At 37.6% G+C, this 462,328-nt stretch overlaps 3 protein-coding genes and 2 long non-coding RNA genes across 27 annotated transcripts; 2 read left to right on the plus strand and 3 right to left on the minus strand.

Moving 5' to 3' along the window:
- Positions 1-18,458: 18,458 nt before the first annotated feature.
- On the minus strand, positions 18,459-67,703 carry CNST (consortin, connexin sorting protein). 3 transcript variants are annotated; one of them, XM_053938387.1, is made up of 12 exons: positions 67,579-67,703; positions 65,780-65,876; positions 53,461-53,898; positions 46,703-46,908; positions 43,742-43,772; positions 41,138-41,224; positions 40,570-40,684; positions 38,096-38,117; positions 37,826-37,922; positions 31,935-32,803; positions 24,381-24,516; positions 18,459-22,760 (listed from the first exon to the last, which is right to left on the minus strand). In XM_053938387.1, exons 3-12 carry the CDS (start codon positions 53,846-53,848, stop codon positions 22,555-22,557), a joined length of 2,157 nt encoding a protein of 718 aa, XP_053794362.1. In that variant the 5' UTR covers positions 53,849-53,898; positions 65,780-65,876; positions 67,579-67,703; the 3' UTR covers positions 18,459-22,554. The 3 variants fall into 3 exon arrangements, with proteins under 3 accessions (XP_053794362.1, XP_053794363.1, XP_053794364.1); XM_053938388.1 differs by lacking the exon at positions 65,780-65,876; XM_053938389.1 differs by lacking the exons at positions 65,780-65,876; positions 67,579-67,703 and adding an exon at positions 54,126-54,146.
- A 124-nt stretch (positions 67,704-67,827) lies between these two features.
- Positions 67,828-78,496, plus strand: TFB2M (transcription factor B2, mitochondrial). Its single transcript, XM_053937682.1, has 8 exons — positions 67,828-68,129; positions 68,934-69,022; positions 69,946-70,099; positions 70,559-70,707; positions 72,296-72,385; positions 74,633-74,695; positions 75,906-76,057; positions 77,370-78,496. The coding sequence occupies exons 1-8, from the start codon at positions 67,829-67,831 to the stop codon at positions 77,554-77,556; spliced, it is 1,185 nt and encodes a 394-aa protein (XP_053793657.1). The 5' UTR covers position 67,828; the 3' UTR covers positions 77,557-78,496.
- A 5,392-nt stretch (positions 78,497-83,888) lies between these two features.
- SMYD3 (SET and MYND domain containing 3) lies at positions 83,889-459,585 on the plus strand. 20 transcript variants are annotated; one of them, XR_008429812.1, is made up of 12 exons: positions 83,889-84,085; positions 127,041-127,104; positions 133,988-134,095; positions 135,174-135,231; positions 139,514-139,650; positions 383,699-383,766; positions 386,194-386,296; positions 392,876-392,986; positions 411,256-411,343; positions 414,607-414,781; positions 416,757-416,887; positions 429,885-430,006. XR_008429812.1 is itself a non-coding variant. In XM_053937662.1 (12 exons), exons 1-12 carry the CDS (start codon positions 83,922-83,924, stop codon positions 459,514-459,516), a joined length of 1,287 nt encoding a protein of 428 aa, XP_053793637.1. In that variant the 5' UTR covers positions 83,894-83,921; the 3' UTR covers positions 459,517-459,585. The 20 variants fall into 20 exon arrangements, 19 of the variants coding, with proteins under 19 accessions (XP_053793638.1, XP_053793637.1, XP_053793655.1 ...); XM_053937662.1 differs by lacking the exons at positions 416,757-416,887; positions 429,885-430,006 and adding exons at positions 453,689-453,797; positions 459,415-459,585 and having other exon boundaries at positions 83,894-84,085; XM_053937663.1 differs by lacking the exons at positions 416,757-416,887; positions 429,885-430,006 and adding an exon at positions 448,134-448,367 and having other exon boundaries at positions 83,890-84,085.
- On the minus strand, positions 245,653-248,965 carry LOC128785301 (uncharacterized). Of its 2 annotated transcripts, XR_008429816.1 has the most exons (3): positions 248,820-248,965; positions 247,722-248,136; positions 245,653-245,762 (listed from the first exon to the last, which is right to left on the minus strand). It is a non-coding gene; the product is annotated as an uncharacterized LOC128785301 (long non-coding RNA). The 2 variants fall into 2 exon arrangements; XR_008429815.1 differs by having other exon boundaries at positions 245,653-248,136.
- LOC128785300 (uncharacterized) lies at positions 273,562-274,240 on the minus strand. The gene is made up of 3 exons (XR_008429814.1): positions 273,990-274,240; positions 273,781-273,895; positions 273,562-273,657 (listed from the first exon to the last, which is right to left on the minus strand). It is a non-coding gene; the product is annotated as an uncharacterized LOC128785300 (long non-coding RNA).
- Positions 459,586-462,328: the final 2,743 nt, after the last annotated feature.

The following is a 462,328-nucleotide window of genomic DNA, read 5'->3' on the forward strand; positions in this document are numbered from 1 at the left end:
AAGAAATAAAAACCTGTCTCCATTGAAACTGTCATTTAAAACACTGCATTCCAGTTCAGCCACTTTGTTACAAATTGAAGACAGTTGCATGAAAATCACCCAGGAAATAATGAATTATCCAGGAACAGGAATGAAGACATCTTCCAGGAAAAAAAAAAATCCCACGTTCAAGGTATACATGCTACAGAGGCATGATAACACTTTGGAAGTGTCTGAGGATGTAACTTTTAGGGATGGAAGGTGAAGGACTTGGAGCACAAGAAGAGGTGCCACCTGAGCAAAGTGACTGACAGAGTGACCAGCATGACCCATTCCTCACAGCAAGGGAGGTGTTGATAGGAGAACGAGTCCTGTGATTTGACAGGTGCCAATGGACAGGACATCTGAAACTGACCGTGTAATTTTGTGACAAAGCACCAGAATGTTAACTGTGGGGAAGCCTTATGCTGCAATAAGAGGAAGTGGATGGCTGGATAGATCCCCTGTTCTTTTCTGTCTGCAGTCTTCAGTGTTAGACTGAATTGTAAAATTCTCTAGCCACCTTTCCTTCAAGTATGTTGTGAATATAAAACCAGAGTCTAATAGTCCCTTAAATACTCCTTGCATTTTACTTAAGCAAGGTCATTATAAAGGGAAAATATCCATATGCTCTAATTAGCTGAAACTGCTCACAGGGAAAAGCCTTCAGTTCCTTGATGTTATTCTCTGTACTCTACTGACTTTAGCTGCCTACAGAACTCCTTGGGGGCCAGTTCAAGGAGGCCTGGTCCCACATCCATGTGCTTCTGTTCAGTGCATTTGAATGATCTGTCAGTGCTCATGCAGGGTATCCACAAGTACTTTTCTTCTCTCAGCTTAAATACTGTCTGTTCACAGACAAAGAAGGACTATCAGATTATCCAGTTTACACATTGGCAAAAACATAACTGCTCATTTTTTGTTACATTTACAAATCACAGCTGAACTACACACATGTAACTGCTCACAAAAGCCTTGTAGCTATCTTTGCAGTGGTAATATATTCCATCTTTTGATCTCCAAAGACATCTTTTTTTCTCAGTACTATCTTGAACTGCTCTAGTGGGAAGCCAGCTATCCACAGTACCTGTTTCCTTTGGTTAAGGGTTAGGAAGGATGGGCCTTCCTAAAACTCTGATCTTCATCCCAGAAACTACTCCATCTCAGTGCAAATCTCCCTCTCTCATTCTGCAAGCAGAGCACATAGTTATTTCTTCTGTTCCTATAAGAGTTTTAATACCTTTATGCCATCATAACTTCCCTGGAAGCCACCCTGTCTCTCTGAAGTTTGTTGCAAATGAGTGGTCTGGGCTGCCTATGGAATTACTGGCAAAGGTATCAGCAAAAGCAAGATAAATATGTATCCTATAAATGTATATGTATCATATAAATTTGCAAAAGCACAATGAAGTTTGATGGCAAGGTTCACTCTACCACTGTTACTCAGGTAAAGCACACAAAGGAAAATCTGATTAGAACCAATCTAGAATTATTTATTTGTAGACTGGAGATCCAAAAGGGTAAGGATGGAGAAGGGCAAGGGTGCCAAAGGACAAAGGGACCCCTTTTGTTGACGCAAGAGGTTCAGAGTAGACCCCCTTGCCAAACTTAGTGTCAGACTTGATCAATGGTTTATATCCAAGGAATGTAGCACAACCTAATCATCAACTAATTTAACATTTACAAAATGATCCAATAGGATTTGTTATAAGCACAACAATAACTTAATTACAAATCTAATCTAACTACGAATGTGGGATGGGAACACTTGTATGTTTGCTGTACCAATGCAAATCGGTTCACACGTGCACAGTGCACACATGCAGATACAAAGAAGTATGTACAAAGGTACACCTGTGAAAAATGCCCCAGGAGTTCAGTGAAGTACTCACATCAGATGCCTTTGCATCTCTCAACAGCTGAGCCTTCAGGAGAGGGGGCTGTCAGCCTGGGCTCTGTTGTCGATGATCCTCTGAGTTGCTGAGCTCCAGGTATGTCCCACTCAGAGGGAGATGTGCTGCAGCCCAGGGGATCCCAATGGGTCTCACTTAGTGCCACTCTTTACAGGGTTGCAAGCTGATTGACTCTGGTTGTCAGTAAATTTCCACTGTGGCCACAGTCCAGGCCAGTAGTTACTGGAATTTTCCTTGAGAAGTCTAATAATAATATTATTCTACTTAGGCTGTTACTCAGACAAAAATAAATTTTCAAGGCTATTTGTTAGAAAACAGGAGCTCGTTAGGCAACAGAAGTTACTGGGAGCAGACAGTTTTTCTGATAAGCTCAGGGGGAGCTGACTGCCCACGAACCAATAATCAAGGCTGAGGCCTAAGGAGTGTCCCTGAGATCATGAAGAAGGCAGAGGGGGGTAAGAGGCCAGATCTTGCATCACCACAATGCTACATCCTCAGGAATTATCAGAGATTAAAGGGCAGGGAGTTCCTGATAAGGTGAGAAGAAATGGTGCAATGCTGGAGCTTTTTTTTTCTCCCTCCTGTTCCTGTGAAAGAAAGTGGGAGAAAAGAGCACACCATGCCATTTTGTGCAGCTGTCTTTGTTCTGTGTGGATATTTGTGCAGTAGAATTTCTGCAGAGTTTTAGGGGTGAGGGCAGTTTCAAATGGTGCTCTCAGCCACTATACCCTGACGAGGTATTCCTGTGCTGAAATAAGGGGGATGAGCAACACTTCCAAGCTGATCCCTCTGTGTCTCCCATGTAGTTACTTTTCAACAGCCCCTAACTGACCTTGGTACAGCACAGCTGCAGTTGAATTTAGATCTATCTGTAGTATGGACAAAGACAAGGTGTCTTCCATCTCCACATAGCAAAGATCCTAACAGATCCCTGTTGTCTGTAATGTTGGAATGGGGCACATTTTCAAAATCTTCTGCTCACAAATACATCTCATCAAGGATGTTTTCTGAGAATTGCCACAACTATTAATTTTTTTTCATTCTGTAGAAAGCAGAAGTTTAACTTTCAGACCACTGCCTTGCCTCACTACTGAGTTTAATCCTAAACAGAGCAGAGAGTACATGGAGCATTTACTGTGAGGATGGAAAGAACAAAACCACAGAATATAATGCAGAGACAGCAAATTCCCCTTGTTTCATAGAACTGGCTGATCAACAGCATGAAGGGACAGTAACTGAAATCTGTGAAATCCCAAAGAACTAAATGGTCCTACAAAGTGAGGAATATCTGCAGTGCAGCACTTTTAGCCATGTTCTTGAGAGACCTGCAACACACCAGGTAACTCTGCAAGGCCTGTGTAGAGCCCTGCATTGGTTTGTGCCAGGACAGAGTCTTGCTTACCAACAGAGAAAAAATTCTCTCCTGCTTTTGTGAATTTCTGGATTATCATCAAGGTGTTTAACTAAGGTGAGAACCAGTTATTTAATGCTTTACTCGAACAATAACTTCTTATGTGTCATCTACTGAAGCTGGCTCGATGCATATGAAAAAAGGAATTGACCTTATTAGCCATTTTCACTATGATCTGAACATATCTGGGGTGATAAGGGTAGAAGTTCACTGTCTCATTTTCTCTGACCTCCTCCTGTTGCACCTCCCCTCTAGCAGAGTGCCTAAGACTGTCCTAAGAGTTTTGGATGATTTTTCCAACTCATATCAGTATTTTAGTCTCCAGCAAAAAAGGCTTCCAAGGTGTGCCACATAAACTTTTTTACATGTGTTTTTAAAATAAAAATCGAGCTAACAGGCACAGCAGCAGATCCCAAGTATGCCGTGTGCTGACTCTTCCCTGAACAGGAGCCTCCACATGACATGGGCAGGACTGCCTGATGGCATCTAATACCTGACCACATTGTTAAAGGTCTTTACTCCTTAATCACTTCTGGGACAGCAGATAAACACTTTCCCAACAGCAGTTACAGTGAGCCAACAGAACCTTGCTGCTGTACAGAGTGCAGTCGACTGCTCCTCTCAGAATGCCTCCAGCGGCAGCACAAGTGGTGCCCAAACCTGCACTTGCAGCTCACAGTGGTGGCACAAGGAAAGATAAGGGCAAAGCATGAGATAAAGCACTTTGGTGAAACCTGATGTGCGTGGGTAGGTGAGTAGGTTAGGTCGGGGGCAGAGGCCAAAGGTTGGGCTCTGGCTGAGGTGTGTTGCTCTGCCAGGAGGGTGTCTGAGGCAGGTACACTGGTTTGTAGGAGCAGGACGTACAGCAGAAGGGTGTCAGTACTCAGATCTGAGGCTCCAGTGAAGAGGAAGGAAAGCACTAGCAGGGAATAGGCAAGCAGGGAGTGAAACAAAACTCTTCTGACCCATTTTTATGGTTTCAAAAAAGGTATTCTGGTAATAATTACCAGTGCTAACAAACAAAATTTGAGATTTCCCTGCCCAGTTCAGTATTGATTTGCAAATTATCTGCAATTGAAATCTCAGTGTACTTTTCATAATGTAGGCTATGTAGCTGCTCACACGGGGACTGTAAATTAATCAGACGGGGAGATTTACCAACAAAACACACGGCAAGTAACAGGGTGAGGTGTAATAGCTCCTTGCTAAGCTCAGAAATTGTGTCTGGGCTCCCTCTAGTGAGACGTGTTGGTTTTCTATGCTCAGAGAGTTACCGGCTGCCATATACCTATTGATTGAAAGGCTAAATTCAGACACAAATACTTTCAAAACAAATAAACAGACAAAGGATCTTTGTACCTGTACGGTAACAGCTCACACTACTTCTGCTTCACGAAGCTAAGTTCTTATTTTCAGAACTTTTTAGAAAAGCTTAAAAGACAAAATGCAGTTTTAATGGTGATAGACGATTGAAACAAAACTGTTTCCAAACCACTTGCAAAACAAAATCAGCAGGGTTGTATAAATTCCTACGGCAGGTAAGAGAAATATTTTCTAAAACATGGAAAGGAGTGTGGTAGAAGGTTTTGCCACAATGAATGCAAAACAGCTGTCAGAAATAAGGCTGGCATACAAATCAGTTCACTTGATAGCTTATGGAATAAGCAAATGGATGCATCACTAGCTTTTCTAAAATTCAGACTGCTCAGTTTTCTTCATGACGTATGAAATCTAAGACATGGCCACTGTAAGCCTAAAGAGGAGATTTTGCAATTCTTTAAATCCCCCCTAAGATTTGGCATCCTCCCACAAAAACATCCCATTTGCAAAGTTTGGAAAATATTTGAATTTGTTCAAATTTTACAGTGATTAAAAACAAACAAACAAACAAACAAAAATAGAAAAAAAATCTCATGGAACATGCAGCTTGAGACATGCTTGCTTTTTCCCCCCCCAATGTCATTTCTCTACCTGCCAGTTTAATTATTTCCTCCTGGAATGAGGAATGGAAGGGACCTTTTTGTATGCAATGAGCTTAAGCTACAGAGAAATATGGAACCCACTAACAACCTTTCACAGTCCTACCTTCTTCTGGGTGCAGCTGAAAAGTAGTTCCTTCATAGTTCTAGTCTTCACACAGCGCCGCCTTGCCGAGAGCTCATTTCTGGAGCTCACAAATCCAGATACACATTTAGGAGTGGGCAAGAGAGCAGCCATGAAGTTAATCAGAGCAGAATGAGAAGTGTTATCCCACCAGGATGAGTGAAAGCTGTAAAGTTAATTTGCCCAAGTGAGGAAGAGGATGAACTGGGGTTTGCATTTGGCGTTACCAGGCATTTCCCTGCCCATCACATCAGGCTTATCACAAGCTCACCAACAAGAGTTTTGTTCGCTTGTTTTCACAAAAGATGTCAGAAGAAGGGGAAACACCTAAATTCTGTGGTAGTAGAAACCACTGTACTGTCTCCACATACCTCCCAGGCTAGTTCACCATTTAATCATGCACTCAACATTGAAATAGAATTTTTCAAAGCAATTACTCTACCCTGTCCTACAAATCCAGTGGCAGTTGAGGCTTCCCAAGAGAGTAAGAGCCCCATTGACAGCTGTGCTTGTTCACCATCTCTACCTGCTGCCTAATGAAAAATGCAAAATTTCCTAGGTTTAGTTTAAGCTGAAATGACTAACGCTGAACGCACAGTGATACACAACAAAACATATAGCATGTGGAATGAAGGTAATTTGGAGCACCATGATCAGCTTTCATATTAGAGGAAGAATATAATGCTGAAACCATCTGGCCTGTGGCTATGAAAACACCAAAGAGACATAAAACCGAGTTACTGGCAGCATGCCAAGGCCTTGTTAAAAACCAGCACATCACTAAAACAAAGCAAGTGCTGATGTAGCACCAGCAAAGGCTCATTAATGGGCCTGGAGACAGAGTGCTCTTATATTTCATTATATGCTTAACAGCCATACCTTCCTCTGCAGAAGAAAGGTAATTTCTAATGAACACTGTCTCATGTCCTGTAATGATGCTATACCAGTGATAAATACTAAGAGCTCTGGTTGTCCTGCTTACTCTGTATTTTTTTTTTTTTTTTACACAACACCTTGGAATTTTATTTTATTTTTTAAAATTACTGATCTTCTTTAGAGGAATAAATAACAAAATGCATCAGGTGAGGCTGAAACTGAATCTAGGACATTTTAGCTTTAAAATAACTACAGGCTATGGATACTAAAGTACTAAAGTGTTCTGGGTGCTGGTATATAAGATATAAAGTTATTAGAGAGCATCTAAAGGAGGGCTGTAAAGATGATGATGGGCCCAGAGAGGGGAAGCCATGAAAGTAGTGGCTGAGGTCACTTGGTCTGTTCAGCCTGGAGGAGACTGAGGGCAGACCTCCTTGTGAGAGGAGAGGAGGGGCAGGCACTGATCTCTTCTCTGTGGTGCCCGGTGACAGGACTCGAGGGAATGGCCTGAAGTTGTGCCAGGGCAGGTTTAGGTTGTGGATCAGGAGAAGGTTCTTCGTTCAGAGAGTGGCTGGGCACTGGAACAGCTCCCCAGTGAAATGGTTACAGCACCAGCCTGACAGAGCTCAAGAACTGTTGGGACAGCGCTCTCAGGCTCTTGCTGTGACTCTTGGGGATGGTGCTGTGCAGGGCCAGGAGCTGAACTCGATGACCCTTGTGGGTCCCTTCCCGTTCGGGATATTCCAGGTTCTGTGCTGGGCCGGTGCGAGGCAGGAGCCGAGCGGATCCCGCCGGGACCAGCAGGTGGCACCGCCCCGCTCTGCTCCCGTCTCCAGGGCCAGGACCGCAGAGAGGGGAGGGCTCCATTTCATGTATGCAAGGAGGGATGGGAAAAACCCAAAGAAGGGCTAAGTGTGTAAAAGGTTCTATTTTTGAAGCAGCAGCCTGCAAAGTGCTTGCTGCACAGAGGTCAACATTTGTTTTGAAATAAAAATCTGGATGCTTGTTTAGGTTTGAGGTTTCTGCTTATCAGCATTCCCAGAGACCGTGACTAATTTTCTTTTTGTGGCAATTCTCAGTTATCTCTCAGATCATCAGGCCACACACTCCTTGTTTTCTCTCTCTTGCAGGGACCGTAGAGAAGAGTGAAGGGATGAAAGTGAAAATAATAATTTCTGCCAAAAGCAAGCCTGGGATGTACACACAGCTAGACTAAACACAGCGAGGAGCACTGTTGTATGTGGCCTCTTACTTGAGCAAGATTGTCTCTAGATTTTCCTCTGTCCTTCCTTCCAGTTTTTGGAAGCCATCAAGCTGAGCCCAGAGCTCGCTCCTTCTGTCTCCATCCTCCACTTGTGTTCTCTTCCAATTTATGTCCTCTTTGCATCATCTGTGATGCATCTGAACGTGCCAAATGTGCAGACAGAATGCAGACCACATGACCTCACACTTACCTGCATTTTACTGACAGACAAGAAGGCAGAGGACATCTCAGTTTGATGAGACAACATGTTACCAAGAACTCGTTTTGATTCTGCAAAGATGTCTTTCAAAAATTGGAGGAACAGTTTCTTGTGTAAACAACTAAGAGGTCCTCCTTCATGCATGGCATCTGTCTTCCTCACATCCTCCAGGCAGAGGATCTTTCAAGGATTTTGGGGTTAGAGTTGGTTGCAAAACATCTTAATAATCTCTTAATTTTTGCAAAATCTGTTGTGCTGGATATGAGATTGACTTAACACTAGTCTATGGACACAAACAAATAGTATCTGTGTACACTGTTATGGACAATAAATATTGACCCGGAAATATTTGAATACAGTCTAGTGAAATTAAAGCTTTTTATATTTAAGTTATAGTTTCTAAGGCTTCGATCTTCTTAAAATATGTGTTTCTCCATAGCCACAAGGGACAAAAGTTTTAAATTAAAAAATTCAGATTCTAGTAAGAATACACACTAATTAGCTGAGACTACAAAACCACTGTTGAACCTGGGATACAACACAAAGGGTTGAAAACACAGAACAGAGAGGAAGCCTTTACCTCTGACTATCAGTCATTAGAAACAACTGATTGCATAAAATGTCTGAAATCTCAGTTAACATATTGTGTAATCACCTAGCATCAGGTAAGGATTCTAGACTGCATAGAGGATACCCCTAAACAAACCTTACAAATAAGGCCCATGAGGATTTTCTGTCTCATCCAAATCCAAAAAAACTGTGGCTGTAATGTTTTCAATTTTATTCCCTCCCATTCCCCTGGGCCCTTTTGCTTTCTCCCAGGCTGAGCTAGTATCACTATTAAATGCAGCTGCATCTCTCCCTCACCCACATAATTCCCTATGGCAGCTGGGAACAGAAGGGCAAAGGACTCTGGTGGGTATGGAGGACACAAAGGTCTCCATGGACTGTTTCTGCATCCATACTTAGAAGGCAAAACAGCAGAAACATTAATAGTGAACATGTTATTACAGACTTCAGCTTTAATCACAGAGCAGCTCCAGGAATGTTGTTCTGCAGATCCTGCCACCTTAAAAACCTGCCACAGGCACTTTGGGAATGTGTCCAAGATTCCACCAAACTCCTGGCCAAGCAGCAATACTGTGTATCTGCATCCAAATCTAAAGCATAGTTAAAAAGAAGTTGAACTTGCCTTAAGTCCACTGGAATTTATAATTACTAACAACTGCATTTCCTTACCAGACATTTATGTTGACTTACATATCCAGGAAATGCGTCATTCATTGGTGGAACTGGGACAAATTCCCATTCTAGGTGGAACCAAAAAAAGTCATGGCCATCATGCTCACAGTTGCAACCTCTTGTCCAAGGTTAATTGGCTCCAGCTCCTCCCCAAAACCTGTTAGAAGTGGGGCAAATTGCCAAAAAGCTTGAGAGAACTGATTGCTCTTCCCAGGACTACAAAAGTGAGAGCAAGCAAGCAAGAATCAATCACCTAGAGGGGATGGCAAGAATCACTCAGATAACCTGCTTTTTAACCTGCTTTTCTGTCTCCTTCCACTTTTTAACAGGGTCACTCATTCTGCGCAGTGCAGCAGAACCAATTACAACGTGGGTTTCAAACCTCTAATTACTGTGGCTGCTTCTGCCTCGATATTGCTGGAGGGAAACATCCCTGCAACGAAGCTGTGGTGTCTGTGACAACTACATCATGTGCCATGCTGGTCAAATACTGGTCCGTGACTAAATTTCAGTGTCACCCTTCCTGGCAGTAATTACACATCGCTATTAAAAAGGGATCATCGTCAAGGCTGCGTACAAAGAAACTGTTTTCATTTGAAACAAGGGACTCAACAAGAAAAATATTGGAACATAAAATAATTGATAACGTATATTTTTAAAAGTCTCAAAGGATAAAGCTTTTGTGATGATGAATAGTCCAATTTTTCATAACTGAAACTAGGTCAACAACAAATTAAATTACCCAGCTAGCATGAAAAAGATGAATTGCAGGAAAATAAAAACTTGCCATTAAAATAGATTTCCAGCCCCTCTTGTTAACCTGGAAGGAAAAAACCAATGATTTCAAGATGTCAGTGTCATGAAAAGGAATTAGGCAGTGTCATGATGCTTTCCCCCTTATGAAGTGCAGTGCTACAAGAACCAAAGAAGTAAAATTTATACCAGGATAGTAACATATAAAAACAACAAAAAAGTGATAGCAGCTGGTTGTGGGGTTCTTTCAGTTTGTCATTTATTGAAAAAAAAATGAGATTGACAGCTTGAAATTAAATCATGGTATCAAATCTTAACCATGAGATATTTTTCCCTTCTTTAGCATTAAAACAAAAAAAGTCAAGAGTGTCTCAAAGCATTCTACTAGTTTTAGGTACGTGTCAAAAGTATTTAAAATCTAATTCCTCTGTGGGGCTCACTGCAGTGGTGAGAGGGAAATTGAGCACTCTTGCACCCCAGGCTTGGTGCAGCAAAGTATGGGGCAGATGTGCTGCTGGAGCCTGGGGAGCTGGGCTGCTCTTGCACTGCTCTTCTCTGTGGGGCAGGGCCACATTTTGGAGAGATGGAATAGGGCAGAGCAAGGTCTGCCTGTGTTCCCTATGGCTCTTGTCTGGGGACATGCAGGCCTACACCAGAAGTGAAACAGGACCTGTGCACTGCCAAGCAGTATGACACATAATGAGCTTTAAATGCTAATTATAATAGCAATAAAATCTTGTCTCCAAGATTGGAAGGTCAGTGACAAATCTACATCACAATATCTGTGTAAGAACAGTTGTGAGCATATAAAAAGCTGGCTTTGCTCTAGCTAGAGATGATGCTGCAGGACTATCAGATGGCTTTTTCCATTTCGCTGTGATTTTGTTTGGGAAGGAAATAGCCTAACATTCAGGAGCGTTCTGCTTTTGATTGAGCTGAATATTTTAAAGCAATGCAGCTCTGTTGCTGCTTCTCTAAAGAGCACTGTCTATTAAGATTGTAAAGCCAATGCCTCCAATCCCAGAAATAAGACTGCTTGAACTTTGTGATTTGGGCTTTTGGTACCTACGTGTTATGATGCTGTCTTTAATTCCATTAGCATATCCTGTTGTTTCAAGGATTCCTGTTCATGTAGTCACTGGGAAGCTGTTCAGTATTCTTTTTGCCTTCCTTACTCAATGAGTGGTTTCAGGTCTTAGTTCACATGCCTACTCCACATCAGGTTCTGCTTATGGAACTATTCACTTGAAGTGATGGATTAGCACTCATTTAACTACAGTGTTTGAAGGCTTTCTTGTAAATATTGAAGTATTTAAATATTTGGGCTTTAAAAAGACAGAAGACTCGATCTCTGCCAACACTTTTGCATAATTTGAGAGAAGACTACTTGACAATGCCCATTAAAGTGGTGCAAGCTTGGCCAAGTACAGAAACCATGCATGGCTCATATGTTGGCTTGAAGTAAAATTGAAATTCAAAGGTAGTTATACTTGAAATTTGCAGTACACCTAAAAAATTGAATTGTTCTTCCAAAGGAGGAAAACTCAGAAGGAAGCAAATAACTTATGATAATATGCATTGCTGGTGACATGTCCAGCAGAGTCTATCACTAATTTACTTTAAGAAAGCAGCGCTCCTCACAGTAACAGAAGCAGTAGCAGCAGGAATCTGAATTTTGTTTTGGAGAATGAGATATTTGAGGTCAAGAAACAATGAGAAACAAGAAATAGACTGAAGAAAGGACAATACAGTTATATCCCTTGCTCCTCTGTCTCTCTCCTATTTGAATACATTGACAGCAATGAGTATTTCATCACAAGGAAAAACCTATTCATACGACCTATTTTCATCTAATTACAAGACCTGCCCTTTCCCTCCCCCTCCTAAAGGTTTTTTTACCGTTTACTCAAACGTGCCCTGCAAATCATGAGGTGCTGATAAGCAGCACCTCAGTGAGATGTGCTGAGATAAGTACTTCAGCTCACAGAGATCTAACAATGAATTTTAATACAGGCTGATAGGATTATTTATCTAACATCCATTTCTGGTTTTCCTGTGTGACATAGGGATAGACAGCATTAAATGATGGCTTCTCTGTATGTAGTATTCCCAGCATCAACTGAAAAGAATAGGATATGCATGGGTCTGAAAAACGGGTCCACAGAAATGTAACAATAGCACCAAAAATGGGTGCTACCTGCTGTGCCCATAATCTTTTTCTGTTTCAGTAAGAGATTGTGATATCATCACTCTTCTTTGCCACCACTTGGGTACATATTTGGAAGAAAATGGGCAAAACCTCTACCTTCTGCACAAAAACCTTCAAGAAAGTGACTTACAAAAAGGGGAAAAAAACACAGAACCAACAACATGCCCGAATTTCTCTGCAGTCAAGGGCAATTTCCACAGCTAATACCTGTGACAGAAGAGTGTTTCTGGAGGCAGCTGCACTAGAGAATTTCTAGGTTGTGTTTCAACTGGAAGGTGTAACTTAATTTGGCTCATTTCTTCCTTTATATCAGCCTCCCACATAATTTTCAAGATTTCCAGTGAATAGCTTATGATGGGCAATTTCTCAGTGAACTTGAGAATCTAAATCACTAAATCCCAACTAATCCTGTCCCTACAGTGAGTCACAGGTAGCAAAAAGCTTAATTGGTATAAATGTGAAAAGAAGGGAGGACAGACTTCCACATTCTCTTTCAGACTTTCACATTCTCTTTAGCATTGACACTTTAAAAACCAACCTGTGTGTATTTTCCACAGTTTTTTTCTGCCAGCTCCCCCTCTCCTTTCCCCACCCTTTGCAGAGACCACCAGCAACATTAGGCCCATTAAAAGCGCTGCTCCTCTGCAGGTGGTATATAGTGGGAAGGACCAACAAGTCTGTGCACTGCAGATACCAGAGACTAAAATCCATCAAGTAACTGGCTTTACCCCTCACTCCCACAGAGTGGCATGCAGAGAGGCAAAAGCAGTTTTTATTGCTAGAGGTTTTTATTTTCTACAGGTATCTTAAAATAGCTGTAAAACATCACGGTATAGTCATTATGATACTAAAACAACTCACAAAAAAAACCCCCCATAACTGAATGCAATTCAGTTTTGAATTATTTTTGTACCTGATGGCACAGCACAAAATCTGGCAGAAATATTAAAATGTATCTCCCTATTTTTCCATACTTCTTTCCTATAGCCCCTCTGAAACAGCTTTCATATTCAGAGAAAACTCAAAAAAGAAAGTGAATAACAAGAAGGGTTTTCTTCCCTTCTTTTCTCAGATGCAGGTTTCATTGCAATTACTTGTGACAATGCAGGGTAACCATCTCAGTCAAAGTGTCACTAGGAAGTTGCTGATGTTGCTTAAAATGTGTTACTTCTGAAATTACTGTGACTCCACTCACTCTCAGGATCATTAGAACGAGTACTGCCACGGGGAGCTTCAGAGAATTGTCCCTGTTACACATGCAGCATGCTGAAACACAGGAGAATTAAGTGATGTGCTTAAGAACACATAGGAAATTTGTGGAAGAGCAAACAATTAAAGTAAACCCTCCCAAATTCCAGGTTTGTGTTCTTATCACTTCATCAACTCTTCCTCCCAACTACTTCAAACTGTGTCACAGCACAGCCTTTTTCAGCCACAGTCATTTCCTTCTCTGGCCCTATAAAAAATAAAAATTACTGAGCCAATTGGTTAATAAGGATTTTGTCCAGAGGCAGGGATGAAGATCTGAGGAAAATAAAATGGAAAAGAATAAAAGGACTAGGGAAAAAAACCACCACCAACAAAAAAAACCCAAAAACCTGGAAAGAAAGTAGTTTTCTATTTAATAGTGCAGTTCAGAACAATAGCCAGAAAATAAAATTAAATTTGCCCTGTCTCTGATCTAGTGAGACCTGTTAAACTGTATTTAAATTCATGACTGTGATGGTAAGTGCCACAGAGTGCAGCCTTTTTACCTTAAGAAACTTGTTCATATTTGAATGACACTGAAATCACGAGGCAGTCTCAGCAGCACTGCTTCCACTCAAAACTTTCTACAAGTCTTTTTAAGGTTTCCATGATGCTTTTGTTCAGGGATCCCAAAATCCTCAATCCCTCATACTGCATATATCTACTTAATGAATATCAGCAAGTTTAGAACCACAGGACACACCATGCAGTCTCTTCTATGCTGGACTATAGGCAAAACAATTTCAGGCTCAGTCCTAAAGGACACTGCTTGATCTCCTGGGAGCAGAACATTTGATTCACAGTTTTGGGGTTTCGTTACTGAAACCACAGGTGTCTTTAAAGACAACTCTTGGCTGTTAAGCTTTGAGAGACCTGGTGGTGAAAGGAGCAAAGGGAAGAATACTCGCCTCTTGGCTCCTCTGTACTGAGAAGTTTTAGCCATGGAAGATCCCAGCACAAATTGCAACAAAGTGCCAGACTGAGCTGGCAGTGTGGGTGGGCTGTGTGAGGCTTGCTACGCATTGCAAAATTCAGCTTATTCCCTGAAAATATTGTTTCATCATCCTACTGCATGACTTGATAGGGATGGTTCCATTGAATGGGGCTGTTTTATAATGCATGAGTCACTTATTGCTAATGGCCATCTACTTTGCCTTTGTAGGTAAATAATGGGCTACTACCCAGTGAATTGACTCAGAAAAGTAATTCCCTATTTATAGAAAAATACAAGAGACAGTACACATCAAGAACCCCCTCAAAAAACCATTGCATAATTTTCTTTGCCTTCAACCAAGGGAAAGCTTTCAGTAACACAAAAACTGAAATGAAAATAGGGTCATTAAAGTCATTTTTTTAGAGATGCCAAGAACATTTGAAATTATTTTCATCTTTCACATTTGCAGACAGTGATGACAACATCTACTCTATGGTCAAAAGATTTCTGTGCCTCACAAGAAATTAATTTCTGCCGGGAGGCAGAATCTGGTGACTGCGGCTTCTTTCCACATCGTTTTGTTTCCTCCCTCTTGGCACAGCCATAGGTATTGTGTGAAGCCCAGCAGAGCTGTGAGATTGTGCCTTGATTAGGATTCTCAGCAGGGCCCCTTCTGCTGAGAATTGTTATTTTCCTGGTACTTAACAGAGTATGAGTTAGAATGGTGAGACACAAAGTAACCGCAGACAGCCTGAGCCTCATTTTCTGATGATAGAAATTGCCATTATACTTTGTGTTCCCACAAGTTTGTGGTCTGTTGATACCATTTGTTTTAATACATGTAAATAGCAACCAGCTACCATGGCTATGATGATATCAAGTACTAAAAATATGATAAAAGGGCATTTGCAGTTTGTCCTGCATACTAGAAAGGAAATTCTTCCCTCGAATAAAATTGTTTCCTTAAGATCACCACAAAATTTATAAGAATATAAAACTATCTTTAAAGAAAGTCTTCAAAGCTGTGTGAAGTCAGAGAGATTATGAACAAAAGGGTACTCATTTATCTTCCCTAATCTGTGTTGTCCTACTGGGAACTGGAAACAGATAAAAGATCATAAAATAGAATTTATAAGCTCTGATCTTGCTCTTCTTCTTCCTGCTACATGACGTTGTACAAACCACTTGCTCCTAAGGAGTCCTATGAAGAATTAAACAATATTTTAATCCTTATTCCCTTTTCCTCCCTGATGTCATTAAAACTATTGTGCATCTTTTTTTCTGTTTCTGTAAAATCTGATGAAAAAAACCCATCACTGACAGATACCTTTACCAGAAATATTTTTTATTATTTCCAGTAAAAAATTACCATAGCTGATCTAAGGTCTTTGCTACATTATTTCTGCAGCTCTTTTACCCATAAGATATTTCATCTTTACCATTGAACTGAGAAGTTGTTCCCCTTTATTTAATTTATCAATTTCTACATAAATCTTCAGATCTTTGCAAAGTCACTAAAAACCTTAGAATATTTTTTTTTTTCCTTTAGAACTCTTTTCAAACAGACTCTTTTCTATTATTTATGATGGGTCTTTTGAAGCAACCTTGCTGGTTTCTATGATGGTAGATACTGACATTTTGTCTTGCTGAAATTGACTGTACGGATCCTTAGTGATTCAAATGTTCCACTCCCTTTTTTTTCTGCAAGTCCCTTCCATAGTGCACTGAATTTAGCTCACTCAGGAATAGTGTGAAAATATTCTTGCTACTCTGATAGCCTCAGAGACAATCTATCCATTTCATTAGAAATTCTGGCAGAAAAACTGTACGAGCACAAAGATTCTCAGCATCAAGTGGCAAGATGCATGTTCTCTCTGGCAAAAAGCATTAATTCCTATTTCTGGAAAAGAAACAGAGGAATTGGCTTAATGCTGTATTTCTCTAATAAAAAGATAAGAAAGAAAACTGATTAATGGTTCCTAAATGAAAGTTTGGAAAAATAAAAAGGAAAAAACACCTCTAGATTTAGGTGTAAGGTTTACGTGGAAGGAACATCTCACATTTTACATTGCTCAGCTTCTAGTGCATGTATGCTTTCATCACTTCTCATGCAACTACTCCCTTCTCGTGCAAGGCTGCTGGCTCAGGAGAACAGAATGAATCCTGGCCAGCTTAAGGGGTGCACTCTTGGAAACACAGCATGGGACATTGCTTCCATGCATTGCAAACAGCAACTGTGGAGTCTGGACACGTTATGGCAAATCAGTCAAGTTTTCTCATTGCAGTACTTGGCACATGGCGCTTTCTGAAAAACATTTAGCTCTCACTCTGAGAGTTGTTTTTGGTAACAGCTTTAAAGTTGATCAGTCTATGAAAGCACAATAGAGGGGCTTAAACTCATTTTCAGTGCCAGGCAATGAAAGGGGACACGATCATTAAGTGGCACTTGACAGAAGTGTTACTGGAAACTTCCCAGCAGCCTAACAAATCAGGGGCCCAACTTGGCTAAAAGATGACAGCTCCTTGGCAAAAAGCAGAGGGAGAGAGCTGATGGATCTGATGTCATGTGAAGATGGATTCAAACTTGTTTTCAAGAAGAGCAGCTTAAAATTTTAGATTAATGGAGTACTTTGGTCTCGTATTGGACATATCTTAGAAATTTTGGCTGTGCTTCAGTGCTGTCTCCATACTTTCTATTTTAGCCTGCTTGTCATATTAAAAGAAAAAAAACAGGATTAACCCAAGTGTACCATTTTGGCTGAAATTCACTGGTATCCATTCAGTAACAGCTGTCACAGAGCAACTGTAAAACAGCATGCACCTATTCCCCACCATCATTTTCTTCAAGAGATGACCACAATATTTGGACATTACTGAAATCAGTAAACCCTAGGCTCATGTTATGACAACATGAACTACCATTACTTTTAATTCAAAGTAATACAAATGACAAATGATATAAAGGACCCTTAAAGCCCTTAAATTCTAAAAAAATAATTTTTAAAAAAGAACTTCATAGTCAAATATTTTAGGCTTCCCTGGGTAGCTATTTTAGATAAAAATATTTCAAATATTTCATTAAGACACATGGACATCAGCATGCAATCCCAAAGCTGTTTAGGAGTAGTACAAGAATCAGCCTAAGTTCTGCCATCACTGCTATACACTGGTGAGCCACTGAGAGTCATTAAGAGTTTTTACTGCAAGACTAGTTGTAATTGCTGTTTCAGTTTTGCTTACTGAATTTCAGAGTGTAAGGTGGAAGAGGAAAGGGATGCAGGATAGAATAATAGAATAGAATATTTAATAGAATAATAGAATAGAATTTAAGAGAATTCTGGATCCTTCAGGAAAGAAGATACTGTGGACAAGAAAGTGAGAAGAATCAGAAGAACAGTGGTGTAGAAGAAAATAGTGTATAGCCTGGAGAAGAGATGGTTTCTCTGAGGAGGTTACTAAGAAATGCCCTCACAGCAGTGAATACCGAGAGCATGAGAGACAACAAACTGAAAGAGAGATTATACAGGGCATAAAGAAAAACCTTTTCACCCTGAGCACAGCCAGGCAGAGGAATATGCCCAAGGAGGTTGTGCAGTCTTCATCCTTGGAGGATTTCAAGACCCAACTGGATAAAGCCCTGAGCAATTTGGCCTGATCTCAGCTGACCTTGCCTTAAGCAGAAGGTTGGACTAGAGACTTTCTGAGGTCCCTTCCTAACTCAATCCCCTTATGGTCCTGTGAATGGTAGAAAATGTGCTATTTCATACTGGGAAAGAAGTGGTAAAGTGGAAAGGCGACAGAAGGAATAAAAATGGGTGGGAAAGTGTTGCAAAATGTAGCATTGATATACTCCTATTCGGATCAGAGGCTATACGTTGGATTTACTTGCAGCTGTTTGTGTTTTTATTTATTTGAGTTCAGAGAGCAGAATGCCTTGTGACCAGCATCCAGGTCACCCACCAATTACTAGGAATTCTGAAACTCCCCATCTGTCACTTTGCTTTCACAATGATACAGTAAGGCAACATTTTAGTACCTGAAACCCACCTGTCTGGCAGCACCAGGCTCTGTGAGGAAACCTGGTTTTTGTTTAACTATTGAAACAAAGACAAATCACCCAGGAAAACTACACCAAAACCCAGACCAAACCTTACACATTTTATCCTCACTTTCCATTCTGGTTTGGGCTTAATAATGAAATTCTTATTGGAGGTACTGTTCATTTACTTGAATTTCACAGAAAATCTCAGTCTTTTCAGACATTTAGAAATCACAGTATCCAAAAAGGTTCATGTATTTTCTTTGGGACAGTTTTTATTTTTATTTTTTTGCTACAGTATGTAAATTACAAGCTTGGGTGACTTTCAAAGACAGTTATTTACTCCTTTTGCTAAAAGAAGCTTAAGATAAATTTGTTACAAATAACTTTGATTCCTTTCAGATGTTCTTGGTTTTACATTACAGTACAAAGCAGACAAACACGTTTCCTTAGGAGGATCATCCCTTTAGGTTATTGAGTGGAACAGTACCCAGTCACACAAGAATCTGGACTTCCAATGTACTCTGTTTACTTGATAGCTCAAACTTGCCCTTTACTACCAAGAACCCTAAATGAGAGTTTCCCTTTTTGTTACAATACTTCCTACTGCTTGTCACCAGGGCTACTATGCATTTTCCAGGTATGAAAGCAAAGATAATGGAAAAAAAAAAATTAAAACACAGCCTGTGTCGAGATCACAAACTTCTGCTGGCATACTTGGGCTGTGGAATGTCTATTTCCTTACACTGTCTTGAGAAGAAGCCTGTAGTATACTGTGGCTACACTACAGCACAGTGCCTTTCTTGGTCTAGTCTAGGCTGTTTGGGGTGAGGGTGTTAATTATGTGGTCAGATCTTTTGGCAGCATAATGCTGAATCTACATAAAAAGCCTTGTTGGTTTTTTCTTTATCACAAGAATCTCTTTGAAATAATTATGCTCAAAGAATAAACAGGAAGGTGGGGGTTTCTAGCAGAGTGCTGCAGGTGATTAAGTGGCACAACTTCTGTGGTACACTAGCAGCCTGAAATCCAGTCATATTTTATGAAAAGTTTTTTAAACTATTCTCAAGTATGGAACCATTTCCTGAATTTTCCTACCAATTCTAAATGTTTTCAACTCAGCACAGTATGGTCGCCCTATTGCCAAGCAGAACAGCCATAAAGACAGTGGCAGGGAAGGAAACAATGAATAAAAAGTTACATGCAAAAGACTTTAAAATGCACTCAGTGTGTGTGTGAAGGGGAAGCCTTTTTCCACTGCTTTCCTTCTCCTGAAACAATCTTAGCTGTTGCTTGATATTATTTTACCTCAAACACTCAGATGAGTAGTAACTGTTCAAATCCACTGTTTCTTTTTGCTTTGATTCACATGTCTGCAGGATCCTAAGCTCTCAGGTCACCCAGCTGGAAGCAGTGTCACCAGTATTCCAAAGAGAAGAGAACACATAGGAAAGCCAACATCAGGCCAGCCTGCACACTCTTTGGAGTTCCAATGCAAAGCAAATTTGGTTCTGTTGATAGCTGCAAGTTTGATCTTGTACTACAGACCATTTGCACTAACAGAATTGTCAAACAAAGCATGAATTTGCACCATCAGCTTTTCAAAAAGGAATGCCAACAGAAACTGGATCCAGATTTGAACCCTTGGCTGTAACTGAGGAGTGAGCAGCGCAGATCAGGAGCTGGACAGCCTGTGCATAGGTGCCTGTTCTGCTCCCTCAGATGCTGGGAGGCTTTGCAGGGCTGCTACCTTGGCATAGCTGGGGAAGGCTGAAGAGATGCTCCACGTCACAAGGGTGGGGTGTCTGAGTGACACAGAACGTCTGGCTGCTCGCTTCTCAGTGCGTACGCGTTGGTGACGTGCTGCCCAACCTCCTCACGATCTCATAGGCAGTTCTGCTGATACTTGTGAGTCTTTGCACCAGGAATATAGCACAAAGAGAAAAGACCAGGATTTGGATCACTGATTTGAAACTGAAATACTTATTAAAAATTGCTTTGACTTTAAATAGCTTTATAGTTTCAAATAAAATAATTGCTTTAAAATAGTTTTAATTAAATGAACCTAGAAGTTGTGGATCTTTGATATCCATGTCTGATATACTTTTGAATAAATAGATCTATAAATACCTCTTGATCTTTTTAGTGATGAAGTGCACAAAAAGTTAAAAATATAATTTTTTAAGCTGAAATGAACAGTTGTCTCCTTAGGAATAAACTTAATATCCAGAAACACTCAATGCCAAGTTACTACATAGTCACTATAAATACATACTTTAACTGAAAGCATGCTTTTTAATTACTCAGTGAGTAAATTGCCAAAATAGAAAATTAAGCTGCTCTTTAAAAGAAAAACTAAATAAATAAACAAAAAACCCCAGAATTCAAATAATAAACTGAACCAGCCAGTAAAACACAGAAGTGTCTTTCCCTTTCTCCTTTAGAGTAGCCCAGCATTATGATACTCTTGAGGACAACAAACAAACAACCCCCAAACTACCATTCTCAAGTTTCATTCTAAAAGCAAAAGTTTTCAGTAATTTGGGCATTTGAAATTTGCTAATTTAGTATAAAGCTGCACATGAGGCTCCCTAGGGTATAAATAAACTAAGCCTCCACAGTGAAAACCAAAAGAGAAATCATACATGCAGTTTATTCTAGAAAAAACATGATTTTAACTTTAAAACCCCGTTAAGTATAACAGTGCATTAGGAACAATCAAGCTCACCAGAGGGACAATTTGCTTGCAAATGTCAAAAAGCATGATCTTGAATGTTATAATTCTGAGCAGTATCTCAAAGATTTCACTTCATAGCATTTTACAAAATAATATCCTAAACCTGAACACACTGCATCATACAAGGTTAATAAGCAGGAAATCACAGAGTGGAGTGAAGTGGGTCCCTCAAAAATGCTGTTTCCTGAGGTGTAAAGGAATCGTTTCACACTCACACCGTCAGCAGGGCTGCACCACTGTGCTCTGTGCAAGAACAGCTGCCACATCTCGAGCAGAGCGTGGCCCAAAGGCCTGTGTATCTAATTCTCACCTTCACTGTCCTGCCAGTGTTTCTCTCACCACCACACAGGGAGGGCTGAGCACCAAGTGATAGAAATACTCACTTAAAATGACTCTTTGTACTGATCTAAATTTCTTTGTAAAGCTGATAGAGAAAGAACAGATTTTACAATACAGGTCTCAGAACTGCAGGGCAAATAAATGCCAATGTGCTTTATCAGCTGGAACAAGTGCCCTGGAATACCAACAGGCTGTGGATCTGCAGTGAACCTCTGAACCTCTTCTGTTGGATCAGTGCACCTTGACACAACCTTTACTCATTGACAGAGGCTGCAGCCACACAGTTCTGTGATCCTGCACACTCATTTGGGATGAATCAGACATGAGCCCTAATTCCAATAAATATTCATAGACAAAGGCAAGGATCATTATTCCCCATTTATGGAGGAGAAACTGAGGCACAAAGTGATTACTCCAAGTCAGTGACATAGCTGGAGGAAAACCCAGTTAGCCCCACACCTGCTACCAGGTGCTTTAAAATGAGCCAAAGCCACTTGATTATTTAATGTGAATAATTTAGTAAACATCTTTTTGTTTCTGTGTTTAGTGAGACCAGTGTTTTATTTTTTAACCTTCCATTTCTAAAACAACCCACATGATACTGAGAGCAAAGGTCTAAGAAATTTAGTGAAATCTGCCAGCAGATTTATCCCATTCATGATACTCACTGCAAGCTGTAAGATACAGGGTCACCCTGGTAATTACCAAATGAGGGCTCTGTGAATGCCACTTCACTCTTCTCACTCCACCCAAATAATTACATGGCTCACCAGGAGAAATAAAATGGATAAAAACATTAAGACTTAGAAAAAAATAATATTTCCAAAAAACAAAGACTTATTGCATGATAGCTGGAGGCAACACCTTTGCACAAACAGCTGTAAATTAAAGCTGTCCTTTTACTAAGCTTCCAGAGATTGCTTACACAATGTGTGGCAATGGGAGAGAATACAGAAGACAGTTAATTTTCTTCCTTCTTCTTCACTTGCTCTAGTGGATGAAAAGCTACTTGCCTACTTTCAAAAGGATGAAGATAATAACTTTTTATGCTCCCATACCACGCTGCTACACTTGTGAACTGATGTGAACATTTTGCCACCTGATTGCTAAACTAAAATTTTCTTGATTTCTAAGTAAATGTGAAAGTATATCATCAAATACGCATCACCTGCAGGTGGCAAGTGTTAAAGAACTTGAAATCACAATTTTGTTCTACTCTCTCCAGTAACCACTGGTGAGCTCTCAGTGTGCTGTGTCCACTCCTTTCAGCTATGAGAAGGCTATCCAGTGTTTGAGTTCTTCCACACGCTGCAGTATCTGTGTATAATAGAAATCCATGTTGGCTGCAAAATCAGTACACACAGGGGATTCCATGTCACCAAAGGTGCAATACAGTGCAGTTCCTCCAATGCTAAGGAAAACAGTTGCTATGCACAGCAGGATCAGCAAAATACAGGAGCCACCAGACACTTCATCTGTAAATAAGAGCAGAAGAGGTGAATAAAGATGCTATACAAAGCAATACAAATGCATGTGAGAAAACCTGAGACAGGTTTCTATCATGAATGGGTCAAGAGGTAAACACATTTAATAATGCTCACCATGTCAAAGTGACCACAATACACACAGGGAATTTTATGTTTCTCAGTCTTTCCAGAAACCTAAATAATTCTATTGCTTCATTTCTGCAGTCTGTGGACCTGTCCCTGCTGAGATCACTTGTGGAGTCATTCCACGCTGAAGCAAAATAAGCTCACCTGTGAGAAGGCCCCACAACCAAAGCTGTCCTTTATGGAATAGTTCAAACAAAACAAAGGCTTTGAAATGAAACCAAATGGAAACATTCTTGCTTCATTTGTAATGACACTGACTGCACTACAATGAACTGCTTGTGATTACTCTCACATTTTGACTGCAGACACAAAACGGTCAGCATAGGCTAATGTGAGGGGTTATTTTACATCTCAGTTTACATTCTCTGCTAATTCTTTGCATGATTGTTTTTTCCAGAGTAGGAGCAATGCAGAAGTTGCAGAGGTGCTGCTACATCCTCACAATCTCACTTGTCCTTGCTAATCTGTATGCATGAACAACATCTGTGTCTTCTGTCAGACTGACGTGGCTCTAAGGAAATTTCTGTACTCCCATCACTCTACACTGGGAGAAGAAATGGGGTAAAAAGAAATATTTGAGTGATTTTTTTGGTGTGTGTTTGAAATCAAACTTGAAGTAATAATAACAATATAAAACAATTTTCCTTTTGAATAACTAAATCCTGGGGAAAAATCATATAGAAAAACTCTAATTGGAATTTTAAATAAAACATAAATACTTTTAAAATAATTTCAAAAAAAGATGGGATAGGGTCTCTTTAGGCTGTGAATGTTTGAGACACGCTAACTCACTTTTAAGAACTAATTTATACCATTTAGTGGCTGGCATACACAGTAGATAGAACTTTCTATATCATTAGCAATCAAAAGTAGTTTTCTTAGCATCTTTTCACTTTAAATAATAGAGACTCTAAACAAAAAAAAAAAAAAGCATAAGAAACATACTGTGTTTCTCATGAGGCTATTTAGCCCATCAAAAGGTGTAAAGCCAGATTTAATGACAGCTAGCAAATATGTATGGATGTTAAATTATAAAGTAAGGTTAAAATCTGACACCCTCCCATCACATGGAAACCACTAGAAAGGGTTGGGAATGTACCCATGGACAAAGCACAACAGACTTATTTCTTTTGCATCCCTCTACCTACACAGGAAATGGATTTAGGGAGAAATCCACCTCTAAGCAATGAACATTAATGAAAGGACTTCAATTATTTGTCACTTGTAAATGATTCAGCCAGAGGAAAAAAGCAGTGACTTCATTCTCAACAAAGCTTTAAAACAGATGTGTGCTCATTGTATCCTCAGTGTAGCTTGTTACCCTAACCTGGTACAGACTAAAAATCTTTGATCAATCACCTTTACTTACTAAGTTTTAAAAAAAACAAGAGAGTATGTTCAATAAATGCCTGTTTTGCTGCTGTGAACTGACAATATTTGCATCCCAAGAAAACAATCCATGAATTAACAAATTTAAACTACCTTGATCCAATGTGTCTTCCATTTCTTGGAATCTCACTCTTCTTTTTGTTTGCCTTTGCTGGACTTGAGCAATTGTTTTTCCATCTCTGTCATCTCTCTTCTTTAGTATAGACACCAATCCTTCCACTGGGGTAATCTATCAGGAAAGTCAGTGAATGGCACAAGATATGTTAAATTGAAGCTCATGCTTCAATTTCTCACAATGACTCAGGGAGGAAACAAGCTAAACAGTTAATAAATGGTTTCCAGTCTACTTTTCTTAAACATTGCAGCACTTGTGAAACCTCCTTCTTGAAGACATCAAGTCCCAAACAGACAGGACAGCTGCAGTATCATTCTGCTGCTTACTGACACTGCTTGCCTTTAATTGTTATAAAAGTTAAATGCACACACATTTTCTGCTTGGATCGCACTTTGTGTTCCTTTGTAAGCTCACATGGGCAGGGGCTGTGGTGAGGCGGATTTGTGTCAAAATCACTATCATCAGAGGGCAATAAGAAGTCAATGACACACTGCTGCTGTCTCTCCAAAGATATAATCCTGCAGAGACCATCAAATACTTATTGTGAGATTAATTTTCCAGCACTGCAATTGGTTCCCCAGTGGGGGACAAGCAGCTACAGCAGGGCTACAAAACTGAAGAGAGGGAATACCAGGGAAAAAGAAAGCTTCAGTGCTCTGGATGGATTCCAGTTCCACATTGTAATAAGCTCTCTGGATACAGCAGCAGTGCAAAAATCCTTCCCTACAGGCTGGTCACTCAAACAGCTTGCACAAACAGCAATATGGTCAACAAGTCAATAAACCACACCTTCTCTTTTCTTTGCTATAGCATTTCCATTAGTTGCAAGAATATATGGTAAGCCACACTGGGTTTGTTGGGCAGTCTGTAACTTCCTTGTTATTAATGAAATGAAAGTAGGTGATGTACCAGGAGAAAAATGCTTTCCTAAGCAAGCAGCTCCTGGTGTGCTGGAAATAAATAGAAATTAAAGTAGAAAGTATGTTTAGAATTGCCCTTTTACTACCTTGTGAGCATCCTTGCCTCAAAAAAAAGTCATAATTATTTCTTCCTAGACCTTAGTAGGACTTTAAAAAACTTAATTCTGTAGATCAGCAGTAACATTTGTTAAATTAAAAAGTAGTATGTATACGTTTGTGCTACAGATAAAACATATCACATTTACAACTGAATTTGCAACTCATCTATTAGATAACCCCAAAGGCCTCTTAACTTTCACAAAAACTCCAAACCCCCCAACTTTCCAAGTAACACTGTAGTTGCAGACAAAGGACTGCTTAAGCCTATCTATGACATAAGTTAGAAGACCACCCATAAAAACTCGCATGCATTGCATTTCCAAGAGCTCTAGAGAAACAGAAAACAAACAAAGTTCATAACTTATGTCCTTAAGCTTGCCTCGTGCCACGAGCTTATATAAAGCATCGATGCACGCTGTAGTCAGAGATGGTGCCCTGCACACAGGGAGACACAGGGCACAATCCAATAGGCACTGGAGCAGCTTTGGCCTTTGCAACATTGGAATGAAAAATGTGGCAATTACACTTGCAGGTCTCTGGTCTGGCAGTATTTTATAGCCCTTAAATGGACAAATAATGTTACCCAGAACAACTCAGAGGATAAAACTGATCTCTGCCACACTTTTGATACTCACTTTCCCTTTTGTTTATCTGCTCAAGAGCTTGAATGGATTATTTAATGAAACAATGCTAGAAAGTACTTGGAAAGCAGAGGAAATAAATTGTTTAAGTCAACATGCAGAGGACCAGTAGTTGGCACAAATGACCCAGAAATAATAGTCTGCAAGTGTCTCATCACAACAAATGAGTGCACTGAGGTGCAGCTTCTACTAGTAATGCTAAATTAGCCTTGCAAAACTGCCAAGAAAACTTAACAGGCCAGCAGAAAAATCACCACTTCTGTTTCTTTGTTGTGACAAGGAAGGGGGATTATGTAGGAGTGCTTTAATTTGACTTATTTATTTGGAAGGGTGGAGATGAAATGATATCCTTTAGTAGAGTAGATTATTTTAAGCTTCTGCTTACAGCATTGCTTTCATAAAGAGGATCAATTGCTCCTCCCACACCACCCACACAACAGGCTGGCTGTTGCCTGGCATGATTATTCCCAAGTGGCTTGGACTGCACAAGGTGGGAATGTCACCCAAAGATGGCAGGGCATTCCTATCAATCTGCCCAAAGATTAGAAGTGGTGGTCTGTTCTGCAAGACATCACCGCAACCTGAGGCACTACCTTCTGTCTGCTGGCTCTTGGTAGTTTCTGAATGACTGTGTCACAAACTCCTGTCTTCTCCAAGCTTAAAACCAGAGGGCTATCCTTGACAGGATTATGTGGAAATGTGTTGCAGTAATTACAGTTACATAAAAGGCTTTCTGGAGGAAAGACTTGCTACAATGAGGTTCATTTACTTTCCCTGTCAGCCTACATGGATACATTTCAGGATTCACTTTAAATGTATAAAGAACTAATGTGACACAGCACAGGTTTCTCTATTCTGAACATCTTTTGCTTAAAAAGAGGGAGCAAATATTTTTGATTTTGCAATAAAAATCAGTGTGGCTAATGTTACTTCCCTATCTCAACAAAAGCCATAAACTGTGTTTTGAAAAACAGCCCCTTTACATGATATGTAATTTATTCCTAGAATAGAATCATAGAATATGTTGAGCTGGAAGGGACTCACAAGGATCAAGTCCAACTCTTAGTCCTGCACAGGACACCCCAAGAGTCACACCATGGGCCTCAGAGCATTGTCCAAGCATTTCTTGAGCTCTGCCAGGCTGGTGCTGTGACCGCTTCCCTGGGGAGCCTGTTCCAGTGCCCAACCCTCTGGGTGAAGAAACTTTTCTTAATATCCAACCTAAACCTCTCCTGACTCACCTCCATGGCATCACTATACTTCATCTGCCATACTTCCATCTACCTTTGAATTTTATGAGTTACACATTTAAGGTTTTTTGTCTTTGTCTCCAATACACAAAGTGATTATATTAGCTCCATCTCCCACTAATTAAACATCTAAGGAGAAGGGCTTGGCTGCCACACAGGATGAAGTTTTACATCCCACTCTTTAGGTGTCAGGAGGAAATAAAAAGGCAGAATATATTATTTATATTAGAAGTTAATGAGGGAACTGTGGTTAATACAGTTGACCACAAGTCAAGCAGAGGCTTGACTTGAACCACAGGCAGAAAAATACAGGCTTGCACCAGACTGTCCTGCAAACAGCTCTTACATGAAACAGCTGCATAAAAGACCCTATTGAAACATCACATATTTTCTTAATTCTAAGCTGGATAATTAACAAAAGATGGTCTTGGAGCATCTATGTAACCGAGCTTACTGAGCTCTGCTGGCCTTCACAAAATCTTTCGACAGGAGGTTTTACAGTACAGGAACTGAAAGTGGCATGCAAGTGTGTGGTGGCATTTTCATCAACAGTCGAAAAGGAAAGCAGCAATGACTGTTAATTGAAAACTCTGTTAAAAAATTAACAGAGTTAATTTTGACTGTTAATGATTGTTAATTGAAACTCTGTTAAAAAAAGCTTTTCTCTTTTCCTCACCATTAATAGAAAGTGAATTTGCTTCAATCAAAAGTTTCACACTTTTCAGATAAATTTTAATAACCAGGCTGCAAAATCAGAAGAAATAAACTAATTAAATGACCTGTCTCTTCTGTGTTTAAAACAGAATTTGGTAATAAAATATCAAAAAGCTTCTTGCACTGTGCTTATTTTCAACAAATATGATGTGTATATGTTTATAAACCTACTGGACAAAACTATGAAAATAAGGCCTTGTAATTCAAGTTCTGAGAAGAAACTTCTGAGAGAAAACATACTGAACTTGACACTTAGAATTAGTTGTAGCATATAGACATAAATAAAAACCCCAAAATGGAAGCACTACAAACTGGGAACTAGGAAAAAAAGTATGAACTATGAAGTAGTTTGGTTTGTATGCTCAAAACTACTCAAGAAGGTTTCTGTATTCTTCTGTGGGCTGTATTCCTTATTCAGTTACGTGGCAAAGGACTGTAGTTTTATTACAAGCAATACCAGATTTTTTTTAAAGCAGTAATCCCCAAAATGACAAAACCCAAGACTGCCCTGTGTTACAGTAAAACCAGCAGACAAACCCCTTTGCTAATAAAATACATTAGATAAGTGAGTAATTTGAGTTTGAAAAAGAGCTGACTTAGTAGGTTCAGTATTCACAGCACAGCTACTGAGGGTAACTATTTTTCCTGCTGATACACTTGCCATGCAAGTACCTGAGCTCCTTTATACAGCAACAGATACCTGCTACCATGTAAGCACTTCACATGGCAGCATAGTTCTTACAAACTCAAAGCTAAGGGACCCAAGCCATACAAGAGAACAGAAGATCCAAAACATTGTCTCCAAAGCTAGTGGAGACTTCATTTCTTGGTATACAAACTGTCATCCAAAAGCTTTATGTTTTGGTAGACAGTCTTTGCTTTCTAGAAAGAATTTTCTAATAAGGAAAAACTTTAAGATTTTACTAACTTCCCTAACAAGTTTATGCTACAACCTTTTATTTTATATAGCAAAATGCAACTTTATTGAGGTTACAATTTGTTTTGCCACTGGCGTGTCATTTCATTCTCACAGAAATTATATCAAAGATATTTAAGAAGAGTTATATACTTCTAGTATCTGTTATTGCCAGCTTCTGACTGTGCTTCAAAGTTCTTTGTTAGCTGTACAAATCTTGTTTCTATAAAATGACTGTGGTTTTCCATCATTTGCATGTTGTTGGACGTGGTTTGTACTTGTGAAGAAATACCCAGTATAAGGGCCTGTACAATACAAAAAATACTATTTCCGTTTTGCAACTATTTAAATCCAGAGTCAGAATTTGGTGACTTTTAACTCTTGTAATTAGTTATTGTAAAGGATAAACTAAAAGCAAGTGACAAAGTATCTAAGTTAGAAAACTGCATGAGATGATTCTTGGATCTCAAACTGGAGCCAAGCAAAACTTCTGAATTGTAAATACATACACAAGTATTTACCCTTCCCCATCTTCAATAAATTCTTATTACATGTGAATTGAAGAACATTAATGAAATTTTATCCTATCATATAGGTTTTGTCCCCAGGTTATTTCAAAATTATCTTTACTTCCACCTTCCATTCTAATTTGTTTGTGGAAGTTTCGTAAACACTTACTTCATGACTAGTTTTATCACGGTCAAATTGATTATTTTTTTCTTTTTTACTGCCACATTGGTACATTTCACGTGATTCATTTAATTTCACTCATGTGACTACCAATGCATTTTCTAGATACTCATTAACAACCAGTGTATGAAAACACCATTATCTTTTTAGGTTGCCATAGTGTGAACAATGCAATTTCAAAGCCTTCAAGAGGACAAGAAAGGAAGAAGTGCTACAGCTGGGTACAAAGATTCTGTCTGCTCATCGAAACTTCAGTGCAATCTTATATTGGCACTAAAGCAGAATCAATGAACACAAGTTAACAATGCTGCTTTCTCAGGGGCGCCAAACTCTTTCAAATGTGCCTTCCAAGAAAGCTGTGGGTGCTCATCACTTCTGAAAAACAACCCCTAGGCTACTGATGGGTGGTAAGATTAACAGGAAAAACATCCTATAGCTATATAATGAAACAATACAAGCTGGTGTGCTGTCCTTAACTCACCCTGCGACACCTAGAAATCCCAAGTATTGCAAAACAACCCCTGATGCTGCATATGACAAATTTTAATTGCTACTGACATTAATCCTTCTTCCCTTCTCCCATTTAAGCCCCCTGCCTCACACAAAACTTGAGCCTCTTGCTAAGAACGATTCAAGTGGAGCCTCATCAATGCAGCCAACATGATGCCTTATATGGCCAGAAAAAGTTCTATGGAAAAACTCAAGGTGCTTTTTTCCTCTGCAGAGACTCAACTCTGCCATCAGAGTACTGGCAGTCCCAGCACCAGGAGAGCAAACTAGAATTGAAATTAGATGCCCTGCAAAGCATCATCATCGGTCACAGGGACAATCAATACAAGAATTTTTCTAACAGTATCAATATGCTGCTTCCTATCCCATCCTCTGAAACATAAATGGCATAAACATAGCTATTTCAAAATAGATGCTATGGATTAATTTAGGCCATATCCATGTGAAACAGAACAGTACTCCTCTGCTAAAATGCAGCACTTCCAGTGGGCTCAAAAGAAATTTAATGCTGAGGGATGATACTTAAATTACTCTTTTGTTATACATGCATTCAGGCTTAGCACAGACTGTCAACAAAATGCTCTTTTTCTAAACCACCCTCTAAGTGAACACAAGCCACTGGACTTATGAAAATTTGGGATACATGCATTAACATGTATGTGGGTTTCCACATCTGCTTGCATACAGCTTTGTGCACATAGCTGTCAGTCCTGGTATGTGGCACACTTCCTGAGAGCCCACAAGAAGACAACAGGCATGATCTTGGAAAGGACGTAAGAAACTCTTTAGGTGGGGAGAAAAACCAAAATGCTCTTTTTTCAGCTCTGGAGACTTTACCAAACATATAATAACACCAGCATAGATCTCCAGTATTTAGTTCCCTTCTTGGCCACTGTCCTTGAGCAATTGTAGAAGTTCTTGGTCTCTGTGCATTAGCTTGATCTATAGAGAAGTACTGCAACTTTATTGCCAAGGGGATAGTCTATTGTTAAAGATCTTAAAAATAGAAATGTACTAAGAAGATACTTTCATACAAGCCTTCCCCTTCCAGCATCTGAAATAACAAATTTCACAATACACTCTTTTTTAATTTAACAAAAAGAAAGCTCTTAAGGATGCAAATGCAGCAAAACCAGAAGAGAAATAAAGCAAAGATGCTGTCATTATATTCTCCAAAAAAAGTCCCAAAGCAATAAATCTTCTCTATTTTCAGATGAACAATTTAGCCTATGAAGCACTCACCCTTTTTAAAGGCCTATCAGGTGGGTTCAGGGTTAGAAGCTCTTTCTTAGCTTGGGCTGAACAACAAATCTGCCTAACCTGACAAAATCAGAAACCCATTCATTCATATACGGAATTTATAAATATGTAGTTCTCACCTCTATGGAATAAGCACAAAAAAGCAAACTTTCTTCTATGCTTAGAAAAGAACGATGGTACATCATAGACATTATGCAGATTTCTGACACAAAATTTAATTTAACAGGAATTGTGAGAACATCTCTTAACAGTCTCTGTCAGAATAAAAAGAAAATAAACCCCCCCCAGGTATCACACTCATATATAAGATATCAATCTTATTTTTGAAACACAGTGCACTGCTGGTCAAGAAAGAGACAGAGAGGCAAAATGAAACTTTTTCTGAGTAACTCAGAACAATTAAAAATGTAGAGATTTCAGATTTGGAAAAGTGATACATAATGGAATATTTAACACATTTTGAAGTTAGCAATATCTAAAATATTTTAACTGAGATGAACTTGAAAAATTATATAGGATTTACAATATTTACCTCAGTAATCTCTATCCTTCTTGTAAGTTCATCAAGAGAAGAAAAGCTGTCATCTAGTGATAAAGCTTCCAGGGAGTTACAAGATGCTCGTTCAGGTGAAATATCTGGAACAGTGTCAAAGTCCTCTTGATTTCCTAAGTCTGCAGATTCTTCAGTGTCTATTATGTTACCATTCAAAAATCTCAGAAATAAGTCTTCTTGTTCATTATTGACCTTCTCCTCCTGTCCTGCTGCTCTCTGTATTTCCTTGCACACCCGTGAATGGTCAGTACTCTCATGCTCAGACACTTCATTACACCCAGAGCATTCACCTGAGGCAGTTCTGTCCCATGAAGACTGTTCATCATTGTCATCAGGCTGTATCTGTTGCTGCTTTAAGCCACTATTTCCAAGCTGGCCACTAGGAATTTCTGAAGACCCAGCAGCATGTTTTGATCTGAGCAGACTTCTATCAGCTGGCACATCTTTATCAGAAGGAACCAAATCAGTAGGCATATAATCATCATCTGTTAAAGCCAAAGCATCTACCATTGGCTCAAGAGGGAGTTTCACTCCAGGCTCCCCAGCCCCTTCTATTTTCACTGCATCCTTGGAGAGCTGTCTTTCCCCCAGCTGCAGACTGTTATCTTTACCAGCATCCCCAGATGATAAACAGCCCGAGGAAGGCCTGCCCACTGTCCCTGTGGACTGGGTGTGTGGCTCCAATGTTGATTCAGCACTGCAGTGCTGCTCCTCCATGTGGTCCTTTCCTGCAGCTACCCGAAGACTTGCTGCCTCTGTCTGTCTCTCAGTTTTGTTTTCACCTGGGCAAACAGCGCTCAGCTGTTTATCTTCTTTCTTTGGTGTAATGCCAGGACAAGTTTCAGTACCTAAGAGCAATAGGGAAAACAGTTCCAGAGTTTTTAAATGATTCAAAGCATCAGCCCAGGGGGGAAAGAGTATACTGTGATTTGATAACATTGTAACCTAATGCTTCAAAATGCTCTCCCATAAAGGGCAGGCATTTTATGCTACAGTCAGGATAACTTTTGTTAGTAGTCTCTGACTCCTGATTCAGGGGAAAAAAAAGTATTTGCACACATTCTTGCAGGTGAAGCACATGATTCAGTGTCCTTCTGAAAAAAGCTACTCCCAATACAGCCAAGCGAGTATATTTCAGAACAGTCACTTGTCTTCTAATGGATATTTTACATGAATCATCTCATGGAGGCCTGGAGTTCAGGCAAATGCACTTAATTACAGAAAACTGTACCTTGATGCCAGTGTATCTGTCACCTAGGGAGATATCTGTATTTCTTTTAAAGAAGTTGCAATCCTACTAATTTAATAAATTTTATATTTGCATATCATTAGCTCCTTTGGTTAACACTAAACTAAACAGAAATTACATTTCCCATAAAGGGACAGCATAAAAAGATGCTGCTTTTTGGATCAGTAAGCTTACATATTAAAAATGCAATCAGAGGCAACTTGTTAGTATTCATATTTACAATACATATGAAAATCATTTTTCTTATCTGAAATTTCAGAGACACACAAGGAGTTCTACATAGCTTGTGAATTCACCTACTGTTGGCATGATCTGCTGATGAAGGAGTAAATGCTTAGCCCAAGTTATCTAAGAAATTATTAGATATTAAACATAATAAAATTATTAGATATTAAACATTAGATATTAAAATCTCTGGTTTTAGGCTTAAAAAGAGAGAAAGGGGCTGTTAAGAATTAAAATATCCAAATAAGATAGCTATGACAGAAACTGCCTTTTATTCCATACTTTAATAAAAAATATGTTAAGACTATGTTATAACAGGACTACTGTTGCAGTAATAGTAATAGCCTCAATCATCAAATTAATAACTTTAGAAAGTGCTTATTTGCATTTTTTGGTCATAGTGAAGAGCAGAAAGGTCTTATGAACAGATTAATAAAGATATCAAACAATGCCCTTCTTAACTGAGTTCTCCATGCCAATTTTGTTCTTTCTCACCTGTTAAAACCTCTCTTAAAATGTGAGCTATTTTCTGAACTTGTTACACAAAATAGTCACATTCATTAAAACAAACTTTTGCATTAATTCATTGTACTGAACAATTTTTTTAAATTCCAAACTATCCCCCTTTTAATGGATAATGAAATACAAGGTAGTACAGAAAAGACAAACTTGAAAATTGAAAAAGAGAATATCCAAGCAAATCAAAATGTGGAAAAAATATCAGAATGTCATTAACAGAAAGAAAGAGTACAAGAAACCTAACTTCTGTAAAACACTGAAAGAATAGGTGTGAGACAGGGACTTTTTAAAAATTAGACACAGATGAGTAGATAGCTCAAGGGATTTGTAATGGGATACTGAGCCCTTCACATACAGGTCATGAGTTCAAACACAGCCTGGATTATTGGTACAAGATTTTGTTACCATCTGTCAATTTTTCCTAGTGGATACATCCACATTACAACCAGCATCTTTGTTGGCAGACTGCAACAAAGATTAAATGGAATCGGAAATTAAATCAGATTCTTTACTGTGAAAGGTGTCCCTTGAGCTCAGGGCACTGTTCCTAAGAAAGTAATAAATTATCCTAGCACTGTTATGTAACCACAGATGTACAAGAACTGGGATGCAATAATCATTCACATCAGATTTTCAGCAGTGTTCAATATTCACAACTACTTCATGCAACCCATGCCGACTACAGACTGAAGGCTAGTAAAGGCAAACACTTGAAGATTAATTAGAAAAGATGCCTTTGCCTACACTAGGTTAACTGAAGACATACCCACCAAAGACAGTACTTTTTGCCTGACTGACAGAGGTACAACAAAGTGTCTACAGAAAATTTTTTAGCAACAAAAGCACCTATGGTAATTTAAAAAATTGATTCTTTCCCCCCTAACAGAGTTGCATTAGAACTGACACTTGGTTCGCTCATCACAGGAACCTGTAGGCACCACTTGGTCCTGTTAATCCAACACAGCCTAGCAGACAGAGTACTGATCTACAGTAATCTACCAATGGAGAATTCACACTTCTCTATCTTTGTCCATCTTCCCAATGAAAAACAAATCCCATAGAACCTAAAAGAAAACAGGATATAATGACTTTCTCCCCATCCTGGAAATGAGCCTAAACTATATGTACACACTGCAAACTTATGCTAAGGGTCTTGTTAAATTCAGTATTTCATTAGGAAGGTTTTCATGAAACACATTAATTTATCTTTAGTTAACACTAAGGGTATTAAGTTTCTGCTTTCAGTCAGAAACTGAAGAAATTAATGGGAAAATTAATGTATCAAATCTCATCTTTTAATATACACACACAGTATTAAAGGCCAAATTCTCTCTGTTGGTAGGTTCAGAGTGAAAATCTGCCAGAAAGTAAAATGTAATAGAACAGACCATTCACAACCCTTGCTCAGAAGGGCAGAAATCTAATTAGGTACTGTCCCAGGAATCTCGACTGGACGACTTCTTGTAAAGCTGTTTGTTGGTTGCTGTAGCCCCAGGAGAGAGGAATTGTGAATTCTTAGGATCAACTGCCTACAGAGGCTCAAACTATGTTCCCATATACCATAGCAGATCAATGGAGCAATTTTTGCTTCAGATTATCAGGCAAGTTTGATTTTACTTCAAAGATGCTACTATAGTACAGTGCAACAATCTCTACAATGTAATATAGATATTGGTACAATGCATTTTATGTATTCTTATTGATAACTGCTACATAAATTCTTATTAAATATGAATCCATATGAAAGCCAGTTCTCAAAACACATGAGAGCTTCCTTTTCCTGTCTAACTGTAAGTCAGACTTCTACTACAAGCAGTTAAATGAGTTAAGTAGTTCTTCCTGTGGTTTGGCAGATACATGTATAAGAAAAGTAAAACTTTACATGTTTACTTTTAATTTCATTTTTCTTTTTTTTTTTTTTTTTTTTTTTTTTGGTAGAGAAAAAAAAACACCTAAAAAGCAGAAGTCAAGCATTTTAAGTTTTCAGTGAGAAGGCCCATGCACTTAGGCTACTGCTGAAAAGGATACATATTAGGAACTGTATGTTTATTGTAATACGGGATTCTGCTGGGGTTCAGGCAAAATCAAGAACCAGTCCCAAGTGGTCATATTGCTTCTAGTCCTGAGCTGGATCAGGCACAACTTGTTATCTGAACGATATTTCAGACTATGAATCACCTTTGTGCCAAATTTCTGTACTGGTTCGTACTGATGCTTTCCCTACCCAAATCCTTCTGACAGCAACCAAACCCATTCATCCCCACACTCCTGATGCACTGACAATGAAGGGTAGCAGCAGCTAATGACCACATGCTGCCTCAACAGCTGCTCACACTCGCCAGGGAGAGAATTCATTGCTTCCTCAAGAATGCACTAATCTCGTGAAAAGCATCTTTTTGCAAATCTCAACCATTTAAACTTGAGATAGGGTGGAAACATTCCTATTGTTGTGTTGAAAGTACTTAGAACTGCTGAAAATTTCTCAGCAGAACTGCTTTTTATTGGATGACATAGCTTTATCAATTTACCAACATTTCACAGGAACCCAAAGATTTTGATAGTATTTTGACAAGATTTACATTTAGAAAAAGGCATGAAAAAATCCATTTACATCATTAATTCCTTCCACATTATGTCTAGAGTATTTCAACATTGACGCAAAATGCTCCTGAATTCATAATGTTCAAATGTTCAGAAATTCTGCTCTCCAGAAAGCTTTCGTTTCCACTTGGAATAAAATCAGAGCAAAAACTGTAATTGTCTATTTTTTTTTCCATGGGAATTTCTAACTATCCAAAAATAAAAAGCACCTGTGTTCTTTTGATCTGCTTTCTGAGCTGCAGAACATGTTTGTTTCATATTTCTAATGCTTTATGTTTAGTTAGGTTACAAGAACAGAAGTGGAGAAAAGGCAGTAGAGGGGTCATGGTAAAAGAGCATGTAGATAAGGAAGATCCACACACGTAGGGAACTGTGACTCTGTATCTTCATTAATTTCTGATTCTCCTGAACATCCTGGCTGATACATACTTGTAGGATAGTTTATGTTGAAAGGGACCTCCTAGGATCACTTAGGCCAGTTCTCATCTTCTGAAGAATTCTGTTTTTGAGGGAAGATACTTAGCTTAAGCCAATTTTGGCAACTGGAGTATGACAAAATACCAGAAACTTTTTGCTGAGAGAGAGGAGAGATAAAACACAGCCTGGTTGTCTACCAATATCCTTTCCCACTCTGTTTCCATTTTAACAATTCACTAATTTGTAAATGTTTAATAAGAACCTAAAGATTCTAACAAATTACTCAAACAAAAAGGCCCCTGCCCCAAGGAAGAAAAAGGAAAATGAGGCTTAAAATGACATAAAAGTATGTACTGAAAACAATTAACTGAGTTTTTCTCTTCAAGACTCCCCAAAGGCTTCATCACTTTGTGTTGCTTCAGAAAAATGCATCTCAAAATCAGTACACTGCATGTAAATTAAAATAGTTACTGATATTGTTAACTATACTCCATTGCCACACCTCAGAATGTCTGCCATCAGGTTGATTAACTAGCATATATTTGTATTCATACAAATTATTATCTCTAGTTTCATATAATTTTGAAGCTTACATAAGCTAATATAAATGCATGCACATTTAAGACTTTTTTTTGATAGAGGCTAGAATTACTTTGCAGTTATGAATATTGATAACTAATTAAAATTGCATTATTTATCCATTGTGCTGAGGAAAAATAAATCACCCATTTGTGTATCTGTAGAGATCCAACAAATGCTGTAGCTTCAAATGAAATAGCTTGTTTTATTTATAGGAATATGTCATTACAGTGTAATATTTAAAACAAATGTATGCACATGTACATACATACACACATACCTGATTTAAAAGCAGTAGCTTCTCTTTCCTTTAAAGTTCTGGATGCCATTAACTGAGGTAAACAACTGCTTTCCCATGTATTTTCTGCAGCTACTAGCTGTAAAATATGATAGTATTACCTGTAATTTTTAGAATTAAACAGGAATGCTATAGCTTTTTGAGACATTCAAACTTTAAAAAACTTCTAAACTTGAAAGATTTTATCTAATATTTAAAATATATTTATTACCAATTCTTGACAAAGCAGAATTCAATTAACCAGCTGCTTACCTTATTTTTGGATGCCTGTGGCCTGCAGCAATAAAGGAAAAAAGAATAAATTAAACAACCTAGTGGCAACATTCTTCATAATAAATGCAAGTGAAATCTTAGAAACTTTTGCTCTGCTCTAAAATTAGCACAGAACTTTTCTTCCATTGAAAGTGTCAGCCTGCTAGCATACCTTCAAGCACAGATCTGTGCTTGCATGAATATTATCAGAAGACAAATTACCCCTAATATTGTTCCACCTAAATGAGAAAGCTGTCAGAAGGAAATTCACTGCAACATATCAAGAAATGTACATTCCTGTGAAAAGTTATGCCCAGAAGAAACTCTACCAACTTTAAAAAAATCATAAAAGAACTTGATATCTACTACTATTTAAAACAGGGATCACTGTAAAAGAGTTTTTTTGGGGAGGACTTTTCATTCCTCAATCTATCTCCCCTCTCCACAGACTGGGACATTTTCTGGGTTCTGTAAGGTACAGCAGCTCCCACTGACTCCATTCAGATTCACAGGTGAATCAATGCTGCTCACAGTCAGGGTAGACTTTGCCAGCTGGATACAGATTCATGCACAATGTGATTTATCACACACAATCTGCCTTGGCATCTTTCATACAGCAATGAAGATAAAATGTGGAGCATTTTATTTAAAGCTACTGAAAAAAAATTAGAGAGAGAAGGGAAGAGTACTGATGTTCATACTGTCTAACAAAAACTTCAAAAAGTTACATTGCCTTTTAAATTTTACCATTTAAAATTCAAATAAAGGACACTCAAAACTATCTTTAAAGAGCAAACATGTCCAGTATGTAGCTACAAAACTTGAGTATCAGAAAAATTTACATTACTTTCAATTAAAAAAGCAAAATGCTCACATTTTCCAAGACCTGCATGCTATTCATTAAAAATTAAAGTGTAATTTCAATTAAAAAGTAAAATGAGTTTAAAGCTTAGGAAAAACCCTCTATATGAAACAATAAAAGCAAATAGGCTTTTGCCTTGAGAGTTTGAAAGAGTAACAGTATTACATATAGAGCACTGATCATGGCAAATGAACACAAGCCTTAATTTTTATCAAATTGCAGGGTTTCTCAGAGCAGGGAATGACATTTCAAAACTGAAATGAAGGAGAAAGCAGAGTTATTCTCGACAAGGTGACAACCCAGGTGACAACAGGGAGGTGCTGCTTGTTGCAGCACATAAATCACAGCAGACCTGAGTCTCAGCCTTTCTGTGGGCTCACCAGGTCGTATGCAGGGAAATGCGGGCTGGGGCAGCCGCAGGCGCTCACTGCAACCTCTCAGCAGCAGCAAACCTGCAGCTCCAGTGCCACACCTGCCCCCTGTCCTGTGGGAATGCAGGAAAACCTCTCCAGGGGCTCCCTCCCAAAGGCATTCAGAATACACATGAAAAATCCCTGCATGGATTCTGGGAATCAGCGGGGGTGTTTTCAAACTTTGGTACCATCACCCAGAAGAAAAAAATTGATAGCCAAATCTTTATGAGCAACAGGAGCATTTTGGCTTTTGTTATATCCATATTGACTAAGCCAATGCAAATGTACTAGAGAAAGTTCTCTCTCCCCATCTAATTGAGAGCATCTTGCCTGTCACAGGCAGGCTTTGAATGTAGTTTCCTTACTGCTGTTGGCTGATCATTTTTCAGTGGCAGCTCGTATGATTTTTTCCATCTGTGCATTAAAATCAATGCCGGGACAGTAGGACATTCGTACATGAAGGAACAGATCTCCTCCTCCTACCTGCTGGGTACAATCCCATACGTGTTACTACCCAGAAAAGCACCCTAGGCACTGCCCACAAGTTTGTTGTACTGTGATACAACTGATTCTGGAGGCTGATGGATCAGGCAAAGCAGCTACCAACTGAGATTTCACTGTTCAGAACACTGTCATGCAAGGAAAGTACAGAATTACTGTTTCATGTAAATGCAGCTGATATGAAATTAATAGAAGGTAACAAGAACTACTTTAAGCATTAAGGAATTGTCCTAAAATGTGGAAATTTGGGAGAAAAAGCCTATAGGGTACGTAAGGGTGCTGAAGTGTGAGATGCTGGACACTTGCATTTTGAAACAATGAGTAAACCAATAGGTATTAAACATGAATACCATCATTAGTTCTACAGTCTCTCTCTTCCTAAATTAACACTATTCAGTATTTCCTTTGGTTGTAATAATAAAACTCAAAACTCCAGTTCTGGAAAACTCATGATTTGCTAAAACGAGTTCAGACTTAGTCTTCATGAATTCTTCAAACAACATTAAAACAATATGAAAACTGATGGTAAAAATATTTTAGCTACATATCAGAAGGAACTACCACTTTATAACCAAATTCAAGTCAGTGATGCAACTTTTATTTTGACACTGATTATTTTAAAATACCCATAATGGCAAGGAGACAACAGCTGCAGTAACATATTAGTTTGAGGAGTAATAATACCTTCTTATACTTACTGTTGATGAGAGGAGCAAACTCTAGTAAGCTTTTCCAATTCTTGGCCACTCAGTTCTTTATCTGAATTCCTCAGTGTTGTAACTGGACTGGGAACTGCTGTTTTCCATTTTCTTTCTACATTAAATCAAAATATTTTTTACTCAAGATACTATAAAAGTAGCTTAACATAAAACAAATAGGTGAAACTAATTAATGGAGAAATATTGACAACTTTTCTGTGTATGTTCTACAGTCTTGTTTCAGACTATGTAGAACAGCATCCTATTCTCTCAGAAGACACTTTATTTTCATCACATCACACCCACCAATCCTAACCCAAAAATGAGCTTGAAAAAATTGAGGATCAAAATCTTGATTAACAGAATAATGAATTACAAACTATTTCCACATTTATAACTAAATGTGTGCAAACAAATCCAAAGCAGGAATACTCTTCTTGTAACAAGCTCAGAGAAATTCTGATATAAATGCCGCTCTTGCTATTTAACTTTTTTATCCTGGAAATGTATTATTTAGAAATACAAACTAAAGTCTTTCTTCTACCATATTAGTTTATCTGGTACTCACCCCACTGTTCCTGTATGGAAGACAGATTTGCAAGCAGCTGCTCATGATAAAGTCGTTCAAGCTGAATGAACTTCATGGCCTTCTCATCTGAATGGAAGGTTAAAGGCAAATGCACATATATGTGGACATGGCATGACTTACTTATAAATGGCATCATGTTTGCAAGGGAAGTACTTACACACTTGAAATTTGAAATAAGTGAATCAAAATGAATAATGGCTAGATCCTGATTTCTGTGCAAGAAAGAAAAAACAGCAGACATGAAAACGGCAGGCAAGAAGTAACATAAGTTGAGAAACATGCAAATGAAAATGAAAATCCTATTCTTTTCAGCAGGTACCTCTTCCCACGTGCCTGAAGCACAACAAAAGATTTTTCTTGAAAATAAATGACTGAGATGTTATTATGCTGAAAACTTTACAAAAATAATTAAAACTCTGGGAAACAAAAAGCAAAATAATGACACAAATACCAGCACATATCTTGCAAGAAATACAATTACACGCCAATAACCATGACTAACTGAAAATATGACTCCTTTCTATGAACAGTTGGAGACAGTATTAAAACAATTGATCCAACTTCAACTTTTGAAAAATACCTTCCCCCCATTTCAACCATTGTATGCAACACTGTTGGACTGCTAAGTTTACCTTCTGTCTTCCTGAAGATTCTGTTCGCTTTTCTTCTATATGAACAATTCCTTCCCCATGCTTAGGGTTATCAATATATTCACAAAAGTATACTGATAGTCACATATTTTACTATAGTCAGGATAATGCTATTTCCACTAAGCCTGAGTTGTTAGTTGTGCTGTTTGAAGCTGTTTTACCAGCTATTTGAAATGTAATTCTACAATACAATGAGGATGGAAGTACAGCGAATGAGGTTCTTAGTAATACAGAAAACCCACTTTCCATTATTCATGCTAATTAAAACACTGGAGTAATTATTACAAAAACACAACCAGTACTTGTTATTCTGGTTAGCCTCATACAACAGCATGGCTTATGAACAACAATATTAATGGAAAGAATATCCCCTGTCTTCAGGAAATCTGTTATTAAAAACAGAATTACAGATCACAGAGAGAGCCTTAGAGGATCAATGCAACAAACTCTGAATTATTTTTAATATGAGTTTCCACACTGGATGAATTAAAATGTCTGTCATGGATAATTAATACAGTGCAACATGATCAAGTAAGTTCTTTATTAACCTCAGGAAACTGATGGCTGGAGGTACAGTGGAGATATCCTTCATAAATATGTATTATATAGTGGTGTTGAATTCCACACATCAGGTGTACATTGCATTAAAAAATATTTCCTTTGATCATCTTTAAATAGAATGCCTTTCAATTAAAGCAACTCCAATGAAAGATGAACTGTTTCTACCATGCCATTTATATTTTAAATTTACTGTATCCCCCACTGCATCAGAACTTACTACAGCATTTTTCCATGCCTTTAATTTGTGCTGTGCAATTCACATTTTCTGATGGACACTTTTAAATTAGGAGGACCAAAACAAAAGTGCAGTCCTCTAAAACAGTGACGGATATTTCATTTTATATGTTGCTTTTATAACATTGCAACTGTTAGTTCTCTGGTTTTATCTACATGCTAACCTAATTTGTTTAGGTTTCTTATGCCTTGTTACTTACCATGCTAAACAATTGCCTATTTGCTGTATTTTGTTTGTACAAATTACAAAATAAAGAAATAATCTGTATGCACAAATTCTGCAATATATGATGCATCTTAATGAATCACATATACCTTAAGGGCTTACCACTGGCATCTTCTTTTTATAATCTGATCACTTTCCCTTTGAAGCAAAGAGGAAATCCCAGTCCACCTTTTCTAAAATTCTAACTTAACTTTGAGGTTTAATATTATCATTCTCTCACACAATTACTGAAATATATCAGAATAATTACCAGCAGTTCAACTATTACAATTTTTTGACCAAACTTACTTGCATTATCTAGGAACAAATCAAAATAAACTGGACTACTAAACTGTTCCCAGATGCAATTACCCATATTTTCCTACAACAATTTCTCAAACTACCTTGATATCATTTTGACTAATTAGCATTTGTCAAACACCATTTTGCAATTGTTTGCAGGTTGCTGAGCTCAGCTCCATGTGTTTGGTATTTTTATTCCAATCTAGACATTTTTAGTACATATTCCAATCAACTCTTGTGCCAATTTTATCATTACTAGAAGTACCCTATTTGATATAATACATATCCTATTTCTAAATTGGACATTTTCCCAGTTACTAATATTTAGAATAGAAGTTATCTCATAAAAACAAAAGTGATTTGAAAATATTTTCTTACGTCCTTGCTTATGTCCAGCTACTAATGACTGCACCAGTACAGCTGTTGGAAGTGAATTTATCCCTTAACTCACATTCCAGTTGTTTGATTAAGGAGGATTTGCTAGCATATTGTGTATTCACTCATGGGTAAATTATGGTCCTTCACTTCCTTATAACCCTGACCCAGCAGATGTGAGTTAACAGCAAAGCACACCACATTATTTTAATTTTAAACAATTATTTTAAACAATTTCTGCAAGTAAAAGGATACATTCCTCCTCTTGAAAATAGGTCTCAGCTATCTGCAAAAGTGAAAAAAAAATTAAGAATCTATGATTTTCATGACAGTGGTAAGGATGTGATATAAACTTTTTATCATAGCTTTAAACATCTAGTTTGCAGGTTCCTATTTTGTTGGGGTAAAATACGAATGTTCTGACAAAATACATGTATTCCTATTCTAGGAAAAAGGTTTTAAAAGAGTATCAAAGACCACAGAAATAGTAAGTCCTCTCACACAAAACAGATTTGATTTTGTGTAAGAATTACACAAAACAGAAAACCTTAGTAGGGTTTTATGCTCCTACAACTATAAAAATTATTTCAGAAACATTTTTAGTTATCTTAATAGAAAGCTTTAAAATGATCTACAACAGAAGTACTATTTTTACTGATACCAGTTCAAAAGTTTGAATTCTGTGCCTGACCAATGTTTCCTTATGTTTGATCAAATTAATATAATTGCTGTGCTCTCCTGAGCAATACATTGCAATGTGTTAAAATAGAAATGGAAGTTTCCTGACTGATGAGAAAAGAACAGTCTTTTGTCTCCCTGTAGACAAAAAATATTTGAGAATTGCAACAATAACTTATTTGTGCTTGTTACAAAACTGTGCAGGCTTTCCTAAAAAGCTGAGGAATACTAACATCATTGTTTGTAAATGTGATGAAATACAAAAGATATAAACCTCACAGAGCTGTACACTACCAGTGACCTTTACAAGCAGCAAGTAATCAGTCCTCGGGGACAGCAAATTTTGGCAGTCTTCCTGTTTGCCATGCATGGTGAGGCAAGGGCAGAGCTTGCAAAATGTGTCCAGGACTGCAGGTACACTGATACCAGAACATTCAGGTTGAGGCACCTCACAGATGATTCCCCAATGACTTCTGTGGGAGCACTCAAAAATTCAGTTTCAAGATCTTGGGGATATATCAATTAAAATAGTCATAATATAGAGGGCTTAAATAAGCACTTTTGTAGAAGTCTGAAGATGATTGCTCAAAAAAGACAGCAACTTGATAGGAGTCTAGATTACAAATATTATTTCCTGGCTCTCAGCCTTACTGCTAACCACTAGACCATTCTGAGCCCAGTACCTCCGAAAGAGAATGGCTAAGTGACTTCTAATGGTCTTTATCTACACATTTTGTCTGCTGTCCACAATAGCCTCCTAAGAATTGTTGGAGCTGTCAAGGCTCTACCTCTGTTTTATATAAAAATACCTCTTAGATTCTGTAAAAAGCTGTAAACAAATCAAATTAATCCCATTCAAGACAGGCAAAAAAATTACATCCAATTTTAATTAGAAGTTGACTCTTAGAACAACTCTTATTATCCAAGAGTCTTTAAATCTTCAATACAGGCTTCCCACAAACACCATGGATAGTTAGTACTCCAGAACATGTGACACAGCTCTTATTTTACACTGAAATTTGTCATAGAGAATAGAAAAAGGATGCTGTAGAAGAGTATTTAATAGACTTGGTTTAATGTTACTGTCAGGCTGTATTAGCAATCTGAAAAAAAAAGTCTGAAGATGACAGGTTAATTCACTAGAAAGGGAAAAAAATTCTTAATAGACTCACTTTACAGGAATGTTAAACTTAAAATCCTCCCCTCTCCCATCCTCTATTAAAAAAACAGGTTACGAGCCTTGTAAATTCTATCAGCTTTCTTTCAAACGCTCCATTCAAAATGCTTGATAATTTTTAGGAAAAAAAAATAGTGTTTAAATACATATTTCAATCTGAATATGCAGATTTTGTTCTCAGTTCTGTCACAGATCCTGTATGACTCTCAAAAGGTTCTTCCCCTTAGGGTTTGGCTTCCTCATCTAAAAAGCAACACATTTCACCTCCATCATGTGCAATTGATCCCCTTGATGTTTGTAAAGCATTTTAAGTTTTTGCCCTATCTCGTTTTCCAAAAATGACCTTTGTACTGACTCATGAAAAACCACCAAATTTGAAGAGGTTAAAAGTAAAAATTGTTAACCCTAAAGCTAAGCTTCTCATAAGTTAAGGAACAGTATCAAATATCTTCGCTCAAGCATGGATTAGAAAAAATAGTTTAAAATTCTATGTCCAATGTAGATTATCTATAATGGGCAATCCTGAAGAGAAACCTCTTTCTCCCATATAATTACTTTTTTGTATCAAAGAAGAAGAATGCAGAAATGGCATTGCAATTCAGAAATTCAAAATATCTTCCAAAATAAAGACAGTGCAGCTAAGTCAAATCAGACAGGTATAATATCTACATATGGCCCATATTAGACATCACAGCCAAGCAAAAGGTCTTGCAGTCTGCTGTTAGTCTGACATAACTAAACAACAACTGTACATTAATACTGCATCAAGTTCTATCCACATATTCATTCTGCATCATAACCTCCAGAAAAAAAAGCAACATACTGGCCAGCTTGTAAGAAAGACTGCTTTTCAAACCACAGTTTTCCCTTTGGTCATGCAGGTGTGGCAACTGTGCTAATATAAAGGTATACACTAAGAAAATCTTGCATCTTAATATTCATGCATAAAATTTACACTAGAAAGATGTCTGCAGCAGTAAAAACAATTCCAGACTTAAATTTTTATTCAGGTATCTGCTGTCCTGTAACTATACCACTGTCTTACAAACCTTATTCAAGGTAGATTAAAGAGTGATTTTGCTAAATCTTCCTGCCAAACTAATTTCACCATTTGGGGAATTAGAAACCCATCCTTAAGAGTTTCCTTTAACTACAGAATATACTTACAAGGCAATTTATAATTTAAGAAGTATTAGAAGATCTTAGAAGAGATATTTGCCTTGACCATCTGTTATGCATCAAAGTATCCTGTCTAGATATGAGTATTGGTATAAATTGCATTTATGCATATTTTTCCTAATGAACAAAGGTCTCAAATAGAAGTAAAATTGGGTGCAGCACCCCAAAATCATAGAAAGTACCTGATGGAGACACAGGGGCAGTATCTTTGAATCCATCTGCTCAACCTCTTCACGGAGCAAAGAGAAAAGAGACTGCAATGTTTGGTTTTGGTCTTCTGGATGAAAATTTTCCTTTACTTCAACAGCACTTTCAGCCTGAACGAAATCTGTATCTGTATTAAGAGCATTTTCATCCTGGATCGTTGTGGTTCCCACTGTAGAAATGCCTTTAAAAAGGACAAGTACTTAGGTTAGGATTCAAAAAAAATACATCGAGTTGCTTTTTTAGGAAATTTCAATATGAACATTATGAATAAAAACCTAGTATGTTACATAACATCATTGCTACACTAAATACTGGCCTTGTCAAAATTAATTGTGACAGGTCTGTCTCACTGTCAGTTCACCTACCCAACAGAACACAGTAAGATACATCAGATATATTTGTACACTTCTAAATGGGACCCTGCTTTCACTTATGGGAAAAAAAAATCAGAACACTTAGAAAGTGTTATACAGAGTTATTAATAAGAGACCAGGATGACCTAAAAGTGCTTAGAATGCAGTTTTGCTCAAAAGGGGCAAATAGCAGGTAGGTGAGGGCAGTATGGCTGAGGTTTTCAGTTTGTCTCTTTGCTCCTGCCAAGGGCCTCAGACAAGGAGGTGTCCTGGGGATGGACAGACACAAGGGAAGCAGGACAATTCAATGGGTTCCTGTTTTTTAGATGATAACACAGTGGCTGCTCACAGTGGCAGCAGGATCTTAAAGGATAGAAAGAAGCAGATGATGCCAGTGTGGGATTCTATTGTAGGAGAGAGATGTCTAAGGGGACTTTCCTGCTGAGTGAAAAGGAAGACCCCCCCCTACATAGCTGGATAGTTTCTTTGAGTGTCCAGGGAAAGAGGCAGGAGTGCTGATCTGTGTTGGTAACAAAGACACAAGGATGTATAAACTGAATTTAGATCCCAGAACTTCTAGCTGGACAGAAAACTAGGTTCTCCATGGTACATTTCCTGGCAGTTCACTGTTGTCTGTCTCCAGTTTTACAGACGTCAAAAAAACTCAGGCGTTCAGGTGGAGATATGAAAAATAATGTAAAGCATAACCATACAAGAATATTACAGGAAAAAAAACTTTCTGGATGCAAATTCCACATTTTATTGTTAGAAATGCAAAACTTGTGTATTTTGATCATGAATATGATAGTTATGAGAAAATAATATGAGATTAACAAAGAAGTATAGGGTAGTGGTAGTGACAGCAGCAGTGGGAGAAATCAACTACCCATATACTGACTTGATCAGTCTCTCACAAAGATCAGAGAGATTGCTCTCTGATTAATTATAGCTTCCTATAATTAATTTAATTAAAATTACAGCTTCCTATAAAACACAGAGCAACCAGAAAACTACAGCTGATTCCAACAGTTAATAAACTCATTTTTATTTCCCCACAAAACAGTGCATTTCACACACTTGCATAAGACTGAATTTAAAAACTTCCCACAATTTAAAACAATTTAGAGAATTTGGCCACAGAAATGTGCACAATAAACTTTTAATAAACTCAAATTATAATGAGTATTGGTCCCCAGCTACACCCATTTTCTGAAATCATGTTATCATTTGAAAGATGGACAGCTGAGGGCACTGTTTCAAGTATCTTTGTGTCCTCAGCGTGGGCACTCTGTTTCAGACCCCTCTGTTTTCATCGCCTCTGAAACCCAATAGTGATGATTCAGGTTTAAGATTTAGGACCTAAGAAAGGTATTAGCTTGTCCATGGAATGCTCCACCATTCTGATTATTTTAAAGTCTTTATTTAGTAAACTATCCAGGTTAGGACTACTAATAATCTCTGTGGGTGGCTATTTCCACAGGGCTTACTGCCAGAAAAAATATGGGTGTAACTTAACATTGCTTTTTCAAAATTAAGGCACATGTCTGATCTTCCGGTATTTATTTGGGTTTCCTGAGGGCCAAAAGCAACAAGAGACACAACTGGATGCAAGATACAAACCAGGAAATACTTCTTGAGATGGAATTAAGGCTGTCTTTAAAAATACAGCTTCCTGTTTAGCACATTATCATGAAACCAGAAAAGAGGGTCCTCATGTTCTGGCAAACCATTTCTCTCAGAAAAAACAAACAAAGAAACAAAAAGTCACTTCAAGCTGCACTTTTTTAAGCAGTTAATAATCACAATGTTCAAAATATGAACATTGACTGCAACATGCTCAATAGCAACTCTCATGAAAAACCTTCATTTTAATGTTTTCATGATACTGTTGCTAACACAGTTCATAAACTGCATTATTATTTGTACATATGGTTGAACTGTCACTCAGAATTAAAACTTGCCCTCAAATTTCTTCCCTGATTTTGAAAGTGAGGCCTCACAGTTATGTGCATTAATTTTAACTTGTTTGATTTTCAACACAACCCAAGATAGTATTTGTGCCTTAGCAGCACTAAAACAAAGAACGTTTATTGTAACACTTAGTAATGCTATTTCACCATAAAGATGTGATGGGCTAGGATCTCTATTTTTTTCCCCCCATTCTTGAAAACAGTGCTCTACTTTTTCCAGGAATCAATCAATCTTACTGTCCAAAGCAGATGGATTTTTTTTTCTCTAGATACAGGTATCATACATATATTTCTGATTTTTTTAATAAGGAAGGATGAAATTTTTTTCATGTTATAAAGCAATGATATTTACTTCACCCTAGCATGGAACCAAAGCCTTTATGAAAATGTGTGCAAAAAGACACAGAAGGCATCCGTGGCCAGAGCACTCAGCAGGTCCACGGCAAAGAACCAGGCTCGAGTTTTTCCTCTGCCAGACTCCCAAATGTTTCAAGTGACCACTTCTACACCCAGATGGGTGTGCCAATATTTCCTAAGAAATGGAGAGAAGCAAACTTTCTCTCCATTTCCCAAACAGCTCACAGAAGCAGCCCCATATTTGCCTAAAGAAGATCAAATGTTGACACACTTTTTGAATAAAACCCCACATTTTTTCAGTATGTCTCAGGTTTTTTTCTTTTTCAGTACTGCAACTATATGAAATTAAGATGCTCTTTGTTACCCACCTGAGGATGAATCCAAGGTGCAAGCCTGAGTGATTTGCTATCAAAATAAAATTATGGATGTTGCCCTCTGTTTTTTATATGAATTTGAATTTTCATATTCAGTAGCACTAGCTTAAGTCACCAGTGACAGAAGTGTCTAGTACAGAAAACATATGGCAATCTCTTTTTTTAAACATTCTTTGGTACCCAATACAGAAAGCTGTTTCAGACTGATTCATTCAAGAACTACTGAGGAAAAAAGAAAAAAGACCAGCAAGTATTTAAAAACTATTCATTTTTAAAAGAAGAGATTTTGAGATAAATGCGTTGGTGGTAAAGATATAACTTTAAATGAGCAAGCTCAAAATCTTGTTTAGTTTGGTACAGAACCCTAAATTAAATAACATTGCTTGAATTTTCATGTAATTTAACTATCTTATATTAATATATTTTATTTCCTTCAATTCCAGTTCCATCCCAAACACTTTGTTCCTTCGTCCACCTTCAAGCTGCTATAAGAAATAAGTGGAATAATTTACAGAAAAAGCATATGTTGCAGAATTTAACTTGGGGAAAAAAGACTGAGTGCAGGTTACCATGTTATACTATGTTAAGGAATCATACAATGATTTGACAATATTAAGTTATGCCAGGACTGACCTTTTGAAAAAAGATGAACTTATTTTCAGAGAATATGGATAATCTGAAGTTCATATATACAAAAATATATTGGAACAGATTAAACTTGATGAATCACTATCTCTACCACACTAAAGTTAGTGCAACTCTTTACAAGGAATAACATTATGAATAATCACCAAAGTTTAAATTCTTCAGTTAAAATGTACATGCATTCTTTGGTCACCAGTCCTCCCTAACTAGATATAATCATAGTACATTCAAAACTATGATGAGTATACAAAAGAATGTGAGAAAAAATTGGGATCTAGGAGTTATAGACTTGTCCATCCCCACTCAATTTCCCACAGCATCAAGAGGAATAAAAGGAGATGCTTCTTCCAACAATAAATAGATTAAACCGTGGAACTGCTTACTCCAGGATACTGAAATGGATGCAAAAAGCAACTGTAAGTCAGGTGACAAATTCACTCTGAAGTATTACAGTCCATCAATTTCCACCTGAGGAAGTCCTGAGATTGCTGCAGATAGAGAGCAGAACATGCAAACAAATCACTACATGTTTGCCTTTGCCTTGTACTCTCACCTACAAATCCTCTGTTGGCCTCTGATGGGAAGAATATTGAACCAGAAGGATCAACAAGCAGCTACAGTGACTGTTAAACTTGCATTCCAGTCTACTGATAGGAGAAGCTAGGATAATTTCAGCTTCAACAGATCCCAAGCATATACAGACAGATAATAATCCAACTTACTACTGTTTATTCTTCACAAACAACTATTTAGAAGGTTTCAGACACATTGAAAGTGCGAGTACTTGCTCTTTCTTCTAAAGTAAAAACATGTTGAGAGCGAAAGATTGCCTTCTGTAATGATGACCAATATTCTGCTGAGCAACTCACAAGTAAACAAAAATGATTAAAATGTAATTTTCCACATAAATTGCTTTAGTCACTAGCAAGAAGAGGAATATGAACAACATGCTTTTGAAGTCAAATGTCATCTTTTCTAGAATGGCAACATTTAACAGCAATCATAACAGGAGTGCTTATAGGAGAAAAAGATTCATAAATCTCTTCCTTAGTTATGAGTCAAAGTAACTCATCCATGATTTCTCAACAGTTTAAAATAATTTTTTATAAAAATCACAACAATACATGCCATGCAAGTATTTAGTTTGATATTCCAGCTTGCTTGTGTGGTACTCTGCCATCACCCACTCAGGAATCTTCCACTCTAGTTTGATTATTCTCTCCTTATCTCTGAGTTGGTATAAAGAGAAGAAAGCAAGTTTGGACCTTTATGTAGAGGATGTAGTGAGATATTCAGGAATCATTTAAAATAGCTGGTGCTGGAAATTAAATGGAAAATTACCACTAAAATAAAGGCATTTGCAACATCAAGAAATAGTGACAATGTCAACTGCATTTAGTGAAAACAGAAGAAATATCACGTGAGAGTTATCGAAAAAATTACTAAATGTATATTAGCCCATAAACAATGGGAGATACAATGTAATTTTGTATTTTGATCTTCTTCTTTAACAATCGAAGTTCTTTACTAATAAAGTAACGAGTTTATTAATAAGAATTCAACAAAACTCTAAAGAGTTTTGCAGACAGGATGTTCTCTTGTGTTGTCTCCAACATTGCCAGGTTGTTCCATGAAATTTTCTGCATTTTCAGGATTCTAATTTTTGTCTTAAAACTTCAATCTACTGTGCACAGCTCATTTTGCTGTATTTCTGCACCAGTTAATTCAACAAGAATACAAACTAATGGAGAAAGAATATGAGCCAAGTTTAACTTCCAGTGTTTAGGTGAGTTTTTTTCCTTTTCTTCTTCTTATTGTGCTTCACATACCTATGTCAACATGTATGTATGACTTTTCATCAACTTGTTTTTTGTTATTCCCATCATACAGACGACTGGTTCTCAATTACTTCTGCCAATCTCATTTTAATTATATTATTATGTTATTAAAACTTAAATCTATGGGTGAAATAGATCTACTTATTAAGTGCTGAAGAAAGTTATTCAGAAAACATTCTCCCTGTAATGACAGATTTCAGAATACTCTTATCTGTACCAGAAAATATAATTTTTCTTTTCAGATTTTGCCTATTTGTGCAAGATATGAAATGCAAGGCTTCCCTCCTTTCCTATAATCCCTTAAAATAATAATCAGTTTTCTGATTAGGTCACAAAAATACTTGCCATTTAGGAGGAAAATTATATTTTAAAATGATTTAGTTTAAAATGCATGGTAAAAAGCACACATGAATCAGCTGTTCTTTCAAAGAAACCTGTGCATGAAACATACTGATTTTAATTAATATATACAGCACAATGACACATAAGCTTTAGAATGTATGGCAAAAACCAAATATAACACATTCTGTTACACTAAATCCTACTCCTTCAAAAAGGGAAGAAGGATTTCAAATAAGAACATGCAATAAACATTACATTTTCCTTATCCAATTCACATCCAAAATATCTAAAGAAAAAGTAACATCAAAAATTGGTAGGAACACATTTTTAAACAGTTTGTTACCCAAAACACACAACCTTGGTCTATCTGGTAAGCTTTGAAAAACATAAGTAAATTTTACAACAGCAGGGCAAGATCAAGCTATTTGGTAGTCATGACAAGATTTCAAATGTTGACATGGGATCAAGACACCAAAATGTTGCACTTGACCACGATGTTCAAACGAGTAAAACGGTAATGCCAGAATTTCTGTCCACCCTGATTTGGACACCAGCCCAGTTTCCATACTGACACTGAGTACGTCCCTCTACTTCTGTTTACTTGATGTGTTACATTTGCTACACAGCCCCTGTTTAAAATATAGAAGGTGAAAACATGTACGGTTGAATCTGATTGAAGACTGATAGCAGTTCTGGACAGAAAAAAGTAAAACAAACCAAAACCCACCAAACCTTTAGTGAAATGCTAAAAATAATTAGTACAACACCTAAAATATATTTCTTATCAGGTCACAGATTTAAACTACAGTGTTACTTCTGAAATAAACAGAACAAAAATATTTTAAATGAAGTACCTTTAGCTTTTTTATTGGAGCTTCTTTTGCTTCTTGGACTTCTTTTTCCACCTGGCTGTTTTTCTGTAATAGGCTTTTCCTCCAGCTGAGGGTCCATATGGACATTTACAGAGCTTCTCTCAGTCTCACTTTCCTTACAGCTTGGGATCCAGTCTCCACTGTCCATATTCTCATTATTATTGATGTTATCCTGTTCACCTTTATCTTGTCGTCCCATAGCAATGCTACTACTGATCAGAACTTCATTCCCATCACTGTCAAGTTGATTTTCATTTTCATCAGCTGAAGGAATCAAATGAGATGCCAAACTTTCTACCCTATAGTTAGCAGGAAGACTGTCCTTTGAGTCTATTTGCAGATCATTTGGTGGAAAGTCTCTGTCATCCATTAGAGCGTTACTTGTTGAACCACTTAATCTCCCTCCAGATATTTTTAGGCCTAAAATATAAAATGGAATTAAGCATTTACAATATGTATAGTGTAACAGATAAATAATGTCAGCCAGTGCCAGCCAATAAAGACTCACATTAGCCAAGTCATACAGCTTAACATTGTGGGGAATTTCTTTCATTCACTGACCCACTTAAAGTCTTAGCATGGGGGATATTTACATACAAAAAAAGCCTATAAAGTTATATTTTTATCCAATTATAATTTCTAGTTACCTGGGCAAAAGCACAGCTGATCTTTACAACAGTGCTCCTGTTGTTACAGCTGAGGTAATGAGAAAACCAAAAAGATAAACAGAAGCCACCTCACGTCCCCCTTCCCCCTCCCTTTAAATCCATGGCTAAAACAAAAGCATTCTTGTCACATAAGATCATAGTTTGCCTGAAATAAAAATAAACCAGGGAGTAATAAAAGTAGAACAACTTTTAATTCTGTCAGTGATGGTATCAGATCAAACTTGCAGATAGATTAACTGTGTTATCAGAATTAGATGGAAGTAGAACTTGTTTATTGCCTCAATTGTCACATTATTTTCAAGAAAACATTCAACATGTGTTCAGTATACACAGAAGCAGATGGTTTGTTGATAAAAAACCAAAACTCCCACCTACACTCAGCAGGAGTCAATTTTCCCTTTTTGTGAAGGTGCAACTTCAATCAATGCTGCAATTAGACACATTCATGGGAACAAAAAAAAAAGAGTAACTTAGCAGAAGACCTACATGTTACCATTGTTGTATCAGCTCCTATCTTTAGCCTTTAGAAGCAGGGCAATAGCGCTGTTTAATTTAGCAATCATATACCCAAAATACAGCTCCATTATGTACATCTCACTAGATTTAGCTCACGTTTGAAACAGTGAAGCCAAGAAACAGCAAGCACTCTTGTATTATAGAAGAGCTTAGGTAAGCCTCCTACAGCAGCTTCCTGTACTTTCCTTTAAATGAAAGTACATTTTAGGATACCTGTTTTCTCCAGGCTTTTCTTAACTCTTGGTATACACAAGCTGAGTAAGCGAAATACACACTTGGTAAATTTGCAAGATAGTCTTTCATTTTACTTGCTGGAAGAATTAAAGTTGTGGGAACATGGAAAAAAAATTGAAAGAATAAGTAGGTTTTCCTTCATACATAGAAACATATTTCTGACCAAGATTACGGAAGAGATTTTCCCCAAATTATTCCTTCATAAACTTCATAGTTGCTAAAAGGACTGAGAAGAAAAAAAAAAAAAAAAAACGAAAAAAAAAAAAAAAAGAAAATCACTCCTATCTTAGGCACAAGAAGAAGGATTTAGGGAGCTACAGGCTGCTCTGCCTCACCTCAGTTCTTGGAAGGTCTTACAGCAAGTTAGCCCAGAAAAAAAGCATTTTCAAACATCTGAAGGATAACGTGGTCATCAAGTGCAGTCAGCATGGATTTACGATGGGTAGGTTGTGGTTCTACAAAACACGGACTTGCTTAGCAGAAGAAGGGGGAATAATGGATGCAATTTACTGTGCCTGGCTTTTGACACTGTCTCCAACAACATGCTCACAGACAAGCACACAAAGTACAGGCCTGGTTAAACAGATGGTGAAGAGTTCCAGAGAAGCATAGAGAGGGCAATAAGCCACCACCAACTGGGCAATACAAAAGCAAAAGCCAGCACCACCCAGGACAACTCCATCTCTGCTTCCAGCCTGAAGAACTGGCTAACCACTTCCAGCCTTACCAGTCTAACAAAAATTACTGCCTACCCTAAAACATATAAGCAGCACCAGGGAAGGTTAGACTGGACATCTGGAAGCATTTCTTTACTGAGGGTGTGGTCAAACACTGGAACAGGCTTCCTAGAGAGGTGGCCAATGCCCCAAGCCTGTCTAAGAGGCATTTGGACAATGCTCTTTGCAACACACTTGGTCAGCCCTGAGTTGCTCAGGACAAGGTGGTAACTGTAGGTCCCTTCTGACGGAAGTATTCTATCCTGGTATAGAAGAATTATGTATTATACATAGAGATGAAAGTTGCATTTTCCTTTGGCAGCCACATTAGGTGATAATTGGTTTTCCTTGAGCACCAGAAAGACAAAGGGAACTCTAGAGGAGATACTGAGGACTTATCTGGAAAAGGCTTCTGCTCACTAGAAGGATGCTCCTTAATCAAGCCATTTTCTCTCAAAGAGAGTTAAACACAAAATTAAAGGTTAAGAGGAGGACAGAACTTCAATCAGAGCAGAAAGAATCAGAACTAGATATTATTAGACACCCATACTACAGTTAGGTTGATTTATTGATTTATTTTACCTGTTCTAAAGCACTAAAAAAATAATCCCAAATACAGTATTGTATTTGAAAAGTTCAATTTTTAGTCTTCCTGCCACATGAAATAATAACTACTGCTGCTTTCCCCAGCTCATAGATCAAATGATGCATCAAAAGAGGTTGAAGTAAATTGCCCAAACCCAATGAGGAATTAGTTTTAACAGTAATAATTTAAAAAATCAAAATGTCCTACCACCACTGTCTCACTGCTATATGTAGAAAACAGTTTATCCTTCCAACAGCCAGCAAAGGGAAAGAGAAATACAAATGCATTTAAACAAGGTGTTTCCTACTTGATTGTGAAAAATGAGAAAAGATGCTTCTGACAAGTGATATTTGCTGTAGAGGAAGCTAACATTCTGATGGAAAATGTTAACTCACTTCCTTCGAACATTTGGCTGAAACGATAGTCCCTCTGTAGCTGAGAAGCTGGAAAGCAGAACATTTCTTTGTTTATTGCTTGAAACTCAGTATTTCTCCAAATAAAAGTAGCCCTGAAAATCTATTCCTTTCTACAACCCTTAGGACTCCTTAGAGAATGAAAACCCCAAAATAGCTAGTTCAAGGAATTTAGAACACTCTTGCCCTTGATCTTTTAAAAGTATTTCCCCTCCCACTCAGATGAAATTTTTTACCTTCTTAATTTCAATGCTGCTATTTGCAATTCCTTTTGAGTTTACCAAGGCACTAGGCAGGTATCAAAATGAACCTAAATCCTGTGAGAATGAACTTTAGCTCTGTCTCAAAACAAAAGTGGAAACATTTATAAAAAAAAAATGAAATTAAAATCTCTTAAGACTTAAACGATATTTAAAAGACCATTAACATGGGTTCCTGTATTTACTGAATTTATTTCACTGAAATCAATTGTAAAAATAAACATGTTAATAAAAAATGTTTGTTTCTTCATAGGCCCATCTTTCCTCCCTTCACTGGTTGCCCAAAATTGAAATAAAAGCTAACACTGAGTAGAACTGTGTTGACCTTTGTTAAAAGGTACTGATGAATAAAAGTGCTTCAGTTGCCACACAGATTCATACAATTGGCACATGTAATCATGGTGATTATAGCACAAATGAAAAATAAAATGGAAAATATTTGCCAAGTGGCAAATAGACTAAGTCTGTATTGAAGAAATTACTTGTATGCTTGTTTGCTTTAGGACAAACAGTATGTACATTAGAGAAATGGCCCTCGTTGTATTTCAGGTCAACTCCAGTTTTAAAAGGCCCATATTCATCAGTGTTCCCTTTCATGTACTTCATACAACTTAATATTATTTTGACAACTTTTTCAGTTGCTCACTTTTTTCTATCCTTACTATGGAAATATAACCTCAAATATAGCTGTTTGGGAAAAAAAACAAAAAGGTAGTAAGTGGGATCATTCCTGATATGGCATGGATAAAATTTGAAGAGAACATTAAAAGCAAAACAAAACCACAAACACCACCAAGCCCCTTAAACTTCCATACTAACTCAGCTCCTTTATCCTGAACAGATGGTGGGCTCTGTGAATGTTTACTGAACATATAGTGTAGTATTTCCTTTACTGATCTTGGCTGTATCTTACAGAACAATCCAGATCATAACGTTGTTTCTTCTAACATTCAAAAGTTTACATCAAACTGGTTTTTTATTCCATTTGATTGGCTTCATATAGCTCTTCTGCCAAGGACACAAATATTCCCTCTCTCATTCTCATGCCATTTAATTTTTCTGTGTTAATTAAAGAGATTTAAGTCTTTTAATTCTTTGAAAGTCAGCTTCCCCACTGTATCACCAACACTACTCTATTCAAAATGAATGGGCATTTTAGATTGGCTCCCAGTGGTGCTTCTATGCAATATTGTCATTAACTTGATAATAAACCGCAATAGCATATATAGTCTGCAGCTAGAAGCAGTTATAAGCATTTTTGAGGATTTAATTTAAAATTAATTGTAGCAATAAGTGCTCCAAAAGGAATAACATAAAATTCACTAACACAAACAGAATATCCCCAAACTTCTGGAATATATACACACATCTATCTGAAATAGGGATTAACCAGTCATTTTGTTATGATGAAAAGCATCTCAAAGAGATACCGGACAGGAACCTGACCATGAGTCAGCTTTCTTTTTCTCCTGAGATATAATACAGCAAGTGTTACATGCACAAGATAATGAATTATGTTCTACCAGGCACTAATAATTACAATCATGGGGTTTTTTTGTGCACCATATACACAGAACAAGATGTACACAAGAGAACCTGGATTCCAGCAAGAGAAGAGTTTTAGAAAGGAAGGGTCAGCACTACATCTGGAATAGCAATTCAGTCTAAAAAAGGTCACTATGCAAACAACCAAACAGGCTGTCTAGAGATGTTGTGTATCCCCATCATTATAAAGAAGAAATCCAGCAAATCTCTGGTTTAAGGACAGGTAAAATATAGGCACTAACTAGTATTAAAGGAATTTGGTCTTCTTTATTGTTGCAGGGTTTTTAGTATCTTCTCCCCCACACACTTTTTTTACTTAAATACAAGCAGCTTTACAAGTCCTAGAGAAAAAAAAAAATCGATTCAGTGAAAATGAAACAAGTAGTTTTAGAAATCTTTATGGTTACAGAGTTGGTGCTTCTACCATTAGAACAAAAAGAGGAAAACTGGAGAAATACTAAAATTTAAAGAATAGTTAAACCTAATCCATATATTTCTTAAGAATAAATCTGTTGATCTTTCTGATAGCTGGTGTGAAGATACTATCATTTAAACATTCTCTTGTGATGTATCTCTTTTCATATTGATAAATAATCTTCTACAAACTAATAAAAACCAATGTGAAAACCATCATGGCCATACACTATCAAAACATATACTGGAAATTCTTCTTACTGCCCATTAACATCCACATAGAAGGAAAAAAAGGTTGATCCCATTCTATGAACATTTCTATTTAATACTAAAATGAAGATTCAGTGATTGGGGGCAAACTCTAAATGACCCAGTATCTACATGACACTATGTAAAAACTACATACAACATAGCATTACGAGTTCATTAGCTTGCAAGAAAAAGGACCATGTCTACTATGCTGTTACAGGAGCTAATAAACAAAGAGCACATATGTTCTTTAGAGAAGTGCAAATGCAACTTCTCTACAATAGTTTGGTTCTTCATCTAATGTGGAAGCCAAGATATACCTACAGAAGCCTGGAATATTATCATCAGAGTGCTAGTACAAAAGTACTAGCTGCTGAAGATGTGTCTGACCATCACAGAATTTGCTACAGAAAGAAATAGAGAGCAGGCAAAGGTGATAGGCAATTCATGTTGCTGTAATCATCTCACAAAGCCAGACCAATTCCAGCTAATACAATTCTGCTCTGCATTATGTTTTATGTGAAACATAATAGTTAGAACACTGCTGTTTCAAAAGGAAGGGAAATAAAATATTCATATATTTGTTTTCATTATCCGACCTGACACCTCTGCAGAAAAGCACACCCCCATGCTGTTGTGCTGTCTTATACCATGGGCTCACTGGAAGTTTATCAGTTCAAAAGACAGACTAATGTACAAACCTTTTACTGGGCAGCCTCACCATGAGAAAATCTCATTAATGTCCTCCTGACTGCTCAGTATGCCCTGCCTGGCTTTGAAAAAAAAATGTACTAGGGGTAAAAATATCTTTTTACATGCTTTCTTCTTCTGTGTCAGATACACAGATTAAGAGGTCTATTTTTTCAAATGCATGAGGTCTGCTTTCCTTCAAGAAGTATTCAGATACCAGGGTGGTTTATCTCATTTCACTGAATTTACAAAAACGTCTAAGCGTGAACACTTTGGTGGTTTTTACTTTCTGACACTGATGTGACATTTCTCAAGCAGCAGTGGCATTTAAAGGCACACTGAGCTTCCCATCTATAAACAGCAGGAATAGTGAGGTTTAAAGAGGAAGCTTCACATGCTATTTTCAACTTCTAAGCTTCCTAGTCATACTGCTTATTCACAGTTTTAATAAACAATGATAAACATACTGCCAGGCACAATCTACTATTCCATATTTAACATTACTTAAAAAATATGTTTCAGTCATGTAGCCAAATACAAGAGGTATGTCTGGAAACAAATAGTAGCTTTTAGTAGAATATATGACAGTTCTCTTAAAAACCTCTTTGTCAGCACTCGAAGTACACGATGATGAATCCCCCAAGTGTCTGAAAAGTTTGGGGTTTCAAGCTTCACTAGAACAAATTTGACTGAATGTTACAAGAACAAAAAGCAACCTCACCATTCGATGTGTTCAATTTTTTTTGTTCATGTCTGCAACAAAACACCAGAACATATCTTGGGTAGAGATATGGTAGAAAAGGCAGTAAACCAGACTGCTTTAGGAGAATTGAGAACTCTCAGCATTCCAGCTCTCTTATAAACAGTCTAGACAAATGTGGTTCAGGAATAACCTATGAGTAACTGGTCTTGTCTTGAGATGCATGAACCTCCTTTTAAGTCTTCTGAAAACTAGTAATTTGCCCTTTTTGGTTTTTAAATTTTCCTTTAATTGAAGAACTCTCTGATTTTTGTTACACTTCAGAACATGTGCACAAGTTTGATTACAAAGCATAACAAAAACGAAAAGCTTCCTATTAGACAAATTTATGCATCTTTTCTAGGATAGGTACTTCTTCCTTACAGGAAAAAAAGAAAAAAAAGTCCTGCAAATCCAAAGATTCACTCTTATCCAAATCTTTACTTTCCAAGGACCTGAGAAAGCTGCCGGATCGTACCATCTCATAAGAGGTTGCTAAAAAACATATGATATAAAATCCCTCATGATCTCGGGTAACAATTTTCAACATATATGAAAAAGCAGAAATGACAGAACAAATCCCTTGAAATCGTAAGAAGAATGAGGCAATTATCTAAAAGTTGCCCAACTGGGCAAAGAAGAATGTTCAAGACTTTCTGAGAATTAAATTTCATAGTGAGACTGAATTCTGTACTTCTTTATATTGATTAGGGAAAAGCAAGTTTTATAGCTCTCATCAACACACATAAAGTTAGTATAATAAAAATATTCTATAAGGTCCTAAATCATATAAAGGCCAGAAGCAACCACATGTAGAATGGAAAACTGTCCATACAAGTTATGAAACAATTCTTATCCATAAGTATTACATACTTGCAGTCCCTCTGTTATCAAGCCAGCAGGTCCAAGCAGAAGGTTAATTAAGAATAGAGCTAATTGTTAGAGCTTCAATAATTGCCATCATTAGAAAATCAGAATACCCAGCAGCTCTACTAAAATCTTGCATCTATTTGCTTTATATTTCCAAAAGGAAGGATGGTTTAGTTTCTACATTATTCAGTGTCAGATACAAATGAATGAGATCAAATCCCTTCTTTGCTCTGAACCTCCTCCACGAAGTCAGTCACACTGTTACATCATCTGTATTGCATTTCTTAACCAAAAGGAACTGATATATTTCACAGGGATGTGGCAAAGAATAATACAATGAGAGATTATGAAATAAATATTTCATACAAGGACTGTAAGGAGGTACAATACATTTAATCTGGTCTTTTTTCTTCTTTCTTTTTTTGGCCCTTAAATGCATGAGCAAGAACTTAATCATGTATGAACTGTAAGAGACCTATGTTAAGCAAATCATAACCCCCAAAAAATTAATCACTGGTGTAACTTGGCTGAAGTTAATGAAGCTGCAACTACTGAAACCCAGTGGTGAATTTAGCCTAGAGTGCTGTTACAACTCTCCCCCTTCCAACAGGAAGTTATTATGGTAAATTCATTTCAGCTCTAATTGTGTAAACAGACATTGGCTATATGAGCCGTCTCTAACAATTTACACATCCTTTTGACTAACAGATCTTAGGGAGGTTTTCTGAAGCACACAGTTACTAGTTTCTCCTTACGGAATTTGAATGCTTGCAATACCTGAGCCTGTAAACAGAGATCTAATTTGTTTCAGATCAGCTTTTCAAAAAACTATGATCAAGGTCACTTTAAGTAGTTTCTATTTTAAAAAGATCTTTCCATTACAAAATCCCCACTATCACAAACACTGACAAAAACTCAATACTGTAAGGTGGTAAAAGCTAATTTCACTTAAAACCCAAAGTGAGATTGTTTCAGTGATTCCATGACAGAAGAAGTTAAAAGCCCATAGAGAAATTGAATGACTGTTATTTCTCCTTTTGTTAATGATGTTATATTTCAGTAGTAACATAGTAGACTTCAACAGTCATGAAAAGAAAACGAGAAAAGCCAGGTAAGAAACTAAGCAGCTCCCAATATAACACTGGACAAAGAATAATTTTATATGCCAACTCTTGCTAAGATCAAATCTTCCTAGGATCAAATGTGTAAACTCTGCATGGTGTACGTCACTTTATAAAATAAATACACGAGTCAGTGAAAATGCCAAAATACTACTGAACAACTGACAAATGTGTAATTTCAGGACAAGATGCACCCCAATTTGTTTATTTTGCCAAACTGGGTCAACTGTAAAACTGTAAAAACAGAATGAACAACACCTGAACTGTGATCCAGGTCCAGATGAAATGTTGGTCTGAAGTGATAAAATCATCATGCCCTCACTCAGAGGCTAAAAGCACATAAAATTCCAAGTTATAACCATTAAGAACCTCCCAAATGTACGTTATGAATTTCCATATTATTTCAGTAACATATTCATCAAGTGAACTTAAGAATCTTCCTAACATGCTCATTTTACCAAGATAAAATGAATACCATGATTAGTTTTATGTTCTTTCTTTTTTAAAAGTTATTCTGGATTAATCTGAACTTGCCCTCCAGTGCAACACTAACGTTCCAAACAAAAAACCCAAAGAAATCATTGGCATGGACAGAGAAAAGCAGTGCTACAGCTCACATTTTAAGGCCACACATTAGCAATTCACTTGGGACAGGTGGAGCAGCGTAATGGAACAACAGTGGAAAAAACTTCACAAGTGCGCTAAGCAACTCTGTTCCTAAAAAGCAAGCACCCAACACAGCAAAATTTGTCTACAGCAATCTCTGGCACTAACAGCATTTCACCTCTACACTTTCCTTATCAGTTAGCCAGACAGTTTCAAAGACATCACAGTCATATTTTAACTAGATTAATAAGAAAAAAACAAGTAAAAAAAATTTTGGTGCGACAGGCTCTCGAGCAAGGCAACATTTCAAAAGCCTTCTGGATAAAGACTTACGATGAGATAGACACACAAACACATGCTGAGTGAATTTAAGTCAGAAGAATATGCTCACCAGAATTCAACGAAGAGAAATTCTGAGAGAAATAAACAGAAAAAGCATCTATTTGAATGTTTTTGCTCCTGCCCACAAAGGTTTAATAGTTCTGTTTTTTTGCATGCACACAAAAATTATTTGCAGTAAATTTAGTGCTGATGAAAGATGCCAGATTGATAGCCCTAGGGACTGAGATTCTCTGCACACACAGACAAAGTACAGAGTGAGAAATCTGTAACCCTGCCAAAATGCCTTATAATACACAGCTTATGCAACCATCTTCACACTACAAAACCCTTCACCTCTCCACTGAAAATGTCCAAGATATTGCTTAGTGTTCATTAGAAGGAAAATAAAACATGGACACTGTTGTTAGCATCAACAGGGACAGAATTCAAGGTATCAGATAATTTTAAAAACGTTTACTTTTGTTCTGAATGGTTCTTTTGTCAGCTGTGAACTTTGCTGCAGTGTTTGTAAGGTTGCAAAGTCAATCTGCACCTGGTCTGAAAAAGCTTTCCTATTAAACAGCATAGTATTACATAAGAAAAATAGCAAAGGAGTGGCTTAACTTTTTTATTCAAATAAGCTTATTCTAGCATACATGACCTCACACCTAGTGCTCAGAAACTATCTCAAAGGAGAACTGACTTGATAGTTTCACTTAATTGGTACCTAGGCAGTCACTCTCCACTGATCTGCACAACTGATCTAACAGACTTTTAATGGGCAGTAACTCCCTATTAATCAGGTTTTCAGTGCTAGGCTGAAATCCACATTGTCACATGGCGCAGGCGAGCGTCCAAGGAACCTTGGATTCTAATTTTCCTTGCTACTAATAACTTGGCCAAACAGCAAAACTCCCCCCACTCCCTAGCCACTGTCCCCCTATCCAAATGTCAAGTAATTTTTAATTGTCAACAGAGGACATGTAGGAAAACAGTAAGTTAAGGTTTGTAGACTGCAACAGCTCTAAATACAAAATTTCTGACCTCCTTATAAAGGCAAAGACTTTCACTTCAAAGGAAGATGTCCAACACAACTCACAGGCTGCAAACTCACTGGATCTCAAACCAGATTGTGGCATAGGATTAAATTCTATTTCAGTTCTTGGGAGATTTCCTTTGTGCATATATGGGCTTGGAGCGGGGGACAGCGATGGCTAGGAAATATGACAAAAGAATGAGACTACTCTCTAACAGATTTTAAAAAATTAATTCTTCCTAGAGACGCTTTTCCTGAATATGTAGTGCTTAGAGCACTTTTGAAAAGATCTCTTACCACTCCTGCTACTATTTTCCTTGGTCACCAACCAAAGCATTACAACAAAATAATTCAAGTATGCTTAATAAAATAAATGAAAACAAGAATTCTGCGTCATCCTGCATCTCAGCAAAGCAGAGACATTTCTGTCAACTCAACCATGTAGCAGATCATTTTATTTTCACATTTTCACATTACTGAAGCAAATAGGCTTAATAGCTCTATTGTAAGAGCTTCTTTCATTTCTGTTGAAAGCTTTTTCTAAAAGTCACATTAGAGGTAGTATTTGGTAACTTTCAAACTTAATCTGTATTCTGAGTCTTTAGAGGAGACTCTATGGTAAGTATCCACTAGGAGGACAAGGAAAAATACCATCATGCAATTTTCCATTGAAATACTCATCAGTTTCTTTTTGTGGAAGATAGAAATTCTGCCAAATTTGTACTTAAAATGAAGCATGGGCATAAGAGTTTGAAAAACTGAGATCAAGATCCAGGTACTTCTGCAATTTTCACCCTTACTTAGAAACGATTGCCAATATTTACTATGGCTAAGTGGTTACAACATAGCAAAATAATACTAGAAGACTAATGCTATAATATTAACTTGAAAAATAAGCTTTAAATTGGGCCAAATAAAGGTAAATGCAAAAGGTATTTAGAACCATTAAAAAAATAAAAATCTCTTTACTATCCTTTTGACCCATACAACTAATGAGCTCTTTTGGTTCAAGCATAGACTGGAATCCAATCAAACAGGTAACCCTTTTGATTCCCTCTGATTTATTTCAGGAAACAATAATTAGGAGGAAACAATTCCAGAGCACTCAACAATGCACATACATTACAAAGACATAAGGCTGTATGAGGTAAGACTGTAAATTCAAATATTTGCACGTGGTGATACCTGGATTAAACTAGAACACATCCATAGTCAACCATAATGTAAAAATAACTGTTCAAATGTCCCTGTGACACACTTCAATGTATTAAACAATTTTCTACATTGTAATTTCTAAATAAAAAAAAAACCACTTACCATTTTCCTATGGTTTCATCAGTTTGTCAAAGATAATGACCAGGTCATAAAGAGGTAGTCCTTTATGCATGAAAGATTCAGCATATATTTAGCAGTTCTAGCAGGGGGAAAAAACCAAACCATGAGTTTAGCCCATAGAGACCTGCAGTTCACAGTCCAGGCAAGCACTAAGCTAAAATAAATAAAGTCATGAAGATCAGTGTATCATTTCTAGTGTAAGAAGACTTGTCAGGGCATTTTGTCATCTGGTTTTTATTACCAAACACTCCTTTGAATAATCTCAGTTGCTCTGAACAGTCCATTCAAAGATGACCCTAGCACTCCTGAGTCATCCAGCTGACAACAAAAACTTCCAAAATTCATTAATTAAGCTTAAAACTAAACCTAACTTTTCTGTGGCCATAGCTGTCAATAAACTTTGATAAGGAATGCTGAATTAGGACATTACTAGACACTTGCTTTAAGAAAATCAAGTTATGCTTGATGTTCTAAAAGTCCTACAAATTACTAAATTATCAGACTAATTAGTAAGAGAGGAAAAAAGCTATTAAAACATAAAGTCCAGTTTAAAAATGGATTGAGGTCTATCCCATCATCCAGCAGAACAATCTGTCCATTTCCCTTAAGGCACAGGGAAAACTATTACAGGACTCAGCGTAAAAAAGCTGAGTATTTAAAAATAAATTGCAGAATTGAAGGACTGCTGCATTTGCTAAGGCATTTTTCTAAATTCAGCCCAGCCACTCTGCATGCCACATGTAGGTCCCCCAAAAACAGAACAACAAAGCCACAATTTTCTATCCCAGTTTTTGTTTTTGAACAATATACCAAACAAAACGACTTTGTTTAGTAAGTAGAAAAGTGTTAATTTCTCATTTCACAAGCACAGAAACAAGATACAAGAAAATAAGCAATTTGCAAAAAATCATACAGAAAGTCTACTTATCAACCATTAATTTGAAGACCAGGTGTACCCTGTGATTGCCAGATCTCTCTTGCCTTCTGCACAAATGAGACAGGGAGCAGGGAAACACGTTTGGAAGGATTCCTCTCCCTTCCCCCATCACACTCCGGCCACTCACCTGCCACTGACAGGTTTTGGCACAGCATCCCTGAAGGATGAACTCCAGTTTGGCAGAACTTGAAAACGTTTTGAAGATGATCTTAAAGTTATTTCTCGTTCAGGCATTGAGGACATTGCCGAAAGGACAACGTCACTGCTATTGAAAATTAGAGGTTTTGCATAAACCGTAATTGCAACAAGGTACGGAGCAGAGAGAAGCCGGCAAAGACGGATGCCGGAGATCGGCCGGAGCAGAATCCTGCACCTGCTGAGAGCGGCAGGGCGATACAAACAACCGAGTCCCGAAGTGACTATTTAGCTGCAGACGCGGAGATCAAAGACTCCCGTGAAACACCCAGGCAAACCTCAAGCTAAATACGTAGCTCCTGGGACTTCACCGACACACGGAGCACACACATCGCTCCACGGGCGCCCGGCAGAGCGCTGCCCGCCGGCCCGAGCCCCCTCCCGAGCCGCCTCTCGCCCCAGCCCTGTCTGTGCTCCGCTCCGGGGCACCGCACCAGGGCCAGGAGCCGCGGCACCGCCACCTGCCCACCTCGGCCGAGGCGGGCAGCGCGCCCAGCCCGCCCGGCACCGGCTCCTTCCCGCCGCCCGCCCGGCGGCCCTAGCCCGCCCTGGAGCGCCCGGTGGCGGCCGACACAAGCAGAAGGCGGCGGCGGCGCGCGGCACCGGGGGAAGCATCGCATCTTCCCCTCCTCCCCCGCCGTCAGCTCACCTCAGCTCCGCGGCGGCTCGGGCGGCCGGGACCCGCCAGCCGGCATGGCGTGGAGGCGCGGGCGCTGGTGCTGCCGCAGGCTGCCGGCGGTGCGGGGCGGGCACCATAGAGAGGGCGGGCGGCGGGCGGAGAGCCCTCCGCCGGCGGAGCGGAAGCGCGCTGGAGAGGCCGGGCAGAGGAGGAAGTGACGCCCCGGTTGCCGCGGCGATCACGCACCCGGAGCTGGAAGCGCGGCGCGGGCGGCGCGGCGATGCTGGCGGGCCGGGCGCCGCTGGGCGCCGCGGGCTGCGGCCGCCTCCTGGCAGCGGGGCTGCGGCCGCTGCTCTGCGGGCTGTCGCCGTGCTGGGTGACGGCGGGGCGGCAGTACCCGTCCCTGCGGGTAGCGGAGCCGGCGAAGGAGAAGCGGCTGGTGCGTAAGGAGCAGCGGAGCAGCCTCGTGGTCCGCCGCTTCATCGCCTGCCCGCAGCTGGCGCGCACCGTGCGGCGCTGCCTGCAGAGCGGAGCCGGCCTCGGCCCCGGCCCCCAGCCCCTCCTGCTCGAGTTCGCGCCCGGTGAGCTGCCCGAGGCTCCGGCGCGCCCCAGTGACCTTGGGGGGTCAGTGCGAGCTGCCGCCCTCGCCACCCGCCGTGCTGGCACCCGGCCCCGCGGAGGGCTGGGGCTGCTGCCGCGGGAAGGGGCTGGGGCCGTGCCTCTCCCGGGATCTCGGGCGGGGGTGGCAGCTGCGCTGCGTTCCGGCGCTGCCCCGGCCGCAATCCCGGCCGGGGGATGTCCCGGACCCGCGCCCCGGCACCTTCCCGGGACATGCCTCGGGTGTGCCTGGGGGCCCCATTTATGCAGAGCCTGGGGGATGAGTGGGGTTGCAGTCTGGAGGCTTGAGTCACTCGTGTTAAAACTTTGCTGTAGAGTGACCAGAGATGGTATTTTCTGTCAAGTAATGCTGTGGTTTTATCAGTAAAAGCACACTCAGGATTATGGGCTATGGCAGATCCTCTGCGGTTACCTAATGGTTCTTTTGTTTGCATTTCTGCAGAATGTATTTTAAAGAAAATATGGATAAGGTTTCACAGTATATTTCAGTTGGCAGAAGAAAAAGTAATAGAAATATTTGAGACGTTATCTGCAATGCTGCTCAGTATCTAATTGTAACGCCGTGCTTAGTGTAATACAGTGAGAAATCTCGAGCAGGCTGCCTGTAAATCGTTTCTCCAACTCTTGTTTTGAAGTGTGTTTAACAAACACACCTGTTGAAGGTGATATATCACAACTATTGTGTTGGGAAAATCACTAAAGGTAATCACTTAGAAACAAAAATGCACTGCTAATTTTTTTTTTTTTTCTTTATTTTCCTGCTTCAGGTCCTGGGATTGTGACTCGATCTCTGCTTGATGCAGGTTTTAGAGTGGTAGCTCTGGAAAGTAACTCAGATTTTCTTACAGACTTACAGGTATACTTTTGATTCAGTTGCATGTTTCTAAAACAAAATTAAAGGGAAATGAGAAATTAGGTTAAATTGTTGTGTAATTGTTGGATCAAAAAGGAATTAGGCAGTAGTTGTTACTTGCAACATCTGACATAATGCCTCATAACACTATGTAGTTTGGCATTGTACATCACAAATGCTGGATGTTTTTTAATGAATTTGGCATTTTGTGTATGTAGGAATTGGAGTTCATACATGGTCTTTCTATGCATAAATAAAATTCCATGCCTAAATTTGAAACTGTTCGGAGTTATTGTAGATGTTTATGTTTAAGCAAGAGTTTTGTAAGAAGCTGTAAAAATCTGTAAAAATACTCTTTAGTTATTCTGATTATGTCAGTTTTATTTAATCTGTTTTCCTACAACTGACACATGTGTTGTCCTCTCTGCTCACCTGGGCTTTGCATGGATTCAAAGGGGGTCAGACTCAGAGCTGCAGAAGTTGCTCTAGAAGGTTTGCATTACAGAGCTGGTTTGGAACCAATGACTCTCACCCGACTTAAAATGTGTATAAAAGGTATCCTCTCCACAGATATGAAGAATTCTAGTTTCAATTTGTTAAAAGAAGCAGTTTGCTTAGTTTAGTATTTTGTGTGTTTTTTTTAAAAACATGGCACAACATCTTACAAATTTTTGAATGTGGTTTAAAGCTGAAGTTGAACAGCACAAAAACTGTCAAAATGTCCTGCACAGTGAAGGAGGCAGTTATTTTTATCAGCTGAAAGAAGCTATTCTTTTTTATAATCTGTAAGAAGCAGCTCCGAGGTTTGACTCTTTGACTGGGTAACAATTTTAGGTAGTGCTGGAATGCATTTTTGTTTGGGTTGGGTGTTTTGCAAAGCTAGTTACTGTATCCAGATTTCTTCAACTAAAGTTATTTTTATTCAGTCCCTAGAAAATAGCCTGGATGGGCAATTAAAGGTGATTCATGGTGACTTCTTCAGACTGGATCCTTTGGCTAAGGGAGCTTTGAAACCACCTGCTGTGTCTTCTGACCACCTTTTTAAAACCATGGGTGTAGCAGCAGTTCCTTGGAGGGCAGGTATATGTTTATGATCCCACACGTTACAAACATGTGTTTCAAGGGTGCATAGGCAGTTGGGCAAAAACTTGGGGATTTGCTTTCAGTATATATATATATATATATATATATAAAATATTTAATTCAATGTTCTATTTAATACACATGCTGGATTGATAGATGCTGTTTTCTACATTTCAGCTTTGCTTAAGACTCATGATAGCTTCAGAACCACCCCTCTCCCCCTCACCCCCCCCCCCACCGCCCCATGGCAATATCAGATTATTTTCTTGTCATTTAAAGTTTTTGTCTCATGCAAACTGGGCTTAGCTTTGACTAAGGCTTGAATTGTATTCATTCTTGAACAACATGAACTTAGAGACTTTCTTAAGTTTTTTGTAGTTAAGACATTAGAATTAATGAGATTGTGTAAGACTTACTGCAAAATTTTAAAGATACTTTTGCTATTGTGGGAAACAGATGTTCCTTTGAAAATTTTTGGAATCATACCGCAACCGTTGGAAAGAAACAGACTTTGGAGACTTCTTTTCGCCATGTATGAATGCAGTTCCATATACAGATACGGAAGAGTAGAACTCAACCTCTTTATAAGTGAAAAAGAGTATACGGTATGTGCAAAGCATTTTACAGGTAATGAAGGTGTAGTGCTTCACAGAACACAAACCCATTTATATTGTATACCTGATGTTTTTGCTAGTGAATTTTTTTTTACTACCAGAATTTTTAAGTGTTGTCAGTTTCCTACTTGTTTGCTTGATGCTGTGATAGCACTATTAAGAATCATTCTGTTGTCATTTAACTGCAAATTTTAAGTATACTTGAGAAGTATATGCAGCAGCAGACTAGCTGCTTTCCATTGTAAATTGTGAGGTGATTAAATTCTGTGCCATGCTTTTGCAAAAAGCTTTTTACTAGTTGCAGGTAGTAGTTAATGAAGACTGAATTCAAAACACAAAAACACAAGAGGATTCCTAGTCACTAAATACTGATACAGTGAAATGCACTTGTCCTCTTGAGCTGTTTTGTATGCAGTACTGAAAATAATAGAGGCAATATATAATGTTTTACACTACTTTTTATTAATGCTCTGTACAATAAGGTGCAGAGCCTTTTCTGGATTACATATTCCTAATTTATGCTGTCCCAAAGCTCTAGAACTGTACTTATACTTCAAGGATGACTTCTTTTTCTCTCCCCCCCCACCCCCACAATGAAACTGGGAGGTTTGTACAGTCATAAACCTTTAATTACTTGAAGTAGACAAGGACTTCCAGGTCTGCTTACACAACCAGTGTAATGTCTAACACCCCACTGAAAAAAAATTAACCATCTTAAGTATATTCTTCTGTGAAATGACTGTTTGGACACCACTGAAATACCCACTTGTGTAGTATGTTTTAATGGTCAGATGTTTTACTAAATCTAGGGCAGCCTAAAACTAGGGCAGCCTACTCATTTAAGGTAGTCCCTGGTTTTTTTTTTTTTTTTTAATTAACTTTTCTGGTTATAATGTGAACTCTGTTACATAAGAGGTGTGTAGTTAAAGCTATTGGAACCTTCTTTAACTAGACATTGTTGGATCCTTTTTGTTGGTTGTTCTGGCTTTTTATCATACGATGAGGCTATGTAAATCTATTACACAAAGTTAAATCTCACTGCTACAATTTACTTCTTTCTTTGCCCTTTTTGAGAAAAATCACAAGCTTTTCTTTTTTCCTTGCCCTAAGAGTTGTTTGATTTGTAACATTGATCAGGATGATGACTGTGCAAATTGCTTTATGTTCAGCGCGAATGCCTGATGTTTTCCTTACTCTGCTTTGTGTGTCTTCTTGGGAATATTATCTTATCAGTGTAAACTGATAACTCTGCCAAAGTTATGGTTTTTATATGAAATCTGATCCTTATTTCTCTTCTGTGTGAAACTTCTCTGCCTTAAAAGGGACCAGAAGGTATATTCTGGAGAGTCATACATGGTTCAGTTATCGAAATAACTGCTGTGAAGAAATACTTCAAATATTACATCTTCTAGCCCTGTCTTCTGACAAGATAAATTAAATAACACAAAGCACATGTTAGAGGCCTAATGTAACTTTACCTTGGAATTTTAGACTTAACTGAATTTCTTACTGTTTTATATAGTCTTTTCACAATCTTGGTTTTTGCAACAAAAATGGTTGCTCTTTGCCATTTTTTTAGGTATTAACAGCAAAGCCTGGGAAGTCGAAGATTTATCAAGCACTTACTGTACTTGCACAACTAGGGTATGAAATTGAACTACTGCATAAGGTAAGAGTTTTGTACCAGCTGATATGGCCTAAAGCTATGGACATGCATTTAGAAAAGGGTTTATAGTGGTTTACCATTGCAAACTAATTAGAAGCTAATTTGATGTTTAAATCAGTTGGAGAACTGTAGTTCACTGGGTCTTCCCTCACATTCTTCTTTGTAGGAGGATGTGGAATGTTGGAAAACTTTTGTAAAAAGCTAAACCAGTCATGTTTTGTGTATAACTCTTTCAATTAAGCAACATTGTTATTCACTATGATGTCAGTGTTTTCACTGCAAGCCATTGCACTCCAAAACATTTATTCTCAGATTCTGGTAGATTAAAAAAAGATGTTTACACACCAGATAAACCTTTTCCATTTTGCTAATGGTTGTGTGAAACTAGAAGTCTGCTTTTCCAATTTGTCGTAGTCTGCTCTTTGTTATATCCTCTGGATTTTGCCAATGCTTTTGACTTCCTAAGCTGTATTCAGTAGAAATTTTTTTGAGTCTTGGTGCTTTAATGTTCCAAGCATACCTGCTTCTCCTACTAGTCAGTACCTTCTTACCTTGTGAAACATGCTATGGTTTAGTTTTAAAAGTTTTTTTTATGTTGTCCCCCAGTTCCTCATGAGCATATGGCCTCAACTTTCAGTTAATTTATGCTTTTCAGAATTATCTTTGTGCTCTGTTTTTCTAGGAACCTACTGTCAAAGTTTAAATGTTTTGCTAATCTAAAATAAGGTTTCACTGTCCATTATCTTCCAAATACCTTATACTACAAGGTATACATTAAGGTAAATATTAAGTAGTTGAAGATTAGTACTTTTTGAAGGAGGTTACCTGACTAACAGGGATAAAGTAGAAGTGGAAGCATTTGATGTCTCTTTGCCTCAGTCTTTAATAATACTGATAAGCCGTGGGCTGCTTGGCCCCCTGAGCCAGAGGACCACGAGTGTGGGAACTGTGACTTTCCATTTATGGAGACTGAAAGTGTAAGGGACCAGCTGTATCAGCTGAATGTTCAGAGGTCCTTGGGCCTGATGGAATTCATCCCAGAGTACTGAGGAGCTAGTGAAGTTATGGCAGGACCTCTCTTCATCAGGTACCAAAGGTCTTTGGAGCCTGGGGTGGTCCCTGCTGAGTGAAGCAGGCCAGTGTTATTCCACATCCCCCTACAAAGAAGAATGTGAGGGAAGACCCAGTGAACTAGAGACTTGTTTGTCTAACCTCAGTACCTGCAGCCATTATGGAGCACCAGAGTCTGCTGGGTACTGTTGAAAGGCATTTGAAGAATAATGCACTCATCAGGCACAGTTAACATGGGTTCACAAAGGAAAGTCTTGTTTAACCCATTTGACACCCTCCTGTGATAAGGTCACCTGCCCAGTGGATGAAGGGAAAAGGTGGGTGCAATTTTTCTGGATTCTAAGGAGGCTTTTGATACTGTCCCTCACAGCATCTTTTTGGAAAAGCTGTCCAGCTGTGGGATGAGCAGATTCAGGGTGTGCTGGGTGAAGAACTGGCTGAAGGGCAGATCTCAGAGGCTGTACTGATTTGGGCTATACCTGGCTGGCCACCTGGGTGGTGAGTTAGCAGGGTGTGCCCTGGCAGCCAGGAGGGCACACTGCACCCTGGGGTGCCTCAAACAGCATCATCAGCTGGTCAAGAAAGGTGATTGTCCACTGAATTCAGTGTTGGTGCAGCCTCACCTTAAACACTTGGGCAGTTCTGGGCTCCACAGTTTAAGAAGGATGTGAAGGTCCTTGAGTGCATCCAGAGGACAATAACGAAACCAGTGAAAGGACCAGAAGGCCATGAGGAGCAGCTGAGGGCTTTGGGCTTATCTTGTTTGGAGCAAAGGAGGCTGAGGGGTGACCTCACTGCTCTCTTCAGCTTCCTGAGGACGGGGAGAGGGATGTCCTGAGCTCGTCTCCCTGGTATCCCTGATAGGATACATGGAAATGGTTCAGAGCTGTGCCAGGGAAGGTTTAGACTGGACATTAGCAAGTACTTCTTTACGGAGAGGGTGGTCAAACACTGTAACAGGCTTCCTAGAGAGGTGGCCAATGCCCCAAGCTTGTCAGCATTTAAGAGAACATTTGGACAATGACCTTTATAACATGCTTTAGCTTGGCCAGCCTTGAATTGTTCAGGGAGTTGGATTAGATGATCTCACTGTAGGTACCTTCCAACTGAAATGATCTATTCTATTCTAACAGAACACTTCAATTCCACGATACATAATACAATTGCTTCCTCCCATAGGAACCTTGGTCTTCATTTGCAACTAATTTGAAAAATGGAGGACTGGCGATACCAAAAGCTGGGGTAAGATTTTTGTATATGTTTTTCTTCTGAAGATGCAGCTAAACTACTTTTAATTAAAGGTTAAAGGAACTTTATAGCAGCATTTACATATGTTTTTTTTAAGAACTTTTCTAATTAATATTAAAGGCAGCATAGAGATTCATCAAAAGTGGAGTGAAGAATTGCTATTATCTTAGAAACTGAAATAAACTAATATCTTTATTGTCTGTGATGAAAAAAATATAGTGAGTAAACAGCATAAAGGAATATGAATAGGTAAAGTGTTTTCAGAGGAAGTTACTGATGGTTACATCTACCTGCTTGAACAAAACAAGTATTACCACAGTTAATAACACAATCAGTATGCTGATGGTTTTGATTAAAATAATTATTCACATGTCTATTATAGATTGCATGTGCAAGTTAATTGTGGAAAAGCAAGAGTCTCCATACTTAAATCTGAGAAGTGCAAAAATACCTTGTGTAAAGTTATTTACTTCTCTCCTTTGGAAAAGTAATGATGTTCCTTTGTATAATAAAGGAATATTCCTTTTTAATTCTGATAATATAAAAGCACGTTTAATTAATATTTTTGAGTTTCATGCTCCCCAGAAAACTGCTATGGTGCTGTATTGAGTGTAGTTTGCAATACTTCTATAATATGTGAGTGACTGGGTGTGCTTTATATGCTTAGTTGTGTGCTGAAAAGCCATGTGGAGAGGCCCATCAGGTGGGCTATGCAAGATGTACTAGGACAACGTCAGAAGTACAGCTGTCAGATCTAATACATCCATTGCTGCCAATACAGAAGTACATTTATTTCCTTTGAAGACTCCACTTTGTCCCAGTTTTATAAAATCCTCATGTTGCAATAGTGTCTTAGAGTTACACTCACATAATTATGTCTTTATATATAAAAGGCAGGTCTGATACCTTGCATAATATAGGAATACAATAGGCCATATAATATCTTGAAAACTCACATCAAGCCTGTATTGTCCATTTAAACTAAGAAAGTCCAGTCCTAGAAATCAACCCCAAATGATAGTATCTTTCATTTGTTTTCTATTTCCTTTTCTGTTTGAGGCACAGGCACATCTTCCAATGAAATCATCTTGTTAAAACTCTTAATAAGAAATGTTATTGGTGGCAAAGATGAAACTCTTAGCTTAAGGTAGATACTGTCTCAAAAAGTAATTTTTTTCAGTGACTTACTCTGTTTTTCTTGCAGCGGCTGCCAAATGACCATATCTGTTTGGTACGACTGACTCCTCAGCAAAATCTATTTACAGGAGGCTTGAAGCCCTCAAATGCATCTACCTTTATTTTCATGGTGAAACAGTCTTTTGCTAAACCTAAGTCTAAACTTACCGATAGATTAAAGTAAGTAAGAAAGAATTACAATTTTTATACTTCAGAGAAATATATGAAAATATTAAAATATGTTCCTGAAGCAGTATTTATTTGCAGATAAAATACTGCCTTTTAAAAAATGAACGAATTAATTTTTAATTAATAATCAGCATGTAGAATAGAAATTTCATTTATACAACCTACTATACAGTATTTTGGGGACTGTTCCTGTCAGGAAGGTTGGAAAGTATTTAAAATATGCAGTAATTCATGTACCTCCAGTGCAGCTTAGGTCATGTATCTGCAAGTTTTCATTTATTTTACAGATACAATAATAAAGCCACCAAGAGTTTTGCAGTTACAGAAACTAAAAGCTGAAAGAGATTCAGCTTACAACAGACATCAAAGTCATGCTAATGAAAACAGCTGAAGGTTATAGAAGGTGGAATGGGGACATCCTCAAATGGCTGTTATCTAATTAAAAACTTAGGCTTTAGACTTTACCAATTATGCAAGCTGTTCACGTTTCTTTATGATCAGTAGATTTCTGTTTCCCAGATATGGAAGGTGTTCACAGTCTGGAAAGCATTGACTTCTTGCTGATGAGAATAATGAATATACTTCTCATTTGCTGATAGTAGGTTATGAAAGTTAATTTCGAGAAGGGGGGAGAAAATAAGCTACTAAATTCAGTAACTCTCTTAGAAAGACAAGTGCAAAGAGCTTTAATGGATTTCTTTCTTAAAGCTCAGTGGTATACCTCATCTCCACTTGGTCCTTCAGCTAGGAAGTTGAAGGCTTCTAATATGCATCTTCTGTGTATTTATACACTCTTTTCCTGTCTGGGAAATAGTTGATGTATGTGCACATTTATAAAAGTATAGCTTTCATAGCAAAGATGTAGATGTGGGGAGGGTGGATACATCTGTTTATGTATAGAAGAAAATACCTGTGAGGTGTAAGTCACTAGTTCATGCTGTACTGAGTCATCCTTGGATTTAATTTCTCCAGCACTGAAACACCCTTTTTAGGCTGTAATGCCTGTAACTGACTTAAGAATTTAGGGTGGATGAGGGAGAGAGAGCACCTATCCTGTAATGAGGAGGTTTGTGTGTTTGGTATTGTCTGTGTGTGCTGGGGGCTTAATTTGCTATTGATGTGTTTTAATAGCAGAGGCTTATTCCTGTTTGCAGTATGGATTGAACGTAACTTGTGTTGCAAGAAGAGGTTAGCTTCTTCTAGACGCTGTGAAAGAGTGAAGTGGACCTTTAGATAATGTTTCATGCTTTTTAATTTTTCACAGAAATAAATGCTCCATTATGATTTTGTTTGTTTGTTTCAGTTCGTGGAGCTTGGACAATAGTGACACATTACTGAAAGCACTAGAAATTCCCAAAAATGCTGCAATGTGTAACTTGTATCCAGAAGACTATAAGCGTCTTTTTGAGGCTTTGCAAAACTCCGATTTGTTTGCTGAGACCTTCTTCCATGATGAAGTCTTGGCAAGTACAAGGACCATGAACTCCTAAATCTAAAGCTTTTGGAAGATCACCTTTGCTTCTGGAAGATTACTTTGATAAAAAGTGATTTAAATAAAATCGGACATACGGTTAGCTAGATGATTTCCTGTCCAAACAGGAAAAATTTAGCAAGTAACAAGAGCCCTTCTACTTAGGATAAAAGTAATGAATTCACAGTTATCTTTCACAATCCTATCTGGAATGGACAAGCTTTGCACACAATCATATCTGGAATGGACAAGCTTTGCAACTTTCGCAGGAGCTTATTAGCTCGTGCTACTTTTGGATGTACCACTTAAATGCAACTTTTCGTTACACTGTTGCTGTGTATTTACAACATATGAAAAAAAAATTAACAGACCAAATTATTATTTGTTTGGTTTTTATTTTAGTGCTTAATGATTTGAATGCCCTTTTGACAGATTCACAGAATACAAAGGTGTTTACAACAACTGAGCCTGCAACATTGTCTGCTTTTCTGAATTTGCAGCCTAAAGTCAAAAAATGCTAATAAATTAATAGTGGTATGTTAACAGAAGACAAGGTAATGACAGGGTGATAAAATATTAACTGAGAGTTGCTTAAAATAAAGATTATGATATCCCTGAGGAAAAGTTGTAACAGTTATTTCTTTTGAAAATAACAGAGACAACATGTACTAGTTTGTAATACAATACATAAACACCTACATGTGTATAGGGATTATTTTAGGTCTGAAAGTCATCAGAATATTCAGTGCTGTATAAATGATTTCAAATAAGGTGATTTTATTTTTTTAAACCTTTGCCATTAATGTGTAATACATGTACCAAAAAATTACTCAAAACCATATACTATTAAAATTCTGGTTTTAGCCATAGTACTCCATAAGGCAACCTGTTCCCAATTTCTCTGTTTTACCATCTAACTCTTCTGTTGTTGTTCAACAATGCTGAGAGGTTGTACTGTTTCTGTGTTGTATATTGTACCCTCTGGAAAGAGCTGTGGCAAAAAATACACTTCTTTAGCAAAGCACTAGTTTATAAAATGCCATTTTGGTGAAGGCCGGGCTATTTTCAGGCTGTGGATAACACTAGTGCCCCAAACAATACAAACAAAATTGAATTTCTTAAGGTTAGTGTGAGGTATAGATGTGATAAGCATTAATCTCTGTCTTCCTCCTGCAGTTCTGGCTGCAGATGACAAATTGACTTTGAGCAGCCTCAGTTCACTCTGCTAGCTAGAGTCCTCTTCAAGCTGCAGCTGAGCTTTTGTAATATTATGATGAAACTCCTGGAAAGGCTGAGGCTTAATTTGCCTGTCTCAGAGCCTTTATGGTGTTCTGGTGCAGGTTGTCAAGATTTCAGGCTCCTTTTCTGCTTACATCTCTGACTGTTTCAGAGAAACTGTTAATTGTCAATGAATGGCAACTTTGCATTAACAGAAGCAATTCCACCTTTTTCAGTCTCATTAAATGGTAACTGTCTTATCTACTAGTCTGCAAGACTGCTGTGTCTCTTGGGCTGATTCCCCCTCCCCACCTTGAATCAAAACACCTTGCTTTTGTTGCAGCAAGGTGTCTTACACCTCCAGCATACCAGGAGAAGTATTCTATACGTGAAATGTAAGACCACCACTGCCTAAATAAATTTCTTCAACTGTGCTGATAAGATTTCAAACACAAACTGAAAAAAAGAAATTTGTTTTATTTTGATGCTGTTGCAAAGCAGCACTTAATGATCCAATGCAGAGACTAACAGCAGGAGTCTGTAAGTGGAAGGAATATTGCATAACTGGGGACTTGAAATGAGATTTAATGCTCAACAGAAATGCACCATTAAGGCTAAGTGTGAGCAATGTTTAGCCCTGATCACAAATGTGAAATGGAGAGAGAAATGCCTGTCATTATAAAAATTATTTAATATTCATGGAAAAGATTGAAAATGTGAAAATTACTATTGTATATTAATAAATACACAGGGAGTGAAAATTAGGTAGGTCTATATATTTGATTAATTGATGCTATCCACTCAATAATTCCTACTGTTGTAGTATTTTAGCTTTTGTAGGATAATGTTGAACTTTCACTTCGCTTTCAAATTTTTAACTGTATATAAAGGCTTATCATACATTTCTGTTACTATTTTTAACCAATGCTGTACTATTTGTATTCCTTTCCTTGGCATTACTGCCTTTTTTTTTCTCAAGACTGATTTAATACATGAACCTCTGAAACATGAACCACATGTGACGCACTATCTAGTAGAACACTTTTAAGTGTTGCTCTCACTCTTCCAATTTTTTTGAGGAGCTGCCCAAAAATGGTGTTTGGCATTCCATATTAAAGCACCAGTATATCATAGCTGATACATTGACTGTAACTTTGGAGATGCTAAGTCTTTTCTAGTGGCCCTCATCACTTGTGCCATCTGTCTGGGAAAGAAAATTATGACTATGCTAGCAATTGCCTAAGCTCTTCCTAATTACCTATATTTAAATCATAACAAACACAAATAGAGACAGAAACAAACTTGGTCCAGTTAATGAGAAATTTTGCCACTTGGAATTAGGTCAGTTAAGTCGAACTCTATAGTCAGTTCACTTTTGATCTAGAAGGGTTTGTGACCTTGCAGTAATTAACCCAGTAGATGCTGTGATAAGGGGTTGTTAAGGTGGAATGTGTCTGTACTGGCTGTAAACCTGTTCTGCACTGGACATTTTAATAATTAGAGCTCAGCCTTGCAGGCTAATGATAATGTTGATGGAAATGTCAACATAAAACTTGAGAAACAGATTGTGTGGTATAGTTTAGGATGTGCAAATGTGATAGGAAGAAACTGAGGCTTCCTGAGAAGCATGTTGAATTAATTGTTTTGTCAGACTGAACACTTATCTGTGGGGCTGCAGATTGAAAACTCTGACTTGAGCTTTGTAAGACATTAATTAGCAAAGGCATACCTTTCTTCTATAAATGTTGAGAAAAATGAAATAACAAGTTACTTTTCCAGAAAGTGTAAGTCAGTAGGAGATGTTTATTTGTTCACATTATATTCTTATTTAACAGCTATTGCATCTTTCCTTGTGTGGGCTGTTTAATTTGTCTTTGCTAAAAATAGTGCACTGACTGTCCCCAGCAGATAGAACACAACATGCAGCAAGCACAGGAAGCCCAAGGGAAATTAGGAGTAGTTAAGATACACCAAATGAAACAGTCGATTCTCATGATGTCTTTAAGCACTCATGTGGTTGATCCTATTGATACAAGCCCAGATAAACAAACAGCTCAGAACTTCCTGAGCTTGCTTCTGTCATTTGAAGGAAATGGACTTGTTTGGGGCAGGGAAGATACAATGGTTTGGTAAATTTCCCAGTTAAAAAAAAAATCAACAGATAAAATCTATGTGAAATTTATTATGAATTTGTGCTTAAAATGCTTCTGCAGTGATTTTTAATTTAACATTCTAGAATCAATTTTTCACTAGCACACCAACATTGAAAGTGAAGAGACCTCATCAAGAGATAATGTGTTCATAAAAGATTTATCTGTACTTACAGGCTTTCAACTAATTAATAGATAGCTATTCTATGCTGTTAGTGATACAGATTTTGTACAATCCAAAATTTAACATTTTGTCTTTTGAGCCATATTTTGCTCCCAGAAGAGAAAATCTATTTTGTGCTGTGTTGTTTGGAATGGCTATTGCACATTTATGAGTAAGGAGCAGAATTTGAATTACTTCATTACTGCAGCTCTTTCTCTAAATTCATGTTGTAAAACATGCCGTCCTGAGATAGAAGAGCTAAAGCTCCATGACGGTGTCTCCTGGCAGTAAAGAGGTATGACTAATTCAGCAGCATCAGCCACAATTAAGTGATATTTCCTTCAAAACTGCCCTCATTACACTCTTTGACAGTTTCTTCCGTCCAGAATGTGTCATGCACTTCAAACAGCTGCTGAGAAGTCTGACCTGTTTAGGTCTGTGTATGACTTGGTCATATAAAAATACCATGCTGATAACAGGGATTAAATTCAACTAAATATATTCTTGGGCTAAATAAGCACTTACTAGTGTATATATCCCTAGTATCATTATGCTTTCGAGAAAATTCAGACTGATGATTCCAAAAACATCCAAGTTGAGCATTCCATTGATCACCATTGCTCAAAGACTGTTGAATGGCCCTCCTAGGCACATTTGTCATTAACCCATAGACGTAGCTATCCAGAATCAGTTCTTCAGGCCCTTCATACAGATGTCCAAATATCCAACTCTGCATTAAAATGTTCAATGCTGTGTTTGAAAGCTTATCTATACAGAAAATCTCTATTACTGCAATTATGTTTTCATATCACTTGAAATGCAATGTCAACTAAAAGCTGTTTTCAAGTTTCTGTGGCTTGTTTCCTGTACAGCTTATGCCAAGCTGATGGAAGTCCCTTTCTTCAGGTGTACATACTTCAAATCTTCCTAGAGTAGCTGGGCTCTTCAAGGATGTGATTTTCATTTGGTTTGTGTGTCAGTGTGACAGAAGACTGGCATTCCCTCAGATGAGTTTTTGTACTTTGCAAGGTTTTTTTGTATTACTGGACATATAAGTGAGAAAACCTGCCAAGAAAAAAAGAGAACATAATGAAAATTAAATCTGGTATTATATATTTATATTCACTCTTCCCCGAGTGCACTTTTTGCAGTTCATGGGTAGGCCTTTAGGTTTATGCTTTTTGTTTGACCATTCATTTCTTAAATTTATTCACTAATAGAGGCAGATGTTTACTTCTGTTATTACTGGGCTTGTTTTTGATATAGGTGATTTGGGCGATGCCTGCTTAGAAACTAAAACATCATAGACAGGAAAATGCAGAACATTTAATAGGTGAAGAAGTAAAGCATACAGGCCAAACACAGAGCTACTTGCCTAATATTTTAATAACTGCTAAGGTTAATTCTTGAGAAACTCACAGTGTCACTGTAATTTAACACATTTTAAAAATTTGCTAGAAGAGCTAAAGATAAGCATAGTAACATGCATAATGATTTCACTAACAGCTAGATTGCTGTCAGTCCTTTTGGTAATGAATTACATCATTGTAACATTAAGCAAATGCCAAAATATATTTTTCTGTGAGAATCCTCTGGCTTTAGGCACCTTGGTTCTTCCTGATTCAGTGATTTAGGTATGCATATTGCCATTCCTTATTACCTTGTTGCAACTTGGATGAAAACAATTGCAGACTGAAATAATAGTTACTGAGAACAAAACTGAGGGGTTTTTAGCACTGTACAGCTGCTTGGCAGAACTGTTAGGTCTATGTCTCAGTGTTCTTTCACAGCATGAATCAACGCTCCTTTCCAAAACACAAGCCCTACCTCCCTCTATAGGCATGATAAGGAAAACCAGGTAAAGCCAATCTGCAGTTTAGCACGTTTAGCCTACATCATGAGTGTAATCTCATAAATGAATGAAAGTTACACAGACCCATACAGAAAGCACTTATTTCACGGGCTTTGAGCACCAACATTTCAGATTAATACTCTTATTTAATTCTGCAAGTGTTTTGCTTTTTCCATTGTCATTTATCTGACTCATGGTTCTGACAAAAAGTTATCTGGTGTATGGGGTGCATTCTCAGTGAGAAACACCACCAGAGTGTAGAAGCAGCTACTGGCACAGTCATATTTCTTTGTATTCAGATCACAATGAGATCCAGAAATACATCCAGATGCCAGCTCACAAATATAATGTCCTTTGTGGGCATGTCTTTTGACTGAATCATTGCCACATCCCTTCCTTTGTAAACCAAACTGTTTAATATTTGGGGTGTAAATATCTAAAGTGAGGGTGCCAGGAGGATGGAGCCAGGCTGTGCTCAGTGGTGCCAACCAATAGTACAAGAGGCAAGGGGCAGAAAATAATGCCCAGGAAGTTCCACCCGAACATGCAGAAAATCTTCATTACTTTGTAAGTGACTGAGCACTGGAGCAGATCGTCCACAAAGGCTGTGGAGTCCCCCTGACAGGAAATATTCGAGATCCCTCTGGACGCAGTCCTGTGCAACGCGCTCCGGGATGGCCCTGCTTAAGCAGGGAGGTTCCACCAGGTGGCGCACTGTAGCCCCGTCCAGCCCGACGCACTCTGGGATCCCGTGGTACGTATTATTATAGCCCTCTGCAGGCGAAGGGCTGCCCTGCACCGCTCAGGGCGGCTGTGCTGCGCTAGCGCAGGACACGCGTGTGCCGCAAGCCCGGGCTCCACCCCTGCGGGCCCGGCTCCTGCCCGCCGCGGGGGCCGCCCCCGCCCTTGCCCTGATTTAAGATGGCGGCGGCAGCGCCCGGTCACGTGCCGGCGGGCGGGGCGGCCGCGCTCTCCTCTCCGGTGGCGGCGCGCGCGGCAGGATGGAGCCGGCGGCGCTGGAGCGGTTCCACAGCCCGGGAAAGGGCAGCGGCCTCCGCTCCCGCCGGAGGGTGCGGCCCGGAGAGCTGCTCTACCGCGACGTGCCCTTCGCCTACGTCCTCACCAAGGAGCAGCTGGGCAGCGTGTGCGAGTGCTGCCTGCGCAGGTACCGGCGGGAACGCGCCGCTCCGCAGCCAGCGCCGCCCCTTCCGCGGGGCGGGGCCGCGCCGTGCCGTGCCTGCGGGATGGGAGACCGCGCCCGCAGAGGAGCCGGCTGTGCCGGGCGGAGCGGGATGGGATGGAATGGGATGGAATGGGATGGGATAGAATGGAATGGGAATGGGAAGGGAAGGGAAGGGAAGGGAAGGGGGTACGTGCTCCGGAGAGGAGCCGGCTGCGCCGCGCTGTGCTGGGTGCCGCGGCTGTGTGCTGCCAGGGCTGAGCTGCGGGGCTTGTCGCTTCCTGCCGCTGTTTTTAACTGGGGGCTTTTATTTTAAACGGCTTTTTTTTTAAGATGTCGCCTCTTCCCGAGCGCGGGCAGTTCCCGGGGAGGTTTCCCGGGCTGGCAGGAGGCGGCAGTGCCGGCGTGGCTCGGGGCGGTGCCGCTGCTCCCGCTGGGCTGGCGGTGCTGGGAGCGTCCGGCCTCCGCTCGGGTTCTCCCGAGTCCGGCTGGGCAAAGGGGAGCTGTGCCAGCCTTCTTGAAATAGGCAGCGGGCGATGCTTGAGTTTCGTGTCGCCTGGCCAGGTTTATCCCGCTAAAGAGCACCGTGGCTTTGAGACATGCCGTAAATAAATGCCTGCCTTCCCCCCCGCATATCCCTGCAAGTGGAAACTGACAAACACATAGTAACTTTCTGTGTTTTTTAAGAAGGAAAGCAACAAAACTGGATTTTAAACTTGAGCAGTTTCCCAGCGAGCCGTCTTGTGGCAGAGCTGTTAAAGGAACATCTGTATATTAATGCCTGAAACATTCTGCTGCCTGAGCCAAACCCCTGTATAATTGCCAAGACGTGAAGAGAGACAAGAGAAAATTCGATACCGCTAGTTTTCCTTTTTTAGGTTTTTGCTTTGGTTTGATTTTTGTTTGGGTTGTTTTTTTTGGGCAGGGGGAAGGGGATTATTTTGAAAGCATTTGAAGTTTTGTTTGTTGAAACAGTCCAGGTAATTTGCTTCATGTCCTTTACAGGCATGAGAATATGGTTCTCATTTAATCCAAGTAAAAATTTGACAATCTATTCCAGGTGATGCTTGCATCTTCTAAGATCTTGTATCTTCAGCATATTGAAAAAAAAAAATCCCAACCAAAGCAAAACCCCAACAAAATCTCCTCAAAAAAAAAAAAAAAAAAACCACAAAAAAAAAAAAAAAAAAAAAAAAAAAACCACCACCCAAAAAAAAAGAAAAAACCCAAAAAACCAACAAACAAAAAAAAACTCCCACCAAACAAAAAAAAAAAAAAAAAACCACAACCCTAATAAATGCCAAATTCAAAAGATTTTTAGCTATTATGCCTGTAAAGTCTGACTCGGGACATCAGAGCTCTTTGGGGTGGTGACTGAACATTTTCTACTTGAAGTTGTGACGGGCTGCAGACTTCAGAAGACAGGCTGAGTGCAGCAGCAGGTGGAACAAAAGTGAATCTGGGGTGTTTGGATGTAGGTGTGTAACCAGGGCATGTTTTGTTGGGAGAAATAATGGTACTACCAGCTTGTTATATCACAAGAGATTAGTAATTTGTGGTTTTAGTTATTTTTCTCTATAGTGATAGCAGTTAAATTTTAAAAAGTGAATAAGGAAGTAAAAAATATATTTCCACCAATCTGTCTTCCTTTGCAAAATATGCTGTGAGTAGACAAAGTTTATAGATCAAGACTGTCCAAGCTGACATTTGTCTAATTAAAGGATATATATATTATACATCCATACAGAGATTTTTTTTTTTTATCTATTTGAATCTGGTGTGGTCTTTTTTCAAAGTGAGGTATCAGAAAAAAGTTACTGTTCTCTTCCAGGGCTACAGATAAAAGTCGCGGTGTCCACTAGTGTTCCTGTTTTTCACTCTGATCTTTAGGTGGCAGTGCAGGAACACAAATTAAAAAAGTCTAGTTCTTAACGTTGATTTAGTGTTTTAGCAATCCTTCTATAGATGCAATTAATGTTTGAGGCTTTACACTGATGTGTAATTCTATACTTTTGTCTCTCTGCTTGTAGTAGTGAATGTTGTTCGATGCAGTTTTAGGCTGTACGAGAAGTTCTGGGTGAGCCAGAAGATGGGTAGTGAAGTGCAGAGTATCTTCCTTCTGGACTGCCTGCTGAGAGGCAGCATGGCCTAGCCAGGACTTGGGGTCACAGGCTTGTGATGGTGCTGACTTACTCTATGACCTTGGCCAAGTTCCTACAGCAAGGGTCTCATGTACCAAAGCAGGGTAAGGTTGGCTGTTGGGGCAGTTTGCTGCTCTGTTTTAGAAAGGAAAGCTCAGATAGTGCAGTAGTTCTGCTTAGTCTTACCTCAATTAAAGTGACCATTATTGTGGATTTAAAGTGCTGAAGTATTTATATACAAGAACATACATATATATTGTATATAGTAATGGTAGAAATATTATCAGCCCATCCTTATCTTACTGGGCTGTTGGTACTGTTTTTATAGTGACAATAAATTTTTTTTGGTCATTGTTTTTAGGTCTACATCATACATAGAGCAGATGGCAGATTTTTGTCACTGTCTCCCCTTTTGTGATTTCTTCTTACTTCAAAGAGAACCCTGTATTTTCTGATGAAGAGGTTCATGTTGGTTTTTTTTTTATGCAAGGCTGGGCTAAAATGCTCTGCTGTAGATGGTTTAATATGATAGCATAGCTGTTTGAATGGTATTCTGTTAGCAGTTATAAAAAATACTGTCCTGAGTTAGAATACATAATAAAGATTTGCTCTGAAATACAAATTTTGACAGTGTGTTGGCAGTGTGTATTTCTATGGTAGCAGTGTCTTGGGAGAACATGATGTATTGCATGATGGTACATTTTTTCCAAGAGTATCTGTAGTGTGACAAAATTTGAATGGCCAGGATCTTTTTCCAACAATTTCCTGGGGAAAGATTTTTTTTTTTTCTATTACTAATTAAAAGTTTTCTTTATGACTTCTTCCATGCTTGAATACATCTTTAATGTTCGTCTGACTCTCAGATGTTGAATTGAAAATATACCCAGCCTGTTACAGATTGGGAATCAAAATGAAGTGAAAGTCAATGATACCTTTGGTGTTTGATTGCTTTTCACAAAACATTCCTGTGATACCTTGGAGTTAAAAGAAAACACTGCAAGAAAATTTAAGTTGATATGTTGGAGCAAGCAAACAAACTTTACAGAGTCCAAGTTTCAGAAAAAGTAGGAAAAAAGAGGTAACACCATCCTATTTCAAAATACTATACCATTTATGCCTTTAAGGAAAATGAATATATAAGAATAAGTAATGAATAACATTATATATAGACTAAAGACATAAGATAAGAAATAAAAGACATTAGTGTTTCTTGTTTGGGTAAAGTTAGAGGTTCAGACTATGGAAGTGGGGTAAGAGCAAGTATGAATGTATTTTTGAATGACTACAAGTTTTTAAAACATATTTAGAAAGAGAAAAAAACATTAAAGGTAGGAGTGTTGGTAAGCTAGATGAGACTGCCAACATTATTGCAGTATGGGAAATATAACCAAGCCTGAATAGTTGGTCATGTTAGATTACAGTGTACTAAACACAGGCCAGCAATTGTGTGCTCCTTGCTTGATTGCACCTGGTTTAAAAATAGCCAAATGGAAATGCCTTTACATTCAGAACTTTGCATTCAGCTGTGTCTTCAGTGTTGACACACTCTTAAATTGGCTGCTTTGTTATTATTATTATTCCTACTAATACGATTACTGCTACTAAGACAACATCATGTGATTTCATCACCATGAAAGTTGGCATACCATTGTTAAAATATGGAGTGTCAAAGTTAATGGCAGCCCGAAGGTACAAAAATACCGTTAAGTCTTAACCACGGTATGGAATTTAAGTGGAGAGAAGCAGGATCTGACGCAGAGAGTGACAAGGGGAGTGGTTGGTGATTGCGTGATCCTTCCTGCCACTTGTGGCTTAGAGTTGTGTGGTTCTGCCTGAGGAGAGCTAGTTGTTAACTGTTCAAGTGTACCCCTTTCACACTGCAGCAGGGAGGTCAGGAGAGGAGAGGAGCTCATAATTTTGGCTCTTTAGCAATGGCACTTTCTCCATGAAGGTTCTGTCATTCACCAATAGTTAAGATGTTTCCTTAAGCACCAAAGATAGCTTTCTCTCCTTCAGCTGAGTGCCTGAGTTCTGCTGCTTCCAGCGTTGCTGGGTGATTAGGTGCAAGCTAATGGATGCTCTTTTTTTTAATGTGATGTTTAGCATATGTGCGACTTCCAGTAATGCACAAGGCTGTAAAATCTACACTGCCTCCATATTTATATCTGAAAAATACTTGTGTTGCTGGTTAATACAGGAATAGCTTTAAATTTAGGCTAATTTCTTGAAAACATCCTGTTTTGTTGTTCTAGGTGTTCCTAGCATACATATAATTTTGCTCTCCAGGGATTCTTGAGTGTGGAAAATGAATATTTGATTCTTTCATTCTTTGACTTTTAACTTTTCATCAGTTGTCATCAAATGAAGATAGTTAAGTATTATAGTTCTTTAGATATAAATAATATCCAAATATCCATGTTTTATAGTTTGCTTGTATAAAAAGATGTTTTGGGTTTTTTCCCTCCTGTATAATATTGTATTTCCATGGTTGTTTATAGAATAGAACAACAATGTTTTTGAAATTCCTTAGCCATATGTAAGAACATAATTCTTAGACTTACCACATAAATGAATAAAGTTGATCAGCATGACTTGGTGCCATGTCAATAAGGTTTTTTTAAATGTGAGATATGTGTTTGGTGTCCCTTCAGTCAAAATTCTAGACAGTCAAAATTCTAGACAGAGTTCCAGTAGTTTTCAAGATATGTAACTTCTTATGGAGTAGAGGAATATAAAAAAAATCTTATTGATCACAGTGTGAGTATTAGGAGCAATTATGTTTTTGTGCTTCCAGGATAGGATAATCCTGGGAATAATATGCTATAATTTGATGGAGCATCCTGACAGGAGTGAAATTGCAGCACTGACTCTTGATGTACCTGAAGTGTGAACTAAGAGCAAAGCATTTGAAACAAAATTATGTGAGACAGAAGCTATACAAAGTATCATAATTTCAGGTTCTGTGTACATTTGTGAGAATGTTTCCCAAGACCTGAGAAACTGAACACCACCGCCACCAGTAACGTTTCTCTCTGTAGCTGGATGACAGTCTGAAAAAAGGCAGCATTTTCCTTAGAAGAGATTCTCCCTTCCCCATCTCACTTACTCCCATAGTGTTGAAGCAACTTTATGAAAAGCAATATACAAATGTTTTTTTTCTGCCCTCATGCCAGCCGAAGCCATAGAAGTGGCTTTCAGGCTGCTCTCCCATGCTGCCAGGAAAGTCTTCTGTGGGAGGGAGTGAAGACATAGACTGTGCTTTCCTGCAGTGGCCGTCCAGAGAAGGTCTGTAGCAGAAATTACGCTTACAGTCTCCATCTCCCGTTCCTCTGTTTGGAGTCAGGATGAAGTGGGGGGAAGAAGGAAGCTCTGGCATTCAGGACAGAACTCATAAGTTGTAGTCCTGGCTTGCCTGTTGGTTTGGTTTACTTCCCTCCCAGCACCCTTTTTAGCGTGATCAGGAGTTTTGTGTGTTAGCAATATCCCTTGGTAGGTGTTTTTGACCAACCATTTATTTATCCTGGAGGCTTGTTTTGAGACTGTAATTCAGGTTCTGTTAGCTGTAAACCCCTATTTCATTGCATAGTATTTTGGTCTTCAATTGGTGCCTCCTCACTGCTTTGGATACTCTGGGCTTGCTTTAGGTAATATATGGGTCACTGCTAATCTCCTTCCCTTCCTCCCCTGCCTTGTGGTCTCGAGACTGTTGTTCATGTCTGCTGCTGCCAACCTGGCTCTGCTCCTGTTAATAATAGGAGAAACAGCAAAGGGAGAGGTATTGTTAAAAATAAATTCTCCCAGGTCAAGAGTTTTTATTGCCATGCCTTTCATTTATGGAAAATGAAAATTTTAGACATGGTTTAAAGGGCCCTAAAGCTGTTACTGTGTTGGGATTTTGTGTATACAATTTTCATGCTCTATAATTTGAAAGGTATGGTATCAAAATTGTTGTTCTGTCAAACTGTGACTGACCATTTAAGTTGTAGCATTCTCGTAGATTTCACTCAATTTAGGTTTTGCTGTGTATCTGCAATATACACCTGATACTGTATTTCTGTTCTGCATGGTGTAGTCCCTAATATTAATGTTTTAAAATATTAATATGCTCTGCATAAATACTCTTTGCTTGTGGTTATTGATAAAATGATGAAAATAAGTTTGTGGATTGGATTGTCTTTAGTATGCATTTCCTTAGGTTGAACTGTAATTGTGCAAGTAAAAAATTATAATCAGCACTAGAAGGGAAAACATAAGTGATTAAACTATGGTAACCTCTAGGTGATGTAACAACACAATTAGTTCCAGATATTTCCCAAAGAAGGTTTTTAATTATGTGTAAGTTGCTCAAAGTTTTGTACTGCATTAGGAATTTATTGTTGAAATTTTTTAAGAACTGTTACTGATATCTTGAACATAAGTGTTGGAATTCCTGAATTGCTAGTGGTTACTTCCACTAAGTGTCCTCAAAAGCCACTCTGTGCTTTTGCCTGTATGGTGTATGGAATGATGCTGCTCTCCCTTGAAGAATCTTGTTTTCAGAACCAGTTGCAACAGGTGTTTTGAATTATCCAAAATTAGATGGGTGAGGCTGATAGAATTTTCTGCATGTCTCTCTGCCCCAGCCATTCATGTTTTGAAGTGGGTTATGCATGACAACTTACCTGATGTGCTGGCTGGGAGCTGCTGAAAGGGCAGGCATTCTTACTGGCTCTCCTGAGCTCTTGCTCTCCTTCCTGCTTGCATCTTCTGTTTCTCATTTGGCACTTTGCTGCTCAAATGACCTATGATACACTGGTGCAGAGAAATAAACTGGCAGAAACATACTTTACCAAAATAGAAAAGTCTTAGTGCCCTTGAATCAGCTTATTGCTGGGGGAACAGAGGTGAAGTGGCCATTGAACATGGGTCAAGGTCTGATGGTCAGGGCTGTGTGGTCTGGTAGTAGCTGGCCTTTAGTCTGCTGTAGCTGAAGATGAAACTCTAAGAAGGACAGTTAGAGGAATTTCTGAGCTCCTATGAATGTCTTCAGGAGAAGTAGGGCTTTCAGGTGTGCAGGATTGACTGGCTTGTTAGTGTTGAGGACAATTTTTTCTGCCTTGTAGTCCAGCCTAGTCCTGGACCATGAGACCCCACCCTCATTTCTTTACCAAGGCATGTTTCAGCCATATTTTACTTCCTCAGAAGCATATCCTAGCTTCACTTTAGCAGAAGAAACACTGCAGACTTTTGCAGTTGAAGTCTTGGTTCTGTGGGGGTTTATCAACTTTTCTGACTTCATTTTTGAAACTGATTTTACTCATTTTGGGATCTGTGCTTAATACTAGCAGTCACAATTCTCACAGTGCCTCTGTGGCTGACTGGAAGATTTCATTTAGAGGCCAAGCAAAAGTTTTGAATCATTCCCAAGAGTGTCCTGATGACTGTAGGGTTGGTGTCAAGTGGCACAATTGGTTGAACACCAGTAATTCCTATGCCAACTCAAGCTGCAGTCCCCTATTCATGCAATATTTAGCTTTCCTGTTTAGCATCATAACTGCTAGCCGCCTTCAGCTCAGATTTGCTATTAGTTTCATTGTTCAAGCTTAAGTTGAAATTAAAGATTGAGTATTTTTTTGCAGTATCTTCTTGGCCTCTAAGTTCCTCATCCTGCAGTGAATAGGTAGGAAGCACAATTTTGGCTTCATTCAGGCTGGGCTTGCCCTGGCTGTTCATGTAGTGTTTGTGTGCTGCCTGTATCATCAAGTTTAAGCATTTAGAGGAAAAAGGCCAGAAAGTGTGTTGAGCACTACTTAGGAGGGTGTGATTAGGCATGATTATGATCTCAGAATCACAGAAGATGTAGAAGTGCAGAAAAGGAGTAAAAGATCATCACTAAATAAAAAGAGGAAATGAAATTGGTCTTATCAACTGTAAACCCCTTCTTACAACTCACCCAAATATGGCTGATTCATGCAATCTAATTCAAATGTCTCATTCAACTGCTCAGAGTGTGCACTGGTGACCTGAAAAGACAATTTCTTTGGCAATGGCGTTCTTGGTAGTGGGAAGGAGCATGGTAGAATAGTGAGAAAGAAGTTGAGATGTTTGGTGAAGCATGGTCTTCAGGGAGAAGGGATTTGTCTCGGGAAATACTGAGCGTGAAATAAACTATGTTTCTTAGGGTAAAATACTTCTTCAGTGTATTTTGTGCTTCTTAGGCAGAAACTTCTTTTTATTTATTAGTCAAGAAGAGCTTGAAGGCAGCTCACTTGAACATAAATGTTCAAACTAGAGTGCTGTCTTGTTCTTTTTTTTTTGTTTGTTTGGTTGTTTTTGTTTTTCCTGTTGTGTTAAGTACTATCCTCCCTGGTAAGGTAAACTATGACATTTCTTCTTTTTGTGGGCTGACAGCTGTTTTCCATCATAGAAGTAGAGCCTGCTGCTCCTTCTGAGATAAGGGGTGTACCAAGGAAGACTTGCTGTGTATAAAAATGTATCTCATAATTTTATCTCCTCCATTTCTATGTACCTCGGGTGTGAGAAATAAATTCCACCTTGCAGATCATTGTGTTCAAAATCTTTATTGAATATTGGATGGGATGAGGAAGTTTATGCCAGGCTAGTACACTACAGTTTAATTTCATTTGGAAAAAAAGTTAAGATTTTTTAAATCAAACTCTGGATACACATATTTTAAGAATTGAGTGAATATTGGTGTGGGTTTGTACTTTGTGTAGCTGGTTTTGATTTCTGTGGTATATTGACTCCAAGTCCTCCAGCTGTTGAAAGTATCTTAGTCCAGATGTCTGAAAAAGCAAAAACAGATTGAAAGATTAAAAAAAAAAAAAATGAAGTGGGACAGAAAACCACTTCAGAGATTTATGGTCATAAGCATCTATATTGGTTTAGCAAATGAGACTGGCTATTCAGCTATTTATTAATTTTATCCACTTGTCATATTAAAACAGTCATAGTAGTTGATACTCCTGCACAACAGATGGAATAGCCATGAAAACAATTTCTTGAAATACTGTATGAAACTCAAGATGTGATGATTGATTTATCTGAAGCCTTTGCCCCAGGAAAAAGAGGCTGTGCAGGAATCCACACAAGATATGTATAATATCAGGTGTAAAACTATATAGCAATAAATGTATTTTATTGTCAGTAAGATCCTTGCAGTATTATATTGGATCTTCTGTTTGTTTTAGTTTTGTTCCACAAAATAAGCATATCATACTTAGGTAAGTATCTCTTACTGTAAAATGCCCCTTTCTGTGGCTAAGAAAGGAGATGAACTGTGTTGATGAGCATTAAAAAGAGTGACAGGCATAAAAATAGCAGAAAAGTTATAGAGGCTTGTAGTTAGCAACCCAGCTGCTGAAAGAAGTTATTCTTGCCACTTCCAGTGGATACCCCGTATTTGATTAAACATGTAGTCTGTCTGTGTGTTTCTTATGTGTGAGTTTTGCTGCCAATTAATACCCTTTGCTGCTTTGGCAGTCATTTTGATTGGATTGCACTGACTGTTTTATGTGATTACTGCTTTATTCTGTGTTCTGATATGTCAAAACTACTTAAATTCAGTTTCTAATGGAATTCTATAAGGAGTGCAGACTTGCTGAGCATTGTATGCTAAAGAATAAGACCCATCTAAAGACTTTGTGAAAATTTGGCATGGGGTTGTTTTACTGGATTCACCTTTCTGCTGAAAAGTGCACTGACAGGAGAATGCTATTACATGTGTATAAAATATGACACAGGTTGGATTCATTAGTGCTGAGTTAATGCCCCTTATGGAATTTAGGATAAAAAATAAATGAATGTGTGGAATTTGGTATGAGTGTTCCAAATTATATATTCAACTAATTTTTTATTGATTAGGAAGTTAGTGGATCTTTCAAGATTATATTTTTATGGTGTTCATTTTATTTGGTATTTCAGGGAGCATCTACCACTTTCTGGTGCTGCTCACTGCATTTTTAGAAATTCCCTTTGCAATAATACATGTCACGTTACTTGTGTTCACAACCCACTTGTAAGGACTGGTGGTCATTTTTCTCCTTTCTCCTCCATGGACAGTCTTTGAGCACAGCTTGGGAGAGGAAGGGCCAATAAAATCAAAGAATGGCTGAGCTCACCTCTTTTTAAAAATGTCTTGCTCATGTATAAAACTAAAGATATTGTCAGCTGATGTGTATATTTTAATGCATGTGTGAGGAGCACGACAGATGAAGGATAGCCTTGTAGTTCAGATACATAATTGGAGGATTAGAGCCCTTCTTTTGTCTGTTAAATTTAAGGCCTTTCCTGGATTACCTGTTTGAGAGAGGTTTGAGGTTTATTGCATTCACCCATATATTTAGAAGATAGAGTGTAAAATAAAAACATTGAAATTATATGTTTGTATATCACCTTAAGGACAATATTTGGCCTTAACCTTCTTGAAGAATCTGAAAAGTGATTATAGGCAGCAGAAAGCATATTGCTATAAATTTATTAGTACCACTAGGAAACAGTGCAACACCAACAGATTTCTATGTATACTTGGAATTAACATGGCTTTTTAAAATTGGTAAAATATGTCCTAATTGTGCCAGAGATGAAAGCTCTGCCATGCAAAGCTTTATGGCCCATGCAATTTGCTGGATGTTATGATTGTTCCTTTCAGTTTCAAAATCTGTGAAACTTGCTTGTCCTTCACAAGAAGAAAGTTTTTGTGTGGGGAAAAAAAAAATGCAGCTTAACTGATACCATAGATGGAACAGTAAAGAGGGCAGTGGAATGTGAATTACAACAGACTAAAGAAAATGTCAGTGTGAAAAATTGTTTACTTGAAATGGACTCAGGAGACATAACCTGGAGAGCTGCTCATAGCAGAAGGGATATTAAATATTTCTGGGGAAAACTGATCATAAGGAAAGAACACAACAGTTTTTTAAAGTACTTGTCTGCTACGGATGGTATTCTAGTATAAATCAATTACCAAAACAGAGAAAAAAATTAGCAGATGGAAGTTGAAGTTAACAATGTATTTATGATATGAAAAGCTATGAAAAATACTTTCTGATTTTTGGGTAAAAATCTCAGAGAGATTTGGAAAGGTGTGACCTGAAGTCCTAGTTTTCACTGGAAAGTTATGGGACTATGACTCTCTGTGTGACTCATGGGAACCTTTAAAAAAATGACAAAGAAAATACAGGATGGGGAAGAGATTCATAATTTTTGTACAAGATTTGAATTTCCAGAAGTTGCAAAGCATCTTACAGGGAGGGTAGAAATGGTTTAAATAGACAAGTTTTTTTTCTAATCTAAAAGATCTCTATGAACTTGTAGGCAAACTGGTGTGGAGGGAACTGGATTTTGAGCTAGGCTGTAGAAAGTTGTGTCTTTGTATTTGGTCAGGAGGGCTGTGAGATGAAAGCACCAATGCGAGGCATGTAGCCAGAGAGCCTGGGGCTGTTTGCATCGTGCCATCGGGGTGGTTACGCTGCCTGGTGGTAGAAAAGCACATCAGGTATCACGGTCTGCACCAATGAATGTGGATGTTACCTGCAGTTCTGAGTATCCTGTTTCAAAGTTGGTTTTAGCCTCTTATCTTGTTTTTGAGTCTCAGGGGGAGTTGAATTATTAAAGGACATATTTTGCCTTTGAACAAGTAGCTCTCAGCAATGTCAGTGTTTGGTGTGCACAGAATACAGCGATGTTTGGCTTTCTGTTGTGGGGAGCTGACACAGGGTTCTGGTCACTGCTGCAGCTTGCCTTCTCCTAATCTGCTTTGAGGCAGATGAAATAATTTACAGAACACCCAAGTGTGTTAGAAATTATTATGGAGCGAAAGATCTTGTCCTTAGAGATCGCGTTGGAAGTTGTGACTTTGGGAATATGTCTGTTCAGAACTACTGTGCTGTAGACTTATTAATTTTTAATATTAATATCTTCTTTTTAACCTCCCCCTATGGAGTCTTACAGGCTGTGTCTGTCAGTACACATGCTATTTTATGATTCTTGTAGTTAGGGTAACTTGTGAAGCACATATTTGGTACTTGTTCATATGGGCCTTAATATTAAATTAATTTTTACTACAAAGTACTTTACAAATAGCTGTTTGTTATTAATTGAAAGACTATGCTTACTTTTTTGCTTATAGCATATAAGGATTCAGAATCAGTTTTAAAAACTGCATTTGTTGGAATATCTCCATGTCTATCCATTTTACAGCTGGAAGGTAATGGCATTTTTAAATATTCATTTTATTTTCCCAATACAAAGTCACCTGCACTGTGTGTTTGCCTCCCTTTTGTTGTAAATTCTTTGAGGCATGAAATAGCTTGCCAGTTGTCTCTTATGCTCACAAGTTAATGAATGGTTATCAGTTTATTGCAGATAATAACTTAGCTACAAACTGTAATGCATGCTTAAGTTCTTTGTGTAGAATTTTTGCCTTAAGACAATGTTTAATCAGTGGTTGTAGGTTTAAGAATGTCATTCCAGGCTGTGCATTCTCCCAGGACTACACACAGAAACCTTCTCCTCCCTTGCCATCCTGCTCCATTCTGCAAGCAAAACTTTTCTCAGCTTTGAAATGCTTCCAATTTTACCACAAACTCATTGTAGCTTTTAGTAAAGCAGATGCTTTGCCTTTACCTTGTGGTGAGTCCTTAGTATTCATTCTGACTGGTGAATATTAATGACCTCCAGTTTTTCCTTGGCTTGTGCCTATGAAATAAAATCTGTCCTTGACATGTGTATCTCCTGTTTACTGCTGTTGGGGATGTGAGTTCACAATAAGGAAGAATAAAATCTCTGAGAAATCACCCCTGCTGTTAACTCCTATTAGAATAAAGACAGAAATAAGGTTTAAATTTTATTCAGCTTGTATGACTCCTAGAATTGGTAATTTCCAAAGGTGCATTTTTTTTTTTTTTTTTTTTTTTTTTTGTTTGGGTGTGTTTTCTTTTTATGCCTATGTATGCTGCAGAAACAGTTCTGGATTACTTTTAATTGGGAAAATTATGTTCTCTTAAACTTACCTCATAGTGGAAATAAATAAAAAATTATGTTTGAACAGTCTTTAAAAAACTTAGTTCTTAATTTTGAAAAGTTATTTCCCAAGCAATTTTAGATTAAATTAATTACAAAAATCAATTTATTCCTTCTTAATTTTTATTTTGAAGTTACAGGGGTTATATTTAGCAAATAAATATGTTGTGCATTTGAGGAAACAAGGTTTTACTAAAGCACTGCAGTTACTGCTGGCACTCTGTGCAAGGTAATATGGTGGTGGTAGGCCATCAAATAGACCTGTTACTTAATGAGATTTACCACAAAGCTTTATACAATACTGGCTTCAATATCAGGCTTTTGGAGGACCCATTCAAATAAAAGTTACATCTTTTTCTGTTTTAAAAATATCATAGCAGTTACTGGAAGAACATTAAAAACATTTGCACTCTCTTCTTGCTTTGTACTAGTTTTTCATCTTTTGCATAACTGTGTGTTGACAAAGCCTCATTGACAGAAAATCGACTCTGAAATGTGTCCAGCATAAACACTGTATGTTGACGTGACTGGAGTTCCTATAGAGCTGTCCATGAGGAGTGACATTTTCCAATTACTCAGTCTAGTTCCTTAGCCTGTTTCAGCAGTGGACGTGGAAGCAAATGTCCCTTCTCCTCACATCAAAAGACTAAACTGCTTAATTATGCTGGGGGATGTCAGTGCAGCTGCTGCCCTTGTGCTTTGCTTTAAACCCCCCAAAGTGGTGTTTAGGTTGTGTGTGATGGTACTGCTGGGTGGGGAGGTCAGGTGCTCCATGTTGTTTCTGGATTACCTGCTCTAAGCAGAGCCTGGCCTTGTTTTCAGGAACTGTGGTTTCCTTTCACCACTTGAATTCAGCTGTTGGGGTTTCACCAATGACCAAGGCCCTGTGTGGCTTGTTTTTTTTTTTTGAGGGGGGGGCTTCCATAACCAAAATGCTTCCAAAGGGAGGGCAGATGTGTCCTGGTTTGTTGTGTAAACAAAGTTGTTTCACAATAAGATGAAGAATTTTTCCAGGATGTTGTGAAGAGAAGCCATTTCTGGTGAACACAGGTAGTAGCAGCCCAGGGAATGAACATTGAAGAGGATTAATATAGTTTGAAGAAGTGAATAGATAAGATTGGGACTTAAAAATATGCCTGGAGAAAGCCTAATTTACAATAATCTTAATTGTAGGAAAAAAACCCCAAGCCTAAACCAACAAATACCCAGAACTAGATTGCTTTTCTATGTCGTGCAAAAGCACTACTCTGTTTTGCTTTATTTTTTAAACCTAATCAACAATTTTAAGTTGCATTTGACTAACATTGTTCTTAAACTCACTTTAAATACTCAACATTAAAAAAGCTAATTTGTCTAAAAAGTCTTAGTAGTGTGATTAAGTTTTTTAATTGCATGCTCAGTTTCACTGAGAAGATGATCATTAAAAAAATCGGTGCCAGACACAGAAACAGTGTTTAGTTAGGCTGTAAGACTTAGGCAACTTTGTCTTTCTTGACAGATGTTGAATTTCTCTGTGTCGATAAGTTTAAAATTAAAAATAAAAAGGAGAAATTACAACTGAAGCTTGTCTACCCACTTGCAAAATGGCCAGCAGCAAGAAAAGCAAGAGAAACCCACCAAAATTTAACTGCAGCTTCATGATACTTTGGTTTTGTTTTCTAGGTGGCCAAAGTACTCTTGTGTGTCTCCAGCAGAATAGGAGCTGGTATTCTTCAACACTAATTTTGGTTGATGCCTTCCATGTGCTTCAGCTAATATGAAATTTGAAATTATGCTCTATTTTAAAGGTATTTTTGCAGTTGAAATTAGTTTTCTCAGCAAGAATTAGGTTTGTAGCTTTCTATTATGTGTGAACACAAGGTCTGACCTTAGGAGGTATTTAGGTGTGTCCACTCCTGTTGAAGGGATTAGACCTTGAACATAAGGTACAGGAGATGTGTTATCTTGTAGGACTGAGCCATTTCACTTCATTTCTGACCTAATCAGTATTTGAACTCAAGTTTCAGGAAATTAATGCTTACTCTTGCCATTTCATTTCTATAAGATGCTGCAATGAATTGGAAAATTATATTTCAAGAATACATGAGAACTCGGAACATCTGTTACAGTACAGTGAAATGTGCATTTCACATGCCTGGCACAAGAAAAATAAGTTCTTTAGATCTCTATATATTTTGGAGTTGCTTTTTTTATTTAACCCCTTCAACATTTTTCTTTTCCCTCTTAAATTATGCTCCTCTTATTTGCAAAAGACCTAAAGGTAAGCCTGCAGCATTTTTCAAAACTGTAGGATCTTTAAACAATTAATTTACTAAAGTTACTTCCGATGAAAACTTGGACTGTGGATTTGAATTTTGCTTAGAAAATCAAGTTTGAATTTTAAAGCCTGATTTATATACAGGAAGATCTCTTTGTTAGTGTTTTTTTCCCTCCTACTTTTGTGAACTATTCTGTATAACATTTTTGATACAAAATGTGGATCCCTTTTGCTATCGAAAGATACTAGACTGTTTCTCTGAATGTTGGTATATTAAATATCCTAATACCGAGAAGCTTTCAGTAATAGAAGGGATGATTTATATATTCAGATATGCCCCTATTGTTTTTTAAATTTCTAATAGCAAGTGAAGATTTTGATAAATTGTGATTGTTACTATTGATGCAGTTGTACTTAAGTATCTTTGTTCCTTCCTCATGGTTCATCCCATTCTATGACACTGCATGGCTGACATCGTTCTGGAGGTTAGTTCTGCAGGATTACTCAAAAACTCCAACCCCACAACTTTCAAAACCGAAAGATGAGGAGGGTTCCAATCACACTGATCATATAAGTTGGGGTTAGTTCCTTGTGTTCAGACACACTGGCTTTAATCTGCAGGTTCTCCCCTAGACGTAAATGTACCCTTAGTGCTCATGGTGATCTTTTTGGTGAATTAAGAAGCATGGTCAACGATGAAATGAAAAATTATCTTCCAATGATAGATCTGTTTTATTTGGAATCATTTAGCAGAATGTGAACAATGACTATGAGTCACTCTGTGACTAGAAGATGCTCAGTTATTGGGGTCTTAAACGGGGAACCTCTTATGCTGAAATGTTTAAAACTACTGTAGATACTAACTATCATTTAAAGCTCTGTACCTATCTGAGAAATAATTATTTCTTTGGTCTGACTATTGATGCTTGATGTATTTGTTGAATACTCTGCCAGCTAAGAAATGAATTTGCTAATGAGAAACAAAATGACTACAAAGAACTGGAATTACGAAGGATGAGTTAGGCTCTGAAAAAGCTGTGCAGATTCTACTTAAAACCCCTCCTGCTTTGGAATATAGGATATAAAATTTACATACTCTGTTGCTATATGAAATAAGTAACAATTGTGGATTTTATTTGGTAAAAATTAGGTGGTATTATAGTCTTGCATATTCAGTTGTAACAGGCTGTGTACAAAATCTCTATATATCAGCTGTGGTTGCTGTGAATAGCTGAGTCTTTCCCATCATTTGTCTCTATGTGATCACTTTGGTGATTATAGAATTTTCTATGAAATGGTTTTGGTGGCTCAGAATTAATTAAAAGCATACAGAGTACAGTGGAACAGTTATATGATCATGTGACACACTTGTGTGAGGAAAGATTGATTTGATACAAAAAGACTTTGCCAGCTGTTTTTCTTTCTGCTCACAGATCTGTTATACGTGTATGGATTTTAAGGGAGTTGAATGTTGCAGGAGTTTTGTCTTACCTTCTGCCAGAGTCAATTCAGTGCCAGTTCTAGTTAAAAGATATTTTCTTCATGGTTATCACATATGAGAAAAAAAAAGAAGTTAGTATGCCATAAAGAAGGACAGAACTTTTATTTAGCTTTAACTTTGCAATTCAGAACTATTTTCCTTAGACTAGTTTGCATCATGAAATAACATCATATATTCTTCAGTTGTTCTGTGGTAACAAGTAGCATCCTACTCTGTGAAAAAACAAATGATTAAAAAAAGGTAACAATTCTGGTGAAGGACATATGTTGCTAACTAGTAAATTATAAGGGTGAGAGTGTTTTTCAGCTGTAATTGGTTACATTCTGGAAGTGTAGGGGAACCTAGGTTAAAATAATGCAAGAGCAATTGCATTTGTGAGCAAAATGAAATATATTTTTTTAAGAGAATGTGCCTGCATCTTAAGGAAAGGTCTGTGGTCTGCAGGAGTCCACAGAAGAGTAATCTCAAGAACTGAAAGCTGAAGGGAACCACATGATGGGTGTTGCTGCTGTTGCCTCTGCAGAGGATAGTTGAACTTGTTTTTTTATTATTGAGAGAATGGACCAATTTTAGTAAGCAATGGGATATTACCTCCTCTGGAGCTGTCGTAATGTACCCTCTTACACGATGCCTAGTGGCACCCCAGATTACATGCTATTTAAAAAAAACCCCAAAACTTAACACAAAGTAGAACCAAAAATGCAGAATACATTACATACCTCCTTCTGTACTAAGCATCCTTCTATTTCCTGTGTCCTTTAAAGATGTGCCTTAAAGATGCACAAACCTCTCTCTCCACCCCATTAATACCTTCATTTGAAGTAGCAGGACTGCAGTGTACCCTTCAGCCATTCCACTATACTGTGTTACTTCAGGATTGCCGGGAATAATCTTATTCTGCTGCTTGTCTTTCAGAGCACCGTGAACATGCATCTGTCTTGGCTCACTGCACCTTTTCCAGTTGCTTGTAATTGCATCCAGAAATGTTTGTGAATTAGAGTGGTTGATGAAGTAGAGGTAGACTCTGCATACCAACCCTTCTCCTCCATAGCCCGGCTGGAGTATCCAGAAATGATAGGAAATTTCAGCTGGCCTTCAAGAGTAACACTGAGAAAAAACGCATTGCAGTAGATTGTTGCAGGAATGACACAAAGGACATGGTTGCAGGGAGGTCTAAGAAACCCTGTTTTGTTGGAACGAAGTAGAGCTAAAAAACTGGGTGTATGCATCATGGCTAGGGCTTTGCAGCCTGGCAGTAACTGGTGGCCCAAGGGTAGGGTAAGATTGATGGCTCACTCATTCTATTGCCCATACCCATCAGGTGTAATGTGGTTAAAAGCCTCAAGCTTTTATCCAGAAACTTTGTCTTGGTAATACTAAAAAAGAAACAGAGCAAACCATGCTTTGTTTCTTCTTAATTAGTATATGAACATTGGCGTTTACTTCCTTTAGATGTTGGATCTGGGCTTCATCATATGCAAATTGTCCTGCGTCTGTTTGTTAAATTGTGTTTATTTTACAACTTCCTGAGCTGTTTCTGATGTTGCATGGATCCCATTTTCCTAAGAGTCAGTTATGAATTTTAATGTTAATTTTTTACATGAATTTTTGTGGTAGTTCATGCATGTCTTATTTTAGATACTAGAATTATTATCTAAGTTGATGCTATAGTTGTCCTCTCCTACAGACCAATCCAAATCAATGACAGTAAATGCAAATTTATTCAAAGATTATGGGGAGCTCTCCAAAGATGTGTTTATAGCTGCAAGTCATCTGTTTTCATAGTCCATCACATGCAGTGTGTCTACTGATCTGAATGATCAGAATGGTCCCATTAGAAGAGGCAATTTTGATTTCTTCAAAACCCTGTGAGCAGTGAACTCCTTGTTTCTAGTGTACCTGTTATGAATGAATAAGGGTTTCCTCAGGGGAAACCAGCAGGGTATTGTTTTAATAAGAGGTCAGCAATGAGGCTGTGCTGCTCACTGGGTTCCAGCAGTATGACACTTAACCCAGCTTTTGGGTGCTCTGCAGGGTACAAGGTAGTGAGAAGTATCTGGACTATGGTTTCCAATTGCTTTGTGGTATGGGGTTTATGTGAGAAACAATAAAAAGTAAAGGTTGGGTTTCAAACTCTGTTACCTTTGATTTAGGAATTTGTTAGAAGTCTACTTTTGAGCAAAACCAGTAACTTTTAAATACATACAATTATATTAGTGCATTTTCATGTTTGTTCAAAATTCAGAATATTTTGGAAACTAATGAAAATAACTGGTAGAAATAAACTTTAGCTTTATACCTAAGGCATGGATCTTGAGCCTGAAAACTGGATTGGTTTAGTTCCAAAAGACAAAAAGGTTTAGTAGTTTTGGTAGAATAAAACTCAGATTTCAACCAGCGTAGACTGACTGAAATTGTGTACTATGCTAAGAATAACATTTCTTTTAACGCCCTAATTAGTCTTTTGTTGCTGTTAGGAAGTTTGCTTCTAAGTGTTAAATTGTAGGCTTTTCAACCCTAGGGTGCCCAGTTATTTGTCAGGTGTTCACACAGTGATGCAGCCTCTATGGTGCTAATCACCAGGTTGGGTATTGGTGGCCCTTACAGCACTGCGTGGTGGCTGACAAAGTTTGAAGTCCCACAAGTATTTCCTGGTTTAGAAAGGGCAGCTTCGGTTTGTCAGAGAAAACTTTGTTTCCAGATATTAGAATTTCTTTTGTTGTGCAACTGATATTTCAAATACAGTACTGCATTAAAAAAAACAGACTTGAGACTGTTTGTGAAAAGTCATCTGCAATTACAAAATGAAGACATTTTAAAGAGTGTACTTATAATAGTAGGAAAAAAAAATCTGTTTCAAGTTAAATACATTAATCCTGGGTAATATATTTAGTCTTGGGCAATAAAATTTATTCAGATTAAGTATTCTTATATATTCCTTACATTAAGAAAACCGTCTTTGTGAGAACATAATGATTGACTTTGATGTGGTCATTCTTCCACTGAAGCAGGATTTTTTTTTTCCTTAAAAAGCAAATTTAAACTTGTAATCAGTCTTTAGAGTGTGGAAAGTGCAATAGTGACTATAAATGAGAAATTTTGACAGACTTTCTAGGCATCCCACAACTGCTGCCATCATTGTGTTAGCTCTTTCAAATAAATGGATAAAATTCTAAGATTCATAGTCAGTCTGAAGTATTTATATATTCTTTTAAAGATTGCAATGTTTGTCATATGCAAACAATGTATAGTTTTTGTCATATGGCTTTAGTATATTTTTAGGAGGTGTATTTTATTTTTTCTTTTGATGCAAGTAGTAAGTTTTGCATGGATATTAAATGCTTTGTGTGACAGAGGCTTGTTAGCAGTATATTTTATACATGCAATTAATAAATAGTCTCCATGAGGCAAATTTAAAATGAGAAGTTGTACTTTTTGTTTGTTTTTAATTTATGGCAGATATCTGTTGCAGGTATCTTTTTAAGAATGGTCTATTCATGATACTTAAAAGAATTCGAAGATCTGCAAATATGCAAGTTTTTTTCTACTGTTACTATTTTGATCTTGCTCCCGGTTGGCCTCAGTAACTGTACCTTACATGAATTGAAATTCATGTCAGTGTGGGGCTTTAATAAATACTTCCTTACTTAGGGCTTTCATACTTTTATTTAGACTTTAAGAGGTATTTTTCCCTAGGTATTTTTCTTGTTAGAATATGGCTTGTTTTGTTAATTAAGTTTATGGAAGGACGTACAATGGCATGTTAAAGTGGAATCTGTCAGGCTTAGGGTGGGCTTAAGCCCCTCTGCTCAGGGTTTTGCAGAGCTGTTAGATACAAAATTTGAAGTAACTGAGATGGAGCATTAAGTGGAGAAGTTTGCCTGGAGGGATGTGTGTGCTTTATTTTGAGTGGGTTGGCATAGCACGCCAGCCAATGGTGAAATAGACCATGTGTGCTGCAGGTTGCTGGGATGGAGGGGTGAGATGTGAGCGCATGCACAGATCACTTTTAGTGAGAGAGAGCAAGGGTAGAGGAGTTTGTTGTGCAAAAAAGTCTTTCAAGAAGAGCAATATATATGTATTCAGCTATATATGTAGCTGAAGAGTGGTTACCAGCTGATCTGGTCACATCCAAGATATTTTTTTTTGGCATTTAAACACCTGCCATTGGAGAAAGATGAAATGTTGAATTCTTTGGGTAGGCTTATGGTCATATAGGTACTGCACAGTTTGGCTACAAAACTGTAAGATTTGTTCTTAAAAAAAGCTTGCTGTAAATATGTGGCTTTCTGACAACCAGTATGTATTTATCTTAATTTAAATTTTTCCTGTCTTTAGTCCAAATTTTAGATCAATTTGATTTAGACAGATCTGTGTTCTGGATTTGTGAAGCTACAGGGAAACAAGCCTGATTGAGAGATGCATCTTGACTTTTAGTGGTCAGGATTATGGCGGTAAATAAAGTTACATGGTTAATGAGCTCTGTGGATTTTCCTGTAATCTCAGGGAGATATTGGTTGCTCTCTGGTTAAAATTATGATGTAGCTGATATATTTAATGGAAGGATTTATCCATTTAAAACAAACCAGCAGAGGGGTTCTTCTGTTAGGATAGTGAAGTTGGCCTATGCAAGGCTCTATTCTCAGTATCAGTTCTGCTGTATTTGCAGGTTTTCTAATCTCTGCATTGTAGGTATATAATTCCTGTGGTTGGGACTGTTCAAATCCTTTCCTTCACTTTCTACATGGGTACTTAACTCTTCCAGAGCTTCTATGTTGGTATCTAGTTCAAATGTTGAAAGTACTCTTTGAAATCTGACTATCTTTACATGGCTTCAAATTGCTTCCAAAGTGCATTTAAACTAGCAGTGGTTTTTGGTTGGGATGTAGTCTGCTTATCTCTTGCATTTTGTGTTCTATTGCTCTTCTGTTTTCTGTAAGTGTAAACATTCCTGAGAATGGTCCCTTCCTAACTTCTATAACCTTCATCATAACCTCCTGAAATTTTAGTATGGTTATGTTCATTCTCTGATTTCCATGAAACTGATAGCTGATGTGTTTCTTGCTTTCATTGTACTGTGTATTAGAGTATGATATTTGGCTAATTAAATTTATCTTCTTTTCTTCTGTAAGTATGTAGTTCTCATAATTTGATAATTATTTTCAGAAGATTTTATTAGAACTTTCATAATGATGAGAGCAACTTCTATACATAAAGTTACTTGGATCCTTCTTTGTGGGATAATTTAAACTGTGGAAATTCAGGAGTAAAATGAAAATAATGAAAAAGAAATATGTAAAGTTCTGTTAGTGCCTTTGTTCTACCAGTGTTCCATGTTATGGAGATTTTAGATTGTTGATCAGTTTTAATGTATTAAAAATGTAAGCTGAGATGAAGAGTTTAACAGTGCTAAATATTTATAGCAGAGGAAAGTCAATAACTTTAGGAAAATGAAGAATTATGAGCCCTTTGTTTAAGGTTTCCAAATCTATGAAAAAGGGTTTACCCAGATATTTAAACTTGCTAATAAATAGCTTTCCTAATAAATTATTAGGTTTTGCTCCTACTAGGAACTTTTAAAATCTGTAAAAGTAATACTTCTTGCTGTAAGTAAACTTTGGATCAGTTACATTTGCATGCTGTGTTTGTTATGATTTTTTTTTTTTTGTGAATTATGGTACTTTTTGGAAGATCAATATTTAGACAAAACAATTTTTCATTTCCCTTCCCCCGTTGTTCCTGAAGCTTTTCCAGTTTTTAAACTAAAGATTTAAAATATCTTTTTTTAATTTGTTGTACAAAATGGGATGCAGTTGACTATTTTTTTTAAACAGCTATCTTGTAACCTCATCTAGCTTATATTCTACTGACTGAAACAAAATGCTTATACATAAATCAGTCTCTCTCCTCTTGATTATTGTGGGCAGTGATGCAGGGACCAATTCTAATAGAATTTGCAGGGAAGAAGTCAATTGAGTTTCGACAGGGGTCATGTAGGATCCATAAACTCCCACGGGGCAGTTATCAAAGATGTAACTGTATGCAATGGAGCATAGCAGAGCTAATGCCTTTTACTTACTGATTCTTGATTGAACAATTAGTTTGACAATGGTCACCATGCACTTTGCCCTTATTAGATAGGTTTGATAGTACAAACAATCTTACAAGACATTTATAAGCTTCAAGGTGATTTTAAGTTCACAGGTAATTCTCCCAAAGTGCTGCTTTGGTATCAATCAGAGACTTTATTTTTGCCTTCTTGAGTTTAACTCATACTCAATGTGTTTGTTCTTGATACTATCACTGCTTTATAAAACCCAAAAATTATGGGTTTGCCAAGCCCCATTTTAAATCTTTGTTTTATTTGGTTAGTTGGGCTGGTGCCACATAGCCCCTAGAAAAAGGAGAACGAATAAACTTACTGTACATACTGGTGTCTGTGTGTGTGTTTGTTTTTGAACAAAAATTACTCTATGACTGACTCATTTTTCTTAAATAGAGAAAAAAAGAAATTCAGGTTATAATTAAGAGGCATATCCCTTAAAGTAATATCTCTTGTATTTTTTTTTAATGGTTAAAAATAATTGGCAATTTATATTGGAGGCATTTGCCTTAGCTATTTATGCCTGCAATTAATGTTTACTAATTGTACTACTTTTGTGGTGAGTGCATTAATGTAGTAATAATCTCTATGGCAAAAATAGCATATAACACATAGCTATTGTTCTGTACAAAACAAATTTACAAGTGGCATAATAATGTGTCATCTCATTCAGTGTTTGTGTTTTGAACCAATATTATATTGTCTGTCTTGTGTCCAGATAGGGAAACAGGCAGGAAAACTAGAAGTTGTGCACCATTTTAAATGCAAACTTTAACAGATTGGCTTTTAAATTGATTTGTAGCTTTTACATATATAAAGTATTTCTGGCCAAGTGTGGTTAGATGGTAAATATTTGAGAGATTTCAGTATGCACATATGTTACAATATTGAATATTAAAAAGTATTCAGTGAAACAAAGTAACTTTAGTCAGATCCACATCTGGATATATGTTCAAATAATCATTTTCCTTCTTTTTGGAGTCAGAATGTAATTATTTTGATACAGTTCTTACACAGCAGCTGAGTTCTTAATTTAGATGCATTCAAAACTTAGTTTAATTGCAAATCATTCCTGTCTTATACAAAATAGTCAAGTTATCAACATTTTTTCTTCTGACAGAAGTATGGGCTTTATCACCTGCAGCTGTTGACTGATCATCAGCTTCTGTGAAATCCAAATCTACATATACATTTGAAGAAAATGGTACTTTTTAAAAAAATAAAAAGATAGTCAAAGTGAAACCACCACAATATACCAGGGTTTTTTGAAGACATGATTTTTTTTTTTAAGGTAAGAGTGGCAGAGTATCTGAAAAATTAGAGAAGGTGTAGTGTAAAGTGTGTGAAAATAATTCTTCTCTATTATTGCAGCTTTGTTTGTTGTAGGGGACATTTTTTGTTCCTGAGTCATTGTAAATCATTGGATGCAAATGGAATAATGTGGAAATAGCAGTGTTATGTGCAACAATTCTCTGTCGTTGTGATCATAAATTCATTGTCTTTTTTTTTTTATTATTAATCATCTTGCTGCTAGATTAAGGTTGTCTTTGAGAACTCTTGCATTCAACCCTTCATACATAAGCTGTAAATACCTAGTTTTCTCTTCTACTTGATGAGAGAGAGCAAAGAAATTTTATTGTGGATTAATTCTTGTTATCATTGATAGCAAATGGTTGAATGCAGACTGAGAATCTATGATAATAAGGTAATCTGTTTCCATTTGCAATAGAATTTTATTATTCGTTCTTTATAAACCATTTAGGAAGGAGTATGGGCTACCATTGATTAGTCTGTAATTAGTGCTCACAGGCAGTATGGTTGCAGCTATGCTGGAGGGGAAAATTTATCAGTTTTTAAAAGCTTCATGGCTTGTGTAGAGGAGCTAAAGTGCAGACTCCTGAGTGTATGAAATTGCCATGTTTATCATCTACCTAAATGCTACTGTGAGTTCTGCTTTATGTGCAACTGTTCCTCAAATTGAGGCAGGAGTATCAGGCATTAAATTCATAACAGATTGAACATGAGGCAATTATCATTAAGCCATTTGATGGTGAAGCTTATTCCCCAAGTCAGGAAGCTAGAAACAGGTATTCCATAACAGATTGGGAAAAGGCTTTTCAAAATGACCATATACTCTGTGCCGATGCACAGTGGAGCATCTGTGCAATCTTCAGGCAGTCATTTTTATACATTAGTGAGAGCATCAGTCTTTGTGTGACTCCTGTGGGGCATGCAAACACTGCTCAACTGTTATTTTGCTGAAAGATTTTCTTGCCAAATTTTATTGAAGTACATCATGGGGTAACATACAAATGGAGCTGAGATGAAATGCCTAAAAAGCCTATCTGGGAGCCTGCCTCCCTGTTGTGACTTGTGTTTGTTCTAGAGTTCGTCTTCCATTAAGTATCAAACCTTCACAGGTTAGCTACATTTGTCTTTCTTTAAAGCAGTTCCCGGTGTAACACTAAATTTAGTCAAGCTGCCTAATGTGTAATGCCAGTGCCACTGGCAGGGCATAGTGATACTGTTCTGTTGATGTTTGAGCTCATTGAAGCCTCCAGCACATAAGAGGATTTTGTGGCAGCAGTGACTGCTTGCAAGAGAAATTTGGAGTGCTCCAAATTACCCCTGTGGAAGAGGGAGAGGCAGCATGTCCTTGGCAAGCAGGGTGCGTGTGTCCACCTGTGCAGTTGTGTGCATTTCTTGTGTTATTTGCTCACTAAACAGTGGTGGAAAGGCAGGGGGCTGAAGGTGGTGTTGCTCGGAGTCTGGCCATGTTGCCTGCCTCTGCAAATGCTGGTCTGCTGCCAGGGTGGGTGATCAACATCTGTGGACCTTCCTCTAAATTGCTGCCCTGGGCTCTTTTGAACTTGGGTCTCTTAAAGTTGCATGGTTTTCTTGTCTGCCTCCTAATTCCTTGCATTTGCTTGATGCTTTTATCTTATTTCCTATTTCATTCTTCATTCTTCTCTGTTTTGTTGCTTTCCGAACAAAATAAGTTAAATTCCTCTTGTAATGTGAGTTCAGAATTGAAACTGATACCACAGTACTTAAAAGTTTTCAAGAATTTGATAGTGACCCTGTACCTCTTCCTGCATTGTGGAAAATAATCACTTGCATAGAACTCAAAACAATGAAGTGAAATTCATTGATACCTGTTCATTTAGAGTTCAGTTGAACCTGCAAGTGATCAGTTGCAGGGGAGAAAATAAAGAATTCCTCCTCAGCCCCCACAAAGTGAGGGACAGAGGAGGATTTGGAGAAAGCTGTCTTTCATAATTGCAAATATTGTATCAGAAAAGATAATCTGTAGTGTGAGAATGTAGGTTTTCAGGTTACATCTTGTATTTAAGCCATCACTGATGCTTGAGCATCTATAATTGAGGATATATTATAATATATAATTGAGGATATATATCTTCTTATTACTGTAAATAGATACTGTCTTAAAATTATGTATTGTAGTAAAGATTTGTATAATTGTAGTCTGTCTTCGTAGTTTTGTATCTTGAGCATGGAAAAAGCATTGATTCGTACAAATTTTCTAACAGGTGAATGATTATTGGAAGGTGTTGTGTGTAGTGGAATATCAAAGTCAATTATGGATATTCCCAATCTATTAACCTGTATAACCTTTTCTTTCCTTTTTTGGTATGATGAATGGAGGAATCTCTGTCACAAACTCACAGTCTTATTGTATATTAATGTCCCATCCTCTTTCAGATGGATTTGCTAAATTGTTTCACCAGACAAAGAACTACTTTATTTTTTTTTAACAGTATTTGTGTAGTTATTGAATGAATAGGTAATTGCAAACATTTTAAGTTTTTATCCTAAATATAGTAAGCTCCCTTGTTACAGGAATTACAAAAAAATTATGTAGTTTCTGCCATTTATAGATGCTGATTTATTTTTATTAAATATGTATATTTTAATTTTTCAGTATGTATATTTTTATTAAATATGTATATTTTAATTTTTTTATAATAGGGTTTGGTTTTACTTTTAGTTACTATATTTTTAATCCATTTGTCCCCAACAGTACTTAAATGTGTCAGTATATAAAGGAATCTTTTTCTTCTGCTTCTTCTTTTGATTTTTTTTTTTGATTTTAGTTTCTGTGTGGGGCTTTTTTATCCTCAATTTTTTTTGTGGTTTATTTGTTTGACTCAGTTGAGTGACTTGTTTTTTCTACTACTGCATTCATCCAGCAGTAGCGTAGTTGGTGAAAACTTTGTCAAAGACTTCAGTGGTACAGTAGAAGTCCATTGCTGAGCAAGGTCACGGCGTTCTGCTGTGAAGATCAGGGCTTTTGGACTTGGAAATCAGCACTGCAGAAAACACCAGTTCTCATTCCCAGAGCAGGTAGACTTCCTCCTTCCATTTACCTCATTGCCTTTATCCAGTATTTTTATCTGCAGCTCTCCACTCATCCAGCAAACGCATTTCCCACTAGAAAATGCTAATGTGTCATTTTTTTTTTATGTATATATGCTAAGTATGCTTTCATAAACAAAATTTTTCTTATCTTAGAAAATGTGCTTGAACAGTTTAAATCCAGTATTTGGGAAATCATTTTTTCAAGTCATAACCAGCAGAGTTTTTGTATTTTTTGGTAATTACACAGAATGAGAAAATTTTAGGAGTAAGAGAGATCCAAGAACAAGTAAGAACAAGTAATTCCTTTTTCAAAATGCATGAGATGAATTCACTACAAAAATAGTCATAAACTGATTTTTGGTTTATGTTTTTATAAGAATTCTGGTTAAACATTATAGAGATTATAGGATGGTAGGATGATTTATTCTGCCAGTTTCTCTGTTTGCAATTAATTTAGGGTATCCTGAATATGTTATTTTAATACTACAGAAGTTAAATATAATGATGTACTTAATTTAGGATTTAAGTTTTCTTGCCAGCATTCTAAAATGTCTGCACTTTTTTAAAAGAAAATGTAATTTTCTTTTCAAAGTCACTGTTCCTGTGAAAATAAAAGCACTTATAATAAGGCCATGTACAAGTGTTAATAAATTGATAGTCTGTTTTTATCCTTAGCTAACAGAGTTTAGATCTCAAGGACTTTTTTTCCCCAATTTTTTTTTTTCTGTATGCAGTAACACTACTAAGTATATAATAATTTCACTCTAAATGAGAGTTGTACCATGATCTTCTGGTGTCCTAAAATAACTGTTTTGGCACTGCCTAGTTTGTTAATCTGTTTGATATTTTCATAGTATTTATACTTTGGTATGGGGTTATGTGCTTATATGTATTTCCTTTATATGTATATAGAGCAGGTGACTGCATATTTATTTATTTTGGCAATATCATTAGTTGTTCAGAAGACTTTTATCCCCAAATCCCTTAGTTTTCCAGGCAGACCTAGAACATCTGTTTGTAATTCTGTCTTAGACATTGCCAGCACAAATTAGTCTTGGAAACTCATTTCACATCTTAGCTTAAAATGTTCACAGACATTTCAAGGTTCATGAGTTTTACAATAACAATTAATACCAAATATGCTCTAATCCAGATTTCCACACAAGTTTCTTAAAAGTCATTATGAATATGAACCTGGCAGATCCCCTTTCCAGTCAGGTACGTTAAGGAATTTCTGCTGTCTCTTGTTGGTTCAAACACTGCTGCTGCTCACCTTACCCATAGTTTAGGATGAGGAATATAGAAGAATGGTATAAGATGGCTGTGTGTGTGATTCATCCATCATTTCCACTAGTTCTTGCCTCATCATGTTTGTTTTTTGCCTTTTTTTTGGCAAAAAACTGAACTTGTGGATTTTTTTCTTTTTTCTTTTCTTTTTTTTTTTTTTTGTTTCTTCTTTTTTTTTTTTTTTTTTTGGGGTTTTTTTTTGGTTTTAAATGAAGGCAGTGGTCAAAGCCTTAGGGATTTTTTTTTTCTCTCTTGAAGAAAGGCTCATCTTAAACAGTGCAAAGACCTAGTACCATGCTGGGATACTTTCATTAAATTAGGAGAAAAAGTAGCATTGTATGAAGTACAAAAACGTGGCCCCGATTCAAGAAATTATTCTGTGCTGATGTCTTCCATAATATGCTCCCAATTTAAAGTTGGGAGACACCTGACATATATATATATATATTTATATATAATAGCATAAGGGGAAGCTTTTCAGTTTTGTGAATATTTCTGTTGTGAAGAAATTCTACAAAATTCAGGGGTTACTGATGTGAAGCTAACACATTTTATTAATTACATGTAACCAACATGCACTTAGCCTGACTTCAAAAACACTGGTGCACAGCAGAGGGGATGCCACAACTCAGCCCTGTCAAGTAAGGGTGTTCCAGGACATCAGAAATACCTATATAACAGCAGACTGAAAATTCAGTCTGCTTTAAGGAAGAAAACAAGAATTAATTAAAGAACACAGCTTAATTAAAATTTGTAATTTCTCTAATTGACTACCCTGAACAAACATATATTCTTTAAACATAACCTGTTCAATGTGAAAGCCATCATACCAGTAGAATATGGACTACATGCCCGTTTCAAAATACAGTTTACTTTTAAATTAAATAACTCAAATCTGTGTGGATCATCTATGGGTTAGATTTCGGACTTGAAATCTGAGTGGTTTCCTTGACTAAATGCAATTTTGTTCCATGGTTTGGAGCTGTGAAGAAATCTCATTGTCCTCAAAGGTGAATTTTGTCATGGAAACAGGAACTGCATTGTACTGGGTTAAAGGTATTCCTTACCTTTTTGTCTTTAGTTTTATCCTTCCTGTATTGGAATGTTTTTATAATTTTTATTTTGTATTAGCAGAGTACTGCATATACATGCAGCACTTAAAAATGTGTAAGTGCTGGTATTTGTCAAACTAATATTTTGGTAGTGGGACTTGCTTTTGTGTTTCTCTGAACTGTGTTCCTTTTGCTACTTTTTCGTGAACACAACTGATCTCTTTTTCAGATGGTGTATTCAGGTTTTGAGAACTCCACCAAAAGGAGAAGTCAAGTTATTCCATGTGGAATTCTTATATTCGGCTAAAACTGTAGGTGTAATTTGCATTCTTTTAGCTGTTTTAATAATCTGTATGAAATTATTCAGAGGCCTTAATCCACTTACTAGCTGAGAAATCCCCCCAGTTATTAACAGCCAGTGTCTTGATTAAAATGAAGCAAACCAAAAATCCCTAACCCCCAAACTACACCTGCACCTCCTACTGTTTATGCTGACAATTTGACTTTGGGTTTTTTGGTCTGACATTAAGAAGTGACCGTCTTGGGCAAGTATTTCCTGCACAGCCTAAGGAACCAGAGCAACAGAGGTTGGGTGTTTGCCTCTCAGTCTGCAAGTCATTTGGCCTTGCACCTGACTTGTGTAGGAACATTTTCTCTGCGTCTCTCATGTACAAGTTTGCTTTGTACAACTCATGCTTTCATAAGAAATACTCAAATCAGTTTTTCCTTAAGTACCTGTTGCAGTCACGTAACAACAGTGGGGACTCAACATAAGCTACATAAAGCTGTTGGCATGCTGCAGTGTGTTTGAGTGAAGCACAGAGAACATCTGGCTCTCCCTCCATTTATAATGACAGAGTAACTAATTTGGATGTAAAGTTTGACTGGAGACTAGAATTCTAGCAGTAAAGTAAGCTGAATGTAGGGTTTATGTAGATCCCTCTGATACTTACCAGCCTTTCCAGTGTGCACAAGTGCAGTGGTTTTGGTTTGCTGATTTCAGATTTCAAAAGCTTCTGCATCACTTCCCTAAATTTTCTTCCCATTCCAAACCACACCACTAAGTCACTTGTGTGCACTGACAGAGCTGTTGAAGGGGGCAGGTGTTCAAGGTGGGGCTGAACCTCTTCTGAGTTTCACTGTGTTACTGCAGGAGTGGTGGTGGATGTTCAGAAAAGGTGATGAGTTAAGAGTTTAACATTTTCAGGAGATACAGGAGGAAATAACAGATATGAGATGAAAAGTCACAACAGGAATAAAATGCCAATAGAGGTAGTATATGTATGGATAAGAATATATTCATGTATATGCATGCACTTAAAAACTTTTTATTTTGCAATCTTGATGAAAGTGAAATTTTTATAAAACAGTGTGGTTGCAATGGATCATTTCTTCCCGCAAGCTTTTTCAGCTCATTGATTTGAGGCATGGTTAACTTTAGAAATTACCAGAGGCTCATTTTTCTCCAACATATACTGCTGGCATTTCTTTTATTCTGCAAAGCAGAGCATTGCTTTTGGTTATTTAACTTTTACTGATACCTATAAGCCATATCAGCACTGACATGCATTAACAAAATCTCCAGCTCTCTCCCAGAAATTGCCTATCACAATAAACCTTCGCTTTCTTCCTTTGCAAATAAGGAATAACATATTTCTCATTTTCCTGTACTGTGCTCTGCAGAGTCTCATTCCATGGTTGTTGAACTGAAACAAATAATCTGATTTCACTCATGACCCATTGCTAAAGCTACGGTTTAATGATTAAAGGCTCATATTTCTTGGCCATGGAGAAAATGAAATTTAACTGAAGACTTATAATGATGTAAAAGTAGTACCTTCTGGAACATAAACCCCAATTTTAACTAGGTAATTGTGCAAAATCCATGGCCAATCCATATAAATTTGTGATTTTCATTATTTGTTTAAACCTCCTTGCTGTGTCTATGCCCATTTGAAGCTTCTTCAATACCAGTGGCAATTTTTGAAATAGAAAAGTGTGCACTGATGTATTGTCATCGGGACAAATCAGCAGGAAGGTAAACTGCAATCTCTTATGACATATTATGGCTTGGCAGCTCCTCTTCTTTTAACATTTGCTATGGAATGTTCTAAGAGAAACATGAGAACTGGTAGCTAAGTGTGAGGAAGCATGCTGTATGTTGAAATTCCCATTACTTAATTAAGAAATAGGCTTTTTTAAAATTAAAATATTAAAATAATGGCTTCAGATTTTTAAAACCACTTGATTGTTTCTCATGTTGCTGCAACATCATTATTCTGTTGTCTGATAAAATGAGCTAGAAATGGAGACTCTTTCACTGAAAAATACATGGGAATTTTTATTAAAAATTCAAGATGAAACAAAAGTAGTTGAAGTTTTGTCTTCATTTCTACAGTTCCATAAGAATTTATGAAAACTTATTTGCAAGTATTATCTGTGCTTCCTCTGTAAAATAGTTTCTGGGAGACACTAAATTATTTTGACATTTCCGTAGTTTGAATAGGTCTCTTTTGTGAAGATATTGACTGTTGTTAGAAATGTAGCAATACTAATTACAGAACCAGTTTGTGAGAGAGAGCTGCCATTTACAGGCATGCCTGAGCATGTGCATATCTTCAAGCACATCAGTTAGTGAGATGGAAATTTTCAGGATTACTCCTGGGGTTTGATGCCTTCCTGGTCAAACTGTCAGTTCTTCATCAGGAAAAATTGTACTAAAGCTAGTGATGATGTGGGGCTCTTGGAACTGAGCTGGTTTCTTTAAAAATATCTTTTTGCTGGAAATGGGCAAATTTTAAAACTTTGAAGAATGTGTAGATTTTGCTTACTGAAAATTTCTGTAGAATGGGTGGGAAGTAGACTTAGGCAAATTAACATTAGGCCTCATAGCTGTTAAATTATAATTTTTTTTTTCTCAAAATATATGGGTGTCACTATAATTAGAGGCATTTCTTTTGACTAATTTTTTTGTTTCTCTATTGAAAAAAAAAAAAGGAAAAGCAAACATGGATAACTGCTCTTTGAAACTGAAGAAACATCTATTATGCTTTTAGCCATTGGATGTCACCAGAGTACAGAGAGTATGTATTAGATGATGTGGAACTGATTTATGATTTCCTGTGGCTGTTTGTTTTGGACTGGGAAGGCTCCAGCATTGGAGAGGCTTTCTTAGATCAGTAGTCTCAGCATCTTGGCCAGTTTCATCATGTCTCTGACTCTCTTAAATTCAGAATTTTGAGGACAAAATGGGTTCAGCACCTTGTCCTGCATCTGCAGGGGCATTGACAAGAGTGAAGCAGGGGAGGAAGCAAAGAAGAGGTGAACAAATATCGCCGCACACTTCAGCCTTGGTATTTCCCTGCCTGTTACAGTGGCATAATTGGCAGAGGCCTTGAAAACCACTTATGTCCCCCCTGCACACATTGTGCTGGGATTGCTAATTAGCTCACTTACCTAATTTGCTCCCCACTGTTGGGTGGTGGTGCCCTGCCAGGTGTGTGGGGCATGGCCTCTGCTCTGTCAGGTGCCTTTTGGGCAGCCCTGGACACTGCCTGGGCTTTGCTGCAAGCACTGAACCTGCAGTGGCTCAGCTGGGTTTGGGGATGTCTGCAGGAGTTCCAGTACAAACAGGTTAATTAAAGCACAGGAGACCCTTGCAAAGACCTTTGAGAACCTTTAGATGAGGCTCCAGTGAGTCTTTAAGGACTTTTTACTTTGAGATGTGAAAAGTTTAGTATGTTTTTTAACACTAAGATTTCTTCCAGGCAATGTGGCATTCTAAATGGACTTTAGGCCATTTTAGCTGTAAAGCTTAGCTTTAAGTTTTAGCTCTTATATGTATAGTCCTGGTTGAAGGTCTTGCTTTCCATCAGTAATGGTGCAATGCAGGTCTGTGAAAATAACAATTTGGTTTTAACTAACTTATAGGAGTCAATAGTAAATATATATAATATATATATATATATATATATATATAATATATATATTATATATATATTTTTTATATATATATAGATATATATATTCTGCATTTTCTGAATAATTTCTATGTAGCATTGCTGAACCTATGCTAATATGAAATACCTTCATTCTTACTGGTGAACATTTCCAAAATTAAGCATTAGTGTGGGACCTATGGAACCCACTTTTCAGTGATGTGTAAAGAAGGGACACAGAAGGGGAGACATCCCTTCTATATTGACATCCAGAATCTGTTGGAGAAATAAGTGAGAGATGTGACATAAGAGATTTTATTTAAGCACTTGATAGGAAAAAGCTTTGTGAAATGCTTTCAGATCAATGCTTGGAAGTGCCACTCGTGATATGAAAATTGCTGGAAGGAGTATAAAGTGAAAAAGGATTTGAACCTGGTGGGGAAAAAATAAGACTTTTTGGAGATAAAAGACAATGCCTTTGTAATCTATAAAAGGAGAAAGACATTCTGAAATGGGAATGGTGTTGAAATAGAGTAAATTAGAGAAAAAATACAAACAGTGACAAGCAAACCAAAATGCCTCTAAAGCTGGAGATAATAAAATGACAGGGATAAAATACAGAAGATTTGAAGGAAAATTATGATGGAATGTGTCATTTAATGGTAATTTAAAAGACTATGCATCCAACTAAACTGAGAGATAACTGGTTAGACAGCTATTTGTAAATTTATTACAGTGTTTATAGATTTGCTAAAAGTGATCTTTCTTCAGTTCTCCCCAGTGTCTCACAGTTGTGTAGAATAGTTTTTAAGATAAACAATGGTACTCTCAGGAATAGTCTGCATTTCTAGGAGGTGAGGATGGACTCAATATGAGAAGTGCTTTTGTCTGAGGGAAACTTATGTGCATTTAAAGTGCATCCCAAGAGAAACAGGTAGAACAGAAAACCATCCTGCACTGGAGGGCTGGATCAGAGTGGGAAGCAGAATTACAGATGTCAGGAACATTTTCATGTTCTTCTAATGCAAAAGTCTTCATTGGGATTTTATGAGTTCATGACAAGACCACTTCAGATGTCTTGTGAAACTTCACAATATCAGATTGCACCTGAACTGGAAACAAGCTGTTTCTCTGCCCTTTCTGCTATTTGATAGGAGTACATTTTTCCTGCATTTTACTCCTGTTTTCTATCTTTGCAGATTCTTCCGCTTATAAGTAAGCAGAACTGACTATTCTGTTCCAGTCACCTATATTTGAATCTTAACTTGGATGTGATCTGACCACAAGGGCTAAGCAAGTTGAAAATGAGCAGTTCATTTGATGTATATCCTTTCCCAATTCTAAATCTATAGGGCAAAAAGCACTGGAATTTATTATGAGCCTATCTGTATTACTATGTCTGTCAAAGATTTTTGCCTGAAATATTTTATTTTTTCGTTCATCACTTTCAAAATGTGTTCCATAGGGAATGAAAGATCTTTTGGGCATACATGTTCACATTTGGAAAAAGAAAAGCAAGTGAATAGGCATCGCAGGATCTCTAAAAAATGTTTATGCTAAAATTATAAATTTGGTGAAGAAAGGAAAGGAGCTAAAAAAATAAAAAAGCTCATTAAGTTATTCTTCTCTGAGAGGGTCAGAGGGGTGTGTATTTCATTGAAAATTATACATCTATATGATACTGGAGGTAATACTAGCAGGATGTAAATGTTTACATCAGTATATTTTAGAGTAACAGCTTTGTTTTGGTGGGAAATTGACCTATGGGTTGAAGAAAAAAACTACTTAGATATACAGAAGATTAATGAACAAATTAATCATTTTTATAGGGAGAAGTGAAAGATGGGATGTTTTATTGTACTTAGCTTCATTAGATTTTAACCACATGTTCCAGAAATGAGCATTTAAAAATATTCCATGTAGCTTTTTTCCAGGTTGCTATGTTATAGATATGACCTTTCCATATTTTGAAATATAATCTTAGTCTTGCACAGTATTTGGCTTTCTTCTTTGATTGAAATCCCAAGGTGGAATGAATGTACTGTGTGACTGAAAATAATCTGTTTAAGCCTGAAATTGCTGGAGGCGTGTTGGCATGCCCACTGCAGGGAAGCCCTGGAGATGGCCTTGATTTGAGGGCAGCTGTGTCAAAGCAGCTTTGCAGGGTAAGGAGATGCCACAGACATTTTGTAGTAGTTACCTGAAGCTCTTGGAGCCACCTTCTGCTGTGATGCTGTTTCAGTGCTCTCAGTGGAGGACAACTGTGAGTTTTGCTGGGGGAATAATTAACAGTGTTTTCACACAACCACTGATTTCAGTTGTGATGGTGTTTGTTTTATTCACTGTGAACACAGATAAAGTGTGTGTGTTTGTACATATAATGTGTGTGTACTTATGTAAATGTAAAAGGTATTGTAAAACCAGTCTTGTCTCCTGGAACAAAAAACTCATGGTTTTGGGATATGTTGAGTGCTTTTCCTGAACAAGTTTAAGGGCCATGTACTACTGAAATTCCGTCTAAGGTAAATATTTTGGGTTTTAGTAGAGAGATTTTTTGGCATTTTCACGTGTAGGTTAGGATGAGAGGTAAATGTTGAATGGAGAAGTAGAATTCAAAGGTAAGATTAAATTTCATGCCAATTTGAGGGTCATTTTTTTTGTATTTCTTCTTATAAGTTCCTTCTAATATTATTGGAAAGCAGCACATCTGAAGCGTTTCACCATTTACCAACATAGTGGAGAGGAGTATAATTCTGTTCTTGGTTGTATCAGAATAAGTACTACACTTCTAGTGTCTCTATTTTCAAAAAATCAATGTGGTTTTTTTTTTTTATATTCAGTTTAACCATGGGAGCGACATCTCTTTGTGTCTCTAGATAACTTTTCAATTTCAGCAAGGACTATCTCACCATTCTTTTTCAAAATAGTGCAAAGAGGCTTTGAAAAATAAACACTTTTTTCCCCCCTGGCTTTTTGGCTCCTGCAACCCCCAAAAGAAGAAAAAACTAAAACTCCAATATAGATTGTCAGGAAAGGTTATACTGCAATGAAGAAATTACTGTAGACCATTACAAATTTTGTTTAGAGTATATTTTTCACAGTTTGCAGACCAGATATTCTTCAGAACAAAAAGTAAGATGCAGAAAAGAATGATGGGAGATATACCTAATACATAAAACCAGAGAAAAAATAAGATCCAGAAGATCTTGTCAGTTAAAGTTGTATGACCCATGCATCTGTGGAGTGTGTATTTTAAAACCAAATACAGACAGTACATATGTAAAAAAAAATATTTGTAAGGTTTGAACAGAACTGGCACCCATTCTAAGCAGAAGGATCATCTTTCTCCTCATCCATTTGAATTCTGATTTTTCCTTGTTGAATACATGCAGAAATGTTTCAGGATGTTAAGTGGATGTCTGGGTATAACCAGAATTACAGAAACTAACAGCAAGTGGGCATTCAGAGTTACAAAGTAAGACTTCAGAAACCAAGATTTAAGTTATGGGGAGTCATCCTGAGTGCCAAATTTTTGTTTATGCTAGTAAGTAGTGTCCTTCAGAGTGCAAATTGTCTTAAATAACCTTTCATTAACAGGTTAGGTGCTTTGGTTGTTCATTTGTTCTCTTTTACCTGGACAATGCAATACCACTTCTGTAGAAGGTTCAGGTATAAAGTAGACGATCATTTTATTTGGAAATAAAGTAGATGTGTTTTCCTTATATAAAAGGTCTTGGTTCTCACTTGAATAATGACTCTGATTATTGATGGTTAGCTGTAGTTGCTATCTTTTAACTCTACTTCTACCTCCAGAATGCTATTTCCCAGTGCTGCTCTTAGGTTAAAAAAATATTAATTTGTATACCTAACACAAAGAAGTGTGCAAGTGGAGAATATGGGAGATTTTTGCACTACTTTTAGGAGCAGGGAATTCAAAGACTTCTTACCTGGTGTGCTCATGTTTGCCCAGATCCAGTGTGGGACCTGAGAACAGTGTACAGCATAACCTTAGGGCAGAAAAGCCTGGCAAGCCTTATTTCAGAGGCTGCGGGCCATGGGGTTTGTGGAGGGAGTCTTCTCCTCTGCCAGCTCCTCCGAGAGTGCAGAGCAGGTCCTGGCCAAGGGAGAGCTGTGAGCCTGCCAGGCTGAGCCATGTCAGCACCCAGGGCACCAGAGGGGCTGGGAACCCCTGCTGTGGGCACAACTCACTGCTTGCAGAGTTGTTGCTTGCCCAGGGCTTAGATTTGGGATGTTACAGATGCTTATGCCCCAGGTTGTGCTGCCTGGCCCTCAGCACTGTTCATCCTTGTCCCCAGAGCCATCTTCCCCACAGTGCCTGGTGCCCATGTGAGTCAGCAGTGGAGTAGCAGCTGGGGACCAACTGTGTTGCTACACCTTATTATTGGGAGAGAGGTGTGGAGAGAAAGCTGTACTTACATTTAACATAACCCCTGTGCTCTCAAATCTACCAAATGTAAGATGGCTGTTCGCTCTTCACAACTTTATTTTTTTTATTAGAAGACAGAGGCATATTAGTTAAAATGATGAATGACTTCTTTGCTTACTGTAGGTATTGATTGCTTTCACTTTGTGACAGGCCTGAAATGCACATACTTGAGAAAATCCAAAAAGACTTTATGCACTTGACAGGCTTGACTGAATTGCAAAGGTCTAAGAATTTGTTCAGGAAATTAGTTCAGCTTGACATGCATTGGAAAGAGCTGCTCTTTTCATTCATGTATACAGGGCAGGATTATTAACTGAAAAACAATATCAACAACAGAAACGCAGGAGGGGATTTGTGTGAGATAGTCCTGTTTTCCTGTAAGATGTGGCAGAAGCAGAAGTGTGAATAAACTATGTAGAAAGGCATGTTGAACACAGTCTGGTAATCAGTTCTGTTATATCTGACACTTGTGAGTAGGGCTGAAAGTCAAGTGCCTGCAATCAGCAGAGAAGCGTAGATGCATTTCCATTATAAATTAAGTAGTCTAATTGTATTTGGTTGACTTTGTTGTGGTATTTGAAACTTATTAGACAATTCCTGTCAAGCAGAAGTATTGTGTGATGTTTTTAAAAATGCACCTATTTTTTAAGTTATGCGAGTGCAGGTATGGCTCTGATACAACCTGATAATCCAGGCAAACCCTTGTTAACCTCTTCACCTTCTTCTTTAGATTTTAATCTTTAAAAAAAAAAGGAAAAAAAAATTCTGAGGAGGGTGTGTCCACTGGGGCAATTCCAGTCGAGATGTCTTAATTGTTTTTTCCCTTTCTCATAAGTTTTCTTTTGTTTCCTGTCCATATCAATCTCCTGGAAATTCTTCCAGCCACCTCTGCATTTGGTGTTGCTCTTTTGCCTTCTCAGTACACATTGGAAGAGCTGAGTATATGAACAGTGTTTGTAGACCATAATGATGACAAGATTTAGCAATAACCAAATTCCTTAGAGGAAAGATTCTTAACCTGACTATGCTAGAGGTCAACTGACAACCCCTGCTTACTTTACACATGTGGGTTTTGGATTTTGTTGTTGTTTTTGGTTTTGGCTGTTTGTTTTAGTACAAGTCAAGATGCTCACTTTTGCTTATTGTTTTGTGAGGGGTTGTAGTCATTTGCAAAATACTGTGTTGGAAATTTAATAATGTATTTTTAAATACTACATCTTTCCTTTTTGTTGCAGCAGAAACCTTTTGAGATTAAAGTATAATTGGATCCATTAGATCAAATTTTGTGCATTTTTTCATCCATGAAATTAGTAAAATTAGGTGAGATGCAGTAGGTACCTTGTAAGGGACCTGATGCTATCTCAAGGTGAAGTTTACAGGTAATAAGAAATGCATGGGAGTATCTGACAGTGACTTTAAAATTCCTTTAATAAAGCCTATGACATCAATAAAATATCGAGAAGGACAGAAATATACCAGGGAAATTGCCTTCTTCTTAAAATGTCCTAAAATACATAAATCCTCTATATATGAATACACGAATCTGACTTTAAAGGATTTAAGAGTTAGTGCTTTAGATGATGCTGTTTTACACTTAGTATGCCATGTAGCACGATCCGGAGATGTTATTAATACAAAAGAATCTTTTTTTGCTCCAGGAGGGGAAAGAAGGATTGGAAGAGAAGGCAATGATTTCATTAGCAGCTTTACTATTCAGCTCTCTGACGGGCATTCTACATCTACTTGTCATTCAAATAAATCTCAAAGATGAATGGATAATTCATTCATTAAATGGCACCAGGAGGGAGTTGCCTTATTCAAATAATCTGACTGAAGTGTCAGTTTGACAAAAAATCCAGTTTTGAGTAGTGCTTAGATTTTTGTGTATGTGTTTGTTACTGCAGCATCATTCACCCTTGGGGACAAAGGATACAAAGGAAATATTAACGTAAGGTATTGAAGCTTCTGAGGTTGCTGAGGAAATTTGGTGCTTTGTGGCAACATGTCTGGTCATTGTGTTACAAAAGAAAGATGGAATATGTGTTGGTAATTTGACACTAATGATTCCAGTAAATCCTGGCATCTCTTGGAAAATTGCCAAGAGATATACCAAGGCTAGGTATCCTTGCAGTGTGTTAAAGTTATTGCATCTAGCCTTCTCATGGAAGAATGTGAAAACTGAAGGAAGGACTCCTCTGATTGTTGTGGGTATTGATTCATTTAAATTCAGCTTCCAGAAAGTTTTAATTACTCTGCCTTGGAAATCTGCATTTTACCTGTTGCTGCTGGGACTCTGTGGTACTTCAGCGTGTTTGGGACTAAAATTGCACATGCTCCATTTTCAGACTCTGAACTCATTATTGTGTTTTGGTGAATAACATGTAGAACAAACAAAGTCTGCCTTCAAAGTGTTTTTGCTTGAGCTTCTAATCTAAATTGAGGAATATATCCTCCTCTACCAGAACGTGGTTAAGATTGTGTCATTGCTCAACCTTGAAGATGAAGCAGCTTTCCCCAGCTGGCAAAATGAAGATTTCACACTTGTTTCCAGCTCTGAATCATCCTCAGGCATTGCACCTTAAAATCAAAACCTATTGTACCTGTACAAGATTTTAGCTTCTGTTTATAGAAATCCAACGGTTGCTATTTTTTCTCTCTCAAGGGCTGGGTTTTCAGATAGGAAGGTAAAGAATGCTGTAGGAAAACATCTACTTATATCTGAAATATTTATAAATTACGTTTCTCCTAGTAGTTAGTATGAATACCTACAAAATATAGTGTGACAAAATAGGGATTTTTATGCAGTACAAGTGAAAATATTTTTACTTGATTTTAATGAACTGTTCATAATGCTCTTCTTAATATTTGACCAATGCAGCTGTCTAAACTCCCCAAATGCTTATAAGAGTCCTAAGATAATGCATCAGCTCTTACTTTTAATAATTCAAACATAGTAAAACTTTGATATATCAGCAAAATACCTTTTTCACTTGTGGGACCTGAGGAAAGGGGAGGTTGGTTTTTGCTAGAGGATGGATGCTCCATGGTATTTCTGGTGTGCCTGTACTCTTCAGTTTTGGCATAGCTGAAATAAGTGGGCTACATTGTTTATCCAGAAGTTCTAGATTGAAGTCTGTGGGTGTGTTGGTTCTGTCTGGTTTGCGTGTGGCCTGTGGATAGTGTTCTACGTTTTTGAAGTCATCCAGAAAAATGAAGATTTGGGAGCAACTGAGTGGTGTAAGTAAGAGACGGTCATGTTGTAAAGCAGTTGGTCTGGGAATCTGACTCTATGGTATACAGCCCCTAGATGGCTGACAACAGCAGAGGAGTTTTCTTTTGGTTACATCAGAAACAGCAAATCACATCTTTTCATCGCATCAGATGAGAGTGCAAGTGAAAAGAGCACATCTGGGACTGATGTGCAGATACCAGGGATCTTGCAAAGTAAAGTCATTCATCTGCTCATTTAAACTTGTCCCTTCAGTTTGAAATGGGTTGTTTTAGACAGCTATTTGTCAATTAAATTGAAAAGCTGAATTAATCTATATAATAAAATTTGAGGCCGCTAAATGTAAAAGATTATACCAACATAAAGATACCATTACTAAAATTACCTTTAGAAGGGGACAGCAGCATGACTGAGACCTCTTTCCTTGCCTTGTAGAAGGATGGAGAAGGGGGTACTGAGGAATAACTCCTGGTGATAGTTTGTTGGGTGTAAGTGAGCCATATTCAGCCCTGTGCAGCTCACAAAGGGAATAGTGGCACGCAGTGAGGTACCTGTTCTTTTTCACTAAGATCGGAGGGGTGGCCAGGAGGAAGTCTGAGGGGAAGTAGTAAGAGTTGTGCTGTCCACAGAGCCCATATAATTGTTGTCTGTAATGTAAATTGCCTGCCTTTGGTTTTAACAACAACAAAAAAGTATACTGTCTTCCCAGCCTAATGAATGACCATAACTCACATCAGCAGCCTTGCATGTTAAGAAATGAAAGTGAACGCTTTGCAGTGTTACCAGAATAATGCATCATGTTCAGTATCTTCTACAGGAAAATGAAAGGGAGAGGAAGCCTCAAAATCTGTCTCATTTCTACTCATCTGAAGTAAATATCTTACTTATATATTTGAGGTACAAGATTTGCTCTGTGTGTGCTTTCATATTAAATGCTTACTTACTGTCTAAAAATATACAGAATTTTGGTGATGTTTTCTTAAGTCATATAGCTAAATTAAGACAGTATCAGAAAACCGTACTACAAGTCAGGAGGTGCTTTTAACCTTTAGATTGTAATGTCTAGGTCTCGTAGTTCTCCTTCTAGTTTTCATTGGATTTTTATACTTCCCTCATGAATTTTTATTTTGTTTTCATTGTCCACTGATCAGAAGTGTTTTCTTGGAATAGAAATTTCTGCTGATATGTCAACTTTGGACTGTGTTATAAAGATAAAATTCGATGTCACAGCCACAGGTTCACAGCAAGGTCTGTTTAAGACAGTGATGCTTGCTTGCTTAAGACAAGGCTCAGATAGTAAATAGATAAGCTAGCTGTATTGCACCACTCTAATTATGATGTTATCTACAAAAACAAACTCCTCAGAGTTACAGCAACATGGCAAAAGCACATTTGATAATTATCTTGTTGATCCAAAATGTCTCCAGAGGTGCTGAGTGACACAAGTAAAGGGTTGTGACTATAGCTTTGAACGTAACTATGTACAATTTCTTCTTGCATTACAGTGCGTATTAGACTGTGCTTGTTTTTACAACCCTGTATAATGCTGTATTTACAACCCTTTTGTTTTTTTTTCTAAACAGGAATGAAAATCTGCACAGGTGCTCTCAGTGCAAGGTTGCTAAATACTGTGGTAGATCTTGTCAGGTAAGATAAAAATAACATCTATAAAGGGTTTAAGAAAATAGGCATTTGAAGTCTCCATACGTTTTGCATGTTGTCATACCTCCACACTGTAATTTATTTGTGGTTTTGGACAGGGTGGGTAAACATGTTGGCTTGTTTTATTTGAGTATTTTTAAAGCTATAAATGTGAGATTCTGATAAAGTACAAAGGACAAAAATAAGTTGAAATGTGTGGTGTTTGACTATACTTGGTGAGAGGAGGAGGAATAATTCCTAAGCTTGTCTGTAGACTGGAAGCTCTAAGTCAATTTTGCAGTAAAACAATTAGTATTTCAGGAGTACTTTTTATAATGGTAAATTCTATATTCCAGTTTTTTAAGAGGAAATAAGGGTTAAGAATCTGTTGAGAAGAGAAGGCGTTAAGGAAAACTGCATCTCAGGAGATTTTCAAGAAGAACAATGGTGCATGGCAGGAGGACAAGGGACAACAGGCTTAAGTTGAAAGACCAGAGGTTCACATGGGGTACAAGGAAAAGCTCTTGACAACCAAGAGATGGGACAGGCTGGCCAGGGTGTTTGTGTGATCTCTGTGTTTGAGGATTTGCAGACTCTACTGGATAAAGCTCTGAACTGGGTCTGACCCCAGAGCTGACCCTGCTTTGGAACTAGAGATCTCCATAGATCCATGCAACCTGACTTAACCTGCGATTCTATCCTATGAAATACTTCTCAGAGATGAAAAGTTCTCAAAGGCCTAAAATCTCAGCTTTTATATTTAACTTGATATATTTAACTAGAGATCTCCATAGATCCATGCAACCTGACTTAACCTGTGATTCTATCCTATGAAATACTTCTCAGAGATGAAAAGTTCTCAAAGGCCTAAAATCTCAGCTTTTATATTTAACTTGATATAGAGGATTGCCTTATAGAACACTTGAAGTTGTAAATGGTTCCTCATAGTTTTCCACTGTGACTTTTTTTTTTTTTTTTTTTGGTGGGAGGGTGAGGGTTGGTAGTGGTTGGTTTTTTGGGGGATGTGTGTGTAAATTTTTTTTTCTTTTCCTAAATGGAGAAAAATGAAGAAAAGTAGCTACTGGTCAAAGTAGACTAGCTGTAACGCTCTATAACTTTTTAAATTAAGTCTTTGACATTCCAAAGCTCATAGAATGAAAGCATCGTAGAATGGTTTGTGTTGGAAGGGACCTTAGAGATCATCTAGTTCCATGGGCAGGCACCTTCCACTAGATCAGGTTGCCCAAAGCATGCCATTCAACTTGGCATCAAACACTTCCAGGGATGGAGCATCCACAGCTTCTTTGGACAACCTGTTCCACTGCCTCACCATCCTCACAATAAAGAAGTTCTTCCTAATGTCTAAACTAAGTATACTCTCTGTTTGAAACCATTCCCTCTTGTCCTTCCACTACATGCCCTTGTAAACAGTTGCTCTCCAGCTATTTTTTAGGCCACCCCTTTAGGTACTGGAAGGCTGCTGCAAGGTCTCTCAGCCTGTCTCCATAGGAGAGGTGGTCCAGCTCTCCAGTCATCTTTGTGGCCCTCTGGACTTGCTCCATCTTCTTCTTGTGTTGGGGGCCTCAGAGCTGGAGGCAGGACTCCAGCTGGGGTCTCACCAGAATGGAGCAGAGGGGCAGAATCCCTTGCCCTGCTTTGGATGCAGCCCAGGACATGTTTGGCTCTCTGGGCTGTGAGTGCCCATTGCTGGGTTGAGCGTCTTGTCAATCAACACCCCCAAGTCTTTCTCCTCACAGCCAATCTTGTCATGTATCATGTGCTTCTATAAACAATTCTGCTTTAATGTAATCTGTAGTGTTCTCAAGGTCCCACAAATCCCTCCTTTTGGGGCTTAAAACATATGGAGAGGGAAAAGAGGAAGATCTGTCATTTTGATTCATTGTATGGCAAACGTGTGCAGTGTACATTAGGTGCTTACTGTAGCATCAATAATAGTGCCACAGGTAGATTTATTATGGGAGATCATAAGGAAAACATGGCTATAAAGACTATAAAAGACTGGAGTATTTGCAAGGTAAGTTTAAAATGTCTTCTAAGAGAGTCATTGGCAAAGCTTCTGTTGGCAGGTCTCTAATAATGAAACAAGACTGCTGGCGCTGACCTGCAAAAGCAGATCTGCAAGGTGTAAGCAATAACCTGTTCAACTTAGATATAGAGGCAATGGAGGTAGGAATTGGAGCTGCCTCTTTGAGAAGCACAACTGTGTGAACATTCTTCAAGAATCCATAAGGGATAGCCTAAAGCCATCTTTAGTGTCTTTGCTTTGTGCTTCCAGCTCTGGGGTTCACATGCTTGAAGCCATCCATAGTTGTAGGTAGGGATTTCAGTGGGACAGGCTACTGCTGCTAAAAGTAATTTGCACTTAACATGCTGTGTATTTGCAATTACATAATTTCTTGAACTTTTTAAATAAATTATTATTGAATTAATATATGTAATACCCTGTGATATTAGGTAGCGATAGAGGGTAACAGGAAAAAAGAAGTTATTTTTTAGTCAAAGCAGTGAATTTATTGAGATTGATGACTTGAAACAGGTGATATAGATAAAACTGAGACCAACCAGATCTCTTTGCTCTTGAGAACTGTCCTCTGATTCATATTGTTCTAATAAGCCAGCTAATCCATTGAGCTGCTCTAGTTTTATAGCAGCTGTTAGGAAAGCTAAACCAAATGCTTTGTGCCCTACTTAGCCTCTGTAGCTTCAGTGCAGTTCATTAATATGTGCACTTCTAATTGAACTAATTGTTCAACAAATAAACAGCAGGGTATTGATGAAACTGCATTTGCACATTTAAAAAAGTGAATATTGGCAAAACAGGACTATTTTAGTTTTATGAATACAGATAATTTTGAAGTGCAAATTATGCAGTTGAATTTGCAGTTCACACTTACTTGCAGAATGATTTGATTATTTTTGAATGTGTGATACTGCAACTCAAAACACTTGGGCTTAAAACCTGTAATTTTTCTGGAGTTTTGTAATTAATACATTATATGAAAACAGAATTAATATAAAAATATGACTTCAAAAAGTTTAATCTCAGTAGGTGTACTGGGTCTAGAATAAAGGTGGATTTTGTGAAAGAAACTTCAACATAAATGCAACATGGGATTTATATTTAAAAGTGTACCAAAAAGAGCCATTTTTAAAGCTGCAAATATCTTATAAACATCTTCATTTGTTTTAAAAAGTTAGATAGTACAAAAAGCTATCCTCAGGCTAACCTTAAGGACAAGTAATAATTTTTGGAAATGTCTCTCTTTTGGAACTTGAAGTGAGAATAGTTATCCTTTAAGGGAATATGTATGCAGAGCTGGTAGTCCTGAAAAAATCAGAATACAAATCAGAATCCCCATTTTTTTACAAATCTCCATAATGTCTGTATTAAAGATTATGAATGAGTTGTTCCAAATAAAAAAAAAAATCCCATTTTTTTTCTTTTTCAGGCCAGTTAAAGCAAGCTGTTTTCACTTTTAACACTTCAGTTTAATTTTAAAAATATTAGAAATGTGAAACTGGAACATACCACAAGAGATCCTTTGGGCTGACCTTTTGCAAATGAATTCCGGTTTTTAGGATCAAGTACATATAGATTTTTTGCTTTTAATTTTTTTTTTCACTCAGACCTCATTGGGTTTTGCCCCTATTTGGCATTTCCCTGTTGTAGCCCCTTTTCTACTTGTTGATGCCTAGTTTCATGGACTGCCTGTCTTCTAGCCATGTTATGTTTTCTGGGTGTTTCTCCAGAGGTAGGGTTATCATATCTGGTGCTCCTCATAATCACTATTGTGATCACCCCTGGCAATGTTTATTAATATGGTGTATCCCACAGATTGGGGACCAATGATATAGATGATAATCCCTGAAAAATGGAAGAGTAATTTCAGGAAGAATTCAGAATGTGATATTATCAAATATTATTGAAATAATGTAATAAAAGTAAAATGTCATAATTAAAAAAAGACGTTCTGTGAAAATTCAAACAGTCCTTTGGAAATTACAGATTATTTGCTTTTAACAGATCAAAACCTTCCAATGGGAAAATAACCTGGTGGTTTTTTTTTTTTTTTTTTTGGTTAATCAGCTGTAGTTTTTAACAGCTTTTTATTAGCACATTAATCTGCAGGAAGTGTTCATTTTTTGTACTCTTGCATAGAAGACAAAGGAAACCTTTGTTTAATCAACATTGCTTTAGGATCTTTTGTAGATTCAGGCTCCAAAGTGAGACAGCAATAGCATATGTCTGTGAAAGAATGGATGTTCATTGACAAGATCACTCAGCTGAAAATATGCAAGACATTGCAGGCATTTGTGAGGGGTCTTTGCCCATGACCTGAGCCAGCAGGAGGTGATCCTGGCTTGTGCAGGGAGGTGTTGGAAGTGGTCTGGTGCTGGTTCAGCGGGCAGACTCTGAAGCTGCCACCAGTAAAGAGCTCTGTGCTGCACAATCTCTGTAGCCATGGATGAAGCCTGAGGATTGACACTTGGGATACATTGAGATTGAAGGAGAGACAATGCTTTGGGAGGGGAGAAATAGAAAGATATTCTTTCCAAGTTCCTAAGTGTAGTGAAACCTTGAAGGAGGAGGGTTTTGTATTGCCCTGTACTGTTCACCTGCTGTTCTTTGCCTCCTTCTATTAGTGTTCATTTCTAACAGGGGAAAAAGGAATCTTTGCAAAATTGGAAGACCTTCCCTGGCATGGAGGAGAAGGGTCATACCAGGTGGCCACATCTCTACACTGCAGTGTTTATACTCGTGCTGGATATAGGATATAAAAATCTTGACTGAAAGCCAGGATACACAGAATTAAGAAAACCCTTCCACCAGTAATTGTGATACTAACATAAGTTCAACCAATAAGTATTTTTAGAGACTGACTTTAAAAGTAGGTCTCTCCAGGGTCACAGATCATTGTTTTCATATTTTCCTGTAATTTGTATCCATGTTGTATGGATATTAAGAAGAAATATTGTTGAATTTCATTATATTTAATGCATTTGGAGCTTTCATCTCTCTCCCTGACCATTTGGGAATGACTGGCAATCCCCATTCCATTCTAGCTCCTTCTGCAGAGGAATCAGAGTGATTCCTTTTTAGCATCAGTTTTGGCCAAAGTGCTATTTCACAAAAGGCGTGTGTTTGAACTATTTTTATCACATGGGAATGCTCTCAAAGAAACGTGGCATATGATGCTATGTGGTCCAGAATATTTAATCTCATTAGAGTTATATTGGTTGGGTAAGTTATTAATCATTTGGATGTCACCTCTAGCATGTTTAAAATTCTGTGCAACATTTATGTAGAGTAAAAAATTTGACAGTAAAGGCTTACTCCTAGGAACATTTTTAGTTTAAGTTGGATGAAAATGCCAATATAATTTTATTACACAGAACGATGTCTGGACATTTACAGGCATGACTTTGTTTTTTCTAGACAAGGATAATTTTATTCAGCACTAAATACTTAACTTTTATTTGCCAGATAGGATGTGACACTAACTGTATTTGGATTAATGCCTTCTTGGTGTCATTTTTTTGCCTTGTAGAGTTATGGGTAAAAGAAATGAAATCACAAATCTCTCATGTGTCTGAAAGAAATAAAAAGTTCCATTTATTTATAGTGTGTAAGCCACAGGGGGAAAAAATCCTGAATTAAATATAATAAATGCTACTGGTGCTGAAACCTAGTTACCTGAAACAATTCCCTCACTTAAATGCACCTTAGGAAAAATTTGTGTGATTGTGTTTGGAATCTTTATAACTCTCATGTCAGCATCTCCCGGTCTGATGTGCCCTTACACATAGCTCTGCCATTTTTTTTTTAATTTTTTTTTTTTTATTGCTGAACATGTAGTTAACATTAGACAATCATTTTCTCTGTGGCACTCACCTAACAGAAACTGGTTTTCTGGGTTCATGTTTTTTTCCCTTACTGCATATTTGTGAGAAAATGTCACCTTTAGAAGCCCTTGATTGTGAGTACTTGTCATTGTAGCAAATTTTTGTTGTGCCTTGTTCTTTTAATTTGCTTTTAAAACTATTTGAAACAGCTGTCTGTCTTTGAACATGAACTGTGAATATGTAAATAAAATGTGTAAATATGTAGTATGTTGGACTTTTTGCATATTATAAACAGAATTTTCTACTTGTAGAGACAGAAGAAAGGAAAAAAAAGTGATCAGAAATTTTCTTCCAACACATTTCTTTAGCTGAAGACTCATTCTTGCTGCCTTTCTGCACTAATCTTGATGCAACAATAAATGGTAGAGGAAAAAAAGGAGATATTTCAATGTTTCCTTTATCTTGTCATCCTGTTTCTTCCCTGCTATGGAAGTGTTAGTCTGTCTCTGCTATTCTAATCAATGTGGCCCTTGAAACAAAAAATTGAGGTTTGGGTAATATAAGTAACTAAAATATTTTTGGTTCTGTCTTCTGTTTTGTTCCAGTCCTCCCAGCTGTGGGCATTGGTATCTCATCAGCTCAGGGATATTTGGTGACAGTTTTTGCAGCACTGAAAACTTGACCATTTCATTAGAGCAGCTGTATTTAGTGCAGTGAATGGACTCTGAAGGCCTCTGCAGCCTTGATTGCTGAGTGAACACATGCCTGGAGTTTTGTGTGTTAGATAGCATCTTTTCTAGCTCTCTCCAATCTTGTGAAGTAAGCAGCTACATACTGTTGTTGCTTCATGTCACAACAAATGAGAATTAGTGCGTATTGTTTTGAGCATGTTTGTGTGTACATATAACTATAGATAACTATATGTATATAAAATATGTGTGTACATATAGAAAATAGGATACAGATTATGTAACATAAAATGCACTTAATTTTCTTTTTCTTCCTTTATAAAATGTCTTGATAGAAAGAAGCTTGGCTGGACCACAAGCAGGAATGCAAGTGTCTTAAGAGCATCGAGCCAAATTTTCCTCCAGACTCTATCAGACTTGCTGGAAGGATTGTTTTTAAACTAGTAAGTGATGTTCTTTTAGATTGATTCAGTGCAGCAAATTCTGATAAATGCTTTCTCACTCTACATTTTTAATGCAATTATGAACTACAAGGCTCAAGTGACTGGGAGTGCTGAAAAAAATTAGACTGCAAATTGCATTACAAGTTTACTGATTAATTTGCAGAAATGCTGAAGGGATCAAGAGATTCCAAAACAGACATAACTAAGCTTGAGGGACATGTTTATTGACTTTCTTTTCCTATGGTTATGTGGTAGCATTCTAAGCTTATTCCTGCCTGGAAGAAAAACATAGGGAGACACCATTTTCCCTTGAATACTACTGAAGTTATTGGTGCATTTCTGTTAACCTAATAGAAGCCTCATTAGGTGTTGTTTGAATGAGTGGTAAGGGCAGAAGCAGTGGTAGCTAGCCCTTTCTTTAGAGGGCATAGTGCCATGCTTTCCATGATGGATTTTCTTAATCTCAATTATCTTTATTAATGTTTTTCTAAACTCTCTTAGAAGTCCTGGGTGTTTGACATTCCCATGATTTGATTACTTTTTATGAACTAAATTTTCTGATAGTTTAAGCAGCTTATAAATGGGTGGGACTGTAAATCTAATTTTTCTGCTGAACCTGCTATGATGCTGTCTGTGTTGGATAAAAGTGCAGGCCTTTGTTGTGGTCTGAGGTGATAAAATATGATTTCACATTTATTTTATACATTGTTGCGAAGAGTTTGCATAATAGTTTTTAAAGGGCAAATATGTACCTAGCAATACTGTGCATTAATTATAGTCACATGAACTCTGAAACAAACCTCATAATCTGATTTCAATTATGCTCTAAAGGGCTAAAGTAAGTTACTAAAGGTAAGCTGCCAAAGTGTTAAAAAAAATCAAAATTAGTAGAAAGTCTTATAACAACAAAGAAATTTAATTTTTTAGGATAGTTTATGCAAAGTCCTGGATTTATGTTGTTGCTGTTGGCCATACCTGATTATCTTTCACGTTTATCACACGGCATAATCAGTCTTGTAGAGTGTTTGCAAGATAAAACATGCTATGTGAGTATTAATTATCTGATTTTCCTCTACAGCTCAGACAATCAGTATGCCCTTCTGAGAGACTCTACTCTTTTTCCGATCTTCAGTCAAGTAAGTAATTGCCAGCCAGATTTCAGGAAATGCTTCCAAGGTCTGTTTTATTAGAGGGCCGTCTGATTTTCTTGCAGCTTGCCTTCTGAAGGTTTGCTCTGTGGACTAACAGAATCAAAGACAAAAACCTCTGTGGGAAGGAACAGTTATTTCAAAGATAAAAGAAAAAACGTGCCTGTTGTCTTGAAGCAAAACCTTCCTGATTTTTTGCTTTAGTATTTTTATTTTTTGCATTTTACAATGAACATCTTGCACGCTCATTTTTTAATTTACTCAATATCTGCCTTACTATATATAGTGTCAATATTTCTACATATACAGACAATAGTACATATATTTTTGCACCGAGGTTTTACTTTTTTAATACTTATGTGCTATTGCACAAAACTTCAAAATAACCTCCAGAAATAGGAAAGAAAGTTAAATTTAAAAGGGATATGTCTATATTTTTCTTCTACATGACCTTTCAATAGAGAAAAAAGATGAAATTGTGCAGTTATTACTTTTGTGGCTTCACAAGTTTCAACTTCTTGGGTAGAAAAAGATGCTCATTACAATCTCTCAGCAGAGCAAATGTTGAAATAGGAAACATTTTTTTCATATTTTGTGGCATCTTGAAGACTTAGAAAGGAAGAAATACATGCTTGGTTCATTTTTGCATCTTGTTTAGAGGGATTTTCTGGAGAGTAATGTGAATATTTTGATTACCTCAATGTTTTTTAGCATTATTCAGAGTTTTGGCTACAAAGCAGGTTGATCAATTGGTATAGTTAGAAATAAAACCTGTATAAACATAAAAAATGCAACACATAGTATTAATTTTACTTCCAAACACCCTGACATTCTGCTGCCTTATCCCAAACTGCAAGGGCAAAAGACCTTAACAAGGCAGCAAATTAAAATGGATAGATTTCAGTTATTTAAAACATAGTGATTTTCTGCAATGGGTATTCTCAATTTGTGTAACAAAAGTTTGTGGAAAACAGTTGTTGCAAATTAAGTTAAAATTATTTAGATTATGGACTTTTATGCTTTGTTACACTGCTGGGATCCAAGGAAAGAGTCTTTATTATACCAGTGGCTGATTGCAGAGTGGTGCAGGAGGAACTGGACGATTCTCCCTTTAAATATTAAATATTGATCACTTGTACAGCAATTGTCTCTAGTGTAGGCAAAGATTGTTTTGTAACTGATTGTTCCATACAAACTGGTTTCTCAGTACCCTTCAGGAGATGATCCCAGCTTTCCTTGACTTGACTGGAGACAAGGGGAATCGTGTGATAAGTTGACTGGAGAGAAGCTTGGTGTTGAACAGGCCTGAGCTGCAATGGGTGAATGGTACAAAAGTCTGTAGAGTGGACAGAAGGTTCTGCTAAAATAGTCATTCTGAAGGAAATGATGATATGGCCTGTGATACAGATGGGATGACTGTCTTCTCACTGATATGGAAATAACTGGTACATAGCCAATTAGTTTAGGAGAAGACAAATGAGAGATCCACATGTAGTGTTTAATCTGTACTGACTCAGTCTTTATAACAATTCCAGTGGCATCTTAACTCCACAGCACCAAGTGTTTAGGACATTAACACATTAACTGAACTTGATACTTCAGGCTACAGTACAAATGGCCTATGCATAATCTTATGTAAAGGTTTTGGCTGGCTCTTTACTAGTGTTGTTTTCCTGGCTTCCTTGTTAGAGTGAATAGATGGTTTTGGAGTTAAAATAATCCAAAAGTGTTTTGGGTTGGTGTGAGAACTTGTAGTAGCTGAGATGTTTTTTGCTGCCTCTGTATGCTCCAAAAACTCCAGTTATTTCATAACAATTTCTCTGTTTGCTGCATAATTTATGAATGGTGTTGATAAAGCTTTTGTTTCTTTGTGTACGTAGTGGAATCTATAGGAAAATCAGAAATGCATTTTCATTAGAGGCCGAATTATATAGGAGAAAAGATTTCTTTGAACAGAATCACATAAACTATGAATACAGGCTGTAATCCGAAACAAAAATATTCTCAGGAAGCATCTTTGTAATAGAAGATAATGTTTCAACACTAATTAGAAACGTGACAGAATTCTCATTGATACTCTTTTAATCTTTTTTTGGGTTATTTCCCCCGACTTGTAATTCAAAAATATTTTCTTTTTGAAAATTGCTGTTGACACTATGTTATCTCATTTTACTTTACACTATTACTTTTCAACATTAGTTTATACTTTTGGTTGATTTTTAGTGTGGGAGACATATCAACCGAATAGAAGGCTATAAAATTCTATACACTTTTTGAATAATTATCTACTAAAACAAATAATACATGAAAAACCACAAAATATGTGGGTGCATACAGGCCTTTATGAAGTTCTTTTCCAATCTCCATAGATCCTTGAAATTCCTTTATAAGTCCTGAAACTCAGATTAAGTAGGAGGGGTGGATCTGAGCATAGTTACTTTTGCTGGTTGTCATTTATCTTAAGACAATTCCTCCCTTCCTTAGTTCTCTGGGCTCTGTATGTTACAGTAATTCAGAAATAATTTTTGGTTTTAGTTACCAAGACTCAGTATTCAAAAATTAGTTTGTGTGCTATATTGTGGGGCAGATATTTTGCTGCTTTACTTCTATAAGAATCAGAGTTGCATAACTAAATCCCCATGCTGTATTATTTAGAATTTTTTTCATAGGCCTTTTGTTGTATTTTGTCTCCCACAGGTTTATTAAACAATTGAAAAAAGTTCCTTAAAAACATAAAATGAAAACATACACAACTTTAATTTCATTTTGCTTTTGGCCTTTTTTTTTTTTTTTTTTTAATGTGCTTGGAAAACCATGTCTTGATCATTTTCCATTAAGGTTCCCCTGGGATTTTTTTTCTGGATCATTAGCTCTGATGTCCTGGACAGATTCCAGTGTAGATAATTGCATTCTGCTTCCATCTCTATCAGTTCTCCCTGAAGTTCCAGTTGGTTTTGGTATTCATGTTCACATCTGTCCTAAGCTACAGTGTCCATTTGTAACATGCTTCTTATGTGATTTCTCTTCTTTAGTCTAGGGTTATTTGCCAATAGTAAAACAAACCATGCCTTCCTCTCTTTGTTATAATACATTTTGTAATGTATTATAGATAGTTTATGGTAAATCACGTGTTGTCTTATAATTACATTTGAAGGAAAAAACATTTTTGTTTCCAAAGGGATATTATATCAGAAATGCAAGTGTGTGTTTATAATTTCTCTTTTATATTTTTTAAACTTGATTGTTTCAGTCATCTAACAGCTGCTTCTCTTGAAGACACAGTCCTCATAGATACTATATTTTTTATATCAGAGATTTTCTGTACATTGTGAAATACACAGGTGTCTGGATTTCTAACATTTATGTTTGTTCATGCTTACAAAATCACCTGCAAACATCCACACTGTTGACTGCACTTGGGTAGTGCTGTGTGGGTCTATAGATGTTCATAATAAAATAACAATTCACCATTATGCAGAGATGAAATTGATTCATAGTGCATCATAAATCTCTGCCTTTTGTTATAGACTGGTGCTTGAATATGTTCAGCTTCGCATTCTCCATTTTGTACTAACTGTAGTAAAAAAGAAAGTGTGAAGCAGGTAGTCAGGCAGTGAACTTGCTAGGGTGCAGCAGCAGTTTCACTTTCTGTGTGGAGACCTGATGCATGCCTAATCACTTAATTAGAAAATGAGGCACTGTGATTCTTGCTGCTTCAGGATTTCTATCTGAAAAGTATGAATAGTGGTGCTTTATAATAAAGTGATATTTACTTATTATTCTTTAATATTCATTATTTACCACTTGCTCTGTATGGAACTCGTTTTGTTCATAAATACTTTTCTGTTTCATCTGCTAGCATAAAGTGTTTCTGACACATCTATGGAGAATACAGTATAAAAGTTATGAACTGCTGCATAAAGTTCCAAGCATATTTCTAATGTGGTTAATGTTACAAACCCAGATGCCTAATTTTTTTATGTAATGTCTTACATCTGCTTACACATCTGCTTTATCTATTGTCTTTTGATCTTTAACTTGCTGTCGCACTCATATGATTTGGCAGTAGCAACTTGATAAACTCTACTGTGTTGATAGGAAATTGTCACAAAAATGAGAAATGTCTGCCCTCTGTCAAAATTGCCCTCCATCAAGATTAATTCCTGGATTGGAAATGTCTAGGCTGTATGGCTGCCATTGGATGTTTTCAAAATGTTGATGAAATGTTCTGTTTATGACATGGTCTACTTTTTTTCCCTTTCCCAATAAGACACTGAACGGTTAAGTGAAGAAATGAAAGATGGCCTCAGGCAGCTTGCACAGACTTTGCAACTGTATTTGAAAACTGAGATCCAGGATGAGTCTCAATTGCCACCTGCAATTGACTTTTTTCAGATCTTCACAAAAGTAAGTGTTAAAATCTGGTTGCTTGACAACTCATAAATTATCTTTTCCTCATGTTCACAATTTATGTCTGAGTGGGAGTTCAGTAGATGCATTCAGAATGTGATATATGACAAAGTGAATTCAAACTATTTTTTTAATTCGATCTGTATTTAAGCAGAAGTATAACTTTAATATAATTGCAGCACTTCAAAATTAAAGCAGTAGCCAGAGGATATTTTTTTTCTTTGCTTTTTTTAAAATAATCATGTTAAAGTTGCTGGGTGAGAAAAAAAAACCAAGAAAGTTCAAATATAATTGAGTCAATCAACCTGAGTAATTTTTTCACAGTAATGAAGACCATATAACATCCCTCTTCAGCCTAGAATTTTTCTGTAAATTGAAATATATTTTCAGATATCCTCCCATCCCACTTTGTCATTTAGAAGTATATGCTAATGTTTGTGATAGTACTGTATCCTACAAGCTGCTTTTTTCAGAGGCCTTGTGGATTATTTATTTTGAAAGATGACATATAAGGTATTTAAAATTAGATTCCACATGTAAGATGTCTATTGTGCTGCTAACTAAATAATGTTGGCTTTTGGTGTAGATATTTTATTACTTTCAATTCAAGAAGCTAAATTCAAACAATGCTAACAGAATATTTTATATGAAGTGTACTCATAGTTTTAACTCCATTTAATTTTTTTTGATTTCTAATTGATTGATAAATTCTGCCATAAGATTTATCTTGTGTTTTGGTTGTTTTAGTAAGTGTATTCTTATGAAGTAAGCCAAAGTATAACATTTTTTTTCTTTTGATATAAATAAAAGAAAGAGCCTCTTTGGGAGAAATATAATAAAAATGCTATAAATTATTTTTTTAACATTTGCACAGTTAAAAAACCCTTTTAAAATTTTTTTTTTATTTTTTTTTGCTGTCAACAGGACTAGGAGCAATTGAATCAACTGTGTTGTTTTTCTGGATTTTTTTTTGGTTGGTGATTAGACTGCTGGTAATGTGATGTAAAGTTGCAACTTTACCTGAAAAATCACAGTCTGAAATAGACCCAGTTAAAAGGGTGCATAGATAAAACACTTCAAGTACTACCTCATCTCCACTCAATCTGTTTTATTGTCTTGTGTTGGCATACTGGTTTGGCCTGAGCGTTGTCAGATGCATTTCACATGAAACATGCACGTTGTGTTATCTGGTGTAGAGAATTTGTGCAGCTGAAGATAAAACTGATTATCAGAAGATGATCACTGTCTACTCAGTTTGAATGGATTTCCAGCTTGTAAGAAATTCTTTCCAAATATTTTTGCCATTTATGTAACAATAAGCTTAAGATGGAGAATGGCCATGTGGCTTGGAACAGACACAGTGTGATGATTACTAAACACATTGGAACAGTGGTGAAGAAAGTGCAGAAGGTTTTAAATTTTTTGTGTACACACATGCACAAGCATGTACACATATGTGCACCTCCTCTCCCCTCCCATGTATTTTACCAAGGTGGTGTAAGTGGCCATCAAGGGCAGAGTGAAAGCCAAGACTTCACAGCTCCATATCTTGTTAACTGGAGAACTGGGAGTGCTCCTGTTAATGACAACATTTGCCCTACTGTAGCTTTGATATCACAGAGATATTTTTAACTTGGTGTATTCCATATGTTGACTGTGAATTTTCCCCCACCCTATTAAATGGAATGCAAAGTGCTGAGTTTTTAAGTTGTTGGTTTTGGTATGGGTTTTTTTTTTGTCCATTAAACTGGAGCTCATTTCATTCTTTTGCTGGTTTTGCTTAGTCTGTGTGATAGTCTGCTCTGTAATAATGGAGAGCAAATGACATAGACCTGTCATGTTTACACATACTTGATATCATTAATACTAAGAAGAACTGGCAGAAGGGATAGGAGAATCTGACTGGACAGGTGAATGGTTGGGAGAAAAGAGCAGTCAACAGCCATGTGCTTTACATGAGTAAAATTAGTATCTTGTTCAGAGTTCAGTCAAGCACAACTGTCAAGCTTTTTGTATGACCTTGTTGTCACTCTCTAATATTCCATGTGGCATTTTACAGCTTTCCCAATTTTGTTGTCAAATGAGTTAGTTATGAGTGTGATATTGTATTAAAATATTAATTTAGTATTTCCCTATCCTTAGGGAGGTAGCAGCAGACATTTTCTGCCATTCCCATGGAATGTTCTTTGGAAGATATGCTGATGTCCATGCAACTTTTAAATTTTTTTTAAAAAGCTGAGTAGGGATGCTTATTCTCAGCAGGTAAAATTTAAGACTTTGGAACTGTAAAGTCTCTGCTAAGACTTCTGCAGTCTTTTCTCTGTAGTATATCTCTAAAGAAGACCAGCTGTGATGACTTCCCTGTGTGGTCATAGAATAAAGAAATACTACAGATACATAACTTCAATATGTAATCTTGTTTTCCCAATCGCTTCCAACATTCCTTTCAAGTTCAGTAGGTGCTTATTCGAACATTGAACTTTTTTGGATCAGTTCTTTCATTGCATGCCACAAAAAGATCCAGTCAAAGGTCATTTTTTTATTCTGTTTGATGCTGAATTCTCAAGAAGGAAAATAAACAGACTGCCAGACAAAAGAGAAAAATTATCCTGTAGTGAGGTGACTATATTCCAGATGGTTCTTGGAAAATCTCCAACCTGATTTAGGTCAAAAGAGCTTCTCAGAAGCTCTTTTAAACAGTCTTCCTTCTCTGCTGTCCACTGCTCTTGCCTTTGTGAAAATTAATTATAGTTTTATTCACTTGCTTGTGATGCTTAATAGGCAGAGAATCCCCCTGAGTGTGCAATTGTAGAAACTGCCCATTTAAAATCAAAGAAAATTTTGCCATTTCTTTCCATGGGGGCAGAATTTCACCCCAATGTATTTTTAGTCTGCACGAGATCTGTGGAAAATACCAGCTGTACTGGATGGGGAGGTGTTTCAGAAGGGTTATGTACCATTCTTTCTGACAGTCTTGCCTTGTCCTTACTAGACAATTTGCTTTTGTATCAACTGTCCTTTGAGCTGGAGTTGAATTTTCTCATTTTTGCTATCTGATCACTTTTTGCAAGCTTCAGTTTATTTAACGTGCCATTTATCAAGGTTGTGACTGTTTTAAAATTCTGATCCTCAGTATTAAACAGAATTATCTGCAGCTAATTACGTGGTAAGGCTTTAACTCCACTGAGACATTTTCTAATGTCAAGATAAATTTTTGACATCGTGGTTTTATGGTTTAGTGATGTTTCCATAACCTTGAGATAAAATCAGTCCTTGCTTTTTATTCTTCAGCTTTTACTTACATGTGTGAGGAGGTGGCCTGGAGTCCTTTGAGACATTTAATGGATGCAGGATAAAGAATTAAATTTTTGTATACATTTACGGTTCTTTTAATACTAGCAGACAAAAGAACGTGAGCCTCTTTAAGATGTTGAATAAACTCTGTACCTGTCATAAACCTGTGAGTGACTCTACTGACAGGAATCAGGCCTAAGATGACTTCTTTTAGACCGAATATAGGCTTGGTGTTTTACATAGCATTGCAACTACTCATACTGTGTCAGAATTGACTTTTTGTGCATTTTGAAATAGTTTGAAAACTTATTTTCCAATTAATGATACATAAAAGAGATTCTGATGTGTGCTATTATGATAGCCATTTTGAAGATCTCCTAATTTCAGGTCCTCACATTTATAAGAATAGTAAAGTGTAGGCCACCTCTCCCTTAAATAGCAGTAAGATAAAATCCAGTGGCAGTTAATGAACTGTTACAGGCAGTCTGCTAGGGCAATTATGTAAACTTAAACCAGAATGTTATCGGAAAGAAGTTTTCTAGATGTTTTGATGAAACTGTTGATAAACCTTTTGGTAAAGGATGCTGTATTGAAGATTTTAGGGAATCCCATATGATGCCATTTTGGGTTTTGCCTTTTTTTACCTTTTATGTATCCTCTCTATTCTTGGCACATATATTTGTAGTGCTGTAGCCTGTTGTATTGGCTAGCTTTGGCAGTAATTTTCCATGGCCTTTCCCTAGGCCTTTCCATGGCCTTTCCCTAGAAAGGTTCAGGTGTTGCACATGCTTCCTGATAAAACAGCTCCCTCAGATTTGTTGGACAGCCTTGCAGGAGCTTGGATGAAGCAGTGCCACCTAATGAGCAGAGCTGTTTGACCCCTGGACTCGGGAACAGTACTAGAAAAAGTGTGTGATGCAGACTAATCTGTGCTGAAACTTCGTTCTGGGTCTTAGCTCTTTTGAAGGGTGATTTTTTTTGTAAGTACAAGGAGGGGTAAAAAAGTAAGGAGCCGGTGTTTTAGCAAAGAATAGTGAGGAAAGACTTGGGGCTATTTAATAACTCATTCCCTTGGTCTGGTATCACACGGTTTTCAGCCTGGTATCCCAAGTTTCCCCTACAATTCTGCTGCTCTTGAAAGCATAGGAGTATGTAGAAAATCTGAAGTTGACCTTATTTTTAATTTAAATTGGTCTGTGATTTCAACATATTTATTAAATGGCAATAGTACTTTCCACTTGTGTAGTGCTTCAAATAAGCCTCAAGAAGAACTTAAATAAGATTTAGCAACAATTCTTCGTAGTTTTCTTGTGTACCAGACATGTATTTATTAGAAAAATAAGACTAATAGAAAGTGTTCCTATAGCTGCCTTTTCATAAGAGCTCTGTAGGGCAGTCAGAGCCAAACCACACATGTCCTACCACGCAGTGTAGCAGTCACAGTCTGCTGCTTGTTTCTACAATGGAAGAATAAGCAAGCGTAAAGATGGCTGGAATATGCACAGTTGTTTTTTAGAGCTTACATCTTAAGTTATATCTTTTAAATTTTGCAGAAATAGTTCTATACTGCTGCTAGGATTTGCATTGTATTTCTCATGATGTTTGTTTAGCTCAATGTTGTTTCTTGAAGTCAAGATTGCAGAGGAAGTGGCAACCACCATGCATCACCTTTAGAAGCAATAGTGTGATAGAGATTAGAGAAAAATTAGTAAATGTTTTAATCAAATAGGAAGAAATATTGCAGCAATACTCTAGAATAAGGGTGATAAACAGTCTTATAAGACTCCTCTCTCTTTACTTTGCCAAATGGAAGTTGAGTCACCACAGGAAGTTATTTTTGTCTAAGGTGATTTTTCAGGTTTAGTGATTTTCTATTATTTCCCCATTGAATTATAATTTGGGGAGATAATTTTCCATAGCAATTATCTTAATTTTCAGTCACAGTAGTAACCTTGAAGAGCAAAAGGATATTATACCAGACCATGAAACAAGGCTTCAACCATTCTATCAGATTTTAAATTAGAGTACATGATCACAATTAAAATATAAGCTTTTGCTAACAAAGCTTGTTACAGTGAAAGTAAAACTGTAATACTTCAATACTTCAAATTGAACTTATGGTATAATTGGGGTCCCCTCATTTAGTTGTATGTACCATCTGTTTTACAAACTGCCTGTAGCATAACAAATACCAGGTGTAGAAAATGAGGTAGAAGAGTTTTAAAGCAAGAATATATTACAAGGAGTGGTTGGGTAGAATTTGTAATAATTTGGTTTTGTCATAGGAAAGCAAGCTTTTTTCTTGAAGAGTGAAGGGAAGCAAAAAGACTAATTTTTAAGGAAGTTAATTCTGCACAGATTGAAAAGCATAAACTGATAGAAGAGTTACTGACTGAAGCGAGCCAGCATGGAGGGGCTGTGTGAAAGGAAAGTTGTATACTTCTTCTTCACTTGACGCTTCTTCTGTCGGGCTAAGTTGAAAGTAATAAGATGGCAGAAAACAGTTTAGAGAAATAAATGGCAGGGTAGTGTAGGCTATTTTGCAACAGTTTGGGTTTTTAAACATTTACTTATTTATTTATTTTCTAATTTTTTTAGATTTTATATTTTAGTGTAGAACTGAAAAGGACCCAGGTGGCCAGGACATTAATTACTATTAATTTGCCTAATTATGCTCAGAGCATATCCACAAAACACAATTTTTTAAAAGCCAGTGGTCTCTGACATGCAATATACATGTCTGTTGTCTGTTTTCTGACACCCTTATGGAAATGAACTGGAAGCAGAAGTGATAAAAACCTTTAGGGGTTGTAGCAATTGCAGTACATGCAAAAAAAATGTGTGGGGTGAGGCACCTTTATGTTCAGGAAAAGCCAGCATGAAACAGGGTCATGGAGATGTTTAATAAAGATCTGAGTAGCAAATGAAAACCATTTACATCCTCTATCAGCAATTTTAAAAGCCTCTAATTGAGGAGGATAAGCCTGATACCTGTTTATAATACTGTTGGCAGCAAAGTGGTCTGTCCTTGTCTTTAGGATGACCTGCAGTGGGATTGCTTAAAGCATTTTTTTTTGTTTGTTTTGGCTGTGGCAGAGCTAGGATTTTGTGTGGAAGGATTATTAATCAGCTCTGAGACTTGTTCAACATGTTTACTAGATGAAAAGGCACAAAACTTTTTCTTCCAGAATGACATTGCAGTAGATTGATAGTCAGTTGAAAAATACCATGCTCTTGGAATATAGGATGCTCTTTGAATATAGGATGGGGAGCCATGTATTTCTGGTGCTATTGTTGACTTGGTGTATTCTGAGTTGCTTCAGAGTCTCTTTGAAAATGAGGCTGATATCTGTCTAAGGTATGCTGTAGAGACAAATAGCTGTTGCAGTTGAAGTATCAATTGAGGGTGCAACAAGTTCTGTCTCATGTAGGCATTTCAGTGGGTGTCAATTAAATGATACCTACCTACATGAAATGTAGTCCTGAAGAGTGTGTTCTCTCCCTATTCCCCAATATGTATCTTTTTGCTTTAACAGTAATTGTGGTGTGTCACGTTCTATTTCCTTGAAACTAGTCCCGAGTTTGTTGTAGACATAAGATGGAGAAAGAAACAATTAGACCATGGTACTGGTTCAATATCATGATTGAGTTGATCCTGTATTTTGGTATGGGTGAGCAGCTGTCACAACGTGGTGGTAGCACTGATACGCTGTCAGCTGGTGTGAGATCACTTAGCTTGTGCTACAGCAGCCTGAAGCTGACAAAGGCTGTCTCAAATAATTTCATGACTGTACATGACAGTGCTTATGGATATTCTGCAATAGTGGCTGGCAGCAGATCGTGCAAGCAAGGTGCAAGAACTCTGCCAGGATGGTTTGTCATACCTTTCTTGCTTGCCTCTCCTTACACAGCTACACTGGAAGTTCCCATGCTGTCCCCAGGTAAGTTAGATGTAGATTGACTGGCGGAGTCAGATCGAGGAATATTCCCTTTAGGAAATCATCTAATTTGCCTCAGTGATTTAATTTTTTTTCCTCCTCCTCCTCCTTTCCTCCTGATCTTATAAATATTGACTAGACTATTTTCATGTCTGTAATCACCAATAAATTGTATTTCTTCTTACGGATCCTTTGAAAATTTTTCTGCTGGTTATGGGCTTTCGGAAATTTTAAATGTGTTAATTGAAATGTGTCCCTAATGTCACAGATACTACAGATAATGGATTTGAACTTATCTCCCTTCTGAATTTAAAGTAATTGTGGGCTGTTATTAAAGTTTTTATAATCACTTTTGGAAATCTGGCAGTATTTTTCTAGTTTAAAATAGAAATCTGCAGTATTAATGTTTTCTTCCCTCTCACATTCCACAAGAATATTCTTCAGTCTGTCAACAAACCTTGTGCTTTGCCTGTATTCACAAATATAAAATTCATCTTCTTTCTTCTTCTGTTACCATCAAGGCCAAGTTTTCATTCAACTTTCAGAGGAAAGTGGATTGGATGCCCACTCTTTGAAGGGTATTTTTATGCATCATAAAGTCATTGAAGTCAGAGTTTCATCATGTAAATTGATCGGATGTGGTGAAGTGTTGTTCCTAGTCAAGATAGAAATGGTGAAGTGCTAACCTACTGCTTTTTCAACATCCATTCAGTGTTGTGGGTGAAAATTACTTTGCTTGTTTGGGTCTTTAGTCTGGGAAGATAGTAAAGAAGGGTGCACATGTTGTCTGTGACATCAGTGTTTTCTGCTATGCAGAAATTATGTAGACATAATGCTGACATGTTTCTCATTTTGTAGTAATTTCAGCCTTTAAGCTCGTTCTCAAATTAAAAAATCAGTATTTTAAACAGCAGCTTGCACGATGTGCATTTGTGCTGTCTAATCGTCTGAAAGAGTCATGTTTGCTTTTATACTTTGAGTATGAGTAAAATTCCACGAGCTGGCTGATAGTGAGAAGCTGTTGCAACAGCATAGAATTGCTTGTTTTACTTTTAAACTTTCAACTTTTTTTCTGTATTTTTGGGATTTCTTTTAACCTGAGACAATATCCATCATCCTGATGATAATTTAAATGGCATAAATCTGAACCAAGTATCTCTCTAAATGAGAGATTTCATTTGCCTAGGTTTTATAATTAATGTTGCATGTATTAACTATTTTTTTGCTTATTAAGTAAAGTATAGTCTATAGTTTTATGAGAAGATATATAGTAGCTGAAGAAGCAACTTGCGAGACTATAATGATAGTGTTGGAATTTTCCTAGTGGATTTGTACCAATGTTAGGTATGAGTCCAACATAATTTACTGCCTAAATTATACAAGATCATTGTTTCTCATTCCACAGCATTTTTTTTTCCATTAAACTATCCTTTTAGACATGTCAGACAGTCAAATGGTAATTTTTAATGTAAGTTCCAGTTCATTTGATTGGAAAGCCATAGTTCTGAAAAGCTCCAGTGATAAAGGTTGGTGCAGTACTTCACTAGTTTGCCCCCATTCTGTCAGTTTACTCAGGACCAAAATTTGTCCAATTGCCTGATTGATGTACCTAGGCTGACTCCAGAGCTGGGTGGTGGCAGGAATGACCAAGAAGGGAATTCAGCTTGTTGTCTTACCATCCTTGTACCTGACAGTTAAATCAGGAATAAATGCATTTAACCATCTCCTATAAAAACAATATACTTGAAATGAATTAACAGTGGCTGCTGAGAATCACAGCAAGATTTGTACCATCATCTTCAGCATGAGTGAACTACAAACTATAAAAACTAGAAGCAATTTGGGTTAATTGTGTTAACTGTGGTTAACACAAAATACCTTTTCCTGGTTAATGTTAACTTCACAGTTACAAAAAAACCTGCTTGACTTGATGATGATGTTAATGGATATGCTTCCTATATATTATTGAACTGTCTTTGTAATACCTTGTCATGGCAGAAATTAGAGAATATAAGAATGTGTACACAAAAAGTACTCAGTAACAGCAGGAAGTTGTACAACATTAATGGTTCTTCTTTGCAAGCTTGCATCTTCTTGGAAGCAGCTGAATTTAGGTAGAGTTCTGATGTCTCACAATGGCCCTGGATGTTGCTGGTGGTATCAGTAGATAATAAATCATAGTGCATGCTCTTGGGTCAGAGCTAAAAGTGAATCTGTATCTGGGTGCAAGTCCAGAGAGATGATAAATCTCCATAACCACACAAATTGTGCAAATACAGAAAAACACTGCAAATTAAATAGAGATGAGTCTGGTAGCTTTGTATTCTGGAAGAAACTGTGATCCATTGGTAGAGATCTGCTGGAAAAGCAAACTGAAAGAGCCGGAGTATCCACAGCAGTAAGAGATTTTTGACCATGAAGTAGCCAATTGTCTGGGAGAAGAGTAAGCATATACACATCTAATTTCCAAGCATGTTCCTGCCGACTGTATTTCTTTGAAGTCTTCAAATCAAGGAATTGCACTACAGACAACAGAATAAATAAAATTTATGCTGGCAACTCTACCCATGATACAAGCAAACTGACCAGCCCAGTTCAGTAGATCCAAAATTGTATGACTTATGGCAACTCTTTTTACTACTATCTAATTGTTGTAGATTCACAAGAAATTACATTTGCAAATTTAATTTTCTGTTCATTCAATTTCTAGATGAGATGGATGAGAGGAATGTGAAGACTCATAAGAAAGGCACAGAAAGAGAAAAAACAAGCCTGCTTATAAGAGTATGTGGTGTTTTCCAGTTAGGTCTGAGACAACATTTGAGCACCATTGTTTTTTGTCAGAACATCTCTTGGTGTTTTTTGGGGACAAGCATACAGGTATTTGTAGAAATCTAAGTGAATGTGCCTAAGTGTGAGAAATGGAGGTGATGAGAGGCTAGTGAGTTCCTACTCATTTGTCTACTTCATAATTTTCTATATTAATTATTTTACTAGCATTAGCCTGTACACATCAGGAAAGTGGAAAGTTGTGAATATATGTCACTATATGGTTTTAATCATGCTGATACACCTTTGACTGGAGTTCTGTTTTTGGTGTGCAATTTGAGGAGATTTCTCTGGACTCCATTTTTGCATTGCTGTAGTGGAGGGGAGGAACGGTGCATAGGCAGAAATAAGATGAAGCTTGTTGCATTCAGCTTGTTGGATCAAACAAGCACATAACAGTAGTTTGTATTTATCTACTGCCTTCTCCTGACCTGTTTTACTCCAAAGTTCTCAAAGTCATCTTTCCAAGATGTGAAGGTAGGCATGTGTTACATGCTGTCATTTAGTGCAATTGGTATTTACTTGAGCTAGGATTAAGTAGAGAATGTTTGATTGTCTGATGATAATTCTGTAATTAGTATTCTTAGTGATTAGAAGTCTCATTGGTCTCATTAAATGATTTTTTACATGTAGCAATATGAATTAAAGTGTGTATTTGCAGCTTGGCAAGTTTTCTCCTGGCATCTCCTCTTTCCAGTGGATAGCTGTTGTACATCTTCTGCCACTTCAGTAGGTCTTAGATCTTTATGACAGAAAAAGAACTCCTTTAGACCAACAAAATTTGCTTACTTGTTATGGTGCTACTACTAGCAAATGAGAAGCTCTGAGTCCCACTTTTTAGAATCAAAATTGCACAGAGAATTTGGAGTACCTTCAAGAGGGAGGGCAGGTGACTATTCTAACTCATGAAAGCAAATGGTGTTGATTAAATACAGGTAATGACCAATTGTGGAATTTAGGATAGTGAGGCAAAGTGACTGATTTATTGTTCCAAGTAAAGCTGAGTTCTCAGGAAAAAAGATAGGGTAAAAGATCTGGCCATGGGATCCTCCAATTTTCACTTGGCCTTTTTGAAAACTAATGAGCTTTTTTTAAATAGTCAATTTTGCTTTCCTCTCACTAACTGATTTTATAACTGGATCTATGTGAAAGAAAATCAACAGATTTTATGTCCAGAATGCCTGAAAGATTTTTTAAGGCTGAAAGATAATTTTGCATAGCGATGGTGATCTACAGTTGTGGTCCAGATTGCAGATCTGTACAGGGATCATGTGCATATATATGCTGTTTGACTTGGGTGTCCATTCTGGCCCTGTGACCTTTTGTTTAGCCTTGTGTGTTGAGATTCTAGTAGATTGAGAGTCCCATCATTAATTTAATAGAATTTGGGACAAGATGTGAATGTACTCATTGCTTCTTAAGAGCAAAAAGGGAACAAAACTTGAATTTTTCCCACAATGATTTGTTGCCAGAAACTGCCTGCATCCGCTCACATGTCATTCTGTTTTGGTAAATCAATCTGCCTCCACATATCTATCTTAGCTCTTCTGTGTTCTGGAAGATGTTATGTTGGAATTATGATCAGCACAATGTATGTTCAGTGTGAAAAGCACACCATGAAATGATAACACTAGCAGCATTGCACATGCTGTTTTTCTATAGGTTAGGAAGAATTAATTAGCACTGCTATTATTAAAGTGTTACTAATTAATGTTGCACTGTAGTCATATGCTGTAAAAAGTTTTCAATAATCTGTTCAATAAGCTGTTTCACATATGTAACAGACATATGTTGTTATGCGAAAGAAAGGTAACTGAAATCAGGATTGCCTGGGGTTTTGTTGATGTAGATGCATTTTCTAGGGAAAATGAAACTGAGGTCTTATAGATCACACAAGACTTCTATATATGTAGGTTCTGCAGAAGGGGACGTGTGAGTCTATGATCTTTGAAACCCTGAGAGAAGACCTTTAATGAAGAATGCCAGGATACTCTGAAATCAGTTTGAAAATATTATTGATGTGTTTATTATAAGTCAAGGCACTCAGCATCATAAAGGAATGGTGGAGTACTTTGGAAGTTAGGATGAAAACTACTTTAGAAGTATTTCCCATGAAAACACTCTTGCTCTTTGATGCTTCCATATGGCTGTGGCAAATGTTTCTGCTCCTTTATTTAAACTGGCAGGGAACCTGTAATTAAAATATAGAAAGATGCACTGGAAAAAAATCATGTCTTTACTTTGAGAATTCAGCTGGATTTCCTAGCTATAGGGATATTTTTATTTGTAGAAAAGTAAGACATGCTTGGAAATGCAGAAGTCTGCTTTGATGCTCTCTTGAGACATCTGTCCTTGATTAGCTGCTTGAACCAGTGATGTTGTGTGTTTGTGCCTTGTTGCCAGGGAAGCCATCACTGATAGCTTCTTTTGAGAAAGGAAAAGCAGCAAAAGAAAATGTACTCATGTGCTGCTTCATTCTGAGGCTGAATCGTTCCCCACATTAACTCTTGCACATTTTATTTTTTTAGGGCTTTGTGGTTCTGTGACTGAATTATCCGGAAATAAGTTTGAAGGCTTATATGTGAAAGCATAAGGGATAGGAAGTGCACTGTAAATTAAAAATGTTGAGCTATGGTTCTTCAATTCATAACTATCATGTGATTTAAAAGATACCCTGTAAACAACATTTGATTATATAGTTATTTGTATTAATGGACTTCACCCAGGAAAACTTACTTCACATGTATTCCTAGTAGTTGGTGAGTTAAAAGAAGCAATTACCTTTTATATCTTCCAATCTGAGACAAATTCCTTGTCTGATGTCTAGCAGTTTAAGCTTCAACATCTGTTGCTAACAGCCTACCTGTCTAACCTAAATAGCGTTTGGATTGCACCAAAATACTTTGAATAAAATTGTTTTGATAAATGACTGCTTTTGGGAATTTCTGAAACTCCCTTAGTTGTGAGAACCTGTCAGTGCCTGAACTGAAAAAGATTGTTAGATTTAAATACAAATAAGAATCTTTATTTTTCACTTATTTTCAAGCAAATGGTGAATTTAAATTTTAATAAGCCAGTGACAGTGAAATAAATAATTGTCTTTTGAAGTAATTTTGACAGTTTTCCAGCAGTTGTGTCTTATACACATGTAGAGACAAGGCTAGGATAACAATACTGAGATTCTTTGAGTGGTGTATTTATTACAGAGGAATTCCTAAGGACTTCAAATCAATGTTGTTTTTTTTTTCCTAACTGAAATGCACCATCTTCTTCACAGAAAAGGAGAGCCATTGTGATACTTAAAACTTCATAAACAGCTTTATTATTGCTGTTCTTTTAGGAAAGGTCTGTCTTTCTCTTTGGATCTGAATGACTTTCTCATTGGTCTGTCCAAATGGGCCTGGTAATGCCACTCTTTCAGAACTGTGTCCTGTGGAAATTTCTGGCTGCAGGAAAGGATTGTTGCAAGCAGAACATGTCGATAGGCAAGGGCATCTCCTACAGGCTAGGGAGATTTGAAGAGAGCAGAAGAGGCAATCCAATAGTCATTTGAACATGGGGTTTTTTTTATATGATGCAAAATAAAATAAAGAAGACATTTCTCTGCAGTGTTTATTTACTCTTCTTGCAGTGTTACTGGATTAAGAGAAAATCTACAATGTAAACAATATTAGTGTTATTTGTAAGTGCTTTCTACATTTTGGTTAATGCTACTCTATGTGTGTCAAGAAACCAGTGCATAGAGATAAAACAAGAATATAGGAAATAATCAATTTATTCTAAGCATGATTTGCTACCACCCTGCTGCTTTTGTGAAGACAGTAGTTATATTCAGACATGACATGACGTAGAAATTTTCAGTAAAATCCCTCATGAATTTTATGGTTGCAGTGGAGTTATTTCTGCCCTTTAAAAAGTATGTTTCAGATGTGATATAAGATTTAATGGGACTCTTTTTTCTTATACTTGAAAAAGTATAATTGCCTTTGGTGGAAGCTGAGCTAGAAAACAGGAAATGCTGATCATGTATGACATGATTTGGGATGGAATTCCTTGAGTTTTTATTCCTTTTGGCATTTATCTGAAATTTCCTTTTTTAGCGTTAGAAAACACACAGAAGAATAATCTCAATACATCTTTATTATAACTGGTATTTCTGTGTAGGCTCAGCTTTGTTAGGAAAACTAGTTGTGACTGCTGGGTAATTGTAGGGTTGGGATTGCCCTGGGAAAGCCAGATGCAGTAGGTTACTGTGCATGAATTAAAAGCTGCCATACTTTTTAACTTTCTTTAAAGGGATGTTGCTGCTGATAGTGGTTTTTTATAGTGGTTTTTTTTGTTTGTTTTTGACTAAACACAATCCATTTTGATAGATTAGTTTTCAAACTCATTTGTCTCTATTAAAAAAGGGGCTATATCAAGCTTTTGCAGGCCAATTTGGACTGTTTAGAATAACATGACTGGTGTTTAAATGTGGTCTTCAGAAACGGCTTTGTTAACAGAGGCTCTGTTTGTTCCTGTTCTCTTACTAAACAGTTTGAAAAGGGTAAAACTAGTTCACATCAAAGCTCTGGTTTGTCTAACAGCCTGCTACCATCAAATAAATTAAGCTGAACTAGGTCAATATATTGTGATCTAATCATATTAATGCAATGATTGGCTTTTTTTAAAACTACTACTATAATTTAAAAGATTGGTGTTTCCTGAACCCTGAAAAAAATAAGATCTTGTGTGTTTGACTCAACCCCTTTTTTTTCCTTTCTATTTACATACAGAAAATAGTTACTCTTCTTAAGGTGAGAGTAGAAAACCAAGAAACTGCTTGACCTGCCTAGAGAAAAGAAGCAAGAAAGGCAGAAGTAAGGCGTTAGGTGGCCTTTTCCTATTCTTCCAGTTAACTTCATGTAGGGAGATATCAGATCAGTGAAAAAAAAAGCCAGTGCTCCAGTTGCATTTTATGTAGCATTTCATAGTAAACAAGCTTTGGATCTTATGGTAAATGGTTTTAATGAAGCCCTTTAAAAAAGGATTAAAACACCTGATGTTTTAAATTTTGAGATTTTTGCTGGTTTTGTTGCTATACCAAGCAGACTAAGAGATTTATGAGATTCTGATCTATGTTCTGTGATGCTATAGAACATTTTTACTAAATTTAATGTATTTTGGATTGGCATGGTACAGAATAAATGGCAACTTATTCTTGTGGCTGAGCCCTGATCCTCACTTTGCCTGTTGTTGATAAGAAGATGCTGGAAAAGTTAGAAGGGAGTAGGGGGAGAGAAAGAAGGAGTAGAAAAGGACAAGTAAAGGTTTTCATTTAGTGATTTTTATTTATTTTTGGTCCATATGCATTAGATCCAAGATGCTGGGTAGCTACAGACAAGTTTTGAGTTGGCAGGTTTGCCTTGACAGCTGTTACCTTGGACTTTGGAATATTCTCCCTCATCAGTGGTACCATCTGGCTGCTCTGACATGATATTTCTACTTCATCAGTCTTTGGTAAGTTGGGTGGAGCTCTGGGAGCAGTTTCATCCTGTTTTTCTAATGCTGTGTTGCTGTAGTACTGTTATCTATAAGAAGTCAGATCAAAAGGTAAAGCCTGAGGGGAGAAGGTAACATCAGATTTGTCATGTCTTAGACTGGTGTGACTGCTGGTCTGCTGATTTGAAAAAAAAGTCGCTGTCAGTTTTAAAATGAATACAGCTTTTGGCTCAGGAAATTCCTAAAGCAGAGGTTGGTGGGTACTGGGATGGATATATTGGTGGAAAGATCCCTCCCTGTGTATTTACTACCCATTTTCACAAGGAATCTGGTGTGGGCTGGTCAGAAACATGTTATTGTGGTTGCACATCCACATTTGTTTAGACTTGGAGTAGCTGTCCTTAAATGATGATTTGTTAATCCTGTTTATCAAAAGCAACCTGATGAGCTGTGAGCCTACTGGTGGAATTCCCCATGTCAACTCACATTCATAAAAAAAAGAATTAAAACTTGCTAACAGAGTAGAATTAAACCTTACGTGTTTCAAATGCATAGAAGTCTTTTAAACAGATGATGGTATTAAACAGGATGGATAAAAAATGGTGTATGGAATGGTAGCAATCACTGTGAATCTTAAACCTTATAATGCACACTGCTCATTTTTGTATGTTCATATGCTCTCTCCATACCATGTGAAAATCGTTTAACTGGTGTAAATTCAGATAGCTTTGCTGATTGCAGTGGAGAGCATTGGGAACTGCAGCTCTATCCTTTCCAGAAACAAAGTATAATGGTTGCTAGCAAGGAGACAGCTGATAAATAATGTGGAATTTATGGTCAATAGGTGGAAATGATCTGCATTTGATTTTTTTTGCGGGAAAGTGAACAAATAAATTATTTCTGTCCTTTTACATGAATCATGTGCATCCCTGCTACATAAAGCAGGTCTTTAGATGAGAATATAGAGGTGTTGGTTATAATATTAGCAGTTATATTTATAAACAAGTGGATAATACATAACACCAGTCTGTATTTTTTCTATTCTTTTTAGTGTATTTAATACAAAAAATGTGTTGTGGGAGTTTGTTTGTTTGGTTTTGTGTTAGTTATTTTTAGTATTTGCTTTATTTTAATTCCACAAATCTTTTTCTCACCATAAAGATGATCAATCAATAATTAAAAAGTTCAGCAGGCATCAGTTATTTTCCACGTTGCCCTGATGATAATGTCACTGTCAAATACAGAATATTCTTAATAAAGACAATATATGGGTGAAAAGTCAAATCTTACCAAATGAGTCTTAACTGATTTAGTCTGTAGAAAAGGTGGCACAGGGGGCATCTGAGTGGTGTGTCGGTCCCTTCCAAGTAACAAGCGGTAGGACAAGAGGACACAGCCTCAAGTCATGTGAAGGAATGGTTAGGTTGTATATTAAGAATTTTCTTTTCATGGAAGGAGTTGTCAAGCATTAGAACAGACTGCCTGGTGCTGGAGTCCCCATTCTTGGAGGTATTCAAGCTTGTGTAAATGTGGCACTTAGGGACTTGGCAGTGCTAGGTTTATGGTTGGACTTGATTTTCAATGTCTTTTCCAGCCTAAATGATTCAGTGACTCTATGACCTTATAGAAAATAGATCCTTGTTAAACTATTTATAGGGTTTTATTGATGAGTTTACATGCTTGGTGGAGAAAGATAATATTGCCATTAAACCAAGTTTTATCTTTTTGGTAATGTTAATTAAGGAAAAAGCATGCCACATGCTAACCGAAAAACCTTGCAGAATTTTAGAGTTATCACAGCATTCATTGAAAATGAGAATATTCCCTGTACATGCTTTTTTCATGTCTCACTCACAGACATGTCTGACATTCTTGACCTTGTGCTATTCAATACTTTAGTATTGAGAGTCTTTGTAGGCAATGATGACTTTATACGTTTGCCCAAACCCTAACTAAAGACTAGGCTAAACTACAGCTGTTTGGTATGACATTGGGATGAACCTGAACTTTTTAATTCAATATTTATTCCATTGTATTTTTATCCTGTGAATTGCATCTTCACATGGACAAAACCATGTATTCTTGCTGTAAGAGAATTGTTTAATGGCATAGAGTGATAAACTTCTGGAGATTTTTAGAGTCAGGACTAAAGTCTTCATTATTCAGTTTCTGTGATGAAAGAGAGCTGATCTATTTTCATTCATTTAAAAGTTGAAGAAAACAAAAAGAATTATTTAAACTAATCAGTGTGTGGAAAACATTGTCTTCTGTTTTAAAAGCTCGTATGGCTGACAGTATTTTTCTCCCTCTCTCCAACAGATTACCTCAGTAATCTGTACCTTACTACAGCTGACTGTTTTCATTATGCTTGGATGACTTTTCATGCGATTTTATTTCAGTTTGACAATGCTTTTGTTACTTTTCTCTGTCAAAAAGACATAGAAGTCAGAAGCTGTATGTTAGTCACTCTGAAGCTGAAGTTTTAACTTACTAGCTTCTTCAGAAAGATTTGGGAATGTTGTGCTCTCTTGATAATTCTTTACCAAAATGTCACAGCAGAAGTAGCTGGGACACACTCCTTAAATTGTTCTCTAGGATTTAAAGATTTTAGTTTAGGTACTGGGGAAAGGAGTGGCTACTAATGAGAAGCAAAGGTGGAGGGGTTGTGTGTGTACTTGTTTTCAGCTTTTACTCCATCATGGCATGTATTCCTGGAGGAAGAGGAGGAGGTGGTGGTCTCATACCGTGGGGAATTGGAAACAAATATTTCTGTGGGGTTTGTAGTCATAGAAATACTATGGATGGTCTTGAGCTAGACATTGGTTTTGCAATGATGAAACATTTTAATAGTAAGATTTCCCCCCCATGCATAATTTCATTCTACCCCTTCAGATAGGACTAGTTTGTTACTTACTTGCATGACTAGATAAGGATGTTGTCTCCACAATGTTTTATTTGGAATGAAGTCAGATGTTCTCTTCCAGTAAGTGAAAACAGCTAAAATGCTTCAAAATATTTAAGTAACTTATTTTCTATTCATTGTGGTAGCAAGTCTTGGATTTTGTGCAAATGTAAGACTTTTGTATTAGGAAGTCACAAAATGGATTGATAAATGGATATTCAATAATTATAAAAAAGCTTATTTAAAACTTGCAATTCTTGGTCTCATAGAAGGAAGTAAATATGCAGAATTTCTCGGTAGACTTGAGACTGTTAAAGGGAGATACAGCAAGTTCAAAAAATACAGTATCCTCATTTTTTTGTGGCTTACTGACAAACTTAATGCTGAGGTCATATTTGGAGATAAGTAATCTTTTGATGTTCTTCCTGATAATCAAATTGTCTGAGAAAATTCTTTGTGTTATCATAAATCTATGTCTGTGCAGTCATTTTATGCAGGTGATTTTAAAAAGTGGGTTTTTGACCTGATAGAAATGGAAATGTTTCTTAGAAATGAGAAGGAAACTTCAATGAGGAATATATGAGATTATTCTCTTTAAAATTTAACAGGCAAAAATTGTGGACACTTCTTGAAAAATGAGCTACATCTTCATGTCACATCCCAAGGAAAATCTTGACATTCTCACTCAATGATGCATAACCAATTTTCATAATAAGTCTTGCAGCCAGTATTCTCTCCCTTATGAGAAGAAAAAATGCAACCTTGATCTGGTAAAGTTGGCAGGCTTTGTCTTCTGCTGAGGAGTGAGCTCTGGAATGAAGGATTTTTCATAGAAAACACCTGATCATTTATGCTTTTTCTTCAAAGATTATTAAGTAGAGTGTTAGCTGGATGTTTGAGGGTAAACAAATGGTACCCTGTGTAGAGCTGTAAACAGCAACTGCCATCTGAGAAACAATATATAGCTAGAGGCCAATCTACAGGCAAGCTGTATTATTTTCTTAGCATATAGCAAAGTTAAACAAGCAGCTGTTTTCTGCACTGCCTTCAGCTTTTAGCTGGCCTTGTATGGTCTGGCTGGATTATGTTACAGTAATCTGGTCCTGATGTGACAGTCTTTGGTAAACATAGCAATGAGCATAACTGGAACTGTCTTTTCTTACATATTTCTTTACAGGAACAGAAGAGACAAAAAAGTAATGCTTACTTATGACTCTCCATATGAATAGGAGTTTCTCAAGAATTAATGAGACCCTTAGGTGTGATCTTGTATGAAAAGAAATGCAGTTTATTTCTTCCCCAGAGCAGTTGTGTACATTTCCATTGCTTGATTGAAACTTAGTCTTTTTCTGGGGATTTATCTTTAAAATTTACTTCTGAGTTTTTGTAAAAGACCAACCATGTATTTACTCCAAGAAGGGGAAGAATTTCCTTCTGTCCTGTTAAAAATTCATTTCACCAGCTCAGTAACAGGGCCAATATTCTCTGCATTGATTTCACTTGGCCACTGTCCTACTAAGTTTGCCTTCATAGAAGCCATGGCACTGTGTTGTGATTGCTCTACCTCAAAGCAAGGCTCCATACTCTTATTGTAATAATTTTGTTAGTATTGGCAAACAAAAGTATTGAAGTAATCCCCTACTGTTCTCATTGATTTCCACAATTTTCTAGCTCAGTTTCGCTTTAGCAGCCGTAGCCATCTGCATCCGGTCCAGCTTCTGGCTGCATTCATGCAGGGGGTCAGTAGCTCCAGTGAAAGATGTATGCCTGATCCATGTGGTTCAAGACTGAAGAAATGATTGCAACCCTCACTTCTTCCACAAGTCAGTCTGATAGAACAAAGGATTATATGATGTCAGAGTAATTAAACTGTGCCTGACCAAAATTCCTTTCAAACATACCAGTTATGTCTTTTTATTGAACTAAAGAGTGGCCATAAAATTTTTGCACTGTCCTCATGGGAATGAGGGCTGCAATTTTCTGTAGTTACATTGTGGGAATTTCCAAGAGCAAATACATTGACCATCTGCTGGAAACTGTTTATATATCAACAGTTTTTTCTTTTATGGTTTCCACTATTTAATGTTTATTTTAAAATATTGGTGTGCTGTATGGATGCAGGTCAATTCAGCTTCTTCTGAATTAGTGATTGCAAATGCTCCCTTATTGGTATTCTTCCTTAAGTTTGTCAGATCTCCATAAGACATGATTGGTTTGGTTTGTATTATGAATGTATGCTTTGTGCATTTTTTTGTGACATATTATGGAATTTTGCTTTTTTCCCCCTTAAACTACAGAGGGTAACCTCTCCCTGCCTCAGATTTTCTGGAAAGAGTGCTCTAATAAATTATGTTTTAGGAGGTAGGGTGTGAAGAATTGTGAATACTTAAAACATGGTCAGAAGCCACCAAAAAAGAGGTGGAGGAAAAAATGCTTAATATGCCAGTTTATACTTGCTGTGAGATTTAGCCAAGTTTGAGTTTTGACAAGGTTCTACTGTGCTGATGACATGCTTACTAATGGTTTTTTATGCACTGCTTGATTATAGTTTATAGAGATGAAACTTAGTGCTGAAAATGGGAAATGCTGAGCTAGCCTTACTACTGTGAGATACCATTCCTTTTGACCAAGGCAGAATAGACCCCTGGCTGGACTTCATGTGTAGACCCAGGTATCTTAAACATTTTATGAAAGAGCAATTCCAGCTATTTCCTATCCTTTAACTACTAGTTTCAACAATACTAACTGAGGAACTAACAGTTTGCTATTTGTAGTCACTTAAAATGAACTTATGAACTTCCTTAATGAAACATGAAGCTATTTCATTAACAAACATCAAATCAAATTATAATATTGTAGCTGTTGGAAGTATAATCCTTACACTTAGGGATTTACAATTTGTCTAAACCATAAAATTTCTGCTTAGTAGATCTTGTCACATAGGAATGCTGCTTAATTTTTTTTTTTTTGAGGCAAGTCCTCTATAACAGCTTTATATAAAACATATGATGTAGTAACTTCATAACCTTGTACATCTATAAAGGTACTGCCTGTAAAGGAGGCATAGTTTATGTCCAAATACTCTTGTGTACTCGGTGTATCTAACTCTCTCCTTAAATACTTGCAAATGGGAACCAATGGACAAAAGGAAGTAGTGTGAACACAGTGATAAAATTATATTTCTTAACTTTTCTAGAAGAGAGTATTTACCACTGGGAACTTTTACTATAGTATAAACAACTTCCCCCTCCACTGAGAAATCTGAACATGCTACAAATGTGACCACAAAAAAAAAAAAGTATACCCAAAGATAAAAAAACCACCAAAAATACCTTTCTCCCAACAATGTTTGTAATTATTTTGAGACATTTCCTGATTAAATACTTTCCCGTTTATTCATTTATTCCTCTGTGTATCTTTGTTTATGAAGAAAGGCAATATGTATTTAACCACAGATCACATATTGTATCAACTATCTGATGTTTATAGTCATAAATAAAAATGCAGGACTGTCTTTTAGTACTTGGTGTACTATCAGTCAACATCACTTAGTAAATTGAAATTATTTTTTTAGCATATGAGTCAATGTAAATGCATTTGATGAGAAGGCACATAAAAAATATGGTATAATTGAGAAGCAGCATATGATGGATGTCAAGAAAAGAATTCGAATGATAATAACTTGGATTTTTGTTACCTCCACAAAATAAGTTGGTTCTGTAACTTTCTGAGCTACTTGGGTGGTATATTTAAATTAAACATTTGAAGAAAGAAAGGGAAATTTTGGAAGTGGAGTAAAGTGGCCACACTGATGCTGTATTTGAATACCTTAGTTTCTTAAAGGAAATTATATTTGTGATCAGGATGAGTGAGCTTTTTTGGGTAAAAACAGAGAAATTGAAGATCCTGTATATTTTCCAAAATATTTAAAACTCGCTTAAAATGCTGGAATAACTCCCTTGTCTTTGCCACCTCCTCCTTTTGGACAGAGACCAAATCTGCATTTGACTTCTTAAAGGGAAAAACAGGTAAAATAAGACCCTTTCCCCCAAGCTGTTACTTAAATCTTCCTTACATTTTAGCATTTTTTATTCCATAAAGCTCGAGACCCATGCCAGCTTCTTTATTTTGTTTCTAATTATTTTTTCCCATGTTTTCATTCCTTTTCTTGTTGGTGCTTCAGAAAAATGTGTTGTTGCTGAAGTTTGCTATTAAAATTATTTCTATCACAAAAAAGTAATCTTTGAGCTATCTGAATTTGCTTATTTCCTCTCATGAATCAAATGTATACTTCTATATTTCTAGTCTATTACAATCTATACTTGCTGTATTGATTTGTGTGTTTCTAGCAAACAAGATCAATGATTTTGATATAGTAGAGACAGCGTGTTATAGTCCACACAATCTTATTTTTAAATCTCAAACAATAAAGGGCAACTCTGTTTAAAAGCACATTGTTCAATTAGATTTCTAATGCTTTCACATAAGAAAAGAATCTCAAAAGGTTTCAGGTGAAGGCAGGTATTATAAAAAATGCCAGTCAGCTACCAAATGAATATAATTAAACATTAGATCACTATCTAAAAATAATATCAGAGCAGAATTGACTGTTTTCACTTATCCTGCTGTAGGACTAAGCCAGCTTTTGCTCACAAGGGATTAATTTTCACTGTACATTTCCATATGAGCCTGTGCTCAAATCACCATTGTAGCTGTCACTTCAACTTTGGTATTAAGTCTTTTTTTAATAGGTGACTGTACAGTCATGAAGTGCTGAAAGTTTGTTAAACATATTGGACTGTTGCTCAGTGCTGTGTTTGTGCTGTATAAACAAACATCTGGCCTGGCTGCTGGCCTGGCTGTTGAAGTTGCGTACCTGGCCATAAATTAGCAGAACAGTATATTTGTATCTGAATTCTAATTACACTATGAATTTTTGAATCATAGAGTTAGTAAGGCCAGGTTGATGAGAGGGAAGGTGTTGACTGGTGAATTTTATGTGCCTGGACCCCAGGTACCAATGCCAGAAATGGAAATGAATAGAAGAGTGTTGGTGCTACACTAAACTGAGCTAGCTGTGAAACATTGCTGGTGGAGAAACCTAATTCTCCAAATGGCAGTGTGAGAGAGTGTGTCTGTTTGTCTGTGTGTTTTGCTAGTGTCAGCCAGTGGAAATGTCTCATCCTTCACTTGCAGGGCTGCAAGAGAGAGAGCAAAGGGAGAGATGGGACACAGCCAGGACTGGGCTAGAGGACTGAGCTGGAGGCATTCACCTCTTCTGATCATAAAGCTGTAGGGGTGAACTGTATCTGAATGCATGATCAAAAAATTTAGAAGTCTCCAGGTCTGTGAAAGTAATAAATAAAATAGTAGGCTTGACGGTAGCATCATAATTATAAGTCCAGGCATAGCTGGACTTGGTGGTTCAGAATTCCTGTTGTGTTTGTTTTTAGCATATTTGTTTTTTCAGTTCTTTCTGCTATAACTAATTTATGAGTGACCTTTCAGTAAATTAACTGATCTCACACATTTGCCTTTGATATAATGGAGCATTCCTTTTGGTTTTAAACTAAATTCATCAGGAATCCTGTATTACAAAAAGCAAAGTATTTCAAGATCTGATTCTAAATGTCTCTTGGTAAAAGTCTTATTGACCATACTGATATTTCTGAATGAATTATAGTGGCACAGTTGTTGAGAATTCATTCTTACTACTTCAGATTCCTTTAAATGAAACCTACTTATCAGCAATTATGAAGTGGTATGAAAAAGCTGTAGGGTAACTAGTATTTGAATTTCTTTTTGGCTAGAGAAAGCCAAGAGAATTATTTGAAAGTAAGGAAAAAAATGTTCAGCTTTATTGCATGGAATATTCATGGAGCAATTTAAGGTAAGACAGATGAAGTAGAAGGTTGTTTAAGCAAGACTTTTTGGTCCGATCCAGAATGTGCTTTAGGGAGTATTTGAACTGGAGATACTTCCACTTATAACAGATTCAGACATACTAAAATTAGTAGTAAATATTATTTAGGCCAGTTTTTCTCATCAGGTGGCAAGAATTGTAGGTGAGTTTCTTTTTATTTTCCCCATTCTCCTTTTTGTCGGTAACCAAAAACTGTAAGGAAAAAAAAGTCTTTTAAGCAAAGTAATGTGTGGTAATGATTATAAACAATACATGTGGAGACCCTGTAGTTCGTGTGTTTGCCTAAGGCCTTTGTTGTTAGAGCACCATCATATGCCAACTTTAGTAATGAGTGCTAGCAAACATTTATGTTGATGGTTTGTTCTGTTTTTTTTTTTTTTTCTTTTCTTTTTTTCAGAATTTATTTCAGTATGATGTAGGTAAAAGAAAATGAAAATGCTGGCTACCTTCCTGCTTGAGTAGAGCAGTTTGTCAGCTGAACACATCTGGCCTTTGACAGGCACGCTTGTATTTGATTACCTACTGAAGATGTAGTGCAGGCACACACAAGTTGGGTAAACATGCTGAGGGGGCAGTTTCCTTACCTCCCATGAAGAATATTCATCTTAATTTATTTTATGTAGAATTGAACTCATGCAGTTTCTGTTAGAAGGACTTTTACTAAGTCATTAATTATTTATGTGAATTTACATGCTATACTTTTGTCAAAAAAGGATTTTATGATTTTATATGTTGTGTTAATGTATATACACAGTAAAGCAGTGTTTTTTAAGATGCTGGATCTTAGATAAGAGGCTTATTCTTTTGTGTGTGTTTTACCTGCAGATTATGCAATTACTCTGTGTGAGTCTACTCAGAGAGGAGAGCTAGAGAGAATGAAGTGTTTAGTGAAAGATTCATTGACCTTCACCCCCAGACTACTTATGTGAGCAATGCCTACAATGGGTCACAAGAAAGTCTTTGCTTAACCAATACACTTCAGCAAAATATATCTGCAATATTTTTCTTTAACATTTGCCATTATGGCAGTCATGAGAAGCTTATATTGCTGCATCAGCTGTTTCTCTAGTCCTTTTAGTTGCCATGATTTGGGTTGTTTTTTCTTTTTAAAGGCAAGAAGATGCATAACTAAAACACAATGATTTATCTGCTGAATATTTTAAATGTAGCAAAGAAATTGAAATAAGATTTGACAATTTGACTTATGATGTATGATAGAGAGAAGGGAAAAATGTTTTAAGGGAACTGAACTGCTCAGAGACATTCAGAGAGCTCTGCAAATCAATGCTGAGAGTGACGGACTCATATATCAACCATGACTCTGCACCAGCTAGAAAATAATGAGAACTTCAGTAATTTGGCTCTGCTATGGTTGAATGCTGCTTCTGGGTGAAATTTCATGAGCATATTAGAAGTGAGATCAGGTCACTTCTGTCTTAGCAGACAGAGATAATTTTAAAAACAGTTGTGCTTGCCCTGGAAATAAAACTTGGGTGAACAGCTAACTATAGCTGCAGAAGTATATAAGGGTAAGTGTATGCATTACACTTCAGGCATTTATTTCCCCCCTTTCTGTAGTGTTTTTGGTGACTTGTTGTTTCCTCATCAGGTAGATTTGAGGGAAGATCTGTAAATAAAGAAGAAATGTATTCACAGATAAATGATGAGAAACTCTTGTGGTTTATATAACAGGATATTGGGATAACTCACTCTGTGGGAGATGTTAAAAAAGAAGAAAGAAAATAAAAAAGAAAACCAACCCCTCAATATGTTTACTTTTTCTGGTACTACTCTTTTCATAGCTCCCTTACATTAAAAAATAGTCCGTTTACTTGCTCTTCTTTTAGCTGGAATGGGAAACTTTGCTGTAGCCTGAGATATTGAGGGTTGTTCTTTTGATACCAAAAGGGAAAACACACTTCAAATTTGGACTGGGAATCATTTTTTTGGAACTAGTTTTAGATTTTCTTGGCTCTAAGAAATCTTCTAGTGTAGTAGTACATTACCACCGTATTCTGATAAGGTTAGAATGACTTTCAATTTTAATTTGTATTTAATTTCATATTTTAATTGTTTACCAAAATAGATAAGAATCAAATGAAATTTGTATGTTGATGACAGTCTATGAGGGAGCCTCAGGAAGCCTTATGGAGAGGGAGGATTGACTACTGTTAATACACAAGCAATGTTTAACTCATAATTTCCTAGCTTTTTGTTGCTTTCCAAATCACACTACTCTGTACAGAAGTCAGATACTTGTCCACAGACAAGCTCTATTTTTGAAAACTGGCAGAATTTTCCATTGGGATAGAAAATCACAGATGAATAACAGGAAGTATGTTGTTTTTCCCCTCCCCATGTTTAAATCATCTTTCTTTGGTTGCCAAACTATATCTTGTTCTTTTGGGTTGCAGTTATTGTTATCAGATATTCAGATGGCTGTAAGAAGTCACAGAGTGTTTTTTTTTTCACTTTTTCCTGGACTAAAACATTATTATGGCTTCTTTCCTTATTTCTATGTTTGAATTTATTTAAAGTTCTGCTAGAGTAATCCATGTCTGTCCCTTCCATGGCTTGCTACTGTAGTCTGGGATCCTCTCAAGCACAGTGGTAAGCTGAATTTTGTCCCTCAAGTTTAGAAATGGTGAAATTTCTGAATTAAAAAATCCCAAACAGCAACATTTTCCAATCCAATTTAAAAGTAGCTTACATTTTTCTAAAAAACAGCACATTACAATTATTTTTGAAAAATTATCTCAGTATTTAAAGTTTGTATTTTCAACTGTTATTCATGTATTTGTTGTTTTTTCCATGATAACATTAATTTTAAAATATGCAATGATTTAAAAAAAAAGTTTCAATACAGCAGGAACAGATGGCACTTCAGTATTGAAATGGCCTTTGGACAGAAATTTTTATACAAGAACTTTCTGACTTTCTCTTAGCTTTGAAAATAGTTCATGTAAGAGAGTCTGTTACAGCAGTTTGCACTGGTCCATGAAAAGATCTGATTTATGGCAGTATTCCTCAACTAAAAATGCGTAGCAGGGTGAAATCACATTTCTTGATGTGAGTCACAGTTCTTATCTTTCTTGCTGCCTCTCTGTGTGTCATATTTTATGGGCAGGATCTAGCCTGAACACCTCCTAGTACCAGGAGGGTAAGTAGGGGAATCCTTGAGCATTGAGCTCAAGAGTGACTGAAGTTCCATTGTTTCCAGGAACGTCACAGCTTCTTGTCTAACTGATAAGCTCTTCCAGTAAAAGAATTGCAGAACAGTGATTGTTATTCCTGGAGAATGCCTGATTAGATGCTCTTCTCCCATCATTTGTGGAATAAGTCAATGGTGGGGAGGGAGGAGATGTTTTGCCTTTGTTGTTCAGTCATGTTGATTTTCAGTATGCAGGTGGCATCTTCACGCTAGAGTGATGGACGTATTAGAAAAATACACCAGAGGGACTTTGCCCCATTTTAGTCAAAATGCAGAGGTAATTAATGGTCTAAGGAGAAAATGCCACTCTGTTAGACAACTGTTCAGCACATTAGATTAAATCATGAGTCACTTCTTTGAACAGGAATAGCCATTGCAGAGGAAGCTGTTGGGCTTTGACAGCTTGGATGAAGAAGGTTGTGAAAATTCCTGAACAAGAATTTGAAATGAGGAATATTGAATATATTACCAAGATTCTTCTTTCCAGGAAGTGGTACTTTACATTCCATCTTAAAATTAATTTTAAAATTAAGACATTTGAGGTACAAGAAATGTATTTTATCTTTTGCTTTTCAGAATCAATCCTCTTAAATTCATTAGTTTTCCACGTGTTTTCTCTAGGGCATCATTTTAGTGATAACTGTATACTCTGTTTGTAATATTTGTTAGTCGTTCTTGAGGGGCACACGGGCTTGTTAGTGCCCAAAACAGTAAATGCAATTACCTGAATGGTGGGGGGTGTCTGGAGAGGGTTGGGTTTCACGTATCAGGGTTTTCTGCCTTGCGGATTTTTTTCTTTCTAATTAGACATTACTCTACAGATTTTTTCAGCTGAGGAGTATATTAAGAGATATTTGGAACAGGCCTTCTACAATAATCAGAATCATCAAGGTTGGAAGAGACTTTTAAGCATTAAGTCAAATTTTTCACAGAAGGAGATCAGGTTGGTCAAACAGGACCTTCTATTTGTAAGTCCATATTTTCTGGGCTTGATCCCCTGGTTGTCCTGCATGTGTAATAGCCCTCAGGATAATCTCTTCCATAACCTTGCCTGAGGTTAGGCTGATGGACCTGTAGTGCCCTGGATCATCCTTCTGACCCTAACAAAGCTTCATTAATAATTTGCTTGACCTTACTATTACTCTGATGCTCCTATTACCAACAGAAATTGCCTAGATATGCTAAAAACTGGTGAGAGCTTTCATCCATCCTGGTATCAAGCTTATTTTTAACCAGTAAGTTCCCAATCTTGAAAATTAAATTTAAGGGTCATATTGCATGCCTCTTCACTGCTATCTGTGGAAGAAGCTGTACCATCCAACTCTTGCTCAGTGCACATGGAAGCCTGTGTTGGTGCTGTTGGTGGTGCTGGACTGCAGATTTTCTGTGGATTTGGGTGCCCTCCAGAAAGGGAGGTGATGGCCAGCCCAGAGGAGCACTCCTTATCCTCGATACTGTTAGTACAGTGGTTAATTTATCATGAGCCAGTGCCTTGCTGACCTCTGCAGAGAGCTGATATAATGTGCTTTTTAGGTTTTCATGAGAGATGGATGCCACTTCCCACAATCCACTTCTGTCACCTGTGATAAAACTAAGTGTGTCAAGCCAAAACTAAATGTGAATGAGGCTGTGCTAAGGTGTATGGGGGAAAGAGTTGACCTATTCCCATTTGTTTCCTTCTAACAAAGTCTGGTAAGGTCTGAAAGATTACTACTTGTCAGGAATCTATCTTCAGTTTCATCATTGTGCAGTGGCTTGATTTCCAGTCCCTCATGTTTTGTGACAGCCTTGTGAGAAACTAATGCTGCTGCTGTGGCTGCTCAGAAAGGAAAAGGGAAAGGGATGTTATCTAGAATTGCATTACAAACCTGTTTTCATGTAGGGAACCCATTACATTGCTTACAGCTTTTATTTTGCTGTCTTTAATCAGACTGTATCTAATTCACTTTTGAGGGTTTGTTTATTTTATTCAGTCTCTACTGCAGAAGATGACTAATGAACAATATTTTTTTTCTTTACTGCATACCTGCTGTGTATGCAGTGCTGCATGCCACTGCAGTTTGTCTGCTCTTTTGTATCCACTGAATGCCTGCTTTTTATTTTTGTTTTATTTTTGTTTTATTTTCCTCCCAGTATAAACCTATTTGGCTTGCTGATTCCTCCCAGGAATATTTAGCCTCTCAAAAAGTTTGTGTGTAAAATACATATGCAGATGTTCATGTATGTTTTAAATTAGATGTCTAGAGTATTTAGTATTCAGATATGATAGTCTGTTTTGGGCACATGAAATTTAATTATAAGGCAGATTGTACTTGTCTTCAAAAATAGGGTACAAGACAAAAATCTAATCCATTTCTCTTACAGTAACTGTTGCAGTAAAAATTCAAATTCATAGAATATTTGTCATATAAACAACTGTTCTTGAAGTTATATTTCATAAATAAGGACAAGATTTAAATTCCAAACAGCCTCCTGGCAAATGCAACAAAAGGCAAAATGATCTAGTTCTGTAATGGGGAGTCTGTTGCCCTCTGAGACAAGCCTGAGAAGAGATAACGTGCATATGGGACAGATATGCAGGTCATGTAAGGAGGAATCTTTTAATTTAATTAAAAGCATAATTAATCCTAGAGAGATTGTGTTACCCTGTATGGTTGGATTTTATATGTCTGCAGTGTTTGCAAGCCAAAAAAGTAAATGTATTTTTGACATTTAAAGATGAGAAAGTATCACTTTTTCTTTTGCCAAGAAACTTATCTGATGGAGAAAGAATTAGTGAAATATTAAATGTCAATTTGCTGGCAAACATAAAATAGGCAATGCAAACCTTTGCCTCTTGTAGAAAAGATAATGATAAAACCAGCTTTTTTCCACACTGACTTGTTCTGATAAGTTCTGCCTGTAGGATTTTTCGCAGTAGACAGTTACATGCCTTTGTACTTGCATATGGTGCTGTTCAGTGGCCAGAAAAGCTAAGGCATTAAGCATGCATTTTAGAGCAAAATGATACGTTAAGACTTTAACAAAACAATATTTGCATTATGATGCTGCCTTCCATTTTCTGAGAACCAGACGAACAATATAATACACTTAACTCCATTTTAACAGAAACAGTTGCCTCTGTTGAGTCTTTTGCTTGATGAAACTTCATCAACAGCTAATGAGCCTGGGCTGCACTTCTCCAGCTGAGAAGAGAGAGGGGATTTTTTGTTTCACATGGCTGGAACACCTTAGCTCCTGTTGTGCAACTGGTTCAGCATTTCTTGTAATTGGTCTGATAGCAAAGGGTCATCCATTATGGAGCTGCTGTTCATCACCTCTGTCTTGCTAGAATGACATCAATTTATCTATCTGTCATAAAGTTACTGGACCAGCAGTCTGAGACATTGATGGCTTATTTCAATGTATGGTCATCCTGAGACGTAATGCATTTTACTTCCTGAATTTTTCAGATGCAGGAATACTGAAATGATTATTAGCAAAATTTGAATTGTACACACATGTTTTGTAGTCTGTAACTTTTTAGAGATGGCATGTACATACTTTGCTATAATGAATGGTATAAAGTAGTTTTATTTTCAAATTCTAGCACTGCACTCTGATTCCTCAGAAAAGCGTCCATTTTCTTGCAACTAACAATGGAAATTGATAGTTATCAAAGCTGTTCAGAGTCATTTACCAGGACTATAAGAAAGGCTGGATTCCCGAGTCTTTCTAGCACAGCATCTTTAACTTGTAAGTGTGACTCTGCAGTAACATTAGCCTTTTGGCAAGCCATAAATGTTAAGCCTGATTTCCTGGTATGGGGTGAATGCACTAAAGGAAGGGAGAAGTTCCTCTTAGTTCCTGAACTGCTAGAACTGGGTGGCCTCTTGTCTTCCCCCACATTGTGTCATGTGCTCTTCTAACTCAAAAAAAATATTCTAAGGTTCTTAGGTCAACATAAACTTGTTTCTCTTCTGCATTCCCCCTTTTCAGAATTTCCTGACTGGGTGTTCTCAGTTTTTGCATTTAAAAATTGTTATTCTGTGTCCAAATATCATCTAGTATTGAAAATCATGGACACTATCCATGGATTACAATAACCAGAGCTATTGTAGACTCAACTATTTACACCATGTAACAATTCACAAGAAATGAAGCACCAGTGTAGTTAAGTCAGTTCATTGTTCTTCTATTTTGAGAAATGTTGAAAGTGTATGTAAGAGGTTCCAAAGCCTGAATAGCTAAAGCAGACCATTGGATTTATAAAAATTGACGTGTACACTTGCATAATCCTGTGTATAAAACATCTTGTAAAGAGAAAGATGGATAGAACCCAGCAGAACAAGAAGCATAATGATACTTTCCTTCCAAGTATCAAGAAGTGTGTAGCTAAAGAAGGGCTGCTTGGTGATGCTTCTTCTCTTTCCTCTGTCTCTGTAGGTTTAGCTGACATTTGCTCCTGTATGCTTCTGGTTATAGTCCACTTAATCACTCCTTTCTTCACTAATTAAGCAGGAAGAGGAGGAGCTCCCTCAGGTGTAGGAAAGAGAAAGCAATGAGGAGCTGTGATTTGCTTTGCTCTTAAGAGAAGTAGGAGCATGACCTCTTCTGATAGCTGCAGATTTCACAACTACTTTCACACAGAAGAAATGCAAATTAGTTACACCAACGTAGCTCTTAATTTCTTCTCATTCAAAGGAGTCCACTGTGGCACAGAACAAAATGCTCCCCTGGGTATTTTGCCAAACCCAAGAATAAAGTATTGTGGCACACGCTTAGAAGTGAACTAATTACAACTTGGGAAAGAAGTGCAAAAATAATTTTAATTTTTAAATTGTCTTTTCTCTTCTGATATGTTCTTTGGAATCTGCCTACAGTGGACTTCAGCTGACCTTCCTCATTCCCTCTACCCATTTTTTCTTCCTTCCTATCCCATATAGGAATGAAGAATTTGGGAATTGAAAATGAGGTGTATATTCAACATGTCACAAGGATAGTATACACATTTCTCTGTCAGGAAAGAGTTTGGAAGAAAATAAGGAGCGACTGTGTTGTGTTATAAAATGGAAACGGAATTTTGCAGAGCAAAGCAATTTCGGTACAAAGGTAGATTTCAGGTGTCACATTTACTGAGGTGCTGCAGCCCTGACTGATCTTTGAACAGACTGTATGAGCTACAATATTTCAAGTACATTTAGTGTTTTGCTGTAACAATTATTTTTTCTAAGGTCAGGCATTTAAAATATAGGTGACTATTGTAGGGGAAACACAAGCTATCAAGTGGGCTAAGGAGAGAAAAGAAAAAGCAGAGCATAGAGTGCAAAAAAAGTGTAGTAAGAGGAGCTACCCACATTATGATTGAGGGTGTTAGAAAATAAAAGACAGGAAATAAGAAAAGATACTAAATGAAGTGCCAAAACTGGGAAGGTGGCAAGAGGTGAGGTGATATATGATGTAGCTCCAACAAGAGAGCTGGTAAATATAGGAGGGATGTTTTTTGCTGGTTTCAAATGGAAGTGGTAGGATTGCTTAGTAGGTTTCTATTAGGCAATCCTTCTCCAAAACACTTACTCAATTTACTTCCTATGTAGTGTGTGTTCAGTCAGCATGGTTTGAGTTATAACAACTCAATGCCTTGATGCATTTAGGAATGCCATTTCAAATCTTTAAAAAATCTATTTTAAAGCTGAGAAAAGCTTAAAGCTAAAAAGTGCATCTTTGAGTGCAAAAATCAACTTTACTTATAAAATGTATTAGGAGAGCCATTTTTTAAATCTCTGTGCTTTCTTTGAGCATCATCTTTGTTTTGCCTTTATGAATTTAGATCCCTTGTGTTCTTTCCTCCTTCCTCTGTTTGGCACACCTCTTGATTGTTTCACAATTTATCTTTGCTGCCCAGGGAATCCAACTGTCTGGGGCTAGTGGCTTTATCCCACCTTGGTGTCAAGGTCAAAATCTTTTAATTTTACAGGTGGAGTGAGTATTATGACCCCAGCATCTGCTGCCTTATATTTAAATGCTGTCAGTGTTCTCAGAATGACAATGTCTGAGGTTTATATATGTCAACTACTTTATTGGGCTCTTTGGTGATATTTTATCTAATTTCTCTGCAAGCATATCAGTATTTTCTTGTTAACACTGAATGCCTGTGGCAGTAAAAAACCCTCAGATAAAAAAAGAGGCTTAACAACATTCTTATTACAATTAAATTGAAGAGTATATTTATAGATGGTAAAAACAATTTTGGCAACATAATAGAGACAAGTTTGCCTTATTACAGTTTCTGCATCATATCTTTAATCAATAGTTATGCTACGGATGTCTTTCATGTATTTCCATTCTTGGAAAAGCTATTGCAACAGCGAAGGATTTGAATTACATTTTGCATCTACAGGGTTTGTGGTTTTTAACAAGAGATTGAATTTCCTTTAGTCCATTTTTTTTTTTTTTTGCTGGTATAGAGTACTTAGACTTTCTGATCGGATCTGCCCATCTTTCAGCAATGAGGTGTAGTAGTATTATAAACTGAAACATGGGATTTCTTGTGCATTTTCAGTGTTATCTTAACAATTGTCCTGCTCAGTACGGATTCACTGAAAGAATTGCAGTAGCTTCTTCGTACAAATATATCAACATATTTCTGTGTTTTCAAAAACTACAAGGTAAGTAAATTAAGGAAGGTGGCATGAAAAGCCAGTTACTCTCAAAGTGGCAAATACCATTTCAGTTGTATGTAGGAGTTGAGAGACTAATGTGTATTTAGAGCAAAACTAGAAGATGGTTCAGCTCTAACAAATTGGTACTGAAATCTTTTATTCTGGTATTTCTTCCAAGTCTTATAAATTCGGTTTTTGGTGAATCATTTTTAGACACATCTAACAAATTTTATTATTGCTTTAAGGTGTAGAAGTGTTACAGTGACCCAACAAAATAATTACAAATTTCTTTTCCCTTATGCGCAAAAGAAAATATTTGTCAGCCCCCAATTTTTTTAGATATTATTGCCTAAATATTTTACTTCTCTCCCCTTCCAATCTCCTGATCTTTAAAAAAGAAAAAAAAAAAAAAGGCTAAATCTGACAATCTGTTTTGAAAATGTCAGCTAAAACAGATGACTGATATGGAAGAATGATGGGCCTCTGAGAACAGCTAATAACTGCAAGGGCCTCAGATCTAGAGTTGCCAAGAACCATTTCCTTTATCCATTACCAAACTATTATTTTTCTATTAAGCAAAACAAAAGAAAACAAAACAGTTTTCTTAAAATTTAGTCCTCTTGTTAATATGCTGATTTGAACTCCAAGAAAGCACTTATTTATCTATTACATGAAGATTAAAATTCTTTGTTAGCTATTTATATGTGCCGGTTGACTGAATATTTTGAAAGGCTACCCTCAAATTTGCATTCTTTCTGCCGATAATCCTGTGACTAACAAACTGATGTACTTGTGGAAGTAAACAAGTAAAACTAACTTCTACTAACTAACTACTAACTAAACAAACTTCTACAGGCAGAAATTATGAATTCACGTATCAACCTTTTCCGTTAGAAAGAATACAAGAGGAGCCCCACCCAAAACATGATTCTCTCATTAGATTTGGTCTGCTGAAGACTTAATCTTTGGTATTGAAAGGAGATGTGGAAGTCATCATGCCAGATCAACACTGGAAACTGTAATTCTGAGAAAGGTGGAAAAGACTTTGAAAGAGAATCTGTCGGCATCCGTAAAACCTTCAAGTCCAGATACCTTATTCAGTTGAGTAGCTGTGTTGACTTTTTCAGAGTATGGTGGATTTGTTTCTTGTCAAAAATGTTTTTGTCTGTTCAGTTTGCAGTAAGATAGATTACCCATGCTGTATGTGCAAATTGTGGTTGTACTCAGTGGTCCAGGCATATGGACATTTGTGCTGACTAAGCTATTTTAACAACTCTTATCAACTCTGTCAGCAAAACAGTTACATATTTTTAATGTGGTAGTATTATTCCAAGATTCTCAGCATTCATCTACCTTTCTTATCATCGCTAAACACTGCTGTAAAAGAATCATTATTTATTCATCTTAATTTAGGAAATTACCTTATCTGAAACTGAGCTAAGGTCCACATACAAATAAGCAGGACCCAGATCATAAAGACAACCAGATGCAGTGGGCCTTCTACACTCCTATGGCCTCCAAACATGTGGTCTAGTACTTCTGGCTAAATACAAGTCACAAATTAGGCTTTTATCACTGCTGTGAACAAGTAAATACCATTTGCAGAAGAAAACATTGAATTTCAGTTACTAATTCTGTATAATCACTGTATTTTGTATGTATTCAGAAGTAGAGATGGAGGCATAGTTTATTAAGAAATTGTGTTTAAGATAGGTGGTTTGCAAGTAGTGCTCCTCTAAATGTACAGTGAAGAGTGGTCTACTTGCTTTGTCTTTGTTTAAATTAACTGTATTTGACTACAGTTTCTTTGATACCCTAAGCAGAATTACCCTTTCTGAAGAAAAGACTGAGCATTTTGGTACAGTGTTAAGCAGGCAGCTTTGAATATACTCCTGTAAAGGTGTCCTGGGAGGCTCTGAGACCAGCACTGTTAGCATGGAAGTGAGCCTGAGCTGTTCCTTGGCTGGGGCTGGTAAGCTCAGTGCTAAGGCAGCCCTGGCTTCTGAGTCAGAATATGGGCAACCTAAGCTTGTGTTTGCTTTCAAAACAATTCATCCTTCTGAGGAATAAGGCTGATCTGTTCCAGCAAGGTGCTTAAGCTCAGATGCAACTGAGTGAATAGGGGAGAGGCCTTACCTTCTCAGCTAACCAGCTGCAACAGCATTTCCTTGTCATAAGCAGAATTATTGTGCTTATCTAATTCAGCTCAGTACTCTTTTATATGGGCCTATATTCTTATGTATGTATTTAGTCTTTAACATCTTAAAATCTGTGAATGATTAATAGAAGATGCGAGATGACAAAACAGATGAAATATATTATGCTGTTTTTACAGTTGAATTATTTGAGATAATTTTTGTGTCTTTAAAACGTTCCTGTTTGATTTATTATTGACTCCAGTATTTTGCATATATTGCTCAGATAAAAAAAACTGAGGCAGAAATTTATTTGCTGAGTATATTGACAAAATCAATACATGCTGACTTACTTCTTACTTGTTGGGTTACTCTGTCTTTAATTTTTTGCTTGTTCAAGATTTTAACCTGGAATTAAGTTTTGGTGCGGGAGACTTTTTTTAACAGTGTATTTTGCATTATGCATTCTCTTTGTTTTTGATTTTTTTTTTCCTTTTCCTGCAGTAGTTTACTTTAGTGTTCTTAACTCGTTTTCTGTAGCATACTACATACAGTTCCACTTGAATGCTTAGAAATATATTTGCCTTGTTGAAATGAGGTTGACACATGGCCGGAAGAAATTTACAGCTGGTAAGTGACGGCAGCAAGTTTGTATTATACAATTTAAAAAGGTCATAGGTTTTGTCACTCTTCTCCATTAGTTTGGATTATGATATTGCAGAGAACAACCCCCTAGCATATGCATGAAAGGCATGTGCTTCTTTGTATAATCCCTAGAAGAATTTTTTCAGACAGCCTAGTCAAGTCAAGGGGCAGTTCTTGGGTTGTGTCCCTTCATCAAAACAGAATGTAAATCTGAACCTCTTTGATGTTCTCAGTACTTCTGCACACTTTGCAAACAAATGGCAGATTTTGTCTGGAGCAACTTGCAAAGTGATGGATGGGAATAGATGTGTAGCCAGAAAAAAATTATTAGGGTTTATTTTTTTCCTTTTCTTTAAATAGTTATATTTGAAGCTTTGTTTTGATTTCAGTTCAGTAGGAAGGAAGAGAATGGATGAATGGGGGGAAGATATGTTCCATGGACATAGGGAGCACTACAGTTCCATACCTGAAGTAATATTTTTGTCACTTTTTAGAATGTTTCTCTTCTGACTCAAAATATAGATTTTTTTTTCCCTGTGTGTAGACTAATACATAGCCTTGACAGCATTTCTATCCATATTAAAAAGGAAAATTTAAAAAATCCTTATTTAAGGTAAGATGTTGAGATCATCTTAGTAATTTAATAATATAATTTCCTTGTATAAGTAAGAATTCATGGATGTCAGTCTTAGTATTTTTAAATACTAAATAAAAGCAGGTAATATTTCAGAATGTCTAAACCCACATCATTACCTAAAGATAACAAAAAGAGTATGAAGAGTTTTAAAAAAAAAATAATTTACAGTGTTGTCATCATATTTTGTAGGCCCTGTCTGGGAGTGTTATAAATGTTTGGGCAATTATTGCTTGTCAGGACTGCTGGTCTTGCTGTCTCTAAAATATGTGCTTGTTTACAAATACATGATACTTCATCAATCCAAACTTTCCAGGTATTTCAGATATATTCTTGAAGTTTTTTTATAATTATATTTTGCACACATGTATATGTGACACTCAGACATATAAAGAACAGTTTGCCCATCAGTTCCTGGGGAGATGTGTGCACATGTGTCTAGAATAATATCTTTAGAGAATTTTAGTTTGCACTGTCTCTTAAATTAAACTTCATCCTCCATCTTGCTGTTTCAATGTTTTCTTTCCAAGCATATATAGCTTTGCATGCTATAACTGCAATTGAAAGGACTGAACTATTGTGTGAGGGAAATGACTGAGTTCTTTTTGAAAGGATCAAGAAAAATAGGTACTCTAAAAAGTAAGGTGGACTTTGACCCTATTTTCACAATGCAGTTAATGCAATGTTTTCAGTTTCTTTTTGCCGTCAGGCCACTTTCTAATTATTCTGTCAAAAAAACCCCTCCAAAATAAACCACATTACTTTCTAGCTCTTCTCTTCTGCAACGTACTTCCTTTTTTCCGTCTTTGTGATCTTTATTTTCAAATCACATTTGATTTTGGCTTGGTTTTCTCAGGGACTATGATATGTAGGTGAGAAGGCAAGAGACTCCTTGGTGTCTCCACTAAGGAAATGGCCACCACGATATAGTACTAGACACAAGGTAATAGAAGCAGAAAGAGATGTGAATGAAAGTCAAGGAGACCAGGCTTTGTGAATTCTGCTGTTTGTGGATTCAGTTTGTGTGTTTTCAGTTGCAAAATATGAAGCACACATACATTGTGATGTTGTTTTCATCATGGTGACAATGTTGATTATGGACATATAGAATGAATTAAGTGCCATTTATTTTAAAAAAGGACCAAGCTCATACACATACACGTATGAGACCTTGTATAAGCTGGGACTCCCTTTTCTGTCCATCCCAGAGGCTGCTGTTGGGCAGACAGGGAATAGCAATAAAAGAACCTTAGCAGAATTAGAAATGGGGGAGAAGTGCAATCAGTTCATATCACAGAAGCACTTTGAAGACCTTTAGGAAAATATGACAGTGCTTTTTCAGCTTTTGCATGACCTTCCTCCTGATGAATAGTTTTATTTGCATGAGATGCTGAAGCTTGGGCCAAGCCCAAAAAATCAACTTTCCCTTTAAATTTATATTTCTGAGAAAATTCAGTCATGGGACCCATGTGGGGGGGGGAATTTTATTACTCCAGATCATCTTCATATTTGCATTCTCTGGGAAGACATAACCTAGTAGAGAGAAAAGAATCTCCAAGAAAAACCATCAGTTTCAACACTTGCTGTTAACCTTATATTAAAACCCCCAAAAAGTGAAATATCTTAACCATCAATTAATGCAACTTCAAAAATATGTGCCTATATTAATATTTTTAAGTATTTACGTTGTGGCATAGTTTTCTTTGAAAGAGCTTTTTATGGTTTTAAAATGGGGGACAAAATGTTATCTCATGCACAGACTTGCTGAATAGCCACATAATCTTACATGTCTGCTTTCATCTTTTCTTCTCATACTCTCATTGCTTCTTTCTGGGTCATTTCAGAAACTAATATTTTGAGTTCCTTGTGTTACAAAGATTTGTACAAGGAAATGTATTAGCACACTTTTAGGTACCATTACAAAACTGTTTTCATCTTCAGAAATATTTTAAAATATCCCGGTGTTTTCAAATACTACAAATTGTGCCAGCAGGGGTCAGTTTAGCACCAATGGAATTTGAAATGGCAGTACTGTGCACTTGAGGAGCTAGAACAAATGTGAAGCCTGTAGAATGAGACTGGAAATAAACTGTGTATAGAACTTGGAAGAGAGTGACTAAAACAATTTTTGCTATTCCTACTGGATTTGGATTTGAGTCCTTTTTTAAAAGTCATTGAATGAATAACCTTTTCTGGAGTTTTTGCTGATTTCCCACAATATTTCCAGCAGTTTGTCAGAGTATGTGAATGGTGTGTTTGACACTTTGCAAAAAAGTTTAACTTTGTTACAAAAAAAAAAAAAAAAAAGCATAGAAACAATAGGATATGAAAAAATTACTGATTTCTGTGATGTCTCACGTTTAAACTGAAAAATTTGAACCTTAGGTAGGTACATGAACGTCTTCAGGTCAAGTTCTTCAAAGACAGGAGTACTGGTATATGCATAGAGCTTACCCATCACCTGAACCTTCACATCCTTCCCACCTTCCTTCCTCCCATAAAGAAACATGCATTGACTTCTTTAGAACCACTGCTGTGCTTTTGAATTTCTAGTGTTTGCCTGAGATCACCTATGGCCATACTTATTCATTAAGGTAAACATATCTAACATACAAAATAGAGAGCAAGAGGAGAATAAAATAGGGAAAAACAATTTAAAAGTGTCTGATATAGAGATTTACTGTGACCTTTATTTTTTTGTATAGTTGCTTTTTTCTACATTTATCTGGCTTTGTCTTCTGTTTGCAGTCTTTGCCACTTCTATGTGAGTTGCATTTGTAAAACTACCTGGGTGCATCCATTTTTAGATTCTTGTATTCCAGGAAAAATTAAATGACATTATATATCTTTTAGAAAGGTTTAACTTTCTTCTTAGTTTGATAGTAACACCTGTAGAAATTCTCAGTTTGTGTTCGATCACTCTTTCACAAGTAGAGTTTAAATTAAGTCAAATACTAGTTTTAATGATATAATTGATGCAACATAATGAGGTACCTGAGGCTAGGGTTACCAGGAACTGGTTTTTAAGTAAAATAAATATAAACTATAAGAAGAAACATAACATTGAGAACATTCAAAAGTTGGGGTTTTTATTCAAATTTGTTGCCCAAGACTGAAATAACATATTTCAAGATTGAAAGACTGGAATAACATTATGCTATTGGAAAATTTTATGACTGTTTGTAACAGCAGCAGCAAATATAACAGTTTTTAACTTGACTTGTTCCCTGGTTCAAGATTCCCCAAACTTTGGGACTTCAGGTACAAACCTTAGATACCATGTTTCTATGTTATCTATAAACCTTACGTAATCTGTGTTTCTGAAAGGTCTTAGTGACTTGGCCATGTTTTCTCTGGAGAGAGGTCATAAGATAGAATAGTTTTATTCACTGTGCTTTTAAATACTTCAAAAGGAAACATTTTACCATTAGAATATAATATTCCTTTAAATAGTCTTGTGTGAAGTTTGATACAGCAAGGAATAAATTAATTTTGAACATTTGGGAACAAACTGTATTCCTTTTTAAAACCTATACTGTCAATTATGAACCTGTTCACTGACTTTCCATTACAAAGTTAAATTTGGCCAATTTTTGAAAAACTGCTAGTTGCAAGACTGCTAATACTCACAGAATTTTACAAGTGTTGAGTGCCATTTTCCTTCCTCAGAGAGTAGTGTGGTGATAAATCTTAGTCCAAAAGTAACTGGGAGCTGTCTTTCTCAGTTGTCCCTTTTGAGCTGCCACAATTCAAAGTTCTTTGCTTCTTTTATGTGATTCCATGTGTTCACCTGTCTACATTGCCACCTGTGTTTTTTTCCCCCAGACAGACAACAAAAAAATACTTTTCTTAGCAATCTAGCTCCCCTGAGATGAGTCTATGAGTCTTGGACACAGGTTTTAAGTCATTGTTCTTTCTAGTCTGTTGAAGCCTTGAACACAAAAAAAATTGAGCTGACTTCTCCTCTTCCACAGTATTTTATCACTTCCTTCCTCAGTTATGCTCTTGCACTCAAGGCTGGGCACCAGCCTTTCAAGGTCTGTCCTCACATACTGTGTCTTCATCTTTGCTTAGGTCTTAGAAACTGGATTGCTTGCCCCGAACTATTTGTGGCTCTCCATTTTGCCCTCCACAAAGGACAAAACCTTTCTTTTCTTGACTGCTTGTCTTCCTTTGAATAAGTAAAGGCTTCTTTCCATGAAAGGTATTTAGATTCTCTTTACTTAGAGAGCGTTGTGAGAGTCTTGAATGAGTATGTCTTTGATTTGAAAAGTTTCAGCAACAAGATTTCTGAATGAATATCTCTTGTAGTTCTATTCATGGACCCATAATGGGCCTGGGTCTTCCAGTATTGTGTGCTAGGATATTAGAGGAGGACTGCTATATTTTCTGCAGAGGGGAAGTGGGAAGGAGCACCAAAATTGTGAAAATTCTTCAATTCTTGCTTCAAACCCTGTTATTACCTTCAATGTCTTGTCAATTAGTACAAAACCTAAGATGCTCCTATCAGTACTTGATTGCAGAGCTTTTATCCTTGCAGAATGTGTATCAGGCTTATAGTGTGGTGCCTGCAAGATGTGGAAAATGGCTCATGAGGATAATATTGGCAAAACTCTCCATGATATGGAAGTAATTTGCTATGATCATTAGGTTTTCAGATGCAATCACTTGATAATTGCATACTTTGAGGCAAATGAAATACAGTAACAAAGAACAGGAAACAGCTATGACTCTTAAGTGGAAATATTGCTTTAAAATATATATAAGCCTATATATAAGTGCATAAATGCCACACAGTTGAGAGATGGTATGTAGGAATTTCTCCTGTTTGTTTTGAAATCAGTTCAAATAAAGACAGTGGACTGAGAAACCAGATACCTGCAAAGGACTCTGATAATCAGAGGATTCTCTGGAGTTTGGTATTTCAGTGCAAACCTTGGCAAGGAAACATTTCTATATGAAGGTACCTAGGATAGTGATAGTGTCGCCAAATTTATACTGATGGATAAAAGAAGTGTTTCACAAGAAAACAGAATACACTATTATGCAGTATTAACACAAAAGCCCCATGTCCTCAACAACCATTACACACCCTGACACCTTTGCAAATGAAGGATGACTGATTTCAGGTGACTGATTTCAGTATCTTCCAATGACTGAGGCAGAGGCTGGTCTGTGCTTGTATAAATCAACAGACCTACAAGGCAGCAATAACAATGTGTGAATTTTGTGGCTAATAAAGTTTCATTTCTCAATCTTTATCAGTTATATTTTGGCCAGAAGCCGGGGAATTCATCTTAATAGGGAGCTGAGAAAGCATTGATCTAGTGTCAGTAGATTCTTAGTACCTAGAGAATGTTTGTCTTTCAATAATTTCTTGTTGAAATTATGAATTGCGAGCTTCCCTCAAAACTGTGAGGGAGCTATATACTGATGAAAACATTGAATGAAATGGACTAAAGGAAAACTAGTAGGCCAGAATGATGGTATTTTCAGTCTCAATGCTCTATATTGTCAAATGGTCTTTGATACAAAAATAGGACAAAATATGTGAGAAACAACCCCGTACATGTGGGTAGAGCAATGGTGTTGAATATTAGCATTCAATTATGTCCAAAGCTTCTCCCATGAAAGAAACTTCAGCAGTCCCTGCTCAAGGGGAGGACAACAGAAAGATTAGAAGACACCTGGGTAGGAGAACATCTGGAAATAATGACGATAGATGCTTAAAAACAGTGGGTTTCATTTAGGATTTTCAGCAGTTGTTCTGCTCTGTGATTGGCAGATTTGTTTAAGAAATCATCCTGGCTTTTCAATTCATCTTCTCTAAAACAAAGCAACTTATACGACCTTCAGCATTCAGAAGTAATTTTGATTAACTCCATTGACATAACTTCCAGTGAGCAGTTCATTCTTCCTTTCAGAGCAGGTATAGTCTCAAGAGGAGCCAGGAATTCAGTCAGGTTTTTAGCTGTGATTTGAGTCAAGAAAGAGAAGGGACAGAAACAGATTTCTTCTCTGTTGTGACCAGTGACAGGACCCGAGGGAACAGCCTGAAGTTCTGTCAGGGGAGGTTTTGGTTGGATATTAAGAAAAGTTTCTTCACACAGAGGGTAGGTGGGCACTGGAACAGGCTCCCCAGGGAAGTGATCACAGCACCAGCCTGATAAGGTTCAAGAAGCGTGTGGACAATGCTCTGAGGGACATGGTGTGACTCTTGGGGAGGTGCTGTGCAAGGCCAGGCCTTGGACTTGATGATCTTTGTGGGTCCCTTCCGACTCACCTTATTCTGTGAGTCAGAAAAGCTCATATTTTCACTAAGGTCAAGCCAAAGGTAGGCAAAAATAGGTTCTCAGGAAGTTTGTCTAATGGCTGAAGACATTCAGCATGCATTTTTGACACTATATTTAGGATATTTTTGAACCTAATAGTTTAAGCAGCTATGTTTTGTCCCTTGGTCTGCAGAACCATATCTATCTATCGATATCATCTTTTATTATGACTTCTGATGCTCCTTAAGCAATGTCAGTAAAATATATAGAAGTTAAATTATTAGACTTGGCTTTCCTTTCTAATTTCAGATGATATATAAACTAATGATAAAAATTTGGCTTTTTTAAAATGAAATAAAGTTTACTATCTAGGCTTTCTGCATGCCAGCCATATAATCCAGAAATGTAGTAGAAGTGAGACAGAAATAATAGTATCCAAAACTACCTGGTGCAGCAGCCACAAAAGAGATGCTGAAAACTATATAATCTTTGGGCTAAAGTCCTTATTGAAAGAAAAAGCCTTTGTAGAAATCTGTGATTTGAATAGCTTTTTTCCCTCTGAAGAGTATATTTATTTCCCTCCCTGCTAAACTGGTAAGAAGAAAGACTTCATTTAAAAAGAAGCTGTACATGTGATGCATTCCTTTTAGCATTAATTTCTCATTTGGTCCTTAATGTTGTTGAGCATTTAGTTTTATAGTAGTTTATTTCTAAGGCAAGAACAAAGTGTTGTCAGTTTTTCTGTGTATGTTAAATGTGCAATGGTGAAAAAGTATAGACATTATGGGAAAGGATGACATTTCTTTGTGCTGGAGGAATATTCTAAATTGCATTAGAGGAGATCTTCAGAAGAAAATCAATAGGACACTGTTTTCTTGCTAGCAATAATTTGGATGACCTTATGTTTTTCAGCATTTGCCCATATTTCCTACAAGGAGAAACAAAGCAAAGTCAAATCTGTCTTAGGCCATTGTCACTACACTGATTATATAAATTTGTTCACTATACTGATAATATAAATTTGTTATTTCTAATATTAGATTAAATGAATAGGGGAAATCCACTGCCTTGTTCCATTCTTTACCCAGCTATATGAATATGTGAGGACAGAAGAGATACACGCTTGTAAAAATGAATATAAATATAACCAATATATAATAATGTAAATTGTTATTCTCTATGCAGCAGCATTTGCAGACCAGAGACAGATCAAAGGGTTTGCTAGAAAGAATGACCTGTATGCTGGTTAATAAGAAAACAGACTAAAGCATTATTGATCCAATAAACTGAAGGCTTTTTAGTTCATTCTTTTCTCTCTCTGCTTTTTTGCCTGTTCATAGGTTTTCCAAGTATAAGCACTAGAGAATACTGAATTTCTTTTCCTTTTGAATTCTTTCAGAGCTATTAACTTAAGATCATCATTGTCATTCTGAAAAATCCGAAGGTGCCAACTTTTCCTTCTCTAGTCATTGTATTAAAAAAAAAAAGAAAAAACACAGAATTTGTTCAATTTAGCTAAAAATTGGTTTAGGTAAACTAGTGAAAAATCTTATTTGAACACATCTGGACTTGTTTAAGGTTGACATGAGCTAAATCAGTATGATCTACATTGTTCTGCTTTTATTCAGATCAAGTTATTTTTCCTTCAGCTTAACAAATAATTTTAATACTAATTTCAAACTGGTGCATTTGGATGCTGATGATGTACAGTAGCCTGGATTAAACTCTTCTATTGAAGTTTAATTCACTAGAGAGGTATGTCAAGTAATGAAACTATCTTCATTTTCTCATGATGTTTTTGAAGCTGGAATATCAAATTGAGTTTCATCTTACAAAGGAAGGAAAAGAAAAAAACCTGAACCAACAATGAATGTCAAACCTCAGTGAGTTGTTTCAAGCTGTGAGAGTGTAAGGATTTAGACACGTGAACAAAGCAGGTGTTGTTAACTGCTCCACGGTAGCTGTCCATAAACATTCTCCAGTACTTCAAGGTAAAACACTGTTAATGAGCTCCTGTTCCTAAACTGTATAGTAGTGAGGGTGTGCAGACTGTTTTTTCCAGAATGAGCTGGTGCCCTTTCAACTTCTTCTCTGATCACTTATCTTTGTAATGCCATCTCTAATAAACATTTTAGAAAGTGTTTGCGCTTTGAAAGAATGGAACAAACAAAATATCTAGCTGTTTGAAATTTATGAAGGCAATTTGAAGAAACTGTTACTTCTGTTAAAGATGGGAAATTGGATTTTTTAGCATTTCTTCCTTTGCTTTCCACCTCTAAGCTGTTGGAGGTCCTGCAGGAAGCATGGAAACGTGTATCTGAATCATAGCAAGAGCCAATTAATTTAGATATAGCAACCATCTACAGCAGTCACAGGTTTTCAAACATAATCAACTCTAGGTAAACAACACATTGTTAGAAGAATAGATAAGTTTTTAATAGGCGGATATTTGGACTTAACTTTCACAAGCAATTGATTTGAGGAAGATGAACATGTCTCCTAGAAATTAATTTGAAATCATAATACTCTGGTATTACTGACAAATGCCAGAGTATCCATTCCTGCCTTGAAATGTGTTAAGATTTTTTCACTTACTTTCTGGTGGAAGTGAGTTAAACACATAATTTGGGAAGAGTATTTGATTTATCTATTTTAAATGGACTGTCTTTTGAGTGTTCTCTTCAATTTTTTAATTCTTAAATTATGAGCAGCTTACAACTGGTTTCTAGACTATTCACAATGTCATATGCTTTTAGGTTTTCTTTCCAAAGGTAAGTCAGGATTGACTTGTATGTATGTTTTTCATACATACAATTTAATATGATTTTCTTCACTCTCCTCTTTAATCCAATAATTCAGTGATATCCTTAATATTTTAATCCACATGCATTGCTATACTATTCCTTTTTCATCTTTGTTGTTCTTTAGCTACAACTGCTGATGGCCTGATTTTTTAAAAATTTTTTTTTTACTCTACCATTTTTCCCTGTGTTGCTGAATTTCTTGAGTTGATAATTTGGATGTTCATTTTTCTCACTTATTTTGCATTCATCAACACAGATTATATTTTGGTTTTGCTTTACAAGTTCATTTAGTATGTTCAGAAGTGCCTTATTGTATTCTCTGGTCCTGTACACTGTAATGACTTTAGTCTTCCAGTATTTCTGCCATTTTTATTTTATCCATTTCCACTTTTTTCCCATGTTCTAGGTTACTAATAAAGGGAAATACAAAGCCTGTGTGGTGTGAGCTGAAAAGGTACTGCTGTGCCTCTATCTACAGCCAATCAAATCAAAATTGAAAACCCAACAGAATTCACTGTGCACCAAATCTGTTGACTAGTTTCAGTGGTGAAAGGTGTGCAAGGGCTAAAAAATATGAAAGATAATAAAGCTGACACCTTCCTCCTTCTCAACTACGAAGTTCGAAGTAGGTAAATAAAATGGAAAAAAAATTTGCCTCACAACCGTAACTCCCCACATATAATTACTGTGTTGCATAATAAATTTTGAAACTTAGAAAACAGAATAAAGAGAATTGCTTTAAACAATGTCAGTTAATGAATTTGGACTTGAGGAATTGCTGTTTCTCATGCTTAATTTCCTGCATTAATTCAAAACCACCTACTTTTTTGACATTTTATGGTCTCTGAAGCAATTAACAGTGATACTCCAATCTACAGTTGTGAATTTAGATGAAGAATAAGCTGCAGAGAGAGAAGAACTGTGAAAAAGCAGAAAAAGATTCTGCTTTCCTGTTGATATTTTTGGTAGTTGAAAATAGACAGCCTAAGAAAAGGATCTCCTAGCAAAAGTGTCTGAAAGTGGAATACTTTTCTGAATGAGAGGCATTAATAGCCATGTTATAGTTTCATTTGCATGTTTCACCTCCTTTTTCTACTATTTAGTGATCCCAGAAAATACTTTTTGCAAATCATAGATCAGTTTACTTCCAATGAAAAAACAGATAACCACAAATGCACAGGTATATTTGCAGTGATTTGCAGCTCAATGCTATAAATGTGCAGTGCCCCATTAACCTTTTAGATTGAGGGCATATATCCACATCCAGTAAGTTTCCTTTTAAGCGACAGCTGCAAAAAGTATTGCTGCTGTTTTTGTCATTAATTAGGTTCTTTTATAGATTTAATCTCTGCTGCAGTTTCCAGAGAAGAAAATGTGAAGAGGGAAAAGGTCAACACATTATGTTACTAATTCATATTTTAACTATTGTTTGTCCTCAGTATTGTGCAGTTTTTTCTGTTTTTTTTTTTTTAATTTTCAGAGCTTCTTAGACTGATAACATTTATTAAAATGCAGATCCTCAATTTAGTGAATGTCTTTGTTTGAAGATTATATAGCTTTTCATGGGAGAAAATAGAAACTCTTTCTGTAAGCAGATTTATTTGCTATATCAAGATGAAATGATGGATTACTAACAGAATGTGTTTTAAAACATTTATGGTATTTGAGATACTGCTTTAGTCCATGAATTTAGAATTAGTTATAAATTAGAACATTAATGCTAAGATACACAGAAGATGAAAATATTATCCATTTACTCCAAAGAGAGCAATGATTTTCAATATTTAAAAAAATAATTGCTATGTGTCAAATTGATTTAGTATTTAAAATTTATATTGTTTATGAATTTTGCTTTTTTTAATATGATATTGTTGACTGTGTGTTGGCTATTTCAGGGTAGTTATCACATAATTGCTTTTTCATGTGACTGATTGAAACTTCATTGGTACATCACTTTAGACCCTTTTTCTAAAGAACAAGTATAGCACTTCTTCAACTCCAGTTATAATCAAAGATGTAGCTTCTACTGAAGTTTTTACTGATAATGTTAAGGGAACTTCATCCTAAGTGTTTTGTTAGTCCTGCTGCTTTCCCTGATTCTTGTTTTTTCTTTGCCATCCTACTGACTGCAGCGAATCATGCTGTGATATGGAAAGACCTTCTAGAGGGTGATACAAACACTTGGCTTCCCTACACCATGCCCTGTAGAGTTTTTGGAAGTTATTATGTAAATATTTTATAAGTACTATAAAACTACAAAATTACTTCAAAAAAAGTTGGTTTCCATTCTTTTTGTGGGACTAAAGTTTTCAAAAAGTTGTGCCAGTATAAGTGATAATTTATAAATCTGGTAATCTGAAGGACAGATGGTTATGCAAGGATTATGCTTGGTTATGCTTGGTCTATGCATTTGTGTAATCAGGAGAATGACAGCATTGTGCAGAGTGGCAAGGAGGTAAACTTGGTAAGAAACAAGAGGCAAAGAGCTTGGGCACACATGCTAGGCAGAGTCTGCCATAAGATATTGCAAAGAGCTTTTCCACTTTCGCATCTTCTCCTGTTGCTTTGCCCCATGTTTGTTCCTCAGTAGATGGTATTGTAAAGCACCTACTTTCCTCACACATAAATTATAGAAAATGCAGGCAAGTATGTGGAGTTTTGTATTTTGTAGCCTTTCTCTGACATTTTTTTACTTTGTTTTGTGTGCCAGCTCTGCAATGGAGATGCTATCCATGTATTCTGTTGATAATGGTGGGACTGGATTAATTCTCAAGTGTCCTGTCACTTTACAGCTACTTTACCTATTTCAAAGAGGAGTTAGTATCCAATGATTTGACTGTTTAAAAGTTTTAAACCACACTGATGCACAAAAATGTGGTGAGAGAGGTGCTGCTTTCATTGAAAGAATCAATCCTCCAACATAGAGCGTACTTGTGTCTCTGAGCTCTTGATGTTTGGAGGGAGATGACCACAATTTTCTGAACTTGTTCATGGAGACTGCCATTTGAGGCCATGAATTGTCAGTCCTGTCTGCAAGTGTCAGCAAAGGTGGTAGTTAATGCCAGGAGTGATGGCAGTTGTATTATGAAGTAAACTGAGAGCAGCAGTTTAGAGATACATGAAACAGGTCAGAGGATAGTGTGGGGATTTATTTGTTTTCCTTAGGGTTCATCTCTGTGATTTACAGAGGGATTTTCCTGTGTCCTTTTGAAAACCACTAGTGAGATGAAAGAACAGAGGTGAAGACAAGAAAGCTGATAAGCTCTCTCTTTTCCTGCCCTGAAGTAGGATGTCAGCAGGGTGGGACTCACTGGGACAAGGATGGGGCAATCAGAGCAAAACAACAGCTGTGCTAGGTCAAGCCAATATCGACCTAGCCCACTCATTTGTCTGATAGTGACCAGAGATAAATACTTAAGTACAAATAGAGAAAATTGACTTCCTTCTAAGGTAGCTTTCCAAGATGCAGTATGCTGTAGTTTAAGTCTTTCTAAGAAGAGTTGAACCTGGATTTACTTGAGGTCAAAATTTACTTTTTTCCACCTAAACAATTAATTTCAATTTTTGTTTTCTACAACATCCTACAGAAATACAGTCTGTAATGTGGTTATACTTTATCTGGAGTTTAATTTACCGTCAAAATATTATTGTTGTCAAGTATAGAGTGGAATAGAATATGCTGAGTTGGACAGGATGCACAAGGATCATTGAATCAAACGCCTTGCCCTGCACAGGACACCCCAGTGATCACACCATTTGCCTGAGTGTGTTGTCCAAATGCTTCTTGGGAGCCTGCTCCAGTGCCCAATCACCCTGTGCGTGAAAAGCCTTTTCCTGATATCCAACCTAAACCTCTCCTAATTCAACTTCATGCTGTTTCCTTAAGTCCTATCACTGGTCACAGGAACAAAGAGATCTGTACCTGTATCTCTACTTCCCCTCACGAGGAAATTGTCAACTGTGATGAAGTCTCCCCTCACTCTTCTCCAAGCTGAATAGACCAAGTGACCTCAGCCACTCCTCATACGGCTTCCCCTCAAGGCCTTCACCATCTTTGTTGCCCTGCTTTGGATGTTCTGTAGTTGCTTAATGTCTTTCTTGTATTGTGGTACCTGAAACTTCCCCCACCTCTTGAGGTGAGGCTGCACCAGAGCAGAGCAGGACAATCCCCTCTCTTGACCAGCTGGTGATGCTGTGCCTCATGCACCCCAGGACACAGATGCCAGGGCACACTGTTGTCTCACAGTCACCTTGCCCTCAACCAGGACACCCAGGTCTCTTTCCCAAGTGCTGCTCTTCAGCCTCTCATTCCTTAGTCTGTCTATATACACAACCAGAGTTGTCCCATCCCAGGTACAGAATCCATCATTTCCTCCTGTTAAACTTCATATGGTTTGTGATTGCCTGTCTCTCTGATTTCTCAAGGTTTCTCTGCAGGACCTCTTTGCTCTTAAGGAAGTCGACAGCTCCTCCTATTTTAGTGTCATCATAAAACTTATTTAGTATCCTCAGAGTCCTGCATCCAAGTAATTTATGAAGATGTTGAAGAGCACAGGACCAAGGATCAAGCCCTGTGGAACCCCACTAGTGACAGGTTCCCAGTCTGATATCACCCCATTCCCTGTAACTCTTTGCACCTGACCCATGAGCCAGTTTCTCACCCACTGCATGATGTGTTTATCCAGCTGTGTGCTGGATGTAATTTATGATATAAATTTATGGTAATTTATGGTATATTTTGCTGTAACAATAGCCCGAATATGCAGTACCAGGATTATCAAAGCTATGAGTATCTCAGAATGCCATAAAATACTCTGCTGAGCTTGAGTATCTGGCAAATCCCAGAAAATCATGTTGCTGTGAGCTCTCTAGGGCAAATTCTAATGTGTTTTTTGGCATGGTGACTGTCTGCTTTGTTGTCAATAAGAGCTTCCTGATGGATGTTGCACATTCAAGAGTTGAGCACTAAGTTGACTAAGGATCAATGTTGCTTACTTTCATGTTCCCTGGGTGGTGATAGATTTCCCATAGCTACAGTGTGGCATTTGTGCAAAGCTAGATGCTCTAAAGCCAGTTGTTATTGTACAGGACAGAGCCTGAAGTTCAGGATGCATACCAGCCACACACACAACACACAGCCTGCTGTGAAACACGGAGCAGTTTCTAGGAGAGGCAACAAGTGTGATTGACAGCTAAAAGATAAACACTCCACACATATATCAACTCCCTCTATGGTGGTATTTGATTAGACTTAAGAGAATAGCTGTTCCAAGAAACCACATTAGCTGACTAAAAGGTCTGCAGGTTTGGTGTTAAGCAGCACGCTTCCAAAAGCATTTGGTCAGCTCTGCCTGCAGAGGCCAGCTTGACTTCGGTGCATCTGCAGTGGTTGTTGTAGTTCTTCATAAATCTCCTTATAGCAGTTTCTAAGTGTATATTGGGGTTACAGCTCCAATTGTGTGTTCTTGTGTGTGGTACTCTTTCTGGCTGCTGCTACTTATTCAGAGTAAGAAACAAGTTGAAGGAACATGGGTTTGGGGTTTTGCTTCTGGTGAGGTTATGGTTTGGCTTTGAAAGGAAGGGAAAGGTTTGCTTTCAGGTATAAAAGGAACACTTGGATTAGATATATAATGTGTCACATCACCCTATTTATTTATTTATTTGTTTGTTTGTTATTAATATCACTGTATGATGTAGCTCATTTGGGAAAGAGGTCCCCCAAGAATGGCTTTAGGAGCACTGTGAGCCTGGCTGGCCTGGAGGGCTGTGGCTGGGACCTCACAGCCACCTTGGAGATGGGAAATTGCACCTGCTATCAGTAGGTAGGAGCTGTGAAAGACTGATTTAGAGAGAAGTAAAGACTCCATCCAAGTTTTGAAAGCAGATCCTTCTTTTTCTGGTGGGGTGTTGACTTCTTACTTGCTGTGTTCAGTTCATTCAAGAGCGCTTGCACATGGTAATTTCTCTGCTTTCAGATGCATATTCAGAATAGAAGATATGTGAAGGACATAAAGGGTTTACATTTAGCTTCAGAAGATGTTGAGAAGCTTTAGCCCTGAAAAGATAATTTTCTTCAGAAGCAGAGACTCCCAGTTTTGCAGCTCAATGGGGAGCAACATTCTGCAACAGCAGCAAAAATCCATTGATCACCCGGTCAATGATATTATGTCTCTGCATGAAATACAAGCAGTTAAGTCAGAAACAGTATTTAATTTTCTTCTTTCCATTTGATGTCCAACTTTTCATGCACTCGTAGCACTCTGTTAGGATCTTGTATCCTTCACCAGGAAATTTGGGCTAAGGCTATAGGGTTCAGAGAAGGTGAGCAATTCTTATGAGACTGGTGTTGTTTAGAGCAAGCACAAGAGCGTGAGTGAGACAATCTAAATGAGACATCTCATTTAGAGATGTCTTTGCCTTTGTTTTATGGCAGATTATATTCACTAATACCTTGTGCTGTTTGAGTCCTGTTTATTCTTCCATGTGTTGTAACAAGATCTCCCTCACTGGTTATTTGTTCTAGGCTGTTGGCAGAGTAGCATTGCTAATGTGTAAGAATGACATTTGAAATTTTAGTTATCTCTTTGACAGCAGTGAGATTTGATTGCTCCTGCAGTATTATATGGATCCTACTAAAACTGGCGAGGTCTGACACAGTATTTTATAACATCTCTTGGTGGTGGTGCTCAATGAGAGGACAAGGAGCAATGGTCATAAACTAGAACACAAGAAGTTTCACCTCAACATGAGGACTAACTTTACAGTGAGGGTGGAAGAGCACTGGAACAGGCTGCCCAGTGATGTTGTGGAATCTCCCTATCTGGAGACATTCAAAACTCACCTGAACATGTGTAACCTGCTCTAGATAAACCTGCCTTGGTAGGAAGGTTGGACTGGATGATCTCCAGAGGTTCCTTCCAACTCTAACTATTCTGTGATTCTGTGATCTAAAAAGCTTTGTCTTTTATGTAGTAAAAAGTGTAGTGACATGGACATGAGCACTATGATAGAAGAGTGTCATCTTGAGTTGATTGACAGGGACCTTCTTTGCTTAAAAAAGACAATGTAACCATACCACTATATTCCAGTCATTCTGTGGAGATGGTTTTGTTATTCACTTCTATTTATTTGTTTTAGGAAAGATGTTTTTCCTTCTGGACTGCTGTACAGTTATGCAGATTCAGGGACAGTTGTTCATAAACAAATACAAGTTTTTATATAGAAACCTTTTGGTGTTTTGTAGTTGAAAACTTGCTTAAAGAGATACTCTGCTTATAATAGAAAATCTCTTTTTTTTTAATTAACAAGCAATGTCATACCATCATCCTAGATAAACTGGAAAAGATAGAACAACATCACAGGATAACTTGTGCTCACCACAGTGCTGAAAGCTGAGTCTGCTCTAAGGTCACACCAGGAAGCCCAGGCCCTCTCAGAATGGTGAAACTCTGGAGTCCTGCTGAGCAGCCTGGTCTGTAATCTGTAATCCTGAGTGAGGCTGCCATTGCAAACATTTCAGCAACTCTTTTATTACTGGACTGCTGTTTCCATTCGCATAGTGCAACTGTTGCTGTGCATTTGTGAGTTCCTGTATGTTAATAAAGCTCTATTACCATCATCCTTACTTATGGCTGGGCAATACCAGTCAGGAGGGAAGAAAGCTTAATATTGAGACATTCATCAGCTCTTGTGGGTTGTGTTTCTAGCCCTCACTATATTTATGGCAAAGATACTATCTTGTGTAATTCTATTGCAAGCTTGAACTCTTCTCCTTTACAAAGTTAAATTGAAATGAAGGATTGATCCACTGCAGAGTAGCTGAACAAGATTAATGTTGATTGATGGTTTCAGACAAACATCAGTGCTAAATAATATAGCTATGTTTGATATTATTTAAACTTCCAGATATGGATGAGTCAAAAAAAGGAGCCCAAGTACTTCCTTGCCTGTTAAGAGCTCCTAGTTTTATTTAAATTGTAACAGAAGATGCTTTATTTATGTGGATCATTTATTTAAAGAAAAAAAAAATCTTTAAAGTATCCTAGAAAAAAAATTCACTTTGGAATGTTATTGAAGTGAAGGGTAAATACCAAGAACAAAAAATGGTGCTAGTGCAGTTGCTCTCTGAGAATTATAACTGGAAATTACAAAATGAGGAATTTTAGAGTCAGTTGCAGAAAATATTAGATTAGAAAAACAAGGAAAATATAGAGGATCTGAATATCTTCAGTTTAATTTCCAATGGATCTTATACAATAAAAAATTTACTGTGAGAAAGTTTTTGTTGAATTCAGGTTAGATTACTATGACTTTTTTAACAATTATATAAATATTTATTATTCTGTTTGTCTCCTTATAGTCTCACTTCCAGTCAGAGTCTGTGGTTCTTAAATACCATATATATGTATTTAAAATATAATTGTAACCATAAGTCTGACTTTGCAGCAGTTGCAATTCCCTGAGCTTTTAATAGTTATAGTTTCTTATATTAGTTAACACTGCTAAGATTTAATTTATAAATTTGGCTTTTGCATGTAGCTTAACTTATTATTGAAATGTGCACAGTAACCCTAAGGTAGAAACTGTAAGGCATGCTGCCTTATGGTCTGTTTAATGACTAGAAGGTATTCTAAAAATATTTGTCTCAGTGTGGCAGAAATCATGTTAAATGCTGCACTGTCCTAGTGCAGTATTAACCCCTGGCCCCATCCACAACTGAGGCAGAGGTAGGACGGACCAATCCAGCCACAGTAAGAAAGTTTATTCTCTGCACATAAATATGCTGTCTGCTTACTGCGAAATGCCAGAGCAAAGCTGCAGCCCACCCCGTGTTCCTTTACCTGATTTATAGCTGGCCAGTCCTTCAGATTCTTTTCCTGTTTCAGACATTGAGTGCCTTCATTACTACCCAACTGCCAGAATCTTGGAATGAAAAGACTGATTTATATTTTCTGTATTAAGCAAATACTTCTTTCCATAAGAAAAACCAGTGGAGGAAAGGAAAATTTTAAAAAAGAAGAAAAAAAAAATTATTCTGAGGTGGTTACAGAGAACTACTTTTTTACAACTCTGAATGTGAATATACCCAGTATCAAGATTTTAAGATTAAATACATATATTTTGGTTTTAATAGTGACAAATTTCTTCTAATCAGAAGTGTAGTGCCCAAGGTGTGGGAGGACAAACATCAGCTGCTGCTACTTGCTGGTGCCGCAGAATGTTTGCCACGCTGCCATCTCTGCCAGTTCCTCTGCTTGCAGAGCCAGCTCCTGGGTTTCTTTAGCTTTTCTAATTGAGTTGTTGTTCGTGGGGATGTTTGTAGTGTCCACACTTAGAGAAACTTGCATTTCCTGGCTTCCAGGTGCCACTTGGTGCTCTGTAGGACCAGGGAACTCCTACAGGGTTTTAGAAAATTGTGACAAAAAGGTTTTTATTCTCTGGTTTAGGAAGGAAACTGTTGAATCTGCCTCTTATTTTTAATGCTACCAGGCATGCCACAAACATTTGTGAGACTTACCCAAGCCTGCTTCTATTGACATGTGCCTTTAAGAATCAAACTCAAGTTCAGAAAGGTTCTTGTGTGATACTGTAGCATATTTTTATGAACTGGTAGGTTTAAACCACCTTATTGCCAAACTGCTTTCAGCACACAAAATAAAGAGGTTTTGGTGCCTCAGTATTTTCTTTAAAGGAGGGAATTTCTAAGCCTTGCTACCTGTGACCATTATAATCTGTTGTTTTTGTGTTTTTCTCACTGCTGCTGTGCTTTTCCCTCTGTTCCATTGTTCTTTTGCCCTACATCATCATGCCTTGTATTTTGTGCTGTCCCATTTCTCTTTTCATATGCAAATGCAACATTGAAATATTGAAGGCTGTGGGTTTTTTCCCTTCTCATTCTCTCTTTTTGGGCTTCTGATCATTTTTTGTTCCTCTAATTTTGCTTTGGGATTTTAATTTTTTTTTTCTGCTTGTACAGTTCTGTTTCTCTCATGTTTGCTGTCATTCATGTCATGTTGAAGGACATGAATGCTGGCTGTCCTTGTTATCTTTATCCCATCCCACACAACTGCACCATGCTTTTCTAGCAGTGTTCTGATATGCCGCTCCTATGTGAGCTGAGCTGTGTTGGTGCTGTGCTCCTTTAGCCCTTGTAGTTGTGCTTTTTGGGTGTGAGGGTAGAGAGAGAGAAGCCTTCAGCAGTGCCTGGATCTAGTGAAATTGGACAAATCTAGCATTTAGTCATGGTGTGTGTCACATGGGCAAGAGAAAAGGATAGCCATCTGCCCCTTATCTTTAAAGAGAAAGATTGTTGTGGGAATTTGGGTGTAACAAACCTGAGTGGAGGATTCACTTTATAGTTTACTTACTGGAGTACCAAAACAATATTGCTCTTTTTTTGTGTGTGTGTGAGTGGCTTTTTGTTTCTGTGTTTGTTTGGTTTTTGTTTTGTTTGAAGATCTATAGCTGGGCATTGGCTAGACAAAATAAGACTGTGAATTTAGTATTAACCTCCCTGATTATGCAACTGCATGCCACGTGTTAATGGGAAGACTAAACCCTTCACTTATGCTTGAACCCCAGCTCTGCTTTTTATCCCTCAAGTTTCAGAGGTGCTACAATCGAATTTTAAATGAGAGTGGAAGGGACCTTAAAGATCCTCTAGCTCTAACCCCCTGCTGTGGTCAGGGACAAGTAGACCAGGTTGCTCAAAGCTCCATCCAACCTCGCCTTGAACACTTCATGGGATGGGGCATCCACAACTTCTCTAGGAAACCTCTTCCACTGTCTCACATTTCTCATAGTGAAGAATTTCTTTCTGATGTCTAATCTAAACCAACCTTCTTTCTCTGTAAAGCCATTACTCCGTGTTCTATCACTACATGCCCATGCAAGAGGTCCCTCTCCAGCTTTCTATAGGCCCCTTTAGGTACTGAAAGGATGTTATAAAGTCTCCCTGGAGCCTTCTCTTCTCCAGGCTGAACAACCCCAACTCTCTCAGCCTTTGTTTTTAGGAGAGGTGCTTCAGCTCTCTGACATCTTGGTGTCCCTCCTCTGGACTCACCTCAACAGGTCCATGTCCTTATTGTGTGGGGGACCCCAGAGCTGGATGCAGCATGCCAGGTGAGGTCTCAGCAGAGCAAAGGGGCAGAATCCCCTCTCTTGCCCTTCTGGCCGCTCTGCTTTGGATGCAGCCAGGTTGCCGTTGCTTTCTGGGCTGAGAGTGCACGTGTTAAGCTTCTTGTCAACCAATGTTCCCAAGTCTTTTTCCTCAGGAGTGCTCTCAATCTATTCTCTGCCCATCCTAAAATAGAAATGTATGGGAACAATTTATATGATGCTATGAGGATTATAGTTAATTTTGCACTTTTTTATGGAACCAGGAATAAGTACTTACAAGTGTATGCATAAATCCTATCTAAGAATATTTATGAAGAAAAGAGTTACAGGTTATGAAGGATTATGGCTGGAATAGGAATGTTCAGCACAATGAATATGGGATAAAAGCACACCAGTTTGGGGAAGACTTTGCCTTGATTTGCCTTGCAAGACCAAGGAGTGTGATGAATGCATAGAAAGGCATGCACTGGGGTTTGTTCCTCCCTCTTGGTCTCTTCCCTGGAAGAGAATTTCAAACTCAAATGGTGTGAAGAAAAGCAGACAGAAAGGTGCTATTAATAGCAGTCATAATAAAAGTGATATACAACAAATAATAGTTGTTTACAAGGGAAGAAGCTTAAAGGGATTAAATTTAGTTAGCCTTTGTTGACAGCTACAGGTTGCTGTTCATGGGATAGAGGCAGAGTGCAGAAGGGAGCATGATGCTTCCACCCTTCGACCAGGGTGTGTCCCAGGAAGGCACAGACCCTTGTGCTGCTCTTTGGAAAGCTCTCCTTCAAATCCCCTTGCTGCAGGCAGCTCATGGTCAGCCTGCTCTGCTGTTCCCTGGCACTTTCATGCATCCCCCAAGGGAAGCCTGCCCTAGCTGCCCTTCTGTCTGTGAGCCTCTCTGGTGCATGCTGTAAAATATGTAGTAAACAAAACTTTAAAATTCAATTGCTTCTTAGATCTTAAGTAGTTTTATTAGTTTGCAAAGTAAGAGAGCAAATCTGAATTATTTACAAATGCTATCATGGAATCCAGAGAACAAATGACATTGTGAAGCATACAGGCTAAGCCTAATTTTTTTCCTCCCTCCTCTCGTATGCTGTAAGTGCACCTTGAAATGCCATTACCTGCTGTAGCTGAAAACAAGATAATTTGTAATGTGGAACAGCTAATTTTTCTTTGTGGTTCCACTGGGGCATAATGCAAAACAATCCTGTGTAGCTACATTGGTAATGCAATAACCTGCATTCAGAGCAGGGCTGCTGTATCCTGTCACCTTTGAAGCTCTTTGCAAAATTGCTGTAGGCTTTTAAATATATTTGACATATACTACTTTTTTTTAAAGCATAGAAACCTATGCAGGAGGAAATAATTGAGCTTGGGTCGTTATTAAAGACTAAATGAAAAATGCAAATTTTATTTAGCTGAGGTCTTCCCAAAATCTACAAGTCTTATGTTAGGGAGTTAATTTCGTGAACTTCCTATTTACATAGAACAAGAATCATTCTCAGAAGCTGCTTAGGGAATTTTTTGAGGTTTTTTTATGGGTTGAGTTTTTTGTTTTGTGGATTTTTTTGTTTGGTTTTGTGGAGTTTTTCTTTTTTTTTTTTTTTTTTTGTTTTCTTTTGTTTTATGGGGGCTTGGGGTTTTTCTGTGGGTTTTTGTTTTTATTTGTGGTTTTTTTTTGGTGGGGTTATTTTTTGCTGTTTTTTTTTTTTTTTCTCCTAAATGTTAGAGCATGTGAAGGATCTGGGAAATGGCTACTCTTTTAGGCTGGCATATATTTTTTAGGCTGTAATATATTGGCTTTGAGAATAATGCGGTTTAGAACAGTTTTCAGTAGGAGAGTGAGCTGCTGTATTTCAGAAGTGTCAGTGCACAGCTGCAGAATTTAGCCATCCCATTAATTTTGCTATGTTATCTAGAAGCTCAGCTTTCATCTGCAAAAGAAGCTTAAAAGTTTTTAAAAAATAATTTTATTTTGAATTTTATGTCCTAAACTGCTTTTTGTTTCAATTATTGCATTCTGTGTGTCCTCCAGATCACCTAAGAGGTAACATGCCTGGTGTCCAGCCAGAGCACTGGATCAGTGTGATGATGTTCCCTCACAGGCACAATTTTATATTCCCCTTGTTCTACCAGCTTCTAATTTTCCTGTAACTTGCTAAAATGTGATCTCTTCCAGACCACTCTTCTGTTGTCCAATAAAACTGGAATAGACTGGAAAATTTGATAGTAAGTTGGAGAAGATCTGATAGGATTGTGCAAGCCTATCATTTTGCATATCCTGTGACTGAAAACCCACCCCAGCCCTCAAAAAAGAACACCTTATTTTTGCTACAAAGGCAGTATCCAAATGTCCCTGTGTGTTTGATCTGCCTGTTTGGATTTAGCAATTGAAGCATTACTGTACATATATCATTAATAAACTGCAATTCCACAGTGGATTTTTCTTCTCAGCAAAGCAAATCTTCCTGTGTTATATTGAATTCCTGGAGGAACCCTGAAAGGTGACTGAAATTTTAAATCTTGAATTGCATCGTAATTCCTTCCTTATGAGACAGTCAGAAAACCCATTCTGCAAAGCTAGATTCCATCTTCTTGCTGTAGATAACAGGAAAAATATTTTTTTTTACTGTGTAATCGCAATCCTCTTACAAGGTTGCCTGAATTAGGAATTCTGATAATTGTAAGTAGTATGCTTCCTCAACCCATGTATTTATAAATCATTTGCTTACTCAAGGCTTGTCTACCTGAGTCAAAACCAACTCATGTGTTGTCAAAGAGAAAAGGATTACAGACTCAGAAATCACTTTTTAATATAAATTCTGATATTCTGATTACTATTTTCCTGGCTTTAATCAAGGTGGAATTATTTCTGACATTATTTGAGATGAGGAAGAACCTGAAAGCTCTTAAAAAATAATAATAATAAAGGTAAATTTTCACAATAAGTTGCACTCAAAAATTTAAATTAGTCATGTAAGTTAGTGTGCCTCCAGTGAGAATCTGTCTCATTAATATTAATCTCCAGACTCTAATGAGAACACTAGGTTAGTATGTAATGCTAAAAGGGCACAGGTGTGACAGTCTTAGAGGAAGTGGAAGCCCTAAATCCCACAGGCTGTTAAACATAAATCAAGCTACCTAATTATTAGGCAATTTCTTGCCAGGTTATTGAAAGGGATAAGTTTTTTAGTGTTTATCTGTGAAAACTAAATGCCCACAGAAAACAATTTATCATACCTGGCACAACATATCCTTGAATTTTCCTCTAACAGAAAAATATGATGGAGAGCAATCTCTGACCTGACTGCTTTATCAGTATGCTAATTTATACTCTTTGCAGAAGAATTCCATGGAAAGTCATCTTTTCTTCTTTTTTTTTCTCCATAGATTCATGATCTCCTGGGCTGCTCTGTTTGTGTCACAGTGATGCTGGTTTGGCAGCATTGAAACTGCACTGTTGAACCTCAGACCATTAAAATGAAATGCATCAATTACCAGTGCTTTGGTAGAGGGCACCCATGGCAAGGAAATTACAGGAAAAAGCAGATGTTTATATTTGGGAAAAAACCCAGCGATATATTTACAGTTTACAAACAGTAAACTGTTTTCTAGCTAAAATTTTCTTTTCCAAGCACCTTTTTGGGGGTTTTCTGTCTTTCCAGCACTGCATATCAAGATATTAAGAAAATTAAAGGTTTGAAGCATTTCTGTGTTCTCCACAGCTTAAGCATTCATCAGTTGGTCTATGATGGATGCTCAGTAAATAGCGTGGTTTAGTCTCAGGAAGGAAATCTCAGTTCACACATTCCCTGCTGTGCTCAGGTTTGAGGGGATAAAAAAAAATACAATCTAGGGTTTCTTTCTTTGGCAATGTCAATGACAGCAGCCTTGGTGCACACAGGGAGTGTATTTAATCTGTTTGTGCTCCTAGACTTTGCAGTGATGGATTCCATATAAATAAATAAAGACTCAGGAGATTTTGTGAGGTGCCATTGGAAGGTGATCACAATTTGTCTTTTCAAGAAACCTTGTGGTAGAAACATCCATAAACTGTATACAAATATGTTGTCCACCCCTCCCTGAAAATGGCTAAAAATAGAGGAAAGAAAACAAACTTTTAAGGTGTAAATGTCCTTTCATTATTGTGCCTGCTAGTGTAGCTGTTGTGTTAATTGGTAATTCTTAATGAGTCCTCTGGTGGTGGAACATAATAGAGGAGGGACTGTGCCGTGTATGTTCAGCCCACAAGTAAAATGTGATTTTGTTATCTTGAACAGAAAATTATTTACAGGGTGAACTGTACAGATGGCCTGTAAAGGAAAATTACTCTTCCTTCTTGAAAAACCACTTGATAAATCACAGGCTTCTCTTTCTGTTTTCTTCTCTTTTAATGTCTAGAGAATCCAAAAGTTATGCAAATATATAGTACTCCAATCACACTAAACACCTGGAAAAAGATAAGTACTCTTAACAGATTACCCTAATACACACGTTTTTTATTTCTAATATTTGTTGAAAAACACCTGAAGTCCTAGGCAATGTTTTTTAATTGGAAATGAGACGTTTTCTGTGCTAAATGCAGTAAATGAATGTTGCATGTTTTGTAATTGACAGAACCAACCTTTTTGAGTGGTTTCACTAAATGAAACATATTTTTGCTTTTTACTTTTTTCTGTAATAGGCATTGATAACACAAAAAGGTAAATTCATAGGTTTATTGCTACTTAAGAGCGGGCTTGAGTTTGATTTGCAAAGGGTGAATTGATTGGACTTTCAGATGGGACAAAGATAGAGATCCTGGCTCCTGATTACTAATGATCACAGATAATGTTGTGGGCTGCCTTGGTGTGTGGAGGTGTTGCTGTTGAGGACACACTGCACAACTGGTACCTGTGTTACTGTGATGTTGGGCTCAGATGGACAGCAGGTGCCCACCAGAGTTGGTTTGTCACTCCCCTCCTCAGCTGTCAGGAGAGAGAAAATATAACAAAAGGCTCGTGGGTTGAGGTAAGGGCAGGGGGATCACTCAGTGATTACTGTAAAAGGCAAAAGAGACACCACTTGGGGAAATTAGTTTTGTACCAATTAAATCAGAGAGGGGTAATTAAAAATAAAACCAATTCTTAAAAACAACTTACCCTCACTCCTCCCTTCTTCCCAGGCTCAACTTCACTCCTGATGCTCTCTACCTCCCCCCACCCCACCCTGCAGCAGCACAGGGGACAGGGAATAAGGATTGCAGTCAATTAATCACAGGTTGTCTCTGCTGCCCCCTCATCCTTCCACTTATCCCCTGAAACATGTAAACATGCATTTGAAACGTGACAGTTGTGACACTGTTGTGTTTGTACTCGGTGTTCCAAGGAAGAAGTGATGCTTTCTTAGCCTGTTTCCTGGAGTTCTGGGGTACTTAGACACTGTCTTACTTCCATGGAGAGAGTTCTAGGGTAAGGTCTTAAAATCATTTTTCTGAGGTATGGAGAGCAGCTGAAGTTAAAATACAGTGGATTGCTAGTTCTTCAGGATTGCTTTCTTTTGTTTGCTGGATATCTGTATTCTCAAAGAGAATTTTTATTAGCATGTAATTTGTGGCTACCTCCTCTGTTCTTATTTTGTTGTTGTTTGGCTGATTTTATCCAGATCTGTTAGGAAAATGAAGATTTTCAGTCTCTCCCTGTTGCTGTATCCTTATTCAGCAGTGTTATAAAACCATCACTACTGACTTTGGTAAGAAGATGAAGGTCTCAGAGTTATGATATTTGCCTGAGCTTCCTCAACAGTGATAGGTTGCTTTGGAAGTGCCCAATGCAGGAAGAGGTTGGGGTGTGGATTGCCTGTAGCAAGATGCTAGTGAATGCCTGGCAGAGGTGCCAGTTAATCCATCCAAGGCCCCAGAAGCCAGGCTTTGTAGTGTCAGCTAAGCAGGGAGTGCCTTGGGCTTGCCAGTGTCTGGGAGGTGTGACCAACCTCACAGATGGGTCATGTCCTACTTGTTCAACCCAGGCAATATGCAGAGGAGCAATTGCTTCATTCATATGAATCTTCCTCATGAAATAAAGATCTGCTGTAGTAAACGCAGCGATGGAGCTGCATCAGATCTTTATTTCATGATGTGGTGAATCTTTATTGGTGATGTGATAATTTTTATGTCATGATGTGAAGCCACCATTGATTTAACTGGTGGTCTTCTCCTTTGCTATCCTATAAGGGGAGTAAATGGGATCAGGTATAACATGGTAGATCATATGGTGTCCATTCCCTGCCTCACCCATCCTTGCTTGTCCCTTGTTCAAAGGGGCTGCATGACTTTGGTTATCCCTCTGAAAATACAGCAAATGCCTTACACATTATATTCCCTGCCTTTCATTGCCACTCAAGTCCAACAAAATTTTGGTATCTAAAGGCGTGTGCTCTAAAACAGAAAACACTACCAAATCTGAATATTAGTTGTTGAATTTTATTTACCTTTCCTCAGTAAATATTTAATCTTAATGACTTTGTAAACAGCTTGCTCTTTGCATTTGGGGGATAAAAAGAAGAAGGAATCCTCAAGAGAACAATATCAGATTATTTGTTAAGGAAAAAAGCTTTAATACTTGTTAATTGCATGATTTAGAGTCTTCTGTTATTAGCATAGTTGTTTAAAGACAAGTCTTTCCCTTTAAGTAGTGAAAAAAATACAATTTTTAAAATCTATTCCTTAAAAAGCAAACAAAAAACCACCTCACTTTTCCTGAGGGAAAGGCAGTGCCACATCAAAAGAAAGTGGATAATGAGACAACATAGGACAGAATGTTAAAATTTGAAAATAACAATCCAAAAAATGTTGCACTGACCGAGCCGATGATGTTGAGCCTAGAGATGGGGAGGCTCAGGGGCAATTTATCACAGTGTATAAATGCCTAATTAGAGAGAATGAGGATGGTGGAGGAGTGCCCAATGATACTACAAGAGGTAATGGGCAGAAATAAAAACCCCACGAAGTTCCATCTAGACAAAAGAAAAAGCTTTTTCTCTCTTAGTGTGATCAGATACTGGAAAGGATTTTTTTAAGTCTCCATCTGTGGAAATGCGCCTTTCCTGATGGGGCATGGTCCTGGGCAGCCTGCTGTAAGCAACTCTGTCTGAGCAGGGGCAGAGGTTCTCTCTAGGAGTCTTCAATGTTTCTGTGAATTATATTGAAATTCACTGTGTGTAAAAGATGTGAAATGTCCATATTGTGTAGAGTAATTGTTTAGGAGGCAAGCAGTTGGTTTTCAGCACTTTTCAGGCTTTCTATGATGTAGGGACTTGAGTGAAGTCAGGCTCTAAGAAACTTTCTACAAACTTCTACATGTGGCGCTTCACTGAATTCACACCAGAGTCCTCCCAGTGGAGGAGCATATTGTGATTTAGAGCATATTGCAGGCTCTGTAACAATTTTATCTAGGCTGACTGGGTTCTTAAGAATAAGAAGCTCCAGTTTTCCATTGGTTGTGCAGGTTGATCTGAGCTTGGCTTTCTAGATAATATCATGCAGATGAAAACAGAGATCTATGCTTAGCAAATGGTCAGAGAGCACATCTTCTTTAGGTTTTTTTTTGACCCATACTTACAGATTCCCCAAATAAGTATTTGGAAGGTTCAAGCTAAGGCCTGAATCAGCTCAATTTTTCCTTTAAATACAGATCATGTGCTTAATTCTTAGAGAGCTATGTAAGTAGTGGTTTCAGAGAAATTAGTAGTTTTGTAAACATAAGCTTGTTAGCCTTTTTTCCAAGATAAGCAGTGGTATTTTAATATTGTACTGATTTGGACTGGGCCAGGATTAAACCACATAAAATACGTGCTCTATTTGCCCAAATGAGTTTATTCCTAGGGCTTTTTTTTTTTTTTTTTTTTTTTTTTTTTTTTTTTTGGTTTTTTTTTCCTTTTTTGTTTCTTTTTTCTTCTGATAAATAGCTAACTACTAACAAAACAACATTCTGTAGTAGAAGCTTATATTAACCTCAATTTTTGTCCAGTTTTGGCTTTTAGTCATCTGCATGTTATCTTCTGCAGTTTTAACAAAAACCCAGCACATCCTGTCCAGACTGAAAAAACATCCTCTCAATGAAAAAATTTGGTGCAGAATGCTCTTTCTGCAGATTTCTATCACTGTTTATACTTCTAAACAAATCTTTACCTTAGAATGAGATTCATTTTGAGAGCTTCTATACAGGTATTGTTTTTCAGGCTATATGCAGAATCTCCTGCAATGGAGAGAAATATCATTTCTAAGTGCTAAAATGCATACCAGCAAATACAAACCAATAACCAGCACAGTATGATCTGAAGAAATGACTTCCCCCTATACAGCGCATGTTCTTTAAAGAGAGCAACCACTGCTTTCTTGCTCATTGTAATTCACACTGCGTCCAGCACTACTGGAAAACTAATGAAAATGCTGGGAGTATAAGGCTTTATTTTACTGTTGAGAATTCTCAGTGGTTACAATATTATGTTGTGCCTAATTCTCCTGATACCACGTTTTTTTAACAGTGATTTCTATTTTCAACCCAGTGATCCATTTCATGCATTAACCCCCTAAGTACTGGATGTACTGTGTAGCACAAAGGAGCTTTCAGAGAAAAATGCTTTTACTAGATTAATTATAAATAGGAAAAATCTGTTCAATCAGTAATCTTACAAGCACAGGCTCAGTGACGTGGAAACCTGGGAAGCAGCACTTTTTAAGTCCACCTCCAAGAAGATGAAAGTGCAGGAATAAAAGGAGGAGGTGCTGGTTTCATTTTTTCATCTGAGACTGCATGATATGAAGTGATGCAACTGTTGCCATAGTAAAGTTATATAGAATTGACTACAAGCCAGTCAACACCATTGTGTAATATTCCCCTCACCCCCACAAGCAAAGCAGAAGGATAAACACTTCTTGATTGATTTTGTTTTTCCCCTTATAATAAGGAATTACAGGACCTGATTTTAGTACTCTCCTAAAAAATACAATTGCCAGCAGTGAAAAGTCAGCTGGTATTTTTTGGATTTGGGACATATTGTGTTTCAGATATAATTAATGTTTTTTCTCAAATTTGTCATTCATGAAGCACCTTCAGTTGTCAACTGTGAGACAAAGGAGTCATCTGCTCAGTTAACTGGGGGAGTATTAAACTGTGGAAGATAATACCACTAGAATATTTTAAATGTTCTCTTTACACATCTGTTTAAGTTTTGGCAGAATTTACTTCCGTCCTTGCCTTGTTACTCAAGTGTAATTTATAATGCATCTGAAGAACTCCCTTACCTCCCTCTACTTCACCCAACATGCACATACACACAGGGATTGAGAGTCCAGGTACTATCACGTCATGGTCTCTGTTCCTCAGTGTCTATTTTTATGAGACATCTATGGGGGTGTGGCAATAAAATTTGGTTGTTATGAAATAAAAACTCACTTCTGGTGGTGTTAGTGTTCATATTTCCATGGTTCACAAGCTCTGTTAAGATTACACAGTGGGGTCAGTATCTGAAGTGTTGCTGCATTGTTAAAGCCATTAAAAGATCAAACAAATCTGAATTCCCATGACTGGAGCAGCCAGACACAGAGTACAGAGGCTCATCGATATTAAGATCCATTTCTAAGAGTGCCCTCCTGCTGTGCAGGAGGTGAGGGATGACAGCCTTATTCAGAGGCCTTCTTTTACTTCATGGGTTCTTAATTTCTTCTTATTGCAGCACTTGAAAACTTTGAGTAACACCTTAGGGGCCATATGCTGCAGTGTGAACCTAAACCTCCATCTTCACTTGAGAGAGTGTTGAATGCCCCACCTGACCTCCAGGTGCTGGTTTCTGTCAGGTGCTGTGTCTGTGCCATGTCTGCTGGTCCCCAGGGTTGTTTAAGATGCACAGTGCATCTCACATGGCTCTCAGTTTTGTTAAGTAATCTTGCTCCAGGCAACTGATACCCTCACTAATGTGATTTGCGCTTTCAACTTCTCCAGAGAGGCAGGTGTACTTTAAGGGACTTTATTTTATTTGAAAGGGCTTCATGTGCTTATTTTATGCTGTTGCTTTAGGGGGGGAAAGGCAAATTGCTTAAGTGTTTCTTGCCCACTGAAGGCAGAGATGCTGATATGGCTCATAAACTTGTGAAAGAACTGTCTCCCTCATGGCTGTATTGCACAGACAGGCTTCTCTATCGGTACTGAAGGCTTGGCCATGTCAGAAGTGTTGACCATGGCCATTATTTTGGAGAATAGGTGGTGCCTTCTATGTCTACAACTTGTGTCCTTGTTTGTCCCAAATATTCAGGTTGAAAATAGATGACTGATTAACTTTTTTAAAATCAACACCCTGGTAAATGCCTTCCTAACTTATTAGGTGTCTGAGAAATCATGAGTATGCTCTGTTTTTGCAGTGAAGTTATGCAGGTGTTAAAACTTGCATGGTTTTGTGACAGAAATAAGTATCTTAAATCAGCAACAACAAGCTGAAATTCCTGCCTGCAATTGGTCCCAAGGCCTTGAATTTGATTGGAGATTTTAAAGGGAGCGGCCTTTAAAAACAGCTTTTTTAGGTTAGAAGCATAGAATTCACTTAAAAGATGAGACAAAAGAAATTAAGGAAATAGAAATATTATTTGAAGTGAACCTGGGAGAAGGAGAACAGCTGTAGATACTTGTGGCCCATTCCATCATTCAGAGAGTGCAGTGTGACACAATACTGGTCAGCACATTACACAGCAACAGCAAAGCCCTAGAAAGTGAAATGCTGCTCCTTGATGTGCACAGAACAGTGCAGATTTGAAAATCTAACAAATAGGCAGTGCACCTTGCTATCCTTGGCAAACTGGGAAGCAAAATTTCAGGGATATAGAGAGGGATGAGTAGGACAGAGAGCACCTTAGTGGTCAAAGAGCCTGTGTCTGAGTGGAGAAAACGGGAGAAACCAAGGTGAGCCCAAAGAGACAGGTGGCCTGGCTGCAGTGATGGGGCTAGGACCCCCTACAGCACCATGTGGAAATGCATAGTAGTAAGGAACAACTGCATTTGTCAAAGGTAAGACTTAGTCTTGTAGCATGTTATATCTAACAAAATTTTTTATTGCTTAAGTCTTCCCACACACAGATAAGGTTTCTGCTGTGAAAGTATATGAACACACTTGAAAAAACGGTCAACAGCAATGTGTGCCATTTCAGTTCAATTCACTTGAAGCAAATGTCTAGGAGATAAGTTTTCCTTATTTATTCTTTACCTCTTTATTAGACACATCAAAGCTGTGGTTACTCAGAAGTTCCTTTCACCCAGTGGCTGATGTTTTTCTGCATTCCTTGAAAGCATGTCTGAGTGCTGCAGTTTTCAGTTGCTTTTGACAAGGAGTGTTGATATTCCTTTTGTCCTTCCCCCTCGTGTAAAAATAAGGCTTTGGTAGTCAGCAGTGTCCCTGGAGAGGCTTGTTCTGCAAAACGTAGATCAGATTGGGGTGATTGGTAAGGGGGTGGTGTGGTACTGTCTTCATCTGGCTACCCTGTGGTCTACTGAAGGCTTTCTTATTAAAGCATTGGCCTGATATGTTTATGCTAGTGAGTTAGGTATTAGAAAAACTGTTGTTGAAAAAATATCTGTCAGCTAAGTTACACTGACTTATCGCTATTGATTAGCAAGTGCTTATCATTATGTCTATTGACTACTTTTGTGGACTGGCATTTTTAAGAGATTATTTTATTTTATGGTATCCTCTGGCTATTACCAGTAAGACAAAGCCTCTTGTATTTCAAATGAGCTTATTCATTATTTTTCATTGTCTTTTCTATTACAGCCATTATTTTAGATCATGTAGTAATATTTATAGGACACATGTAGTAATATTTATAGGACACAGTTCAACCTCTATAAAAAGGAAACCCTTCCAGATTCTACCCTTTGAGAAGGAATGATTGCTGTACTTTTAAGGAGATAAAAAAGGAAGAAAAAAACATGCCACAAAGAAACCATAGGTGTTACAGAAATAGCATCATAGTACTACTTCTTTAAGGCAAAATTTGTACCCTTAATTTACATAATAAAAAACATAATCAGAGTAGCACCATCAACATCAATGTTATGTTGGGCTGACTCTGGATCAAAACTGTGTATGAAACTTTAGCCTTCATGTGAGTAAGAGGTGAAGGTGGTGATGTGAAATATGTGTATTATTCATGGGCTCTATTTGTCTTCACGATTAAGATTATATTTTAAAGATTGTGGAGGGCCTCTGTGTAAAGAGCCTACTCTTCCACTGCTGCCAAGAATTTTCTCAGCTCTTTTCCCTTGTATTTCACTCATTTTTACAAAGACAGAATACCCGGTGTTGCCATTTTCACCATTAAATCTTAATGGATTCAATCCTCATATTCTAGCCTTGAGTTTGGGGAAAAAAACTCAAACACTAAAAGGAAAGTTAGATGTCTCTTTTCTGTGATTATTGATGAGAGCTGTATTTCGGTTAATAAAAACCAGAGGAGATGCAAAAGGTTGCTTCATCAGAAGAAAACAGCAGGGGCAGGTCTCTTGAGGATTGCCCCCATCTGTAGCTGTTGCAGAGAAAGAAGACCTTGATAAACCATGTGCACAGGTCAGAGCTTTCTCCAAGACTGAGAATTACTAATGGAATCTGTTTTGCCCTCTAGAGATAGCTAAAGGTGGAGTGGGCTGACTGGCTATTAAATGAACATGGTTTTAAATGTAGACAGGCATTTAAAACCTTGTGCCATATAAATTAGAATTTTAGCTTACAGGATCACATTTTCATGGAATATTTTTTATATAAAAAATACAAGTAGCCTAAACCCTCCCCTTTTAGACAATGTTTAGAAAGAAGTGGTATGCTTCTAGAAATGAAAAGAGATGCTGTTCTTTTAATATATGCACTTTAGCTTTCCAGTGTCTTTGTGCATTCACTACTTCATTTGTTATTGACGTCTTTTTTTTTTTTTTTTGGTGCTCACTGGCCTGGTGAAGGAATATGCATTGGTGGGAACTTTAGACAGTAATGGTTAATGTTGACATATCTGTGTCTCTGATCTGTCTACACTTACATGAAACTTAGATAATGGCAATGTAGTCCCTGATCAGTGAATGAAGGACTTTGAAATTAGAAATTAGAAAAGAACTTCTGTCAGGAAAGATGGGAACTGAAATGGATTTTATCTCCTTTATAAAAAGTTGTAGTGTCGTAAATTCAAAACTTTTATGTGATGGATGAGCCTGCATAAAGTTATATGGGAAAAACTTGCCAAAGCTTACTGTAAAGTCTCATAAGCTCTCCATATGGAGAAATGCTACAATGGTAGCTTTCTCAGACCAAAGAGTTTAGAATTATATAACATCTATGTCTAAGACCACTGACAATCAGTACAGGTATAAAACCCAGTTCTAAAATTTTCTCTTTGATTTTACAGATGCTGGGATTTGGCAGAGATTTTTTTCCAGTCAAATCTCAGCACAGTAGGCTAAAAGCTTCTTGCCACCAAGGAAGGTGAAATAGGGGCAACAAAATGTTGGTAAGCAAGCAGTTCTTCACCTTGTCTTTAAGGTTTGGTTGTCCTGTGATTATTTTATATGTTTCAGGCTGCATGGCAATAATAACAGTACTGAAATATATCTGAATGAAATGGGACTTTTTCTTCTTATTTGATTTTTTTCTGTGAATTTTAATTTTCTTCTTTCTTTTGTATTTTTAAAATTAATATTCATTTTTCTTCGGTGCTAGTAGTGTAACTCCTGGAATTAGAGATTGTGAAGCCTCTGAAGATTTCTGAGGTTTGAATAACACCAAAATGTCCATTAGAACAGAGATGCTTATAAAATATTTCCTGTAAAATATTATCATAGCTTATTCTTTCCTCTCCAGCTGGCTGTCCTAGAGGGCTTTCATGGCTGCACGTTATTTAGTCACTGAAACTATATGGTAAAATAGTTTTGCTGTTGTGTTGGAGAGCCCCAAGAAGCAAGGACTGAAGTTACTTCCACACTTGCCTTGTGCATCTGTACTATAGAAGCAGATGACCATTCTCTAATGTAGGTCCTTGTCTTGAGAGAGAGAGGAAACAGTTGCTGTGGGACTGGTGTTTTGAGTTTTCTACAGGGGTAGACAGACCTATGTGAGATGGGAAAAGCTCCATGGAGGGTTTGGCTCTGGTGAATAAGAGAAGCTGAAGCAGCATACCAAGAGGAGAGGGAGAAAGCACTTTACACTGAGTTCATGTTTACAAAACTGAAATAGCTCCAAAACCTACTGTAAAATGGAGATAAAATAATATGTAAGATTTAACTTAAGAAAATATTATATTTTCTTCTACACCTAATTAATTTTGACTTCTACTCAATTTTTGGATTTTTTAGCGGCATGGCAGTATTAGTAGTTAATGACGCCCTTGATTCAATTGTAATACTAAATCAAATGATTGTGGTATCTTGCCATTCTGTGTTATCAGTGGAAATCTACTGTCAGTGATGGTATCAATGAATATGGGGAACACTCATAAGTGAATGAAGTAAAATATGTTTTACAACAGATGTTGCTGTGAAATAAAATATTTTGATTTAGGAAAAAAGCACTCCAGGTGTTATTTTAAATTAATTAGTACTTAGCAAAAACACAGTGCCTTCAAAGACATACTGTCATTGAAAATTGTTTTAATTATAGTTTTCTGGTCAGCTGTAGGAGCAGTTTTCTTTTAAAGGAATGCTGTAGTGGCAATTTATATATGTATTTAAATATAGTGAGTCTCTCTGACAGAAATATGAAAGTCAACAAGATAGGATAGGTTGACATAAGAAAAACAATGCTAATGAATGTGCTAATAATATGCATTATGCCATTAATGATAACTTGTCCCTTACAGTGCAGGAAAACAAAGGGGAGGTCACTAGAGAGAAAAGAATGAACAAAAATGTATTTATAAATATGGGGCTCTCCTCTCTCCCTCCTGCTCAGGCATCCTACATCTGAAATCCTTTCTCTTGTTAGGAACCTAATTATACAGAGGTTGCCAACCCAGTTCTCTCTCAAGTATTAAAACAGTGGAGCATCTTTCTCAGTCCAGGTAGTAATTAGCAGTCACCTAGTTGCAAGGTCAGCACAATTGTGTAGGTATTGTGCTCAGAGAGCATTGATTTGAATGAGAGCAGTCGAAGAGTTCATAGTAATTCCTGATGAAATTTTTTTAGTTCATCATGTGCCTGATTTCCCCTGTAGTACATTGCTGTTTCTCATGCTCCCTCGTCTCTATGCCAACTACTGCTTATTTTGTTATCTGCTGTGTAAAGTCATTCCCTGAGCCCATGGTTCTGTTAGATGTGCAGTCTTCCCTCCCTTTGGCTGATGGATTACCACCATTAATACCTCCACTCAGGTCTGGGGAATGTTTTGGGTGAAGTAGCCATGAGCTAGAGGAACAGTCAGTCCTCCTCTATGAAGAGTTGAACATGCATTTGGTAGTCCATGTGGTGGTAAATAGATAAGCTGCTTTAATAAACCAGTTCTGGCCAAATCACCGCAGTCTAGAAGGCTGCTGCTTGTTTTTAATGCTTCTGGAAAGCCAGACGTTCATTAACTTCACTCCTCTTGAAAATAGAAAATCTCTGCAGCAGCCATATCTTTAATTATTGCATGCTCTAGAATCAGAACTTTACGTGGTTTATGAAGTCAGCTCTGTTTCAATAGCATAATTAATTTATTGAAATGAAATTTTAAAATTCAACAGTGGAGTGTATTGGCCTTGCTAAACATAAATTACTAACATGTTCTGGTGTGTACTCTTCACTTTCTCAATCCTTATTTACTGATGGACTGTAATTGGTCAGTGGGACACTCATGACAAGAGGGATTGCTCTCAAGGCCTGGTCATGTGTCCATGTATGAACACACAATTTCATGCACCTGAATTCAATGTCAGGATTTCCTCAAAATTCTGTAACAGACATTCTACAAACATGACCATTCTCTAAATTTGTAGAAAAGAAATGGAGAAAAGGAAAGAGAATTCTATGTGAAAAAACCTCCCATGAAACAAAATTTTTATAAAATCAGGGAAAAACTCAAATAATAGCACGGTTTGTTCTTACAGTTTGCTTGAAGTGTCTTTCCCTTTTATTCTAATGGTATATATTGTATGGAGATGGCACTTGCTAGTATTGTCTACTAAAGTACTGGAAGAGTCCTGGTAAAATGAGCACTCTCCTAGGAATTTGTGGTTCTGCACCCAGCCTTTTCTGAGTCTGCTTATGAAGCATCACATGTTCCATTGCTCACTGTTGAGAGAAGTCTGTATATGCTTAAGAAAGTTGATGTCATTGAAGAAGTGCTTGCAACAGTTTCTGAATTTTCTTTTCAGACAAGACTGGCTCATGTATTTAGCTTTTAACTTCTTTAATTATTTATAGATTTGGAACCAAATATTTATGTCTCTCTTTAAATGATATCTCTTCAGGATATGCAAAGATTTCTCCCTGTACACCTTGAAGCATGGGCTGCTTCGTGGCAATACTGTCTATTGAAAGTCTGCTTTAGGTGGCTGTCTTGTTTAATCCTTATTATCACTGTTTTGTTTCATCCTGTTGAAAACAAGAAGTCATAATTCTTAATGTACATTTTTCAGAGCCTCTGGTAGTTTGTTTCAGAGTTTTGGAAAATTGATAAAAATTTTGAAGGGCTTTTAGGAGGAGAAAAGGGAAGGCAGCAGGTGTTTTAGGTGAGTGCCAGACTTGGCTGGGTGCTGTATGACTTTGTATACTTAGATAAACTCTTTCCTGTGTACTGTTATGTGTATGTTATTGTTCATGGTGAATGTAGAAGAATGTTTGGTGATTTCTTTTGATCTCAGTTCTGCCCTGGGCTATTCTGTAAGTGGGACAATAGCAGCAGTAGCAGTGTCAGGATGCAGAATCAATGTATGCCAGCAGCAGGAGACAGCCACAATGCAGAGACAGTTTTCCAGAAGCTTATTTGCAGGACTCTGTATTTCTTGTCCCAGTTTCAGTGGATAAATAACAGATAGTTAAAAGTGGATTTATTAGTCACTGGCCATTCTGCTGTCAGGCTAGAAGAAATGGAAAGTGATCCACTTCCCACTTCTCTAGGTAATGTTTCTTTTTCAAGAGTGGTGCTTATATTTTATTCATTTGTATAGATAAATACATAAAGCTTAAAGGATGGTTACCCCACTTCTCCCCTGAGTAGTTGTGCTTGTTTTAAAATACAGAAATATATGAAGCATTGATAGTCTATTAGTTGGTTTTGTTCTCTCTAGTTATTCTTTGGGATTGAAAATGTGCAGTTTTGCATGTTTGTATATACAGAAGTAGATGCTTGTAGTGATTGAAAGCTTTTTTAATGATGTGGAAAATTCTTCTTTAAACTTTGCCACCCATAAAAATTGGTATAGTTTACATTCAGAGTTGTCTTCAGGTTTTTTTGGTGTTCTCTGTGGTTGTGTGGGCTTTGGAGATCAGCTTCATGCCACTACAATTGTTGGCAGGTATTCAAGCCTTAAAATAATTGCCCATCTGTGTAACTTTCAGTGAAAAATTAACCATTCAGAAAGAGTAGCTGTGACATAATTTGAAGTCTGATTTGACAACATGTAAGATAACAGAGGAAAGTGAGAGTTAACATAATATACAGTCTATCAAGTAAGATTGTTCATGCATCTCTGAATTAATGATTCACAGAAATGGCAACTTCAAGAATAAAGAGCCAAAAAATGCAAGTAGAATTTAAAGAAAACTCTGAACATGAAAGAAGATGTAATCAAATGTTTCCTAGCAGAAAGAACTGTACAGAGAGGAATGCAAAATTTGTGTGTGTTGGGGTGGGTGGGGGGTTGGGAAGAGCTGTAGGGGAAAAGAAAAAGTAGTATTTGAGAGAAATAGGGAGAGAAAAAGTGTTCTTGCTATCTGTGGAGCCAAAGGCTGTGAAAATCAGCTTTCTGATAAACTGCTGTTTAATGTTCAATGATTACAGGAAGATAATACCAGGAAATGTCTTTCTCTGAACCTTTAACTCTTGTAACTCGTTACTTTGATGAACATCAAAATGCTGATATGGATTTCTTCTGCAGCTGTGTGTCTGAATGCTACCTGTTTGCTCTAGTCCATTCAGGGTGAACTGAAAATAAGTCACCTCTGGTAGGGTGGTCAGTGCTGCATGTGGCATCCTCCTGGGCCTGAAGAGTATAGGCTGGATAAGAATTTCTTTCTAGATAGCAAAACTCCTTACCATTAACAATTCCACCACCACACCTGTATTACAACCTAATGTTTCTTCAGGGTCTGAGGTTGGGCCTACCACTGGAGAAGCTGGGATGGTTAAAGACAGAGAAGCAGGGCTAGATGCGACTGGTTGTATGTTCCAGACTCAAGCACGGCAGGGGCATATGATTTGGTCTTTGAAGCACCAGCTCTATGTCCTGCCTCCAGGTTATGGAGTCCTTTGAGGCATTTGAAAGACCTTTGGCTGCACAGGAAACTCCAGTTACATCAAAATTGGACACTCTTGTTTCCTCTGTGTTTGAAAAATATATCTTGCCAATGGGCTCTGCTGTTTCCATGGTTTAGCCCCAGCCAGCAGCCAAGCTCAAGGTAGGCACTCACTCACTCCCCCACCACTAGGATCAAGGAGAGAATTGGAAAAGAAAAAGTGAGAAAACTCATGGGTTGAGATAAAAAAGGTTTAATAGGGAAAGCAGAAGATGTGCACAAAAGCAAAGCAGAACAAGGAATACATTCATTGCTTCCCATGGGCAGGCAAGTGTTCAGTGACTTGAGAAGACAAACACCATCACTCTGAATGTCCCCCCTTCTTCCCCCAGCTTTATATAGTGAGTTTGATCTGTATGGTATGGAATATCCCTTGGGTCAGCTGTGTCATCTCCCCACTTCTTGTACACCTCCAGCCCACTTACTGGTGGGGTGGGTTGAGGAGCAGAAAAGGCCTTAGCTCCATGTAAACAGTGCTCAGTATTAACTAAAACGTCCCTGTTCTATCAACACTATCCTCAGCTCAAATCCAAAACACAGCTCCTTACCAGTTACCCTGAAAAAAATTAACTCTATCCCATCCAAAACCAGTACAGCTACGCATCTCCAGAGTGGCAGGTGGAGCTTGAGCTGCAGGGGAAAAGCCATGTCTTTAGCCATCTGAGACAACTAAATAACCACATCCTGACTGTTTGTCCTTCTCACTTCTTGGTCTTGACAGGAAATTAATTTGAAACATGAGAAATATTTTTCTGTCCATTTAGCAAATAACCCAAGATAATTTGGAAAAGTATCTTGGGAAAGGCATCTTCTACTCTGTTAAATTGTCTCTGCAATGAACTTTCCTGTAGTACTAAAGGTTTGGATTCAGTCATGTTCCAGAAATGCTTAGATGTGAAATGTCTGTAATTTGTAAATGATGTGTTATTTTATATGTGTGTGTGATATAGTCTGACATATGACTCACATCTAAGAGCATATGCTCACAAACTGCCAGAGAAAAAGCATTGCTTTGCCAGGCCAGGGGCTGATCTTCAGATCTACCAATTCATATATACCCTGTTCCCTCTTGTGCTTTGCTTAAATGCTCTGAAAGGTTATTTGTGTATATAGGAATGTGTGCATATATGTGTGTGTAAATAGCATATATGTATATATGGCTCTTATATGTACAGGAGTATAAATGCATTTATGCATGCTAGTTCCAATGTGCTGCCTTCATGGGTTGAACCATTGCTAGTAAAATCTGTCATCCAGAAAACATAAAATGCATGAGGAAAATAAAAAATCCCAAAGAACTACACTTGTTAGCTAAAAAGTAAATGTATCCATTTACTGATTTATGGATTTGCATATTTTTGTTAAACACTGAATTTGTGAATTTTGAAACATTTTTAATTATTTTCTTCAGTACACTTTTTGTGAAGGTTAACCTGTTGCATTAAGTAAAGAGAGTAAATTGTTGAAAAGAGTAAATGATGGAGAAATGCATGAATAGTTTTCCAGATTAGTCACCAGAGCTCTAGTAAGGCAAAAGGAAAAAGCATAGCTCTCCTTCAAAACATGGTTGCTTTCCAGGTGCTTTGATCAGTGTGTCAGTTCCAATGACAGCTTAAATAGCTTCACAGTGTGCAGGATTTTGTAGGAGCAGCACATAGTGAATATGTGTAGTAATTATATATATATGTATAATTAATTATAAAATATAATTTTTTATATATATATATATATATATATATATATATATATATATATATATATATATATATATATATATATGCATACCTTACTTTCTCATTTCCACATCCAGGAAGTGATGCTGTGGACAGCAGAGATTACAGTGGAACAGTAATGATTGGTTACTGGTTCATGTTTGTTAAGATTGTAGATTCCTAATTTTTATTTTCTTTAATACATTGTGCATGCTAAACTATTTGAGATGTTGCACAAGGTGGAGTGTAAAGGCCGAACAAAGCTTTATGTTTTATGTATGAGATGTTCTGTCATTAACCAGAAATGATGTTTGAGCAACTTGCACATGCCCTGCGTGGCTCAAATACACATCCACACAGAGATTATAACCAAATAAGAGGCTTAGCTTGATATCAAATTTGCTTGCTCTCACTTAGCAGAATTATTTTGAGAGTATATGGCTGTGTTTTATTACTTATCTCTGGGAACAAGAGTGATGCTTATCAGAAATTTTGTTTTGTTTCAACATCTACACAAACTACAAAAAATGGGCTACTTTTGGAGGTCTGCAGTAAAGGTGTCACTGCAATATTGTAACTGCTGTGTTAATTGTGTGAACTTGGTCCACTGCTATTTGAGGTATACTGAATGTGTATGTGCACAGCAAACAACGAATTTTTGAACTTCTGGAATATGCAAATATTTTAGCAAACTAAGCCACATTCCAGTTTAACAGAAAATGTTAAATTAATGAGAGTTGTAATGTCCCACCACCAAAAATTACACATGAGCTTCCTTCCCCTTGTACAAACAAAGTCAATAAATCAGTGAGAAATCTTCATTTGAGAACAAAGGGAGAATAATGACAGTCTGTTTTTGTTGGATTATATATTGCCACTGACAAGCCCTAAGACTGAATACTCATTTTTAAGACTGGGTTATGCTCTGAGCAATGTAACCTACTAATTTAGCTGTAAACCTGTTTCTTTTCTTGATATACTTAATATAGAATCTTAGAATTAAGATTGGGTGAGCGCAGATTAGGTGAGGAAAAGGTTCTCTTTCATCTCTAAAATAGTCCACATCAGCATATTTCTGTCTGCTTCATGACCTTCAGGCAGAGACTGTTGCAGGGGATGCCTCTAAGGAGAAATTTCTGTTTCAGGAAGGTTAAGGTGATGCCTCCATTGCTCATAGGTCATTAACCCAGTTGCTGTCGGGTTCCTCATGTGACTGCAGATAAACACAAACCATCTCTGGCCTCATTGTTATTGCCTCCTCTTCAGCCCCCAGCATACCAGATGGTTTGGGCAGTGTGTGCTGTGAAAGCACCGTGGATCTGCCACCATTTCCCATCTCTGCAGCAGGAGAGGCTGCTCCCGGGGCTGGCACTCAGTGCCAATATCCAACAAGTGCAGGGTCACCTCCTGGCCCCAGGCTGTAGGCCAACAAATTTCTCTCACCATACAGCAGAAATGCTGTTGTCTTTCTAGGGTTTGTGCAGCTCTCCTATCACCTAGAAGCCAACATAGATAAAGTTTTACTTTTCATTGTCCTTCATGGACATATCAAGTCATAGTTTAATTGTTAAAGATATCAGGTACAGTGAACGTGAACGGTGTGAAAGGTTTTGGATAAAAAAATTTAAAAGCCAACTTGTAAAGAACTTAATATAAATACTATAATGAAAGAGTAAATAGGAGAGTCTCAGTAGCATAATTCCTACATATAATATTCCATGATAGCAAAATAAAATAACGCCATACAGAAAAGATTTGGGAGACTCCACAGGGAGTAGGAATAGAGACTGTGGAAGTATTTAGATGACTTTTCAGAGGAAATTGCAATAGAAACTGTTGAGAGAGTAAACTAATTTTGTGAAATTATAATCCAATACACCATCTGGGAATGTGCACAGTTCCAGCTGAGCAAGATGTCTTAGTGGTTTGGTGTGATAAATGCTAACTCATTGTAAAATCCCATTTTCCTGATGCTGTTAATTTATTTCTTCTGTTGAGGGGGAAAAATAGACATAAATATACATAGCTTTATGTCTGAAAAATAGAGTAGTAAGACTAGACAATAAATGAAAATATTTTCAGTACCTTGAATTGCTGAAAATTCACCATTTGTCAGAAAAGCTAATTAGTGTCTTAACTACATTGCACTACATGAACTATTTTGATTTAAATGTTGGACACAAAATGCATATTTTCATTTATGTATTTTAAAAGAAGCTGATGAAATTTGCTGTGATATGGGATATCTATAAAATGTCCTTTGCAAGATCGCAATTTTCAATATACTTCTAGTCCAGCATGTATCAGAGGTCCTGAGTCAAGTCTTTAAAAACAAAGAGATTAGGTTTGAATTAACAGTAAGTGAGAAATAAGAGGTTTGCAGATCCTGGCTTTTGGATGCACTTCAACCCCAGGTGAGTTATCATTGCCAAGGGAATTCCTTTTTCTCATGGGTTAGCAAAATGGGAAAAGCTCTGACTTTTTGGGTAACAAAAGCTTTAGCAATTAAATGTGACTATTAGTGTGCACTAATGAAGCATGCAATTTATTTTTCATTACTACATTGTGCATATAATTTCAAGTGGTATTATTTATAATATAAGAAAATACTTATTGATGGTTACAGGTGCTTTGCATGTGGAGTCTCTTCTGTAATTTTAAACTTGCTTTGTTATCTCAGCCAATAATTTTGGGGAAGAACAGCTGCTGCTTTGTCCCCTTGTGCATACCTGAAGCCATCTCAGAATTTAGCTTGAGGCTTGGTCTGTCCCTTGCCAAGAGCTTCTGGAGACTGGGCATTCTCCCAGTCAGCCCCTGCTGCCCAGGGCTGTGAGCACCGTGGGGGGCTTTTGGAATCATCTTCTCCATGAAAAAACATCCTGGTTGTACATAATTTCCTTTTAACAGATACTTATATTCATCAATGATATTTTAAGCAAAGCACTGGACAAAATGGATCCCATCTCAGCTCTACCTGCTCTTCCTGTTCCAATGTATCTCAGCCATTCCTTCCGTGTTTGTCCCACTCTCCCCAGGGCTCTGAGCTCTGGTGCCTTCCTGCCTGAGAAGGGCTAGGGGGGTGCCTGATCCTTGGCTCCTGAGCTCACAAAGGTGCAGGCAGTCCCCCTTGTCCTTAGTGCTCTTTGGGGAAAGAGGGAAGGGATGTTAACTGTGGGGGTGTTAACTGTGGCCTGCAGGAGATTGTGGAAATATGGAGCAAGATGCAAAATGGGAAGCAGACTGGCTTAAGGGTGGTAAGTTTAGCAAGCTAGAATTATAACTGAAAGGTTTTTAATTACCAGCTTTGAAGCACAGTGAGTTGAGTCTGTGAGTGAATTCCTTTATCTAAATGAGAATGAGAGAATAAATGAGAATATAGAGAAGAGGAGTAAGGAAAAAACCCAACCCTGAAGTTTTGGAAGAATCATATGGGCAGTTAGGTTTGAATACCTGAAATATGGCATTCCTCTTTTGTTTGATCTTGATTTTTCCTTCTAGTGCAACAGGTCCTACTTATCTTTGAAGCTGGTCTTGGGAGGAAAGCTGTGGCTTATTTAGATTTTTTTTTTTTCAAAAGTAAAAAGTTAAAAAATTAAAATAACAAAGTTATGCCTATTCTTCTCTTTTTTCTTTGTTTCACTCTTAGGTAGTTTTGTAATGGTCAAATGAGATTAGTTATAAATTTCACTCATTATTTTTTTTATATTACCTCCTTGACTGCTTAAGATCTTTGTGAACAAAGACTTCAAGGTAGTAGAAAATGCGCAAATTAAAAAATAAACACCAACAAAAACTCCCCCACCCCTTATTCCTTGTAGTCAAGCAGTCCAGCCCCACGTCTCACTCGCATCACACAAGCTCTTAGGATATTAATATTGTTAATAACAGTTTTTTAATTGCCTGCTAATATGTGGAGATGTATAAACACCAGGAGAGCTGAAGGTGACAAATAATAAATAATGTGCCATCAGAAAATAGTTAATTATAGTACAAAACTGAGATAGCAAGCCTTGTGTGCAGGAAGGAGTGTGGATCAGTAGCAGCAGCTATAATTCATGGTAGGTCAAGCCATGTATGAAGGAAAAGCTTTCATTTGTAAACATTGTCAAGCCCAGGGGGAAGCAATTACTGATGAGAAACAAGTTTCTTTCGTGTCAATCTCATCGTGAGGGTTTTTTGTTTGTTTGTTTTTAAATAAGGGCTGCTGCTGCTTTTTTCCCCCAGAAACAAGCAAAAGGGACATGCAATATAATGTAGATTGAAGAGGAAATTCACCTGTCAGCTTAATGAACAAATTAATACTCATTAAACAGACGTAGGTCTGTCAACGTGTTTCTTGCGAAGGGAGGGCTGGGTTTGGTTTCTGGGTGCAGCTCTGAGTCAGTACAAGCTGCTAGGTGATATCAGGTGTTACCAGAGCAGTGGTACTCTGCTTCTGAAGGTACCAAAGCCTTCAGAAGCCGTGTTGCCACCAAGGCACCCTCTGAGGTACGGCTTTGTCCCGTTTTTTCTTGCTGCTCACGGGTAGCAGCTTGCCCTTGGGCTATCCCAGTCTCACACTTGGGTGTCTCTGACCATTCCAGTGGTGACTCTTGTGGTGGAATAAAACCCAACACCTATCTGTCCTTACCCAGCTGCTCACAGAGGGAAACCTGGGTGCCTGGTCATTCCTTCCTTGTGCTCCTGAGGAACTTACTCCAAGTCACAGTCCTGCCTCAGGGAAGGAGATAGAGTCTGGTAGGGCTGGCTACAGAGACAAGCTAATATTTGCTGGCTTTTTTGGGGGAAAAAAACTAGTTGTAGAATTCTGTTTTGTTTGGCATCAGAAAGTGTTTCTGATAGTCTTATATATGAGATCGAAGAACAAAAAGCACCTTTTAAAGATAATAGTTCTACTTTGTGTCTTTGCCATAATTATTAGTTTTTATCTCAGTAAAAGATTCTCCACCAGTTCTGTGCTTTTATGAAACTCGTGTTTATGTATATCTGTTTTTGTAAAAATGTCTACATAAATAAGATAAATTTAGCTGCTGCAGGACTGTTCTGTACGGAATTTTCTTTATAATTTTTGACAACATTCTAGAAAGCACTAGGTCCAACTAATTCTCTTTTACAGGAAGGATCAGTTTCAATTTGAACAGCTGATAGGTGAAGGTGTGGGTCCAATAAGAAAAATTAACAGGGCATTATTATTAGGAACGTGAAGAAGTAGCCAAACGATTTAGTGTGCAACCAGCAACCACTTTGTTACCTTGTGACTTCAAGAGGCTAATGACATCCTAGTTAAAAAATAATAAAATGAAATTAAAAAAAAAAGCTCCAAGGTAAATCACAAAGCAGTATTTCAGAGGAATTTAATAGGAACTGTTGTAAAGTTTGAAAATTATGGGCATGTGGCCCTTAATTTATGTGAATTTAAAGGCCACATGAAGATGGCCAACACAGCAGTTGTAAAGAGAAGATATCTCTTCCGAAATCAGTGTAATTCCCTGATGGTCTCTGCAAGTGTATGTAAGGGAAGTCTCTCATTAAAGGCTCTCAAAGATATTAAATTCCCATGAAGTAAGAGAATGATCCATTGATTGAAAGATAAAACAGAAAAGATGTATTGGTGTTAGCTCAGCTGGAGAAGAGAGAGCATCAGTGAAGTCCAGTGCAGGTGCAAGCAGCACAACACACTCACACATGGTACAGGAAAGAGCTTGCATACTGTGGTGATTAATGTTTGATGCAATTCAGTGTAGAGAAGTCTTAAATGATGCACAAGAGAGGGCGACACATCAAAACCTCACAATTAGAAATAGAAATTATTGCAAAAGGAATTGGAAAACAGGGCACAGAATATCAGCACCAGTTTGTGAGTCAGTGGTGCTCTCACATTTGGACCCTTCTTCCCTCTCCATTCCTAAAGGTGTGGCAGATCTCAATTAGGTATCTTGAAGAAGGATTGAGATTATGGAGCAGTTTACATTTTAGACAATCCCTGCCTTAGGACTCTCTAGGCTGGATAAATCAAATGTGAATAAATGTATTTTTAAGCTGAGTCATGTCAGCTTTACCACAGTTACTTCTCCTGGATTGAAAATATAATAGTTTAACATGTGTCTTTACACAAACAAACAAGCCCCTATCTCTAAAGAGTTTAGGTATGATTTCAAAGTGGATTTTCAAGAGAGCTGTGCAATTATTAACCAATCTTGCATCAGACTTCTGGATCTTTAGCTGCTATTCTCATAGGATGTGCTGCACTTCTGCTGAGGGAACAACACATAGTGCATCTTTTAAGATTATGAAAACTGATACAAACACAGGTGGTGCTAAATTCGCATGCATGTAGTCGCTACATGCATGGCTCGAGCCTCCAGTAGTTTCTGGAAGTATCAAAAGTCCACCTTGCATCCTACCATTTTGTGTGAATTCCTGGCCTTGGATAAAATGCTGTTTACATTAAAGTTCACTCTTTAATCAGAGACAAGCACAGCAGAAAAAATAAGGAGCTATTTTTGCTAGAGTTGTTTTTGATGTTGGATTGCATGGAACATGGGGCACTGATATGAGGGAGAAGAAATGGGGAGAAAAAATCTTCTAAGCAAAGCACTTTGTACTTCCTCACCTTTATTATAGTTATGGACAAAACAAATGAAATCTTGCTCCTTTTGTTGTTTCCTGGCTTTGCCTGGACTCTTATAGGAGATTGCTGCTTGAGGACAAGTATATTCTTCTCTCTATTGCTGCTTCATGGTTGGTTTTGTTCCATCAGGATGTTTGCATCACAACCTGCTCCACTGGCTGCTGTCCAGGTAAATGCTTACATCTAGCAAACAGCAAAGCCATTTCCCCTTTAACAATTAATACATGGAAGGTTGTGAGGAGGCAGATATAGGAATTTAAATAATTTTATACCATTTAAATATACATGGACAATGTGTGTGGTGTGGAAGATGGAGAGCAAAGGGCAGCTGCATCAAAGGGAGGACATTTTGAGGGTGGCTGTAGACCAGGGCACTGGCAGGCTCACATGCAGACCTGGTGAAAGTATAACTTGACATAGTGGAAGAAAGGAGGTAAATAGGCACATCTGGGTTCTACCAGCCTCTTTGATCCTTTCTGTTAGCAAAGATAGCTATTTTGTGATGAGGAGACTATGAGATCTTTAATGTTCACCAATAAGTCCCAGTTATTTTGCTTCAGTGTCTTTTAAAAGCCTTTTAAATTAAAATTCTGCTCCTATTTCAGCATAGTTGGAAATGAAACTTGCTAAAACCTGATGAATAGGCTCTACCAGCTTTCTTTGCTCTATGTTTGATTGATTTAGTTCCTTGCTTGCATAGCCTCTTTAATATCTCTGATACTAATTTCTTTTCTGTGTGTTGACATGCACACTGCAGCGCATCTTCTGGCATTCAGCTATTACACATATGATAAATGAACACTGTAATGTCAGGTGTACTGAAAATCAATGCTGTTAATACGCAAACAAATAGCAGACCTGTAACCTCTCCAAAGGCAAAGCATCTCAGTAAATACAGGTATCAAAACCTTCATGATTTGGTATTATCTTGTGAAATTTGCATTCAGAATGATAATTCAGGCTAATGGCTTCATGCTCCCATGGGGCAGCTGAAATAGATTCTGAAATGGCAGAAGAAAAGGGTATAGTAAATAAATGCAATGAGCTGTCAAAGAATATTTCTACATCAAACAAGTCTCTGAACCTTTTTGTGCTTCATAATCTGACCTTTTCTAGCTGCTCTGTTTTTTTTGCCTGAATCAGATGATGAAATGAAACACATTAGCTACAAAATAAAAATAATAACAATAATAATAAACCATTTATATAGCCACTAAAAGTGTTAGAATATTGTAGAGAAAATTCTATTAATTTACAGTAGATTGGTGAGGGTAAAACACCCTTTGATTGCAGTTGCTAGGCAACCCTTCTCTGAGCAGATGTAGGTACCATTCCTGTTTGTTTAACACCAGCCGTACTGGAGTCTGGCCGCAAAATATGTTACAGCAGCAGCAGGGAATAGCAAAGGAGAACAATTTTAGCACTGTGGAGCTGAAGTATCTTTCTCTTGCATCTTTCATGCATGAGTAATACAAATGAGATTGCATGGAGAAAGCTTGACAGATTGGACAAAATAGCATGTTTTCACCTGTTGATCACAAAATGGTTTGTTAAAAAAAAGTGTCCTTATTCCCATTCTCCATGTGTGGAAATGGGACACAGAATTGTTAGACTTCCCTATGAAAAGCTGCTGTTACTGCACATTAGACAGCAACAGGGCTAAAAAAGACCCTAGGTCTTCTCAGTCCCACACTCAGTGGTCTGTACAGAATTTGCATGATATATTTGCCTTCAGAGTAATACACTCCAGCCAGCTATGTAGGATGATTTTTGTGGTATTTCTTTTACAGGAAGCATCATTAGTATTCAGGACATTGCAGCAGTGCTTAGAAAGACAATAACCAGAGTGTTTCAAGAAATGTGATCTATGCTTCTGTATAAACACTGGTGTAACATATGTTTTTGTCATTTACACTTAACTCCCAGAATGTGCTTACTTATGTTATTTACTTTTACAATTCGAAATTAAGTATATTTTATTCCAGACAAAGAGTAAGAGAGCAGTCTGTTTGGATGTCAATTGAAAATTCATGTTCAGGGTGTTAAAGTGTCGTGATTTCCTTCCAGAAGACCTCAGAGTTAGAAGGCCAAATGTATGCAAAAACACTTGTTTCAGAAGATCTCTGCCATTGGGAGTGGTGAAAATCAGACTCTTTTGCTACTCTGTTGTGTGCCATATGTTCTGATGGCTTTTGGCATGGGCATGTGAATGTGGCAAAGAAAAGATGAAAAGGGTTCATCATCCCATCCGATTTTTCAATTATGAATAATTAAACTGTAATTTAGAGAATATGAGCTTAAATTACTGCAGTTGATACTCAGTAAAAGGTAATATCTGTGATAGTGTTCAGTTTGCCTTTTTAGTTTCCCAGGTTGTGAGCAGCCTTTTTGTTTTTAAACCCTGGATATAGGAGGGAGGATCTGTCTTTTCTTTTGCAGAAAGAGTTTGGAGACAGGAGAATTCCTTTTGCTTAAAAGAACTAATTATCTCTTCAGAAGAAACTAATCTGGGTCAGATGGTTTGGGTTTATGGTCTGTACCACATCGTGTATGCAGCTGTGGCTGCTTGTAGGAAAGCTGTGGTGTCCCTGGAGCAACATAGGCAGGGCACCCTTAGTTATTCTGAAAAGTGCCTGTTTCCACAGCCTGGGAGGGAACGGGGCAATGAGTGCTGGGGGACAACTGGAGGCAGGAAGAAGTCCCCAAAGAGTTTTAACCACAGGTGTTCCAGTTTTATTTTCTTAATTAATCAGTGCATAGCAAACTTTCTTCCCACCTTTGCTGTCATTTCAGTAATTATATGTCATGTAGCTGAGGGTCCCTGAGGTGGTAAATGTTTTCAGTACTGTGCAGGCAAGCTGTATATTGAGAGCTCCGGGGCTGTGCACAGCCCCTGAAACAGGTCTGGGCTGCTGCATGGTGAAAGAATTGGAGAATTCTCAGGACTGAAGCCCAGTAGGCAGAGAAAACACACACACCCAGAATTATTATTTGAGTTTCATGATGTTTATTATAATGCTAGCAATTTTGTTTGTTTGTTTGCTTATTTTTATAAAAAAAGATAAACTAAACAAAATTACTTTTCCTGGAAATTCAGATTTTTTGAAGTAGAAATTTTGTGTCGTGATAGGTATTTTTAACACTTATCCAGCTCCAGAGGAATGGATTTGACCGTTTAAATAAGTTTACACAATAATACCATTAATATGCTCAGAAGTTAAATGGGTGTTCTAAGAAGGAATGAGGTTTCTGTACAGCTGCAGCTTTAACAGAAGAAAATGTAATTTTATAAGGGTGAAAGAATGCTGATTATTAGCTGCCCATCAAGTCATAATTATGCTCTCTTCAGAACAGTGCAGATGTTTTATAAACATAAATACACAAATATTTATGAAACAGGACTTGCAATATATTTCTGTTCATGGCAATCTTGACCTCACTGTTTAACTCTTACAAGTATTCTTGTCATTTTTGTTGTGTAGAATAATACCTAGTTTTGGTTTTTTACCAGTTAATCAGTTCATCAGGTGGGTTTTAAGTGTTGTACTAATCACAAAAAATGTTAGTGAAGATGAATTGCATTACTTTTGCACGTTGTGAATTTTCTTCCCCAGAAGAAATATAAGAGAGAGCCTCTGAGGTTGGAGAAATTAATGTGTATTAAAAAAATTAATAAGAACACACACTTATATTTATGAGCAATCTTTTCTTTAAATTGTCTTTGAATATATTTCAATCATGAATTTTAAGGGAATAGCTCCATTATTTCTCAGAGGTCCTTTTAAAGCTCAGTTTCTCTCATCCCAACTATTAAAACCTCATGAAATGAACAGGTGTAGTGACATCAAGAAAACCATCAGCTGTGCAGCACACGTTGATATAGTTTTGGTATGGTGTAAAAGAAATGTTTGTACTTCAGTTGCTTGGTATGAATGGCAGTGACTTTCTTTTCAGTTCCATGGAGCAGTGCAATGCTTGGTCTCAGGCTGTATATTCTCTCTTCCTCTATACATGTACTTTACATTAATAATAATGAGTATTACACATGTGGGTTAGGATTAGGCTATTTTTGAAATGACTTACGGAAATTTCTTAGGTGAATTCTTATGTAGTGCTTCAGGTGTGTTGAAAGGTACAGATGACTTCAACTATGAGAAAAGGAAAGGAATTCTGCAGAAACAGGCCATTTTCAGTACTTTATTCCAATTGAGAATTAGATATTATATTAAAAAGACAAAAGCTAATCTTTCCCACTCTGTAAAAGTCATTAACACTTGACAACTGTTGGAGGACTTGTATGAAATACATTAGAGGTCTCAATTCAGTTTCTAGAACATAGATGTCTTTTAAAGTACCACAAATATCCTAGAAATAGTGGTATTTTAGCTTTTTTTTCTTGTGTTTTGAGCAGATGATCTATTTGTTATGGATGTGGAGAGGGAAGCTGAATAATTATGCTAAACCAGGCCTGTCTTTTGTCCAATAAGCAGCACACCTTATATTCTGGGATTCAAAAGAGAAGTGAAGTACTGAGGTAGCAATTGCAATCATCCAGCTTAATACAGGGCAGAGGGAATGTGGCTGTGGTTTAGGAATAAAAGAAGGTGATAGGCAAGTTTTGGACATCAGCTGCTCTGCTAATGTACTATTTTCTGTGACAGGAGTGGGTACATATATCTCTGTCCCTGAAATGGTTAATTTTTTGCTTCACTGAATGAAGGTTGTTGAAATCATAACTTTTGTCACTGTTAGCTTACTTTCATTAGTCTTATTCATAATGCAAAATCTCCTCAGTCTTCAATATTTTATTTTTAAAAGATCTGTGGACATTTTCAAATTGCTTTTATTCATTTTTTGTTTTCCTGGCTCCTGAATTTGTGACTGTAAAGCACCTCCTATATAACTTCCTTCTGGTTTTAACTTTTCACTGAATCTGATGCATGGTCCTCCTTTTTGTTGGTTCTCATCTGAATCAGTGTATGAAAACATACTAGGCAGATGCTGCAGTCCATCTAGTCGTGTGTTTCAACTTGTTATTTCTTTCCAGTACCAGGCAATTTGTGTGTTTGCCCTTACTCTTCAATGGGGGTTCTTTCTCCTGGAGGTGTCATTCATTTTCTTTTCACTGTGCTGCAATTTCAGGAGATTCTGGAAAACAGACAGTAATACATGAATTTCATACACATCCTACAAATACTGAAAACAGAGGAGGACAGGAACACATCCGTGAAGGACATGGATGAAAAATCAGAGTCCTTGATACAGCCAAAAGGCGAATGTTGGTTATTTGGATATAACATGGAGAGTTGGTGCAGTTTACATTGTTCAAAAGATAGAAGGGAAACACAGATTAAAGTGAAGAAAATTCTAAAAATCTTTGTTGGGAAAGAAGTACTCCTAGTTGACCTAAATCCTGCTCAGATAATTCAAATATAATTTTATACTTTTAAAATTAGGTGGTATACTCAACTGCAGCCAAATTTCAGCACCTAAACTGTCTCAATGTTACCAGAATATTTTCATGTACTTTGTGGTTAAAACTAATTTTCATTTCTCTTCTGTAGACTGGCATAAAACTCTGTTTCTTTCTTGTTTCTATAGATTTAGTCTGCAAACCAGTCAATGTATGTCACTGTGAGAGAATGATGCTTTTCATACAGTGTGGTCTTGAACACACAGTGTTTATGCAGATATGTGAAACAGTCAGCTAATCATCACACCAGCCTTTCTTCCTCATTTTCTAGTGGCAACATTTTAGAAAGCCCATGGACTCCTGGAATAAAAGTGGTTGTGGTCATGGTAAAAAGTGGCTGATGCTTTTTCTCACTCTTGCCCCTCTCAGCATCAGAAACGAAATATATTTTTTAAAAAAAGTTTTCTGTTTTGCTTGCATTTAAAAAATGTACTAAATATAAAACTATCTTGATTTGCCACCTATTATCTACTGCTTGTCAGAAGGAATGACAAATATACTCATCTAATAAATGCTGAAGTAAGGATCCCGTGCAGCCAGGACCTAAATTGCTTTTGTGTACTATAGTGGATAAAAATCTAGAAAAGGAATTGAGTATTGATTTTCCTAATCTGTTTTGGTTTTTTATCAACAGACAATGCATACACATGCAGTACCCATACCAAAAAAAGCTTCTTTTTAGGTATGAAATTTCTTACTTACTTACAAATATGTACATGAAATATGCAAAGATCTCACTTCTCTCATTTGCAAATACTTTGCATTGAGTCTACATTTATTTTGACATAGAAAACCCTAAAGCATTCCCTTAAAGTCATTACCACTCTTGTTACCATCACCAGGCTATAAAGCTGTATCTTAGATTTTGCTAAGTTCCTTACTTAAGTAATAGTCTTTTGGTTTAAAGCCTGAATCTCAACTTCTGCTTTTCTTTGTGTTTGATTCGCTTTCTTCATGCAGAGTCTGGAGCGGTATATGCATCTGCAAATGATCTGGGTTTGCTAATGCAGAGATTTATAGGTATCTTTTTTTCCCCCTTCAACAAAATACCAGAAATTAAGGAAAAAAATCTGTTTATCTGCACTTAGAAGTATTTTCTAAACACCTGTGAAGAAACTAAGCAGAAAGCATGTGTTCTGGGCAGCAGTTCATATGTTTCTATATTCCCATAGTGTATAGACTTGCTATAACCCAAGCTGTAGTCACAAGTAACCCTGCCTCATTCACTAAATTCACTTAGAAACTCCTTATTTTGATTTTTTTTATTACAATGGGACCTGTCAGCTCCAGTCTGGTTAGCTGCTTTACTGTGCTTAACTCCTGATGGTGGCAACTTAAGCTTTAAATTATTTCAAAACCTCTTCTGCTTGATGTGGAACTTAATGAAAGCTGATGGAAAGTCTGCAAGATGAAAATGGTGTATAGAGAACAGTAGGTCGGTAGGTCTTTGCAGAGATAGGCTGGCAGTGAGGTTGTGTGGGGAAAGTTAAAGACAAAGAGACCCCAGGGACTGCTCTGCCTGAAATCTTCTAAAGATCCCAAGCTAAGAACAAGCTTCAAGTTCAAGAAACTTTGGATTTGCCTTTAAGTTTTGCAACACAAGCTTATCTTTAATTTTTTATACCACTTCATTGTTCTAAGCACATGAGATAAAGCGAGGTGCTTGCAGCTGGGTATGATTAGCATATATTTATGCTGCTAATTTAACATTATGCAGATTGTGTTCTCTCCTGGTTAGCTCATTGAGCACTGGATGGGAGGTGTGTCTCAGCAGAGTGTGAGTCCTCCTTCTGTAATTGTTTCATACTTTTCACTTGCAGAAATTAAAATTGCTCTGTCTTGTCACACTTTTTACCATGTTTCTTTGAATATTGTCATTACATGGAAAGAAAGTTTCTAAATTAGAAACACAAGTCCAACTGGTAATTATTTGGAAAAAAAAAAATTTGTGAAGGTTTCAGATTTGTTGCCTCCCTGTAAAGGCTCAGGGACTTTGATTTTTGGGCCAGTCAGACTTGCAAGATTTTTTTTTGTTTACAATGAGCTGAAGATGGTGCAGGGCTTATTTTGATTTCATATATGTGTAAATCAAGAAAACTTTGAAGTTTGTCTGGGGTTACAACCAGTGTGACACTGATGGGATCCACACTCCTGATGTTTCTGTAAGAGATGTGTGAGGAGCATATGCTTGTGCTGCTGGACCTGTGACCTGAGTGGCCATGGCTGGAGCCAGAACTACCTCCTGCAAATTGCTGCATCCCCCTTGCCTTTTCCTTTTCAGCATGTGATGATGTACACATCCACTTACCAAATGTCTAAAAGGAGCTGAAGCAGCTGCTGAAGAACTGCTGACATTCTCCTTTCCTTCTATTCTAAGTGGACAAACAGTGACTTTAGTGGAGTGGCTTGTTATGAATTAATGGGTTGATGAGAGCTCCCATTATAGCCCTGCTCACAGCTCAACCAGCACAGCACACAAAATCACAGGTTTCCAAGATGGATTTTACAGCTCTGCACTCACAAAAGGTCTGATGGTCTAAGGGATGGCAGTGCTTTGCAGGGGTAAAAAAAAACACTTCGCAGTTGTCAGAACAAAACAAAATCACAATCCCTTTCATTTAATAGAAAAAAAGCCTGGTTGAAAATGGCCCCACGCAGAGCCCAGCTGTGATTATGGTGGGGGTGTGTGGGAGGGCAGGCACTTTTTCTGCCAAGACCTTGATTGTGGGAGTTGCTCCATCTTCCCAGATTTTTTTGGTCAGAAATGAAGACCAGCAGGGGATTTTGTGAAGTCTGCACAACTACATTGCAGGGCCTTTCTCAGCTAGAGATGTTTTTGTTGGGAGTGGTTTTACTTCAGTTAATATAGTTGAGCTGACTTGTTACTGCTGTTTTGTCAATAGGTGATAGCCAGACATAGGCTATCCATGGTTTTGTGGTTGGGAGAGCTGGCTTTTGTCCTTCAGTGACAGTGTGGTGATAGTGGTCCACTTTGTGTGATCAGTTGGTGGGGAAAGGAGGGCCACCACCATAAGGAACACTGGCATGTGGCCTTTGGTTTTGACTAATGGCCTCATGGTCAAAGGTGGCTGTAATTAACTATGCAGTGTGAGTGTCTTCACCTGTGGCAGGGATTTTAATGTGTAACTAAACACCAGGAGCAGCACTGCTCTCAGGAGTTTAGGAGATGTATCTTAGTTGCTGCCATTGCTTTTAAGGTACTGTAGGTTTGCCTGGTAGCAACATTTTCCTTTTTCAAGTGGATTTCATTGGATCAGGCCAGTTTCCTTGACCTGAATGTTTTATTCCTATGCTTTCTATGCTAATGAAATTTATCAAGTATAGTGTCAACAGTGGCGTTTTGTCTCTGTGTATGAGGCAAACACCTGTGAAGTCGGTCAAACTTTGCACATCCTGTGAACAAAAGTGATGTGACAGGGAGGCAAAAGTTAGGAGCAGAGCCCACTGTTTAGTGAAGCATTCTGGAGCCCTGGGAGATGAAAGAATGTAGAATATTATAATTAGTGAGCAGGATCATTGCCAAAACCCTCTTATTGTTCTTGTTTGCAGGAATGTGTGCTGCTCTCTTAATTTAAAAAGTAATTCAGATAGCTTAATGAAGGCTTATTGGCTCACTGAGGGAGAACCTGAGCTAAGGGGGATGTTAGAAGTACCTTTTGTTCATTCTTTAAAAAAAGTTAAATATGGGGGAAACATTGTCTTGTAATGGCCAGGTGGCCTTACAAGGTTTTTTCCAGTTTGCTAAATATCCCTTTGTGGTGTGGTGTGCCCTCATGCAAAGATCCCCCAACTAACTTGAAATGCTCAAATATTTTTAAGATCATGGTTTCTATGAGACATTTATGTTTTTATCTTTGCAAACCATAGAACTAGAGTCTGTGCAGGTAGCAGCTGACAATCAAAAATAGAAGTAGTCAACCTTTGCAGTGAAGCAGGAGTGAGCTGTGCATGCTAAAGTCAACCTGAAGTAGGAAAGTGTCATGAGATGTGCATAAGAAATGTAAACGGAAATAACTTCTCCCAAATCTTGGGTTAATTTAATTCTTAGTTTTGGCTTATTTTGTAATTTTGTAGTGGGTTTTGATCTATTAATGCTGATGAACCTTTGCTGTTTCTAACTTTTACTTTGTTTTACTTTCTAGAAGCTCAGATATTACTAAAAATGTATGTGTTTGGGGCAAGGACAAAATCAAGAGCCTTATGTTGGTGCAGGAGTATTTCTAAATTTCCTATTTTTCTATATCATCATCTTCAACATGGGTTTGGCTGGAAAAACTGGCCCAAGGACTCCGTCTGCTCCTGGCCTCTCCTCTTTGTCCAGCAAGAATTGCTTACAAGTGACAAAGCACACATCTTACCAATCCTTATTCAGGAGCTACACTTCTTTGGCTTTAAAGATGACACATAAGGAAAGTGACATAGGTGACCTCTTCTCTTACCACTCCAGCACCCATAGTTCATCTGAGGAGGAGCATTGTTGCTAATGTTTTTGTACTTTCAGCTTATATAATCACCTTAGCCAAATAAGAATAGCCAAATTCTGGTCATAATTAATGTACTATACAGATATTTGGCCATAGACTTGGGAAGGTTAATGAGGCTGTGGAGGCAGCACTTTTACAGGTTGCATTATTTTTCTATCTTTAGTACTAAGTGAGCAAGGTAAAATGTGTAGAATTCTTCTTGCATTTAAAGCACCTAAGTCTAATTTCCTAGTTTTAGCTTCTCTTTTGTAGAGGTGACACCAAAAGAGGACTCAGGAGGGAAAAAAGAGAATAGAATGGCATGCATCTTTCTTTGAATGTTATCTAAACTACAGCAAGGTCAGCAGGCCAGAACAGCTGGTATTACTATACCTTTCCTGGCCTTATTAAATGTTTTGCATACTTTTCATGTACCATCTGTTTAGCTGTCCAGTGATACAAGGACTAAAATGAAAAGTAAAGATGTTTGCACCGACATCATCTGTAATAGACTGCTGGAAATTCAGAGTAGTTCCTAGTTGCTTGCTTTGAGTAAGATCTCATGTTTATTCTGGTAAATGATTTGCTTGGATAGTTACTGCCAGCCTTTTGGAAGATTGCATGCCCAGGGTTTTTAGGTGCTGAATGTTTAGCACATGTTGTATATCTGGCACTGGCTTGCATGAGGACCAGATTTTCAAAGGTCCTTGGATTTCACACAAGTGTTACACTGAGGCTGCATTCACAAAAAAAAAGAATATCAACAAGAACTCATATTTTGGAAAAACCTGACTTCTTGGAAGGAATTATGTTGTTGCCTAAAATAAAATGAAACAAGAATTTGCTTCCTGGCAGTGTTTGCAGAGGATGGGAAAATTCTGGCCAGGGAGTAGTGACAGATAACTGTTTCTCTGGGTTGCTCCTTTAAAGTGTGAGCCCTCAGAGAAAGCCTAGATCTTTTTAGGAGCAACGACTTCCCAAAGTGAACTCTTATACATAGGCTGAAGGGAATCTGGCATATATGGAAAAAACAAAGAAGGTAAACTCCATGTTTTTAAGGTTATGCATATTCTTTGTATAGTTTAGCCAAATGCAGAGATTGTTGTCCAGGGAGCTGGTGGATGCCCTGGACACATTCAGGGTCAGGTGGGATGAGGCTTACCCGAAATGTTGTGGGTGTGGAATGGCAGCACCTTTTCATTCCACATGCTCTTAGGGTGTGTTAGCCTGTGCAAGGACAAGCTGGGATAGAACACTCTGGATCACACAGCTCCTAATAAGCTATTGGTTCTCACTTTTCCCACACACAAACTGGTGTTTGATTGGCCTTTGCACTGAGAAATTTCCACAAGAGAAAAGGCAACAGAGCCTTTATTGCACATACAGGTTTTGCAGTACCTCACCCGAACAGGCTGAGAGCAGCCCTATTGAGAAGGAGTTTGGGGTGCTGGTGGCTGAGAGGCTGCACATGACCCAACCATGGGCACTCACAGGCCAGAAAGCCAAACGTGTCCTGGGCTGTATCCAAAGCAGAGTGGGCAGCAGGGCAGGGAGGGGATTCTGCCCCTCTGCTCTGGTGAGACCCCACCTGGAACTCTGCATCCAGATTTGGGGTGCCAGCACAGGAAGGACTTGGTCCTGGTGGAGCAAGAACAAAGGAGGCCACAAAGATGATTAGAGGAATGGAGCAGAAAGGCAAAGGGAGCTAGGATTGTTCAGCCTGGGGAAAAGTTGCCTTGGGAAGATCTCATTGCAGCCTTCCAGTATCTAAAGGGAGACAGGGACTTTTTCTAAGGGCATGTAGTGACAGGAGAAGGGAGAGTGGCTTTCCTCTGACAGAGAGTAGATTTAGATTAGATATTAGGAAGAAATTCTCTGCTGTGATGATGGTGAGGCACTGGAACAGGTTTCCCAGAGAAGTAGGAATTCCCTGGGAGTGTTCAAGGCCAGGCTGGATGGGGCTTTGAGCAATATGGTCTAGTGGGAGATGTCCCTGCCCATATCAGGTTGGTTGGAATTAGATGATCTTTAAAGTCCCTTCCAACACAAGCCATTTTAGGATTCTGTGATTTAAGATAATAAATGCTAATATTTCTGTAATTTATAAAAATATTTCCTTTTGGATAATGGCGATTTCATGAAATCTAGACACAAAAATTATAATGTATTTAAAATGGTTTTGTATTTGTTTGGACCAGTCAAGGGTAACTTTTTAATGACTTGTAATAAAGGTAAGTGCATGCTGGAGGTACTATAAAAATCCTAAGTTGCTAATGAAACTGATAAACTTTGATAATTGATGCCAATATTTTATTTTTCTGTTTTATCCTGAGATTAGCACTTGCAGACAGAGAGTTAAAGTTCATCACTGACGAGTGCCAGAGGCACTGGTGGGCTGTGTTTGCAAGCCTTTTAATGACTCTGGTAGGTGATGCCACATGAATATTCATTTTAATGACATATATCGGTTGGCGAAAAATTGCAACTTGCACTATATAGCTATCTCTTAAAAATTAAATGAACATATGGTAAATGGTAGGAATTTTAAAGGAGCTCCAAATAGATTCATTACAGTTATCTGGCAGTGATGGAATTGAAGTGTAATAAGGAGGAAAGAATAAGCTTTCCTTCTGTGTGCAGTCTGAAACTGTGAATATGTTAGTGTCACATGTATAGGATAAGTGAGAAGGGACGGCTCTTACCATCTGAAATTGCTGACAAATGTTAAAATCAGTCCTGTATCATGTGCAAAGGCTTTAATCATGTTGCTGACTACATCTCTTTTTGTGAAAGGGGACACGTCTTGCCTTTGAGGACATTTACCTGGCTAGAAAACACTTGTTTCCAATTGTTATGCAGAACTGTGTGCCATCCCATTGCCAAAGACTGCGAGCTCCTGATAAGAGCTAATTGACTTGCAATTCCTTATTTGCATCACATTTTTGATTCCTGGAAATCAATGAGTAACCTGAAAGTCATGACATTGTAGAGGTCAGTGTGTGCACACACACGCCAGCAACCACAGAATTTGATTAGCTGAAATGGTGACAGGGTTTTTGTACATTTTTTAGCTTTCATATGAAACAGTCAGACAAGGTAGGTCTGGCTGAGAAGTTTTTGCTTATAATCTTTTTTTCTTTCTCATAAAACTGCCAGCAGTCTACTCAGGTGCCTTTAAAGCTTGTATTGCTGACATCAGTTGGAGTTTCTGGGGAAGTGATATGATGCTGAGGAAGCAAGTTTAATTATTTCTCACATTGGTCCTATGCTGGTTAAAGAATGTAGGTTTTTCAGGACAAGCCCAGGAAAAGAAGACGGGCCACTGAGGAAGATGCTCTTATACCAAAAACGTGTGCTGAAAGCCTAAGGAATAACATTCTGTTCCTCCAGAACAGCAATATTGTTTCATACTAAACAGGATTTCTAATGACAATTAATATAGGCTTTCAGGTTCTGCAAAACAATGCGAGGTATTCTGTATAAATAATGACCACTCTGAAAACACAGCCATTCTGCATTAAGCTTAAAATCTAGAAGTGTGGATTGAGAATAATGCACTGTACATATATCATCATAAAGGGTCTGGATACCCCAGAAAAGGTTTCTCCACAGATCATTTTCATTAACAAGATGCATGTGAGAAAGGTCAGTAATCCTTGCTCACACAGTGTCTCTAGATTGACCATGAAAATGCATGTCAAAGTGACGTGTTTTTTGAGAGGGAAATGCCACTTGTTTATGTCTTTTGTTTCTAATATGCTGAATGAGGTATTGAATTGAATGAGGTGGTGTCCGGAAGCAATGATGAGAGAGAAAGAAAAAGAATTGACAGAAGAGAAGGAAACAGTACCGAGAATATGGAAATAACTAGAAAGCAGAAATATGTGTGGAAATGGAAAGTGATCAAGATGTCTACAATTAATTCAGGCTAGATGACACTGGGAAAAGGAGGCTTCAGAAATCTGCAACTGGCTTTTTGTTTCTGATTTCTTTTAACATGTACAGTAGAATAAAAATATTGCCAAATACAAGAAAGACTGAAAAGAAAGTAAATCAAGGAAAAGAAAGAAAGGAAGAAAAAGAAAGCAAAAAGAAGTACCACTCTGGAAATGGGTACATTTTTGTCTTAAGCAGCAAAAATCGCACTGTTCCTGACTCCACTTCCCTGCCGCCTGCAAGCAAATGAGATATGTACTAAAATGTCCAGTTAAAGGAAAATTGGTTCAGAAAGAGCAGCTAGAGTAAAATCTAAAATGAAGGCAGGAAAATAACAGAAATCATAAATAACAGGATGTCGTGACAGGGGTATAGTCTTTTCCAACCTTAATGATTTTATTATTTTACGAGATGTGGTAATGCTATGTTAAAATAGGGGTCTCTGTAGAGTTGCCAAAAAAAAAAACCCAGCTAGTAATTGTCTGAGACATCCTGTGTGGGATGGGTTGGTAAGTTCCAGGCCTTATGGTAGTGCTGTAGGCTGAGGAGTGCTGGACTTCAGGTAGAATAAGTGCAGACAAAGCATATTGGCTGCCTTTGGGCAGTAGAAACAAATGCTTCTTAGAAGTCACAAAGCCACACCAAGAGCCAATAACTCTATAGATACAAATGTGCATGGTGAGTGCTTAGCATGTACCAAGATATACTTTGTAATAGAACACTGATAACTTCATATTTCAGGGCAGCAATGATGGGCAACACTTTAGAATATCATTTATTATTGTTTTATTTACAAGAAAGTTAGATGTAGATGTATACTTGAATTTCTTAGGACCTGGAATATTCTTCAGTAGCTGTTTTCCCTGCCAGGCAGGGCAGGTCTGGCTTCAGACATCTCAGAAGAACATCCTGGTTTGGTCTCTTTGCTGCTTCTGTCTCCTATTTTGTCTTCTAAAATGCATGTGCTCCACTATATCCTTTTGAGGAGTTAAACCACATACATTAAACATCCACTGGGCTTTGCCTGTTTGTCAAATATTTGGTTCTGTGAACCAAACACGTGGTCTTACATTTAGCTTGCAAGAGTAGGTAGTCATGGGGGTTTCTTTACATGGGCTCATTTTTAGCAGCTTACGAAAGCAACGGTTTAGCCTCATCCTGAGATGCCAAAGATCCCTTCTGCTCTGTGACTTCTTTAAGACACAGAATTGTGTCTCAAACATTTTGAGTGACTGAAACAATGTTCTTGTGCTGCAACAACACAGTGGGTCAAATTCTGTGTGTGGAAACTCTAATTCTCTCCCTTCCACTGGAGAGGTCATGTGGTTTTGAGAGTGCCTGCTCAAAGACCAATGAGACAGGTTCAAATCTCATAAAACAGTGGTGGTCTTTTTCACACGATATTTGCAATTTTGTGGTAATTTTTTATTACATATTTTTCTAATCAGGTTTTAGAAACAAAAGAATTTGAATCTGCAAGCCTTTACTCATTTCTTCAATTCTGTTAATTTAAGTTGATTTTCCCCCTATTCCAACTCTATTAAAGATAAAATTGAAAAGATGTTTTTCGCTACTGTTCATAAATATATGGCAATCTACAGTGTTTCTTACTGAATAGAATTTTAATTCAAAATGCCTAAAAGATTATTATTGGAGTCATGTAATCTTATCTCAAACATCCCTTTCTTTTGTAGAAGAGCTGGTTTCAACTTTTCTAATACTTAACTCTTTTGCCTTGTAAATAATGCATATGTGCTATGCCACTATTAAGTATTCAGTCTGTTGACTTCTATTTTTCTAATTTTTATGGTTTTCCTGATGTGAAATGAAGAAGATTCTGGACCTATTCCCCCAGGACAGGAAAACTGTTAGTAGAATTCAATACTCTTTTCTACAGAAATTTGAATATAATTTGAATGCATTAAAATTAATCTTAAAAGGCAGCATTCTTTGTGGCAAGGTATCAATAGGCATTTGCAACAAGTTAAGAACATATTTTTTTATGTCCTAGAAGTTTACTGTTAGCTTTCAATGGTCATAAAAAAACCTCAGAAAATGACTTTCAGAAGTCATTTTGCAATGTATTAGAATATCAGTATAGCTCAAGTTTTACTTGTTGCCAATATGATTCTTGACATCACTTTGCAAGTAAATGCACTGCATCCTGTGCCATGGCATATACTGAAAAATGCCTTCCTGGAGACTGCAAGGAGACAGCTTCAGTTTGGGCTGATTTCCAATGTGCTGCTGTGTCTGAAAATCCACCACTTCACCTCTGCTGGCTCCTATGTTTTCCAGTGGGATGGACTGAGGGGCACTGTGCATCCCATGGTAGTGTATGGTGTTCCATAGATAGTTTTCCTGAAACCATACAATTTTTGAAGTAATGAAATTCTCTTTTGAGGCTCAGGCTGGCATGCCATATATGTGCAAGTAAATCTTGTGCAACCTTTTCAAAGGCAACACAAATTGTGAGAAAAAATTACCTATCTTGTAAAGATTGATAGAGTAGGCATCAAATTTTGTGCTGTAAAAATGCCAATGAAAATGGAAGGTGAGTCAAGCTGCTTTATGCACTAAAAAAAATTAAAATAATGAAGTGAAATTGACCTGAATGAATCCCTCAATTGCTCTAGATATAGTAATACAAAATGGTAAAGCCATAGAAATGGAGCAACATATCTGAGACAAGGCTATGTATAATAGTAGTTTCCTGAATAAAGCAGCAATAATGCCAGATTCTTATAGGCCATTATTCAAATCTATAAGATAACTTTCTAAATATTTTTAGTTTACAGCATATAAATAAATCATAGAGTAAAATAATTATGTCAGACCATATGCTATCAAAGTATTTTACTGTGAAAGGGGCCTTAGAGATCCTGTATCACTTAATCATTTCATAAATATGGGTTTTCATTGAATCTGAAATATATACACAGTAAAGGCAAGTAATATGAATAGCACCAAAGTGACACATCCTACAATAGTAAATAATCCAGATAACAGAATTTATATACTCAGGGATCTTTAACTGGCACATCTCGAGTTGTATCAAGCAGTTACATTTATAGCAGTGTAGTATATGTCTTATTAGAGGTGGACTTTCACTCAGTTTCTACTAGTTACAATTTATGAAGTTGAAGAATGACTACTTTTAAGCTCAGCTAATTAATTGCTAGCTTAATATTTGGCAGTCTTGTTACTTTGCAACAGGGTCTAAATCCAAATTATTTATGATGGTAGTTCAGGCACTGCAAGGGATCAGTTTTCATGAGCTCTGAGTTACTGGGGTTTGTGGATCAGCACACAGTCATATACTTAATAAGAGGAAAGGAAAGCAGACCAGTGACAAGGAAGTAAGTGTGGAGGAATGCAGCTCCCACCATGGTGCAATAGCAGCAGGAATGGTACCAGACACAGAAAAAAAGCCCCAAACTAGTATACTCGTTTTTTAGAGGTAAAATCCTATTTTGCAATCACAAATACTTTTGGTAGGGGTGTGAATGAAACCATGTGTTAGAACAGGAGTCCCACATGCCATGTAATCTCAGTCCCAGTTATCTTAGGCTCTTTAACTGGGATTTCCACAGAGAAATCAGAGCAACTGTGTTAGATACCTGCCTCAGTTAGCTGATTTTATGGTGTCAGGAAACCCAAGTATTTAATTTAGTCATAACATTAGGTACTAAACCCCTCCTTCCTACATATAGCCTAAGACCCAAACAGATAATCTACGCGTATAGTGCCATGACTTGATTCTGCCTTAATTTAATGAAGTGAGTGTATTTAAAATTTAGGGGAAAATGAAAGCCAGAAAATGGATCTATCTTAAGCTCCCGTGTTTCTAACCTCTGAAATGCTCCTTTCTTTTTCAGCACCTTCCTTCAGGGGTGAGCTATAATTACGCTAAAAATAACAAAGCTGCTTCCTGATTTTATCTTCTCTGGTGTCTCACTGCATCTGAGAGGTTGAAGTATTGCTTTTACAAAAGAAACCCACATGTGGAAAATTTCAGTTTTCTTTTGACATTATATTTACTTAGATCCTGGATGAACATATCTTGTGAGTATTACACATTGCAGTTCAGCTCCAACCATAATAATTGGTAAGTTTCCTAGAATTGCATGAATATATAATGAATTTTTATTACAATTAATGAAAAAATTGAGGGAAATTTTATAGATATGTATCTAGAATTTTATTAAAAATGTAAATGCATTACAAAGTATTAAAAATAATAATGTCTACCAAAAATATATTACAGTATTTTGCTTTGGTTAGTGTTAATTAGTGTCAAATTCAAGCAATTGGTAATTCTGGCTTTTTCTTTTTTTAATTGAAACTGATTGTGGGTGGGCTAAGTTACACTTAGGACATGAGTACCTGTCCAGGAGAACTCTGGGGGACATTTCTATATAAAATTCCTCAGCTGCATTCTTAAATTCAGGTGAAGATGCATCTGTCTTCTCTCTTATCTTTCCTTTTAAGCCTGTGCAAATCTTGCTGCAAGTAAATGTGTTAAAATACAGGAAAAGAGGAGGAATGAAACCGATTTTTATCCACAGCCTGTAGTCACATGTCACAGATCAATGTTGTAAGAGATCGTAGGCTGCAATATGGCAGGGAGCATATGCTGCTGACTGCTGTGCCTCCTGTAGGTGCTGTTCCTGTGGGGAAAACGGTCAGGCTTGGTCCTTCAGTCTGTCTCAAAGATGAATTGTATATATCATGGTGCTCACACACTGCACTCCTTAGATCAGGGACACCATTTTAACATAAACCTTTAAAACAGAAAGTTTAGGAGTGATGCGACCACTATTTACATAATCTAGGTTTTATATTTCAAATAAAAAAATGTAAGATGGATGTGATCAAAGAGCAGCTGTAACCAGTCTTGCCATCTGAACACCCCTCAGCTCCACCTCTGTTTGGCTGCAAAACAGATACCACAGAGCGTGACTGTGTCCAGTGAGCCCATGCCCTGGGCTGCCCCAGGACTGGAGAACAGAAACAGATTTCTGTTTGGGCCAGGCCCAGTTTGGTTTTTGCACCCAACCAAGTATGTAGCAGACACAGAACTTTCCTGTCATATGTTCCATTCCTTCTATTCCCCTCCAGGTATCTTTTCCCAAGACCGAGGAGCAGAATAGAAAATGTATTGATTTCTTACTCTTGCTCTGTAAAAGAAGTAAGGCTCAGCAGCTTAACAGGTCTCATGTCTGGAGCTACTGCACACATCTTTAGTGTCAGCACATTTTATTTTTTCAAACAAAAAGGAAGTCTAAAAATAAAAATTGGTGTTATTTTGAAGCACTAGATAAGCTTTTTTCTTTCACCTTTTAAAAGAATAAAATAAAATAAAATGAGACTCCAAACTGAAATGTCCTGCTGCTTTTGGAGAATTCATATCAAAATCTCTTTGAGCATGACAAGTTAGTAGACCATGGAGCTGTTTCATCTTAAGGTGTGGCTAGAGATGCTTTAAATCACAGAAACTAAAGACAGAACAGACTTTAGAGTATTTAAACTTCTGCCTGTAAAATTATAACATTGTTGCTTGTAAATATGCTAAAAGCCTCCTGTAGTGTCTTGTAAATATGCTAAGAATCCCCTGTAGTTAATTCTCCCACTATTTTTATTAATGAGAGCAAAGAAAATGTATTTCTTATTTTATAGCCTCAGTTCCCAGGTGTAAATCTACTGTTTTGTTTTGCATTAGCAGCTTTGTTTCCTGACTGACAGGTTTCAAAGTTTGCCATAATTGTGAGCTGTGCTCACATTCACTGTGCTTTAGAGTCAGCAGGGAATGGTACTATGTGCTGTTTTTTCAAAGAGAGGGCATTACAGTGGCAACATCTAATAAATCCCGAAAGCACCCCACCTTCTCTTGGTATCCTTCAAATTCCTGTAATAGCACAGTTTCCTTTCCATTAGAACATCATGTTAGTGTCAGTGTTTAGGGTCAGTTTGGGGATGAGGGAAAAGAAGAAAATATTGTATTTTCATTGTGCAAATCTGATTTTCCCATTGATTGCAGAGGCCAGCTGTAAGGTACCTCGTTAAAATACCAATTCAAAAATCATTTATGATGTACTAAAACTGGAATACCCCTATTGAGTAATGTACTGTGGTCAGTAGAATACATTTGAAATGATGCCACCTTAATGAAGAAGGACATTGTTTGGTCATCTCTCTGTTTAGTCTTTAATCACCCTGCTTTTCTTGAAAAAAATGCTGCAACTGTTGAGATTCAGTTTGTGATATTTTCCTGACTGCCATCTGTTTGTTTCACTGTGTGGTTGAAATTTTATTATTTTGGCCAAAATGTCATATTTTATTGTATCATTCAGTCAATATAAGATCCTAAGCCTTTGGGCAGAGCACAGTACTACTGTTCTGTAGGTTCTGCTAAAATGGGATCATGTTTCCCTGCTTTAATGTAAATAGCATACTTTGTCTGCCTATTTAAATACCCTCTTTCTGCTATTTATTATTTTCTGTGCTGTTTTTCTGCTTTCAGCATGAACCAATATAGTTGCCTTTATGTACTTTCAGGTGAAGAATGATTTACTTACCAGACTGAAAAAAAAGAGTATTGGACATAAATAACTACTGAGTGTGTCCCAACATTCTTGTATTTAGTACATGTTCGAGAGAGTGCTACCTAGTTTGAGAGCAATTCTTTGTAGAAAAGAGATTGCAAAAAGTGCAGCATGTGTCTAGAGAGTTTTCAAAAACACAGTTCTATTTGTGGTGGAAGGAACAAAGAGCTGTGAAATATGTGGTAAAACATAATGCACAGTGATTTTTATGTACCAAAGGTGCTGACACATACTAAATAACATATGTGCTAACAAAGACCTTAATGTTAAAGGTCTGTTTCAAAGCTGAATTAAATTGTGAATAGACTGGAAATACTAAGAAATATATTTTAAGGGTTTAAGACATGATGTCTTTCTGCTTCCTTTTTTTTGCATGTCAGCTGGGGCTTTATTTGGGGTTTTTTTTACATTGTATTGGGTTCTGTCAGTTTTCTAGAAAGTACTTCTGTAATGAGGTGTGTGTAGAAATGTGCTAGATTTATTTAACTCCTGTAACTGATTACCCATACCTTGGTGCAGTACATTACTGCACTTATACTTCTTCCTGCTTCTATATAACACTCTGTCAAATATTCTGTTTAATGTTTAGTGCAGTATGTTGGATTGTTGGATGGCTTTGTAGTGTTTTCTCTCCTGAGCCTTAAACTTACCACTAGAGAGGTATTAATGTTGCAAAAATGAAATTTTGAATAGTTCATCCCATTTGGTCTGGAGTTTTGTTACAGCTTTAATTCAACTAATTTCTTGGTATTGTTTCATTAGTTGATTAAAAAATAACAACCAGAAGGTAAAATTTTCAAAAGTTATGATTTTTTTTATTGAAGAATGGCTGTTGTTGTTTTTGTTTGTTTGTTTGTTTTTTCCTGGACTACTTAGAGAAGGTCCTTGAACTCCACAAACATTATTCATATGTCACTGTACTGATTTCTGAACAGATTCTTCAGTTCTTCCTATTATAAAGCATATGAAGTATATAAAGATATACTTTATAAAAAGATACTTCTTGATATCCTTAAAAAATTAACTTAATAATTGCTTATGATAATGTGTTATGTTTCAATGAATCTCCATCTTTCTGCTGGGCTATTTTTACTGATTGTTAATTTCAGTGCTGGATATTTTGTTTGGGTACCATCTAACTTGCTGATCTGTGCAGTTGTGCGCTAGAAAACTGCTCCCTCCTGAACTTTGTATTTCCACTCATTCTTCTGAATACATCCACCTATTTTTTCCTTCCTTTTTTCTGTATATCTCCATATTGATGTTAATCCCTATTCCAATACTTTCCAGTACCACTCTGAAGTGCATATACATGCTATTATCCTAATAGCTTTTGCTTGTGTCTTAGCACAGATCTGTTCAGCTGATAGTGCTGGTGAAAAGCAATTTAAACAAGCCCAGTGAGTGCTGGGAAGTCACTCTTCTGTTTCTCTCCTCCACTTACCAAATGTAAATGTTCAACACCATACATTTCCTAGCTTCAGAAAGCTTATAGCTTCTGTACCCTGCAATGCAGCTACATGCACCTGGGGGGATAAGGACCCAGGAGAGGCATTTTTGGCAATGATTTTATCTTCTCCACTTGCATCCTCTTCTCTCTCATTCCTTGCAGGTATCATGCCAGTGTCTATATCCTTCTTGAGTCCAATGAGCAGTGAAGAATCACAGCCCACCCTTAATTATCCAAAGCTGATTTTGAAAGTTTCCTGTCATACCTGGGGGAAAATTGCCTTTTTCTGTTCCCTTTGCCTGCTCAGGGTTAGTCCTGCCCATATACAGAGACCTGGAATGGTGGCTCTTTGTTGCTTTGGCCTTGGGAGGTTTGCATGTGCTTGCTGAGCCTGATCTTGCTAGTATTGCTGCCTTTGGGAGACACTATTTTCAGGGGACATTTTAGGAACAACCTTTTCTTTTTCTCAGCCACTGGGTCCTGAGGTCATCCCTTGTGTTTCTGTACCTGTGGGGAACTGGGCATCAGGCTTTGAGGTCTGAGCTGGGGATGATGAGTATAGAGTTCAAAGTCCCATACCAGTCTCTCAAATACTGGCCCATCCAGTATTTGAGGGCACTTACTGCTCCTCAAAGGGAACTACTATTTATTTACACTAAACAACACCCAAAATGTCCTAGATGTGGTATCAGCATACAAGAACTGAAATATTTTCATATGATATATATTTCCAAATCCATAAAAAGCACTGAGCAAGTTAAAGTGGAACAGTGTTTTTTCCATCCCTTTTTCTCCCCCAGTTTTCTGTTTGAAGGCTTTTAATAAATCTTTTATAAACAGTATCTCTCTGTTAATTCAGAATAATTAAAACCCTTTTTTCAGTCTTTAATGTTGGATATCAATTCTGGCCTGCTGCTATGATGATAGAAAATGTGATATAAAGATTTTAATTGACAGTCTGTGCTGAATCACTATGCCTGCTAACTGTCAGGGACAACCTGTCCTGGTGATATTACTGCCAGTTTGCCAGGTCCCTCAGCGATCCTGAGGAAACCATTGTAGCTCTGTCTGCCATTTTTTCTATGTACATCAATGTAAAAGCTGTCAGGGTAATGAAGTCTGAGTCTATTTTTGTTTTGTTTTGTTTTTTCTCCCCTCTCACAAATTAATTAGCCTTATTTTTAATGTAGATTTCTTTGCTTTATGTGTCTCTTCATCCACAGAAGAAGAAAAAGTAGTAAATAGTTTTTCCTTATTGCGTTATTTGAATTTCAATTTTTGGTGCTATGCCCAGGCCCTGATACTTTCAAAGGTGGCTACATGAACTTCTTCAGGTCTTGGTAGTGCTGAAACTTACAGGCTCTTGACTTAATATCTCTCTATGGTTTGCCCATGCTTTCTCCCTTCTCTGGGAATTCCACCAAAAGAGTAATTAGATGTGAAGTGGGTCGTTCCTTACCTTCCATTCATTTTCTGTTAGAATAACAGAATCATTAAGGTTGGAAAAAGCCTCCAAGAGTATTGTGTCTAACTTTTGGTTGAACACCAGCATACCAACTAAACAGTATCACAACAGAGTGAAGTGGAGATTGGTGGCTGTCTTTGCCACAGCAACTGTGAAGCAATTGAGTTTAAAATCCCTGTTGACAGGAGGAAAAATGACAGCAAAACCTATACTCTGGACTTGAGGGAAGCAGATTTCAGGATGCTCAAGGAATTAGTCAGTAACGTTGCCTTGGAAATTTTTTTTTGCAGGTGCTGGAGTCCATCAGTGCTGATCACTTTTCAAACATCACCTCTTAAGGAACAGGCAATTCCCAAATGTCAGAAGTCAAGCAGGCGAGGAAGAAGCCTGGCTTGGCTGAACAGGAATCCTGAAAATAAGGCAAAAGAGGAAGGTGTGTGGCCTGAAGCTGTGTCAGGGAGGTTTATGCTGGATATTAGAAAAAGCTTCTTCACCCAGAGGGTGGTTGGGCACTGGAACATGCTCCCCAGGAAAGTGGTCACAGCACCAGCCTGGCAGAGTTCAAGAAGTATTTGGACAATGCTCTGAGGCACAGGGTGTGATCCTTGGGGTGTCCTGTGCAGGGCTGAGTTGGACTGGGTGATTCTTGTGGGTTCCTTCCAACTCAGCATAGACTATATTTCTGTGAAGTTCCATGTCAAGTTGTTTCTTGAACACTGCCAGGGATGGTAGCTCCACCACCTCCTTGGGAAGCCCATTGCAATGCTTAACAACCCTTTCAGTGAAAAAATTCCTGATTTCCAGTCTGGACCTCCCTCGCGCGGCTTGAGGCTATGTCCTCGTCTCTTGTCACTTCTTGCCTGGGACAAGAAGCCAGTCCCCACTTGGCTACAGATCCCTTTCAGGAAGCTGTAAGACAGTGATAAGGTCCACCTTTTTCTTCAGGCTAAACAACCCCAGCTCCCTCAGCTGCTCCTCATATAACTTATTTCCTTCACCAGCTCCACTGCCCTCCTTTGGACACGCTCCAGTACCCAATATCCTTCTTGCAGTGAGGGGCCCAGAATTGAGTGCTTCAAGGTGAGGCCTCACCACTGCCGAGTACGGGGTACAATCCCTGCCCTAGTTCTGCTGGCCACACTATTGCTGATGCAGGCCACGATGCCATTGGCCTCCTTGGCCACCTGGGCACTCTGCTGGCTCATGTTCAGCTGCTGTTGACCCTTTTCTGCTGGGCAGCTTACCAGCCACTCTGCCCCCAGACTGTAGCACTGCCTGGCGTTGTTGTGACTCCAGTGCAGGATGTGGAACTTTACCTTATTTACATCACAGCACTGTCCTCAGCCCATTGGTCCTTCTGCAGAGCCCTCCTGCTCTCCAGGAGATCAACACTTCCCCCCAGCTTAGTGTCATCTGCAGAATTACTGAGGGTGCACTCAATCCCCTCGCCCAGGTTTGATAAAGATACTAAACAGGACTGGCATTTGCTGCTTACTTGTGCAGTTTGTCTACTGATTAAACAGGTGCTTCTTTCATTTACAAAAGATATTTATGGATCTGTGCGTAGTTTCAGGATTTGTATGTGCCAGCCATCTCAGTACCAATCTGCAGAGTGGATGCCATCCCAGGGTCCCTGAGCTGGCCAGGTGCAGGTTGTGCACTGCAGGCACGCTCTGGGCAGTGCTTGCATGAGAGGCAAACAAGTCACGGTTTTCTTGAGTTGTGGGATCACACAAAATGTTAGTTCTACAGTCTTCTCATTTGTAAAATGGGAATAATAAGCTTCCCCACATGGTTAGTGTTTGAGAAACTTTGGTGAAAACATCCATAGAGATTGTTCATCTAACACAAGAGAACAGTGCATGGAGACTAATATAAAAGTAGGTGTTGTGCTGTGTACCTTTCATTTTGAAAGCAGTGATAATACAGGCAGGCCATTAGTGTGAGAAATTGTGGCTTGGCGGAAGTGTTCTTTTATTTCTTTAATTTTGTAAATATCTTGTTACTTGTTCAGGGCAAAACCAGTTTTAAGTTTCCATCCCATTTGACAAATGAAAACGGGAGGTCCAGTCTCTGGACCTCTGAATATATATGATGTCTCAGTAACTCATTCTGCTTCACAAAAAGATGTGCAGAGACTGTAGTGTTTGGCTCTTAGGGAAAAAATTTGGAATCTGTTCCTGCTTGTAGATTTACAGGAGCATGTTACACTGCCACGTTACCATCAGTCACAGAGACTGCAACTGTAAGAGTTCTGCTGAATTAATGTCTTAAAAAAATCAGACCAAGGTTTCACCTGATGGATTCAATAATATCTTTATTAAAATAATTAGATTTTCCTATTACATAGGCAGCAATAAATTCTTCAATATCACTGTCAGATAGTTAATAATGTGGGATTATGATCTCTCTATAGCAAAGTAGATAAAGAAAGGAACCAAAGGCAGAAAATGAAAGTTTGATGATAATACTAGAGATTAAAAAAAAACAAATGAGTGAAAGAACTATCAGATTTAAAGAGATATCATGCAAATAGAAATATGATAGAAGTGTATAAAGAACTGATAATATAGAAAAAAGGAAAAGTGACATAAGTAATGCAAATATGTCTCATATTTCAAGGAAGTATTTAAAAAAATATCCTGACATAAAAAGGAAAATTTAACAGAATAGTTTTTAGAAGTCACAAGCACTGTTTTGCAGAACATACAATTTCCTCATGGGTATGTACTGCTGCTGGAGGACTGGAGTTTATTCTAGTTCAATTAACCTATATATACACACTTATAAATCTGCATTATAGGGCATGTGCCCATGTGGTCCTCACACATCAAGCTTCATATAAACACACTGTGACATCAGTGAGATCCTGGGGGAGGACAGAACAAATACTGTCAGTGCACAGAAAAATAGCAAAAGGACGTGCCTTTGTAGCATATAACAAAGAAAATTTTGAGTTAAGGAATAAATTCTGCCCTTTTGACTTCAGAGTTGTTGGATCTTTGTACTGTGGATCTGATTCTGGCCTACAAAGCAGAAGAGTTCAGTGTGAAGCGGGGTTGATGGGCTTTGATGGGCTGGACTCATGCCAAGCCTTCATGCATTACCTGATCATTTCTTGTGAAACGCATTACTCTGTTTTTCAACTTGGGAGAAGTATTTTGTTTGCAAAACACGTAGCTGCATATTCACTTATGCCTCCCAAGCATGTGAATGCATGGGGTGAGATGGATGGCAGTAATTTTCACAGCTTAAGTTGCTACTTTATCATGGGGAAGCAAATAGGATCCATACGAGGTACATGTTATTGCAGAGTATGTTCCTTGTGTATCGTTTGGCTGCAGTTAAAGCTCATCAAATCTCCTTTATGACTCCTTATATCTCAAGATTCTATTTGCATCAGATTTCATGTGTATATTTCACTAGAGGCTGCATTCAAAGCAACATGTTCCAGACAGGAGAGCAGCTGCTGGCTGCTGCCATGCTAGGATGGAAATTCAGGAGAAAAACATCTGCGTAATCAGGGAAAATTAGAATTCCTCGTGCTAAAGGAGATGTCGGATTCAAGAAAGGGTTTTTCTTTAATAATCTTACTTAGTATACAGGAATTTGCTGTACACTGATCTTATTAGGTCACACAAAATGCTTTGTCTTAGGATGATACATACTAGGAGAAAACCACGTTTAGATATAAAAGACAAAGCAAAATGCATACAACTGACTAAAAATCACACTTTTTTTATCAGTTGAAGGAGATGTTGCATCCTGGTACTCTTTATACCTGTTTCTCAATGAAACAGACAGAACAGATAGAGACACTCCGGCAATGTTTTAAATACACCAAAAAATATTAAAAATTGCCTGAAGCATTGCCTTGAAATTTCAGTATTGAAAAAATTTGGTATTGGCTGCCATTTTCATGCATTAAGAAAGCAGGAATATGAATTCTTGGGAAAATACATTATCATAGCTGTCTTTTGGAAGTCTGTTGTCCATGAGGGTTCTGTTGGAAAGATCTATCTTTTAAAGAAATGCTAATTGTGATAGTGAGCTTTCTTGGGCCATTTCAGGTCTGCTTGGGTTCTCATACTCCATTCATCTGTGACATGGTTTGAATGATGAAGCTGTTGGATGTGCAGGTGGGTGTTCTCTCTTTGGTGTGTCCTGCATTGCCCCTGGGCATGAGGGATAGGAGTTTGCTGCAGCTGCCCTCTCAGAACCTCTGCCAGGGCTCTGTAAGTAATTAGGTGGAATTACTGGATATTAAAATATGCTGATAAATTTGAAAAGATGTTAGTGTAGCAAAGGGATTTTTAGAAATGAAAGCTCTCTACTGTATTTCAAGTCTGCTATAGCTGAAAGCTAGCCTAGTAGGAAACACAGCCAGCAATGACAGGCTTTTTTTTTTTTTTTTGAGGATTTAGTAACCTGAATTTCTGCTACAGAAAGATTTTACAGCTCTCATATATATTGATGAGGATAATCTAAAGAGAGTTTATCTCTGTAATCTAATTTGGAAGATTATTTACTGAGCTGCTTTTTTATGTATTTTATCCATACATGCACAGTATGTACAATCATCCCAATGTACAAATAATCTTAATTTTTTATCAATACAGAAATTGAATTTGTGCTTTTGAATGCCATGCTGACCCCTGGCTTGGGCAATAAAATGTCAGGTCCCTTCAGATGAGACACTGTCCAGTGCTTTTCTGCTGTTGTGCCTGAGAACAACAGCCCTAGTTTTGCAGTCATGACATTAGCACTATTCCAAAATGCACATCAGAAGACATTGCTTGAGTGGCATAGCAACATGCTCTGTTTGCTATATGTAGGAATATATAACAATATCTATCATTTGCTGTAGATACTCTTGCAACTTACATTATTTTCTCCCTGACAGAGTTTCTCTTCTGTTACAACTGGAGAACATTTCAAGTGGTTAATAGAAAATGCAGTCCCTTATCTGTGAGCTTGTTATATGTGCCTGTCATTTGCTCATATTATCACAACAGCTTGTAGAATATTGTCACTTGTTTCCAAAGTATCGAAAAACGGCAGTGATCTGCCTCAGCTCCTCTCCCTCTGCCTCCATAGACACATGCTGCACACAGCCTTGCAGCTGCACAGTGTGAGAGTTGTGTGGTTTTTGTCTGCCCATGCAGTGCTGACAGGTCAGGAATCTGAGATGGAGCACTAGCACTGATTTCTGAGAAATCATGGAACAGTGATTTTTAGCTGAAAAGAGAGTATAGGCAAGGTGTTGCAATAGTTTCCATTTGAAAGCTGATGGCTCAGGAAGTGTAGGGGGAGGAAAGTGAAAGGGGATGGCAGAAGGATAGGCTAGACATCTTTGTGGAAAATGAGTTATGAACTACTCTAGGCAGCAGTAATATGGTAGAGAGGAGAGATGTAGTAAAATATTTCTGCATGTGAAGAAAGCATCTTTGCTGCCCACCTGATCTTACTTTTGTTTTGAATACTGAAGGAAATTATGCATCAACTGACAACAGAGCTTTTCAGATGCCTCTGGCAGTTTGCATGCTACATTACACCTTAATCAGTGATAATTCATTCAGAAAATCTTGTAGACATGGGACTCGTGTAATGAGATCACATACTCTTACAGGGAGCATAGTCCTCATCTAGAAAAAGATAACAGTAAGCTAATTTTGCATCGTTCTGATTTGACATTTCAGTGGAAGTCATGTGGTAGCTCTGAATTGCAGGTGAGTCAGAGTGTGCGAAAGCTTTCTGCTCAAGAGAAACTATAGCTTTTATCATTGAAATTTCAATTATCATGGAAAACAAGCAAAGCTTGTAACTGGGATCTTGCTCAAACATCCAAATGAAGAAAATACAGATTTAGAGTTCAGGCAGACTCCTCTCTAATTAGTATTCTTACAGTGTGGCAATGACCATGGTAGATGCTCTTGAAGATTGTCACCTTCTGAGACTAGAAGATGAACCATTAAATTCATTGAAGCAGTCAGCATTTCCTTTTGTGTGTGCATATTCTTGGCAGCTGAAAAAGTTTTGCTCTCTTAAATGAGTATGCTCCTATCAGGTAATGTCTGATCATAAGATGAACAATTGGAGTATGTTATATTTCACTATCAATCTCTTTACTTAATTGCTTTTTTTTTTTTTTTTAAAGCAAAGGCTATGATAGAAAGTTTTGTCTGAACTCAGTTGCTTTTTCTAACACATACTGTTCAACATACTGAAAATCTGTGGGTAATTAAGGAATTTTTAAATTTAGAGTATAAGTGCTACTGTGGATCCATTAATTTTGTGGCAGGCATACCTAATACAGTCTTATAATTTTTAAGAATTATTTAAACTAGCAGATAGCCTTCTGCTTTTTTAGGTTCTCTATTAAGAGAATATTTCAATTAATATTTGAAATACCTTGGAACCAAAGGTTTCTGTAAGGAATTTTTGCAATGTAGAACTGCTTTAAAATATGTATCAGTCACATATAGGAACTCATGGCATTTTAAGCTGCTTGTTTCTTTGAGGACCAGCCAAAATTTCAACACAAAGTCTTGATATCCGTGCTTGCCAGAGTTGATTTATGACTTATCCAGAACAAAATTTGGCACACATGACTGCTGAACTCCAGCCCAGCTTAAAGCACATAACTCCTGCAACATGCACAGCAAGTGGAGGCAGGTGTGTCCAACAGGGAAGGGGAGGTGCCTGTCAGATGTGGGTATCCCTGTGCCATGTCTCTTCCACCCTGCTAGCTCATGGCAAGCAGAATGGCTCTTCTGGTGTGACCTCGAGTCCAGCAAGTGGACTCAGCCAGCACTTTAAAAGTTCTGAAAAATGGCAGAAAAATTTCATCCTTGGGTTAAGAGAGCTGGTTCAGCTTTGCTGAAAGAAGGAAAACGTTTGGTTTGCTCTTCAACTAGCAGATCTGATTGTGTGCAGGCAGCAAGCAGATTTGTTGCAAGATTTTATTATTTTATTCCATTTTGTTTCAAAATATTCACAATTTATTCTTTCTCTAGTATTATATTTAAATAGACTTTAGGACATTGTTTTTAGTGAATATAACTCAGGGAATGCCATGGGGTCACTACTGTCACAGTGACTATTTTATTACAGCAGTTGAAATCTTGTATTTTGATGAGGAAGAGGGTACCATCAGTTTGTGAAATTTCTCGGAGGATCGTTACCTTATTTGCTTATATTTATATACCTTATTTGTTACCTTATTTGCTTATTTAGTTTTTGAGACAGGCAGAGTGTGAATGCATGTCAGGAAGAAAACATGATCTGATACCATTTTGAGCACTTTGCCAAAACAGTAAGCAAACTTTTCCAATCTGACTGATAATTTTCTGTGATCGTGCAATAAAGCTAGCCTAGCTTTTGAACTGGTTCAGGGCCAAGGGGTAACTTTTCATCAAATGGAGATATTTTCATTTATCAGTTTATTTTTTTGTCCATCCACAGAGACTGGCCAAATAAAATGTTTTCTTTGTGCCCTGTATGCCACTCTGGTGTTTCCATCAATTTCTCTCTGTCTCTGGGGCTACAGGTATCAGTCAGCTGCAATAAAGTGTCATTTTTGCCACGTTGCTGTTTTTTGAGAGCTCTCAGATATTTAGTGCCCAGTGTCCTGGACCTGTGCCTTGGGTAAGCCACGTGGGACATGTTCTCAAGGGCTGTGGTAGAAATGTGTGTGGCTGATCTGGACACAGTAGTAATAAAATACAGAGCTAAGAGTCATCTCCTGCCCACTGACAGGCAAGTTCAGCAAACTATTTATGTTTCTTTCTTGATATAAATTTTTGACCTTTACGATTCAGAGGACAGCTTGAAAATGTCCAAGTGAACCAATAAGAATCAGTAGCCAAAACACCAGGAATCCTGGCTTTCTTACTGATAGAAAAATAGCTTTCTTCACTTCCTTTCTTTATCACAGAAAATAGCAAAAATTATATTTTCTCTTTTTTAAATTCCTTAAGCATGATGTTACTGCATTTGCTGCTTTTCCAGAACCTTTTGTGAAGCAGGCAAATTAGATCCCACTCCTGCATCACAAGTGCAGACAGAGACATGCAACAAAGCTGCCCCAATCCCCCTTTGGGTTCTGAAGCAGGCAGTGTGTAGCAGGCTGGGAAGTTAGGCAGCTAAAAAACAATAAGTAGTTTAAATAGAAACGGGGTGCAGAGGATTTTGAGACTGTGTTCTTTACCCTAATTATTTTGCCATGTTAGGAATTAATGAATTCATTGCCATTCTTCAATAAGCCTTAGGCTAATAACCCTGTGAGCTTAGATAGCCTCAAGGTAATTTTTTCCTTTCTTTTAAATCAGGCCAATTTTGTAAATGTCAAGCAGTCTGGACTAAGAAATGACTAATTTTGTGTCATTTAAAATCTTTTGGTAGCCATGGTTGTATTTTTCTTGAGTGTGATCAGTTAGAAAACATGAAAAATTTGAATGTTCACTTCAATCTGGGCAAGGTAGTACTACAGCAGCATTTAGCAATCCTTTAATGCTTCTGGAGCCAGAATGTTGTTAAGTTCCCATAAAGTTTAAGATGCATGGTATAGTGAAAATAATGTAATAGCACAAAATTGAACAGGATACTTCATCTGTGGATTGGAAATTAGAGATGCATCTGGCCTTTTTCCCTGGCTGTGTGGGAGTGTTGCAATGTAGTTCTGTTTTGGGCACCCTGTGTGTGCTGCCTGTGATTGCCTTTGCAGGATGCATGTGCAAAACTCATCTGAAACTGCAGAGTCACCTGTGAAGTACCACAGTGGCATTAAGTTCTGAAAAAGCAAGACCAGGAAACAATAGAGCAGCTAAAACATTGCCTGTGGTAGAGAGACTATAATGTGGAATTTAATCATCAATATTCGTTGATGTAAAATAAGGAAAACACCTACAATCTGTTTTAGACTCATGTCTGTAGCTTGGATGAGAGAACAGAAAAAAATGTTTGCAAAAAGAAGTTTTGTGGGGCACACTGGATAGTCTGGCTTTAGTTTTTAAAATGGCTTAAAAGTTCAGTTATAAAAATTAGTTCTCATAGCACAGTTTGGAGTTTTTAGTGTGTGAAAGGGAAGAAGATGGGAAAGAAGGGATTTGTCAGGTGGGTGTGCAGCACTGTTTCAGACTGGTGGACAAAGGGAGATTTATGGAATAGGTCTGCCTGGTTGGAAGACATTTTCCTTGCCCCATGGACTCCAAAATGGCCATCAATATAGGGAAGATTTAAATAATTACACTGAAATTATGCTAGCTGAAAAGAAGGTCAGGGAACTTGAAATTTGCTGTTACTACCTGTCACAAAAAAAATCTAATATCTGCAGAGGAATGCTGATGAGGTGGGGGTGAGACACCTACAAAGAGCAAACTGAAGTGGACTCCCACAGTAATTCTATCACTCTGAGTTAGAGCTGATTCTTTCAGAATCCCAAAATATTCACTCCGCAGCATCCCCAAGATAGGAACAGAGCAGTGTCCCATATAAATTATGTCCTAATCTCACCCTAACCTTATGGCAGAAGAGAAAGGATCAGTAAATAAGACAAGTGGAACACAGCTGAAACCAGCTAACAAACATTGCTAACTAGCATTTTAACCTTAGAGCAGTTATTAGGCACCAGAATCATGATCTATCTTTGAGATTCTTGCAGTTCAAATAATTCTCTCAAATGAGTGGTAAGATCTTTGTCATGGTTCTGATCTTCACTCTCATTCTCAGACTACACTCAAGTTTGAGGCTTTTAGATTGACTAAATAACTGATGAGCCATACTCATGTTCAGAGTTTACACTGCTGATGTGCTTTGCAGGATAGAAGAGATTTTCCACCAACTTCAGGGCATGGGACACCTGCTGCCATCCCTTAAGCAACAGACTGAAGATTTGTAACAGATGTTTTACGAGGCATTTTCATAATGCGTTGTTCTAGGTTTCCTTTCACTCTTCCTATTAAATCAAGATTTTTAAGCTGTTTTCTTTAAAGACAAGTGAGTAAAGGAACAGAGACAGACAGTTTGACAGCCTATGAAAACAATCCAGGGTATGAATGGCAAAGCTGATTTGTAAATCTGGTTTATATGTTGCAAAATAGTGAAAATTTCTAGGAACAGTTGCATAGTTTTGGAAGTTTCTTTAAAAATCACCTTCCCCTGTGTTGTGAGTGAGCATCAGCAGCTGCAGCTCGAACTATGGCCAAGTATGAGGACAGGAATTTGAATTTTGTTTTTTGCTTTGTCCATCAGCACTGTGATTCTCATGGCTTTCTGGCTGCTGTTTCCTATGGTTTCTAGATGGCTCCTGCCTGACCCTTCACTGGCTTCCTGCCCTTGTAATTCCTATCCCTGCTTTGATAATAACATTTTGGTGAAGACTTGCTTGAATTGTTTGTAGCTTTGCCACAACAAATGATTATTTCATCCATAATGTGTTAGCACGGGGTTTCTTTCCTCATTCTTTCTGAATATTTGTGCACCCATGGACACAGTTGGTGCTGAGCACTCACTATAAATTTCTCTGCAGTCCCTGTGAGGAGTCTTGGTGGTTTGGCTTGGTGGTGGCAAAGCAGGTGCTGCCCGGTGTGCCCGCGTCCCTCCCTTGGCGGCACATCGGTGCTGGGGCTCCCTTTGAGCTCACTGCTGAGTGTGCTCTCTGGGGTGCAGAACTGACATCTTCATCACCCCAACTGTTGTCAAATAGGCCAATTAATCAATATGTCTGTATTATTTTCTATATCTCCTTACTGTGTGCTAGCACAGTAAAAGCCCTTTAGAAGTTCAGCAGAGTATAAGATGCGTTGTAGCTGTTCCCACAAAAGTGCATTACTTCAAAGCTACCTTCAGGGTTCTGTGAAGTTTTGAGTGTCCTAAAGAAGTTATTATTAAAATGTCATCTGTCTAGAATCAGTTAAGAGCTCAAAGACATACTATAAATTCTCTTAATGCAATCAGGAGGATTGGATTAGCCAGCTTTCCCAGCTGCATGCTGGTAGCATTTACACTGAAAGGACAGATGTTCCCAAACTAGCTGATACTCTGAAATCCAGAGGTACAAAAAGATCTTCTTGCAGAGGTTTTCATTCTGAATACCTTAAACTGTTTGTCTTGCACTCACAGCCCAGTTACTTTTTTTTTTTTTTTCTTTCTGTGAAAAGCTGTTCCTTCTTCAGAGTCTTTTGCAGTTTGCCATAATGGCTGTGGCTTGATGCCAGCTGGGTACACAACCTGACTTGCTGTGAGACAAGGCTGGGGACTCTTCCAAATAGCTGGCAACTACAAATACCTGCAAAACAGAGACAGGCAACTTTGCTGCCAGCTGCCTCTGTCTTGCAAAAATGCCATCTTGGGTTATATGCACAGAAGAGAAATGATAATTTTAAAAAGTGTTTTTTTTGTTTGGTTGTTTTAGTGGGGCTTTTGTTAAGTCAGCTGAACTAAAGAATTAAAATTTTCACAGCTTCTATGGGAATTAAGAGGAATACACATTATGGCTTTAGCTTCAGTTTTCAACAAATTCAAGATATTTGTAGTGATCTTTACAAAAACAAGGTTATTGGTCTAATTTATGCTTGGCAAAAAAAAAAAAAAATGTGTAGAAGCCATAATATAGATGTTCACATATAGAAGATTTAGTCATTAGAAGGGAGGGAGGAGTTTAAGATAAATATGTGTAAATATAAATCAACACTAATTAAAGGGAAATTTTGCGTATCACGGTTTGATGTATTAAGACAAAGAAATGTTTTCTAAGCACTGGAATGAATGAAATCCAGTTGCATTTAAAAGTTAATTAGAGTGTTTTAAAAACTAAAAACCAAATCTGTTTATCATTTAATTATGTTTAAAAAAATATTTGAAACACTTCAAACAGTCTTTCCAGAGTGGGAGATGATGTCTCATCATCTAATTGTCTGCTTCCCACTGCTCTGAAATCTAATCAGAGGGGAATCTCCCATCCCCTGGGAGGAATGAATTTAACCTATTGCCTAAGCTATTTGTATTAGCAGAAAATATTTCACTGCTACATTTGCTTCTTTTTTTTTGTGTGTTTTTTTTTTTTTTTTTTTTTTTTTTTGTTGTTGTTTTGTTTTGTCTAAATAATTATTTACAGGTAAATCTAGGAAAGGTCCTACAACTACAATAGGAATCAAGGAGATACATAAAGGCAAATATATAGCCATATAGGGTAATGCAGAAATTATCAGGAGATTCAGGGTAATAATAAGCAAACTCTATGGACAGAAATATTTAGTATTGATTATTGTACAAGGCTGATGCAGTTCTGAAGCAGTGGCCCTGCTTTATATGCAGGAAAAAAGATTTAAAAGAAATATTGACTGAAATGAAGATGAGAAAATCTTCAGTTGCTGTAGGACTACGTTGAAAGAAGAGATCACATTTTCTGAGGCTTATGTGTCCGTATCAGTCAACAGTATCACAATTAGGAAGTTTTAAGATGTGTTGAACACTGAGCTCCAAGGACCCCAGAGGTGTTTTGCACATTTACTCTGGGCTTGGACTTTGCATTAAGGTCTGTTTCTTGAACTGGCCAACCCAAAGTTTTCGGAAGTCTGAAATGCAGAACCAAAGTGGCTTTAGGAGTGTTTAATTTCAGCCGTTCTCTGTTGGTTGCTGTAGGTCTCTCTCAAAGGACTGTAGGAGGTGATCTTCCCTGTAGATAAAAGTACAGGAACTGACAAAAGCTATCCCATCAATTTCAGTCAAGTGAAGTAACTTTCTGTTTAAATTTTTTCTCTTTCACCCTGAAGTATTACATTTCTGCTTACCCAGAAACTCACTATCATTGCTTGAAAGAGCAGAAGGATAATCCTCTGAGGTGCTGGTGTCTGAGGGGCCAGGAAGGCAGTGAAAACTCCAATCAGTCAGTGTAGTAAAAAACTCCCAGGCAGAGCTGCCTGGGGACTTTGCAACAGCAGGAGCAGCACTTATTTTTATTGCACTATAGATTAAATATGGCACTGCTCCTGCTGCAGGATGGGAATGGGGATGAAAACTGGTGTTGCAGAGGAGAGCCCTACTGAGTTGAGTGAGGGGTATGAGTGTCCAAGTGGAGGGAACAGTGAAGGGTATGAGTGTCCAGACTGGCTCATATGCGCTGTTCCCTCTGTGGGGAAGTGTGGCAGACCTCAGTCAGCAGCAGCAGTGAAATGGTACAAGCCAGAAGAGAGAGGGAATTGTGCAGTCAGAATAAAAGTATTAATAAGTAGTGTTTCTTACCTCTGACTTCCTTTCTCTTGGGAGGAAAAAGTAAAATAACTCCCCAGAATCCTTTGATGTTCTGCTGTGTGATTTCTGTTCCACTGCAGAGGTCAGAGAAGCCATGGTGGTGCAGCTGGCTGAGAAGTGAGAGTTACAGGTAATCCTATTTGCACTCACTCTCCAGAGGATTTAACTTTCCAGGTTGGTCTGAGGTCTGCAGTTTAAAAGTAATCCTGTAGGACAGTAACACTGAAGGGAATGGTGCAGTAGGTGGAGGGGTGCTGAGCTGTGGTGAGTCACCCCTGCAGTGGCACAGACACACACAGACCCAGGAACCTGCTGTCCTCCCTGGCACTGGGATGTACAGCCCACTGTGTGGTGCCCACACCCTTTGGGTCATCAGTGTCAAAGCTGTGTCCTGGTGGCTTTTCCATGTCCTCAGTGTGTGTCCTTGCTTGACATCTGTTGAGGATCCTTCAAATTATGCTGTAATTCTTCTCCCAGACTTCTGTGATGTTGTCAAAGCAGGTGATGTGTGGTAGAGTGGTGGGTCTTCTCAAGTGAAATGCAGCCTGTTAATGAAAGACTAGATATGACTCTTCTCAGCCAAACCCTTCTTGTCAATCCTGTAAAGAATATCAGAAGCAGGCTCCAGAAATGTGGACTCTACTGTATGATGTATTTTTATTTGGTTACTTACTTCCGAATGCACTCTAAAACTAGAGAAGGCCATTTTCTGACATTTTCAACTGAGTAAACCTGAAGGTCCCTGTTAATTGTTCCTCTGGGAGGGTACATAAAAGCTTTGTTCCCCTTGGTTCTCAAAGCCACGAATGTTTCCTTTTCAGGAGCAGAGCATCTCTCCTCCAGCACAGTTGGCTCAGCTCTATAGTGAATCCATAAACTACATGGTTTAATTTATTGTTTGTTTGCTTGTTTGTTTTTACAGAAAGCTTTATTTTACACCAGGCATGAACAAGATGTAGAAGGATAATCTCTCTGCTCCCTTTTCACCTCTGAAAAGTAGCATCATTCAGGATGAGATTCTGTACTTGGGAATCCTTCTTAGAGTTGCTTATGGATTCTGGTTTTTCTAATTCATCCAAGGATTATACACACTTGTCAGTTTTTACTAAGCTCTTTTTGCTCTTGGTATAAATATATAATTCATATTCATAAGGAAAAAACCAAGCAGCTTTAGTTGTGCCTATCCACAGCAAAACTTAATTTGATTATGTGGCATATTTTAACCTTTTAAGGGCATAACCTGACCTTTTACCAGGGGGACCTGCTTTAATTAAGCTAAGCCAGCTTAGCTGTGCTGTTTAAAAGACACAAGATTTTGGAAGTGCTTTACACTGCTTGCAAGAGGAGACAGCCAAGAGCCTGTGCTGACAGATCTTGATGGAAGAGGCATTTGTAGGAGCAAGTGAGGCTTGGATACCTCCAGCTCCACCTCAGCCAACATTGGCGGTATGGAAGAACTTTTCTACATTGCTCTTGGAAGGGAGAAGATGCTTTTTAACCGTTCTACACTTAAAATGCTTAATGTGGCGATGGGGTTTTGTTTCTAAGTCTCCTGTAAATCTCAAAGCACAGAGAGTAGTCCAACCACATCATAGAAACTTATTTGTAGCTGAATCAGAAATCCTATGGCAAAAATCTTATTCTTGGTGGTTATTCAGAAGATCTTGACATTTTCTGTGGGAGAAAAAGAGGTTTCTGTAAGCTTTCATAGATTTCTTCTTTTAATATTACTATTGGAGACAGTTCCACAAATAAAATCTTTTATGTATATTTTTCACAAATCTGGATGTGAGAGATAAATCAAGATAGAATCAAGATTTTATGGAATGTTTCAGTAATACAAGTTAGACATATTTCATTGCTAACCTTTGTGTGTAATTGCGATTAGAAGTTTTAGAATTACGGTACAATAATAAAACACGTATTGTTTTGCATTAATGATTTACATCATATAAATGATCTGGTAGTTAAGGTTGAAGTGGTGCTTGTATTTAAATCTTAAATTTTGGCACATGTAACTTCTCTTTATATTTCATAGGGTCAAAGTTTCACTTATATAGTCTCAATCTTTAATTTTATTTAAAGTAGTGGTTGAAGAATTACTGTTCATCCATCATTTCTTCTTCTAAATTTGGAAGAAGCTGTTTAGAAATTATTCATAGTATTTTGAAAATTCTGGCCACTTTAAAGCACAATTTCCAGTAGAATTTTCTGAGCATGTGAAAAATGAATTTGTAGCTTTGATCCATCAGAATGCTTTGCTGTTGTTGGGTAGACAACATACTAATCACAAAATGGATGTCAGAGCCAGCTGCCTGCTTCTGAGACATGTATGCCTCTTCTCAACTCTTCTCAGTGAAAAATTAATAGTTTGATGAGCTCCCTGCCTGTAAATGTCAAGGTGTCATTTACATAGGTTTCAAAATTTTAATCTGTCTAAACTTAAACCTGCACAGGACCTAACAGGTTTTCAGCCTGAAACTCCAAATTCAATTTCTTGGCTGATTTTTTATTTTACAAGGAAGGTGGCCATGATATGTATGTCAATATCAGATCCTCTTAGTTTTTAGCCTGTAGGTTCTTTGCTAAATGATTCTACAGAATTATGTATTGCATTATGGCACAGTCCTAACCCAATGCAACAGGACAATTCCTAGAAAATTCAGTGGAGCCTGATTTTCACCCTGCTCTTTGAGGGCTATGTGAGAAAGAGCCCAGAAACATTTTAGCTGATGCAAAATTAGAGAAGTTGCCTTGCATTTGTTTTCCTGATGAAGTTTTTACCAATTTAGTTGCCAGTTTTTAGTTTCCTAAATTGTCACAAGTATGTTGATAACTTCTTTTAATAAGACATGAGCAGACGAAAAGTCTGGGTTTGCTTCACAAAATATTTTTTCATTTCTGGTTTTGGACTTAAATAAGGCAAGCATGGTATCTTCCTCTCTGTCATCTTCAGTGCAGCAAATGCAAAAAAGCTGAGATTAGGAAACTTATTATGTGATAAGAACTCTAGCAACTGTCATTGGGTTTTCACTTCTTAATGCTCCCTTCTATTTCCTATGAACATTAACATGCTCAAAAATTTGTGCCCTATTGAAAGTCTAGTATTTGACAGTTTAGACAGAGACTTTATTTTCCTGCAATGTGCAGTTTCTTTTCCTGTACTAGAATCTTTAAATACTTGGTTGGTAATTCCTATTATATTTGATTATTTGGACCAGGCAAGTTGCCAAATAAAAGGTTTGTAAATTATCTGCTTTATATTTGTGCAGTCCTCAAAGGACTGAAATTTGCTTTGGGGAAAAGCAAAGGACCAAGTAATAACAATTTCTTTTTCTTAAAGCAGTGCCAGAAACTTAATTTCAGAAAGCTTTTTATTATTGAATTTCCCAGCCTTCCTTTCAAGCACTTTATTAGGAACATAGCTCATTTATTTGGGAGGGGGAAGAAAGCATTGAAGAAGGGGGAGATAGAGGTGAAAAGCAAACTCATTAATTCATGTTGTGATCTAAGTGTAGTTTTCATGTTGGCAACAATTGCAGTTTTCTAATATGCAATCATCGTGAAAGACTGATTTTTACATGGCAAGTGAGAAAAATTGTTTCTCTTGAACTTTTTTTGGAGCTCATTTATATTGAAATATTTAAGGCCTTTGGAATTTCTAAGTGGTTCTTCTAAAGCAGGTGAAAAAGACCTTTGCTCTTTTAACAGAAGGAGCCAGGGAAATCCAACTTTTGTTTGTTTTACTTAAAAACTAGATGCAACTTTGAGCACTGGGCTTGAGTCTGAGGCTGTTGGAAAAGTGAAGTCTAGGTAACAGATCTAGTGTCAGGAAGTACTGATCATGCTTCTGGGTTGTGGTCTCTAAATGTCTTTTTGTTTATTTAAATTCATGGCTTAGCAGTTGGCACCTAACTTTTAAGAAGGGACCATTTATCTCCCGGCCTGAAATGGTGCAACAGAAGAGGTCAGTGCTGCTATTAGTTACATAATTAATGCTTTTTTTTTTTTTTTTTGCCCCAGTGAAAGGCAAAAATACTGTGAGCCCACTTAAAGCAAACTTAAAGCATGGGGACAATCCAAAGCCTAATTTTGTCAGTGACACCTGAGAAAGCTGACTGGAATCTGGAATTTCCATTCCCCAGGAGAGCTGAACATTTTTGAATTTTCTGTCATTCCACTTAGAAAAATTAGCATTCTGTAATATTGTGGTTTAGGGTCATAGGAATATTTCAAGTTCAGTATTGTAATTGACAAAAAGGTTCTTCTTTTCTTTCTGTTTAAATGTTTACCAAACCTAATCTGATGAAATGAATATTTTCAATAGCAAACAGCTCTCTCAATAAATGTCTTTGCTGTTTATAATCAGGGGATTGTGGACACATCCCTCTGAGGAAAGGCCTTCATTTTCTGCCCACTCAATTTAACTACTTTTCTGCTCCTTCTGCTTGCTCTCCAAGCTGGATCCCTGAGCTGCTGGCTGTCCTTCTCCAGCAGCTGTTTCTGTCGTGTGTGGGTCTAGTCAAGGAAAACACAGAATACATTTCCACTTTTCTTAGCACATCTCATTGATGAGATGTTTCTGGCTTCCTGAAATCTCTCTCAGGCACAGGGAGAGTTCTGAGGAGCTGTGTGTGTCTCTGGTGCTTTTAGAATTTGAGATCAGGAAAACTCTTCTATTCCACTTTTCCTTTAATTCCTTTAACTCATTCCTCAAAATACTTGCTGCTGCCTTATTTATTCAATTTTTCAGGCCTCCTTGTTGCAGATTTTTTCTTTCACAGGGTTTAGTCTCTCTGGCAGTCTGATTTGTATTTTGTGTGCTTTTTCTCTCTGAGGATAACCCATGGGCAGTTGCTGTGGTGCAAGGCTGAGGGCAAGGCTGCTCTACAAGTGGCCTTGTTTAATGGGAAGGGAATGATCTGCAATGGCATTTGGGTGGAGGAAGCAGTGTAGATGATGTATTTCTTACAGGTGGCTCATTATAGGCTAGGGAAGTGTGACAGCACAGGTTTGAAGGAATGCACCATACTCTCAGAAATCACAAAAATAATAACAATCAGCTGAGGGGAGGCAGCTGGAGCAAGGCAGAATGGGCACATTTTACTTCCCATTCCCATTTACTTCACATTTTACTTGTTGCAAAGAGGTTCTGTGGGGTACAGCAGGTAGATGTCAGGTGTGCCTTCAGGTGTTTGAGAGATGCAGTGTTACAGCATTAGTGTGAAAAGTAAAAAAGCTATTAGCACTTTTGCAAGAAATGGAGGGGAAAAATATTGCCACTGCTATTCAGCAATGCTAAAATAGTAAACATTTTTTGTGAAGGTGTGCTGCAGAGAAACACAGAGGAAAGTTTTGGAAAACAGTATGGTGCAAATATATATCACATAGGAAACAATTTTTCTACTATAAATGAGGTCCTGTTTCATCATTTGATCCTCTGACCTTCACTTTTCTATGAACTTTTCAAACCCCATCTAAGATAAGGCACTTACAAAACTCTCTGCTAGACTCATTTTTTTCTTATCTTCTTTAAAAATCTATATTTTAAAATCTACACCTGTATGTCTTTTAGCTTAATGTCCCATTTGGACTGTTTAATTTGCCTGGTAAATGACCAGACAGGAATGCTATCCTGTCCTGGTCTTGCTAGAGTCAGGTTGTTCAGTCCTGCTGCATCAGAACATTATCTTGCTGGTTTTGAAGCCAATTTCTGGGGCTCTTCTGGTTGGAAGGACTCTTTCCAACATGTTTGGCATTGTCCATAGTATCTCAAAGGAGGAGCTCTCAAAGGGGCATTTAATAGGAAAATTAATCTTCCTTTAATCTTCTGAGTATACATCACCTGATGTGTTTACTCTTTTCATGGCTGATGATTTGCAGACATCCCATGTTCTACAAATATACTTCTCCCTACATAGCTCCTCCATCTGACAACCTCACAGTTTACAGCAGAAACTCTTGTTATTAGTCCCAAAGCTTCTGACCTTGCACACGCCTATTCAATTTCATCCCATTTCTATTACCCTTCCAGATAATCCAGCCCCTGCTATGTGAACCCCCAATCCTCCCTCCAGACATTCAGGTCTCAGGGAATTTATGTGTTCATTTTTATATTTTTGTGCCAGTCATTAATGCTGGCATTAAGTGAGATTGGCCTCAACCCCAGTCTTCAAGGGGTTTTTCATTATTAACCTGCTTGAAGTTTAACAGTTCCCTTCCTGCCACATGCTTCTCTAACAGGCTGTAGCTAAGGGGAGGGGAAGCCTGCCCTAGCCCCTGTGACCCCAGAAGCAGATGCCTTTGGGGCACAGGGCAGGCTGCTCTTTCCCAAAGCCTGTGGAGGCGAGGCTGCTGGAGCAGAGCTGGCAAGTTCACGTGGTGAGTTCTGCAGCCAGGAGAGGCAAAGAGACACACACAACCTTTGGGGATGGCAGAGATATATATGAAAAGGCACCAAGAAAGGCCTTGGAGAATTTGCTTTGACCCATGAAATGAGCAGGTATTGCTCAGCTGAAAGCCTGTCTGGAGGAAAAGGCCTGCCCTGCAAGGGCACAGAGGTCAGGGGAAGAGATTCATTTGCAGTCCCTCTTGCTTTCACTCTTTTACCCAGCAGAGAGAACAGATATTTCTTCTGTTAATAGTGTTTACTGCTCCAGCTGGCATCCTAACAAAACTGACTTTCTGAGATGCTGAGGTACCCAACTCAGGCAATAGATCTCAGCACTTAATCCTAAAACCTCATGTTGATTTGAGGTCTGCTAGAGCTACAAAATAATTAAAAGATAAAGAAAAAATAGAAAGCTGAGAAGTAACCTTCCTTTCACCAGACAGTACAACATAAGGCACTGTACTAAATCTGACTAAAGGTGTTTTAACAACACAGAACTTACATAACCTTGCAGTGCCAAATGTGTGAGTTAATGGGTAGAATTTGTTAATTTATTAATGATTGCACTCATTTTGTCATTTCGAAGAATAAATTACTCAGTATAACATTACACACTAATGATACCATTTTCTGTGTGGTCAGAAATGATGTAGAGAGACAGTATGCTAAACACCACCTTTCATGAGCAATAATTGTTATGGGCAAAGTGTATTTTCTTTTGTTACAACACTCATGAACTTGTCAAAGTTGAGATACCATGCTGATGCCTGTGCTGATACTTACCACTTTGCATGTTCACAGCCCGGTACAAACACTAATGAACCAATGTAAACAGTCATTTTCATAATGTGGCTTAATATAATAAGGCATTGTGAACCTCGCTTTGTTTCTGTATGCACCAGGGATTGTAATTTACACCCCTTTCCATGCGCAGTGAAGGCTATAGCCATCATCTACCCTCTCACAATCATCCTTTTCCTGTGCAGTTCCCAGTGAAGGGGGGAACAGGGCTCCAAAGAGCCTGGGCCATAATTTGTTTGGCTCTCTTCCAGCTTTCTAGATAGTGCCAGTTTGCTCCAGGCTTCCTCTCTGCTATATCATTGCAAATCCCTTTTTGAGGGGTGTTGTTTTCCCCACATCTGGAATTACCTCTCTCATTGCACTGCCAGGAATAAAAGCCCACTTGCATTTCTAAAGTATGTGTCTGCTACATTGTCTTACATGTTTGTCAGCAAGAGAGCACTGCCTGCTTTGTGCTTTTTTTTTTTTTTTTTTTAATTTTATCTAACACCCTTTTGCCTCAAGCTATAAGTATGTGCATCTATTTTGGCAGCTTGATCTCAAAGAGCTCTATTTGAGATATTAAGTGTGCGCTCTCAGGACTTGAAAGAGCCAGAGCAAGTAAATTAGCAGAATAGAATGAAGTCAAGTGAAGTACTGAAGGGCTCCAGATAGTTTAGGATTACAGCAGAAAGCATAATATGAGAGCCAACTCTCCCAGTTGTTGAAAGTGTATTGGGAGAGAGCTGAGAAGATACCAGGCTCCTGCCAGCTGGTGCTAACTCCCACAGCACTGACTACAAGCTGAAGTAATCTTTATTAGTGGTGTCTCTGTATGGTACCCACGTGTGAGCAGGGAATTACCTTTGTAGCCAAACTGGCCATGTCCTGTGAATCCAAGGGGTTTATTGGCTCCATAGCAAGGCCAGGCTCTTTTGCCTCCAGGAATGGTTAGCTTCTAGGTCTGAAAGGTTAAGGTGAAAGGTGTGTGTGGGTTTTAATGGTGTTATGCTGTTAGTGGACTACAGAGTTCCATGCTTGCTAAAATGTGATTAATTGAGCAGAAATAATTCAAGTCTCTCTCCTGCAAATTGTTGAGGGGAGACATGCACCTGACAGCTGATACAGTTAAGCACTTGCAGGTGCTTCTTAAAGGTGCATATCCTCTGTGCTTCTTGAGGAGCAAACAGGAGTTGAATTATTTGTGTTACTCAGTGCAGATGTCTGGTTTTTAGTCTCATCATTCATCATTGCTCAGCAAACACCTGTGTTCATACATTGCATCATAAATACTGCAAAATGAATTGTGATTTTTATATTCTTTGAATATGACTGACTCAAAGCCACACAATAAGATGTGCAACAGCCATGCTGTATTAGCTTTTAATTTTATATTGGAGAATGATGGTTGAACCTAGTTATTTCAGGATATATGACATTTCTTTACTTAATAGCCCCTGTACCAGCAGATTGTGCTCTGTTGGGCTAGACTTAGGCATGCCAAAATGATGTCTGTGAAGAGACTCCCTGTAATGCTACTTAAATTTATTGATTGAATGGACAAAAGTAAGTCTTTAATTTATCTTCTAACTTTGAAACATCAGCCTAAAGGAGTATCATTCATATTGATAGCTGCAGTGGTGAGCTCAAAAACTGAATGGAGGGTCAGACTAGAACTCCATAGGTCAGAGGTACAAAACCCATAGGAAAACCTAAATTATTCTTGTCTTTCTTGTGAAGAAGGGTAAAGAAAGAAAGGCTCCAGATCAAGTTGGATGAATAACCACTTTCAAAACAGATCTTAAGTAGAGAAAAAGCCTACAGCAAATGAAAAAAAAAAATCTTTATTGTTGCAGTTGGGGAAAATGATCAGTCTTAAGAAACCGGCTGGTCAAGTCACTAGAATAAAAAGACTCTAGAATAACTTAAGTTGGAAGAGACCTCCAGGAGGTCATCTAGTACAATTCAAAGCAGATCTGATTAGATCAGGTTTCTGTGTCAGGGCTGTGTCCACTCACATCTCGACTACCTCCAAGGAGGGGGGATCTGCTATCTCCAAGGAGGGAGAACTCCTCTGGGCAAGCTGTTTCAATATTTGACCACCTTGTCTTAAAAAACCTCGATCAACAGAACTGTATTGCAGTGGCTGGGGACAGATAACAAGAGCTGCTTATGGAGTGCGAGCCACCATTCCCAGAGGTTTCCACCAGTCTGGAAATGACTGACCAGTATGTACAGCATCAATCACCACCACCAGCCACTACTGACATGCTGACAAAAAAAGGCAAATGTGTTCCTGATAGTTATTGGCTCAGGAATTTCCAGAGATGGTTTTTAAATGTAGCTCAACTTCTGCTATCGATAAAATTGAAGTGGAGCAGGCTACAAAGCAGGGCTATGAAAATGATTAATTATGGAGAATAGGGAGGAGTAAAAGAGTTTGGTTGCTCAGAGAAGTCAAAGGAAGACTTTGAAAGGCATTGTGCTGCTCTCTGTAACTTTATTACCATTAATAGGTATAATGGGAAGGAATAGATGAAGACTGTTAATTAGAAAAAATGTTTTAAGCAAGAACGTGGTGAGGCCTTGAAGCAGCCTTCAGAAGGAGCAGTTGTAAAAATACATGAAACATAAACAAAACCAAACTGACTTTGACATGGGGTTCTGCAGGGGCAGCCTTTTGCTCAATACACCGTTTGTGTTTTTCAGGGTAGACAGGAGTAATTTGTAGAGCTCAGGGATAATTTGCCTGGCGTTTCAGTACATCTGGCAGCATTTTGGTTGCTCCTATCATGCCCTGTTATTTCCTGAGCACATGGGCAGGAGTAACAGCGTGTCTGCAATTTGCTTGGCAAATCCCAGGTGCTCCCCAGTGCCTGCACCTTGCATGCATGTGGAAAGGCTTGACACATCATGGAAAGGTCACAGGGAGCCCACATTAGACTAAGGACTTTGCTGATGTTTCAGTTGACTGGGCATCATCTTTGTATGTGCATTTCTACTGGGGAAATCCAAGATGAAAATATGTCAGCCCATAAGAGAGACATTTCTGAAAGAGAGAGAATGATGTGTACTCAGTGTCTATGCTGGGTCCCTGTGCATTGCAGCTCGGAGTATTCTTCCATGGCTAAACAAAACCAGCCATTTCCTTAGAATAGTAGCTGATTATTTTTCAATTGTATGATTCATTTGGCATTATTTTATGCGCTTAGAAGCAATTTAAGCCAATTTATGCAATTGAAAGCTTAGCTTTTTTTCAATGAGTGCTTTTTAATCCACTTAAGAGTTTTGTTTTGGATAGCCTGTTGGTGAAGCAAACTAAATTAAAGCAATTGTGATTATGAAGTCATGACTTGAAACTCTCCATAGTTGCTGCATTTCTATATTTTATTTTTCACTTTAAGACTGTTATGTATTTGGTGACCATAACTGAATAGAGTAATATGAGAGAATAGATGGAACAGATATTTCACTGGAAAATAACAGATTCATGTTTAATGTATGTGTGACAGTGAGAGGGCTTAGGCAGAATGCAGAAATATCAATAAACAAATAGTAAGAGGCAAGGAATGACATTTGATTTCAAAATAAGGAAAAGAATGGAAATATTAAAAGATATTTAAGAGAGAAATATTAATGAAGTTATAAAAATAATAGTTTCTATTCCAGTATTTAAAATCCAAAAAGAGAGAGCAGAAAATAGCCATGCTGATGAGAGATGGAATGATCAATGGCTTGGAAAGGTATATGCAACTCCAAAAGGGGATGTCTGCCAAATAATCAGCTAATGTTTACATCAAGGTCAGTCACTGGCAGTGACTGCAGTTCTCTAAGTTTTTAGACCAAAAAAGTCTAAAAACTTTTAGTTTTTTAGACTGTGTTGGTTTAGATGAAGTTTTACCCAGCAAAGCTCAGCATTACTGTATTTTGTGTCACTGGGAGTTTTTATTAATGTCCAAAGCTAAAAATAATGGTATATCTACTGCATTTCAAATGTCATCTTTTAGCACAAGCCCAGACTTTCAACCCTGCTGACCACTGAGCTTCAGAGATTATTTGTTGGAATGAATGACTTTATCCAAAGCACGGATTCGATCAATCCATGCAAATTTGCCAGCTTCTGGAACAAAGCTTTCATCAATTTCTTGTAATGCATAATTGCATTTATGATCACAGCTATTATTGTGGCTGTTTCTAAGTAGTTTCTGTGCTGGTAACATGAATGAGTGTTTGATGTTTGGAGAAAGGAGTGTTTTTGAAAATAAAATCTGGAGCTTTTCCATCACCATACTGGGAAAAGCTGAAAGCAAGGTGATCAACCATGCTGCAGCTTTCATGTACCAGCTTTCATCCTGACACCAATACCTTTCAACGTGAGGGAAACAACTTGTTTTGGGGGAAGAGATGCAGATTATTTAAAGCTAATCAACTGAGTTTGTATATTCAGTAATAATTGTTGCAACCCACCTGAGAATTTACCCAGATTAAGTCAGATCTGTAAGAGAAATCAATGTATTATATAAAGATATATTGGAAGGAGAAATTTCCCTGTCCAGGTTTTTGAATCTACAAAATCTACAGTCCTTGGTCCAGCAAAACTTAATGATTGTTTGAGTAAGAATTCCAAAAGTATGGAATGATTGTTTGAGTAAAAATTTTCCCTGTAACTTCAAGAAATGTTAGGGGTTTTTAGAAAATAAATGAAGTGCATTGTTATGGTAAGTGTTGGAGTATAATAAGACTACACCAAGATCTAAATTTAATTTAAAAACATTTTTTTATTTTTAATACTACTGATTCCAAAAGTCATTAGGTTTTATATAAGCCCTTTTTTACCCATTACCAATAGTTGAATAACAGTTGCTGTTCACACTTTATGGATGAAGAAAATGATGTGAATAATGTTCTTTGATAAGAAATAAAGTTCCAATTCATACCAGAACACTAACTTTGTGAATGCAAGTTCATTACAATTTCTTTTTTAGAAACTACTTAATTCATGGTTTTGTAATTTTGTAATTATATACCTTACAAAAATTATTTTTTTAAGGTATATAGCTCCAGAATGGAATTAAATATATTTGAGTTCAAAGAAATATGCTTAAAAATGCTTTTTTTGAGCACCAAAGACTTGATCCAAATTTTGGGTTCAACATGCTTCTCATTCAGTCAATGTGTAAGGTCTTTGAAGTTACATCTTAAATGCCTTTGAAAGCTTGAGCACTATTTTTAGGAAGTGAATAAAACCTTTTAGGCAATAGATTTTATTAATGGTATTGAACTTAGATTTGGCCCAGTGGATCAGTTAAAGCACATATATCATGGGGGGTGGCAGGGTATGTTTGGGAAGCAGAAATATAGTCCTATCAGAGAAGTAACATATGCATTGCAGAAATATATACTAAAACAGAGTTTAACATTGAAGTATTTTTATTTGTTGTCCAAAGAAATAAATTCTTTTATCTGAGCGTAGGTGGAAGAAATCAGTTCATGGGATCTCTTCTGGGCCTGAAAGAGAGTGTTTGTTTTAATAAGAAATTTTTGGTAAAGCCTAAATATTGCAGATTTCTATTGGGATTACAGTAGAAGACAGTAGAAATTTTGAAGGAGAGCTATAGGGATGCTCCTTACCCTTTTTAGGGGAAGTTTTTCTCGAGATATTGATTATCATGCAAACAGAAAAGACTCTTCCTTTTTGCCTCAGTGGACATTGACGTTGGTGTGAACAACATGTATGTGTAAAAACCTGGAAGATGGACACTTTCCTTGGTGAGTTTAGAAATCTGTAGCTATGCAGGTTAGCCATGCCTGTGCAAAATGGGAGTGAAGTAATTTCTTACGAGTAACAAATGAATCACAGCCTGTTCACTGGAAACACATCCTTGTATCTTGTAGCAGGTTTTGTGTTGTTTTCCCCTCCCGTCCAAACCCAGTAAAACCAACTTTTCCTGAGGTTGGCAGGCTTTTCAACAGCTCTTTGTAAATCACTGAGAGTATTATATTTTTCCTTCCTGGAGAAAAAATGTGCATGGTAGGATTCAAGCCAGTAGTTTTAAGTGATCCTCAGGGGCGTGGCATCGGATTGCACTGTGGGTGCAATTTTACTGTTGTCATATGAAGGCAGCAACTGTTACATCACATCAATGGAATTTTTGGAATGGGAAATTCTTGAGGCCAAATCCTGGCCTTGTTTCTGTGGCCAGCTTGAAGCAGGACTTGTCCAATGTGCAGGAGTGAAGAACGGGGCAAGAAGTGCTATGAAAATGCAGGTCTGGGAAGGTTGCAGAGCCGAACCACATGTACTTAATTGCTTGTCCCAAGTAGGAGCAGGTGCAGAAGTGCCAGTCAGCTTTTTGTTGGAGAAGATGTGCAAAATTTGAAGGGTCTTGGGTCTTCCTTAAAGCAGTGCACCCTGGGTGAGAATTATTATTACAAGCAGCATATGAGTTACAGACCTGTGCAAACACTGGAGCTGGATCTCCTGGGACATTATGTTTGCTCCCAGAGCTGACTTTAGTTGGAGAAGCTTTTCTTAGCTGCTTTTCCTTCCCTCCAAATGGTTTGCAAGTTCAGATTTTTCAAAATTCTTGAAGACTCAAGCAGTGCTTATCACTCCCTATCTGTCTGTGCCACCCAGAGCCTTCACTGTCACTTGCTGTCACTTTTCTTGGGCTTTCCCAGGATTCACTCATACAGGAGCAGGCACTGGTGTCACTCTGTGCCCCTGGAGCCATGGCAGCACAAGGTCTTGGGAAGCTGTTTGCCCAGGTTTGGTGGTGGAGACAGACTTGTCCCAGGGCAGCAAGGCTGAGCTGCTCAGGGCACATTTCTATTTCTCATGCTAAAATGCGTTTCTGAATACTAATTACCATTTACAAATATTTTAATGTCTGCTTAGGAACCTAGCTCAAGGGGAGAAAAAAAAATTATGGTAATAATTTCAAAAGACCACCAAGGCCACATTTTTTAGCAAAGCATTTGGCTTGCTTTACATTAAACATGCCCTCAAGTTCCATATTTATTTTTAATATATTACTCCTACATCATCTCTTCCTCCACAATGATTTTCCCTTGCTGAATAACATCCACTTAGCTTTCCTTATCCTAAACAGAGCTGTCAATCTTAAAGTTTAAATTGGCATCATCCTTTCTCAGCCCCAGCTGCCCTTGGCTTTCTTCAAGTTTTTGGCCATGTGATCAAAGTATAGTGCACTTGCACCCACATATTTTAAAATCTGTACTGGGTTTGTATCTTTTGGATAGTACCCAGTCTATCACAATGGTCAAAATTGTTTCTGGCATCCATGGAGATAATTATAGCATGTCATAATGTTGTGAATAGTGTATTGTATTAATATCCTTACGTCACATGGGGAATTCGAGATATGAAAAATAACTGTTCCTGATAGTCAGGAATCTAAAGATTGTTTTTCTATGCTCTCTAGCATGGCTGATTAAGAAACTTGGCTTAAAAGAAGAATATACCTATGAAACTTTTCTAGATTCATCTTGACTGTACATGAGACCTGTTTCAAATTTTGAGCTGAGATGAAATGCATTTAACAAAGGTTATGGAATGATCAGTGGCAAAATTATTAGAGAGAATTTCGTGCCATTTTTAAGGCTCCACTGTTTCTTCTACCTTCATAGCTGATTTTATTTATTTATTTTTCTTCCTAAAATAAATATTTTGGTTTTGAGAAGTTTTATTTTTCAAATTTGTATTTTATTTTAAATCTTCAAAAGAAAAGACATCATTGACATGGTGGATTATAATAGATGATATTTTTAAATGAACTTGTCAGACTTCTCTATTATGGAAGCTGCCAGGACCCCAATATGAATGCAGAACGGGTCTATAAATTTAGAATTTGGACATCATATATATTTAGTAAAAGCATTAATTTGATATATTATGGATTATGTATTTTAAAAATTGTTGTATTTGTATACATTTTATGATTTAATGGATAAATAACATGTATTTGGTATAATAGTGTCAAAGATGCTGCATACCAAAGAGTATTCAATTTCCTGCAAAATTGGGGTTTGAATGAGCAAGTTGTTAACTCTATTAGCTTCAAACCTTTGTATCTCCAAGTACCACAATAATAGTGTTTCTGCTATAAAAATATGCAGTGTCTGACTGTAATACATACCAAAAACTGTTTAATCAAAATATTTTATCAATTAAACATGGGTTGTTCCTTTATTGAACTTCTTGTTTGAAATTTCTATTTCAAAGAACCCTAAAATCAAGAATTGATTTAATTTTATGCACTCCCAATAAAGGAAGTTGGAGTAGATGATGTCCAAAGGTTCTTTCTAACCACTATTTCTATCATTGTTTGATTAAAGATTCTGCTGTTAATTGCAAGTAATTGCTATTTTGTCACCTTTGATAGAGAGATAGAAACAGATGCTTATAGTTTAATAGATGTTTATAGTTTTCAGAAGAAGAGCTTTTTAGAAGAAAAATGAGGCCAAGACACAGCAATGTCAAATGCAGTAACAGGCCTATTCTTACTCAACTCTCAGTGAGTGTGTACAGGCCTTAGTGGAGTTTGCTAATAAATTCATTTAAGTTGTGAAATTCTGTATAAGATAAACAATATTGGTTCATGGTTCCTGAGAAGTTGGTCTGGAAAACAAATATGCTGGAGACAATACCCCATAAAGAGCTTGTATCCCATGTTACAGATGCTCGTCTTAATTGGGACAGAAGCAATTCTGAGAGTCAGAGCAAGCAAGTTTATTTTTGGCACTTTTCCCTTCACCTTGGGGACAGTGACGTTCAAGTCATGAAGTGCTTTTGCTGAGACTGAGCTTTCCTCTTACATCATCAGTATTCTAGCTGGAGTTCTTAAATTTTTTTTCCTGGATCCTTGGGTTCACTCCATTCTTTCATCTAACTCTGCTATTCAAAAAAGGGATTATCATCAAGCCACCTAAATGATATCCACTCTCCTATGTAGTTTATTGTGCTGTGAAGTAACTCTCTGTTTGTTTGATTTGTTTTGCAGGTAAGTAGCACAAGCATCCAATAGTCAACAATTTATGGTAAGTATATTTTGTAATTAGGAGAACTAAAATTGAATTCCTGTTTTTTTCTTTAAAGGGAATAAACAAAGTAGGGGGTTAGTCATAAAATAACATTTGTTTCAGATGCTAGTCAGAATATTTGCAGATGTCATTGGGTTTACATTTTTCTCCTCAAAATATAATTCATGTGTTGCAGGAAGAAATAAATACTCAAGGCAATATTTCAAGGAAGTTCAGCAAACAATATTTACTTAACACAAGAAACAAATGAGGGTTTCTTTTTTATTCTCAACTCCTTTCAGCTATAGTAATCTTAGAAGTTGTTTTAACTGAATGAAAATCTCACACAAATGCTGTGTGTAAACGTTGGTGTCCCTAGAACTTTTTTACTATAGGATAACTAAGACTCTTCTGCTTATCCCGTCTTCGATTTAATGAAAATATTATTAACACAGAGTTATTATCTCTCTAGTATAATTAATAGATCTCAGTGTGCTTCCTAAAATATGTCAGTGTCATCTTTCTTCCCCTTCAGCTGGGGAAGTATTCATAGAATGGTTGCAAGGGACTTCTGGAGATCATATAGTCCGAGCCAAGAGTGGTGAAGAGATCCTATTAGAAGCATATGGTGAAAAGATACATCCTGGGCCACTATCAGGGCTCTGACAGGGCTTGCCATCCTCTGTGGTGCACAGTTGTTATAAAATAAATCTGGTTTTTCTAGTATACATCACAGCTCCCATTAATTTAAAGTCTTAATATGGTACTCAGTTGCTACCCAAGCAAACTTTGAAATTCAAATGTTAATTTTTAGCTTTTTTAACTTCCCAGCCTCTCTAGAGGCAGTTGTTATACTGTTAATATACTGTGAAAGGTGTTACAGCTTTGCACTGCAGTGTTGGGAATTTAATAAGTGTACATGGCACATTTTTTCTTGTGGCAAGACTGATGACTCGCAGCACTTGACACTGATGCTATTAGAGCATTTGATCCTCTTAGAAAGTGATTGTGTTTTCCTCCCTGTAGTTTTAACTTTGTAGAACATTTTCTTGTTACTGCTCAAGTCCATAGAATTCTTATTTGGTGGGGGGTTCTTTTTATTGGTTTCTTTTTTTTTTTTTTTTTTGGTTAGTTTTTTTTTTTTGTTTGTTTGTTTTTTGTTTTGTTCAATAACATTTGTTCCTTTCCTCCCTTCACAGGTACCATTTTTTGGCTTGGGGACAATTTTATTTTGAATTCAGATTGTTCTCTTTAACTGATCACACAACTCACTCAGTCATGGAGGATTTTCTTTTCAACTTTACTGTACATTGACAACAACTGTAAGTTTATGATCTAGTCTACATTTATTTTAGGATCTAGTAATTCAGTTTTGTTTATTATACCTGTGCCCTAATTATCTGGTCTTCTTTGACTATGCTGTCTCATTTTTCCTTGTCATCTTCTCCAGAAGTTTACTTGTGCCGCCTGCTTTCTGTCATCTTTTGTAAACTATTCTGCCAGAGGATTATTGCTCTACATCAACTATCACTTTTTTCCCTGAGATTTTTTTAATGCATGTTTGTACATGCACATACAAAAGTGTGGTAGATGTAAAGTCACATTTAAACAGAAAAATAAAATACGTGACACTAAAATTGTCAAGACTCAATACTGAACATGGAGTTATATATTTTTTGCAGAGGTAAACTCTGAATTTCTTCTGTCCTTTGAAACACCATTATCACCTTGCATCCCCATTTTATCTCCTGCATGCTAAGTTGGTTACATTGTTACATTTTCCATAATTTAATTTTTTGTGGGTGGGTTACAGGGCTGGTATATATAAATAGGAAGGACAAATGGATGCTTTCCATTTGTGTTTTCAGAAGTGAGGAAGTGAGTCTTAACAGTTCTTCCTGGCAGACTCAGCTCATGGTTCCACTTCAGGAAAGGATTTCAAGAGGTGATTTCCTAGCTGTAGTGCCTCATGTTAGGCCTGGAATTCCAAACATCTAAAAGGACCTGCTGAGTAGGATTTGGTTACCCCGATTCAAACTACTAGCAGGGTTTTTTTTTGCTGAGAAAGTTACCTCTGAACAGCAGAAGTACAAAAAAAAAAAAACCCTAGTCCTGGTGCTAATTGAGTATTTATATTATGGAGATTTTTAATATACTTTTTACATAACTTTCAATATGTTCTTCTAAGATTGTACATATATCCTAGCATAATTTTCACCTTCCAGCAGAAATGGAGTATATCGTATATGCTGCTCATACTGCAACAACAATGAGTCTTTTGGGTAAAGTGAGGACTGAAATATATCACTAGATTGTCCAAAAAATATGATGCATCTCTTCAAAATAATATCCTGTATTCTTGAACTGTCAAATATGTTTTCTGCAATTTTCCCATAGACTGGCTATTCAGACTGAGATAAAATTAATGTTTTAAAATTTTCTCTTATATGAGAAATTTCTTGTATCTTGTAGCTGTATTTAATTTTATTGTGGCAAATGGTCTCAAAGGCAATGTCTTACATGCATGAACTTCCTAGAAAAGTGACTAGTGAGTACACCTATGTAGTTTCTGGCAATATTTCTAGAGGTAGTTTTTCTTTTTTTGCTTTTACCTGGGAGCTGCTATGCTGAAGCGGTTGAAAATAAGTTATTTCTTCAAAGCAGCTGGTGAAGTTTTGTGCTCTTCAATTTTTTTTTACCTCCTGTTCTGGATGACCCTGTTTACTAAAAAGAGCCTTAGCAGAAAGATCATCTCATATTAATCTGTTGGCTGTGATTTGGGCTGGGCACTGTTGGGCATCTTCCCCAGACCAACTTTCTGACACTATTGGAAAGGGAAGTCTGTCCTCATATCCACTGGCAGCAGCCTGCAGCCATGATCATTTACTGTTACACCATAACATTTCAAACACTGTTACTTTGCTGTTTTTCCTCTTTTGCTCTTGTACTCCTAATTTTGAAAACAACACAAAAAAATCTGGTCAGAAAATTGGCCTCACATTTTCCTAAGAATATCCTCAGTGATGTAAAAGTTTTGTAAAATCCCAAACATTGCTTGACATAATGGTACTCTTCCCTTTGTCTCAGCAGTTGTACAGTACTTCCCTTTTATAGGCAGTCAAGATTAGCTCTTCTATTGGCTTTAGATGATAGGGATTTACTCTCATAGAGCATCAAAAACCATGAGCTATAGGAATAATTACACTGGAACCAATGCATCTATCTAAGTAAAGCAGTTAGATTATGTATTTATTAAAAAAATAATAAAATATCAGTTCATCTCAGTTTGACTCCATCTTAACCTGCACCTATCACATTCCCCATTTTGTAACTCTTTCCTTACTGTAATTCCATCAGTGAAGGAAAGAATAAGAACAGTGGCTGTCTGAGAGATGTATCTGAGACTCAGTTCTCAGTGAGTTACCCCTGATACATTTGTGTCTTGTGGTGCTTCTAAATATTTTATGCTAACTGCCTTATTGGAACATATAAGATGAAAATTTAGGTGCTATCTTGAAAATGTGAAAGGAATGCTCCCACTTTCACTAAAAGCTTTGGAAAAGGAATGATAGCAAAAGGGATATTTCATATAGCAAGAAGACAAGGCACTAATTTCTTCCATTCAAAAATGTAAAATCTTTATTTTGTGTCAGAGGATAACAACTTGAGTCTTTAACTTACAAAAAAAATGGAAGGAATTGACTGAAGATTTTGTAGTTCACTAGCTGTTGAAATGTAACAGACAATTAATGCTGTTTTGGTTGTTTCCTACTATTTCTTTAACATCCTTTAAAACAAAGACCTTTTTAACTTTTTTTTTTAACATTAAAAATTGCATTAAGCAGGAAACAGGTTGATTAGTTTCTTGAGAGTGAAAGGGTCTAAATCTGATATTTTTTAAATTTCCCAGTTTCCAGGGTGAAGGAGTGTTTCTAGAATAGCACAAGTGGCAATTTCATTGCTCTTTTTTGTCCGTGTGCCTCAGCAGGGAGATCAGAGGGACCACATCTGGGTTTATGAGAGGATGTCCCCCTTTCTATGATTTCATCCTTTTTTCTGTCTGCAGGCTCTTTCCACAGTGTTACAAATTAACACTAACTTCTGTGGTGACTTTGATGATGTTGAGTGCTTGCCTGCAGTCTGGGTTGACACTGCCAAGATAATGTCCCTGAGCAATCAGGTGCTGATAAATCGTAGTGATGATCAAAATGGGTTTTTTTGGGGACAAATTCACAATAGTTGTTTATGGAGGAATTTCTGTTCCCTGTTACAATTTTTTTCTAAGCTTTTATTTTCTTCTATGTAATACTTTCAATAATAACAGCCATTTTGCTAACTTGACTTTGAAGCTGAAAAACTACAAAATAGAAACAATTAAAGTGATGTTTATGCCCCACTTAGAGCAAGGGGTTTGCTACTGTGTGGGTCCTCTCCTCTACATCCAGATCATTCTGAAAGTTGGCAAGAGCAGGATCCCATCCTTCAGCTGAGCAGGACAATGTGGTTGTGAGCAGGGATGCTAGTGTCCCTGGTATGCTGGCCATGCCCAGGGTCCCATGCCCTCTAATTCAGTGAGTGACTAATATGGAAATTTGGCATATTTTTTGACAATAAAAATCACAGGGTTTTGTAAAGAGGGTAACAAGCCAGTTTCAGTGGAAGCGTGCCTGCTGAGATGCTAAGCTGTGATTAAGCTCAGTCTGAAAATAATTTGGCTGGTTTTGGAAGGAAACAATTCAGTGTATATATGCTTAAAGTCCTTGAGGGGTTTTGTCACTGTCTAATGTAACTACAGAAAAAATTCAAATCCTATTCCTGTGATGAGCTTCCATGTGGTTATTACTGAGATCTGGTCATTTGTCAAGACTTAATGGACCACAAAAAATAAGTGTCTCAAGAAGTGCATCTATATTCATGTTTTAATTCAGCTTGGGGTGTTCCTCTGAAGTGAATTTCCCAATCAGTCCCCTTTGGTTGGTTTTGGCTGAACAGCAGAACATGAACAGGAAACTGATGATTTTTGTTTATGAGACTAAAATAGAGGATGTGCTCAAGGAGTCTTGAATGTACACCAGGTGCAAGTGAGCTTCAGGACAAGGCATCAAAGCAGAGCTGGTCTGAAGAGAAACAGAAAAATCTGAAATACATACAGTAGGGATGACAGATCCTCACCACTAAATTTTGGTCTATAGACCAGTTCCTATGTGTCTGTAATACTTGCTAACATATACGTAGCCAGTGCCACTGTGAGCCTTTTGGATGCTTACCACCTCATGAAGTTAAACCATCTCCATTTTGGACAAAGATACTGTGTCCACTTTTGTAATTTATACTCACATTGTTCCTGCAAAAAAATTTACCCTGCGGTGCTTAGTACTGGTATAATACCACAGAAATGTGTGTCATTCTGCAGGTCAGAAAGTGTTAGTATGTGAGGAGTGTCAAAGCTGAGAATTATGGGAGGGGTTCTTCTGCCCAGTTTTTAAATGCATTTATGAATATTGAGCATTTCTTCATCTGCAAAACCAGTTCTTGATTCTATGCAAAAAGAAGTGACGGGATCCTTGCTTTAAGAACCTCTTCCTTCAGTTGCAGGGTGAGTACAACTCACTCTGGCGGGCTGTGTACTGATGTGCTGTGCCTTTTCCACACACCCTGAAGAAGGAGTCCAAAGCAAAAATTACTCCTTAGGGTCAATGGCAAATAAAACTTCCCTCCTCTTCTTACAAGTGGTTCTTAATCCTCAAAAAAATCAGAGCAGGTGGTTGTGTTGGGGCATTGTTCCTGTGTCTTAGCCTTATGTATGCTTTGGAGAATGAAGGTTTCTGTGAGTTTTAGCAATATTCTTTTCCAGGCACTGTGCAAAGCTTCAACACCTCTCCGTGTACGAGCTGAGCATCTCTGAGTAACAACACAATGACTGAGCTCATGAAGTTGCTGAATGAAGTTCAGTATTACTGAAGGCTGAGGCGAGAGGTCATGAAGTGGCTGGTGCAACACGTATAAACCAGCGTGGCACTTTTAGGGGGGCTGTGGTGAATGAAAGTGAAAAACTGACTGGAAAAGACAAGGGTAAAGAAGCAGAGATAACTGCCCTGGAAAAAACATTCATAGTCAATAAAGAGTCCAACAAAGGTGTTTTTTTTTTTATTAGTAACACTGAAGATGGATTGGAAAATTGCTCCTGGACCACTGTTATTCACATATGTGGTGAAGTTTGTAAAGACTTAATTTCAGCAGTAATAGTTTTCTCTTATAAATAAAAATCTCAAGCTGCTACACAAAGGAGGTTGCTGTTATTACCCTATTTCTGTGGGGGATAGGGAGTGAGATGCTGGAGGGGTGGCAAGAAATTACTTGTTTGAGGACATTCAGCTGACCCAAACAGATTGAGCAGCAATTCCCAGTCTCCCTGAAGTATCAGAGCAGTGCTCAGTGTGTGCAGTATATAAAACCAACAAACACCAGTTTGTGGCTCTGTGGCACAGGATGGGGGTGTTCAACCAGCCTCTGGGAGCTGCCTCCTCAGCCTGTATAGTACCTGGATCTGGGATAGGGAGGGAGAAAACTGGGGATGGACTTGTCCTTCTCCCAGAAATGCCCAAGGTTATATCCAGTTGCTACCAAAAGCTATGTGCAGTCATGGAAAATTCATATATAATCTAAGTCTGTGAGTTGAATGGTTTATGTGAGCTATTGTGGTGGCCAAATTTTGTTGAGTGTCAATACTGTCAGCAAGTTGTTCCTCATTATTCTGTGGGTATTAGTAAGTTCATTTTGTGTTCTTTGATAGTGCTTATTATCTAAATTATTTTAAGTGGTTTGTGTCAGTTCAGTAAATACTGGTTATGATTTAAAAAGCATTTTCACAGGTGCTTTACTACATTTGTATTCAAGAGGCATAAGCTCCTTTTGCATACATCGTATGGATATGCAGTCACTTTCAGCAGCAGATGTTTCACCCACATACGGGTGGATGGATTTCTGTGCGATGGAGTAGAGACTTCTCTGTCAGAGAAAACCATTGTTACTCCCAGATTCTTTGGTCTTGTTGTTTGGTTCCGAAGTGTGCTAATTACTTGCAGGCACAAAACATCTCCAGAAAACATTTGTAACTTCGCATGAGGAACCTGATCCAAGGGTTTCCTTCTGACAAAGCTGCTGGAAGCTAGGTAGCGTGTGTGCCACTTGCCAGAGAAGCCTCGGGCTGCAGCTCACGATACTCGCGGCAGGGCTCGCACTGGCTGTGCCCGTGCCACGGTGCTGGGTTATGCAGTAGTTAACAGATCCACTTACGCACCTTCGGACTTGCTTCTCTTCCAGACTTAGAGGGAGGTCCAGCCACGTCAGGGTGGGAAGGGTGAAGTGAAGCAAGGACGTAGAGAAGGCGGCTTTACAGGATGTCCCGGCAGCCCTGGCAGCCCCTTTGGCCGCCGGGCTGTCCCGCCGCTGGCTCCCGCTGCCGGGCTGCGCTCTCGCCCCCGCGCAGCAGATGGCAATGATGTGCCGCGAACGCTGCCTCGGCCCGCTTCGCATCGGAGGCAGCGCCCGTGCCCCAGACACGATGGCTGTGCCAGGTTCCCGAGGATAGGATAGATTGCATCCCAGTTATTGCCATGATTCATTTTCACTACTGCTTTTTTCCCCTTTTTTTTTCTCCCCGATTAATTTCGTCTCATTCCCTGTAAGCTATATTTGCTGCTGTGATAGCACGGTCTTAGTCTGTGTTGCCGACTCACAATATTTTGGCTTTGATTTAGTTGACCACTTCCACAGATGTCACCGATTCTGTGTGATCTGTAGACCTTTTATGAAATGCATGCATGATAAAGGAGGACAGACTACATGATTTGTTTAATGGCCCCTTCCAGACCTTAAATATTACGAATCTTGTTTCTGTGGTAGAGTGAAAAGATAAGGACTTCCTACATTATGAAGGAAGTTGGGGAAGTGAAATTTTTAACTGAAACTTCCAAATGTGTTTCTCCTACTTCCACAACCTCGGGGTCAAGGGCTTTAGGTAACAGGAATTTTAATTACCTTTTATAATTTGCCAGGGACATAAGATATTTATGTATGATATCTACTACTGTAGTGATACCATTAACAAGCTGCTCTTGGAAATTGTTTCTAATGCCTAGTTTCTACGTAAATATAGAAAAATACCTGAATTTTGGAGATGCTGGGGATGCTACCACTTGTGAAAACTGGACTACATTTGGTAAGAATTGTCTATAAACCAAAGTACTCATTCTTTGGATGGACTTCTTATTTTATGGACTACCATAAAATAATAATAATAATAATAATAATAATAATAATAGTCAACATTGCATACAGTGACAGCAACTTTTGTAAATGAAAGTATTGATTGCTCCCTTGCATTGCTGTCCATCTGTTATTTTAGGCTTTTCTATACATTCTATCAGCAAAATGCCTATGTGAATAATTTAATATAAAATCAGCATTACAGATTTTCTGATACCCAATTTAAAAGTTATGTGCTTATCCTGTAAAATAATGTATGCACTGCATATGCATGCACATGCAATGTATGCATGCACTGCTGCACAGAGAAGTATTTTTTACTCCATAAAGTGTTAGGATATTTTTCAAGGTTGTTGTTGGGTTTTTTTTGGTTGGTGTTTTTTTTTTTTTTTAATGCAGCTCTTTTAAAGCAATTTTGAAAGCAATTCTGAAAGGAGGTCCAGTCGCTACTAATTCCTGTGTAAATTAAGCATAATCACTCAGAGAAGAGACCCTTTATTTAGTGAGTTTAAAGCTCATTATACAATTTTGTAGTGGGAAAATTACCCTGCCTGTAAATTAGCTGCATTTCCTAATGAAATAACTTGGCAATTTTTTCAGCTTCCTTTGATAGGAGTAAGAATTATAGTGGCATTGGAAAGCAAAATCATGCTATACCTACTGGCAATTTTTTCAATTGTACAAGATATTATAACTGTGAACACATTTTGATTCAGATTGATCTCAACAAGTAACAAAAGCATCTTTTTTCATGGTGTTTTTTCATCTCTTTCCCACCTCTTTTATTAGAGCCTAAAGTCAGCTCCATCAGCCTTACTTCTGGTTTATGATGACACATATTCTCTTGGGATATGTGGCTTTCTCAAGCAATAAAGCATCATTACACTGCTTATTTCTGAGGACGCACTATTTCACATGTGAATTGTGTTTCAAGGGACAAACCAGCAGAGCTCATCATGTTAATTTTCCCAAAAAACGAGGCTTTCATCCTCCCATCAGGTTTGCAAAGGCGAGCATATTTACTATAGGTGTCTGTCCTTGTCTTGTTCTACCCTGACACTTGTAGATGGCAGCAAATTGATGGCATTTTAAGTGCTTTGGCTGCAGCTACCAGCAACAGGAGTGGTAGAAGACAAAATAATTGTTCTTGAGCTGGCTGTCCTCTCGCAAGCAGCAGCAGCCTCAGTGCACGATAGCAAGCCAGGCTGGTGCCTGTGGCTCTGCAGTGTGTGCACAGCCGTCCGCTGAGCCAGGTGTCATGATAGAGGTACATGGACCTGCTGTAAAATTGAAAATAATTTTAAGAATGCCTGAAAGAGCTGCTTTTTCCTGAAATTGGTTATGCTTTGTAATATAGATATTAATCATATGTATTGATAGGGTGTGGTTGGTTTTGTTTCATTCGGAAAAGGTATAAATTTAGGGGTGTATGGATTAGTATCCTGAGGGTTTCTGTTTTCTCTTCTGGGTTTGGCCAGTTTTCAGCTGTATAAAATAAAGGTTTAAGAAGAGTTTGGCTTTGAAAAATAACATTCAGACTGTCCATAAAGAAGTATTCAGAAAGGTCATCTCAGTGTGTGGGTGCTTTCTTCATTTCTTCACACAACCCTGTTTGTTTTACGATAACAGCAAGAAGCAAGTTCTTTGAAGTTTTTTTCAGTGTATTAAAATTAGTGAAAGATTAAATGGAGTTTTGTTATATTTGATCAGTATGAAACTTTGTATCAGTGTGAAAAATATTCCTTCAGCAGTTAGGACCTGGTACTGAAATTCTGCTGCTGGACAGGGGTTTTGGGTCAATAACTGGTTTCAGAGTTGCTTGCAGTCCAGCACAGAAAAGAAAAGCCATTTTCAAAATACTAGTTCCTCTGGTTTTTGTGTAGATTCCTCTTTAAAATAGGGCTGTGCATACTTGTCAAACAGGCCAGCATGGTGAAAAATCATATTTCTATTTTGGATGGAATGAGAATGTAGCTCCCTGAAGTTAGTGTACATAACTGAATTGCCAATACTTTTGGGTTTGCACACTACTACTGATTTCCAGTCCTTAACAGTAGATGCTCATCACTTCTTAAAGGTAACGTATTTCTGCTTGGCATTTTCAGCATCTGAAGACAGACCCCTGAGAGAGTCACAATACTAAAATTCATTCTCTTTGCAAATGTGAAAACAAATATAGTGTGAAATTTCTAGGGCAGACATTTCTGTGAAAAAAAATACTTATTTCTGATGAAATTAATTTTTTTTGTTTGATTTAATCCTTGATGTATTTTTATATCTATAAATTGGTTTTTATATCTATAAGAGTGGTTGTTGCACAGAACCAATAAATAGCATAAAAATTGTAGGAAAAGGGAAATAAAAATAAGCAAATTTGAGGTGAAAGGTGCATTACTCCATTGCTATTTTGATAATTAGAGAGAAAAAATTAATAGTTGCCATAAAGTGTTTCAAACATGAGAGTCTCTTATTACATCCTCAAGACTGTAATTAATCACTTGCAGCCATATATGTTCTTTGTATAGTGGTGTGCAGCAGTAGCATTTCATTAAAATTCAATTCAATAATAACAGGTCACTCAGGATGTCATTTCCTCTGGAGAAGGTTGGGAAGCTGAATGCTGCTGCTTCACCCCTCATGTGCTGTGCCAGCACACTGAGTTGAGTAGAGGAGAGTGCAAGCTGAGCACACCAGAAAGCCCCTTGGTCCGGGTGAAAATGCTCACGTGAGCTCTGGGAGCACAGGGATGGGCACAGGGCTGGCAAACACGTAACAGGGCAGCAGATGGACAGTGGTACAGTGAGCACAGGCACGGGGTTCTGATAGAGATGCTGCAAGTCACAGTCAAATTCCCACCAAAAGGAAGTACCACAGTTAAGAAGAAATAATTCATAATAATATAAAATAAATGCAAGTGATAATTTGTCCTAGTAACAGAATTATTTTTTGACTTTAACAATTCTTAATTTTTTTTTTTTAGCAACAGTCATTGATTAAATACTCACAGCTCCTGTGCTGTCCTAGTGCCTTAGCTAGTTTGCACTGGCAGTGAAGTTAAGAGAAAGATGGGTGGACAAGTGGTTGGAGGTGCTCTGATTGTCATTTAGTTTTATTAATCCCTTAAGGAACAAGATATCAGAGAGACAGATTTTGTCTAGTACATTCCATGTTATTTTGAGGGATAGGATGAAACATAAGCAAGAGTAAGAAGGTGACCTTGGCGCCCAGTGGGATTTGGGCATTGAGAAACATTTTGATAACAGACTCTGGAGGTATCACTGTTGTATCACTGTTTTCCCAAGTGAGTCCTTACAGATTGTTGGGAACCATGCTACCAGTTAATCATTCCATCCTCACAGCATGCAGGTGCTCCCTCATGCAGTATGCAGTAAGTATAAAACATTTTCCCATGCAGCTGAAGGAACCTGAAGCCCTGTCCTGCACCATCTTCTGCTTGTGACTTACATTCCTTTTGAAATATATCTCACTGGCATTACAAGAAAACACATTAGGCTCCTGGAGCTGCTCTTGGAGTCAATAAAGAGCAACATAAGTTGTGTAGTTGCACCCTATTGTTTTAGATTTTACTTCAAGAATATTTTTTTGCAATTAGATTGTTGAAGTCAACGAAGTACAAACATAGGGAGCAGAGAGGTTTTGAAAGGGAGGGCACCTGCCAGTAGCTGCCTGAGGATTCTTTCTAATCTTAAATATGATTTAATGCTCTGTGAAAAGAATTAAGAATCTCATTTTACACTGAAGCATGCTGTTAATGCGCATATAAAAACCTCAGCAATTTTATTGACAGTTATGAATTTACAGCTGCTGTTGGTGATTTTTTTTTTTAAGACTGCTTTCCTTTACCCAATTCTTTGCAGACCATTGTCATAGTTTGCTATTAGCTAAGGCAGAACCTCATTTAGCAGAAATGCATAGGTCTTCAATTTCACTGTATACATCAGGAAAAAAGAAAATCAATGTGAAGCCTGGACTTAGTCTGCTGATGCCAGAGATGACTATCTGTAGCATGCAGAAAGAAACCCTGGCTCAGATTAGTTTTTCTTTACCCTTTGGATGTTAAAAATAACAGAAAGAGGCTACAGCTGGTGAGAGTTCTTATGACTATTATGCTCAGTCAAATTTGGTGTTAATCCTAGAGACTGTCAGTGTATGTACCAACTATTTCAAGTACTCAGTATTAATTTAGTATTCATTTATATTTATTATTATCATTTATATTAATTGATGGGAGGATGAGTATTAAGAAACAATTTGTGCATTTGAAGTTTCATGTTTGCATTGAATATCCATTGTGTGTTTGTGTGCATGATTGCCACACACCCATGACTATATGTGTGTGTGTGTATATATATACACACAAATATATATATAAATACACATGGGTGCCTCTTTTTGTCTGTGTACATGTGCCTGACCTTCTAGTCTATTTATATATAAGAACATGGGTCTGAATTACTGAATACTCTTTAAATTGAATATTCACAAATTGTGATATTTATACAGTGTCTAAACATCAAGAATATGAAAGGGTGAAGATAAGTTTTATTTTCAAACAAGAATTTGGAAAAAAACCAGCCAACTGCCAGCTTGCAGAGTCCAGACTTCACAGGAGGGGTCTCTGTGTGTGGAGTTTATGTTAAATTGACTGTCACTGAGAAGATTCCTTATAAATTGTATTCTTTAGACTTGATTAAAACCCCTCAAAGAATAGATTTTCTTTTTTTTTTAATTTGAAAGTTATTGTTCTGTTGTATCTAAAATAGACCTATTTTCCCTTTTTATTATACTTGCCATGATGTGTTTTACAGAAATGTCTTTGAAATGATGTCTGAGATGTGTGTGTTGGCCAAGAATATATATATATATATATATATATATATATATATATATATATATATGAGATAAATGAGAATTTTTAGTAAAATGTTAAGACAAGATAGGAAACTTTTGAGAAAATGGGAAAGTATAATTATACCAACAACTCTACTTTTGAAACTGGAAAGGCATCCTTAAATAATTTTTTTCTATCCCTACTGAAGTTGCTATTCTGGCCTGTTGAAAATTACACGGACTGGTCTTGACATGATAGGATGGAGACATTCTTTATGGCTCTATACAAAGAAGATGCTGGAGCTTCCCAATTATTTCTATCAGCTGTTATATTTTTAACATTACTTCCAGCAGTTATATTTCATGGTGTGTTTGTGGGATCAGGGTCTGCAAATCTCGTCTACTATTCTTTTCTGAATTATTTTATTTATAATTGCTACTTTTTAATTCTGAAACATTACCGACATCTGCCAGTAGACTTTGCAAAGTAACTGAATTCAGTAATTAATTTCAAGGGAATATTGTGCTATTCCTTGCCCAAAATCGTTCTCTGGTTCTGGCTTTCCAGAGACATGAATTCAGTGTATTTGAGCAGTGAATTTGCCTTAATTTCCAGATATGCATAAATGTGCATAACTCAGCTTGGGAATCCACCTCTGGCTTGGATCTTGGGAGATGCTGGTTCTGGACTTTTTCCTGACAGCTGACCCTGATTCATTCATCCGATCTCTTTGAAGTACCTTGGGATGCTTGGAAAATGTGTATATATTGTTGTTTGCTTCCTGTGTAAAATTATCCCCTGAAGATGCTGTAGTTTGACATAGTGCTTTAGATTTTAACATGTTTGAGGTATATTCCTCATTTTAACTTACTCCATTGCTCATGTTTCTTTTGGAAAAGGAAAAATTTGATTTTGGAAAGCAAACTTATTTTAGAAATTTTATTGTCTTCTCTTTTATTATTATTTTTTAAAGGTCATTTTTCTAAGCAATTTCTTAGAGATTCTAAGACATTTTCTCATTCCTTCAAAAATACAGGATCTGTATGAAATGAACTCCATGATAAGCCAGAGTATTACTTCATATTAAGTATACAGTACGTATGATGCACAAAAGAAATGGAAAGACCTGTGGCATATGCTGTGTCAGGTATTTTTCTGTACTTAATGATCTATGGTCCTTTCCCAAAGATTACTATTAAACCTTATATAAGTGAGCTAGTTCTAAATTCTAAATTTAATCTAATTCTAATTCTAAAATTAATTCTAAATATAAGCTACTCTTAATTTAAATATAGTGGCTTACATTTACATAGCAAATATTTTTCTAATTTTAATTAATCAACCTTAGAATTGGAGGAGTTGCTTTTTTTTTTTTGTGAGCTAATTAGATGTAATCTCTCTTTCTCTATTTTCATTGCCTTTAATCAGCTTTCTCTGGCCAGATAGCACTCTTAATTCAGTTATTTCACTTCCAAAATGTAATTGTGTTTATATATTGTAGGCATTTATAGTAATGCTTGGTCTTGCTTGTTTGCATGAGCCTCAGCATTTCCCCATAACCCTCCAAATGGATTTTGATTCCTGTGGTGATAATAAGAGTGGCGGAAACTGCTGCAGTAATGTAAACAGCAGCTTCATAATACTGTACATGAGAACAAAATATATAATGGAAAAGGCTGCTGCTGCTGTGGACTTGATCTGTTGGGAAGATTTGTTTCATGCACCTTTTCATTCTCTATTTCTGAGCTGACAGTTTGGGGTGACATTTATAGCATTCCTGTCTCATCTCTCTACCTGTTTGGTAGAAGTAGTTCCATACCTGCAGGACAAGTTATACCTGCATCAACTAGGAAATGGATCAAGCATTGGTCTAACCTGCTCCCTCTGCAATCCTAACAAATCTTCCATCTCTAATGAACAAAAAAATGTATGTTTTGGAAAACGAATGCCTTACTGTTTTTCTGTCCTCTGCCCAAGCCACAGGGGCTGTCTGGGGTGCTGTGGAGATGAACCTCTCCATTTTCCCCTGTTCTGCACTGACAGCATTTTGCTCCAGAATCAAGTTTCTCTTACTGAAGGGTCTCCCTTGGCACAAGCACCAAGGAGCCAGCACATGCTTGTGCTCTGTGATGCATCTGAACACAAGTGTTGAGGGCCTAGAAATTAGTGAGTGCTGTTCTGGGTATTTAAAGTGCTGTGAATCATGCTAACCCTGAGCAATATTTCAACTATTTAGATAGACAAATGTTAAATGATTTTTTAATATTTTCCATTAATAATTTTAGGTAGGCAGTAGCAATTTAATTTAGATTAACTGTTATGTAAAAGTCTGTGTTGCATGTGAAATCAGATGTTTATTCTAATTTCAAATTATTTGGGTTGCATCATGCTAAGAGTTCAAAATGGAAAAGAAGTATTGAAAGTGGTTAAAGGATATGTATTTGTGCAAGACATACGATCTGCTGAAGAGGCATTCTCTTTGCTGCTGTAAGACAATTTTTACTTTCACTAACTAAAGATCAGAGCAAACTATTTGCATCAAAGCTTCTTATTTAAAACAGTTTATTGATGGCAGCACACTTGCTGAATTTGCAAGCAAGCACCTTTACATAGCTATAGCAGCATGAAGTGTGCCTGCCTGTTATTGGAAGGCATCCAAGGACATCCTCAGTCTTTCAGCTTTCCTCTGTGGGGTGGGGTTTTTGTTGCTGTTGCTGCTTTTCTTCATTTCCCGTACTGCAGCAATTTCTAAATAAGTGCTGGTTGATTTCTCCATTTGTTATTTTTCTCTTCAAAGTTAGGATGCTTAGAGAGCCATTGAACAGATACAGACTTTCTTTCCTGGACAACTTAAAGTAGGATCTCTTCCTTTTCTCTGGTGGTACTAGCTGCCAGCAGGCTTGAGTGGCCCTCTGGAAGAACCCTGATAGCCCACATGATTTGTGATAGCCAGGGTACCAAAGGCTACATCTTTAAACAATACCTTGCACTTATTTGCAAATGAAGCCAGGTTGTTAATCAGAAATGGGCTGACAAGGCAGCAGTGATTCCTGCCTCTAGAGGAAAGCATGAGGAGTTTTGTGGGGAGGAAAGGGCAAGGCATTGGACTGGGGAGTGGGCACCAGCAGAGGAGAGCTGGTGGTCAGCGACTCAGCAGTGTGGGGTGAGTGTCCATTCCTCAGCCTCCTCCCAGCCCCGAGTCCATGAGGATTCCAGTAAGTCATTATGCCTTAAGATTACTCAGTGATTTCCCTTTCATCTTTACAAAGCCATTCAAAAATTGCCTGTAACTGGCACATGTGCTCTCTTTCAGAGATGAAGGATGCCATTTGTGTCTAGTTTGAATACTGACACACCATTACCTGGTAAGAAATTTAAAGAAGAAGCTACCTTTCTTTCTTCTAAGAAAGAAACTTCGACATTGATTAAAACATTTGAATTTCATTGAACAAAGTGGTTTTTAGTGACCTCCGTTTCCCAGATGATATGCCCCCTTTTTGTATGCAACATTCTGGTACAAATTAATCAGTACATTCTAAGCAAGTACAGAGATTACGATGAGGATTATGATATTATTTTAGGAGATGATGCTGTCTGGCTGATGCATTTTAAGCACTCTTTCAAATCTCCCTCAGTTGTGCTTAATGTCCAGTTTGTGATGCCAGTGAGTGTGTAACAATATAGCTCTTTTATAAAATCAAAATCTTTGTGCAGTGATAGAAACACTACTTAATCAAGCAATAAATAAAAGAATTAACATTGTGACATAGGTCTTGTAAATTATCTCCAGATTAGGCAGATACACACATGGTCATGTTTAAAAACAGCTTTTTGTAATAGTATAAAGAAGCACTGAGATGTTGTGTTGTGTGAATACACCTATCAACCCATCACGCTGAAATATCTAGTAGAAATAAAGGGGAAAAAAATCAACATTTACAATACCTGATCAGTAAAATAGTAGATTGAGAATGAATGGAGGGATAGTTTTTAACGATGATAAAAATGCCATCTTCAAGACACTTCAAGGGATAATTAGTCCTAGTCCTCCAATAATCCAAGGTTCAACTACTGGGGAGAGGGCTGTTGCAACAAAGGACCAGATCAGTCATTGCTTTATCTGGATGAACCTGTCCAAGGACAGAATCTCTCAACCTGTTTGACAAGATATTTCAGTGCTGCTAGTGAAAATATTTTTCCAGCTCTCCAACTTTAATCTCTGAAACTGCTTTGTGTGGTTGTTTTCCTTGTTATGCTGTCTGACACTACCCAAGAGGTGTTTGGTGGTGGTGTCCAAAGAACTGCCTTTCAAATAGTTGTAAGCAGATATTAAATACCTCTGTGGTTTCTCCTTTACCAAAATTATCGGGCCCAGCCCCTTCAGCCTCTCTACATGGGGTATGTGTGTTAGGCACTTTGTTGGACCTTTCCAATATTCTCTGCATCCCTCTTGAAGTGAGGGTCCCCCCAGGATGATTCAGCATGAGCTTCCCTTAGTCTGCTGCCACGCTCCTCTGGATACAGTTCAGCATGCAATTTGTTCTGTGCACAGTGAGGGCTCACTTCTGCAGCACGGTGTCCACTGTAACATCACAGGCTTGTACTCAAGGGCTGCTGCTTGGTGAGGTTTCAGTCAATGCATGCAGTTATTCCACTCTGTTGCAGAGTCCTGTTTTTTCCGCTGTTGAAGGTCATGACTTTTCTGTTGGTTAACCCCCAAATTTATTGAAGTCTCCTGGACTGAGGCTCTGGCACTTATCCTGTCAGCCACTCTGCCTAGCTCAGAGCTGCTTGAAAATTTGCCAAGTCTATTGACTTCCTGTCTGAGTGGAGGTCAGTCTACCAATGCCTACTGATAAAGTCCATCCTGTTATTTTTATTTTGATAGCCTCCTAAGATACTTAGCAATGCTTTTAGGAAAAAACCCTCCATAATAATATACTATAATATTATACATTATACATTATACTCCTACTCTTCTAAAAAGAAGGAAAGACTCAATAGTGAAGCTGAAGTTGATATTTTATCCTTATGCAGAGATGATGTAAATATATTTAGGTTGATGTATGAAATTTCATAATACCTTTTTTTCTTCTGAGTACACCATGTTCTGTTCTCTTTATCTCACTGACTCACATGAACAGTCTACCACTCTATCTTGGTTTTAAATACAATTTATTGCACTTTTGAACAAGAAGTATTTGGTTTATGACAAAGCAGCATGATGTGTGTTAAGGAAAGTATTTTCAGGTTAGACTCCAAGTCTCTTCTATGTGGAGAAATCATCATAATTGGTCTTCCAAAATCTTTATTAGACACCTTAAATAGTATCCATATATTTGTGAAAGTTTCTATAATTTCAGGTCCTATTTGACAGTTTTAGTGTGAATAAAGGACACTGGCTGAATTTCTGTACCATGATGTACCAAAAATGTGGTCTAGTAGGATTTTAGTACTGGGAAAAAGAAACATATCTTCTTTTTTTTTTTTTTTTTTTTAGATACTGTATATCTTGAATACTAGCCCCAAGCCAGACTCTTTATATTTGCAAGTTTTAATTTAATTCAGGGAAGAGAACTCTGGCAAGGCATGAAAAGTTACTTTAATCTAATGTATTTGGGGTTTTTTTTGTGGTGTGGTTTTTTGTTGTTTAGCTCTCATTTTTTGAACCCATTAACTAAATGACCAAATGGCTCCAGCTCTCAGTTTATGAGCTAGATGATGGATGCTGCAATTATTCTGAAATAAAGTGTTATTTTTTATAAGTTAAGAACTGGTGCTTTGTAAGTAAAAAAATGGTTGCTGAACATTAGGAGCATGTTAATGGAACCAGAAGGAAGATCTACAGAAATTCAGAGGAGGACTTTTGAGGCTTTCTGAAAGATCTTATGGAATGGAGCCCATTGACAATCCCATGTTCACTCCCCCCAGTGATCACTGGGTCCACCTGGACATTTAAGGCAGCTTTTAGTCTTGTGGGAAGGACATGATTTGATTCAGGTTATTATCTCAGTTCAGTAAACTTAGCTGAAGAAAAGTTTCTGTGCAGGGGTGGATTTTGTGGTGTGAGTCTACTTCTATTTCATTTAAAGATCATGGTCTTCCTTTAACCTCATCAGAAAAATGAACAAATCTGGTTCACTTCACCCTTAAATTTCTCTAGATTTCTTAATGTGTTCAATGTGCAAATTAACATGAATGCAGACTAAGCAAGGAAAGCATTTTTAAAAGACTACAAGAAATACAGCATATTGTATAAGCACTTGTTTGCTGCCAATAGATCAAGGCACAATAATGGAGACCATGTATAAAGCCCTAAAATAATGTTAAAGAATGTGAAGAAGATGACTACCCAGGTTCCCTCACAAAAGTACAAATTCATGGCTAGTCCTACCGTGTTAGAAATTGAATTATAATTTATACCTACATAATTTGAATAGTCAGTGTGGTTGCCATCCAGTACTTGAGTAATTTTTTTTTGGTCTGTTTTTTTAAAGAAAAACCCAAAGTGACAATTTTATTATGGTGGATGACCGCAAGTTGAATGAGATGGCAGGAATTATCCTTCAGAGAATCTGATTTCATTCACATGGCAGACTTGTGAAACCCAAAGGACACACTGTGTCTTGCCTGGCTCCCAAAATCAACACAACTGTGTTAGTTTAGATTGTAGATTGTTGTGGGGGTTTTTAAACAGAATATGTATCCTCCCACCTTGCTTTCGAGAAGGAAATAGAATAGAGCATTATTTGTTCAAGAAAGCAGCATTCAGTTTAAACAATTTCTTGCAGTGATACCTTTGCTTGCAGCTCCTTAGAGTTACACAAATCCATTGAGGAAAACAGTAACAAGTGGCAAGTGGGCTCTGATGATAACAGGTCCTTGACAGCAAAACTTCAAATGAAGAGAAGGGCAGCAAGCCGGAGGAGCAGTAATACCGGGAAGATATTTGCTATGATAACCTTTGCCTGGGCAAGAAGTAGACTCAGCCCTCCGTCTCCTGAAAGTTTGTGGTCACAGCTGCTGCCTTGAGTGCTAGGGTGAAAAAAGAGGTGGCTTCCCTTGGCACGTGCACATGGCTAAAGGGTATTCTTGAACACAAAGAGAGCACAAAGGCTGTTGGCTGCTTGCTGGCAGGCCGTGGTGGGCTGTTTTCATACTCACAGCTTTGTGACACTGCTGTCAGTGTCACAGCAGTTTCTTCTTATTTTAGGCTGCTGAAAGGCTTACTTTGTGGATTTGCTAGTTACACTGATATCCTAAAATTGAAACCATATACAGTTATGTCATGTTAATATTTGGTTTGGTAATTTCTGTTTTGCTTTATACACTTCTAATTCAACACAGGAATAATGCATTCAGCTAAAAGTTTGTTGATTCCCTATGGGCAAAAAAATGCAAACCAAACTAACTTCTTTTTGAGTATTGCTGTCTTGTGTTCCAAATACCAGTATCTGGAATCACTAACTACTTGTGGTAAGCCTCTGAAAATAGAGGCATATAATGGAAGTCATGTTTTTTAAGTAAAAAGCAGATCTGTGATCTCTGTTATAGACTCTCCAAAAACTATCAGGGATTAGTTTAGATTTATGTTGGTGTAAATGGGGCAAGACCTTGGCCTTAAAAAGAGACCAACTTGATACTTCACTGAAAATACTGAAATTACCTTAGAGTGAACTATTTATTTTTTGATAAATCACACAGAATCATAGAATGTGCTGAGTTGGAAGGAACCCACAAGTTGGACAAGAAGTCCAACTCCTGGCCATTGCAGGACACCCCAAGAGTCACACCATGTGCCTCAGAGCATTGTCCAAACGCTCCTTGAACTCCCTCAGGCTGGTGCTGTGACCACTTCCCTGGGGAGCTGTTCCAGTGCCCAACCACCCTCTGGATGAAAAACCTTTTCCTTATATCCACCCTAAACCTCCCCTGACGCAACTTCAGGCCATTCCCTCTGGTTCTGTCACCAGTCACCACGGAGAAGCAATCAGTGCCTGCCCCTCCTCTTCCACTCACTAGGAAGGTGTAACTGCAATGAAGTCTCCCCTCACTCTCCTCCAGGCTGAACAGACCAAGTGACCTCAGCCACTCCTCATACAGTTTCCCCTCAAGGCCCTTCACAATCTTTGTAGCCCTTCTTTGGGATGCTCTCTAATGGCTTAATACCTTTCATCTCATTCCCCAGTCTGTCCCTACATCTAGGGTTGCCGCATTCCACATGCAGAGTCTGGCACTTTCCCTTGTTATGAACTTCATATAGTTGGTGATTGCCCAGCCCTCTGACTTGTCGAGGTCTCTCTGCAGGGCCTCTCTGACTTCAAGCAAGTCAACAGCTCCTCCCAGTTTTGTCTCCTCTGTGAACTTCCTGAACTTGCTCTGTATCCCTTCCAGTCCTGCCTCCAAGTCATTTATGAAGATGCTGCTGAGCGCAGGGTCTAAGATGGACACTAGTGACAGGTCTCCAGTCTGATGTCACCCCATTCACTGTAACCCTTTGTACCTGACCTGTGAGTCAATTGCTAACCCATCACATGATGTGTTTATCCAGCTGAATATTGGACATTTTTTCCCAGAAGGAGAGACAGTATCCAAAGCTTTACTGAAATCCAAAAAGATTCCATCAACTGGCTTCCCGTGGTCAACTAGATGGGTTACTTTGTCATAAAAGGGAATCAGGTTTGATAAGCAGGACTTTCCTCTCATGAAGACATGCTGGCTGTGACTGATGACTGTTGTCTTTCAGATGTTTTTCAATACCTCCCAGAATAATCTCCATAACTTTACCAGGCACTTAAGTGAGACTGACAGATTTTAGTAGTTTCCAGGGTCCTCTTTCTTAAAAATCAGGACAATGTTTGCCAGCATCCAGTCAGCTGGACCTCTGGATTCCCAAGACTACTCAAAAAAAAATTGAGAGAGATTTTGCAATGATGTCAACTATCTCTTTGAGGAACCTTGGATGAATCCTATCAGGCTGCATAGATTTATAGGGATCCAGCTGGAGCAGCAGAAAATCTGCTGGTGAACTTGGTCCATGGCAATAGCCCTAGAGCCATCTTGACATCATATATACAAGCCCTCCAGAAATTAAAAATTAATCTTGCTGTCCTTCCACCAGAATAACTTTGACCTCAGTCTAAGCATGGTGGGGTTGTAATCCAACTTAGAGGTGTTAGCTGCTGGACCTCAAAGGGAAATCCCTGATCCTCTGAGCCTTCTATATTTGCTAGAAAAACTCCTTCTGGGAAAAGCATGTGTCAAAAGGATTATAGAGCAAGTGTCACTGAGCTTCACTGTGGATTCTGCCAGCATCCCAGCAGCAGGACGCCACGGTGATCTTTGTCACAGCTGCAGGGATTCTTGTCACAGCCACAATAGTGATCCTTGTCACATTCAGTGCTTTTTGTCACAGTTCTGTGAAATAATCACGGCAGCTGCAGCATAGGCCAGCTCCATCAAGGCCAAGCCTGCATGTGGACAGGGAGCACAAGCTCTGCCTCCTGCTGGTAAACCAGATGTAGTATGAGGTCTAAAGTCATCACCTGCTGCATCACTGTGTTGGCTTGGACGTAACATCGGGTACTGAGACCCAGATGAACCCCTTTGGCAGGAGAGATGAAACCAGGAGAGAGGGCAGCTCTGTGTCCGTTGTCACCGTAAGTCTGACCTGTGAATAAGGGTTTAATTACCTAAAGATTCAAAATTTGACCAGGGGACATGATTTGAAAAATGGAAAAAATTTGCCCTGCTGTTTTGTTCCCTCATGTGTATATACTACTTTTCAATCCAAAGCTTGCCCTAGCTTACCTGTGGCATTGCTGCAGCACCTTTGTGCTTCTTTTTAGTATTTCCACAACCTCTGTGCTTCATATTTCCTAACCTCCTTTTGGCTCTGACTAGGTAAAGGGATATTAAGGGACAGATGTCAGACTTCCTAATGTTATACAGGTACTCTGTTTCTGATTCTGAATCCAGCTCTTGATTTATTTCAATCTTGAGAAACTGAAGGATGTGAAATTGGGTAAAACACATTTATGAATTCATGTGTCCAACACTATGTGCCATTTACAATTTGCATCTTTCCTGCTCCCACAGGACTGATTATAAAGACTCTTAAAAAGGCACTTGATGGTATGTTAAAATCTTAGGGCTTTAGGTCAATATTTAAACTGTAAAAAGTATTACTAAGTACAAAAGACAGTCCATTTCTAACATCATTGGTAGTTATTTTCTTTACTGACTATGCTGTACTATAAAACAAGTTTTATTAACCTCAAAAGTAAATGTCCTTAATGTCAATCCTGCACTAGATAGTTTATAGGGCCTGTGCAGCTAAATGTGTCTGCCTGGCAATGTCCTGCTTTTACCTGTACTCCTCTCAGTATTGCCATGAAGCGCTGGAAACCAGAATATCAAAAAGCATCTCTAGATGCATCTAACAGCTGTTGTGGGGCAGCCACATTAGCCACAGATTTCACTGCCTGGAAATGAACAATAAAAAACAATCCTCTTGATAACAGCCATTCAAGTGGCCTCTTTATCTAACTGGAAAAGATCTTTCTTCTTAATTCTGTATATAATAGTAGTATTAAATTAAATAGTAGTATTAAATATACAGTAAATTCTGTATATAAATATAGTACTTCTATATTTCTTTATAAAATGATTCCAAGTGCTTCTATTTTGCTCTTGTAAGTGATTTTTTTAGAAAATTGTATACAATATTAGCTAGGGGTATACTACTGTATATTACTGTAATTACCATGGGGAAGTAAATAATTTTTTTCCCCCTGTATATTTTAAAATCTTATTTACTGTGGAATTCTTCTGATTCTTCTGCCAAAGGATATTTTCAGGTTGGACCCCCTCTTTTTCATTATGTGAGAGGCAGCCAATACTGCTTTGTATGTTCAAGCTGCTCTGAATTAATCCTGTGTTCCCTGGCAACAACTTCCCATTTCTTTCCTTATCTTTTTGAGGTGCTATGAGGGTTTGATCTGAGGCACCATTAGTAGAATAGACATAATGATTGTATCAGCTGATTAGAGGCATCTAATGTAGTTTCTGGACATCAGTTACTACTCAGTAATGGGATAGTTCAAGGGAATACTTCATGGGGCTTAGAGTTGACTAAGAAGCTGGAAATCTGTTATTTTGCTCACAGCACATTTTTCCATGTCTCACTCTAGTGTGAAGGGTCCCTGGTGGAAAGGTAGCTCATCTTTCAGTTTAGGTTTATCCATGTCTGTGGTGCAAGTGACACAGCTTACAGGTAATTGGGTACTCTGTGGGCAGTTACATTGACCCAGGCTCAAACTGGGACTCTCCCTGCTCACATTGCATTCACCTTCCTTTGCCCAAGCTATGAGCTTGTGGCTGCTGCCATGACTTAAGGTTAATACAGTATGTGGGTGTGGTTACTGGAGCAATGAATCAGTGTGGCAAGTTCAGCACATGGTGGTTTCAAACTTCTTCACAGCTATACTAGGATTTTCCTCCACTTTTGTTTGCTTTTTTTTTTGTTTGTTTCTGTGGAGCTATATTAATTACCAAGTAATTTTTTTATTGTTTTTAAATTTGATGATGCTACTTTATTTTATTGCATCTATTTGACTCTTGTCAGAACCACTTATGAATAACAACAACATAATTTAGTAAAGGATATCAGCTCAGCTGCTCTATGAAAGCTTTATTTAGTGGGCCGCTCTTGGCATGCAGTGAATATTTAATCATTGCCTTTATTTTCTGCTCTCATTTTCAATTCAGTTTTCAATTTATAGGTTTTAATTATGTAAAAAAGACAAAGATATGCTCTTCTTCTTTCTGTTTAGTTTTTCTAAGACAGGCTAATTTGAATTTTTCACTGAAACTTTCCTTTTACTATATTTAAGTTTGTTTTAGAGTCCTTTCAAAGTCTCAGAATTTATATTATATTTAGTATTTCTGGATCTAGAAAAGTACTGAGTCAAACCTTGGTGCTTTAAATTCAATAGACCGTTTGCCATTAACATTAGTAATGCTAGGATTTCAACCTTTGTTTTTAGAAGGGTTTGTAAGTTTGCGATAATGCAGGATTTTTATTGCAACTGATGTCATGTTAGTACTTGTGATTACTAAAGGCAGCCTTTGTAAAGCCACAGTTAATTTATTGATTACTAGCAAATAAAATCACTTGCTTTAACAACTTAGGAATTTTAAATTCTGTTGGAAACAATGTAGGTTTAAAATATATTTTTAATATCTGTCACCTCCTCCAAGTAGTTGGTAAAATGTATATATAACATTAGTAGTAAAAGGATACTTCAGAGTTTTTCAATTAACTATTTTAAGAGCTGTCTTTTCTCTCCTTTGTTTCATTTAAGGATCAAATTTTAGTTCCAATTATGATTTTCCTGAGAACTCTCTAAGTTGTTAAATCAATAACATACATGAGTTTGGGGTTTCTTTATCAGAAGTTAGAAGATTAAACTAAGTTCCTCTGGAAGGAGATAAAACATCTAAGTTCAACTAACCTTTTGTTCTGCAGTGTGCAGCATCAGGTTCACAGTGGCCTTTAGCCTTTTCATGAACCTAGTTGAATGTACAGGTAACAAATCAACAGCCTCAGATAATAACATTTTCTATCTAATTCCTACTACTTTAACAGTGAAATTCTACAGTTATGTCAAGTATGTTTTGGAAATATCATTCAGCTTTGTATTTTTTTTCCTATTAATGTGCTGAGACAACGTTATGTTTCCTTCAGTTACATTGTTGCAGAATGATTTGATGATTCCAACACCTTTGTGTTACCAAAAAAAAAAAAAAAAAAAAAAAAAAAAAGATTATTCAAAGAGTCCTAGGAAACTAGTGTCATTGTGCAGCCTGTAACATGTAACACAGTTTTTTTTTGTTATGCAAAAACCCAGGAGAGGGATTTAGGGAATCCTTTCTAAGACTCTGAGGTAAACACAAGTGTGAAGCCTAGAGTGAATAAAGTCCTAAAGAATTGGGATGGTACTTCTGCAGTCCAAATAATTTAATTTTACCTGCTTTAGCTAGGTTTAACGTGGTGAATGCTCCAGTTCATGATTATGCTGTGTGAAAAGTAATGTTCCCATCTGTTTGACTACAGCTTGAACTTTGGAAGATGGACAGTTGTCTTGTCACATGTGGGCTTTTCCTTTTTTGTGGACCCTAGTGTGATTTTCCCTGGCCCTTTGAGTTAATTCATAGTATACTACTCTTCCTGTTCCTGTATGTAGGTGTGAAGCCATGGCTTTATGTTACCTTCACATCCAAGGGACTAATGAAGCAGAGCACTGCTTACTGTTTTTCTGGCATAAAAGGAGAGCTCAGAATGAGCAGAAGTCATAATTTAACTTGTATTAGGTCCCTACATGCATTTTTCATCACCTGAAAAAATTGTCTTCGCAAAGTAACTTTTTAATGAGAAAGCTTCTAGTGTTGCTGGCAGCAATGATTAAGTGTCTAAGTACCTATAGCACTTCTTGTTAGTTCATTAAAAGACTAGCCCTTCTAATTATGTCTGCATGTCTTTCCATAATTTGTACATACCTCAATAATTAAATGGGTGATAATCTGCTTGCAGAATTGCAAAAGACCTTGATCCCTACATACACAAGCCCTCGGGCAGTATTTACAGTTATCTAATAGTATGTTGCCTTTCTTACTTGAGTTTTAACTGAATAGAAGACACTGTTGATGATATTAGCTTCACAAATAGTCCATTGTGGAATGGATGAAGACACTTTGGGATGGATATAGGCAATCTGTCCCCTTGCTCCCTAGTTATGGCAAAGACAGACCTCATTTCTGGCTTAGTTATTTGAAACTGTCTCTGTCTTTGTATCAATGATAAGGCATTTTAAAATCTGAAGTGATTGTTATTTTTTCACTCTCTAAATGCCAGATCTCTTTGTGATGTTTGGATGGCCAAAAGATGGTGACTAAAACACATATTAGATACCTGCAGCATAATTTCTAATGGTGCAGAGGTGAAGCTGGGGAATTGGTGCTCACCCTCTAAAGGTCAGAGCACAGATTGAGTGGCATGACTGGAAGCATTGAGCACTTACAGTGCTGCTTTAAGTGTATTTATCTGTTTTTCTTTATGTTCTTCCCTTAAGACAGTTAAAAAATAACCCATCCTAATTTATTTTCTTTAATTTTTTTAATCTAGTCTTCATGTTCAGTGTAATTTTACCTCTTTCGTACTTATGTGACTTAAATGCTTCAAGTCTCTATTTCATCTGGGAAATGCCTCCAAAGGCATCCATTTAATATAGCAATTTTGGTGCATTGGCCTCAAAATAATTTAGAGAGAAACTGTCCATCATTAGATCAAATTTGGCACTCTTTATCAGTGCAGTGCTCACTTTCTGATCATCTGAAAAGCTTTCAGATTGTCACCTGTGAGTTATGCAGCCATCACTGCTCATTTTCTAGCAGAATCCCCGTGTCTACACATGCTCCTGGCTCACCAGCTCTTCTCTTAGTCTTCCCTCAGAGCAACACAGCGTGATTATCTTTCTAGCTCATTTGGCTTATCCCATTTAAGACTGTACTTGAAGAGCAAGGTCTCAGCTTTACAACTGCATCATTATTTTCTGAAATATTTTTGAGGTGTGCCATTTTAGCACTACATTATACATTCTGTCCTCAGAACAAGGGAGCAAAACTGGAACAGGGAGAAAGAAAAATGCCTGCTGTTTTGAGTTAGTGTTCCTACTGGGACATATCTTTGACACAGGGTCAGGTGAAGGTAGTGTAAATGGTGCAGGAAGGCACTTTGCTGAGTTGGAATGAAATATCACAAGCTGAAAGAGTAGTTTCTGACCACCTGCCTGGACAAAGTGATTTCATCTGGGCTGCTATTAGAATTGTCCTTGCGTGGTTTGGCAACTGTTTGCAGCATCCTCATTATGCTATTTCAGTTTGTGCACATGTTGTGAATAGAAAGAAACTAGGAGAAAATAAAAAGCAGATCTTCTCTGCCAGAAAAGCTTGATACCTATGGCAGAATCTTCCAAATTGTCACTCTTTTGCAAAGGGGCAATCATATGTTGTCTATAACAAACAGTGATGATAAAAAACCTGAGAAAACTTAGAAAAGAACAGGAATTGGGAAAATATAATTATTATGATCTGAGATTTTTCAAAGTGGGCAAAACTATGTACCTTATAAGTTCTACTATTCAACTTTTAAATCACATTTCTTAAAAACTAATTTATTCAGATGAAGGGGAATATCTGTTGCTTATTTCACAAATCTGTCTATTTTGTGAGCTTTTAGTGTTGCCACGAGTTTCATGTTAATGGGGGATTATCACTATATTTTTAAAAAAGTCTCCATTAAAAAAAGAAACATACCATGAATATATTAGCTGTTAACTGTTTGTAACAGAGGTCTTCTGCATCTCTCACAGGCTTTATGAATTGTTAGGCTTGTAGTACTTTCTGCTATTTATTTACGTGTATTGAAGCAACCATATAATTTATGTGGTTTGGAGCTCCTTTCTTCCAGCAGATTCAAAGGTTATCAGTATCACTAATAGAAAAGCAGAAGGAGATTCATCCCTTAATTCCTAAACATCTTGATAAATGAGCAACAGAACCTGCCAAGCAGCTAATGTAACATGGTATACAGACCATGATATTAGGTGTAAGAGATTGGTTTGGCAGGATTTTTGAGTATAAGTCAAGTGACTTGCAAGGAGATGATACATAAAATATATAGCCTGCCTCAATATTTTCCCCAGTCCTCACATTGAAGTGACAACAGAATTCCTGCTCTTCAGTTCAACTCTTACATTAACTTGCCTGCCTTCTTGATATGAAAACATTGGTGTGAAGAATTAAGATTGGGTGCCTGGGTGATGAAAGAATGAAAAAGATTGCTCTTCAAATGATGCTGAGATGATATGCAATGGAGCAGAACACTTGTTAAATGACTGGTTCAAAGCAAAACACAAGCTCAAAAACATTAGCTTTTAAAAACCTGTTTTACTGTTTGTGACTCCTCACTGTGCTTCAGATATAATTCATATCAGGTTTTAGGATTTATCATTACCTAGACTACCCTGGCACCTATCAGTGTAATGCCTATAATACTGATAGTCTTTGTATAAAATGCCTTCATCCCCTCAAAGTTATGCTTCTAGAAATTGCAATAATATTAAATAAATAATATTAAAGGCAAAACCTTATGGGATTACCTAACATTTTCCCCTATGACTCTCAACAGGAAGAAACTTGTATTTCGGCTTCCTTAATGAAGTATTTGTTGGCTAAGATGGATTTAGCTCCTTGAGTGTGCCATGATAGATAAAGATTAGAACTGTATAAATTGCATACTAGGCACATGATTAATATATTTCTAACTAGAAGGAACAGCTAAAAATTTTGTACAGCGAGTCAACATAAGACTGGATTTTGAAAATTCCCCTATTTTCAATTATTTTTTCTTGTTCTTTTCTCCTTGTTTGGTGAGGCTTGCTTTAGCTTTCCAGGGATCAGCTGAGTAACACTGGTACAATATTTTTCCCTGGCACTGGGTTCCCTTGTTCAGTGACACACTCATGTCAAGCAAAACTGTCATGCTAAGCAGCTAAGTCAACTGAATAGAGAAAAGTCTTGGAAGTGTGTCCCATGTGGTCAGTTCCACTAAGGGTGTTACTGTAACAATTGCTCAAAGTGTATATTAGAATATTTTTTTTTCCTTCCTAAAATTAGTCTAAGGCATTTCAAATACTGGGTCTCAACAGCAGAACTGATTCATGTGGCAAATTTTCAAGGGAAAAATGGCAGTAATGTGCCTAAATTCTGTTTTCCTGATGTGGAAAAAGGGCACTGAAAGGATGCCTTTGAAAATGCTTTTTCTTTTGGCCCCAATTTATTTTGGTTTTTATTGCTTAAATACTGCCCATGAAGTGTTAGCTAGTTGTAGTGCTTGACTGAATTATATGTAAGATGAGCTAAAAAAGCATTGTTCTTTCATGTTTCTTTGTGTCATTCAATAGCTCTGATCTGACTTCTAAAATATATTTACACATTTTTCTCAGAGTTTCATGACATCATCACATCTGTGGATTTAGGGGTCTGATGCAAATGATGATCTGATTCTGTTAAAATGATTAGTCTGCCAAAACATGAGCAATATTTTGTATTCGCTCCATCTCTTACATGGCTGGATAGATTCCAATATTTTATTTATGTTATGGACTTCGTTTTGAATCACATTCTTTTGCTGCATGCATGAAGGTTTTATGAAACTTTCTTCCAGTATATCAGTTTTGGGAACAGCTGGTCCTCCCTTCCTTAAGCACCCAATACTTTTCACAATCTTTAGGCTACTTTAAAGAGTAGTACTTCTGGGTTTTGGCATTGCTTTAGCATAGTGTTGTTTGTAGTTAATTCCCCACACAAATAGAAATGAAAGAATCTTGGGGTGAGATAAAGTTGTTTGGATTAATTAGTCCCCATCAAAACTTCATTGAGCTATTTACATCATAATTTAGGTCAATATGGACTTTCATTTTAATTCATGCCTTGATATAACAACTTATTTACAGCCTGGCTATTTACTTCCATGTGCTTCACTTGTGAGCTCTACTAAGTATGACTCAGAGATGTTGCTTGGACATTCATTTTCATTTTAAGCAGAAAGGCAATTGTAGTCCCTACAGATGATTGCCTAACAGTTATTTTCAAAACACTAAACAGATAAAAATATCAGAAAACTCCTTTACCATGCAGCCAAATATTTCATACAATATGTATTGTTTTTACTCCTACTTTGGCACAGAATGTAAGAAATCTTAATTTGCTACCAGCTTGCTGTGTCTCAAAAAAAGTTGTACTTTGTGGTCTAATCAAAAATCTTAGCTGAAATGGTGAGGATGACGGTCTTTATGGATTGCTATATAGACAAAAGAGATTTTTTCTTCTTTAGTATTAAAAAATCATCCAGTATTCCATTGAAAATATTTCGTTTGAACACTGATTCAGAAATATTGCACTAAAACATAAACAGATGACGTCAGAATGACTGTAGTAAATGCAATTATGCTTCAACTCACAATAATCTTAAATGAGATATTTTATTAAATGTTAATAACTTTGGGGACTAGACTGGTTTCTTCTTAGGTCTTTCAAGTAAGAGTTACTCTGTGCAACAAGATGTCTGCAATATAAAGAAGGTGGAATGTGTACCAAGGGATGTTTCTGATGGCTTAAAACCATTTGAGATTTATTAATTTTCTGGAGTTAGGTTAACATGGTTCCATGAATAGGCACAAGGCCTGAAGAGTGGGATTAGGAAGGTTTCCAGAGGCTCTGAACTCATGTCAAGCAAAACTGTCATGCCAAGCAGCTAAGTCAACTGAATAGGGAAAAGTCTTGGAAGTGCTTTATCAGCGCATAATGTTTGTAAATTTTATTCAATTAATTTACAGCTGCAGGGCTCATGAGGCTGAAATTAAAGTTTTGTAAAGTTTTGATAAGGAAGCAGCCAAAAACCAACAAAAAAGTTTGATTAGCTCTGGATGGCTTTTAACAAGTTGGCAGGGGAACAAAATTGCAAGCAAGTATTGCAGAGGAAGGTGCACCTAGTCTTGGGAGCTGTTGTAGTCAGCTGGGTTGGTAGCAGAATTCCTGCCAGCACCCTGCATGAAGAGCCTGCAGGTATGCTTGCCATTTGCTTTCCCTTCTGCCAACAGGTGCCTCAAGGAAAAGCCATGTCCCAGAGAAAAGCTTCTGGAATTTAGTGCTATCAGAAGTACTTACAAATAAATATTATGCTTTGAATTCCTGTTATTTCTATGACAAGATTAAATAGAATTTACTTCAGACAAAACACGAGTGAAAAAGAAGATATGCCAGAAGATGCCTAAGGTGCTAACATATGAGCTTTACACAAAATACCTGCACCTCTGTTGCAAGCTTGAAAATTACTGTCTTAAGTTGATGTTACCCATGCCACTTATTTGGGCTTTTTTTAGTGGTTTTTGTTTGTTTGGTTGGTTGTTGTTGTTTCTGTTTCTATTCTATTCTATTCTATTCTATTCTATTCTATTCTATTCTATTCTATTCTATTCTATTCTATTCTAATTTTTTAATTACTGGGAGGATCAGGGAAACTCTCAATGTCCCCAAAAGGCCTTTGGATAAATCTTGGCAAGATTACAGTCAGGGCTGCCACCCTATTTCTCTGTTTCTTATGGCTGAGTTAGGAGAAATGGTGTTGTCTATTGATATCTTACTTTTGTCCCTTATGTAGGCTCATGATAGAGCAGAATTTTGGAACCAAGCTTAACCTGAGCCCTCTCTCTCAAATGCAACATGTGTTGCTGGAGTAGCAGTTTTGATTTCTTTTAGTTGTATGTATTCATTACCTCATATTTGCATTATTGAAAAGTATTTTTGTTTTTTTCTTACATTGTTAATTTTTAGACTTGAGTTCCCATTTCTCAGTATTGTTTCTTTAAAATAAGAATAATCAGGTGAATTATCCAGGCAGTTTTTATAGTTCCAGTGATTGTAAAATTTATTTGCAACATTCTGTGCCAGTATATCTACAATGAAAAAGGAAATTCCATTAAAATCAAATTATCATGTGAGAATCCATCTGCTTTTGCTGAAATATTTTGATTTATTTTGGGAAAATTTAAACAAAATGCTTCAATTTCAGTCAGGTCACTTCTAAAGTAAACAATTCAGTTTGTCAAGAGCATCTTTTAAGGGAGTGAGTGGTGTAGGTTTGATGCATGCCAAAATTGTGGCAGATGAGAACGCTGATCTCTCTGGAAATGGGAGCTGGACAAAATGTAAACTCCCTTTTCTATGATTTTGGGAGAGACCTAAGGACAGCAGGGAGTTACTGGAGGTGGTGTTTTTTTTGCTGTGGTGCCTTTTCTGCTGAGAGCACAGCTGCCTGGGTGCCTGGAGAAGCTGCTGTCTGACCTGGAGAACCAAGGCCACCACCAGGGGCCCACGGGGTGAAATTCACACCAAACTAACTGAGATTCGACCCAAACACCTGTGAATTCTGAAATTACAGATTAGGATCCTTCCTGCAATGCTGATGGTCTGGAAGGACTTGGAGGCTTTGCCAGTGTAAATTGTGCCATGCACTATGGTTATTTAACTTTGAACTCGTTCACAGTTGGATGCTAAATGTGTTTTGCAATGCCATTCATTAAAGTTTGAAAAGAAACAAGTCTTCCTTTATTTAGTAATGTTTCATTCATAAATTTTGCTCACATTTTAGGATTGGAGGAAAAAATAGGAAAAAATTCTGCTGGCATTTTAGGATTGGAGGAAAAAATAGCTTTCAGACTTCCTTCTATCTTAAAATGACACTGTGACCAAGTGCCCAAACTTTCTGGTGAGGCTTGCATGCTATCCACTGAGTTTTTTACACCAGGATAGCAGGTGAATGGCATCTGGGTTTGTACTGGGGGAGTTTACAGAAAGTCATAAAGGACGTTTTATAAGGTTTTCCTGAAACTTTCTTAATTTTTAAAATGTCCTCTACCCAAGTTCATGACTGAGAGACATAATATATGGATGGGCATTCACTCCAGTCTACATCTGCAGTACAGAGGAGATACCAGAAGTTGATTATCCTAATGGTTTGGCATGACCATTTTTGGCTCTATGTACTATTTGCCCATTTTCATTCTAGTTTTCCTTATTTCCTTCTCAAATACCTCTGTGGATTGTTCTAATGTACTTTAGAAGTTGGCAGAGCACTGTCTTAAAACTGAAACCTGAAAGTTTTGGTACAGTGTGACATCTTATCCATTGTTTTCCAGTGTCACTAAGAACAAAGCAATCTTGCTGAGCTATGAAGCTGCACACTTAAAATCAAGTGCTGAATTTATGTGAAGTTAAACACATTCAGTGTCAAACTTTGCACAAGATTCAGATTTTTCTATCCTAACTTTACATGAAAGAAACAAAGCAGAAGCTTTTTTTTTTTTTTAAGTCTCTGAAAAGATTCGGGTTTGTACTCATTAATGTAAGTGTCAATATATAGATATCTTCTGAGCTTTAAAAACAAGCTCAAAACTCCCATATTCCTTTGGGTTTAGAATGATCATAGTTTGGGTCTCACTCAAGAGACAATAGGTTTCCTAAAAGGTAGCCATGCCATATTGACTCCTTGATCACAGCACTAAATAGAGATGATTTTTCAATGTACTGAGATCAGCCTGTTTATTTCTGTGTCAGAAAACTAAATTATATTTTTATATAGGATTCTTAAATTATGGTAGAAGAAAAGAGCAAAACTCCGCTGGGAGTTGCATTTGTTACTGAGAATCTCAGAGCATTGAAAGCAGTAGACTAATAACCAGTTACAATAAAGCTATAATATACCTAAGCCCTCTCTTCTTAAAGGGAACTTGATTCATCACTCAGGTGTAAATATATGTCACAGAAGTCAGTTATTTATATGTATACAGTGATTCTTATTATATACAGTGATTCTTTGGAATTAATAAAGCTTTAAAACAAATACATTTAAAGAAGCAAATCAGGAGCTGTTTGAAATGCTAGGAGTCATGGGAAAGATGGACTTGGTCACATAAATAGTTGGTCTGGATTTAAATGAAACCATTTTATAGCAGAAACAAAGGAATATTCTATGCATTATGCTAAAGATATTATGAGATAAAAAATTTTCTATGCCTACACAGTATACTTGCTTCCTGCTAGCTGCTGTAATTTGTTCGTGTGGGATCTGTGACATCAGTCCATTTTTGAGTCTGTATCATTATTCCCTATATTAAAAAAAGCCCATATGCTATTAGCTTCTATTTTGAGGGAGTAAAGTGAAAGCTGTTTTTGTGAAGTCTAGCCTTGGGAGGCATTTCTGGGCATTTAAACTGATTGTATTTGTCCATAGCATTCAGTATGGCCTAGAAAATAAAAGTTGGGAGGAGCGGGAGTGGGTTTCTTCACAACTTATCCTGAGCTATGTGTCCAGGAGAATTTTAATTCAGTTGGAAAAAACGGATCACATGACTGAGGGCTCTGAAGCTCTCTGATATGCAGGTCCTCTCAGTCTTAGAAGCAGCAAGTTTTTGAGAAATGCTCTCCCTTTAAATGTTAAAATCTGAGAGATACAGATACGTTCAAGCAGGCACTATCTTTGTACAGTTGCATTTATCCTTTTGTTGTATTCCCAGTTCCCTGTAGCCTCTGCACTGCCCTTAGGCACTGCTTTTTGCCTGGCTCTGTCTCTCCAACCATCCAAATACCTGGGGGTATAAAATAAGCCACCATTACTTCCAGTCCACTGTGTGTGTCCGTGGTGTGCTTCCTGTCAGTGCAGCCAGTGCCACATCCACTGACAGCCATGCTTGGAAGAGTTACTGACTGCCAGAGGTGTGGTCTGACAGTGGTTTATTTATAAAAAGATTATGGGAGTAGACATTGGAGGCAGACACCATTGACATCTTCATTTAGACATAAGAGGTGCAAGGACATTATTTGATAGAGGCTGATTTTGAAAACAAACTTGCTTTGTGAGGAGGGGCTCAGTGAGGCTTCCCATACGAGGAATGTGCATGCAAGGGGTAAACAAGAACATAAAATAAGCAGTTAGAGTGCTATTTCAGGAAACTGGTTTATTGATTAATTATGGCAATAATACTCTAAATGCAGTCAAATTCTGGTGCGCTGAAAGCAATATTTGAGGAAGCTGATCTTACCAGGATTGACTGACACATGGGGTTGAAGCCTAATGCTTGTTTCTGGTTAATTTACAGCTAAGACTTCACCCTGTTTTGAAGTTTGTTTAAAAGACATTGAGTTTTTAAATGAGATTTCAGGAAATCACTGTGTTTTTCAATATTCTTTTTTACTTTCTTTGGTTTTGTAACCTACTAATAATATGCTCTTACAAAAAATAGCTGTTCACAAATGGTAGATAATGTGAGGGAGATATAGTGGCCAGTAAACTTTCTTCTAGAGAAATGTAACTCTTAGTTCAAGAAAGTCTGAATGACAAGAAGATAAGCTACAGCCAGGGGTGTGTTTATGAGTACAGAGATCTTCCTGCTATGGGAGCACTTGACAAGAAACAGAGAAGGCATGTGAAGAGCTAAACTTGCAGTAAGATTGTTTACATCTCCCACACTACTTCTCTCCTCTGCCTATGCAGACATTTCTGAATTTTCAGTCTTTATTCTTCTACTTGATTTTATGTAGCTTAATACAGGATTGCTTATGGCAATTTGCTCTTTATAGTGCAAATGTTTTAGTTGCTGTCTGTTATGACACAAGTTTACTTTACTAAATTATTTTCTTATGTCTGTGCTATATTTGCCCTGCCTCAAGTGGGGACTAAAGAAACAGATATACTGCATATAATTTTCATGTCTGCTGCAATATTTCTTTCTTGTTTTGCAAAAAAAGACTGCAGTGGAGTAGCAGTTTAAACTTCTAGTAGTTTATCTTGGAAAGAAAAAAAAAATTAACAAATGCTTTATTCTTGTTATTCTGTAAATTATCTAGATTTGCTGACTTCTCTCTCAGCATTACTAGTTTTATCCTAATTACCATGAAATATTTGGCTTCTTTTTAAAATACATCTTGTCTCCCCACTATGGAATAATTTGCACTACTTCCTCAGAAATATTGGCCAAAATCCCTGAAAGGCAGCTTGGAGTAAGAGTCATCTTTTGTAGTGGCAAGAGGCTGCAGAAATGATCAGCATTCAGTCAGTAAGAAAGGGCTTTCCGTTCATTGTCAGAAAGAGAAAAAGTGCACAATCTTCGGTGAATCTTCCAGTTACAAATAGATTTCTAAAAAAAGCTAATTAATTTGATGAATTGTTACTCTTTCCGTTTAATAGTTCAGTCACAAAGCTCTGCTGGGACCAGAGGGCAAAGCACGTGGTCGTTGGCAAAGCGGTGTGTGCATGTGGTGGCTCAGCATCAGGAGGCTGCCCCGTGCAGGTGCCACCTGCAGGGTGCTCATCGGGGGGATTGCGCGCAGTGCGGAGCGGGGGTGCCGTGCCTCCTGCTATTGCTGTGAGCAACCAGATCACACTTAAAAGGCACAGTAATGGGCATGCCAGAAAGAAAGCTAGATTGGCATTCAAAAGGTTAATTAGAATGGGAAAGAGCAATTAAAGGGACATGAGGAAGTCTTCATAAAACTGTAATTGAGCGCTCTTCATTAAACGATCTCATTAAATGAGGCAGAGGATTTTTTGTTGTTGTTGAAACTCTGAACTTCCTATTAAGATTGTCTAATCATCTTTCTGAAAGGGGAGTTATTGCAATACCATAACTTTGAAACCTTTTGTTGTTCTCAAGATACTGCGAGGTATGCTTTATGTGAATGTATTTTCCTTGGCATCAAAATGGAGAGATGAAAGTAATAATACTGCTTGTGTATGAATGTCACTGGTCCATTGTTTTTATTTGCCTCACCTATGAGACAAATGAAGGTTTAGCTCCTAGTTTCAGTAATTGCATCCTTGTATTATGTATAGTGTGTGGTAATGTGGCTACACATACAGAATACAAATCAATACCTTAACAGCAAGTAACAGATGGATGGCTCCTGCAAGAGAATTTTGTTGTCCATTTATTGATCACAGTTGTGTTAACAGAGACATACCATAACTACCAGTGCCAAAATAAACATCAGTTTAAATAGTGGTCCAGTGAGAACAGAATTCTTGCTGGTTTACTTTGTGAGTGCAGTCCTGTTAACTGCTAGACTGATTCTTAAATTCTCTGAATTTAAACAAAGAGCAGGGAGTCAGAGAGACATTTGTGTTGTATAAAATATCTTAAATATTGTAAAGAATTAAATTATTTAAATCACAACAAATAAAACCTGTTATGGAAAAATATTAATTAAAAAGAGGCACAATGAAATACTGATGATTTAAAAGCAACCAAAAAAGAAGGAAAAGCTTTGCACAATGTGATGCTGTTCATATTCCTGCTGTATATTGTTGTCTCAATGATTTCTGTTGGTTTTCTTTCTACCTGTGCATTTAAGACCCACAGAACTGCATATGCACATGGAGAGAGCACAGCAAAACTCAGTGTGCACAAAGTATTGCTGTTGTAGAAAGTAAGCAAAATGAAAGCAGATGGAAAAGCTTCATATCTTACTAATTATCTTACCATGACCCTGAGTACTGTGTGCTGTAGTGGTAAATGCCCACACAGTGATGAGGTTAAAAATTATTTTTGATGTTATTGATGTCCTTCCAAAATCTCCTAAAGTGATTTACACATGTGAGTGTGTGACATGCATTTTGTGGATATGTTTTTGCTCTCATTTTGGCTTGATCTCTGTTTTGCACCATAGCCCCAACTCTGTTATTACCCAGTGTCAGTTGTCTTCTGGCCTCCTCTTGGCACAAAAACAACTTGTTCTCTTTTAGAGGAAACTCTGGCTGCTGAACACAGATATATTGACATATTTTCCACATATCCACTGGGGCCTGCTTTCTACAGAGCAGTGTAAATATAACCAACCTGGAACAGCATGGATGCAAGCCAATATATGCCTTTTTCTGCCGATTTTTCTTCTATATTGCAAAAGCAGTTTGAGGCATCCACAATATACCCTTGCTGCAAACAGCATTGCTCTGATTAGTCATAGTAATAAAAGTCCATTTTTCTTAAATGGCCCTTCAGTGAAGTACTAATTAATCCCAAGTATTTAGGAATCCACATTGTGTAGCTTGCATTTTCTATTACCAACATATGTAATTTATTGAAAAATTAAAAAAAAAAAATACATGAGTGGAAGAAGAGGAAGACACATAACATTCTAAAAGTGACTGAGAAGGTAGTAGCCTTTAGTCTCAGACAACCTCCTAGACATAAACAAGGAAGGGCCCTGTAGGAAATGTAGCTTTTTGCCTCCTGTCTGTAGGAGATTTTGAGACGGCGTTGCCTGTGTTTGCTCTTGGCTTTTGCTCTTGAAGTTCAGCAGATACCATTACCCCTCAGCTGTGTCCTGGCAGCTTCACTGGCTGCCTTTGTACCCTCAGAGTTTTGGGAATATGGGATTATAGGGGGAAGGAAGTGGCCAAGAAATAGAGCAAGAGTTTTCTTTCCTCTTTTAGCATTTATACCAATTATCTATTTTATTTAAGTAAATTATCGAAGAAACTGTCCATATATTTGCCCAGTTCATCCTTATGTACTGCAAAGCAGCTGTGGCACATTCAACCAAAAGGTATGGCACATCAGTTCAAACCCCTTCCACTGAACTCGGCTGCTTTTTTTTTATATTGTTGAATCCTACAGTTCCTTTAAGGCTTAGAAAGGTCTGAAAAATCTTCGAACCAGTGTCTTGCTTTTGTTCCTTTCCTTGTAGGGAGAGCCCAGAACATCCCCCTGCCATGTTGGCTGCTGTCCCTTCGATCATGCATAGAAATAATGAGAGCCACTGCTCCTGACAGCCTGCCTTTTTTTTTGAGGGGAGGTGGGAGAAAGAGGGAGGGAGCACCTTTTTTTTCTGTGGATGTAAAGGTATGTCAGGAAGCTCAAAGAAAATGCAATAGTTTGCATAATTCAGCATATGGAGAAGATACCCAGAATTCAGCCTTATGTATAGGTCATATCTGTGAGAGGAAGAAGAAACAAAACCCAGACTATGATTTGCATCATCACTACTTTATATTGAGAATTATGCTCATAGCTGGCTGAATTTGACTTAGAAAAGAGATTGGCATTGCACGTACTCTTTGGCCCTTCTTTATCTTCTGCTGAGGAGGAGAGAAACATCCACTCATCCACCACACAGAGATCTTGTCTAGGGGAGCACGAAGCATGCAGCACATAAAAATTGAACGATTGTACTTAAAAGAACTTGGTAATTTTTTTCCTGAATGTCCTTGTCAGGCAGTCTTTCCTTTTACTTGCCAGCTAATTAGCATCTCGTGATAGTTATTTCATTTCAGGTTGATAGCAAAACTTAATTTGTGCTATTAATTACTTTTCATCAATTTTCCCATCTTTGAATGGACAGTATATGTATCTATACTAATAATGAACTGAAAAATCCCCTCCTAGATGAAGTGAAAAAATAGTATCTTATCTTCCTTCAATAATTTTAATGATTTTTAAAAGATTGAGATTGGATTATGATACATTACATTTTAAGTGTAAATGCTAATTAAAATTGATTGTAAATTCTCACAAAATCATAAAGGCAGCATGCAACTTGAAGAATTGTTTTCAAATTAATTTCTGGAATCTTTCTAGATGCCATCAAAATCTTTTTAAACATGAATATGTTAGGTTACATAAAGAATTTTTACATAGTTATTAGCAGAAAAAAACAAATGGGATCTTTATAATATGACCTATTAATGCTATCTAAGGGAAATAATTGAGGAGAAAGCATAATAAAACTATGCAATGAATTCTCTGAAATATATGTTTTGATAGCTGATGAGGTGACAAGCTGGATAAGATTGCCACGTGAACACAAATTGGCTATGGACTGCAGACAGCAGTTTCTTTAATTGTAGGTCTTGATTTAGTGGGACTCATACCTTATCTGTGCTTTTGCTTTCTGATGGATGGAAATGTAGCACGTTGTGAACATTTCTCATTTATTAAGGCCTGTCTCACTTCTTTGCTGACAGAAAATGAGAAGTTAGGTTTAACTGGGGAATTGAGGAAGACTGCCAAAATTACTTTAATTAGTGGAATGATTAAAAAAACTTACAGAGTCTTTTGCTGAAGTGTTACCAGGACAGTTACTTAAGTCTATTTGTTTTGGGCTGTGTAGCTATGGAAGTTTGTCAGTGTCACTCAGAAGCTGGGCAGCCACCTCATGTGCTTTCTTCTCACTGTATTTGCAAAATTGTTCTCCAGCTCCACATCTGCAGGGATGTTGATTTCTGTGAAGGGTGAAGAGTCCTGTCTGTGGTTTACACTTGCTCAATTCATCAGCACACTCCCTCCTGAGAAACACAACCCACTCAGACACCAAATATGCACAGGTGTGGGTGTGTCTTTTGTCTTCCTGCCTGCCATTAGTGGACATGCACAGGGCGCATTAGCCAGGTGGATGTGTGCTCTCTGTGCTAAGGGGAGCACTAGGCCATTCACCCATGGCTGGATGCTTTGGACACTGTCACCAAGTGCTCACAGCATGGTTTGGTACCCCTTCAGACTCCTGGTGAAAGCTCCTCTTGATTTCAGATAGCTCTAAACCAGACCCTTAGAACAGTGTTTGTTTTCTACAGGTACACGTAGTATTGCTGCCATCTGCTTCTAATTTTCCCTAGCCCAGTAAAAGATATGTGTAACCAGAATTGTCTATCTGTTTACTTTGCAAGGACCAAAGTTAAATAAATAACAGCACTGTTGTGATGCACTAAATAGTAATTTAGTTGTTGTTTTGCACTGGGTGATTGGGAATTTGCACTATGTCACATTGGTCTATTCCACACACCTTTCCCCTCCCCCCCCAAAACTCAGGTGTGATGGGCTCTCCCTGACCTGCTCTCCCCTCCCTTTCTCTTCACCTGTGTCCCATTGGATGGGGCCCCTCAGCTCTGCCCCACCCATTTTTCCCTGGGCTCAAAACCCCCCAGGAGAAGACACTCAATCTCTCTCTCTCTCTCGGACGCCATCAAACACCTTGGCCTCTGTTACCCCCGAGGTATTGCCTGGATGTGAAGTGGCTCCTGACAATAAACAGGATTTAGTCCCGAGGAGAAGAGCACCTTTTGTCTTTTACCTGTGTCCATGTAGGATTCCCACCCCATGATCAGAGGGGACGAAAAGGGAATTCCTCCACAGCACAGCATTCAAACTTGGCAAAAGCAGGATCTGTCAGTGGGTACAGATTTTGTCTTTCTGATCCATGTGGCAATAAAGGAGGCCAGCACTCTTTAATGTACTTATGGTGTAACTGTTTTATTAGAGCAAGGCAAGCTATTACTAACACTCCTTCACTGGATTTGTCTCTGAGAAAGAGATTATGATTATCACAGGAAGGGTGACACTTCCTTGGTAGGTGACAGAAGTGTCCCTGAAAAGAGCAGTCTGGGTCCTGGTGGGCTGCCTGTGGCTGCTGGAGCTCATGATACCTCTTCTAAAGGAAGATGGGAAACCCTAGGCAAGGGGATGATTTCTCAGGGATCCTGCAGGAGGCATTTTGGATGAGTGATTCAGATTGTTTTGCTATTACTTGTCTATTTTAGCCAAAACTAGTTGAGGACAGAGTAGGACATTAGACTTCAGTGGTGCTTATCCTTCCTAAGAGTGTTACAGCTATTGAATGTTGGTAAAGGATTCATGCTTAAATTTGTGGGTGATAAATGCAAAGCAAAATGGAACAGCCAGTTCTCTACGTCATGTGTTGTTAATCAGTGGAAATCCTTGCCACAGGCCACTGTGTCTATTGAAACATCACGCAAATTCCTGGCAGTGTTCTCTGGAGAATTAGTAAATGAGTGAAAGCATGCTTGGCTTACGAAAAGCTGTGGCTGTAAATGTTTAGAGTACAGGAGAGTACTGGAAGGAAGAGTAGTTCCTTCTCTTCATATGTCCATTCCTGAGGCTTTCACTGAGCCACTGTCACAGCTTAGCCCCAGCCAGCCGCCAAGCCTCAGACAGCCACTCACTCTCTCCCCCACCAGTGGGAATGGGGAGAAAATAGGAAGGGTAAAAATGAGAAATTCTGGGGTTGAGATAAAGACAGTTTAATAAGGAAAGCAAAAGTCACGCATACAAGCAAAACAAAACAAGGAATTATTTCACCACTTCCCATGGGCAGGAAGGTGTTCAGCCATCTCCAGGGGAGCAGGGCCCCATCACAGATAACACTGATTTGGGAGGACAAATGGCATCACTGAGATGTTCCCCTTCTTCCTTCTTCATCCTCCCCTTTCCTTTTTATCCTGAGCATGATATCATATGGTCTGGAATATTCCTTTGGTCAGTTTGGGTCACCTGTCCCAGCTGTGTCTCTTCCTAACTTCCCATGCACTCCTAACCTCCTCACCAGTGTGGCTGTAGGAAAAGCAGTAAAGGGCTCTGTGTAAGCCGTGCTCATCAATAGCAAAAGCTATAACTATATTATCATCACCACGTTCAGCACAAATCCAAAACACAGCCCCATACGAGCCACTGTGAAGAAAACCAACTGTACTCCAGCCAAAACCAGCACAGTAACATTCCTCATGGCTCTGTTCTTGTGGTTTTGTTGAATGCTTTGCCTGATGGATTACTCACAATCTTTTTCCTGTCTATATTTGCTTACAATGTCATGTGTTTGTACATCCAGTGATTTCTAGTCCTGAGAAGATGGCTGGTTTTTATTTGTTTAAGTGGGATCATTTCAGAAAGTCATTTCCAAAAAAACTGTTGGAGAGAATAAAGAGTTTGGAAGATTGCTATCAGCAAATGCTCTAGACAAGAAAAGTATGATTAGGAGAACATGAAAGCACCAATATTTTATTTTTCAGGTTGGAAGAGGAAAGCTGGCACAGAGAGCACTCAAGGGCTCTCTCATGACACTCCTTTCCTTCTAGAAATGCTCTTATGCTATTCTTGCTTTCACTCTTGCCATGATCTTACCCTCAATATAAAACTGAACAAAGAGAATTTTCAAGTGAATCCAGCTAGAAAGCCTGTTTGAAGTATTTTCCAATATATCTTTGCCATGCCTTATCACTTAAAAATAGGCCTTAATTTCACTCTGTATTATAATAGAACTCTGTCAGAAATAGTTGCAGAAAGGAAACAGAAATTGTTTCCACCTGGAGCCAGGTAACTGTTATTTCACATTCCTCATGTTTATGGGGAATTTATTGTAATTATTTTTTAATCTAATTTATCTATAGTTTCCATCAATTTCATTTGTGTTTATTAGTGTATATTAAATGTTTTTGAGGAGGAGAATCTTTTTGCTTTCCATGCACATCTTGTGAATGGAGCCATCCAAAGGGATGGCTCTTGAAAGGCATTTTCCTCTTGAAAAAACTGAACAAAACAAACCACTCACATTGTAGAATAGACTTAAAACTGTCCTAGCAAAACCTCTTAAAATTAAGAGCTTCTATCTTTTTACCCCTCCTTATGTGTTTAGGCTGGTGACTGGAGTTCACATCCAGACTGATTAATTTTACCTTTTCTTCTGACAAAGTGAAAGTAAACAGAGCTTTGATTTCAGGGTGTCAGGCAGTGGTGAAGTCTCTGTATTTCAGTGTGGTGTTGCAGTGATGAAATTTCTAGCCTGAATTTGGTTAGCGTCAGCTTCCACTGATGTGAAATGTTGTGTGTTTGTCTGAGGAAACTGTCTCCCACACTGAGACTACGCACAAACTGCCTCCTTATCACATCTTAAATAAACTAAACAGATTGTTTAATGTAGATCCTTCCAACATAACTAGTCAGGTTAAGATAATTAAAGCTTTCTGTGGGGAGAACATACTCACCTTACTCGTGCATAAACCAGTGCTTGCCTGCTGCTGACTGGCTTGAGAAAGACTAGAAAATGATCTGCTGAAGCTGATGCCACGAGTGCAGTGTTGGGTGTGAACATTGTTCCCTCTCACTAACCAGTCAGCTGGAGGGAACACAAGTAGCTGTCCCTGTTTCTTGCAGGTCCTTTGAATGACACAAGTGCCTCTCTTTGGATGGGTGTACCTGTGCTTTAGGGCTTTATTACTTCTCTGCAGCCAGTTTTCTGGAAGGGAGGTGGTTCTCCAGCATTGTTTCACCCAGGTAGACTGTCACTGCTCACCACTTCAGCAAAAACCAGCATTTGCCTGTGCCTTCGTCTAAGTTTTCCAAAGTTTTTCATTCACTTCACTGTACAACATGTAGCATAATGTATGTGGCATGGAAACTGGGACACATCTGGTGCATTCAGGTGTTTGCAGACACTGCTGCAGTGTCAGGAGGTTCTGTAACTTTATAAGATTTTACTCAGCTTGATCTGCACTTATTCAGATCAGCTCTAAGTTTGTGCAACATCTTTGTTTACTTTTTTTCCAAATGATATATTTAATATATATATACTCAGCGGAGTCTTGACTTGTATGAATGTTTATCCCACAGGCAGTGTTAAGCATTTCGCAAGCAGATCTATCCGTGCTTTTCATGGTGTTCATTTGTCTACATAGCCCATTCAAGGCTGAGTTTGAGCACAGGAAATGCTGAAAATGCACAGTGCTTCAACAGAATGTGCTGTTTATCTTCAGATGTAATTTTCAGGGTCTGATTTGTGTGGTGCACTGAAGAGAACAGATCAAAGTCACATATCCTGTAATTTCATTACCTTACAAATTTTGTTTGGGCCTGTTGTCAATAGAATAGCACTGGGACCAAATCAGATATTTGGAAAATCTTTAAAGTTTGGAACATATGGGAGGTAGAACAGACTTGTGACAGTAGACTCTGCTTGAAAGCTAAACTGGTAATTTAATATACTGAATGCATTATGGAAACTGTTCATGTTTAAAAGCATCAACAAAGCATCAGATGCTAAAGAAAACCAAACCAAACTCTGTCTTAGATTTGCACAAACACTCAGTTCCTGTGTTGGCAGTGAAAGATATTTATCCCAGAACTGCTTTTTGATGTTCCTTAGTGCTTTACATCCTATCTAGTTATTAGCAGCAAACTTCATATAAAGCAGCTGAAAAAAATTGCCAGGGCAGAAACTAAAGCCAGTGTTATATCCTTTTGAAAATGTTTAAATAATATAAAAATAAAATATCTTCCAGCTAAGGTATATAGTGCCTTGTCTTTCTGAGCTGAAAATTATTAATTTTACTGAGTTCTCAAAAAACCCAACAGAGTACACAATGTAATAAAGAATCCTGTAAAGATTCCTGTGCTTTTAATTCTTCTTGAAATCAGGAATTTAATGCATTAATGATGAAATTTTTATGAGCCTGGGTTTTCTTGGGAGATCAGTTCCTTAAATTTTTGGTGCAATTGTGATTCCCAAATTTTTGAATTTTTTTATTTTGGTTTCTTTGAAAAACAAGTTAGATATAAACAATAAAATTGCTTATTATTTTATTTGAAAGTATTGAAATGGTTAATTGTAGTTTAAAAGTGCAGATTTATACTTTAAAATTCCAAACGGCATGGTAATTTTTGTGTGCTTCTCCTGAATATTTTTTGAAAGCGTAGTCCAAACTGTAAAAATCATAAATGAAACTTCAATTTGTATAGGAATAGATTAACGAGTTACAAAAAGAGAACACATGGAAGTTTTCCATTTCTAATAATCTTCAGAAATAACACTTCATGGATCATTATTTGGTCTGATGCAAAATATGTGATGCTGTTGATTTATCCAGCCAGTCTTCCTTAAACTGAATAGCCTACATTCATTCTTAAAGTTCAGAGAAAATGTGACTGAAGATGAGAAATGAGTTAAAAGAAGAATTTGAAAGTAATCCTTCACTAGCAACTATTAAGTCCTCTGTTTGGTTCAAGGTAAAAATTTATATTTAACTCTGCCTGAATCATTGCAGTGAAAGCACTGTATGTCCAGGAAAACCCTGAAATGTGTTGATTGATGAGCAGTGTTGGCCAGAATATAATTTGCCATGCATGTTGCTTTTAAATTTAGAAAATGTAAGCATTTTAGTTTTGAATATCTTAAATCTGAAAATATATGTAACATGGGAAATGTGCTCCTTATTCTTATCCTATTTCAGATTATGTAAAAATTAACTTTAATACCATGCTTTAGCTGGTGGTATGTTTTGAAAAGAACAGTTTATAATAGGTATGTTTTCCTATTTTGGTTTTGAACACAGTTATATGACATATGGCAATTGGGAAATTAGATGTTATGTATATTCAAATAAGGAAAATAAATTTTATGTAGTCTTCCTAATTGTGGGGAATTCCCTCTCCATGTGCCATAGGAAAATCTAGTTCAGTTGACAATTATGCAATTATGGCTGTGGAAAGAAATACTCATGGAAATATTCATGAAAAATGTGAAAAGGTGATGATTCACTCAGGATTTAGAGTGGTCAACAGCCCTTTCCCTTGGTGCTTACAGACCTTAACTTCCAAGTCTTGCTTGACTGAGTCCCTGCTTCTGTCTTCAGGATTTGAATGAGGAGACATGCTCTGGCTTCTCAGTTCTCATTTCAGGTTGGTCAGGTGGCCAAATCTGTCAGTGCTGTCTTCCAGGCTACATCAGACTCCCTCCTCCCTATTCTTACCCTCTCTCACCTCCTGTCCCCGCTCTGTAGTGAGGAGAGTACTTCTTGCCCACGTGGGGTTGCTGTGAAGGTTGATGTTTTGTGAGTCTGTGATGCCCTTGAATATCAGAGGAACCAAGGAAGTAATGAAGCCTAGAGAGTAATCTTTTATTACATAGATGTTAGTGTCCGTTCTTTGTGATTTCTTTTTCCTTTACACATATTGCCTGTATTTTTGATATGTTCCCTGTGCCTGGTCCCTCCACAATCAGAAAGACTATGTTCTGGAAAGAAATGACACTGCTGCTTGTTGTCAAGGCCCTGCCTCTTCCTGTACCACAGTACAGATGCCCAGGATGAGGCTATGATCAACATCACAGTATCAGCTTCCCTTCTCAACTCTTTAGTTGCTTCAGAAATTTAAAAAATGCAGGAGTCCACCTTAAAGTCATAAATACATATGCAATGACACTGTTTTCATGTCACTGAATGTGTTTTTGAGCGCACTTGCATGGGTGAATATGGTCAATACCCACACACACATCTTAATTTTTAGTGGCACACATACATATATGTCCAAGAGCATTATGTTAATATCCCATAACGTCCTGTGCTTGTCACCTGCACAACAAAAAATGTGCATATGATTTTTTCCCAGATGCTCAGATTTTAGTTTACTTTATAAATTCTGTGTTTATATCTAAGCTTTTAGTTATAGTTTGATTTTGATCTCCTAGAACACTCCACTGCAGTGAGATTTTGATGTATGGAATTTGACATTTCCATGCATCTGAATTTCAGAATGGCTAAATATATACACTCTGGAGGTATGGAGACTATTTAAAGATTCCTTAAGTCCCCTGGGGCTGAGTTTTGGCAGCAGTTTTGTCCTCTGATGGTAAAGCCTGAAAAAAGGAAAATAGAGGTGAGCAGATAAACCTGAAGGAGCTCTTTGTGAACGCTGACATTAGCTCAGTGAGGATGATCTCCATCAGCTCCACCTATACTCCATCAAGGAGGGGGCATTTGTCTTCCACACAGGAACTCAGGAGTCAGATTAGGCTTCGCTGGTGAATGTTCTTGTCTCCATTGACTGGAGACTGTTTAGACACACCTGATTAAATTAGCCTTGATGAGTATTCTTTCTACTAATGGACTAATCTAAGTGAGTTTCAGTCATTAGGAAAGGTGATATGCAAATGGTATCTCTGTATCTTGGGCAACTTACCCTAAAGATGGGCAAATTAAGCACCATTATGAAGTTCTTTGTAGATCATTTTGCATTTGGGTTTTGTAATTCTAAGTGGACTTTGATCCATATTACCGTAGACAGGACAGTTTAATGAACACAGGGGAAAAGAGGAATAAGCATTAAGAGTAGGGAGATGGAAGGAAAACAGTCTTATTTGAACCACTGGATTTCTGACATGAGATCTTAAATTTGTATTTTTTTTTCCTCATTAAAATAGAGATGAATATAATTTTCATTTACTGAGTGAAAATGGAAACATGGAAAAAGTAATCTGATAACTGAAGATGTTAATGGTGGGAAAACTAGCTTCAGATGGCAGTGGTTCAATAGCTGAAATTTCTGATCTTGTGTAGCCTTGTGAATTACAAGAGAGTTTTTAGGAAATAACTTGAGCTAGAGCGCTGGGTACTAAGGGCACATTAAATACAAAAAGTTGGTAATGTAATTGCAAGTAGAAAAACAAACTGGAATATGCAGTACAAACGTATTCACAGTATACCTGTTACACTTTATTTACACAACTACTGCTGGTGATGTTTGTTTTTTTCTAATCATTTGAGTGGGTGGCTCCATGCAGAAGAATATTTCTATCTATCTATATTTTCTTCTTATGCAAATTTTCAGTTACCTGGAGCATTGTAGGAAAATGAAAGTGCGACTGACTTGCTATCTTTCATTTTTCTATAAAGAAACTGAAGTTCTGATCTTTTACTTGGTATGGTGTTGTAACATTCTTTCATGTAGAGAGCAGCTTCTGTTATGCAAGATGGTATACCTTTCTGAGGTATATTCCTAGGGCATTCCCTAGAGGCACTCTGTTGTTAAAAATGCTCAGTCTTGTTGTCAAGAGAATCTCTTTTGGAAAAATGGGAGCACCACATTCTCAGACTGTCACATCTGTGAAGCTGGTGCATCACAGTGGGAAAGAGCAGTTTGATACTTGTGCAGGAACAAAATTTGTATTAGCTCCTCTAATATAATAAATAAACTGGTGTATTTGGTTTTTGTGGCCAGGTTGTGGTAGCAGGTGGGCTACAGAGGTGGCTTATATGAGAAGTTGCCAGAAGCATCTCTCATATCCAACAAAATCAGTGCCAGCCAGCTCCCAGATGAAGCCCCCACTGGCCAAGGCCAAGGCTAGCAGTGAAAGTGGTAGAGCCTCTGGGATAACAGAGTCAAGAAGCAGGGGATAAAAATCTGTGCAACTTCAACCAGAAAGAGTTATAAGAATAGCTCCATTTCTCATTGTCCCTAGTCTGAGGTGATGGGTAATAAATTAAACTAATTTCCCTATGTCTCACCTGTTTTGCCCATGACAGTAACTGGTCAGTGATCTCTCCCTGTCCCTATCTCGACTCACGAACCTTTAATTGTATTTTCTCTCCCCTGCCCAGCTAAGGAGAAAAATGGTAGAGTGGTGGGAACCAGGTGTACAGCCAATGTCAACCCACCACAAGTATCAGCTTGAGATCTTGTGAAAGCAAGATATGTTGAAACTCGCAGTCCTCCCTGGGAGTCCTTATGCAGGGTTGTCTCATACAACAGGTAAAACTGCCTCATGAGGATCATATATCTTTCCTATCCTCAAAGAGGCAGGGTAACTGGAACATTAAAACTGACTTGAGATAAATCATTTAGATTGGTTAAAGAAATAAATATTAACTGTTGTCAGTTTGGAGTTGTGATTGCTCAGTATTAATTAGGAGTGTTCACATTTAAAAGTGTGTTGGAGTTTGTATGATACAAATATCAGAAATACATTTAATCAAAAGAGGGAAATATTTTTCTTGCTCTTTAAGTGTATGTGTATATATTTATAGGAGGATGTTTGCAATTTGGTGTCCTTAAGACATAGTGAGGCACATGCAGAGCACTCTAATGCTGTTTCAGCTGCACCCTGAACTATGTGCTTGTGTTGCTGCTGAAATTGTATGAGCAGTCAAGTCTTTGAAGAATAATTAGATATTTATATAATAGGATAGCCAATTTGTTCTGCTGGGGAGCATGTAGGGGGCTATATGTTGTTCATAGTCTTTATGTGAGATGCCTTGAATATCATCTGAATGTGATTCACTGGCTCTAATAAGGAATGAGATCAGTGGGATTTAACCTCTGTCATGCTTCTCTTCTACTGCTAAACATCTATATTCTAGCAGTTCCACAATATTCATGTAACTGAATACCCATTTTAAGCAATGATTTCATATATTTTGATTAAAAATCAGAAAGACAGGAAATGAGAGACACAGATTTCAGCTCTCACTTTGAGGAGAATGTTTCTTGTCTGAGAAAGGACTGCTCTCTGGTTTAAAATATTATGCCTAGACAACTGATTCAGAAGGGATAACCATATTAGCAGATTTAGGTAAGCAAATGCAGTTCTCCCCCTCCTTCTCTCAAAAGTCACTGAAATGCTGATGAAGACATTTTTAGAAAAAAGCTTAAAGAAAACATAAATGTTTTAAAACTTTTTTTAATATCAGTTGAGCTCACATCATTAATTTCTCATAATGGTTCATAAGATCATGGTAAGTAAGCAAGTAAATATTTAGTAAGTATTTAAAATTGCTTCCTGTGTAAATGTTGTGTTAATAAATTGGAAAAATATTTTGATTAGGGATTAACAACATTTAGTCTTTTGCAACAATGATTTATTGGATAGTACTAGTCACAGTACAAGACACTTCAGGATGGAAACAGTGACATTCAGAAAACATCTTAAGCTTTTATTTTTACATTCTGATTAATGCTAGTAGCCTCTAAAGGCTTGAATTTGGAGTAGTGTCACCCTGTAGAAGTGCCCAAACACATTATGTGAAATGGTCTCTGCCTTGAATATATAATGGTAACAGCAAAAGCAGCTGGGAAAAAATACAGTGAGGTGCAGGAAGGTGAAGAAACTTGCTGAAGGTAATGCAAGAATGCTGGGAAGTGAATCCAGATTTTAAAACATAGATTCAATGCTCAGTCCATTACCATATTCCAGCCACTCTGATTCCTATTTCTAATGGGAGTTTGGTATTTTTGACAAGAAATTTGATGTCAGCTCAAAACAAAATTAAGAACTTGGGATCTAATTATAGAAGAGCTTTAAAATCTGATTGCTTCACTGTGGGCAACTCAAAACTTAAGACAGGCACAGCACTTCAGCTGAGGTGCTAACATTTCAGTTTAGCCCATGAAAATTTTCTCAGATGTACATAACCTCAATATACATATATTAGGTTCTGTCATAGACAGCTGCATATAAAAAGCATTAATGCACTAACATTTTCTGAAATTATACAACTATATAAGTGTTTAAAGCCAAGACATACTGTTTGAATTATTTTGGTGACTATGTGCACATTCTTACTAATCAGACCACTGACTTTTTTTGAACCATGTCCAGTGCTCCATGAAAGGAATACATGCATTTATTCCTTTTATGATCTGTGTGAATATCTGCAAAGTCTCTAGTTTTCATTTATCTCACTTTGATTTATGTAAATGTAATTGGATGAATGATTTGAAAGCATTTATATTGCCCATGCCCTACTTCCAACAGTTCCCATTCAAAATCAGGTCTGTGTTTCTTCCCATCAGCACACATTACACTGAGATATGCAGATTCTTCAAAATCAGAATGTTAATAGGAATGTATGTATTTCATTTTTTTCTTCTGTTGAGAGCATTTATTTCTGAATTTTGTATTATCATTTACATAATGTGAAAACAAAATTATACTGTTTCCATAGCATAATAGAGCAATTAAAAGTTGAAATGAAAATGCTGATAGTGCTAAAAATGAATCTATGAAAAACGGTGTTGAGTTCTCCAACCTGTCTTAATTGCTTGAGAAAGAACAATGTTGCATTTCCTAGAATATTTGCAGACTTAGATATATGATATTTGCACTTAGGTGTATGAGTAAAAATTTAACTGCATATTTAGCACCAGTTTTATCCTTTATTTACTCTTCTGAATTTTAGGAAAAAAATGTTGCAAACCTTTAACAGTTTTTTTTCAATAAGAAGCACGTAAAGGAAGCTAGAATGTGAATAATTACGCTATTTTCCATGGAGTTTCATACTTCTAGTATTTGGCTTCTTTAATAATGGCTAAAATATTCCCTTAATTCTGTATTTCTTAGACTTTTAGACAGTTCTGCTTATTATATGAGGCCACTGAGTACCCACTGCTGTGGTCCCTGCTGTCACTGTTAGAAGTCAGGTTATGTGAGGGCTACTGACAATCACAAGGCTTGCAAGCTGCTTATTAGTTCCATGCCACATGTGCAAGAAAAGGTTGAAAAATGAATCATGACCTGAATCTGTGCCCATTTTCCCAAACCAAGTTGTTGCAGCTAGTGGGAAGCCTCTTTGGGATGTAAAGTGACTTGTACATTGCAGAAGTTTTCCAGGACATAGCAGGAAAGAATTGGGTTACAGTGATGGACTTGCAGAGTGGGTCTGGCTCCTGACCCACTGAAAAAGCAGGACCATAGCAAGGTTCATTTTCTCTTCTGCTGTACTTCATCATCCAGTCAAAGCCTATTCCTGGTGCTCACAGTCTTCATCAGTTTTGGATGCTAATCAGAGCAAAAGTAGGGTTCCAGCACTATACCTAAATTATATTTGTTTAATGCCTTATTTTAAAATGATGTTGAACTTCTGCTTGCTATTGCAAATATTTGAAATATTTTTCTTAACATAAATTTTGCAGTCTACGGTTTACTATGAAAAATTTTGAAATTGCCTGAAATCTTAATTATCTTTCAAAATAACAACCTAAAACTAGACTGAGCTTATTTTCCCAAACCTAAATAATAGAAAAACCCTTCTAAAACCCTCCAAAATTTTGTATGCCATATATCAGAATCAGCTTATTGAATGACTCCTGTCTCTGTATTATTATAGTTGTTAACATGCTGCTCTTGAAGATGCAGCATAAAATTACATATCAAGTACTGAGTTAGGTTTTCTTGTTGTTATTCATGAATATGTGAGCCTGTGGTTGAACGACGTTATGGTTAATCTCTGAATTTAATCCTTTGCAGGAATAAAAAGTAGAAGGGACTCAGCATTTTTTGGCTTGCTTATGCCAGATGACAAGTACTTGAATGTTCCTGCACAGAAACAGGTTGCCAGATATGCTTTTACATCTTCCTTTTCTAAAAAATTGAGTGGACAGTGAATAAATATTTGAAGCAGTTCCTATTTTGTGTTTCAAAACATTCAGCAGAAGAAAAGCATAATACTGAAAAATCTTTAGCCTCTTTAAATTCTAAATCAGATGCAACATTAGTAAAACTTTTTATTTAAACAAAGAAAGCCAGCTGCTATGTTACCTGCCAAGCAACTTGCATAGGGCCTTCTCTTACAGTATTTTTTTCCAATGAACTGTGGTTGTGGAATTCCCCTACTGGTCCCTCCCTTGTTCCTCATGTCTCCTTCCTCCCCCCACAGTAATGCAATAACATGCACTACTAAACTTAGATAAAGTCTCCCAAATCCTGATCTTTAGTACTGGAAAAGGAAGGTTTATAATACATCCAGTGCTAGACCATCTTCAGGTACCGCACACTGTATTTATCCAAGATCACTTGAGATGTTATTTGTATGTCTTTTAAATACTTGTCTAATCTCTCTGCATTTTGGAATCTTTTCTCTGTCAACTTAGCATTTGGAAGAAATCTTTTCGTTTCAGTATGTTGTGTTCTTTTTAATAATAGTTGTTCTTTCAACAAGGGTCTCAAACTATCTCTCATACTGACTCATGATCTAGAAAAGGCTATTTATCTCTAGTGGTTCTAAAGCAAAATTGAACAGCTCTCTGGGATGTATGTCCAGAATTATATTGACTAATCTTAGCCTGTATTATTAATTACTCATGTTAATTCCATGTGTGTGTGTGACTTTGATAAAAAAATCCCCAATTAGAGGTTTTCTTGTCTCTTTGATCTGTAACTCTAGCTTTGATCTCCTTGTGTTTCATAGTCAGATGGTGAATACTGCAAAACCACGTACTCATCTATGAAACTTCTGATGTTTCATTTTTTTTTCTCAGTTTCGTGATCTGTAACTTGCAAACAAGTAATGAGAAGTAGGAAATAAGACAGCAACAGAAAGTTGTGCTCTCATCAGCTTTGGTTTCTCCAAAACCAAACAAAATGGGTCTTCAGGAGAACCCTGTGAGCACAAGAACTGCTGACAGTTTCTGGTTTTCTGTGTTGGTAGAACAAAAACGTTTTGGAGGCCTACTTAACTTTGTGTGACTACTACAGAAATGGTAAACAGGCTCCTGTTTGCAAAAAAACAAACAAACAAACAAACCAAAACAAAAACCCCCCAAAAAGAAAAGAAACAAAAAATAAAAAAACACCATCATACTAGAATTCTTACAAGGTAAAGGAGCATTCTCAAATCTCAAATTGGGATTCCCCGCTTCCCTGAAGGCCAGACAGGCAAACTCAAGGTCTCCTTGTTACTCTCCGTGTCTGAGTATTTGGCAGGGCAGCTGCCTGGAGCACCAGTTGTGCTGTGTCACAGTTGATATTTTAGGAGCAATGCTGCACTTGGCAGGGGCTGTGCTTCGGTTTTGTTCACGTCACGACTTTGGACACTACTGTGCCTCCCCTGCCTTTAAGTCATGGGCTCCTAGCTGGAGCTATCCACAGAATGTGCGTGCACACATGCAGAGGAGAAGAGCATGCTCACTTGGATATCACAAGGATACTCACTTGTGTCTGACATTGAGATGTGCCACTAGTGTGTACATTCTCAACCTTTTCTCCTGTTACAATTCCCCTGTTGAAGGGTTTGATCTGATCTCTGAACTCCTTAGCTGAGCAATGGACCTCTCTGTGCCCCTTTTCTGACTGCATGAAGAGAAGGTGGCTGGCAGCGTGCCCTCTGCATTTACTGCTGGGATAGAAACTCCCGTGGTGCCAGCACACACCCTGCCTGTGAGTTCCTTATGGCACCCCATCTCAAAGGAACAGTTAAAGGTCAGCAGCGTGTCTTTTACCCTGGAACTCACCTTTACTGGCACAGTCCCATCCTGACACCTTCTGGGCAGGAGCCTTGTGCGGGAGCCTTGTGCAGCAGCCTGAGTTGGCAGTTCCCCTGTAAAATCCCTTAACTGTAGGGGGGGTGAGGGGGAATATGTTTAGAGAAGAAATTTGCTATATTTGCATGATATTAATACCCAAACATCTGCCCAAGATTAATTCTAAATTTCAGAAAACAAAATCTCCATCCTGTGTGTCAACGAATACTTCACAGAAATGGATAAAGAATAATGTAACTAAGAAGCACTGTCAACCCAGCTGAAATCTGAAACTCTGAACTTGTGAGATGTGGAGGTTCATAATATTGTGGTCTTGCTCTCACAAATGTGCCCAGGCACACACACATGCATACGTGCACACACAAATACACACACACACGTACATGTGTCCACATGTACTTGCAATTTCCCAGAACAGTACATATTTACAGAAAATGCTTGCCTGCAGGACTGCTGTGGTAGGATTCACACCCCATACTTTATATGTGAGAGTGGGTAGTTTACAACCTTTGCTAAACATAACAGCATTTTAAGGAAGGAATACACAGGAACATTTCGTTTTCCATCCCACAATATACTTTGACCATTTTTTGAACATTTTTCATATATAGCACAATTGCTAAAATCCCAGTGGTTTCCTATTTACTTTGTTGTAGAAGTTTCTTATGTACATATGTTTTTTGATTCAGATGGCATGATAAGGGCTGGTTTAAATCATGGGTTTTTTTTATTTTCTCATTAATGGAAATTATCTCCTTTAAGGAGTTTCATAGCCAACAGCAATGTCACCTTTGTTTAGTGTATTTGGGGTCTCATTCCTTGTTCAGATGCCTAGCCGGCCTTAGTGCTGAAAAATGTTGCCTAATCTTTAATAGAACTCAGAAGTCTTGCTGAGATGTTGAAACAGGATTAGAAAACTCAGTATCTGATCCTTTGTGGACAGCTGCTTCAAAGGAGCTATACGAAGTTGGACGAAAAAAAGAGTGAATGAACAAGCCTGAAATATTTACTGTTCAATGAATTTGGAGGGGAAGGAGGGAACATCATGAGGCATTCCCACTCCTGAAAGGTGATATTATCTTCTTGTTTTATTAATAGGAAAAGTATGATATTACTACTTTGACATTTCTTTTGTTTGATAGAAGCTGGAGACACCAATTTAAGTATTATACCTTATTTATATATGTATATCCATATATATACACACAGATGTGTGAAAGTGATAGAAAAAAGCTTTAAAAGTTCAATTTATTTTTCAATATTGTCTTTTTTTTTTTTCAGGAATACTTCAATTCCCTGTAAAACACGTTCAATAACTGGATCAATAGCCATCATATAGTAAATATCAATCATTAAGAATCATTCTTTTACATGGTTTACACTATCACTGAATGTCCTGGTAGCAATTCCTCTCAATTTCGAAGCAGTTGTGAAACTTGAGTTCTTGTTTTGGCTTTCTAGATCAGACAGAGATGTGTATGTCCTGGTAAAAATTCAGACTTGGCAGGGAACTGTTCCCTCGTCACACAGTGTGTACTTATCCTGTGCCTGAATTGATTTACCCAGCCGCTATTTGAAAACACCTGTGCAGTTCTCCAGTTTTTGTTGATAAACTTCTCTTGAATGTTTTCATTATATATTTCCTTATGCTCATCTTCTGAAGGCATCTTAAAGGATCACCTGATCCGTAAACTATAATTTCATAAAAATGGGTGGACTGGAATCTCTCCAGGTGACCATTTTGTCATTGAGACAATATGATGCAAAGGACAGAGCATAGCACACCTGAGAAGACTAGGGACTCAGCCAGTGTTATCCATGCAGTGTTGTGTTTATTTGAGCTCCTAAATGCAAGGGAAACTTTTCAAACATAAACCAAACATGACTGTTAATATTTAATTTGGCAACTTCATTGAGTTGCTGTATGGAGCCAGTTAAATTCAATGTGGAGGAACAGCTCTTGCCAGCCCAGCCTGAGAATGAGGATCCCAGTAACCAGGCATATCCCTTCCTGTGTGCATGGTATTGGGTTTTTAATTGCATTTAGTGCAAAGGTAATAAGAGCTTGCTAACAGATTTAGGAAAAATAGTTGTTGAAAGCGAAACCCAATCTTGAGTCAAAAGTTCATCGGTTTTGAGAGGATTGTAAAAATATTTCAGGGGAGGCCTTAAATTCTTCAGTGGATTGCTATTTATCTATGGTCATGCACATGCTAAATAATTATATTAAATAAATTACTCTCCTGTTGTGTTTTATAATAGAGCAAAGCTTTCCAGCTATATAAACAACACTTTATTTTTCCAGCATTATGGAATAAAATGGAGAGATGGCCTTCTGGGTTGACTATTTGAGGTTCATGACTGAACAGCAATTTCCAAAGTTAAGCCTAACTATGATGATAAGTTATGCCTTTTGTAGTCTCACTCATGCAAATTAAGGCATCTTTTGAACAACCTGTGCACATTACATTTCATATTTGGCAAATCTTATGTATTTCCCATCATGTTGGATGGAACTGCCAGTGTTTTAAAAAAGCAATTTATTTTGTCGTCTTTGAAGTAGCTGGTGCATTAGTAACCCTGCCACCTTTGAAATTAAACAGGATTTTGTCTGCAGTTTGAACACTCTGAAGTGTTCTTCTATTTTTAAATCTCATATGCGTATTTGAAATGCCTTCAACTCTCCTGCAAATGGGTTTTGTTTAATGATTGCTGTTGTCTCTAAATGGGTCTTGGCATTTTTATTCAGTTTGTGATGAAGCAATTATTTTTGCTAATTGAATGTACAGGGAATGACTTGAGACACAGAGCAAACAACATCACGTAGTCATGGGCACTTTAGGAGTGAGAAGGTCATCCAAAATATGGCATAGCAGGCTTTGTATTTCATCTTTTCAACTCTCCCAGTATATAGGTAATTTTAATGTCTGTGACCCAAAGGCTTTATTACTTCCTCAAAGTGGAAGTGAGATACTCACTTTATATGTATGTAGCTTGCAAAAGTGTCCTAAGTGATGTTTGCCAAAGCACGCTGGTTTTGGTATGCTGCTTGTTATCATTAACTGCTCAAGTACTACACTGGTGAGTACTAATAATAGAACAATAGATGTGCTGTCAGATTCTTCTAGTTACCTGAGATATTTCACCACAGAATCAGAGCAATGGAAGGAAAGACAGGTTTGAGGCAGACCTGCAGGTCTCATATGCTTGTAAAACTGTAGGTCTTTTTGCATGCTGGAAAGACAAAAATGGCCTTGTCTTTTCTCTCCCAGTCCTTTGCTGACTTAGCTTTGCTGACACTGTAAAAAGTTCCTTACTGTTACTCCTTCTGTGTTGATCATCACCCAATATGACAATAAATAAATTTCAGGCTAAAACAACCATTTAATTCCTTCAAAGAGTCTTAAAGACATACTGATTTCTACTGACCTGTACTGATGAAAAAAAACTAAAGAAAGAAGGGAGGTTACTAATTGCATAGCAATTGAACAGTGAGATAGGAAAGCTTTGGGAGAAAATAAAGTTAACAAGAGAAAACTGAGCTACATTTTAGAGAGCTCTTGTTCACTGAGAGCCCTATTCAATGCACATCTGTTGCCAAGGAAGGAAACCAAACTAGGTTTACTGAGACTGGTAAAATAAGTAATATTTGAAAATACCATATGGATAACATTAGTCACTTAGTACTGGACAAGGTGAACTAAGAGGTTAATCTATTATGGAAAATCTCATTGATAATGTTGCCATGTGCTCCGCAAAATTGGCTGCCCAGGGAACAAAGGAAACTTTTTTTTTTTTTTTTTTTTACTGTGTGACACAAGAGACCCAAAACAGTAAAACATCTAGTTACTGAAAGATAGTAGGTTTTTGTAGGAAAGTAGGAAAGACAGGAGGTTTCTGCTAAAATTGCATGTGCTGGACACTGATGTCCTAATTTCCCTGTATAATTCCTGGATTTGTATTGTGGTGTAGACATCACTAAATTTCCTAAAACTGTGAAGAAATTTGATCAGCTTTGTTGAAGAGCTTTTTGTGTCAAACCTTGTAAAATACTGATTGTAAAAGAATCACAAAAGAAAAAGCCACAGAATCCCTTTAAAATATGTCAAACAAATCAAGCAAGGACAAAAATCAGGTGACAGGAATTACATTTATTTTTCTGAACACACAAAAATGGAATTTTGCTTTAAGCTTAGCCATGCTTTGCCATCACTTAGCACCATTATTGCTGCACTGACATAGCATAGCTCTTTTTTGTCAATGTATTTCTGTTAATTTGACAACCTTTGGTAACATTCAGATCTCTCTTGGGATGCTGATATGTCCTGGGCTGAAATGAATAGAGTGTGAAATCATGATTTATAGCTCATTTAAAAATTGTTTTCTTCTTCAAAAGACTAAATAAACCCATATGCATGGTTTGAATTCTCCCTTACCCATGTGATGGAGAATGGAATGAACAAAAGTCAGCATCCTTGCAGTGTGCTGTTGCACTATGCCTGGCCCTGGGAGGGCTGTATGATTTTGGCTGCCCTATCAGAGGAGTAATCCTCCACTCAAAATCAATGAAATGTCCCTACAACTGTGGCACAGTGTATCTGACACCTACCTGTGGACATTGATGAACCTCCAAATTCTTGGAGATCGAGTGTGTGTGTCTAGCAGCCACTTTCAAAACATCAAGGCTAAAGATTGGACAAGTCATTGTGCTCTTAAGTAAGACATTGTGGTCAGTGTTTTATTTCATCTTCCATGTGATAATCATGGTCTTGTTACATTTCCACATTCCCATGGAAATGAAGTTAGGATGCACAGAGAATTACTGCCGTTCATTTTGTATTCTTTCCAGTGCACTTTTCATCTACACATCATGGAGCGGAAAATGAGAGGCTTGCACTCCCCTAATTCTCACAGGGGATCATTAGGATTCCCCACTGTTGTCTAATCATGTGCTGTCCCATTGATGTGTAGTCAATTGATGGCTAACTGTGTTTTGTGCAGTAGATCTCGCTTGAGTAAAGCAGTGTGTTGGCACTAGTTACGAGAAACTGGTATGGATTTTAAGCTCTTAAATGAACAACAGATCATTCTGTGCCTCACAAAGTATAAGCACTAAATATGGAGGGAATCAGTAATGGAGAAAGGAACATTTAACATTTATGTTTGCACACAGGCTTTTGTGTGGAAGAAGTATATCAGATACATGGCGAATAAGCTTATTTTTTAATTTTTGAAATGCTGGAAGGAGTTTATAAATTAGACTGCCAGTGCATTAGAGGAGCTCCTTAGCTGCTGGAGTGTGCCTGTCAGTGGATTGAAGTTCCTGCTGTGAGCTAGGGAGCTGCAAGGCCTGAGCAACACTTGGGAGAGCAAATGAGTGATGTGGAGGGAAAAAGTTGTCTTCAGACCCTTTCTTTATTGTGTGTGCCTCATGCTCTGAGCTGCAGTCATTAGCCCATTGTGGGTGAATGGAGTATGACTCCAGCTGAAGTTGTGCTGGGTACCCAGGCCTCTGGAGAATAGTACTGAGTGTTTTCTGCAATTTGAAGGAATACAGGACCCTGCAGTCTTAATATTCAGATGTATATTAGGAAAAGAATCCCTCAGCAAGGGCACTTAGGTGAGCCCCACAATATCTCATGGGCACAGACCATTATTTATAAAACAAAACCTTACTTATAGAACAAAACCTTTTCCCCACATAGCTACAGACAGGCTGGGTGGAGGGAAAGCTGACTTCTTTCGTAGAAGTAGCAAATTCACCGCCCTTGTCAGCTTCATTTCCTATGGTCTAGCTGGTTGGCCCTCAACATGCTTCTGTCTTGGAGGGTTTTTGCAGGAGGGGGTCCCAGTGGGGTCATCTGCTGGGGGAAGCACTTTGGGCTGTGTGGCCTGGCCTGGCTTTTGCTTTGTTGCTACCTCTTTTGGGTTTGCTGGGCTATTTTAAAGCTAGTGGTATTAGGCTGAATGACATTCAACCAGGAGCCTTCAAGAGCGTGTGGAAATGCCTCTCTGGTGCTGCAGGGCAATATTGATTAGTCTCAGTGTGAATCTGAGAGTGGCAGCACAGGAAAGGTTACTTAATATTATTTTGTGGCAGCACATATGTTTTGCAAACGGCTGTTTTGAAGGTCAGCCATTTGCAGATGCAGCTTTTCCCTGTTCCCTGCCTGCCTTCAGCTCGCAGCCAGGCTGGTTATTACTTGTAGTCAGGTTGTGTTTGAGATGAAGACAAGAGGTAGAGCAGATTATCAGTGATAGCTGGCGAGATTGTTATGATGAGACATTAGCTAGGGATAGGAGAAAGGGAGAAAATAACACATTCACTTGTCTGTCTGATAATGGTGAGGCAGTTTCTGTGCATGTACAACACTGGTAGTTTGGTGTTGAGAACCACTAATAGAAGGTTATAAAGCCTGCAGAGTTGTTCCACCTGCTGTTTTATACAGATGCACTTCATATGTATATTTCATGCATATGAAATGATGAAATTTGTTTGTAGCAAGTGTTGCTTTCTCTTATTTTAATACACATTGTATGAATGTACAACTAATGCATTCTATTATAAAACTACATTTTCAGTGACCCATAGATTTTTTAATATGCACCATCTCTCTCAGACAAGGCAGGCGTAGTTATTTTAATGTATTTTTCAGCAAAACCAAGGGAAAAGAGTGTATTATGATGAATTTTGTATACAAAGGTACATTAGAAAATAATCAGAATTAAGAAGACTTAATCCTCTGCTTTAAAATTTTTTGTTTCTTTTCTTTCTTATATAACTTCTATATCCTTTTTTTCCTAGTCTTTGTCTAAAGATTGGAAAATTCATAGTAAAAGATATATGCAATCACAATCTGATCTTTACTGTGTGGGCAAAATCTCCAGACCTCCAAACACAGAATTCCTTCAGGTTACTGACTCCATTGATTAAAAAACTCTTAAGAAAGATGGGGTAGAACTGTAAATGTTCAGTAAGATTAAGAGGTTCCAAAAGGTTGGACTGAAACCAAATCCTTAATTTGGCCACTAAAATTGAATTCATAATTCCTCTGTTTTTTACTGCTGTAAGATAAAGTACTAAATATTCCTGTAGCATCACAGATTATCAAAATGGAGGTAAAAGTCGAGTATGTATGCTTTATGAGAAGGCAGAGAAGCAGTTCAAGAGGTTGCAAATATTATGTCATATTTGTATTCCTTGACAGACAGCTACTAACACTTGGTAGTAGAAAATTTGGGCATATATGCCAAATAAAATTAGTTCTGCATGGTTCATTGTGGCATTTTCAAGACATCCACTAAATCTCTGTTCCACTCACCACTCTCTTACTGCCTGCAGAGACCTTTGCCAATACTTGGTGAGTCATCACCTGATTTCTGCATTTAAGGAAAGTAAATGCTCCTTTGATGTGAACAGGGCTCTTGCCATCCAGAGAACTTTGGGGTTTGCAGGTTTGTCACAATTTGCACATGTGTTACCTACACAATATGGCTTTAGATGTTAGAAGAATGAAGAATGCAGGCTGTTACCACCACTTAACAGATACCAGGACCATCCTGTTCACAGGGATGGATGTGTATTTGAGCCAGCCACCATGCTAATTACTGCTTCCTCAATTTGGGAATTCCAGCTTGCTCATCAAACATGTAATACCAAAGTCAACAACAGTCTGAATTTAGTATTTTCATACTACCCTCCTCCCTGTTACTGGTATATTTTTTTAAGTCATATTTTGCATGACCAGTTGCAAACAAGAGTTGGTTTTCAGTGTAAGAAAAGCTGGTAACAGCAGATTGGGAATGCAGGAAAGCAGAGATGAATTGCCCAGGCCTATCAGTTGCCCACCAGAGGGGTGTAGGAATTGAAATGCTGAGTTTTGGAGAGGGGATGATCAATGTGAGTTTGAAGCTTGTCCCTGCCTCACTTCAAGTGACAAAATATTCCTGACATCAGCTTTAAGAAAGACACTTATATTACCTATGAACTGGTTAGGGACTGCCTTGTGAGGAGCACTCTTTGATATATTATCAACAGAAAATTTCATCTGTTTCATAGGAGAATTGCAGTATTTTTGAAACAAACACAACCATGATTCATAATTTCACAGCAAGGACAAGAAAATAGAAAATGCAGTGGTAGATACACATTGAGGGAAAGTAACTAAAAGGTACCAAGCCTGCCTCACTCCAAAGATAAGGGATATTAGAGCAACTCTTATACACCTTAGTGCAAAAGTTTAGTGGCCATCTGCTGGGTAGAAAAAAATAAATAAAAGTGTGAAGTGTTTTTCTTGGCATAATGTAATGTTAGATATCCATATCTGCAATTTAAGATTATACCACGCTGGGAAATAAAGAAAAAGTAACCCCAAAATATGTCCAGCCTTTTCAAACTAACTGTTGCCTAGGCCCATTCTGTTACACATTATATATGTAGAATTAAGTATTTTAAAATGCTAATTGTTATTTTTTAAATTATCCTAGTTAAAAGCAGCAATTCTTTTATTCCCCTGCTAAATGTTATAGTCATGATTCTTTCCTTCTGTAAGTAAAGTTAGAAATATGTAAACTTGAGCCTAGATGTGTGTCCTGTTGGATCTATATATTCACAAGAAGCACAAGGGTCAACTAGGGTAAGAATCACCAACCTATTCCATGCATATCATTAAATATTCCTTGTAGATGATAGCTGTGAGTCTTTTGTGAGTTGCTGTGTTCACCAGGACAACTGGCTCCTCTAGGGGTTGTGCTCTGGCTGGAGAAATGTCCCAAAACACCTAATGCGCAGCCATGGAAAAATGAATGGAATGTAGATTTGCACGTATAATGCCAATCTGAAAATAAAATCAGGGCAGAAACAAAAACCTGTATAAAGATTTGATTTTATCAGTAACCTGGGTAAGCAAAGTCTAGAAAAAGAAAGGCCTTTTTTCTGCGTATTGCCAGCTTTTCTGTTGTCTCTTAAATTATTTGTACCAGTAACATTTCTCAAGGCATTGGTAGGAATTTCTGCATGAGCAAGGCTGCAAGATATGGTTCTGCTAATGTCAATAACTTTTGAGGTGTATGGCTGCCTCGTTCTGTGGGAATTTGTACTGATGGGTAACTCTCCAGAAGCCAGCTGAAATATGTACCCATCTGAATTTATGTTGGTTGTGAAATTACATGACAGAAATGCAGTATTTCCTGTGAATTATTATTGTAAGCCTTCCTAAGTCTCTTGTCTTACATTACATTTCCTAAACTCATGGCAAAAATGCTGTACTTTTTAGGCATGTATTTCAAAGGTCAGCATGTAGTTATATATCAATTCATATATATGAAAAATAATAATTGCAAGAAAGTGTTGCTATTCATTGGCTTTTCAATAAATCTTCTCCTGTTTTTACTTCATTTGCAGCATATGATTTCATTCAATGAAGGCAAAGTGGACTTTTGCGCCAGCTAGTCTCAGTTGCATATAGCAACTCCTTAATTATCACTTAGCTTCTCCTTAATTATGCTCTGTGCTCCTTAGTTTATAAGGACTGCTTTCAGTAAGAGAGTTAAACTCAATATAAATGTGCTTGGAGATTAATACCTTGCCTGTTAATTTGTTTCCATCTTCTCATCTTTATTGTTAAAATGTACATTAGGTAGGAATCTGAATACAGTTTTGGCTTTTAGCTGATGGTTATTGCTGCCTACCCAGAGTGTGAAGCCATCAAAGACATCTGGCAATAGGAAGGAAAAAATTGTAAATATTATTTGAATGCTAATTGTACTTCAGGTTTTTTAAGACATCTCGCTAGAAGCCTTATTAGTATTTTATATTCTTGCATTTTTGGGCTAGTATGACCTGAACAGAGAGAATGAGATTGTAATTTCCCTTCTGCTGGGGGTGAATATAATTTATTTTTCCTTATTATTATTGGACTCTCTTAGCATGAATTAAGAGTCATTGCTTTAAAGACACATGTGTTTAATAACAGGGATTTGATGTGTGCTGATCTCAGTGCCCATGTGTAGTCTCCTACAGATCAGAAGCAGTGCACAGCTGCAGATATTTGTGTACATGAAGTGCCTTACAGGACCACTGCCTAACTGCATGCATTTTACATGCTTTTCTTCTGATACAGATCTAAAGCTGCCAACAACAGCGTGGGAGCAGCAAAAATTAAAAGGAAGGGAAGGAATGTTTCCAATAAAAGTTTTCTCCCTTGCATAGTCTAAGTGACAGCAAGCATTCCAGCTTTGAGGGCTTTCAGTTGGCATTGTATGAAAATATATTTCAAAGTGGAAATAAAAAGATGACTATAAAGAGGGGGAGGAAAGGACTGTGGCACCACTGGGCTTCATTCGAATTTGCAGCCAAGGCTGTGGAGAGGGAAGTGATGACAGCTGTGGAGTTATGTGTGCGTAAGAGCAAAGTTTCCCACACGTGTTCCCAGCAGTATCACAGTTTGGGGTGCTTGGTAATGGAGGTTTGGACTTCAGCCAGTAGGGAGGCAAGGCCAACCACAAAGTTCAGATCTGGATCCAAATGCCTGCATGTTTGGGAGTAGGTATCCCTCTGGTTTGAGATTTTACTCATCTTAGCCATGCACAAAAATAAACAAGAAACATGAACAAAGATGATTTTAAAGTTGCAGTTGTAATACTTTAAGTATTTAAGCCCTTTAGCAGTTTTGATTATCCAGGGAATTATGTGAGATTTTCTGTGCCATTTACTTTTCTTTATATTAGCAAACTTATATATGACAAGTCCTCTGTCATTTGTACTGCAGATCAATCTTAAATGAGCCTGAAATCAAGTTTGGAGTAAATACCTCTTGTGCCTCCATATTAGATCTTGTGCTTTAGGGAGAACCTGGTTATCTGCAGGAGAGAGTGAGCTCGTATCCTCCTCTAAAACCTGCTCTTCAACTGTACTAAGGGAGAAGAGATGGAAGCCACTGTGCTGGCAGTGATGTGGCAGCCACTGGCCAGTGTCACAAAACTGGGGGCAGAAATGGCCACAGTGAGTTGCACTTGCTGTAGGACATCACTGCCTTTTGCTGAACAGCCCAATTTCTGCTTGGAAGATCTGATATCTACCCCACTTCTGGCGACTCTGCTGCTGCAAGCATAAAAATGGACATCCTGTGCTCATCTTCCTGACCTAATCAAATGGATTAGAATATAAAGAAGATGCTGGAGACTGCTTAATTTATTTGAACTTGAGAAGATGGCCTTGGTTGCTGGAGTTGGTATTGCAGCAGCCTACAACCTTCTCCCTTTTCTCTTGCACTTCTGTTGTGGAGGTGCTAGAGAATTTCTCTTGCACTTTTGTTAATTCTTGGAGGTACTAGAGAATCCCCTCTTCTTGTATGAAGTTGTCTTTGCTAGAGTTTTACCACCTGAAATCCTAAAAGGCACTTCATCTGCACACAGGAGTTTTGCCTGAGCTATGATCCAAAACAAGTCCAGAAGCTCCATTGGAAGAAGTGACTGGAATTGTTTTGATTTTTTTTTTATTTTATTCCATTTCAACCATAGATAAAACCAACAACAATCTAATTAAACAGTCTTGCATATATTGATCAGATTTTGAAATTTGCATTTAACACCTTAGCTACAGTGGCTCGTGATATATTATGTGAAATAGACAGATTTTGAAGAGATTATTTGCTTTGCTGGTGGTGGTTTTGTAAAAAAAGAAGCTAGTGGCCCTTAGTAAAAGCTCAGTAACTCAGGGTCTCCTAAATAATATATGTCTGTCATGAAAAATAGGGCTGTGCCATGCTTCCTTATGTCCTGGCAGTTAGGTTACATGAAGTAGACAATTAAGTGAGCACACTGTAGGTCTGACAATGGACAGGTCCTTAGGAGCAGTTTTCCGTGCTTTAGCAGTTCTTTTAAAAGGGCATAATAATAATTCTAATGTAAACCAAAGGTGTTTTTTTTTATTTTTCCTTGGTCATACAAAAATAACACATCTAAGTAGTCCTCATGCTCCTTCTAATTATACAAGCTACTGATTCTGGACTAATGTCATTTGTTGCAATATAGATTGTTCCAGTTAAGGTGCAGTTGGCACCAAAATGATGGTATCTTTTGAATACTGCTGTATATGATATAATTAAGGAGTAATCCCTTTCAAGATTGGTCATTAGCATTAGCTATCAATTTGCTAAATTTTCTTCAAAAGGTTAATGCTACAACTATGGTAAACAATAACTAATTTCATGGGGATTTATTGCTGTTAAAAAGTATAATCAGTTTCTAATAGCAATACTTAATTGTTTTAAAAAACTGTAGATTGGTTGAGTGCACTCAGATTGCTTTACAATGGATATTTTCCTGGCAGATGACTAATCCTTTGCTAGTAATTTCAGTTCTGAGTTCTCAGATTTAGCACTTCAATTATGCATTCTTCATTTGTTTTATTAATTGTTTGGTTATATTTGATGATGCTGAACTATACATGCATGCATAATATATGACATATTATTCATGAAATTTTGCAATGTGACAGGCTCTGGTTACTCATGAGTAATACAGCAACTGTCACATAATAAATAGAGTAAAGTGACTTTATGTAAGCTTGTTCTAAGTTCTTAAACATAATTATCTGAATTGTTGAAAGGAAATAAGTGTTGAAATTACTGTGATGCATGTAGTAATTCGAGGAAATAAATTTTTTATGAAATAGGTAGAATTCTTCTAAAGATGTTTATGACAGGAACAAATGAGATAAATGGAGATATTCTGTACTTAATACTAAGGTTGGAGGTGGCTGAGATTGTCATGCTAACCCTTGCTGTAAATTTCTGCCGCTCTATTAACTACAGAAGAACTAGATATAATTGCATAGGCATAGAATTTAGCTGTGAAGAAGTATTGCTGCTGTGTGGAGCTGAAGTTCCCGCAGTATTGGCCCTGCATGGTATGAAACACAAAACTGGTGAATTCTGTGAACCGCAGGATGCTGCAAAGCCTGGTTTCATGTCTCTTCTGGTCATAAAGCACAATAACCTCAGCTCCCTCTCAGTGCTTTCAGATGCAATTATTCTGCCATGGAAATCTAAGGAAACCTACTGTCTTTGGTTTGAATCAAATGAAATGAAAACCATTTGCTGAATGGCAAAGTCTCATTTCAGGTGACTTTGAGGTCTGTGTGGCAGGTGTGCGCTGCGCTGGTGCCTCATGAGAGCTGTGCACAGGTGTGTTCTTCCCTCATCCTTCACTCCTCCTGTACTGCCCTCTCCCCAAATCTCTATGCACAGAGATATTCCTGAATTTGGCAAAAGGCTGGGAGTCTGACCACAGACTTGGTAGGTGACAGAGAAGGTGAAGTGACAGCAACTGGAGTTACAGCTTCCACAGTTCTCCAGTGCTTGAGGACTGCAAGTTTTGTACTGAAGTTGACTTTCTTGAAAAGTAACATTACATAAGGACTCAGGGAAATATATAGTGCTTGCATTAAATGTTTTGAGGCTTCAATTTCAAAGTACTTTTGTCTGTATTGAAAGTAGCAGGAAAAAACCACTGAAATTTTCAAAACAGAAACAATGAACAAATTCAGAACATTTGATTCTGTAAAGCATTTTGGTTTATAAAAGCCTCACAATTTTTGCAGAGGCTGCATGATGTTACATGGGTCTTGTTTTTAGGGCAAAATATTTTCCAGTGATTTGTCACATGTCGCATATAGGGATTCTGTATGCAAAGAAGGAGAAATAATGATTGCAGATAAATTTTGCCATTTATGAATTCCATAAAATGCATACTGAACTTCTTTGAACTTATAGAGTAAAATTATTTTTTAAATTTCCAATATTTTTTTAAAACCTCCTTTTTGTTGCTTTGTTTTCCCCTTCTAAAGCCCGTATTAGCATTGCTACTTTAGGACTTTTACCAATTGTTTAAATTACAAAACAATTTTAGATAATTCAACCTCTAAGTAGCAGAAATTAGAAGAAAATTATGACTTAAAGTGAAATCAAAGAGACCACACAGTAATCCACTACACTATGTCTATCAGTTTCTTGTTGATTGTTATTCACCTGCCACCAGTCAGTAACTTTACTGGAGAATGCCAGACCTGAGTAGAAAGACCATCAATCAACCTGTCAAGAGTAACACCTCCAAGTTTTTTATTATATTTTATATTTATATTTTATTCATATGCTCTGGACAGTCCCTCCAACTCCATTAAGACAGGGATAATACAGTACAACTGTTATTTCCTGGGTTTCTAGGGAGAGCTAGAAAATAGTACCTCTTCATTTCCCTGCAAATCTCAACATTTTATCATGAGAGGAATGCATGACTGCAAAGAGATCATTTGTGGAGTAGGTTATAGAAATTAGATTTAAAGATTTAAATAGGTATTCATTTTGTGATCATAATTTTGGTTCCTCTTGTAAATTGTTGTGCTTAAAGACAAATGGACAGCCTTGTAAATTAAATACGGCTGTTATGGCTGAAACTCATTAATATCAGAAGTTAGCTTTAAAAAAACTTTAGCCATATTATAATCTCTTTATGTGCTGCTAATGAATACTCATACTTTTCTTATGTTGTCTTCTGTTAGTAAGAATTAGATTCTGCTTTCATTTGCTGCAGCTGCAAACCACTGACCTTGTAGCTGATTTCCTAGCATGTAAAACTGGAATTAAGATTGTGGCATCTAGTTTTTCCTCCTTGGTACAATACAAAAAGAAAACTTACTTACCCCAAAATTTCTTATATGCAAAAGGAATTTTAGGTCACTCTAGGAGAGTAAATTCAGTGACTTTTATAATCTTTGTTCTGCACTCCATTACAGAATTACATGGAATAATAGTACTATTTTTTAAGCAGAACTAGGTTAAGCTTGAGAGCAGCAACCACAATTCTGTAGAAAGAGTTCTACATGAAAAATCATTGTGAACATAAACAGGAATATCTCTGTCGGCTCCACTGGCCTTGTGCATTTCAGGAGACAGAGCAGTCTAGGGAGTCAGTACCTCACTCAGCACAGATGGATGTATTTTACTCCCTTTAGTCTCATTCTATTAGCTATGTGATTCAGCTGGCATCTGTGCTTTGGTTTTCATGCTACAGATCTGGTGATATCAGTTCCAGTGCCACATAAGTACTAATTCATCCATATACTGACTTTCCTGACACAGGTGTGTTTGAGATCATAGAGGTGTTATTTTAAAAAGCACATTGTTATGTGAGTCATGAAGTCACACAGCAGTGTTTGTTTCACAGAGAAATATGTATGAATGAAATGCACTGTTAGTATTGAATAAGTAGGCTTCACTGTGACAATTTTTTATGTATGAAGAGTATGAGAGGAAATCTGTCAGTAACATCTGAATAATAAGCCTGAGATGTACGAAATGCCTAGTGGAAATGTGGTTCCTAGAGCTGTTCTCTCATACTGAGTGCTAAATATAGGCTTCTGAGATGAAAGAATAAAATCAGCATTCGAAGTATATTTGTGTTAGGGCTGTTAAAGGATTTACTTTCCATTGACTATCAGCATTTTCGCTCTCACATTTCTCATCTGTTTACCTACAGACTTACCACAGGGCTTCATTGTGTGCCCTCTTCTGTCACACAAATATGCTGGCTAGCAGAAAACCAACAGGAACATTACTGTATTGATTTCCTCTCATGCCTGCAAGTCATGAAGGTTTCATGATTAATATAAATCAATATTTGTGGTGGAGCAGGAGGTGATTTGTGTAACTGCTGATGAAAGAGACAACACCGAAACTTTCATTCAGCACTGTTTGTTATTTGTAAATACTTTCCTTAAGAGGACTTCCACTGTACCAGGCTTCATACTGTGAAGCTTGAAGATTTTGGTGTGGTATTAGCATAATTTCCTCAGCTGTGACGCCCTAATTTTTTTCCTCGTCTGGATCCCCTGCTTTCCTACTACTTGTTAGAGGTGAGGTATGATAGAATAAGATAGAATAGAATAGATTATTTCAGTTGGAATGCAATGAACAGCTAGTCCGCCTTCCTGACCAAGGACCAACTGAGACAAAGCTTGTAGTTAAGAGCATTGTCCAAATGCCTCTTAAACCCTGACAGGCTTGGGGCATTAACCACCTCTCTAGGAAGCCTGTTTTAGCATTTGACCAGACTCTCTGTTAAAAAATGCTTCCTACAGTCCAGACTAAACTTCCAGATGAAGGGAATTAAATAGTTCCTTGAAAACTGAAAGAGTTGTACATGGTGTATAGGTCCAAGGTGAAAGAGTGTACGCAGTGATAATGCTGGGCTTTTGCAGTCTAGAAAATTGCAATTCTAACTGTACTGCTTATCTACTCTCCTCTGTAATAAGAGGAGGTCCAGTTCACTAGTATTTCCTTTTTGCCTTCCTCATGTAGGATTCTTTTCAGTCTCTTTTTTACCAACCCTCTATGAAGAGATTGACAAACAACAACTGTAAACTTTGAAATTGTGATTAATAAGTTCATCTGTTAAAGGTATGTGTTCATATGTTAAATGCACACAAGTATAGTATAAGCGTGTTATGCAAGCAATGGGGAAATGATTTTCACATGAAGTCTTTATAGATATTATAGATGTGACACATAGTTCAAGTTTCAGCTAGAAATCATATTCCTCCTGTGCTCTTTTTTCAGAAAGAAAAGAACTATTGCTGTGAACTTGTTGTATAAACATTTTAAGGCATAGAAGGATGTGTATGGATTTTGAGAATTTAGTTACTGATTTTCAAAACTGAAGAACTCCAGAGTACGATCCTCTTTCACACTTTTGTCAACTGCTTGTGCAAATTCCACGTAGAAAAACAGGCCTGCCACATATGTGGCATAATTTACATTCAGCTTTGCAATAGTTCACTTTGCTCGCTATTGTGACTGGATTTCTATCAACAAATCCACCTTTTAAAAGCTTCACACGGTAAGCATGTAAATAGCTCAGTGAAAACCAGGCCTCTCTTATGGGCTAGTAACTGGGCGTACTCAAAGTATATGGTGGTTCTGTGTTTTTTTTTTAAAGTTTTACATTACTTGAAGAAAAGTGTATTGCAGCTTAAGTAACTACACTTTTGGGGATACTTTTTTTTTTTTTTTGGTATGTTTAAAGAACACGGCATAGCAAATAGTCTAATCTGACTATCACAGTCTGTCTTTGGAAATGGGTATGTGAAATGTCAATGACCACAATGACAATCTTTTGGCAGTTTGTTGTCTATGAAAAATGTCACTCCTAAACAGACATCAGCAATGGAGAGAATCTACATTTCACATTTAGATATATAATTTTCAAAGTAAAGAAATCAAAAGGGGAAGTGCTTCCTCCAGCCTGTCTACAGCATTAACTATGACAGGGAAAAAAAGAAGTTATTATATTCATCAACTTTATGGACATGTTTGTATAAAAGGACTTTTTTGGTTCTTTATTTCTTGGTGTAAGAAGTTAATTTTTGGAACAAGTAGGATACATTATTAGTAAAGTCAGACTGCTTGTATTTTTTATTGAATTGAGGATGAAAAATGCAGGTGAATCCTTGGAAGCTGATACTGCATTCACTGGTGAAAATTGTAGAATGTGCAAATTATATGTTACACTAGATAGTGATTTCGTTTTAATGTTGAGGATTTTTCTCTGATAGTTCTTGTATTTATATAATTTGTGTGAACGTTATAACAACTGGTGTGGCAACAACTTTGTTTGTGCATGATTGCTGTGAAACTCAGTGTCTCAGAAACAAGGAATTTGCCTGATACTGATATGACTCCCTGGTTATCTGATGCAGAAACAAGGTTTGCATAAGTCCCAGCAGTCCCAGAAGTTTACATGAGTAGTTTGACCAGTAAATCATGTGCCGTTTCATTGCTCTTGTTCTGTACTTTTTTGATATACTGGTATTTGTCCCTGCCAAATGCTTGTCAGTCCACCACTTTCTGAATGACTACCTTGTCTTCTACTTTGAATAACAGCAGGGGCAGGTGGCTATGTAGTTTCCAATCAAGAAAGAATGCTAATGAATTATAAAGAACTCCTGACTTGCATTTAATAGCACTGTGACATGTTATAGCAGCCTGCCAAACTCAGCATTTCTTATAAATCACACTTCAAAAGGCAAAAATATCCACCTGTCATATCTGAGTCCTCTGCAAAAGTCAGTGTTTGAAGATGATTTACTCCATCTTGTAAAGTACCCTCTCATGATAAATGTTTCTTTTTTTAAATGGACAAAATAGGAGAATTTAATATTTTCTCCCTTCTGCCCAACCACAACATCACTGTGCACTTTATTTCATTTTTGGAAACACTCTCTTGTTCTCTTACAAGAAGAAAATCTATTTCAGGGATGATGTTTTAATAGTAATTAGCAGCATGCCTGAAGTATTGTCTCATCAACAGTATTACACCTCATGTCTATGCAATGCCTAATCTTTCTTAGCAAGTTATTCATTTTATATAAGTTTGTTACATACTCATTTTTGTGGTCATAAAGATGACCTGGAGCCATGACATACCATTATCTGAAGCACTGTAAAGACCAATGATTTATATCTTAACAAATGGAGGCACAAATCATAGATGTAACGTAGGGAAACACATACTAGTTCTTCACTAGACAGTGATGTGTAAATCAAATGGGTAAGGTGATTTTCCAGGCTAAAATAGGGAGTGTTTTTTTCAGAATTGATCCTCATGCCTTTGGGCAAGGAATTATTAATCATTTTCAGTTTTCAGAGGATAGTAAAATAAATTTGTTTCTTCAATTTGACCTGATTAGCAGATATCAGTACAGAATTCTTTTCTTTTTGAAGAGGTCAAGTCATCAGAGAGGTATTTCTGTCTTACAAGTGCAATGAACAGGAAGTCTCAGCACTAAGAGGAAATGTTCAGCCATCTTAGAGCTTTCTACATTTTCTGTACAAGAGATTTGTACAGCTCTGTGAGATACTGTTTGGGCTCATGGAAACAAGAAAGGCTAAATCCCCAGCTGGTATAAATCAGCCTTGCTTTACTGAAACAGTAGAGCTGTGACTTGCTCTATACCAGCAGACAAGCTGGGTGAAAGCAGACATTAGAAAAAGGAAGCTTAGGTCCATACATGTATTATTTGCTATATATATTAGTGGTAATTACCAGTACTATGATCCCAGTGGCTCCAGGGGACACATGAATATATGTTAAAGTGAAATTAATTATTTTTTTAAGTAAAAGAAATTTTAAAATAGAAAATTAAAGTTAAAAAAGTAACGCCATAGTTCTGCACAGCTGTCACTAGAAGCACAAACCTAGTCTTCTATTTTGGTTTATATATTACTTATTCCATAATTTAATTAAAACTTTCGTGTATATTTATTTTAGGGTTAATATATTTAAATGTAAAATTGTACCACTTTTTTTTTTTTAAATTTAATCATACTCCTGATTTATGTAATCAAAAATCCTCTCTGGTCATATTGCCTCCTTACTGTCATATTACCTAGTATTATTTAAGCAATGCATAAATTCTCCTTCATTTTCACAAAAACATAAACAAACAAACAAACTTGGAGAAAGAACTAAAACCAAAAGGAAGGAGAAAAGGAACTGTTGTCACTTTCACTTGTTTTTCAATGAGCTCTTCAGGATTTGTCTCAATTCAGCCTTCACTCTTCCTAGATCAGTTGGGGAATCTTGAGGGTTTATTCAGGGAATGTTGTGTAGGTAAAAGAAGGTCATGCCTGCCTCTTTTCCAAGGTCTCATTACTCTGACCACTCCTGAGAAACATCCCTTCTCAACAGAGGATGTTTTCCAGCACAAAAAAATATCACTGACTGTGAAAGCCAGTCACACCTAGCAAGCAGTTTTTCCTGCTGCCCTCATCATTGCCCTGTCTTTCGGACTGATACACGTGTTGGCTAAGTAGGGATTTGATGTGAAGAAAAGGGAGGTGGCTGACAGAGATACAAGAAAGAACAGGATACAAAAATAAAAAATATGTGAGTGCACACATTGTGAGTTAATAGTAATAAATCTACGCAATGAATTCCATGTGTTCAAAGATGATGAAAAAATGCTTTAAATATTTTTCAGCTTCCCTATAGAGTTATGCTTTTCTTATGTCAAACCTTGATCTATAGTTCTATGGAGGAAAGAAGCATTTGCAATGTTAAAACAATGCCTTTCACTTTAGATTTAAAACAGGATGACAGAAATATAAACATTGTATTAACCCATACTGATTTTGGAGCGAGAGGAACAGAAGTAATAAGAAATCTTGAATTGCTTTTCAAAGCCAGTCCCTTCATGCTTATTCTGAAAGTTTAGTCTTTTATGTGAAAAAGTGCCTGCTGACATTGTTAAGTACATAAGTCAATGACAAATTTTCCACTAAATTAAATGGAACCACAATTTCATCTCAAGATATCAAACCAGATTTTTAAAGTATGTGCACATTTGCTTTTTGTTTAATATAAATTGAAAGCTTAAGAACTGCATGGTAAACTATGTATTTTCTAGATTATGCTGAGGAGCAGATTAGTGATTACAATTTGGCATTAGAATTAAACAGGAAGAAACCGAGCTGTTTATCCCTTTCCTGAAATATTTTGGATCTTCCTCTGAAATTTATTTCCTCTATGAGAGTTCAGTTGCTCTGCTCCAGATTTAGACCTAGGTCTATTCTGCATCATTCCTCAGTAAATTTACAGGGAACAATTGTTTTTTTTAAAAACACCACATAAGACACAGATGGGACTGAATTCTGTGTGATGGCTGGTTTTTTTCAGTGTTCTCAGCAGAGGGCTGCGTTGGTGGAAAGTCAAAGCACTGCAACTTGTTCACACCCAGTCTGGCAAAAAAAAATGAGCATAATTTGTCATTTGGGAGCTAGTTGCAAGCAAAGGAATGCTTTTATGTGACAGGCAGGTCTGCACAGGTGTTGGGATCCAACCAACAGCCACAATATAGGCTAGGCAGGTATTTCCTTTGGGGAAAGAGAAACATAAACATTGTACCTGATCACATATGTATTCTACTGGGGAGTCCTCCTGCCTTGAGAGATCTACCTGCGCCTTCCTGTTACCTGAGGGGGCTGAGTCAGCACCCTTCAGCCACCCTGCACACGTGTAACATAAAGCTGTCTCAGCACTTAGCTGAGATGTGCATTGCACCTATAGACTTGCCCAGGTGGGCTCCAGCAGCGTAGCTGTCACAGCGTGCTCCCCAGTATAGGCTGTACCAGCTCACCTGCACACAGCCAGCTGGCCAATATCACACTTCAGCTGCTTTGGCTGGTATTTGAATTGAATTGAGTATTAGTTGTTGGAATAACTTTGACTGGCATAGAAGCACCTGTGTGAGTGCAATCCAATGGCTTTGCAGATGTGCTGTGAAATAATCTCAAGTAGCCTACATTAGGCAGCTGTTAGAAACAATCTGCCTCCTTGCTTGCTTAGAGCATTCTTAGGAGACATTTCAATCAGAATCTTGGTCCAGAAATACCATGGTAGTCACAGGTACAGCTGAATGCTACAGATTCACTAAAGCATCTTGTTAGTGTTGCCACAATGATGCATTCTGTTATTGAAATTTAGATTTTGGCCCAGTTTTCTATCTTAGCCACAAACATTGTAACTCACTTTTAAATGGTAATAATACAGCCATTATAATTGCTAAGCTGTCTGTGTTAGAGGATGATAAGTGCTATGATAAAATAATGAGAAAATTCTACAAATTCGGGATTATGCAGATTGAATTATTGTTGTAAATGCAGAGATAGCTATTGTGAATGATAAGGATGAATCTCTGAGGGTATATTCTATCTAATCAAAACATTTCCCACATGAAAAAGTAACAAAAGCAATAAAGTGATAAAAGCAACATTAAGCTATATAAAGATGTGATATGCAGACAAAGAACCTATTTGCAAGGAAGGTTTCCAGTTCTGAAAGACAATTATGACTATTTGGTCCCCTCAGAGTTCATTAACAAACACTTGGGAGCACTGATTAGGGCCTGTATCTTTGTTTTCCCACTGGCATAACAGAAATAATTAATGGCACAAAATGTGAAAAGATGGACTAAGAACTTGGTATTAGATTGTGGGACATATTTTTAGCTTTAAGCTAATTAAACTGAAACTGAAAAAACCCTTCTGATCCTCAACAGTTGAATGTTTTTTATGTCATTTGGAGACTAGTTAACAATATCGATACCAGAGGAGAATAGAAAAATGGTGGTTCAATTTGTTTATTCCCTTTACTGAAGTACTGGCTTTTAAGACCTTCAGAATTTAGATTTTTACAGAGCTCTAAGAAGTCAAAAGAATTTTTTATTTATACATATTTTTTTTCTGTTATTCTGTTCATGCTTCAGAGTTTGGACAAAATCAGGAAAAAACTGTGATTTATATTTTTGAAATAAATCAAACCCAGCAACTCTTTCAGGTTCTGCAGTTTTAAAACACTCTGCTCTTGCCTGTTCCTTTCATTATCAGTGGTTTTTTTTCCCATGGTTCATAAATTTCCAGTAAACCTCAGAGAAATATTCCAAGACCACAGATAATGCTTGTTAAACTAAACCCAGCCCATAATGATTATTAATTATTTTAAGTGCTTCCTCCTTAGGTTTCTTTTCCACTATTGGCAGACTGGGTTTGAGAAAAGCCAGCTAGCTGAATAGCAAGGAATATTTGCAACTTAAAACCAGGGAAATCATTAGAGTTATTTCAGATATGAACTGCAATGTCCATCCATTTTGCTCCATGGATTTGTCTGTGGCTTCCCACATGATACCTGATTTCAGGACTTGATGCAAAGTCCCCTAAGTCAGCAGGTTCACAATGGACTTGGGGAGACTTTGGACTATACTATCAAATTCTACATATGTTCTTTTATCTGTGGATAATTCAATGGGTAGAGGCCATCTTCCCAGGCCTGGAAGCTCATGGAAAGCACATGAAGTTTTGCTAAAGCCTTCTTTCCATAACCACAGGCATACCTGTGGTTTAAACCTGGGTCTTTTTCAGGATATCTCACTCAAGTCCCGGAGCTGAGGGCACTGTCCTGGCTCACACACTGCACCGAAGTGTCACACCTCAGTAGCTCTCTTGAAGAAGGGCTTGTATTGCCAAAACTTGTCTTTTTCTTCCACCTCTACACTGTAATCTGTTGCTCTGATGAAAGGCATTAGCTTCACTTACAGATATTGCCTTGCCTAAATACTTAACCCATCAGGAACATAGTGATGCCTGTACTCAGCTTCCGAACTTGCCCTCTTCCTTAGTCACCGTGTCTTACTTTTGGCTGGAATGACTTTGGCCGTCCTTGGATTGTATCTGCAGAGTGAGCTGCTGAGATACCGCCCTTTCCTAGGAGCAGCTTCTGCTCTAAGCTCCACTCCATCGCCTCCTCTTTTGTTCCTTTTGTCATCCGTCCTTCTTTTTAACTTCCTTCCTAGATCTTTTTCAATAGAAAAGCTGCCTGGGGAGCTGCACTAAATAGAGATGTGAAGGATCAGTGTTTCCCTCCCCTGCTAGCTGTAGCTGGGCCCTGGGATATGATATGCAAATCTAGCAAGGGGTACATTCTCTCTCCTTCCTTCCTTCTTGTTTGGGGACAGGATTTTCCCTTCTCCTTATCTGGCTGCTTTTAACTTGCATTTCACTTGTATCCTTTAATTAGCACATCCCTTCTAGCTTGGCTGGCTTTTTCCTGTTTACAGCATCTCCACAATTGCTACCCAGCTCTACAAATCATACACTGCATGAGAAGTACTCATTGTTAATATGCTTGTTACCAGGCTCATGAATTCTAGTTCACTGGCAGCTTGGAGTATGAATTCTGTACTACATATTAATAATGCAAAGAGTAACTTAGTACTGAAAGTGACTTCCTAAATGGCCTTCCTTTTTTCTGTGTTTCATAGTGCTGCCATACCTGAGCAGGTATTTACAAGAAAGAAAGTTCAAATATATCAGATGAAAGGACATAGAAATTAACTATATATATAAAATGAAATTAATCATTTTGTAGAGAACACTAAGTGGCAGAGTGTGAAAATACAGCTTATTAAAGGCATAATTTGGCTCATATTGCTTCTCATGAGGAAGAGGAGAAGGGTTGTGATGTAACCCACTAAAAGTCTGCAGGTAAGAGCATAACAGAGAGATGAAAGGAAGGAACAAGAATTAGGGTAACACTTTCTTTCCCCTTGAGAGCAGTGTGTCCACCTGGCCAGGCCGGATGTGCAGTGTGACAGCTCTTTGTGATCAAGGAGCATCTGCAACATTAGTTATGTGGAGCTCAAAATATTCTTATTTAATAAGTTACAATGTCAAGCAATGTGAAATACATTCTGTAGTGAATTTTAAAATACTTCTGAATGAAAGATTATGTAAAAATGGTAGATGATTTTATAATTCTTAAATGATACATCAAGATTTTGGAGAGGTCCTAATAAAGTCTCTATACTCTGTATGTATAAGCTAGCAAATCAGAAAACTAAATTACATCTCAGAAAGGCAGAATTTTTTGAAAGTAAATTTGATCTCTGATTATGTAAGTTGATAAAAACTTTACTTACATAAAACTTTCAGAAATACATTAAAAATGTGAAGTGCCTTTCCACTCTGTAGTACTATTGCACAGACCATAGTAAAGTAGATAAAAGATCGGTGTATGTACTAAGGAACACACAGAATTTAGCTCACGTTACTTCTACAACTCGGTGTGAGTTGTATATATCAATACCAGTGGGAGAATACAAGACTGTCTCTGCAGTGTTCAGCTTTGGCTTCCTTAGGAATGATATTCTCCAATTTAATGCTCCCACTAAAACCACCCCAGTGCTCAGTGTCCCTCCAACTGAAAGCACAAAAGGCAAAGATCATGGGTTGAAATAAAAACAATTTAACAGCAATGAAATAAAAAAATGAACAGTAACAGCAACAATATTAAGAACAAAAGGTATAAGACAAAGAAACCATTTACATGTAAAATAAAACAGTACCCGACCATTTTTGCCCATAACTTTCTCCCACTGGAAGGAATGCCCTTCTTCTTGGAAGCCGGAGAGAGTCCTTTCCTCCAGCCCTGGCAATGATGAGAGCTGGTACTGAATTACATTAAGGTCTTGGTCAAAACTAGAAGTGCTAGGAGAGATCCTGGATTTAGGAACTGTGTTGTAGCCATAAATGTCAAAAGAAAGAATCGAGGCTTATAGACTGAGGTAGGCTTTTGTTAGACCATCTGGTAAAATTGGAAAAAAGATCAAAAGTTTACCTGTTATTTCCTCTGACATCAATCTTTCAGGATCTTAAAGTAAGACACTTAAAATATCAAGACACATTAAGGTACTTTTATCATGCAAATCTGTTATATTTATCCTTCTAAGTGTAAAGGATGTACCTTTTTATGTTAAATGTGCAATTTTTAATATTGGTTACTTGAGACATTGTATGTGACAAAGGTAAAGAAAATAAAGAAAGGAGCTTTGATGAATGTTAAGCAGAGTTTAACCCAGGCAGACTTTCCAGGCAGTGCTTATGAGAAAGCACAGATCTCTGGTGAGCAGAGATTGCAGTGGAGTGGCTAGAATTGGACTAGGCAGTGACATGAAGAAGCACACTAGAAGATTTAAAGTGAAGTATACAGATTTAATTTTGAGACAATAATCAAAGGTGGAAAAGAATATAAGGTGGGTTTTTTTCTCATTCTGAAAATCATAATACTTGGGGTAATAATCCAGTCTTTCTTTTTGTGAGGCACAGAATGCAACATTTCAATTTCTTTCATTATGGCAAATTATTTAAGGCTGAATTAAAATATTATCTTTTGGAAAGGTACATACTCTGGATTTAAGAGTGCAAATACAGGAGGATTTATCCATGTTCATCAAAACTTTTCCAGAACTACCTCTGCTAACTTGATTATCCACTCGGTAGCTCCTTCTGCATCTTTTTCCCAAAGGCTGAGATTTTTAGCAAAATAGATTGTGACCAATTGCTTTAAACTTTCTGGTTTTTATGTGCTTAGAATTTCTTAGCACGCTGATTTTTAATTGTTTCAACCTTCACTTGAAATTCCATCTCTAAACTATCACCTATAGCAGTGTAGGTGTGAATTGCATCTTTTATGGGAAGGGAAAATAATAGTTGTGTTCTTGTTTACTGAGCAGTCAGAAATGACATGGGAAAGCAACAGAAATGTCAGGTCTGTAGAGTTTAGCTATGATATGTTTCAGTTGAGTAAATGTAACTGGGCAAGAGAAGAGCAGTGAGCACTAGGGAGCATAGAGGACACTGATTTTTTTTTTAAGTTTGTCAACATGCAGAATAGTTACAGATGTACTGGACTGTACTTGCTTTGGCCAAGGTGGAGTTCACTTTCTTCATAGCATCCCCTGTGGCACTGTGTCTTGGAATTGTGACTAAAATAGAGGAGGAAACACACCCATGTTTGGGCTGTTGTTAAACAGCACTGGAACAGCCCCAAGGCTATCTCCTTTTCATACTCTGCCCTCTCCTAGTGAGTAGACTGGGGAGTCGGGTAAATGACTGGGACATCTGACCCAAATCAGCCAAAGGGATATTCCATGCTGTATAACATCTTTATCAACAAAAGAAACCCCTGGCATGGGGTAGGGGTGAGGATTGGTTATTAAAGTGTCTATCTAAACACACATTTTCTTGCTTTTTGTCTTCCTTTTCTGTTCCTCATCCTGCTGAGGCAGTGGTGGGGAGTGAGTACCGGCTGGGTGCTTTGTTGCCAATCAGGGTGAACCCACCGCACAGGCTGTTACTGCACAGGTTAATGGAGCATCAGGTTCTGTGGGCCCTGATCCCTCTAGTCTGATTTCCTCAATAAGGATATGGCCAATGGGCAGTTCTGTGTCCTTAAACTCTGAGTCACTAAGGAGCACTTTCAGGCAACCAGAACACCAGGAAAAGGACCATGCAGTTAAATGTCAGTGCCTGATGCTTTAGGATATATATTTGCATGTGGTAAATCACCCAGTTATCATCCTTTATTCTTCTAACAGAGTTGAATGAAACATAGACATAATTTTTTTTCCAGAACAGGTGCTTTTGTCAGATAGACTGATTTAATAATCATTCAGTAAATAAGTACATTCTTCATTTTAACTGCCTGCAGCACTTAGAATTTCCTGCCAAGGTGATGCCACAACTGAATGCCTGTCCCTCACATTATATCTCTCACTGTATCCATGCCACCAAAAAATGCAGTTTAATCTTTGTGTATCTGTTCTTCATGAGAGGAAATGTCTGACTTGAGTAAGAACAGGAATAGCAAGGGCATTTTGTGCCACAGCCACTTAGCTGAGGTGAGTGATGAAAGGCACTCCACTAACTGGAAGGGTTATTCCTAGTATAGGCATGAGGCTGAGAAGTCCTAGTGCAGTAGTTGATCACTTAAAATTCAGATGGCAAGTAAATAGTGAAAGACTAAGAAAACTTGGCAGCATCATTCAGAAAATGAGCGTAATTTCATCTCCAGTTTGCAAATTTTAAACTTTTATTTAGTGATTGAGTTTTCTTGTCTTTCCTTGGTGACTATCTTGTCATGTCTAGTTAATTAAAAGATGTTTAAAACCTGGAATGAATACTGTAATATAGACAGTTAGGTTTGAACTTCATCAGTCATGAACATTTCTAAAACTAGTGTTTTCCTGTGATGCTGAACTGGTGGCACCATCTGACACTCAGCTTGAAACTTTAATGGAGAGCAAAGGCAGCATGTATAGTTATGCTCTTTTCAGTAGCTGATACTGTGGTGAGTAGGAAGTGATGGCAGAGGTGGGCCTGTTGCATTACAACTACAGAGATTTGCATTCCAGCTGGTCCTCAGAGATCAGAGGGGTTGGCTGTGACTAGTCTTGATTCCTGATTATGAAAAATTAGGTACTATTGGTGCCTATATAGCTTCGTATCATTCCTATCAAAGCATAGACAGTTATCTTGGAAACACTTGTGATCATCCTACTATTGTTTTTTTGGGAAAATGCTTTTGAATGCCTTACTGGACTAGTAGAAAATAGTCTACAATAATGGTAATGATGGTAATGATGAAGATGCAGACAACAGAATACTTTTTTTTTTGCTTAGTTCTGCAGGAAATTTTAATACTGCCACTGCCATAGAGTACTGCTGAAGATGATTTTAACCCAGAATTCTTTGTTCCCAGCAATTTTTCAGTGTATTAATGCTCTACCAGCAGTAGTGGAAATACTTTTTAGTACCAGCACAAATATTGCACCAATTATAATCTCTTTTTTTACAAAAGTGGTTTCTATTTAAGTATAATGATTATAAATTAAAGTTGGGGGAAAATTCCTTAGGAATGGAAGAGAAAAAAATTCCTTTTTTTATAGGGCAGATGTTATTATGCCAAAATACCAACAAAATAATATTGTGAAAATATAGTCTATTTTTTTTTTCATTTTCTGCAAATCATCTGCTCTCAGGTTTGTGTAGAAAAACTCTGGATCAAAACACTTTGAAGTCAGTGAGAATTTTTCCATTGAGTATCATGAGCTCTGTGTCAGATGCTTGTGGCTTATAACTTGTGCTAACATGCTGGACTTGGGGAATCTGTTTCTCCACTCTTCTAATACTGAAATTGGGGAATTAGTGTTGTTTTTCTGCATCACATTTTGCCAGACAGCCAATAAGTTTTACCTCATCCTGTGCTGATGAGCAAACTAACATCTTTTGGTGACTCCTTGCAGCCTGAGCAGAGACCAAGTATAATGTTTGCCCTCCTAATGCCAGCACATGATGGGTTTCAGTGTTATAGAACAGATGCTAAAGACAGAATTACCTTAGTCATGGCAGTATTGGGCATCTGCCTATGATAGCAGATATTGCTGTCTTCTTCCTAACTTCTTCTGGTGGCCTTAAAGACCAAGGACAAAATGGTCTTTAAAGAGAGAATTTTCTTCTCAATAAATGGGATGTTTGAGACACATTAATAAGCAATTCCTTGAAAGAATATTTACTGCTTCTTACCCACTCATTACCACCCGCAGTAAAAAGAAAAATTTAGATCTGTTTGCTCAGTGACGACAAAGTTTCATGATTACATTTCTATGATGTTATTAAGGGCAAGGTAATTCCTCAATTCAGTTAGTTTTGAGCAAGTAAAATTACAACAAGTATTCAGGGCCTCTTTTGAGAAAACTTTATCTTCCCATGAACTGACAGTTTCTTTAACCACTTAATATTTGTTATACTTTTTCTTTTCCTCTTGGATGAAAGTATAATTGAATTAAAACAATCTTTCACTGAGAAGTACTTCATTTACAGTAGGCTTAACTATAGTAATTTTATCTGTCACATAAGATGCTGCTACCTTGTAAAGCTACATTTAAAAAAACTCACTGTTTTCTTCCCTGGAATAATTGGAAATCACAGTTGGTAAAGCAACATTACAGAAGGTCATATTTTTTACAAACAAAAAAACCAGAAGCTAGAATTTTCCAAAATAGTTGACGCAAGACCTCTGGATATCTTTTTCATGTAGAAGCACATTTTTGCATAACAGTGTTTGAGAAATTGGCATCCGTCTGTCAACCATACGAGACAGATGATATGAGTCTAATCAAAGTCAGTGAATTGTGGTTAACAGTTCAGATATGTTTGAAACAGTAATGTTTAGCTTGTTTGGGTTTATGTCACATGAACAGATTTTACATTCCAAGGGGTTTGGCTGTAGTTTGACTTTGGGCTTATTCACTGAAAAAAACAGAGTGTGACATTAGGGCAAGTTGTAGGAAATAAGAACAAAGGGCCTGAGCTTTTTGTTGTTGTTGCATCATATTCTTATGAAATGGTATCGTAAGCCTCACAGGACAGGGAGAAAACAAAGAAAACTGGGATACAGAACTGTAGAGTTGGATAAAACAATTTCTATTAAATGCAGAGCTCTGGGTCACATAGAGGGTAAGTGATTTGACCAAAGCCACAGAGGAAGTATGTTGCAAGTCAAAGGCTGGAAAATCGGTGCTCATGTTCTCAGTTATTTTTCTGCAGGAATTAATGGGCATTGCAGGCAAATAACACCTTTTTTTTCTCACTCACTGTCTTTATCACTGTCTTCCTATACTTGTTACATTTTGTTTTATATTTTTTATGACACTGGAAAAAAAAATCCAGGAAGTAGCTGCTATATTTTTACTGATGTGCCACAGTTTCTGAAAACCCTATTAGTACGTTATGTATTCTACATTTGGCACCACTAGAATAATGATTTTTGACTGAGTGTATAGCCAGGGGACTGTCCTAATTTGCATTGTTACAATTTTAACTAATACAGTGATATCCCTGCAGGTCATTTGCAACCTGCGTAATGTATTTGCTTCAGCAATGTCATGTAAATTAGAATTGTGAGAAGATGATTGTAAATTATTAAGTTGGCATGTCTAGAAGTTACTGCCCTTGAGCTGAGATGCAGCAACTGATTGTTGCAAGCCTCTCTTTCATGACAAGTAAACTCTAACTAATTTAATGCTAATTTAAGTCACTGTGCAGTGCCTGACTGTCTGACCGTACCTTACAATCTACTCTTTTAAATACTTAGATTTTTTTTTTTTTTACTAGGAAGTCTGAAATTGTTCACAAGCTATCTAAAGCTTATTTATCTGACATAGTCAATGCAAGGATAACTTGGATGTTTCAGAAAAGAAATTTTGTTCAGGGATGTGTGTGTGGCACTGGAGACTGCTGCTGGTTTTAGATTCTGTTTCAGTGCAGGTGCACGGCAGCCCACCAGGCAGAATGGTTGCTCTGGCATGGGAACTGAACACTCTGGGTACAGTGTGGCCTCTGGATCCTATCTACTGCCTTTGAGTTTGCTGTGTTAGATGTTGACATCTTTGTATTCAGTAGCTAATGTGGACTTTTCTTGGAAGTCTATTAAGTGTTACCATTCCCTACTAAACATCTCTATATAGATATAATTTTGGCACATTTTGGAAGGAAGGACAAGGCATGAGACAGAAGGATCACTTAGGATTCCTTTAGTCAGTCTAGCCTTACATAGTATTGGCACAGGCACAGTGTTTTTGTGGCTGTCAGTGAAGTTCTTCATAGCCATAGAGTAATCTTCAGAAAAACGAGATTTTCAGAATGGGACTATAAACAGATATGTGCTGTTGGGGGAGCTTTTGGGACAAGGCAGGCTTCCAGAATACAGAGTGCAGACTGATAGTCAGAAAGTTGCTCAGATCCTGCAATGAGTGCTGCCAAAATAGGGCTCAAGCTAGATGTTTTAAAAACCTAGACAGAGATTGTATCAGGCATATATTTAGAAAATAATTATGCACATTCTTTTGAATATATAGAATGATGATGAAAATTGTATCATTCATCAGGCATGTTGGTTTAACAAACCAAGAGATGCTGTTAGAGCCTGAGAACAGAGACATAGTATCTTTGAGAGAGATTCACAGACACTTGATTTCATTCATCCACCCACACAGTCTGAGATAAGCATAAGAAAATTGTTCTACTTCAAGAAGGGAAGTTAACTGACTTGAAAAGCTGTCTTGGAGGTCAAGGACTTTTGTGATAAGTCTTCTACATTTTTATTTGATCAATTTGCTGATTTTTCCAAATAAGAGTTGGTTGGTTTTCTATTTTCACGTTCTCAGAGCAGAGAATCCACATTTTGACAAATATACTGCTGTACAGTAAAAAAGAGTGCTATCAATGAAACTGCTGTCAGTACAATTAATGTACTTATTGCCATTTTCTTTCTTGTGATAATGTTTAATTCATTCTAACCTTAACAGGGATACGTGTTAAAAAGAAATGAGAGTGAATCTCAGACAAAAAGAATTCAGCAAATTAGTTTGGCCTAGGTAGAATATTTAACATTACAAAGGAACCAACCAACTTCCTCCCTAATTATATTACATTTTTGTCACTATCTGATGGATCATTCATTGCTATAAATTATAACAGTACCATGTGAAATCTGTTTGAACCGTGTTGATATGCACAGCTGAGGAACTGGTCCAGTATTAAAAGCACCTATTGGGTCTCAGAAGTTGGATGGTCCTAATTGTTACAAGAATGGTCACATTAGCACAGGCATCTTCTAGTTGTTTCTTGATTTGAGGAATCAAATAACTCAATAGGAGTATATGCAGACTGTTTAGCATTACTATTAGAAACATCTATTGTCGTTTTAGAATAATGTCTTTATTTTTGTTGTTGGGTGTGCTTTGGAGTGATATGGCTGGTTGAGCTCCAAGTGCCTGACTCATGCCAATTTAGAATGAAACTTCATTAAAAAAAAAGTCTTACAAATAGGAAATTCCAGGAAAATAATTCAGAAAACTCCCCAAATCTCATAAAGGTTATTGCTTAAGTTAAATGTGCTTGAATTGTATGGTACTGGCATTTCAATAAAACACTCAAGATTTTGCAAGATGACATTTACTGATAAACCATCAGTTAAATCTAGTTTACAGATTATCCTTAGCGTTCCTATGAAGGATCTTCTCCTCTCACTTGGCTGAGCCCCAGCTGCTTTTGATGATAATCTCCAGAAGAGATATTGTCTGGGTAAAACATAGCTCAGGTACCCTGTCCTATCTAACACCAACCACTACACTTGGTTAAAATTTTACTTGCTTGAGAGCAAAATGTCTGGTCTGCTAATCTAAATGTTTTTGCACTCCTATATTCATGGCATCTACAGAGTTGCTTTAACTGTGTTGCAGGAAAACTAAAGAAAAGTTCTTGAAAGCAGCATGAATATGCAAGATTTTGCATTTTTCTTTTACTTGGTGTTGTGGACCCTAGAAGGGAAAACTGGTATTTCCAGTGAGACTATGATTTACATGACAAGATTTGCCTTTTTTTCCTGAAGAAGCCTTTAGGCATTATTCACAGAAGGCTATATGCAGCATGTATACCTGTAGAAGCATATATGAAGGCTTCAGAGAACCAGAAATTTGTTTAAATTATTTTTGAGATATGATGTAAACTTGAGCAAATGCATGCATGATCTGAAACCATAATTTTTCTCACAGTTTTTAAAAAGCTCCATATGGATTCGAATTAAGACTCTCTAGTTGGGACCTTCTGTGAAAACAGAAGGAAATAAGTTGCCATTCATCCCAACCTGTTTCTCCTAAAGTGCCAAATAGCACAGATTTCATTGTGCACTTTCAATGACTCCAAGAAAAATAGTTCATAGTATTTGTCCACTGAAAATGAATAGCAGTGAATGTTTTTCTAGATACATACATTATTTTCCCACATGCATTATTTTCCTACACACATTTATATGCGCCATTTATATGTGTTTTTGTTCTCTCAGGAAAAAAACTCACTTTTTTTCTTTCCTAAAACTCATTATAGATAACTTGTATTGGAGCCAGAAACTGCACATGCTTTCAATATACAGACAAGAGTATAATTTTGGAAAATACCCTATTGATGACAAATTGTTTTTTCTTGTGTATAGTAAATGTTTGACTACTGAGGGCTATTTCCTCATGAAAGAAGAGGAAGGGGCAAGACAGCCTTTTAAATCTTGTCACATTTTCTTCTTTCCTTGAAAGAAAATAATTGAAATTCTCCCAGAATCTGGTTTTCTTGTCACACCTGTTTTAAAGGCATATGTTTACTTACTAGTTTTCCACTAAAGCTGCTTTCTGTAGTTTTTTTGTTAGAAGTCTTCATCTGTCATGGAGGGTGGGAAGGAGGAACAGAAAATATTTGCTGTCAGGCGAATAATTACATTTCTGTTGTGATTATGTCTTAAGTACTGTAATCTTTTTCAAAGCCGTATTTTTCCATGACCTGGTTCACTGAAGAAAGCAACTGATGTAAATTGTCCCTGTGCACAGTCAGCATGGCAGCTCAGGGCTGGGACAGGCCAGAGCCCACTGGTGGCTGCCGGGCACTGACAAGAAGCTCTGTCACATTTGTGCTCTGACAGCCTCAGGGCTTCCTGGTGACCAAGGGCCCTTCCTCGGGAGCCCCACTCTGGGGCACAAGTGACTTTCTCAGCTCACTGGGAGACAGAAGCCAAATTAGATCCCAAGTCAGAAGTGTTCAGGAAGCGTGAATGCTAACAGGGCACACAAGAAAGCACACCAGCTGTGTTGGGTTTAGTGTTGAATTTGGAGTCTGATGTCTTTAGTGTTGGGTGTATTTTCTGGGTGCCTTCCTGGCCTGGAACAGTCACGCCCATTTGAGGGCGTAGACATTGCAGCCCCCACTTGCCCCCCTTGCCTGCCGGAACCCAGGAAAGCTGTTCCTTCCCCACGGCAGCCGCTGCCTCACTGTCCGTGCTGTGGGTGTTGAGAGGCAACATCACCCCGCCAAGGCAGGCTGCAGCGTACGGGTGGTGAAGGCCATGGAGCAAGGGGACAAGGTGGGCTGTGCAGCCTCTCTGTGCTCTGGCATATCACAGAATCACAGAATAGTTAATGTTGGAAGGGACCTCTGGAGTTCATCACTCCAGCCAAGGCAGTGTCACCTAGAGGAGGTTGTGCAGGAACATATCTGGGTGGGTTTTGAATGCCTCCAGAGTGGGAGATTCCAGGCCCTCCCTGAACAGCTTGTTCCAGTGCTGTGCCACCCTCAGTGTAAAGATGTCCTTCCTCATGTTGAGGTGAAACTTCTTGTGTTTTACTTCATCCTCTCACTGGGCACCACTGAAGACAGAGCCTGGCACCATCCACTTGGCACCCACCTTCGAGATATTTATATGCATTAATGAGATCCCTTCTCAGACATTTCTTCTCTAGACTAAACAGGCCCAGCTCCTTCAGCTGGTCCAGATTCCTCATCATCTTTGTGGCCCTCCTCTGGACCCTCTCCAGTAGCTCATTTTCTTGTGCTGTTTGGCTGCTCTTGTCCCAGGCACTTCAGAGGTCTCCCTTCCTGGCTTGTGGCACTTTGCAGCTTTATAGGTTTTGGCTGCTGAGGAGACTTTTTTCCCTCCTCTTTGTGTTGCCCCTTTTGTGTTTTCTGTTTGATGAGTTTGCTGTGTAATGGTCACGCTGTAATCTGCATAAATGGAGAAAGGCAAGTGCAGGCTGAAAATACCAGAAAGTACCAGAGAAGCAGCACTGGAGCTGCTGTCCAATTTCACAGCATCACGCAGCCAAGACAGAAGACATGAAATGATACATGGCCCCTTAACTGGCATAACATGAACAACGCTGTGCCTGCAGCTGTACTACAGCACTGCACCATCAACATGTGCCACAGGGAAGTGTAAAGCCAGGAATCCTATTTCAGTTGTGGATTTTATGCTTCCGTTATTTTCCAAATAACATTAAGGGTTTTTTTTTTCTTTCTAACTGTAAACCTTTTGGATACAGTCAACAACTTCAAGAAAATTCCTTTGTATGCCAAACTGCTGCTGAGGTGCTTTGTGTCCTTGGTGTTACATTCAACATCTTTATTATTCAGTTCTGCATTTCCATTCTTCACAGGGGTGTTGTAATGCTTAACTAATTAATGTCTACATGTTGCTTGATGTCCTCGAGCAAGTAGAAATATAAAGGTACACATATATAGAAAAAAAAATAGTATTTCAGGCCTTCTGAAATCTGGTTTCAACCTGTAGTCGCAAAATTGAATTGCCAAAGTGTGAAGCAGGAATAAAGCTTTATGAGAAGCTGCAATGAGGAAAGGAAATCCAAAAGCACTACATTTTTCTTTTCTCCCTACTGATGAAATGCTCTGTTATTTTACTTCCCGAATTTGACGCAAGAAAAATTACAAAAATAGTTATTCCAATAATGAGATGATACCAGGAGAAGAAAAGAAAATTTTATTTCCAAAATAAAAGTTCTCATTGTGGTCTGGGTGAGAATTTCTGTGTGGGGTAAAAAATAAAGAATCAATTTTTTCTAAGATTCATTGTTCCATTAATTGGTACTGTATTAGGGCAGGACTTCTTCCATCTTGTCTTTGGGATTGTGGTTTACATTTAGTATCTACGTTGCAATGTAATGTAGTAAACTACAATAAGCTAAAAGCATTAATTTTTAAGTCAGCATACATGTCTGCAGACTTAGCAGTCTTAGAACTGTCACAATTTTAGTATTTGAGTGAATTTTTACTACGTAGTTCATGGTTGGCTCATGGAGTTCAAAAATAGCAACAACAAGAATGAAAGGCTTAAGCTAATTTTAAATAATTCTTGACAGATTTGCAATCTGCTATCAGGGATTCCAAAAGCAAAGAAAAAAGCTGCTTTTGGAGAGTAAATGATTTCTTGAAAATTATTTGCTTGTTGAAATGAAGGGAATGAACAGGCTCAGATGTATATTGATTTAAATATGTAGCATTTTTATTTGTGAATTATTTTGAAATTGATAATATCTAAGCTCAGTTATTGTGCAGTTAGTTACTATGGATACTTGGTTTGCAAAATGTGTGGCTTTATGGCTAACTTCTGCCAAAGACCATATTGTTAAATAATATCTCTTTTTTTAGACTAACACATGAAGTGGCATGAGGGTATGTTCATAGTCATGCACACAGATCTCAAGAGAGAAGTCTGAATAAGTATTTACTTATTCAGTAAATACTGAATATCAGTGAGCTTTATTTTGCAATTGTCATTTTTATGTCTTGGGATGGATGTGTCAGATTTGTATAAATAAAGCTTTTTAAATAACGGCTTTTGTTTACAAGTTCAGTTATTATTTTTTGTTTTGACTAAAACATCCCTGCTTCTATCTTCCCACATACTGGTAGTGATGCAGCTCTCCTAGAGCCTGATCAGCTTTCTTGACCTTTGCTGTTGTTATCCAGTCTTAGGGAAGTATTGTGGAACAGATAATTTTTTAGTTATCAAGACCAAGTGTTCTTCACTTGATTTCCCACTTTAACATGTTTCCACTGATAGGAGACTTCTGTATTCATTTTAAGCATTTTCAAGTACATACTTATTAATAAGCAGCATGTAAAAAAAGTCACCTTCACAGTTGTAACTGTCTTCTTCCCATATCATGCACAGATCCTGGAATTGGTGTTGGGTCTTCTGCCTTGGGAATCCTCCCAATGGCCAGATTCTGAATGAAAATCATATGTGTATTCAATAAAAAATCAATTTAAAGTTAACATTTTCTTTCTTACGGTGGTGTCACTGAAGGGACTTAAGACACAGTAAGCCATATAACACAACTAGGTATAACTGGAATAGCAACATTCAAGTGAATGGGTGAGCATTTCATGGGGCTTGGGTTGCAGGGTGACTTACTGAGATGGGTAAGAAATGGCAGCAGTAACCCACCTGTGAGCCACCCTTTAGAGGGTATTGAGAAAGCTCAGCTGAAAACAAAACTTATCTGGAAGTGCTTTCATGGCAGGGTCTCTTTCTAAATCAAGAGCAAAGCATGGCTCATTTATTTCTCCATCATCAAATGACTGAATAGTTTGTACAAAGTTAGGTGACAATCTGAACCTTTTTACTTGTAAATCAGTAGAAGAGAATAGTTATGTGGTCAAGGTGTCAGTACTCATTTGTTCAGTCATTCCTACAGTAAGGCAATTGGCAGTGCAATATCCATGTGATAGGTGCTGACCAGGTGCAAAGGTGTCAGTGGATGCAGGCCAGTATTTCTACTGCCCCCTTTCCAAGGCAAGGTGTATGGTTTACATAGCCCCAGCTGTCCCACTGATATTAACTCCTTAGTTAATAAGAGACAGATTTCGTGAATTAGTAAGTGTGGCTTGGAGCCAGGGACCTTGAGATCCATGGGCAGGTGAAGCTTCAGCTGCAAAGGGTTGAGTTCAGCTCTGCATTTTTGTGCAGAGGCAAAAGCTACTCCTTACCACTGATTGCTGCACTGACACCTTCAAGATCGCGTGGCAGGCCCTTACAGCTAAGTACTGTGTCTGAGCTGGACTGCTGCTTAGAACTACTGAGGGAACTAAGTTTTGCAATAATTTTAAAAACAAAACTCTACCTATATTTTTTTGCAGCCTGCATATTGTAACACATTTGAGGTGCTGGTGGAGGAAATTAAATACCATTAGCCTTGACTGGTAGTTTGCCAGATTCTCTCCTTCACACTCTACCCACATACTGTTAATAAGAGCTAATTATGAAGCAAGTTAGCTGTTTGATCTTGGTTTCAAATACATCATCTCATGTAGTTTTGGGTTCTATTTTATTTCTCTTTATTAATTCAGTCATTTTATAGTGTTTGTTACTTTTTCTTCTCTTGCTTGTTATCTTCTTTGTTAAAAGTCATGGACATGTAACTCAAGATTTGGAGATGTGGTTGGGAGAAAAAGATTTAGAAGTCTAAATTTCATCCTAAGGGATGATTTTCACGTACTTGGTTTCAATATCTTAGACAATCTGAACAACAGACTTAGATGATTCATCAAGTAGTAATAGCTCAAAAGATACTTCAATGTGGTGCTATCACTGTGAACATAAAATGTCAAAGAGGTAATAAAAGTGAAGCCTAAGGACTTCATTCATGTCAGAGCTTTGCCAGTGAAAAGGGGCACCTGTTTCCACTTCATCGAGGAGGTGGTGTTACTGACTGTCCATTGAAAAACAGCTGGACTCAGTCTGGAAAGACTGGCCCCAAAGGCTAGATCATGATTCTAACTTTCAAAATGTTTTGCATTTTTATTAGGATTAAAAACAAAAGAAAAAAACCACAAAAACTGCAAAAGACAAAACCAAACCAAAACTAGGGCAGTATTTGGTATGTGAAAGCTTGATTTTATATTCTTGTTATAAGACATAAAGGTTACAATTTTTACAATTTCACAGAGCTGATTTATATTTTAGATGAATGGCCAAATGTAACAAAGCATGTAAAATACTTTTAAAAGTGCATTTTAACTGTAAATTAAACAGGAATTGATGGAATGAATTACTCTTTTCTGCCATAACATGTAAACAAGAGAATTATTTCCACATTGGTGGAAAAAGGAATGACTGTATGTACTCTCATAACAAAAACTAAAAATGAAAACTTACCTAGTGTGATTTTTGTAATTTTTGTTTTAAAATCTTATTGTATCATGAAAGATTCCTTGGAGTGAAATGTCTTAGGTTTTGGAATTACTTTGTAGTTTTACCTTGTTCTATTCATGAAAGTATAACAATTTAAAGGTAAAATTTTCATATGCAGCTAAATCAGATGAGAGACAAGTTATAAATGAAAGGAAAATGTATTCTTAAATAATCGTAACCAAATACTCAGTTTTAAAGGTCTTCATTCATGATAGAACAATGTATTTTGACATCTAGGTTTTTGGCATGATGTTTGTGTAAAAAACAGTATGACCATTAGGAAGGGAGTCAGTGTCATAAACTGTAGGAGAAATGCAACAGTAGATTTGAATAATCTTGTGCCTCGTGGTTCATATTTTTGATCCAGTTTTGCGCTTTCTTTGGTTCTGTGATGATTACAAGAGAGTATTGTGGTGTAAATTTGGAGTTTTCGTTTGGAGGTGGGGCAAGGAATTTGCTAGGATCCACGAGTGTTACTGTGACCAAAAATTATTGTGTTCTTTGCTGTCACCCTGCATTTTGCCAGGTGTAATAGAAATGCCAGCTGCTCCTCATTGCTTGCTGAAATCACTATTTTCTTGTTTTGGGTAGATGTAAAGACCAGGTGTGCACAAAAGGGAGAAAAAAGCTTAAAGTAAGGACAATGAAAACTGTAGATAAGGATTTTCTGAGAGTGAATCTGTGTATCAGAAAAAAATAGAATGAAGCACTAGGAGAGTGTTGTGATTCAAAGGGCTATTTTGTAAATATTTTGTTAGTTTTGTAAATCCATAACAGCCCTCTCAGCCATCTTTCTCTGTTGGAATATATAACACAAGACCATTGCAATTTTCTCAGTGAATGGAGTGTATGTTGGGACTTTGAAATGCAGAGGTTGTGTTCTTAAAGTTTCTGATATCCTGAATCTAAATTATGAAGACTACTGACTTAACTTAAAAATTGTAACATAAAGGAATTGAATGAAGGCATCAGTTTTCCAGGGTACACACTGGTAATTACTTGCCTGGTCTTGCATGCATAAATGAGATTATACAACTTTTCCTGTAAAGAAACTTTGATACTTGTACATAACCAAAAGCATCACTTTCCCATGGAAAAATGTATTGTTATGGCAGTAAATGGCACTTTGTAAATGGCAATATATCATTTGAATCCTGGGAAAACACAACTATTTTTGATAAATGCAAAGCTTCTGTGCCTTTCAAGGTATCTCAAGCTAGGGGGAAAAATTGAAATGTTATTTTTAAAAATGTTTGCTCAACTTCCCAGTTACCATATTCAGGCTATCTAATAATATCACAAATACTGTATTGGTTTTTAAAAAAATGGATTTTTGTTTTATTATTTAATGTTAATATGAGAGTTTTGTAGTGAAGAGCTTGTGTTAGGAATTAAGCAAAACAAAGTTTGCAGACTGTCAGGGACTTGTTTTGTCTGAATTTTACAAAATTTTAATCTTGTAGATTTAGATTACTGAATTTCACTGCTCAGAGAAATTTTACTTCAAGTTCAATTTATGAACTTCCTTCCTATCTGATTGCTGTTTTGTGTAACTTATCTGGTGCCATTGAAGTCACTGCCAATTTGCATTAAAATAAGTGTAAATTTTGTGCTCTTGCTCTTGTTGCAAGCTTAAAAAAAATTTAAAAACCAAAAAAAAACAACCATGTGAAGTTTAGACAAAGATAAACAATTAGGGAGTAGATTATTTTGTTTCAAGCTCTTTTGTATAAAAGTATCTCCTTTATCAATTGATAGTTGCTAAAAGCATATTTCTGAGAAGTTGACAGATTCTGTTCCTGACTGTTAGATTTAGTTCTTCTTGTAGGGGTGGGAACAGCCCTGTTCATCACAGAAATGCTCTTAGGAGGTTTCTTTTCTGCTGAGTTTGTGGAAGGGCAAAGGTGAAGGAGCAGGGAGAAAATTCTTTTGCTAACACAAGTATTTCCTGTAGACAGCAATTACATACAGGTCTGTGAACTTTAGTTAGCTACCCACAAGCATTTGAACTGTGAGCTCAATGCAGTGTTTGTATAACCTTCCTTTATTTCCAAGATATCTAGTAGAGACTTTTTAAAATTAAATACTTTTTTCCCCCGTTACAAGTGAAAGATCAAATAATGCAATTATTTGACCATTTTCTCGCCAATTTACAGCCTGTATACCCTGAGAGAGTTCATTAATTAGAAAGAATACGTAGAAGTTCAGCTTTGTGACTTTTTCTGCAAGCTATGATTCTAGATGTGCTACTTTATATCTAGCAGTTTTACAGTGCTTTTGTCAACTTATTGCTAGATATTCTTTGACTCAGAGTTCTCTGAGCTTGATTTAGAGTAAATTGTTACATTTTCTCTGTGGCTCTTACTCAAATGGAGGTGTTGCTTAATGCTGCCTCTAAGTATTGTGTGGATTTTTCTTAAGTAGTAATAGTGTATATTAACAATGCAGAAAATCTGTATAATGGCTACATCTACTCTGGTACAGTGAAGAAAAACACTGTTTCAAAGGCAAATATATTCTATTCAGTTGTAGGTTGAACAGTATGCTGGGAAATTTCTGTTTTGTTGAGATAATGGCCTTCTGCTAAGGAATCCTGATGGATGGAGTGCTGTTTCTGGGTATTGGTTTTGGAGTACAGGCATTGTGGGTTCTGAAAGCCTTCTTCCCATGTAACCACCCAATATATGTACATGGTTCCTTCTCTTGGCATACATAGTAGTTGTTTTCTACTAACACCTTCAAAAGTAAAAAGGAATCCAAGCAAAATGTGAACAGGGTTTCCTGTGACTTGGTACCAACTATTCAGTCATTTCTGACTGGAGCAGGTTGGAGCATCCAGAGCCTTTCAAGCAAAATCCCTTGACCTGGCCTGAGAAATGCACCTCTGCAATGCTCTGATTTAGGTCCTGGGTGCCACATTCACGCTGTCGTCCAAAGGAGACCAGAACCACAGAGCAGGATTAGGGTTTTTTAGATTTACCTCATGTCACACATAGCATAAAATGCTAGCAAATTGTCTTTGGTATTGTCATTGACTTACTATGGTTTCTCATCAAATGGGATTGTCCAAGAATGTTGGGCTAGAACTGGGGGAATAAGAAAATGAGCAGCATCAACACAAAAGCCGTACTTCACTGTCACTGGACATGTATGTGCTGTGCTGGGACACGTCCAGTGTTATGAAATTCCAAAAACTGAATTATATCAACTGTTTCCTGATCATAGCATTGTTTGGAAAAAATGGCCCCAAAATAGAGGTATAAAAGAAATGCAGACTGGAAATCCTTGGGGAGCTGATCAGAGATATTAAGAATGCACACATTCTTTAGAAATCCAAGAACTCATTGAATACTGAGTGCTTGAGTTATACAGGCCTTAAATTTACTGCTTTAGCTTTAATTTGTTCTATGCATCACATCACATCTTTAAATTAAATACTGTTCTACTTCGTAATTACCTTGAGTTCATCTTATGTATTCTGGCTTATATATCCTGCTATTTTCTCAGGTGGGCATATTCACCCTTCTGTGCCAGTGCACATGTGTAGAGCACAGTCTTCCCTTTCAGTCAGGAAGAGGTTTTCTACTGTGGTTTGGATTAAACAATCTCTTCAGTGCCTTTAATAGGCCACTACTCTTTTCCCCCCAAAGACCTGTCATTAAGGCAATCAGCTTTTCAGAATTGAATACAGAGTGAGATTTTGTTTCACTGTTTTATTGTTTCCTGTTAAATTTCTAATTGCCTCCTGGACTTGATATAGTGGATGAATACCAGGTGGTACTCCACTCCTTTTTGCTGTTCCTGGGCAGGTCTAGCCTGCCTCAGACACATCACCTGCTAGGGCACAGTAGCACCAGTCATTGTATCTGACAGCACTCTTCATACACTGCCTGTGGAAGGAAGGTCTAAGAGAAAAAATGTACTCTGCAGGCATATGCTAACCAAATGTTCAAAATCTTTCAAAGGAGAATATTTTATTTAGGATATTTTACATTGGCATTTTAAAACAGCACATGCATTTGTCAAATGATGGTTTTACACAAAATTTAAATTACCTGCTCTCAGAAGATGTTTGGCTGCCAACTATCTGGAAGAACATAGTGTGTGATTCCTATTGTCATACTGATTTCCTACTGTCTTTAATGGGAAGAAAGGGGGTTATATCACTAAAGGTGATGGATGTACAAAAGGGCATGTCTGATGCACTGATTTTTAGTACTAGTAATGACACCCAGCTTTAATTGTAGCAATAGGCTGGAAAATAACTAAATCTAAGTAACTTAAAACTTGTTTTTTTCTTCATTGATATGATGAAAAGAACAATACTTATTCCTTTTGATAAAACTGCATGTCAAAAGAAAAACAATAGTAGCTTATCTATAGAGAAAAAGCATAGAAAAATTGAAGGAACTGGCAGTGGTATCAGTTTTCTTTTGGGCCTCAATGCACAACATTATAAGAGCCTGAAATTTTGTTTGGTTAATGCAAAACAGAGCAGGTTTGGGCTAGCCTGGCTTGTCGGTGATCATGGACACAGGCAGGTTTGTCAGTGTTGTATGCTCTGTATGGGGTTGCCATGTATTTCTTTTCACCAAAGTAAGGAAAAAAAAGTCTTAGGTTCAGTTCTAAAACTCCCCAGTCATCTCTGTTTTAGGTTGTAAGTCAAGTAGCAAAGTGAGACTAGTGCTGGTTCAAAAACCACATGCTGCATATAAAAAAAATTGAAAAAAAGTGTTTTTTTAATTTAAAAAAATTGTTTCCATGTTTCTAAATTAATCAAATCAAATGGGTTTTGTTGCCAATTTCACAAGAATTTTCAAAATCAAGATGTTTATTTAAATTTGTTTAAGTTTTTAAGATTTAAAAGTACTCATTTCAGGCCATTACATTTTGGAAGAGATGTTTCCTTTTTTCCTACCCCTTTTGAAATGTCTTTCAAACATTCTCAGCTTTTGTGCAGTCAGAAGTTTCCTGGTGGAAACAATTTTAAAGCAATGGCATGAAAAAAGTTTTCTCCAGATTTTTATAGTCCCCCTCATTCCCTATCCCCTCCCCTCAGTAGAAAAGATGTTGTTTTGCCATAGTTAAAGAGTGAGGGAGAGGAGAGGAGTACTATACTATAGGAGTAAATAGTACTTTATTCCACCCATATTCTTAGCTGAAGTTATGTAAAAGTAATTCACTAATGTTTTGATTCTGCCTATGTAATTTTCATACAAGCATCCATAGCTGAATCTCACCCTAATAATTCGTAGTAAGTCTAACTTTTTTTTTTAATATACCATTACAAAGCATTTAAACATCTATCCATAACAAAATAGGCAAGACAAACACAACGTCGGTTAATGACTCCTGGATGCCCATGAAGTTTGATCCCATTCATAAACAAGCAGTGCGTTTTCAATAAGTGGGCATGCAGTGGCTGTTGAAATCAAGTTAATAACTCTGCCCCATTTCTCAGGAGTGGAGTTACCAGTAGGAAAATGAGGATGAAGAGAAGGATGTCATGCTCCTACTCCACTCCAATTAATAATGCCAAATGCTGCAAGCGTACCGTAATATGATCCATTAGTGACTTTGCAGCTCCCACTCTCCCGTTCTGCTCCCGAAATAGATGCATTTCAGTTCTGTTCCAAGAAGCAGGAATAATAACATTTAGAGAGCTGGGTATAAGCTAAAATTTCCCCAAGGGGACCATAGACTTGCTGACTGTTGTCAGAGGAAAATTTGTGAAAAGGCTAAGACAGGTTGCACAGAACTTTAATGGGAGTACTGCAAAAATTCAAGATACTTAGTTGTACACTAAGAGTGCAATAATTTTACATTTCAAGCTTTACCTTTTCAAGTCTAGGTACCTAACTACATGATGCACATGTTTTTTTTTAAAAAAAACAAAGGTGCTCATAGCAAACATAACATTTGTCCTAGTAATGATGGCTTTGGAATTCTTAGTAATCAAATATATTTAGCTGCATAGCTAAATTTTTTTTTTTGAAAGATTGGAGAAGTATGTGTGGGATTAAGGAGAGAGGAGGTAATTTGCCATGACCTATTTTCATTCCATTTCAATCAAAATTGCACCACTTAGCTGAGTACTATAAAGGGATGCCTGAAGCACACTTGCACTAAATTATCTGTTAATGTCAGGGCAAATTTCTGGTCTCCTGTCTTGTAGGTGGTGACAGCCTATCTGCAAGGTATACCTGTTTTCTGCACACTCATCAGAAAACTTCATGTGCTAGGATAGCAAAAAAGGATTGAAATATTGTTAGTTGATGTGAAGAAAGATGTCCAAAGACTCAAGATGAAGAATTAAGAAAGCAATTGGAAATGCATGTCTTTGTTGTAAATAGCTCTGAAGTAATGGTAATCTTTAATTCAGCCAAAATGTTGATGCTTTAGCACAAGAGATTTATAGGAAGTCTTTGAAGTAAAATTAAATACTTGTGAATTCAGTCAAGGTGTGAAAAAAAATTTTCAAATTTCATGGTTTTACAGCATACTTTGGCTTCTGAGCAAATATCATAAAGAGTTGACTACTTGTGCCCTTTACTTAGTCTGAAAAGCTAAATAAGAAAACTTTCCCTAAGTTCTAATATATTTTGATTTCTGTCTGGAAGCATTTGGACAATACTCTTGGGCCCATGGTGTGATTCTTGGGGATCGTCCTGTGCAGGGCCAGGAGTTGGAGTCAATGATCCTTGTGGGTCACTTCCAGCTCAGCTTATTCTGTGATCAAAACACTGAAGAAGCTTCTTGTTTCCTCTTCACCTATTTTCTTCTTTCTGATGTCTCTTTCATCTCATTTTGTTTCTGTGGCTCTCATGGAAGCCGGTAAGTGTGTCCTGAGTTGAATGCAACATAGAATTGGATTCAAAGTTCCTGATATAGCAAAAACCTGTAAGCGTGTATATATAAGGCACAAAGGTCTAGTTTTCAAATGTGCCTCATTACAGGGCTCCTTTCAGTGCAGTGTTCAGGTAGCAGATGCCTTCCCATCGTGGACAGAGCTGCCATTTCAGAGTGAGAAGCTCTGTCTGAGTAGAAAGCCTGGATGTCCTGGACTGTAGGCACAAGCAGTTGAGTGTTGTACACTTAAAACAGGGGCTTAACAGGCCTGTCACTGCTGTGGCATTCTATGCATTACAGTTTAGCACTGTTGCTCTAGTGCTCTATGTGCCAAATGATGTCATTAGCAGATTTGAGATCTATCAACCATCTGTGCCTGTTATCTGTTCATCCTCGAGTGGGAAAGAGTTATCAGTGCAGAACTGTAGAGGGATGTGGTGGTTCTAGAAAGTCTCTGGGGTGTGCTTTGGTCATTTGAGGTAATGTGCCCCTCACATAGCATTTACTGCTCACCCCTTCCTCCTGGAAAAATGATTGAGTCTCTTGAGGAGTCTATTAACATAAGAACTCATTGCAATATCTTTTGCTAAATAGTTGGCCGTGACCAGTGATACCCAGGCAGCTTCGGTGTGAATGAGAAACTTAATAATCCACAAAAAGGCTCTTTTTAATATCTATTTTTAATTTACAATACACTGGGTTAATAAATTATGGGGGGAAAGTGTTCCTTATGGCTTTCTTCCTGATGGTGGATTAGAGTACACCAGCTGTAACACACCATTTACAGAGATGGCAGGAGTCATTGTATACCAGAGCTGAAAATTGTATTGACACTATCAGTGCAATATATCCTTTGGAAGTCCTTGGGAGGGTTCCTTACATGTGTTATAAGAGCTGCCTCACTGTGTTGCAGAAACAGGAACATGTGGAGACAAAATGATTGATTATTAGCCCTGGTGTTTGTAATTTGATCAGTGCAGCAAGTATTAGCCAATAATGATTTGTTTTCTTTCCCTTACACCCTTATTGATGTGTTTCATTGTCTGAGTGTCTGAAATTCCAAATCTGGAATGTCGTGCCATCAAGTCTTACTATGTTTTATTTAACCCAAAGGCAAATCCTCAGTATAAAGCTGTAGGAATGAGGTCTGAACTGAGAGCAAATTCAACTTGTTGTGTTGCAAAACTGAAGCCTCTGGACTCTGTCAAGTGCAAACACCAAAATAAATCATGACTGTCCACTAGACTGTGAGTCTGGCACTGACAGAGATTTCTCAGACAGTAGCTTTAGACATTTTAAGAACAGTGACCTCTTTACAGGGTAAATTTACAGAGTTTTCATTAGTCACTCAGAGAGGAAATCAAATTTAGCAGGTTGCAATAATTTTTGTTTGGTGATAAGGTATGCCTGAGAGTATTGGCCAGTCAGTAAAGTTGGTTTACTCATTGTGTGTTTGCCAGTCTAGGAGAGAGTTTGTCTTCTACTTGTGTTACCTTACTGGGTACAGCGTACATCTTTAAAATATGTACAGCCTCAAAAGAACAAATCTTTTTATTTAATTCAGTCAGTTTATATAATAGCATTGGTTGTTTCAAACAGCAGCTCACTTTAAATAACCTTGCAGGATTTATTGCCATAGAGGCAACTCAAACACTCAGAAGTGGTTCTATAAACTGTTAAGTTTATAGACTAGAGCTCTGTGGCCAAACAGGCTATGATGATTAACTTTGATTGCTCTAGAATATTTTGAAGTTTTGCATTTTGGAGGCTTGAAAAGTTTGTGACTCCCCCCTGAGAATTTTCACTTGGTTCTCATGCTGGGAGATGTATTTTTTCAGAAATTTTAGAAATAGCAAGGAATTTCTCTTTACACTTTGAAGTTCTGAAATATGTGGCAATTTTCTTTATTTGTGGGTATAACAAACTGTGAGTACTTGGTTTTTTTCTGTATGTGGATATGCTTTCTTAGTGCTTTGTAGCTGGATAGAGAGAAATTTTTAAAGGGTTCAGAAGAGACAAGCACAAATTAAATTACTGAGATAAATGATTCTGCAGGAGTGAAGACAACAAAAACCTGGTTGTAGTATAAGGAATAACGTGGGTCAGTTAAGGCAGAAAAAAGCACAAAATAACCATGAAACTTGAAAGAAATGCTGTGATACATCAGAAAATGTTTGTTTTGCCTTGTTTTTATGTGTTTGGCTTTTTTTTTTTTCCCTAGAAACAGAGTTAGTTAACTTCCAGTCCCAGTCGGCTTTGATCTGTAAACAATCTCCTCAGGAACAAGCAGCTTACTCATGCTCTCCTGCAGAAATGTTGGCTACACCAGATTTAGCTGTTTGATTTACATCTGTGAATTTTGGAAACTAGAAAAACTGACTTTTCTTTGGGTGTTCTCTAAAAAAAAATGCCGTCTTCATTTTGTTCCTTGGGAGTTGTGATCTACAACACCAACTCTTGTTTTGAAATCTCATTACTCCCCTTGATAGAACAGACCTTTAACTCAGACTTAAAACATCCCAGAAGTTTATGTAAATAGAAATGTTGAGGTGATTCAGTAGACTTTTAGAAACTTTGTAACAAATCTAAAAGAGAACAAAAAAACAACCATATAGTAACAGACTATGAATATTGCATATTTTATATAATTTTAGGCTGCTAGCTGTCTGTGGAGGATTGTCATTACTTCAGAATTTCTCAAACTGTAAATGGTGAAATCTTCCTCTTCTCCCCACCCTAATCTCAGTTCCTCTCTCTCCACTAGCTGAGCACAGAAAGCAGCCACGACTGGGGTTACTATTTGCAGTACACATTATTTGTGTGTCGCTTTTGGTTTTCTCCATTCCTGAGCTTAAAAGGGGGAAAAGATTGTCTTCTCGGGGGTTAAACAAACCTCAGAACACCTGACAGTTCCTTGCCTCTGGCAGAATTGTGCACTAAATTATACAGCTCAGAACTCATGGGACCAGTTGGGCTTCTGCCTGTGTTTGTGGATTAAATACATTTTTTGATTTGGCCCTGTATACTTTGGATTCCCAGTATTATATTTGAATCTGTAAATAATTAGAAACTAAATGGCATTTCACTGCCTCACTGGATATTGAGATGCACCTGTATACTGTAAAAATATCTGAGAGGTTAAAAAGTGCCTCACTACTTTTAAAAATAGCTCTTCATGTCTGAATCTCAGCATATTCATTCATCTCAAATTTTTCTTTGAATGTATCCTGGTATAAAAAACTGATGCATGTTTCAAAAAGGAAGAAGTAAAACTATTGTGAGTTCTGTGCATAAAACTTTTCACATAATGTAACATATAACTTTAATAGAAAATGATGAAACAGTCTCTATAACTCTATGGTGATCAAAATTCAATATTATTAATATAAATATGATAATAATAAGAGATTTGCAAGAAAGAGGAGTTCATTTGTTTCTAAGAGATGCTTGACATCTGCTACTTTATGATCTGTTAGAGAAAGCTAAGGCTCACAAAAGCTGGCTTTCTTTCTATTTTACCTGGAAGACATTATTTTTTTAGTAAATACCAAAATCAAGTCAATATTTTTAGAACCAGGATAATTGCTACTTGAAATGGACTAAGCTTTGCTCAGAAGTTGTTTGAGACTTTATACCCAATGTCAACAGGAAAGAAATAACTAAGATGTATGGTTTTGGTAATTGATAGGAAACATTTGAATGGGTTACATAAATAATAGACTAATCAAAGTATTGTTTAACGTTTTAAAAAAACACATGCCCTACTTCATGTGCATTTATTTAAATTAATGTTGTTGTCATAATTTATGAGAATTTTTGAAAGAGGATTTCATTTTCACCTTACAGTTAATGGCCTCATAAATAATAATTTGTCAATTTATAGGATAAGTTATACTATTAAATTGTTCAGCATACATCTTTAAAACATAGGTGTGCATTTACTGTTCTGGACAATTACTCTGTGAATAAAACTACAACTTTCAAATCTCATTTCCATGTCTGCCAAACCCTACTCTTAACTCATTTTCTGTTTTAATGAGAATTAATGATATTAATAATCCAGTGCTATGCAGAAGAGACCTGGGACTTTTCTTGTATATGCAGTGTCATGCAGTATTTTTCTAAAGAAGATAGTAATGCACCAATGATAACTGATCTAAAAAATTAATGTAAAAACTACCAAAACCAGCTCTTCCCCAAAAATCAAATACTTAAAAAATACATTCACAATCAAATTCTGTTTTTTCATTTAAGCACATGAAAGTTGTACTTGTTAATAATTTAATAAGTGTTGATATATCTTGAACACCAAGAAAGCTCAGTCTGATAGTTTGGGGTAGGACTAAATCTGTTTACAGGAATCTTCCATTTTTCCCCATTCTTTTCTAAAACCACTTTAATTTTGTATGATTGTATGAAGGAAGAATTTACAATCTGAATATTTGAAATTAAAGAAAAGGTTGTATTTCCCTTGGCTGGCAATTTGAACATGCTTTGTCGTCACATCTTCTACATGCAAACCAAAATACCCATAATGTGAAAGATAAATTATTGCACAGTTTTTGCATTTATTTGTGCCCATATCAGGTTGCCACAACCGAGGTTGCTATTTACTTCAAAACAGTCCCATATATATTCTTTGGGTTCCACTGCTACTCATTAAAAAGTGCTGTGAGAGCCTGGCATCAGCAGAGTCCCCACATGGAAAACAGCTACTCTTTTATCAGTAGTCATATCATCTGCTAGGTTGTTCCTAGGCTGAGCTTCTCATGCTCTGTGTAGGGTGGCTTTTTTCTTCTCCCTACAGGAAAGTAGGGCCCCTGCATGTGTTTAACCCCACATTTTTTCAGGATACTAATATTTCTGCTTTTAATTGACAGCAGTTTTACAGGAGAGTGTGTCCCAGATGTGATTGCTCTAAAATGAAAGAGCACTAGTGTTGGGCTTGAATGTTTCCCATCTAATTACCATTTGCCGCTTCGTTTTATTTTGGAAGGGTTTTTTCACTTGAGTATGGGGTTTCCAAATGATTCTGGTAATCCTGGATTTTTTTCCCTTGTTTTTACAGGTGACCTGTAACTGTTTCACCATCAGTAATGGAGAGATGCAGGATGTTGGTGTTGGCCTGTATCCCAGGTACTGTGGACACTGTTTCATTCACAGGCAAAATCTATGTCAGTTTTTTCTCCTTTTTTCCAAGGTAGTTGTAAGGACCATGAAAGCAGCAGGTAACATGTCTCAATGAGAAATTGGGAAATGGAAATAAATTAAAGAAGATTAAAAAAATACAATCTACTTGAAAGCATTCTTAATAGTCCTGATTACAGCATTAAAGCAGTTTAAATAGTATACATCTTTATATTTTATTTTTATGGAGGTGGTAGTCTTTCCAAGTAAGAGTAAATGCTGACATCAAGACTGTGCGACTGGGACTAGTAAGGGAAACCTGTTCAAAAATGCTTTAGAATACAGATATTTTGCAGCTGAGAGCCTTTGTAATTAGTAATTAAAAGATTGATATATTTATAAGTAAATTACCATAACAAAGAAACCAGTAAGGTGAAAAGATAGGTCCCTTAAGAGATAGAGTTAATATTTGAATTTCTTATTATTGTTTCTTATTTGTATTAGCAAAAAAGTGTATACCAATGAAGGTTTTATCTTCATAGAATTAGTAACCTGTAATCATAAATATGGAAAATTAGTATGTAGTTTAAAAGTATGTTTTACTGTCTAATTTTTTTGTTAATGCATGGTTGAATTATGTTTGTCAGTACCTCAATGGGCCTGTCATTGCTGTTTTTTTCCTTCTAATGTAATATGTAAGATTTAACTAAGGACACTTAATATCTTGGGTGTGCCTTATAGTAAAGATGAGGAAAAAGTAGTTAGGAGGACATGGGAATTAGTGTCATGAAAAGTGCAAAACAATCATTTGATTTCATAATGGAATGAAAACAATAATTGAGAAAAATGAAATATTATTTTTGAGCATTATTATTAGGGGAATGCTTGCTTTTGGTTGTAAAAAAGCCCTTAACTGTGAAGAAAGTATCTGTCTATGTTCAGTGATAATGCACTGCCAAGGGATGCCAGAGACTCTTTCCCAGGTCACTTCAGAGCAGTTTGAGTTTTGTTATAGCAACACAGCTGGGAAAATTGAGAACTTTAAATCTGTGGTTTACAAGTGCTGGGCAAATGTTCTTCCAGATGAATTCACATGCTTCCAGAGGAAATTGTCATCAAACCCACAAGTGTCTCCACGACGTGAGATTTAATTAAAAGTTCTTTATTAAGCCTTATTAAGAGGTTGTATATTGTTGTATGGCTTGATAGCTTCAGCATCACAATATATTTTAAAGTAGGTAAAATCCTATGGTCCTGCTATGCATCACGTTGTGAGCAGCTTTGAGAGTGTGCCCAGTGATCTCACAGTAAGTGTAATGGATACTCTCCCAGTGGGCTCTTGAGGAGATTAACCACAGATATTTTATTAGGCCAGAAGGGATACCAAAAGGGTCAGACCCCTGTTGATACCTCCTGCAAGAGTCAAAAAACTAAATAAACATGGTTTGGTGCAGGGCTCAGAGCCTTGGCAACATCCTCTATTTTACCAACAACAGTTGGGATTTTGAGTTGCTGAATCAGACAAGAACAAGGACAGAATATAAATACAGCCAGGAGATGGATAAACCAAAAATTCTTCTTCCAGGTTGATAATGCCAGAATTATTCTTTCAGTGGGTCATTCCCATAGGGAAAGAACCGTCAATCCCGTTTCTGCTACAGCAGAAATGTTTGCCTGGCAAAGTCAGTTGTTTCTCAGCTAAGGAGACTCGTGATTCAGAAGTATATAGCGCATGTTGTTAGCAGCCTCCTTCAGAGAGAGGGAATGGTGTGCTTGTGCAGTGTTTGTGCCTCTCGAGGGTGCCAGCAGTTCCCTAATGAGCTGTGCTGCCCCAGCTGTCACATGCCACAAGAACAGAGGCTGGGTCAAAATATGCATGAAAACAGAGGCAATGGCCATGTTTCTTCTTTCAACTCTCTACACCAACTTCTTTGGGACATAGTATATTCCAGTTTCTCCTGATATGAAATACTTGTTGAGTGTTGGCCCCTTTGAGCTGTGCTTGCAATGACAGTCAGGTAATCGATAAGGTTAGTGCCCTGAAAGTGAGCAGAAGCAGCAGAAATATAGCTCAGACCCTCCTGCTCTGAACTGTCAAGGTAACAAGGTTACCTTGTTCCCCACTTGCCCAGGGCCCTGAATCAGGGCTCTCGGAGAGGCAATGGGAGGCCATTGCCTTCCTCCTGCCCTGAGTACTAAAAAGGCAGAAACATTTGAAGAGATCCCGGCATGGCTCCTATTACCAGTGAATATAAATCTTCTAAGCATTCATTTTCCTCCCTAACCAAAAGCAGCTGATTTAACAGGGAATTTATTTGTTTCGTGACTTAATTGCTCGATACTTCAGATATAATCATGTTAGCTACTTTCAAATGATTAAAGGAAATGGCAGTTGAGACTCCTCTGAGATTTTTTTCTTGCTTTCACCCCTCACAGTATGTCTTTACTGAACCACAGCTGTGACCCAAACTGCGTGATTGTTTTTGAAGGATACCAGCTTTTACTTCACTCTGTCCGAGAGATCCAGATTGGTGAAGAGGTAATTAACTTGTCCTCCCTTCCATCACAGACACCTGCAACAATGACATCTCCCTAAATAAATTCCAGACTGCTGGGCCACCAGCTTAATATTTTGATGATATATTGATGCCACTTTCTAGCACATAGCTATCAGGGGGAAAATGATAAATAGAATCATCTCTTCACACTGCCTGGGCCCCATAATCATTACTTCTCATAAATCACTAGCAGTCTTGATAAATTCCTGTTCCTCCTTTGCTCCTCTAGGCACTTCATTTTGTTTGTATTTGAGTGTCTTTACCTTGATGGGAACACTTAAAATATTTCTGAGTGGAATGCAGTGTTCCCTAAGTCATTGGAACAATAACATTTTTCAGGTGGCAACTGTGCAGTTGTAGTAAACCTTTCATTGACAGTGAAAGCAGCAAAACAAGGTTTGTTTTCTTGTCCATTTCACTAATAAAGACTTCAAAATATCCTTTTCAAGAGATTTGTGATTTGATCTAAGGTGTTCTCCACTTTATTTTTACAACAGCACTTGTATTGATTTGAAAATAAGCATTTGTGGCTGGAAATCAAAAAAAAAAAAAAAGTGTTTTGTAGCAATGCAATACTGAATTTGCTTAATAAGACCTGAAAAGAGATGTGTGCATATATGCAATTTCAGATGCATCAATGACCTACACAGTCCTAGCTGTTAGTCATTTCAAAATCATAACCTAATGTAGATATGATTCACACCTTTTCTTAAAACTCTGTGAATATGAACACCATACTTATTTTGATTTAGACACAGTATTATTTACCTCCCTATGAAGTTTCTTCTTATTTACTGTATTCTTTCTCAAAGATAGCAGGGCATCAAAGTAAGTAAATGGTAAAAAATTGGTTTAGGCCATCAAAATAAGTAAGTGGTAGAATATTTTTTTCAGTGAAACATTGTTAAGAACCAACAGAAATGTTTTTACATACTTACCTTTTTGCCAAGAGAAAAAGGTATATTACTCTTTATATTACATATATTACTCTTTCAGGAGTAATATATGTTTGTGGAGCTATTAATTATAGACATTTTTCATTTCAGCATTCTTGTTTAAGTGTTATTATAGACACCTTCCTTCTATTTTATCCATAAACCATAACTTTCTTCTTGGCTTCCCAGTTCACTAAGATGGGTTGCTTATTTAAAAATACAGTAGATTTTAATGTCTTACCAGGCAGAAAATGGGCCTAAGGCTTAAGAAGCAAAGTAAAGCTACAAAGTCAGTATTAGGTTAGATCTGTTATGGGAAGAGGAAGGGAATTAAAATTTTTGTGAGGGTATGTACAAATCAGCAGTTCAATATTATTGTCAGTACCTATTTACTTTTCCTTATACACAACTTGTACCACTTTTGATTTTGTGTTCTGCATAATGACTTTGGTGCAACTTTCCACACTGCCTTTCTGCTCGCCTGCTGCGGGGTGAGCTCAGTTTCAGTAATAGCCAGGTACTGAATTTACAAACATATGTATGTGAAACTGTATCATCTGTTGTGTGCTGAGTTTTAACTTATATTACAGATGTCATGATCTGAGCTAATGAAGATACATGTTAGGGAGGAAACTGATTGGGTTTTCTGAATAAATTGGGTGCTCTGAGATGGTAAGATGAACATTATTTCAAGTCATTAAACAAGAAAATTATAATCACTAGAAATTTTCTCTTATCCTGTTCAAACTTACACTAGATGCAGACAGAATGAGATCCTCTATAAAATAATTAATAGAAATTAAGCATTAAGATTTATCAGAAATAAGAAGCTAAATAGCTAGTCAAGCTCAGATTAGTAGAAGAGGACTATTCTATCCATAAAGGAATATAATTTTGCACATTTGTAGTGCTTTCTGTCAGAGCACACTGCAGCAGTTTACTCATGCGAAGGAGCTGTTGACCTCCTATAATTTCAGGGAAAAGAGAGACATGATCATCTCAGCATTCTGAACTTTGCTTCCAGCATCTCGGAACTATTATAACACCTTTTTGCTCTTCAAGATAATTGCAGAATTACAGAATGTTTAGAGTTGGAAGGAACCTCAAAGATCATCTTGTCTTTGCTGTGGGCAGAGACACCTTTCACTACAGCAGGTTGCTCAGAGCTCCATCCAACCCAGCCTTGAACTCTACTAGAGATAGAGCCCCCACAACTTCTCTGTAATGTTGACTATGACAGTTTTTATAACTTTAGATGATGGTAATTTGACAGCATACAAATTGCAGCTCTTCGCAAAAATGAAATTTAAATGCTGCAAAGAAAGGTGAGATATGGGGAAGGATTATAAAAAAGCAAAAATTATTAATCTAGAGATCATGAGGGCTCCTTTACTGGTAAAGTAGCCTATCAGCTAGTCTTGTCAAAAAGACAAGTAGCCTGCTCTTAAGAGGTCTTCATCATTTCCCTACCCTTAAGTAACTGCTTCAACAAGCATCAAGATGTGTGCTATAATTTCAATTGACTTTTTGTTAGTTGCTGAGTCTACCTGGTGTTTTGCAGGCAGACATGCAGCATGATGATGGTTTCACCTCCTCTCCAATCAGAAGTTGTATGGCTTCAAATCAATTAGTCTTGCTGGGAGACAGAATGGATTAGCTGAGGTGCAGTTCTGCTCCAAAATGGGTGCTTTTTTTCTCACCAGCTTCAGAGTTCAGTTAGAGCAAATTTGTATCTTTCTTCAGAATATCGTATAACTGACTGTACCTTACAGAGCAACATTTTTTTAAATACTGAAAACAAATAACAATTTCAGATGATGAGCAAATAAATCCATTTTCATGATAGATTTCAACCAAGTTATATAATGTTTTTGTTACTGTAGTTCTGTGGGAAGTTTTGTATCTGTGTATGCTTGACACATTACATTTTGTCCCATTTAAGTTTTTGGAAACAAATTTTTCCTTGAATTAGAAAGTGTGCTGGTTTTCTACCACTACAGAAAGCATTTTGGTCTTATATGCCAAAACAGAAAGAATGCAGACTGTTAAGCACTTCTATAACTCTGTCTCAGGAACAGATTTCCATACACAACCCTCCCTAAGATTCTGAGACCCATGATTGCAAAACCAAGAATATTCCCTTTTTTTTCCCTGCCACTAGTATTGAAGTACTTGATTTTAAATTTTTACAGAATTTTCTGTCTAGAAATGTTGTGGCCTATATTCTGTTACCAAAAAAAAAAAAAAAACCACACCAAAAAAAAAAAAAAAAAACCACTCAAAAAACAAGCCAAACCAAAAAAAACAGCAACAACAATAAAACCTCACATAAATTAAGTCCACTGTATCGTGGCAGTACTGGAAAATTGTGTCTACCTCAGTTGGCAGATGAGGAACATGAGAAACTAACCATCATATCCATGATTTCTGTGTCAGAGCAAGAAGCAGGACTCAGACCGTGTTGTACTTCTAAGGAGAAAGTCTTAAGAGTCAATAAGTCCCATGGCTGTTAAATAATTTCTTGCCTTCATAAATGTTTTTAATATATATTCTCCAGTTTGGGGGGAAAAGATTTACTGCATTCTTTATAAACTATGCAATAAAGAGGCAAGCTTTGGTCACTTGAAGTAATGTTTTAATTAGTAGCATACATCCCACATGCAAATACCATTACGACAACCTTTGATAAATGGCCACATTTCCTAAATATGTACAAGTTAAATGAGCCTTGCATCTAATGAAGTGATCCAAAATTAAAGCAAGGATAGAAGAGAGACTTGAATACAGAAACTTTGTTTTTAAACAATTAAATTATTAGTATAGATTCAGTCACTGTTAGGTTGATCATGTTTCTAAATATTCTAGTTATATTTTACCGCTCAGTCTGCCAGCTACAAACATTTTTTCTCTTATGGATTTCTTCTGGCAAGGCTGGGAATTTGAACCTGGGCAAGAAAGACCCTAAGTTGTTAAAATGCTAAAAGAAGAGATAAATGTGATGAAGCCTCTTCTCCTCTTTCTGTTCAGTCATATGTTTTAATCCAGAGCATGTTGTTATATGACTGTTTATATCCACAACTGTTTGGTAACCTCTGAAAAAGAAATGTCTTTTTTGAAACTTCTTCCTACCCCCGTGGTTTCTGCAACATAAATGAAAAAAGGCAAGGGGAGGGAACCAAAAAACATGAAGAGAGAAAGGGATGAAGCCTGTAGGCTGGATAGGTAAGATATATTTGGTGTTGGCTCTGTGTTTATTTTGCAGTACTATAACTAAACCCTGCCTAATGATGGTTTCAATAGTAATGACAGGGTTTAAACCATTGTCTTAAATATTTTGGCAAAGAATAGACTAATCTCACATGATTTTTTTTCCCCAGAAGATTGCTACTGTCTTGCACTGTGTCTGAACTTGGTTAAATCCTTTTTAGTGCTGGATGCCACCTGAACCTAAAGCCCAGCAGGACATGAGTCAAAACCAGAGATGTTTATGCAGAGGACAAGAGAGAGGGAACAGCTAGTGTGTGAAATGATTTTGACAGAAAACACTTTTGAGTTGCAAGGAGACATGAAGATTGGGAGGCTTTTGATGGGAGAGCGAAATTGGGTTTTAAATGTTTGAAGGATGAGGTTAGGACTGCAGCTTGGATGGAAAATGCTTTGTGGGAAGGAAGGGAGACAGATCTTTCCTACCACACCAAGGGGGGGATGCTGATTAGGACCAGCTGTGGAAAGAAGCGAGGACAAAGTTGTTGGGGTCACTGAAGATGTTTGAGAAATCAGAGTAGGGCAACAAGGACTGTTAACTTGGGAAAACAAGTGAATACAGTTGGGAAAGGTGTAAGATAAGGCTAAAGGACAGATCTGAGACTGGCATAAGGATGAAATCATCTCATTGTACCAAAAGTGGCTATGCAAGGACCTAGAATTTATGGCTAGAAAACAGGTTTAGATAATCAGGTGTTGAGAATAAGTCAGGAAAATTATACTCATGCTGAGGGGTAGAGAAAAGAAGAGAAAGAGGGAATTGGAGATAATGGGACAGAAGAGAAAAAGCTTGGAAGAAAAGGATCGAAAATAAATAAGCAGCACAATTTCCATCCATTCACTGCAGAAAGATCAGAGGGAAGCCTCTGGCTCCCATGTAAAAATATTAGTACAGACTGTTCTGCTGTAAGCCAGTAGTGGTGAAACTAATCCTCTCTTGGCTCAGACATGCACAATCTGGGACACAACAACATTGTATAGAATTCTAAACCTAACAAAGTTCTCACACTTTCTAACTTTTGACTAATTGTGGAATTTTAATTTGTCTCTTTCATTAATTATACTATTAATCTTCAATTATGAGGCCATATTTATTTTAAATGCTTGACTTTGCGATCTCAGTAGACTTCTTTTGACACAATCCTCCTTCAATATGTAATCAAATTACACTGTAATATTAAATGAAAAAAAATGCAGGCATTGTTTTAGTTGCTTGTTAATTGCTTATTCAATTAGGATGCTCACTAATTTGCAAAAATGCAGGTTCTTACAATGGATTTCATGGTCATTAATAAAATTGGTCAGGTTTTCCTGTAATTTCTTTGAATGGACTCTCATGATTTAACTGAAAACCATGTGAAAATTCTCCCAATTAGTTGAAGTGTCTAGGCTCAGGATGAAATAACGTGACCTGATTTTTTTCACCTCTGACTCCTCTGGAGTGTTTCAAAGTGTGTTGGGCGTATAGTGTAATCACTGAATAGCATGTGACTGTATGCTAGTCTGAACTGAGCTGGTTTTTTATTATATCTATTTCCTTATCATTAGTTTGTGCCCGTGAAGATCTTTAAACATTTCAAGAACTCTACAAATGGTTAGCCCTGTAAAATTCTTTCTGGCAGGCGTCAAAGTGAACAAACTACAGATTTCTCTGTAGTTCACTGGAATTAACTCTGTACAGTGTAAGAAGTTGAAAATGGCACAAATCTAGGCACAAATTTTATCATTTTAATAAATCTTCTTGTCAATAGTTTCAACAGCTTAGACTGCAATGCTTTTGTGCTTCCTTGTTCACAAGGGAAACATCACAGACATACTGAAAATGGGTATGGCATAAGAGAAATTATCCTCAGGCTCAAACATATATTTCCAAGAAAGTAGATTTCTTCCCTGAGAAAAAAAAAATTGTGAGATATTTGGATATTTTACAACAGTAGCGGCAAATACACAGTTAAGCTCTGGAGCTAGACAGAAAATGAGATTTCATGCACAAGGAATTCAGATACTTTATGCATAGTTTCTTTGCTATGTTTTCTTGCTCTCCTTTCTTCTTTTATTTTTCTTCCAAGTTAGGATTAAAAGTTGAAATAGTGATAATTTTGGGTGGAATTAATAATTTCAAACAATATTGATCCTGAAATGTGAAAAAGTGTTCTTCCATGGAAATTATTTTTCTCCTTTTTTCACCTTCTGAAAAAGTAGTCCATTTCTTCTAGAAAATAATCTGTTAGCATTTTATTTTATGCTGGGAAAAAATACTGTATCCAAAAAAATGTTGCCTCTGCTAATACATACACAGAAAATGGATTTTTTGTAAAATATACACACTCTTTTTTTTTTTTTTTTATGTACTGCATACAGCTCACCATCAGCTACGTTGAATCACTGATGCCTACCAGGGAACGCCAAAAGCAGCTGGTGCGCCAGTATTGCTTTGAATGTGATTGTCCACTCTGCCAGAATCAAGAGAAGGTAGGTTGAGAGAAGAAATTCTTTGCTAGTGAAACAGAATTTTCTAAGGCCTGTCAGCAGCTTTCCTTCCGTACTGTAAAAGTTATCTTTTGCTACTAATTGAATAGCCAGAATAGGGGAGAAAATTGCCTCTGCCCTCATTGGGGTTTTTGTTGCTATGAAAGACAACTCTGAATGAAAGAAAAGCAGAAAATGTTGGCATTTTTCTGTTCAAAAGAGTAATCTTGGAACTTCAACTGAAGCCAGTTGTCTGATACTACAGGAAGGTTGTGCTTATCCTCAAAATAATGTTGAATTAATTTTGCCAAACACCTGCATCAGTAATTTTGAAAAACTACCAAGCTTGTTCAGCAGTTGATAGAGAGAATGGTGAACATCCTTGGTGACTTCATAGTTTTTATGCTCTCTTACATCACAAGTTCTTGGAGGAGCAGATCAGTGGTAGTAGTAGATAAACTTTTGTTGAGTGTGATCTCTTACTAGGGTTCAGTCTAGCCTAATTTGATTATATTCTGATTTGCTTCATATTTATACAACCTTGGCACACTAAATTTGTCTCAGAGGCTGATGAGAGATTAAATGGAATAGGCAAGATGAGGCTGGCTTTATAGCAGTTTATGCACTTAGTCTCTTTTATTATATGTACAGTTGTTCTTATTTTCACAAATGCCTGTTTGGAGTGAGTCACCTGCCATAGCTAAATGTGTTCCTCTAAGATTAGAAATAGTAAGAGAGGTATTGATGAAAATGTAATTCCAAGGAGCATAATATGATTCAAATAACAGCTATGCAGAAAAAAAATGAGAAAAATAAAACCCTAAAGTTCAAGCTGTAACATATGCTTTGATTCATCAGTAGGCAGTTCAAAAAAGAGAACACAGAAAATTTCAGGCTTATGACATAATGCTAAATTACTTCCTGTCCGTGTCGGCATTCTGTGCTTGATAAAAGCTGCTGCAATTCTACTTGGAGGCAGTGAAGTGAAGACCTCTTTTTGTCTTTCTTTTAAAGATGGTCACTCAAGTGCCATGAAATATTGGATTAGTTTTAGGTAAATGACATCCTCACAGATGCAATGATGATTAAGAAAAATAAGCAGGATAAAGAGTCTTCAAGGATTGCTTAATAGTTTGTAAAAGGGTAGGTAAGTGGTATGAAGACCATTCAGCATGTGAAATGTTTTAGGAAATAATATCCCAAGGCTGGTGTATGTGTCATTGTAAGAATCAACATATAGCATCAAAAAATACTGTAGTGAAATTATATGTGCATATATTAATGAAAGCAATACTTTCATACATAAGTTGAAATTAATTAATGGTTTTTTTCTTTTTGAAAATATGGTTGATGAAATTATTCAAAACATCCCTGCTGAAAAAGCGCTGATACTGAGCGATTTCCAAGTCATCTTAGAAAATTTTTAAAAAGCAAAATCTTTGTCAATATGATAGGCAACAGCTGTAACTTTGGGTCATCAAAAGTGGCAGAGTCAATATTGTGGATCAATATAGTCAGCTAAAAGTAAATTCCCATATTACCACATTGTTTTGCAGAAAAAAAAGATAGTTTAGTCAACAGCAATTCATCTTGTGTACCTTTCTTATAGGTAAAAATGCAAATTCCAGAAATGCTTTATTCATTCAAGTACATTCTCGTGCATTGGGGACTTTTTTCACTTGCAGCCATCTCATTAAAAAAACTAGACTCCTTTTTGAAATCTCATTTTTAGACACACAAACACTTGTAGAGCTTGTGTTACTCCCGTCTTGCTGAGTGTGCTTGCCAGCTGCTGAACACAGTGGACTAGTGACAGCTCTCAAGATGCACACATCAATTTATAGTAAAGTTTTAAGTCAAGTGATTTGTACTGTAGGTTTTATTCTACATCTTTTGTAATGTTTTAAAAGTGATCCTGCAAATCCCCTGGGAAATATATGTTACAAGTTTATATGAAGAGCCTATAAACCTTATGTTTATTTGTACTTAGTAACATGTATCTTTATTTATTCATATTTATAAAAACACTTGGAAAGATAATTATCAATGAAATTTATGTTTCCTGCTGTATTTTTGAAGGCTTGTTCATTTAGTGTTAAATGCCTGAGTGAAAAAGGAAGATGGTATCAAATTTCTGTTCTCAGGGCAGCTACTGACTGCAAGTGACCTTGGGAAATTTGTTTTATTCAAGAGCAACTTTTGTATTTTCTAAGATCTAACCCTTATTTTTCATAATTGGTAGGAAGCTACCATTTCAATTGGAGCTCAACAGGTTTTTGACTAGAAAACAGATCAGACTGTCTGTATTGGGGATCATTTTTGTGAATGTTCTGTGAAGCTCTGGTTTGTGCAGTCTCTACAAATGCAGTGAGAAGAGAATTTATAGCTAATTTATACTTCTGCTGAGCATTCTGGTGCCCAAAGGATAATAAAGAAAGCTGCTGTATTTTCTTTTAGCTTTATGTGATGGATTTGTTTAAATGAGAATAATTCCTCAAAGTAGAATGATCTGGGGTTTATTTGTATGCTTTGTGCCTCCCTCATACCGAGAGCAAAGACAAGCACCTGATTCATACTGTCTTCAGTAGAAATCCGTGAAAATTGGAATGGATAAAAGAGGTTAAAGGAATGCCTTGAAGTAAAATGCCTACTCTTTAGACAGATAAATTATGAGATAAATTATGAGATAAATTATGCTTCTCCATGAAATATATAAAAACACAAAATCAAGACTGACATGATTGCATTTCTGTGCTAGCTGACATGGATAACCAGAGTGCAGTTACAACACTGCCTAGATGTGCCCAGTTCCCCTGCACAATTGTCAGAATCTGAGACTCTAATAGCTCAGATATTAGAGAGGCAAAGGCTATATTTTCAAGTGTCATGAAATGGGCTGCAGCCCAGCCACAGGGACACTTGCTGAAGCCGAAGTTACTGAAGTTTAGCATCAACTGATGCACACTGGCACTCACCAGACCAAGAGAAGAGTTCCACAGCTGAGCAGTCACAATGGCACTGCGTGCAAAATGAGAGGAAATGTTCCTCAATGGTCACTGCTGGTGAAAGGACTTCAAAGTGAATCTTTGCTATACAGTAGTAGCTCTTTATCTTCCTCTCCAACTGTGAGTGCAGCCATGGAAAAATCTAGGTGCATAGCTGCTATCAAGGATGAGAAAACATAGAAGCAAACAGTGGCAATAGCTGAGCTGGGGATCTTAAATAATTTTTGGTGCCTGAGCCTCAAAGTGAGCTGCATTTTAATTCTAAGGGCATACTATAATGCTGGCCAGTGTCTTTTAGCAGCTGGTCAAGCAACTTGGCAAGTACTGTAAGCTGGTTTAGATAAGATTGAGGTGAATGTTTCAGTGGTTCAGTTCCTGACAAATTAAATGGCACTAATTACAAATCTAATCAAGACTTCTGTCCAAAGTTAGAAAAAACAAATGAGGAGCTAAAAGAGGGGGAAAAAATATGTCTTCCTAAAACTCATTCATAGAATACTTCCTGCCTATACTTTAAGTTATAGCTACTGTATTGTCTTCAGTTCATTGTATCTTTGACAGCTTTACACATTATTCTTTGCTCCATTTTAAGATCAATCTCCACTGTAATTCAGGAATGTGTGCCAAGCTGAACTCTTGGCAACATATGACTATTCCAGCACATAAAAGCCCCTTCCATTAATTATAATTAAAGATGGGTTTACATTGATGACAAACATTTTAAATGAAGAGCAGCTTTTTCCACAGTCATGAGCCAGGGAATTGTTCATGTTGTACATCTTCAGCCAAGGATTTCAGGGACATTTGTGCTTATAGAATGGTTTTGTTATGAGTCGTGTTTCTCTTTTGGAGCCGGGATTTAATATTTTAGTCTAGCTTGGTTTTTGGAAAGCTTTTATTTATTACAAGGTCAAAAGCAATGGACTTGACTCTGAATAATTTTTATATTTGGCCAGTGTTTGAGAGTTGCCAAAGTTAATAACAACATAATGCCAGTAAGCATGTTATTCCTTTAATAATTTTTTTTGCTTTGCAAAAAGTACTTCCTTATATTGCAGCCTGAATTTTGGTAGAGGACATCACAAGTCCAATTTCCAACTCAAGGGCTCTCAAAATCAGGTCACCTGAACAGCAACCAAGCTATCAATCTCAACATAAAAATACCACCTGCAATTCTTTGCCTGTTATTACATATATCCACCAGCTCTTTTATAAACCCACACCACCCCAAATAAGTTCCTGAACCTGAAGTTTTTACACTATTTTTCTAGCAGAGGGAACAACACAACTGTAGATTAGAACTTCATCAAATGTAAGTAAATTGATCAAATTAGTTGCTACAGCATATGTCTGTGATTGATCTGCCTCACCAGGTTTCCTGAAAGAAAACTTGAAAACTTGAATATGGCCAAAGATATATTAAACAACATTTTCACCTTTGATATTCATGTTTGTTCTTAGCAATACCTTTGAAGAATATGTGCTTAAATTACAGAGGCACTGTTACATGAAGAGTATTATTATTGACTCTTGTTTTTAATTAGGATGTATAGGCTAGATCACTGTACTGGTGTTAGTACAAAAATGTCACCCCTCCCTCAGGGATCATAGATTTAGGAAACAGGAAACACAAAATTATATGTTAAGAAGTGCCTTTTAAAGTTGCTGAATTGTGAAGTTCCATAAATTTGTGTCCCAGTTTTCCTAATATTTATTTATTTTTGGACATTTACATTCTCACTAAGTTTCTCAAGTAAAATATGGAAGACGAGACCTCCAAATTAATTTTAAAAATGAAGCCTGGGAAGCAAGGATTGCTGAAAACAAGTCTCTTTATACAGCTAACTGAACATAAAACCCTTTGATCGAAGAAAAGACAAAACTAGGAGCATCTGTTTCTCTAGTCACTATTCTAAAAAACTTGCCAAGTGCCAACGTACCAAACAGTGTGTTAAAAAAAAATTATCAGGATTGTGTTCCAACAGAATCCTGGTGTAATTCATTTTCCTATCAAAATACAGAGTTTGCAATAGTTAATTGCAGAAATTTTTCATTCTTCATCTTTTTTGCTACTTTGCCACTAGAATTGCCTTTGAAGCAGACTACAGGATTGATATCAACCCAGAGATCAGTCAAGTTTCACCCACCTACTCTTCCAGCCCAATGTCAGTATAAGCAGTGCCTACAAAAGTCAGTGGCAGTAATTGGAGCTCGCTGGGACACAATGCTCTTTCTCTCCTTAGGTGGCTGGTTATTTCTTCCCTCTGGCAAGGCATTTGGTAGTGACATAAACCCTGGATTCATTCCTGAAATCCAGCAGTCAGACTAACACTCTTCTGTTTCTTTCAGAGATCTTACCCTCTTGGGATGGATTTCCAAACAGCCAAGGACAGAGGGCTTTTATTTTTCTAGTGCCAAAAATGACAGTAAAAAACAAGGCAGTCACTTCTAATTTCTGCAATCTCTTGTTCATTAACAAAGGCATCATGTCTTCAGCTTCTTAGCATTTCTTACATGACTTCTGAGGCTCCTTCCATCTTTCAACATTGTATTTTTTTTTCCTCTAAAGTACAGTTCCAAAGACAGTGGCAAATGCACTGTGATCATTTTTCCATGACAGCTTGCCTATCCTAATTGCTTTGGGACTGCCTCAGTGTGCTCTGGTCACCACTTGGCAGCATCCAGCTGGAGCTCACTTGGATTGTCAAGGTCATGAAAAAGATCTGGCTGTTCTTATAAATAGACATGAGTTGAAAGATGTATGTAAAGTCTTTGCCTTTTCAGGAGATCCTTAATAGGGCAACCTGTATCAGTTTGGTCCATCAAGTTCCTATTTAAAGCAAACATAGAAGCTGGGAGTGTGGCACCCTCCTGGGAGTCTGGCCTTCTACTCATCTCAGTGGAGCAGAATCTCATTCCTTTCAGATCCAGCCATCTAATAGGAAACTTAAATCTTCTGACAGGTGTTTTAAGGAGAAACACTTTTTTTTCCAAGGGAAGAGAGGGCATTCTCATCACTTTTTTAGACTGTTGCAGCTACATTTAAATGCCTGGATCCTTCTGGATCCATTCTTTCTGGATATCGAACTTCCTTGGGAATGTTAGAATTAGCTATTACTGGTAGGATTTCTTTTTTCAGATGTCATTCCTATAGCAGTCACTATTTGATGTCTGCTGAATGACAAGCAGAAATAAGAAAAGTGTCGCTTCCGATTAGCAATCTAAAATGAACAGAATATTTGGAGAGAAACATCCACATAAGGATATATCAGAATATAAGAATAGATTAGAAAAATCACTTTCCAAATGCCTTTTCCTGCAATGATTTTGGAGAGACGTTTTTTTCCTAAATATGTATAGAAGCCAGTCATTGCATTATCTGAACTTGAATCTTTGAATTCTTTCGCTGGGGTTCCTGTAAGGTCCTGTTATGTTTCAGCCTGTCAAGGTGGTTTCAATAACAGTAGTACTCTAAGGATTAATCTTGATTTTGGATGCTTTTTCTTGATCTTTTTATCAGTCACTTTTTTCTATTTTGCAGTATGTTCGATCTTTTAAAATTCCCATTAATTAGGTCATTTGATTGAAATATAAGTTTCAATTCAGATCCCATAAGTCATTAACAGAAAACAAAAAAGGATGTTACAACTTTAAACTGCAGATTTCTGGACTGACTGAGTTTTGATTTTCTAGACGCAAAAATCTCTCTGGTTGAAGGTTGTCCACTTTAGACAAAATAATATCTGCATCAGAGCCAGAATGACATTTTTTCTTAGCTGTTAGAGCAGACCCTGTGGGGTAAGGGAACCCCACAACTCTCTTAGTGCTTCAGGTGGTGGGTGAGATTCAGGTGAGTCCAAGATGTGTACTGTATCTTTTGTGTAGATTTCTGTTCCAAATCAAGTGAAAATAGGAGCTTGGATCTTTTCTTTTGAAGTGTATATTTTAATGAGCTATGAATTTTAAAGAAAAAGTAGAAGAAAGTGAGTGGAAATACCTTTTTCTCATTGGTTCTCTGGATGTAATCAAAATCCTTTCTGAGAGTAAATCAATTTATCATTTACCTTTAAAAACTCAAACTAGGACAGCAAAATTGTATGGGCTGACCCACTGCATGCTGTATATTTTGATCCCTTCATTTTATTGTTTTGTCTGTTCTTAGACTCAGCTTTTGAGATAACTAACTCTTTTTACTCTGTGCAGTCTAAAAATCTACAAAACAGTGTAGCTGTGATTCTGATACTGCCAATTTTATAAATAATAGCAACATTAAAGTCAACAAATAATCTGAAATCACACCAACATGGAGGAAGAAAAGAAGGTGGAAAAGTAGTCTACTGTTTATCAGCAAATTTGTGAATTACTTAAAATAGGACACAATTTTATTAGCTCATTGATTTTTTTTGCAATATGTCATCTTTAAGTAATTCCAGCTAAAGGTTTTGTCTTTAAGTCATTCCTTGTTGAAGACATTGTCTTGAAGGTATCACCCAATACTACTTCATAGGAACCTTTTTTATTCTGAATCAATGTTTTCAACTATGGTTCTTATGATTTTCCTTCATATAGTGCATTATGTGTCTTTCTCTTCAGATTCTGAATATGCTTTCTGCATACTCCAAATTTCTGGTTCTTAATGCCATCCTGATTGTATACTATATACTTTATGGTGCTTGGCAATTTGTCTTTTGTTTCATTTTTTCTTAGCCAAAAAGAAAAAAAATTGTCCTGATAAATCTTACCTTTCTTACAGTGTATTTTTTCTGACTTCACTTACTGTCCATACAATGCTTGGAAATCACTAGAAATAAATGCTGCAAATATGGTAGGTGTAAATGCTTGGTAAAGATTAGCTTCATTGCAGTGCCTGTTGTCCCAGTTTGCTGAAAATTCCAATCAGAGGAGATGAATAATGGCTGGTTGTGTTAAGCAGGTTTGTGCACATTGAGCCCATAAGTATGCCCATGGTTTTACCTTATATGGGTCAATAATGGCTTTAAAAAGTCTGGGAAAAGCTTAATCTAGTGCTCCTGACTTTAATTTGGTAATCTACCCATCATTAAATCTATGAACTAAACCATTCCCTCTCTTGGAAGAACAGCATATTCTGTGAACCTTTTCACTGTGATCACTTTTTTTGTGGTGGACATGTACCTACACTGGACAAACACAGATCCGAATGGGAAAAGCAGTATTGTATGCATATGTATGTGCAAAGGTACATGCATGGAACATGCAAGGACAGTTTTAAAGATTTTTCCTATTTCATGAACAATAAATTCCACGTCCAGTACATGGTGGGGGTTGTTTTCTTTTGCTGCTATTTGTTTTGTGACCTTTGTTAGGTAATGTGAAATAGGTAATAGCTATTTCATATCTCCCTTCATAAATTAGATGCTGAAATGCCCATTATACAAGTAAAATCCAAAAAAGATGAGTTATTCTTTAATATATCTCAGTATGAAATTTAGTAAAAAGGCTCACATTGCTGTTTCCCATGCCACATTGTGAAAGTGCATCTTTCACTCTAGGCTTATTTAAATTAAGAGAGATGGCTTTCCTGCCAGCTGCCTTTAAGCTTCTAAACACTCTTTGCAAGCCAAATTTTATTTTTCAAATACTGATTGACTGATTTAGAATCCTGTGGCAAGGTCATCAGGTATCATGACTTCATTCTAATTGCTTTTTGACAGTGTAATAATTCAACATTGAGGATCTGGCTGAATTTGTAGAAAGCACCATAGGTTGAGAAAGACAGAATCGTCCTCTTCAGTGCCTAAATCAGTTCCAGTCCTTAACTAATATTCTCTGAGGTGCATTAAAGCAAGAATGAGCTCATTTGAATAACAAGGAAGCCTATAACTTTTGAGACTGTAAAACTGCAGACTAAAAGCTTTGGCTTGAAAAATTGCTATGATAAGCAGTGTGCCATATCAAATTCTTGCCATAATTTCATTCATGTCACAACAATGCAATAACTAAAGCTGTAGTTAAAAATTTTGTATTTGTGAGCTCTGTTCTGAGACAAGAAGAGAAACTTTTATGTGTGTAGGAGCCGGCAGGCTTTAGAAGGCTGTATGTACTCCAGCCACAAGAGTTAATAGAGGATTGTGTAATTTTTTTTACCCGCTGCAGGATGTCCTGCTGTTTTCCTTGGGATTGCTCAGTGTATATTATGGAAGACGTTGATTTTACCATAAGCAGTGGTTTGAACTGGGGACTGTAGTAAAACAGTGTATCACAATTCTGCCCAAGATTTATCTGAACACCATCATTAAGAAAAATATGTTGCTGCATCATATTGATTATGGTATGAATCTTTGTCTTAGTGTAGGATAGAAACTAAAGCGCCTGCACTTCCTTTTACAATATCTAGACAACAAAATTTTCACTCTCAAAGTATTTCTAGTGTATAGTTTTATGTAAAGCTTGCATCATTCCCATGCACAAAAGAAATCCTTCTGAGCTTTGAGTGCTTTAGATATGATTCCATCTACTATCTAATAATACAGTAGTTTCAATCTCTAGACATTTTGTGTAGTGGAGAATGATACTGTGACGTTCTGTAGCTACTGCACTATTTGGTTAAAGAAGGTGGGGGTCCATATGAAGTGAGCTGCTTCTCCCTTGCCATGAACCCTGATCTGCAAAAGAAATGTTACAAAGAAAATATTGAGGGAGCTTTTTGGAAGGACAGCACTCATCCATCTTACTGGGAGAAATATGTTAGGACAGTTTGTCTGTTTTCAAGCAATGAGTGAAGTACTTAGAGGAGAGTACTTATCAGGACATAAAGAAATAGATTACTTGTACTGTGGACTCTTTTGGAAAATTGGAAATCCAGTGTAGATTGTGTAACACCAAATTATGTTGATGCATCAGGTCCCATGAACAGTTTGAGGTAAGTCAAGATATCTAATTTTCAGTACAGGTTTTGTGATGTAGGCTGCCTCTCCTTGCTTTGAGTTATCTTGGCCCATTCCCATTAAATGCTGTGGCATGTAAATACTTCTAACACTGGCAGTCAACAGGAGCCAGCTGCACGGTAGCTATCCAAACAATAAATAAAGGCCCTGAGAAATATTCAAGGGTGTTACAATAGTTACCATGGCCTTATGACATTTTAGAGAATGTCCTTTTCACTTTCTTTCATATTTTTTTGTGAAAATGACTAAAGTGTTCATAATACTGAATCGGAACAACAGAGTTCTAGAAAGATACTGGAAACTGTTTCAAGTGCTTGTTTACCTTTTGGAGTGTTTCTGGCTGTTTCCCTTAAACCTTTTAAGAACCTTTACTGTTTAAATTGGTGTTAGTCAGGGGACAGTCAATAATAATTCTCCAATACATAATATTTTTAAAGTATTTGCAAACCTCTTTGATTATATTAAACTAATATTAATCTAGTCATAAGTCAAATATGTTGGCAAAATTCTAGAGGAGGAAACTTCAGGTATAGTGCTCACTCAGGGAGCTGCAGTTGTAAAAAATGAACTCAACCTCCTTTATTTATGACCTTAAAAATCTTGGGAGACTGGAGAGTGTGGATTTGAGTACTGATGCTAAATATTCAAGAAGCATACTAGTGAGTTAGGAACCAGTTTTTATCAGTAGTCTAGGAATTTTGAGATCCAACAAATATTTTAAGGTGTCGAGTGGATTGATCAACTATGTATGATCTTAATTATGTTGCATGTTCTTTTATAAACCATTAATTTCCTGAATTTCACACGCATTCATTCAGAAAGCATATGCTGAAGTAAAAACTATTTTTTTACATTGCAGTATGCAATGTACAGAATTACTATAGCTACAATTTCATAATGTGGTATCTCATGCATTAAGATATTAAATTATTTTGATATTAGTGTTTAAAAATAGTATCTAAATTAATGTCAGTATGTCTTCAGTGAGAACCAGTAATTCAATGGGTACAGTTCTTCAGATCTCTAAAGCATATATTGAACTTCACAAGTAACTGTGCTTCTACTTAGTGAAGTATTTAGTCATTTGCATAGATATTAGCTTCAATGGGATTTACATATGCTTTTAAACTTAAGTGCATATTTCAGTGAACTGATGAATGTGGATTGGATTATACCTTGTGAATAACTAAAAATTCTGAGTATTTTGGACCTACAAATCTCTTCTGAGCCACTAAATGCACTCATTGGCACTCCATATCTCCACAGTTTACAGAATTAAGGAATAAAGAAGATTTGCCTTATAGCTGTCAGTTTGTGTGCTATGAGAGACCTAGAGATTGCCTTAACAAATGTGTAATGTCAAAGACGGTCTGTGAAATACCAGTCTCACTGTTGCTAGGGATTAGGCTGAACAGTATCCTTGCACAGGTAAATGAACTAACACAAGGGTTTGTTTTTGTACTGATGCTGGGAATTACAATGGAATTACAAATGTGGCAAGTATTTTTGGGCGATCTGGCATAAGGCCCTCTTTCGCTCCTGCTAAGCTGTAATTTCCTTTGCTTTTCCTCACTTCTGGTTTTATGTGTTGATAAGTAGTGAATTTCTATTTATTGTTCTTCCCACTATCCAATCAATTTTTATTCTGCTTGTAACCTATGCAGCTTGGATGGGAATTGTGCAGTCAGCCCTAAGCTTCTGACACAGGGAGGTTTATAAAGGCAGTGCTGTTACAGACACAAAACTCAGTCCTGTTGCTCAGCATCCTGACTGAGGTCTTGAGCCTGCAAAGTGTGTCATCCCCAGGGGCCTGGGCTGTGTGTGACACAAGGATAGCCCCTGTGCAAGTATGACTCCAGAAAGAGTAGTAGTATGTAAGAGACCTAGTTTAAATAAATATATGGTAAATTCTGGTCAAAAACCAGAATGACATACTTAACTGAAATAACTTCAGAATGCATTAAATACATGTGCCTTTCATTTGAGGAGTATCCAGGTAGCAAGATGCTATGATGTAGTTTAGCTGCTTAGCCCTGTGTATTTATTATATTTTGACAGACCTGTCTAGATACTGTTGTGCTTTCTTGCTAAGTAGCCTAGCATCCTTTTATATTGCTTTTTAAGGGAGAAAATGCTGTAGTAGTGTTTGTAACATTGTAGTAGTTTGCTTAAATTTTTATCACAAAGTGTAGATGTAATTGCAGCTTTTCTGTTTTACAACACTTGATCTGGGAGCATTATTGGGTTTAAAGAAGTTCTGTTGTGCTCTGATGTTTGAGACTAATGAAAACTTTGAGCTTTTTTTGGTATATTTTCTCTTACTACAGGAATTTATATATATGCACACTCTAAATATATATAGACTCTAGAGGTTGTTCTGACAACATATTTAAATATTAAATCACCATAATAATCAGTTATATATAATGCTTGCCAAATAATTCCAAAGTGTGTTCATAATAACCCTGTTTGTACAGTACACAGCATTTTCATGAATGAAGTGCAAAACCATTGCCAGTAAAATTAATGAATGACAAAGACTAAGAGCATAATAAACATTTCTGAGAACAGGTAAATAATATAGAGTAACTGGAATTGCTGGTAAATTGGACCTATTGAAATATAATGCACTGCCAAAGGTGAAGCATATATTCTACATCTGAAAGAAGGATCTACAGCTATGATTTATTTCACCACATTTCAGAGAGCTACAGGATAAATGTAATCATCTGAGCTACTTGCTCTAGGCTTTCTTTGTGGATAAAATAGAGAAGAATGAACACATATTGACTGTTATTCATCTGACATATTTTAGAAGCCTGCTTTAGGATAATACAAGTTGCACCCAGAGAGAGTGTTTCTTTGTCATATAGAAGAGTGGCCCAAATATCTACATTTGAGCAGATGAATCTCAGTGTGGGTGTCTGAACAGAAATGGAAAACATTGTGTTTTCCTCTGGCAAGAAAGCTAATGTGATCCTTGAATCTATATAGCAAGGGAGTCAGTAGGAAGAATTATTTTCTTCACTATAAAACATTTATGAGATTGCCCATATATCATGCAAAATACAGATGCAGTGATCTTTGAAAAGGTTGTTTAAAAATGTGTGTGTGTAAAAAAATCACAGAAATTAATAGCTGAAATGGTATTGCAGTGAAGGAAAATGGAGTATGACTCTGACAGAAATGCAATTACTATTTTCTGCTGTGTAGAATTGTGAACCTGGTAGATATCGAACTTGCAACTGTAGAGGTTAAGAATTGTTTGTCTGTTTGCTCCTCTTACCTTATAGTTTGGCTTAAATAAATCTAAGATGAATTTATCTTAGTCCCATTTAATTTTATTGAATTAAATTGACTTCTTAAAGTAGACTTGCTGATGTTAACTTTCTCTTTATTGAAAGCATCTCATTTTAATAAGTTTCCCACAGCTCTTTTTGATGTCACTTTTAAATTTCTGCATAAATATAGTAATGTTGTAGCTAAGTTGGATAATGTTAAGGGAAGGTTATTCATACTGCCCTGTGAAGGTGTTTGTCCTTTTGCACTACTTGTATGCAGGGTCTGGGGGAACCTTCATCTTGATCTCAATGCCTAAGTAGAGCACTTAAATGTGAATGGTGTGAAGAACTGCTAACTTTTCCAATATCTATACGATTTAGAGTGTTACCAGCCTGTGCAGTTCCTATGTACTTCCAGACACCAGAGCCAGTAATCCATGAAGAGCTGGTATTGATTGGGTGAGGGAATGCAGCCTGCCTAATACTGAGCAATGTACTGCACAGATTCAATATGGCATCCAGCTCTAATGTGTCTTATTTTACTCTGAAAATTCAAAAATAAAAAGTACAAATTCAATTTGTTCAGAAGCTGAAGCCCATCCCCTCCCAATAGCCTTACAGGGAACACAGTGTTGTTTTTGTCTGCAAAATAGAGGACCTTTGGAATTGCCATATGTCCCAGCTACATGACAGAAAAGACAAGGCTTCTGGTGAGGACAACCTTATGTGGGTTGCAAAGGATAGATAAACTGGTATTTGTGAACCTGGCATTATTTTTCATGGAGCAGGGCAAGGGAGCTTTTAAAACTTCAGAAATCACATGTAAATCTTGAATCATGACAGGGCTGTGTGCACTTATAATTTCATGTATTTGTAGTTCTTAATGAAGTACATTCACAAGACTGAAGGTGAGTGAATCCTCAACTGAAGCTGCAGGCTTCTATAAACCACAGCCCTCAGAATAAGAGATGAGAAATGTTTGAGTCTGAGTTTAAACTTTATCTAGAAAATGTTTCATAGAAGATGACCTCAGCTATTTTGAGGAAGCACTCAAGTGTGCTTTTTCTTATGCTATGTCTGTAGCTGCCTGCACCTGTGATTGCCTGGCAGGCCCTCATGCCCTTTTTGCTCTGAAGAATTCATGTCAGAAATTTAGTATACCTGCAATATCACAGCTTGCATATCACATTTTCTAACTGACACTTTTATTCATCTTTCTGAAACGGAAACTTCAGAAGATGTGCAGTGTCTTTACTCATTTAATGCTTTTCTTTATTGTCTAGCCTAAAACAATGAGTTACTGAGTTTACTGGAAACAAACATTCAGTAGCTCCTGCACTTTTAAATAGAATCAGAAACAGAAAATAATTATTTATGCTTTCAGTGTACAATGTATCAGAGATTTGTTCTAAAATGTCATGCCTTAATTTAAATGTATATGAGCTCCTCTGTTCTGTTCAGGTGCACATCTGTAGCTGCTTAAATTTTTAGAAATTTTTAAAAATTAAGCAAATCATATGTGATGAGCAACAATTTCTATGAAATGTTTAGGTATTTGAGGTATCTACAGCTTTTAAAGTATTAAAAGTATTATAAGTCAGAAAACTTAAAAGTTAAAGCTTCCACAAAAAAAGAGAGAACAGGGTTATCTGCTGCTGTTACATGGGATAATTATTATTATGTAGAAATAGATTTTGTGTTCAGAAAACACTATTATTATTTTCTGTGATTTCTCAGTCTTGCAGAAATATCATATCCAATCGTATTTCTTGTTAGACTTTCAATTTCTGTTTGAACTATGGTTTATATGTTTTTATCCTTTGTAAAATTGACATTTGCTGGTTACATTGCACCCTTTTAATCCATTTGTATATTTAGAAGAGCAGATATTGGTCAGGGAAAACTTTAGTCCTTCTTTTTCACTTGTCCCAGGGCAGCCTGGAAGTCCAATACCTCCTACAAAGCTTTGCTTATTTCTGCCTATGTGGGACTGGATACCTGAATACTGAAAATAGGCATATTATGAAGATGCCCTTGGACATACTTCAAATAGGAGGAATGCTGGGAAGGAGAAAAAGAGGTATAGGGGTTATTTCCATTTGGATTTTCCAGCTGACACTTCTCCCTTTTCTGAAGGGAAGTGGGAAGTGCTTCATGGTTTCCTCTCTGTGGACAATGAGAAAGGTTAAGTTTGTAGAGAGGACAGAAAATCCATGTCTTATAACTGTACTGTAACCTAAATGTGAAAGGAGAACTAGTCCTTAATCATACTTTCTAATGGTCAGGAGAGTTTTGAGGTGCAGTGTATAACAGAGGAGCAGTGGTGGGGCTGTGGGAGCACTTTTGGGGAGAGGGCAATGGTGCTTGGTGGTTAACATGTGCTTGCTTTGGCAAGAGAAATATCTTCTCCCAGAGGACATGCTGTCCATGTGGGAATCTTTTAGCAATCAGGATTTTTAATGCTGGAATCACAAAGAACAGTGATTGCTAACACTGTGTGTGAAAGAAGTGGTGCCTGAAATTAATAGGCAGGGAGCACTTTCAGAAAGTGTAAGAAACAGATGAGTAACTGGGGGAAGAGGAGTGGTGTGAAGGAACAGGAAGGAAAGAGAAGCATTCATCTGTACTTTGTAGCTTACACTCCTTTCTAAGGACAGTTCCATTAAGGATGGAATGTGTTCAGTACACTCAAATAACAGAAAAGATAGAGAGAGAGAAGTAATTCTTAGATAGAAGTACTAGAGAATGGAACAAGTGATTATTTTCAAATGCTTGTTTCTGTGGCGTCTGATGCCTGTACTTTTTTCATGAGATAATGCTTTTATAATAAAACTTCCTATCACTTAAAGCTAGAACTGCAGATCATTTTATATTTGATGTCTTAAAAAAGATTACAATCCCTCCAGGTTTCTTATTTCTCTCTCTTTTGTTAATGCTTTGTAATTAAATTATCTGGTCTAATTATTTTTTTTGGACCAAGAGAAAAATATTTTGTTCTTCTGATAAGCAAACTCTTGTGTTTAGTGTCAGAGTTAGAAATAAGGAACATAATTAGGCAGAAATTGCTAGCTCTTCCTTCTTTTTCAGAAGCCTCTTTTTTTTTTTCTTCAGCTGGTGTTCTTTTCTATAAGTGAAAAAGTCTCTCTTTATTGTTGGCAGGTCTGCACACCCGGAGGTTTGACTGGGAACATGTTCTCAAAGGAGGTGTTTGAAAGGATGTTACTCCATGGAAAGCCATATCTCCCGTAGCTGTTATAGCCATGCTCTTAGATTGAATTTAAAAATTCAATATAACTTTTAATCATATCAATTATTTTCCTAATTCCAACTCCAAGGCAGCTTTGTGTTTCTAACTGGCGTAATCATACCACATGGCCATGACTTTGAAGGTGTTGTCCAAGGGAGAGAAACAACTTACCTGGAAAAACTTATTATGCTGGAAGGCAATGTTCCCAGTGACAGCCTCCCCTTGTTGTTTTGCAGCCCCTGCTTGGCTGCCTGTTTGGAAATAACCTCCATACCTTGAAATAGAGCATTTAGGAAAGGACAGGACTTCTTTCATGTGTGAAAATCTGATGAAGAACAGTAGAAGTGTAAAATGCCAAGCTAGCTATATCTTTGCTTGTCCTTATGTCAGCCCAATCCCTAAAATGCCTCATCTTGAGAATACAGAAAATGTCTCATTGAAACCTGTGACTTAAATCTTTCCCAGAGCAGGGCATCCTGGCCAGATCCCTCCATCCTAAACTCTCATACAAAAAGGATCAAGACCATGAATCCAGAGAGGGCTGGGGGATTATCGGTCCAACAGACAGTCTCTATTCTTTACCTGGATATGAAGCCAGTGTTGACTTAACCCTATGCACTGGAGTGAAGGCTGGAACCCCCAACCTTGCCCTGCTTTATGCTGCTAATTAAATGCTAGAAGACAACAGTAACTCAAAAAGCTGCACTAGACAGAGGAAGATTAATCCCATCTGAGTGAACACTTTAGTCATTCATCCATCAGTCTTGCTATGTGCAGATTGAGCCCTAAGTCTTTGGCCTTGCTGCATAGTTGTTTTCCTTCTTTCATTTATAAATCTCTCTCAGTTCCTGTCCTTCTGAGGTTTTAGTTGCTAGGCTTACAACATGTTAGAGAAACACTCTGAATGATACTTGGGCTAGTGAGAAAAGATAACTTAAAACAATTTTCCTGTTTTGGTACCTTCTTAAATGAAAGATTTCACAGACGTCATTATTAGTATCTTATAGGCTGGATGCATTTTTTAGATCAGTCAATGAGCAGCACTTGATCCATGAAGGCATTTTAAAGAGATTGTTTCAGGTTAACCAGCTGTGTTCAGAAGTAGATGTAGTCCCACAAAAATCAGTAGAGGTTACATTGGCAGTAAGAGATTCAGTGTCCATCTACTGCAAAGCTGGAGGAGGGCTGGGCAGGTATGTTCACTGTGGTATGAGCTGGTTTGTCCTAACATTCACCTTATGCCTTCTGGTGGCAAATTCAGCTCTGCACAAAATTATTTCCAGGTGATAATTTTGATCAGAGAACTGATTGTAAGGGAAGTTTATGTTCAAAATGCAGTGGGGTCAGGCCGCCCTCCTTGTAAGGCCCTACAGGAAGGTAGGGCAACTGAGAGCAACCTCGATTTAATTTTTATTTAATCACCCCAGGAATCCACAGAGGTCTGCTGTTTCATGAAGCAGATGGAAAGATAAAGCTGCAAATTAAATGTGAAACTGAGTGCTGATTCTCGCTGTAAATTTTTTTCTGAATTTATGGCAAATGGGGAGCAGTGGCATAAGAAAATTATGCAATTCTAAGCAGTTACAGATGATGGGCTTTTCATTATCTGTAGATGATGAAAGTGGATGTACTTCTGTGATTCCTGGTGAGCATCTCTTGGTTACAAAGTGCTTGGTAAGATTTTAACACACTTTCTCTGTTCCTCTGCAGGCCTCTACACTTTAACAGTGACATCCTTTTAGCCTGTACATCTTTACTGCATATTGTCATTTTACTGGTTTTCTCATTATATGCATTTGTTTCCATTATCCAGGATGCTGAGAAATTGGCCGGTGAAGAGCATGCCTGGAAAGAAGTCAAAGATGCTGTAAATGAAGTGAGATATCCAAAATCAAAAGAAGGTATCCTTTCAGTGACAGGCTACAGTCTGTCATTCAGTTGTGAAAAGATCCCCTTAGTATGCAGTTCCTCCCTTGAGATTAGTTTCCTTACATTTGATATGATATTGATTGATATTGATATGATACATTCTTTTTATTGTAATGTTTTTTAATTCACTTGATGTTAAAAATGTGTAAAATTCTTAATTGTATTAATAATAGAGTCTCTCATTACTTGGAATGGAACTGCTTCATGGCAGGGATCGTAGCTACCAAGGACATGAAGGGATATTTTGGCTCTGATTTAGATTTCTGCTATGACATGCCACCATTTCATATAAATCCCCTTCTAGATGAAAGAAAGCTTAATTTAGAATGTTGTTAAATTCTTTTTTCCATTGAACAATGTTCAGGTTCTCATTCTTTGCACAAAAATTACAATAACAAGGAAATAATCACAGACAGGTTCACAGCAGACATTATAGCATCATTATAATAAGATATAATAATATATAATAATAATTGATAATTAAGCAAATTGAATGAAATGATCTTGCACTAATAAACAGAACTGCAGTCTAATGGCTGTCATGTAGATATTCAACCCAATTAAAGAAATTAGTGAACAGCAGCAACCAAGATGAGCAGAAGAGAGGTGGAGATTTTTACTGGAATATTATGGGTTTATTCATCTATTTCTTATCTTGGTCTATTCAGTGGAATTTCCCTGACTGGGAATTTGGCCTATTGTGGCAAGATGCCTTACCATTTTGAGAAACATGGGCTTTCTGTCAAGCTAGAAAGAATTTAATCTTCCCGTACTCCTTCTTGGCAGCACAAAAAACAAGTTTGCATAGTGATATTTCAAGCTGGAAACAAGTGTTCACACTTTTTACAGTAACAAAACACCCAACCCATTACACTGAGTTTGATTCTTTCTCATCCAGAGAGATTATTTTTTTACCAAAGGGGAAACAATCATCTCACCTTGTTTTAATCTCACATAGTTTCTAATTTGTTTTAAGTTCCTCTGTAGTCACTGGATTGAAACAGACAGTACTAAAATAGATCTTCAGGGCCTACGTTTCAACCTGCATGTGAAATTATATATGCAACCCAAAGGTGCAGTAACTCTTAAACTATGGAGTCAGAATACTAGTCCTATTTAATGTTCCTGTATTAAATTGCAGGAGAAATTGCATTAATGTAATTTGCGAGTGTCTTTAATTAAGATTACTGATTTAACTGATACTTAAAAATTAATCAAATGCACGATAATAAAAGGCATCAGAACTGGTTGGAAAAAATCTATTCTTGTTATCTTTCAACTTCTGTTCTCAGTCATGCACTATTTGAAACATGTCATCTTTGCTTCCACTGCACCACAATACCAGTGTTAACTGACATGCAGTGGCAAGTGCAGTATTGAAGAGGGAACTTGACTTTTATCCACTTGCCAATAATGAGTAGAAAACCTTCCTGGCAGACTGAGGCACATAGTTATTAGCTCCTGCAAATATAATTTTTTTAACAAATTAAACCAACAGTTTCTACAGTTGAGAAAATTGGTGAGTCTCACACTCTGACCTACTGACCATAACTGATGTGGTGTTGAAATGCTAAATTTACAGTAAGAGCTGCTCGGGGCAGTCCTTCTCTACTCCTGGGCTGACATGCAGCTGGACATGCAGCTGGACATGCAGCTCTTTGGTACTGTTGCAGCCGATGGCAGGTTTTCTAGTTTGCAATTTTACATACCTGCAAATTTGGTCCCAAGAGATTTTGTTATATAGCACATCTACTATCAGATGCTAGTGAGTGAACAAAGCAGAATAATGAGAAGTAAAAGAAGACATACTGTGCATCAACTAAAATTATAATCTTTCAAGAATGTCAGTGGTTTGTACTTTCTACAAAAATTGTATGAAGTGGAAATAACATCCCTCATTCTTCTGTTTTTTTGTCCTTAATCAGTTGTAAAGAATACATGGATGTTTGCCAAAGATATAAAGGTTAAGGTGCAATTTTATAATAACACATTCCTTCCCTTATATGGCTCTTTCAATCCAAGGGCATGAGAGCAATTCACAAATAATTAGTTTAGCCTTGTTACAACCATGCTATAAATCCTGTCCCATGGTGGTCACATTCTTAAATTTAAGTGTGTAAATATTCCTATGTTCAAGATGGACTAATTACTTCATCACAGGTTTGTCATTGTGCATTTTAAAGTCACTGCTGGATTAGTGTGAATAGTACTTGCAATAATTCGCAAAGATAACTGCTGGACTTCCTTGAGCTGATTGTGTGGAAAGGGCTGTAATACAATCAATGTTTTCACTTCTCTTGCTGTAAGTCTAATTTTTTCTTTATTTCATTTCTTCTTATTTAGGTGAGTAGTAACTTTTTGGTGTTAAGACTGCTTGCATTCTGGGACTCCCATGGGTACAATCACAGGTGGTAATGCTCATTTGTAAACTGCAAGTTTTGGGGTTCAGATTAGGTGTGGTCAGACAGAGAAGAATCTGGTCCACAGAGAAGTCAAAACAGTGTAGAATGTAATGAAAAAGTGACTTGTGCTAAGGAATATCCAAATAAAGTGAGTGGAAGGTTATCTTCCCTCCATTCCAAACTCACAAAAAAAATCTTCTTGTAGCATTGGAGGTGAAAATCTCCTTTACTGCCTAGATCATTAGTCCTGAACTACAAACAGACATCAAAACTGTGATTCTTTTTTTTCTCATGCATGGAACGTGCAGCTGTACATGAAAAAACAAATCACAATGCTCTTCATGAGTGTTTCAAGGAGAAAATTAATTAATTTCAAGAAAAGGTTCTAATTTAATGAGAGTTCTAAAAAAAATGTGCATCATAAAAGGAGGAGTTATTTTATATATATATATATATATAATTATTTTTTTAGCTGCTGGGACTTTTTAAAAGTAATTTCCATGGACTCTTGCCCTTGGCTTTTCAGCACCTAAATAAAACTTATTTGAATTTTTGTTATGTATTAAAATATCCTTGCAATTTTTCATCTTTCTTTTACCTTTTATTGCTAAAATATGCCTTTTTAGAAATTGTTTTGCTACATGTAAACAAAGCACAGTTACCTAAGCTGCCACTTCAGCATTTAAGTATGTTTTCAAGAATTGTAGCAGAGTCTGGAATGATGGCAGCTTTTCTATTTTAATGCTTTGAGGCTCTTACTCCTTGCTAAACAGCATTTAGAAGTTGTATTTCTGTCTGATTAAATATATTTCTTTAACTAAGGCCAATAACAGAGTGGAAGCATGTTCTGGCAAGATGCCAGAATCTCTTGAGGAGCAACAAGGGTCATCTACCAGATACAAATATCTATCAGCTGAAAATGCTTGACTGTGCCATGGATGCCTGTATTAACCTTGAATCCTGGGAAGAAGCATTGTATTATGGCAGCAGGACTCTGGAACCATACAGGTAAGGGATGTAATTGGTTCAGCTGATTCCAAAGATAGGGGAGAGCTGGCTGTCTCATTAAAAGTGAAGACTGTGCTTCATCTTGGTACTTCTTACTGTTTTTATTTCTTGTGTGTATCTTGCATTGCTTTCTATGTTAGTGAATGAGGCAGGATGCTCATTCTGCTTTCACAGTCAGGCTGAAAGCAAATAAAATGATAACAGGAACTATAATAATAATAACTGATTATTATCTCCTTGCTTTTTCACATGTTCAGATGCTGCCCCATCCCTGATCAGAAACTGACTTACTGTTTCATGCTCCATTGACATGAGGGTATCAGTGTTTTATGCTGAGATAGGGCAAAAGCAAGGGACAGGTGGCTGGTTGAAATAATGTGTATTCTCCCTATACTCTATATATAGATTTTACAGAAAGAATAAAAAAAGTCTTGCAAAATGCAGTTTCAACTGGAAATTTAAAAGCTCCTGGTCCTTATTTTGGGGAGAGATCAAGGTGGTGAAGTACTTGCTTTTCTTCTCTCCTGATCAGTACTTGTTCCTGTGCTGTGTGCTGGGAGAGTTTTTGAGTCTGATGGTCTTTTGTTGATAAGGAAGGATAGTCTAGGAGTTCATACATAATGTGTTAAGGCTTGAGGTTGATTGGAGCCTGGAGCTGTAATGCAACTTTGGTCATCTGGTAGAGAAAGGGCAGGTGCTTCTGCTTTGGTCAGTGTGCTAAAAGCTTTAGAAGACTCACATCTTTGGGTTCTAAATCGTTGCATTGTTTGTAATTAAGTGTAAGCCTGTGCTGAGTGTCCAGGTACAATGTAATTCGCACATGAACGTTCGTTCTCGGGAAGGTATTTTTTAGAGCATCCATTTCTTCTCTGTTGGTGCACCATGTGATGTTTCAGTACAATGTGTGATGTTGAGAAGCATGAGGGGTATGCTAGAGCTGAACAGTATGCTCTGCTGTGAATATGAACATTTCAGATGTTACATATTTTCCTTAATCAAATGGAGATGCCATCAGCATTCAGCATTTTGCCCGAGGAAATCCCATATGGCAGCCTGTTTCTGAATAAAACTCGGGGCTTCACTTGAGGAACATAGTGTTTCAGAGCTTTCACTAAGAAGTGATCGTTGATAAAACCTCCATAAGGCTATGGTGCATCACAACTGTGAACTAGCTCTGTGTTCATAATGGCTATTCATTTTCATAGAGGAGGACATGAGTGCCTAGAAATTTTCACATTTCTTCAGGGTGAAATTCATGTTGTGCATGTCCCACTTAACCTTTTATGCAGGCTTATGTAGTACTGCAGCAGTACATGCTTCCTACCAGTGCTCTACTTTGTGGCATACTTCAGATGAACAGAGTAGTCTGCACGTTTAAATGTTCCCCTATTAAAGAAAAAAAACCCAAACCTCAGTTGTTCTGGGTTGGGTTTTTTATAAGTTGTTAACTCAGTTCTTCACATCATAAAACAGCATTTTTTTCCTGCAGATATTTCTGAGAGCAGAGATTACAGTGAAACCAAGTGCAATCTTACCAGATAATTTAATAAAGCTTTCTCTGTTTTGCTTGCTGAAGTGTACCATAGTTTTCAAGCTGTTTCATGCAACAGTTTGGAGATGAAGAATTTGACTGTGCATCCAATTAGCATTTCTTAGGCTAATAATTATTTACATGAGATATTTGACCTTTTTTGCACCTTGGAGAGCTTGTCATTATTCTCTCCTCACACAAAAACATTATTTAAGAGAGATTTTCAGTTGTTTCTTTTTCTTTATACCTTCAAGTCATCACTACAAGCTTTGACACACCTGAAACAAAATCCTCAGTTTCTCATTACAACAAATTGTGCTCTAAGCAGCAGGAGAGCAAATCCTAGGAAATCCTTTGGGATACATTGAATTTCTCCTGTTGAATCAATCTACTGCTTGGCTGCTCCTGCAGTTCCATTATAGCTACCTATTTTCCTTTCCTCAGCTCTGGAAAAAGTATTCATACAGATCTCCACAGGGAATCACCTGAGAATTCACTCAGTCCATATAAATAGGAAATCATTGTTACAACTTTAAAGGCTCTGGAGATTTGGGCAGAACCAGTTTTAATTTCAGGTAATGTGTTTATTGTGCATTTTCCATTTCTTTAGCAGCAGGATTAATTTTCAGTGCTGTGTGACACATTGTATCATAATGTATGTTTTCATTATGATGGTTGCTGATTTTTTCACAATCATCCACTTCATGTAAGTGGCAGAGATAGATCTGTGCTACATAAAACTAATTAGTCATGCTGGATACCAGGCCCTGTGTTTTAGGTAGCAATAATAACCTATAAGGAGCATTGTTCAGGACCTCTGAAATGGTTTAGCAAAAAGAAAGGAAGAGGAAGTGTCTGCCAAGATGAAAAGCTGCCTTCTCCTTTTGTGCTGAACCATAGCCATCCATTTTTTGTTAAAACCTACAACATATACTTTCACTGAATAGCCTAAGCCAAGTGTATCTACATGGCTTTCCTTGTAAATGCCCCATTAAAAGCCTGTCTGTCCAAGAGCCTTAACCAAAGTTAAGACTTTTGCCTAAGTAAAAGCTGCCCCATGTCATAGTCAGCACTCAGCAGCCTGCAAAAATAAACTTCCTTTCAAAAATCCTCATGAGCCTTAACCACAGAATAACAGAATATCAGCAAGAGGTGTTACATGGGTTTGTCATGTCTCAGTTAGCACATTCACACTCTGGTCTGACTGCTGCTCATGAAGGATCAGATTCAGAGATACTGAGAAAGACAGATTTCCCTCAGGTTACCTCAGAGGAAGGACCCAGCATTTAGCCCTTAAATTACTGACAAAGCACATATGTTCTGGGGATTAGGTTTGGGGTATATTTTCCCCATGTCTCAAGTATTCAGTGCTTTACACTGCTGCCAGAATGGAAAAATGCATCTGTTATAAAACTCTGTTAGATGTCCTCAGCTATTGTGACAAGGGTAAAAGGAGAAAAGAAGTAACTATGTGACACCACAGGCCTGCTGGGCTTACCTGCTGGATAACACCATGTCACCTCTTTGGGTTCACAGGACATCAGGTCTGGTGAGATTCTGATACAGAGACAACAAAAATGTTCATCGATTTCTGCTCTGCACTGCTTACAATCCCCTGCTGAATTTCAAGCTAATGTAGAAATCCCACTGATCTTCAGATGGGTTGTTTTAATTGAAAACCCTTCATCTCCAGTGCTGCAGCATTAGAGGCAACTGGAGGGCTTCAATATACACAAGAAAATTCCTTCTTTTCATCCCGTACAGAAGTGTTGTGCAGAAATGCTGCTCTGGCTCTTCACCCAGCAGCCTTGCACGTCCTTCCCCCTCCAGCCCCTCTCCACTGAGTCAGCACAAATTCAGGGCTTGTGCAATGTGACTGCTCTGCTTTTGCAGTGGGAGGGAGCTGGGTAGGTGCAAGCACCCCACATTTGTGCTATCTGTGCATCATTTGTCTGCTCTCCTACCTCCTCTTATTCTCTATCCCTTCCAGTAATATTTTGTAGTGCCCCATTACTTGACCTTCTGTCAGTGACTGAATTCATTTAGGGAACAAGGAAAGCAATCCCAGTGAGGGCAATTTTGGATTGTTCTGTAAAGGGCTGGGTTTAAGATCAGTGGCTGGCATGTTCTTGTTTTTTTTCTGAGAACATGGTTGAATTTTCATTGGGTTAATGAGATACCAGCCAGGAATTTTTGATTTAGAATTCTAATTCAATATATATGATGGTCTGTATTTTCTAAGTATATGAACTTCAATCAAAAGGCAGATTAAAAATTGATGGTTGCTATAGTATCCTTTTCTTGAATCATGATCTTGTAAAAAAGCAAAAAGAAAACCTGTAGAACTTAATATTCTTGGAACAAACTCTGAACCTATTTTCTCTTCTTCAAGAAGGATTTCCAATAAAGAGTCTGACTTTCTTTTGGTCTGATTTTCCCCCCTTTTTGAAATTCATTTAGGAAAAAAAATCCTGGTTTTACAGCTCTGTGTTTTGAAATACACATGTGATATATGCAATCACTGGAAATCTTTTTCTTTTTTTTTTTTTTATCAACTATATATGGTTCTTTACTGAGCTCAACAGACTTCTGCGTACTGGCTAGTTCTGAGGCACTTGAATTGAATTTGTATTTACATTGAAAGCTAGGGAGCCGAAAAATATCCCCCAAACTGCACTGCAGTGATAACCAGGGCCACTGGGGGATGCTACTGCTTAAGGGTTACAGCCCGGATTCGTCGCCAGTCGGCACCCTGGTTATGGAAGGTCCCCTGGGGGTTCGTGCGTGGCTGCTGGGTTTCTGAACCTAGAGACAGTACTAATTCCGTGAGCAAAGTTCAATGTCTTAATCATAAACCATCAGTTGTAAACATAAATCTTACCTCTGGGATCACCCGAGAGGGAGAGAAAAATGTCAAGGCAGAGAAAGCAATTTAAAGAAATAACGAAACAAAGAACAGAAAGAACTAAATCTTCCTTATTCACTTTGCTGGGGGTTTTAGAAAATGCCCATGGCATTTAATGTTTAGAGAAAAATGTGTCAAAAGAAGAGGAAAACCCAGTATAAATAAGAGAGTGTATTGTCCCTGGTTAATTATGGGTAATTCTTCCAAAAGACAGATGTTTGTAGCAATATTTGCACGATTTTTAGCTTCAGTGTACCTATTTTGTCCATACAGAGGGATAATGCTTGTCACTGGGCTGATGTGTTTAGGAATCCATTAAAACACTTCAGCAGCCCACTTCTGTCTTCCATTCTTCCCTACTTCTTGCCCTCCAGTCCAAACAGCCTTTTCCAAAAAAATGAAAAAGGTAGGTTTTACATCTGAAGTCTGGTGCCTAAATTATCTATGACCTGATCAATCCCTTTCCCATGTAGGAAAGGAATTTTGTGTTTTGCTGGTTGCTTGCTGTGTACGTCTGCATGACACCATCACCTTCAATTCTTTGGTTCTTTCCTAGTTTTGTTTTTCTTGTATGTTTCCATTACAGCCATGAGTTGTCCCCCAAAGTGATACTGACCTGCATAATCCTCAATGACTTCCATAAACTCACAATCCCATAAGCGCTTCACCTTCTACCTTTCTTCATTTTCATGTATTGTGTGTATGGGTAAAAATTCTTACTATTCTCTCCAGTCATGCCAGGGGGCTTTTGGGTATAATTTTGATGTCATTGGTTTGTCCAATATACTCTATCACCCATGAGTAGAAGTTCAGCAACAGCAGTGTTAATTTGCAGTACCTTGTTCAGTGTATACCACATTTCTTAGGCTAAGATTTCCTTAAATAGCTTGTTGCTGCAATGTATGTCCAGTAGCTCTATATTTGTATACTGGTACTTACTATCTTTAGTTTTAGCTTCTAGTTTCAGTTTTAGTTTCTAGTTTCATCTTTCATTTATGCCAAGAGCTATTTGAATTTGAATTTACAGATAGTGATCTCCTAGTGATATTAGTGAACTAAATCACTAAGTTTCCCAGAGTTGCATATTTCTCCGGCACAATTACAAGTGTTGATTTCTTCATTTCTCACATAACATTTCCAGGTGTTCTTAGATTTCACAGATCTTGAAAGTTCTGTGTTCTTTGCAATGATAACTTAATCTGCAGGGATTTCTTTTTTTTTTTTTTTTTTTGTTTTTTTCACTGTAGGATCACTTTCCATCAAGGTGTTAGACCATTCAGAGGTTCATGCTTTATTTTGAATAAGGATTTCAGTCCCAGTCTGTCTGCCTACCAGAGCCAAAAGATTCAGTTTGGTTTTGGTGTTTCTTGGTTTGTTCACTTTTCTTTTTTACTTAAGCAGTAATAGTTGGTATTTTTGTCTTGTAATCCAGGCATCCTTTCCTGTTTTTTTGTACATGCATGCTTGCAATTTACAAAATAAGGACTTAAGCAGCCATTACCAGAGCTCTTTTCATTAGTCTGCTTGCTATTACACACTAGTTAAAGAACACAGATTAAAAAACAGAAATGAGTATATGCATGGGCAGATATTACAAAGAGTTGTGTGCTGTGAAAAAAATGCAACATAGTTATTCTATTGAAACAATTTTGAAAACAATTTTGGGGAATTCGCAGTGTCTATATGGATTTTGCTAAGAAGAAAAGGGTGGAATTGATGGCATACAAATTCTAAACAAAGGTTTGTTTAGAACCCTAAAAACTAAAACCTAAACTTAAATGGGGTTGGAAGTGATTCCAAGGGAGCAATTAACAGTTAAAAAATAGAGACATATGAAACATCTATGGCATTTTGAATTCCTTTGACAGTAACTGAACATTGCTTTGCAAAAGCTATTTTAGAGGCAGAAATCATGGTGAAAGGGAGAAAAAAAGGAGGAGAATCACTTACAAAGACAGATAAATTACAATTATATCTCTGACGAAAAAGAAAAAAGAGAGGGCACGAAGGAAATAGGAGCAGAGAAGCTGTAAGGAACAATGCATTCTCTGAGGGGAGAATTAGGAGGAGTGATTTTAGTCATAAAATAACTATTTCTTTTTTTGAATAAATTGTCAATTTGAGTGGACTAAGCAGAGAGAGAATTGGTAGTACTTCCAAGGAGGAAATCCATTAAGAGTTTCTATTGGTGGAGATGTGAACAGTAGTGAAAAACTAAAATTGTGGTATTTAAGCAAGAAAACAGAGATAATAGAGATAAAGGCTGGAAAAGATGAAAAGACAGTATTTTTCCCTATTGAAAAACCAGAAAAGTTACTGAAAAGGAAAACCATAGTCATGAGGAAGAGAAGAGGAAAGGAGCAGTGGATAAGGAGAGCAAAGAAATTGAAGAATGTAGTTTGTTTAAAGGGTGAATCAATGCGAATGGCCAGGGAGAGTGAGACATGGAGAGATGGTGCTTTGAAGAGGGATGTGCTGAGTCTGAAAATCAAAGGAGGTATTGTCAAACAAGAACCGTGACAATGAACTACTAAGTTCCTGGTGAGATGATCCATCCAGCAGGGAATCCAAAGAATGAAGATCACAGAGGTTCTGTAGTGAAATAGGTGATGCTGAGTAAAGCTGAAATTTCACAGATTCATATTGATAGGAAAAGGAAGAAAAAAAGACAAGCATGCAGATGGCAGGAAAATTTGCTCACAGTAGTGAGCAAATCCTAGAGACTGCACAGTTAGTGACGTGATGGTAGACTACAAGCTCACTGGATCTTGAATTTGCCTGTTATTGAATAAAAAGGCTAAAATGTTGTGGAATATGTAATTAGGAATGTTTTATTTGGATGTACTTGAAAGCCAGGAATATCTTTATTTTTGGGTACATGACACTACCTTTGTTAACAGGTTCACTCCTGTCCACCATACCAAATCCCTATTCACTTGAAAATCCCTGTATTTCACTTGACCTGGTCAAGGTCTGTTAATCAGTTTTCCTTAACCCCATAAAACCAGAAAATCCAGTCCTTCTATACAAAGAACCTTGGAGGTATCAAACCTAATTCTAAATTATCTAGTCCTGGTATGAGAACCAGCACAGCTACATTAGGATAGCACTCTGCCTTATATAATTAGCAGTAGAATTGTGCCACAGGGAAATGCTGAGAATACCAACTACTACTTGTGCTACCTCATAAATACAGCAGTTTATGGCCTTCGGAAATTTAGTCAATGGCTAATCTTTTTTCTTACTTACCTGGACAACATCTAATATTGGATTATGCAATTTCAAGTGAAAGAGTTGATGTTGTATTGACCTTCTGGTCAACTGTAAAACCCTTATGCACGTATTCCCTTGGCTGCTACAAAAGGTGCTTCCTTTCCATTCCGATTTTCTGTTAGAAATTCTATCTGCTTTAGGCCAGGATCCCAGCTACTGTCTGCTGGTATCCAGCACTGAGATGCTTTTCAGCCTTCAGATAAACCAGTTCCATGGTTAAGGAGGTGATTCAGTGCTTCTCTCTTCTTCTCTCCCCCTGAGTATACTGGAACCTCTTTTCTCAGCTTCAGTTTGTCATTTTATCATCAGACAAGACACAGAAGCCTGACTCAGTTTTATTTATGTGACTTTGAAGATGAAAGTAGGAAGGAAGAAAAGAAAAGCAAATGATTTTGGGTAGAGAGCCGAACAAAGATGGTAACTGATTACAAATGCTGGAAGGCTAAAAAAAAGGCAGGCTATAGTGCTGCTAAGGAAAAAGGTTCACAGAATCAGAAAGTGGCTGCCCAAAGAGCCATGAAAAGTGATGAATGTGAGAGCAAGAGAAATATATCAAAGAGGAAAGAATCACCCTCAGAATATAGTGCAAGTCCATTGATTAATAATAAAAACTATATATTTTAAAACCAAAATAAAGTCATCTTCGAGGAATGCAATGCACACATGTCCAGTAAAGGAAGAGTAGGGGTATAAGATATAGGGAACCAAAGAACGATGACAAGAAACCTAGAAATTAGCCAAAATTAGGGTGAAAAGGCCTTTCTTTTAACTCTTCCCCATCATCACAAAAGATCAAAAAGGGAGAAGGCAAAGCAAATGGATACTTGCCACAGTTGCAAACACTCTCCTAAGAGGAAAATCAGCTTTCTCTAGCTGTGCAGTGTGCTCTTGGAGGATACGGCTGATGGGCTGCCAGAAGTGAAGATAAAGTTCTGGAATCAAAGTGTTTTCATTGTAGCAGCATCATGAATTCATTTACATCTTAATTCAGGTATGTTGAATGATGCACACCAAGGATACATTGTTCTTTTAAGGCTGGCCAGCCTTTCAGAAACCTTCTGAAAACTGGCAAAAGTGACAGCCAACAAGTGGAAGCGTCCTGAACCAGGTCTTTCTACTTGAATCACTGTTGATGAAATAGAAAAGAGAATGAGAAAAGAAAATATTTTCATGCAATAGTGTGCTTGGCAGAATTTGAAAAATGGAATTAGATCCTACTTTGTTACAAAACAAGTCTCAGTATATACAGTCATAAAAAGGAAAAATGTATAAGAGTTCAATTTTCTCAGCATAATTTGCAAGATTTACCAAAGCATTTTGTGAAGTACTTCTCTTTAGACAGTGGCACAAATTACATATTGTAAAAATGTTTATGTAAATACAACTGAGATCTCGTTTAAGAAGAATGGAAAATTGCTGCATGTTGTAGTTTGAGATGTTCTGAAACACAGACCTTGTGTCCTATGAAATGCAACACAACTTCTCAAATCTTACCAAAAAATCACAGAGTAACTTATGACATGGGGAATGCCCTACTAATTAGTTGCATGGTCTCATGACCATAGCTAAAGATAAGTTATCTTACATATTTGTCTCAGTACCACACCAGCATAAGGTCTCTTATTTTTCAAGGGATTTTCAAATGCCTAACCAAGTTGGGTAATATTACCTCTACCAATTCAACATCTCAGAATTTTGAGATGGAAAACAGGTTTACATGCTTACAGTAAGATAACATCCTGAATGCATACTCAAGCTTTATCTGTGGTTACCTATCTGGATGCAGTTAATCTATGTATTCTCTTGCTTGCAAGTTTGCAGTTCAAGCAAGCTCTACCAATGCTGGATGTTTATCGAGAGATGCTATTAAATTGTGTTAGGTTGCTTGTGCCAGTAGAGAAAAAAACAGAGGTGGAGGGGGTGGGAAGTGTGGGTGGCAAGGTCTTTTCCATGTAAGAGAGCATCAATATTAATCTGTGACACAAAAGTATATTGACTTAACTAAAATTGTTAATTTTATTAAATACCCCATGCTTTCAACCCCCTGCCTTGCTCTCAGAGCAGCGCTGTCCCAGGGAAGTACTCCTGACTTCTGATACCTTGAGGAGAACAAGAATGTCCAGTGGTTAACCTATGATGTTAAACTACTGTTAAACTGGTGTTAAACTAGTCCATCAAAGAACAACCAGATATTGCAGTGGGAGAGGACTTTTCCCATCTTGTTTGCAGTGGCGAGGACTGTCACTGTTCTTGATCTTTGCATCTGAAAAACACCAGGGTAGAGCACTGACTGCATCCAGTGACATGAAAACAACCCACAGCAAGTTACACTCAGACCCTGCTAAGCTAAACAAGAGAAGAGTGATAACAATCTCTCATAAATTAAAAGGGCACATCTTCATGGAAATCAGGGCTGGCTTATGGATCCCAATCTCGCCATAGTCCTCAGCAACATACAGTTCACTGGGAAAAGCACTTCACTGGGAGTCAGTCTCTTCTCCCAGGTAACGTGGCAGGATGAGAGGAACCAGCCACAAGGTGAATCAGGGGAGGCTTAGATTGGATATTGGGGAAAATATCTTGACTGAAAGGGTGGTCAGACATTGGAATAGGCTGCCCAGGGAAGTAGTGGAATCACCATCTCTGTTGAAATATTCAAAAGCTGTGTGGATGTGGCATTTGTGGATATGGTTTATTGGTGAATTCCGTAGTGCTGGGTTAACAGTTGGACTCAATCTTAGAGGTCTTTTCCAACCTTTATGATTCTAAGTTTCACTGTTGGTGATAACGGTGTGACGTACATAGTAGTGAATCAATCTGTCTAGGGAGTGAATTAGTGAGCTTTCTTCTATGAAATCTATTTCAGTGGTCAGAACTGGATAGATATTTACCAGGTTGAATGCAGAAAAAACTTATAATTTTCCTGCTATTTGCCCCAAAAAGCTATCCCTTCCTTCTTGTTTCCTGTATTTAATCATCAAACAAGATAAAGTTCTTGACTGCTCTGAACTGATAGAACTTGGTTTACATCAAGTAAGGATGCAAAGGATTTTCCATGAAACTTCGCCTTTCTCCCAAGTACAAATGCAGACATTCATTGCGTATGTTCACATTTGCATGTACTCTAATGTGTTCCTCTTGCTGTCACTGCTTTCTAGCCAGGTAAATCCACAATTAACCGGGTATCTTTGGAAAGTTGTGTTGCATTTTACTTCAGTTTTTCAGTTAATACTGATTTTTATATATTAGTTGTGTCTTTTTAGTCCTTTTACCAAGATTTCTTTGTAATGGATTCAAGCAAATATACACATGCTTAAGCCAGACAAGTTGCATTCCAGTAAACAGCACGTTCCTTTGGCCCTTTCTTGCACACTCCTCAGGTGGCTCATCCCTGGCTCTCGGGGCTACCCTTTGGCAAATTTCTGCTTACTTTTGTTTAACTGAGGTTGACAAAGGTAATTTGATTTCCAGGGTCTTTGGTAGTGCTAGTGACAGCAATGGCTTAAATAGAGATACCTTAGCCTGTTCCTGAAACAGAGTTAGTGTGTTGTATTCAAGGCCATAACACTACCCCAGCTTGTGATTAAGTGCTTAGTGAGTTCCATTTCCTTATAAGAACATGTGTAAGAACCCAAGAATGTATGCCACAAGTGAACTAAGCATTAATCTGTCAGCAGCTTAAGTGTGTTTGGGATAGTGCAATGGAAATATGTGGTATAGTGACACAGTGTTTGTTCGCTGGGAAGCACTTAAGAGCAGATGGAACCTGTAAAATGGATTGATTTGTGAAAGTGTGCAGCTTCTATCAGATTTGCTTGATGCTTGCTTGCTTTAACCCAAATAAACACAGGCCACATGTTGTTTGAATTTTCAGTAAGGTGCTGGTAACTACATGTGGGGAACCCAACATTAATAAGTGCACAGAAACTCATCATGAAGGGACTTCTGTTTAAAAGGTGTGCTTCTCTCCTAAAATAATGAGATGAGTAAAAATTAGCATATAATTGGGGATATATCCTAAGGAACTGAAAAAAAGATTAAGGATTTGACAACAACATAAAAAATACAATGCTGGAGTCTCATTACAGTTAAATGGAAAATTAAGTCCATAGCAGGCATGTCTTAAAATTTTGGTATAAATCAGTAACGTCTATAAAAATGAGGTACGGTTGTATGGAAATTACACAAAAATCTGTAACATTTTAAAATTTAATGTTAAGCATCCTACAGATCTGTTGAACTACACTGTAAAACTCTGCAGACAATGGTTATGGTTGCAAGTTGAATGCCATTAGGGTATGTATGTAAGGAAGGCATTACATTTGCATCCTTAAAGATGATTTCTGATCTCTTCTACCTGCTTATCTGAAAAATAATAAATCCTACATCAAGGATTAATAATAAATCCTACATCATTATATTTATGCAATGCTTCACCACTACTTTAAGGACATTGAGCTGTGTGCCACTGCAGCAGCAACAATTTAGTTTTTCTGTTTCAGAATTTGGATGAAGTTGAACCTTGACATGAATTTGCAGACAGCCTACACTGACATTTATCTAATTGTTTTATACTGAACTAAATCAGTTTAATAGTGAACCAAAAGAAAGGCTTGATTTTCTTTTTTTGAAAGCAAGCATATCAATGCATCTGCCAAAATTAAAAAGAGTATGTGGATTTCTGCCATCTTGCCTTCTGTGTAGTGCAGAATTTCTGTACCTGTAGCACAGATCTTGTTTCAGCTGATTGCAAAAAAATTGCCTGGGCTGAACTGAGTAGGAAATAATATTAAAAATGTATCTCTGGAAATATAATTCCAGAGTGAGTTGTGTGTGCAGTTTTCAGTTAACTTTAAAACTACATTTTATATGTTCTTCAGGGTACAGTATATAATATTCTATTAAGCTATTTTGCATGTGGTGTTGGTAGGACACATCCATAGCATGATTTTGAAAGGCTCAATAAATGTCATATCTCTTCCTAAGGGAATCTTGACTATGCAAAATATGGTAAAATGTGTACAGCTGCACAGAAAAATGCAGACCCAAACCCTCAGTTGTTCTCACAGTGATATTGTGTCATGAATATTCTTTCTACCCAGAGCACTGCAGAGCAGAATGGCAAGGTCCAGGGACATCCATAAAAGAAAGATTGCCATACATTATCCCAGTAAGAGCTTGGGCTTTCAGCAACCAGTTAGAAATTAAAGACATTTCAGTGTCAGTGAGGCTTCTCTGATGGTGTTATCTGTGTGTGTACCTTTGCTTGTTAGTGCTACCCAGCAACTTGCATAAAGACAGAGATGTCAAGTGTATTTGGTTCCTACAAGTCAGTAGAAGGTAAGAGGCTGCATATAGAGTGCTTATAAAGAGAGAAGTTGTTTAAGCTCATGTTTGAATGTATTAGTAGACACCAAAATATCCACATAGCAAAAAGAAGTTTTTAATGTCCTGGTGGAGGGGAAAAAACTTCACACCTATCAGCATAAAACAACTACAAGTCATAAGGAGTTTGGTAAATTTAGGTGCTCCTACAGCTAGCTGAAAGCTGTGATTCTGCCGCTCTCCTCAGTGGCGCAGCTATAGGTAGAAGCTAAATCCCTGTCACCCTTATTGAGGAAAGGGAGAAAGTACAAAGGATATGAAAGAGCCATAAGTAGCAGCCAATATATTTCTTTATTCTGAGGCCTATATTTCTCTTAAAAATGATGTCATCAGAGCTCAATATCTGCATTTAACACACATAGTGCTCTGTGATATTGCATCTCAATGAATGCTTCAGATTAACGGAATTTACACAGTGTCAGTGAAAACATTTGCTTTCCTGCCTGCTTTTTGTGTTATGGAATTGTGGATTTGGTATGTTTTAATTAGTTTTGTTTTATTTTTAATGTATGGATAAAAAATACCATGGTAAAAATTTTAAAACCAAGGAAAATCTTAAATTGTGTCTGCTGTTTCAGTGTTAGTTGAAGATCATTTGGAAGAAAAAGTCATTGCATACACAGCAGTTCTCCCATTATGTGGAAGAAAAAGTCATTGCATACACAGCAGTTCTTAGTACACTTCCTGGATGAGGTTGAGAAGTTTTGTTGAGTCTGCATTCTTTCATATATCAAAGTCAACATAGTCTTTGGCAATGTTTTTGGAAAAAGTTCACAGCCATCAGGTGGAATACTTGGCATTGTTGTAGTTATTTGCAAAGTTCTCTTGGCTTCCTTAAGACTTGAGTTTCACCTCTTGTGCTGGTTCTAGATCAGTCAGCTGTAGATGGCTTGTGGATGAGTCCTAGGGAAATGTCCCCAGTATTGTCAGAGCTGTCAAATCTCACATGCCAGGTAGGAAACTTGGTCTTGTAACCTCTCCTTTGTACTCCTCACCCCTGGTAGAGTCACTGTTGTCTTCTCTTTATCTGTGGCATCTGACAAAAAGTTAGAAGAAGTCTAACTAGGAGAAGTCAGCTGGAATAATTTATCTCTGGATAATTGGTTGTCCAGGAGCAATGCTGCTACAGGTCCTCCTCTCTTACGTGCCTGGAAGTGCAGTCAGTCACACTCTCATGCACTTGTCATCCTATGCATGAATCTTGTGTGTGTGGTTCCTGTAGTGTGTTCCTCTTCCTCAGATCTCTATGGGAAAGTGCACTTTCATGAATTCAAGACCTGACTCCTTTCACATACATAATTTTTAAATTAGCTAACTTCTCTGTAAGTGAGCTACACTTACAGTTTTTATCACTGCAGGAGTTTTTGTTACAATATGTTGTCAGATCTATTTCTCCCTGAGTTCAATGGATCTGCTCTTTAATTTTAGCACGGACACATTTTGCTTTTTTTACTTTATTCTCAATAGTTGAAGATACCTGTTTTTCACAGCCTGATGGAGATAACAAATTATTTTATCGTGTAACTCAGAAAAGTAGTTACTTAGAAGGCTGAGAAAATTTTGTGAGCCATCATTATAACGCTCTTCACTCTGTAATGCACTTTCTTATGTTAAGCAAAAGAATTTTGGATAATTTTAAAAAAAGAACCCGACATTATCAAGCTTTTTTTTTTGTCGTTATGAACCTGTAACTTAACATCAGAGACAAAATATACTGAATGAGTTCATGGAAATAAAAATTTAATTTATAATTATAATTATAAATTAAATCAAAATTTTGAAGCTGTCCAACTACAATGCTTTCCTTTTGAAAAGCATATTGTGCAGTGTAAGAGTTTGTCACAAACTATGACAGTGCTTAATAGCTGGTATTTGTGTACTTAACATTTCTCAGAAACGTTTTTTTACATAGGGATTATATTGTGCCAGAAGCATCCTAAGATTGTGCATCCATTGGTGTGAAGATGGATGCTTGCATGACTGCCACCTTCTTCTTTACTCTTTCACAGATCTTGGGTTTCAGTGACTTCAGCACAGTGACTTTATTTCAAAATATTTTTTAAAAGCAGACGGAGGCTGGTGGATCAGGGGGACCAGAGGTAATGATACTATTTAACTTGGAGTATTAGAAAAATTAGGCCATTTTGTCCTTGGTAAGAATAAATCCAGCCTCTGACTGACATGCTGGTAATATGTTGTTTGTGGAAGTGTTATGGATGGCTCATCACAGTCTGAAGGAGCAAGCCCTGATTTCTGTACTGCTTTGTTTTTAATAGCTGCCACCATTGCTTCTTCTTTAGTGTGAAAATATCTCCAGTTCTGTACACTGTCTGCCTTGTGTCACTGCATGTTGCCCTGTTTCATCCCCAATGCCAATCTCTGCTTGCCCTTTGTCTGAGATATCACTGACCTTTAAGTTTCTGCTGATACAAATCATATGTGACCAGAGTCAAGTGATACTTATGCAAGATATATCCAACCTTCTGTGTCTAATAAGAATACTACATTATTTAATAAAAAAATTAATAGGCATACTTTAAAGAGTGTTGTCTGGTTTATTCTCCCCCTGAAGACAGCTTGCTAGCAACAGTCACTCAGGAGATCTGTTTTTCTTCTTTACATGTAAATGTTTGCCTTTTGTAAGGCACAGATTTTCCTGAAGTGCTATCCATAAATGTACAAGGATACAGAAAAGTTGGCTGAAGACGTGCAGTGAGCATATTGGAAATTTGCATTTTGTGGACTCCTCAAATCACAGGATTTTCGAGACCAGCTCAGTATGCTCCTTGTAGCCTTTCACTGCTTGTTAATGCACAGGTAGTTTATGATAGCTGTGATCAACACCAGGGTAGGTTCTGCCTCTAAAAAGCTCCTGGCATGTTAGGTCTAAAGGAAAAAAATACCACCATGTCAGTGCTCAGCCACTAAGTTGTTGACTGGCCTCCAGAGCTAAGGGAGCTATTTTTCTATTAGATTTTTGCCTCTGACTGACTGACTTTTTATGCTGGTTCACTGAATGATAGCTATAGTGCAGTGTTCATGCAGCGCCTGTTGCACATCAGAGAATTTACTGGAACTCTCTAGAATTTTAGATGGGCATAATGAAATTTATAGTGCAGAAACCGGAGTTTCCCAGGAGCAGAGAATTTATAGCATTTCTCCTGCGTGCATTCCATCATATCTATCTCAGGACAAAGCTCACACTGTGTTCTTTACCTTGGGGAATGTACTACTGGTATCTTTATCTTCTGTTATCTTGGTGGTTTAGATTACCAGAACGTCTTTGCAATTTCTACTTCAGTGCCAAATTTAACTAAAATTGACCAACAGATTCAGAAATTATTAGAGAAGAACAGGCAGACGGATGATGGCCCCATAAATCTTGTTATCAGGCTGAAAAAGGGATTTTTTTTCCTTGGTTGTCACAGAAGATAAAGCCAGCAGGTCAGGGAAGGACAGGCTTCCAGTAAGATAGAGTGTGACCAGGACATCAGTTCTTTCCAGATCAAGACAGTCTGAGTCTGTGTGCATGGGTGACAGGTCACCAACTCCTACATGATCGAGGCATTATCCAGGAACTGTGACAAGGAGGAGTTCTAATGAGGGATTTGTTGAAATCTAACCAACCAGTTTTATGGATGTGTATAGGAGGCATACCTTCCAGGTATGAAGGGCAGCTTGAACTGCAGAAGGGAGAATCTGAAAGTTTAAATTGGTGGGGGGTTTTCCCAATTAGTGTGACTGAGCAATGACAACTGAACATCTCAGTTTGTTAGGTACCCTAGTGCTGATTAGGTAGCTTTAGCTAATCAGTCTATTGACTGCAGTGGAGCATCAACTTCTTTTTTCAAAGGCAATTTTGGCACCTGCCAAATCTCTGAGTTACTTTCTTTTCCATATGGCCATGGTCTCACATTACACCAAACACTGTCTTCCTATTTTCCCACATTCCTGCCCATCTCAGGACACTTCCCAGCTATAGGCATGTCTTTTCCAAATGCCGTCCTTTTTCTCTTAGAAGACAAGCTACAAATGACAAGCAGCAGCACAGGATTTTCCTGCCTGCCTGTGTTTGCCCACAAATACTATCACCACTTGTACTACCCAAATGGTGTCTTGCTCCAGATAATATTTACCTCACCTTTGGATGCTTTCTCAACATTTAAAATTGAGATATTTAAATCAAGGGGACACCCTTGTGTAACCCAAAGCAATCCTCAAGGGACCACATCCTGGGAATTGCTATATTAGGATAAGCCACCATCTTGCATTTTGTAGTTCCCAGTAACGACTTTTCAGGAGCTGAATGTGCCACTCTCCACAACATGGTTCAACTTAGTTGGAGGTCACTGGCCTACATCAATGTTATTAAAATTGGGCTTGAACAGAGCAAATTATTAACAGAGCTGAGAAATGAATGAATAACAGCAAATTTATTTCCTAAAATTCTTTCCTCCTTTGCCTTCAGAAGAGCCATGAGCACATGTGCAGCTTTCTCAGATTTCTTTTTAGGAGAGTTCTTTAAATGAGTGTATTTTATAATATTTTAGAATATTTTACTATGTTGACTGTATTGTGAACCTTTAAAACTCAAAGCTCAGTTTTTATCCCTCAGGTAAAAATTCTTTCTACCATACTAGCTGAGCATTGAGGCACTTCCAGCCAAATGCTGGAGTTAAAAAATGGAGATAATTCTTTCGCAAGTTTCTCCACAAGCACAAAGTTATCTTGGAATCCTTACTAATGGCTTTAATTATGAAAACCAAGCTTTAACTTTACTAATTCACACATATGACTGGAATATGCGTGCTATGAATATTTATTATAGTAGAATTCAAGTTGTCATTGACTATGAAACAAAATCAAGGACCTGATAAGTTCAGTTAAAATGCAAACAAGTATGTTCTACTTCATTGCAAAGTACAGGATATATTGTGCTGCTTGTAGCACTCTTCTGAAATGAGGGGGGGGGAAAAAAGAAGCAACATATACATTTCCAGATGCCGTTTACATGATCAAATGGTTAAAATATTTGCAAAAGGTTATTTTTTTACTATATGTAGGGGTTTTTGTAACCATATGGTCTAACTTGCTGTATAGTCTAGTTTACAGATTTAGTTTACCTCTCTTCTGTGTTCTCAGCCCTGTTACTTCGCACTTTCTTAACGGATCCTGACTTCCTGGAGGTACCCAAAATATTCCACCTAAGCCATTCATTCTGAAACAGAAAGGAAAGGAAATGTGTAATGTTATGTGTTTGTGCTGGATCTAGTGGTACCACTATCAAGAGAGATTAAAGTAGCAATCCAGATGTTCAAAATCCCTTACCTAACTTCTGGGTGAGAATAGGACAGTAAATAAATCTTCTGTTGAGGGTGAAAAACCTGATGTTAGAGATGAGAAAGTTGATTCAATGGTTGCACATGCTGACATGCAAGACTGCTGACTCAGGTATATTTTCTTAGCCTGTCTGCCCAAGAAGACAGAAGTGGATGTGTGCAAGTGAATTCATGACTCCATCGAGGAGAGCTGACAATGGCCGCTGTCTGCTCAGTAAAAAAGGCAGGGGGACATAGTAAATATTCCAGAAAAGACCATGTCTTATTCTGGGGTTTAAAGATCTGTGAATGTTTGGTGTTAGAGGCAGTATGGGTCTTCTAGAATCCCTAAGTTCATGTTCTTTTTTCTTTTTGTCTTGGTACCTAACTCAGACACAGACATGTTTTGAATCTCTCCCAAACTCTTTTTGTACTCCTCACTTCTTCTTTAAGTCTGAACTATTTATCTTCATTTCTTTGCCTCCTCTCTCTGTCCCTTGGTGAAGAATGAGTTAAGGAGTGTGTGGGTGAGTGAATGGGGGGGGTGTGTTTCTGTAATTTCTTCTCCTTTATCCCCCATTTCCTTAGCAACTTCAAATATGTGTCATCACTGATGGCCTCTCCTTTTACCACAGGAGATAGAAAACCTGTCCTCCTTCCAGTAGCTCCTGTGGGAAAAGGATGAAGACCCTAGAATTTAACTTTTCCTTTGTCCAGTGAAAAGGTTACCCCTGACACACAAAGTCCCCCCTCCATAAACTGTCTTTCCTCCAACCAAGGTGTCAGAGGATCTTTTTCATCTTCCAAGCATGGAGAGGGGAACTGTGTCTCATGCTCAGGCAGTGTAGGCAAGAGAAAAATAATCAGCTCACTAGAGCTTGGCTGCTCTATTCCAAATGGACAGATGAGCACCTTGGCACCTGGTTAGAGGGAAATAAAACTGCGAGGGCATCCTCCAAATGTCATTAATTTCTATGGGGTTTGAAAGTGGTTGTCAGAAGTCAGGGGTGGCCCAAGCATTCTCTACACAAAGCATCTGCAGACTGTCATGAACTAGAAGAGCTGTTTCAAGAAGATATATTTTTTCTGAGAGCAGTTTTACCTTTGTTACCCATCACAGCATTACCTTCCCTAGGTTTATCTGCTGTCTTGAAAAAAAACAATTAAAAAAACAATTAAAGAAAAAAGCTGAGTGTAGGAAGGGATTTACGTACTATGGCTCCTTAGTCTGTCAAGTCAATTTTTTACCTGCACTTAAATTCCTGTGGATTCTATAAAAAATTCTCTTTTACTTACATTTAAAAGGATCAGCAGCTCCCATGGAACTAGTCTCTGGCTACCTTTTACTTTACTGGGCAAACTCACCACGTGGATGGTGCAACAAATGCTGCCCCAGTACTGCTGTTGACTTGCTGCAATTGTGTGGTCGATGGAGGGTTAAATGCATTCCCTTGCAGTACGTGCTTTCTTATGAGTTTTCAGAGGTTTTTTATAGAGCTATTTTCTTTTCACCCCTTTCATCTGTTTGTTGTGGATGCCCACATGACCTCCTGAAAATACAAACACACTCTTTTATTTGCAGAGCCTATTATCAGCCTTGTCTTTAGCCTCATGATAAAGGTCAAGTAGATTAGTTAGGGAGGCTCTTGCCTTTCTAAATCCACATTGGTTATCTCCTTTTAGATAATTACTATCCATGTATTTCTCTAATGTGCCCCAGGGTATAGTTTCCATTCCTTGAATACTGCAAGGTTAAATTCATCTACTTTTGACACATTTTGCTGGGTTTCAACTCTGCTAACTGGTTTAATACCAGCGCTTTTATGATTAGTCATCCTGGACAGTGGAAATAGAGCAAATGCTCCAGAAGAATATTATTTTCCAATCCAAATTCTGTAAAAAACTCTCATTTCCTAAGAAACACCAGCAAATGATTCTGACTTTTCATGTAACAGTTTTTCAGCTATCCATGCTCTAGCCTCTTCCTTCAATGCTGTATTGCCTATGCAAATTCATGCTGTCCATGGAAAACCTGTGGGAGTAAAGGACCACAGCAGTAAGAAAGCAGTGACTAATATTAACCTCTGAAATTTCTAGTCATATTTTAAGATGCCACAGAAACATCAAGGCTTTCCAGGTGCTTGTTTTAGAAAATATTCTTCTGATATTAAAAAACTTACATTTCACAGTTGTCAGAAAAAAATCATAATAGATTTCTTTTATTTTGTAGTCTTTCATCATGATAATAGTTTCAAGACAAGCTAGAAGGCTTTAAACATATATATGCAAGATGTCACTCAGAATTACTTATTTCCAGTGAATATTCCTTATCTATGCATTATCGATTTGGATAACCATATTTTAATAGATGCTTTATCCATAGTTAGCATGTGCTATTTTCCTGGGTTTCCTACTGCTCTTCATCAAAACAGGATGTTTAAAGTGCTGCATAGTATAATGTAGAATAAGGAATATGGAGAAAAAAATTTCAAGATCATTTCCTCTGAAAGGATCCTTTCAAGATCTGTAGTCTGACATGTGTTAATCAAAATATCTGGTTCTGTCTCATTTAGACTTTCAGTATAATATTAATGCCTGATGTGACAGCCAAGTAAGAGCATTTTGATATTTCAGTTTTGACAGCAGAGGCCAAAGCTTTAGAGGCCAAATCTTTTATTGTGAGATGTATCTTTCCAGCAAAGCAGCTGTAAGGATTTATCACAATGAGCAGCATGGGTCCTTCTGATCATTTGTATTGCTATTTAATTAATTATTTTAAAATAGAAATAATATTAATAATAGTTATTATTATTATTATTATTATTATTATATCCACATTGCTATGCCTGATGCACATTTGCCAAAGATATAATGTCCTCATTCCCAGAGGCATATTTACATTTGTAATGTTCATTTGTAGCTAATCCATGTGTCCTGTCATCAAATGTGTTATCATGGTAAGGAGCACAGAGCTTTGCACATATATTTTTGTTCCATCCTCTTTCTAGGAGCATTGGTAGACAAAAAAATTTCTCTCTATCACACACTTCATATTCTTGCTATTTTCTCAGTGCTATGTACTAAATATAACAGTATATTCAATTAAAAAATTCAGCCACACTTATGATATTTAGGAAGCCCTCCTGTGCTGGAGGTCAGCATGAACAAATACCATTGAGACCCAAATGAAGACATTTGGTCTGGTTTGCCATTTCCCCATAACACTAAACAGAAATTCTTTTTGAATGTAAGTTGGTTTTCAGTTATGAGAAGATTTAAGAATTACAGAGACTTTGCCATAATAATGTGAAATTTTCTGCTGTTCAGATGACACTGTATGTATGTGGGGTGTGATATAAAACCCAGCCTAGACTGCACTGTAGACAGCTTAATATTTTTATTAGCTCTATACCCATTTAATGAAATTCTTCAAAATGCTGAAATGTTTTTATTCATAAGGGTTTTTCTTATATATGCAATATGCTTTGCTATTCCTGAATGATTACAACATCTCTGGAGAAGGAAATGAGGTAAATATTGCAAAATAAAAAATATTTTTCAGATGCTAGAGCGCTGATCTTATAAAACAAAGATGCAACCTTGAGTCAGACAGCCAAGAGCTTTTTAGCACTTTAATGTAGCAGAACTCTACCAAAGGGGCAAATTTTTGCATTACTTTGCCATTGATATGAATGCCGCAGCTGCGTTTGTGTATCCATATTCATTATTTCTTGTGCTCCTCCTGGGTTATGATTGATCCAAAAGAATCTGAATCTTCATTTTGAGGGTTTTTCTATATATATATATATATATTTTTTTTTTTTTTTTTACTTTGGTGGAAATAGACAGGAAGAATACTCAAGGTATCCATTATTGCTTTCCACAATTTGCTGGAAATGGCAGAAGGTATTAAAAAATGAAGGCAAGCATATCTCATGGTATTCAACTGATTGATAATTAAAGTACCATTACATTTTTCATGTTAGATTGTGTTTGTTTTCCAAAGAAATTAGAAACTGTGGCCCTTTGAGAATTGTGCTTTTAGTCTCTAGATACTTATTGCTATATCATATAGTAAATGTGATCATTGATGAAGTTTGCACATCCAGCATATTTATTTGAGGAGGTTTATAGTGTAGGTGGCTTTTCTCTTTGGAAGGATGTTGCTTCTGTAGAAATGCACCATGCTGAAGCTTTCCATGTTTATCAAAGATAAGTAAATGAAAAGCAAAATCAATCATTCTGTATCCTCATTTCAATTTGAAGAATCAAAGTGTGACACAATTTATGCCACAGTTAAGAGTCTGAGCCAGCATGACAGAAAACAGAGCTCATAAAGTGATCTTGAATTATTAATGCTGAGGAATATTCAGCAGAGGGAGTTGGATATTCTGAATTTCCTTCTCAAGGAGTCCTTGACTGTGCAGTGCATATACTGGGAAACTGGGAAGATAAAGCTTCCTGTCCTGGCATCTAAAGTTAGATACCTGTGAGCTGTCAGCATGAATACACTGTTAGGATAAATCCTACACTTGCTGTCATGTAAGAGATTTCTGAAGTCATGTTCAACTATAGCTATTGATCTGATTATTTGTTAACTATTTAGAATAAACTGCAGGAAGCTCTGGAAAGGATTTGGACACATGATTTAAGGGTGGGAAAAGGTAAAAATTCTGCTTTCTTCAGGTAATGCAGAATATGTTGTTTCTCAAGAGTTTTAAATGAGGCAATGGTGATATTTTGGCAATTTGGCATGAAGTGAAAAATCAGGAGATCCAGAGATAAATGTCCAGAAATTAAACTGGAAAAAATAAAAAGTTTTCTCAATTCTGGTATTGTTGATAGATCAAGATAGGATCTTAAAGGATAAATTCCAACAGAATGCAAGGCCTGAATTCCATATGCTTTCAGAGCAAATTTCACACAGGAAGTATCTGACTTTTCTCCAGGAATTATGAACACAATTATTCCAGTAGTTTTTCCTCTATGTAATAATTTAGCATGGATCTAAGTATTTAAATGCTTGTCAAAATGTTTCATGTCTCAAATAAAAATTCTAAAATTCTGGAGGTAAGTAAAGATTCCAGATTTCAGGATTCTGCCTTCTTTAGAAATGATCACTAATGCAGAAATGTAAAGGAATGGAGGAACATGTCATTACTAAGAATCCATGAATCTTAAATAATTGCTCATCAGGGATTAACACCAAGTCCACATATAATGAAATTTAATCATGCATCTTAAGTCTTATATTCATGTGAGGGAAACAAGTAATTGAAGGCTTGTGGATCTTGTGAGCTTAGTGCAGTATTTCTTGTTCCCTGCCTTTCCTGACATAGAAATGAATTTTATGGACTACAACTAAAAGCTCTTCCTTTAGAAGATCAAGACAGAGAAACAATCTTTTTCTTCAGAGAGTACCATCCATCTTCCTCTTAAGGGCAGCTTAAATGAGAAAATTTAGTACTGTGGCCACTGTTTCTTGTACTTGCTTTGTGCTTGTAACCACTTTGTTTTGCTGTGATAAAGGGAAGAGACATACTGTTGAGGTAACATCTGCAAATTTAGATTTTGATTTGCTAACAACCTCCTTAATGTTCAGATTTCAGCTATCTTGACAGGTATATTCATTGGGGATGAAATTCACATGCAGACAGCCCCAGGCTTATGCACCATATAAATCCTCTCTAAGCCTTTAAAATGTGCTTTAAGTGGGCCTAATTGATGTACAGGACCTGTACTGGCCCTTTTACACATGGGAGAATTGCTTCCAGTTTTTAGGCTTGAAATAATTAACTATTATACTTTCTTTTTATTCTTTTTGATCAGATTTCATTCGCCTAGTAAACTGCTTTCATGCTGCCTTCTGTTTAAAAACAAGCAGAGTGGAATATTTGAGATCACTATATATATATATATATATATTAGATGTAAACACAAATTAAATGTATATTGGAAAGGTCAGTGCTCAATAAAAATTCAAATCAGTTATTTGAATCTGATAAGGCACTATGTGACCTGTGCAGTGTGCACATGGGGATTCTGCAGAAAATCCACTAAACACGATTATGGGAAAGTACACATTTTGTAAAGGACAGAATTCGTCACATCCCTTAACGATTCTTGAGGCATAGGTGGAGATTAGAATTACTATAGCAACTGATTAGATGTTTGCTGGTGGGTTAGTATTTGCTAGTACATTAAGCACAATATGCTATTTCTAACTAATGCTCCATAATTTATAGTTATTGTACCATCAGTTTTGGATCAAAATGTAGCACAACCAGTTTATTAACCTAATAATGCAAAATATAGTCTTGTGTCTAGTTTGACTCTTGCCCTATTTTGTCTAGTATCTTATAGAATTTTATTTTTTTCCATTCCAGATTAGCCAGTTTCCTAGCTATGCCCTGTTTGTTTGGAACAAGTCATATAAAGACCATCCAATTTTGTTCTGAAGAGAGGACAATTACATGATATTCATCATAGGATTTTATCTTTACATATGTTTTGGGCCAATGTTCACAAGAGTGAAGTGCTTTTGTATTTAGGCATACCATTTTTGTTTGGCCAAAGCTTCTGTTTCAAGGGTAAATAACCCAAATAGATTTTAGAGTGCTCTAATTAATCTTTTCAAATACATGTGTTTTTCTCAATTTACTGCAGTCTGGCCCAGTTTGCTTTGGAAATGAATCAACCTAAATATGAAATAACTCTGTGTTAGTTTTCAGTGACAGAATCTACAACATGGCTGAAGCGATTATTAAGTGATTAATTTTAAATTCATACTGTTAATGAATTCAAATTAACCTTGAAAGTCTATAGACAAGCTGTCTCTGGTATTATGCAGAAGAATTATGCCTACCAAGAATTGCAGTTATTTCCAAACTCCTCCTGAAAATCAGTCAGCTTGCCCCCATATTGTAAGTGCTGAAAATTTGAAGTTGTAATTTGAGAAATGTTTCATATTGCAGTTACAATTTTTAATCAAGTGTGATAGTCTCATGTACACTGGCAAGTATAAATCTGAGCTTTGGCCAAGCACTCTTTCTTCAAAGCATGTATAAATTGTCTTTAACCTATTTAAGATGCATCTCTGTCTGTAAGGTAGAGAGGAACAGGAGAGTGTATGTTCCAGAGGTATGTGCTCTGGCATGGAGACAAAACAAGGCATTCCTGTACTCTCTAATGCAGTAATCTCTTGATTTATGGCTTCTCTGTTGAGGGGAAGATAGCCTTGTTCAGTTATTGTTTTCTGATGTAAGTACTTCTCCACATGAAATTGGCTTGAACTGTTATGTCTTGGGTGTTGTATAATATTGTATGACATACTGTATGAAATGACTTGATCTGCATTCTATCATGTAGGAATCAAAAAAAAAAGTGGCATGAGTGTATTTAATCTGTCTGGGCTCATCTTTTAGGCAATCTGCATATCTGCATGCACTCATTTTAAATCTACCTATGTCATGATGGAAATACTTTTACTACACAGTAGTATTCATGCTGTCAGTGTACATCCATGCACAGCAAAATTTCCCTCTTGGCTCATCTCTATTCATAAACACAAAGAAGTTAATACTCTGCAGTTTTATAGAAACTACTGAATTGTGCCTCAAACCAGCATTGGCAAAAGGTACATATTTTGCAAAACTCATTTGCCTTATTAGCATTATTTGTACTTTATAGTAACTTATAAAAACTTGTAAGAACTTTTTATATGAACGTACAACTTTCATCAGCTGTCCCTCATAAGGAACCATGTAAATAACTAAATATCAAGGACCCAGATAAAGTATATAATTTTTTTTCCCAAAAAATTCTTCTGAAAGCCAGTAAGAAATTAGTAGAGCCCTTTTAAAAACATGCCTTTCATGAAAAAGGGGAGGAAGTGGACCAAGAACATTACTTGATGTACCAGCATGAGCAGAGAAAGAAAGAAATACAGATCAGAGGGGCAGCATGAAATCCTTGTTATTACAAAAGCTTGCAGTACTGTAATGTGCATTTGCAGGGTAATTCCAGGAAAGATCTCCATTTTTCTGGGAGAGAAGCTGTCACCTAGCAGAGGCCTTTTTCTGCACTCTATTAAGATACATCCGGTCCAGCATGAAATACGAACTGGAAGTGATACAAAAATCCTCAGAACGGATGCCATGAAAGCCAAGAGATATCTAAGCCATATTTCAGACAAATCACAAATTGACAATCAAATTGTGGTACTTTGCAAAATCAGAAGAAGCCATGACATTTTATTTTTGCTTGGGGCAACTAAATGCCATTTTAGAATTTGATGACTGCCTCATTCTATGGATTCACATTTAATAGCAAAGACTCAGTATGTGTTTTTTCCTGTGCCTCACAAAAGGGTATTGACAGATTTGTTCTCATGCCTGGCTCCTGTATGAATTTAGAAAGATGCCCTTTAGGCTGCAGAGATTAATGGACATATCATAGATCAATGGGTGGTTTCCTGAGGCTTTATGCACAGTCTTAACCGTTGCATGTCTTAACATGTAATTTGCAGTGCATAAAGGGAGTTTATTTTGAAACAGCTGTTAGTGGTCTAGCAGCTCCTTCAAAGATGGATATCTTGCATATTGTGCATCCAAATGAGCAGTCAGCCTACACAGGGCTTAGCATTTTGGTTATAGGTAGGTAGAGAGGACCCTGGAGTGAAAAAATATTAAAATTATGAATAAAAATATAATAAGAGTTGGTTAGAGGGGAAAAAGGCAGCTTGTTAGGATAGAGAATAATGAAAAAGGAAAATATAAGGGTAAGGATAGAGAAGCTATGAAAAAAAAAGATGCAAAAGCTAGAAGAGGAAAACAGAGAAGAAAAATATCTGGGAAGAGGGAGAAAAGGGAATTTCTTCTTGCTGTTTGAAATAACGAGTTGTGAGACAGACTGGAGTTCTGCCTCAAACACAGCTGGTATATGTAATGGGAAACCAAAAGTAAATATTATGCCAGAGAGCTTTAGCCAACAAAGGGGTATAACCTGGGACATGGGATGAAATAGGGGTCCAAGACCCACAGATGGATTACCCTGACAGCTCTGCTGCACTTGCACAGCAGCTTGCTGGAGCTCTCCCCCATGTGTTGGCTAGTATTTGAACTAGAACTGTGAACCTGGTCTCATTGCACAGAGGTCCACTACTGGGAACTGTGAGCCAAGTGTTACAGTCTTTCTTTAGCTCAACAGGAACCAAATAACATTTGATAGAAAAAAATAGTACTTGGCAGAGTCCACATATGTTTTTTTTTTGCTCATTTCCTCTCCTCCATCCCCACTCATCCATAAATCAATATGGTAATTGCCTCCATACAGTCAGCTGAGAGAGAATGTGGTTGCTCACTGTTTTGTAATTTTAGACTGTTACAAGCCATTTACTCATGTGCTTTAGGCATGATAGTGCAGTTGTAGCTCCTCTTTTCTGCCTATACTGCCCTCATTGACTGGGTTGCAGGGAAAACATTTACCAGATTGTTTCAGGGGATTCTTGTCCAAAGCGTGCTCCACCATGGGATACCTACCCGTGGCCTTTAGGGAAAGGAGGTTGGACACAAAATGTCTGTTTCTCTACTGGTGACTGGGCAGGCATCATTGTAAGGGCTGGACTTATCAAGTCTCTGTCAAGTAACTCCAAAGGATTGCCTGTGCAGCTTCTAGAGCAGGGTTTTTGGTTGATTGGGGTTTTTTGTGTTTGTTCGTTTGCTTGGGGTTTGTTTTGGTTTTGTCCTGGTGGGCTCAAGGCCATAGGCTTCAGTGACATGTTCAGCCACTGCAGTTGTGGGCTGGCCCAGAGAGGTGGCCGCCCTTCCATGGCTCTGCTTACAAAGGGCTGGAGTTCTCACAACTGAGGAAAACATCCTTGCGACAGATCCATTATGTATTTTTATGTAGTTGGCACCAAGTAGAAGAAAAACCAGCTCATTCTTTAGGAACTGGGTTCCTGTGTATTGTGCCCTTTGTTTTCAATCTGGGAACGCTTTGTTTCTGTTTTTATACAAGAGATGTGTTCAGTAGGTCCCTGAATGTGTTGCACTTCAGCTTAAATGAATTGTTCATCCCTTATCTTGCCTATAGAAATATACCTTCATCATATCAAGACATGGACTTCTAATGACCTAATCTAGAAATTCAATCCAAAACCTCATAGTGAGGAAATTTGATGGAAAGTGCCTATTGGAGAGTATCTTTCATGCTCTCATACGTCTCTAAACAAGCTCTGAGTGGCTGGGCCACATAACTATAGCTAGGTACAATTTTGAAAATCCTTACCATCTTTTGGAACAATAACATATAATTACGAAATGGTGGCTTGAGATCTTCCCTTTAAAAATTTTTACCTCATGCCTGTACTGCCAAGGTACAAACATACCCATTACTCAAGATGTACCACAAACCTGTCTTTCCTTGAAAAATGCTTGTTCAGTGAACATGCTACTTTCAATTACAGAGTTCGAGCATGCCTTGGTCATTTGAAGTATTTCACACTGTTTTCCATGCTACGAAGAGGCACTGTGGTGTGTTACCCGAAAAAATCTCTCCTTTATATTCAGCTGGCATTTCAGGCAGCACTTTGGAACCTGGGAGAGATTATTGCTCGTGATTGCTGTTCATAGCTGGTCTCCTTTTTTTTTTCTGTAAAGAATGCTATTTCCCCCTTCCCATTTCTTACAGATTGTTTTATTTCCTAGGAAGCTCTGGAGCAATTTACATGCCTTTTGGGTCATGCAAGAAATTTTGTAGCCAGCTGAGCAACTGGATGGAAGTTACGTGTTTTCCAGCTCGGACAGATGGTCTTGTTTAGCTGTCACATTTTAACTCTATATCCTACCAAGGATTTGTCATTCTTTTCAGAGCTATTGCTAATATTTTGAACTCCTACAGAATCTTCCTATAGAATTCTCAAAGCTCTTCACAAACATGATACTATTTAGCCCTCATATTAGTCTACTGAATAAAGAGATCAGTATTGTCATTTTACAGATGGAAAAGCTGAAACATGAGGAGGAGTAGGGCTAGTTGTCTAAGTGAGATATCTGACATCAGGTAATAGACTTCTTGTTCACACACGCTGGTAACAAGTTATGCATGAGAATGTCACTAAATTTTGCAAATGCTAATTCAGTTGCTATTGTTGTTATTTTTTGGAAGAGTTATATCCAACACTATAGACAAAATGAAATGGCAACTGGTAAAGCACAGGCCTGACAAATTTTGACAACATGGTACGAGAAAGGAAAAAAAAAAAACCACCAGAGAGGTGAGTCTGTAAGGCACATGTGGTCAAAAATGAACATGAACAAAAATGAACACTTTTGTATTACAACAGACTTCTGAGGTGATCTGAGGTACTGGTGAGTACAGAGAAGATGTTTTGCACTGAAGATGTCAGTGCTACCGGCTCTGTCCTTCCTTCTGCTGCTTGTGGACACCCATACACACTCATCTGACTTCTCCAAGCTTTGCTGACACCAGCAGTATTTAGATGTGTGTGGTTCAGATACTGGGGGACTTGTGTCATAGCAGAGGGAATCAATCAGAGGAAGGTCATATGTGACTTGAATAGAGATCCATCAGTGCTTTACGTTTTCCTGTCACTCTCTCTGGATGAAGAAGGGAGACCATGCAAACCTGTAGGTCTTTGATTAAAACCAAAGTCTAAACTTGCATTTCTTGTACCTGCAATCTTGTATTCTCAGCTGCATGAGATAGGGAAAGTGAGTAATTTTTCATACCATCAACAGCTGGTCAGAGGTTCATTGCTGGAGGAGAAGGTGATGCCAAGATCTTTTTCACAAATTACAGTGTCTCTAGTGTACATTTCCCTTCAGTTTCTTGCTTCTCTTCCCATGCATGTTCTCTTTAATTAGCTTTCCTTTTGTTCCTTTGCTGCATTTCTTACTCTTCTTGTGTTTTCTGGCATTCTCCCAATGCAATCTGTATGGCTTTTAAAATAATTTTATAAATCCTTTGAACTAAACTGTTGATCTTAATCTCTTACTCTCCTGGTTATGCAAGGGCGGAGACAGTGTTTTCCTATCTGCAGTGACAGTCCACACTGCCATCTTTATCTGTAGAGGTGATGAATTTAGGACAGAAAAACCCTAACAGCTACAAGATGTTTTGAAGCTCGGCCAGGACAAAGAGACAATATATATAAAATCTTTTCCTAGTTCCATTCCAGATTGGGCACCCTTTCTTTCCTTAACATCTCATAATATCAGAAGAGGAAAGAACATTGAAGTGGACAGTTCAAACTGAGAGAGTTAGCATTTTAAGTGGATGAGTTAGATCAAAAACCAAGATGAAAATTGCAGTTTATCCCATTTTTTCATTTTATTGAAGTTATCATTCAAATCTTGGCAGAGACAACATCTGGAACAATATTCATTTTAATGTGACATAAATTATCATCATAAGGAATATGGCAGAATGATCAGCAGCCAGAGAGAAATAATTTCTGAGATGGATAGCTAACATTTCTTGAGAATTCAGTCAATTAAGAAGTATGATTGCTTATTTGATCAAATCAGTTAAATTTCCGAAACAAATAGTAATGGAACAGTATGAGATGCAGATGTGATGACAAATATTTTGAGGCATTATTTCACAGATCTAAATCCTGAATAGTTTCCAGAGGCAGTTGTTCCACTGAAATAACAGGACATTTCTTGAGTGACAACAGAATAGACAAAAGAAACAGAAAAATAAGTTATCAGTCTGGCACAAAAGTTTCTTAACTATGGTTACTGTCTACATTTTGTTTACAAAATACAGCAAGCCTGTTAAGCCTCTAAAAGTATGTTTACTTTCATTTGGATTGTTAGAGCCAGACAGGTAGGCAAGACAGCACAAACACAAGACCCAGACTCTGTATGAACCAAAAACCATCCTAGAGCTAAAATGAATCTAGGTTTAACTTTCCCAGAGATTTTATCTTGTAACATTGGACAAGCTATTTCATTTGCCCGGGCCTCCATATCTTATCTGTGCAGAACAAAGACTGTCATGCCATGCACTTTGCTGCTTAGTAGGACAAGGCTCATACATGAGTTGTGGGCATTGGTGAAAATCTCTATACTTGAGGGATAACCAAGAGTTTTGCCAATACAAACAATCCAAAGAGAGAGAGAGAGAGAGCACATTTAAATTAAGCTGCAAAAATATACAGCCAGCATATATTTATAAAAGTATGGAGTCTTCAAAATGAATTCTGATGAGAGATATTAGGTCTGCACATCTGTACTGATATCACCCCAGCTGGTTCAGAAAATTATGACCATTTTCTGGTGTTATTTGGTTACACCAGAAGAAGTGTCTTAGGGATAATTAGTAGTTTTGCATAGTAATCACAGAAAGCAATTTCTCCTTCTTAGTTTGTAAGAGACCTCCCAGCAAAAAAATCTTCTAATAATGTTTTCCCATTGCTGGCAAAGCATTTTTATAATGCTTGAAGGATGTGCACTAGTGGTTTCCTCCAGGAAAACCTCCCTGCTAGTGCCGAGGATCTGATCCCAAAATCCAAATGAGAGGGGTCAAATCCAGGAAAAAATATTAAAGTCTGATGCCAGAATTAAACTGTTCACTGATGCTTTGATCGTCTACATGAGACACTGTGATGGGGAGATAAAATGGACAATAAACATTCCAGGGCAGCTGGAGTATATCAGGTCTGCCACAGGTAAAGGATTTAGTCTTCTACTCAAAAAACTGCATGGCTGCAGAAGGTATAATGGGAGTTGTGAAGTACTGAACCGATTTAAACTTACCTGGTCATCCATGATAGACAGGAAATTGTTAAGAAAAAAAAGAGAGGGGAAAAGAGAAAGAAAAAAACAGAAAGAACAGCAGGTTAGCATTATTATTATTCTAATATAAAAATGTAATATTAACATGAAAGCCAGGCCAGTATTTTTTGAAGGCTTTCCCAGGGACCCCTAAATATTTTACACAGGTTAATACAGATATATTGGCCTTAAAAATTTCAAAGTTCCAACCAGACTGTTTTGAATACTCAGCATTCAAAACAGTCACCTAGTCCACTATCAATGACACATTCCCACTTTCTCCAAGAATAACCCAGCAGCCTTTGTTCCAGGCAAAACTCTTGCACAGGGCTCATGCTCATTAAAATATAAAAAATTGACCAAATTATGTATAAAGCTGCTTAAGATTACTTTCTATAAATAGAGCATTTCTTCTTAAGCACTACTTTAGCTTCAAATTGTTGGGCCTGGAGCAGGAATTGGTAAGTGAAATTCCATGCAGATCAGACTGATCAACAACTTTGACTTGAAGATATATAAACTCCTAAATGAGTATAGTTAATTTACCTGTCTTGTGTTTCTGATGCATGTGATTTCTTTGACTATTTCATACTTTTTAGCAGAAATAAAAATTTGTCCCTAAATTTTTCCTAAAAATATTTTAGTTCTTGTGTGTAGAACCCATTCATCATCCCAGCCAAAGAATAGAAATACTATGTGAATTAGTTGACCAGTTTCACATCACCGACTGAAGAAAAAAACAAGTAACTGGACAACATAAAACCAATTCCTAGGCTTCAGTTCAATGAACAGCTTTAATGAATGTACTCAAATAATGGGGAGTTCAGAAATCAAGAACAAGTCAGAGAAAGAAGAGAAGGTTGAACTTACTGGGTGCTGTATTTGTGGTGTACATTCTGTTGTGAAGCTGATACTCTCCTCTTTATATTTTTCTTACCACCATTGCTGAAGCCCTGGAGCCTCTTTATCCCTTCTGTGTTGTTGGGGCTTCTGAAACTGCTTTATGTCTTCTATGCTGTCATATTTACTTGCACTGAAAGGTACTGAAATTATGTTTGCAATTATGTATAGACTCACCTTTTACATGTCATCCTAGTAAAGAAACTTGTAACATTTCCATTTCAAACCTTTATTTCAGGTTTTATAAATCCTCCTGCTTCTAATTACATCAGGCTGAAGACAGCAGTATAAATGTCAGCCCCACAGACTGGTTTGCAAGGAATGGTGGACATCTATTTTAAAATATGAGTCATCAGAAAAGGCAGTGATTTTGCTTCATCTCTTTTTTTTAATACTAGACTTTAATTCACAAGGAAACACAAAAGCTCTGACTGCTTACCTTGTAATTGGAGATCCGTTGAGTGGAATTAATGTAACTACATTATTAAGAAATAGAAGGAATTGGCTAAATTTTGTCAAGGGTTGTGGTTTTTAGACTGCCCTTTACGTGAAACACAAGAGATTGCTTCAAGAAATTCAGAGCTAATACACAGAATGAAGAAAAAATACTTTTTTAAATAAAGTATATGAATAGTGACTGCTCTGACGGTTAATCAAGGCAAACCTTGAGGCTGAATTATCAAGAGGAACAGTGAATTTCCTTAGAAACAGCTAATGTTTTACATAGTATAGGCCATTTCTTTGCTGAGTGAAAATTGGTATTTTGTGAATGAAATGCAGGAACTGTGTTTGCTTGGAACAGTGAAGCACTGGTGCAAGCTACCTGAAGACTGGGAAATAGCTTTCATTTGTGGTTGTGAATAGTTAGCTAGGTGGTGCCTTCTTTGCCTCACTGGTCACTTATGAGGTGTCCCAGGCACATCCCAGGATAAGGGTTGAGCCAGGGATTAGCTGAGAGCGTGTGACCCCTACAATTCCATCAGACAGGATGGCTAACTCCAGAACAGGCACTGAGAGAGCTGGCCAGTGTGCTCACTGTCTTTGCAAGGTTGAGATGATCAGGGAGCCAGCATGCAGGTTAGGGTGTTATGGCCCAGGTGAGCAGAGAGCTAGACAGGTACAATCCTGCCTGGGGGTGCACTGGGAGGACATGGTTGTTGGGCTGTCCCGTTTGATGCCAGTAACAGCAGGGGTACCACAGGGTCAGTCCTGGGACTCATCCTGTTTAACACCATTTTCAAGGACCTGGAGGTGGCAACAGAAGGCACTTCTGTGGGGTTTGCAGATGACACCATTCTGGGGGGAGCAGCTGACAGGCAGGAGGGCAGGCTGGAGGAACAGGCAAGCATGGATGCTGTTGGGCATATATGGGAACGAAGATGTGCTGCCTCATAAAAGCAGAGGATGTGTTACAAAATGTACATTTCTTCCTCAGCCTCCTCCAGCTGTCTTGTTTACAGTGCAGCTTTACTTGTTAGTCGTATTTTGTTTAATCTCTCTTTGCAAGTGATCTACTGGGCATTGACCAATGCCAAGGGCATTGGAAGCATCACTCCACAGAACTATGCTTACTTCAGCTTTCAGTATGTTAGTTTCCCCTCTTGTCCCTCAGGCCCTCATAAATCTCATAAAATCCTTTTCAGATTGAAATCCTACTCTTCCCAAGCTGTAACATGTTTTACAGCATGTATTTCTCTATAGTTATCTTGGTCTCTTGTTGACAGTCTTTAGGTATCAGTTCCTTGGCTGGTAAATATCTTCCTTATTCTTAAATCAATCCACTTGCTTTTGTTCAGAGTAATGCATGGGGATAATAAATTGGCCCACAAGTGACTGACTTTGCTTAGTTCTTTCTGTCACTCCAGTGTTTCATAATACTGAATCCTGGGAATGTCTTGAAGAAGCCAACAGCATCTTCCCCACTTGCACATCTCCCAGAAGAGCTGCAAGCTGCCTGGATTTCTCTAGTAAACTCACTCAATGGATGTTCTTCCATAAGCAGAAGTTTATGGAAGAGTTCCAGCAGTTTAATAGATTTATTCCAGAATATGAAAATAAATGGTGGTTTCAAATGTCAGTTTTAAGACTTGCAAAATGGAACTATGTACATGCATAAGAATGAGAGCATAAATCAGCTCAGTAAAACAGCTTTGTAAATATTTATGAGCACAGGGCTCCTCATTTCACACATTTTACTCCTTCTCTGTCCTCATCTTAAGTTTTCACTTGCTTTAGTTTATGGTTGGTAGCTTGGGCCGAGTACCTGACATTGCTAAATTGCTGCCTGTTTTCCCTGGTACTGCATATACCACAATCCTAGACCTTTAGTGACTGCAGGTGAATGCATGATCTATAGAAGGAAACACGTTCGCATGGAGGGGCGTATTCTGAATTCTGATGGACCCACATTGTGTTGTGTGAAGTTTAGCAGGCACCACATTGATGAGCTAAAGCACAGCCTGGAGTTTCCTGCTTGAGCTGCCACCCCTTATTTGGCTGCAGGCGAGGCAGGACCCTCTGTGTTGGTATCAGAATGGGGCTGGTTATTCAGAAGGGTGAGGAAAGGAAGATTAAAAAGATGGTTGAAAGGATGAAAGATAAAGGTGTGGAATGAAAGATAAAGGTGTGGAAAGAGATGTGAAGCGACTGTGAAAGAACAGTGGCAAAAGAATCAGAGCTGTCAGGATACAGCAGAAACAATCTAATGAGGTCTACAGAGATGGGTTATCATCTCATGCAAAAATCTTTGTCTCCCTGGCACCTTCTCCTGTGGCCATGATCCTTCCCCAGGAATCCTGGCCTTTTGGTGGTACACAGAAGAAGAAATTACTTTTTCACCCCTTCCTTTGCAGGAGTCACAGAGGAGAGCAGAAGGATCCAATCATATAGACATTTTCTTTTCAATTTTTATGAAAATGTGCATGTGCTCATTATTTCCATTTGTGTCCATGTTAGTGCTGGAATTTTTATTACTCTTCATTAATTTACACCAAAATCTTTGCATTTTCTCCCTATTTCACTAGTATCAGATAGCACTGTGTTGATATAATAACCAGAAACAAATTCTAAAAATAAACCTACTGATAATTTCCTAGTGTTTGACCAGACCCTTGAAGTTCCTGAGTGGTCAGTGGACTGAGATAAGTGCTATCATTTTTCTTCTCTCTTGTCTGCTGGCTTTTCAGCCTTTTTGAACTGCAACCCACGAGGGGGCTGAGCAGGAGGTGCTTGTGGCAATTCAGGATGGATTATTCTCATTGAGGAATTGGCTTCTGCTGTTTCATGAGAGGCTTTGGCAGATCAAAAGCTGTTGCTGCTGAGATCCTGCCAGGCATGCTTTCCATGTATTTCTGTATGTCTTCACTGAAACTGTGTGGGATCAGTGGAATAGGGGAATTTGGGTATGAAAACATTTTTCATTATGTTTACACATCCTAATTAGAGATTTATAAGGACAGCCAGATATGCTGCCATTTAAACAATTACTTGTATTTAATTGTGTTTGCATTTTTATTAGTGAAATATAACAGAGAAAGATAACTTATTAATTTACATGCAGACTTATCAGAAGATTTCTGTACATTGTACAAATTCACATCATTTAATGTCTTAGCGTGCATTTAATCATATTCATGCAAATTTAAATGTCTTCCTGACTGCAGTGGTATCATTAATTAACAGTTACCCTGAACTCTGATGATCATAGGTTTGGCATAAACACAAAAAAAAAAAAAAAACCACATTTTCTTCAAAAAGTAGATTTTGGAAAGCTTATTGGCAATTCTTCCTGAAATTGTGACTCATTTTGTATTTTTAGACACAGCTCAAGCACAACTGCTGGTGTACTTGAGGAAAAAAAAATGCTCTTTGATCAAGTAGGATGTTTGTCTCTGGTGAGCTGTGCTTAAGGCTTTTGTTCTTTCATTTGCATAGTCTGTAGTCACTGGCATTCCCCAGGAATCAATACTGGGTCCATTCTTATCCAACTTGTTTATCAGTGGCATAGGAGGCCCCTTCAGCCAGTCTGCTGATGACACCAAACTGGGGGAGTGGCCAACACACCTGAAGGCTCTGCTGCCATTCAGTGGGACCTTGACTGAGAGCTGAGAATTGGGCAGAGAGCAGCATAATGGGGTACAGCAATGGCAAGTGCAGGGTCCTGCACCTGGGGAGGAATAACCCCAAGTGCCAGCACAGACTGGGGACTGACCTACTGGAGAGCAGCTCTGTGGAGAAGGACCTGGCAGTCCTGGTGGATGACAAGTTGTCCATGAGCCAGCAGTGCCTTTATGGCCAGGAGGGCCAATGGTGTCCTGGGGAGCATCGGGAAGAGTGGCCAGCAGGTTGAGGGAGATGATCCTGCCCTTCTACTCAGCCCTGGTGAGGCCACCTCTGGAATACTGTGTCCAGTTCTGGGCTCCTCAGCACAAGAAAGACGAGGAGCTACTGGAGAGGGCCCAACAGAGGCCACAAAGACAATGTGGGGTCTGGAGCATCTCCTGTGAGGAGAGACTGCAGGAGCTGGGCCTGTTCAATCTGGAGAAGACTGCAAGGCAATCTCATTAATGCATTTAAACCTCTCAAAGGAGAGTGCCAAGAGGATGGTGCCAGACTCTTTTGAGCGGTGCCCAGTGACAGGACAATGACCGCTGGCCGCAAACTAAAACACGAGGAAGAACTTCTTTCCACTGAAGTTGGGAGAGCACTGGAACAGGCCACCCAGGGAAGTCATGGATTCTCCATCTGGAGACAATCAAAACCTACCTGGATGAGTTCCTTTGTTACCTGTTCTAGATGACCCTGCCTTGATGGGAGGGTTGGACCGGGTGATCTCCAGAGGTCTCTTCCAACCCTAACTATTCTGTGATCCTGGGATAGTTAGTAAAAAAATATATAAGGTCTTTTGTAAGTAACTTAATTTCCAAGTGTGTCCCTTCACCTCATGTTTCCTGATGACCAGTTCATCAGTTACATCCATGGCTTTCTGCAGCCCCCAAGTTGCTTTTTTAAGATATCATGATCTGTACATCCAGAACATGGGGCTGTGGTGCAATCCACATATGGTGAGCCAAGGGTCAGTCAAATTTAAAAATGTGGAGCAGCCACCATGAACACTTCAGAAGCATCTTAAGAGCAATTAATGATGATACCACTCTCCATCTACGCCCTAGAAAAAAGAGAGCATTATTCTGTTGGGTTTTTTTTTACGGAACCTCTTTGAAATTAATTAAGAACTGGAATGTATCCCCATACTAGCAGATACCTCATGTAGATGAATAAGCCAAGTCTGAGATGTATCCTTGAATGTGCAGAACCAGTTCTTTTTATGCAACAGGGAGCATATAAACCCTCAGAAGTAGTGGTCATGATGTTACATACCTGCTTTCACTGCAGTCCCACTCCTTCATCTTGGACAATCCAGGACTGGGTTCCCTGATGAAGCTTCCTCTTAAAATTATGCCTCTCCAGAGACCTGAGATTGTCAAGGACCTCTGTTTGCAACACTAAGCACAGTAAATGCTATTGTATTATCCAACAGTAGCAAATTAAATAATCCCACTCCCGTCACTTTCTAACAGGATAATGTTAAAGGCATTCCTCTGGGATGGAGAGTAATAATTTGATAATTCCCCTCAGTATTTCATGCTTCTCAGTATTGCAGCTAATTTTCTCTGAGTACCTTATTAACATTCACAATGACTTTGCAGTCCCACCCTAATAGCTCTCCGCAGAGGCAGTGACTGTGAAGGTGAGAGCTGACAGTGACATGTTTTCCTCCCTTTTTCTATACAGACTGTATTATCCTGGCTTCCATCCACTGAGGGCTGTCCAGCTGATGCGAGTGGGCAAACTGCAGTACAGTCAAGGCATGGTTCCTCAGGCACTGGAAACCTTGAAACAGGTCAGTATCGTAAAATATTTTTTCTCTACCCCTCTCCCTTGCTTCCCCCAAAACTGCTGTGTGGTTCCTTCCTCATGCCTTTGGATGCTCCTCACCACTTCTTCCACCAGTGGTGTTTCCCCAGGCTGCAGCTGGTTGTGGTGATGGGTCACTGTTGCTCAGCAAAGCACTTCAGGCACTGACATTATCCAGCATCAGTCACAGCTAATTACAGTTTGATAGCTCAGAGGTGCCTGGATGAAAAATTACTATTAGTTCTGAAGAGATAAATTATCTCAGTGCTTCATATGTTCCTTATTCCCATAGCAAAGTGATTCTGAGAGCACTGAAAGTACAGGAACAGGAGGAGAGCTGCAGTTTCTACCCTCCTTATTCCCTACTGGTTTCTGTGATTTCAGGCTGGAAAACTTTGTCTTTAACGTGTGTATTTTATTGTGAGCCAAACTGAAATCAACAAGCATGTCCCTTGATCCCTTGTATTTCTTATCATTCATCATCTTTGATCTGGTTTTGCTGAGCTTTGTTAGTTACATTTCAGCTTTAAGCCATCCCTCTTGTACCTAAGCTGACTTTTATATTCATTTCCTTGTACCTCAGGCTCTTATTTGTCCTGCTGTTATATTGCTGTTAGTATCATCTTAAGTATATTAAATAATCCTCTTCCATGTGCAACATGTCCTCAGGATGTAGAATCTTGCCTCCCATCTCAAGCCCTCAATCACTGCTGGGGTGCTTTGCTCCCCCTGGAAGATGTGCTGCCTTTGGTTTCCTTCCAAAAGGTCTTACTCTCTTATGTTATTGATTGTCCTGTGACCAGCTTGCCCTGAAGACACTACATGCTCCATGTGGTTCCCTGTCCTGGCTCTCGGCTCACCTTCAGTTCCTGACAAAGCTCCTCGTTGCCTTTGCTGGGTGCTGCCAAAAGCCACCTGGCCCAGCCACTTGTCTGTGTCTGCCGGGCAGGAGCAGGCCCAGTTCTGGCACCAGTGTTGGAAGGAAGTGAAGAATTTGGCTCTACATTCCCTTCGATTAACGTCCATGCTATATGAAGTGCTTTGTGGCTACTGCTTGGGGTAGAAGGGGATGGGTGTCTCCACTGGAGGTGAGGGAGGGGTGCTTTTCCACTCCTGCCCAGGTCCCCTGTAAAGATAATATCAGTTATGACTCTCTAGATATTAGTATTTTGTCCTTACCTTTTCTTCAACCCCCATATCTCTGTGGTTCTAACATCTGATTAATGATGCAAGGTGAATAATTTTAATATATTGAAGTAATAAATTAGTATTTAATATGATGCCATTCCTGCTAAGTCTTGGTATAACTTAAATCTTCACTTGATATATTTTACTTATATTATAACCAATTCTGATCATTATAAAGCAGACAGAAGAGTAATCAATTCTATTTTTATGTATTATTCAGAAGTATGTCATCTATCTGTCATGTGCCAGGTCTCTGCTCCTTCCCCCAAAATATTGATAATTTCCAAACATTCAGACTTTCCCTTTTAGCAATGGAATGAGACTCCACTCAGAGGAGCTTCTGTTTTCATTGACACGGCAACAATTATATCAACAGGCATTGTTCTATTTGCATTTCCAATGTGATACTTCATTAGATTAAACTGGAGCAAATTCCCCTAGAGACAAATGAATGCTGCTGGCCAGTGAAGGTGGACATTGCAATGGGGATTTATATGTTTTTGGTGAACAAGCTGCCCATTGCAAGCCAGATTGCTAGTCTCTGATCCTTTGGAAACTGAGCAATGCCTAACACAGAAACCTTTTCTAGGCTGTGATGTCCTCTTTCTATGCAAAGGGACATTAAGATGCTGCTTGCCCTTCTGTGTCACACTTCAGTGATCCTCTAACGGAGGCTCCAAGCCATTGATGCTCCACAAGGACACAGTGAGTGCTTTACAACTGAGGTGTAGAATCCTGTCATGGCTTTGCCTATTCGCTATTCAGCCTTCCCTTTTTCACCCAAGTGTGGGAGAAGGAGAGACTGAACTCCCACTCCCTGGGAGCACGGCTGAGAGGAGGAAAAACTTCCTGTCATCCTGTTTCTCCATGTAACTTCTTCAGATGAGCTCTGCAACTGATTCACTTCCTTGCTTTCTACACCAGAACAAATTAGAGGAAGATATAATTCCCAGTTTGTTGTGACTAAAGGATGTGATTCCTAATATTAGTCAGATAATGTCCTAGAGTTATATGAGAACACAATTTGCCCCTTTGTGATTAGATGTGTCAACAGAGCATGCCACATGCTCAGAGCAGAAACTCGATTACCTTCTCTGCTTCATTACTCTTTTTAATACACTCTGACACTGAATAGCAGCACCCTGTTGGAACCCTTGTCAGACTAATTTCACTGTGGCATTAGGAACAAGGATATGGAAGGTGCAGAGGAATTGGGATCTGAGTGGAATTCACCTCACATATAAATCCTGTTTAATCAGGCACAGCCTCAGAGCTGCTGGGGATTGACAGCCTCTGCAGCAGATACAGAGTCTGTTAAGACCTGTAGATCTCTTTTGACTCTGCAGCCCAGCCCTCACTGCTGCTCTCTGTGCCACAAAAAAATATTAATCACTATCCTAGCCCTATGGGTTTAGCTCTCTGCTTTGCACCCCCAAAGAAGGCTTAAATAATGTGGAGGGCATTATGTTGCCCATTAGAAAGAAATCACCCCTAAACTTACATTAGGCCCTGCAGAATCTTATTTGCTAGATTTTGAAATGGAAGTTTTACAGAGAGGGAATACTCCCCTGGAATGAAAACTGAAGGTAGCCCTTGGTTTATTTTACAAGCAACATACTATTTTTAAATTTATATACATATATATGAAAGATGTATTAGAGGACAGATTGAGTTATAGATCTGGAAAGCTTTTGTCAGCAAAAAACAGAAACTGGAGCCCAACCTGGAAAGCAATTTGAAGAGCCTGACATGGCCTAGTCATGGGAGTACTTTCGTCCCCCATGAACTGATGGGTACGGCTCTCTTGTCTCATGAACATCTACAACATCTACTGTACAACTTCCCTTCTTATAGAAATCCCTGTTGTGGAGGCAAAAAGCACAGGAATTCGGGTAAAATCCTTCCCAGGTCTCACGGCAACACTGAAGAAATCCCTTCTCTAGGTGTTTGCTTCAAACACTGAAGTGTTTACCAGCTGTCATTGATAGTATTCCTATGCCTGCTTTGACAACCTGTACTCTTCAATCAAGAGAGATGGAAAAGCACAGATATTGCCTCTGAAATACTAGCTTACACTTCCTGCCATTCTGGCCCATGGCTGCAGCTGTGCCATCTTGCATCTGCCCACAGTTCCCCACAGCCATGGCCATGGGCATCCTGTTCCATCCCCGTGCAAATCAGGCACAAACACCTGCGCTGCTCCTCGTTTACATTCATGGAGCAGCAGCCCTAGCTCTGCTCTAATGGGGTTTATATTCTTCAGGGAGACAGGGTGTAGCTGATGACACTGTGGCCTGTGTTGTTGTTTTTCATCATTAGATTTTCTCTTTTAGCTGACAGGGAGACCACACAGACCACACGAATCTGCTCAGCTCTGCTGGTGAGCTGTCGGACTGAGAGCAGGGGAGTGGGCAGAGAGCCCATGTCCTGCTTCTGTCCAGTAAAACATTTCCTTACACTGTAGCTGAAATTATCCCCAGTTTTGCACTGACCTTTGCCAAAACAGCTACATAGCCTAATACCAGTTGAATTTAGGGATTACTCCAGTCATTGCTGTTCTAACTTTGATGCAGCTGGTTCTGACTTGTACAGCAGTGTGTGAGATGGTACATTGCATAAGAATGATTTCCTCCAAGGAAACAAAAGGATAAAGACTGAGTGCTTTTGTCTGCCATACTTACAAAAGAAAAGAAGTGGAAAGAAAATGCTGAAGGTGGGAGAAAGGCAGCAATGGTAGCATAACTCAATATTAGGTTTGGTATTAAGGATTATTGGTTTTTAATGGAGGTACATCTATACAGACTTCTCTGGCTGTGCATCTCAGGGTGTTAGGTCTAAGTGCATCACTATGAGCCTAACCTCTATCCTGTAGTGGGGCTGAAGATCCAGGTCAGCTGCCCCAGGACTGTCACTCAGATGTATCCAGATGCACAGCTCTTAGTATACATCATTCACAATAAATCCATCAGCTTTCTGGGACAGTGCATGCAAGCACTGTGCACCAATGTGTCAGGATCCAGGACCAATTCACTCAGCCACTTTGCTTTACGGTGAACCTGTCCCCTTCTAGTTAGTCTGGGTGCAGCTGCATGTTACAAAAATTAAATATTTCTGATTTTGTTTCACATTTCTTTGCCATTTCTAAAAGCAATGAAAGTTTTTCCATCATTCTTTTTAACTGTGTAAATTTTATCATTTAGTAGTAGAGCACTGTGGTAGCTTAAAACATATTTGACTCTTTTTAGAGCTTCTTGCTTACTATGACTTGTTTTGACTGATATTTCAACTTGTTCCTTCAATCCTGTGCTGCCTCTCTCTTTTAAGAATTAGCAAATTTGACGCAAAAATAAACTGTGCTGGAATTTCCATATGCCTGCCAGTCTTCATAATTTGGAAGTAGGCTTTCATTCATTCCACAAAAATATATATTTACTTTTGTCTATCCAATTTAAATGAGGCCTCTTCCTCCACATTTCTTCCCTAAGAAGAAATGCTGCAATTCAAAGCCAATTTAGCTGAATTTTGTCAGCTACTGGACAAGGAACTCTTTGAAACATAGGCTGCATTTAGTTTTTTGCAATTCTTCAGTTTAGGATGATGAAAAATCTCTGATCTTTTCTCCTGCCAGTACACTACTAGCTCCCTTGTTCTGAATCAGTGCTGAATCAGCTTCCATCTAGGACTTCCTTGCAGGAGGAATTTAATAGAAGGAAGAAGCAGAAATGCCATATGAAAAGTGATGATCTAAACAGGAGCTGGGCAAAGAGCATTGCAGACAAATATGTGGCAGGAAATCAGCAACACTGCAGGCAATATCAGCAAGCATAAATTAGCCCAGCAGTGGAAGATGACAAACATACAGAGAAAATAGTCCCTGGCAAAAGCAGCAAAGACCCATTCCCCTGCATGCCTTTTGACAGTGGAATTATTAATGTACACATTTGTTTGATGCTATGTATAGTTGCTCCTGTTAGAGTTAAGGTACTTTATTCTATGGGTTAAGCATTAATCCATTTCTATTTTTACAGTACTTTCAGGCTCCTAACATCATGAACACCACAGTCATCTTTTAAATAATGTATCAAAACCTTGGGTGTTGTAGTTGAGCAATCTTGAAACGGCCTTCATGTCTCAGTGCAAAATTATGTCTCTCTGCTATTCCATACACCCAGTTGTTCAACTTATTTGTGGGTTTTAAAACCTAGGAATAATGAGTCAATGCCTCCTTCTTTGTCAGGGACAAATCACCATGCATTTTAGGATGCTTCACTCCTATTTCAGCCATGCCATGCATTCAAGCCCCCAGGTGCCAGCCACTTGAGGACCAGTTCTTACATCCCACCCTGCTCCAGGGTCCAGCCCCTTTGCATGGTCTACGCAATGACTAACATGTCCATTTCTGTTCTTTCCTAAAGGCCTATAATATTATGAAGGTGACCCATGGGACAGATCACAGCCTGATGAAAGTCTTGATGGAGATAAAGGAAGAGTGTGAGGCCATGATGAGAATACAGTGAAGATTATCTCTAGTATGGAAAACAAAGTATTCAAGGACAAAGATGTTTTTTATTGAATTGTGAAGCTTCTCAATGGTTTTAGTGTCTTTTCTTTAGTTCCTATTTGCTTTACAAAAAGGTTTAATATCAGTTTTGCTGTATGGTCTGAATTGAGTTGGTGTTTGGCAGAATTCATGTAATTTTCAGAGGATTTTTTTTTTGTCATCAATCATCAGTCTTATTGACAATAACTAACAATACCTAATTATTTGATTGCCAGTATTAGGAAACGCATACAGAGTCTTCATCAGTTACAAAGTGATATAATTCCATTGATATCAGCAGTCAATTTTTTATATCAGTTTATGCCAGCAATTAGGAACCTCTTGTCAGACACATTATAAATTAAGAGAATATACTTTTTCCCTTTGCCTTGCCCTTTGGTATGGTTTCCAAAAGCCTGATCCAGTGCTCTTTGACGCCAAATAAGCTTCCCAATGTTTTATGAGATTTTCTTTTCTCCCAATAGATCTGCAGGGCTTTGTCTGTCTTCTCTTCCATTTCATACCTTATAATATTGAATACTAAAATGGATTAAATAAAAAATTTTATAACAGGTGGAAATTGCTTACTCTGCTTTTTCCCCATTTTGCCATCTTCAAGAGTTTCTCACTTCATAATAGTTTTAAAAGCAGATATTTTGACCTGTGAGCTCAGTGCTATGGCTTCTAGAACTTTCTGAGTATATGGGGTTTGAATGTCACATCCCCATGTGCCATTCAGAAGCCCAGAGATCTACAGATGAACATTGTCATCCCTGGGGAAGACAAGCATGTCTTGGAAAGCACAGGCACACTATTTCCCTATGCTCATCAGCAAGAGACTTGTTCTTGCCAGAGCTGTTTACTGCCATTTTTAACACAGAAACAAATATTAACAGAACGCAATATTTACGAGGGACATTGAAACTTAAATAATTTAAGGCCTTTGAAAGTATTGCTTCAGGTGTGTCATTCCTCTAACAATTTATTGCTGCTACTCCAGCCATGACTCCTACTTCATTAATCCATCGTTGTTGTAAAGTCAGGCTTTTTTCACACCAGTAACCTGACACCATTAATTATTACAAGATGAGAACACATTTAAAAAGAAAATTAACACTCTGGGGGTAATTTACAACAATGGCACACGAATGCCAGGGCTGAGGAAGATATCTCCTTTCAAGATGTTTGAATTTGTTCCAGCGTTTGGAGTGTTCACTTGCCCGGCAGTAATGTGCAAGCAATAACCTCTGAAATGCAGTGCATTTCTGGATTACATAGCATGGCTTGCTGCCAGGGGCCAGGTCATATCAGCCACCCAAGAAGTGCAGTAATCTTCACAGAAATTCACTGCTTGGTTGGGTCTTCCTGCTATTATAAAAAGGAAATTGTCTGGGGGAAAAGGTCAGACCTTTGCATTTATTGGGAGTTCTGACAAAGTACTGATGGACAACAAGTCTTCAAAACATATTTTCTGATTTTAAATGGACAGATGCGTATTATAATTTACATGATTTTTGTGTAAAGGTCATGCTTATCTTATCTCATGTTTACATATCTGGTACTAGGATTTGCAAATGGAGAAGACTTCAGAATATAAAGACAGGTGATGCATTAGTTTGTCCAGCATATTCTGGGAGACAGCCCAGAAGCCCTCATGCATGCAGACACATCTGCAGGTATGAACTGCAGCACATTTTACTGTGGCTTCTACTCAAGAAGGACACCTCAACAGTCCAAGGTAGGAGCTGGGGGAAAGGCAGAGTTGCCTGCTGTCATATGAGAACAGCTACTTTACAGCAAGCTGAAACACCTGCCTGTGCTGGGGCCTTCTCCCAAGCAGTGGTCTTCTCTCAGAAGACACTTAGAGAAAAGGCACAAAGGAAACAGTTCAATGACAGTTCCATGGGAAACAGAAGGAGTGTGCTGTCGGCTGTGGAGTGTCACAGCAGCAGCTGTGTTGCCATGAGTGCAGAGCTGTTGGAAATCCATCCACAGCCCAGTGCTCAATGCAAGAAATTGAATGGGCACCGGCATCCTCAGTGTGGGGGCATAACCCATGGGGCTTTATATTCATTACTGTTGATGCAAAACTTCTTTCAGCTTAGTCAAGGCAAGTGTCACATTTTCTGGTCGTTTTCAGTCATTTACTGAGCAATTTCCCTTGGAGATTCCCATGCACTAACACCACCAGCAGTGCTGCAGGGGAGGTTATTGTGGGCAGATTTTTTCTCCTGGTAGTCCTGCTCCAATCTATTTTCTGCAGAGAATGTGGGTCTGTGATTGTGGAGGGATATACCTGAATGCATTGTTTGAAAGTGCTGCAGCAAGCAAGGGTGCCAGGGAGGAGGCAACATTAGATAAGCACTCATTTCAAATCAAGTAATGTTATCTTTGTACAGACATCCTGTTTCAGTTTTCATGAATAATATCTGTCAAATTTTTCAGGTGCTGGTATTAGTTGTAAGATAAAGATGCTAAAGTCAGAAAGAGGCAGACTGCAACATTATCTGTAATGCTGGCAGGTTTGCTGCCTCCTTCCCACAGGTTGGATGGAGGCTTTTCTGGTGCCTTGTGGAAAGCAGTGGTTACTTGAGTTCACCTCAAGTTTTAGAAATGCATTTTGAGTTACTTGTGTTTTGTCACTCTCCCTTGAATTAGTCCAGGAAAAACAATGTTAGATTGCACTCAGAGGGAGCAGAATCGCAGTATGTGTTTGGAAGAAAAGCAGTAGCAGAACATAGGGAAAAAACCCTGGGGAATGATACAGTTTTGCTAAGAATAACTGATTA

This window comes from Vidua chalybeata, chromosome 3 (genome assembly GCF_026979565.1).
Source record: "Vidua chalybeata isolate OUT-0048 chromosome 3, bVidCha1 merged haplotype, whole genome shotgun sequence".
In the NCBI taxonomy this organism is placed as follows: domain Eukaryota; kingdom Metazoa; phylum Chordata; class Aves; order Passeriformes; family Viduidae; genus Vidua; species Vidua chalybeata.

What these genes read in the sequence shown, in the direction of transcription:
- CNST (XM_053938388.1), bottom strand. Translation starts at nt 53,848, where the DNA reads ATGGATGACAGAGACTTTCCACCAAATGATCTGCAAATAGACTCAAAG. An exon ending in TTCCATACAGGAACAGTGGG is followed by an intron (nt 40,685 to 41,137) that starts GTGAGTACCAGA and finishes GATTTAATGTAG; the next exon opens with AAAGAAAATGGAAAACAGCA. An exon ending in GTTTGCTCCTCTCATCAACA is followed by an intron (nt 38,118 to 40,569) that starts GTAAGTATAAGA and finishes TTATTGCTGCAG; the next exon opens with GCCACAGGCATCCAAAAATA.
- TFB2M (XM_053937682.1), top strand. Translation starts at nt 67,829, where the DNA reads ATGCTGGCGGGCCGGGCGCCGCTGGGCGCCGCGGGCTGCGGCCGCCTC. An exon ending in AGCAGTTCCTTGGAGGGCAG is followed by an intron (nt 70,100 to 70,558) that starts GTATATGTTTAT and finishes TGTGGGAAACAG; the next exon opens with ATGTTCCTTTGAAAATTTTT. An exon ending in AAACTTACCGATAGATTAAA is followed by an intron (nt 76,058 to 77,369) that starts GTAAGTAAGAAA and finishes TGTTTGTTTCAG; the next exon opens with TTCGTGGAGCTTGGACAATA.
- SMYD3 (XM_053937662.1), top strand. Translation starts at nt 83,922, where the DNA reads ATGGAGCCGGCGGCGCTGGAGCGGTTCCACAGCCCGGGAAAGGGCAGC. An exon ending in GAAGGATTGTTTTTAAACTA is followed by an intron (nt 134,096 to 135,173) that starts GTAAGTGATGTT and finishes TTTCCTCTACAG; the next exon opens with CTCAGACAATCAGTATGCCC. An exon ending in ATATCCAAAATCAAAAGAAG is followed by an intron (nt 411,344 to 414,606) that starts GTATCCTTTCAG and finishes GGCCAATAACAG; the next exon opens with AGTGGAAGCATGTTCTGGCA.